The 538,823-nt window shown below is 52.1% G+C and overlaps 5 protein-coding genes and 1 long non-coding RNA gene across 20 annotated transcripts in view; 2 read left to right on the top strand and 4 right to left on the bottom strand.

The window, feature by feature from the left end:
- Positions 1 to 628: 628 nt before the first annotated feature.
- On the top strand, positions 629 to 61,693 carry CEP164 (centrosomal protein 164). 9 transcript variants are annotated; one of them, XM_059416489.1, is made up of 33 exons: positions 629 to 748; positions 5,989 to 6,091; positions 10,815 to 10,926; positions 18,616 to 18,820; positions 25,682 to 25,837; positions 26,251 to 26,385; positions 27,023 to 27,100; positions 34,363 to 34,749; positions 35,712 to 35,792; positions 37,653 to 37,736; positions 40,187 to 40,272; positions 41,128 to 41,325; positions 42,202 to 42,348; positions 43,785 to 43,922; positions 46,445 to 46,645; positions 50,376 to 50,507; positions 50,591 to 50,807; positions 51,742 to 51,819; positions 52,045 to 52,164; positions 52,443 to 52,565; positions 53,575 to 53,718; positions 54,151 to 54,234; positions 54,349 to 54,417; positions 54,753 to 54,949; positions 55,189 to 55,315; positions 55,584 to 55,651; positions 56,101 to 56,308; positions 57,122 to 57,229; positions 57,742 to 57,886; positions 58,354 to 58,701; positions 59,335 to 59,401; positions 60,042 to 60,170; positions 60,352 to 61,619. In XM_059416489.1, exons 2-33 carry the CDS (start codon positions 6,010 to 6,012, stop codon positions 60,446 to 60,448), a joined length of 4,551 nt encoding a protein of 1,516 aa, XP_059272472.1. In that variant the 5' UTR covers positions 629 to 748; positions 5,989 to 6,009; the 3' UTR covers positions 60,449 to 61,619. The 9 variants fall into 9 exon arrangements, with proteins under 9 accessions (XP_059272472.1, XP_059272479.1, XP_059272477.1 ...); XM_059416494.1 differs by lacking the exon at positions 629 to 748 and adding an exon at positions 895 to 996; XM_059416496.1 differs by lacking the exon at positions 43,785 to 43,922.
- A 34,163-nt stretch (positions 61,694 to 95,856) lies between these two features.
- DSCAML1 (DS cell adhesion molecule like 1) lies at positions 95,857 to 433,798 on the bottom strand. The gene is made up of 33 exons (XM_059416450.1): positions 433,599 to 433,798; positions 417,775 to 418,092; positions 414,297 to 414,443; positions 197,997 to 198,143; positions 192,857 to 193,135; positions 189,329 to 189,604; positions 186,644 to 186,940; positions 184,770 to 185,042; positions 175,570 to 175,848; positions 175,095 to 175,214; positions 174,037 to 174,213; positions 154,055 to 154,254; positions 153,338 to 153,434; positions 152,568 to 152,696; positions 136,374 to 136,541; positions 134,992 to 135,062; positions 129,263 to 129,503; positions 125,574 to 125,720; positions 123,273 to 123,428; positions 116,000 to 116,139; positions 109,936 to 110,089; positions 106,795 to 106,912; positions 106,274 to 106,437; positions 105,924 to 106,022; positions 105,059 to 105,247; positions 104,348 to 104,635; positions 102,684 to 102,839; positions 100,631 to 100,661; positions 100,384 to 100,502; positions 99,944 to 100,096; positions 99,146 to 99,340; positions 98,369 to 98,680; positions 95,857 to 96,895 (listed from the first exon to the last, which is right to left on the bottom strand). Exons 1-33 carry the CDS (start codon positions 433,642 to 433,644, stop codon positions 96,420 to 96,422), a joined length of 6,162 nt encoding a protein of 2,053 aa, XP_059272433.1. The 5' UTR covers positions 433,645 to 433,798; the 3' UTR covers positions 95,857 to 96,419.
- Positions 433,799 to 453,058: 19,260 nt separating this feature from the next.
- FXYD2 (FXYD domain containing ion transport regulator 2) lies at positions 453,059 to 464,211 on the bottom strand. Of its 4 annotated transcripts, XM_059416416.1 has the most exons (8): positions 463,869 to 464,211; positions 463,393 to 463,493; positions 461,491 to 461,753; positions 455,421 to 455,459; positions 455,162 to 455,236; positions 453,726 to 453,762; positions 453,523 to 453,553; positions 453,059 to 453,245 (listed from the first exon to the last, which is right to left on the bottom strand). In XM_059416416.1, exons 1-7 carry the CDS (start codon positions 463,953 to 463,955, stop codon positions 453,529 to 453,531), a joined length of 627 nt encoding a protein of 208 aa, XP_059272399.1. In that variant the 5' UTR covers positions 463,956 to 464,211; the 3' UTR covers positions 453,059 to 453,245; positions 453,523 to 453,528. The 4 variants fall into 4 exon arrangements, with proteins under 4 accessions (XP_059272399.1, XP_059272408.1, XP_059272401.1 ...); XM_059416425.1 differs by lacking the exons at positions 461,491 to 461,753; positions 463,869 to 464,211; XM_059416418.1 differs by lacking the exons at positions 461,491 to 461,753; positions 463,393 to 463,493; positions 463,869 to 464,211 and adding an exon at positions 460,760 to 460,867.
- A 578-nt stretch (positions 464,212 to 464,789) lies between these two features.
- Positions 464,790 to 469,443, top strand: LOC132027690 (uncharacterized). The gene is made up of 2 exons (XR_009407168.1): positions 464,790 to 465,272; positions 467,252 to 469,443. It is a non-coding gene; the product is annotated as an uncharacterized LOC132027690 (long non-coding RNA).
- On the bottom strand, positions 468,402 to 499,134 carry FXYD6 (FXYD domain containing ion transport regulator 6). 2 transcript variants are annotated; one of them, XM_059416442.1, is made up of 8 exons: positions 498,977 to 499,134; positions 474,036 to 474,098; positions 473,426 to 473,464; positions 473,231 to 473,305; positions 472,632 to 472,668; positions 471,838 to 471,887; positions 471,261 to 471,311; positions 468,402 to 469,714 (listed from the first exon to the last, which is right to left on the bottom strand). In XM_059416442.1, exons 2-7 carry the CDS (start codon positions 474,091 to 474,093, stop codon positions 471,283 to 471,285), a joined length of 288 nt encoding a protein of 95 aa, XP_059272425.1. In that variant the 5' UTR covers positions 474,094 to 474,098; positions 498,977 to 499,134; the 3' UTR covers positions 468,402 to 469,714; positions 471,261 to 471,282. The 2 variants fall into 2 exon arrangements, with proteins under 2 accessions (XP_059272425.1, XP_059272417.1); XM_059416434.1 differs by having other exon boundaries at positions 473,426 to 473,461; positions 498,977 to 499,061.
- A 20,457-nt stretch (positions 499,135 to 519,591) lies between these two features.
- TMPRSS13 (transmembrane serine protease 13) overlaps positions 519,592 to 538,823 on the bottom strand; it is a 28,764-nt gene continuing 9,532 nt past the window's right edge. For 2 of the 3 annotated variants that reach the window (XM_059416394.1, XM_059416401.1), the window contains 13 exons: positions 536,846 to 537,110; positions 535,795 to 535,899; positions 533,578 to 533,616; positions 533,360 to 533,482; positions 532,298 to 532,427; positions 530,477 to 530,569; positions 529,421 to 529,464; positions 528,071 to 528,233; positions 527,069 to 527,241; positions 524,403 to 524,501; positions 521,990 to 522,132; positions 521,698 to 521,850; positions 519,592 to 521,021 (listed from right to left, as the gene is read on the bottom strand). In XM_059416394.1, coding sequence (XP_059272377.1) covers positions 520,995 to 521,021; positions 521,698 to 521,850; positions 521,990 to 522,132; positions 524,403 to 524,501; positions 527,069 to 527,241; positions 528,071 to 528,233; positions 529,421 to 529,464; positions 530,477 to 530,569; positions 532,298 to 532,427; positions 533,360 to 533,482; positions 533,578 to 533,616; positions 535,795 to 535,899; positions 536,846 to 537,110 — 1,557 coding nt within the window. In that variant the 3' untranslated portion in view covers positions 519,592 to 520,994. The remainder of the gene's footprint in view (positions 521,022 to 521,697; positions 521,851 to 521,989; positions 522,133 to 524,402; positions 524,502 to 527,068; positions 527,242 to 528,070; positions 528,234 to 529,420; positions 529,465 to 530,476; positions 530,570 to 532,297; positions 532,428 to 533,359; positions 533,483 to 533,577; positions 533,617 to 535,794; positions 535,900 to 536,845; positions 537,111 to 538,823) is intronic. The other variant, XM_059416396.1, reaches the window with a different exon arrangement.

Genomic DNA, 538,823 nt, shown 5'->3' with positions numbered 1-538,823 from the left:
ACTGAACCAGCCAGGCACGCTTGTCACCTTTTTCTTCTGAAACAGACTCTTTGAAATAGTTATGAGTGATGTTATCATCCCCATTGTTGCAGACATTCAACAGCCCTGGGCTCTGGGTCAAAGGTAAACACCGGGAAAACACAGCTCTCAAGTCCTGATCAGGTGCTCACTGATTTCTTCTGAGCCCAGGGAAGCATCTTCTGTGGGGGTGGGGGAGGTGGTCTCCCCTTACCTTACATTCATATTTCTTTTGTTTATTAAAGACTCAACGGGTTACTGATGATCAGTGTCTTCTTCACCTGATATTAATCACACTACTTAAAAAATGAGGACGAATAGATTTCTTTAGTTAATTCACGTTACCATAAATACTATGAATGACCCTTTCCTGCCCCGGGAAGAAATTCCCCTCCTAATCGAATTCGGAGCTCTCCTAGGACCCCTTGCGGCTCCCTCATTAACGATCTTGGACTACATCTCCCATCGTGCAATGGGAAAACGTGCCCAAGTCCTCCGTGACCCGACGGGACCTCTAACCAATGCAGTGCCACCGCTCTCGTTCAGCGACCTATTGGCTCCGTGGAGAGGCGGGACTCTCAGTTGCTAAGTCGGTACCCTTTCCGGAAGTGGTTGTTGGCCGCTGCAGGGCAACACCCCGGCGTCCCTGGAAGCGGGGAGCCGGGGTGGTGCTGGGGAAGCTGCGCAGAGCCGGGAGCGTTGGTCCAGTGCTTCCCGGGGCGGGGGGCAGGTGAGGACCTCCTCGAGGAAGGGGTCGGGTGGCGGGGGAAGGAGGGAAGCGGGAGAGTTGGGGCACACCCGTGTGCCCGCCAGCGGGAGGAGCACGAGTGTGGGCGGGAACTGGGGAGAGGGTTTGGGAAGGAGCGGCCGCACTAGGGTGCATCCATCCAGGATCTCTCCGAGTGTTGGAAGGGGCGCTGGGCTGGGCTGGGGTCCCGGCGGGGAGCGAGCGGCGAGCCGGAGCGCGAGTGACAGCGTGTGAGTTTGCTGGGGCGCCCGTTTACTTGTCCCGTGCATGGAGAGTGAGGCCCGGCCTCCGAACCGCCCTCGAATACTTTCGTGGGGAGGTTTTCCCCGCGCCCGAATCCAGGGCTAGCCCGAGCTTCTGCCGTCTTTGGGCCAGCTGGGGAAGTCGGGAAGTTTTGGAGATTTGTTTTCCCCTTCCGTTCCTTGCACTGATTAAAAAAATCTATCTCCTCCACCTGGAATCGCAGCCCTCATTTGGCTTCCACGACTCCTCGCTCCCGGGCCTCCTAACTCAGCCGTCTTTGCAGGCCTGTCCTTTCTGCTCACCACAGGCCGCGTCTGGGTCTGGGTGATTTCTCCCGCAGTTCAGTGACCGTCTGTTTAACTACCGTGAGCCCCAGCCACACCTGTTTCCTGAGCTCAGACCTGCTTACCGATCATCTCCAGCTGCGTCCCTCCCCCGCCATCCTGGCCCCCCAGGGCTGCGCCTCCTCCTGTAGTTCCTGTGTCGGTGAAGGACTGCACCGTTCACTCAGCCAGGTCTGCACCTGGAATTCAGTCTTAGGATATACACAGCAAACATTTGCTGGGCATTTCCTAAATTCTAGGGAGTAGGCTAGGTGGGGCTATTGGGCAAGGCATAGAAGTGAACAGATAATCCCACGCTAGTCTAAGTGCCCTGATTTCCCTCCTCCCCATCCCTCACTTGCTGCAGACTTCAGGTCCTGTGATTCTGCAGTCTAATACTGTAGGCATCTGGTCCTTCCTTTCAATTCTTACAGCCACTGGCTTAGTTCATAATTTCTTTCCTGTGCTTTCAGGAAAGCTTCCTAAGTGGTCGCTCTGCTTCTGTTCTTGCCCTCCTGAAATTAGTTCTTAGACAGCTGTCAGAATATCATGCTAAACTGCAGATCTCATCATGCCTGTCTCCTTTGTGAAATCCTGTACTGGCTCCTCCTCACATACAGGATTCAATCTAAATCCTTCCAAGCCCTTTATAGTGTGCTCTGGGCCTTCCACTGTAGATCTCTCTCCTGCCACTCCACCCTTTCATTGTCCCTTGCGTGCTGGCGGAGTGGTGAAGAGCTCAGGCTTTGGGGTCAGAGAGACATGGGGGTGGCATGTCTGTTAGGCTGTGCCCTTTGCTATCTGTGAAGCCTTGGGAAGTTGCTCTTTTTTTCTTTAACCTTGCCGAGCCTCACTTTCCTTATTTGAAAAATGGGAAAAATATTTTCTACCCCTTGGAGAGAACGGGGTATGATGATGTATATATAGTATTAGTACCGTTCTTGGAACATAGGAATTATTCAGTGAATATAAACTTTTGTTGTCAAAATGAATTCTCTGCGCCCACTGTGTTCTTTCTGCCTCTGTGCCTTTGTGCATGCTGTTTCTTCTGCCTTCTCTTCCCATATCCTGGTGAGCTCCTGCTGATTCTTGAAGAGTCCTTTCATTGGTCCTCTACTCTGATGCTTTCCCTGATCTTCCAGAATAAGGTTAGTTGTCCTTACCTTGGTTTCTCGTACCTCCTGCTATTTAACATGCCTCGCACATTCTACAACCACGTCTTTATGTGTTTGGCTTCTCAGCTAGGCTCAGCTGGAGTTCAGGACCTCATGTAATCAGGCTTGTAGCCCTAACAGTTAGCACAGTGCCAGCCCATGGTCGGTGTTCAGTAAGTGGTCATTGAATGTCAGAAGGGCCTTCACTTACATTCCCTGGTACTCTATCTATCCTCTGGAACAAGGTAGAATAGGCCTTTCAGATATGTAATAGTAATAACAACAACTCATTTATTGAGATCTTACTATGTTTTAAGTATTTTATGTGTATTGAATAATTTATTTTTATTTAATTTTTTAAAAAGATTTATATTTTTTAGAGAGGGCATTCATGCAAGAGTGAGCATGAGCAGGAGGAGGGGCAGAGGGAGACAGAGAATCTCAAGCAGACTTCATGCTGAGTGTGGAGCCAGACGTGGGGCTCAATCTCATGACCTGAGTAGAAATCAAGAGTCAGAGGCCTAACTGATTGAGCCACCCAGGCGTTACCCCTCTCTCCCCGCCCCCGCCCATGTATTGAATAATTCTATTCTCACCGCCCTTTGGGATAGACCTTGTTATCTCCATTTTACAGATGAGAAAATTGAGGCAGTTTGCTCTGCTGGTAAATGGCAGAGCTGGGGTTCAGAGCCAAGAACGTTCCCAGACCTGCCCTCAGTTACCACTACATAATCACTTTTCACATCTCCCGCCTTCTCCCCAATGCCTTCTTCAGTAAGCCTGCTTTTCTCGGCTGCACTTTCTCTGTAATTGTTCCAGCAGAGTGGAAGAAATCCATACCCAGGGAACTCTGATTATGCATATGTGTGTGTAAGTATGCTCTGTTAGCTTGCGGGTGTTTTTACTCCTCATCACGTCTCTAGTGCCAGCAAGAAGTAAACTTAGTAGATGTTCAATAAATATTTCTCGAATGAATAAATGATGTCTAGTAGTCATTAAAGGCTTAGGATTTCTCTTTCCACCACCTTCCTCATTCCTACAGTTCTTGTTCTTTTGGTCTTGCCCTTACCCACATCCTTTCTTAAGCCGGGCAAAGCAAAGAAAGGAGGGAGAATATAGCCCACCCACATCTTGATTTTTTTTCTGATGGAAAAATTTGTTTGATTTTGGAGTGATCCGTGAATTTAGATTTTCTGGGTTCTTCCTGACCTTTTCCATATAGCTAATCAGGTATTCTGCGGCAACAAGATTTTACCTGCCGTCTGCTTTCCCGAGATGGGATGTGTCTAGGAATATGTGACATCTCTCACACATGAGATGTCTCTGTTGCTCTGAGGTGGTTGATAAAATGCCTTGTGAGAGATCACTGCCCTGGGGCTCCTGGGTGGCTCAGTGGGTTAAGCCGCTGCCTTCGGCTTGGGTCATGATCTGGGGGTCCTGAGATCCCCCAGGATCCCTGCGTCGGGCTTTCTGCTCAGCGGGGAGCCTGCTTCCCTCTTTCTCTCTCTGCCTGCCTCTCTGCTTACTTGTGACATCTCTTTCTGTCAAATAAATAAATAAAATCTTAAAAAAAAAAAATCACTGCCCTGTTGGATCGAATGATGGCTAGCCTGATGTCCCCGGGGATCCTTTCCCTCTTCTTCCTAACTCAAAGATTCCCGTGGCTCCTTTAGCTACATCTGGTTCCTGGTACCTTTCTGCTCTGCTTTTCCAGAGTCAGTGACCCTACTTACCTTTGCTGTGTGTGGAGGGAACATTACTTCGGCAGGGTGTTATGGGATCTTCGGGTAGGAAGCAGATCCCCACTTGGGTTGATGCACCACAGAGGAGAACGCTTCTTCCATTAGCCTGTCGTCCTGAGGCATGAAGTTACTGCTTGGAGATGTCACGGTGGAAGTGAGAGGGGGCAGAGCCTGACTTTCTTGGCTCCGGTGTGCTGAAAGAGGGAGCCATCACTCGTGAGTCCTGAGGCAAGATACGTTCCTTGGCTGGTTGTCAACTCTCAGGATATGGAGGGGACCACAGCAACAGTCCCTCCTCTGTCCTGTGCTGTTCGTCATGGGTCCCTCTCTGGGGGACCTGGGACAGATTCTGAGCTACCAGAAAAGGCCATGAGCACTCCTGACCTTCTTTTGGATGACAGGGTCTTTCTGCTCACTTCCCCTGCTAGAAGACGGCTGTGTTGTGCTTGCTGCTCCGGGTGGAGCAGTGACAGCTTCTGAAGAGGCTGCTCTAGGCTCGTGTCAGTCATACCAAGGTGGTGACAGCCCTCCCAGCAGCGCCGTACGCGGCAGCCCCTGTCCAGGGTGACTTGTCTCTGCATCCTGGGGAGTTTCGGTGTGGGAGCTGCCTGAGGGGAGAGTTGTGACCCGGGGTTCTCAGTAGTTACAGGAGGAGGGATTGGAAGGGAGGAGCAATTCTAGAACGGGGACAGCTCGTCAGTTGAACAGTTTGACACTGGTCCATCCTTGGAGCTGCAAACCGTGGTTTCAAGTCAGACCCCTTTCCCCCAACTGTCCTCCTTCCTGGTCCTATGAAGCCTGCCATCACAGCCTCTGCCCCTTCTGCCTTCTCTCTGCTTCTGCCCTCGTTTAAGGCCTCCTCAGTGGTTTTCCACCAGTCTCATTCCTCCGGTCCTGCGTGCCACTCCTGCCAACGTTCTCAACCTAGAAAAAGGCCACTCTGTGCCACTTTCTTTCACCAAAGCCCTCAGCAGCTCCCTTTGCCACAGGGGAGAGGTGAGGCTCTTCCGCATGGTCTACACGGCTCTCCTCCGTGACCGCTTTCCGCCCCAGCCCCTGCCATGCCTGTTGGGGTCCAGCATTCCAGAACAGCTTGTCTGCACCCGATGTCCCCTGGCCTAGAACACCTCTCTCCACTCACGCCACTCTTGACTGCCCTTCGTCCCCAGCCCCTTGACAAAGCCTGCGATCCTCCCTTCAGCGGGAATGTTCCTTCTCTCCTAGTATTTCCAGAGCTGTATGGTTTTACTCCCCTTCCGCCTTCTAGCATTAAAGTTGGATTTGCTACTGCCACTAGATCGTCAGCTCCCTGAGGACATGGTTGAAGGCAAATAGGGTTGTGTGCTGAGACTGGGACTGCCCTGGGATACGTTGGTATATGGGGGTGAGGGGTGCTGCTAGTTCCTCTGGTGTTTCACTAGGGTTTTCTAGCTGGGGGGCCTATACTGTGAATTATTTCTCCTGTGTTGGGGGCGGGCGGCCTATGAAGTCAAACTCTCGAGAAGGCTGGGTTTCCAGATCCTTTGTGACTCACCATGTGTTCAGCAAGCCTTTGGGAGGTGTGTCTCAGGGAACCTTCTCAGGTGCAAAGCCTAGAAGGCCTGGGTTTTGAGCTGTTTGTCCCACCCTTCACTGTCCCTGGAGTTGGAAGATTCCCGGCTAAGCTGGTGTGCATGGTCTGGTCTGACCCAGCTCCAGTTTTTCCCCTTATAAGCCGGGTCACTGATTTTCTCTTTGGGCGCGGGTGTTTGGGACCGCAGGTGTTTGAGCCCAGACCAATCATGGCGGGAAGACCCATCCGCATAGGAGACCAGCTGGTTCTAGAAGAAGATTATGATGAGACCTACATCCCCAGTGAGCAAGGTAAGAGGCTGGGGGTGCAGTTCGAGGGCAGGGATGATCTCGGATTGAGCTCTGTCCTTCCAATACGAAGCGTGCTGTGTGTGTAGGGCCACTCCGTGTATTCGGTTAGATCAGGGAAAACTATAGTCCATGGACCTGACCTGGCCTGTTGTCTTCTTGTAAATAAAGTTTTATTAGAAAATAGCCATGCTAGGGGCGCCTGGGTGGCTCAGTGGGTTAAGCCGCTGCCTTCGGCTCAGGTCATGATCTCAGGGTCCTGGGATCGAGTCCCGCATCGGGCTCTCTGCTTGGCAGGGAGCCTGCTTCCTCCTCTCTCTCTCTGCCTGCCTCTCTGTCTACCTGTGATCTCTGTCTGTCAAATAAATAAATAAAGTCTTAAAAAAAAAATTAAAAAAAAAAAAAAAAAAAAGAAAATAGCCATGCTTTTGCTTATGTATTGTCTGTGGCTGCTTTTCATGGCACAGGGCAGTGCTGAGGGGTGTGGCAGGAGCCCTGTCATTCACAAAGCCTAAAATACTTAGTCTAGCTCTTCACACAAAAGGTTTGCTGACTGGGTTGGATCAGTGATTAATTTAATTTATTTTTGTTTATTTATTAGAGAGAGAATGAGCAAGGGAGAGAGGGAGAAGCAGACTCCCCACTGAACAAGGAGCCCGATGTGGGGCTCAATCCCAGGACCCTGGGATCATGACCTGAGCCTGAGGCAGACGCTTGACTGACTGAGCCATCCAGGTGCCCCTGACCAATGATTAATTTTAAAATGAAAATAATAGGGGCGCCTGGCTGACACAGTCTGTAGAGCATGTGACCCAATCTCAGGGTTGTGAATTTGAGCCCTATGTTGGGTGTAGAGGTTACTTAAAAATAAAATTTTCAAATGAATGAATGAATGAATGAATATTTAAAAAAAAAAAAAGGAGTCCATCTTAAAAATAAAAAATGGTAGGGGATACAGTGTGTCCTAAAGCCAGGAGGTAACCCAATTTCTTAATATGAAAACTAAAGCCTTTTTTTTTTTTTTAAAGATTTTATTTATTTGACAGACAGAAATCAAAGCAGGCAGAAGCAGGCAGAGAGAGGAGGAAGCAGGCTCCCTGCCAAGCAGAGAGCCTGATGTGGGGCTCAATCCCAGGACACTGGGATCATGACCTGAGCCGAAGGCAGAGGCCTTAACCCACTGAGCCACCCAGATGCCCCCTAAAGCCTTTAAAAAAAAAAAAAAAGATTTTATGTATTTATTTGACAGAGATGGACACAGTGAGAGAGGGAACACAAGCATGGGGAGTGGGAGAGGGAGAAGCAGGCTTCCCACCGAGCAGGGAGCCCCGTGCAGGGCTCGATGCCAGGACTCTGGGATCATGACCTGAGTGGAAGGCAGATGCTTAACGACTGAGCCACCCAGGCGCCCGTTGTTTTTAAACAGCAGAAATAACAGAATTTACTGAGTACTCCTCTGTACTGGTTTCTGTGCTAAGAACTTTACATGTATCTCCTTTACTCTTTTTAAAAAAAAAATTTTTTTTTTTTTAACTTAAATTTAAGTGATCTCTGTACCCTGCATGGGGCTTGAACTCACAGCCCTGAGATCAGGAGTTGCATGCTCTTCCAGTGGAGTCAGCCAGGTGCCCCACATGTACTTCTTTTCAACCCTTGCAACAGCTCCATGAGTTAGATACTGTTACCATTCCCATTTTACAGATGAGGAAATGGGGCATAGGAAGGTAAACCAACTTCCCTCAAGGCACAGGTCTGCTGAGCGGTGCAGCTGGGACCCGCCGCCAGGTGTCCTCACGAAAGCCACCGCCTTCCTGTTTGTGCTCCCGCTTGCACCAGAGTGTTCTTACAGTGTAAAGCAGATCATAGCAGGGCTCTGCTTGTAGTCATAATCTATTCTATTTAGCAGAGCACCCTTAGTGGGGTGTGCGGGACTCTGCATGACCCAGCCTGCCACCTGGCTGGGGTCACCCAGTGCCGTTCTCTCTTTCCTTCTCTGCCAGTCTTTCTGACAGTCCCCAGAGGGGCCAAACCACCACTTGCTACAGGCCTTTTGCACCTGAGTGCTCTTTCCTCAGTGCTCTGCACAGCCAGCTCCTTGTCTCCTCTAGGTTTCATTTGTGTTCCATTCTGAGAGGTTTCTTGACCCTTTGCAAAGGAGTGCTCCCCTCCACCTTGACGTTCTCTCTCGTACCTCATTTACTTCCTTCATTTCCTTTATCAGAAGCTGCAATTCTTTGTGCAGTTGTCTGTTCACTTCTTTACTAGTGGTTTCTTCTCCATAAGGACAGGGACTGATTCTCTTATTCACAGCACACAGGAAGCACTCAAAAACTATTTGTGAGCTCTGTGAATAAGTTGGTCCCTGGCTAGCCAAATTGCAGCTGGTCCTTTGAAAAAGTGCTTTTTCTTCCCTGGTCCCCAGGTGTGTCATCCTTCCCATTCCCCCTGAGATGACCCAAACTGGTGATGCTTTTCTGGCCTGGGCTCTTAGCAGCTGAAGCATCGTTGTGTTTATTTCATTATTCCTGGGAGCTCTGGTGACATTCCAGTGGTTATCATCTGTCTTTTTCCCTGTTGGTGTGAACTAGCTCTTAGTATGTATATGTATATATATATATCTCCCTAGTTCCCCCAGGTCTGTGGTGAAAGAGCTTTCTAAATGCTTCCCACAAGAGTATAACGCAAGTCTCAGAGTCTATAATATATAATATATAGTCTAAAAGAAACAACTGCCGTCATGGGTGAGAGGGTTGAGTGGAGAACAAGGCTGCTCAAGTATCGTCCCCCTTTCTCAGCTCAGACGTCCCAGGACCCTGAGCAGAAGTCACTGCTCTGTCTCTGCTCCCGGGCACACGGTGCAGATCTCCATTCAGACACCTGCCCCGTGGTTTAGACTCTGTTCGTGGGTCGGTAAGGTTCTCCGGGGGCTTAGTCTTCTCTAGTTGAGTTCATGCTCGTTGATTGAGTGACAAGCACTTTTGCAGCAAGCTTTTGGAAATCTTGGGAGAGCTTGTGTCTCGGTAAGGCTGCCCTCATTCAGGATGGCTCTGGCTGTGGCTGGTGCGCTTCTTCCCCAGGTCCCTGCCACACTGATGGTCTTGGTCTTACCGTTTTGCTTTTGTCATCCTTGGCTTCAGATGACATTCCTGGAGTATGGCAGTAGCATGCCTTGGTTCAGGTGTACCATTTATCATTTAAGAACATGAAATTAGGGGCGCCTGGATGGCTCAGTGGGTTAAAACCTCTGCCTTTGGCTCAGGTCATGATCCCAGGGTCCTGGGATCGAGCCCCACATTGGGGTCTCTGCTCAGCAGGGAGCCTGCTTCCTGCTCTCTCTCTGCCTGCCTCTCTGCCTACTTGTGATCTCTCTCTGTTAAATAAGTAAATAAAATCTTTAAAAAAAAGATGAAATTATGTAAGTTTATTGTTTATAGTTAGAGACATAACACTTGCTCACTTAGGAAAATTTAGAGAGTAAAGGTGAAGTAGAAAAAAAGTTGTCTAGGAAGAAACTCTGCTTTTCCTTTACTCTCACAGTCAAAATGCTAGCACTAGATGTCTGGGGATTTCCTAACACCAGCTGTATGTCCTACAATTCAGTTCAGCCCTGACACTGTGTCCCCAGAGAGAGCATCTGATTCCACAGGCTGAGGGCTCAGTCCCACAAGACTGCCCTTACTTCAGACTTGCTGTAGCAAGTCCCAGGCTGTGCCTGGTACTTCTGACCAACAAGCGAGACACCAGAGTCCCATGTCCCCCTCTTTGGGTTTGATAGTTTGCTAGAACAGGCCACAGAACTCAGGGAAACACTTAAAACATATACTTTCCAGTTTATTATATAATAAAGGCTCTCATAAAGGATACAGATGAATAGCCAGATACGGTGATCCATAGCTTGAGGTCCAAGAGGGTCCCAGTGCAGGAGCTTCTGTCTCTGTAGACCTGGGATGCAGGTCCCCCCAGCACATGATAGTGCTTACCAACCACCGCAGCTCTCTGAGCCCTGTAGTTTAGGGATCTTTATGGAAGCTTCTTCACCAAGTCATGATTGATCATTAACTTCTTTTTGAGCCCCTCTCCGGGAAATGGGGGTGAGGCTAAAAGTTCCAAGTTTCTTTTTTTTTTTTTTTTTTAAGATGTTATTTATTTGTTTTAGAGAGAGAGGGCATGTGTGCATGGGAGCCTGGGAGAGGCGCGTAGGGAGAAGTCGGCTCCCTGCTTATCAGGGCTGACATGGGGCTCGAGCCCAGGACCCTGTGGATCATGACCTGAGTCCAAGGCAGATGCTTAACCGAATGAGCCTCCCAGGTAGCCCCCCCTTTTTTTCCAGATTTTTTATTTAAGTAATCTCTACACTAGCATGGGGCTCAAACTCACCACCCTGAGATCAAGAGTTGCATGGTTTACCAGCTGAGCCAGCCAGGTGCCCCAAGGCCCAAGCTTCTAAACATGGCTTGGTCTCTCTAGTGATCGTCCCCCATCCAGGAGTCTGCCCAGAATCACCTCATTGGTAGAAAAGATTCTTTGGAAGTTCCCGGGGCTTTTGGAGCTCCGGTCAGGAACTTGGGTCCAAAGTCAAATAGTAACAGGAACCGGGAGCCAATAGGTATATTTGTTATTATTTCTTACTATTGCACAAGGTATACTGTTGCACACCTTTGATTTTTTTTCTCCTTTCCACATCCCCAACTTTTTTCCTTTCTCATTCTCTTGCCTCTTCTTGCAGAAATTCTCGAGTTCGCCAGAGAGATTGGTATTGATCCCGTCAAAGAGCCGGAACTGATGTGGTTGGCGAGGGAGGGCATTGTGGCCCCGCTGCCTGTGGAGTGGAAGCCCTGGTAAGTCAGCACGCATGCGGCCCACTGGCTTGGCCTCTCCCAGGCAGAGGGAGCTGGCCCTGGAGGTGAGCTTGCATTTGCCACCTTTTGAAGCCTGTCCTGCACAGAGCTGGGAATGGCAGTGGGCTGTCCCCCTGCTGCGCCACCTGACGCCTTGGGTCTGAGCTTACGCCAACCTGCTTGGTCCAGGGTCCCAGGAGCGGCTGCTTTGGGTCAGGTCTTGCAAGGGCAGTGTCTGTTTCCCACACGCTGGGGAGGTATCATTGCTATTCTTTGCAGACTGCCATGGAGAGTGACAATACTGAGACCCGGTCAGCATGTCCACGGTGGATCTGGTGCTAAGGAGGGCTGTGGTGGGGTCCCACAGCCTGGAGGGGATTCTGTCTCCCTTGGCAACCTGTCTCTGACTTTGAGTTGTGGATTCGTTCCTATTTTTAGTTTGGCTCTGAGCTCCCTGAATGGTGGCAAGTAGACCCACTCAGCTTGCGTCAGGGAACCAGGTTGATGGTGAGGAGGCTAACAGGGTCTTGGCAGCTGTTTCCAGGCTGTCGTCGCCTGAGAACTGCATCCTGCCCCACTCTTGGGGGACAGTGACACCTGTTCTCTCTTCTGGCCTCCTGCTCTGTTCTTCCTGTCACGGGTGCAGTGCGCACCACCTTGCCTCTGCAAGTGTGTGCTAAGTTTACTTCCTTCTGGAGTGTGCCACTTGCCTATGCTTTTCCCCAGCTAGTGCCCCAGGTGTCTTCTGGGGGCCTCTGTTCTGCCGGTCTGGCATGGTTTTGTGGGCACGGTGTAATTATTCTGCTCTTACCCATCCCATTCAGTGTGTTGGCCAAGCTTCAAAATGACTGCATCTGTGGCCTTACCCATCCCTGCTGAAGAATCATACGTAATCCTTTTAGCTTCTCCTTAGGTGGCAGGTTCCGCGTTCTCTTGATCTTTTTAGCTGCGTCTTTTTGGATCTCCTCCAGTTTCATCTTTCTCATAAGAAGTCTGTCCGTGCTGTACACAGTATTCCAGGTGCCGAGGACACATGGTTGGGTTTGTAGGATAAGTTCGTAGGAAGTGGTTTCTGTTTTGTTGCCAGTATCCACCCTGATACCCACATTTGCCTTACCTATTTTTTTCCACAGATTTGTTCGTTTATTTTAGAGAGTACACATGAGGGGAGGGGTAGAGGGAGAGAATCTTCAAGCAGATTCCATGCCCAGGGCAGAGTCTGATGCTGGAGCTTGATCCCAGGAGATCATGACCTTGATCGTGACCAAGAGTTGGGTGCTTACCTGACTTATCTGCCCTGGGGGCCCGGACATTTGCCTCATCCATTAATCTCTGTCTTCTCCGTTTTTGTTTTTATGCTTGTTGGTACACGTGCTGTTTTGCTTTTGGATCCATTTTTGAATGAAAAACCACACGAGAAGTATAATCAGTATAGTAATACCTTAATGCACACATACCTAATAAATAAATGGCAGCCGTGTTTGTAAAAAGGAAAGCGGAGGGTGGAAGGGAAGACACCGTCGTCGGTTGTGGGTCAGCCGGGTGCCCGTGTGCCCGCTGCCTTCACTCTCCTGCTCGTGGTGGCCAGTGTTCCCGCCGGTGTTCCCTCAGCTTGGAAGGGAGCATGAACTCTCCTGCAATTTTTAAAACACTGTGTCATTAAAATTTATCTGCACGTGCCATCTTCTACCCTGTCAGTTCCAAGAGTAACTACTGTTAATTGGTGACTTCCTTCCTGGCCTTGAGAACACACCCCACAGGACGCACATGGTTTTGTTTGTTACACTAAGTGTGTGCAATATACATTGTTGCTGTTCTTTTGTCAATGTGTGGCCCACCTTAGCCTTTTATCAGCTACACACTTTTGCAAGTAGAGATGTGCCCTAATTTTTAAAAATCCTGATTTATTTAACCACTCTTGTACTGAAGGGTGTTTCGATTTTTTTTTTTGCAAATTAATCCTATGTGTGGGTCTACTTCTGGCTTCTCTGCTCTCTTCCATTGATCTGTTTGTCTACCTTAACACCGATACTGTATGTACTATCTTGATTACTGTAGCTTTATTATAAGTCTTGAGGTCATTTAGGGTAAATCCTCCCGCTTTGTTCACTGTTTTCCAAGTTGTAATTATTGTAGGTCCTCTGCATTTCCGTATGAATTTTAGAATCCGCTTGTCATTTTCTACAAGAAAAAGAAAATCCTATTAAGATTTTGATTGGCATTTAGTTCTCCCTAAATCAATTTAGGGAGAACTGACCTCTAAAATTACATGGAGGCTTTCAACCCCTGAGCAGGGCCCTTCTCTGTTTATTTAGGTGGTTCTTTAAGAAATGTTTCATGGTTTTTAGTGTACGTGTCTTGCCCATATTTTGTTAAATTTATTCCTGAGTAGTGTGTATTTTTGATGTTTCTGTGAATGGTATATATTAAAATTTCAATTTCCTATTATTTTTATATAGAAATAAAATTCATTTTTGTATATTGATCTTGTAGCTGGCAACCTTGTAAACTCATGTGTCAGTTCTTTTTTTAAATAGATTTATTTATTTATTTGAGAGAGAAGTGTGTGTGCTCTTGGGCACACAGTGAGCTGGGGGAGTAGGAGGGAGGGAGAGGGAGAGAGCAGACTGCCCTCTGAGCATGAAGCCCAAAGCAGAGGATGGGGTGGGGAGCTCAGTCTCATGACCCCAAGATCATGACCTGAGCTGAAATCAAGAGTCTGATACTCAATTGACTGAGCCACCCAGGTGCCCCACATATGTCATTTCTAATAGTTTTGTAGATTACATAGGATTTCCTATATATGTGATCATCGTCTTCGTGCAAAAGACATTTTTACTTCTTCCTTTCCAATCTGGATGCCTTTTATTTTTATTTCTTTCCATACTGTACTGACTAGAGCTGCCAATAATAGAAGTGGTGACAATGGATATTTTTGCTTTGTTCCTGATCTTAAGGGATTGAGTATGGTGTTAGCTGTAGTTTTTGTAAATGCCCTTTGTCAAGGTGAAGAAATTCCCTATATTCCTGGCTTGCTTGGAGTCTAAGTCAAAAAGCATATAGGTTTTTACCAAATATTTTTTCTGTATCTATTGATAGGATCGTGGTTTTTTTTTTTTTTTTTCTGTTTTAAACTTAATATGGTCAATGATATTGATTGATTTTCAAATATTAAACTGACCTTACATTCCTGGGATAAAGTCCACCTGGTCATGATCATATCTTATTGGATTTGATTTTCTAAAATGTTGTTAAGTATCTATATTCTAAAATAACATTTTGAAGGGGATGAGGTAGATAGAGTTTGGGTATTTTTTTTTATTATTGATTTCCAATTTTATTTATTCATTTTTTTATTACAAGTCAAGACCTCTTTTCTGGTTCAGTAAGTGGTTCTATTTGTGTAAATGTTCTAGGTGTTTTCAATAAGAATGTAGTCTCTCATTTTTCAATATAGGGTTCTATAAATATTCTTTCTATCAAGCATCTAGATGTGTTTGTCTTCCTGTGTCCCTAGGCACTTTTGTCTGGTCTCACTCTGAATAACAGTTTAATTGAGTACAGAATTGTCTCTTGAATTTGAACAGTCTTGGCCAATATTATGTACCATTATCTTCTGACTTATGGTTTTCCTTAATAAGACATATTTTCTTGGTCTCATTTGTTGTTCCTTAGTGGGTAGTAAATCTTTCCCCCTTCTGATTATTTTTATAATTTTATTTTTATCTTTGGTGTTCTATATTTTCACTGCATTGTATCAGGTGTGTATTTATTTCTATTTCCCAAGTTCAGGATTTGGGTGCTTTCTTTCTTTGAGGAGTCCTGTCTCTTCATCCCCCTTTCCTCCCCTAATTTAATGATTTTACCAATTCTTACAAGTTCCGTTATGTTTTTTCAATATGTCTTATTTTTTTTTTTTTGAGTTCTGTTCTTTCATTATGGCTTCTACTCTTTTTAACTCTACAGTAATTTTAGTTGTAGTTAATTTTAGTTTTCTTTTGATGATTCTACCATGCCAAGTGTCCTTGTGTGCTAATGCTTGTCTTCGCTGGCTTTGATTCCCCTTCACCATGAACTATCTCCCCCATGGGGTTTGTTAATTAAGTATTGGGACTTTTGGACTCCATCTTCTTTTTTTTTTTTTAAGAGTTTATTTATTTAACAGACAGAGATCACAAGTAGGCAGAGAGGCAGGCAGAGAGAGAGAGGAAAGCAGGCTCTCCACCGAGCAGAGAGCCCGACGCAGGGCTCGATCCCAGGACCCTGAGCTCATGACCCGAGCCGAAGGCAGAGGCTTTAACCCACTGAGCCACCCAGGCACCCCTGGACTCCATCTTCTATAGAGTATTTTCTGTCTTTTATTCCTAGGTTGTTGAGTGGCTTTACAGTAGCTTATGCCGAGGATTTTTCAGTGGGTTTAGGACTAAATTTTTACATTAATTTTCTGATTTGGGATTTCCTTACCACAATTTGGACTCTGTCTACATGTGTCTTGGGGTTTTAATTTTTAATGAAATTTGATTTTGCCTGCCTAGGCCTGCATTGGGTCCTTGCTCCACTATGTTTTTCTACTCAGGGAGCAAGAAGCCTTAAGGGCCCAGCCATATGCAAGGGTCTCATTCTTGGTTTCCAGATTCCTGAAAGCCTAAGGTCATCTTTTGTGACTATCAGTTGGCATTAAAACCCAGGTTTGAAAGGTCTCTGTCTAGGTCAGACACCAGACTATTGACCTGTTACTTCTCATACTAATTAGGCTTCATGTGTTCTTTCTTTTTCTGGCCTCTGAGAATTTGGCCCCAGGTGAGGAGAGGTCAGATGTTTCCTTCAGTTTGGTTTCAAGCACATTGCCTGAGATGGTATGTGTGTCTTGAGAAGAAATTTCTAGAATTTGATTTTAGATGTGATTTGATTTTAGATTTCTAGATTTTGAATCAACGTGTTTAAAGATATGCCGAATTTAAATATCATTAGTTAATGCCAAATTACTTTCCATTACAGTTTAACAATCCCTCCAATAATAGCACATGTGGTTCATTTAAAAATATTATCAATTATAACATTGTCAAGCCCCCAGAAATGATCAGTAAAAAAAAATTGTCACTCAAATTATACTCAGGAAATTATACCTGATCTTTTGAATTTGCATTTCTCAAATTGTTCATTGAGTGGAACTGGCCCTCTGTTGGCCGTTTGCTTCTTTATATCCTTTGCCAGTTTTGTCTGCTGGGTGGCTTATCTTTTTATTTTGGAGAAGGTGAAACTGATTTTTCTGTGTATGAATCTTCTACTACTGTTTCTATTATTTTCTTCCATTCTCCTGTTTTTTAATGTCTTTACTCTTTCTTTTATCACACTGAGATTATACATTTTTTGTAATTTTTTTTTCTGGTAAAACATACATAACATAAAATGTCCTGTTTTAACCATTTTTAGGTAGACAGTTGAGTGGCACGAAGCACATTCACAGTGTTGTGTAAGCATTACCACCACCCAGTTCCAGAGCTTTTTCAGCTTCTAAACTGAAAGTCTGTGCCCACTCTCCCCACCTGCCAGCTCTGGGCAACCTCTGATCTACTTTCCGTCTCTGCTTATTAACCTGTTTTAGACTGCATCAGTGGACCCACAGTATTGGTCCTTTTGTGTCTGGCTTATTTTACTTAGCATCACATCTGCGGGCTTCATCTGTGTGGTAGCCTGTGTCGGTATCTCCTTCCTCTTCAAGGTGGAATAAAATTCTAGGGTATGTCTGTGCTACATTTTGTTCATTTGTTTGTCTGTTGGTGGGCATTTGGGCTGCTTACACCCTTCTGCTATTGTGAATAATGCTGCTGTGAACATGGTGTACAAAAGTCTGCTTGAATCCCCACTTTCAGTGTTTTTGGGTGGAATTACTGGGTCATATGGGAGTTCTGGTTTTAATTTTTAGGGAACCACCACACTGTTTCTCATGGTGGCTGCACCCCTTTCCATCCCCACCAACAGTGTGCAAGGGTCCGGTGTCCCCACATCCTCGCCCATACCTGTTCGTCCCTGCTTGTTTGGCAGCAGCTGTGCTGCTGGGCCTGAAGTGGCAGCTCACGTTCCCTAATGGTCACGGGTGTCGTGCACCTTCTTGTGTGCTTCTCTGTCATTTGTTAGCTTTTTATCTTTCATTCCTGATATTTTCCCTGCTTATTTCTGCATGTTTTCTCTTTTATTAGAATCACGATTGAGGGAGTGCTGTGAAGTGTGTAAACCTGGCGATTCATAGACCTGTACCCCTGGGGATAAAAATATATTATATGTTCATAAAAAATAAAAAATAAAAATAGGGGTGCCTGGGTGGCTAAGTGGGTTAAGCCGCTGCCTTCAGCTCAGGTCATGATCTCAGGGTCCTGGGATTGAGTCCCGCATCAGGCTCTCTGCTCAGTGGGGAGCCTGCTTCCTCCTCTCTCTGTCTGCCTCTCTGCCTACTTGTGATCTCTCTCTGTCAAATAAATAAATAAAATCTTTTAAAAAAATAAATAAAAATAAAAAGAATCGCGATTGAGCTTGTCAAGTTTTATAAGGAGCCTGTTTGGGATTCTACTGGGATTGTATTGAATTTATACATTAATTTGAGGATTATCAGCATGTTTATAGGCGTGAGTCTTTTTTTTTTTTTTTTTTTAAATGTAGTCACTACACCCAGTGTGGGGCTTGAACTCATAACCCCAAGATCAAGAATCATGTGCCCTGCCAACTGAGCCAGCCAGGCTCGAGTCTTTCTATTCAGTAGCAGGGACTGTCTCTCCAAGTGCTTTTTCTTTTTTTCCTTTTTCCTGATTTTTTGGTAAAGCTTTATAAAGATTTTGCACACTTTGAATTTAGTCCTGGGTATTGTGTCTTTTTATATTGCTGTTGTGAATGTGTGGTTTGTTTCTTGTTTTTCTAATAGCTGTCCCAATGGATTGTTGACAACAGTGAACGTAATGAATGGCTCGTTTTGGGCTTGTCTATGTCAAAACACAGATTCTTGAAATGCACCTTTTATGTTGTTTTTCTTCTTTTTATTTTTTTTTAGAGGGAGAGAGAGAGAAAAAGAGAGAACCTGGGGGGCGGGCAGAGGGAGAGAGAGAATCTCAAGCAGGCTCCATGACCCTGTGATCGAGTCTTGAGCCCATCTCAAGAGTCGGACGTTCAACCGACTGTGCCACCCAGGTGTCCCTACGTTATCTTCTTCTATCGTTGATCCCCACTGACTTGGATTGTCACCTCTTGTGAGTTCAGAGTCTTCTGCAAAACCAGAGCTTTCGGAATGGCTCTTTCTTCCTTATGCCATTTATAAAAATAGTAAACAAGGTTGACCCTTGAATTTATCTCCAGGATCCCATGGCGTCTGTACTTACCATCTAAAACCAAGTTTATACCTACTCCAATCCAGCATGAATTCCCAGGAACCCCGATGATTATATATCTTCTTCTAGAGAAGTCCTTAGGCATCCCAGTCCTTTGTTCCTAGCTAAGTTAAGTCCTGTCTTAGCCACATGGTACCCTTCTGTTCTGTGTTAATCCTCCCTGTGTCCTCTTGTCCTCCTCTTTCTCCGTCTGCTCCTCTCACGCCATTCTTCCTTCTTCTCCATCTCCTGGCCACTTTTCTTCTCTTTCTTTTTTCCCCTAAGTAGCTTTGGGCCTGAGCAGAGACTAATTTCTGATCTCTGTTGTCCACAGCCAGGACATCACAGGTGATATTTACTATTTCAACTTTGCCAATGGGCAGTCCACGTGGGACCATCCGTGTGACGAGCACTATCGGAACTTGGTAATCCAAGAGCGGGGGAAGCTGTCAGCTCCTGGAGCCATTAAGAAGAAAGACAAGAAAAAGAAAAAGGAAAAGAAAGATAAGAAGGACAAAGAGAATCCCAAAAGTCTGCTGGTGAGTCCGTGGCTGCCAGTTCCCAGAGAGTCCAGGGCTGAGACCTAAGGGAATGTTGGGAGCCTCTAGGCCTTTCCAGCTGGGAAGTTAAGAACAGCACCAATAATACAGCAGTTTCTTCATAGTATATCACCTCTGATCTGCCTGTCTCTTGGAAAATTTTCCTTTTAGCTTTTGGAAGTTCTTACTGCCTCTGAACAATTCCTTTTATCCCCCTGGGGAAGCACATGCTGTGTGGCGGGATTAGGGAGCAAGAGCACTCTGCCGAGCTCTGTGGTGGTCAGGGAAGTGGTGTCGTTTGTCCCTGTTCAGAGTCAGGGACGGGGGACAGTTGATGGAGAACCCAGACGAGTGGAGTGTCCTCCCTGCCCCGTCAGAGCCAGGTCTTCCCAGGGTGGTGCAAATTCCTAGATGTCAGATGTAGCCCTAATTCAATTGTCAGGACGCCAGTGCCTTCCAAATCCAGCGAGGAAAGCTCTGGCCTTTATCCGGTCTTTGTTGCCGGCGTTGGCTGTTAGCGATGCATAATTGACATTTGATGGCAGCGTGATCATCTTGGTCTCGGGTAGCTTTGTTTTTTTTAACTTGGAGTTGAAAGCGCTCTTTGCCCTTATTTTGTTTCATTTGTTCCTCCAGTGTGTCTGAACTCTAGAGACAGAGTTATGGCCCTGAATTTATAGGTAAAGAAGCTAAGACTTGGAGCCATCCCGATGTAAGGCCCAGGCTTGCCCAGAGTGCTCTGGTGGTCCAGGAAGTCCTTCACCCAGGTGTGGTTCAGGTGTGGCGCAGGTGGGGCACAGTGAGGAGAGGGAGGCCCCATAGGAACCCAGGCCAGCCGGAGTGGAGGCGGGGGAACACTGACACTATCTTTTCAACCCTCTCATTTGTCCAGCTTTCTGTTTGTAGTCTGTTTCCCACAGTGCTTAGTGCTTGCTTCTCAGTGAAGGTTTCCTCCAGCTAACTAACTTCCTTCCTTCCCCAAGGCAACAGTTCTGCCACTGGATGGTGGCTGGTGAATTTGTCTCTTTCAACATTTCCAACCTCTAAACATCCTTTTCCCCATGTACTGCTACTCATGATCCCAAGAAATAAGATAGCAAGCCCATCCCTCCAGATGGAGAAAAGAGGCTGGGTAACGTCCACATCAGTTGAATTTTCTGATGTTACGTGTTTGAAAGGCCTAAGATGGATGATGGGCTTTTCATTAGCCCAGGACTACTTCAGTGTCTGGGCAGGCTCTGGCATGGCTAAAGGTGAGAGAGGGAATGAGGCGAGCGTTCTGGGGCAGAGGGTTGGGTGACAGAGTTCTGGGTATGTGAGTAAGTGCTTGGAGCTCCCTGTTAAAAAGGATTCCTTTGTGGTTTCAGGAGCTGAGGACGATTGGATAGCCCTGGGCTGCCAGTCTGGATCTCAGGGCTCAGGACAGTGCCTCAGACCTGGGTTTGTGCAGAGGGCAGGCCTGAGCCAGGTGGGTGACCTGGGCTTAGGTGGCTTGGGCTCTCTGGCGGTGTGCGTGCATAGGCCAGCTGGAGCTTAGTGTGAATGTTTGCAGGATGAGGTCTGTCTTTTAGGGTCTCTTTGAGACCGAAGAGTCTCTGGTGTGGACCTCTCTTGAGTAGTACCAGTTTGCATCTCTGCTGGAAGACCTAGATGGAATTCCCAGGGCTCAGCTCGCTGGCCACGTTTCCCTTCTCTCCCTTCTTAGACAATTTCTGGTGGTCTTTGGTAAGGCAGGTGGATTTCATGAAATTCACCAGTCCCGGAACTGAGAGCCTGATGACACCTTAGGGATAATCTGGTTGGTGACTCAGACCTTTGTGAATAGTGAAACGCTGTCTTCCAGTCAATTCCTCCATGGAGGTCCAGCATATCAAGAAAAAGTGAACCTTGGGGTGTAGGTCTTGGTGACGCCCCCTCCCCATTACATGTACACTAGAGTGATCTACCAGCAGGTTCTGTGAAGCAGGGGGGTAAGCCCTTGATCTAGTCCAGCTTCCTCTATAGATGAGGAAACTAGGGCCCAGAAAACAATGGAGCTGAAAGGAGTTTTTAGCTTTTTCTTATGTTTTCTTTTTTTTCCCTCTTAGTTTGTGTTTTCCTTTAAATGGCGGGTGGGTTTCTGCTAAGGGCTTGCCCAGGACTGAGGTAGCAAGTAGAAAACAGAAGTGCTTTGTCTTCATTCTCTCTGCATGTTTATATACCCATCTAGGAAACACAGCCTGAGCAGGGACTTCTGCCTTCTTCCTTCCTTCTCCGTGGCCCATCCCCTCTCTCGGCACCTGGGCTTGCTGATCTGGACCCAGACCAGGAGATGCAGGCTAGAAGTGAGGGCTGCTTTAAGAAAGGGAAGAGCCCCAGCGCGCTGGGTGACACGCCCTGGCCTCTGCTGGGCACCCTGCCTGGCAAGCTACAGCCACTCTCCAAAGGCCAAGCTTCTCGCACCCACCAGATCTTTGCCGATGTGGAGGAAATCTTAGGCAGGGCCCCAGCCCAGTGCAGGACAGAATTAGGTGACCAGCAGGGCCTGGGGAAACCCCAGAAGCTGACAGACAAAATCTACCTGGGGTTTTCCGACCCTGAAATAGAAGAGCTGGAACTGAGGACCAGACAGCAGAAGCCCAGCGCCCTGGGCGCTGAGAATACCAGGCCCCTCCAGAATGGGCAGGATGTGCTGGAAGGCAGGAGCCAGGCCTCTGTGTACTCAGGGCTTTCTGAAACCATCACCGGCCTACAGCTGAGAGGGGAGCAGCATGGCCACCTCATGGCCAAATGGGGCTCCACTGGCCCCGGGGGAGACAAGAGCCAGAGTCCCATTCCCTCACCGTCCCTGGAGGATGACCGCTCCCAGTCCCTGTGCTCCTCTGACCACATGCCGCCTACCAGGAAGAGCCAAGCGCTCTTGCTAGATAGCGCCTCGGCCGATGGCCTGAGCTGGCAGGGCATTTCTGGGGAAGGTGGTAGTGTGGGCAGGGGGAGGAGGAGGAAAGAGCCCCCAGAACTGTGGATGGGGCAGGTCTCCAAGCTTGTCAACCAGGACACCTCGGGGAGCTGCGAGGAGACAGGACCCGATGCCCCTGAGGCTCTAGGGGCATCAGCCAAAGATCCACCGCAGGAGCTCTTCCTGCTGCCGCCCGCCCCGCTGGCTTTAGAGCTGGCCCAGAATGCCCCTGCCGGGAGTGTCCCTGGACGCTCCCCTGACCGTGAGGAGAGACAACCCCCGGGGTCCCTAGAGCCCCCCGAAGAAGACAGGAAGCCTAGTGAGTCTGAGCCTGACGTGGAGAGCAGCAGCCTGGCTTCTCACCTGGGCTCGCAGATCCTGGGTGAGGTGAGCAACTTCCCTTGGGACCTGCAGAGCTTGCAGGGCTCTGAGCAGGGCGGGGGCCAGCTTGCTCCCAGGGCCGGAGGGCAGCGCTGCAGCCCCTTCCTGGGACTGCAGTTGGCCCACTTGCAGAGCTCTGCTGACGAGCAGTCAGAGAGCGAAGACTACTCTGAGGACCAGAGATTCTACCGGCACATCCTGCAGATGGTCAAGATCTCCAGGCGGCTGGAGGGCCTGGAGCTGCCCGAGAGCACGCCGGAGACGCCATGTAAGGCTCTTGCCAGCATGGTCTGTGGCCTGGCGGCCGAGTCTCCCAGAATGTCTAGTGAGGGTGAGCACGAGGCCAGCAAAGCTGTGGAGAGGGACCCGAGGCTCCTGGCTTGGGGGCCGGAGATGCTGGAGCACCCTCAGGAGGCGGCTCTTGCCCCTGCTGGGCAGGCGGTCCCTCAGCAAGCCTGTGTCCAGCCCAGCAGCAGCCCCCTCAGCCAGGGGCCGGACGAGCTGAGGTGCAGCAGAGCGCTCGCTGCAGAGCGGGGCAAGGTGAGGCTTCTCAGCCAGGTAGGCCTCTTAGTGAGTGGGGCCTATGGGCCTCCGTGAACCTGGGCGGGAGGGGCCAGGTTCAGCTGATGTTCTCACTCAGCTGTCAGGCCTGCTTTCCTGTTGTGTGCTCTCCCCTGGTAACTGCTGATCTCTTAGCTACCCGGCCCAGCCCTCTTGTGGGCTGACAGGTCTTCTGTTTCTTATACCCGTGACCTCCGAAACAGCGGCAGAGGGCAGCTAGCCTTCCCTTCCTTGGAGCTTAGGTCCCGGGTGGGTCACGGGCTTGGCAGATGGTCAGTTCTGAAGGTGAGCGAGGTGGTGCCGATCCTGGCATGCAGGCGGGATCTAGGTGCCTTCCCAGGGCTTGGGAGGCCTTTTCCATCAGCCGATTGTGGACAGAGGCTTCCCCAAGTGACACCCTCCTCCCAAGCTCTGAATTTAGTCCCTTCTTGGAGTTCCCTGGAACTGGAAAGTTAATACAGTCGTGGGGTGCGGGGTGGGGGGAGCTGAAGCCCAGAATCTCTCTGCTGTCCGGTGAGCTGCTTCTGCTCCTGCATCCCAGGGGTCCCAGGAACCTGGGACTAACTGGCGTCAGGCATTGCAGACCTTGTTTGTACCTTTACTTACCCCCTGTGGGGATTTGACGTAGGATTCTGCCTTCTCTGTCATTCTGACCCTTTGTCCCTTTAAAGAGTCTCACTGTATTCTTCATTCAGAAGAAGTCAGGTCAGATCAGAGACTGGGGGGGTCAGGCGGAATTTCCCAGGCTGTTCTTTTGTTGTCGCCTGGCTGCGGCCGTGTTCCCTCTGGTTTCTAATTGCTCGAGTGTCCTGGTTCCCTGATGGCTTTAATAACTACTGTAGCATGATAAATCTTGGATAAGCTGCAGATGATCCTGAAAGTTTTAATTAGTCCGATGGCAGCAGGTTTATCTCTTCTGAAGGGTAAGGCCATGCACAGCCCATAGTCAGAGTTAATGGCCAGCTCTAGAAGATGATCAGCTAGGAGCCAAGGGTGTGTCATTTTCCTGCCGACTGCTGATTTGGTAAAGGCCTGGGAGAACAGAGCCCTCAGCATGCCTGTCTCCCTCCCTCAGTCCCCCGGCACGTCTGCAAATTAGCCGCCAGAGGAGTCTATACGTTTCCGTAAATGTAGTGTGGGAGAAATTCTGGTTGTTTATCGGCTGGGGCTGGTTGGGAGGGCTGAAGTCAGGAGGAGCAGACAAGTATGCTCCCAGTTTACCTTAGAGAAGCTTTCCTGGGCTCCTTTTTGGCCACAACCAAGACATGGTGTGAAGTACTGGCTGGGAGATAGCCCTGGGTCCAGTCCCGTGCCTGTGCCCCTCCGGCTGGCCCGTGACTGCGAGCTGGGGGTCTTCATCTCCACCATATCCCTTTGTAGGAACTCAGGCCTTGGGTTGTCATGAGAGCAGGAGAGATGGCACGTGAGGGCTGAGCCCAGCCCCTGGGTTTTGGGGGCGTCTGATCGTACCTGCTCCTTTCTTCCTGCTGGAAGTACTCTGCAGCAGGCCAGATGGTTGGGCAGTGACTTGGGCGTTTTAACCACTCTTGGGAGTGGTTCTCATTTCACTTTCAGATGAGCGTCTGCTGCTCTTCCCACACAGGAAGGGGCCCTGGTCAGAACCCGCCCGATAGTCTGGGCCCTTCAGCCTGGGCTGGCGGGCTGCCTGTGTGTCTTCAGCCTGACCTTCTCCGGGTTCCCCTTTCTTCAGTCCCCTTGGGATAGACAGAAGGGGTTTTGTGTTGTTTTATACACTTTAAGTTTGAGCAATGAATTTTAAAGAGCTTTTTGTGAATTATCCCCACAATGCTCTCCTTGCCCCTGCTGCTCTGCCTGATCTATGGGAATGTGTCCTTCTCACGGCCATTCCACGGTGGCGTAGCCCTGGACCACTCCCATGTGCTCCCCACCTTCATGGTCTCTCTTCAGCTTCCCGAAAAACCTTCTTAAGTCGCAAGACACCTATCATCTCTGTCTTGTCGATGAGTAAACTGAGAATCCGGGAGTCTGTGAATGAGCTGAGGTCTTGCAAATTCTGACTCCCAGCCTGGTTTCTTTTCCCATCCTCCCTAGCCAGAAGCCTCCTTCTGGCCAACGTGAGAACAGGGAAACCAGTCAGTCCTTGGAGCAAAGCTTCATTCAGCCACCTTCCTTGTCTGTGGAAGAGGGGAAAGAGAGTTCTTCTTTTGTCATTCATGTATTTTTTAAAAAAAATTTTACTTATTTATTTGAGAGAGCAAAGAGGGAGAGAGAGAGCATGAGCAGGGGAGAGAGGCTGATGGAGAGGGAGAAACAGATTCCCCACTGAGCTGGAACCCCAATGTGGGGTTCGATCCCAGGACCCCAGGATCATGACCTGACCCGAAGGCAGACGCTTAACCTACTGAGCCACCCAGGCGCCCCCATGTGTTCGTTTCATAGTTGATATGTATTTTAATGAAAGGAATATACGCCCATATCGAACAAAGTAGAATAGTATCAGAAAGCGTGTAACGAAATACAGTTCTCTGGTGTGCTTACCCCTCCCCAGAGGCAACCACTTTCTGCTGCTGTGTACTTCCACATTTGTAAATAATATGCTTAGACTGCTTTTTCTTGGTTCATCAGTTTTAAACTTCCATCTATTGAGACTTCTCATTCTGGTAGATGAGGCTTTTGTCTCTGCCCTCCCCCCACCCCCCCACTTCCTATGTGGCTTCTGAAAGGGGAGCAGAACCCGCTGCAGCATCTGCCAGATGTGAGGGAACCATGCGCTGTGTGCCGGCAGCGGAGTTAGGAGAATCAGCAAGCCAGCCTGTGATTTCTCACACAGTTGGCACAATGGCAATTTCTGGATGTTGTGTTTCATTAGCAGCCTCCGAGCGGAGGTGGTTTAAATTTGAGCGGGGAGGATTTAGATGTTTTATTTTTATATCTGTCTCTGGCACTCTGAGAGCCATGTGGTTTCTTGGGTTTGTAACAAGATGTTTTGTGTTGCCCAGGCCCTGGGCTCCTCATTAGCCCCAGTCCACGTCCCTCCCAGGGGCCTGGCTCCCTTGAGAGGTCTTGTGGATGCCCCCACCTCTGCTCTTCGTGGATCGCAAAACGTGAGCTTGGGGAGCTCGGCGGAGTCTGGTCAGCTCGGAGAACTCACACTGGTAAATGGTTTCTCTCACGTTCAATCTATCTAGTGGCCCTGGGGTCTCTGTGTGCCTCGCTAGGAACGGTGGCCCCTAGATAAGAAAGAAGGCGTAGGCCGAGTCTTTAGAGTTCATGGGCAAACTGGGAAGCTGGGAAAGTAAATCACGCTTGTGTGATGCTAGATGTGTAGTCTGAGCTCCAGAGGGTAGACGGGGGGGGGGGGGGGGGGGGGGGGGGGGGGGGGGGGGGGGCTGCAGTGCTGAATTCCCAGTCTTTACAGCAGGGGCATTGGGAGTCAGGAAGGGATCCATGTGACCTGGGGTCATTTCCTGGGCATGGCAGACTTGTGGTATGAGACCTCTAAAGAGAGTGGGGAGAACATTCTGCAGGTCCTTAACGTGCCCCTTGACTTTCCTTCTCTACTTTGGAGCCTTCACAGGGTCTCAAGACTTCTGCTTATACGAAGGGTCTCTTGGGCTCCATCCATGAGGACAAGAATGCTCTCAGCCTCTTGGCTTTAGGGGAGGAGACCAACGCAGAGGATGAGGTGGAGAGTGACAACCAGGTAACGATGAACCCTCCTCCTGCCTTGGAAACCCTGCGTGCTATCGAACAAGGAGTTTATTTTATTGTGGGCAGCTACGTACTACGCGCAAGTTACTATTATAACCACTTGGAAGTGTGCAGTTCAGTGGCATTAATTACCTTTACAGTGTTAGACGGTCATTACCACTGTCTGTCTCCAAAACTTGATTGCAATCCCAAACAGAAACTCTGTGCCCGTTAAGTAAATAGTAACTTCCCCAACCCCTTCTCCCCTTTTGTCTCTTCTGTTCTGTTTTCTATCTTTGAATTTGCCTGTTCTGGATATTTCATATAAGTGGACTCCTACAATGTTGGCCATTTTATGTTTGCCTTCTTTTACGTAGCCTGTTTTCAGGGGTCGTCGTGAGTAGCATGTGTGGCTGACTAGACCTCATTTTGTCCAGCCATCCATCTGTTGACGGACACTTTTGGCCAACTCTATACTCCTTTAAAAATAAGTAAGATGATTTTCCAGCCCACAGCTTCATTTCTTGCCCAATCTATATACTTTGTGGGCCTGACCCAGATAGCGTAACCAACAAGGTGCTTCTTGGCCCCCTCACCCCCGGCTGACCCGTTTCCTTGACTTAACCACCTGTAATCGTGTTTGTTTTCAGAGTGTTCGCAGTTCAAGTGAGCTTTTGAAGAACCTGCACCTGGACATTGGGGCGCTGGGGGGTGACTTTGAGTATGAGGTAAGAGTCTGAGGCCTGGCAGGCAAATGATTCAGCCTGGTCTGTCCCTCCTTCCTTCCTAAGCTTTTCTGCTTGGAGATTGCAGATTTGGAAAGAGAAATGTTTTGTCCCAGTGCTGTCTAGATGGGCTTTCTGGGGTTTGGGGAAGCACAAAGAAGAATAGGACTCCATCCTTCCTCTCGTTTGCCGGGTAACCACCAGTGGTTGAATATTGTCAGGTAGGGCCACTTTGCTGGGGGCTCTCAGTTGTGCAAGCCTAAGTTAGGTGGGATTACTGCCCCCCTGAGGTTTTGCAGCCTCACAGAAAGAGGGGCTTCTATTCCCAGAAGACAGGGTAGAAGGCAGTGAGACGGGGCATCATGGGAAGGAGAATCTGGGGTCTCCAAGCTGCATGGATCCACCAGGCAGGGCTCTGTTGAGAAATTGCCATGTAAGGTGAACCAGGAAGGATGGTGGGCAGGACTGGGCGGGCAGGGGTGAGTGGGGAGAGAGAAGCCCACATGCAGGGCCTTGCACAGACAGGGGCAGAGGGTGCAGGGTGAGACTGGGGAGGGTGAGGCTGTCCCCTTTGGCTGGAGCACAGACAGAGTGCCTGTGGGAGACGAGTGGGAGATGGTTTGTGGAGGTATCTTGGGCTGCATCACGGAGGCCCTGAGTGCCAGCAAAGGAGTTTGTTTTGGGGTATGCAGGCACCGGGGTCAGGGGTGGCTTTGAACAGAGGTGTGACAGCCAGAGTCTTAGCAGTTGTCGAACGTTGGCCGCTGCGCTAGGCCCCGTGGAGATACAGAGGTTGGAAAATGGGTTGGGCTGGCCTCATGGAGTTTGCAGCTGGAGAGAGAGAAAGGACAGCAGGTCTTTGGTGTTTAGTGAGTGCTCGCTGTGGAGTAAATGCCTGTCTAGGCAGCCGTAAAGCAGGGCGGCTTGGGCGAAGAGCTCCGGCTGGCACAGGTGCCCGGCCTAGAGGAGCTCTGAGTGGGGAGGATATGACTTGCCTGGAAATTAGGAAAAGCTTGGAAGAGATGACATTTGACCTTGCTCTTAAAGAGTAGGTAAATTCCAGACGTGGGGGTGTAAGCATTATTTTAGGCACACAAACAGCTTGAGCAAAGGCGAGGGGCCTGGGAAGTGTGGACTGCGGTGGGGAATAGCTTCCAGAGTCTTCCCACGGTACTCCTGTCACTTCTAATCTCCGTCCCCCCGCCTGTCCACCCATTGCCACTGGAATGTTCTTGAAAACAAACCAAACCCGACTCATCATGGTGTTGTAATAATCTACAAACCCCCAGTGTGGTTTTCTGCTTGAAAAGGAACATTCCCTATCGTAAGCCCTTTCTCTAATGTCCGATTTACTAGTTCTTAGCAGTTAGGATTTCTCTCAGTATTCCTGTGGTGTTCATACACCCAGTAGTAAATCATGATGTCAGGAACTCAGATTTCCCCATACTTTTAAATATTGATTGCAAGCTGAATTAAATTTTTTGTAAGTCTAATATATAAAATTCTTATACACACTTGCAGTACTTTCAAATGAAACTAGGCACTCGCCTTTAATTAGAATGATCCCAAAACTGGCCAGGAAAACAATAGTGCCTCTAATGTGGTTTTAAGTTTGTTTCCTTATTATCTCTTAACTGTGTTCTTATTATCTCTTACTGTGCTCTTACTCTTTCTGACTTCTTGGTTTTCAGCTCACGTCAACAGCCAGGGTTCCCATCTCAGCAGGCGGGGGTCACGGGTGCTGGCGCACAGGACTGGGGTTGTAGCTGGGCCTTCTTGGATGGTCTAGCTCTAGCCCCTGGGCAGTCTCCATGTTATTGTTCTGCTTCTTCCCGGAAGCATGTCCCCATCTTGACCCCAGAAATTGTCCACGTTTTGGGCGGTACCCAATCAGATACCTTTTGCTTGTGACTTTAACACTGTGTGAAATGTGACGCCGTGTTCCCCAGTGTCCCATCTTTATCATCAACCTGGTTTGTGTCCACTTTGAAACTTCCTTGTGTGTGGGGCCTGGTCTCTTTGCTATATTATATGGAAAGCCTTCTGTGTGTTTGGTTCCCTGAAACGACAACTTTGTTTCTTCCCATCAACCATTAAGACCTTATCCTGCCAGTGTAATCAGCAGCTCAGGTTTGTAGCTGAGAAGGATGACCATGAGCGGGAATGGGGCATCAAGAGGGCTTAAGTGGCTCTTGGAGAGAGGAGAAAGTCTCCCCAGGAGACTGAGCAGATTGGGAGTCGAGATTATGTGTATATGGCCGACACTGGCCTGTGCCTGGAGCAGAGGAAGGAGGTGGGTATGTTTTGCTGGGAGAATGAAGGAGAGTGAGCCCCTCTGGGACAAGGAGGGAATCCCTGCAGGTTGTGTTGTGCTGTTTCTTTCCCTCTGCTGTTCCAGGCCCTGGGTTGAATGGATGCTTGGTTCTTGCTGTCAGCCGACCAGTTGAAGGTCCCACTGTGGATCCAACAGGATGCACTTTGACTTTGAACTTGTTAATTTTTACTTCATAATGGATTATAAATGTCAGCAAAAAAGGGATCTTCTTTGACATGTCCTGGATTTCCAAAAGCTTCCCTTCTGATGACTCTGTGTTACTTTGGGGGAGTGGGAGCTTTTAAACATATTTTTTTTTATGACCTTTTTAGTATAAATAGACAACCCAGTGTGATGGGGGAAACGTCTGAAGTCGGAGGTGTTAAACACACCTCTGACCCCTGTCTCTAGGATCCCAGCAGATCTCATTCTTTTTGCCACGGGGAGTGTTGGGTTCCTGTGTTTGAACCCCAGGTAGGAACCCGGAGGGCTTTTCCTGGTATAGGAGTGAATGGGGCTTTCAGTATAGACAAAGCTGCCTCTGCTTGGACCGCACCCTTTGCAGATGGCTTTTGTCCATGTTTATAGAGCTTGGGTCCTCTGAGTGGCCCGTTTCTTCCTGCTCCTGGGCATCCTGGGCAGTTCTAGATGAGGGCTCCTGCCGTAGTGGGTTCTGCGCTGTCCCTGCGCTATCCACAGTCACTTTGCTCATGATTCCATGAGAGGGCAGTAGGATGGCAGGAATGCCTCTCTCTCTCTTTTCCTCCTCCCTTCCCGCTCCCCTCCTCTCTCCTGCCTTCAGTGTAAACCCATTTCTTGATGATTACAGAACCAAAGGGGCTAGGTTCACGGACCAGACACTGAGAGTGGGTGTGAGAGGAGGGGAGGGAGTGGGTGGGTGAGCAGGCAGCGTGTGGCCTGGTGGCCTGTCCTGTCTGTCCCATTGAGAACCCATCCTGGGATCAAAGGAGAAGGAGGGAGCTGGGCTTAGAAATCACGGATGATGTCAGTGTGATTGGGAAGCGCTAACAACATGGGGTGGGGGGGCAGCGCAAAGAATTGAGACCAACTGGGTGGGAAGGAGACTTGGCAAATAACCTGACTGATGGTTAGCTTGGGGGTTCTGCTCTCCCGTCCTCCACTCTCTTCCCCCACCAAGCCAGCCTTTGTGCTCTGGGAAGGAGGGCACTGCACTGTTGGAGCTCTTATAGCTTTTGGGGGTATGTTAAATATTCATGCAGTGCTCCTACGGGGACTCACAGGCCCCGCCTTCCTCATGCAGATGACAAGGTTGTTTTTAAAAAGGCAGCTGATACTTGCCTTGAGATGCTCAGGGGCCTGCGGCTGTGACAGGAGGAGATAGAAGGAGTCTGAGTACAGATGAGCTGGGGAGCTAAGGGTGCTGAGGGGGCAGCCTTGCCCTGCGTCCCCCTCCCCCTCTGTTACCCCCAACACTAAAGCCAGAGCTGGCACACCGGGACCTGGAGTGTGCATCCTTGGCAGGCCTGGCTTGCGCTGAGCTGCATCGGGGGAGAGGGGTTTGGAGTCGGATGTATTTCCCCCGGTACCCTCAGTTGTGCGTTGGCATCGCGGCTCATCTTCAACGACCTCTTCTGGTCTCCCTCTGCCATCCAGACCCACTGGACCTACCTCCAGCTGCTGACTTGTTGCACTTAGTTGACACGGGCTCAGAGAACACAAACTCCTTTACGTAGTAGCCATGGTTTAATATTTTAACGTTTATGTAGACAGAACAGAATAAAGTCCATCATGGGAAAATCTTCTTTTGAAGACTTTAAGCTTGAGAATGGCACAGATTGGCTTACCGTTCTTGTCACCTGACCGTGTTCTCTTATGCCTAAGAGTGGGAGTCTCTTCCTGTGCCTGATGTCCTCTGGTTTTTGAAAGGTTACATGCTTTTCCCTCATCTTGAATATTCACAGTTAACATTTGCTTAGCATTTTCCATTTCATGAGCACTGTGACGGGTAGAGGCTGACCCCTTTGTAACCTTGTGCAATGAACAGTTCATCCCCATTTCATAGAGTGGGAGCTCCTTTATCTGCATGAGACATTCATTTTAAAAAGCTCAGCCAACAGATATTTGCTGAGCACTTATTATGTGCCAGAAACTAGGCACTGAGGGTGAGCAGGAGCTGATCTGGTGAGGGACACAGAGAGGAAGTCAGCAGGGATGTTAGAGTAGCTAACATCCTTGAAGGCTCATCTCAGGACCGCTGTCCCGGGGATCAAGGAGGCCTTCCTGGAAGATGTGGTACTGTGAGGGCCAGTGGGAGTTTGTCTGGGTAGATCATATGTGTGTGTGTGTGTGTGTGTGTGTGTGTGTGTGTGTGTGTGTGTGTGTGTTAAGAATGTGCATGGCATCTGAGGAGCAAGGGGGAGTCTGTGCCTGGAGCTGGGCCCTGGCAGGTGGCTCTTGGGCACTGGGGGCCCCTCCACACCCCTGGGGAGGGTGCCTGAGAATGTAGGTGGTGATTTTGTGCTGTGCTGTGGGGTGTGTGTTGGTGGAAGAGGAGGCTGACTGGGGAACCTGGGCCCTCCTGGTCGCCCTCTGAGCTGCTTCTGGAGGCAGACCCTCGAGTGAGGCTGGAGGACTAATTTGGTGGGGCTCAGACTGTGACCGTTGGCTAAATAAAGTGAAATAACCAACCTTAAGGAAAATAAAAAAATAAAAGAACATGCATGGCCAGGTAGCACAATGGCACAAGGTTCATCTATTGGCCGGGACAGGGGAATGCGTGCGGGGTGTGGCTGCCCGTGACCCTTGAGAAGCCGGCAGGGCTGGGCGAGAAAGGCTCTGGGCCATGTGAGGTGCTGTGGACTTTAGCTTGAAGGCCGTGGGTGCTACGGGGGGGTCTGACCCTCCTCTGTGCTCATGTCATCATGAGATGAGCGTGGTCAAGGTGGTTTGGCTCTGCCGGACACCCCGCAGTCACCCTGACAGACTCCCACCCGTGGGAGGTCTGTGGAGCCCCTCGGGCTGGGGGCTGCCGTCCAGCCGCGCGGTGGCCACTGTCTCGGGGCTTGCAATGAGCAGGCCTGGCCTCCCCTTGCTCCTGAGGAGGAGGGGCTCACCTCCCCCCTTTCTGTGATCACAGCAGATTGCTCGCGAAGCCCCAGGCTACGGATGTGGCGAGGATGGGCAGCACTGGAGGGTACCCTGTCTTTGAGGTGCCAGGTCATGAGGGAAGCCTCCCCTTCTCTCTTTCACCTTCTGCTTTTCTCCCTGGGACAGGCCTGGGCCCGAGGACAGTATCAGCACTGTGTCCAGTGCCCCTTGCTTTGGGCAGCAAAGGCTCATGACCTGGGGCATGTCACGCTCCTCCATGCTGGGGGCAAGATCTATGTCTTGTTCATGTAGGTGTCCCCAGAGCAGTGCTTGACGCACAGAAGGCACCCAGGGAGTGACCATGTGTGTCTCCCAGGAAAGCATTAGTGGAACATGTGTGGGACGCTCAGGGTCTTTTGGGCACGGGCTTGGTTCTTTAGCTCACTTGGTGAGTGTTAACTCACTGAATCTTCCCCCCAGATCCAGTGAGGTATGTCCTCCTGTGTCCCCATATTTTAGAGAAAGACACTGAGGCACAGAGAAGTTAAATAATGGGCCTCAGGTCCCTGTAAGGGTCGGGTGAGGATTTGAACCTAAGTCGTGTGTCTCAGTGTCTCTGAAGCTCACCTCTGAACTGCTGTGCTCCCCTCCCTCTCCTGACCATTCTTGGAAGGTTCTGGGAGTCTGGTCAGTAGGCGGGTGGGCGTGTCAGTAGATCTTTTAACAGGCAGCATGGAGGAGTGCGGGGACCTCTTGACTCCAGTCACCAGGCTCCTTCTGTGAGTCCCTAGGCTGAGGAATCTGGAAGCGTCACATGTCCCTGCTCAGAAGTTGTTCACACCCGCATCCCAAGCGATGTTTTCTCGGAGGAAGGCTTCTCTGAGCCTGGGAGAGAACACTTGCCGTATTTCGAGGAAGGGCTTTCTTTTGTTACTTTGGCCGGCTTTCAGGGTTCTTCCTGAACTCTCACTCATTTCAGAGTGAGGTTTGTGGTGAGAGGCAGGGTGTGGCAGCCGGACAGGGGCTCTAAGTGAGAGACCATGCTGAGGGGGACCTCTGCGATGTCTGGCCGGGCTCGTGCCAAGGCCGTGCTTGTCCGCAGAGAACACCAGGCCCTAGAGCAGGACTGTCCCTGGCAGACGTGGGACTCTGCGGTGCAGGCCAAGACTTTCTCAGAACCAGGCGGAGGCCCGAGGTGCTGTGGGTTTCAGCCGCCCCCTCCCTGCTTCCGCACCCCAGGTCAGACCTGCATTCTGAAGGCCTCCCAACCCCTTTATCCTTCAGAGCCATTTCCCCCAGGAAATCTTGTCTTGGTTTCTGCTTCTCAGAAGCAGATAGGGTGGCGTGTGCGGAGGAGGCTTTTGGGGGAGAGCCACCCTCGTCACACCGATGAAGGACATTCTCCTTCTGTTTTCCCTGTTGCCTTTTAAAAGGGAAAAAAACAAATTTTAGGCATTGGTACTTTTATGTGATTTTTCTGTCATCATCATCGTAAGTACATACTGACTTTCTAAAAAGTAAATACTGACTTCTGAGTCTGCAGCCCTATGGTTTGGCTACTGGGACTGGAGTGAGACATTTCTTCCTTGAGAACCGGGTAGGTGGTGATGGAGTTCAGTGCACTGGTTTTCACGCCTGTCACTGGACGAGGCTGGTTGGGTGTCTGTAAATCACCACGGATGTTTAGATTCGGCGGATCTGGAGTGGAACAAGGAATCTGGGTTTTAAATAGCTGTTGGGGTGTTGGATAACCACCAGGGTCAGAACTGGAGCGCTGGCCCGTTTGAGTCGAGGAATAACAGTTCCATCTTGTTGCAAGTCTCTGAAATCATTTTATTAATTCTTGACGCCTCCTTGTCTGACATGGTCTGCTGCTGCCTAGGAGTCTCCGAGAACAAGCCAGCCAGAGGAGAGGAAGGACGCTTCTCTGTATTCCGATGCTGCCGGGCCCCCAACTCCCGGCAAGCTCCTCAGCCAGGGAGCAGACGGCAGTCTGAGCGGCGCTGATGGCAGAGAGCAGCAGGGAAGAGGGGCGAGTGCTCGGCTCCCGGCAAAAGAAACGGATGAGAAGAGTGATCCTGGGAAGTCCAGGATTGAGGTGGACCCTGGGGGCGGTCAGCCTGCTCAAGCCACTGAAAAGGAGGCACCAGAAGACTCATTGGATGCAGGAGAAGAGGGTTCCAGGAGGGGAGAGACCCAGGTGGTGGAGGAGAAGGAGCCCAAGGAGGAGACTTCGGTCCCCAAAGAGAGCAGATCAGACCAGAGCCAGGTGAGTCCCCCTGTGCCCTGGGGAGTTGCCGCTCCCTCCCTCTGCTGCTCTCTTAAGCCCTGTGCAGATCGGGGTCCCCAACATCGTCATTACCTACTCTTAGCTTCGTTTGCAGGCCCTGCAGTGGGCTGTCACCAGCAGCTGGCCAGAACCCTTCATGGTGACAGGTCTGCCCAGACCCAGCAGGCAGCCAGAGCCTGAATGAAACTCCAAACCTGCTGGCCTTAGAAATTCAGGATAGAAATTTGCCTTTCCATTGGCACCCTCCTGGGACATTCGTGTTCTTCTGTAGTACCTTTCTCTTCCTGCCTGCCCCCTCTTACTTGTTGACAGCAGCCCGTTGCTATAGTCTGTTTCTGTAGAGTTTCTGTAGAGAGGGGAGGACTTGGAGGGGGTGGGACCATGGGGAGTACTTGACCCCAGCAGTGGTCAGTTAGGGTACCAGAAGGCTCCTCTCACTGATGGCGTGGGAGTCTTGCTTTGGCAAGACCGGGCCAATGACCCAGATGCCCACAAGTACTTCCCAGTGCCTTTGGCATTTTCAAGTTTTCCATCCTCGTTTCCCAGGTAGATGGTGAGGGAGTTCGTTTAAGGAGCTTTAAGCTGCTTCCTGGGAAAGATACTCTCATTCTGTTTTTTAGGACAGCATGAACCTTCCCTACTGCCAACTTCTAACTGTCTCCACGCCACTTCTCCAGGCTCTCCTTACATGCGTATATCCTTGTTGACCTGAGTCAGAGTGTGGGCTCAACTGGGCTGTTCAGCCCCAGTGAGGTGGGGGCTGGTGCCCATGTCCAGAAGGAAGGGGAGGGTCCACGGTCCTCTTTCAGGTTTTCTGGAAGAGGTGGATTTTGGTGAGAGCTTCGCCCTGTGTTGGCACCATGGCCTGAGCGGAATTCCCTGGACGGTCATCCCTCTCCGTGCTATGCCCTGGGCAACTTCTCGGGGGGTCTTTTCCCCAGGATTCGGACATCAGTGAACACGTGAAAGAGCTGCAGCTCTCGGACTCTGCCGCGTCTGACCCCAAGTCCTTCCTGGGCCTGGTGAGTCTGAGGTGGGGTGAAGGATGGGGGGTCTGTGCGTCCCTGTGGCTCATTTGCTTGGCACCACACAGCTTGGGTGGGGGGGATGCTAGAATTCAGACTTGGGTCTTGTCTCAACTTTGGTTTCTCTGCCCATCTGCTAAGAGTAACACTACTAATTCCATAGGTTTGTTGGGAGAAGAAGGTGAGGTAAAGAATGTAAAACGTTAGCAAATAAATGTCAGGTAACTGTGAGCACTTGTTACCCTTTCTTGTTTCTGCAGTGTGACTGGTCTGGGAGATAAGTGATCTAGAGCCTCTGGCCTGTAGCAGAAATACTACACGAATCTAGGGGGTTAGAGGTGTGTGTGTGTGTGTGTGTGTGTGTTTATGGGATCACCAAGCAATGGCGAGAACCAGTCCTCAGGCTGTAGCTGGGAGGGATGCTGGGTTACGTTTCCAGAGAGGAGGCATTGTCCTGGAATGTCAGCAGTGGATGGTTGCTTGCTCTGTCGCAGGCCTTCCAGCCAGCCTGCTGTCTCCTGGCTTCATTTGCCAGGTCTGTATCTATGGGGAGTAGTTGAGGGTGCTTTTTGGCAGAACATCACCTCTGGAAACCATGCTCCATCTGTTTGGAGGAGGCAGATCAAAGGGAAGGGATTAGTGGGAGAGGGTCAGGGATGAGCGGTGATGACGGGAGGGGGTGTGGGAGGGGGTGCGGAGGAGTCAGGCGGCTGTGTGCTCTAGCCCCTCTCTGAGCCACGGGCTTAGGAGGCAGATGGTGGCTGCGTTAAGTGGAGTAGAACTCAAATAGAAAGGAAAATGTCACCAAAAAAGAAAACACACAATCTAGGAGGGGCAGGTTTTTGTTGACAAAAACCATCATGAAGAAGAGCCAGGTTCTAGGACTCTTGGAGGCAAGGGCTCCATCCCTCCTGCGGGAGTTCCCGTGTGCAGAAGTATGCCTGTCAGTGTTTTTCTTCTCTGAGGGAGTGGGTGGAGGAAGCCACAGGACAGCAGGACCAGACCTAGGCCTGGGCCTCCTGCCATTCATCAGGGCTGATGACAGAACTGTCCCTATTAGCACGCTGTCAGGTAGCATATCCTTCACTTAGCCCAGCAGGCGTCTTGGGCTCGGAGGGGGCAGGATCAGGGTCCTGTGGCAGCCAGAGGACAGCAGGCACTGGTGTGGGCACTTGCTGTCTGTCCCAAAGAGAAGCCTGCCTAGGGAGCACCACTAATCAATCCCCATTGTCCAGAGGGGCCCTGGAGAAGGGGGAAAGAGCTAGCGGTGAACAGCCCACCATGCCTCATTTCTAAGCTGCCTGCAGGTCTGCTGGACCCTTTGGCCTCCCTGCTGGCACCCAGTTTGGGCACCAGGAGGCCAAGACAGCTGGAAAGTGACATGCTTGCAGCACAAGTCCTGCAGAGAGCTTGGGCTTGGGAGTCAGCCCAGGGCACATCTGACCCACCAGCCCCATTGCTAATGAGCTGTGTGACCTCGGGCGAATTACATGTGCTCGCAGACTTGCTTCCCTGTCTGTGAGAGGCCTTAAGAGTATCCGTCTCACGGGCTTATTTTTCCCCCATGGTTTTATTATGAAAAATTTCAGACATACAGAAAAACTAAAGGATTTTCGAGTGAATGCATACATCCTTACCCCCAGAGTCTGTAGTGAACATTACATCTGCCATATCACGTATCTTTCTAGACTCCTCGCTGTGTTATTTTGAAGATGAGAATAAGCAGTAGATGTGGCAATGTTTCACATGATGCCTGCCCTGCAATAGGCCTCTTTCTGGAAGGTGGGGAGGTGGAGGAGAGGCCCAGGGGGATGCTGTGACAGGGGCAGCGTTGAATTCCCCCTTCACTGTCCCTAGGACTTCGGTTTTCGCCGCCGGATCTCCGAGCACCTGCTGGATGTCAACGTGCTTTCCCCAGTCCTGGATGGAGCCCACTGGGAGGTGAGTCTCTCTGGGTGACAGATAAGCCCCAGCCAAGCTCTGCCCATCTGAGGGTGCATTTCCGGGAGCTCCCTCCCTTCTGATTCAATAAGGAATGGCCCTGACTGTGCCTGCGATGGGCTGTCCATCATTCCTGCTCTTTGCTGCTATGAATGAAGTCATCCTCTCTCCCTGCCCTGCAGCGTACATCTATGTGTTTATCCATTTTTCTAGCAACTGAGGGATGGCCACTTGCTCATGTGCAAAGCATTGTAGACTGTGGATTCCAAGCTACTTCCTGACTTGGCCCTTTTAGCCCCTGTAGGCTCCCCCTCGGCCCACCTGCCACGCGCCAGCCATGCCCACCACTCACTGTTCCCGGGGTGCACCATGCGCCTCCTTCATTGCACCACCTGCTGTGCTGCTTCCCCATTTGTCCCTTTCCAGAGGTGGTTGTGGAGGTCCACTTCTGATGTCACCTCCTCCAGGCAGGATGAATCGTTCTGTCCTTTTGCTCCCCATAGTTCTACTTCTTCTCTTTTATGGTTCTTGGGTCTGTCTCCCTCCCAGATGGAAGCTCTGTGTGGGGACGTCTGGCTCCCAGCAGGATACAAAGATGACTTAGACACAGATCCTGTCCTTGAGGAGCTTTGAAGCCAAGGAGGCCATCCTTTCAGACTCAGGGCTGAGGGTTTCCCCACATTGTTATCTGTTTTACATTTTAGTTTGTTACATAGATTGGCCTGTGTGGGTTTTCATTTTCCCCCTGAAAGTGAGAGAGGGAGCTCTCTGCTGAGCTCAATGTGATTTGTAGGGGAGACAGTGGTGAGTTGAACACTGGAAGGGGTGAGGGGGTGGGGGCCACCAGTTGCGGGCTCTGCCCAGGCTGACATGATAAGCAGTAGGAGCCCGCAGGGAGCCCTCTGCTGCGGGCACCGGGAGGTACTCAGGCAGCATTTCTCTTTTTAATGGAATTTGGGGGAGCTGACTTTTAGTTCGGGCCCTACCCTTCCTCACCCATCCAGATGGTAGTGTCGGCTCCAGCTGCCGGGGCTCCAGCTGCCAGCGGAGAGGCATGGGTGGCTGTGGGCACAGGGCTGGGGACATGGCCATGGGCCAGCCCGGCCGGAACCCCGCGGGCAATGATGGAGTGAGTTGTCACCTGCCCTTACCTCTCCTGTTAACCCTGCTGTCCCAGAACAGATGGGGCTCCCTTCGGCGTGACAGAGGAATGTGGGGTCTTGGATGGGGACTGGCCCTGCCAGCGCTGGGGTTTTGTGCCTGAGGGTGGGGAGAGGGGAGGAGTGGGAACAGGGGAGCCGGCATGTGGGGCCTGCCTTCTCTGGGCCAGGAGTCGGGCTTCATGCTCGTGGGCTGCTGTAGTCCTCGCCGCCAGCCCTGTGAGCTGTGGAGTTACTGTCCCCTCTCTTAGTGGAGGAGACTGAGTTCCCGGCTAGGAAGTGGTGGAGTAAGAGCTCAAGTCCAGGCGGAGGGCGTGGCCATCCCCGAGGCCCCACCCCCGCAGGAAATATTTGAACTTAGCAGCAGTAGCCCTTTCACCAGCTTGCTAGATCAGCCTAGACACCCAAGCTTTAAAATGAGATGGGGACAGGGGGCTCCTGGGTGGCTCAGTTGGTTAAGTGTTCGACTCTTGATCTCGGCTCATGATCTCAGGGTCGTGAGATCGAGCTGTGTCAGGCTCCGTGCTCCACGTGGCGTCTGCTTGACATTCTCCCCCTCTGCGCCCCCACCACCTCACTCCATGAGGTTTTTTTGTTTTGTTTTGTTTTGCTTTTTTATAGATGGTATAATCAGTCCCTGACTGGGAAGGGGGGGCATCATTGGCTACTGATGGGACCCGGGTATCTGGGGTCCCGGAGTGAAGCAGTGGACTACCTTGTCTTCCTCCCTGGGGCTGCCCAGATGGTATCCTTTCCGTCTGGAATGTAGTAGTGCCCTCTCCTTTCACCACGTCCCCATCTCTCTAGGGTCCTTCCTCTTCCACGTGCTTGGCTGCTCCCTCAGTGACCAATGCCCATCACGCAGCCTCCCTGTATGTCACTGGCGCTGCATGTCTGGGCCTGTGTGGGTTTGAGGTGTTCATGGATGTCTCCGCTTTTTCTTTTTCTCAGTGAAGGCTTCCAATGACAGTAGGCAGGATTTTCTTTTTTATATGTTTTCTCCTTTAGCCTCTGGCTTCTGGCTCTGCAGGCAATGGCTATGGCCTCTGGCTCTTCCTCCCTAGGCCAGCCAAACCAGTCCTGGAAGTAGCTGTGAGCCTGGTGGCTTAGCTACAGCCCCCGGAGGGGCCATGATACAGCAGCTAGGCCTCCTCTTCGGGTCCTGAGTGGTCATCCTTCTCAAGAGCCACCTCTTGGTACTTCCTCCTAGGCGCAGGAGTTGGCTGGAGAATTAAGGCACCCGAATGCGGACCTCTCCAATATATACTTGCCCCTTCTCCTTCCCTATAGGCCCAGAGGTTGGGAAGAGAAGACAAGGATGGCAGCCAGTCCAGCCAAGATGAGCAGCGGAGCAAGCCATCCAGAGGCTCAGAGAGGTACAGTACATGGGAGGCTGCCCTCTGGAACCTTCGGGATGGGGTGGACTCGGGCAGGACTCCTGGCTTTGGTGCTCCTGGCTCAGTGTGGTCCTGCCTGAAGGCAGATGGTGAGCTGACCTGATGGCCTCTCAGAGTCTGTATGTGCGTGTGCACGTGTGTAGACGAGCATACCCTTGGATTCTGCCCCAAGACAGGAATGTGGGTACATTTGGTGGGACTTTGTGCGGTGCTGTGGGCCGAGGCTGGAGGAACTGGCTTGGAGCTGTTGCCTTGCACATCGGCAGTGGTTGTAGCCCACTGTGGGTGCTCACACACGAGGCAGACAAACGGGGACGAAGAGCAAAGACTGGGAGAGGGGGACAGAGCCTTCCAGCTTCTGAGGCCCGGGCTACTGTGAAAGGAGAGCCACCACTCTGGAATAGGAAGTGGGCCAGTCATTCTGCTTTTTGAACCTTGAGGCTGTGTCAGCCTTCCCACAAGCTAAAAGCTCCAGCTTCCTGCATTTTCTGTCGTCTGACCTTTCTGTAGTCTGGCTTTTCTCCTTCTCCCTGTTTCCCGCTCAGTTCTTCCATCCCTGCCCGGCTTCAGTGATGGTGAGCACTGGGAGTGGACACAGCCGTGAGAAGGCCCAGCTGTCACCCCGGGACAAGCAGATGCAGTGCAGGGACCTGAGCGGGCTGAGTCTGGTCCAGGCAAAGGGAGAGCTCAGCAGGGGGGTTCCCTTTCCTGCTTCCTGCTTTTCTGGCTGCTTTGCCCTCCGTGTCTCCCTGTGGATGTAGGGCTGGGGCTGGAGCCCCATCAGAGAAGAGGAATGGACCTAGGTCCACGTATCTCTCCCTGCTCTCCCTGCAGGACTTACTCAGCTGCCCTGGCTGGTCTGACCAGGTTGTCTCCTCCACTGGTGCCTGGGAGGTGGCACCAGAGTCCCCTTCACAGCCAGGCCACCGAAGAAGGGCCTCTGCAGGCCTCTGAAGGGCAGCTTAAGCAGGAGCAGGCAGAGGAGTCTGGGGACTCTGCAGGCAGCCCCGTCCCGCCCGGTTCCCTGAAGAGGTAAGGGGAGCGGGAGGCCTTCCAGGCATGTAGTTGTGTGCACAGGGGCTGACAGCAACTGCTGGGGGAGCCTGGAGTGGTGGGGAGCTGCGGTGGGTTCGCAGGTTTCCACAAGTGCACAATGCGAGCTGGGGAATGAGGAAACCTGCTTCTTCCTAGTCCTTAGTCTACAGCTAAAACTGGGGTGCACCATCCAATTGGGGAGCCTGGAAACTCTTGAACAAGGGAGCATCTCTTGTGATCCAGCTGTCTTCCTGCCGGGGGCTGGGGCAGAGACTGTCTCCCACCTGGGCTGTGCCCCCCATTAGGGGGGCATTTGTTCCCATCCCCACCTGTCCGTGCTCCCCTCACCCCTAGCAGTCATCCCACTTCTAGTCCTACAGCAAACCCAAGGAGAGCCCTGTCATGTGCCAGGCCCTTCAGGGAGGGAAGTGCAGAGTCCTGGGCCTCCCTGAGGCCAGCTGAGGGGATCTTTGTGCCCCAGCCCTGCCCAGAGCCTGGCTTGCCTTTGCTAGTCCTTCTGTTCCCCCGGTGAAAGCAAGAGGCCGGCGTCAGAGCTGGTTTGGAGCATGTTCAGTTGGGATGAGTCCCCGGGAAAGCTGAGCTGCAGCAACGCTGGGTCCACAGACTACCTGCTTTGTGCAGAACTTCTCCTCGGGCACCATAACCCTCCCGCAGCCCTCGTGGATGCGTCTGCAGCCCTCTGTAAACAGCCAGAGGAGAGGCAGACTGGGGAGAGTGAGGCCCGAGACAGGGACACACAGCTGGGGCTGATTCCCTTGTCCTCATCAGGGCTCTCTGACCCTGAATGGGTGCACCTGGAGCCCCTTGTCTTCCCACCGGCTATAACACGGTTGCTTCCTTATTGTCATCAAGGGAGGAGACCCCAAGCCCACCTGCTGCCCATGAGAGGGGCAAGGAGCAGCGCTCCTGGGCCACGGAGCTGGGCCTTGGGCAGGAAGAGGCCAAGGAGCCCGAGGAGAAGGTGGCGGCCAGCCCTGCCCCTCCAGTCTTCTCAGAGGCGTAAGGGCCAGTGTTAACGTCTGTCCCTGTCCTCCCTTATGTGTGCATTGCTTGAGTGCCCACCACCCCTGGGGGCCCTGCCGGTGGGGTGGGGTAGGGCAGACTGAGTGTGCCCTTTGTTGCTTGTGCCACTTTGAGACCCCAGCCAGCCGTGAATGAACGTGGACACAAGGGCTAGCGGAAACCTGGTAATCTCCTTTTCCGCTCTCCAAAGCACTGTTTTTCGCTTTCTTTTCTTTTCTTTTTTTTTAAAGGTTTTATTAATTTATTTGACAGAGATCACCAGTAGGCAGAGAGGCAGGCAGAGAGAGAGGAGGAAGCAGGCTCCCTGCTGAGCAGAGAGCCCGATGCGGGGCTTGATCCCAGGACCCTGGGATCATGACCTGAGCCCAAGGCAGAGGCTTTAACCCACTGAGCCACCCAGGCGCCCCTGTTTTTCGCTTTCTTATCAACATTTTATTGAGGTATTTACCAAAAGTACATAAACCTGGACTGTACGAATTAACCCATGCTTACACACGGATCAGAGGTAGAACATTTTTGTCCCTCCAGAAGGTTTCCTCATGTCCCCTTCCTCCCCGTGCACCACCCCAGGTCCCCACACTTCTGGCTTCAGTCCCCTAGGTGCGTCTCTCCAGTTCTCTGACTGGACATAAATGGAATCCTACCATATCCAGTATATGCATTTTGGGCCTGGTCCAAAGCTCGCCTCTGTTGTTCTACTTGCAATTCTCAAACTTGGAGATCATTGAGCTTTCCTCCTCCTGTTGTCTCCTTCCCCTCTACCCCTTCTACAGATGAGGAGACTGAGGCTTGCGGTGAAGGGATTTGCCCCCAAATCACCTCGTTGGTGGGTTGTATCACTAGGACGAGGCTCTGGTCGCTGGAGCCCTAGACCTCCTACTCAGTGTGCAGCCATTGGTCCTTTTCTCTGTGTGGAGAGATAGGAGCCAGGGTTGTGCCGTTTGTCACGTCTGTGAACCGAGTGCCATGAAAGGATTAGGAGTCCTTGGGATGGGGGCCGATGTTGAGTAGAGACAGGTTGGCACCCTACTCACAGCTGGCAGGGCATGTGAGCTCCTGACTCTTGTCCTCACCACCGCACTGCAGAGTGACGCAGGGAAGGGGCAGCCCCGTGGCTCAGGTGGTGACAGCTCTGACCTCGAGGAATGACATAGCCTTCCCAAGTCTCCTTTGCAGCTGTGGACAGTGGGTCAGGGTGCTTTCTATCAGGACAGGAGGCAGTTGTGTTTCGGAGACTGGCTTAGGCCCCGTAACCTCCTCATTACTCATCTTCACAGCTCCGTTTCTGTGTCGTGAGGAGTAGCTCTGTGTCTGGGTCTCATTTGTCCCCATGGGATTTTAATTTATGGAGGTGACTGAGTGACCACACAGGCCAATGCCATTAAGGAAGAATTTATTACTTACATTTCCAGAGAGAGGAGGGCGTGCCATGCCGTGCTAGGCCACATGGGGAAGGAGCAGGGTATGCCAGGAGGCAGAAGAGGCGAGAAGGGAGACCATGGCCCAGAGCCTTTATTGGGGTTTCCGTGGGAAGGAATGGGCGAGTCAGGGTAAGTATCTTGAGTGAGTGTGGGATTGGATAATTTGACTACTTAGGGTGGGCTTTGGGCTATAGGGGAGGCCCTCCAGTTGCCTGGTACCCGGCCGGCCCCTGCACGTTTTGGTGTGAGTTCTGGAAGGAGGTGCTTGTGGTGTGGGCTCCTTGGGGGATTGGTTGGTTTGAAAGACCTGTTCCCGCTGTCCGAACGAGCTGGCTAGTCCCGGGACCCGCAGTCTCTCCTCTATCAGCAAACTTCCACAGATGTCAGTACATCGTAAATAACAAAAAAAGAAAAACCATGATTCCTTGAGTCCGTTGCCTTTCACAGATGTTGTTAAGCTGGATCAGAAGCAGTTAGGGGCGGGGGGGCCAGCAAGCCGCCGCCCGTGTGTGCGCTCTGTGGCCTGAAGACCTGGGTCCCGGAGTCAGGGATTTGGTGATCGCAGCACCTTTCATGACGTGTTTGTAGAAAGCGGGTAAATGAGGTCAGGCCACTGGGCCGAACGTGAAACGGGATGGGATCTCTTTGGTTGCGATTTTAGTGGCCGTGCGGCCAGTTGAGAATGTCCCGGGCGCCACCACGTCCTCCCTCCGCAGCGCCTGCCCTCCCCGCTGCTCGCCTTCCTTGGTGGCCAGCCTGAAATGATCGCGCTCCTGCGGGGTGTCCTCTCAGCTGCCGACTGTTGGAAACTGGGTCTCTGAGGCTGACACCTGAGGAGTGGCCTCGAAATCAGACCCGCCTCTTCCTCTGAGGCTTCGTCTTCTCTCTTGTCTCCTCGATCATCTGGGCCGTTGCTGACGGCCTTGGACCTAAGTGGGACACTAGAGTTCTCAAACGGGGACACAGGGAAGAGCCTGCTGGAAGCCAGCCCTTCTCGCCCGCGTGCCAGCTTGCAGGCACGCTCGCCCGTGCGCGTAGCCGGGCCGCAGTTTGCCGCGCCGTCTGAGGCCCCATCTTTCCGTAGCATCTGTCCCTCGGGCCCCACGTAGCTCCGCAGCCCACGGGGGAGAGAGACATTCAGAGGTACCATCTCAGGGAAAAAAGATGTTTTCAGCCAAGGCTGGAAATGAGTTGGAGGGTTGATGAGGCGGGGAGCTGCGGGGAGATGTTCTCTCTCGGAGAGCAGGACTCTCAGAGGAGGTGGCGGCCACGTCTCTTAGATCCGCATCCGCTGGGCTGTGTCAGGGGACCTGGAGGAGAGCCAGCAACGGGAAGCGGGGGGTGGGGTTGGGAGCAGAGGAGAACTGAAGGCCTAGCTCAAGGCTGGTCCCAGTCCAAGTGAATGATTTTAGGAAAGTGGGAAGGACGGATTTTAAAGGTATTCAGAGACGTCAGGAGCCTCTCATGTCTTCCTTCTCTCTCTGGTCTCAAGGGGCTGAGATGGAATTCCAAAGCCCTGGTTTTCTTCTGCTCTTCTGATCTGATTGCAGCCACTGCCTTCCATCTGCTGCAGTGAGGGGAAGGGGGCCCTGCGTCCCTTCTTCGCTCTTGTCGCAGTGCTCCTTGGTGTGGGCCGTGCCCACGTGTTGCTGACGCTGACGGGCCCAGCCTGCCGCACTGCACGCCGTCGGGGAAGGGTGCCGGTTGTGTGGCGAGACCCAATTTCTAATGGAAGATCAGGGATCTGGAATGCACGCAGGCGCTGGCCTTTAGGGAAGCTGCTCTGGGAGGCGAAGTACTTTATGCTGCTTACGCTTTCGTGCCTCCAGATGTTCTTGGGTTTCCCTCTGGGCATTTCCTTGGAGAACCCTCATGACTTATAGGCATTTTTTTTCCCACCAGGACCATTATTCCGTATCTTAGCACCCACCTTAGGCATCCAGGTTAGCGCTGAATTTCTTTTACCTGTTTCTAAACATGGAGTTAACTCTGAGCAGATGAAAACATGGCATCGTCAAGGAGAGATGGAGCAGGACGTTCTTGGTTCACTCCTGCTGCTGTCTCTGGGGGAGGGAACAGTCTCCTGCCTGGCTCCCTTGGCCTTTCTGTGCCGGACCTCCATGGACTCTTCTGGGTGGCAGGGCTAGGAGACTTGCTGCTGCTCCTGCCGGCTCATAAGCATCAGCCTGTGTTCAATTTGGGCGGCAGAGAACAGCCTCTGGGGGCTCCCCGAATTGCTGGTGGAAGTCTTGAGTAGCAGGCAGAGCCCTGCTGGGGAGACGGAAACAGGGCCAGGACCATCCCGGGGAGCAATCCGTTACGGACAGAGCTTCAGTCTTTGGCTGCCAGATCTGGAGCCACATCTTTAGGTTTTCACCTTGGGATAAGCCTACCAGGTCCCCTGAGAACCTAGTGTGGCCTACCCTTCTCCTTCGGCTCTTGGGGCCTTAGCCGCAGTGGGGCTTGTTCTGTGAACAAATCCTGCCTGTATCTTTGAGGGGCTAGGCTTCCCTCCGACCTGGGGCATGGCTTGATTGGTGTGTGTGCGATTCTGGACCCCTGGGCCCTCCATGAGGATTCTGCGTGTGTTGTTCTGTATCGAACGGGTGGGATATCAAATCTGTTGAGGTGCTGTCTCCCCCACTTGGCAGGCGATCTGTGGAGCCTGCAGGTCCCCCAAAGCAGGCTTCACTGAAGGCCATGGAAGAGGCTGTGACCCAGGAACTGGAGCGAGACCGGAGGCAGCTCCTGGAATCGAAGCAGGAGAAGATGCAGCAGCTGCGGGAGAAGCTGTGGCAGGAGGAGGAGGAGGAGATGCTCCAGCTGCAGCAGCAGAAAGAGAAGTCTCTCAGGTCCTGCCCCTCCCCTTAGGCGAGCTGTGACGTGGGGGGCGAGCGATCCCCTCCGCCTGCCCCGGAGACCCGGTGGCCCCACTGAGACTCCCTCTCCTCTGTGGCCCTATGTGGAGGAAGGGGCTCCCTGGTTCATCTTTTTGGGATGGAGTTGGGAGGCATGATAATAGTGGGAGTAGCCAACACTTTTTGAGAGATGACACTGGTCCCCATGCTTTGTGTCATTAACTGGTGTAGTTCTGAGAGTGGCTCTGAGGAGGTGTTGCTGTCCCCCCATCTTATAGGACTGTGTTACGGATAAAGAGACTGAGGCATAGAAAGGCTAAGTGACTTGCCCAAGGTGTCGAAGTTAATAAGCAACAGGGCCTAGGCAGTCAGTGCCTGGAGCCTGTTTTCCTAACCACAATATTGTCCTCTCTCGGGAGTCAGGGCTCTGTTGGGACCCAGTGAGGTTGGTGGGGACCATATGATACAGTGTGAGGTGCTGTTCACCAGGATCCAGAAGTTTCTAACTGGGTTCCTGCTCTTTGTGTAGCTGGCTGGGAGGCCCTTGACAAGTAAAACACTGTAAGGCTGGGCTGGATCTGTGTGGATGAATTTGTGTGTACACATGTAAACAAGCCAGAGGTTATTTTTATAAGGAAGGCATCCGGGGCTGGCATGGCGGCTCCAGAGTCACCAGGTCCTTTATTCTCTTTGCTGCCTATAGTGCTAGCTGCTCGCAGGGTCTCTTCAGAGTGCAGCGTAGCTGCTGGATCCCCAGCCATCGTGTCTGGGCTGCAGGCAGGAAGAACAGGCATAGAGTACGAAAGGGGTAGCTTCCAGCTCATTCTGTCCCTTTTAAGGTGCTGTCTTGGAAACTTCACCCAATAACTTATGTTTATTCTTTAAAGAAGTTTTCTTGGAAAGTTTACTTAATAATTTCCATGCATATCTCCTGAGTTACCCCTGGCTGCAGAGGAAACGGGGAAATATAGTCCTTGAGCTGGGCCTCTCTACCTGGCAGCATATAATCGGTGCTCCTTAGGAGGAGAGCGTGGGAGAGTGGCTACCGAGAATGTAGTCAGCCTTCTGTCACAGGCCCAGGGAGGGACAGGTGCTACAAAAAGGTGTTAATATGTTTTTCACTTATTTAGCAATGTAACTGAAGGCTAAATCTTTTTCTCTTGCATAGAACATGGAAACATGGTGTACTTACTTTTACATCATACAGAGCAAAGAGTGTATAAAATGTTTATTTAGAGAGAATAATAGAAAACCCATTTCCAGCTACCTAGAGGACATTAGCCCAACACAGAATCTGGTGACCTGGGGCCCACCCTTCTGTCACCCCTCTGGGATCCCCTGCCAGGCAGCAGCATCCTCTTCCAGTCAAATGAAAATTGGGGCTGGTGTTCCCCAAACGTGGTATGACTTAGCTGATCTTAACAGGCAGAGCCTAAGAGGAAATCCTGGTAGTGTCTCCCTGAGAGCCTGCTAGGCTTGTTCCTTCTTCCTGGCTACCCCAGGCCTGGCTGACTGTGCTTTCTATCCCTTGCTAAACTGCCAGCTCCAGAAGGCCTCCAGGAACCCTCTGAGGTTGTGCTGAAGACTAGCCTGCCAAAAGTAGCTGACTCAGGACCTAAAACATGATAGTTGCTCAATAAATTGTAGTTCTTGATTTTATTTCCAGTTGAAATCAATGGTTTCAGTGGCCTTCATGAAGTGGTTTTTCTGTCGGTAGTGCCCTGTCAGACTTGCTATGAAATAGTTCATTGTGAGAACCCTGTTGCTGCTTACACATGAGACTATCTGAGGGCTGGGGCTGTCCCTGCTGGGCAACTTCCACCTAGTAGAAATTTCTGGAAGCCACAGATGGCTCTGTAGCAGATACTTCTTGACTGAGAAGGCAGGCAGGAAGACAGGCTGACCCTTAGTTTCTTTAGTTGTAAAACAAAGAGTTTGAATTTAATTGTGAGATGAAGAGAGACTGTTATAAAATGGAAGGACTTGATCTCTCAAGGCCCTCCCAGCTTTGACATCCTGTGGAGCTGTGTAGAAAATGGAGCCACAGGACAAGGAGAAAGGGTTTCTGGGGAATCCAGGAGGGAGGATTTTCATTTAACTCACATTTTTTGTCACGATGGAAGAGAGCAGTGGTGCAAGTCACTTGAAATAGAAAATGACCCTAAAGGGGCGCCTGGGGGGCTCTGTCGTTAAACATCTGCTTTCAGCCCGGGTCATAATTCCCCAGGGCCCTGGGATCGAGTTGCACCGGGCTCCCTGCTCATCGGGAAGCCTGCTTTTCCCTCTCCCACTCCCCTTGCTTGTGTTCCCTCTCTTGCTGTGTCTGTCAAATAAATAAATAAAATCTTAAAAAAAATTTAAGAAAGAAAAGAAAATGACCCGAAATCTGCTTTGGCTTTGGAATTCACCAGGAAGCTTTTCAAAGACATTGTCTTCTGAATCTTTTTTTCTTTTCTCTCTTTTGTTTTAAAGATTTTATTTATTTATTTATTTGACAGAGATCACAAGTAGGCAGAGAGGCAGGCAGAGAGAGAGGGGGAAGCAGGCTCCCTGCTGAGCAGAGAGCCCAAGGTGGGGCTTGATCCCAGGACCCTGAGATCATGACCTGAGCTGAAGGCAGAGGCTTTAACCCACTGAGCCACCCAGGTGCCCCTCTTTTTTCTTTTTTTAAAGATTTTATTTATTTATTTATTTGTCAGAGAGAAAGAGCCAGCAAGCAGAAGCAGGCTCCCTGCTGAGCTGGGAGCCCAATGCAGGACTCCATCCCAGGACCCTTGGGATCATGACCTGAGCCAAAGGCAGTGGCTTAACCAGCTGAGCCACCCAGGTGTTCTGAATCACGTTTTTGTTAGGCTTGAGTTCCCCGAGTGCACAGCACACAGCCCCTGTTCTTGTGGGGGCCGTGTGGGCGGGGCTATCTGCCTGGGATGAAATGCTTACTGTCGTTTGACCATAAATAAGACGTCCTTCATGGATCATCCGCGCTTGCTCATAGGTTGGGGCTGGGTGGTGCTGTTCTAATCCCACAGATGTTTATGGAGCACCTACTTCATGTCAGCAACTGTGTTCGGCACCTCAGATATAACAGACTCTAAGACATGATTCTTACTCTGGAGAAGCTCCCAAACTTGTAAGGAAAAGGCACACACAAAAGATGAAATTACGATAGGCGGTACAGAGCAGCATGGGACAAGTGAGGGCTCACAGAAAGGCTTATTGGTGAACCCAGACGGACTTGGAGAGACTTCTCTGAGAGGAGGAAGCCGGGTGTGAGTGGTGAATGTGACTCGGTCAAGTGGAAAAGGGATTTCTCGGGGGAGGCAGCAGCACGAACAGGGGCCCAGAGGCCAGGGGGAGGGTGGTGGCATTGAGAGGCAGTGGTTCCCCTGATGTGGCTGGAACTGTTGATCAGGCTGTGAGTGAGAGGATGTGGCGCCAGAGCCGGGCTGGGACCAGACTCCATCTGTCCTTGAGTGACTGCCGTGCCGAGGTGTACCTGTTCGCAGAGGGGAGCCCCTGGCAGAAATGCTGTTCTGGGTTCAAGCAGCCTGCCGTCCTCTTGCTGCAGCAAAGAGCAGGAAGCATTCCTGGCCCCCTCTTACCCTGGAAGGTCTTACATGGAGGCAGCAGGACCCGGATTTAGGAAACTTCTCGGGCAAGCTACAGGCGTTTGGAGGCCGAGAGTTGGGGAGGAATACAAACTTGCCCTTCTTTTCCATCTCAGTTCCCTGAAGGAGCAACTGCGGAAGGCCACCGAGGAGGAGGAGACTCAGATGAGAGAGGAGGAGAGCCGGAGGCTGTCCCAGCTCCGGGCCCAGGTGCAGTCCAGCACGGAAGCAGACGAGGGCCGCATCAGGTGAGCGCACCGCAAGCCGGCCGCCCTGGTGGAGCCGCCCCGAATGCACAGGCCCGTCCCATTCTGTCTGTCTGTCCACCCAGGGCCGAGCAGGAGGCTTCTCTGCAGAGGCTGAGAGAAGAGCTGGAGTCTCTCCAGAAGGCCGAGAGGGCCAGCTTGGAACGGCAGAGCAGACAGATGCTGGAGCAGCTCAAGGAAGAGCTGGAGGCCTCGGAGAAGAGAGAGCAAGCTGCTCTGAATGCCGAAAAGGAGGCAGCTTTGCAGCAGCTCAGGGAGCGGCTGGAGCAGGAGAGGAAAGATGTGAGCCTGCAGCGTGGAGGCTCCCGTCTGACATGCCCCTGGGCTGCCTGGGGAGGGGCTGGGTGCCAGGCAGGGCATGCGGGGTGGGGGACCGGGCATGGAGATGGGGGACCGTTGGTAGGCCGATCTGTTTGGGCCCACCAGTCCTCTCGGGCCCGGCCCACCTAGCACCGCGCAGGTAGGTGCTGGGCCAGGTCTGCATGGCACAGCGAGGGAGTGGCAGGTGTCTGGGGGCGCTCTTTAGGGCCAGGGGTAGCTGGTGCTGTATGTGACAGTGAAGAGGTTGGAGGGGAAATGGCTTGTGGATTTGGGAAGATTTCACGACTGTAAGAACTTAGACCAGGCCAGGTTCTGAGTACAAGGTGCCCTGTGCCCATCCCTGTCCCGGAGGGGCATCTGCGATGACCTTTCACCTCCTGCTGTAGAGAGATTGCACACTTTGGGGAGGGGATGTTTCTCCTTAGTCTTTACTCCCTGTGCCTTCAGTCCTGTCTCCAGATAAGAGCAGGAAGTAAGAACGGTCCGGCCACTTGGAACTTTTTTGCTAGATAAGGAGAGACTGCAGGAGGTGGGGGAGGGCGTCCCTGTCGCACAGGTGCTTGGGCAGATTGTGCTGGACCTCCAGCCCTCACAGCCTCAGGTCTTCGGAGGCCCAAGTATGACCTGTGTATCTGGGGCCTAGCCCAGGGGCAGGGGTTTGGGAGTGGTGACCTGAGGCTTACTGAAATGGCCCTCCATTCTGGCATTCATTTCCTGTTCATTTGCTAGTTGTAACCTTTAGGGACGGAGTTATTCTGGGGGAACAAAGATGTGTCTGTGTTTGCCCTTGGCCCTTTAGCTGGAAGGGAGTCAAGCGGTCTTCCTCCCTCCGGGGTCAGTGCCCGGCCAGGCTTCCCTGCCCTGCGCCCCTCACAGGCCCCCTGTTGCTCCCCAGGCAGCGGCAGCGCTGGAGAGGGAGCACAGGGCCGAGCTGGAGCGGCTCTCTTCCTCGCTGGAGGCCAAGCACAGGGAGGTGAGATGCAGCCGGCCCTAGGCTGCCTGGCAGAGCCTGCGTCCTGCTCCCTCAGTGACCGCCTCAAGGCCCCTTCGCTGCTGGCAGGCAGAACTCGACCCCAGGCCTGCCACTGGGGCGGGAGCCTCCTTGCCCCTGAAGCCCTCCGTGGTTGGATGCTGGGCCCCCAGCAGGGGAGGCTCTGTGGCGCTGAATGTCCCGTCCCCTGTGCTGGGGCCTCCTCAGGTTGTCTCCAGCCTGCAGAGGAAGATGGAGGAAGCCCAGCAGAAAGAGGCGGCCCAGGTGCAGGAGAGCCTCGGTTGGGCAGAGCAGAGGGCTCACCACGTGCTTGAATACGAGCAAGAGGTAAGTGCTGCTGGGCTCCCTCGACCTTACATGTGCCTGTCCTGGGTGCTCTGTCCTGGCCCTGCAGACCCGGCTCTGCTCTGGAAGGTGTGGCAGGGACTGGGTCTTCTGGTTGCGTTTCTGTGCCTCTGCTCCATCGAGCTGGGTGCTTCTCCAGCCCCGTGTCCCCGGGTGTGAGTGCGGAGGGGTGCATGTGCTCCCCCTTCCAGTGCCTCGGTCGCCATGTGCCAGGCCCCCCTCAACACCTGCATGTCGCATCCCCACTGCCTACCCTGCAGCTCAGTGGCCTTCTGCGAGAGAAGCGCCAGGAGGTGGAGAGGGAACATGAGAGGAAGATGGACAAGATGAAGGAGGAGCACCAGCAGGTGGTGGCTGAAGCCAGAGAGCAGTACGAGGCCGAGGTGACTTGCCCCTGCCCCCGTGCACAGACCCGGCACACACGTGCACACGCACAGACACGGCCCATGCGCATACTCCCTGCGGTCCCAGGCAGCTGGCTGGCCTACACTGGTGCAGTCCTGACGGCCAGTCTACTCCAGCAGCTGCAGCAGACCGGCGCTCTTCCTTCCCTGAGCAGCTAGGCCCGTAGGTACTGAGTTCCTACCCCGTGTTAGCACTGTTCTCAGCCCCTGACGGGTATGGACTTATTTAGTCCTTCCAGCACACGGAGGAGGTACGGACTATCGCGACCTCCAGTCTGAAAGTGGAACGGAGACTTGGAACATAGGCACCTTTCTAAGGGCTCCAGGCTAGTAAGTGGCGGAGCTGAGATTCATGTCTGGATTGTCTGACCCCAAAGCCTTCGGCTTTAACCAGCCCGACACCGAGCCATCAGGGTTAACCAGACTTTCCAGCACACACAGATTGGCAAGAGCCTGACCCTCCTTGGGTCTGATCTGCCCCTCTTCAGCCTCCCCCATAGGTGGGCTGGCTCACGGGGTGAACAGGGACGGCAGTGGGGCCTCAGCCCAGGGTTTCTAGGCTCCTGTTCCAGTACCTGGAACCCATGTCCCAGCCTGTCCGAATGGTCCTTTCCCACACAGAAGTAGCTGGTCTGTGATGAAATGTCGCAGCTCCCTTTCCAAACCGATGCTCAAGAGTAGTGATAACTTATTAATGAGCTCTCTTCCCTCGAGGAACTGCACACAGGGACAGCAGGACAGGCAGATTTCCACAGGGGGAGGGGGTAGGTCTTAGACCAGCGCCTACTTCAGTGGCAGAGAGGGGTGCAGGCTTTCTTGAGGGAGGCCCGGGAGCTCCTCTGTGCTCTCCTCTTCTCGAAGAGCTGGCCCTGGAGAGCCACTGAGGTCCTCGACCTCCCTGACCCAAGTCTACCAGCGTGAGGGGCTGTGGCTTTTGGTGGGTGAGGGCCACTGCCATTGCCCACCAGCAGCCTTCTGTCCCGGGCAGGAGAGGAAGCAGCGGGCGGAGCTGCTGGGCCACCTGACCGGGGAGCTGGAGCGTCTGCGTAGGTCCCACGAGCGAGAACTGGAGGCTGTGAGGCAGGTGCAGGACAGGCAGCTTGAGGACTTGCGGCGTCAGCACCGGGAGCAGGTGGGGGCTCTGCGTGGTCACCGGGGACCAGGGTGGGTGAGCCCGCCTCGGACACCTCCATGCAGGAGAGGTGGGGGTGGGGGCAGACGGCCAGCAGAGCCTGGACAACTTCAGGCATGGGGGTCTCTCACAGGCCATTTCCAGCCAGGGCACACGTGCTCCTTTGTTTTCTGGGCCAGCAAACATCCTTGGGATTAGAGGAGGTCAGCAACCCCCAGGACCCTGGGGTGGGTGCTTTGTCTCTCCTTGCCCTCACTGGGAAGACACAAGGTGGTGCTTTCACGGGGGCCTCAAGGGCAAGCGGGACGAGGCTGAGCCTAGCTTGGAGGGTGTGCTGTGGAAAGGGGGTTCTGGAGCTCCCTCCTGTCCCCTCAGCTAATGCCTTGCACTCTCTCTACACCTACATCTTTTGCTCCACCTGTTTCTGTGCAGGAAAGGAAACTCCAAGATTTAGAGGTGGAACTTGAAACCAGAACCAAAGATGTCAAGGCCAAATTGGCTCACCTGGGCCTCCAGGTGAGAGAGCAGGAGCCCCAGACCTTGGAGTTGTAGCTCCCCTAGGAGAGCTCAGAGCCTCCTGCCCCTTAGAGCTGGGGTGCCTGGACACCCACTTCTTTCCCTCCCCCGCAGGAGGAGACAGCCCGAAAGGAGCAGCAGCAGCTCCTCCATGCGCAGAGGCAGGCTGCGCTGGAGAGCGAGGTTCGGCTGGCTCCCTTGTCCCCCTTCACCCCGTCACCTCGGCCCTGTGCCCTTTACCTTACCTCCCTCTCTCCCCGCAACATCCTGCCTTTGGCTCACCCGCTCTGTCCCCAGCTTTAGGGTTCCAAATGCTGTTGGTAGGAGGACAGCACGGCACCCTGGAAGGAGCCCAGCTGGGGACCCCCGTGGGCGGGGGCCATGGAGGGTGGTAGAGCCTCCTACACGACTCCTGCCCTCAGCACAGCGACTTCACGGGGCTTGAGGTCCATGCTCGCTCCCGTGCTGCCGCCGCCTGCCTTTGTCCCATGTGTCTCCAGGTGCTTCTGTCTTTTCAGGAGGTCACAGCCAGCTACCAGCACTTGGAGGAGGCAAAGAAGGAGCACACGCACCTGTTGGAGTCCAACCGACAGCTCCGAAGACTCCTGGATGAGCTTCGGGCCCGCAGGGCGGAGCTGGAGTCCCAGGTGGAGGCACTGGAGTCCCAGGTGGAGGCGCTGCAGACCCAGAGTCGGAGGCTGCAGAAGCACATCAGGTGGCCTGGGGCCCTGCACTTGGCCTCCCTGCTGCCCCCCACCCCTGCTCTGGTGGGGGTGGAGCTGGGTGGAGGGGCTCTGCTGTGATCCGCAGGGCTAGGGCGTGAGAGGTGTGAGGTGTGAACGAGAGGTGTGAACGGCTCCAGTTGTGCCCCGTCCTGCTGTCTTCCTGAGATCAAGGCTGGAAGCCCACCCAGCAGTCACCATGACCTGCTGCCTCCCCGCCTCCCCATCACAGCGACCTGGAGGCTGAAGCTCAGAGGAAGCAGGACATGTTGAAAGAGCTGGAAGCTAAAGAGAGCAGCGCTGCCCCATGTTTTGAGCCAGACCTCCACATTGAGGACCTGAGGAAGTCCCTTGGGACCGTGAGTTTCTCTGTGCCGTGGAAGGGACAGGGGTGGTGGGACAGGGGTGGGGCTCCCGGAGGGGTCCTGGCTTTGCTTTACCACCTTAGCCTGTCCTTAATAGTTCCCCTTCCTCATTGCCATCAGTCAAATGATGACTATAAGCAAATGGTGCCCAGCAGCCCCCAGAGCCATTTCTGTGTTTAGGCCCCTGGGAGAGGCTTTGGGGGTCCCTTGAGCCGGTGGTGTACCGGAAGTTGGCTGGGCCTTTTTTACTGTGTGTCCTTAGAACCAGACCAAAGAGGTACCCTCTTTTCTCTCCCAGAGCAAGGAGGAGACCGACTTGTCCTTGGACAGGTGAGTTCTGATAGCCTTATGTTAGTTTGGGTCCAGGAGTCCATGTTAGTTTGGGTACAGGAGCCTGTACCACAGACCTGGGGTGAATGGAAATGGGTTGACCATGACCACCACTGGGGCTTGGTTCAGGGCCAAGGACCTGGGGGATTTCTTTAGCAAGGGAAGAAGCTGCCCCTGGTGACGGCTGGCACAGCATGCTGGGATCTGCTGCCTCTGGCTGAGGACCAGCCTGCTGGGAGTGTCTGGGCATCTCTCTGGAGGTCCAGGCCCAGTCCCTTTAGAGGCAGGATGGAGGGACCCTGCAGCAGCTGCACACTATAGTGTGAAGGCCTCGCAGTCTGTGCTCAGGGTGGGCCCCTTGGGGAAGCGCTCAGGTGACCCGGAATGGTTCTCAGTGCGCATGTGCTTTCCCTTTCCAACCCCTCTGCCCTGGCCCGGCCTCCCCCCAGCGTCCGGCACTACCTCTCTGCCGAGGGAATGGCTCTCCGCAGTGCCAAGGAGTTCCTGGTATGGCAGACGCGCTCCATGCGGCGGCGGCAGTCGGCTCTGAAGGCCGCGCAGCAGCACTGGCGCCAGGAGCTGGCCCGTGCTCCGGAGGCCACCAAGGACCCCCCAGGCACCAAGGCCCTGGAGGACGTGCGCCAGGACCTGGAGGAGGTTGGGAGCCTGGAGAGGAGCCCGCTGGTCCTGTGGGGCCCTGGGTCGGGGGACAGGACCAGTCGCCTCCAGTGATTGTGGGTTCCCCACAGTGTGGTCACATTAGCCCTGGGGCCACGGGACAGGGGCTGCAGATTATCCTTGTCCGGGAGGATGAGAGCCCCTGATGTTGACGTGGCAGTGCACTGCGCACGATGCTTTCTCGGTCCTCAGGGTAACCAGAGGTGATTGTCCTCTTCACTTCCTAGGTGAAAAGGACAAGTAAGGTTTTTAAAATTGCACATCCATGTTTTGCTGGCACATTCCGTCCCACTAAAGACGTGGTTCATCAGGGAGTCTTCTGAGTGCACGGGGTGGAACCGTCTGTCTGATGGCCTTTTCACTGGGAATTGGGCTAGGACTTTAGGGAGCCAGCTGAGGTTCTCGGCAGCAGCCGGGGCTGGCTCCCTAGACTTCGTTGGTGCTCGGGGCTGCTACAGGGCCGACTTCCCAGGGCCATCTGTAGGCTGCCCTCGGGCCCTCGCGGCTCTGCTGAGTGCTGAGAGGCCAGGCGGCGGGAGCAGGGGCACTAGTGACCCTGGGGTGACAGTAACCCTTTGAGACCGGGTTAGGTGCGGGCCCAGGGCTCAGCCTGGAACAGTCTACCTCACTGAATCCTTATGAGCCTGGAACAGTAGTGTTTTCCTCTCGAGAGGACGGTCCACACTGAGAGCTACCTTGTCCAGCAACACCCAGACAACAGCACACAGAGCCGGGACTCCAGCACCTTTCCTGAGCCCCCGGGTCTATTGTCCCCTCTCTCTCTGGCGCCAGGAGACCAGGCACCTGGATGAAATGAAGTCAGCTATGCGGAAGGGCCACGACCTGCTGAAGAAGAAGGAGGAGAAGCTGAATCAGCTGGAGTCCTCTCTCCGGGAGGAGGTGCGATGCAGCCTCCCTCCTCTGTTCCTGGGCTGCGGGTGGTTCTTCGGTCCCATGCTGGGAGCTGGGGCTTGTGGGCTGGCGAGAGGGCAGTGGCTTGGAGGTTGCTGAGGCCGGCTGTGCGCAGAGGTCCTAAGCAGACCCAGGGCCTTGTGCTGCAGCTTCTCGAGAGGCCCTGGCCCCTGCTGTGGTTCCTGAGGAGAGCTGGGCCCTGGGGTCAGCAGTGGGTCGGGAATGGACACATCTAGGCTTTCCTTCCTTCTCTGTGGCCTCATCCATGTTGCTCTGGATGCTGGAGGCATGGAGGTGGCAGGAGAGTTTGCTGCAGGACAGGGGCTCTGGTCCTGTGTCCTCTAAGCCCCCACCTCCCTCCCCTCTCCCATGCTACAAGGAAGCCTGCATGTGTCCTTCTCCCAGAACTTCAGGTCCCAGAGAGGCCCCAGCCATCATATGGACAGGGGACAGAAGACACAGGGCAAGCGCCAGTACTCACTGCTGCTTGTACCCCTCAGGCTTTAGATGAGGACACTCGGCGACAGACCCCCAAGAAGGGGGTGACATTTGATCTCAGCGACACGGACGACGTGAGCAGTGCAGGCTCCGAATCCTGCCCCCTGCCTCACTATGAGTGGCAGTGCCGGCAGGGCGAGGACCATGGTATCCGTGGAGAGGGAGGGGCTTACGGGGGGCCAAGGGGCAGCCTCTCTCCTTCAGCCATGCATGGGTGGGTCTGTGGGAGCCTGTGTCTGGAACAGACCCTCAGGAGCACCCGGGAGGAGGGAGCCCGTGGGGGTTTGCCAGCACATAGGGCAGAAAGGGTCCGGAGCTACCTGAATGCATGCGGACCTTCCTGTGCCTTCTGAGAGGTGTCCTCCCTCTGCCGCTCTGGTCCGCAGCAGGGCAGAGGGCGATCTCCTCCTCCTTCCTTGCCCGCTCCCTGGAGAGGCTTTCTCCCCTCTGCCAGCTTCCTGTCTGCACCATCTGGAACGGAGAAGCTCTGCTGCCCACCTTGTCCCCATGGACTGAGGGGCTGTGGTCTGGCAGACCAGGAGGGCAGCCAGGAGGGTGCTGCCGTGCCTGGGGCCGTCCTGGGCCCTGAAGCCAAGTCCTTCCCTCCCTTTTAGTCAACCTGACTGCAAGTGCCACATTGCCCTACAAGTACCACTACCTGAGCAGCAGCCTTCAGCGGATCAGCAGCCAGCTGAACGGCGTCCTCAGCATGCTGGGTAGTCTCAACTCCCAGCCGCCGCCACCACTCTTCACTTCCACGCCAGTGCCTGCCCCGCCCCGGAACCCCAGGAGTAACCCCATACCCGCCTGCTCCTCCCTGGCCCGGGTCTTGGCCTGGCCGCCGCTAGAGCCCACAACCACCCAGTGGGCCTGGGACCCCGGGCTGGGCCCCACGCTCTCCTCCTCCGTGGCTCAATCCGTGGATGACTTCCTGCTGGAGAAGTGGCACAAGTATTTCCCAAGTAAGCCTCCCATCCCTTCTTCCTCCTTTGCTGGCCCCTTGCCACTGCCTGCTTTGGCGTGGCCCATCCCATTATGGGAGGAAGGCTTGCTTGCAACCCTGTAGCCACAGGCTCTGTGGGCCATGACGGTTGACCTAGAGCCTTTCTGATGGGAACTGGAGCGCAGCAGAACCTAAAAGGTCATCCCTGTCCTCATTGTAAAAACTGCCATCTTGTGCCTTGTGTGAGGGGCCAGGCCTGAGTCCTTCTAATAACCCTCTGAGAGAGGAATATTTATCCCCACCTTACAGATGAGAAAACTGAGACTCAGGTTAAGGGCTATGCTCCAGGGTACCGAGGAGTAAATAACACACAGGAGTTTGGTTCTCTGGCTCTGTGACTTTAGGGTTCTGCCCAGAACCCCCTGGCCATACAGCTTTGCCCAAAAGTTACTTATCTGTTCCCTGCCTTAACCCAAATAGAAAAGTAGGTTCAATTTTACAAATAAATAGGACAATTCCTGTCTCTTACCTGCAACCACTGAAGCCTGTGCTGTTGTGTTGTCCGTGGGAGGCAGGAGGCGTGCTGGTGAGCTGGGAGGCGGCCTGCTGGGGCTGGCTTCTGCAACTGGATGATTTCTTCCCACTTTTCCAGCTGGAGTACCGTTCCTCAGCAGTAGCCCCGCGCCCATGGAGAACAGGCTGGGTTACGTGTCTGCCAGGTAAGCTTCCTGTGGGCTCAGGGTGGAACCACACCGGCCTCCTGCTTGTGGTGTCTCCCAGCAGAGCAGAAGTTTGGTCGCATTGCCCAGAGAGCCTGGACAGGTACCCACAAAGCTGCCTGGGTCTCAGGTGCCTCTACCACCATCAGAGAAAAGTCTACCCTGCCGAGGTCCCAGGGGCAGCTGGTCTCACCTGGCCCAGCTCTATGAGGAAGCTGCCTGGTAGCACCTGCAGGGAGAAATCAGGCTTGGCAGGTGCCCAATCTTAAGCACCCACTTACCCCCTGGCCCACTCGGAAGCAGATGCTGGGCAGGTACTGGAGTCATCAGGGGGAAGCTTTTACTGATCAGATGTGCTGGGACCAGGCAGAAGTGGGAGCCCTGACATCAGGAGTGCTCACCTAGGGGAGGGAGGGAAGGGTGCTGTTCACCACCTTGTCTTGGGGGAACTGATGCTTGTCATTCCAGAAGGGCATTCTTGCCAATAAAGGAAACTTGGAGTTGCTAAAGCCACCCCGTGGAGGCCATGGCTGGTGTATGGGGTGTGCAGAGAGGAGGAAGGAGAGGCTTGGGGCTGGTCTGCTGTGCCACACATGCATCTGCTCCTCTCTCCTCCTCATGCTGGCCTCTGCCTTCCCAGCGAGCAGCTGCGTCTCCTGCAGCGGGCCCATTCCCATGGCTCCGGGCTCGAGGTGGGCAGCACAGACTTCCAGAGCATGATCGAGGCTAACCGAAAGTGGCTAGAACATTACAGGAATGACCCCAAGTTGTATCCTTTGTCTGATCCCTGAGCCTTGGTCCCTCCCTGCTGTCGTTGCTGGGATGGCAGAGGTGTGGTTGTGCCCTCGGCGGTGGGAGTGTCCAAAGGGGGGTGCCCGTCTGGGCCTTGGCCCTTCCCTGGACCCACTTATCTAACCCAACCGCAGAGTCTTCCTTCACCTTGTGGCCAGACATCTCTTCTCTTCGGTGCCCAAGCCCGCAGCTACCTCAGGCCTTCTGCATCTGGGCCTGGATGAGAACAACAGACTGAGGGTGTGTCATTACTAAGGCCCCGAGCCCCTCCCGCACCCCGACCAAGTGCCTGTGGAGCTGCCCGCACTCCGGACCCAACACAGCATTCTCCTGCCTTGTTTGCTGCCTGCCTTGCTCGGAGGAACCCGGGGCTGCGCTGGAAACCATGCGATGCCCCCCAGCCCCTGAGACCATGTACCTCAGGCTGAAGAGTCTGGCCTCCTGCGAGCTCCTGTCTGGACAAGGTGACACTGATGGGGGATGTCCGAGCCTGGGCACCTGCAGGAGGACAAGAACAAGGTATTAGGAGTTGCCTTCTGAGGCCAAGGGCCTCCGGGCTCTCTGTGCATAGTATTCTGGCAGTTGTGGATGTGTGGCCCTTACTTCACCAGGACAAAGCCCCCAGCATGTCTGGAGGCTCTAATAACTCAGCCTCAGAGATATCAGACCCTTTATTTCTCTTTTTTGTAAGTCTCCTTTCTTGAGCACTCTATCTCAGGATTGGGCCCAGAGCCCTACCAGAGGTTGGGCTGTAAGTTGGCCCCCAGATGCTCTGCTATCCCCCCTTCCTCCACTGGCTCCGTGCATTTCTCAGGGGTGCTCCTTCCCTTCCTCGGGCTCCTCCCCAGAGTCCTCCCCCCACTCCAAGTCTCAGGTCACAAGCGCACGACTTGCAAGAAGCCAACAAGCCATAGGAGAAGTCTGGGGTGTCTCTGGGTCCATATCTTGGTTTTTCTCTTTCTGGACCACCATGGGGAGAGTTGTGCGTTCTTGTTTCTGTTCCCTGGCAGCCCTCCTCTGGGCTGAGCCACACAGGGTCGAGCTCCCTGTAGTCCTGCTTCCCGTCAGAGGGCTCTCTTGGTTGCAGTGGATGTTCTCCGACATCTGTCCCATCGTTTAAATAAAATGCCCCCGGGTTTGTCTTGAAGGCTCCGGGGCTGCCCTTGCCTCTCTGCTGCACAGCCACCAAGTCTCTGCCAGCCTACCTCTCATTTCTTTGTCTAAGAAACTTTTGACCCCACCCCACACCCACTTTTTAGGCATCATCTACCATAGAGAAAAAATTCCGTTTCATGATTTGGTTCCTCCTGGGTGCTTTGGGGCTGGCGCCTGTGTTACAGCCAGCTCTATGACAAGCCTGTGTTTTCTATATCAATTAAATCCCTGCACGTCCATTTGCCACAAGGCAGTCATGTGAATGTGTCTCCTCTTTGAAGGCCTTTGCCTCCCTCCTCTTAAGACTAAAGGAAGCGAAAACTAACATGCACAGACCACCTCCTAGGTTCTCATCTGCTTCTGACAGCAAACCTGTAATCTCAGTGTACGGATGGAAACCCGGAGGCTTGGAGACCCGGAAGGGGCTGAGGTCCTGAAGGAAGTAGCCCAGTGTCCACCCAGCACAGAGCCCCCAGCCCCCTCTGTGCACCCCAGAGCTCCCTGTCCCTGAAGTGCTGATTGGCTTCACCTCTCTCCCCCAACCGCTACTCTGCCACCTACCAGCTGGAGACTCTCATCCTGCATCCTGCTGTTTCCCAAAGGCCACTGGCATTGTTTTCTGACATACGCAAATGACAGCAAAGACCCCTGAAGGCCCAAGCTGGCAAGGTTAGGTGGGTTTTGTTTTCTGCTCCAGTGGTGTGAGCGGCTGGCATAGTTGGAGTTTGTAGCAACAAAATTGCTGGGAGAACCAACTGAGAAGGCCAGGTTTCATGGATTTGCAGGAGAAAACCAACTTAAAACATACAAATGAACCTAGCTTCCATCAGTGGCCTAGCTGCTCTGCTGCAGGGAGGGAGGAAAGATGTAACATTTGTCCAATATCTTCCTCGTGCGGGTTCTCTTCAGATATGATCTCATTTAACCCTCTTAACCTGCGGAGTTGGTATTATCTTACAGATGGGGAACTTCAGGCTCAGGTTAAATGAGTACAGCTCAGGTTCGCCCAGGGTTTGAACCGAGATCTCTGCGTCTCTAAAAGCAGAGCTGTGTTGAGCCTGCTCCCCAGGTCGGCGTCTGCACCTTCTGTCCTTCTACTCACACAACGGTCCTGGCCAGCTTGATCTGAAGACCCGTGTCCCAGGGAGGGAGTGGCTTCTAGCTGGGTGAGCAAACCCCCCCACCCTCAGACCCGGGCAAGCTTTACTGGGGGACTTTTTCCAAAGACTCCAAAACTGTCTCCTCTCTCCCCTCAGAGAATATAAAATCTAGCTGGGGAGTCTAGAATCCTGGAGCTTTGTAGCTGAATGGAACCTTGCAGATGACTGTTCAGCCCACTCCCGTTTATGGCAGCAGAAACAGCCTAAAGAGATTAGGGTTACCCAAAGTTACACCCATGGTGTGGCAGAAGCAGGACCTAGACCTAGTCCCGCCCACCAGCCTGGGGCTTCAGGAAAGAGTATTTTAAAAAAGATACTAATTTTGAACAGGCTACACGTTCTCGTGGCTCAGTATTCAAATGACACAAGAGTTACTCCATCCACTGGCCAGTCTTAACCTTGAAGGTTCCTTCTGGAGATTTTATGCAAATACAAGAAAAGAAGGGGCAGTGTTTTGACCTTGTTCCCTTACTGGTGGGGTAAGGGTCATTCCTAACCTAGGATCAGACAACCTCCCAAAGCTGTCTTGTGAGATGTTCACTGTTTTCTTAAGGGAGCAGCGTTGGCCATGGCAGCCCCCCTGCCGTGCAGACTTCCACACAAAGTGGCAGCTTGGGGAGGGGAAATAACCCTGACCTGAGGACAGCCGGGTGTGCCTTGGGCTGGAGCACCTACAGGCTCTGACCTGAACAAGTCCTCTTCAGGCCTGTGTCCCCCCTGGTTAAAAGCTCAAAGCCTGAGCCCACATTCTAGGGGTGAAGCAGGCTGCCGCCTTGGGTGGGGAGCTGCTTTTATCCACAGGGAGGCTGGAAAGCCTCCAATAGCCCAAGATAGGCTCTGGTGGGGAGGGTGACTGGTGGGGGTTTCCGGGCCCATGACCACCATTTGCGGGGTGGGGGGGGTGGAGAAGTGAGGATTAAAAAATTGAGCCCCTAGCCTCACCAATGTCCTGAAGAACGGGGAAATCCCTTTGTTCCTCCCTTCCTTTTGCATCTCCTGCCTCCCCCATGGACTCTGCCATCTTTAGCAGGTATGTCCCATGGAGGGCCTGGCGAGGCAAGGGGCCACGGTGGAGGAGAGGGATGCCTGCTCTTGGGAGGCGGGAGCAGAGGGACAGTGCATGGAGTTCCACTCTCACAATTAAAAGCAGAGGGGTCATGAGTCAAACAAGAGTTCTCACTTTATCCTCTCTGTGCCTCAATTATCCTGTCTGTAAAATGGGGTGACCTAGCCCATAAAGTTGTTGGGAGGATAATAGTTTTTTTTTTTTTTTAAGATTTTATTTATTTATTTGACAGACGGAGATCACAAGCAGGCAGAGAGGCAGGCAGAGAGAGAGAGAGGGGGAAGCAGGCTCTCCGCTGAGCAGAGAGCCCAATGCGGGGCTTGATCCCAGGACTCTGGGATCATGACCTGAGAGCTGAAGGCAGAGGCTTTAAGCCACTGAGCCAACCAGGCGCCCCCTGGGGAGGATTAAAGAGTTAATACATAGGATGTCCTCAAAACAGTGTTCAATGCATAGTAAGGGCAGTGACCTCACCAAGACAGCCACAAAGATTCCTGACCTCACGGCCCTTCATAACAACTAGCGACTATTCACGGACAAGACACCACAGAGAACCCTAGAACAGTGCTGAGGCTGCAGCAGCACCTGCAGCACAGAGACCGAGACGGACTGCCCCAGAAGGGTAAGGGAAGTGGTACCTGCCGGCCTTAACCGCCCCCACCCCAGGCCAGGGCAGCACCACGCTGAGAGGACCCCCACCTACGGTGCCTCCAAGGGAGGAGAGTTCAGGTTAGACACCCAGTTCCCCCAGCATTGTGGGTCACTGGGTGGGAGCCCCTTCTGTGGTTCTGCCCCATGGGGATTGCAGGGGGCTCTGTGACATAAGTGGGGAAGGATTTCCAACAACCGGCACTTAGATCTTGGCCAACCAAGTCCATACTTGCAGGGCCCAAGTACTTAGTAATTAATCCCAATCAGGGGCTTTATCTAAACCAAGTCAGTGGTACGGCCAGGCCCGGAAACTAGGCAGGGTGCAGGTTGGCCTGATTCCGGTCTTCTTCCTCAAAGAGGAGTCTGTAGGCTCTGTAGTCTGCGCTGCCCGTGCCCAGGCAGCAGGACTGCTGATAGCCCCACCAGCTGTGGAGTGTGACTCCCAGCCCCTCCTGACCAGAAAGCCTGGTTTGGGAAAATTGGAGAGTTGCCTAAAGGGGGCTCTTTGTGTTCCACTGAGGCTGGAGAAGCTGAATCATGGCCACACTTGCTACGGAGCACGGTCCTTGGCCCCATCTGATAGGAAGGGCTGGTAAGAACACCTGGAATCTTCTGCATAACCCAGCCACACTTGGGCCAAGAGGCAAGTGTGCAGAGCCAACCACCCCTAGAGCAAAGCTAGTGGCCCTGTTTGGTCAGCGAAGTGGGGACATGGGCCAGCTTGAGTCAGGACCGCGAAGAGCCGTCACGGCCTTGGAGCTGCTTCTACCACTGCGCCTCGGCAGGGAAACTAAATCTGTAGAACACCCTGCTGCCCATGTGACTAAGGAGCTTTACCAGAGCTTTTCCTTTTACAGAGGAAGCTGCACAGCCCGCCCAGCAGCCCTGTTTACAGTGGCACTTGAACAGAGAGTGTAGCCTGTGGCTTTTTCTGTCTGCAGAGCAAAACTGGTGGCCTCATGTGAGCAGGATATTCAAAGCACACTCTTGTCTGATTTGGGTCCCAAGACTGTGAACCATGCAGGCCTTGGGTACTGTCCTGCTGCCCGGCCAGGGCAGGGAAGCAAATTCATAGCCTTAAAATTTAGGCAAACATGGAGCTCATCCTATGGCCTCACTTGGGCAGGGACCAAGCCAGCAGTTCTGTCCAGCTGCTTTCAGCCAGTGGTATACCCAGCACCCTTGATCTTAGAGCTTAAACAGTTGCCTTGTCCAAAAATAGACCCTAATAGCAGGCTTCATCTACCCAAGCCGTTACCAGTAGATTTGTCCAGAATCCCAAACTGAGCTGACCTTTGAAATACTGTTTCTGCCAAAGCAAACCTGCAAAGTCTGGAAACAAAGACCATTTACTCAAATGCAGATAACCAATATAAGGAATCAAGGACCACAAAAATCAGACAGATGGGATACAACCAAAGGAAACAAAGAAAGCTTAATAACTTACTCTAAAGAAATGTAGATCTAGGAACTGTCAAGGAATTCTGCATAATCCTTTTAAAGTAGTTTGATGATCTACAAGAACATGTACACAACTAAATAAAATTAGGAAAACAGTTCATGAACAGAAGTTCCACAAAGAAGCAAAAGCCATCAAAAAACCCCAACAAATCCTAGGGCTGAAAAAATACAATAACTGCACTGAAGAATTCAGTCAGAGCTTCGAAAGCAGACCCAAACAGGCAGAAGAATCAGCAACTTGGAAGATGGGACATTTGAAATTATCCAGTCAAAGGAACAAAAAGAAAAAAGAATGAAAAAGACTGAAGAAAGCCAGTGGGGCTTATAGGATACAATGAAAGGAAACAATATTCACATTATGGGAATTCTAGAAGAAGAGGAAGGGACAGAAACTATATTTAAAGCAATAATAGGGGCTCCCTCTCCCACTCGCCCTGCTTGTGTTTCCGCTCTTGCTGTGTCTCTATCAGATAAATAAAATCTTTTTTAAAAAAAATTTAAAAATTTAAAATTTAAAAATCTTTTTTAAAAAAAGATTTTATTTATTTGACAGAGAGAGAGAGAGAGATCACAAGTAGAGCAGCAGGCAGAGAGAGAAGGGGAAGCAGGCTTCCTGCTGAGCAGAGAGCCCAATGCGGGGCTCGATCCCAGGACCCTGGGATCATGACCTGAGCCGAAGGCAGAGGCTTAACCCCCAGGCGCCCCTAAATAAAATCTTTTTAAAAAATAAAGCAACAATGGCTGAAAAGTTCCTAAACTTGGGGAAAGAAAAAGATATCCAGATCCAAGAGGCCCAAAGGACCCCAAGTAGGAACCCAAATAGGGCTACACTGAGACACCTTAAATTACTAAAAGCTAAGCACAGAATTGTATTTATTTTTAATTTTTAAAAATGATTTATTTGAGAGAGGGAGGACGTGCACACGTGCTCCTATGGGGGGAGGGGCAGACGAGGAGAGAGAATCCCAAGCAAACTCCCTGCCAAACCTAGAATTTTAAGAGTAGCAAGAGAAAAGTTTACACAAGTGACCCTCCATAAAGCTTTTTGGCAGACTGCGCAGCAGAAAATTTTCAGGCCAGAAGAGAACAGGATGGAATATTCAAAACTTTGAAAGGAAAAAACTATCAAACAAAAAAACTGTACATAGTGAAGCTCTTCTTCTCAAATGAAGGAGGGAGGAAGAGACTTTCCCCGACAGGAGTTGAGGGGTTCACCAACAGATATGCCTTCCAAGAAATGAGAGAGGGAATTCTTTGAGTGGAAATAAAAGGACACTAATTAACATCATAAAAACATAAGACGTTGTAAAATCCAGTGATAATCGTAAGTATATAGTCAAAGTTAGATTCTGTAATATAGTAAAGGTGGTGAATAATTCACTTACAATGAGGGTTTTAAAGTTACCAACAGAGTTCCGGTCTAGGACGGCAATGCTGGAAGACCTTGAACTCACCTGCTCCACGGACACACCAAATCCACACTATTTATAGAGCGATTCCTTCTGAACAACTGGGGGCTGACTGAACAGCTTCTGCACAAGCAAGGGTAAACCATATAGAGAATGGCAAGAGAGAAGAGACACAATTACAAAGGGAGTCTCCACCCCCGACTTCAGAACTGCAGTGGGGAGGGATAGGACGGAGGGACTTGGAGCAGATGCGTCTGCGCTGGGGCACAGAAAAAACAAACAAACAAACTGCAGTTTAAAAGGGCAACTAGAATAAAGGAATCACCCCTAGGACCTTGCCAAATGGCTGGGGAGCTGTTGGATCTCTCTCTGGGTGCACAGGGGCTTATGACATCACTGTCTGTTTCCCCTTGGTCTTGATAGCATGGACAGGAGCGAATCTGGGCACTCGAGCTGGCCAACCCCCTTAGCAAGCACCAGGGCCCTAACCCACACCAGTCCCAGACATCCCACCAAGGTGGCTTCAGTGCAGCACACGTAGGATACTTCTGGCCAGGGCTCATTATAGCTCTAGTCGGTGCAGCAAGGTTATAGAGGCACGGAGCACCCCAGAAGACCCCAGGCCTGCACCATTTCAGCTCCAATTACCCTTTCAGTTACCCTTGTGCTGAGCACCTTGGGACATCCTGCCTTGTGCCCATTTTAGTTGCAGCTGTCCTCCCAGGGTCCCCTATTCGCAGGGAGCCCCAGGACCTCCCTGGCCTGTACCTACTTCAACTACAGTTGTCCTGTCAGGGCTCCTGCATGGAGAGTCCTGGGACTGCTGCACACTATGCCCACTTCAGCTCTGACCATCTCACCAGCACAAGCGCCCAGGATGCCCAACCTATGCCAGACACGGTTCCAGCCAGCTGGCCAAAGTCACCATGCGCACAGTCTACACAGGGATGACCATCAACAAGACTATCCCTTCAAGTTTAGGAGAAGTGGCTATTCCACCTAATTCAGAAAGAACAGAAAAGCAAAATGAGACAGGAATATACTCTACATGAAAGAATAAGACAAAACCTTAGGGCAAAAACGCTAAGTGAAGGAGAAATAAGCAATATGCTTGATAAAAAATTTAAGTAGTATGATCACAAAGATGTGTATTAGACTCGGGAGCAGAATAACGCAGCAGGAGCTCCAACATGGCAATAGATAATTTAGAAAAGAACCAATCAGAGTTGAAGGATACAGTCCCAGAAATCAGAAGCACAGTGTTAGATTAGCAGAGGCACAGGAATGGACCAGTGATCTGGAAGACAGGCTAATGGAAAGCTGAACAGCACGAAGAAAAAATTAACGAGGATAGATTAAGGGAGGTCTTGGACAACATCAAGCAAACATTTGAATTATCAGGGTCCCAGAAAAAGAGAGAGAGGAAGGTGCAGAAAACTTACTGAAGAACTTATAGCTGATCATTTCCCTAACCTGTAGAAAACAGTTTCAGGAAGAATGTGGTTCCAGATCAGATCAATCCAGGGAGGCCCACACCGTGACATACAATAATCAATATGTAAAAGGTTAAATAAAGATGAGGAATTTTAAAAGCAAGAGGGAAGCAAAAATTTACATAAAGGGAACCCCCATAAGGCTATCAGCTGATTTTACAGTAGAAAGTTTGCAGGCCAGAAGGGAGTAGTATGTTATTTTCAAAAGTTCTGAACAGAAAAAAGCTACAGCCAAGACTACACTACTTAGCAAGGTTATCATTTAGAATCGAAGGAGAGTGAGTTTTCCAGACAAAAGTCAAAGGCGCTTATCACTAAATTGGCTTAGAAGAAATATTAAAGGGACTTCATTAAGTGTAAAAGAAAAGACTGTAATTAGAAAAAAACTATGAATAAAAAGATGTAAAATATGATGGTAAATGCATAAAATGTGGAGGGGCGAATGAAGTTTTTTTTAGAAGGTGTTCAAACTTAAGTGACCATCTACTTAAAACAGACTGCTAAATACTTAGGATGTTATACATGCATATGATAACCACAAACCAAAAACTATAATAGTTAAGCAAAAAAGAAAGAAAGGAATCCAAGCATAACACCAAGGAAAATAATCACAAGGGAAGAGAGCAAGAGAAAAAGAGAAAAAGAAAGGAACAAAGGAAAACCACAAAATCAACAAGAAGTAATTAGCAAGATGGCGATGTTCCAGTCAAAAGACATAGGGTGGCAGAATGAATTAAAGAAACAAGTCCCATGTATAGGCTGCCTACAAGCATTTCAGACATAAAGACACAAAAAGACTGAAAGCAAAAGTATGGAAGAAGATACTCCATGCAAATGAAAATGAGAAGAGAGAAGCTGGATTGCATTCTCGTATCAGACAAATAGTCCCTAAAACACAAAGTCCTTTAAAGCAAAAGTGCCCTCCTATGTAACAGATATAGCAGGGCACGGCATAAAGGGTCCCTCCCGCAAGATAGAAAAATTGTAAACATCAATGTACCGAAAATTGGAGTATCCAAATACATAAGGCAAATATTCACAGACAAAAAGGGAGAACTTGACACCAATACAATAATAGAAAACTTTAACATCCACTTAGATCAACATCTAGATCACCAATGCAGAAAACCAGTACAGAGTGTGTCCCGGTGATACAGCAGACTGGAGGGACTTAACAGGTACATGCAGAACATTCCATCTAGAAACAACCGAAGGTACATTCACATGCACAAAGAACATTCTCCCTGGTAGATCACATGTTAGGCCACAAAACAAGTCTCCATAAATTTAAGAAGACTGAAATCGTATCATGCATCTTTTCTGACTGCGGAAGTATGAAACTAGAAATCAATCATAAGAAAAAAATGGACAAAAACCCACAAACACATGGAGGCTGAATGTGCTCGTAAACAACCAATGGGTTGACAAATCAAAGAGGAAATTAAAAAAAAAATACACAGAGACAAAGGAAAACGGAAACATAATGGTCCAAAATCTGTAGAATACAGAGAAATTAGTAGTTCTAAGAAGGAAATTTTTAGTAATACAGACCCACCTCAAGAAAAAAAATCTCAAATAATCTAACCTTACAGCCAAAGGATCTAGAAAAAGAACAATCAAAGCCCAATATTAGAAGAAAGAAGGAAATAAAAATCAGAACAGAAAAAATAAATACAACTATATAAGACAACAAAGAAAAGAGAAATGAAACCAAGGGTGGGTTCTTTGACAAGATAACCAAATTTGATGAATCTTTCTTTAGATGGACTCATCAAGAAAAAAAGTAAGGACACTGATAAAATAAAAAATGTAAGAGAAGGGGCACCTGGGTGGCTCAGTGGGTTAAGCTGCTGCCTTCGGCTCAGGTCGTGATCTCAGGGTCTTGGGATCGAGCCCCACGTTGGGCTCTTTCCTCGGCGGGGAGCCTGCTTCCCCCCCCCCCTGCCTACTGTGATCTCTGTCTGTCAAATCTTAAAAAAAAAATGTAAGAGAAGTAATGACTGACCCCACAGAAACACAATGGATTCTAAGAAACAACTACAGGAAATTATATGTCAACAAACTGGACAACCTAGAAGAAATGGATAAATTCCTACAAACATATAACTTCTTGAAACTGAATCAGGAATGAAGAGAAAAACAGAATGGGCCAATTACTAGTAAGAAAATTGAATTGGTAATCAAAAAAATTCCCAAAAAAATACAAGTTCGGGAATAGGTGAATTCCATCAAACATTTAAAGAAGAGTTAATATCTATTCTTCTCAAACTATTCCAAAAAATAAAAGGGGAGGGAAAGCTTCCAAATACATCCCATAAGGCTAGTAATACCCTGATACCAAAACCACACAAAGAGATTGAAACAAAGAAAAGAAAGGAAGGAAGAAGAAAAACTACAGTCCAGTGTTCCTGATAAACACAGATGCAAAAATCCTCAACAAAATGTTAGCAAACCACATCCTCAGTACTTTTAAAAAGATCATTCACCATCATCAAGTAAGATTTATTGTGGGGAATGCAAGGGATATTTCCATATTTGCAAATCTGTCAACATGATACACTACATTAACAAAATGAAAGAGGAAAAAAATCATATGATCACCTCAATAGATGCATGAACATTTGGCAAAATTCAACATCCTTCATGAACCAAAACTCTCAACAATGTGGGTTTAGAGGGAACATACCTCAACACAGTAAAGGTCATATATGAAAACCCACTGCTAACATCATACTCAAAGGGGAAAAACTGAGCACTTTGTTTTTGCCTTTAAGATCAGAAACAAGACAAGGATGTCCACTCTAGCCACTTTTATTCAATATAGTACGAGAAGTCCTAGCCACAGCAATCAGAAAAGTAATAGAAGGCATCCAAATTGATAAGGAAGAACTTAAACTTTCAATATTTGCACATGATATAATGCTATATATAGAAAACCCCAGGGGCACCTGGGTGGCTCAGTGGGTTAAAGCCTCTGCCTTTTGCACAGGTCATGGTCTCAGGGTCCTGGGATTGAGCCCTGCATCTGGCTCTCTGCTCAGCAGCGAGCCTGCTTCCCCTCCTCTCTGCCTGCCTCTCTGCCTACTTGTGATCTGTCAAATAAATAAATAAAATCTTAAAAAAAAAAAACCCTAAAACACTGTCAAAAAGCTATTAGAAGTATAATACATGGTAATACACAGAAATGGATGAATTTCTTTACAATAATAATGAAGTAGCAGAAAGAGATTAAGAAAAACAATTCCACTTACAATTGCACCAATAAGAATAAAATACTTAGGAATAAACTTAATCAAGGAGGGGAAAGACCTATATTCTGAAAACTATAAAACATTCATAGAAGAAGGTGCCAAAGATGGAAAGATATTTCACACTTTTGAGTTGGAAGAATATTGTTAAAATGTCTATATTACCAAAGCCATCTATGGATTCAATGCAATCCCTGTCAAAATACCCAGAGCATTTTTCACAGCACTAGAATAAATAATACTAAAATGTGTAGGGATCAAATAGCCAAAGCAATCTTGAGAAAGAAGGAAAAACTGGAGGTATCACCATCCTAGATTTCAAATTATATCACAAAGCTGTAGAAATCAAAACAGCATGGTGCTGGGACAAAAACAGACACAGAGGGGGCACTTGGGTGACTCAGTGGGTTAAGCAGCTGCTTTCAGTTTGGGTCAGGATCTCACAGTCCTGGGATTAAGCTCTGTGTCAAGCTTGTTGCTCAGCAGGGATTCTGCTTCACCTTCTCCCTCTGATCCTCCTCCCTGCTTGTGTTCTGTCTCAAATAAATAAAAATCTTAAAAAAAAATATACACAGATCAGGGGCACCTGGGTGGCTCAGTGGGTTAAAGCCTCTGCCTTCAGCTCAGATCATGATCCTAGGGTCCTGGGATCGAGCCCCCCCTCGGGCTCTCTGCTCAGCAGGTAGCCTGCTTCCCCCCTTCTCTCTGCCTGCTTCTCTCTGCCTACTTGTGATCTCTGTCTAATAGATAAAATCTTAAAAAAAAAATAGATACAGATCAATGGTACAGAATAGAGCCCAGAAATAAACCCACAATTATATGGTCAATTAATCTACAACAAAGAAGGTAAGAATATACAATGGAAAAAAGACAGTCTTTTCAATAAGTGGTGCTGGGGAGACTGGACAACTACATGCAAAAAATCCTACTGGACCACTTGCTTGCACCCTACAAAAAAAATCAAACTCAAATGGGTTAAAGACCTAACTTTGAGACAAGAAATGATAAAACTCCTAGAAGAAAACATAGGCGGTAATTCCTTTGACATTGGTCTTGGCAACATTTCTGTAGATATGTCTCCTCAGGCAGGGGAAACAAAAGCAAAAAGAAACAACTGAACTACACACAAACACACACACAAAAACACCCCCAAACAACAACAACAACAAAAACAACTTTGCACAGCTTAGGAAACCATCAACAAAATGAAAAGACAGTCTACTCAATGGGGGAAATTATTTTTCAAATGATATATCCATTAAGGGGTTAATACCAAAAATATATAAAAAACTTACACAACTAGACACCCCCCCACCAATAATCTGATTCAAAAGTGGGCAGTGGACCTGAATAGGTATTTTCCGAAAGAAGACATACAAACGGCCAACAGACACATGAAAACAAGTTCAGTATCACTAATCATCAGGAAAATGCAAATCAAAATCACAATGAAATATTACTTTACACCTGTCAGAAGGCTTGAATCAAAAAGGTAAGAAATAACAGGTGTTGGTAAGGATGCGGAACAAGGAAATGGTGTGTACTGTTGGTAGAAAGATAAATTGGGGCAGTCCTCAAAAATTTAAAAATAGAAATGCTGCATGGTCTAGTACTTTTGCTACTGGGTATTTACTCAAAGAAAACACAAACACTAATTCAAAAAGATACGTGCACATGCACCCCCCCATTTATTATAGCATTATTTAAAATAGCCAAGATATGGCAGCAATCCAAGTGTCCATCAATAGAGGTATGGATCAAGAACATGTGGTGTATATAATACAATGAAACTTTGTATTGTATATTGTATTGTGTTATATACTGTAAGTACTATATTATATAATATTTCATATACAATGAAATATTACTTGTCATAAAAAAGAATGAAATCTTGCCATTTGTGACATGAGGAGACCTAGAGGGTATTATGTTAAGTGGAATAAGTCAGAGAAAGACAAATACCATATGGACTGTGGGATCTAAGCAACAAAACAAATAAAAAGCAGAAAAAGACCCAGAAATACAGAGAACACACTGATGACTGCCAGAAGCGGGGGTAGGATGGGGGGGGGGATAAGCAAAATGGGTGGAATGAGAGTTACAGACTTCCATTTATAGAATAAGCTGCAAGGATAAAATGTATATCCTGGGGAATATAAGTTAGTGGTGTTAGAACAGGGTTGTATGGAGACCAACAGTAGCCATACTTGTGGGGAGCACAGCATAACAGAGACTTGTGGCATCATTGTGTTGTACACCTGAAACTAATGTAACACTGTGTCAACTCTACTTCAACAAAAAAGAAAAGAAGCCGATGTAGTAAAAATAACCATAACTATAATAATCTGTTATTAGTTACACAATGTAGGGAATATATACATTGTAAATGTGAGGAGAAGAAGAGGTTAAAATGTAAAGCTTAGAAATTCTATTGAAATTGTCATTAGTTTAGAGTGTTATCATTTTAAGATATTTTATGTTAGCCTTACAGTATCCACAGGGAAAACTTATAATTACACAAAAGAACTTGACAAAGAAGTCAAAACATATTGATACATGACATAAAAACATCAAGACAAACTAAAAAGCAGGGTAAAAAAAAAAAAAAAGAAACAATAAACAAAATGGCAATAGTAAGACCTTACTGTATAGGAATACTTTAAATGAAAACAGATAAAATTCTGCAGAATGGCTGACTGGATAAGCAGACAAAAAACAAGGTCCAATGATACTGTCTACTAGAAACTCACGTTAGCTTTAAAGACACAGAGACTGAGAGTGAAGGGATGGGAAAAGATTTCAAGCAAATTGTAACTGCCCAAAAGGCAAGGGTAGCTCTATGTACATCAGATGAAACAGACTTTAAAAATGGCCCAAACTGGGGTGCCTGGGTGTCTCAGTGGGTTAAAGCCTCTGCCTTCAGCTCAGGTCATGATCTCAGTGTCCTGGGATCAAGCCCCACATCGGGCTCTCTGCTCAGCGGGGGGCCTGCTTCCTCCTCTCTCTGTCTGCCTGCCTCTCTGCCTATTTTTGATCTCTGTCAAATAAGTAAATAAAAATCTTTAAAAAAAATGGCCCAAACTGACAAGATCATTATATAATAACAAAGGAGTTGTATCAAGAAAATATAATAAGTATGCCCAACACCGGAGTATCTCAATACATAAAGCAAAAACTAAGAGCTACAAGGAGAAAAAGAGTAACACAATAATAAATGGGGACCCTAACACCCCACTCTCAATGATGGATTAATCATTGAGATTAATCAGCAGATGAACAACACCATATACCGAACAGATCCAGCAGACACACACATACCCTTCCACCCAGCAGCAGAATACGCATTCTCCAGTGCCCAGGGAACGTTTTCCAGGACAGATGATAGGTTAGGCTGCAAAACAGGTCTTAGGAGACTTAGTCAAGGAAACTAAAAATCATACCAATCTCTTCTCTTAACACAGTGGTATGAAACTAGAAATCAAAAAACAAGAGGAAAAGTGGCAAATTCATGAATGCATAGGAATTAAACCATACTCTCCTGAACAACCAATGGGTCGAAAGAGAAATTAAAAGGGAAGTAAAGAAGTATCTTAAGACAAAAGTGTAAATAACATACCCATATTTACAGGATGCAACAAAAGCAGTTGTATGAGAGAAGTTCATAGCAGTGAGTGCCTACATTAAGAAGAAAGCACAGAAAAAAAAAGGCAAGAAAACTCGTACACAAACAACCTAGATCCATACCCCTTAGTTAAGGAACTAAGCAAAGAACAAACTGAGCCCAAAGTTAGTAAAGAAGATAAAATATAAAGATAAGAGTAGAAATAAAACAGAAAAAGAATAAAAAAGATTAACCAAACTAAGAGTTAGTTCTTTGAGAAGATAAACAAAATTGACAATCTTTTAGCTAGACTACCCAAGGAGAGAAACCTAATTAACGAAATTATAAATAAAACAGGACACATTGGCGACACACACCAGGGACCTGTAAGGATCATTCGAGGCAACTATGAAATATTTATACACCAACAATCTGGACAACAAAGAAATGGATAAATTCTAGAAATGTACAAACTGCCAAGACTGAATCAGGAAGAAATAAAAGTCCACACTAGTAAGGAGATTGAATCCATAATAAAAAATTTTTTTCCAATGATGAAAAGCCAAGCTGTATGATTTCACTGGTGAATTTTATCAAACAGTTACAGAATTAATGCCAGGGGGTACCTGGGTGGATCAGCTGGTTAAGTGGCTACCTTTGCCTCAGGTTAGGATCTCAGGGTCCTGGGAATGAGCCCTGCGTCAGGCTCCTTGCTCAGGGGGGAGTCTGCTTCTCCCTCTCCCTCTGCCCCTCCCCCCTACTCATGCATGTGCATGCTCTCTCAAATAAATAAATAAGATCTTAAAAAATAGTTAATGTCAATCCTTCTCAAACTCTTTCAAAAAACTGAAAAATTGAGTACACTTCCAAAGTCAGTTTCTTTTTTTTTTTTTTAAAGATTTTATTTATTTATTTGTAAGAGAGAGAGAGTGAGAGCGAGCACAGGCAGACAGAGTGGAAGGCAGAGTCAGAGGGAGAAGCAGGCTCCCTGCAGAGCAAGGAGCCCGATGTGGGACTTGATCCCAGGACGCTGGGATCATGACCTGAGCCGAAGGCAGCTGCTTAACCAACTGAGCCACCCAGGCGTCCCACCAAAGTCAGTTTCTGAAGTCAGCATTAACTTGATACTAAAGCCAGAAAAAGATACTATCAGAAAAGAAAACTATAGGTCAATATCCCTGCTGAATATAGATGTAAAAATTCTCAATAAAATACTGGCAAACAGAATTCACAGCACACTAAAAGGACCACTCAACCCAAGTGCGATTTATGCCTGGGATGCGAGGATGGTTCAACATATGTAAATCAATGTGATACATCACATTAGTAAAGAAAAAAAAAAGTAATGCAATAATCTTATTAGATGCCAAAAAAGCATCTGACGAAATTTAATATCCATTCATGATAAATTAGGTAGGGAAGGACTGTACCTAAGATTACTAAAGGCTATATATGCTAAGTCCATAGCTAACATCATACTCAATGGTGAAAGGTTCAAAGCTTCTCCTCTAAGATCAGGACTAAGAAAAGGGTGCCCACTCCCACCACTTCTATTCAATACAGTCCTGAAAGTCCTTGTCAGAGCCATCAGGCATGAAAAAGAAAAGGCAACATTGTTAAGAAAGAGGTACTATTTGCAGATGACATGATTTTGTATGGACAAAAATTTTAAATACTCCACCCACCAAAAAAAACCTTTTAGATCGAAAAAATAAATTCAGTAAAGTTGCAGGATACAAAACTACCATACAAAAATCAATAGCATGTCTATACACTACCAATAAATTCTGTGAAAAATAAAGAAAATGACCCACTTACAATAGCATTGAAACAATAAAGTACTTGGCAAATAAACTTAACCAAGGAGGTAAAAAAATCTCTACTCTGAATACTAGAAGACACTGATGAAAGGAATTGAAGACACAAATAGATGGAAAGATATTCTATGTTTATGGATTGGAAGAATTAATTAAAATGTCAATAGTATCCAAAGCCATCTATAGATTCATTGTAATCCCTATCAAGATTTCAAAAGCATTTTTTATAGAAGTAGTAAAATCAATCTTAAAATTTGTATGGAACCAGGTCATGATCTCAGGGTCCTGGGATTGAGCCCCGCATTGGGCTCTCTGTTGAGTGGGGAGTCTGCTTGCCCCCAACGCCGCCTACCTCCCTGCCTACGAATGATCTCTGTCAAATAAATAAATAAAATATTTTAAAAAATTTATATGGAACTACAAAAAACTCTGAATAGCCAAAGCAATCCTGATAAAGAACCAACCAGGAGGTATCATACTTCATGATTTCAAGCTACACTATACAGCCACAGAAATCGAATCATCAAATGAGATTTATTGTGGGGAATGTGAGGACAGTTCAGTACTTGAAGTCTGCCAACGTGATGCATCACATTAACAAAATGAAGGGTAAAAATCACATGGTCATCTCAATAGATGCATAAAAAAATCATTGGCAAAATTCACATCCTTTCATGATCAAGTCTCTCAACAAAGTGGGTTTAGAGGGAACATACCTCATAATAAAGGCCATATATGAAAACCCATAGCTAACATCATACTCAATGAGGAAAAACTGTGAGCTTTCCCTTTAAGATCAGGAACAACACAAGGATGTCCCCTTTAGCCACTTTTATTAAACCTAGTACTGGAAGTCCTAGCCACAGCAATCAGACAAGAAATCAAAGGTATCCAAATTGGTATCAAAGAAGAAGAACTTTCATTGTTTGCAGATGACATGACACTGTACACAGAAAACCCTAAAGCTCCACCAAAAAACTATTAGAACTGATAAATGACTTCAGCGAGGTTGAAAAATACAAAATCAATATACAGAAATCCATTGTATTTCTTTTTTTAAAATTTTTTTTATTTTTTATTATTTTTTTATACAGTTTGTTTTTATTTTTTATAAACATATATTTTTATCCCCAGGGGTACAGGTCTGTGAATCACCAGGTTTACACACTTCACAGCACTCACCAAAGCACATACCCTCCCCAATGTCCATAATCCCACCCCCTTCTCCCAAACCCCCCCCCCCCAGAAACCCTCAGTTTGTTTTGTGAGATTAAGAGTCACTTATGGTTTGTCTCCCTCCCAATCCCATCTTGTTTCATTTATTCTTCTCCTACCCACTTCCATTGTATTTCTATACACTATTAATGAAGTAGCAGAAGGAGACATTAGGAAAATAATCCTATTTATAACTGCACCAGTAATAATAAAATACACAGAAATAAACTTAACCAAGGAGGGGACACCGCTGTACTCTGAAACTTCTAAAACATTGATGAAGGAAAACTGAAGAAAGCACCAACAAATGGAAAGATTTGATTGGAAGAATATTATTAAAATGTCCACACTACCCAGAGAAATCTACAGATTTAATGCAATCTCTATCAAAATACCAACAGCATTTCCAATAGAACTAGAACAAATAATCTTAAAAAATTTTATGGAACCACAAAAGAACCCAAATAGCCAAAGCACTCTTGAAAAAGAACAAAGCTGGAGATGTCATGATTCCAGATGTCAAGACATACTACAGAGCAGCAGTGATCAAAACTGTATGGTACTGGCAAAGCAAGAGACACATAGATTAATGGAAAGAGAGCCCAGAAATAAACCCAGATTATATGGTCCATTAATCTCTGACAAGGAGGCAAGAATATCCAAAGGGAAAAAGAAAGTCTCTTCAACAAATGGTGTTGGGAAAACTGGACAGCTACATGCAAACAATGAAACGGGACCACTTTCTCACACCACACACAAAATGAACTCAAGATGGATGAAAGACCTAAATGTGAGACCTGAAGCCATAAAAATCCTAGAAGAAAATCCTGACAGTAATTTCTCTGACATCAGCTATAATATCAGTGGATATTATAGATATAATAGATACTATAGATATAGTAGATATTATGGATATAATATCAGTAGATAGGTCTTCTGGGCAAGGAAACAAAAGCAAAAATAAACCATTGGGGCTACATCAAAATAGGAACAGAACAGAAACAATCGACAAGGCTAAAAGATAACCTACTAAATGGGAGAAGATATTTGCAAATGACAGATCTGATAAAGAGTTGGTATCGAAAATATATAAAGAACTTACATAAGTCAATGCCCAAAAAACCAAATAGTCCAATTAAAAATGGGCAGAAGACATGAACAGGTATTTCTCTGGAGAGAAATACAGATGGCCCTCGGACACATGGAAAGATGCTTGGCATCCCTCCTCCCTCCTCACCAGAGAAATGCAAATCAAAACCACCATGAAATGTCACATCACACCTGTCAGAATGGCCAAAATAAACATGGGAAATCACAAGTGTTGGTAGGATGCAAAGAAAAGGAACCCCATGCATGGAATTGTTGATGGGAATGCAAACCAGTGTAGCCACTGTGAAAAACAATATGGAGTTCCTCAAAACATTTAAATTGGATTATCATATGGTCCAGTCATTCCACTAGTGGATATTTAACCAAAGAATACGAAAACACTAATTCAGAAGAGATATGCATTCTTATCCTGCAGCATTACTTACAACAGCCAAACTATGGAAGCAGCCCAAGTGTCCATCGACCAATGAACGGATAAACAAGATTGGTGTGTATACAATGGAATATTACTCAGGCATCAAAAAGAACAAAATCTTGCCATTTGCAACAACACGGGTGGATCTAGAGGGTACAATGTTAAATGAAATAAATCAGAGAGAGACCTAGGATTTCACTCATATGTGGAATTTAAGAAACAAAACAAAGAAAAAAGAGACAAACCAAAAAGAATTTTTTAAGTAAAAAAACCTTAACATTTTATTTTATTTGTTTACTTTAGATTCTATCTAAATTCAAGTTAGCTAACATATAGTGTATTATTAATTTCAGGGGTAGAGTTTAATGACTCATCAGTTGCATAGAATCCTCCGTGTTCATTACATCAAGTGCCCTCCTTAGTGCCCACCATCCATTACTCCATTCTCCCATCCACCTCCCCTCTAGCAACCCTCAGTTTGTTCCCTATAGTTAAGAGTCTCTTATGGTTTGCCTCCCTCTGTTTTTTTTTTTTAATTTTTAATTAACATATAATGTGTTATTAGCCCCAGGGGTACAGGTCTGTGAATCACCAGGTTTACACACTTCACAGCACTCACCATAGCACATACCCTCCCCAATGTCCAGAACCCCACCACCTTCTCCCCACCCCACTCCCCCCAGCAACCCTCAGTTTGTTTTGTGAGATTAAGGGTCTCTTACGGCAAAAAACAGACTCTTAACTCTAGAGTACAAACTGGCAGCTACCAGAGGGGAGGTAGGTGGGGGACAGGTGAGATTGTTGAAGCGGACTAAAAGTACACTTCTCACTATGGGCACTGAGTAATGTATGGAGGTGTTGAATCACTATATTGTACAACTGAAACTAATAGAACCTGTGTGTTAACCATACTGAAATTAAGAAGAATTAACCTTATCTTAGTAAAAAAAAAATAAATAATTGAGATATATAAATGTAAGACTTGAAACCATGAAAATCCTAGAAGAAAACATATGGAAAATGCACCTCGAACAGGAGTCTTGGCAATAATTTTTTTTTCTTTTTTTTTAGCACAAGTAACAAAAAATCAAGAATAAATCAAGCTGACAATCTCCTGCACAGCAAAGGACACAATCAACAAAGTGAAAAGACAATTTATGGATTAGGAAGAAAATATTACTAAGTGATAGATCTGATAAGGGGTTAATATCAAAAGTACATAAAAAACTCATACAATGCAACAGCAAAAAAACCCACAAAAAACGAATAATCCAATGGAATGCAGGCCGAAGACCCAAACAGACATTTTCCCAAAGAATATGTAAGGAATAGCCAGGAGGTGCCTGAAAAGATAGTTAACATCTGCCATGATCAGGGAAATGCAAATCAAACCACAATGCAATACCACCTTCCACCTGTCAGAATGGCCTCCCTCATACAACAAAGGCTGGCGTGGGCGCAGAGAAAAGGCACCCTTGTGTGCTGATGGGACCGTAAGCTGGCGCGGCCACTGTGCACAATAGCATGAAGGATTCTCAAAAAACTACAGGTATGGGGCGCCTGGGTGGCTCAGTGGGTTAAAGCTTCTGCCTTCAGCTCAGGTCATGATCCCAGGGTCCTAGGATTGAGCCCCGCATCGGGCTCTCTGCTCAGCCAGGGAGCCTGCTTCCTCCTCTCTCCTCTCTCTTTGCCTGCCTCTCTGCCTACTTGTGATCTGTCTGTCTGTCAAATAAATAAATAAAATCTTAAAAAAACAAACAAACCTACAGGTATAACTACCATATCAGCAATTGCACTTCTGGGAATATACCCAAAGGAAATAAACACACCGACTGGAGGAGAACCCGGTGGCTCAGTGGGTTGTCTGACGCTTGATTTTGGGCTCAGGTCATGATCTCAGGGTTGTGACATTGAGCCTTGCGTCGGGCTCTGTGCTCAGCGTGGAGTCTGCTCGAGATTCTCTCCCTTTGCCCCTGGTCATACTCGCACTCTCAATCTCTCGCTTACTCTCACTCGCTCTCAAATAAAGAAATCTTTAAAAAGCCCAAAAGCACTCACTTGGAAAGGTATCTGCATCCCCGTGTTTATAACAATATTATCTTCAATAGCAGCATATGGAAACACCCTAACTGTCCACCGATGGGTAAATGAAGACATGGTGATCTACACGCACACAATGGAGTATAACGCATCCGCCAAAAAAATGAGGACAGCTGTCATTTGCAACAATGTAGAGGGGGCTTGATGGCATTATGCTAAATGACTTAAGTCAGATAGAGAAAGACAAAATACACCCAGTTTGAAGACGTATTCTTTTTTTTCTTTTTTTTTTAAAGGATTTTATTTATTTATTTGACAGAAATCACAAGTAGGCAGAGAGGCAGGCAGAGAGAGGAGGAAGCAGGCTTCCCGGTGAACAGAGAGCCCAATGTGGGGCTTGATCCCAGGACCCAGAGATCGTGACCTGAGCTGAAGACAGAGTGCCCCAAAGATGTATTCTTTTAACCTGAGCTTAGGACCAATATCTGGCTCCAAGGCTCTACATTAGGCCTCCAAAAGACCTGGGTTCAAATCCTGGTCGCTATTTACTAGTGGGGCATCTTTGAGAAAAGATTCTTCTCTTTCTGCCTCAGTTTCCCCATTTGTATAATGGGGCTGAAAATAACCTCACACTAAGAAAAGTCATGAGATCACCAGGGTCAAGCACCCTGGGAGGAGCAGTCTGGAAACCACAGACAGCTATGGGCACAGCAAGCCTCTGCTGAACGCGTCCAAGGGGCAAGGCAGCCCAATCTCTGCCAACCTCCTGGACAACAGTCTCCTTCCTGTGCCCCATGTCCTTGTGGAGAAAGTCAGGAGTTTCTGGGGGCACAACTGCATTCTCTCAGCTGTAACCAGAAGGAGAGGTTGGGGGGTGCAGTGCAGAAACAGAAACCTGTTTCTGGGGATTTGGGGCTCCCAGAGGAAGGCTGCTGCAGGTCGGGACAGGGTCAGACAGTCTGGCCCTCCAGCTGCCACTGGCCACCTCTCCGCTTGGGCCAAGTGACTCTTCAGAAGCTGGGCCTCAGTTTCTTCCCTTGAGGACGGGATGATTACACTCACCCCAGGGAAGCCCGCAGACTCCCTGTCCTCACCCCATGCTGCTTCCTGAGCTGTCCCCCAGAGACGCTTTTATCTATTCCTTCTCTCCCTCCTGGCATCATGAACCTCTCCCTGAGGTCTGGCTGCCCAAAGACCCGCGGCTGACGGATCGAATTCTGGTTTCCCTGAGACCTGGCTCCTTGCTAATCCTCACTTCGAAGTTAAAAGCATCTTTACCTGCATTATGGCCTCCCAGTCTCTCCAACCTGGCAGCCCATGGACTAATTTCCCATTTCACAGAAAAGAAAATAGAGGCCCATGAGGGTGAAGCCACTTTTCCAGAGTTACAGAGTTGGAAAGGAGCAGGGGTTTGATCCCTGTTCCTTGCTTTTGCCCTCACAGGGCTCAGCACAATTCCTGTCGTTTAGTTAGCATTCAACAATTGCTGTCTTCCAGGTGTTCCCCGGGTGTGTATAAAGAGTCCCAAGAGGTCTGGTGAATGCTGGCTCTGGAATTCAAACTCTGGCCGTGCCTCTTGCTCATGGAGTGACCTTGCACAACAAACCCAACCTCTTTGACTTTTTTCTTAGCCAACAAAATGGAGAAAACTTTTTAGGACAAACATTAGGAACACATTTGTTCTGAGCCCCTTCTCACTAAACAGCAAAGAGGATTCCTGCCTTGCTTTCAGCTTCTCCCACCTTCCCTGCTGCTCCTGGACCCAGCTTTTGCGGTCTTACATCGCAAAGTTGGGAGAAAGGAGAGTGCAGGGAAAGACCACTGGGAGAAATGGAGCCAGAGGACCTGGCAGTGAGTGCTGGGAGTGCAGTGGGGGTGAGGACCCAGACCCAAGAGCAGGGTCACCATCTCTTTCCACTCACACTTCTGACACCAGCCATGTGGGGTTTTCTCATGCCAACAACCAGTTTTCTAAATCTGGACACCAGCTGGGTGTCCCAATGGTTCCATTCAATTCTGACACTGTCTGGAGTTAGCAGACCTCTCGGGTTGAAAGCTCAGCCCCACAGGATTGCCCCTTCCACTTCTGATGCAAGCCCCAGGCCTCCTGACCTTCTTCTGATTGATCAACTATCGATCAAGGGTTTCCTCTTTGGATTAGAAAATTCGCTAGAACAGTTCATGGAACTCAGAGAAAACACTCCATAACACTGTAATAGCAGTGTTCCTAATAGACTGTAAAAGCAAAGGATAAAAATGAACATCGGTTGAAGAGTGACACAGGACGAGGTCTGGAAGGGTCCCGAGCACAGGAGCTTCTGTCCCTCTGGAGTTGAGGTGTGCCACCCTCCCTGCACGCAAATGGGTTTACCAACCCGGAAGCTCTCAGACTCTGTTGTTAGGGGGTACTTATGGGGGCTCTACCACACGGGCATAACTGGTTAGATCATTGTTCATTAGTGACTTACTCAATCTCCAGCTCCTCTCTCCTCCCTGGATGCAGGGGGTTAAGGTGAAAATCCCAACCCTCTGATCACATGGTTGGTTCCTCTGGCAACCAGCCCTCATTCTGATGCTGTCTAGGGACCCACCAAGAGTCACCACCTCAGCACAAACTCAGGAGTGGTTGAAAGGGGCTTATTACGACGAATAACAAGAGATGCCCCTCTCACATCTATCACTCAGGAAACCTCAAGGGTTTTAGGAGCTCTGTGACTATGACCGAAGACAGAGACCAAATAAATACTTCTTATCCTATCACAATATCACAGAGGGGTTAATGGGTATTACTCTCAACCATTCATCTTGATCTTTCCAGGGTCATAAAACAAAAGCAGATAATGAGTTACTTAAAACTTTTGGTCCCTGGGCTGATTCTTTGACCAGCACCCCTGCTCAGAGACTGAACCACATGGGGTTTTGTGTTCATAGATGTTACATTTCCTTACACAGTCATTGTAAAGGTATGAGAGTATCCGTGTTAAGTGGTTAACAGAGTGCCTAACACAGAAAGTCTCCGCGAAGCAGCAGTTATGACTGTATACCCTCGTACTGTGTTTGCTTATTTAGAGAGCAAGAGCGCAAGCCAAGTAGGGCGAGGAGCAGAGGGAGAGAATTGCAAGCAGACTTCCCATGGAGCATGAAGCCTGATGCAGGGCTTGATCTCAGGACCCAGAGATCATGAACCAAGCCAAAACCAAGAGTCAGATGCTTAACTGGCTGAGCCCCCCAGGTGCCCCTGGACTGTTTTCTTCTAGCCTGGGACAGCGTGCTGAGAGAATCAACATTTCATAAAACTCTGTGTCCACTGATCCCCCACTCCCTGCCCATTTCTCCCCCTCTTTACCCTTCATGCTTCTCTCTAACACATGTTCTGCTCCTTTAAGTATGACACAGTCCTGGGTGTGACTGGGAAGGAATGGAACCATCTTCTGCTCTTGGGGAGCTTATCAGCTAGAACAATGTTTGAGTATCACATGTGGACAGCTGCCATGTTGAGGAGGAGTATGACCTGCTCTGTGGGGGTCCCCCCGAGGTTGTTGGGTGAAAGTCAGAGGGGGCAGACCGAGCTTCGTGTGAGCAAGGCTTTGCTAGCAGAGATTTCCGAAGGGGAAGTATGCTGGCTTGGGAAGTAAGGAGTCCTCTATCAGGAGGTACACATGTGAGGGACAGAGGACCCTTGCTGACTGCAGAAAGGATTCAAAATTAGGATGGAGCCTGGACTTGGTGACCTTGAAGGCCTTGACTCCTAAGATTCTCTGATCCTTAGAGATGCTACCACCCAACATGGATCACTTCTAGGATAATGCAGAGCTGGCAGCTGTTCCCCCTTCTGCCTGGGAGCATTGCTGCTCCTGCCCAGGAGATGTGGATTCAGAGAGGAAGGACAGGGTCCTGACTGTTCCTCCAGCCTCTCTCCTATGCACACAGCTGCCCTCCCCTTCTCTGAGCTCATCAACTGCTGTTCCCCAACCCTTTGCCTGCACAGATATAGGGGAAAGGGAAGGAGACACAGGATGGGAGATTTGCCTTGCATCTAGGTTATGGAGGGAGGGTTTCCATGGGGAGCCAGTTTCTCTCTCCTCTCCTGCATAAGGTAAGATGATGCTAGCCGTTGTGAAGATAACCCCCCAAATCTCAATGGCTTAATTCATTGCAAGTTTATTTCTTGTTCACCTAAAGTATGGTTGACCTTAGTGGGGTAGAGGACCTCTGATCCGTACAGACCTACAGGAACCCAGGCTGACAGAAGCTCTGGCATCTTCGATCAGTGGCTTCCAAACTCACTTCGGGTATGGACATCCATTGGAGAGAGAAGGTGGTGAGGGGGATTTGTATAAGCCAGGCCTGCAAGTAGCATGCCTCACTGCTACCACACTACAAGTCAGAACTTGGTCTTAGGGCCATATCTAGAAGTCAAGGGGCTAGGGACTATAGCCACTGGCAGGGCAGCCACTTACCAGCAACAACTGCCTTGTGAAAGAGGGGAGCATGAAGCATTGGCAGACAGCTAGAGCTGTCCCTTACCTATCCTTTTACCATAGGCCTCCCTCCTCAGGTCTCTGCCAGTTTGCACACACATCCGACAATGAGCTCCTTGAACTCAAGGACAGCCTCTGTGTCCCCTGTGCTTAGTTCAATGGCAGGTCATAAGCAGAACTTTGGATATCTGGTGGGTGACCGAAGCCTTGGGTGTCCTCTTGCTTATTAAAAATACAATTGGTAGTATTGGTAGTATTGGTAGACAATACTTTGACAGTCCCTCAAAAAGTTAAACGTAAGTTGTATCCTCTTGTTGGACGGATCCAATTATCATTATGGTGCCCTTGTCTCATTACAGCTTTGTGTTAACGTCTATTTTGCCTGATACAAGCATAGCCATCCCAGCTTTCTTTCAGTTTCCATTTCATGGGCCATCATTTTTCATCCCTTCACTTACAGTTGCTGTGGGTCCTTACATCACAAGTGAGTCACTAGTAGGCAGTCTGTAGATGGGTCTTTTGTTTTTATTGTTTTATCTATTCAACTATTGTCTTTTGATTGGAGACTTTAGCCCACCTACATTAAAAGTAAGTATTGATAGATAAGGACTTAATGTCCTTTTGTTCATTGTTTTCTGGCTTTGTTATAGTTCTTCTCAGTTCTTCTTTCGCACTCTTCCTTTGTGGTTTGAGGACTCTCTTTAGTTGTATGCTTAGGCTTCATTCCAATTATCTTCTTTGTATCTGTTCTAAGTTTCTGCCTTGTGGCCATGAGATTTACATATAATAACCTAGTCTTATAACTAGTTTAAACTGATAACAACTTCAGTTTGAATGCATTCTAAAACTCTACATTTTTACTCTTCCCCCACCCACATTTTAAGTTTTTGATGTCACATTTTACATTTTTATCTTGTGTGTCTTTTAATTCTTGTAGTTATTTTTGCTACATTTGTCTTTTAACCTTCATACTAGTATATTTATGCACTGAACATAGCTGCACCTAAATATAGAAAGCAAATTCTATTCTCAATGTCCTTCTCTGCCCCAGAAAACAAAAACAAAAACAAAAACAAAAACAAAAACAAAAACAAAAAAATAGAAAGCAAATTCTAATAGACCTGAAAGAAAGACAGAAATACAATAGTAGTGGAGGACTTTAATACCTCACTTACATCAATGGACAGATCATCCAGATACAAAATCAATAAGGAAACACTCACATTCAGCAACATACTAGACCAGAAGAACTTAACAGATATATACAGAACATTCCATCCCAAGGCAGCAGAATAAACACTCTTCGCCAGTACATCTGGAATATTCTCCAGGATAGATCACATGTTAGGCCACAAAAGAAGTCTTAATAAATTTAAGAACACTGAAGCCATATTAAGCATTTTTTCCAACCATAATAATATGAAACTAGAAATCAGTTATGTGAAGAAAATTAATAATTTTGTGGAAATTAACCATTGGTCATTAAACAGCCAGTTGGGCAATAAATTAAATAAATTGAGACAAGTGGAAATGGAAATACAACATACTAAAATTTATGGAATGCAGCAAAAGCAGTTCTTAGAGGAAAGTTCATAGTGACAATGTCTACCTCAAGAAGCAAGAAAAGCCTCAAACAGCCTAACTTTATTCCTCAAAGAACTAGAGAAAGAAGAACAAATGAAGCCCAGTTAGTAGAGGGAAGGAAATAAATATCAGAGTGAAAATAAATGTGATAAAGACAATAGAATATATCAGTGAAACTAAGAACTGGTTCTTTGAGAAGATAAAACTGACATACTTTACAAAAAATAATTTTGTAAAAAATTATTTATGTATTTATTTGAGAGAGAGAGAGAGAATGCAAGTGGGGAGAGGGTGGGAGAGAGAGTCCCAAGCAGACTCTGCACTGAGCACAGAGCTGCAGCATGGGGCTTGACCCTATGACCCCGAGATCATGACCTGATCCAAAACCAAGAGTCAGATGCTCAACCAACTAAGCCACCCAGGCATCCCTAAGATCGACATGCTTTAGGCTCACCAAGAAAAAAAAAAAAAAAAGGCTCAAAAAATAAAATCAGAAATGAAGGCAGTATTAAACTGATACTATAGAAGTACAAAGGATTGTAAGAGACTGCTATGAACAATTATACCAACAAATTGGGACAACCAGTAAGAAATGGATAAAATCCTAGAAACATAAACATTCCCAGATGAAATCATGAAACAGAAAATCTTAACAGACCAGTTTCTAGTAAGGAGGTTGAATCAGTAATCAAAAACCTCACCAGACACAATGGTTCAGGGTCAGATGGTTTCACTGGTGAATTCTACCAAACATTTGAAGAATTAACACCAACCTTTCTCAAAGTTTTCAAAAAAAATAGAAGAGTAGGGAACATTTCCAAGCTCATTTTGTAAGGCTAGCGTTATCCAGATTCCAAAACCAAACAAGGACACTGCAAAAGAGAACTACAGGCCAATATCACTAATGAACATAGATGCTAAAATCCTCAACAAAATTTTAACAAGCCAAATTTAATGATACATTAAAAGGAGCATACACCATGATCAATCAGTAGTTTGATCAAATCAACATTGATTTATTTGATCAATCAATCAATCAATGGGATTTATTTCCAGGGATGCAAGGTGGTTCAACCTTCACCATGTCACTGCAATATATAGCACATTAACCAATAGTTAGAAATCATATGATCATTTCAACAGGTGCAGAAAAACCATTTGAAAAAATTCAACACTGATTTATGAAAAAAGTATTCAACAAAGTAGGTATAGAGGGAACATACCTCAACATAATAAAGGTCATATATGCCAAGCCCATAGTTAACATCATCCTCAATGATGAAAACCTGGAAGATTTTTCTGTAAGATCAGGAACAAGACAGGATGCCCGTGCACTCTTGTGACTTTTACTCTACATGGTATTGGAAGTCCTAATTAGGCAAGAATTAAAAGGCATTGTATGGAACCACAAAACACCTTAAATAGCCAAGCAATCTTGAAAAAACAAAACTGGAGGGTTCACAATCCCAGATTTCAAGGTACACTACAAAGCTGTTGTAATCAAAGCAGTATGGTCTCAGCACAAAAATATACACAGAGATCAATGGATCAGAATAGAGCCCAGAAATAAACCTGCAATTAAATGGACAATTCATCTTCGAGAAAAGAGACAAGAATATTCAGTAGGGAAAAGAAAGTCTCTTCAACAAATGGCATTGGGAAAACTGGACAGCTACATGCAGAAGAATGAAACGGGACCACTTTCTCACACCATACACAAAATGAACTCAAGATGGATTAAAGACCTAAATGTGAGACCTGAAACCATAAAAATCCTAGAAAACACTGGCAGTAATTTCTTTGACATTGGCTACAGCAACATTTTTGTAGATAGGTCTTCTGGGCAAGGGAGACCAAAGCAAAAATAAATTGTTGGGGCTACATCAAAACAGAACACTTCTGCACAGCAAAGGAAACAATCAATGAAACTAAAAGATAACTTACTGAATGGGAGGAGATATTTGCAAAGGACAGATCTGATAAAGGGTTAGTATCTAAAATATATAAAGAACTTATACAAGACAACACCCCAAAAAACCAAATTGTCCAATTAAAAATGGGCAGAAGACATGAACAGATATTTTTCTGGAGAGAAATACAGAGGGTCCTCAATCACATAAAAAGATGCTCCACTTCCCTCCTCACCAGAGAAATGCAAATCAAAACCACCATGAAGTATCACGTCCCACCTGTCAGAATGGCCGAAATAAACATTGGGAAATCACTAGTGTTGGTGAGGATGTGGAGAAAAGGAACTCCATGCACTGTTGGTGGGAATGAAAATTGGCATAATTCCTGTGGAAAACAACATGAAGGTCCCTTGGAAAATTAAAAATAGAACGGCCTCATGATCTAGTAATAACACCGGTAGGTATTTACCCAAAGAATATGAAAACGCTATTTCAAGAAGAGATATGTGCCCTTATGTGTGTGGCAGCATTACTGACAACAGCCATATTATGGGAGCAGCCCACCTGTTTGATAGACAAATTGATAAAGACAATGTGATATGTATGTAGAATGGAATATTACTCAGCCATGAAAGAGAATGAAATGTTGCCATTTGCAAGGATGTGGATGGAGCTAGAGGGTCTAGTCCTAAGTGAAATAAGTCATTTGAGGAAGACAAATGCCATAGGATTTCACTCATCTGTAGAATGTAAGAAACCAAATAAAGAAAAAAAAGAGAGATGAATCAAAACCAGACTCAATTCTAGAGAACAAACGGGTGGCTGCCAGAAGGGACGTGGGTGGGGGCGTGGGTGAACTAGGTGAAGGGGATTCAGAGCACTTTACGGTGGTGAGCACCGAGTCATGTACAGAATTGCTGAATGACTGCATCACACACTTGAAGCTAATGTGATGCCGTACATTATATAGGAACAAAACCTAAAACAATCATAAAAGACACTAAATAAAGAAAAACCCGTCACTTTGGCAGATGTATTATTTACAGTAAACCTTAACGACTCCACTGAAAAACTGTTAGAACTCACCAAAGAATTTGATGAAATTAATATACAGAAACCTTTGTGTTTCTATACACTAATATTAGAGAAATTAAGAAAGCAATCCCATTTACAACCACATCAGAGAGAATAAAATACCCAGGAATAAATTTAGTCCAGGCGGTCAAAGAATTGTACACTGAAAACTGTAACGTTGATGAAAGCAATAGAAAAGGCACAGATGAATGGAAAGATGTACTATTGCTCCTGGACTGGAAGAATTAATATTGTTAAAACATCCCTATTACCCAAAGCAGTCTAAAGACTCAACACAGCCCTACTCACCATCCCAATGACATTTTCACAGAAATAGAACAAACCTAACCTCGCAATGGAGCTAGAAATGATCTGAAACAGTCAAAGCAGCTTTGAGAAAGAAGAACAAAGCTGGAAGGATCCTGTTCCCAGATTCTAAACTACATCACAGAGCTGTAGTCATCCAAATGGTATGGTATAGGCCTAAAAACAGATACACAGCTCAATGGGACAGAAAAGAGAACCCAGAAAAACACCCACACATACAGTCAATTAATTTACAGTAAAGGAGGTGCACATATAAATTGAAGACAAGACCGTCTCTTCAATAAACGGTGATGGGAAAACTGGACAGCCACATGCAAAAAAAGGAAACTAGACCACGATCTTACACTCCGTACTTGCAATTCCACTTCTGGGTATTAAGTCAAAGAAAACGAATACATTAATTTGGAAAGATTCAGGCCCCTCTATGTTCACGGCAGCATTTATAATAGCCAAGATAATGGAAGCCAGTGTCCACTGATGGATGAATGGATAAGGAAGGTGTGGTACAATGCACAATGGCATTCTACTGGTGTACAATGCAATACTATTCAGCCATATGATAGAGCGCAATCTTCCCATTTGCAACAACCGGGTAAGACCTTGACGGCACTGGGTGCTGAGCGAAATAAGCCAAAGACAGATACTATATGAATTTATCTCAATGTGGAATCTAAACATAAACAAAAAACCAAGCCCATAGATACAGAGGACAGATTGGTGGTTGCTGGAGGTGGGGTTTGGGGTAGGTGACACGCGTGAGGGGGTCAAAAGGAAAACACTTCCAGTTATAAAACAGTTAAATTATGGGGACAGCATGGGTGTCTTGACTAGCATTCACACTATTGTGTTGCATGCTTGAAAGCTGTTAAGAGAGTAAATCTTAGAAGTTCTCATTACAGGAAAAAATTTCGTTAACTATGTACGGTGACAGATGTTAACTAGACTTACTGTGACCATTTTGCAGTGTATACAAATATTGGATCCTTATGTTGTACACCTGAAGCTGGTATAATGTTATAAGTCAATAAAAATATATTTTCTTCATAAAAACATTAAATACAAAAATTTTAAAATTTTATTTATTTACTCAGAGAGGGAGAAGCAGGCTCCCCACTGAGCAGGGAGCTCAAAGCGGGGCTTGATCCCAGGACCCTGAGATCATGACCTGAACTGAAGGCAGATGCTTAACTCACTAAGCCACCCAGGCACCCCATAAAATTATCATTTGATCCAGAAATTCCACTGCTAGTTACATGCCCAAAGAATGCAAAGCAGGGATTCGAACAGGAACTTCCATACGGATGTTTATGCAGTAGTACTCATAATGGCCAAAAGAAACAACCTAAGTGTCCAATAATGGGATTAAAAATGTGATCTTTATATATAATGGAGTATTATGCAGCCTTAAAAAGGACTGAACCTCTCAGACATGCTACAACGTGGATTATTGCAAACATACTAAGTGAAATGAGCCCATAGGAAGGACAAGCACTGTAGGATTCCTCTGATAGGGAAGACCCAGGGTAGTTGGTTCACAGGGACAGAAAGTAGCATGGGGGTTGCCAGGGGCTGGGGGCTAGGGGACAGGGGCAGTGACTGTTTAAGGAATATAGTTTTTGTTCCAGGAGGTGACCATGTTCTAGAACCGGGTCATGGTGGTGGTTGCCCAAACAAGGTGAAGGTACTCAATGTCACAGAACTGTCAGCTTAAAAATGGTTATGATGGGAAATTCTACTGTTATCTTTTACCGCAATTAAAAAAAAAATACAAATGCTCAGAGTGAAGTTTGAGGCCCACTAGTCTAGCTCCGCTCATTGGCAGAAGGAGAGAGCAGGGGAGCGGTCTTTCTGAAGGCCTTCTAGAACTCTCAGGTACGTGTGCACCCTCTGGGGCTTCTGCTGAACGGCAGATTCTGATCCTGTGGGTCTGTGGGCGAGGCCTATGAATCTGCATTTCTAATGAATTCCTGGGGGTTCCTGATGCTTTGGACCGTGCTTTGGGGATCAGTGCTCTAGAGACAATGGTGGCCTCATCTCGGGTGGACAAGGGAGAGGTCGGGAAGGAGCAAGTGTGTAGGCTGCTTGCTCCAGATGCAGAGTTTAACAGTGACTCCATGGGGTGTAAGTGTGGGGGTCTGGCGGACCTGGGAACTAGCTTTCAGAAAGGTTCAGAGAGGCAGGCTTGTATGCCAAAGGACATATGGAAGTCAGATCAGTGCACAGAAATGCGTGGGTTCTCCACAAGTCTGTTGGCATTTCTGGACGGTGTGTTTTAGAGTTAATGGGTGCAGCTCAGCAGATGGCAAGTTAAACTGGCCCGTTCACCTTTCCTTCTCTGCTGCTTCTCCGAGTCCCTCTCATCCTGCCTTGTCCACCGCAGCCCCCAAGAGCAGAGTCCCGCCTGCTGCCTCTCAGCAGAATGAAATTCTCAGGCTCCCCATCCACCCGGCCCCACATACCAGCTCCCCGCCCTGAGCCAGTCACTCACGGTTCCACACGGACTGCCTTTCGGACAGTAAGTCCAGCTGATTCCTCCGGTCCCAGCAGCTGCCCCATCTGTCCTAGGGACAGAACTGAGACTCAGCCTCTGAGCAGCAGAACACGGGGCAGTGTGGCTCTGTGGTTAAGGCATTGGGCTTGGATCCTAGCTCACCTCTTCCGCTCCCTAACCTTGGGTGAGTTACTCAACTCCCCCAAGCTGCAGCTCCCCCAGCCCCCACCACTGGCGCAGACAGAGCCCATGACGCCGGCCTCCCAAAGCCGCAGTGAGGTTACCTGGGCCAATGTGAGGCAAGTGTTCCGCTAGACACCTGACACATCGTGTAGGGTCGGGCTCTGCAAGGTATTGTCACCATAGGGGGCCCCTCTGCAGCCCCAGGCAGCTGGCTCGCTTCTACTCTAGCCTCTGGAGATTTGTTCATCCCCTCATGCTTGTCCAGACTGGGTCGGATTCGTGTTTCACCAGCATCCAGTGCAGGTATGTGTGGGGAGGAGGCGGGCGGCAGGCACGGAACAGAGGCTCCCCATCGAGTTTTAGGAAGAACTCCCCGGCTGGACCATTGCGCTTGCAGTTTGGGAGATGACCTGCAGATGGCGCACGCAGCCCTGGGAGGAGTCCTGTCCTCCCACAGAGGTAGCGCCTGGCCCTCCGCAGGTGTCTGGAATGCAGGCCCTTCTCACTATCCTCGTTACCGCTGTTTGCCGGTTCTCCCGGCTGGGTCCTTGTGTGCGTGTTGACGGGGTGTGCCGAGAGGTCTCCCCTTGGGCCTAGGAGTCCCCAAGGAGCACAAGGGTTCTGTGCCTTACCTTGTCCGGGAGACACCTGCCCGGCTCCTCTGTATCCGGCCCTGCCTGGGGGCTTAAGGAATGTGTGAGGATTGAGTTGCTTTTTGGGAAGTGCTCGTATTAGAGGTCATGCACCCCAGGCAGGGTCTCACTGTGTCCCAGATGGAGAGGGACAGCCCCCCTGCATCCTGCACAAACCTTTCCCTCCGTCTCCAGCACTCTGGCCCCCTTCCCAGTACCTCCTTCCAGCTTCCGGAGGACGGCAGGTCCCAGACTCACCTTCCTTCCATGCCGATCCACAACTCAGCACTGAACCCCCTTTGTACTGTTGAGGCGTACGTTCTTTTCACCCAGGGGTTCTGGCGGTGGTGGAGAGAGGAGGGAGACGGGCGACCTGGGGTCTTTCCCTCTCCTCTGCCTGTTTTAACCTTCCTGTCCTTGGAGGCCCCGCCCACACTCCCCCCCACGCCTTTCATCAGGGAGGGCCCTTCCACACACCTGCTGTGTGCATGTTTCCTTCCAGCTGGCAGCCTGATTCCTTCCATTGCTAGCTCCTCCGAAACCAGGCAAGGTACCTGGCGTGTCTGCTGGCCTGATTCTCTTTAGGGGAGCTCCATTTCCCTCCTGCATAAGCCTCTTTCACCTTTCCAACCTCTGATGACCTCATTCCTTCTCTTTGGCCTTGGCTAGCCCTAGCAGTCAGCCTAGAACTTCAGGGCCGGCCCAAACCCCAGGGTACTACAATCGCTTCTTCCTCCCCCTCCCATAACTTAAGTGCGTACTGTGGTTTGCCTTCCTTTAGCTTCCCTGGCTGGAGGAGAGGAGTTAGCAGACACCTGCCCTCCCCAATGCCCAGACCGGGCTCCCCAGGGCTCTCTGCAAGGTTGCTTCGTGTTACAGATAAAGAAACTGGCCCAGAGGGGTTCAGCAGCTTGCTGGAATTCACACAGCTGCCCCCTTTAGAAACCAGCACAGATCTGAGACAGGTGCTCAAGGAGGCACGCAGGCTAATTGAAAACCTTCAAAAAAGTTTAACCTGTTGAGCTAAAGCCTGAACTTTCCAAAGTCTCTCCACACGAGAAACGGACGGGCCGGTACAGGCCTTTTCCTTCCTCCCTCCCTCCCCACTGGCCCTCGCCAGATGGGAAAAAAGCTACCACGTAGAAACATAACCTTTATTGCACACGGCACTGGGTTTTTTTTCATAGAAAAAGGTATTAACACATAAGCATCTGCAAATTGAAGCAACTCCTGGTTTTCTTGGAACAGTGAAATCGCATGCAGTGTCTCTGAGTCGGGATTTTGGTCTCTGTCAAAACCACCTAGATTGAGGGGAGGGTGAGAATTGGAGGGAAAAATTGCTGAGTCTTTGTGCCTCTGTCTCAAAAATAGGTGAGAGAAATATATAGATACATAGCTTGTCCATGTGCTCCTATCTCCTATATATGTATATATCTCTCTCCACGCGAATTTTGTGGGGTGGGGGGGGTGTGTTGATTTGTACTGTCAAATTCTTTGTGCCCTGGCTTCATGGAGAAGAAAATAGTTTCATTTGTACAAAAGAGTTCTATGTACAAGCGTTCATGACTTGGGGGCTTTTCTTTTCGTTGTTGGTTGGTTTTTGTCAGTTTAATATAAATAATGCAGGAAAACAGCCAAGTTGGTGTGTGAGGGCCCGAGGTGCAGACAGGTCCGAGCGTAGGGCCGCTTTTCTTGCTGTGCCCCTACACCAGGGTATAGGATTTGGAGTAGGCCCCTGCCCCCTGCTTCTGAGACCTCCCCACCCCCGATGTGCTCATCTCGAGAAGTGAGTCCCTGGAGCCCCCCATTTTGGTGTGTGGGCCCCCGGCCCGCGGAGGCTCGGTGCTGGGGGCTGGAGGGGCAGCACTGGGGGCAGCCGGGGGCTCGGCAGGGGTGGGGCCGGGAGCTGGTGGGGCCGTGCCGGCTGCGGGTGCTGGCATGGCCAGAGTCCTCTGAGGTAAAGTGGCTGTGGAGGCCGCAGCAGGGGCCCCTGGGTGCGGGAGGCCCAAGGGCTTGCTGGCAGGGTCCAAGGTCAGGTGGCGAGCCTGGGTGTGGTAGGTTCGAGCCATGTTCCGGATGGAAGCCTCTCGGGGTGGGACCACAGGGCAGGGCTCACGGCCATCTGCCTTTCGGAAGAAGGCCTCGGACTTGGCATACAGGGGTAGGTTACAGTAGTCACCTGGAATCACAGAAGCAGAAGACGTTGACGGCAGAGGCCCCTGGGCACCTGCTTGTTCACCCCACCCGCCACTCCCCAGTCTTTTCCCTGATCTGACCTGGAGTCCCTCCACAAGTAAGACAATGAAGCATCCAGAAGGGATCAGTTACTTGAGGCTCTGAGCAGGTTTCCTTATCTGGGAAATGCGACCCCTCCCATTTCCCCAAGGGGATTTCTGGGAGCAGTGAAGTGATCAAGAGAGGAAAGGGCAGCGGGTGCGTACAGTAGCTGCTCACTAAATGGGGAGGGGGGGTACTTAACGCTGAAAGACCCAGACAGACTGCCGGAGAGCTCTGCTCTGGAAACTGGCTTCCCAAGAGTTCTGGCTGGTGAAACAGTTTTCCTACCCTGAGGAGGGAATGTTGGTCACAACCCCCATGGAGCCCGATTCTGCCCTCTGAGGACCTGCACAGCAGGCTGCCCCCTCCCCGCCCCCCATCACCCCACCACCTTTCCCAGGGCAGCCTGTCAGATGTCTGAAGTCAGCTATGTTTCCCTGTCCCTCTTCCCAGGCGGAATGTTCCAGATTTCTTAAACCTCCTCCATGTGCGGATCCCTCTGCTCCGTGGGCAACTTCACCTATATATGGGCCTCTAACCTGCTGACCGTGCCAGGAACTTTCTTTACATGATCTCATTCAGTCCCCAGAGCCTCCTGGACAGGCTAATACCGGCCCACAGTTGGCATGAGAAAACTGAGCTTCAGAGAGATTAAGTAATTTGCCCTAATTCACCCAGCCAGAAGGGGCGGGGTGTGATTCAGGCTGATCTCTGAAGTCCTTGTACTTTGTTACCCTGGCCTCTTCTCTAGAGGACCCCGAGTGCCCAGATGAGCGCGGGCACTAGGCGAGGCCAGGACCAAGCAGGTCAGACCCTGTGTGGTCTGACATGGTATGGTGTGGTCCCAGTGTCTGCTGGTGGACCCCCATTCCCACACCCTCTGGTGATCCTACAGCTGTCCCACCAACCCCGAAGGGCATATGCTCTGGCCAGGCCCCTGGCATCAGACAGCTGCCAGTCGGGCAAGGTCAGTGCCCACCATGAGGTTTGGCCCCATGGATCAATATTGAATGGCATTGAGACCAGTGGCCACTGGGCAGCTGAGCCCCAAAAGGCTGTCCCTTCCTCACTGGCATAGCTTCGTACTGAGGCAATGATCGCTACGTACCGAGAACTGGCCACACGCCAGGCACCTATTGTGCCTGCTAGGACAAGGCAGAGTCCATGCTGTCATTTGCATTTTACTGAGAAAGTGAATTATCAGAGAGGCAAACTGACTTCCCAGGGCCACCGAGGTATTATGAGGCTGAGCCAGGATACGGACCCTGATCCAGATTCTCCCAAGTTCTTGCTCTATACTGCCCACACTGCCAAGGGGCCCTGCCCCGCTGGGAATGCCAGGGGATGCAGCGGGGGAGGCAGGCCGAGCACTCACTCTTGTTGGCCCGGTGCGGGATGGGCACAGCCACGTTCTTGCCTCGGTCGGCATCCTGGGGCTTGGGCGGGGAGGCCGTGAAGCGACAGATGCCGGGCTCGGAGGGCGTGCTCATGGACGTCATGCTGTCGGCGTTCTCGTTGGTGCCCGTGGTCATCTGGTCGGAGGAGCTGTCGGAGATGAAGCACTCGGTGATCTCAAACTTGGCGTGCTGTAGCTGCTCCTCCAGCTTGGCGTGCTCGTAGGCCCGGGCCAGCTCCTCGTAGGTGGACGAGGCGCTCTCCGTGGACACCATGCTGTTCCGTCCTTTGTCTGCAGAGACGGAAGGCTCGGTGTTAAGAAGAAACGAGGGGGCCTTGGAGAGAGCCGTTCCCCTACCTCTGAGCCTGGAAGTCCTCTCAGAAGACCCCGCTCTCCCCCTGGGAAGGAGGCTTTGGTGGCAGAGCGGGGACTTTCGCAAATCAAGGGCAGAACATCTTCCATTCCTGAAAACCACCACCCACCTTTGGAGCCCTCAGCTCTTTCTCCAACGAACATCACGTGTGCCATTTCCCTGACACCTTTTGGGAAAGCAGAATGAAATCCTTGACTAGGCAGAGCTCAGAGAGGTCAAGTGTGTTTGTGCCGGCTGCACAGCAAGCCGGTGGGCCACCTGGAAGCGACACTGACCTGTGCCTTGGACCCCAAGAGCTGGTGGGTGGAGGTTGGGACAGGGGAGCCGAATGGTGGAGAAACGGGGAGAGAGAGAACAGGATGCAGGCTGGGCGCCAGGCTCACCTGTGTCCTGGGAGAGGCTGGCGCTGTAGCTGTCACTCTCCGTGACAGTGACCCCATGCTGGGACCCCACGGTGCGCCAGTCAGAGGTGAGGGTGCGGGCAGGCGTGGAGGCCTGGCACTTGGTCAGAGTCCACTGGCTTGAGTACCGATTGCGGGTGCTGTGGGCTGACTTCACATTCTTCCTGGACACTGGATCTGCACAGAGGAAGCAACAGCTAACCCTCCACTGAGGGCACTCAGCCTCGGGCAGTGGGCACGGACCCGAGGGGCAGTGGGGAGCAAAGGAGGAGGCATAAGCAGCCACAGAAGCTTCCTGGGGGTGCTGAGCACACTGCCTTTCCAGCTACGTGGTCCCATAGGAGAAGAGGAACAGCGGTGAGGTGTGGGGGTGGCGGGGGCACATCCAGGTTCTCCCTCCTCCCCACCTGTTCCTTCAGCTTGGGGAAGAAAGTCCCTCCTCTCCTGCTGTCCCCTGTGCATTTACTCCCTACAGCCCTTGGTGTCCCCATCCTTACCTCCAGAGCCACAGTGCTAGAGGCAGGAGGCCCCTGGACAGCAAGCACTCCCAACCCTCTCAAAATATCTAGGTAAGGACACGGAGGCCCAGAGAGATAAAGGTAGCAATTTCCCCAAGGTCACAGCTAGGACGTCTTTAGTCAAGGTCTGGAGACTCTACCTCCAGTGCTCTTTCCGCTCTTTGTGCTGCTTCCCCACCCCATCTTCTTCCACCTGTGCCCCATGCTGTGCCTGGGTGACCCTGTCTGGGAGGAGCTCTGTCTCCCTCGGGATAAGGCCTACTTGTGCCTGGCCGGATGTCGGACATGTCGATCAGGGGTCCCGTGCTCTGGATGAGGGCTGGGTGGTGCAAGGAGACACCCGTGCAGAAACTCTGTGGGTTGACAGCTTGGCTGAACTCCGCGTCCGTTACGGGGATGGTGGCTTTGTCATCTCCTAGGGGTAGAAGGGCAGTGAGTACGAGTCCTTCTCTTTAGACTTCCCAGATTTCTTTTTGTCTTTATCTGATGTTGAGATACAGAAAGGGTGGAATAATCCTTTTCATGAGACAGAGGAGGAAATTCAGTCCTGGAGAGAGGTTTCAGGGAGTTTTGAGGTTGCTGAGTGGGGGATGGGCCCGCTGGGAGAACCCTGGGCACTGATGTGATGGCTGCGGGGCTCCCCTTGGTGGGCTGTGGCCTGGGGAAGATGAGGACAGAGAGCTTGTGGCCCCTATCACTCACCCAGCTGCTTGATGCCCTCCTTGTCCTCAATGAGTAGCTGGACTCTGGGGATGTCAATGTGTAGCCTCGGGCCCTGGGGTGGCCCCTTCACAGGGGTGTCAAAACTTCGGTTGTTCTTGCTGTGGGGAGAAGGGCCATAGGCAGGTAACTCAGCAGCCATAAGGGGCTGGAGGAGAGGGTTTTTCAGGGCAGTGGGGTCTTAGAAGCCTGTCCTCTGCAGGGGAGGAAACAGTGACATGAAACCTACCTTATCAACATTTCTGCCAGACTCTTTGCATCTGTAAAACAGTAGAGAGAGGGTCTGGGTGAAAATGGGGTCTGAGCAGGATGAAAACTGGAAGACGTGTGGTGAATAAGGTGGGAGAATTTCCTAGACTGGGACCAGGGCTGGTCCACTGGGGAGGAGAAATGAAAGGACCTCTAAAATAGTCTAACATAGGATAAGGTCTGATAGCTCCTGGTGCGAGATTTGGCTCAGGTCTGTTTTCCCTTCCTCAGATTTTTATCTAATAGGGAGGTCCTTCCCAGAGGAGAGGGTATATAAAGTGCTCCATCTGTTTCCTGAATTGACTCTTATTAGACAAGACATCATAGCAGGCTGGGAATGGGTTCCAGTGGAGGGTCTATCCTCTGTTTTCTGCTGGGAAGAGAAGAGAGTGGAGGATGATGGAGAGGTGGTCGATGGGCATCCCCAGATAACTATCAACCAAGAGGATTTCTTTCTTTCTCTTGGGCACCCGTCCCCAAAAAGCTCATGGATGAATTTAGAGGTCCCTGCTTAGTCTTCAGAGGAGCCTTGAATAAGATCAGGATCTCAGGTTAGGAACTGACAAAAAGATAGAGATAGAGAAAAAGAGGAGCAAAGGACTCTCTCAAAGATCCATTAGACCTCTGATGAGAATGAGAATCATGAAAATGATCTGTCAGAATGAATCTAGCAGCATGTATGTATCCAACTATCGACTCACTCACTCATCCATTCATCCATCATTGACCCAGTTACCTGTCAATCTATTCATTTCTGCATCCACCTATCCAGTCAGTTATTCATCCATCATCCACCCATTCAACAATGCATTCGTCCATCCATCCAACCGATTAATCTATTCAACCATTCATCCGGCCATCTGTCCATATGTCCATAAAACCATAAAGCCACCTGTCCATCCATCCATCCATCCATCCATCCATCCAATTATTGATTCATCTATTCAACCATTCATCCAAACACCTGTCCATGTGTCCATAAAACCAAATATCCATCCATCTATCAATTCATAAAATCATCTATTATCTATCCATTCAAATATGCATTCATCCATCCACCTACCCATTGATCCAACCAATAATCCGCTCAACCATCAATCCATCCATCCACCATTCCTCTATCGATCCAACCAACCACCTATCCATTCAACCTTTCATTTAACCATCCACCCAACCATGCTTCCCTCTATACATCTTTCCATCTAACTATCCAATTAATCATCCAACCCCCATCCAATCATCCACCCATCCACCTACCCAACTCCTAAACACGCTAGGCAGTGTTAGTAATTTCCAATTCTGGGCTACTACTGTGCTCTGGCTTCTCACATTAAACTGTAAATTCTATGAGGACTAGACTATGTTCCATAAGAATATGGACTGTTCCTTCTTCATTCATTATATATCTCCAATGTCTGGCAGTATCTACATACAGCAGATAGTCAGTAAATGTTTTCCAAATGAGTGAATGAACATCTGTTAAGCAACTACTAGATGCTAGACATTGTATCAGTCTCTGGGAAAATCAAGGTAAAGGAGACCCATTCATGCCAGTCTATGGTATCGTAGATTGGGATAGGAAAGATATTCAAAATGTCTAACATCTGCCATGTCATGGAAGTCATACGGTCAAAACTGAGCAAGGTCCTAGTGACCACCAGCAGATCTATGCTTTAGTGGCCAGCTTCTAGAAGAATCTCAGGGATCCTGCGAAAGAGAAGGAGCCTCCAGGGTGGGAGGGAGCAACATCTACTTACCAACTAATGTGGAAATGTTTAACTATTTTAAGCAGTATGGCTTTAGCAGCGTGTACCTCTAAAAATCAGCCCTGGTTAGGTCAGGCACAAAGTCTTGGGGACACAGAAGAGGAAGCGGTGAGAGCCAAAGTTTCAGAAGGTTTTAGAGCAGCTCTCCCTTCAGTGGGACACAGGCACTTTCTCTTGTCCAGATGGTGCTCATGAGCCAATGAAAGGTGGCCCACGTGGCAGAGGGTCAACACTCCCTCCCCGGAAGCCTGTAGGACACTCGCCTACCTCGGAGACGCTTCAGCCGCTTCTCCTTCCTCTTCTTGCGAACGATGAAGAGCAGAGCTACCCCCAGAGTGGCCAGTATGACTGGGCAGCCGATGGTGAACAGCTTCTTCACATCATCCCCCTCCCCTTGAGCAGACTTGATGGGAGGGATGGTACCTGTTGGAGTGAAGAGGGGTGTCAGAGGTCCCTTATGAGCAGGGTCTGGGCAGAGTCCCTTGGGTGAGGTTGCCTTTGAACCTTTCTTGCTGCCCTTGCTCTCACTCTGACCTCCACTTCCTGGCACAGAGTCCCAACCCTCTCCCTCTATTCTCCCCAATTCTGGTCACATCAGGACAGCCATGAACAGTCACATAGTTTTTACACTGCATTAGAATACTGATGACTTCGTGGGCCTATTTTAGAATTACCCAGAAGTCTTTCAGAGATAGTCTCCTGCCTCTTGGAGTTCAGTGTTCATTTCTAGAAGGTAGGATGATGAGCTTAGATTCTGCCTTCCAGGTTGTAAAGTGGAGAGAAGTCAGAGAAGTGGGATCCTGGGGTCTCACCCCAAGATGGGGACAAAACCACTCTATGCCCTGCATTTCCTTCCTGTTCCCCCACCCATGGGTGAGATCTGCTAATCTTGGGAGCCTGTATGGAGGCAGTAAGCTCTGTTGACAGAGACCCCTGCAAAGCCCGATCTATCCTGGTTTCAAAGCCTCGCAGAAGACCATCTCCTTCATGAAACCTTCCTTGTTTGGGCCCATTATTTTCTTTCTTTCTTTCTTTTTTTTTTTGAAGATTTTATTTATTTATTTGACAGACAGAGGACACCAGTAGGCAGAGAGGCAGGCAGAGAGAGAGCAGGAAGGAGGCTCCCTGCTGAGCAGAGAGCCCGGTGAGGGGCTTGATCCCAGGACCCTGAGATCATGACCTGAGCAGAAGGCAGAGGCTTAACCCACTGAGCCACCCAGGTGTCCCTCTGATACCACTTTTATTGTTTCCTTAACACATAGGTAGACGGACTGGACCTTCGGGCAACTAGTCTCTCTGAATTTGGCCTTCAGCATGTCTTTGTGCGGGACAACAAAGCAGGACAGAAGCAATGCGCACCACCTCCTGGCCCAGGCAGTAAAGACTGGGGTGGCTTTTCCATCCCTCTCTCCTTGGCGACCTTAGAGGCTACACATTTAAGATGGCATAGCTAAAAGATGGTGGCCAGCCAACCCTCACAAGATGTTATGAGTACAAGAAGCAATTCTTTACTTGATTAAGGCCTGCAGCTTTCCATGTTTATCTGTTCTTTTTTTCCCAGGTTATCCAATCCTGGTTAATGCAACCTATTAGGAGAGGGGTCCCTGGGGGCGGGCCTCAGCTATCCTTTACACTATACTCTCCATCTCTCTGAAGCAGTGGAGAGCAAGGACTGCACCTTCAAAAGACCCTCGTAGTGCGATGGGTTTGCCTGGCTATCAGTCTGTATCCGTCACTGGTGCACCTGCCCGCCTCCCGCTCTGCTGCCCCCTTTGCTTGCTCCTTCCGTGCCTCCAGCCTTTTCCTCCATGGTAGTCCTGTCTATTTTTTGATTTGTCTGTCCTCTCTTTATGTGTCCACCTCTCTGCCAGCCTCCCTGGGGACACCTCGCAGCACCCCCTGTGCAGCCCCTCCCGCCCTCCCGGACTCACTGCCGTCATAGTCCAGGGTGGCGAACTGGGCAGTCTCGTTGCCGCAGCCAGCGCTGTTGCAAGCCCGCATGCGCAGCTCGTACCACGTGGCCTCACGCAGCTCGGTCAGAAACACCTCCCCGGAGCTGTTGGCCCGCAGCCCCTGCCAGGCCCAGGTTCCCTTGGGCCGGTACTCCAGCACGATGGCTGTGATCGGGCAGCCCCCGTTGTTCCAGCCCTGCAGGTTAAGCCGAGCATGTGTGGAGTTGATGTGGGTGAACAGGTGCTGGTCTTTGCTGAAGGAGGGCTCTGGGGGCGGGGGGCACAGGGAGAGAGCGAGGTTAGAGACTCAGAGGAGGAGGGCTCATTCATCTGCGCGGGGAGGGAGTCTCCTGGGCCAGTGCTTCTGGGGAGCAGTGGTTGGCAGAGAAGAGAGGAGGGATGCCCCAGGGGACAGAGGAGGAGGGAGAAGAGGGACGGATGTGGAGAGGCCTCAGCAGGGCAAGAGGTAGGGGAGGAAGGAAGAGGCTGCCACCATGGGCTGTGGGGCCAGGGAGGTGGAGCCTGTTTCTCCGGCTGTGATTGGTTAGTGTGCCATCTACAGTGATGGGAACCAGGTCCAGTCTTTCCCTGCAGCCTCTGCTCCCGGCGCCCTCCTTCCCCAGCCCCTCCACCTTACATCCGCATATCCTGGGCCCATCTCTCCCCAGCTGGGTCATCGCTGGGCCTCACCCCGCCCGTGGGTCTTGGCCTCGATGATCTCGCTGATGCGCCCGGAGCCCACGCTGTTCTTGGCCGCCAGCTTCACTTTGTACCACGTGCCACACTTGAGGCTGTCCAGCTTGAAGGACCGCTCACCTGAGCTGATGAACACGTCCTTCCACTCCTCACTGTTGTCTACTGAGTACTGCAGCACGAAGCCTGCCGGGGAGGTTTGCCTGGCTCAGGGCGGGCAGGGCAGGGCTGGGGACACCCCAATAGTTGGCAGGGGGCTGGGCTCCCCGCGGGGGCAGAGTGGGGCCTTTGGTGACAGGGTGGGGGGCAGAGGCAGATTGGACACAAAGCTGCAAGGAGCTTTCTTGCTTTCTCTTTAGCAGCCAAGGTGGAGAGGGGAGCAGAAAACTGTGCCTTCAGGCGTAAAAGGGATAGTATTTAGAGCCTACTTTTCCCGGAGTGGTCCCCAGACAGCAGGATTAGATCCCGTGGGAGCTTGTCAGATCCCACCCCAGACCCCTGGAATCAGAATCTACCTTCTTTAAGATCCCCTAACGATTCATGCGCATGTTCAAGGTTGAGAAGCATGATCTAGTACATTTGTCCACTGCTATAGATTTGGACACTGAGGTCAAGAGAAGAAAACCGATTTCTTCGGTTCGCACAGCTCATCAGCTGCGATTGGGCTGGGCTTTCTAAAACCCAGGTATCCAGGCTGGTAGCTGTGGCACTTGGGTAACTTCCTTGTGGTCCAAACTGCCCCTCACTCATCACTTCTGGGGCTTTATGGGGACATGGGGTGGGAGTGGATAAAGCCCTTGCCTGGCTCCTGGGCCCCGAATTTCTTCCCCTCTTTCCCCCTCCTCACCCAGACCCTTCTCACCTCGGATGGAGCTGCCCCCATTGTCACCTGGAATCCAGGTCAGGGTGATGGACGAAGCAGAGGTTCTAGAGACAGTGAGGCGGGGCTGGTCCGGGGGAACTGTGAGGGGAAAGCCACCAGCCCTCACCACAAAGGGTTAACACCTGATGATGGGAACGCAGGCTATCCCAGCTGCAACTGAGGGCCCAGGCCTGGCCTTCCTGCCCTCGAGGTGCTCCCCCAGCTCCTGCTTGTTCTCCCTATCCCTCTGGCCTCCTCTTCCACGTGGCACCTCTGTTCCACTACGGTCTGTCCCCCAGGGTGAGGGGGCTGGGGAGGTGGGGATGGGGACCTGCCTTCCGGGGCCTTACCTTGCACCAGAAGGTTGACGATGATGGTGTCAAAGCCCCCAGTGTTGGTGGCCGTGCAGGTGTAGTAGCCTGAGTCCTCGGCCTTCACAGCACGCAGTAGCAGTGTGCCGTTGGTATGGATGAGCCGGTGCCCGTCCATGGACACGGGGATGGCCGAGTCCTCACTGCGGGGGGTGGGGTGCAGACATGGATTATGGTAAGCACCCCCCCTCCTGGGGGCTCCCTCAGGACTGCAGGCAAACAGGGCTGGGAGTAGGAGGCTGGCTGGGGGGGGGGGCCCGGGACTCTTGGGGTTTTACCCAGTGCTTCCTGGGGCTATCCGGTCCCCCTGGCCTCTTCAAGCATTCAAGGAGGGGAGATCCTTGGCAGCCAGCAGAGGGGAGCCAGGGAGGTTGGGTCTGTATGGGAGAGCAGGAGCTGTGTGCCCCGCAGGGCCTCTGGGGCACCCGATTCCTTTCTTCATGGCTCTTCTACTACACCCATCTCTGGGACCCCACATTTCTCTGGGGCCACGCGCACACCTGTCCTTGGTCCACTTCACAGCGGGGGCTGGATCTCCCACCGAATTGCAAGGTAGTCGGACATCCTTCATCCAGGGGGTTGTCACAGTGCCTCCAAATGAGATGATCTTTGCTGGGGCTGCAGGGGAGAGAGCATGAGCGCCTCATCAACCCGCCTCTGCTCTCAACACTGCACTGGCCTGCCTTTCCTGGGGCTCTCCAAATTCACAGTACAAGACCCCCATCTCCTACCTGACCTCCACCTTGGGCTTGGGGCAGGAGTGGGTACAGACACTTTCAGATGGCAGTCACCAGTCCAACAGACATTGTTCAGGTGCCTGCTATGGGCCAGGTATCAGAGGAGGCTCTGAGCGTTCATGCCATGAACAAGACGTGTTACCTGTCCTGAAGCTGCTCATCATCCCGGTGGAGGGGAGGGGACAGATACTTAAAAAGTATCATGACAGGGTGGAAATACTACATAGGAGTTGGTGCAAATCGCCATGGGAGCACCAAGAAGGAGGAATGACTCTGCCACTCCGGTGGTGGTGGAGGAGAAGGCCAGGGAGGCTTCTGGAATGAGAAGCTTTGACTGGAATCTTTTGAAGTCAGCTCCACACCCAGCACCGAGTGCAGGGTGGGGCCTGAGCTCACTAAGACCTGAGCTGAAATCAAGAGTCGGATGCTTAACCGACTGAGCCCCTCCCCCCAGCCCAGGCGCCCCTGAATCTTGAAGGCTAAAGAGGAATTCACTACGCAGAAGGAAAGGTGTAGCCGGAAGAGGCGACAGCACTGAGTAGAGGCCTGGAGGGCTGAAACCCGTGGACATGTCAGGGTCGGCAAGTACTCTGGGGCAATCAAAGCCCAGGGTGAGTGAAGGGGGATGGGTGGTGAGCGGGAGCAGAAGCCCCTGGAGGGCTCCAAGCGGCAGAAGGTGGAGGGTGGGCTTCCGTTTGAGGTCACGAGGAGCCACTGGAGGGTTACAAGTAAGTAATGAAACATTCTGAGTAGAAGCCCTGGTTGCCCGCAGAGGGTGGTTTGCTGGAGGAGGCAGACCAGCGGCAAGATGGTGGCCAGAGAGCAGGCCCCCTGGGGGGGGGCATATGGCCGTGGGGAGGAGGTTAGGGGCTCAGGGAGGAACCGACAGGACTTGGGGTTTGTCTGGCTTTGAGGAAGAAACAGAGGGGGAGGTGAGGATGCCAGCATGATGCCGGCTGGGGGACGGTGCCCTCACAGAGACAAGGCACATGGCAGGGGGTGGCAGGGGAGGGGGAGGAAGGATGTGGGGGAAGGGATAGGAGCAGGGTAGGTAGGAGACACCGGGATGCTTAGCCTCACACTGACCCTGAGGTCACCCACACGGGGTAGCTAGAAAGCAGTCAGATACACATGTTCTGCAGCGTGAGAGAAGTGGCCGGGCCACAGACACCGACGTGGGAGTCAGCCACCCAGTGACCGAGGTCGCCATGGGTGGGATGGTAGATTGACAGAGAGGTGGCAGCAACATACACACAGGCCTGGCGGAGAAAGGAACGTCCCCAAGAGTGACAGGAGTGCACTCAGAGGACCAGGCCGCACAGGTCACAATGCAGAAGGCAAGGCAGGCAAAGATGTCCAGGGAACTGTGGGAAGGTGATCATGGCGGGTGCCTCACAGATCTTTGGGCTGAGTTACAGGTATTAAATTAACCAAGCACTTCAGAGTTCCAGACCTGGAACTCATGTGACTGGGGCTAGTTCCCTGAATGTCTTGGTGTTTCAGGGTGTGAGAACCTGTGTGTGTGTGTGTGTGTGTGTGTGTGTGTGTGTGTGTGTGTGTAGGATGGGTGGGGGAGGGAACAGCAGTGCTCGCCCCCTTCCTCACTAGGCTGCTTGAGGACAGAAGAAGATGTAGAAATGTTCTGGGAAGGACAAAGCCTGCTGGGGATGTGTCCTGTGGACTGCCCCCAGGGGAAGGGGCCGACCTTCTGCAGGACACCCAGGCCCTCCCATGCTGCTCTGGGCCAGTGCCAGCTACCCTGGGGGCACTGCAGGTTCTAGGCCCCTTCTCTCCAGAAGGGATGAGCCCAGGAGAAGGGGTTGGTGGCACCTGTGGGAGGAGGGATTGCGGACATTAGAAATGCCGAGGTGCGGGGGGAAGAGCCCGACCTAGAACCAGAAGAGCCCGCAGGCCACTCTGCACGCTGTCTGCCAGCTGTGGAGACCCTGCCTCGACGCTTAACTGGAAAATGGAGAAACAAGGGCACGGTAGGGAGCCCCGTTGCAGGCCCTCCAGCGAGCGCTAGTGGCCTCCGAGCCTGTGGCAGGGGAGGGCTGATGTTTCTTGTGTCTCCAGCCAAGGAAGCCTGTCATCCCAGGAGCCTGGTCCTTGGGCTCCAGGGTTCATGGTCAGGTGGCTGGGGGAGGAGGCAGGCCCGGGAAGAAGGGGGCCTTCCCGTCTAGGCTGGCAGTCAAGGTAGAGGACCTGGAGTCCTGGGCTGGTGGTGGTGAAATGCAAGACCCTGTGGCGGCCCCAAGGTTGGCGCAGAGGGCAGACGAGCCGCTGTGCCCCGCTGCCTCTTCTGTGTAGGGTTGGGGCCTGAGAACTGTCATTCCCTGTAGTATGGGGGTGCATAGGCCCCATGGCTCCCCTCTGCCCAGGCCAGGGATTCGGTGAGGGCGTTCTCTAAAGACACACCTGGTCTTAGTCACTCAGTGCCCAGCATCTAGCTCAGACCCCCCTCCTAGCTGTGCCCCCTGTGAAATCAGCCATCAGCAAACCCACCTCTGCCCCAGGCGTCCAGGCTTTGAAATGAGGGGGATGCCTGTGTGGCTTTCTGCTCTGTGGAAGCGGTGTCCCCTGCTGCCTCCCATCAAGAGATGCTGACCCTTGGGACAGAGGCTCTGCTGCGAGCTGGGAGTGGGCCTAATGCCCCCTCTTGCAACCTTGGAGTGGAGCTAGGAATGGGGGACCAGGGTGCTCCGTGCCATCCGCCCCTGGGTAGCTGTGCCACCTGGAGCCTGTTGTGAGGCTTCTGGGAGTCAGGGGGCAGCAGAGGCCCAGTCTTGGTGGATGCAGGAGGGAGGCAGGTGAGGCGGGAGGGAGACAGCCCCTATTTGGGGAGAACCAGAATTCTAGAAGGTGGCTTCTGGTGGCTTCTCCCCGTCGGGCCGGGCTGCTTACCCTTGCCTGCAGGCTCAATGGTGACCTTCTCGCTGCTGTTGCCCCGGCCAGCAGAGGTGACGGCAGCCACCCACAGCAGGTACTGCTGCCCGCGGTTCAGGTGGGCTATCCGGTAGAAGAGCTGCTCTGGGCTCGTCTCGTACTCGCTGGGAGCCTGCGGGATGGAGGCAAAGAAGGGCTAAGAACCCAGCTTCCGGGCCTCCAGACTCCAACCCCAGCCTTCCTCGGGGACCTGGGCTCAGAGGAGGGGGTGGCCCAGTTGGAGGATTGAAGGGGGGGCAGTGGGAAGAGAAGGTAGGATCCTGAATCGTTTGCCCTTTCTGGTTCAGGAGCAACAGTGAGCAGAGTTTGTAGGGCGCTTGGCCCCAGGGGCTCATGGACCTGCTCTGGGTGTTGCTGGGCCAGCCTCAGTTTACCTCTTTGAGAGATCCAGACGCTGACAATGGCAGCTCCAGGCCACGGAGTGTGAGAGTGGCGGGTGAGTGATGGAGGGAGTTAGGAGAAGGGAGAACAGAGGGAAGAGGGTGCCAGGAAGACCCCGAGGAAGGGGAGTCTATGAGAAGAAGCCAAATTACCACGTTTGCCTTATTAGGGTTGTAGACAGGCTCCCCAGCCTGTGCCGGCTCTGCTAATTACCACCCCTTCATTCTGCGGGGGCAAACCGTCCGGGGGCGGGAGCGGTGGGAGACGGGGCTCAGAAAGCTTCACGGGGTAACACTTCATTAATGATTATTAGTGGTACAGATCACCCTATATATTTGTAGGTTATATAAATCTATAAATTTTTTTTTTAACCAAATGACAGTTTTGACAAGTTGCCAACAAAACAATATCGGATCCCAGTGGTTTTACCAGTTGCTTTGATGAAAAGATTATGTTGCCTTGGAAACCAGAGGCTCAGATATTGAAATGAATTTGAGAAGGAGCTTTTGATAAGCGCTAGTTTGCAGACCTCCTGTCAGCCCCTTTCCTGGTCCAGGCGGGATGGGGCGGACTTTCATTTTATTTTATTTTTTGGTCAGCCGTGGGGAAGGGAATGGAGGACAGCGCTAGGGCCTCTTTGAAATCAGGGCAGAAGTCTAGGGAGGGGGAGCAGCCCCCGGAACAGATGGGGGGCCCTGAGGCCAGAGGGAGCTAATAATTAGTTATCTCTGCAGTCACGGGCTCTTGCACACACATGCTCACGTGCACACGTTCACACGCACACGGACATAGAGATGCATTCGTGCACGTGCATGTGCCAAGGGACAGACCTGCAGACAGATACGGGGTCACAGAGGGACATTCTCTGTGCCCCATGGGAGGGCTGAGGGGTCCAATGACTTCTAACAGGAGAAAACCTCCTTTCTGGCCCCAGGCCATGTGCGGGCAAATGTTAGGGAGGAGACACAGCAACCCTTCAATACACACAGAGCTCCCTGGCCAACTCCTCCTCTTGCCCCCCTCATGGACACTTGGCCTTGACCCCAGTAGGTCACTGCTGTGGACAGGTGCAGAACCACCCTGAGCCCTGGTTGCTGGGAAGTCTTTTCAGGCTGCAGCACCCAGGAGACTGTGTGTGTTTCCATCTGTGCATGAGGTAGGTGGGTGTAGTGGCTTCAACACATACCTGCCCCTTCTTCCTAAGGGTCTGTCCCATAGGTCTTATACCTTTCTCAAGGGTCCCAGGACCTCAGTTTTCTATCCTGTGAACTAAGAAAGCACAACAGCTCTGCCTACCCTGTGTGGTTACAGAGAGGCACAAATGGGGCAAGGGGTGCGTGAGTCTTTTATAAACTGGGGCATGTTCATCTCCTGGCTTGTTTGCCTTTGATGATTGAGGTGTGTATGGGCACACATGGAGAAAAGTTGGGTGTACCTGCTTGTGTGTCAGTGTGTACCCGAGTGTACATTTGTGTCTGCACAGGGCAGGAAAGGCTTGGCTTCCCTTTGAAGGTGTTAGCATCACATCTGGATCCTGAGGTCTTTCTTTTAACCTGGACTCCCCAAAACCCCTGAAATCATTTTTAAAAACACATAACCATATTCCCAAATAAAGTCTATGTGGATCAAATTTAAAAAGAAAAACACAGAACTATGACAATATTTGTCTTTCTAATCATACAAGTGAAGGTAAAAATCATAAATGGAAATGTTTCAAAAATTTGACTTCTATAAAAACAAAATCCCATGGCACACCAAAAAGAGTACCAGAAGGCAAGCAAATAACTGCAACCAATATAATTAATAAATGGTTATTTTCCTCATATGTAAAGAGTACTCTCAGATCAATAAGAAAAAAGCCACGAACTAGCCAAATGAAAAATGGATAAAAGACATGAATTGATAATTATCCAAACATGAAAAAAAAACCCAGCCAATAAACAAATAACAATAATCAACCTAACTGGAGATCAAAGGAATATAACTAAAATAGGACATCTTTTAAAAAAATCGAACTAGCAAAAATGACACGTGTAATACCTTGGATTAGCATGGGCACATTGTTTCTTGTACTTATAATGCTGGTGGGAGCATAGCTTGGTTCCAACTTTCTGAGGAGTAATTTACAAACATGTATGCATATCTTAAGAATATCCTTACTCTTGGGGCACCTGGGTGGCTCAGTGGGTTAAAGACTCTGCCTTTGGCTCGGGTTATGATCACAGGGTCCTGGGATCGGGCCCTGCGTTGGACTCTCTGCTCAGTGGGGAGCCTGCTTTCCCCTCTCTCTCTGCCTGCCTCTCTGCCTACTTGTGATCTCTGTCTGTCGAATAAATAAATAAAATCTTAAAAAAAAAAAAAAAAGAATATCCTTACTTTTTGTGCCTCAGGAACTCCTATGGAAATTTACCCTAAGAAACATGGGTATAAAGACTTTTATGAAAAATGTTCAATGAGGTATTAATTATAATGTTGAACACTTGAAAATAGATTAAATATAGAACAAGGTACTGGTTAAATGGATTATATACTAATAGGCACTTGTGATCATATTTGAAAAGAGTATTTGATGGTGTGGGAAAATGCCTACATATATTACAAGAAAAACATGGATTATATGGTATTACATAAAATTTCATCTTCATTTTATTAAAAAAAATCCCCATAATCTATACACAGATCAAAGACTAGAAGGCTACCTACCAAACATTGCCAGTGTTTATCTTTAAGGAATGAATACAAGTAATTTTTGCTTTCTTCTCTATTCTTTAATATATTTATAGAATTTTTGACAATAAAGTGGCAATATTTTGATAATCCGAGGAAAACAACAAATGTATGAAAATGTTTTGTGAAATTTCTGATGGGATGCACTGCAGCTCTGGCTGCCCCCAGGGCGTTCCTTCTGGGAGCCTAAGCCAGATGCACTTCCCATCTCTTCTGAGGGTTCCACACCCGCGTGTTCATACATTCAAGTACATATGCACACATGAAGACTCGTGCATTGCCTCTGACCTCAAGCTCAAATCCATGGTTTTGCACCATCACATACATGCATGTGTCCTTAGCCCCAGCACTCACTCCTAGAGCTCTTCCCTAAGTGAATCTGTAATACAGTTGTTTGGAATTTGGAAAGTGTGCAAAACGACAGTATCATGCTGTCCATATCACAGTCGCACGTGGGGGTCAGTTTCTACCCCCTGAGGTGGCTGAACAGAGGTTCTCATCACACTGAGCACAGTGGCCCCTGGTGGGACAATGTCCCATGGGGACTCTCCCTGGGAGAGAGGACATGGAGAGAGACGGGGAGGCCCTTGGGGTCTCCAGCAGGAGACTCTATTCTGGGGCCTGGGACAGAGGTCCCCAGCCAGCTGACTAGGGGGTCCTAAAGCCCGAGTTAATGAGGAGGCAGTGCTCCTTTGAAAGGCTTCATTGTTGGAGGAGGAGATGACTGCACAAAGCCAAGCTCGGGAATGAGTACCCTCTCCCATCAATTTATCATGGGAAACTTGCCCAGTGTCTAAGGCTTTACAATGGCCAGGCTGCTAGTAGTTCATTCATCAAACATGTATTTAGTGATGATGATGTTTCATGGACCGTTTTTGGCAGCTGGGGATCTAGAGATGAAAAGATGTTGCCCTGGTCCTCACTGGGCCCCAAGGACCAGCGCAGGAGACAGAGAAGTCACTAGCTAGTTGCCTTCTGACACCCTCAGTGGATGGCAGGATGGAGTGCACGCCACAGCACAGGTCAGCCTGGGCAGAAGTGTGGAAAAGCATAGCAGGCATCCAGAATAGTGACGAGCTCAGAATGTGTGTGCACATGTATGTACGTGTGTGCACGCGTGTGGAGTTGGGGGGCAGGGGAAAGGGGCAGACGGCATAGCTAAGACACTGATTGGAAAATCAGCACAACCACCCAGGGATGGCGGCACATTCTCTACTGGACACGTGCAGACCCCGCGGCTCAGCGGTTCTTCTCGTGGGTGCTCGCCCGACAGGCACGCATGCGCACGGGCTCCAGGAGACCCCAGCGAAGACGCGCACAGCGGCACCATATGTAGCGGCTCCGAGCTGAAATCTACCCAAATGCCTATCTATGGGTAACAGACTGGAGGAAACAATTCTATGTACACACACAGTCGAAACCCGTGCAGAAGTGGCAGTGAACGATCTATAACCACGCACAACAATATGGATGAAATCCAGAAATGCAAAATAACGTTGAGTAAAAGAAGCCGGATAAATGGTATGAACTTCGCTTATATAATCTATGAAATGCGGCAACACTACTCTGAAGTCAGGATGGCTCTCACCCTGCCCCAGGGGTAGGGAGGTGACTAGAAGGGGCACAAGGAGGTCCTCTGGAGGGTTGCAATGTCGTGTTCCCTGCTCTGGGTCTGCTGGCCCCGTGTGCTGTGAAAATTCACGGAGCTGTACACTCGCGTCTCTGCGTCGTGGCTGTGAGGATGGAGGGGAGGACACAGGGTCCCTGAAAAGATATTTCTGGGCTTCCCCTCTGGTAATAGAACTCTGGCCTCCCTGGCGCGGTGCCGGGCCACCTATGGCTCAGAGGGTAATTCAGAAAGACCACAGGAAAGCCAAGCGAAGGACGAGATGGCACAATTATCGAGCAATTTCAGGGCAGCTTTCCCGGCTGCCGGGAGCTCATCTGCAGATGCTTGGGCTGCCGTCCCATCACACGCTGCTGGTGGAGGGAGAAGCCGGCCCCCTCCTGCTCCCTGCTCTCCTCCTGAGATGTCCTGGGTATCTCCTGGATAGTACTCCTGCCCCCTCCCCCAGGGTGTGCCTCTCCACATCCCCACTAGACTGGACACCCCACTGAGGACAGGTGCACCTGCTGATGTAGCTAGACCAGGTGTGCTCCAGAGTAGTCACCCAGCAGAACACAGTGGTCGAGTGGCTGGAGATCAGGAAAGGAAGAGGGAAGGATACATATTGTGGGATATGGGTGTGTAGACTGCATTTGTCCCCTCTTCCTTCTTTGTCAGGCCCCTCTGAGCACCCAACGGAAGGGCAGGGAACAGCTGCCTGCATTACACTCCCAGGTTTGGGCAGATCTTGCCATCTGAGTCCTCTCTCTAATGCTGAGGCCCAGCTCTGGCCCAGACAGGGACGCTCCTGCCTCCTCTCAGCTGTCTGCCATCTTCTCTCCTAACTTTAACGGGCTCTATGCTGAGCACGCCACTCAGGGCAGAACTCCAGCAGCCCTCCAAGCCCAGATCGTTCGTGCTGGAGAGTGGATCATGTCCAGAGGCCATGGACCAGCCAGGCCCCAGTCAACAGCCCTGGGGCCTGCTGCAAGCTTCCCTGGTCAGCCAGACCAAAAGAGCTGAGGCCCTGGTCTCGCTTTCACATCTGCTTGGTTTTGAGCCCTGACTCAAAGAAGCCTCCAAGGGCTTGTGACAACCTTGCGGCTCTTGGAACAGAGGACTGACCCAAGATGGACACCGAGTAAGGCCTCAACTACTCTTGGGTGACCAGAACCCATTCTTATCCATGAATTCATGTAGAAACACAGATATAAGTAGCTCCCGGGTTTGCCCTGGACACCTGCTAATCTTCCGAGAAATTTTCCCTTTCTCCTGTCACCCTCATCATTCAACCCTGGGCCTACTTACCGGCTGGCCAGACCCAGGGCTGGAGCAGAAGATGGTGTACTTGCGGATCACCCCATTGGGCTTGGTTGGGGGGAGCCAAGACACAACCACACTGCTGGCAGATGAAGGGACAGCTTTGATGCCAGCGGGGGGACCTGGAACTGAATCGGGAGAAGGCCAGGTCAGTTTAGAGAAAGGAGCTCTGCCTTTGGGAAAGAATGACAGGGTGGGGAGAGTAAGGCGGATCAATCTGGGAGAGCTTCCTGGAGGAGGCATCCTTGAGCTATGATTTAAAGGGGGAGGTTCCAGCAGGTAAGGAGAAAGGTGATCACTTGGGGCTTGTAACAAAGTATCCGAGACGGAGGCACTGGGAATAGTCATCTTCAAAAGTGGCCAGAACCAAGGACTTAGGATACTTCAGAGACAAACAGAACCCATGGGGAATTCACCTTGATTCCCACAATCTTAACCTACTTCCTGCTTCAATGCTTGACTAATAGGTTGTATGTAGGCCAAACAAATACACTGGTCACTTTGCTCTTTGGCCTATGAGCTCCTTGACGCTGGGGGCTCCAGAGACTCACAGAGCAGGCCTCCTCCTGGGGGGTCAGAGGCTGGTGGTCAGCCAGTGGGTGACTGGGCTTCCTGTCATGTGCCCAGGGCACTGCCCCTGGGCTGCTGGCTAGACCCTTTCTGTTTCAGGAGGGGAAGTCTACCAGGGAATTGGCTGGGACATTCATCCTAAGGGGATCCCAATTCATATGGATTCTGCCCTCCCACTGCCCCCATCTCTCTGGGTCAGCCTAACCCAGCCGGGACCCCGGGGCTCTACTTGGGAGACTGGACGCTTCCTGGTTTCAGGTTCCCTCATCTCTCCTTTGTATTGTCGTGTACTCGTCTTTCCTCCTGGGAGCTTTACGTTCCTTTGAGGACAGTGATGACATCCCGCTCAACTTACTTTGCCTCCCGAGCCTCTGTTTGCCCCTCTATATGATGGACGTAATCACAACCACATTATGGGTTTGCAGTGACAGTCAGCACTGATCAACATAAAAGCACTTGGCACCTCCTGACATATAGAAGACAATAAATGGTGATGATGATCATTTTTTGCATTCCCTCTCTCAACTCTTAGCTTCTAGTACTACTGCATTTTTTAAAAAAAATCTAGTAAGTCAACAATTCTAGGCTACATAAAATAATGATTCATCATAACCACACACCCAGGGGCCCGAGCCCTCCCTGCTATAGCACCACCATCCCGCCCCTGCTAGTGTCTTTGCAGCTCTGGAATGCAGGGGGCCATTCGGGGGGCACTGGGGCAAGTGTGCTGTCGTGTTCAGATCTTTTCTGTCCTTGCATACTTTTTTTCTCAGCAGTAACTGAGAGGGGTACTTAATTTTTTTTTTTTTAAGACTTTATGTATTTATTTGACAGAGAAAGAGGATGAAAGCAGAGGGAGCAGCAGGTTCTCTGTGGAGCAGGAGCCCAATGCAGGGCTCGATCCCAGGACTCTGGGCTCATGACCTGAGCTGAAGGCAGCTGCTTAACGACTGAGCCACCTAGGCACCCCCGTTTGTGCAGTCTCGAGGTGATGTTACTAGGTTCACAACAAATTTGGAACTGCTTCATTTGATTAGTAAATTGGGTTCTATTGTAACAGAGGGTCCTTCTGTATCTCTAATGATGCTTCCTGCCTTAGAGCATACTGTGCCTGACATTCCAGCTCTCTCTCCTTTCTGCCTGGTGTATCTTTTATGTACTCCTTTCCCATTTCCATACCTTTATGTTTTAGGTGTTTACTATAAACAGCATGTATTTGGGTTTTGTTTCATTGCTGGTCTGACAGTCTTTCTCTTTTCATTGAATAATTTAGTCAATTGATCATTTATCAATTTATCATCAGTTAATGCAATTACTTATATATTTATGTTTAAAAAGCTTCTCTTACTAAGTACTGTCTGTCCCACTTATTCTGTTTTTCTTTTTACTCCTTTTTGTGATTTTTTTGGATTGAAAATTTAAAAGAAATACTTTATTTCTCCCTCTCTATTAGCTGGCTATTAGATAGCCTGTTACCACTTTTAGGGGTAACCCAATATGAATCTTTAACTTACCAAATCATGAATTGGTACTTTTTTCCTCCAACAATGCAAGGACCCCCATTTACCCTCACCCAATTTATATGCCATTTTGTATATTTTAATGATGTATATATTTTAGGTCCTCCCCAAGAAAATGTCACTGTCATCATCGTTTATGCAGTCAGTATTAATGGAGATTTACCCGTATGTCCCCCATTTAATTGTTCTTTTTTTCTTGCATCACTGAGCTCCTACTTGGATCATCTTCCTTCTAGCTAAAGAAGACCCTTTAATATTTCTCTAGAGCAGGCATATTGGTGGTAAAATCTCTCAGTTCTCGTTTGTCTTTATTTCTTCGTATCTTTATTTCACTTTAATCCTGGAGAATATTTTGGCTTGGTATAAAATTATAGGTTGATAACTATTTTCCTTACATAATTTATATCACTGCATTGGCTTCTGTTGTTGGTTTGTTGGTTTTCATTGTTTCTGACAGTTTAGCTGCTGATCTCATTGTTGGTCCCATAAGAGTAACTGGTCTTTCCCCCTCCGGTTGCTTTTAAGAATTTTCTCTTTGTGTTTCCTGTTTAGCCGCTTTATTAGGATAAGCCTAGGTGTGGACTTCCTTAAGTCATTGCCTGCAGAGTTCCTAGAACTTCTTGTTTTAGGGATTGAGGTCTCTCATCAGTTTTGAACAGTTTTCAGGCATGTTATCTTCTGCGCCATTCTCTTCCTCCTCTTCTTTGAGACTTCCTCTCACATCCTCTATGTCCTTGATATTCAGAATGTGGTCCGTTGGTCAGCAGCAGCGTCACCTGGGAGCATGTTAGAAATGCAAAATCTCAGGTTCCACCCTAGACCTACCAAATCAGAATCTGAATTTTAACACGACCCCCAAGTGACTTGTATGCACAGTCAAGTTTGAAAGTCGCTGTTCTATGTCTGCTACTTGCTCTTTTATTTTCCATTCATTTTTCTTTCTGAGCTTCTTTTGGGTCTTCTCATCTAACTTCCAGTTCACTAATTCTCTCTTCAGCTGCCTCTGATTGGTTATTAAATCTATCCACTGAGTTCTTAATTTCATGTATTAATAGTTCTTGTTTCTAGATTTTCTATTTGATAGTCTCCAATTCTCTTAAAATTTCAATTTCATTCAGAGTAACTATTTGAAAGCTCATGTGATAAAACTTGTGTTTGGAATTCTTGTGGGTCTATTTCTTTCTTTCTTTTTTTTTTTTTCCTGCTGGCTTTTGTTCACGTTGTTCCTCATTATTTTTATTGCATGCCAGACACATCATTTGCAAACTTGTTTGTAGAAGTAGTTTGAGGTCTCAGATGATGTAATCTTTCTAAAGGGAGAATTTACATTTGCTTCTGGCAAGTATCTGCAATCTGGGGACTAGCAACCTGGGCCTACCTCAATCTAATTTCCAGGACTGAGATGATTTGAAGCTTAGCTGGTCTACTTTGGGTGCACTTTTAATCCAACGTGCTGTGCCCATGGTCTCAACTCCAGGTAAGGGGGATTCACCAGATAGACCTGTCCACCCCAGCAGGCCCTGAACTCCCAATTTCCTTTCCACTGCTGCTCAGATTATCAGCCCCTGCCTCCAGATTTGGCAAGTGTCCCCTCATGGGAGAGCTGTTCCAAAGGCCGGCCTCACCTCCTGGGCCTCCACTCTCCCTGGGATCCTGGCCCAATAATTCTGCACTCTCCTGCGAGCTCAGGGATGCCTTCAAGCAGGTGTTTTAAAAATGTTTTATCCAGATTTCCTAGTGTCCTCAGCAAGAAGGACAGTGGGTTTGAATTACATAGATAGTCCACCATTACTGGAAGTGCAGATCCTCTGATATGTTTCTCTAAGCTTGTGCTCACGCCTGCCTTCATTGTTAAAAAGGCCACCCTAGCACACACCTTCCGCTTCTCTGCCTAGATACCCACAGGTTCTAACGGGCCTCTCTGACACTGGTCCTTAACCCCTAGAGCCCCTTCCTGCCATCTGTCCTCCTACTTCAGGAGTTACCTTCCTAAAACACAAGTCCAGTCAAGCCTCGTCCTCAGCTAAATATCTTTAAGATGGTTTAAAATCCAACTCAATTTTCACTCTGATTGAGCATTCCCAGGGGAGGGGAGACGTCAGCAAAGGCTTTGTTGCTCAGGAACCAAGTCCAGCCAAGCCAGCCTGAGAACAAGTTAAGACTGGGGGATTTGGACTTCAGAAATGAGCTTGAATTTATTTGAGTTTGTTTTCATTTTATCTTTTAATTTATTTTGGTTTTCTCTAAATTTCCCAATCGTTTTTTTTTCCTTTGGAAGAAGGCACAATCCTGAGCCGGGGCAGGGGGTTGAGCGTGGGGGCAGGGAGTCACCATGTCTTCAGCTCTTCATTCCAAGCTCCCACAGCAGAGCTCATATTGCAGTGTGGACCTGTCTGCTTCCTGAGGGAGCTGAGAAAGAACTGGAATGGGATAACCTGGAGGAGGCGGGACCAGGACTGGTGCTGCGCCTGCTGGTCTGTGTGCCCATCTGCCCCTGTTCTTTCCTATTCCTTGCAAACCGAGCCTCCCTCTTGCTCGGGTCCCCATGCCCCTCCATTCCTCAGAGAGAGCTGTCCCCATCACTGACACTAGCGGATTTATTACCCTCCAGGGAAGTTAGCTGTGATCATCCCACTCCCCTTTCAGTGACTGGCTTAGCAAGAGACATGTTGCCCCAGTGTTGTCAACAGGAAATGAGGATGAATCAGTTGAAGGGTTTCTGGGGAAGGTGTTTTTCACTCCCGAGAGATGCCCACAGGAAGAGACCCCCTCTCTCACTGGGAACTCTGTCCTGTCTGGTGGGATGCCTAAAGCTGCAGTCATTTGGAGATCATGGGAGGCACAGCTGACAGGCGGAGGATGGCAGAGCAGAAGGATGGGGCCCAATGAGTTAAGCAACCTTGGAGCTATGCTCCTCAAGACTTATTGTTATGTGTGATAATAATACACTTAGTAGTTAAATCTTTCTTTAGTTGTACTATTCGCAGCCCAAAGCTACCTGTCTGCCACAGGCATGTGATGGAAAGTATAGAAGATATGGAGGCAAGAAGGCCTTGGTTCGCTTCCTACAAGATGCATGACCTCCAGCAGGTTGCTTTAGCTCGCCAGACCTCACTTTCCTCACCTTGAAAATGGACATGATAGTTACCTCATTGGGCTGCCGGGAAGGCTCGGTCACACTTACGACTACACATGCTACCCATGTCAACTGTGGCTGCGGTTCTGGGTGTGACAGCAGTTCTCACCTCACAGTGGCTTCCTTCTGGCTCAGGCCTCCCTTTTGGGGGGCACCGAGTCCCTCAGGGATGCCTGGGTCCACCTGAAGCGGCCAGCACCTTGGTAACTAGCAGGCCCCTGCCATTTCCTAGTGCTGCACATTTTAGGAAGCGTTTTACAGTTAACTTGCTTCTTACAACAACTTGATGTGATCAGTGTCCCCATTTTATCACGAAGAAACAGGTTCAGGAAGGCTAAGTGACTGGCCAGTAACGGACAGGGCTGGGCCATGCTCTTCTGTTGTGCCTGCCAGCACCCCTTTACTCTGCGGACCTGCCCACAGGACCCATTTCCTGACTGCATGGTCCCCTGCGCGTGTCCCTGGCCGTGGCTCTGGAGGCAGCTCTGAAGCGGAAAAGTGGGAAGCTCCTTGCAGGGAGGGATGATGCTATCGGACCTTCAGATTCCCTCGGGCGGGGGCGGGGGGGGGCGACCTTTGTCAAACATGCAGAAGAGCTTATAGCTCAGACCTTGCATCAGCACAGGATGCAAAAGGGCGGGGACGGGGGGCGGGGAGCAGTGGTTCCCATCTAGGGGCTGGATAGGTGTATTGTTCAGAAGGTCTGGAAGGGGCCAGGCTCCGAGCATGGTCCCCGCTTGGCCTGCACACACATGAGCAGGTGGCTCTGCCCGGAGCTGTCCCAGGAAACCTTGATGGGGGGATTAATGGCAGGAAAAGTAGGGCAGGCAGGTTGGTAAATATTTAATTGCTCAGAGCTTAAGGCAGGGAGGGGGGCCCGATCTGGTGGAGGACCAGGGCTTAGGGAGAGTGGGGAGCTGGATTAAACCGGTCTGTTCCCTGGGCACCGGCTGCTCTGGGAAACTCTGGAGCATCCCTTCCACCTTGGGACCCCTGACTCTAATCCTCCAACACCTTCTTCGGAAACACACAGGAGGGGACCCAGGCCATAGGAACTTTGAGAAAACTGAGGCAGGGAGGGGAGGAAGCCAGGATGTTAGCAGTGGCTGTTGCTTTAGTCCCCAAGCTGCCAGCCACTCTTCACAGGAACCAACTTAAAAATAGAGCACCTGCCTCCGAAGGCTGAAGCGTCAGCTAAGGGATGGTGTTGGGATGGGTGAGGAAGAAAGTGGAGGATGGAAGCAGGAGCCCCAGCTTCTGGATGCGGGGGTGAGAGGTGGGGGGAGGGGAGGCGCTCCAGACGAATGAGGCCCCCTGGTGGTGTGCATTTCTGGGCCCCAGCTGGGAGTCTGGCCCTTTTCCCAACCTCTTCTCTGCTGGGTTGGTTCAGCTCTCCACCTCCCCCACCATCTTCCTTTGTCACCCCAGCCTGGAGGGTTGGCTTGTGATCTCTGCTTTTCCTCCAGTTCCGTTCCATGAGGAAGGGCTTTGAGATCAGAGCTCCGAATGGAGGCACAGCCCATTCTGTCCCTGAGAGCCTCCCCAGAGCACCAGAGTCCAGGGCCTGGCCCATTCTGGGGCTTCTGCAGGATGGCTGCCAAGTCCCTAAGCCAAGATGTGAGGCGAGATGGCCCTCTCCCCCTCCCCGCCAATCCAACCATCTGTATCCAGAGGAAACCAGGCAGAAACTTGCATCAGAGCAGATGCCACAAAAAGGATGCTCTTGAAGGGGACAGGGGAAGAGAGACTTTATCAGCCTCTGACCTGGTGCTGCAGGGGGAGCCAAGGGAGCAGGTTCCCGTCGCTTATATGTTTATGCAGGAGTCCCAGAGCATCTGCTACCACCAATGGCAGTCTGTGGTCTCCCCAGGTGGGGTCCCAGAGTGCCCAAAGCCACCCTACAATGACTCAAAGGGACAGGAGACAGGATGGTGCCCCGCCGTCACCTTTCTCCTTGGGCAGCGCTCGGCAGCAGGCCCTGGGGGAGTGTGGCGGGGGTGCCGAGGCTGGGCTGGGCATGGCAGAGCGGACTTACCGTCCTCCTTGGTCTGGATGCAGAGCACGCCGCTGCGCACGCCGTCCCCGGCCTGGGTGTAGGCCAGCACCTGCACGCTGTAGTTGGTGAACTTCTCCATACCACGCAGCTCTACCCGCTCCCGCGTGGTGGTGATGTTCTGCATCTCGCCCCACTCTGCCAGAGACAAGCAGCCCCTGAGTGCGGCCCGGGTGGTGTGGGGCGTGCCTGGTCCCCCTGCCGCTGGCCCTCTGCCAGCCTGGGCTCCACTGGGCTCAGACTTCACCTCCATGGTAGTGGCAGCTAGGGGGACTTGGCCTCCAGGAACACGGGGGCAAATTTGGGGCACCGATCCCAGGCCTCATCTCTCCCCAAGGGGGTCCAACCAGGGCGAGCCGGCCTATGCCTGGCTTTGGCCCCAGTGACCTTGCACCAAATTCAACCTAATACTCTCCCTGGAGTATTGGAGAATATTTCCATCTCTCCGAGCACCCTCCCCCTCCTCCATCCAATCCCCTCTCCCTGCGAGGGATCCCAAGCGTGCCGTACTCTCAGTAGCATAAGAGCTAAGTCCCCTTCCCTTCTCCCTACCCCTGAGGACACCCTCCCCAGGAAGAACCTACAAAAAGAATCTGGGACAGGCTATGAGAGGAGACAGCCTCCGCCAAGAAGGGTCGGGCCTTCCTCCTGCTCAGTGAGGACCCGTCATCTGACTCTGTCAAGGGACTTACTGTAGGCTGAAGGAAAGCTTGGGGAGGGCCTCCCCTGGGAAGACCATGAACTTAGAAGGAGAAAAAAAGACAGGCTGCTGAGTTGACAGCTGTCCACTGAGACCCCTGGGCTTTCAGAAAGACAGGCGCGGACACTGGCTGAGGACAGGCTTTGTAGAAGCCCGTAGACCCAGTCCAGGGCCTCCCTGGGGACCTGCTGTGGTCAGAGGGCCCGGCCCAGGGAGGACAGTAGTCTGCCGGGGCCCAGGAATGAGAACACCATGCCCAGCCAGGGCAACTCCAGGTCAGTGCAGGAAAGCCTCAGAAACTCCAGCAATGGGAATTTTTTTTTTTTTTTCTTCAGGAAATTAGAAACCAGGGTAGTCAGGGTACTCAAGGACTGGAGCCAGAGAAAAGACCCAAAAGGAGGTCAGTATGGCCAGTGAGCCAGGTGCCTTTGGAGATTACAAAGGCCAATGACTTCCTTACCTTAAGGGGCTGAGCTAGGAACACTGTGGGTTTAGAAAAGAGGAAGCAAGTTCTGGAAACCCCTTATCTGGACAGTACAAACGGGGGGGCTGTGTCAGAGCACATGAACTAGGGACACCTCCCAAGACCCAAGCCCTGAGCTCCAGGCAACTGTGCTTTTGGAGGAGGCCGTGGCGGTGGTGGCAGGGAAAGGCTCATGCTGTCCGCAGTGCATCTCGGCATACATACGGAGAAGGGGTGAGGTGATGAGGAGGCAGCTGCCCTGCAGAAATGACCACAAGCTGGAGCTTCCAGTCCTCCAGGGGAGAAGGGAGAGCCAAGGGAGCTGGGGGCAGAAGGCTCAGGAGCCGGGGAGCCAAGCTCGCCGTGGCCCCCAGTAGAGCAGCTTCATGGTTTGGGATGCTGGGCCTCTGGCTTGTACAAGCGCAGGCTTTCCTGGTCACTGCAAGGCTCCCATGTACCCAGCGGGCAGGGGCTCGGTATGTTTGTGGGACTACAGAAGACTGCCTAGACCAGTGCATCCCAGGGCAAGGAAGGCACCCCTAGCGTTGGGCCACGATCTTGGGTTTTGTGCACCTGCCATTCCAGCTCCATTTCCTGCTCTTCTCTGGATCCTGGGCAGACTGCCCACCTCACTGCCTGGCCAAGGGATGCTGCACTGTCCCCCCACCAGCTTCTGGTAACCCCGTTTCCTCACCTTCTGGCCTCGGTGGTGAGGATGAGCCCCAGGTGCCCCCCCTTGCTCCACACCCCTCTGAAAGCAGTGCCTTCCTGACACTTTTTAACCGCCCCGTCTGAGTGCCAGGGACCCTGCTCAAGATCAACACGTTACATCAGAAAATCACAGACACCCCATCACACCTGCAGTCATTCCCAAACACATGGCCGTCCAGGAGCAGCTGATGTCCCTCCCCCCAGCACAGAGGTGACCATGTATCCCACCACCCATCCTGGCCGTGGCTCTGGCTGGGACAGTGTATGCAGAAGAGAGGGGCTGGGCCTCCACTTGATATCCTTTGGGAAGATGCTCAGCTCTGATCATCTGTGTCTGGTCTGGACACAGACCCCCAAGGAGCCTACATCTCTCACCCCGAGACACAGCTGTCACTCCCGGGACACTCACCCCCATCCACGTAGAGTGACCAGAAGATGACCCGGTAGCCTTTGAGGACGCCATTGAGAGTGCTGCGTGGGGGCTCCGACCAGGAGATGACGGCCACATCGGAGGTGATGGACAGGGCCCGGACGTTCTCGGGGGGCTGGCTGGGCACTGCAGGGGGCGGGGGAGAAGGGTAGAGTCCAGTCAGGGCATACAGCCTGACATCTGTGTCCCAACCAGGAGAACATGGGAGGAGCTCCCGATAGAGTGAGGAGAGTCTGGGCTGCGTGGTTGGGAAGTGAAGCATTTCCTCTCCTGGATTTGGATGAAAAGAGGTCTTCATAGCTTCGGTTCCTTGCTCTCCAGGTGGCACGTTCCCGGTTCTGGGTATGTGCTGAGGGCACAAGGTGATGAACACAAGGCATGACCCCATGGGGATCCTCCAGTGGTCACCACAACCCAGGAAGTTCATCTTTATCAGGTTGCAGAACCTAGAAGATCGCCAGGCCAGCCCTGGGTCTTATCTGATGGCTGCTGGCCCGATGTGGCATCTGACCAGGTGGTCTGAGCCCAGCCTCTTGGGCCCCGTGAGTCCTTATGCCAGGCTGAAGGGAAGGAGAACAAGGTAGTCCCTTCATCTTGTTGAAGGGGAGAAGGTTCCATAGACACCTTTAAGTTTTCTGGGACCATTACACATTTGTCCCTTGTCCCTACACATCAAAATGCCTCAGATGATGAGAAAACATTTTATGATAGCAACTTAGGTGGCCCACTTTGCCTCTAACCCTCTCCCCTGGAGCACTACCTTGGAGCCTAACCTAAGTTCTACACTCCAGAGTTGGCCCTAGTGCAGGTCACTCTTTCTGAGATGGCAGACGGTGGGGACGCCAGATTCCGGGAGCCACTTTGTTTGGAAAGAACTTTGGTGGCACTTCCTGCTGGCTTCCCAGGAGCTGGGGCCAAAGGGAAAGGCCAGGTCTGCTTTGCTCAGAGAGGGAGAAAGGAGGCACAGGCTGGATGGAAGGTAATTAGATCCCACTGCCCCACAAGAGGCAACTCTAATTTTTATGAGCATTTAAATGATAATACATCATCCTAACGATCCTCTTTGAGAATGATTATTGTTTCATATTACTTAGGTGTAAAAATATAAGCACCATGTAATTAGGGACCCAGTGTAATAAACTAATACAGATCGCCCGTTCGAACAAAATGAAGGTAATATAATTATGGAAAAGACACTATTGCTAAAGCAGGGCCCTTGACTACCCCAGGAGGAGTGCTAATATTGCCAGGAAACGATCAGGATCTGACAGGCTAACGAGGGCCTTAATTAAGTATGAAAAACTGCTGAGCAAATGCTGCTGGAAACTTCTTCCCTCTCTCCTCTTTTGTTTTGAAAATGACTCTACAGCCCATGCTGATCTCTCCCTGTTGGAAATTCTAGGTCCCCCACCCAGAAGCGGGAGCCTGGGAGGTACTGCCCTGCTGGAGGCCTGGCCTGGCTGTTTCCTGGCCCGGCCCCGGTAGACAGCAGTCAGGGCTGTGCGTGCTGTGGCTGTGTGGGCCTGGGGCAGCTGTCCCCCTGGACACGCCTTCCCCGGGCATCCCGGGTTCGCATCTCTTGGTCCTATATCCAGCCTTGCTCCAAAGCGAGAGAGAGACAATGGGGCACAGGAGAGAGTATAGGATTCAGGATCTGACCTGGATTTTGACCCCGGGCTCTGTTCTTTAGGTGATAGGTGATTCCGGACAGGCTTTTTAGCTTCCTTGAAACCTGGCTCCTTTGATGGGGAGCGCCCTAGCTATTGGCGCTGCGTCTCATAGGCAGGTGCCCCCCTGTGCCAGCATTTCTTTGAAATGCAAAATTTATTCAACCTGCTAGCAGGAGCTGGGTTGGGGGGAGAGCCTAGCAATCTGTTTATGGCCTTCCAGAAGGTTCTGATACACATTCAGGTTTGAGAACTACTGGGTCAGAGCACCCTTGGGATAAGTACTGTTGGTTTGAAGAGGTAACAGGTTGACTCCCCTCCACCCAGCCGGGCCTGTGGTCCAGGGAGGTGCTGGTTGGGGACGGAGTCGGTGTGGAATGGCGGAGGCCGAGGGGGCACTGGTTGTCTTGTGGTTTCCCACGTCCCCTACTAGCGTTCTCTGTGTCCCTCGGCTTGCTACGTGTTTTTCCCTTTTTCTGAGTTCTCCCGTTCCCCAGGGGCTCAGTGCTTCATCCCAAAGCCCAGCTTGGGCCGCAGAACCACTGAATGAGAATCTTGGGAGATGAAGCCGGGGCATCGATATTTTTTAAAGCTTCCAGATAATTCCAATTTGTAGCCAAAGTTAAGGACTGCCAGCATGAGCTAATCTACTTTCAGGTTTCTGACCTGATATATCCTTCCTCCCAGGGGTGTCTACACTTTTAGAGAAAATGAACTAGGGAGAAGGCATTGCTTAACCTTAAGGAGTGACTGCCCCGCACCCCCCACCAAACATGGGACTTTAACTCACGACGCTGAGATCAAGACCTGAGCTGAGATCAAGAGCTGGATGCTTATGCCTGGGTGGCTCAGTCAATGAAGTGTTTGCCTTGTGCTCAGGTTATGAGCCCCGGGGGGATCAAGCCTTGCAGTCCCACATCTGGCTCCCCGGTGGAGCCTGCTTCTCCTTCTGCCTGCCCCTTCCCCTGCTTGTGCTCTCTCTCTCTCTCCCTGACAATTAAATAAGTAAAATCTAAAAAAAAAAAAAAGAAAGAAAAAGAAAAAACCAAAAAACAAAAGACAAGAAAGGAAAAGAAAAGAAAAAAGTTGGACACTTAACCTACTGAGCCAGCCATGCCCTCTAAGGAATGGCTTTCTAATAGTAGAATGCATGAGTCCCCTCCCTCTGCAGGGGCAGGGTCGGACGCAGGGGCAGGGTCGGACGCAGCAGCGGTTTTAATCTCAGACTCTGGAATTGGGTTAGGACATCAGGAAAGAAGCTTAGGGGAAACTTCTGCCCTTTGGGGGGCCACAGGCATCAAGGGCCATGTCTTCTCTTTCAACCTCACACAGGCTCAGGTACTAGCTGGCCCTTCTCTGTGCTTGGAGTGCAGGCACATTCCTGCTTCCTCCTAACGTTGTCCCCCTGAAAGCTGGGCCCTGTCATTTACTCATCAGAGTGTGGAGTCCTCTCTGGTCCTCAAAGGATCACATTTAAAGCAGTGGCTCTACACCTCCCACCGCTTGGATCTTGGCATATTTTAAGCCCTGTCTCTTGTTCGGCCTCTCAGATAGGCAGTGGATGGTTTCCAGCCCAGAAATGCAAAGGTAACTTGGTTTCTGCCCTGTTTCCAACCTGCAGGTTGTTGAGGGAGAAGAAACAGGACCAGGGTGTAGAGGAAAAGGGCCTGGGGAGAGACAGGAGTGAGGACCAGAATGAGGGAGAGTCGGGTGGATGAGAGGCAGGGGCTCAGATAGGTGGAGCATCAGCAGGCAATGGACGACTCAGATGGGCGGAGCATCAGCACGCAATGGACAGAGCGCTGGCCAATGGACTGAGAGCTTAGGGGTGCTCAAGGTCCCAGCACCTCTTGAGGAGCTAATGGGTCAGAGGAGCTGGAGGGATCCAGGGTGCCTGTGTGCCTCATGGGGTGGTGACGGGGCCCGGAGCAGTGGGAGGGCCCCGAGTTGTCGCTGGCAGCCCTGGCTCTCCCGCCCACCACCGCGTGCTCGTGTCCTCACCGTCCTCCAGCGTGGTGGCATTGATCTCGCTGGATGAGGGCCCCGTGCCAGCCCGATTGAAGGCCTGGACCACCACCCCATATTGGGCAAACTTCTTGAGGTTGTCCAGGGTGTAGACCTCGCTGTCCCCAGTGGCCTTCATCTCCACGATGCTGTACTGCCCACTGCTGCCAGGGCTGTTCTCCCTGTAGCCGATTTGGTAGCCCCGTATGACGCCATTCTGCAGCTCCTTCTTGGGCGCCTGTGAGCGGGGTGGGGGAGGGGAGACAAAGACACAAGGGGGCTCAGAGACGATGCTCTGAAAGCCAAAGGAAGATCCTGTCCCTCTTCAGTTCCCAACCCTTCAAAGGCTCCCATCTTATTTGGGGTGAAAAGCAAAGTTCTTACAAGGGCGACGGAACCCTGTACGACCTGCCCCGTTACCTCTTGGGTCCATTTCCTCTTCCCCTGGCTGCCCCTGCTCCAGCACATTGGCCTCTCGCGGTTCACACGGGGCTCACCTCCACTCCAGGGAGACCCTCTTTCCTTGCACTGCTGCACAGCTTCCCTCTTCACTTCTGTGGTATCCTCGCGACCACGCCCTGTCTTCATGAGGCTTTCCTCATGCTCTTTATCTGAGATCGCTCCCTCCCCTCTGTACCATATTTTTCACGTTTCTTCCTGGCCCCCATCACTTCTTGGACCCACTTTTTCTTCCCCAGGCTCTCTTTTTCTCCATTGCACTTAGCATCACCGGACATCCTATATATTTTACTTATGCGTCCCTGTGTTCGCATTAGCATATAAACACCATAAGGATGAAAAACATTGTTTCGTTTGCTCTTTGCTGTGCTCTGTCTAGAATGATGGCTGATACGTAGCAAGCCTTCAATACACAGTTACTGAACGAATGGAGAGAGGAGCTGATACGGCTGTTATCTGACATGGACTCGGGAGCCTGGGAGAAATGGAACCGCAGACAAAAAGTAACCAAATGGACAGGAAGATGAGCAATTAGCTTGAGTAAAAAGAGAATCCCAAGATGACGCATCACACCCTCCCACCCCCTAGGACAGCCATTGTCACCAAATGGGAAACAACACGTCTGGGCGATGACGTGGGCCAACTGGGCTCCTGCACAGCTGGTGGGGATGCAAACCGGTGCGGCAGCCGTGGTCAGCAGCCTCCCAAAGTGAAACACGGAATTTCCATAGGATCCAGCAGTTCCGCTCCTTGGTACGTACCCCAAGAAGTGAAAGTGGAGACTCAGACACAGACTTGCACACCCAAGTTCATGGCAGCATTATTATTCATCATAGTCAAAAGGTAGAAACAACCCAAGTGTCCATTGATGAATGAACGAATAAATAAAATGTGGTCTATGAAGTCAATTGAATATTATTTAGCTGGATATGCCTATTGTTCAGCCAGAATGGAATTCTGACGCAGGTTACCATGTGGCTGAACTTTGAAAACATCACACTCAGTGAAATAAGCCAGACACAAAAGTTCAAATGATGTGTGATCCAGTTTCTATGGAGTCCCTAGATCAGTCCGCAGAACAGCCACATTCACAGAGTCAGAAAAGAGACTAGGAGTTTCTAGGGGCTGGGGCGAGGAGAGGAGTACTTATCAGTGAACGGGTGCAGAGTTTCTGTTTGGGATTGTGAGAAAGTTCTGGAGGTAGATAGCAGTGATGGTTGCATACACAGTGAACATATTTCATGACAATGACCTGTGCACGTAGGCATGGATAAAATGATAAAAATGGGCCATATATTTTACCATAATTCCAAAAAGAAAAAAAAAAGAGTCCTTGACTTGGTGTGTGGCCAGTCCTTTGGAGCACGTGGCTAGGTCTCCCCGGACATCACGGCTAGGGGTTGGGGTCTGTAGGGTGGGGAGGCCTGAAGCCAGCCCCTAGACAGACAGACAGAGATGGATAAGACACGTGGTAAGAAGGGAGCATTTTGGAGCTCTGGCTGGGCTGGTGGTAATGAAGGACTGGTCCCAGTCAGCTGGGAAGACAGAGTAAACACCAATGGCATGAAGCTCGGACTAGAAAACCTACTCTTACTCCAAGCTTCACCTTGACACACACACACACACACACACACACTCCTGATATATCTCACATTCCGACCCATCAAAGCAAACGTCCTAATCCACCTACCTACCAAAAGTCAGACAGATCCAGACTCACAGATAGAAACCAGCTTCTTGAACAAACAGACTCGCCCATCTATAAATTGAGAGAGCACCCACCCCAGTGCACAGAAAAACAACTCAAATCAGGGTTTTAAAGACAATGAAGTTAATTGAAAAGCCCACCTTTTATTATACTAAAAAATAGTGAGATCAAAAACAATTAAGTTAGTAAAACAGTCCCACTATTTTTTTTTAAATTCAATGAATGTTTTAAATGAACTGCATTTTTAAGCTCACTGTTAACTCAATGAAATGAAGTTTTTAATTTAACGTAATGGTTTTGAACTCACTAAAGAGGTGTGTGTGTATGTGTATTTAATTGACTTGACTTTTTGTTAATGCCTGAATTAATGTTTTTCAGCACTTGGGCAGTCCTGTTTGCTAGTTTGTAAGTGAGAAAATTCCTGCATTCTCATCTCTGCCCGTGTATATCTACACACACACACACACACACACACACACACATCTATTATAGACACAAACATATCTTCAAGAGTGATACCCTGTCTTCACAGTGATGCACATTCTAGAATTACACACACATATCCATAATGCCATGTGCTGATATATACAACACACGTGACCACAGCCATCCATACCGTGATAATGACAGACACCTGTGCAGAGCACCATGTAACATTCTCACATCAATGTATACTGACCGAGGTCCGGGATGGACATTGAGGGACACGCTGCTGTATCCATATGTATGTATTCACATATTAATACAAATCTTGTCTGATCTTCCTTCCCTCTCTCCCTCTTTTCTCTTTCTCTACTCCTGTCTCTCCCTCTCCTCTCCCTTCCACTGCTCCCCTTACCCCCAACAGGCACACTCAGGACTTAAATCAATCTTAACAATATTTCTCTTGAAGCATTAAGAAATCAATAGGGCTGATTGCAAATTTATGTCATAAAGCAGTGGCGATCCATCTCACGGAAAGGGTCTTAAAATGAAGTGACTTATCTTTCAAGTGAATCTTTATTTTTCATTAATCTGTTTCTTGGTGTTAAAAAAAAAAATCCCCTGAGAAGTCAGGCCAAAATTTATTGATGGGTTGGTTCATTCTGAAGTTCTAACTTTCTAATCAATTTTATTTTTCATTATGAGACTTTGGAGAAATAAATCTGATTCTAAATTTTCATCGACCTCCCGGTTTGAGGTCTGTAGCCAAATGGCTCAGTGTTTTACATATATACTTTCCCCGCCCCCACCTCCTGGCTTCCGGAGAGTATTGCTGGGACTTGGGTCCAGAACCAGGATGCAGACAGACTTGGGGTTAGATTCTAGGCTTCACCCCCACTTTCTGAGGGAAGCCTTGGAACCCAGAGCTGAACCTGAAGGGAAACCATGGCTCTGGGCAACTGCTAGGTAGGCTGGTTCCCAGGAACGACCAACTGCCCAACCTGTGCCCCATTTCCATCCTGGTCATTTCTCTAGGGAAGGAAGGAACCAGGCATTGCTGTGCGTGTGTGTGTGCATGCATGCACACATATGTAGAGTGTGTGTGTTTTTTTAAGGTTTTGTTTATTTATTTGAGAGAGAGGGAGAGAAACAGGCTCCCTGCTGAGCAGGAAGCCCAAGGTGGGGCTTCATCCCAGGGCCCTGGGATCATGACCTGAGCTGAAGGCAGACACTTAACCGACTGAGCCACCCAGGTGCCCCAAGAGGGTAGTCCCTTTAAGGGAAATATCACTAAGCCCTTTTGTGGAAGGTCCAGAGGAGGACTGAGCGCCTGATCTTTTCCCATCAGAAGTTAGAGCCAGAAAAAGAGTTTGAAGGTCTGGTCCCAGACGTGGGCAAGGCATCCCCCATGCCCCAAGCCTCATCGTTGAGATGGGAAAACTCCAAGAAGAAAAACATGTATGAGCCCTAAGAAAGCTCTCTGTTCCTGAACTCCATGCAGTGGACTGGGGCTCCAGACCACCTAGCAGGGGCCCCAATCCACTGCATGGAGTTCAGGAGAGGGAGAAGCAGGATCCTTGCTGAGTTGGGAGCCCGATGTGGGATTCGGTCCCAGGACCCTGAGATCATGACCTGAGCTGATGGCAGATGCTTAACTGACTGAGCCACCCAGCGGTCCCTGGACCACGTACATATAAGTTCTGCCGCTTTCACTACTTGAATGGTTGCGGGTAAGTCACCTTACATCTGTGCCGGGATCTCCTCTGGCAGATGGGGATACAAATATCTCTTCTGGGTGCCTTCCAGGAAGAGAGGGTTAGTGTAGGAAAATACTGGAAGCCTGCAAGCTGAGTGCAACAGGCCACTGTCAGGACTGGAGGCCCTCGTATGCCCAGGGCCAGAGTTTCCCAGGACAGGGTTTATTGTCCTGCTCAATGTTATTCTGATCGGTTTCTCTGCCCTGCTGTGGGACAACCTCTAAGAGTTTTTCTTCCTTCCTCCCTTCCTCCCTCTCTCTTTCTTTCCTTCTTCCTTCCTTCCTTTCTTTCTTTCTAGATTTTTATTTACTTGACAGAAAGAGACACAGCGAGAGACGGAACACAAGCAGGGGGAGTGAGAGGGAAAAGCAGGCTTCCTGCTGAACAGGGAGCCAGATGCAGGGCTCAATCCCAGGACCCAAGATCCCACGACCTGAGCCAAACACTTAATGGCTGAGCCACCCAGGTGCCCCTAAAAGTTTTCTTTCTTTCTTTTTTTCTTTCTCTCTCTCTCTCTTTCTTTCTTTTTTAAAGATTTTATTTATTTGACACAGAGAGAGAGATTACAAGTAGGCAGAGAGGCAGGCAGAGAGAGAGGAGGAAGCAAGCTCCCTGCTGAGCAGAGAGCCCGATGTGGGGCTCGATCCCAGGACCCTGGGATCATGACCTGAGCCGAAGGCAGAGGCTTAACCCACTGAGCCACCCAGGTGCCCCCCTAAGAGTTTTCTTATGTGATAAGGTCCTCAGACACCCTGTAGAATTCATAGGTCTCTACCCCTTCACAATGACTGCAGAAAAGACTGGTCTGTTTTTTGCAGCTCAACCATCCCCGGAGGAGGGGAGGGCAGTTATTTTCACTCTAGTTTTATCAAAGAGGAAACCAAGGCCTGAAGACACCAAGACTCCTGTGTGAGGTCTCACTGGGAGAAGATGGGGGGTCATATCACCATACCTCCCAGCTCCAGGCACAGGGCCAAGACAAGGGAAAGCCCCTGTCCTGTCTTCTCCCATTATTCACAAGGGCCCCTTGAGCTTTGTATAAAATCAAATCCAACTCCTGACCTATTACAACATGTGGAGTTGGGAAGAGAGGCCAGTGTGGTGGAAAAATCATTTCCCTCTCCTTGGCACTGCCAAGTTCTTCATCTCAACCCAGCTACTGGCCTGCCCAGGGACAGAGGGAGTAGGGATTGGTGGGGGGACCCAACCCTTTATTCTCCTGTCTTTCCTCCCCTCTGATTTCACCTGTTTAGCAAAAAAAAAGGCATGAGAATTCTAAGAGACTAGAGACCAGCAAGCTTGCCTGGGCTTCATTCCTGGGTTGAGGAGGGAGCAGTCATGGAGACAGTTAGCAGGGAAATGCTTTTGATTTCGCTTACCTTCCAGGTCACTTGGATGCTCTGTGAGGTTACTGGCTGCAAGGTGACATCCATGGGGGGCCCATCAGGAGCTGGTGGAGGGAGAAACAACATTACAAGTCAAATCTTGGAAGAAAAGAATCCTAGGTCCTTACTCTCATTCTCCTGAGCTGGAGGACTGCTAGGGAACCGAGGAAAAGCTCATACACAAAATCAGAGAATCTTTGATTGAGCCCCCTGAAACAACCACAGGGCTTACAGTGCCTCTCCTTTCTCCACGATTAGCTGAAAACAGCAAACAACGACAATGAGATATTACTATATATCCAGCAGATTGGCAACAAATTTTTAAAAGTCTGATAGTCTCAAGTGTAGGCAAGGGGGTGTCATGGCAGGAATTCTTACATTTACATTTACTGGCCATGAGAAAGCAAATTGGCTCAATACTTGGGAAGATATTTTGGCATTCTTGGTTGAAGTTAGAAGCGTGCTCATCTGATGACTAATTCTGCAACTACTTAGTTTCAGTAGAGAACTTGCAAACCTCTGTAGGTGTACCAGCACAAAAATCTTCACAGCCCCAAAATGTCAACCACCCAAATGTCCATTTCCATTAAAATGAACCAAGAGGTGATGGTATAACCATGGCAAGGAATACTACACAGCACTGAAAATGCACAAATGGTGAAACTCACAAAAATACTATTGATCAAAACAAGGAAGGCACAGAAGAATATGTTGAGAATAACTTCATGAAGATATGCCACTGGAAAATAGGCAAAACTAAACTATATGCTTTATGTGTATATACACTGTAGTGGCACTATAAAAAAGAAAAGCAAGAAGGGCTACTGGTTCCTTCGTGGGGAGGAACAGGTGGCTCTGGTTGGGAAGGGGTGTAGGGAGGACCCCTGGCATGCTGGCAATTGATAGTGAGTGGGGGTTATACTAGTTTTTACTTTATTATTATTTGTAAAGCTGCACATAGTATATGTACTTTTGGTATTATTTTATATTTTGCAATAGCAGGAGAAACTATAGGGAGAGAAAGTTTGTTTAAACTTTCAGACAAAATCCAAGACAAAGGTCATGAAAATTAATACAGGGCACTAGTACTCTGCCCTTCACAGATCTAGCTTATTTGTCCTTTCTAGACAGGTTGGGGCCAGGGGAGTAAGAAAGAACCATGGACAGCTCCCCAAAGCCCAGCGTCTACTGCTGCACCTGGAAGAGATCAAACAGAAGAGCCTCCAATGATCCAGAGGCAAACACAGATAAATACCTTGGGATCTCTCCTTCCCTGTTGTATTGCAAGCCCACCATCAGTGGACAGGGTGGGTGCAGGCCTCCAATGCCCCGGATCCCCAGGGCCATGGGAAAGAGCCACAAGGCTAGGTACTCACCAGCCTCCTCGGTGCTGATGGTGAGCTCTTTGCTTGGCTCACTACGGCCAATCTTGTTGAAGGAGTACATGCGGATGCTGTACACAGATGCTGGGTGCAAGTCCACGATGTTGGCCTGGTTGATGGTGGGGGAGATGTTGCGTGTGGATTGCTTGAAGTCCCAGGAATCTGGAGAGAGAGCACCCATTTCAAACCATAGCCAGAAAACCCCACAACCCCTTCCCAGCCTCAACTCTCAACTTTCACTGTGGGACACAGAAGAGGTCCAGCTCTACATAGATAGCAGCAAGAAGGCACAGGCCTTAACAACTTCACAAAGAGTACAAGGATTTTGTTCCATAAAGATCAGAGACCAAGGGAGGCCTGAGAATGTGAGCAGCAAATGCACTGGCTCTCCTCTGCCCTGGGCCAGCTTGTGAGCTCAAGCCTCAGATGGGGGTCAGACAAGATGCTTCTCAAGACCCCTTCCAAGACCCCCATTTGCTTACTCTCCCTAAGGGTGTGATTAGCCAGTGCCCTTCCTCCTGGCCTCCCATACCACCTCAGTGACCTGCTGTAACCATGAGATCCCTATCTCCCCAGTGCCAAGAGTGAAGCCAAGGCTTTGCCCCCTTTCCCCTTCTGTATATGCCTCCATATCTTCTTTCCTTGTGCACTTGTGGGGTGGTGGTCCTGAGTGTTACTTGGTCTTTGAGGGACAGACCGAGGGCCAGAGTCCCCAGCCCAATCCTTACCCTCTTTCTCTCACTGGCAGGAGAATAATGAGTATGCAGGGTCAGGAGCCAACAGAGAGATGAGTGTGCTCCTGATTTATCCAAGGGGACTGGCAGCCCATTCCAGGGCTGTTTAACAACATTGTGGAAAGGGGGAAAAGCCAGGTAAATGCCACTCAGGAATACTGTGGCAGGAAACATTCTTCATCTCCAGAGGAATCCAGTCATTCATTCACTCTATTTTTTGCTGTGGAACTACTGGGGGGATTCCCACGAAAAATGGAAAGGGCTTGCAGTTATAGCAATGTCTCGGCTAGGATCTTCCAAACCCAGAATTCATAACTAGATTACTTTATTGGTACTTCATGTTGAAAAGAAAAAAAAAAGGCAGAGCACAAGGAAACAAGCTGATAGTAGGGCTTAAAAATTTTCTTGGGGGGGGGGCATGTCCTGATGTCACTATTCAGCCTAATTTTCCATGCCTTTTAAATCCACAGTAGAGGATCCTGAATATTCTCAGTAGAAAAGATTAAACTGCATTCACTGCTGTTTCGTCCCTAGAACAGGAGGGGAGGCAAGCATATTCTAGAAAAATTGTTAAGAAGACTACTCCCCCCCCCCTTTTTAAAAAGGCTTAGACCTAATAAATTAGTTCACCAGAAGCGACTATACACTGCCTTCAGATTCTGGTTAATTGAGGTCTTGATGGTTTTCAAAACACCACTTTTAGCTGCATAGTCTCGGCATCTGTGAAGGGCACTGGCCCAGCTCCCCATCTGCAGTTTTGCATTTAATTCTTTGGTTTTATGAGCCAAAATCACAAATGGCAAGCTGCAGAGGCTCGGAAACACATTATTTTCTCCTTGTCTTTTAAAACACCCCAACCACCGGGACAGTCACTCTGTGACTGGCAGGTTAAGCCAGAGCTGCGAATATGTGGGCTCCTACCTGCCATGGGCACCTCTTTGGTTTAGGAGGAAATGGACCAGCAATGTGGTGGCTGGCATCCACTTCTGCCTGTGGCATCCCGGGAGCCCATGCCAGCTCACACACTCATCATACTTGATTTGCCCGTGTTTATAGGAGATGGGGAGTAATCACAAGTCAGTGAGTTCATTTTTGATGAGGGCAGGCAGAGGCAGGAGGTCCACACCACGTATCAGAACACCGAGGGGCTAAGGAAAAGGGGCGCCAGTGTATACACACTTGATTAAAAGAGACTTGTGCTCTGTGTTGGTAAGAAAGAGTTGTGAGTTACGGACCATGGGAGGTGTTGTGGATTGAAATTGACATAAAACGGACATTTTCTTCACGACAGGTTCAGATTATTTTTTCCTCATTTCTTTTTACCAGTATTACAGCAGCGATAACGTGTCCCTTCATGTACTCTAGTCTCTGGGTACCACTATGTCCCATTACAGGGGATGTTGACCTTGATCCCTTAGCCTAGGTGTTCTTGTTCATTTCCTCCACTCACTACAAAGTTACCATTTCCCCCTCGGTCATTAAGAGGGTCTGGGAGGGCTTCACTGAGAGATGTGAATAAACCGTCACATTTTCTTCTTAGTTTTCTTTGCTTGTGGTTTGTTTTGCAAAATGAAGTCTGTCACTTCTGTTTACGTGGAAACGTTAGTTTTTGCAAGCTGGGGTTTTAATCCATCAGGCCTCGTGTCCCAGACATACTCTTCTTTATTACTTCTTTGTATTTTCAAGAAAAGCCTACAAGAATTGTATTATTAATGTATGTCAAGGGTGTTAAGTTTCTAAACGACCACTCAGCACACATGATACACATTTTCAAAGAAAAGGAAGACTCAGGAAAATTGCTCTAACATATTTTATCTCAAGGTGTTCATCTCCCCAGTGTGTTTGCAAAATGCAGAGAACATCATCTAAAAATAGATTTATAAGATTTACACAATTGAAAACAATCTTGATCTCGCGGACAGGAAAATTTTCTTCTCTATCACTTTTAGTGTGTACCTTGTTCCTATTTTTATATATGTCTATGAACATAAAATGTTAACATTATTTGATTCATTCTTTCTTGTTACCATCTTAACGTGTTTCTATTATTCTTCTCGGTTAATGGAAACTGCTACAGACATTCATTAAGGCTGTCTCTGTGCATTGGTCTGTATGTTCTTTTCAGATAAATTCTACTTAAGACACATTGGAGTAAAACCCAGGCTTTACCATTTACTGGATATTTGAAAAAATAGTCTCAGAAAACAGAAAGAATAATATTATTATTCTCAGATTATTTATGTGGTTCATGCATTAATATATAAAAAACTGGTAGAGAGATATGTGGTAGATAGTAGACTTTCAAAAAGGTTTGTTGTTGCTATGTTCACGATCTATTAGGCCTGTGAATTCCATATAACTTCCACTGGACCAGAGACATTGGTCTCACTGGTTAAAAATGAGGAAACTCAGATCCCACCCCAGAACTCCTGAGCTAGATAGAATCTGGATGTTTTTGAGGCACCTGGGTGGCTCAGTCATTAAGCATCTGCCTTTGGCTTGAGTCATGATCCCAGGTCCTGGGATCGAGCCCTGCATCCGGCTCCCTGCTTGGCAGGAAGCCTGCTTCTCCCTCTCCCACTCCTCCTGCTTGTGTTCCCTCTCTCACTGTCGCTCTCTCTGTCAAATAAATAAATAAAATCTTAAAAAAAGATAAGAATCTGGATGTTTTCAAGGTCTCTAGTGTGTTCCCTATGCATTAAAATTTGAGTACACTTCTAACTCACCGTAACTTTCCCATCTCAGAAATACACACCATTTATCCTATAGGCTATAAATATAACCCTCAGAAACATGTATGCCTGTGTTGAGGACTTAATTTTATAATTTATCTTCCAGAACAGTGAAGTCCCTACAGTGATTTTTGTGGACTGTGTGTCATCTTCTTTCCTCAGGGTTAGAGGATATTAATGTGTTAAAAAATGAGCTTATTGGATAATTCAGGACACTTTCTGAAGTCCCAACAAGTTCTTGTAAGTCTCTTGTCTCATCTTGGGTCAAAGGACGGTCTCTGTCCATGGCCACGTGGTAACCTGTTTTGAACCCCAAGGACTGCTGCCATTCAGGGATGTGGTCATAGAGGTGTCCTATGAGGAGTGGGATGACAGGGATGTCACATGGGAGAGCTTACAGGAACCTGGCCTCCGTGGCTAAGTCCACTGTCCGGGTTTTGGCTCCATTATTTGTGAAGTCTCCTGGGAGCTTCAGCTTCCTACGACAGAGTTTCAGATCCCTGATTTCAGGGACGTACTGGGAGTTTGTTGGCATAGAAAAGGAAGACTTCATGATGTTTCATCATAACTTTAAGCTTCATCTTTCCTGAGGTAACCTGCGTCCCTTACTCAAGATTAGTGGTAATTCTAGAAATTCAGTGGTATCACATAGTGTTGCTTCTGTCCTAACATCCAGTTTCCCCACCTTATTTCTGACCCAGTCATACTTAGGAGTGGAACGCAGGATCTGAAATGTTTACTGTCCTAGCAACCGTAAAAGTGCCGTCAGGGAACAGTGTTTCGGGAAATCACATCCTAGAATATTCTCTTATCCCACAATGTCCTGTCTTGTTACCTTCTTACAGTGCACAACACTCCACTGGAGATTGGAGAATCCTCAACCAGACTCTGTTTCCTCTAATAAATAGGACTTTTTGCCTCTAAGCCAAACCTGGTTACCTTTTCGGAGCAAAAGAAGGAGCCCAGGAACGTGAGGAGCAACGAAACAGGAACCAAACACCCAGGTGGCTGGGAGTGGGCCAAGGGTCACAGAGGAAGCCAGACCTTAAAATACGGTTTGGGAAGGTCTGTTTAATGGAAATGATTTTTGAGACACCTAAGTTTTCTGTTGCTGCCAAAGAAGGACATCTGCCCAACTTTTACCATCTCTTAAACCCTTTGGGCATCTCCTTCTGCTCAGTCAGTGGTCTCCCATCACATTCACACTCAGGCCCCCAAACCCCTTGGACTGTGCAGGCCAGCCCGATGCGGCTGCCAATCCATCACTCATGGGGGTCTGGGAAATCTGTGCATGCTTCCAAGGAATTCTACGGTAAGTCATTTTTAGAGTTCTGTGTTGCCTCCTGTAAGAACTGGAGAGGTGTACGGTTGAGATAGTGGTATTTGGTTTAGGAATCCCAGGAACACTGGAGACAGATACTGTGCATGTTCTCCTGAATCACTTCCAATTCTATGGAGGCTTCAGACAGGACCCTCCAAAGTTCAGACTTAAGAGATTTCATTGCGACACAATACACCTCCTTAAAATGAGAAAATCAAATCCTCTGTTCCTCTTTGGAATTTCCTTTTTCTTCGTAGGAATTAAGTTGGAAATTTCAAGTCTCAGGGTCCTAGGATCGAGCCCTGTGTTGGGCTCCATGCTCTGTGGGGAGTCTGTTTCTCCCTCTCTCTCTGCCTCTGCCCCTACCCCACTCATGCTCTCTCTCTCTCTCAAATAACTAAATCTTTAAAAAAAAGAAGTTTCAAGTCTATAGGCCCCAGTTCCTCAACAGTAAAAGAGTTTCATATATCTATTTACCTCATAGAATTTTCTTTTCTTGAGGTGTGATTGACATATAACGTTATATTAGTCTCAGGTATACGGCATAATGCTTTGATATCTACATATGTTGTGCAGTGATCACTATTTTAAGTCTAGCTACTATCTGCCACTACACAGAGTTACAAAATCATTTTCTTCCTTTCTTTTTTTTTTCTTTCCTATTCTTTCTTTCTTTCTTTCTTTTTTTTTTTTTAAATGTAGGCTTCATACCCTGCATGGAGCCCAACTTGGGGCTTGAACTCACAGCTGCGAGATCAAGACCTGAGCGGAGGTCAAGAGTCAGATGCTCAACTGACTGAGCCACCCGGCACCCCCAAACTTTTATTCTTATGATGAGAACCCTCAACACTCAGTCTCTTAGCAACTTTCAAACACGCAATATGATATTGTGGTCTACAGTCACGGTACTGTACATTACATCCCCATGACTTGTTTACTTTATGACTGGAAATGTGTACCCCCTGATGTCCTTCACCTGTGTCATCTGCCCTCAGAACCCAATAACCACCAGTCAGTTCCCTGCATCCATGAGGTTTATTATGTGTTTTCTTATGTGTTTTGTTTTCAAATTATATTTCATATAAATGAAATCATGTTTTTTTGTCTTTTTCTGTCTGACCTTTTCCACTTAGCATAATACCTTCCAGGTTTATCCATGGTGGTGCAGACGGCAAGATCTCACTATCTTTTATGGCTGAGTTTTGTTCCATTGTGTGTGTGATGTATACATGTGTGTCCCCCCCCCCCAATTTCTCCATCCACTCATTTACTGATAGACTTCCACCTCAGCTATCGTAAATAACGCAGCAATAAACATGGGGTGCCTGTGTATTTTCAAATTAGTATTTTTGTTTTCTTTGGATAAATGCCTAAGAAGTGGAAATGCTGATTGATATAATAATGCCACTTTCAATTTTTCGAGAAACCTCTGTACTGTTTTCCACAGTGGCTTACTTACTTACTTACTTACTTACAGTCTCACGAACAGTATAAGAAAGTTCCCTTTTTTCCCCTTCACATCCTTGCCAATGCTTGTTATTTCTTGTTTATTCAATTCTTTGAAGGCTGAGGGAGGTGGGGAAGCTGCAGAAGAAAAATCTCAAGCTTGTAGAGTTTGGTTCATGAGGTTTAAGGAAAGAAGCCATCTCTGTAACCTAGACGTGCAAGGTGAGGCAGGAAGGGCTGATGTGGAAGCTGCAGCGAGTTTTCCAGAAGACCTAGCTCAGATAGTCGACCTACTGGAAGATGCCATCTAGGACTTTCATAGCTAGAGAGGGGAAGTCAGTGCCCTGCTTCAAAGCTTCAAAGGACAGGCGGACTCTCTGGTTAGGGGCTAATGTAGCTGGTGACTTTAAGTTGAAGCCACTGCTCATTTAACACTCCCCAATCCTGGGACCCCTAAGAATTATGCTAGGGGTGCCCAGGTGGCTGAGTTGGTTAAGTGTCCAGCTCTTGATCTCAGCTCAAGTCTTGATTTCAGAGTTGTGAGTTCAAGCCCCTTGTTGGGCTCCACATTGGGTGTGCAGCCTATTTTTTTTTCCATAAAATAATTAAGAATTATGCTAAATTGACTCTGCGTTTGCTCTAGAAATGGAACAACAAAGTGTGGATGCTGGCATATCTGTTTATAACAGGGTTTGCTGAATATTTTAAGCCCACTGTTGAGACATACTGCTCAGACAAAAGATTTATTTCAAAATATTACTGTTCATTGACAATGCACCTGACAAGAGGTCTGATGGAGATGGACAATGAATGTCATTTTCATGCCTGCTAATACAACATCCATACTGCAGCCCGTGGATTGAGGAATCATTTCAACTTTCGAGTCTTGTTATTTTAAGAAATACATCTCATAAGGCTATAGATGCCATAGATAGTGATTCCTTTGATGGATCTGAGCACAGTAAATAGAAAATCTTCCAGAAAGGGTTTACCATTCTAGAAGCCATTAAGAACATTCATGATTCATGGAAAGAGGTGAAAATACCAACATTAAGAGGAGTTGGGAAGGATTTGATTGCAACCCTCATGTAGACTTTGAGGGGCCCAAGACTTCAGCAGAGGAAGTAGCTGCAGATGTGGCGGAAACAGCAAGGGAACTAGAGTCAGAAGTGGAGCCTGAAGATGGACCTGAGGTGCTACAGTCTCGTTATAAACCTGAATGGGGGAGGGGCTGCTTCTCACGGACCAGCACAGAAAGTGGTGTCTACACTCTGCTCCTGGGGGAGATCCTGGGAAGACTGTTGCAGTGACAGCAAAGGATTTAGAATATTACACTAACTTAGCTGATCAAGCAGTGGCAGGTTTGAGAGGACTGACTCCAATTCTGAAAGAAGTTCTACTACGGGTAAAATACTATCAAATACCATTGCATACTACAGAGAAACTGTGGAAGAAAGAGTTGATGTGGAAAACCTCATTGTTGTCTTATTTTAAGAGCCTGCCACAGCCACCCTAGCCTTCAGCAACCTGTACCCTACTGAGTCAGCAGCCATCAACACCGAGGCAGGACCCTCCACCAGCAAAAAGATTATGACTTGCTGAAAGCTCAGATGATGGTTAGCACTTTTTTTTTTTAATAATACATTGTTTTGCTTTTTAAGATTTATTTATTTGACAGACAGAGATCACAAGTAGGCAGAGAGGCAGGCAGAGAGAGAAGGGGAAGCAGGCTCCCCATTGAGCAGAGAACCTGATGCAGGGCTCAATCCCAGGACCCTGAGATCACGACCTCAACTGAAGACAGAGGCTTTAACTCACTGAGCCACCCACGTGCCCCTACAATACATTGTTTTTAAAAAACATAATGTTCTTGCACACTCAAAAGACTACAGCATGCAACATGCATAACTTTTGTATGCCCTGCTTTACCTTGGTTATCTGAACCACCAACGTCTCCCAGGTATGCCCATAATTATTGATAAATATGATCTTATTGTGACTCAGTAATTGCTTTCCACCTGTTCTGTACTTTCTCTCCATTTCTTCTTTTGCTCTTCACTTGTCATTCGATGACTGTCTTTAGTGGTGTGCTTAAATTCTTTTCTCATGATCTCTTGCATTGTGTGTCTGGGTATCCCTTAACTCGTTATCGTAGTTAGAGATATTTTTACTACTTTTGTCTTCATACTAGCTTTATAAGTGATTAACCACGACATTTACTGTATATTTACCTTTACCTATGAGATTTTTTACTTTCATATGTTTTCTTGTTACTAATTAGTGCCCCCACTCTTTAGCTTGAAGAAGTCCTTTAACATTTGTTGTCAGACTAGTTTAGTGGTGAGCAACTCATTTAGCTTTTGCTTGTCTGGGTAACTCTTCATCTCTCTTTCAATTCTGAATGATGACCTTGCCTGGCAGAGTATTCTTGGTTGGATTTTTTTTGACACTTTGACTTGGTCATGCTGCTTTCTTTAGATCCACAAAGTTTCTGAGAAATCTGCTGATAGTCTTATGGGGTTTCCCTTGTACATAATAAGTTGTTTTTCTCTTGCTGTCTTAAAGATTTTCCCTTTATCTTTAATTTTTGACATTTTAATTATAATGTGTCTTGGTGTGGGTCTCTTTGGGTTTATCTTCTCTAGACTTCTCTGGGCTGTACAGATCTGGATGTCTGTTTCCCTACCCAGGTTAGGGAAGTTTTTAGCCATTATGACTTCAATTAAGTCGTCTGCCCATTTATTTCCTTTTTTTAAAAAAAAAAAAAGATTATTTATTTATTTATTTGACAGAGAGATCACAAGTAGGCAGAGAGGCAGGCAGAGAGAAGAGAGAGGAGGGAGCAGGCTCCCTGTTGAGCAGAGAGCCCAATGCAGGAATCAATCCCAGGACCCTGAGATCATGACCTGAGCCAAAGACAGATGCTTAACCCACTGAGCCACCCAGGCACCCCCATTTATTTCCTCTTGAGGAGCCCTATAATGTGAGTGTTACTCTGCTTGCTAGTGTTCCACAGGTACCTTAAGCTGTCTTCACTTTTATAAATACTTCTATCTTTTTGCTTCTCTGTTTGGGAGAGTTACACTGCCCTGTCTTCCAGGTCACTGATCTTTTCTTCTGCTTTGTCTAGTCTTCTGTTGAACACCTCTAGTGTGTTCTTCAGCTCTGTGGCTTCTGTTTGGTACTTTAAAAATATTTTTTGTGTCTTTGTTGAGGTCTTCACTGTGCTCATCCATTCTTCTCCTAAGTTCTATGAGCATCTTGATGACCATTATTCTGACCTTCTTTATTGGGTAAGTTATTTACCTCCAATAAGTTTCTTTTTTTTTTCTGGGGTTTTATCTTGTTCTTCCATTTGGAATATATATCTCTGTTTCTTCATCTTGCTTAACTCTTCATGTTTGTTTGTATGTATTAGGTAAAATACATACAAACAAATACAAGGCCACCTCTTCCTGTCTTGAAGGGGTCTTGTGTTGGAGATGTACCAGATTGTTTCTCCTTGCCCTAGCCCTTGGTTGTTGTCTCTTGAACCTTTGTGATTGTCTAAGCAAAGTTTATTCTTGATAGGTCCCAGATATTGATGGCGTGCCAAGATCCATCAGTGTTTTAGAGGGAGGGATTGTAGCACCTGCTGACTTTGTAGCTGATTGGAAGCCAGACTCTAAGACAGCAGCTTTTAAAGTATACAGATACATACTGTCTTATAGGACCATAATCACAAACCCTGCTGACCTCTAGAGCAGGCCATGTGGAGGTGTCCTCTTGGCAAAAGCTGCAAAAAATCAAGGCTCCAGGCAAATGTCTGAGCTCCTTTCTGTGATGTACTGGTGAGCTATAGTGAGGCCAAGGGAAAGCACAAAGGTGGCCTTCTCCCAGCCCACATTCCTTTAGGACATTTTGGTAATCTCTGGATGTGACCTGAAGCCTGTCCCTCAGGCTGAAGCTCCAGGAGAAGAAAATAGGTATTTTGCACAGGAAGACTGGGTTGTGTTTCAGTCTGCTGTCTGTGCAGTATCCTGGGGGTGACAGCCTGTCAACAATTTTCTCTCTGATTGTTTCAGATCCATGGGGCCCAGAAACACAAGCCTGCCTAGGTACTAGACCTAGGTGCTCTAGGGCTGTCCCCAGCGAGGACTACATGCACCTGCTGGTTTCAGCAGGGCCACAGGGGAGTGTGGGGGTGGGGCACACCAGCTGACTTTAGTGGAGAAGTGCTAATATTTACCAAACATCTTTGATGCACCAGGTGTGGTCTGGACAATGTAAACACTCGCCATTTACTCCTCATACCCCTAATGATATCAGCATTATGTCTCCATGGTATAGGTGACCCCATGTCACCAAGACTGATTTCTCACTTGGCCTCTCAAGTGTTCAATACTTGAACCTCTCCCTTCCTCTTGAAACACTCTTTCCCTGATCAAAGACTCTCTGGCTTTTCTCTTATGCTTTAGACTATTTTTTCTCTCTTCTTTCCAGATGCATCTCCCTTACCCTTCCATTAATGGTTAGATGGAGTTCTTCCAGGCTCCATCTTAGGTTCTTTTTCTCTCATTTCGTAGACTTTCCCCACACTTGGCTTCTCTTTCCATCTATACAAAGATAACTCAAAGGTTTGTGCCCAGCTGGATGTCTCCTATGAACTCAAGATTTTTATAGCCAACTGTTTCTTTGACATCTCTTCTTGAATGTTTCAAAGGCGTCCATAGTCAACATGTCCAAGATGGAAGACTTGATCATACATCCTATAAACCCATCACCTTCCTTGGGTCCCTATCTCAGGAAATGGGATGGTAGGGGTTATTCTGGACTTTTCTCACTATAAAGTCTTATAGCTTTCATGTTCCATGTAGCTTTCGTGTTCCATGTATCTTTTGCATCTCCTCATTTCTCTCCATCTCTACCCCTGCCCCAGGCCAAGCCACCGTCATCTCTCACTTGGACCAGGAAAATAACATCCTAACTAGCTAGCCTCCCAGAACCCACTCTGTGCCCCCTTCCATCTGTTCTCCACACTGCAGCTGTCATTCATCCCACAAATATGATCAAGCATTTCTTACAGGCCAAACACTATTTTGGCATTGACAGTGGTCTCCTCTAAAACAAATCTGGTAATGCCACCCCCTTGCATAAAACTCTACAACAGTTTTTCCTTGCTTTCGGGGTAACAACAAATTTTCTTTACATGACTCCAGGCCCTGCAACATCTGGCTTGTGTATACCTTTCTGGCTTTATCTTTCACCACTCTTTTCCTCTGAACTCCTACAGCATTTACAGCCTTCTCTATTGTCTGGGGCTCATGGTTTCAGCAGCAAATGCCCAAGGAGATGCTAAGCTCCCTGAAGGCAGGAGCCATGTCTAAATCTTTGCCCATCTCCCTCACTTGGCATGTCCCAGGCACTTATAACCCACTGCTGGTTGGATCGGAGCCCCTTTCTGTCCTTTACTTTGGACTTGGAGTTCCTCGGCTTTTTATAGTCACAATAAATACCCTTGCTTTGCCTTCCCCTTTCTTGCCACACTCAGCTGCCAATCACAGGAGGAGGCCCCCCTTTTCTCTTATAAAAACCCATCATTTGCAGGTGGATTTGACCTGGTGTTCCCAAATCATCTTTGATGTTGGCACAAAAACTCTCTCCCCACAGCCTTCCCAGGCTAATGCATCAGAGTCAAATCTGAAGGCCTCTAGCTGATTTTCCAAACTTGATCACTGCCATCTCTCTGACCCCAAATAGCTGAAATTAGGGGCCCTATTTTCTTCTCTTTCCTTTTCAGCTCTCTCAGAGTACTGAGCTAGCTTTGGTGAATATTGTCTCTTTTAATATTCCCTTTCATATGAGCCTGGCTTACCCAGATTAACATATTTCATTAAGGGCTCTCTCTCCCTTTCTTCATCAAAGGGTTTCTGATGCAAAATATTCTTCTTAAAAAAATAAGGAAGTGGCTGGGGAGATGTCAGTGCCTTCTACTCTGTGGGCTGCATGCCGGCAGGGGACCTGGAGCCTCTGTTTTTTTTTTTTAGGAGACTCATTTGCTGTAGAGGGGGAACAGCTCAGACAAAAGCCACCTCTGGAGGGTTTAGCTGCCCGCGCTTGGGAAACAAATCCATCTTGCATCTCTGACTTCCTCCTTGTATCACGGCCCCAAGTGCCCCTCTGCTCCCAATCGCAATCTCTTTGCAGGACCAAGAGGAGGTTCCCTGGGTCACAGTGACAGCTCACAACATCCCGATACCATTGGGATGGTATTCCCAACAGCCACACTCCGGCTCACACGGAACGACACAGCACACCAGGCAGGCTCACCCCATGGTGGCCAGCAGCTCACACCATGAGGCTGCCTTCCGGGCTTGGAGGGCCATCTTCGACGAACCCATCCCCGCTCCTTACTGGGGGAACAGAAGCGAAATGTAGTGTCTGCATTTTTAAAACTGCACCGCACCATCTGATAGATTTGTGTGGACGGTGCTATTTATCATTCAGCATTCATGTATTATTACTCTGCTGCCTGGGGCCAGGAGAAGTCAGCGTGAGCGGGATGGTTTAGAAAGGGCAGACTTGGTAATTTCCCTTGGAAAATTAGCACGACGAGCAACACAGCAGAAAATCTGGCAAAGACAAAACTGTGGCAAGGAAGGGGGTCGGGAGCAGCTGGTCTGGACCCAGCATGGGTGTGGTTCGGGGCAGGAGGAAGAGGGGAGGGAGAAGAGAGGCACGGGATGGGCACCCGTGGAGAGTTAGGAATGTGCCAGGCTCTGTGCTAAGCACTTGTACGTAAGTCCTCACTCTCCCTTAACCCTGACAACCACCCTGAGAATGACATGATATTGGCCCCATTTGATAGATAAAGGGATGCCCAAAGTAGCTTGCTGACGATCACACAGCTCCGACACTGGGTCAACCCAAGTCTTCTGCTTTGAGAATTGTTATTGTTCTACTACTCCACGTGTAGAAGAAGATCTCTTTACACATACACACACACAGAGACACACACACAGAGACACGCACACGTGTGTGCACACATGCCCAACCCCCTCCTTCCTTTGAGTCACCCATCTGTTCCCTGAGTTGTGTTTTTCATTGATCACGTAATATAGTCTGTGGTGGGTTGCAACTGATCAGACGGTGCTTTGTAATGGTTCTGAAGGCATGTGTGTGTGCGTACGCGTGTGCCCGTGCGCGTGTACACAGTGGACGTTCTCATTCCAAATGCTCTAGAAGCTCCAAAGGCAACACTCTGCCTCCTACTTCTTTTTCTCCCCCGACCACATGGTGGCTGCATGATTCTGCAAGAAAACTGGTGGCGCTTAGTCCATGTTGCTGACTGACAGACATCTGTCTCAGCCTGCAAGCCCCACAGGACTAGAAATTGCCATATGAGGTGTGGGAGTTCGACGGGAGTGAGGACCTCACATTTATGAAAGGTCTGCTATAGCCCTGGGCTGGATGTTTTCTCTTTAATCCTCAAAACAGTCCCGTAGGATCGGCACCACCGCTCCCGCCCTGCAGACGAGGAAGTTGCGCTATGCTCATGGCTTCTGCCTGGCGCCAGGCATGGCTCCCTGCAGCTCCCCCAGAACTCCGTTTCCTCAGTGCCCACCAGGATAGGGAACAGATGCCCACTGGGGTGGGATGGTCTGGAGTACTTCAACCCAAAGACTGGGGAAAGGACCTGCCAGTGGCTCTGTGCTCTTGATCCCGTGATTTATTATTTGTTTTTACAGATGCAAAGCCCTTAATAAAGGAAGGGTCTTCATTACCCCTCCCTCCACTCTGCCTACCCATCCTGGTACCCCCAAGCTCTCGGAGCAAGTATGGTAGTTGTTCATTGCAGGAGAGCCAGAGGAGGCTGGGGAAGACACGGATGGGCTGTGAAAATAGCGTCTGTCCTGCCTGCCTCTCCAGCCCTGCTCTCCAGATGTGTGAGGTTCTCAGCTTTGCCTGGCTCTGTGGTGCCCCAGGAAAGGTGTGCACACATTCGAGTGTGGTCCATGGGGGCGAGTGGGCTTGGAGCAGCACAGGGGAGGAGGGCAGGGAGGCAGTTACAGGGAGCAGAGGAGCAGAGGTGCGAGTGACAACCCAGGCATCGCTTTCGCCTCCGACAATAACGGAGCAGAGCCCCGCCAGCCACAGCAAGCTGCAGGGAGATAGAGTGCCCACTGACACATGGGGACGTGGGCCTGCAGACCCACCCCTTCCTGTGTAGCTCCCGGGCCAGCCTCAGGAAGCTGTGAGATGTGAGATGGACACAGTCAGCCTCCTCTCCCTTCTGGGCCCTGTGTCTCTGCCCCATCTCACTTTCCAAATACCCATTCTTCCACGGATGCTGGTTTGATCTTTCCAGGGCACCACGGTACCCAGTTCTCTCTCTGGGAACTCTCAGTGACCTTCCCCAATAAGGTAAAAGCTCAGCCCAGAGGCCACCTCCCAACCTAGCCCTCTGAATTGTATCCAGGAGCCTCTGCTAGACAGGACAGCTCCCTGCAGAGCCCCACTCGGGCTTGGCCCTTCCCCTTTCCGTGAATCCAGACCCATCACCTCTCAGTCCCCAAGTCCTAGCTCTCAATGTGGCATCTACAGGGACAAGATATGCTTCCCTGATGTCCCTGTGAATGGCAGCCCCTCCTTTCGCCACTCCACTGCACTCAGGGTGGACTCCTGGCTGGCTGGCTGCCACCCAACTTTCCTCCCCAGCCAGACCCTACACTTCTGAGGGTAGCTGTAGAAACCTGTATCAGAGATGTAGAACCTTGTAGAACCCTGTAGAACCACGTATCAGAGGTGACTGACCCAGGGACCTGGACAGAGCTGCTTCTCAAGGGGTCTGCTTTGCCAGGTCTCACTGGGACTCGCTCAGCTGCCCTCTCCTGAATGCCTATCATGGGGTGGGCCGTGCACCAGGTGCTGGGAAGATAGCAGGGACCGGGACTTGGTACCTCCAGAGGAGAGGACACCCAGCCAGCCACTGGCCACGTGCTGTGCTAAGGACCAGAGGAAGGGTCTGGAAAGCCTCGGGAGAGACAGAATCTTGGATCTACCCTAAGACCTGGAAAATGAGCTGGAGTTGGTGGCAGAAGGGGGCCTGGGGGTGCTGAGTGCTCCAGACTCCTTTTTGGAATTTGATTTCTAAGTTGTTTTGAAAAGCTTATATAGGCTTATGTGAATTCAAAGATATAAAAGCATCCAGAGCGAGGAGTGGGTTTTCCCCTCACTCACACATCAGGGTCCCCAGATGCTCTCTCAGGGGGAACCCCTGTGACCCATTCTCATAGAGCTTCCAGAGACAGTCACACAGACGCAAACATGAACCTCTATAGCTCTTCTGTGGCTTGGTCCCCTCCAGGGCTCTTGTCCCCTCTGAGGCCCCCTCCTTTCCATTCCTGCCACCTGACCATGGAGCCCCCATTTCCCTGGAGACCTGCTCCACAGGGCGTCACAATTGCAGGCAACCTCATGGGGGCTAGTGAGGGTCCCGGGGAAGACTCTGAAGGGCTACCAAGATGGCAAAACTTAGATCCAGGCTTTTCCGTCCCCTAGGGACCAGCAAGAACCAGCTCTCTGACCCCCACACGTCCCCATCATCCCAAACCAGGAGTTCCCAGATGACCTGGCCAGACCCATGAAGTCTCTGACCCCACAGACACAGCCCATAGCCCCTTAGCTCTGGGACTTTTCATGCTTTAAGTCAGACCACCTTGTGGATCTTGGTCCAGGGATAGTTCTGGAAAGAAGGGGCTGACCCTCCCTTCCCATCAGCTGCAGGTCCTTCTGCCCCTCTCACAGAATTCTTAGCCCAACCAGATCCCCTCTCTTACAAGCCACAGGAGTTCATACACTGGTGGTGCTGGCATCTTTGCCTTAGCTAGCCAGCTTGGCTCAGGGACTGTCCCACCAGAGGGGAAAAGTCAGGGCCAGGGCACAAGGGCCGTGGAAGGCAGAGGCTTCACCCTACCTGATTTGTTCTTGTATTCGATGTCAAAGCCCGTGATGATGCTGTTTCCATCAAACCGCTGGGTCCAGCGCAGGTTCATACTCCGAGCCTTTACCTCTCGGATCTCCAGCTCGGGGGGGTCAGGGGGCTCTGGGGAGTGGCAGATGAAAGGAGCAGAAGTGAGGATGGCAGCAGAGAGCTTGGCCCCTGCCTATCTGTAGAGATGACCAGGGTTCAGCTGTATTCCTGGGGACTGGTGACAACTGTGCTCTAGCCAGGAGTCCTGAACCCTGGGCTCTGGACAAGGGGGGACTGGGAGGCCCAGCAGTGGGGTTCAGAGCCCGAGAAGGGGCCACGCTTGGTTTCCTTCTTTGTTACCCTCTCTTCCTTGGCCTGGGGGGCGGGGGGACAGGCCCTCCTGTAGGGACTTCCTCTGACCTGATGGCCTGTTTGTCCTCCATGAAGGGCTCCCAACTTTCCCCAGCTTGGCTTTCCCTTCTCTCACTTTCTCCAGGGCCTTTGCCCACAAACCCAGATGCCTCCAGTTCTGGAAGCAGCAATGTGATCTATAGTGATGGGTGCCAGAGTAAACCTTGCTGTCTAAACCTGGAAGGGCCCGTATTGCCCCAACTCTGGCCAGAAGGAAGAGTGGAGGAAGGCCCTTCCCAGGGGCCATTTCCCGTCATCCTCCTCCATGGTGTGGGTGATGCCCCTGATCTTGAGGTGGAGTTAGCAGTGGGCACCTGGCTCCCCGGGGAAGGGGTTAGGAATGGTAGGGCAGGTGAGGGTACCTTGCACAGTGAGTTGGATCAAGCCCCGGTCCTCCCCATATGAGTTGATGGCATGGCAGCTGAAGAACACAGAGTCCCCACGGTCAGCTGGCTTGAGCTGGGAGGTGGCCAGCAGGGGCAGGAGGATGGGGAGAGAGGGAGGAAATGGGGAGAGTGTTTTAGAACTTGTCTGCTGGAGCGGGCCCACTCTCGAGGGGATCAGCAAGGCCCCTTCTTCTGGGAGGGGGACCCATAAGGGGCTTTGTCAAGGGCTCCTCTTCCCAGAAAGTTCCAAGGATGGAGGCCGGAAGAGTCCAGGCATGAGGGGGCTGAGGGGGTCCAGGAGGAAGAAAGAAAAGAGCTGAGGGGTCCCAGGAGGGAGGCGAAAGGGCGCTGAAGGGTTTCAAGAAGGAGGGAATGGCCAAGGGTCCCAGGACAAGGGGAGGCACTGAGGAGTCCCAGAGGGAGGGAGGAGCGGAGGACGGAGACCAGGGGTTCCAGAAAAGGGAGAAGGGTTTAGGGCTCCACATATTTAATGGGTGTGGGGTTGTCAGGAAGGAGACATAGGGCGGTTCTAAGGCAGAGGTTCCTGAACAGACAGGAAAGGGGAAGGTGTCTTTTGGGGTTGGGGGACGGGTCCCAGATCCCCATTTACTTCCATTAGATACAGATGTAAAACTGTGGGAGCCCCACGTTCTGAGATTTGGGGTCCCCCAAGACCAGGGGACGGTCGCTCACCTTCAGCGTGGAGACAACCTCGTCGCCATTGTCCTTGGTGGCGATGGCGTACCGCATGACTCGGTCGGGGTCGATGACCGTGTCCCCCTTCTCCCAGCGGATGATGATGGGCCGCTCACCCCGCGCCGTGCAGTTGAGCTCCTTCGGGTGACCCTTGATGGCGATGGTGGTGTTGGGGTGGGAGGTGATCATGGCTGGGACTGGGAAGGGGAGGAGGTGCAGGAGGCCCCAGTAAGGGGAAGGCCGGGCTGGAGGAGGGGCATGTGCCCGGTGCAGAGGCCCCGCCCCCGCGGCCCCTCCCCACGGAGCGCCTCAGCCCCAGGGACAAGGTCTCAAAATTGTGGGGCCATGCTATAGGAAGCCCCACTCCCCTGTCTCCCTTTCCCCCTTCCACTTGTGACTAGAGTGGCTTCTCTCTTCACCAGGGATTCTCCTATTCTGTGGACCCCTCTCCAGAATGCTTTAAAATGCACAACATACATAGAATTACAAAGGAACCAAATATATTCAAGTATGGTGATACAAATATTAAAAACCTTCAAAAGCAAACTTTTTATATAGTATATCCCATATTTATATCTGTATTTTAATTTTTTAATTAACGTATAATGTATTATTTGCCCCAGGGGCATAGGTCTGTGATCAATATATATATATATAGTTTACGACTCTTTATCAAGGCGATCTAGTGCTGGTTACAGTAGCACAAGGCTGGAACAGCCATGAGCAGGGAGGGTTGTCTGGAGACCCACAAGCTAGAACTGCGGTGTGGAAACATCTGTGGTACTGCCCTGGGTACTGCTCCTGATGGGCTTTGTTGTTTATATTCAAAACGGAAGGAAATACTACATCTCAGTTATAAGGTGGTGGAAGAAAAGGTGTGCTCTCTTTTCTGACCTGAAATCATGGACTCCTAGAATCAGGTTCATGGACTTTCTTTGGGGGCGGTCCCTGGGCCCCGGGTTAGGAGCCCTGCTCTACAACGCGGTGGCCTCTGCTTTGAGTTCACGGCTCAGGCTCTCTCCATGGCTCTGGCTCAGCTGGTTGGCTCTTTTTGAACCGCTGAGAAACTCCCCTGTTCTTCCAAACAAAACGCAACCGAAAAGCCTGGCGAGCATCTCTGTGATCAAGGTCCCTCCAGCAGTGCTAACCAGTCTGTGACCCTCCCCACCACCACCCCTCACTGCTGACCTGCGAAAATCATCATGAAGGAACCAAGGCCCCAGCTGGCCATCAGGAGACCCCCCCTTCTGCCCTGAAAAGAAGCATCTAGATCTTGACCCTCTTCGGGGCCTGAGCACCTTGGCCAGCAGCAGAGGGGCAGAGGGAAAGATGACGATCTTGGCTGCCTGTGAAACCCCACCCCCATTCTCCTCCATTCGGTTCAACAAATATGCATCGGTCGCCTAAGCCATTCCATGGCACTGTGCCGGGCTTGTGGGGGGACACACATGATGTGAGACAGGGTCCCTGCCTGGGAGGAGAGGCAGGAGGAGGAGAAGGGAAGGGGAGCGAGACACTTGTGTGAGCAACATGAAAAGGAGGAAGATCTGAAGAGTGCCGCACAGAGGTATTAGGAGAGATGACTGTGACTGAGGACTATCTGGGAAGGCACCATCCAGCCGTTTTACAAGTATTTGGGGGGGACTTATTACGGGCCAGGCCTTGTGTTGTGTTCTGAGTGAATAGGACACATCAAATCTCAAGAAGTTTCACAGTAGCGGTGAGAACAGACAAGTCTAGCAATTCCCGCACAGAAGGGTAAGTATGAGGCTGGGGAAACGCATGCCAGACACAGCGGGGCATCTGTGGGGAAGGAAGGTTAGGGAACCAGTGAGACCTGCTTCAGCAGAGGCAGACCTCAGAGAGGCGAGGGGTCTGATGCACCTGGAAGACTGTCCTTGCCCTTGCCTTTTCCGCACTACCTTTCTGGGAAAACCTGCCTCTCAGAGTATCCAGTGGCTCTGACCTCGCAGGAGGGCCTGTTAGCCAACCTGGAGCCCACACGCTGGGCTGTGCTGTGCTTGACTGTTGGACTGTAAGAATCAGACACCATTCCACCTTCCTGCCCCCATCCACGGTGGGTAGAGGACCTCTCCTTACATTGAATTCTGCAGAGCAGAGACCCAGCGCCCAGACCCCATCACCATCGGCCTGCTTGGGCAACTGTGCAAGAAAGTTTCCCGTCTCCTCTGTGCAGACAGCCCCTGGCTCCCCTCGGGGGCACCGTGTCTTGCTCTGCTTCAGTGGCTAACCCTTTCTTTCCCTCCCAGTGCTCTCAGGATTTCTCTCCCCTCCAGCTTTAAGGACCTACTCAGACAAAGTTCTTCCCGGTAAACTCTCCTGGGTCACCTGACTCCTGCGGACGAAGATGCCATGAGGCCATAACGATGTGTCCTGAGACGCCCGATGCCGGGCAAGGACACATCTGGAGCAGGTGTGGAGGATGCAGGGCGGTGTCTGGTGTGCCTGAAGTCACACTGTGCAGCCAGCCATCTTGTCGGCCTGCTGTCATACGGAACTCGACGCCAAGGGCAGCCCTGGCCCTCCGGCCCCTGCACCAGCCTCTCAGCCAATCCTTGGCCCCGGCTCATCAAATAATGAAGCAGATAAATTTTATAATGCACAGCATTACACCAGGATATACAATAAAACGCGAAAGACAAATAACGAGGTGCAAGTTATAATGAAGAAAAAGCCTGCAGTCAGAGACATCCAAGTATGAATTATTGACTAAGGTTTTACACTTTCAAGGATGTGTGGAGGAATATTTTCCATCAAAGATTTGCATAATTCACTCGTATAAACCTGGGTAGAATATAGAGTAAGATTTTACATCAACACGTCAGGACTTGCATTGCAGATGCCTCCATTTATGTTCTGGAGGACTGAAATGCAGGGGAGTGGGGGCAGGGGCATGGGGGCTGTGAATGGTCAGAGATGGAGGCCGGGGACTCCTGGGTGGGCCAAGCCCTGAGACCTTCCTGGGGAAGAGGAGTTTGGCTTCTGAGATGTTGCTGAGACCATGGAGGAGTTGGGGGATGTCCATGCAGAGGAGTGTGTGTGTGTGTGTGTGTGCACGTGTGGGCGTGGGGTGGGAGCAGGGTCACGTGTCAGAGGTCAGAGGCCTGAGGAAGAAGAGAGAAAGGAAGAGTCTTTCTTTGGAAGAAGGACTTCAAGTCTCCATACCAGAGCAAGAAACTTGTGACACATTCCTCTTCTGCTCTCTAGGAAGGGTTGTGCTAGCCTGTGCAGGGCACATGTGTGAATGATAAAGACACCCCTCTGGCTGGGTGCAATCTAGAGTCAAGAGCCATAGTTTGGCCAATGCAGTAGGAACTGGGTTTCAGACTCCACTTGCCCCTTAGGTAGGCACCTTTGAGCAGTGCACAACCTGTGCATCTGTACATGTCAGTCCCACCTCCGGAAGTCTTCCCAATCATGTTTGTTCAAAGAGACAGACATGGGGGCAACCAGAGATAAGGGGGACTCCAGAGATCCCACTTGGTCTTTCAGCTCTGAGTAACAACCACACCTGGGGCCTGGGGTGGGTTTCCCTTCCCCACTGTTACTGCAGTGAGCACCATGCAACACAATCCAATGCTGTCCTCACATTCTCAAAGCTCAGAACATGTTCAGGGGAGCCCATCTAAGAGGAAACTGCTTCTGTGGCTCCCAACCAACATGAAGGGATTGGGGGCCAGGTAGGCATGGGTTCTACTTGTGTCTTCACCAGCTGTGCAGCCTTCAGCAGAGTAGAATCAAGTTCTGTGAACCTCAGGTTCATAGGACATCTCCCCTGTAGAGCTGTTATGGGGGCAAATAGGGTCCATATATGTAGCGTGGCTGCCGTACAGCAGCTGCTCGAGAAACCCCAGGGCTCTCCTGCCCTCCTGGTCCAAGAAAGGCACCAAATAAACACATGCCTTCCTTCAGATGCAACTTGCCGGGCTAGTCCACGGACTCATGGAGCCCAGAATTGCGGAGCCCAGATAATGTTCAATGTTGCAGTTATGAGTTGCATAGGCTACCGGGCGCTTGAAATATAGCCTCTAGAACTGAGAAGTGCTGTAGCCACACACAGGCCTTAAACACACAGGAAGGAAATAACATAAAATGTATCACTGATAATTTTATGTTGGTTACATGTTAATATTTTAGATACATTGAGTTAAATAAAATACTGTTGATCCTTCAATACCATGGATTTGAACTGCATGGGTCCACTTAATGCGGATTTTAAAAATTAGGTACAGTATATAGCACTGCAAATGTATTTTCTCTTCCTTATGATTTTCCTAGTAACATTTTATTTTCTCTAGCTGACTTTAGTGTAAGGATACAGTTGAGAACACACACAACATACAAAATACTTGTTAATCAACTGCTAATGTTATCGGTCAGCCTTCTGGTCCACACTAGGCTATTAGTTGTTAGGGAGCCAAAAGTTATATTTGGATTTTTTTACGGCTTTGGGGGTTGGCACCCCTCCCCCACCCCCGTGTTGTTCAAGGTCAACTGTGCGCTATTACAATGAATCTCAGCCGTTTCTTTTTACTTTTCAAACATGCGACAATGAAAAGTGTTCAGATTACCTACATGGCTCATGTTTTGTTTCTGTCGCATAGCATAGGTATGGGGCATCTATTCTTTATTTTACAAATGAAGAAACTGAGGGCACACAGGGAAGCAATCCACTCAGGGGTCCCACTGCTAGTAAGCAGCAGGGCATGTGAGAGGCGGTCTGATGGGAGAAGATGGTGCTTACCACACAGAGCTGTAACCTGGGTGGGGGAGGAAGGTAAGGCAAGGCAAGGCTGGGAGAACCAGTTCCCAGTTCTTTAGTGTCATAAGCACAAGCCCCAGGGGACTTGTGAGGGCTGGATCTGGGCACTCCACTTGGCAGAGGACATTAATGAGCTGAAGCGTGACCAGGAAGATGGGCACGTTTCACGCTGTGCCGTTTGAAGCGTGGCTGAAAACCGGACATGTGGGTGCCCAGGCAGGGAGTGGGATGGGGGACAAGACACCAGAGTTCTTTGATAAAGGGGGAAGGACCAACCTTCTCTTTGGTGGAGAAGGACTCTGCGGGTAGTTTTTGCTGTTTAGGGAGAGGGCTGTGGTGGGAGGCAGTGAGCTCCTGCACCAGAGGTAGGCAGTCTCAGGCACTGTAGAGGAGGTCGCTACAGGATTGGAGGACTTTGGCCCTGGGGGTGTCTGGGTCTCTGGAGAGATGGGAAAGATGGTCTGGGAATCTGGCTATTTTGGGAGGCAATTCTGTGAATCAGCATACTCGTCTCTTCGCATATAGGATCTTGAACCCTGTCCTAGGCAAGAAGCAGAGAACCTGCCTCCTCTTTTCTCTCTGCCCTACCCGGTCTCCCTGCCAACACCGGAACAGAGAACTCTACCCCTGTGCCCCTTCCCCTGCCCTGTCCCTGGCCTCTAAGAGCCACAGTGCCCTCCTGTGCCCACAACCTGGGGGCCCCAGCCCTCTCGGCTACTGTAGAGATGGGCTTATCAAGACAGAGACGGGGGTCCAGGGCGGCCACTGCCCCACCCCACCTGCTCTCCTCTTCCCTCTGCCTCCTCTTTGCTTCTTGCTCTGGTTCACAAGGTCTCTGTGCTCCACTGAATCACAGTCATAAACACAACTGAACCTGAACCTGAATCGTCATAGCACCAAGGCTTCATAGCACCAGAGGACTTCCTGGATTAAAACCACCGCCCCCCACCCCAAGAATTCCCTAGAGAGATATTCATATCTGGTCACCTACCTACAGGAGCAAAGACACACACACACACACACAGCAGTGATAAAAACACACCCTAAAGTCACAAACACGGTTGCTGTAACTGCCTGTACTCTGACCTCTACCATGGACTCACACATGGTGTCACAGACACGGAACATGATGCAACTGTCAGTTGCATGTCAATATCCTGACACGGTTGCTCAGGCACATCTCCCCATAGCCAGGCATTAGTAAGGGCGCCCTTCCTCTACACACACACACACACACACACACACTTTTTTATGTTTACCTTTGACTGCGAACTTACCATGTACCATGTGCTGACAATATTCTAGGACATTAACTGAATCAATTCATGTGAAGTAGCTCCTGCTCATGTTCCTGGCTCCAAAGCCTGTGTCCTGACTAAGCTCCATGGCCTCCCTTGGCCTGTGATGCCCATGATGGAGCTGGCAATAAGTGGGATGCTTTGCTTCTTGGCTTATTGCTCAATGATCCCCCCTCAGCAACAACCATGAGAAGTCTTATTATCCCCATTTTTCAAGTGAAGAGACGGAGGCTTCCAGAAGACAGTTCTCCCCTCTCTAAGCCCCTGCTACTGTGGTCATGGGGGATGGACACCTCTTGCAGTCTATCTGCTGTGCATGCACGGAATCTCTGGCTTTGGAAAATGGAATTTGGCTGTCACCAAAGAGCTGGGGCTTCTCTGTGGTGGGCAGCCCCAGCAGGGCGCTCCCAGGGCGGGCATCAGGGATGGCTGCTTTAGGGGCTCAGCAGGGGAGGAGGGGAGGGATTGTAGGCACAGGGCTGAGTCCTCTGTGACAAATGCTAATAGCAGCCACATAGGCAACATGGTGCTCCAATAGGACACAGGAGGCTTTAATGAGATACAATTTCTCTGCTTTCCTGCAGTGTAATTCAATTAACAGCCAGGAAAACCTAATTTCTTTTTACAAAGAGGGGTGCGGGTAGGGGGAGAGTCTCTGGGGACCCGGGAACAGAGAGGGGCTGGACCTAGAGGCATCAGGGAGACCCATGTCAACCAGCCGCCTCTAATACAGAGCTCCTTCCAATATGGCCCCTTTAGGTGGAGAGGGTGGGCCATTTCCATGGGGTTCTGGAGGAAGTCCTGTGTGGACCGGACCAGTCTCATTCAAAGCCTTACAGCCCCAGCACCTGGTATAGGGCCTGGCACTATGCATGACCAAATTGGGGCAAGCCTGGTAGAGGTCACAGATGACTCCCTGATACCCCCATGTCAGTGCAGTTGTCCCTCCTCTGGGCACTGAACAGGCTCCCTGGTATGGTGCATGTCATCTACTGCAGGGTCCTTGTACCCTCGTCCCTGGCTGGGAGACTCCGCAGGACAGAAGCCTCTCTACGGAAGACTCAGCATATTTGTGGGAAAGCTCCCAAGTGCAGGACACCAATCTCTCCTGTTCCCCACCCATGCCCTGGGTCCCCCTGCTTGGGTCCACGCTTAGACTCACTCCAGGGCAGGGAGGACACTTGCTGGGCCTTTGGGCACCAAGGCCCCTGCCTTACAGCCACGCAGAAATTTCAGATTTTTTCCTCCTGGTTCTGCCGGGGCCTTCTTGGCAGGTGCAACGAAGAGGAGGAAGGCGCCAGGCTGAGCGGAATCACCCCCTCCCCTCACTCCAGGACCCTCCTGGGGCAGCAAGCCGAGGGGAGAGGAAATCAATTTCAGAAACAAGACAGTTGTCAGAATCTGATGTAACCGGTTCCCGTCTGTGAAATTACTCACAGGCCGGCTCCTGTCACCCCTAAGGTCCTGCCCAGACCAGCTGCTATTTACATTTTAATTTGATGTGAGAGGCTGATAGATTTTTAAAACACCGTGAGACAGCTCTGCTTCCTTGCTCACCCCTGGCATCCCCAGACTTTCCGACCGACCCCAGGCTTGGTCCTAGGGCTCCTAGATGCTGCCATGGGGATTGCCAACTGGGTCTATTCGGCCCCTGCCTTGCTCCCCCAGTTGCTTTTCTCAGGGTCCCACTTCCCAGGCTGGGCGGGGGCAGGGGATCTGTTCTGTGCAGTTCACATAATCCTGGAACATCCTTTGTGAGGAGCTTTACTCTTGTTAAGGAGGTGTCCTGGGGTTATTAGCCTCAACATCACCAGTGAGAAGTGGAGGCTCAGAGAGGCTAGGTGGTTTGTCTAAGGTCACACAGCTGGTAAGTGGCAGGAAGGAGACCAAGCCCCAGGTCCCCTGACAAGTCATGAGCTCCCTTCCCTCTGGTTTCGGTCCAGACGTCTCCTTCTGCCTGGTTGATTTTGCTCCCACTCTGGGCTTTATCCCAGGAGCGGGGAGCTGGGTGGGGATAATGTAGTGCAGATGAATCCTGGGGGAATGCAGAAGGAGCCTGGAAACTGGAGTGGGGCTGGGGTGGTGGGGCCAGGAGGCCAGGCAAGGTGGAGCTAGGGTGCTGGGGACAGCAGTTAGCAGGCAGTGAGTCAGGCTGCTTCTGTCTCCGTCTCCCTCCCTCTCTTCCGCCTGGTGATTGGAGCTCAGCTGGTGTTTCTGACAAGTCCCCAAGTCACCAGGGAGGGAAGATTCAGTGATGAATGCCCAAAGGAGAGAAGCAGTATGTGCAGGAAGGAGAACATGGAAGAAATAGGACGGGACGCCACTGGCGGTTGGGAGAGGCCGGATCAAATGTGGAAAAGGCAAGGAACGTTGCATTCCGAAAGGAAGCACGGGGTGCCTCTCCACTCCCTTTGTGGGCAGGAGTCTGTGGTCCTCACGGGCCTTTCCGTGACTGAGGGCTGCCTGCGGGCCAGCTCTGTCCTGCATTCTTCTACGTGCATCAATTTGCTTAATCCCCCAACAACCTTGTTTTGGTTTCCACTTTGCTGATGGGGAAACTGAGGCTTAGAGACGTTAACTGCGCGAGATCACACAGCTAGCCAGTGGCAGAGGCAGGACTTAGCCCAGGTGCCTATGGTTTTACCCACAACGGGACACCGGCCAGAACAGCGCCGTGGACAGGGGTGCAGGTAGCCAGGAAGAGGAGCGCGAAGAGCCCAGCGTCCCTGAAGAGAAACTCAGTGAACACGGCGGGGAGGAGATTGATCTGGAAACCAGGAGACCAAGGGGTTAGGCTATTCTGCTCTCTTAGGTGGGAGGTCTGGGGGAGAGGGTTGAGGAAGTCCTCAGGCCTGGCTACACGTACAAATTACCTGGAAAGTTAAAAAAGAAAAAATCTTAGGGCACGGTCCCCATGCCCAGAGGCTCTGATTTAGTTGGTCCAGGGCGGGGCTGGGGCTGGTGGCGGATTTCCCTAAAAGCCTCCCCGACCTGGATGATCCTCACACGTGGTCTGGGGGAAGAACCACAGTCAGGGCAGAGGAACCCCCCCTTCACCGTTCTACCTCCCATTCTAAGCACATGCCCTCGGGTGCTGCCTCCGCCGCAGGGAGGACCATCTTAGAGCCAACAGGATCGAAACAAGGGCAGCAAAGTCCTGTGGTTCTTCACATCTCCAAGGCAGAAGTTCCCCTTTTCGGGAAGTCCTTCTGAGAGTCTAACTGAAACCTCATGAGGATCTGCGCTGAGCTTTTCACTAATTAGGATGCTCTGGGCAGGCTAAAATGGTTTTCCAGATGTCCCCCTCTTTGCCCCCTTGGGAGAGGATTTTCCAGGGGACAACTGAGACCCCAAAGGCTCTGGCGAGCTCTACAAACCCACTTGTCAGAGGAGCAGGGAGCCTCCTGGCTCAGAAGCTCTCATCTTTTGTTTGGGAAAGGATTACATGTACCCATTTGAGGTGAGGGGCCCCTCCTTCCCCCAGAGCAGCCGACTCCCCTCCTTCCCCCCAAAGGCTTGTGTCTCCTCCTTGTTAACAAGATCGTGAGGAGAACGGCAGCCCTGTTTGGCGGAGTGAGATAAGCCTCCACAAAGGGGCATTGTTGGCACACGGGGTGCTGGGCCTGGGGCAGGGTGGGTGGCAGTCCTCTGAGCTCAGCCAGGCAGCAGCTCTGGCTTCCCCAGGGAAGAGCTGGTTGGAGGGGCGGAGGTGCCTTCTGGTTTCTGCTTTGTTTTCTCCCTTCTTAAAGAGCCAGGGCCGCGGCGTTGTTAATTTGATTGGACCCACTTCGGCTTCACGTCTCCCCTGATTAGCCAAGCTCCACCTGAAGCATGAGATGAATTCAAATTGCATGCAAGCAATCAGCTTCGCTCTGAGGGGTGGTGGGGAGATGCCTGGGGAGGCGGGGCCCCATGGGACCCTTGCTGTCCACTGCCTGTGTGTGTGTGTTGGGGGGGCCACCCGGCAAGAACAGTGTGTGTGTGTGTGTTTGCACGTGTGTGTGGGGGTGGGGTGGGGTGGGTGGGTACATGTGTGCGAAGGGGGTTGGGGTGAGGGTCTCCAAGGGCGGGATCTTTGAGACTCAGACTACAGACCTGCTTTCTGCTCCAGGGTGGTCCCTGTTGAGACCCTCCGGCTCACCAGGCCTCGCTTTCTCCAGCTTTAAAATGGGGTCAGTCAGTTTTGGGCTGCTTGCCAAGGAGTCCAAGCCCGGACTCCAGGCGTATTCTTTTTTTTTTTTTTTTTTAAAGATTTTATTTATTTATTTGACAGAGAGAAATCACAAGTAGTCGGAGAGGCAGGCAGAGAGAGAGAGAGGGAAGCAGGCTCCCCGCTGAGCAGAGAGCCCGATGCGGGACTCAATCCCAGGACCCTGAGATCATGACCTGAGCCGAAGGCAACGGCTTAACCCACTAAGCCACCCAGGCGCCCTCCAGGCATATTCTTAAGTCAGGGCGGGGACCCGCTTCTCCCCTGCCTCTGGCCCTCTTCTCTCCCCAGAATGTTGGGAAAATGACACTGATCTTAAAAATAACCACCATGTACAGAATGCTTGCTCTCTGCCATGCACCTAGATTCATGCTTTACATGAATTATCTCATTAAATTCTCCCCACTCCTCTTCCCCACCACCCAAGAAGGTGGGTGGTATTTTTATTCCCATGTTAGAGATGAGAGAATGCTCTGAAGTTACCGGACACCAGCATGCGGATGGTGACGCCATCTCTAGTTACTGGGAAGAGGCCCTTCTGGGTCATCGCTGGGATCCCCCTAGAGCAAGGATCAGCAGGGTCTTTCTGTAAAGGGCCAGACAGTAGACATTTCAGACGTTGCAGGCCATAGGTCTCTGTTAAGATGACTCAGCCTGGCCACTGTAGCCTGAAAGCAGCCCTGGGCAGTAAGACAGGAAGAATGGGCAAGGCTGCTTTCCAGCAAAAGTGGCAGCTGGTCACGTTTGACCTCAGGCCCGGTTTGCTGACCCCCGGCTCTAGAGTTCCATGCACAGGAGTTTCTGCTTGTTGCGTTTAAACAAGGACAGTTGTAGGATGTTGGAGGGGATGACATTTCAGCTGTCAGAGTTCTGGAAAGCATGACGTTACCGTATAATCACCCAGGTATTGTTACGGGTTGGGTTGTGGCTCCCCAAAGACATAGTCAAGTCCTAACCCCTGGTACCTGTGAATGGGACCTTATTTGGAAATAGGGTTTTTGTAGTTGCTGTGTTAGCTTATATCTTGATTACATTTTCCTGGAGCAGGGTGAGCCCCTAGTCAATGGGACTGGTGTCCTCAGAAGGGACGGGTTCAGAGGAAAACTGGTGTGAGGATGCACAGGGAGAAGTGTGAGGTGAGGCAGAGGCCGGAGCAGGAAGGGAAGCTGGTGCCCCTGGGGTCTGCACACAGAGCACGGCCCTGCCGACCTCTGCATTTTTGCGTGTCTAGCCTCCCAGCAGGGCAGGAGAACACATTTCTGGGTTTTTAAGCCATCTGGTCTGTGGGACTTTGTTACGCATGTCCCCGGAAAGTTATACAGGGATCCAAGGTGTGAGAGAGGTCTGTCTTTGTGCCGAGTGCCAGGGAGGACTGCTCCCCGCTTCCCTGCACGGAGCTGGAGGGGGCTTACTGAGGTGGGAGGCGGTGTGCGTTTTGCTTTGCCTGCACCATGGGGACCCCCTCCCCGTTTCCTCCCACCCCGGGCCCAGGCTGGCCGTGGGCACGCAGGTGCGCCAGCGTGCTGGGGCCCCACGTACTCGACCCCTATCCCCGACACCAGGGAGAGGTAGTCGGGGGGACTCTGTGACTACTGAATGAAGAGTGGACAGCGGCAGGCCAGCACACGAGCAAACATGAGCAGGAGAGAATCTTTAGAATCTCAATCCCGCCATATCACGACTGTCCGTAGACCCGAGAGGCCAGACGGAAGCCTGGTGCTCCCAGGCTGGAGGCCCCAAGGGCTGGGCAGGGATGGGGTGGGGGCAGGGCTTGGGGAGATTCTCTGGTCTGTCCATTGGTCTCATTCTTTCTGGCCCAGGACAGGACACCTGCCAGCTAAACACGATGACTCAAGAGTCACCTATGGGCCGTGGGGATTGTGCCAGCGCTACCACGCTGCTCTAGGCAGAAATCCTGGCAGAGTGTCAGCCAGTGTCTAGCTGCCCCAGAGGACCCTGTCATCCTGCCTGGACCTGGCCGAAGTGAACACACCTTTCTCCATCCTCATCGGCTGCGCTTCTGCTGGTGACCCCATGGTGCCGCTCAACTCGGCTTCAAACCTTGGCTCTCCCGGCTCCATGTTCGCGGCATCGTCAACACCTGGTGCTTGTTCCTTCCTAATGACCCTCAGATTCCCCCTTTCCCTCCATTCCCTGCTCCCGATCCTAGTATCAGTGCAGACTTCCCCGCCGTTATTTCCACACGCTCTCTCCCTAATCCTGGGCTGCCACCCTCTCATTAGAGATTCTCCCCGTGGCCTCCCACACGGCTTCCTACCCCAGTGCCTTTGCTCATGCTATTCCTTCTGCCACCTCTTCTTTAAGGCTCAAGTCTCACTCCTCTAGAAAGCTCTGTCTGACCACATCTGTCTGCGCTGGGTTTTCCCATCCCTGATCTAACGTTGCACTTTTAGAGCCAGACCCCTTAGCATGTGATCCTGCCTTGTTTCCTGAAGGTTGGTTCCAGCTTCCTCACTAGTCTCTGAGTTCCTGGGGGGCAGGAGTGGAGATTTAACCAGGAAGCACCTGTTTGCTAGTTGACTGATCTAAAAATCTGTTCTGCCCCTACCATCCAGAGGGTCTCCAAACACAACCAAGGCTCCTAACTTAGGGCAGGGTTTGGAGGCTCTGCTTCTGCTTTCTGCTTGCCTGTGTTTTCTCATCCAGTAAACTGGGCCACTCAGTGAGAACCCCCACTCCCTTGTGTGTCAGAATGTTTACTGCACCTTTTCCTTGATTGCATATAGGATGCACAAAATTCTGTTCATCAGAACTGCTGGAGCTGAACATAAGGAAGGTCTTGAAGGACACCTTAGAGCCCAGAGCCATCTGGATGCTCTCCTGTGCTTGTGGTCATGGGGACTGCCTGCCACAACCGCCTAAAGCCTCTAGCCAGAAGCTAGGGGCCCCAGTGAGCCTGGGGCCAAGATGTCTCCAGGTACAGGCACTTTCACATTGGGACTAGAAGTCACACAGGCAGGGTCATTCCAGCTGTCCCTTCCAGCTTGTCTGGGGACCTGGCTTGTCATGGAGAGGCAAGGAGGGGCCAGGAAAGGGGGCTGTTCCACACAGAGACTTTTATTCTACCTTGAAACCTTGTACAAAGGACCGGTTTGGGGCTGGGTTGTGGCACCGGATAGGACATGCTCTGGTGACACTGCTGGCCTCTAGAGGGAAGATCACCCACGTGCTTTTGTTCGAACATGCCTTTATCTCTAACCCTCAAAACCCCGAGGGCTCTGGCTTCTGAAAGCAAGGTTCCAGAACTGGTAACACGTGCCTGCCTGGTCTCTATCAGAACAGCAGAAGATGGCCCGTTTGTTGAGATCTGTTCCTGTCTTCGGGGCTGAGGGAAGGGGACAGGGGGAGAGGGACTTCTCTCAGCAGAGGTGAAAACTGAGTCTGGGGAGACGAAGTGACTCCCCGTTTACTCAGTGTGTAGAGGGGGACACTGAGACAAGAGATCAGGACTTCTGTCTCCCCGCATGGGGCCTTCCTGTCCCCCAAGCCGTCCCTTCATTCTGGTGTCCCTGGGTCCTGCACAGGGTGGGGAGAGCCTGGGTGGACCCGTGGTTGCAGACCTCTTTGGGAGGATTTGGCACTGGGGAGAGCAGGACGGAGCCTGGCCTGGAGACACGCTATGTCCAGCCTCTCTGCTCATCCCTGTTTGATGAAGCAGGAGGGAAAGCACAGCTCTGTATTCTATGAAGCCTAAAAATCAATAAGGCCAAAGAGCCAGCTGGATAATCATTGCCATGGAAATCATGGCAATGGTTCATTCCCTCCTCCCCTCCCTCTCTCCCTGGGGTACCCGAGACCGGGAGGCCAGGCCCCAGGCTTGCAGAGTCTCCAGGCTTGACACAGACAGGGCTGGGGCTCCCTCCGCTGCCCTGAGGCTGGGCAGGGAAGGCTGATTGAGGACCAGCCCTGGGGTGGACAGGCTAAGTACTGTCACTAAACTCGCCGGCTAGGGCACGGTCAGCCTCAGCCCCAGATCTAGGGCTGGGGTCAGTCGGCCTGTTGTCCCCAGCAAGACAGGCCAGAGTGGTCAGAGACCTCTACCAAGGTGGGTGCCAGAGGCAGGCATTCCCACAAGGGCAGGGAGGACTGGCCCAGCCTTCAAGGAGCTCCAGTCTGGTAAGGAGACAGGCCCTACCACCAGGGACCACAGGAAAACCTTGGGCCAGCGGCTTGGTTTCCTTGTACCTGTTTCTTCTCATGTGCCCAGAGGGCCCTTACGAGTATGTGTGTGCTCATCCCAACCCACATGGGTGTCCTAAAAATAGCCATCTTTTCAGTCTAGGGGTCACGCTGGTGGTAGGGCCCCTCCTTGGGAGGACAGATTGGGGAAAAAAAACTGCAGAAGATCCTAGAGATCGGCTTGGGGCATTTGGGTAGGGAATCCCCTAGGCACCTGGAACGTGGTCTAGAAGGGGTTTGTGAGCTCTGGGTAGCCATTTCCTTTGGCCATAGACCCCTTGCCCTGCGGGAGGGACAGGGGTTGATGAGGGCAGAAGAAGCCCTTTCAAGCAGGAGCTCCAGTTACTGGGTGCAAGGGAAGGGCTGCTCCTGTCTGAAAAGCAAGAATGCCCTTTGGGCAAATTTGAAATTGGAATCATCTTGGGTCATGGCACACATGGTTGTCTTTCCAAGGCTCTGTATCCTGCCCTCTGTACCGGTGACCTCGTCTACCCAGGCCAGGGACTTCCCTCCCTAGTGTGGGCCCCCCCCCACTCCAGTCCCCACTTGGCTCCAGTCTCCTGCTTCCTGCCTCCCAGTGACTCGGCAGCTGGATGTGTGCTAGGAGAGGGCTCTTGGATCTGGCTTTAATTGGTCTGACATTTTGCTAAACAAACAAATCAAAACTCAGACCAAACAAAGAGCCCTTGTGGGTTTAATTGGCCATGAGTTCTGCCTCGGCCCAATCGCCGGAGCATTTACAAAGTGGAGGAGAGTCTGGGGGATATAACAGAACCTGTCTAATCAGGTAACCGGCGGCACAAGAGGGCCTCTGAGTCCAGGGAGCCACCACCATGGTGATGACATCAAAACACAGACAGCCCCTCGCACCGCAGACTAAGCAGCCTGGCTCTTCACCTGCCTCTCCATAAAGCATTCTTTTTGAAGATGGTTTTTTTTTTTTTTCCCTATGTGCCAGTTGGAGGAAGGATTGCTTTCTCCTCCTTTTGGTCATTCTCTCTCTCTCTCTCTCTCTTTCATTTTCAAATGGACATAAAAGGTAGCTGGTTGTGGTGTTTTGTTAATTATATTTACTTTCAACCAAGTCCTGGAAGGAGGTCTGATGTCCTGAAAAGACCACGGACACTGCGAGAACCATAGATAGTTTGATCTGGAAAGAACCTTGGGGTCAGTTAGGGGCCAGATTCTAGAACAGGACTCTTACTGTTCAGAGGCGCACCCCAAGGCCCAGAGAAGGAAGGGGATAGCTCTTGGATATGTGGCCGGTGAGTCACGGACCTGGAGCTGGCACCTTCTGACTCCAGGTCTTTGTACTTCCTACCAAACCTGGAGCCCACAGAGGGAAGTTCCGGTCTCAGCTGGGACTATATCACCCACTGACCTTGAGCCAGTGCCTTACCTTCTTGGGAAACAACTTATTCCCTGCTGAACTTACAGGCCAGGCAGAGGAAGAGCTCTCTAAGTTATTACGTGCTGGCCTGTGACAGTGGCAAGGCAGGGCCATAAGCTCAGGCGATCACGGGCTCAGCTCACACCAGTACTCTGGGGGACCAGGGAGCCGTGGGGGGGCCAGTCAGGCCTGGTCAGTTGCCTACAAGGGTCATTGGAATTCTGACTCCCGTCAGACCCCTGAGTGCTTGGAACTCTAGTTTGCTGCCTGACATCAAAAGTCAATGCTACCGGGTGCCTGGGTGGCTCAGTGGGTTAAGCTGCTGCCTTGGCTCAGGTCATGATCTCAGGGTCCTGGGATCGAGCCCCGCATCGGGCTCTCTGCTCAGCAGCGAGCCTGCTTCCTCCTCTCTCTCTCTGCCTGCCTCTCTGCCTACTTGTAATCTCTCTGTCAAATAAATAAATAAAATCTTTAAAAAAAAAAAAAGTCAATGCTACCGAGAAAGGAAGGGCTTAGCTTCCAGAGCCCATAAGCACCTGACCTTTCGTGCTCCCTGTCCAATTCCCTTCAGTCTCCACCAGACACTGAAGTTCCCAGTTCACCAGATGACCCTCGTGGACTGCCCTGCCTCCACGCCGTTGTTGTGCTGCTTCCTCCAGGATGGAATGACATCTGTCGCTGTTGGTTCCGACCAGATCCTCGTGTCCGTTAATCCGCACTTAGAGACTATTGCTTTGTGGAGCTTTTCTGGACACTTCCTCATTCATCCCAAAGTCAAAATTGACTTTTCCTTCCCTGATTCTCTTTGTATTGCCTTGTTTGTTGCCTTGTGAGGCACTTGTCATTTTGTCCATAATAGTTGTTTGGGGTAGATGTCTATCTCCTCCTCAAGATTCTAAATTCTCTGAAAACAGCAACTCTGTCGGACTCATCACTAGATTTTCAGCCCCCCAAACGAACGATTACTAACGATTATTGCATGTGTATTTGGTGCCACGTTATCACGTTAATTGCTCTAAGCCCGTGTTTCATGTAATCCTTTCTGATGAGTAAAAAGTATTCTAATCCCAAACTTATTGAGAAGGAAATTGGGGCTTGCAGAGATCACGGTCCAAGACGTCAAAGCTATCAAGTCGCAGAGCTGGGATTTGAACCCAGACCCGTCTGGTTCTAAAGTCCACGCTCTTAGTCTTGGTGTTCAGTCGGCCTATTTAGCGAGCGCTCAGTGGAGATCCACTGAATTATTATTGCAAACCATAGGGGCCAATGGTACAGACACTCCTTAAGAGAAACCAACCACAAATGTCCACTTTGACACTTGGATGGTTTTTATGATGTGCGTCCCTTTGATGTTTATACTTCCTCTATCTGGCTACTATCTGGGATGAGGGCCAGTTTGCTTTCTCAGAGTTCACAAAAGGATGAGGTCTGACAGAGTGGCGCCATATTGGGTCAACATTTCCTTGAGTGTGCCACAACACAAGCCTTGACATTGGCTCTGAGACCTTGGAATGGCAGTTCCTGTGGCCAGGTCTGCAGGTGGGTGAGGGGAGCATTGGTGGTGGTGAGTGTTTGAGATGGATTAAGGGATGGCCAGGAATGGCGTGTCCCCAGCCACCTGACGGGTGACGCACGCGCCTGGGTCCTGAAGGTTCTTCCCTCCCTTCCTGTGCCCTTTCCACTGAAGTCAGGGTGGGAAGATGGGAGAAGGCTGAGGGAATGAAGGAGGAAAGGACAGAGCAGCACCGGGGAGGGGAGGAGGACGAGCAAGGGGAGCAGCTGGGGGTCGGTAACCTAGAGCAACATGCCTGTGTAAACACGTCAGGAGGCGGAGTGGATGAAGTTCCCAAAGAAAATCGGGACCCTCTGTGCCCCATCCCAGTGCCCACTCCCACCCCCATCCCACTGTCTCGGGAGCCTCTTCCGGCAGCTGGCTGCTGTGTAGCGTGGTCCAGGCGGCTGCAGAAGGGCCGGCAGACCCTCCAGCCCCAGAGAGAGGCTGTGCTGTGCTCAGCCTTTCCATTTCGGCTGCCCTCAGGCCTCCAATGCCCCGGCCCTGCTCCTCCTGTCCTGCTGTCATTCGGGGTGGTGCAGGGGGCCCCCTAACATGGCCGAGCGATCGGGTCACCGGGGAGCATGGGGCTGGTATGCAAGGGGGCGTTTGTGGCCCAGGGAGTGTGTCAGGGAAAGGCCATCTAAGGAGCGCTTGCGTGTGAGGCGGTCGGAGAGAGCACAGCTGGAAGACGGCCCATTGGCTGAGGGTGGTGGCAGCAGAGGAGAGGCTGTGCGAGGAGGTGTGGAGAGACACCGCATCCCCGGCAGTGCGAGGGAGGTGCGGCGAGCGGGAAAATATGACCCGAGGTGTCTGTGAGACAGAGCAGATGTGAGAAAGGCGTGTGTGCGCGTGTGCCTTGCTGTGGAAGGAAGCAAAGGTGAGTGACAAGGTGGCTGACAACAGGTCGAGGGCGAGGGGAGGAGGGAACGAGCTCCAGATTGTGCCCACAGGTGATGGGCGTGGTAAGAAGCTCCTCGGGAAGAGGGGGCCTGGCGTTGACATCGCCTCGTGTGTGTGTGTGTGTGTGTGTGTGTGTGTGTGTGTGTGTGTGTGTGAGAGAGTCCGTGTGGCACATGCTCACAGGGCTGCCCTGAATTTACAAAATGGGCTTCCTCTGAGCATCTCGGGCTGTCGCTCAGCTGCCTGGGCCACGCAGCACGGACGCTGCCAGAAACATGCAGGGCCTGAGGAGTGAGGTGACTTGCCCCGGGTCCCTCCAGGATGTCAGGGAACGTCACACCGCCCGCCTCCTGGCCGCCGGGTCCCCCGTGTCCCCCCTCATCCCACACACCGGGGGCCGCAAAGCCACAGCCACGCTTGTGTGGCGGAATCCCCTGGCTTCGAGAAGAAAGAGCAAAGGACAAACACGAAGATAAAAAAGACTCAAGGTCTGGGCTCATCCCCGCTGCTGACGGGGGCGGGAAGATAGGCTTCCAGGGACGGTTCCGCGAGGTGCCTGCTAGATCCCTCTCACCTCACGCAGGCGGAATTAGCGAAGTTCTCCCCGGCTGAGGGATGTAGATTGATTGCCTGGTTTTATTAAGGACAAAGTGCTTTTTGATAGTGTGAGGGAAGCGGCTCCCCAGGGCGGGGATTCCGGCGCCCGGAGCTCCCCGCGCATCGATCGCTGGGGCTTCCCTGTCTGGTGCGGAGCTGAACACGGGCTTTGGCAAGCAATAAAGAAGCTCGGATTCTTCCAGGAGGGACCCCACACCAGGCACTGCCCTCGGCAGTCATTCCCACACTGACCACACTGCAGGGACGGCCGGTACCCATAGCCAAACTGGTAAGCCTTTGAAGGCTGGCTGGATGCCGGTATCACACGGGCTGCTCGCCACATACTATCGCACTCACTCCTGACGCAGAACAGAACGGGGATGGGTCTCTACCAGGGAAATGAGGTATGGATGGCAAGGTCAAGCAAACTCATCAAGGTCACAACAATGACAACATGGTGCCTAGATTCCCACTTGGCTTTGGTCGGGTGTTAAAACACGGGCTCTCACCCCTGTTCCGCATGGCCCGTGGCCCGTTTCCTGACACAGGGTCAGATGGACACTGTTCCTCTGACACCATTCCCCGCGGGACCATGATACGGACCCCAAGACTCTAAAGGGATAGTCTTATTTGGTAGGAATATCTGCATGGGATTTAACAGAATTGCGGGATATTCTGGGCTTCTGAGGCTGTGAGGTCAGCTCTGTTCTGGGATTTGGAAGTCACAGATGAGTCTCAGTGCTCTTTTGACTTTCCCCAAATATCTTCCCCTTCCCGTGATCAGTTCCTGTGTTCCTCAAGCAGTTTGGTGGGGAGGATGGGCTGGAAATGAACCTCTAGTACAGGGAAGATGCTGAAACCTAGACAGATGAGGTGACTTGGCCAAGGTCACAGGGAGTCTGAGCCTCCCACCTGAGTGTCCCAAGTGCACCTCTGGTCAGGAACCCTCCCTGCCTCCCGCTCACAGATGGAACAGTGGCCGCTGGGCAAGTGTGGAGACGGGCCCCAGCCTGTGGTTGGGAGCGCCGTGTGCGGGTAGGACTCACTCTTGACGGTGAGGAACATGGACTTGCTGATGTCGGTGCCCACGCCGTTGCTGGCCTGGCAGAGGTAGTAGCCCATGTCCTCTTCCAGGACGTGGCGGATCAGCAGTGAGCTGTTGGCCAGGATCTGGGTGCGGCCGGTGAGGGGGACCGGGTGGTACTGCTGCGGGCTCCCACTCCCTGGAAGGAGGCAGCTGTTAGGGGGCTAGGGCCCAGGCTATCACATAGGTTGGGTCAGGCTGGAGTGCCCCAACGGACATCTTTCTCCTGCTGACCTAGGGCTATCTTGCAGCACTCCCAAAGTGCTCCTCTGGGTGGCTGGAAGGCCTCACAGAGGTCTGACCCTGCTCCAGCTCTCAGGTAAAGGGGTGGAGTTGGGGACCTCAGCTCAAAGCCTGCCCTGGCGCTGAGCCTCAGGGCTGAGCTTGGAGACCAAGAGTTGTCTCAGGCCACTTGGCCACAGGCAAAGGCGAGATGGAGCCCTAAAATGGCAGCTGCCTGGTCTTGGATGGCCAGGTCTGGGAAAGAAGCCAGCCATCTTCCAAGGGGCGGCTTTGTGGTCTCCTCCCCATCTCCCCATTGTCAGTGATGGGCACGGCCTACGACAAGAGGTTGGCATGGGACTTGGTCAGATACCAACTGTGCCCTTGGGATGATGTTAGGCTCCAAGAAGGACGGCAATCCCAGAATAGTTTGGTGAGGAGTAGGGGCCTAGGAGGTTCCGGGACCCCAAGCAGGGTGGGGAGGGCTGGGGAAAGCAGACATACTCGGAGTTCTAGGGCTGGATGGAGGAGAGGAGAGGTCAATCTGTGGGGACTAGAGGAAATCTGGAGTCGGCATGCTAGCTGCTCCCAGTCTGCCGATCCCCGAGGGCGGCGGAGGACAACGTCCAGAGCGAGTACAGCTTGGGATCCCCTGAAAGCTTAGAACCCAGGACTCCCACCTAGAGCTCCCACCCAAGGGTAGGAGTTGTGTGTGGGAAAACGGGCCCAAGCCCCCATCAGCTTCCTTCTCCCCACTCCCTGACCGGGCTCGGAAATGCTGGCTGGCCAGGGGCTCACCCTTGGCATGCTTCCACATGACCTTGGGCGGTGGGTAGCCATCCACTGAGCAGTTGAGCACGCCGGCTTTGCCGTAGATGCCGTCCTGGTTGTTGGGCTGGACCACAAATCGCGGGGGCACTGTGGGAAGAGGGACGGTTAGGGAGAAACCAGTCATCTGTCTCTAATGCTCTTCTGTGGTCTCTAACCTCCTCGTCTGTGCCAGCCCTGCCTGCACCATGGTCAAGTTTAGAAGAGGCAGCTCTGGAACTCAAGATGCTGAGGGGTCTTGCTGAGGACTGGGAGTCCCGCGACCCAGCTCTCACCCTGCCAGTGGCTAACTGAACAGGGCCTCTGGGTCTGGGCCTGGAAAGCAAGAGATTTGAACTTCTTGATCTTAGTTAAGGCCAGCTGTTTTCCAACCCCAAATCTAGAGACACTGCTGGCAGCCAACGGGGCTGGGCCCTCACTCCCCAGCCTCAGCCTCTCGGCTTACCACGCACGATGAGCTGGCGCTCCCGGCTCACAGTGGCCGCCGCGTTGCTGGCGATGCACGTGTAGTTGCCGTTGTGCTTGAGGGAGACGCTGGAGATCTGCAGGGAGCTCATGAATTCCTTGCTCTCGATCGTCACGCCCGAGCCTGAGATGATCACCTGTCCATCCTTCCTCCAGGTGATGCGGATGGGCATGTCCCCCGAGGACACCACGCAGGGGATATAGAGCAACTGGCCGATGGAGGCAGGTGGGAACTCAAAGGGCTGGATTAGAGGGGGCACTGGGAAGGCAAAGGGGGGTGGATGCTGTCAGACGCCCCCGTGTGCCCCAGCCTGGCCAGCAGCGACTGCCTCACGGCTTCACCTCCCGGCCCCTCCTGCCCCTGGGGGTAGAATTCCCCAGGGCAGCAGTGCGTTGTCCTATACCTGCAGACAGGGCTGCCCCTGGAGGTTTGCTCTCATCCCCTTGCCTGCCCAGGCCTGGGCGCACTGTCTCTGTGTAGGGCATTCATGGGCCTGCATTAATCCTGACCCTCAGACTTGTCCCTGCCATGATGCTGTGTTCCTGGATTCCCATCTGCCTGCAGACGCTGCTCGGTTTTTGCCCTCACTCTCCTGCTGCTCCTCAATGGCCCGGGGCCACCTTCTCATCCCAAAGATATGTCAGCTCTCTGAGACCTGTGAACGACAGGGGTGCTGTGCCCCAATGTCAGGCGTGGGGGACTGTGTGAGTGTGAAGGGGGTCACTGAGACTGTCCCCAGCTCCTGCCCCACAGCTGTGCCTCCGAAAGCCAGGATGCTGTCTGCTGGCCTCCTCCAGCAGAGCTCCCATCTCCCGCCCCAGCCCTGCCCATGGTTTTCATGTGCTAGCACCCTGAATCCTTCCCCAATAACATGATGTAGCTTAACCATTCCCACTTCACAGATGAGAACATTGAGGCTCAGAATGGAGAAGTCACTTGCCCTTGGCCATCTAGCTCCTAAGAGGTGACAGAGGGAATTGAGACCTGGTGTCCCTGTTCTCAGAGTCCACGCTGTCTCCCTGTGCTGCCTGGTGCCTCTCCAAGAAACCCCAGACACGCCCTGCCCAAAGACTCTTTCGTCTCATCGGTGAGCCCCCGTCGCGTGGCAGGGAGGAGCAGAGAGGGAGCCCTGTCCTTTGTGAGACAACCAGTATGCCACTCATCCGGCTGAGCGGGATCTGCACAGCCTCCCTCCCCGCCCAGAGATCCAGCCCACCCCACAGCCCACATCTTCGCCCCTGAGGGGCCTGTCTGGAGCCTGAGCCTCTGTGAGAGGGATCCTCCTTTTTCAGCTCTGGCTAGGGCATCAGCCATTATCTTCATGATAACTCAATTAGGCCACAGCGACTTCCCCAGCAAGTGGGGGGAGAAGAGAGAGAAGGAGACAGACAATTAGCTTAACAAGGCTGAGCACCCCGTAGATGAGATCTCCTTTCTGCAATCAAATAATTAAATTACAAGGCTGTCCACAGTCCTCTGGCCTTCTCCCAGGCTCCAGCTCCCTGCCCTCTGGGAAGCCTGCTGCTTTCCACCCCAGGCCTACCCACAGGGACCACCAGCAGGGCTGAGCCCTGGGGGGAGAGGATGGTGGCATCCTAGGCATGCCCAAGGCCCTCCCTACACCCCAAAGCCCTTCCTGCACCCCAAGGATTTCAGGGCTCAGCAGGGAGCTTCCCCCCCAGAGTGGTGGGGGTTAGGCATAGAATCACCCTTGGCAGCCCTTTGGCTCCCTTGGTAAGTTCTTGATCAAGAGCCTAGGTCCGGAGGAAGTGACATTTTTGGAGGGATGGGATGAGAGCCATAACCTTCAGCAGGGTGTTTAACTGACCTTCCCAGTGTCCTCTGCCACTTTACCCTTCATCCTGCTACAGGGGCTCCATCAGTGTGCCGTGACCACCCGCCGCTCCAAGTCTTAGCCCGTGCCTCGGCAAACACAGTTGGACCCTTATCCCTCTTATTCCCATCATGCGTGCTCCCCCCAGGGCCCAGATCAAGGTCCACGGGGGCTCTGGTTTGTCTGGATCTCCCCATCCCAATCTCTGGCTGCCTACTGCCTGGGTTAGGGTTTGCCCGAGTATTCTGGGTGGTTTGCTGGGTCTTGGGGATCTCCAAATGAGATTTCTCCAGAAATCTGGAAAGCTCCTGACTCTAGTAACGGTCCCATGCCGACTGCTGGGATTTCCCAGAGGTCCCTCTGTTGGGCTCTGCCATTTCTCTCCCTGGGACTGTTTGGGCGCCTGGATCAGACTAAGGCTTCTGACCTCCTGGGATGTTTTGAGGGAACTGTTGCAAAGACCCAGATCTGCCTCTGGTTTGTCTCTCTAGGCCAAACAGAACCAGGCCTGGCCCAGTTCTCCTTCCCACAGAGGCCGGAAGCTAGAGCCCACAGGCCTCCAGGGAAATGCCTCCTCGTCCACTCAGAAGCTCTGCAGTACTACGTCTTCTGTGAGGCCTGCCCTCGTCCCACAGCACCTGTGCCCACCTTCATCATGGCACCTGTCATAGGGCAGGAGGGTGGCGGTTTGCACTCCTGCCTTCCGTGGGGGGTCTGGGAGCTCCTCTAGGGCAGTAACTAAGACTGACTTCCCTGGCCAGTTGCAAGAGTCCAATAAATGCCTGATGGATGAGTGAATGAATGTGAACACATGCTCAGATATGACTTCCTGGGTTGATCTTAGACGTTGAACTGTCAGGCGGGCCAGGGTCGAGAGAGCACAGGATGGGGGTCCGTCCAGAAGAGGGGGGTTCCTATGCCATTCCTGAAGATGCTATATTGATGCTATCAAGGGAGCTTATCCCTTGGTCCTTCCTGGGGGTCAGGCCCTTGCTCCCATGGCCCCAGAAGCAGCTCCTAGGCACACTTGAACGTGACCAAGGGGAGACTCAAGGGTTGCAGAGGAGGATGTGTGGGCAAAGCTAGTTCTGGGGGGTTCTACCAAGGAGGAAAGGGCCGAGGGGCTGTCAAGGCTAAAGGAGCAGCCCCGGGGATGGGGGGGGGGCGCTGGTCTCGCGCTGTATTTCCTCTGTGAACAGAGCAAGTGGCAAGCAAAAGACTGAAATCAGGCAGGGAGACTTAGCTCATGCAAGGAAAGACTGTCTCTCTTAGTAAGAAGGGATTTGGATAATGGAACAAGTTACTAAGGCAGGTTAATTCATTAATTAACTAATTCATCTAATATTTATGAAATGCCTAGTCTGTGAAGGCATTATTATGCTCCGTGTGGGCTGGAGAAAGTAGAAACATGCTTAAAATACAGATAGAACCCCCAAGAGCTCATCATCTGCTAGGGAAGGCAAGATATTTCCCTCAATGATTATTGGACAGGCACCACCTGAGTAGAGAGATGCTGAACTCAGAGCCGTGAGACTTCTCACTCGTCTGGCTGGGTGACCGCGGCCTCACAGAGGAGGTAGCATTTGGGCAGAGAGCTAAAGGACACAATGTACATGGGGTGGGAGAGGGGGAAAGGCTGAGCCATGATGCAGAGGCCAACCAGGGGGGATCACTCCCTTCTGGCCTTCAGGAATAACGTGGATGGCTACTGCGATGCCCCTGGAGACAGGAGCCGACCAGTACCCATCCGGGGGGCTTGACATTCACCTGGGCTGGCCAGAGCTCTCAGAAGCACAATTGTCCTGTGGAAGGCAGACAACCAGACAACACACCAGAGATCCAGGGCAGTCTCCCGGCCCCCTCTACCTTTTGCCCCTGCTGCAGGCCGATGAGGCAAGGAGGTGTCCCCTTAGGAACCCTTTTTTGTAGGTGTTAGGGGCCAGAGCTGCTCATGGAATTTCCTGGCTCCAGGCTCTGCTCAGATACTTCCATAACCGCAGGTACAGCAGGAGGGAGAAGAAAGTCCAGGGGTCCTGGTTCCTTCACAGGCTCCCTGCCTAGTGGAGGAGCCCCGTGAGCCAGAGGCTCTGAGAAACAGGGTGTGGGGGCTCTGGGATGGGTGTGAGGGCAGCGGCCCCAAGGTGGGGCTGCTTTCCGACCCGTGAGTCAGGGATGTCTTCCCCAACGCTCAGAGGTAGACGTGAGCTAACTGAACGTGTGTGTGTCCATTTCTGCCTCTGGGAAAGCGATCCTCAGTAGTGGGGTGGGGGAGGGGGTCCAGTTCTGATGACCTCTATCGCAGTGATGAGCAGGGACCTCCGAGGGTCGACTGCACAAAGGACCCCCCTGCCCCCGCCGTCCCTGAGTCCCAGCATTTCTCCAACCCCCAGCCCAAATGTGAGGGGGCATGCTCTGGCCACAGTCATCTGTGGGGAGAGGACAACTCCGTGCTGAGGGAGGTGGGGTTGGAGCAAGATGCTACCATGGTGAAGAGGCCAGAGGACAGAGTGGCTGGGGACGTACAGTTGTCGCGGCCATCTAGGAGGTGCCCGGCTACCATAAAGCCTTTACGGCCCCCTGCTTGGGAGCGTTGCACAGATGAGGGCGTGCCAACGGCCAGCCCAGACCATAAACACTTTATGGTGTCGCTCATTGTCTGTCTTTGAGACTGAACCTTCTTATTTACTGTGCCTGCTTAGTGGAGAGAGGGCACTGGGGGGAGTCGGCGTGTCTGCCCGTGTAGCACAGAGGTGGGGAGACAGCCGTGCCCAGGAGCTGGGTTCCGGCCTCTGTCTTCCGTGCGAGTGAGCAGATACAGGCCACCTCCCGTCAACCACCCTGCCTCCGCCCTGAGCCTCCATTTCCTCATCTGAAAAACCAAGGAGTTGGACCAAGTAATCTGTAAAGCCTCTACTATTTTAGGAATAATAATAACTTCCTTTTTTTTTTTTTTTTTTTTTTTTTAACACAACCCTCTCTTTCTCAGGAGGGCCTCCCTTGGCCACCCTATTTAAAATCACAGATCATTCCCAACTCTTCTTGGCACTTTCATTCCAGCTCCTTCTCTGAATAAGGGAATAAGGCCGCTGGCGGGAGCTTTCCTGGTGCCCCCCTCTCCCAGGGACAACCAGACTCTGCTCCTACGGAACCCATTGTATCCCCTCCCTGTGGGTTCCAAACCTCCACCTCTGCGGATGGCAGGCATTGGTCCCAGGGACTGGCTTTTTCCTAAGCCCCAACCTAGGATCACAGAAACCCCCAACCCACTCACTGGAGTGGAAGGGACCCTCCTCCAAAGGCTCCGGGCGCAGGGCAGGCACTGGTTTGGGCTGCCAGGGAAGACAGAGTGTGGGTGTGCAGTATGGGCACTGGGGAAGGAGCGGATGTGTGTGTCCTCTTCCGTTCACGCTCCACAGGGGCCTGGCAGCACCACCCACCCCCGGCCTTGCAGAGCATGGGCTGCAAGCCCCTCTTGGCCTCGTTTTGGCTCCAGAGGCCCAGAGAGACTCAGATGTGGGGATGGAGATGTTCTCTCGCTGAGCTGAAGCCAAGGAGCCCCAGTCGCAGCCTGCCTTCTTAGTTAATTAAACATTCAGTCCGTGTGCCCAGAGATGCTTTTCTGCTACATTATTTTTCAGCTACGGGGGGCCCTAAAGACATCGAATCTAGGTTGGATCTATGTGCCCGCCTCTTAGCATCCTGCCAGGGAAGTCTCTAGATGCCCGAAGAGGAGCACTTGCCTTCCCGACAGCCCTGCTCTCCCTTGCCAGTAGGCGTCACATGCCCCAAGGCCCAAGGGGCCCACATAGCATGCCCACCCTCTCCCGGCAGCCCTCCCACCTTGCTGGGCCACAGCAGCTCACCTTGGCAATATTTCATCTGGTGTCACTCAGTCACCTTTTGTGTCTCAGGAATGGTGTCTTACAGGAGGGTAGGGACAGAGCCAATATTCGTGCACACATGACTGCCGACATGCGTGCACATGCATGCGCGTGCATGTGTGTGCAACAGTGGACAGGTTAGTATGTGTATATTTGTTGCATGGACATGCATATCATATAGAACCAATGAGTATATGTGTGTATCCACACACACAAAGGGCTCTGCACATGTGTGTGCATGTGTGTTGGGTGTGTTCTGCTCTTAGCTCAGTGTCTGAAAAATTCATCAGAAGACCAGCAGTCCCAGAAGGAATGGGGTCAGCAGTGGTTTTTCCAGCTCCTTGGAGCAGCATGGGTTTCTGCTGCTTCCTGCCCGCAAGCCCACGGCCCCCCAGAGAGATGCAGGGTGGGAGGGGCTTCTAACCCATCCTCCGTGTCCAGTGCTCTGTTCCACATCCACCTGGCCTTTTGCTGTACCCTGGCTCTCTGCTCCGGTCCCCTGAGTGGGACGTATGTCCCAGCCAGGTGATGGGAGTGGGCTCAGCCGCGCTGCCCCTGGACCTGGCGGGCCTCACCCAGAGTCAGGGCCCCACTGCACGCCCAGGGGCACCTCCTCCACCCTCCTCCTTGAGTAGCTCTTGGAACAGCACATCAGCTAATCAAGCAGCATGCTCATAATCAGCTCTGATGGGTTCTTCTGCAAAAGTGCATTCTAATGAGGTGGGGAGAGGGAGTCAGGGAGTGGGAGGATGGAGGACCTGAGCTTTCCGAGTGGAAGGGGCAGGGGGTCCCAGAGCCCCGCACACAAATGCCACTTCTTGGTCTGGAGAGAAAACAGGGGACCCCCGTCCTTCCAGGGCTGGATCTTCAGACCCTGAGGGCAGGGAAGAGGGAACGTGTGCACACGTGCCCCATACCTTCTACACATGCATGGTGTTTGATGAACGCGGGGCTTTGTGCTGGGTGCGGGAGGCACGCGTGCCTGGTGCATGGGCTCTGCCCTCTAGATCTCTCCCTCTCTCTCTCTTACACACACACACACACACACACACACACACGCATGTACTCCCCCTTTCCTCTTGTCGCTCAGCACAATCACAACAGGCCCAGAGAGTCGCTGAGACGGAATGCATCAGATTCAATTCATTAGGACTGATCGCTCCCTGAATGGGGTTGAATAATTGATGAGCAGGAGCGGCTTTCTGGATGTTCTGCCTACTCCGAGGCTCGCCGGAGCCCTGTTATTTATTTATTTTTTTTAAGCCAACAAACCCGGCCAAATGCTCACTGGTGCGGGCGGGCAGAAGGGAGTGGAGCAAAGGTTAGATGTTTTAATATGTGATGTTTACAATGTAAACTCTCGGTCCACTGCTTGTAAGGGAAATGGATACGGGCAGACCTTGATGCTGGGAGAGGGTAGGCAGGCTCTGCTATCTTCCACCACCAGCAAGTGGGGGAGGTGGCCTGTGAGGCTTGTGAGCCTCCTGCCCAGGACTCCAGGCAGGACAGAGGTGGGACAGGCCTCAGCTAAGGAGGGGGCCGGGGTGCCCCTGAGCCTAACTAAGGGGTAGCAGTGGGAGGCAGGGAGCTGACGCCCTAAGGTCTCATGGCACCTGCTCTGGCTTGAAATGGCCACGGCCCCACAGTTTTGGGGCCAAAGTGAGTCCTCCCAGCAAGCCAGTACCACCCAGACTGCTGTCTCAGCTTCAGCTCGGGAAATACTCATCGGCTGGCACAGTGACAGGTGATGGGTGCCCAAGGGCGCTGGTGACATGCGGGGCAAGCGAGGGAAGTGCCGGCGCCGCCTTTTGCTGCTACTGTTCAGTCTCCTGACCGCCCACCAGACACTTCACCTGCTCCTGCCACTATCACCCCACGCTCAAAGGGGCCACAGCCCAATGCGGTGTCTGTCTCCCCCGATTCTTCCTTCTCCCAGACTTCCCTCTTTCTGTCCACAAATCTGCCCTTGGATCTGGATTCAGGGGCCTGGGACCCACTGGGGCCTTCCCCTCTGCCAGGGCCCCTGCTCGGGCCTGGACCCCTCCCCCTCCCCCACCCCAGGTCCCAGGCCAGCTTTCCTCTCCTGGTGCATGTTGGCCCCAGGGTCCCTTCCTTCCTGCCCTGGGGTGACCTCACACAGGTGCCCAGGCGACAGGGGCTCTCAGCCTTCTCAGGGTCTCTGTTTCCCTTCCTGACTCTCAGGGGGTCTCCGAGGCCTCTTTCTTTCCTGAGGTGGAGTGTGGAGAGTGGTTCCTCCTCTTAGCCCTCCCCTCCCCCAGCTCTGGGTTAGAGCCCAGGGCCTGGAGGTAGACAGGCCTGGGACACATTCTGCTTCCAGGTGACAGTTACCTGACTTTTTTGTGCCTCTGCCTTTTCTGCCTTGGAAACTGGGGAGAAAATGGCACCTGCTTGAGATAAGGGGGCTGTGCTGGGGTTCAATGAAACTGAGCATGTGGAGTGCCAAGTCACAGTGACTGGTGCGTGGTGGGCCCGCCACAGTGATATTGGTCTCATTATGACAGCGGCTAGAGTCTGGTGCTGGAGACTAGCACGGTGGCTGGAGACCACAGCCCTTCTTCCTCCCTCACGGGGCCCCAGGCTGGCGTCTCCATGCTCCCAGAGCCTCAGGCTTTCCCAGTGCTTGACACCCTCAGATCCTTACCCACTGGGGCCATGAGTGACCTCCCATTCCAGCTGTCACTCCTCAGCCAGGCCTGGCAGGCATCTCCTTGCCTATCCTGTCCCAGAGAAGCCAGGCCACACTCCACTCACTCACTGCCCGGCAGTTCCAAGAACATATTTGGGATGGAGCGTGGCACACCTGTGCAGCCCCAGAACCAAGGGGACAGCTGTCATTGCTCACATAGGCACAGAGTCCCTTAGTTCTACTCATTCGTTCATTTAAGCCGCAGGCGTGTAGTGAATAGCTCCTACGCACCAGGCATCGTGCTAAGTACCCCTGCCCAAAACACGTGCCTGTCCCAGGCGAGCGAGAAGGGCCTGGGCAGAGGTTTTGTCAGGCTGTCCTCTGTAGGCCTCAAAAAGCATGAGCAGGTAGAGGGAAGTCAGAGCCCCAGAACAGGCTCCCTCCACCCAGCCTCCTGCTGCACCTGCCTCTTGCCCCATCTTGGTGGCTCTGGTGGGCCCCCGCTGACGTGCTGCGGCTCCCTCCTGACTGATACAGCCCACCATCGCGGACTCGGGCCTCTGGCCCAGAAAGTGACCTTTGTGCCTCACATGCCTCTCATGCCTCCCGGGTCAGTGCCTTGTTGTTCTGCAACCCACAGAGGGAACCTTCTTTGTCCCGCTGCAATCGCCCCCCGCCCCGCCCCTTTGCTCCCGAGCACCCGCTCAGGACCCTCCCTTCCTCGGCCTGCCACTCCTTCAGGCCAGGCTGCTGCTGTCCGAGCCATCAGCAGGTGGCGGAGAGCCCCGGGTGGGCTCGGGGTCCGGGCGAGGCCTACCTTTGACAGCCACATGGACACTCTGGCTGATGGACAGCTGGGGTTGGATGAGGACGCTGCACAAGTACTCGCCCTCGTCCATGCCCTTCTGCACGTCGGTCAGCTTCAGCGTCCCGTTCTCGAACACCACCTGGCGGTGGTTGTCGGGCAGCAGCAGGGCGTCCTTGTACCATTTGATGGAGTAGTAGGGGTAGCCGATGACCCTGCAGTTGACGAGGGTGTCCCGCCCGGCAACGGCCGTGATGTTCCTCATCGCCCGGATGCTGGGGGGGCCTGGGTGGGAGTCAGCGGGGAGGAGGAGCAGAGCAGGGACAAGCGGTTCGGTTAGCCAGGGACAGCCGGGGGCTGCCCTGTGACTCTCTTCTCCGTTACTTGGCTCTGAAACTCTCAGGGGATGGGAATTCAGTGGGGTGGGGGCGGGGTGGGGGAGAAGGAAGACTTTATTGCAAGGGTAAAGGCAGAGGCTGAAGCTGGGGGCACCCATGGTCTCTCCAGGACTCTGTTACTAGCTTCAAACAGCTGCCAACAGACATGTTCCCTGCATGCCTGGGGCAGGGATCCGTCCCCCTAATGGGACAGGGTATGTGAGCCAACTGAAGCCTCACGAGAAGGGACTGGGATTTGGGAGGGCGAGTTCTCATTTACAATGGGATTAAGATTTGGGGGTTACAATGGTGATGTGGAGATTTTTTTTTTCATTTAACTTGTGCATAATGGTTTTGTACCAAAAAGGATCTCGTATACATTAAATATTTAAAAGGCAGTAGGAAGGTTGTTACTGGATGAGCTGATGGTTTTCTTCTAAACAGGTAAGTGGGTTTTGTGGGTCCCTGAGAAGGGGCCCTAAGAGGGGGACACTGGGCACCCTGGCTGCAGGGAGGGGGTGTCCTCAGCTGGGTGGCTGGGCAGGTGGCGATGTGGGAGTGGTCAAGGAACCAGGTAGGGAGCAGGAGTGGGCATAGGAAACCCCAGGCTTCAGGTTCCCCACCCAGCAGATGAGGGGCCGCACGAAGGGATCCCAGGACCCTGGAACTCTGACCTTTCTAATTCAAAAGCATGGAGGGAGGTAAATGGGAGGCCACTTTTCTCATGTGGGGCTGGAGCCCTGGCTCCATGGTAGCCACCAGGGCCCTTCCCCCTCCTCCTCTGCCCCTGGGTCGGGGTCACTGGAGGGGCCGGGTGAGGACCAGTGGTACCCGACAGGGCTGCAAAGAGCTTCAGAGAAGGCTCTTCTCACCGTGCTTACTTGGAGAACTGAGATCTGGGGATGATCACCTGAGGACTGCTTCCCCCACTGCTGCAGGGGTGTGTCTGCTTTGGGATGCCCCCACCCAGCCCGAGCCTCCCACTCTTGATGGCTTGGGCCTCAGGAGGGAGGAAATCGGGGGGAAGACTCTGTGTTGGCTCCTGCCTGCTTACATCTCCTGGAGCATTTGGGGGATGGCTCACTGGGAGCACAGCTTTGATGGACACCCCCATCCAAGGTCAAGTCTGGTCCCAATGCCCCTTCCTGTCCTTGTCCTCACAAGGCCCTGGTGGGGCTGGTGGTTGCTAGTGGGGTGCTGAGTGTACCTGGGGCCAAAGAGATCTGATGGGGAGGAATGGGGGTGGAGACAGGTCAGACCGGGAGAGGAGAAGGGGTGGGGGAGGGGATGGGGATGCAGAGGAGGGCCAACTGTAGCAGACCGCACACACGAGAAAGGATGACGGGTGTGTGGCGGGCAGGGAAAAGGGGAGAAAGAGAGGAAAGAGACCGCTACTAAAAGCAAAATGACAGTTAATAATAAGTACTAATCACCACAAGAATAATGGGAACCACAGAGATGGCAAAGGAACTCAAAAGCCTATTCTGATATTTAAATGTAGACAGGCACCTCTTACGTTTATTCGCGCCTGGTATTCAGCACTGCCCACCGAGTTCCGCGCCGCGCACCGGTACACGCCGCCGTCACGGATCTGGGGGCCCGTGACGTTCATATGGCTGACGGTGGTGCCGTCCGACATGGTGTACTGGTTGGTGCGGTGGCTCCCGTCCCGCACGATGGGCTCGTCGTCCAGGGCCCAGGTGACGGTGGGGGGCGGGGCGCCCTTGGCTGCGCACATCAGCGAGAACTGCTCCCCAGGGTTGACCACCTTCTCGCTGAAGGACGAGACGATGCGGGGCGTGCCATCTGCTGGGAGCGAGGAGTCCCCATCAGGGTCACCGAGCCACGGAGTGACAGCCGCCCGGACAGGCCACCCCACCCCGTGAGGTACCCATTTTTCCCGCACGGATTTCCAACCCCTGGATTTGAATCCTCCCGCAGCCCCTTGTGAGCTCTGTGTCTTTGGGCAAGTTCCCCAACTTCTCTGAGTCTCCCCATTTCTCAACTCTGGAGGGTAGAGATATCGGGGGGAGTGAATATACCCTCTTCATACTGATGCTGTGAGGACGAAAGGGATTAGTGCATTAAAGATGCTTCATATAAGGGCGCCTGGGTGGCTCAGTGGGTTAGGCCTCTGCCTTCGGCTCAGGTCATGACCCCAGGGTCCTGGGATAGAGCCCCGCATCGGGCTCTCTGCTCACCAGGGAGCCTGCTTCCCCCACTCCCCCGCCTGCCTCTCTGCCTACTTGTGTTCTCTCTCTCTGTCAAATAAATAAATAAAATCTTTAAAAAAAAAAAAAGATGCTTTGTATAATGCTTTGAAAGTGCTTGCTAAATGTCAGCTCTGGCCCACTCTGCCCTTCTGCCTTTCTCCTCCCTGCGTTAGGAAAGCCATAGGACTCAAGAGTCCCGCGTGGAGCCAGGACCTGGCTGGGCTGGACCTGCGGAATTGGATTCCAGCGCTTGTTACTGCACGTGGGCTGGGGGTGCTAGAGCCCTGTCCGCCAAGCCTCAAGTTTAAGGCTCAGTGGCTGCCCAGAGGCATGGGTGTGTGTGTGTGGCCGGAGCTTAAGTATCGGCTGACCCAATAACCCCAGACGGGACAATTAATCCCACTGCTCCAGCTTCCTCCATGGCGAGGGAGCATGAAATTACTGAGCCTGGCCAGCCTGCCACACAGGATTGTTGTAAAGTTAAAGTATGTGTTGCGCACTTGAAAACTAAGGCAAACACTTGAAAAATAAAAAGGCTAAAGTTACATGGCTTTCCACATCTCCCACCAAGTTTCACACCCAAATGCTGATGTTAATCCAGTCTGCTGGCTAAAACCACGGGGAGAACCTGGTGCCTGGCAGCGTCCGGGACTGCCCACGAGGGTCACGGCTTTTGGCCCCTCCTCCGCTTCCTTCCTTGAACCCTCCCTTCTGGCTGTTCCTCCCTCCCTCCTTTCTGCCCTTCCTGCCATCCTCATTTCCCATATCCCTGCCCTGAACTGGCCATCAGTGGGCTGTCCTCTCAGAGAGAAACTGTGCTGTCGGTCAGACAGGAAGTCCCCAGAGAGGTCAGGCTCCCATTTTGAACTGGTCTGTTCCTAGCTGGTGGGAAGAAGATCTGGGAAGAAGTTCTGGCTGGACAAGAGGAGGCAGGGGCTGAAGGAGGGGCAGTTCACTGGGCACTGTACTTAGGGTGAGGGATAAGGGGATGCCCACTACCATGTCCCATCTCCCAAGGAATGAGGACCCACAGGCCATGACAGGTAGACCCATGTGGGATCCCGATAACCTGTAGGACTTGTCTGGGTTTGGTGTCTTTGTTATAATGGTAAAAAAAAATCCTTGGAAACAATAGGATTGTGGGGTTTTTGTTTTGTTTTGGTAGCAACAAAGGAGCTGGGGGACCACTAAATTTGTTGGTAGGGACAGGGCCTGTGTCAGTCCTCACTGTATTCTCATGCAAATAAGAAAAAAGGGACTCCTCTGTATGGTCACAACCTGATGCCAGGGCCCATGGCTTGGCAAGGGGAATTCAAGCTGGATTCCAGCCCTTACTCTTGGTCCTGCCTTGTAGGCACTTTGTGCAGTGAACAACCTGAACAACCGTACACAGATGTGCTGGGTGAGGAGCCCCGGGTGGCAGCAGCTTTAAAAGGAGAAAGAAGCATGTGAAAATCCAACTCTGTAGTAAGAAACTAGTAAGAAACAGAGCCTGCTGCAAAAAGACCTTAGGGCAAAGATTTGAAAGTCTATGGGCCTGGTGGGAAGGGTTGAGAATGGGGAGAGAGGGATGGCCAGAAAGAGAGGGCTCAGGGAAGAAAGCAGAGGTGGGGCTCAAGGCAGTGATTCCTGGTGGGCAGTCCTAGGGCCCCTGTGAGATTGAAAGCCTCTGGCATCTGAAAGAAGACCGCTTTTGTAGTGAGGTCCTAGTAATTTCGGAGGGCAGAGGCAATATAGCACGGTGGTTAAGAGACCTGAGTTCCGATCCCAACTCTGACCTTTGGCCAAGCTGTGTGACTTTGGGCAAGTGACTAAGCCTCAGATTCCCCAACTGCATAATAGGGAACATGAAGCAAAAGCATCTCCCCACAGGGCCCATGGAAGGACTAACTAAGACGGGCAGGTGCCTGGACCAGTGCCTGCTCTCAGGGCGGGAGGGAGGGAGCCTGAACCCACCCGGGTGCAGGCCACCCCAGCTCACCCTCCAGCACGATGATGGCGAAGTCCTGCGCGGTCTGGGCCTTGCGGGTGGCAAAGCACTGGTAGGCCCCGGAGTGGCTCTTCTGGGCCGAGGTGATGAGCAGAGTCTCGTTGCTGAGCCCGCGGATGGAGACGGCCTCGTCGGGCAGCACCAGCTCAGTGTTGCGGTACCAGCGGATGGTGAATTCCGGGGAGCCCAGCAGGGCACAGGAGAGGATGACCGTGCTGCCGATCCCGGTCTTCAGCTTCTTTGGTGTCAGGGTCACGTGAAGGGGGTCTGGGCCAGGCCCGCAGGGGAGTAGAGAGGAGAAAGGCAGCGGGGAGAAAAACAAGAGAAAACGGCTTTTACTGCGGAGCAGTGTGGCTCGGGTTGGACTGGAGGGAGGCCCTGGTTCTGTCCACAGACTCCTCGTGAGAGGGGCTGGGACCAGTGAATTCCCTCTCTAGACCTCAGTTTACTCATCTGGCAAATGGTACAGTCAGGGCAGGCCATCCCTTTGCACCTCTTGTTATGACGACCTGCACTTTCTGGACATGTGGCTCTTGCCCTGTGGGGCTGGGAGCTCCTTTCAGCTCCGAAGAGGACAGGAGCTTGGCTGGCTCATCATCTTCCCCCGAAATCAGGGAGGCACCCTTGGCCCTGCCACCTGTCTCTCATATCCGTAGAGATAACCTGCTGCCATCTTCTGTCACTCTGACTGCCTTATTTCCCCCCCGGGGACTCTGCTCTCCATCCCTGGACCCAGGAAGTAACATCCTCCCCCCTCCCAGGCTCCCTCCTTCTGTTCTCCATGCCACAGCTGGCCACTGCCCTGCTCAGGACTTCCATGGTGCCCAAGAACTCGGTGTGGCATTCAAGGCCATCGAGGCTCCTGGGGACCTGCCTCTGCTTCTCAGCCCTACAGTCTCAGGGCAGCAGCATCCTGTCTGTGCTTGCTGCACACCTGGGGCCACTTCTTGCCCCAGAGCCTCCCCCAAGAGTGCTCTTTTTCCTCTTTGCCTAATGCCTAGCCATCCTTCACACTGAGCTCAAGGACACCTCGTCCAGGAAGCCTTCCTGGATACCACTCCCCTCCCAGGCTGGGTCAGGACCTCTCTTCTGGGCCTCTCTCGATATCACTGTCACCACACTACGCACATGGGCTTTTAATCACTCCTCTGTGTCTGTCTCTGCACCTGGCTGTGAGCGCTTGAGAGCAGGGCAGTGTCTCTCACCTGGATGTCTACTGCTGCCCCAGCCTTGTTTATCACTGCTGGGAGGGCTGGCCACCTCTCTGCCCTGATCTCCATGGGCTTGGGGTTTTCTAGAGGAGGCTGAGGCCTGCAGGGGACCAGGACCCCAGTGAGGTCACCTGGAGGAGGGGGCAGGGCAGCCTGGCTGGGCTGGGCACAGTCAAAGCACACAGGAGTCTGCTCCTGCCGGGTTCTCCCGCTCTCTCCCAGAGGCCCTGCCCAGGAAATGTCAGTGCACGATGAGGCAGGTGGCATCCAGTCACCAGTCACCATCCAGGGCTCCCAGGGCTCGGCCAGCTACCTGCTCTCACCTTGCTGCCCCGCACGACTTGGTGACAAGATGGATGGGGGCTCGGTGGCAGAATGGGTGTGTGTGCGTGTGAAAAGCCTGCTTTCCTCTGGACACCTGGCAAAGCGGGGCTGGCAGAGAGCATGGAAGGCCCAGAAAAGCTGTGCCACCTGCCCTTGAACCTGGTTGTCCAGCCAAACCCAGTTTTGGGGGGGATGTGGAGCTGAGGGTGGGCGGGGAATCAGGCGCACCGCAGCGGGGGTGTGCACGCGGCCGTGGGTCTGCGTGCGTGTGTCTGGATGTGAGCACGCGAAGGGGGAGGAAGTGTGTATCTGTGAATGTGTATGGGCACCATACATGTGTGCATGTGTGTATGGAGAAGTGGGCATGTGACCTTTCAACACATCTGCCTGTGGGGGTGCATGTCTGTGTGTCTGTGTCTGTGAGTGTGTGTGTGTGTGTGTGTGTGTGTGTGTGTGTGTGTGCATGCAGGCATGCCTATCTGCTTGCCTGTATGTACTGAGGCAGGGGCTATGAACACCACATCACCCAGAGTCAGGTGTGCTAATGTTCCAAGGGTTCAGGGGTGTGCCGCCCTCCTGAGCTGAGCCCTGAGGCAGCATGCATGTGTGTGTGGATGTGTGTGTGTGAGTGTGAGATGACAGAGTGTGTATGTAATGTGCGTGCACTGGGATGGGGGGAGAGGGGAAGGCCTATCCGACTAAGCGGGTTTGGACAGTACTGGGGCACGGAGGGGGACATCGGTGCTGGTCCTTCCATGCTCCTGCCCTGCCAGCCGGGGCTTGTTAGGCTGCGAGGAGCCCCTGGTCCCCGGCTCTCTCAACACTCTCACCTAAGCATCTGTGTCCTGGGCTGTCACCCCAGTGTGTTTCCCGGGGCTCTTTTTGCTCTTCCAGCCTCACACGTGTTCCCACGGGGAGGACTTCTTCCCAGCACCGCAGATAAATGTACCCTGACTGTTAAGATGCCCTCGACCACAGGGAGGAGACCAGGCTCACATCTGGGCTGGGGTGGTAGAACAAGAACCTAGGCCCAGGAGGCCAGCTGAGCAGGGAGAACACTGAGGTGTCTGCAGACCTGTAGCTCTATGCTCTTGAGACGGGGAGGGGAGAGGGGAGGAGGGCTGCTCTGGTCAGTCAGCGTAGTGGAGGGAACTTCTCTGCCGCAGGGTGGATCACTGCTGGACAGCCTCCTCCCACCATCCAGGTTCAGGGACCCTCACGATACTCTTCGATATCATATTCAGTGAGGCCTCAGGCTATGCAGCTGTTCGGTGGGATGGATTCCCTAGGGGTCTCCAAATCCCAGCCCCACTGTGGTCAGAGCCTGACCTCAGCCCAGGGGCTCAGCAGCAGCATGGTCTGTGAAGCACCCCCCCACCCCTAAGGTCTTGCCGGACCCTTGGAGGTCTAGGGCTCCGGGTTCGGGAGGAAAAGCCAGGACAGGCTGATACCCCGCCTGCAGATCCTGGAAAGCCCTCCTTGTCATTTATTCCTGAGTCTGATCTGATTCATCAGTGTCCCCATCAATTATTGTGAAATATTCTGAGAATCGTGTCTGATGGGCTACAGTACGTCCTCTCTACTGGATGAACATCGGCACTATTTCCTTTAGGGCACACACTCCTCCCTTTCAACAAGCCAGGAAGCCCCGTGAGCTCGTCACTGTCACTGTCACGCTCAGGGTCCCTTCTGACCCTTCTGACCTCAGGAAGGCCTGGGATCATTCTCTCATTTTATAGAAGAGGACACTGAGGTGGTGACCACGGTTATATGATTTGCCCAAAGTCAGTTTTTATCTGATAACGCCAGAACCAAGGAACAGATCCTCTGATTTCAAACCCAGAGCATTTCCTGGGATGTCTTGCTGCCTTCCCCAGCCAGGGGATTCTCCCCTGGGGCTGGCCAGAGGCAGGTGCCGCCCCTCCCTGTCATACTGCAGTGCTCTCAAAGGTTCCTAGGCCTGGCAAAGGGGTTCCCCACTCACCAATGACCGTGAGGGTGCCCGTAGCCTCTGCAGAACCGAAGGTGTTGGTGACCTCACAAATATAGGTGCCGCTGTCCTGCGTCCGCAGGTCACTGATGGTGAGCCCCGTGATGCGCTTGGTCCAGCGGCTGTCAGCCGGGAGGGGCCGGCCGTCCTTGAGCCAGCGGATGGCAGGCACGGGGTAGCCGGAGGCCGTGCAGGGCAGCTCCACGGTGTGGCCCGCCCACACTTCCTGGGAGTGGAAGCCGTCCAGGATGGTGGGGATTGACTCGGCAGGGTCTGGAAGGCAGAGAGCATCAGTGCCCCTGGCCAGCAGGATGAAGCAGGTGCAGGGGTGAGGGGTGGGGGGAGCAGAGAGGCAAGCACCAGAATCGGCACCTGCTGCCCACCAGTACCCAGCATGCACAACGCCCAGTGTGGGACGGCTTGTGGTGTCTCCTGGGCCCCAGACTCTGGCCCAAACTCTCCTACTCAGGCCAGATAGAGGCCTGAGAGCCATGACTGAGAAGCAAGGGCTTGGGGGAGGTGGGAAGAGGATAGTGTGGGCAGAGAGACAGACAGACAGATGCAACAAGGGAGACAGAGAGAGGTACCGAGAGGGAGAGTGTGTGAGAGCTCCCTTCATAGACACGGTGCCTGGAGCCTGGCCCAGACTGGGGAGAAGGGATACCCTGTGACACGAGAGTCATGACTTTTCGAATCTGCGATTCTGGTAAGCCTTGGTCTGGGCCTCGGACTGGCCTGGGGGTGCCCCTCAGGGTTGGGGGAACCAGCTGCCCTGTCCTGTCTCCTCCCATCTGCGATCCTAGCCAACTCAGAGAGGGCCATGCTTTTCCATCTGTGTCCAGAAGGATTCAGAAGTTAAGCCTTCTGCAAACCACACCTACCATCCTGAATAATTCTCCATTTTATACTCCCAAGCAAGAGAGAGCCGTGACTGCAGGCCCCATGGCCCTGACCTGTGGCTGTCCCAGGCCCCTGGCTGGTGGGATTTTGTGAGTGGATCTCCTGTGTCTACACAGACCAGGCCTGTGGCTGCTGAACCCCTGATCTCCGGGGGAGGCTGACTGGGGGCTCCTGGACTCATTGAGCTGGCTCAGGGGTCTTGGTGGCCACAGACAGAGGAGGGTCAGAGACCAGAGGGGTGCAGTGACCTGTCCAGGATCACACTGCAGAGCTGAGATCACAAATCAGGTCTCGCCCACCCTTGTTCAGTAACTGGAGTGATCTAATACTGAGGTCATTTCAACAATGAATGGTGGGAGCGGCAGGCATCCCCTCTGGACCCTCCTTGACTAATGGCAAATGTCTCCCGTCCTCAGCTCATCTCCCTTGGAGAAGGGTTGGGTGGGGAATTCTTGCGTGGTGGCGGGGAGAGACTTTCTAGAAGGCTCTACTCCCTCCCACCTTCCGTGCCTCTTCAGAAGGAGGTTGGGCTGAGAATCAGGAGAGCCAGGTGCGGGTCCGCCCCGGCCATGGGGAAACAGTGTGACCTTGGGCGAGTCTCATCCTGGCTCAGAGCCTGAGGTCCTGGCGCTGCCTCAGTGTCTCGTAAGGCTGTTGTAGGCAACAAGGCAAGACGCGTGTCCGAGAGCTTGGCTGAGCGAAGTCTCCGTGCCGCTCTGCCCCCGCCCTCCCTCCTCAGCCGCTTCCATGGCCTCTTCCCCACGCAACCCTGTGGGGATGGTCGGGATAAACAAACCCAGTGCCAGGGAAGAATTACTCAATGTGACACTTAATTGATGCAAAATACACAAATTCCGTGGCACACCGCAGAATTTACAAGCGGAGGGGCCGACGGGGCGGTGGAAGAAGGGGCGGGGGGAGGGAATTAATCACCGAGTCTCAGGCGTGAAATTAAATTCTGAGGGAAAGAAGCCTCTTTCATTACTCCGGAGCAGAAGTAAAATGCTGCGGCGTGTACCGGCGACAGCCCCGGGGGGATTGGGTGCTGCCAGGGCTGGCGTGGGGCTGGGGGAGCCAGATGGCTGAGCCCCAAGAAATCTCCAGGGGCATTCGGGGCGCCCTGCGGAGGCTGCTGGGACCTCCTCCAATTGGATGAGCCATGCTGCCCCAGAAAGGTGCCCTGAACACGGCTTCTGCACATGGCTTAGCCCCCCCCCCCCCCCCACCCCATGAGCTGGGGAGCCCTGGACTCCTCGGCCAGCCTCTCTGGTCACTGGTCTCATCTTTATAGAGGCAGATGATAATGTGTACTGCCTGGAGTTCATACTCATGGAAGCTCTCGGTAAATTCTACGAAGGACCTACATGCTCGGAATGGCTGTTTGGGGGTTGGATTTTAGGGAGCTCAGACCGTTCTTGCAACTGCCTCCTTCACCGTGGACCGTACAGAAAGAGGAAAGTCACTCTCCTCCCCCTCCCCAACAGACGCTCTTTGGAAAGCAGTAGAAACAATGATGCAGCTACAGCACAGGAACAAGACAGCCACCACAACACGGCAGCTCGTCTCCTGGGTGCTCCCCACGTGGCATACACACGCTAAGCTTTGCCCATCTGGTCCCCGTTTCTCACAACAAGCTGGGGTGGGGGTTGCTCCCATTTTACAGATGAGGAGCCCGAGGTCTGGGACTCTCCTTATTCTCTGCCACCTTGCACAGCTCGTGAGGGGTGAGGCTAAGCCAGCACCTTGGGCTGGATTCAGAGTCCTTTATCCAACACATCTCCTGTGCCTATCTTCCTTCCCGCCCTCTTGCTTTCTGGAACACTCTGTGAGGACTGAGGAACCCACGGGTGTGGTTGCTGCCCTCACTAAATGACCGTGGAGGACACACTGCCACGTGGACCCTTTCACTCCCTCCTTTTGCCTTGGGGGCTGGGGAGATGGGGCCACCCTTCCCCGGGTAGTCCGGCCACTCCTGCTGGCCTGGGGGCTCTCGGGGGTGCCAGTCACTAGACGGTGAACCTCCGCAGCAGAAACCGTGACCAGCCTCTCTAGTTCAGGACTGACTGAGCGCCCTCCTTAAGCTGGAGTGGATGTGTGGCACATGGGGCTGGAGGCTGAGGCCTGAGCTCCCCAACGTGCCCCCCTCGCACCCCCTCTGCACTGCCTTCCTCCGGTATCACTTGCACGTTTGCTGAGACAAGCAGCTTGCAGATGCCTTGTCACCACCGGGACCCTGTCCCCTTGCGTCCCTCTTTTCCCTTCCTTCTGGGTCCCTCCTGCTCCTTTCAGCCCCCGTTCTGCCTTTGTCCCTCTGGGCAGGTTTTCTTCTGTTCTGTTTTCTCCTTGTCCTCGGTCTGTCTGTGCTTGCGCCTCTCCCCTTCTGTCTGCCTGGGGGGCCTCCCTGTCTTTACTTCTGTCTCTCACTTGGGCTTTATCTCTGACAGCATCTCTCATTCTCTTCCTGCCCCAACCCCCCTTCTCCCCACAGCTGGTGGGGAATGGAGACCAGAAGGAGATCAGGGTTGGCACAGCTTCCGGTTTAAAGGGTGTCTTTTTTGAGAGACACCTGTCTACTCCCCCAGTAAAAGTGGAGGTGAGGTTGGCAGGAGGAAGGGACTAAATATTTGTGCAGGAGAAAGAAGCAGGCCGGCAGGAAGGGGGGATTTCTGCACCATTCCCCTGTTTTATGAGAAGCATGCAAATGAGATGCAAAGCAGCATGCAAACAAGTCCCAGTACTTCCGAAGGAACCACTCTAACACATCGGGGAATTGGGCTGCAGATTCCAAAGTCTCGCCACAAAGAGAGAGGCCCTCAGTGCAGCTACTAGCAGTTTCCCTTGGCATTGGTTAGGTCCACAAATCTTTACTTAGCACCTACTATGTGCCAGGCACAGGGTCCGTTGCTGGAGACACAAAGAGGGATCAGAGAGCCCTACCCTCTTGTCTCCTGCTCCTCAAATGGGCTAGGCAAATGAGAGAGGGTCTGGATAGAGATAATCTGAGGATCAGTGTCATCCTCCCTGAACCCCAGACGGTGAGAGTGAGACAGAACCCTCTAGTCGGTCCTCTAGTTAGGCTACTTTTCCAGAGGCCCTGGTTGCACAATTGGGTGAATCTGGTCTCCGAAACGACCATGTTATCGGTTCACCCTCCTTCCACAAGCCACTCCAATCCCACCTCCTCTACAGCAGAGATATTCAAATTGTAGGTCACAAACGGTTAGGAACTTATGAAATCCATTTGGTGAGTTGCGACCAGCATTTAGATAAATCAAAATTGGATACGATAGAATAGGAAATAGCAGAGTTCATTTAAATGCATGTGGTAGGAGCGATCAGTGTGCCTTGCACAGGTTATGATAAAAATGTCTATCTGTGGATTGCTGTCAAGAGTTTGAAAAAGCACTGCTTCCAGAAAGGCACTGCTCCTTGAGGGGGACCCTGTGCCCTCCTTTACTCTGTGACTGGGGCATGTGCGGGTGCTCAAATGACCCCTTCCTTGCAGAGAGGGGTGGTACCCTGGCTGCAGAGGGAATGTCCTGGCTTTGCCTCCCACTGGTTAAACAGTTGGGGCAAGTTGCTTGGCTTCCCTAAGATCTGGTTTTTCTCACCTGTAAAACAGAACAGCGTACCCCTCACGAGAATATTATGATGCCTAATAGATAAGATCTGGCACACACGGGACTCAATAAACTTTAGCTTCTATCCCTTTAAAAAAGAGATAATCATTCCAGAAATAGAATCTTTTCTTTAGTTTATAAATATTGTTGTTTATGGATCATATCCTGCCTACTCTCAATCTATAACAGAAGAAACACATGGGCTCATAAACAGGGCAAATAGAATCTTAAAAAATACTTAGAGTCATGAAGGAACAAAATCCTCCCAAATCTTATCTAATCTAACCTCATTGTTACTATGAACATCGGGTTATACTCATGAGCTTCCTGGCAGCAAAGGCAAAAAGGGGAAAGAGAAGATGGATTGCATTCACCTTCATTATCAATTCTCCAGGAGAGGTAGCTTGCTTAGGTGCAGACTCTGAGGTTCTTATATGAAGGGCACCCCAAACCATACTAGACATGTTCTGCCCTGCTGGACCCTGTATTTTTGTTCTTTAATCTCCTTCTCTGAGTCCCCTGATGACCTCAGTACGCAGCAGTGTCCCAGATCCATGGCATGGACACGGCCATCCCCAGGGTGGGCTAGTGCCCTCCACAGCCCTCTTGCCTACCTGTCACAGAGAGGCGGGCCCCATTGCTCTGCCGGGTCTCCCCACTATATTTGTGCTTGGTGATGCAGCGGTAGGTAGAGAGGGCGTCCTCCTTCTGCACGTCGGAGATGTACAGCCCGCCGTGGTGAGTAATAAAAAACCTGTTTTCTGGAGACACAATCAAGACATACTCCATTACTCCCCTGGCAGGGCACGCCAATAGAAGCCACTCGGGCTGGCAGCTGCCTTCCTCCTAGAACTGTTATCCCTTTAGGTGTTAGAGGTTTCAGACTTTTACAGAAGGATGGTGGGCTTTAGAGTCAGCCAAGATCTGGGTTCCAAACTGACGTGTCCACTTAATAGCTGTGTAACCTTGGGAAAATCACTTAACGTCTCTGAGCCTTACCCACACAAGGGGGTGCAAATAATGCATCACAGGACTGAAATCATAATGAAGTGTCTGGCGTACAGCAAATCCTCATCTTTCCTAATTCTGGGCAAGAGTTTGAAAGTTCCTTCACATTCCACACTCATCTGTTCTTACAGGCATCTGAGGTGTCCTCTCCATCGTCAGTCACACAAGCAGAACATAAATCAGGCCTTCTGGATCCCAGCTTTCCCCACGTATGGAGCCCAGGACAAGCCTAAACCCATTTCTCTGAGTTTCTGTCATCCGTTCACTCAGCGAACAGTTGCTGAGGCTACCTATGCTAGCAGTGGGGACGCGGAGAGCCAGGGTTACAACACTCATTCACCTCTCGGTTCTTAAATGCTCATTCTGTGCGAGGCAAAGGCACAGATGCTGTGCTTTACTCTTCCCGGTCCTTCCACGGTCTTATTGTCAGGACTCGGCAGGGAAGCCGTTAGGACAGGGGACAGGACACGCATTTTGCGGATTATGACATCTGACGCCACTTAGCAGTGGAGTGGATTTCCTTGTCCGAGGTCCCAAGGCAAACCCTGAACTTGAGCCTAGTCAGGGCTCACTTTAAAAGGGGAGAATATGGACTTGCCAGCTGGGGCGGGGATTGCATTCAGCTTCAGATGCCCTCCTACCCAAGGTCCAGCCAGACTGAGAGTGAGATGCTGACTTTGGGTCCCTCTGCCTGCTCTCTGAGGACTAGGCTGCTTCCCCAGACAGGCATAAAAGACCCTACGCTGCCATTTCCACCAGAAGTGGGCACTGGAATCAAGACCGTACAGTGTTTTTAAAAAGGAGCTATAGGGGAGAGGGTCATGCCGACTCCACTGGAGGGACCTGCTAACATTCGAATGCCAGGCTCTCATAAGGAAACACTTTGGGTGGCCCCATGCCCTTCAACTCCTATTATTTAGAGGTCTGCTTCCTCCCACCTGGGGGCTGATGATCCCCTCAACCAATGATGAGAGCTCTGAACATTGGCTCTCAGAAACATCCTGTGGTGTCCCACCACCCCGGAGCACCAGCCTCAGCACCAGGGGACTGGGATCTCGCCTAATGACACTTGGTGACAAGGAATGCTATAGAATTGTAGGGTTGAAAGCTGAAGGTGCCTGACCGCATCATTGACAAAGGTTCTCCAGCCTTCCTTTGAATGTCTCTGGGTTTGGGGAACTCACTACCTTGCTCAGTGGTCCACTCCGAAGTAGATAGTTCTGACTTTTAGAGACATCTTCCTTGGTCACAACTGGTCTCCTGGTGGCTCCCTCCACGGGTCCTGGTTCTATTCCCTGGAGCCCTAGGGAACTAGCCCGAACCTGCGTCACTGACACCTCCCTCACCAACTGGAAAGGAGCTGTCACGCCCTTTGACTTTTCATCAGGTGAAGCTTTATCTTTAATATTTATTTAATATGGTCTCAAGGAACTTCTTCAAAATGGATGATCTCTTGTTTCTTAATGAATGTTGGTTTATCTATTGATCTCTGAATTTCCCCTCCATATCTCCCATCCTCCTTTGTATCGGATTAGACCTACTAGGTGCCGGGGGGGTACCTAACTATCAGCCTTGATAGAGCACAGGATACAGTGCGAATACCAATGCCCGGCCCAAGACAGTTCGCTTTTTTCAGGGGATGCGCTGGAGTGGGAGGCAGCCCCATTACACCGTACCTCCCACTCAGCTCATACTCAGCTAAGGCCTGGTCCGACCACTGCCATCTCTCTACTCTTGGACACCTGACCGTGTGGGACTAGGTCTGGGATGTCACATGGTTCCCCACCGAGCAGCAGATTGTTGGGGCCACCCCCCTGGAAGAACACTGGGCCATCTGGCAGCCTGCCTGTCCTCTGGACCCCCACCACGCCCTCTCCATTACCCAGACCGCACCTTGAAGATCCCCACTCAGTGCTGTGGGTGAGACACGAGAAGGAAGCGGAAGGGAGCCCAGCCTCGCTGCCAGCCGTCGGAGAGGACCCGGGGGAAGCACAGAGAAAGCCTGGCTTCCCCACCAGACTCTGAATGTGCCGTTTTGTCTCCATGTTGTGACATCCCAAAGTCAAATGCGGAAGCTCTCCCGTGATTTATTATGTAACTGGGACTGGAATGCAGAACTACTGGAGGGTGTTACTGCCAATCAGAAGTATCTGGTCGGAGGTGTGTGTTTGTGGGGGGAGAGACCCCCAAATCCACCTCAGCAGCCTACAGGTGCTCCAGCCCCAGCAGCTTGGACCCTGTGATCGCGTGGCCCCCAGCACCCCGGGACGACGGTACACTTGGTCCTACTGGAATTTTAAGCTGGGAAGGGGTGCTGCGGGGATGGTGGTGGGGAGCTGGGGTTTCTATGGCAACAAGCAGCTGCTGCGTCTGATGTTTCACATCCTTCATTGTCCTCATTTCCCCCCTCCCTTCCCCCCTTCTTGTGCATATTTAATTGCAGTAACATTTCCAGACACAGTATATCGCTCCTCGTGAAACAAAGGCGGGCCGCAGCCAGGGGGAGGCACAGCGCTTGCTCGCTTGAGAGAGGGGAAGAGAGAGGGGAAGGAGAAATCAGGGGTATTATGTTAATCCCCTCTGGGGGGGACTTGTGCAACATCAGTTGTGCATGTTTGATGAGAATCAGATGATGGGCCCTGCTGGGGAAGGGAGCAGCAAGAGGCCGGCGGAGTGAGTGGCATACGGTGTGGGATGGGGGCGGCACAGCCAGCTGGTGGGGGGTTCAGAGGGGCCAGGGATCCACAGAACAGCTGGCCTCCAGGGCTGGCTCTGATGGTGTGGCCTGGCAGTCGGGCAGCCCCTGCTCCACACCCCAAATGGGAACGGCCTTCCCCGGAACGGGTAGAGGAGCAGTTATCCCTCATCCTGGTTCCTTCTTCTCAGGGTAGGCTGGGTCCGGCTGGAGGAGGGGGAGTGGCAGCCACGACCTCCATGTCCAGCCCCCATCCTGAGGCCATATGGAAATGCGGGTCTGGGATCATGTTGGGTCGACACTGAGACTGGGAGGTACTAACAGCATGAGGTGGCCAAGGGCCAGGAGACATCTTTGGTCATCAATACCGTTCCACCCCAAATTCCAGCAGAGTCGCCATGGGCATACGCCAGGAGGTCGCTTTCCCTTAGGCTCTAAGGCTGGGATACGGATCTGTGTTTCAGTGCGGACTGCTTTGATGCTGCTGGACTATCACCTGCCAAAAGCTGCAGCATCGCCTGTGAACTTGCCCGTAACCAGGGAGGCACAGTGTGTGGTTCCTTTTTTCTTTTTCTCCACCCCTGCTTTACCGTCCTTCTTCCTGGTGATCTGGAGCGGGCCTCTCCTTTTGTAAGCTCAGTATTTATTGAGCACCTATTACATGTCAGGGCAAGGCTTTCATAAACATTATCTTATGCAATTCCCATAACACTTTTGAAATGGATACTATTGTTTTTAGTAAGCAAAGCACAGAGAGGTTACATAACCTACCCACAGTCACACAGCTAGTAAATGGCAGAGTCCAGACGATCAGTCCACTTCCCATGCTCTTCCAAAGCTCTGTGCTAGACTGACTCTCCTAGAATGGCAGCCCTTCTCATAGGGACATAAGGTCAGCAGCCTCTTCTTGGTTGCTTCTGTCAGTGGGGTCCTCACTACCTTATACCTTATAATGTAAGAGAGCACTCATATATTCAGTTCAGTTTGGTTTATCAAGTGTCTGTGGAGCATCCCTAGGTCCTGGACTGTGCTCCATGGAGAGGTCTTGGACCTCGTCTCTGCCGTTTGAGATTCCATGGTTAGAAGACAATGTTCTTCCATCAGGAAAGGTGCTATCTTGGGGGCTGGCGAGGGGTGGGGAGACCTGATGGAGGCCATTAGTGAGAAGAGGAGGATAAAAAGGGTCCAAGCCCAGGACTGGATTTAGGAGGCTGGATTGGAGTCCTGGCGCTGCCACTAACAATGGACTGTGCACTGAGTTCAAAAGTATCTCCCAAAATGGAGGGCTTGTGAACGGGAACTCATTGGAAACAAGATCTTTGCAAACATAATCAAGCTCAGATGAGGCCATATTGGATTGGCGTGGGTTCTAAATCCAGTGTGACTGGTCCTCTTCTAAGAATGGGGAGATTTGGACACAGGCACATGAACACAGAGAGAAGGCCATGTGAAGACAGACGCAGAAACTGGGGTGATGCATTTATAAGGCAATAAATGTGGGGTTGCCAGCCACCCCAGAAGCTATGCAAGAGGCCAGGAAGATTACCCTCTAGAGCCAGGACGGTGAGCACGCCCTGCGGACACCCTGACCTGGGGCTTCTGGCTTCTAGAACCATGACATGGTAAATCTCTGCTGCATTAAGCCATCGGGTTTGTGGTAACTTGTTAGGACAGCCCTGGGAAACAGACACTGGGTGACCGCAGGGGGTCCAGGAGTCTCCCAGGCCCTCAGTTGTCCCTCCTGCAAAAGAAAGGGGGGAGGTAGGGTACATGTGTGTTTCCCACCCTGCTTGGACATTAGAATCATCTCAGCAACTTTTAAATTTAAACTCAGAATCTCTGGGGGTGTGGTCTCTGAAGAAATTGGTCTTTGCAGAAATCTTTTCAGGTCCCGAAACATGCAGACAGGGCAGAGAGCCGTGGGATAAGAGAAACTCACAAGGCCCCTTCCCTCTGACAACCAACGTCTCTCTGATGGCACTCAGCTTCTGAGTCCCGTTTCCCCTTCAGGAAAACAGAGATAATAAATAGACCTTACATCACGGAGCCATTGGGAGAGCCAGATGAAATGCGGCTTGTGAGAGGCCTTGGCACACTGGTGGGGCTCCATCATCCTCAATCCAAGTGACCCCACCTCAAGGAGATGAGGGGCGCTCGGTCCCTGTGGCCGGGCTTCCTGCAAATTCTCCCCTTCCTTCCTCATCAGTAGCTTGGCCATAAAGAAAGGGGCTGCCTGCCCTCGTTAATGCAGAGGTCCCGCACACAGCGGCTGGGTGAACCAACAGCATCTTCTTGGTCTTTTTCAAAAGGTCAAACAGCTGGGCCTCAGAGACTCCCCAGAGCTGCAGGAGGGAGGAACACTAGAAATCTTGGAGCTCCTGGCAGCTCCAGGGGGCTGCAAGTGGCAGGGGGGCAGGGGGCCTGCCCTCTGCTGAGGCTGGGCTTCTCTCTGCGCTCAGAGGCAGGAGGGAGGATCTGTTTGGTGGGGAGAAGGTGCTGGGCAGAAGAGGAAGAAGGAGCTGAGGGTTTGCAGGAAGGTATGGGCTCCACGGATCCCACTCCCAGCCCCTAAAAAGGGAACAGAAATGACCAAATACAGCAGGGACAGCAGCCTCCTGCCTGGCTCCCTGCTTCGGCCCCTGTCCCTCCTCCATCTGTTCCCAACCTACAGCCCAAGTGAGCCTTTAAAACCGGAGTCAGATTATGTGGCTCCTTTCCTCAAAGCCCTCCAATAGTCTCTCATTTCACTCAGTGTGAAAGCAGTGCTGATTGCAAAGTAGGTGCTCTAGAAATAAATATTTCTAGAACGAATGAATGACACTCCCCGAAACTTGAAGGTAGTTTTATCGGCATGTTGTTCATGATGAAACAGCAACACAGCAAAGTCAGATACCAGCTCTAATTTTACCTCCTCCAAGAAGCCTTCCCAGATTAGCGCACCCCCAGTACTGAGCGTTTCTACGTCTGGCAAACCTCTTGCCACTGCTAATCACTGTGTCTGCTATATCCAATCACTTTTGAAAATAATTATGTTTGAGCTTTCCAAAGTCAAAGTTAAACAGGATGGAGGTTCCTTAAATTAATAAAAATAGAATTACTCTGTGACCTAACAATTCCACTTCTGGGTGTGTACCTGGAAAAATTAAAAGCAGGGTCTTTAAAAGGACTTTGTTCACCTGTTCATGGCATCAATCACACTAGTGAAAGGTGGAAACAACCCAAGTGTCCGCTGATGGACGAGTGGACCAGGAAAGGTGGTTTAGAAACATGATGGAATGTTGCTCAGCGTTCAAAGGGAAGGGCATTCTGACACAGGTGATGGTGTAGGTGAACCCTGAGGACATTCTGCTCAGGGAAATAAGGCGGTCACAAAAAGACTAATACGGTCTGATTCCGCTGATAGGAGGTACCTAGAGCAGTCAGTTTTGTAGAGACAGAAAGTGGAATGGTGGGTGGCAGGGGCTGGGGAAGGGGAAATGGGAAGTAGTCTTCCATGGGTACAGAGCTCCAGGTTTGCGAGATAAAGCTGCACTTAAACATTTCTGAACTCAAGACGGAGCCGAAATGCTACTGAAATAAAAACATAAGCCTTAAAAATAATTAAGATGGCAAATTTTATGTTATATGGATTCTACTGTGATTAAAATAAGAAAAATGTTTAAGTCAAGATTATAAAGAATTAGAATGAGTGTTTTCGCGAAGTAGTGAGTTTCCTGTCACCGGGGGTATTTAAGTAGAGACTGAAGAAACGCTTGGCTGAGATATTGCATAGAGGATTTAAATACTGAGTAAGAGAAAGAAATTGGATCATCTTTAAGGCCCCTTTCTTCCTAGAAATTTATATATATATATACATATATATATATATATTTTTTTTTTTATTTTTTTTTTTGAGAGAGAGAGAGAGAGAGAGGAAGCAAGGGAAGGGGGCAGAGAGAGAGGAAGGAAAGAATCTCCAGAAGGCTCCATGCCCAACTTGAGCTCCATGCAAGGCTCGATCCCATGACCCTGAGATCATGATCTGAGCCCAAATCAAGAGTTGGGTGCTTAACCAATGGAGCCACCCACGTGCCCCTAAATTTGTAAATTCTTAACTGAAAGGACAGCAGAGCTGCAAGACCCCCTTGGAGATCAGCTCCTACAGCGGTTTGCAAATCTGTGTCTGTATGCTCCTTTCCACCCCAGGACTTTTGCTTCTGCCCTCCTTCTGGGCCCGAAATGCTTTTTCCTTGACTCACTCCCAGCCCCGTTCAGATCTCAGCTCAGACACCATCTCGTTGCAAAGGCCTTGCCTGACCCCTCTCTCAAAATTAGACTGTGCTCCGTGTCCCTGCCCAATTCCTTACCCTGCCTGTTTGTCTTCAGAGCACGTGGTGCTTCTCGCTGACAGCAAGGAGTTATTTTAGTAACCCAGCTCCAGAACACGGCTGGCACATAGAAGATGTTCAGTGCACATGCGGCGAACGGAGGAATCCGGGCAGGAGCGGAGGCACCTCCGGCCGAGGGAGACAACAGGTTCTCCAGCCTGGAGTCCTGTCCCGAGGTCCCCCATGCTCTGGGATCTCTCGCCCCAGAACCCGTGCTGATATACCATAAGGGTTTGGCCCACTGCCTCTCCCCCTCCCTTAAGCCAATGTTTAACCCTCGTCTTGGCTCCCCAGCTCAGTGGGGTCCAGGCTGGGTGTGGAGGATGGTGTGGCACGAACAAAAGGGAAGGAGACAATGAGCGACCTGGCCGGAGGTTCTGGAGTATAAGACATGTCTGACTCATCTTCAGAGGGCAGCCCCGCAGGGAGTGACCTCACTCTTCTCAGGAGCTACTCAAGCACATGGAGACCCGGGACAGCCCGCCCAGGGAGAAGGAGAAACAGGGACAGCCCCTCTCTAGCGTGCCTGAGGTTGGCCTTCCCCCATCCTTCCCTAACCAGGGAACTATCTCTCCCGTAGCGGACGGCAGTGCAAACGCAACCCTCGCCCAGAGGAGGGACCCCCTGACAACAGGCGTCCTGGGATGGAACCGCATGTCCTGGGCCCAACTCTGAGACCGGACCATGCCACACCATGGGGGAGGTGGAGTGGCGGTCTGCCCCTCTGGGGACAGAGGAGGGGGACTGAGCCGCTGTGGGCAAACTCCACCTGCCGACGCTAGAGGTTTCCATGGCTGGGGCCTTTGAGGAAGAAGACCCGTGTGTGGGAACCGATAGCCAAGACACTTTCTCTCTTTGTCCCCTTTAGACACCCTTGGTCGGCAGAGTCTGCCTGGGCTGGGAGACTGATCTGGGTCCCGCTGGCGAAGTATCTTCAATGGTTTTATAAACTCAGCAAGCAAGACACCCCAAGGTGCCTGAATTGGGGTGACCTCAGGTGCCCAGCTCTCCCACATGGGTCCCCCATGAAGTGCCATCACTGGCCCAGGCGGCACCTGCGCTTTTGTTGTACAGAGGAGGAGACTGTGGCTCAGGTGGGGACCAGTTCGAGTCACGCATCTAGTGAGAGGAAGAGCCGGGGCTCCCCCGGGCTCTTCGGTACCAACCCCGACCTGCTGTCTCTAAACCCAGCTGCCAGGAGAGCATGAGCTGCATTCTGGAGGGCACCCTGGCCAACCTGTCCCAGGTGAGGTGTACTTGGCTGACCCTTCCAGGCAGCAGTTGGGTACCTGGCTTCTTTTGGACGTGGTGTCCCTCTCCCTAGCCATGGCCAGCGTTGGGGGGTGAGCAGGAAGGGAAGGGAGGCCCTGAAGCCGGCACCAGAAGGCACTGGATGGACAGAGCGGATGAGCCATGTCCCTTGGGAGGCCCCCGTGCGGTGACGCGATCGGTCAGAGGCAGTAGGCAGTCATCTGTTCCGGGAGGCCTCACACAGAGGCAGCAAAGCCTGCCACGACCGAATGGCATGTGTTGTCAGGAAGTCAGGGCCATGGGCAGGTGGCTGCGTGGGTCTGAGAGGGAACAGAGTGCATGTGCAGCCACGCATGCACTGCTGGGGGCACTGGCCCAGGCTGCTGGGGCAGAGCTGGTAGAGAAGGGGCCGGCAGCTTGGGGGAAGCATCTGCTTGCCGTCCAAAATGCGAGGCTTGAGACCCGTGTCCTACCAACTGTGTGGCTTTGGGAAAATCCCTTAACCTCTCTGGGCGTTTGTTGTCTCACCCGCAACTGGGGGTCCTAACAGCCCTAGTTTGCTCGTCTCACAAGAATCTCCTGCAGTGTCCAGGAGACAATGTCTGTGAAAGCGGCCGTGACATGTCCTGTACTATACGTCCTGAGGGGGTAGGGGGGTTGTTTCCACAGTACAAAGTGTGTAAACACACAGGGCAGGCGTGATTAAGACATGTATGGGAACCCAGGTATCTTTGTGCATATTGTGCTGAATGAATGAATCCTGGCCGTAGGAAAACTTCCCAGGAGAGGCTTCTTGGCTCCTGGACTCCGAGGGGTCCCTAAAGCAAGAAAACCGAGGGAGGGGTCTTTTGCTTGGCTCGCACCCCTCACCCCCACAAGGAAGTCACAAAATGCAATAGGGTAAGGAGCTGGGGACAGAGAAGTGGGAAGAAATGGACAGAGATTTGCCCAGAGTCCAGGATTTGGTCGGGATCAGAAAAATCATTCAGTCTCTCTTGGGAAAGAAGAGATACTTGGCCTGTGTCCGTGCGAGTTTGCTTTCGGGGCAGCCTCAGGATGCCAAAGCCTTGAAGTGTCTCTATCGGCCCCCGGGGGCATCCCAATCCCACAAGAGTAATTGCGATCGATACAGGTTACTAGTTACAGCTCCATCCAGCACAGTTTTACAGAAACAATGCAGTCAGCCGGCTGCGCGGAGATGCACGAGACAGCTCACCCGCGGGTAAGGCGGCTCTTCCCTCCCAAGCAGGCTGCCCCACGGAGGAGGGTGGATGGGGGTAGCTGGTGCTTCTGGGGGGTAGAATCAGCCCTGCCTGGGGATCCGGCACCAGGGTAGCCTGCGGAACGCTATTTAGGGCCAACCTTGCTGGGCATCCTTCTTTCACTCCCTTCTGTCCTCCTGCTGATGGTGAGACCCTGGCGGAAACTGCCATCCTGGGTTTCAAAAGCCCCAGGGAAGCCAAGACCCATTTTGGCTCCTCTTTTTCTCTGGACTCTGGACCCCCAGGACTGTAAGGCCTCCACCCAGGACCCCAAGAGAGATTTGCAACACAGTGGATAGTACAGGGTATTTGAGTCAGGAATGTGGGTTCAAGACCCAGCTCTGGGTACTGGCTGGTTCTAAGTTCTAGTGCCTCCCTGTCATAGGCTGAATTGTGTCCCCATAAAGTTTCTATGTGAAGTCTTGATCCCCAATGTGACTCTTTTAGGAGACGGGGCCTTTAAAGAGGTAGTTAAGGCTAAAAGAGATCATAGGGGTGGGGCATGGATCCACCAGGACTGATGTCCTTGTAGGAGGAGGAAGAGATGCCAGGGCTATAGGCACACAGAAGGAAGACTCTGTGAGGACACAGCGACAGGGCAGCCGTTGGTAAGAGGAGAGGACTCAGGAGAAACCGGACCTGCCACTCTGGTCATTTTGTCGTAGATACCCTAGAAAACAAACACACCCCTCATCCAGACATGCTGTTCCCTGCGGGCCCTTCCAACACTAAGATCCTAGAACTGGATCCTGCTGTGTGAAGACACTGCAGGGAGGGCTTCTGGGTAGGAATGCAGAGGAGGACAGAGGCCAGCTGGTCCTGAAGGTCATCTAGTACACCACACAGGCTGGGTGTAGACATTGAGAGCAGGAGAGGTACAGAGAGACCCAGCCAAGACCCCTTAGTGGGCGTCAGATACCAGGAGCAGAGGAGGCATCGTGCAGGGGTGGCGTGGGTGGGAAGCTGGCCCGGGGAATGGGGCTTTGATCCTGGGTAGGGCCTCGTCTGCACTCCCTTTCAAAACACCCAAATCTCACGTACCACCGCACAGTGTGCCCAAGGAGTCTGGGACCTAGAGGGGCACGTGGCTAGTCTTTCCCTTTCCAAATGGAACTCAAGTCTGGCAGCATGCATGCATCTGCGGCGTGAGGAGGCCAGATGGATGGGAGGTAGGACCTCTGCTATGAAACCTGGATAAGGTATGCAGAGCCAGAGACTTCGCCCTGTCTCTGGCCGGCAAGAAGCATGAGCAAATGCTAGAGCAAAGGTTCCAGTGGGGAGCTAAGCCAGAGCACCTCACAATTCCATAACCTCCATGCACTCGGGGGCAGCTCTACCTGCCTGCTTCCTGGCATAAGGGCTCCCAGGTACTGGCGAAGGCACCATGGCCTCCAGTTTGTCTTCAAGGTGTGATGCCAGGCTGGGCTGGGGCTTGGTGGGTGTGTCAGGCTCCCGATGGTGGCATAACAGACCACGTGTTCCCAGGAGGCCTTGCGAGAAGGCCTATTCCCTTCTGTGCCCACTGCTGCCCCTGTAGGTGAGACAGTGAGTGGTCAAAGAGGAGGATATGGAACTACAGAGAGACGCCGAACTTATCCGGTTCTCACGGGGTGTGACCCAGACTCTGTTCCGCCGCAAGGCTGGAGGGACCCAGAGCTGACCACAGCAGTCATATTTTCCTGGCCGGATCCAGCCACGGGCCACGCTTAGCTCTAGGGTTTGGCTGACTTGGAAGCGCCGAGGTGGTCTCCTCATCTCTACATTGCACACCTCTACCCAGCGGTGGTCTTCCAGAAAGGGTGGAGGTTTTGCTTGGAAGAGCACCATGACCTAGAAATGTCGTTTATAAGAGTCTCTCCCGTGGAAAGGCTTGTGCAGAGGCAGGCCTGGTAGGGCTGAGAGCACTGGCCTGGGAGATGAGAAGCCTAGTTGCGAATTTGCTGGGGGACTTTTGACAAGTTGCAGTGCTCCCCCCGGGCCCATCTCCCTAACTGATGAATGAGGAGATGGGACCATTTGAAGGGACTTGTTTTGAAGGGATCTCCCAAGCCTCACTTTCCTCATGATTCTACAGTTTCCCTCCACTTGGCCCGGCAAGGGTGGGGGGAGGGTGTGTCTCTCTTTTTAACCCCATCTCAGCGAGAGCTCTGAGGAGTGCTGAGCACAGGAGCCAACGTGGTCTCAACACCCCGGTCCAGAGTGGTCTACAAGGGTGTAACAGCGCCTGACCCCCATGGTCGTCCTAGCCTGACCATGCTGAGCTGCCACCAGCGCGGAGTCCCCATGTCTTCCCTGGAAGGGAGATGGGCCAGGCTCCCTATCTTTATTTCTGCCTTTGGCCCCTATAAGAGATGGGGGTCACTGGAGGGATGGGAACCTGAGGTCTCTTGAGGGCCAAGGATGTTTGATAGCATCATGGAGCATAAAAGGCCCCATCTGCATTCAAAAGGGCGTGGGCTTGAACCATGTTTCCCTTTCTTGCTGGAAGGTGTTGCGTGAGCCACTGGACCTCTCTGAACCTATTTCTTGGGAGAATTAAATGATATAAAGAACATGCCCAACGCAGTGCCTGTCACATAAGAGGGAGTCAGTTAGTCATTGCTGAGTAACTGAATGAGTTAATGGATAAGGGAATGTATAATTCCCATAGCAGTGGGGTGGGGGGCTCTCACCACCTGCCCTGGGCCTTGGCCTGCACGCACAGGGTGCTGTAGACCATTCCCACCACCTCCCAGCTGCCCACGAGCTGGCGTCTTGAGCAAGGAGGACGGTGTGGATTCCCAGGGAGGGACCAGACTCCGCTCCCAGGAGCCCTGGTGGGTTGACTGCTTTGGGCAGCTGAGACCTAGGAGGGCATCAGCACTGTCTCCGGGGCACTGCCCAGGACCTGGAGCTCCCAGGGGGTGCTGGGATGGACAGGGTTGGGGAGGGGAGCCAGCAGGAGAGTTCTGGCGGAGGGAGACAGGAGCAGTGGCTGGTCTCCTCTCTCCCTGAGTCCCTTTCTCCAAATACAGCTCTATCCTTCCCTACCCCAGGATTAGCACACATCTCTCATTCTCCTATTGCAACAAGATTTTATTTCTAATTATGCTGTAATAAAGCTGGAGCACTCCCAGGCTTCCTTTCAAATGACTTGTACACACACTGCGGATCGGATCCTCCTCAGCCCCATTGTAATAGCATTTCCCTGACATTCATTAGACATGCATGAGAGGGGCGCTTTAAGAATAGAATTGCATTTAAATGGATTTGCTGAGAGAGGAAGATGAAAAAGAGAGAGGCGAGGGGGGAGGAGGGAGAGGGAGAGAGGTCTGTTGAACAAACTATGAAAACAAGATGCTGTAATAACAGGGTACTGAAATAAGCCTCTTTCTTCCCTGTCCTCCTCCGGCTGCACATGGCCTCCCAGCCTCCCCGGAGCCCCCACCCCCACTTTTATGTTACCCACTGGGGGGGCTTCCGAGTGCCTCGCTCCATGTGTCAGATGTTCATGGTGTAATAGAAATAACTATTATTACAATCCGGGAAAGCAGCCTTGCTTCTACAGAACCCCGATAGCCTGGCGGCCGGCAGGGAGGGGGACCCTGTGTCCTTGGGCCTGGGGCAGATGGACGGTGACTGCCCCCCAAGGGCTCACCTCCCATGTGTGGCTCCCAACTCTGTTCTCCATCCTCCCCCCAATGACCATGCTGCAGCTGGAACTGCTGTGGGTCATGGAGTAGCTGAGATTTTCCTTTTATCGTGGGTGGAGTAAGAGATCCATTCTGACCCCCCCAGCCCCACCGAGGCCTCCGCAGCGATCACTAGCCCCATAGCACTTTGCGCATATCGTGATCAGCCAACTCTGCATCAAGGCCCCAACTATACGTCCACACCTGCTGGGGCCTCGTTTGATTCATATCCCTCCCTAAAGCTCCAGCCTCTTAAAATGGACATCTGATCCCGCCATAAACCACCCCGTGGCTTCCTATTTCTCTCAGGATAAAGACCAAAATCCTTTACGGGGCATCAAAGCCCACCATGATTCCGCTGATCCCTGATGGGTGGTTCCAACTCCAGCCACGGGGGCCTTCCTCTGCTCCTCCAGAAACCCCAGCTTCTTCCTCTTCCAACCCTGGCCCCTGGGACCCCTGCCCCCTTCCTTCCCAAAGTGCATGCTGACCACTGCCCCGCTGGAGCTCAGCTCACTCTCCCCTCCTCGAAAAGACCCTCCCCGCGCATCTGTCTCAGGTCCTCTTTCCCTGTGCACCATCCCAGCTGTGACAAAGTGTGCACTGAGTCACCAGGAGCCTGGCACCGTCCCTAGACTGCAGGCCCTTTGAGGGTCCTGACCCCTGCCATAGGCCCAGCCCTCATTCTGCACCAGAGGCTCAGGACAAGGGGACGGCTTCCAGGCACCAAGCTAGGGGCTCTCCCTCACACGATCTTTCATTCACTCCTTGCTACGGCCTTACTGAGGGAGAGGTTTCCCCTCCCCTCTCACAGATGAGGAAACTGACCATCAGAAAGCTCAAAGCAGTTTGCCCCAAATCATAGAGCTGGGGCTGTCCGAATCCAGAGCCTCACTCTGGCTAAGCCACTTCCCGCCGTGCCACTCTCCTCTGGGCATCCTCACCAGCTCCTTCCCACAGGGAGGGCCACTCACCTCCCCTGCACCCCTATAAGACCCTTCTTGAACCCTCTTTCTTCTGGACATCCTCTTGGAAAGCCCAGCTAATGCAGATTCTCTCTCCTTTTCCAAACACTGCATGTCTCCACCTGTGAGGCCACACTGTGGGACTCCGGAGAGCCTCAGCTCTCACGTTTACATTGTTCCCTAGCCAGCCCACAAGAACCATTCCTGTATTCCCAGATAAAATGCAAGTTCCTTACAGATACCTCATGTCCCCCTTCCTCGCCCCTGCGACTTCTGGGAATATGCTACAGGGCACTTATCTGCCATCGGAAGCACTGCCACCACCACTTACCCACCCCCCTTAGCTGCTGTGTGACCTGGACCAGGTCCTGGACAGGAGGGCCTCGCCCCCAGCCTCCTCCTCTGTAATGGGGGAGTAATGCAGGGCTGCAGTGAGGTCTCAGGGAGCTGTCTTCTCTTTCTGTCCCAGTCCTTCCTTTGGACAGTGTGGTGACAACTGGGGAGTCAGAGAAAGAATGAGACAGCCAATCTTACAGTGTTCCAGAAGCGTGTTTGGCTATAAGGAGCGTGGTACTGTGACCTCTCGAAGCCCCCTCCCCCCCCCCCCCCCCGATGTGGCTCCAAGGGCACCGGGATGGCAGTGGAGACTACCCCTCTGTCCTTCCTAGGTTTGCCTCCTGATTTACTGTCTCTCCACCCCAGGAGACTGTCTGGTTCAGAGGCCTCCTGCGTCCACACGCTGCAGAGAGAAGAAGCTCCCATGATGAGTGGCCAGAGCCCCCGAAGGCCAAGGGCAGCTGCCCATCATTGCTGCCTCCCAATCCCTGGTATGGCCCAAGTCTGGCACTTGCTGAAGTTGGTCAAGTGCATACCCATTAATGAGATCATGACCTCCACGACGGCTTGGGTTGCTTACCTCTCCATTACTCTGGGATCAGTTTTGGGTTCAGCACCTGCATGGGGTGGTGCTTAAAGATATTTTTTTAACAGATAGATGGATGGATGGATGGATGGACGGATGGATGGATGGATGGACAGACAGACGAATGAGTGCATGAATCTGAAACTTTTTACCCCTGTGGTTAAGTACTTGGGCTCTGACATCAGACCGACCTTGGCTCCACAGTGCGACTTTGTTCAGGTTACCTAACCTCTGTGACTCAGTTTCCTCATCTATAAACCTATGCTAATAATAGTATGAATCACAGAGTCGAAGTTGTCGCAAACATGCAAGTGCCTGGCCTGGGACCTGTGCGGCGATTGCCCGATAAACATTAGTTCTTGTTATTCTTACTGCACAGCTTCAGGGGAAGGAGAATCCGCCCGATGCTGACGCGAAGCTTCTCAGGACTTGGGAGTGACCGCTGGGGCTGGTGGTTCTGGATTACTCCTGCATCCCGCTTCCCCCTTCTTAGAACCCATGAAAATCCTCTGACACCGCTCAGACAGCGGAGGCAATTGCATTATTTTGAGCACCCAGCTTTTCTATTTACAGGCTAATCGCCCCAGTGGTGTGGTCCATCAGCAAAGCCAGCCAGGGCGCTTGTCAGGAGAGGCAGACATGCTCACAGTCCTTCGGCGTCCGTGTCTCATCAGCTCTCCAAGCCAGGCTGTCTCATTGAAATGATGAGAGGCAGAAGCGCTCTGCCCCCACAGTAACCGGCTCGAGCGCTTCTCCCCACCACTGTGCCATCTCCCCACCTGTAAGCTCGAAATGACAGCCTACCTGTCGGGAACCTCACCTCCCTTCCCCAGGCCTTCTCCTCCTCTTCCTCCCCTAACCTGGGGTACCTGTATCCCTTACCAGGCTTTTATCACTCACTAAGTTTTTGTTCACGATCTTAAAAACGCTTGTCTTCCTTGGTGCCCGTGCACGGGGGAGGGACGAGGGGGGTGGGAGGGACGTCCTTCTCATTTATGGATTTCCATTAAGTGCCAAGCAGAGTGCAAGAGGCTTCACACACAAGATTATCCCTATCTTACAGATAAGGAAATCAGGCTCGTGGAGATTCAGATACTCGCCCAAGGTCATACAGTTAGAAAACAACATAATTGGGATCAGAACCTAGATTGTCTGATTCCACAACTCCTTAAGCACAGAAGTCTCAAATCACCCTAGGGGTTTCCAACAGCCACAGCCTGCAAGCCCGGGGTCTGTTTATTGACCTTAGCTGTGGACAAAGGCCATCTTTCACAATGGACAAACGCAGGCAAAGGCTTTACCCTAGGCTGAGCACACAGTGCGGGCTTCACCAGTGATGTGAGCACCAGTTGTGCTCTTTGTGCACGTATATTTCCAGTGGTGACACTGGCCTGGGTCCTCTGAGTGCAGCTCTGGCCCCACCAGCTCCCCGGGCACAGGCTGCCTCCCCACCCTGTGCAGAGTGGTCCCAGCACTTGGAATGCTGAGCTCATTCACCAGACAGGTACAATTTCCCACCTCTCACTCTCTGATACTTTTCTGAGTAATCAGTCATAAAACTGTTTCCAAATCAACACAGATTTAGCTCTGGCCTCCCCTCTTCTGATTCTAACAATATCCTAGTTATCTCTATGGTGGGTCAACTCCTCCAGGCTCGGGCCTCCCTATATCTCTATCTCTCCCTCTAAATGCCCTGCTAACCCAGAGTTTGGGTTTCACCCAGCATGACCCTCTTGCCCCTGGCCATGGCCTATTCTGGGCGTGGTCTCTTTCTCAGGATGTCTTTCTGCTCTGCCTTCAATCACAGTTGAGGGCCCTAGGTCAGGCAAGCCTCTTCTTTCCTGCTACCTCTTCTTGGGATTCATCCAATATGCTGAGCTTTCTAGTAATTAATGTTTTGGGTTAAGGAGGCCATAAGTCTCCTCTGCATCAAGTCCCTAAAGACGTAGAGAGAAAGAAATTTGGGAGGGCAAAGGTCAGAGCGAATCCACTCAAGGAAAAAGCTTGGGGATATAACTTAGGGTTGAGATGATAATTTCTTGGTAAATTCTCAGAACTATATTCCCCACCCCCACTAAATTCCAGTCTTTGTAAGAGCAGAGAAGGAAAACGGGATTAACTGACCACCTACTACTGTGTGTCAGGCACTGTACTTAGTGCATTACTGCAACCTTGCCAGATGGGTATTGTCATCCCCAATGTACAGAGGAGAAAACTGAGGCTCAGAGAGTTTGGACAAGTTGTTGTCTGCAGCGCAGACCCCGGAAGTGAACCCAATGCTGGACACCCATCCACTGAACCCAACTATCTCTGTGTGTCCCTCTCTAGAATCTTCCGAGGGACATGTGTGTGGGGGTGGGGAGGGGAAGGGGTTGAAAGGGAAGGAAAGGAGCAAGCTCCTTTTGAGCTCCAGTTTGAGCTCTACGTCTTTGGCCTATAATAAGTTAGAGGTAGTCACTGCCCCCCTCCCCTCCCAGGACTGGAAGCTGAGGGGGGACGGTGGAGCAGGAGGGGGTGACAGCAGCAGAAACCCAGGAAGCCGCTGGCGCTGGAAGGAGCCAGCCTGTGAGGGCCTCAGTGTAATTTCCCCTTGGTGTAATTTCCCTGTAAGGCCTTGTGACCCAGCAGCCATGGGGGGGAGGGGTATCCTGGCATATCAGCAGTCACACGATCAAAGAACAAGTAGGAATTAATATCCCTGAGGTGGTCCGGAGCCTCTGATACCAGCAGAAAATTACAGGCCATGAGGCAGGAGCATTACAGAATGAATGGGAGGGGACAAGAGATTTCCGTGGCTAATCCTGTTAACGAGACAATTTCTTATCAAACTCATTATGTTTGTGAAAGGAGGGAGCAGGAGGGGGAAGAGGAGGTGGGGCCGGGGGAGGGCGGTGGGGGGCTAGCCCTGGAGAAGGAGGGAGAGAGTCTGGGGAGGTGTGGCACCAGAGCCCACGGGCCAGGGAGGCAGCCAGGAGACCAGCAGACGTCTTGGAGGAATCACACCTGCGCTGGTCTGTCTCTGCTCCCTGCAAAAAGGGGACACAGAGGTAAAAACTCTCCCCTTGGAGCTAACTCCTGGCTGAGCGGCAGGGAGCATCCTCCCTGTCCTGTCCAGCTGTCAGAACCTTCAGGTGCCTGGAAGAGAAGCAGGATCCCTCTTCCGCCCTCCTCCTTTGACCAAACCCCCATCTGAGACCATCTCGCTTGGATCTACAAGGACCGTCCCCAGTCTACACGGATGGACAGTTGCTGAAGAGGCAGAAAGCACCCCGGTGTCCACAAAGCACTTTCCTGTCCAGGCTCTGACTGAATCCTCCCAGCCCTGCTTTCCTGTTAGCTGGACAGGGAGGCAATTACAGAGTGAGCGGGTCAGAGGGCCTGTCCTGGAACTTACCAGCTGAGCATTTTGGGCAAATCACTTAACCTCTCTGAGCCATAACAGTCTCCTCTTGAAAACAGGTGAAATAAACCCTGCCCTACCTACTTCCCAGGGTCCTTGGGAGATTAGAGAGGAAAGAAATATGCAAGAGGCCCTCCTCATGCATGAAACACTGACAGTTTTCCCAAGAGGACGCAACAGGTGACATGTCTTGTTGGAGGTAACAGGGTGGACAGGGCAAGCTTTAGCTTCAAATCCAGGAGGCGTTTCAACTGCCAGGATGTCACCCCATTGCCTCGGGGTGGACGAGGCTGTCCCAGGGAATCTGATTAGCACACACCTGAGTGTCTGTGTATTAAGGGCCCACAATGCACTCGGGATTCTCCCAGGCCAGTCTGGGAAACTGCTAAGGTCAAGGACAAAGTCCTGATCCTCCAGTCGGGGAGAAGCCACATCCACAGAGCAACAGGAGTTCAAGTCGGGGTGCTGCCCCTACCCTCCTCAAACGCTGCAGTGCGGAGATGAAGGGGAGGGACAAGGGCAAAGACCACTGGGCTGGCACCAGGAGAGAGGGCTCCACCAGGGGTTCGGGACTCTCTGCAGGCCTGAAAGGATGTGTGGGGTCTGGACGCATACAGGAGAAGTCAGATGCGTATTCAGCACCCGTTTGTGGAGCGCTGGGTACATATCGGGGGCTCTGCTAAACGAGGGACATACGCCAAGGTGCTTAAAACGCGCCCGTGGTCCAGTCTGGCTTTTCAGCGTGAGCCGGTGAGTATGCGGACGGATGAAACCGTCGTGCACTGCGGCGGAGAATGTAAAATGGCGCTGCCCTATGGAAACCAGGATGGCGGTTCCTCAAAAATAAAAAACAGCCCCACCCGATGACCCAGAGGTTCCATTTCAGGGTTCAGACCCCAAAGAGCTGAACGCGGGGACTCTCCAGTGTATCTGTACACCCAGGTTCCCAGCAGCACGGTTCACGAGAACCAAAAAGTGCAAGAAAGCCTGGAATCCGCCGGCAGATGAGTGGATTAACACAACGGGGTCTCCTCATACAACGGAATAGTATTCAGCCTAAAAAAGGAAGCAAATTCTGTCACCCGCTCCAGCACGGATCATCCTTGAGAACGTGAGGCTGAATGACAGATGCCAGTCACGGGAGCACAAATATGGTCTGATTCCACCAGAGAGGCCGTACCTAGAGTCATCAGCTTCACAGAGACAGGCAGAGACCGGCTGGGCAGGAAGGGAAAGGGGCTGCTTTCTGAGCCGCCGGGGCAGGCCTGCATCGCCTGCTCCCAGACACCCTCTCCTGTTTGGCCAAGTCCTGGCTGATGACCTTTATTACATGCAGCCGAATGCCACCCTCAGAGAGCTAAGGAGGACACTGGGGGCCATGGGCGGTCCAGGTGGTCCAGAGGCAAGGGCTGGGTGGGGGAGGCTTTGAATGCCGGGGGAGGAGGTGGGTAGCATCTGATAAGCTGTGCCGGGCCACTGAAGGTTTCTGGAGGCTAGCATGCAGGACAGGACAAGTGCTGTAGGACGATGAGCAGGGCAGGGAGGGAAGCAAGGAGGGAGAGAGGGAGGGAGAACCAGACTTCTTCCTTTCCAGGATCAGTGTCATTAAGCCATGGGCCGCCCAGTTTCCCTCATCCTCCCACGTGGCCTTACCAGGGGGTCCAAGAGGGAGTAGGTGGAAGGGACTTGAAGGAAAGTTGGCGACAAAGACATATCCTGTCAACATGCCCTGGTTGGGATCCCCCCTGACTCCAGGGCACCAGGACTGGGGACCCTGACTCCCGCTGCAGCCACATGTCTCTGTGGTCCGCATGAATGCTGGGAGCCAAAGAGACAGGTGCAGCCGAGTCCTCCGCTCCCGAGTGAAGGTCAAGGGCCTTGAGAAGTCAGCTTGTCCAGCACTGGCGAAGGGTTGGCATCCTTTCATAGCTAGAGCTTAATAGCCTGTATGCCTATGCCTACATCTTTTTTTTTTTTTTTAAAGATATTATTTATTTATTTGACAGACAGAGATCACAAGTAGGCAGAGAGGCAGGCAGAGAGAGCGGAGCAGAGAGCCCAATGCGGGGCTCGATCCCAGGACCCTGGGATCATGACCTCAGTGGCTTTAACCCACTGAGCCACCCAGGCGCCCCATGCCTACATCTTCTTAGGCATTGTGCCTAATGATCCATTTTAGTTGGGTTAAGTTGGTCAAGTGGGGATGACGGTGCTGGTTAAAGAGATGGGGTGTTGGCGTCTCCCCAGTGAGAGGGGAGCAATGCCCTTCCCGGAGGCAATGCAGGGAAAGGCCAGTCCAGACGGGGCCCCACGGGCTAGGAGCTGGACTAGATATTGGATGAAGGGTCTTTAAAATGGGCACAGGTTTCTTCTGAGCTCTTTGTGAAGATGCTGAAGAACTGAAAATGTCCCCTAGATCCTCTCATGAGAGTCGGGTGTCATGGATCGGAGGTCAAGCGAGCTGAGACTTGGGGAAGGAGGTGCCAGGCAGAGTTTGGCAGAAGAGGCCATGACAAGATAGAAGGTGACTTCCCCCACTCCCCGCCCCGGGGAAGTGCTTAGTGTCAGCTCCGGGGCTCAGGCACCCCCTAGAACAGACGCAGACCTCCAAATGTCCTTCCAGAAAACCACTGGCCTGCTCCCCCCTGCCTTCTGGATATCTGTGGAGCACAGCGCTGGCTCAGGGTCCCCATCCTGGGGGAACCAGGCCCCTCCAGGTCAGCCGGACCCACTCCTGCCCCCCCACCTGGAGGTACTTGGCATTAGCAAGGGGCCAAGGCCACAGTGGGGACTAGTGGGGTGTGGCTGTGGCTTCCCTGGAGCCCCAGTGGGATCTCTCACAGCCCAGGCCTTCTCCCGCTTTTCCACGGAGCAGAAAACAAGGGAGAGCCCCAGGCACCAGCAAAGCATTTCACTGTGTACAATTTGCATTTTCTTTTTCCATCTTGAGTGGCCCTGGCTTTGAGCAACCAAAAAGAAAAACAGTGGCTAGAGTCAGAGAAAGTGCTTATCAGCTCAGTTTGGGCCGCAAAGTGGTGGTGGTGGTGGTAGCGGTGGCGGTGGCGGTGGCGGTGCAGGGGTGGGGCAGCACTGCTCTGAGATGGGGGGACAGCAGGGAAAGGGAACGAACCCCGCAGAGAAAGTTGGGAAGGGTGTTCTGGGCCAAAACCTTATAGGCATATGGCAGTGGTTCTGAAGTGGGGGTGATTTTGACCCCCAGAAAGACACGTGGAAGTGTCTGAGACACTTGGATGTCACAGCTGGGTCGGGGGGGGGGCCACCGCTGGCATCCACTGGGGAGAGGGCAGAGCTGCCACTAAACAGCACCCCCCCACAGGCACATCAGGTCCCAAATAACAGTAGGGCTGAGGCAGAGAAACCCTGATAGGGGAGAATTCGAGGAAAGAAGAGAAGAGCTGTAACGGCCGGGCTGGGCATCAGATCTAACCAGTGTGTCTGCCAGGAATGGGGCAGAGCTGGGGGCCACGAAGCAGGAAGAGGAGCAGTGGCTGTCTGTACGAGGCCAGGCTGAGGGGCTGCTGCAGACCCCACAGCACCCCGGGGAATGGCGCGGCAATGAGGAGGTGCTGGTCAGAGGGCAGGCACCAGGCTGGAGGAAGGGGGCAGAGAGCTCCACAGTGGACAGAGAGAAGGGGGAACACAGGAAGACCCCAGGCAAGGACAAAAGTCATGAGAGAGGCGCTTTCGGGTGCAGAGCTGTGCAGGCTGGTCGGGGTGTCAGGCCCAGGTGAGAAGAGAGATGGGACCTGGGGGGTGGGGCAGGAGCCCCCCAAAAAAGGCCTTCCAGGGAAGCTCCAGCCTGCAGGCAGAGCTCCTTGGGTGAGTTTTGGGAAGGGTGGGGGGTAGGATGGTGTGTGGTGGGGACCCCAGAGAAGGTAGACTTCTTCTTTGGAAGGGAGGAGGGATCCCTCTGACCAGGGACATGCTGAAGGAATCAAGGGCTGGAAAAGATGACGATGGTCACGGATAATGGCAAACACAGCTGCCAGCGAGGCATTTTTAATGTAGTATCTCATTTAATCAGCATAGTAGCTCCACACAGAACACCACTAAGCCCAGAGGGGTGATGTTGCAAGCTTCTGCAAACAGCCCCGTGGCCACCGCAGTCCCTTTCCCCACTGTCAAATCCTCATCGTGCCGTCAATAGAAGCGCTTTCAAATCCAGCTTCTCATGGACAAGCACACTGTCCCATGAAGTGGGCCAAGCGGACAGCAATCATCCTATTTTACACCCAAAAAAATAGAGCACACCCAGCTCCTTAGTGGGAAAGCCAGAACCAGAACCCCACCTATCGACAACTACCAAGGCTCTTTCTAGAACCTTCTAGAACTTGGAGAAGGCAACCCACTCTGTATAACCTGCCGGGGGCATCTCGCCATTTCCTGTTAGACTGGGGAGAGGTCCCATGGGCTCAGAAAATCCTGCTCAGCATCCCTGTTTCCACGGCAAGGGCTTTCCTCCAGGTCACATGGGCACCCCTTCTCCCCTCCTGCCCATTCCCTCTGAGGCTTTACTTATTGTGGTAAAATTCATCTTCATTTACTAAAAGATTCATGAGGTGGTGGCAGGGAAAGCTTAACAAAGCTTCAACTCCTCAGTCCTGGTTGGCCCAGTCCAGGGGCTGTCCTGATGTTTGGGCTGCAGGGACAAAGATGGTGGTGGGCACTAGGCCCCTTGGCACAGCCACTGTCCAGCAGAGGAACGGGAAAGGTGCCCCTGCAGGGGCAGCCCCTCCCAGACCAGGGCACAGGGCTCACTGGTGAACACAGCTCTTGGCCAGGCTGTGTGGGGACTGCAGGGGTACTCGCCTCCTTCCTCTCATCAGAACTTGTGAGGTGGGCATAAGGCCTCTCCCTGGACACCCTCAGATCCCTCCCTAACAGGCAGTGAGCAGTGAGCCCATGGCCCAGGACAGTGGGCACAGGGCTATGAGTCAGGAGACCTATGTTCTAACCGATTCAGTGCAGTGATCCTGGCTCCCTGGCTTTCCCTCTCCTCTCCTCCACTTTGGTTTTGTTGTGCAACGTAGGAGTTCGTGCCGGATGACTCTGCAGACCTCGCCCAGTTAGAGCACTCTGTGATTCCGCCATTCCTTCTTTTAAAACCCTGTGGTGGACAATGCTGCTGTTGATAGAAACTCCTGTCTGTAATTCTGTGGAGCTTTTCATGATAAGGCTACTGCCCATTTCTCCAGCCATGTCTCCTGCCGGCCCCTGCCCTGCACCTTACTCCACCTGCCCACTAGAAGCTCCTCCTGACTCTCTCTCCCTTTCGACTGGGCCTTTGCACATGCGGTTCTCCTGCCTCTGCTGGTCTGGGTCTCTGTTCCCTACCCCCACCCACCTCCTCCCCTCAAGTCTCCTCTGCAGGTTATAGTTCAGCTTTCACTTTTACCACAAACCCGTCCAGGACCATCGGGTTGGGTTGGACACTGTGGCATGTGCCCTCAGAGCACCTGGCTCACTGCCTATGTCCACCCTGCAATTTCCCGTTACAGGTGCACTGCCCTATAGGGAATGAAGCCATGTCTGTTCTGACCTTGGATGCATCCCTAGTGCCTTGCATGGTGTCACGTGGCAGATATGGAATGAATAAATGATTGCGAGGGGGCAGGAGCGAGCCAGGAGAGAGGGTGAGGAGGCAGTTAGTGTGGCCTCACAGCCTCTGCTAGAGGCCTAGATCTGAGGGAGAACAGGGTGTCACAGACCGCTGAGGCTGAGCTACTTCCCATCAGTAGCTCTGGCTCTGAGAGGCAGGCTGTCTGGGGTCTGACTCAGCACCAAAGACCACTACCAGGGGTATGGAAGTGGCCCTCTAAGATGCTGTCCTGCCATGCAGGGCCTGAGGAACCCAAGCTTCCATCAGTAACACATCATGGCTCCCAAGGCGGCCCCCTGCAGCCCACATATGCTCAGCACCAAGGACAGCTCCCAGAGTGCATCACAGCCTCTTTCCCCTTGTGCCAGGCTGGGGTTTCTCACCAGGGCGTGTGGACCAACCCCCATGAAAATGCCACTTCTTCTGTGTGCCTCCCAGATCCCCTCAGAAGCATTCCTTCTTCTGAGCTCCCACGGCATGTGATCTGTGTTGAACACCATTTTCTGAGTTCCAACAAAATGTTGAGATGAGGGTCTGCTTGACTGGGGGGGGCGAGTCTTCGAGGGCCAAGGTCAAGGAAGGATGAGTGAATGGGAATCTGGCAGACCTGGGCTTGAATGTGTGGGTGGAACATGGCCAACAAGCCAAGGATGGGTCTGCAGGCTTGAGGCTTATCAGGATCCTCCCAACATCAAAAGGAGATGCATAGGAGCTTCCAGGCGCCCTGGTGGGGAGCAGCAAGGGGAGGGGTTACCCCCCCTCAGTAGGCTTCCAAAGTTGGCCAAACAGGTCTGTGTGGGGAAAAGGTGTCTATTAACCATCACGTCTGCAAGATGGAAAAGAGTCTTCTGGTCTTAAAGCTTCAGAGGCCTGACTCACACTCCTTCCTAGAAACGTACCTGAGGATGGTGACTTCTACCTGTCCCCATCATGCTGAACTTACAATGAAATGGTATCAGCCCCTAGCCTTCCCCAAGACAACCCACATGTAAATGAACCTCTGCTAAGAGAACCCACGTGGAAGCCTAGAAACATCTCTACCGTGTTCAAAAATACCTTGTTCTTTGAGTACTCTGAGAAGGCCATTACTTGGTATAATTATTTTGTCGACCCAAGAACATATGTCTCTTGAGGCCAGTAAGATGCTTCTCTGCTCCAGATCCCGTCTCAGTCAAGGGGCCTACCAGGCCCAGCAGTATTTCCATTACAGCAGTGTTGACTTCCAAGCTGGGCACATTCCTGCCTCAGGCCTATGCCACGGCTGTTCCCCTGCCCGGGAAGCTCTTCCCCAAGAGGTATTCACTCCCTTCTCACCTCCTTCAAGTCCTAGCTCAAATCCCACCTTCTGGGTGAGGTTACCCTGTGACTGCTCTGCTGCTTGTCCTCCCTCCTCCCCACGCCTTTGCCTAATCTGCCTTCTCTTAGCTCAGGAGCCCAGGACTATATACACAGCATCTATTTATTTCTTATGTTGATAGTCTCCTCCTACTCGAATGTATGCCCCACGAGGGTAGGGATCTCTATTATAGTCACTGATCTATCCTAAAATCTTGGATCAGAATCTATCATATTGAAGGGGCTCAGTATGTATGAAACGAAATTGCTCCCTCATGCCCACATCCCCCATGGTCAGGCCCACGATTTCACCTTCCTCGTGGTCCTCAGGCCTTCTTCCCTTGCCCTCTGCACTGGCCGGCTGTGGGCTGCTCCTATCTCTGAGCCGAAAGGCCCATCCCCACTGGGGATGACAGATGCACAACCAGGCACAATGACTCAGAGCTGGGCAGCTGGAAGCTTGAGTTGGAGTGTGGCCAAGCTGGGGACAGTGCAGACCCTGTCCCCTGGGTGTCCCAAAACTGTGGGAAAGCAGGTGCATTCTGTGAGAAGAGCAGGCATCTCTTGGAGAATGGCCTCATCCCCCTCACTGTCACTTTTATGACAGAGTCAGGGTCTGAGGACGGAGGACCTGACCTGGCTCTTGGAGCTTACGCTAATGACAACATTTTTGAGTCCTTACTGTAGGTCAGGCTCTTCGAGTACATGGCCTCATTTCATCCTCCCCCCAAATCCTCCTGGGTACTTGTGAGTATCACCATCATCTCTCTGTTTTACAGATGAGGGACTCCAGGCCTCTAGAGTCACTGGTGCAAATGTCGACAGCTGGGGAAGCAAAGGAGTCTGAAGTCAGGTTCCCCTCCATCCCCGCTCACACAGCACAGAGACAGAACAGGAGTCCAGGTCCCTCTGTCCCCATGCTACACCCCTTCTATTACACCAAGCTACCATCCCTAGTTTATCCTGTCCTAATTTTGCTAAGGGGAAGGTTAGGAAGGCTTCACAGAGACGGTGACATTTGAACTGGGTCTTTGTGGTCCAGACAATGCTTTTGGCCAGGTTCTCCTTTCCTGGGGGCTAAAAGTAAAACTCCATTTCCCGGTAGCCAGGGGGCATGTCTGACTGACCAATGGGATGTGGGCAGGAATGATGCACCCAGTCTGGACTGGGCTCCTAAGATCTGCATGTGCCTTCCTACTCCCTTCCTTTTCTCTGCTTGCTGGCCACATACGGAACCCCATGAAGGGCTCCGAAACCCCACGAGAAGGAGAGCTCTGCTGGCATCTGACTCAAGGGATGTGGCTTGTGAAAGAAACTTGTAAGGTGCTAACTCATTGAGATTTGGGAGCTGTTCATTACGGCAGATTTATTACCGTTAATACAGTCTCGGAGGGTGAGGGCATGTTTGCAAGGCATGGAAAGCAGGGAAGGACTTTCTGAGAACACTTTGGCCAAACTTGCAGAATGTGATGGAGGAATCTCAACTTCCAGACCCTATGGAAGTTTGGTGGGAGAAGAGCGTGGCGGGCCAGTTGGTGAAAGCCTTGAGTGCTGTCCTGGAGATGATGGGGGTGCCTCTGGCGTTTTATGCTGAAGACCCACACATTTAACATGAATTTTTATCTAATGCTGTGTTTCCTCAGGATCTTTCCAAGGAATTCTTGCCCGGAAAGCTGTTCATGGCAAATGTGGTTGTGCTTGCCTTTGGAGAGCACACATGAACCCATTGTTCCCTTTCTATGCCTTTGCTGGTTTCCTTTCTTCTTAGCACCCACCACTATTTGAAGCTCTCTTGTTTATTTACAGATGTATTTTCTATTGCCCCTGACACAAGACTATAAACCCATGAGAGCATAAAAGTAGTCTTACTCACAACCTTTTCCCAGTCGCTAGATGAGGACCAGGCACCTCATAGGTGCTCCATACATTTTGGGTGACTGAGCAATTAAAGGCTCTGAGAAGTCCTGCAGTAAAGGAACTGGTTTACTGTGTGTGCAAGACCTATTAATATTCCTCTTGACTATCGCACATTGTAAATGGTGTTCCAGTGGCCAGTGGCAGATGGCGGAGCTCTTTGCTACTGTGCCTACCTACTCCAGGGGCCACTGAGGGCCATGACCCTTCATGGTGGTGGGGTGGGGAGGCTCAGCTAAAACACAAGGAAGTTTCTGGCCATGACAGCTGGAACCTGGTACTGAGGCTGGAGCCTGGCTCCCTGGAGAGCACAAAGCAGGATCAGGTCTCCTGCTCCCCACCAGCCTGGCATCACGCCAGCTGCAAGGCCAGCTTTCCACACATGGCAGCTGAGGGCAGAGGCTAAGCTTTAAGGATTAATACTGGCCTTGTGCAGAACCCAGCTCCTGTGGCAAGTGATCTGCCACTGGGCACCAGGAGCCACGGACAGATGAGGTACTGAAATCCAAGTCTCATTACAGAGGAGCAGCAGGATCTGGAGAACTGAGCCCTGGTGGGGAAGGTATGGGGACAGAACTCTGGAGGACCCACAGCTGGGCAGAGCTCTCTTTGCTCTGGCACAAATCATTGTGGAGGCTGAGAGAGACCTCTGGGTGGGGAACAGAGGACTTGAGAGCAGGAGAGGACCTGGGAGATCACCCTTGTCACTGTAGTCATTGCTACCATTTATTGAATAACCATCAAATGCAGACACGGACAGTGACCCTTCAACAACCCTAGAGGTGGGTATTATTGGCCACACTTCACGGATGAGAACATTGAAGCTCAGAGAGAAAGAGAGAGAGAGAGAGAGAGAGAGGTTAACTGATTGATTGATTTTCTCAAGATCTTGGAGTTATGTGGGTGGTCAGGCTTTGGATTCCCAGCTCAGTGCTCTTTCCTCCACTCTCTGGGGCCTCTCTAGAGCCCTAGCCTCTATCATCCGGTGAGGCCATGACTCCAGGCAGTCCTAGGGGAAGGCTTGGCTCTGGGACTTAAGTTTCTCTGCCTCCTGCTCAGAGCGGCTATTTGAGAGGAAAGTCCCCGCCCCTTGCTCTCCGCACCTACAGATGTGTACTCTGGCCTTCCTCTTCAAATTACAAACAGTTCTCACAAGGCTCTAGTTTTCCCAAGGGCATCCGGCTGTGGCCTCGCTGGATTCCCAGCCTGGTCTTGGGAGGTGAGGGGAGGGCAGCTGAGCAGTGGGTGGGGCTTGTCCCAGGTCCCCCAGCTGGCAGTGGGGAAGGCTTAAGGAGGCGTTAGGACTCCTGACTATGGATCTGGCATTTCAGGGTCATTATCATTAATGTGGATTCGCCCCAGTGGAATGCATTCCTGGGCCAAGCTTTAGCCTCTACTCCAACCTCCTATTCTTCTGCTGAGCAGGTCCTGCCTCACCCTGTTTTGTCCTGGGGGAGTGCTCAGGTCATACTAGCTCTGTTTCTGATCTAACACCAATGACAGGCTCTTAGAAAAATGCTCAGTAAGTAGTAATTAGGAAAGCCAGTATCTGGGGGAATACGCTTTGAGAAGAGTGGGTCCTCAAAACTCTGAGTTAAAGCAAGCAAGTAGTCCTTGTCTAGTTTTAGAGCTGTAAAGATGGCTTTCTGCCACACCCACTTCCTTAGATAAAAGATTGTTGATCAAGGCCCAGTCCCCACCCCACCTGCTAGTTCAAGTGTAGGCCAGTGGGCCTGAGTGTCCCTGCCCTCAGAGTGCGGGGTCTGCCCCAGAGACAGAGGGGAAAAGTAAGTTCCGGAGGTGTGTGGGTTCCCTTCAGCCTTCATGGTCACAACGGTAACCATGGTAATACTGGGTGACCATCTGGGAAGCCTAGCACTTTCCCAGCGTAGTCTTCATTGTTCTTCATAACGGACCCCTATTGTGTTAGCATTCCCTTCCCGAAACGGGGAACATGAGGTTAAGCGATCAGCTCAAGTCCACCTGCTGCTCCTGAGGGCCACAGGTGAGCCCTCAAAGCTCACTCGTGTCCGGCAGCAGTCAGAGCTGATCCGAAAGTTCCAAACCTGATCTGCTCCCAGAGCTAGACTGTCCGTATGCCCTCTCAGCCTGTGACTACAGCCAGGACTCTGGAGGCTCTGGGGGTCCTCATTTATGGGTCTAGATGCCCAGACACAGGGTCTGGAGAAATCTTTCAAGGATGCCCTTCAGGCTGGGCTACCTCCCAGCAGCTGCCCGGAGGCAGAGAAGTCTACCTTCCGTTCCATCCAGAGCCCCCCCCCCCTACCTCCCAGGACCCAGACCTGTCCCCCTGGGCACCGCCTGCCCCAGCGGATTCCCAGGGTGGGAGTCCCTGGGTCATGGCATTGGAGGTGGAGCAGGGTGCGGCCGAGACGCAGTTCCCCATGAGGCCGGCGGCCTCTCTCCTCTCAGCCCCCAGTGGCCCATCCCACCAGCACCACACCATCGAGCATAACCTGCTCAGACCCCCTGAGAGCACGAAGCCCTAAATGCCAGGTTCTCCTTTAAGCCTCCTCAGATGGCAACCGAAGGGCAGCACCCCAAGGAGACTGTGGGAAGGGGAATGCGGCCACCCCTTTCCCGCTGAAGGAGAACCTTCCCTCCCACCCTGCCCAGCACATGCTCTGGGAATGCCTGCAGAGTGGAAGGAGAAGGCCCGGCGCCCGCTAGCTACCAGCTACTACCGCCTTCCTCGGCCACAGTGGGTCTCTCATGCTTGACAGAACATTCAAGAGCCAGAAGGTGCTGGAGACCAGAGGTCAAACAGGAGGCAGGCCCCATCCGTGGCTGCCGTAGTCAGGGACAGTCTCAAAAGCCCTATGGCTCCGTGAGTACTTGCGAGGATGAAGTCCTTGTTGGAGCTGTTATGGCTTTGGCCCTCGTCGCCCCCCCAGCTGGCGGGAAAGCCAGGTGCTTTAGGCTCCCTTACTCACAAAGAAACAGGGGGCCAAAGAGAGGAGAGACCCCTGGTGGGCTCCTTTAGCCCCAAACCTTAACAGACGGCCCAGGCTGAGCATCCCGTCTGGGCGTCAGGGGTGCTGATATTCAGCCGCGTCCCTGATTTCCCCTCTTCCGTGGGCACACGGCTGGAGCTCACTCCCCAGCCTCCTGAGGGCTGTTCTGGGGCCCAGGCTTTTCGGACTCTGTGGATACCCTGGCTCTATTCCCTGCCCTTCATGATCTGGGGGTGGAGCCGTACAATGGGAGGGGCCCAGGTGCCTAAAGAGTTACCTACCGACAAGGCCATTGCCTTGGACATAAACTTCTCTTGTATTTGAGCCATTATGCCTTTTTTTTCCCCTCATGCATGGAGCCCCACATGGGGCTTAAACTCACGACCCTGAGATCAAGACCTGAGCTGAGACCAAGAGTCGGACACCTAACCGACTGAGCCATCCAGGTGCCCCAAGCCATTAAACTTTTGAAGGTCTGTGTTAGCATAGTCCGGACCAGCCCGACTTACACACAAATACACACACACACACACACACACACACACACACACACACGAGATGTGTTCAGCTGTTCAGCTGTGTTCTGTGCAGGCAGGGCAAGGAGGAGAAAATGATGCAAAGAAGCATATTTTACGGCTCCTGCCTTAAGGGAGCACGCAGAGTATTCGGGGAGATGAGGCTGACACAGGTGGTGGCACGGTGTTTTGCCAGACTCCCCCAAATGTGACTGACATGAGTAAGTGACGACCTGGGGTCAGAGGAGGGAGAGCGCAGGTGCACAGGCCGGGAAGGCGTCTCTGGTTCTGGAAAGCAGCGGCACTCAGGCTTTCAGGCGATGGGGGATTTGGTTAGCGGACTGGAGGGACAGCTGGAGCAAAGGCTTGTCTGGGGGCAGCGGCAAACCTTCCAGCAGTCCCTGTCTCCCTCTTCAGGCTGTTCCTACTTTATAAGCCCCCCTGTCTGACCTTTGGGAATGCCCTTTGGGGTGAGGATACTATGGTAGGTGTCAGAGCAGAGGCTAGGAAGCCAGGCAACCTGGGTTTTCACCTTGGCCACAGTTCTTTGAGTCCTGGGTCCCCCTCATCTCTCCAGGACAGCTATGACCCCAGGTCTCCCCATTGTCAAGCTGTATCCCAGGAGCATCTCCAAGCACTGGCTTTATGTGACTCCTGTTCAGGAAGTTTCTTCCTCCCTGCAATGAACGGCTGGGTCTTTCATTGCACCTGCTCTCAGGTGGGTGGCTGTTAGGTCCTTTCTTGCTTCTGGGATCCCTCTGGCTCTAACATTCCATACCCTTCCAGAGCTGGGAACCAGGGAGAGCCAAACTCTATATTCTAGGAAGTGCATGGGAAGGGAGGGAGGTTAGAACCTGGCTGCTGGACCACTCTGGGAGGGCCAGTTTCTGGCCACAGGCCTTGTTTTAGCCTCTGTGGGATCCAGCTATGCAAAAGGACAAAGGGACACTATCCTTGGAGGAAACCCACCCACTAGGAGCAGGGGAAGGAATAGCAAATTCTGATTTACTGGCTGGTCCCACGGAGGCCTGGTGTTGAGGGGTCTGCCCTGGTCTCAGAAGACCCCCAAGTCTCCTCCACTGTGAGAAGAGGTGGGGGGCCTGGAAGGGGGTTGCCTGGTGTTGCTATCTGAAAGCTCATCTACCATGGTCTAGACTGCCTCCAAGGCCCTTGTCTTTCCTGCAAATTACTTGCCCTCTGCTCTTAAACAGGCCTCTGCCAGACAGCCATGGACTGGCCCTTCCTCCAACTCATGGACTCTCTAGCCCTGGCCATGGGACATGAACTATATGAACCTGCATCACTTCCATGGGGTCTCTGATGGCATCTCTCCTATGAGGACAGTTTTGGGCACGGGGGTCCCTAAACCTACTCTCCTCCACCTCCCAAGGGCAGAGGTCCAGGCCCTGGACTAGGTGAGCACTAGGGCACCAGGCCGTCTGGGCTCTGCTCCTCGCCTGCTATGGGGCCTACAGTCCACTGCAGAAACCCCTTGGGCACCAGCAGCAACCAGACTCCACGGAGAGCAGCCCGGATCCACTGTGCAGGCCCAGGAAGGGAAGGCCTGGCCTGGAGACCTGGTCCTGAAACCAGGTCCATGTGAGCCAGTGCAGTTTTGAGAAAAGCTCCATCACGGAGAGCTGCCTGGGAGAGGAAGATCTTGCAGGGGCTCTGATAATCGAGTTTTAGATCAGTGGTTCCCCACTCTTGGTGCATCCTGGACCACTTTCCATAGGGCGGAAGCTTGAAGCTTCCAATTTTGTAGGTGGGGGGTGAGGTGCTGACATGGGATTTTATAGAACTTCTCTTGGTGATCCTGCTGCATGGCTGGAGTTGACAGGCCCAGGGTGAGAAGCTCCCAGACCTGCCCTCCAGCTAAGACACTATGAATCACGGTCTCTGAGACGACGGAGCTGTTCTCCCTACACGGGGCGGTGTAGCACAGCCATCGGAGAGCAAAGGCTCGTGGCTGTACTACTAGGGTGAGGCTCACCTGCACTCCAGACCCCAGAGAGGGCGCAGGTCGCCGGGTTGTCCTGGCCTCAGGTGGGATGCCCAGAGGTCCAAATGCTCCAACTCTACCTTGGTAAAGTCTTCCTCCTGTCCAATGATGTTCCTGTATCCTCCATCAGAACCCAGGCTCTGGGCTGAACTTCACGGGCTCCCTGGGACGGCCCCGGTCTCAAGGCAGCTGTGCCCTCATCCAAACCCTCCTGCTCCCACTTAAAAGCAGGACATGTGAGGAGGCTGACTTAGGAGGGGCCGCTGGCCTGCCTCAGGTTGGGACTTCATTCTTGGCTTTACTGAGGGGGTTCCCATCCGTGGGGAGATGGTTCCTGTCCATGGGGAGGGGGGTTCTCATCCTTGGGGAGGTGGTCAGTGCCATTCCTAAACTTGGGGGGCGGTCATCCCAGAGCGTGAGCAGGGACCTGGCTCACCCGGTATGTGACCCCAGTGGGACCCTTGGCTTCCAGGGTCTCCTTCAGTTGATGCAAATGAATAAGAGAATGAAGATATTGTGCTTACGGACACAGAGAATATACATGAAGCCCCTACCCCAGTGCCCGGCCCCGGAGGCGTGCTCGAGAAATGGAAGCCTCACCATTCCCTCTCCCCAAGCCCTATTCGGCACCAGCGAAGCCTTTATGCTCTCGACAAGCAGACTCTACACTCAGTTCAGAGACCGACACGGGGCTCAATCCCACGACCCTCAGATCACGACCTGAGCTGAAACCAAGAGTCAGATGCTTAACTGACTGCGCCACCCAGGGGCCCCCCTCAACAAGTTCTTTTGACTTGGTACCCTGCTTTTGGTTTTCCGTTTGTGAGCGCATGGGAGCTGCTGGAGAGAAGGATCCAGCTGTGTGTGGACTGTCAGGGAGCAATCAGCCGGCACAGTCAACATTTTCATCAGTGCAAGGGGATAATCCACGGGCAGATAATTGAGAACTGGGCTGGAGTCACCGCAATGGTGTCTTCAGAGGCCAATTACCATTGATTTGAATATTCTAGGCCTCTTACAGAGGCATCACGGTTTCCACGTGGCTTGGGCTTAATTTCAAAGTCGAATCCCAGAATCAGAGTTAAATTTATTCCACAAGTTATTCCACATGGCAGCTCCGATCTCCCCCAAACCAGAGTGGCCGTGCCGCGTAAGAGACAAAGCACTGCGTTAGGTAAATGGGGAGTCTTGTGCTCTTCCTACCATCCTTGGGGACTGGTGTCAGCCCTGGGGACTGGTGTCTCTCTGGTCTCTGGCCCACGAGCTCAACTAGGTTAGCGGTTCTCAGAACCCAGCTCATGGCCTGGTGGAATCACCTGAAACACATTTTATAAAAAAATACTAACGTCCACTTCAACAGCTCTGGGGTAGGGCCCGAACATCTCTATTTTTTAAAAGTCCCACAGTAACTTCAATGCATGGCCAGCTTTGGGAACCATGTGGCCGGGGAGTGTTTCTTACCCTACTTGTCCCCATCAGCGGCACTTACGGGGCTGACCACCTCCTCCTTGGTGAAACCCTGAGCTGCTCCTGGCTTCCAGGACACCATGGGACCCACCCGTTCCCTCACTGCCACACCTGTCTCGATCCCCTGTCCTGATGCTTCTGTTTCGCCTCAAAATGTGTGTGCGCCCTGATGTCTGGAGGCCCCTTATCTCCAGAGACTCCCTGGGCTTTTGTGTCAACCCCCATGGCTTTGACCGCACCCCGACGCCACTGGCTTCCCAGGTCTGAATCTATAGCTCTGATCGCTTCCCGTTCCCCTCCACCTGGATGTCCAATGGTGCCCTCAGTGCCCCGAACAGCACACAGTTTCCACCTGCGCCCTCCACCCTGCACCTCCCGCCTCCCCAGTCTCCATACAGGACTCCAATCCATCTCAACGTTAATCCAAAAATACAGGATTTACCACGAGCTCTCCTCCTCCCTTTCTGCCCTCATTGGATGATCAGAAGGCTTGTGCGCTCCATCCGAACATAACCCGGCCCTGTCTGCTTCTCTCCGCGTACTTTGCCAGGAACTGGTGTGAAGCCCCTCGGCCCCCACCTGCACTCTGCAGCTTCGACCATTCTCTCTGCTTCCACGTTCGCAATCCAGGCTCTGCTCGGGAGCCAAAGTGCTCCTTTTAAAACACAGGTCATCCCCCCCAGTAGCTAGCCAGAACACTTACCATAAAATCCAAACTCCTTACCGGGACCTAAAGCCTACCATAGCCCGGCCCCCATCTCTGTGGCTCTCTTCCTGGGACGCCACTCCGGCCACTCTGCCTCTCCTGAGGACAAGAGCGTTCCTACCTTGGGCCTTTGCCCTGGCTGTCCCTCCACGGGGAAGCTTTATCCCTGGTCTTTATCCTCTTGGCTCCTTCCTCTCAGGTCTCAGCTAAAGGTCACCTCCCCAGACAGGACAGACATCGACCTGGCACCTCCCTTCTACTTTCTTCATGTCTGTTCCCTGCTCAGCTCGGACCGCGGTCTGATATTTAAGAGCTGGTGCTATTTTTGTTTGTTTGTTGACTGTTTCCCGCCGATGGTAAAATGGGCAAGGTCAAAGTCTTCATTTGTCTTGTTTACCACCGTATCCCTGGTGCCCACAACAGCCTAGCACATTGTAGGCGCTCAGTATTTGTTAATAAGTGAATGGGTGGGAGTTCCCATCCAGTTCTGCGGGCACACGATATACTCAGAATATTTAGTGATGAATTATGTTATTCCACGTACAAGTTGTATGGGGCCCCAGAATGTGGTTTTGAATGGAATCAGTAAGTGTTTCAATGGTTTCTTCTAGCTGTGTAGCTGTCTGGGTGCCTCGGGCACCAAAGCTTTGCTTCTTGGAGACACAGTGAATTCTGTGAAGACTGGCACATGCTTTACTCCTCTCCAACTGTCCCCGAGAGCTCAGGGTTGGGCTGAGCTCCTTAAATGTTTTAAGAGAAGGAAAGCACGGTCTCTTCATGGGTAAGCAAGGAAAGTGAGGCAGAGAATAGGGAAGAAACGTGCTCAGGGGTCAAAAGACTCTGGCTCCTTGGTCGGTCCCATGACTCAGCTCTGTTCTGTACCTCCAACACGGCAGCTGCCTCCAAAGCCCCTTTTAGGCTACACTTGCATGCAAGGAGAACAAGGCAAAGTCACCAGCAGCTTTTCCACTTGGGTGCCGGCTGGTGGAGTGTGGTGCAAGCTTTCGTTGTAAGGGGCCATCTGGCAGAGGGTGTAGAGTGACGTCAGTGAGACCAGAGTGGGCTCTGTTGGCTGTGTGACCTTGGGCAACTACCTCCTCTCTCTGTGTCTCCATTTCTTGATGCATAAAAAGGGATGAACTCTAGTTTCAGGTCCTTACAGGCTTGCTGTGCTGAATAATTGAGAAAAGGCGCAGGAAGCTCTCTGTACACAGTAATTGCTCAATAAATGCTGGCTCTTATCACTTTGGTGAATAGCTGCGAGCTGGGATCTGGGGTGCCAGGGGTCTCTGCCTACACTTCTTTCTCTTCCCTACCCTTCGCAGCCATAGGCAAGTCACCTGGAGCCTTCTTCCTCTTTGCCTTTTTTTTTTTTTTTTGCAACCAGGATAATGATAGCTCCCCTTCCTTCCAGCACTGCTGTGTGGATTAATTAGTGTTAATTAATGGGCTTTGAAAATGAAAAGCACCTAGGTAAGTGCTGATCATGATTATTAATGGGAACCACGAGCCTGGAGAAGGTGCTGAACAGGGTCCTAAAATTATACAGATTACAGAACAATGCAATCGAGGAGAAGGTGGCTATTAAGCTCTGGCTGCCGGGGCATTCAACCCAGAACAAAAAAAAAAAGAGAGACCAAAAAAAAAAAACAAACTGTAGTCATTTTTAGGCAGAACTACTTGGTGAGCCAAAAACATAGGCCACCTTCAACAAACGCCGCAGACTAGAAGGGACCAGTGCAGGTTGACAAAGCCAAAGCCGCTTCCTTTGAGAAGGATTGTGGACAACACCCTTTGCTCCAGTGAAAATGTGCCAGGCCTGTCTGCGCTTTGAGGGAGGAAGGGGCTCTCCACCAGAACGATAATGAGAGGAGCTGCCCTGAATCCCCCACTCCCCATACAACGCCCTGCCTTGAAGACTGGACACAAACACACAATCTTCTCCTCTGAGGGGTCTGTTTGCAAGACAGCGGACAGTTCGTACTCAGTGAGGCCGTCCCTTCCAGTGCCCAGTTCTACAGGTTGTGACGCAGATGCCGACTCTTATAACTGCCACCAGCATCAAGGTACGGAGCAGCTGTGTCACCTTCCACGTGTTTCCTGTCCCTTTGTTGTCAGACCCTCTTCCCGCCTCTCTGGCTTGGGGGAACCACTGCTCTGTTTTCTGTCCCTATAGTGCTGCCCTTTCTGGAATGTCACAGAAATGGAATTATATGGCAAAGAGCCTTTCGAGACTGGCTTCTTTCACCTAGCACAAGGCACTGGAGCATAACGTGTGGAGATGAACACGCATGAAATCTGTGTGTTAAGAGTCTTGGCGTGTGTGCACGGGGTCCTTTAGTCCTCAAGACAACTCTGATTTACGTTCCAGTGTTATCCCCATTTTATAGATGAGGAAAGTAAGGCTTAGAAATGTTAACTTGATTAAGGTCACACGGTTAGCAAATCACCCCAGAGCCCATGGATTTAATCACGGTGGCACTCTACAAGCGTATCGGGTACGGCCTTTCTAGAAACCCATATTGGCGTATTTGGTTAATTGTTTGTATTGATTCTACTTCCTTTTCCTATGGCCCTTCTTGTCCCCTGAGCTTATTCCTAGCTCCTCAAAATTAGCTTCCTTTTCTACGTGACTTAGCGACCCCCAGGTTAGAGCTTTCTCTGAGGAACAAACCACAGGGCTCACAGAAGCAGAAACCTCTGTGGCCATGGGGAGCGGGTTTCTGGATGGAGTCAGAGCCAAGTACATTTTGAGAAGATAGGGATAAGTCCAAGGGGTGAGAAGGGCATCTGAGACCTTGCAGAAGAGAAAGGGTGAATTCTATCTGTTCTTAGAATCGCAGCCTGGTTTCTTTTGGACTCCGTGTCTAATTTCCTTTCAGTGCCTGCTTTGTTGATTTTGGGCTCTGTACCCGCTTAAAAGTCCCAGGGGGGGGTGGGTGTTTTGTGGTTTGAAACCACAAAACCATTGGAGAAGTGCTAATGGGGGCTGGGGAAAGCAGGGTCGAAATGGGCTCAGCAATTAGTATACCAACAAAGGCATTTTCCTCGCACCGGGTCCCCGATGACCTCGCTGGAGAGAGAGAGAGGGATGCGTCAGTTCCTACCGCCCACGTGACCCTCTTCTTCCCCCACTATATCAACAATTATTAAGATGTGCATGAAAGTGCACTGACCTAGTTGGGAGGTTCCATAAATATAAATAAATTAAATGGTTGTGCCTAAGGCCGCCTGGGCAAGCATGTGGGGGGTGGGGGCGGAGAGGTGCTGCTGGTGGGAGGGAGCATGAGGAGGGTCCTGAGGCTGCTGAGGGAAAATCAGGGAGTCCCAGACGGTGAGGGTGAGGACAAATCCTACAGGGCCCTGCCTCTAGGCTGGGACCCTCCATCTCTGGAACTGGCAGGCTGGGAAAGCCCAGACCAGCGACTTCTGGTGGCCAGTAGTCTGGTCCGTTCATCCCTGTGCGCTGGAAAGAGATATTTTCCATTTGTGTTGTGCCGTTAATTCTCTGCAGGTGAAGGAGCCTGGAAGGCAGGTGAGAGGGTACAGAAGCCACTTCTCAATATTGATTTCTAAGGAGAAAGATGAACTGAAACGGTGCACGGCCCTCCCCTCCTTTCCACAGTGCTGTCCTACTATAATCTCATGTCATTCTCCCGGCCGCTTTGTGTCGGGGCTGGGGTCGGGAGGCTGTTAGTTGCCTTGTCATTCCCACCCTGCAGACGAGAACACGGACGCCCAGAGAGACAGAGTCACTCAAGGTCATTCAGCGACCAGGTGATCGTCTATCATGAAACCACGGCCTTTCCCCTTTCCGCATGGCTTTTGGGGACTACACAGGCTTGGGATCCTCACCCCTCATTTCTTCTTTTCCATTTCCAGAGCCTCTTCCAAACCCATCCCCAGACCTGAGTCTCCTCACGTCCGCTCTGTCCCCTTCCAGTTCCTCTTGTGTGCCCTGGTGGCAGGCAAATCTTGAACACGGCTCCCAGCTCAGCACCCCTCTGCCCCCCCCATACACCTGGGCTTCCCTTTTACCTAAGGGACACTATGCCCAGTGGGCACTGCTTGGTCGGCTTCTATGGTCTGGCATCATCTCACCCCACGTGAGTCCCCAGCCGTCCTACGAGGCTCAGCTGCTGCCCCATCTCATTGGGGTGATCCCTGATTACCCCAGCCCACCTCGCCTTGCCTTGCTGGTCACTTCCTTCTGTGTAGGAGTCTGCCTCCCGGCACCCACTTTAGCTTGGGAGTCCCTGGGGAGCATCTGACAGCACCGGCCCAGCACACCCTCCGCCCTGACCTGGGGGTATAGTGTGCCTCCGCACATCTCCACCTGCAACGTGGGAGGGGGTTGAATCCAGAAGTCTCAGAGGTCCTTTGCAGCCAACGCTCCCTATTTGCCATCATGGGCCTCGGCAGCCAGGGGTGTAAAAGACCCATAGATCTAACATTGCTCTTCTCCAAGAATTTGCATTTTAACAGGCGCAATGCTGTCAGCCAAAGGAAAACTCTGACATTTTGGGGGTGGGGAGAGCTTCCTGGTACCCTGCTGGGGACCAGGCGGGGGTACATCTCCTCATGGCCAATGGCCAGGACTGCTTTGTGGAGATTTTCCTATACTCTCCGCTCCCTCCTCCCCCATCTCCCCTTGCAACCTTAAGGGATCCTCAGGGAACTAAGAAAATAGAAATACATTTAAATTCTTTTCCGCTTCTGTCCCCTTGCATTCAAAGGACTGACTCATGCTGGCCCCATCTCCCCCATCTCTAACTTCGGGCCCTAACCCGGAGGGGCAGGAAGAACGTCTTTGTTCTAGCTCCACTTCCACATCTGAAACTCAGGAGGGGATTCTCAGTCTGATTCATCACCTGCCACACGCCTCCATGCCCACCCGCCAGGTTAGAGTCCTACCAGCTCTCAGGAGCCAGCTTCCACCCTAGATGGGGATGCTTCGGAGGAAGAACCAACCCCAAAGCCAAGTTAGAAGCAAGGTGTTTATTTGCCTGTGATCGGGGCTGTATCAAGGGATCACCTGGGACCTGTTCTGCCCAGATCCAGAGTGCGTGGACTGTTAGATGCCTGGTGGCATCAACATCACTTGCTCAGAGCAATGCCAGACCCCTTCTCTCCTGACCTTTCAGAGTCCTCAGAGCAAAGCTTTCCCGGGGCCTGGCTGGCTTCTGGCAGTTCCACTGTTTGCTCCAGGTTTGAAGTTGGAAAAAGTCAGACATGTGCGTCCCCTCCGGTGGGGTGTGCGGTTGCTTGGGCTGGTTTTCAGGAGCTTCGCGTGTTGCTTGTTAGATGTGAGCAGGGATGATGTGGCCTATGGGAGTGTAACACAGCGACAGAGAGCACAGGCTTGGGGTAGGTCCTCAGTCTCCACATCTGTAGAATGGTCGCACAGCGGTATGCTGGATGAGCAGGTGCCGGGAGTGGGGCTTGGCACGAGGCAAGGCCTCCAAATGTTAGCTCTTGTTATGACGACACGACGTAGAGCAGAGCAAAGAACACCAGTTCGCAATGGGTGGCCTGGGTATTTGCTGCAGACTCATTTCGACAACTCTGATCCAGATCGTGCTTGCCAATGTTCTCTCTCTAGGTTACTCAGGGCATCCTGCATTCACGGTCCTTCAGCGCTTTCTCGGGACCCGTCTCATTTTGATGTTCCGCCAAATGGAATTAGGAATTTGTATTTTCCGCCGCTCAACGTAGGTTTTGAATCAAGGGCAGATGATTGGGGAGGGGCCCGCTGTTGTCTGAAGCGGTGGTTTCACAGCCTCTGCAAATACGTCCATACATGCCCATTGACGGGAGCAGCCCTGCATTCACGGGGTCTATTCCGTCCTCCGGGAGTCACGCAGTTCACCTCTGCCGGCAGCCACTGCGGATCTGCCCCGAGCTGTTGCTCGGAGGAGGTCGCAGCAGGTGGGAGAACTGGTGCCCCTGTCCGGGGCAGCGACCGGGAATCACCCGGCCAGGGACCCCCTCATTCCTTGGAGGCTCAACGGAAAGGTCACTTCCTCTGTGAAATTGTTCTGGTCAATTTCCTGTCAGAATGAATCACACCTTTCCATGTTGCCAGAGCCTGTGTGTTTATACCACGGGCCTTTCACAGCCAGGCCCCCTCAGCCTTCCGAGGGCGGGACAGTCTCTTGACTCATCAAAGGTCCCGAGCATCCCACACGTGCCTGGGGCAGGGGAGGCTCTCGGGAGCCGTTCGCTGGTAAAGGCAGGCATGCCCTTGGGTGACTGACCACCTCTGGAACTCTAGAACGCCAGTGGGCGGGACCTGAGAACCAACCTCTGGATCTGCTGGGCCAGCGTCTTCCTTTTACAGATCTGAAATCAGGCCTAGCAAGGCCCCTCCCTTCTTCCAACACTCTCTTCCCAGACGTGGCCCAGGCTCCAAACACACATTTTGCTGCTCCCTTCCGGCAGATGCGAGCTGGCCACAAGATGTGAAAGGCTGCGTCCAGGATGTTTTAGGGAGATGGGACAGTCCATATTACTGCTGGATTTAATCTGGCTCTCTCTAGTCTCCATTTTCCCACCGGAAACCCAGGGTGGGGTCTAAGTGGAGTAGGGAAGGGGGCTGAAGGCAGAGGGTGGCCTGGCCTGTCACATCTGCCCCCACGACTTACCCCTCACCCCACGTGTATGTTTACCTTTGTACCATTTATAAAGCAATGCACAATCTGGTGAGATGCCCACTTTGTAGACAGACTAACTGAGGCTCGGTATAGTATCCTGGAAAACGTGTGGACACAGATACTGGACTCCTGTTCTTTCTCGCTGTTCCTTGTCAGCCAAGTTCTTTAACCTCTCTGGGCAGCAGTCATTATACTCTGGAGAGACTGGGATGTCCTCCGTGGCAGGGTTTGGATGATGGCTGAAGACATGCCCAGGCCTCCTCCTGAAAATGGTGATCACAAACCATGTGCCTCGGCCAAGTGACTGAGCAGGGGCCGAACTTTGTCTCCTTGGGTTCTGTTGGTGATGGGTGAGCAGGAACCCCATGCAAACTGCCATGCTGAAACGTTCCCTGGTTCCAGCTCACCACCCCAGCCCGGCCCCCGGCCAGCAGTGAGCAGCAGTGCTGGATACAAGTCTCAGCTCCTGAATGTCACATTGGGACAGCATCGGGGAGTAGGGAAAGATCCCCTTCGACGTCACTATGGTGAGAGTTTGAGAACCCCTCATTGTTAGGGCAGCAGCAGCACCAATAATGACAGGACAAAAGAGATGTTTTCCTGGCAGAACCCAGCTCGGGTAGAAAGAGCAAAATCTCAGAGGTCCAGAGTCTTTTGGAGTTTTGTTCTTTGTGCTTCTGTAGGGACACCAAGGAATCCTGCCTTCTGTGCGGGCAGTTCTTCCCAGGGTTTGCAGACCCTAGGTTGGGGGCCCCACCAAACAACTAAGCTGGACTTTGGTTACTAAAAAGCTGGAGCAGAAAAAGGTCTTAGCAATAAGTTAGTCACCCCTTGCCCTAGCTGAGAACGGTGGGGGAGGGGGGTACGTGGGCACAGGAAAGGGAGCATCCGGACCACGGCTGCCGAGCTGGACTTGGACCCGGCTCTCTCCTCAGCTTGGTTGTTCCATCCCTTGTATTTGATTGCACGGGCAGGGTAGGACCCGGACTGGGGGTAAGATGGAGCAGAAGGTAGGAGGACTACAGCCAGTCCAGAGACGAGGAGCTAGGAGTGGGAGAGGCACATCAGAGAAAGGCATGCTGCTTCCACAATGGGTTTCCAAGGGCAGGGAGGAGGCTTCGGGACCCAGTTTTCCAGGAGCACAGTAATGCACACTGTTCTTCTCCTCCGGGGTACGCTGCCCAAAGAGGAACGATTCCCCTCACCCAGGCTAACACCTCCCAGTGTCTTAACGATTACCGCATCTGGTACCCTAGCTTTAGGGGAGAGAGACTACCTAGTGCTGATGCCCAGCGCTGTTTCAGGGTATGGGGACGATCACAAGGGGAGGCTCTGTGGATGCTGCCTCATGGTCTCCCACAGCCCCCTGGGATCCTAGCCTCTAGGACAGACATACAGCCAAGTTAGCTCTTCTCTGGGCAAATCCTTTGGCTGGGTGGCCACATACCCCCTTGGGTGGCCCCAGGGTGAGGGCTCTCCACCTTTGCCAGGAGTCACCCCTGTTGCTGCTATCGCCAGGGATGCCTTCTTGGGTCAAGATTCGTCACCACTGCCCTCACTCCTCTGGATAAGTGAAAGAGCTGACCCGCCGGGCAATGAGCCAGTTCTCTAAGCATCATCTCATTTAACTCCCCACCAAAGACCCATGATACGGATACCATTATTACCTCTATTTAATAGTTGGAGAAATTGACAGTGAAACAGGGTTAGCAGCTTGCCCGAGGTCAGCTAGTTGGAAGATGGCAGAACCAGGTCTCCAGCCAAGCAGGTTCCTGACATGCTACATCGTGTTCCTGGCAATGACCCCGTCGCACTGCCCCCAGTCACCTTGTCCTCGGCAGCCCCAGGCGGTGTTGCCCTGGGTGGTGCCGCCCCACCCCTGCTGTGTTCCCCAGACGCACTGCAGGTCTGGGGCATGCCGGGGAACACTGTCACCCTGGTCCAGGCTGCATGTGCTGGCATTTCCCTCCCGCCCCCTGCCTCTTGCGGGGGTCCTGGGACCCTAGCTAGAGGAACTGCCTATCAGAGCCTAGTCGGGCCAGTGTTCTCCATATCTCTATGCAGCCTTGGGGCCCCAGCTGCCTTGCAGAGCTATCACAGAGTTGATGAGCTAAAGGAACAGAGGCTAGACCTAGAGTGTTTACTCTTCTGGGAGTGGAAGAAGAAAGGGGAGGAAATGTGACTTAAAAAAAAAAAAAAGTCTCCCTCGGTCTTCAGAATTTGGGGCCTTCTTGCTATTCGCCCCTTTTCTTTGTCCCTCACTCCTCACCCTCAGGGGCTGAGCAAACCCATTCAGACAGGGACCTCTCGGAGGGCTCCTTCCTTGGTGAGAATGGGGAGAGCAGTGCTGTCTTTCTGGGCGGGAAAGAGCCCGTGGTCCTGAAGGAATCACTGCCCTTCTCTGCCTGGGACTAGGATCTCCACATCTGACATCCTAGGACTTGGCAACACTATCGTTCTAAACCTCAGGGTAATCCACCACCCCTGGGAGAAAACTCATTCACGGTGTTTCTTTCTCAGGCTCCGTCACGGCACATCAGTATGGCCGGTGTTGGCGATATGAATCCATTTAATCCCGGGATGGCCCTCTGGGGGGTTTCACTGTCATTCCCATCTCAGGATCTGGGAAGCTGAGGCCCTAAAGTCACAGAAGCTGGTAGACAGCAGCACCAGGAGGAGACTAGGGCAGTTGGGCACAGGGCTGCCTCTCTGCCAGCTTTGCCAGCGATCCCCAGCAGAAGACATCATGCTGGTCCGTCTCTGGGACAAGAGGGGTCCACTCGCTGAGGACTGAGTCCCACCTTGGTAATTAGAGGGCCCCTTCCAGTGACTTCAGATCTCCTGTTTGGCCCTAGGTAGCCCACACAAACTGTAAGGGCTGATGAATCCGGGATAACACAGGCGACAGCTCCCAAACAAAGCCATAGCGACAAAGCCCTCTTCTCCCTGAGGCCCTAAGCAGGTGCATCGAGGGGCATGAAGCATTTTGTAGGTTATTATGCAGACACACACATGCCCTGGATGCCAGCGAGGCAGAGCTGGAGGAGACTTCACACCCCACAGCCTTGGCCAGGCTGCTGCAGAGAGCTCTGGAGTATGATATCATCCAGGGACTGTCAAACGCTAAACATTCGAGATGCTCACAATCACAAACAGCGAGGCGGGGTGGGTCAGGCTGAGCTCCAGACACTGACCTCAACACCCAGGATGGGAAGCAGGCCGGTGAGGTTGGCTTGGGGCTGCTGTCACCTCACCTCACTGGGTCCTCCTTCCCTCCCCTCCCCCTCCTTCTCCTCCCCTCTCCCACTCCCTCTGACAGGCAGGGAGCGTCAGTGCAGGATCAAGGGATCCTGCTGCCATCTGTAGAGAAGAAAATGAGCCTCATCGACCCAAATAAATAGAATAAGCACATGCAGAGGGAGAGTAGCTGCTGTAGAGAAGTACGAGGCGTGGTTTGGGGAGGCTCTCACAGGGAAAATGGGAGACGGGGTCCAAAGCCCACCCTCCCCTTTGGCTTATTCCAGCCTCAGATGAGACTAGCAGCCTCTTTCTCCACCATGATCAAATACGAGCCCTAGAGGGGGCCTATAAATACAGCAAAACAGATGACAGGCATTGCTATGTATTAAAATGCGAGCGACCAGAGCCTGCCTCTTGCCCGTGCCACTGTCGGCCTTGGAGAGGACGACCAGACCAAGTTGAATCAGAGGCACAGGGCAGCCCTTCCTCCTGACAAGCAGATACTCATTTATTCAAAACAAACACGCACTCAAAGTCTTTTTATTCTAGGTGAACAAAGCAAACACATTCTGCAGGCAGAACAGCCCCCCCTCCCCCAACTCAAAGTGTTTTCATTAATATAAATTGTTTGCAGAAGGCAAATTAATTCTAGAAATGGTTTTTAGACACGGCAAATCTTTCTTGTAAAGCAAAGGATGTGCGAGGGCCCTCTGCATTTTTGTATGCACCAGGGATCTTAGGTAAATATAATAATGTTGATAATGATAATCGATGCTTATTACAATGGTCAGGCTTAACAACCAGCAGCACTCACGGCTGATTGGAGCGTTTGGGTCCAGGTTCTGAGTTGCGGGGAACCCCAGGGAGAGGGCAGGTGATGTGAGGTAGAGAAGGCTCAAAATAAGGACTTCTTAGTATAGCTTAAATTTTGCCTTTGGTGAAGGTTTCCTTGTTTAGAATCACTTTGGGTTTGACATTCAGGAGACGACAGGCATAGCCCCATTGTCCATTTGAAAGGGTGAGGCCCTGAGACACCAAGTGGTTGGGTCCAGGTTACTGGCCCGTAATAAGCACAGCTAGGACTGAAATTCAGATGACTCTGGTTCAAATCTCCTACTTCCACCAGACCAGGCTCTTAAACTTCAGGGATTTGGGTCCCCCTAGGAATTTTTTTTTTTTTTTTTGCCTTTTCCAGATGCCTTTGCATTATTATTTATGCACTATCCTTCTCAAAACTGACTTTAAGGGGCGCCTGGTTTAAGCCTCTGCCTTCGGCTCAGGTCATGATCTCGGGGTCCTGGGATCGAGCCCCACATCGGGCTCTCTGCTCAGCGGGGAGCCTGCTTTCCCCTCTCTCTCTGCCTGCCTCTCTGCCTACTTGTGATCTCTCTCTATCAAATAAATAAAAATCTTAAAAAAAACTGACTTTAAATCACTAACATTTTTTGACTGGCACCATCTACAATAATGAAATCCACAAAACCACAGGCTTCCTACGCTGGTTCTAATTTTTTAAAATAAGGATTAAATACATAACTTCTTTGTTTCAGTGCTTGTCTACACACCACCTAGAATCACCTGGTATACCACAAGGGCACGCGTGCCACATTTTGGGTAGTATGGGCTTACACACAAAAGCTGCATGCCTGACACATCTAAGTCGTTCTCTTTATTCCTGACTGCCCCCCTCCATCCCCCAACACCTGCTGGGGCTACTTGTCCCTCCCACACAAGTCCTGCCACAAGTGTGTCCATGCACACAAGTGTGTGCATGGTGTGTCCTCTGCAGACCCAAGGCCCTGGTGTCGCCGAGAGACGACACCTCAGCCTCATGAGGCTGAGGACGGAATACGACTTGAGCTCTGGCCAGGGTCCGGGGAGGAGGGATTGAAGAGCTGCTGCAGAAGACTGCTGGCCTCGTTCCAACAGCTATCCTGTCTGCAGGGTGGGGGTATGTCCCAGGGCAGGAACTAGGAGGAGGAGGAGAACATAAACCACAAAGGCCCCCAAATGCAGACAGGGTACTGGATCACGACCAGGCAGTATTGCTAATTTTATAAGTGGCAATAAATATCGTAAGGTGCTAGGTGCTAACGGGAAAGAGCCCTCCTTCTTTTAAAGATTCATCCTGAGTGATAGAGACGTGAAATTTACAAGAGGCCAGGATTCATTTTAAAACAATTGGGCACAAAGTAGCCAGGAGACAGGAAACCAAGGAGGACAAATCTTCAGGGTTGCTGAAGCTGAGTGATGGGTTCATGCAGTTCATTATTTTACTCAATTTGAAATATTTGTAATAAGCATTTGTTAAATGGAAAAAAAAATTACCCTAGCTCAGGTAGTTTAAGAAGGGGGGAGGGTATCAAGATCTATAGGGCAGTAGCTGAGTAAGGGGGTGGAGGTGGGGTCTTTGGGGGAGAGGAGGGGGCTCCAGCACCCTCTTAACCCAAAAAGCATCCTCCAAGTTTGCCTTCCGCTGCTCGGCCTGGCCAGGTTTCTCACTTAACCACCGCATGCCGTCATGAGCGCCTGCCTCTGTAATGAGGAGTGATGTATAATTGATGAAAGCACAATGTGATACAGTCACAGAAACCTCGTCTGCTGGAAGACATCTGTTCAGCACATAGAATCCACTCAGCTACTGTCACAATGCATTTACTGTATTGTATCAGAGCCGCAGGAACACACGAGCACCGTGCGAGCTGCGAGCTGTAATATTATATGTCTTGGGACATGGAGAGGTAGGAACCCACGCTTCTGTTTTTGATATTTATGTGTCTGGGCTGCACTCCCTCTGCCTCCCTTGCTCTGCCTGTACTGCTTCAGTGTCCTCCTCATAAATTACCTCTGCACTCTGACGGGCTTTTAGCGGACCCCGGGCCGGCATCTAACTTCTCTCCCTCAGAGACTTGTGTCGCAGAAGCCTTAGGGAGCCCCGCTCTCTGCACATTCTGGAAAAGGGAGAAGCACGTCCCAGGGAGGCGGCTCCCAGAGATTCCTTCTTTCCCTATGACTCTGCTTGCTGGGGGACCCAGGCCTCTCACCAGGGCCCACATCCATATTGAAGGCTCCCAGTAGGTCTTTGTTCTTGATTCAAGTGGGTATTCTGCAGGTCTGGACAAAGGGGAAGCAGGATTGGGTGAAAAATGGGCACCCTAAAAAGGCCTTGGCATGGATGCCCTGGGCCATGGGTCCCGGATCTCAACTGGTTATCTCCACAGGGATGCAGGTGTAGGATCCCTGGGCCTATGACACTCAGGAAGGCCAGGGGCCTTAGGACACCAGCCATTGGTGCTTCAACTGGGTTCTGAACAGCCCTGGGCTTGCCATCCCATTCTCTCTGCTAAATCCCAGCCCGCAGTCCCTTCCACTCCCTAATCCAGGATGCGCTCATCCTCCTAGAGGCTGTGGTGTCAGCTACAAAGGTCTCATGGCTTGGCTGGACCTGGAGCTGGGGCAGCCTTGCAGCACGCAGACTCGGAGTTCACACTGTCCTCACTTGGTGTTGTAAGCACTGTGCATGTCCTTCTTTGGGGTCTCCCTTGGGGTTCGGCCCAGGGTTACAAAGACCCTTCCTCCCCAGACATCTAACTTGGAAGGCCTCTCACTACGGAGGACTGGAGACTACTAGGTTCCAGGTTCACCCATGGGTAGCAGGCATTGTATAATAGCTAATAGTCACATAGTATTCATTACATGCCTGGCAACTTTCTAGGTGCTTTACAGTGTTCAGTAATATGGTCCCTTCCATAACCCTATCAGGTGGGAACAATTACTAGTCCCATTTTCCAGATGCAAAAATGGAGGCATAATAAGGTTGATTCTGTCCGTTTGGGGTCACACAACTAGTGAAGGGTGGAAGCAGGCTTTGAGTCCAGGTAGCCTGGTTCCAGAACCCAAGCTCCTGGCCTCCCCACTGAATGGCTCCAAGACAGGGCTTAGAAGGAAAGGCTTGGACATCAGGCAGCTCTGGGTGTGAACTCTGGCACGGCTTCCATGGGTCGTGACTTCCTGCAGACTCAGTGCTCCCTCCCACAAATGGGCTAAGAACAACCACCTTTTAGGGTCACTGTGAAGATTAGACGAAATCTGGGTCTAAAGTGTCTAGCGTAGTGGGGTCCTTCCATGTCACTGAACAGGAGGGTGTTCCTAGCCCTGCCCCTGCAAAGAGGGGATAGTGGGGAACGGCCCGGCTGCTCCATCCACTGATGAATGATCTAAAGGACTGTGTTTGCCTGTCCCGCCCCATCCCACCTGTCCCCCCGCGCCCCCATGCACATCTTCCCAAAAAAGGCAGACTCCCCCTGGCAGCTATGAAGCTGCCTCTTCGTTCGCCTCACTCAGGGGGTACCTTGGGGCTGCTGTGTGGATGCCTTAATCGGAGTCCGGCCAATGAACCGTGAGGATGAAAGCTACCCTGAGACGCCTGCAGAGGGGATCATGAGTCTGGAGCAAAGAGATGGCATCTAACCACCCTGGGCTGGTGGACAGGCTTCTTATAATCCCCCGTCTCAGAGGCTCAGTTGACACTACAGCCTCATTTATTAGAAGACCGGGGGCTGCCCGGGGTTGGGGCTCCGGAAAGAGAGCAGCAGAACCTCCTGTTTCTGCCCTATCACAGGATGTGGGGCTCCCGTTTTCTTCAAACCAGTACACTGAACTGGCTGCATTGCTATGGGGTTTTTTAAAAGGGGAGGTAGGTCTTACCTGGTATGGTTACCCAGGCAAGTGAGACATCAAACCTTTTCAGTTTTGTCAAAGCAAAGGAAAAGGGGCAAAAGGCACTAAATGGAATTCCTCAAGGAATTCCAAGAGACATAGACAATACGGGTCCCTGTTTTTGACTCTGTTTTAGCTCGAGAGTTAGTTTCTTGCTGTTTCTCAGTGGGTAGTATTGGTATTTGGGGCCAGCCCTTCTGTGAATCTCAGGGTCTTCAGGAACTAGATGCCAGGAGTGCTCATTTGTGAGAACCAAAGATGCCCCTCCACCACCCGCCAGGTCCATACGCCCATGAAGATGGTAACACTGTGCCAGAAGGAGATGCCCTCCCAATGTGTCAATGCTCCTAGCAAGGCACGCACACCTGCTTGGGTCTCTTGTCCTAAGACTTGGAGAACAGTCATGACTTCCCTCTGGGCATCAGCTTTTGCAAAATAGAGTGCTGTGCTCTGGCCTTCCCATGTTTGCTCTAGGTTGGCCCCAGTGGGGAACGGCCTCCTGTAGCAGCCCAGGTCCTTCTCAGACTCATCATGTGGTCCTCTCTCCCTGACCAGATTCCCCAGGTCCCTCCCTGTTTGTGGCATCCCCATTCCTCTCCCAAGGGGTCTTTAGTCCTCTGTGGTTGAAGCCCAGGGAAGGAAGGGGGAGAGGGAAGGGTAAAGGGCATGCCCCTTTCCCCCTGGATAGACTCTATTATTCAGTGCTCCCGTCATCACCTGCCCTCTGACAGTTTCTATGGTGGGATTTTAATTCCTCATTGTTACCTCTGTCAGGATGGGTCTCCTCTATAGTTCACCCTTGCCTTTCTCTTCATCTGTTCTGTTTTGCATTTCTATGGTGGGTTTCCTCCTTCCTGATAGAATGATTACTCTGTCTTTCTCTTTCACTCACACAATCAGACACACACACACACACACCCTTTGATATTTCTTTAAGACACTGAAGAAATGAGGGTGAGGGAAGGCTATAGGGGAGCTTTAATGAGGAAGGCTTTCTTCATAGTAGGGATGGGGGAGGGTTGGAAGAGAGTCATTAGAATAGGGATCAAGGAAGTCAGTGGAGCCACTGTCTCTGAAGGGTTTTTTTTTTTTTAAATCTACATTTTTTCCTCATTAAAACATAATACACATGCATTGTACAAAATTTAGAAAATTTTAAAAAGCAGAAGAAAATAAAAATCAGCTGTAATCCCACCAACTAGAGAAAGTTAGTATTTTCATGCATTTGGGGTGTATTTCTTCCCAGTCTTTTTTGTGTGTGGAGGTGTGTGTGTATGTGAGATCAAGCTTCATATGCAATTTCATAGGCTGGTTTTCTCCCCCCACTTTATATTATAATAAAAATTTCTCCTATATCATTAAATCATCTTTGAAAGCATCATTTTAAGACTACATCCAGGTCCCCTCTGTGGATAGGCTATGAGAGACCTCCCAGGATTCCCAGAACCCCAGGATGCTAGGGTTGACCCTGCTTAGCAGTTCCATAAGAATCTCCCAAGACAGAAGATGAAACTTTCTCCCTGATGATGCATTTCCTTACCTGACCTCACAGTCAGGAAGAGCTTGCTGGTGTCAGTCCCCAGGCCCATTCCCCGGGGGGGATGGATTTTTGTCAATGCCACGTATGGTAACAAAAGCAACCCTTCAAGTTCTAATTCCCCTACAACCAAAGCAAGACCACCTTTCTCAACAAACCTCCCAAAGCGAAGGGATGGAAAGGAAGCAGCTGTGGAAATATGCAGACAAAAGTGGCCAAGGAACAAAATGTCATGTCTTAAGCTCCAAGACAAAATCATGTTGGAGCAGGCAACTTATTAATAAAATTATTATTATTTTTTTGGTTGTTCCATACTGTCCATGATCAATGATCACACTCAGCATCAATAACGGCAAACAAACCTGGGAAACAGATACACGCACATGCCTAGGGCTCTGGCTGAAAGCTGTGGATTGAATTAAATTTCAGGTTTGAAGGCAAATTTCATAGTCCCAAGCAAAATTATCTGAGAGAGCGGCTACCACCACATGTGTAATAAAAGTAAGATCACTATGGCTAACACGGGAGAACTTCCCCCCAGAATTACAGAAGATCTCGGGCACCCGACGGTGGAACATTCTACACCTAAGCCCAGAGCTTTTGAATCAACCAGCTCTACTCTTAATGGGATTCTTACAGGAAACACAGCCTCCCTGGAACTTCAGAGCCATTTTCCAATCAGAACTTGCCATGTCTCTCAGGGAAAAAGTCCCAGCAGGGCATGCCAAGGGCATAGAGCAGTAGAAGGTTGGAAAGGAGAGACAACTGGAAGCCCACTTCTAATTGTAATAATATATTTCTATGCTTGAGTGAAATTCAATATGAGAGAAAACAGATGCAAGATGAATGCCACTATGTGTCTCAGTTCCTGCCTACAGAACCTTGCTTCGCAAGGCTCACAAAAAGCAGTGGAACCATGCATTCCAGACAAATCATGATGAGGCAGGGGAGGTGGGAGACAGACGTGGGGAGAAAGATGCAAAAGGGAACACATAAGTATGCTGTTCAAAAAGTGAATCCCTATGAACCAACACTAGCCAAGTCTAACACTCATGTATTCAATGCATAAAAAGGAAACTCCAAAAAGAGCTCATTGTTTTGAATGCAGAGGCAAATTTGGACATCCACTCTGTTACTATAAAAGGTTCATAGGGAAAAAAGAGGGGGAAACCCAGTAGCTAGCTTTGGGATCAACTAGTTTGGCATTTACAAGGTTTCCACGTCCATGAATTTGTCACTGCTGTGGGCTTTCTTTTCCCTTGGTGTAGAATGGTTACAGTCATGAGCGGCCACATAAAGCACAATATAAATTTTTATTATTATTGGACGGTGCTGTGGCTGGAACTGCACTGTTCTGCATGGAGGTTTTCAGACATATTATAATTACATTCTGTAGGTCTGCAAATAATGACATAACCCAGTCACCTTACTGTGCGTATGATTTATTACAAATAACAAAATGTTATTATATGGAAATTAGCTTCCACACAACAGCTGACTGGAGGGGAATGCTCCAGAGCCACTTTAATCAGGAAGACAGGAACCCGTGGCATTTCAGGACCTGGGACAGCGCCAGAAGCCCCCACCCCAGTCACTTGCTTGCCAGAAAGACCTCTGCAAAGATCGGATCTGGAAGGAAAGTGTTTGAGGGCAGGGCAGTGAGCGGTTAAGACCCAACCTGGGTTCAAGGCCAAGGCCTTTTTAGCCTGGGAGAAGGAGCTGCAATGGATTGCTTCTGATTTTTTTACCTGGGTGCTGCCTTCTCTTGACCTCTTTTTGTAACTTAAATGTTTATTCTATAACTTGAAAATTGTCAACCCCAGAATCATCATCTAGAAGCTCATTTTCCTTTTTGCATCTTTGGAAATACTGTCGTTATTTTTAAAAGGGAAAAAAATTCAACCAGAGACACACTGAGTCCAGGCATATCGAGCACATAAAGCATGTTCTGCCTGGCCCTATCCATAAACTGAAGCCAGGTCTGGGTTGCAGGGTGGGAGGAGGGAATGCAAAAAATATATATAATGAAGAAGTAAAACATTCATTGATCATTTATTTATTTAACATTTCTCAATGAGATGGATGTTGTTGCTTATTTTAAAAAGTGCAGAATACAGCACTCTTAGATATTCTGTCTAGCTCTCTTCTCTCCCATCATAAAAGCTTAAGAGATCTGAAATCCCAGCCTAACAGATGCACCCACCCTGCTTATTTTCTGAGATTTTCCAAGGGGATTATCTCTTGGTATAATGCATTTTGACAAAGTAAAAATAAAAAGGATAGTAGTTTCCATAGGACCTTCACATTTTTCCACAGGACCCCATCTAACGCAAGAGTAGGAACTGGTTCCGTAATTTGCCCAAGACTGCAAAGGGAAGGAAAAATCAGAACTCAGGTTTGCTAATACCCTAGCCCCAGATCTATCCTGCTATATTGTCAGTGTCTAGGGTGGTTTAGGGGATGATAGCTGTCCGTAGGGTAGCACAGGACCCTTTGGCTCAAACAGTATGCTTTTCCCCTACCTTGGAAGTTCTTGACCGTATGGGGAAATTCTGTTTTCTTTATCTCTCTATATTCAGACCCATCGAATACAAACTCCAAACCCTTCTTTGCCCTTGTCTATTTAGCTTCAGGGTTTGGGGCAGAAAAGGGGACAACATGAACAGGGATGCACTTTGCGTGGCAATGGGGAGTAGTGCCAACTTTCATTACAGCACCTTGGGGATGCACTTATAAGAAAAGCCAAGTGTATTTGTTGTTATCTTAAAATTTGAACTAGATCGCTTTGGCTTAATCTGAGCAGGAGCTCTGAGAGCTCTTGAGGGGGTCTTCTGACTGTCTCCTTTTAGACCTGGGTCTCTGGTGGTGTCTTTTTTTTTTTTTTTTTTTAATGTTGGTACCCAAAGTTTTGAAAGAATAAATGTATTAAAAACTTAAACACCTGGAAAGCAATCACTCAGTGACATTCAATAACACTAATGCGGCGGAATTACAGTTATTATAGTAATACGGATCTCAGCACCAGTTTCCTTTCAGTAATTAGAGAATTTCTGAGCAATTAACATGAAACATTTTGCTCTGGCTTGGGGTAAACTTCTGGGTGGTTGCTGCAAAACCAGAAACCTTTTCTTAGAATCACACAGATGAAAAGCCTCCCTCTCCTCACCCCATTTCCTAGCATGACTAAGTGATCCTGTGTCCATCTGTATATTTTGGTTGCTACCAGGAACAACCAGCTACCTCCTCCTTTGCTGTCTAGCCCTGGACCACCGGATATCCAAATTTAACTCTGGTCCATACCTTTCCCATCCTAGGGATAACAGAAATAGGAAGGGAATTTCCAAATAGTTTTCCCCAGAAGTCCTCAGTGGCTCCTTATTATTTAGAATCATAGACTATGGAATGGGTCCTTAGAAACCTTCTAGTGTGGGATCATTTCTCTGGAGTATGGAAGCCTTTCTCCAAATGAAATCCCACAAGGAACCCCCAGGTACAAAGTAGGCAAAAGGGGTGCTGCCCTGGATATAGCCCTTGGGAGGGGTTCAGAGCACTCCCTGCTCAGTAGAGCTCCCACTTCTGGTCCACACCATAGGAATATGGTGTTCTTTTTTTCTTTTTTCCAGGATTTTATTTATTTCACAGAGAGAGAGGGGGAGGGAGAGAAGAAGCATGGGGAGTGGGAGAGGGAGAAGCAGGGAGCTTGATGTGGGGCTTGATCTCAGGACTGTGAGACCATGATCTGAGCCGAAGGCAGATACTTAACCAACTGAGCCACCCAGGCGTCCTTCGAACATGGTGTTCTTCTCTCCCAGCACAAGGCATCTGCCAGCACCCTGCACTTTCATCAAAGCAGACTCCAATCCAGTATTTAAACCAGTGAAGGCTGCAGGCTCCTGACCTTGATGGGGTCAAAAGATTTCCAGCTGAGTCAGAAGATGGGCACACAACACACAAAGAGATGTACAAACATCAGACCAACAGCGACGTATGCTCCCAGACAGACGGTAAAGCCCAGCTTAGCATCTAGGACTCACTGCTGCTGCCCTGACTCCAGGAGAGCGTGGGCTGGGTAGTGCATTACCATGTGGAAGGGAATGGCAGGGTGCCAAGTGAAGGGCCAGGTTCTGCATTTGAATCTCAGCTCTGCCGAAGTGTGATCTGGAACAAGTTACTGGACTTCTCTATGCCTTAACTTCCTTATCTGTGGACATGGTGGGTAACAATCGTAGAACCTACGTTATAGAGATGGGGTGAGAAGTGGATGAGTTTATTCTAAGAAGAAGCCCTGATTTACAAAAAGGCCCCAAAATGAAGGAAGCATTCAGGAAGGGCTGGCTGTCCCTACCACGGACTGCCCTCAGATTTTCCTTGCCTGGTCTCTTGCACCTGACTACACTAGCACCTGCATGGGAGTTTCTGGAAATTAGTTGGGTTGGGGTGGGGCTTCAGGCACCACAGAGGGAGGGCATCTATTGCCCTGTTCTTTGTAGCCCCTCCTCTCTCCTCCTGGGCCTGGCTGGCCAAGCGGGAACATTTTGCAGGCACGTGACAGCCTCTCTCAGCTGAGCTGCGATGCGTAAAGGGATTTACGGTTGTAGAGCTGCATCTCACTCTGGATCATGTCGGGGAGTGAATCCCCACTCTCTGCTCACAGCTGTGCGCCTGTGGGCCTGGCCCCGTCGAAGGGAAATGCCAGCTTCCCTCTCCCTTGGGCTCTGGGTCCCACTGGCCATTCTGAGCCCATTCCTCCCCACACCACAGGATCCCCTTCACGCCCTACTCCCTGCTCTCCCAGCAGAGGAGGAAGGAGGGGTGGTCTGAGCCACTGCATCAGGCAGTGACAATTAAGCCTATTCAGAGCCAAGTCATTTGCATGCAGCTCCTCACCAGACAGAAAACACTCAACCTGTCATTATCTCCTGGCATTCTGGTGACCATGCCAGGCGGTGGAGAGATGGCGGCTTCTTTCCCCCTGAGCACGGCCTGGCAGGGAGCAGGTGATTGATGAAGGAGCCTCTTCTTTTGCCCTAGCTGGCTTCTGCAGGGGGCGGGGAGGCTAGAGCCAGAGAGGGAGGTGACACGGGACAAGGTGATGGGACTCCGTGGGCCATGTTGTGCTTGGGCATTGGGGAGGGTCTCTGGAGGCCACAGCAGGAGGACTGGAAGCAAGACAGGAATCATCTGAGGGTAGCTTTTACCTCCTCAGCTGAATGAGAGTAACCCCTCAAAAGCATGAAAAGCCACCATTTTGCTGCACACCCACAGAGCGGGCTCCGAAGCAGCTTCTCCCTCGAAGGCACCTCTGCTGTCCCCTGCCCCCACCCTGTACCCACTCCTTCTTCCTCTGTCCCTCTCCCACTCCTGGCTCCAAATAAACCACAGTAAGATTCAGATGCTATAATGCCAGGGCATACTGGTCCAGCACTTCTGGTCTCAGAAACAGAGACAAAGAAGACCCAAGGCACAGGAGCTCACACTGATTCCCGATCCTGGATCATAAACCTTGCAGTCTATCAGGAAACCACGTTCAAAGGCCTTATTCCGAGGGTGGGGGTTGGGGAAGCAATGAAACTCTTCATCAAGAGATTAACTTTACCTACTGAGGTTGATAGAGTGTCTCCCAATCAGGACTAGCCTACCTTTAGAGGAGTGGTGTCACTATGAAAGATCCAGGAGCTCTATACCATCCAAAACACTATTCAGTATCCAATATGACCTAAAATTCCACCATTCGTGTTTCATTCCTTTCGCTTAAGCCTTTGTTTCTGGTTTAAATGCTAATACTCCCGAGAGAGGACAACACTATAAAATGTGTTCAGTTATTTACTCCTTGGTAAGAATAAATTTCTATAGTCTTTTTCTGAGAATAAACAATTGATTAGAAATAAAAAGAGAGACATGTGAGACTATCACCCCATGAATAGGTGGGAGCAGGTTTTCCCAGCAGGAGGGAAAATGCAGAGCAAAATAACATGGGCTGGGAAGCCTAGCCTTCCTTACCTTCTTCCCCAGGACCATCTCTGACTGGTTCCTGGGATGCAGAGACCTGAGCACGCTGGAGTCCAACCAAGCCAGCCCAGCTGAGGGCCATCCGTCCTGAGTTACAGCTCCTGGAACAGCACGGCCCTGTGCTCCATCCCCAAATGAGCTAAAAGAACCACCTTTTAGTCTCACTGCATTCTCTGCTGCTGTGATGAGGCCACATACCCACCAAGCCCAAGTATGCTTCTCTTTTAAAGGCACAGATGTATCCAAAGGACAACGGCACTGCTCATCTCTGTTTCCACATCAGAATCGACAACTCTAGCTGGGTGGGCCCGAAGGTGCTGCCTTTTGTCGGTCTCTAAAAAGAGGAACTTCAGGGTGTCCGGCGGGCACAAGCATCTACCCCACGCCCCTAGAGCTGGGCGGAGCACTCCACCTGCTCCATATCAGGCCCCGGGCATAGGTGGCCTGGTGTGGCCGGCAGTCCAGGTATGTCTCTGTTCTCCCCGTGCCTGAGACTGCCAGGAGGCGGAGTTCCTCTCTTTAGTCTCCGCAGTGCTCAGCACAAGGCAAGGCATACAGCTGGCGCTCACTAAGTACTAGCTGATGGGGTGCCAGTCCCTGCTCTCGGGTACTTCACAGCCTGGGGGCGATGGTAAGACTCCACGCACACCAGACACCCAGAGACAGCAGAGCACGGCCCTGCATGAGAAAGGGCAGGGTCCTCTGACCTGGTGGTGGAGAATACTCGGAATCCTCTAGCTCCTGGCCTGGGAATTACCAATTCCCAGGAATTACCAATTACCCTGGGAATTACCAATTACCCTCAGCCTAGGCCTGCTGCTAAACTGGGTCCTAATTTTGCCCAGTTATAGTGTCTCTATCTGGAGTCCAGTGCTATCACATGTGGCTTCCAACAGTGGGAAATCCACGTGTAAGTTGCACAGAGGCTAAGGGCTCTGGGGTCAGGTCCATTGGAATATTCGCCTCATCACATGCCAAGTGACTCTAGGCCTCAGTCTCTTCATCTGTAAAATGTTGCTTCAGAAACATCGAAGTCAAAGCTTGCTGTGACAGTCACAGCAGAGAATAGATACAAGGCCTGAGACAGTGAAGGACTCAGTAAATGCTTCCTATTGGATTTTATTGTTTCCTAAAGCATAAGGTTAATGCCACGGGTTAATGCAGCGGTATTCACTCTGAAGGAAAAATATTTAAATTCAAAGAGGGGAGACCAGCTTGTCTCTTTCAGCAAGGGGGCAGGAGTGCAGTCATTTGGAGGTAAGGGGGCTGGTCCAAGAGTAACTCGGAAATGTCAAGCTTTTGGATAGAAACAGAATAACGTAGGCAATTTCCTGAATGATCTTGAAGATGGAGATCCTTGTAGGAGGGTCAAACACTATCACGATAAGCAGCAGCTCTCACTTACGGAGCATCTACCGTGTGCTAGGAACTGTGCCAAATACCTTATTCGTAATCCTTAAGATGGCATTTCAAGGAAAGCATTATTATCCCCATTCAATGAGGAGGAAGCTCAGATGACCAGGTGACATGGTTGGGGCCCCATGGCTGGGCCCTGGCAGAGCCAACCTTGTCCGACTCAAAGCCCAGGTCTCTGTCCTGAGCAGAGTGCCTTCCGTACCCTGGGATCACTACTGCAAGGGCTCCTCCCAGGTGATGGGAGCCTCTCATTCACCTTCAGGAGCCCCTCGTGTTTGCGCGGTGTCTGACCTGGGGCAGGTGTTCAGGACAAGACCATGAATGGAGCATTTGGAGGCCTGAATCCATTTCACGTCGTCCCAGGGGGTGGAGAGGTGCCATTCACGAGAAAGGGCCCGCTGAGGCTATGGAACCCAGACTCTGTAAGGTGGACAAGCTGCCCACCACGTTTCTGAGATGAGTCCTGGGAACTTGACCTCTTACCCAGTTTGGCTGCTGCACAGAGATCTCTCTCCCTCCCGGTAATGCCCCCCAGCCCAGCTGCAAGGCCCACGTCAAACTGCACCGAGCCACAGAGGCCCCACCTTGGAGGGCTCTGTTCATGAATAATGAACCCACACCAGGCTCCATTCTTTTGAAGGAATTCTCTCTTGGCTGGTGGGGCTGTGTGACGAGGCGCTGGCTCATTATTGCAGTGGTTTATTTATTCATGCTCGAATGGGGTGGGCCAAGCCCGCACGCAGACATCTTTTCCCTCATTGAATCCTGCTCTCCACCCCCTTTCCTTCGAGTGCTAGCTCGCTCCCAGGGCTCCAGGGGAAGATGAGGTGAAAAGCCAAGTAGCATCATTATCCCAGGAGCCCGGGACGGAGGAGCCAGAGATGGAAATGGAAGGAGATCTCTCCCCTGCCAGTCATCTGCTCCTTGCGTCCCTGGCAACAAGGCCTGTCTGGGATCCAGGGCTCTGGGCCATGGAGACATGAAGCAGGTGCTCTGGGGACTCCCAGCACCTGGCCTGTGGCACAGGCTATCTGTTGGCGGAGGGTTTGGGGGGGACCTGATCAGAGGGCCTCTTCTAGATGGAGCTCGTGGCAGCTAGAGAGCAGCCCTTCCTTCTACTCTACCTTCCTCCATCCACCAGGCTTTACATCCTCAAGGTCCCTCTCCTTGCCTGGACCCCTACCCCGACTCTCCCAAACACTTCCCAGGGTCCCTAACTGGGTTGGGAAAGATGGGGCTGACCACATCCTGGTCTCACAGAGCTCAGCTGAGACCTCCCCCGTCCGTGGGCCGAGCCTCCATCTCCGGCTCCGGGGAGCGTCCCCGGTAGCCAGCACAGAGCCCTCTCAGCACACAGAGTCCCACGAAATGCAGCACAGCCCAGAATGCAAAGACAAGGCCAAATGGAAGAGCACTGACAGACGCGGGGGCCCTCAGCCGACTTTCATTTACTCCACCACCTGGCTTCCTTTAGTTCTGGGCACACGGAGTCTGTCTTTGTTGGACTAGATTTCTCCAGTAGGTCAGGGAAGTGTCTGAGGAAGGGGTGGCTGGACAGGTGACAGAGAGGTCTGGGGTACCAGGGAGAGACAAGAGGGTCAAGACGGGGTTTCTGGCTTTAGTGCAAGCTATCTGGAGAGCATCTCCCGCTCCAGGGGACGCTCTGATGTGCTGGAGTCAGGCAGACGTGGATCTGAACCCCGATCGGGTCCTTTCTAATTGGGCCATTGCCGGGAGGGGGGGTGGTGGCAGTCACATAATGCCCTTCAGCATCGTTTCCTCACCCATCACCCGGGGCCAACCCCAAGCTCCCTGTGCATGGTTGCAAGGGTTAGAGACTGTGTGAGTACAATGCCTAGGCCAGGGCCACGTATGTGCTCCAAGCATAGCAGCAGTCACTGTCCTGCCCATGCCCTCGTCTCCCTCGTCCCAATTGCCCCCTTGCTTCGCGGACAGGGTGGGGCCGAACAGTGCAGTTGGCTACATGGGAAATTACTCCTCAAGGGCTCCGTGTTGCCGTGAGGACTCCTCCCCGATCTCGCAGGCGTGCAGGAGGCTGGGGCTGGGGCTCCCACTCGCTTAGGGTCCTTTCTTCCCTCCCCTTGGAGGTTTCCCTGTGAGTGGATTCTGAGAAGCCCCAGAGGAAACCAGGGGCTGGGAACACCTTCTTGTCCTTCCATGGCTTCTGTGGCTCCAGAAGGAGCCCGTCTACCCTCACTGCTCCTGGGGAAGGCGGCTCCGTCTTGGTGCCAACCCTGCCCAGAGCGGGAACGTGGCACCACACACCTCGCCCGCTCCCCGCTTGGGGGGGGGCAGTTCCAAGTACTACAACAGCCTTACAAAGAAACTCACTTCCCTGGCCGTCATCCCCACTGCAGCTGTACCTTTAAATGGGTGTGATCTGTGTCCTGCACCGCATCTCTTCAAGTATTTGGGACAGCTGTGAAACTGCAACGTCCTCTCTTTGAGGTAGAATACACTCATTATCGAAGTCACTCTTGATGTGACACCCACGCCACCTATCCTGAGCCTGCTCTGGTTCCAAAGACCATCGGTATGTCAGATTCCCCTTTCTCTGCATGTAGGGAGATTTTAGGGATCTTACCTATCTCTGTGATTCTTTCGTCTTGCTATGCTAGCTCATCACTACAGCCCAAGGAGGGAAACATGGGTCTGACTCGAATGTCCCTTCCCTTCAAATATGCCATCATCCCACCACAGCTTCCTCACCAGGAAAGGCTTCCTGTGGAAGGTACCTCTTGAGTGTACCCACTGAGGGAGAGTGGAAATCCACAAGGGAATCGACTCAGGGCTCATGTCCTCAGGCAACACATATTGAGCACTTTCCAGGTGCCCGGCCGAGTGCTGAGTGGTCAGAACACAGAGATGCCCAAGTCAGGAAGTCCCGCCCTCGGAAAGCTCGCCATGGACTGGGACCAAACAGTATTGAAGTGTAAGGATCCGAGAGCAAACTATTCCAAAGTGAGCCTTCCTTGCATAGGACGGAGTGAGGTGGGGACTGACCCTTCCCAGACGTGGGAGGACTGTTTGACCATCCATGACTCCAGTGGTAAGGGCCCCATCCCCTTGTCTCCCAACCCCCACATGGCCTTGTGTTACTTTGCAGCTGAGTCAGAGTGAAGGGAAGGAGGGGCGGACGGGGTGACAGCCCACTGATTCCCAGGAGGAAGGCAGCCTAACGAACCTCAGCGGAAAGGCAGGTACACGAAAGTGCAGAACCAAGATGAGGCCATTTGCATTGGCTCTGGTCTGGGTGTCTGCTATTCACAGCCCTGACCCACGCTGGCCTCGGGGGAGCCGCCATCCGCGGCAGATGTGGGATCTCTGCTGTATCAGCCAAGATGCCAGTGGGAAATAGGATCTCACTCAAAAGCTTCCCAAGCAGAGGTGTTTGGGAAGGGACTAGCTGCAGAGGTGCGGGCCAGGTGCAGCCAGGGGTGGGGGGACCTAGAGTGCCTTAACGAGAGCTGGAGTAGGGGCCAAGGCATTAGACAGGGAGTTCTGGCTCCCAGCCAACAGTCTCTACACCTCATCTTTGCCGAGAAAACAGACTTTCCTGGAGAATAGACTTCTCTCCTAGAGGTGGGGACCTTAGCGGGACAGACCAAGAAGGCAGGATCTTGCAGCAATAAAGGGCGGCAGAGAAACCAGCAAGATCTGATCTCAATGCCACAGAGGCTGGATGGGTTCCCCGCACCCAGAAGCCATCTTGGGGTGGAAGGACTTCAGGGAACTACTTATGAGTAGGGAGGGAAGAATGCTGATAAAGAGCGGAGACCTCATAAGAGTATTTGTGCCTTAAGTCCCAACAGACCGTTTTAAACTAGAAGAGACAACTTTAAACTTTAAGTGACAACTTGAAGACTTCCTGCCTCCACCTGCATCATGGTGACCTTGAGCAACGAGGCCAGTAATGGAAGCTACGAGAAGATTCATCCTCGTGGTAATATATGCATTTTGACCCAAGACTATGCCTCGGGAGCTCCTGTCTAAGGCCATGGAGCCAAGCGTTGTGGGGGACACTAGGTAGAGGAGATCACAGGGGGACATCTAGACGGGAGGTACCACAAGAATGAATGAAAAGTTGAGCAGCAATACAGCTGCGGAACGTAACTGTTCCCCAACAAAGAGATGACGTTGGTACTTAATGATCTGGTGTGGTTAACACAGCCTTGCAAATAGATATAACTTTTATTGAGTAATTTTTTCTGATCATAAAAATAAAGTATACTTATTATAAAAAAATGGAAAATAAAGTATACTTATTATAAAAAAATGGAAACATATTGAAAAGGATAAAAGGAAGAATTGAAACCCACAATCCAACTTCCTCTATTAACATTTTGGTGTATTTCCTTAATACCGCTTTTTATTTTTATATGTGTTTCTACCCCCCCCACACCCCCCACGACGCACACCCACATGTCTACCCATACGTTTTGGTACAGTTGAGATCATATCGTACACGGTTCTATTTCCTGCTTTTTTCATTTCACATTCAACTGAGAACGTTTTTACATTTTTGAACATTCTTCATGAACCAGCGGGCAAGATGCCTGCGTGATCGTCCCCTGTACGGATGTACCAGAAGGTATTTAAACAATCCCGTTGGTATTGAAACCGTTTTTGATTTTGTCATTCCTACAAATCTTAATCTGTATTTCTGATATTTTCTTGGGGATACATTCCTAGAAGTTATTGGGTGGCCAGGAAACAGTATTTGTGAGGCTCTCTGATACACTTTTCCCCAAGGGTTGACATGTGCCGCTGTAAATATTGTATCAGTTTTCAAGACCGGTAGCAGTCTGCCAAAGTCCCAATCCCACCTTCGCCAACATTAAAGGTGACTGATTTTTAAATACGTGCCAAACCAGGAAGTCAAACATGGCAGCTGGCTTTTCGTCGGCGTCTGTAACCCCTAGTGAGGTCAATTTTCTGCTTTATTCTTTTTCAAAACTATTCTTTCTTTCTTCTACACATTCTCTGTCATGTTCTCTGCCCGTTTTTCTTTCTGGATGTTAGCGTTTTCTTAATAGTCTCGAAGAGCGCTATATTTTAAGGATGTTTATTTTTGCCCACTGCTATATTCATTTCAGATAACTTTTTTTTTTTTTTTTTTGTTCTGTAGCTTGCCTTTTAACTTTATATACTACTTCTTTGATGAAATGAAGCAGCAGGTGTAACGTCGAAAAGTGTGGAAGACAGGCTTTGCACTCTGGCCTTTGCCCATGGCTACAATGGGCCAAACCAGGGAGGTTTTCTGTGCTCCTCAAAACCTACAAGCTGCTTGGCAGGAACTCCTGAGGCTGCCGTGCAGATAGATCACTCTGGACCTGAAAACCAGCCCATCCCCACCTCTTCCTAAAAGAGTAACAAACCACCAAACACACCCAACAGAGTAACCAGCTCCCCTCAAGGAGGCGCCAATACCGTCCACACCGGGTGGCTCCCAGCCAATGGCTTGGGGAGAGAAATCTAGGCCAGTTCCAATGGAGTGTTTGCACACATTCTTCATGCCAACAGGACACTCTTGACTGCTCGGCTCTTTCCCTGTGAGTCAACACGGAATTCCAGAGACCAGTTCCCCTGCCCTCTTTTGTTGTTATAACTAGATTTTCTGGTCACATGTTGTTCCCAAACTCCTCCCTCCCAACTGCACAGTACACCCGTGTGCTCCAGTCCGCCAGACCCTGGGCAGTGGTAGAAATTCTTATCGGCGTCTCTGACCAAGGGGTTGCTATGTCAACAAAGATTTTGTCAACAACTATCTCTAGTTAGTTTCCACGGGCAACCTCTCTGCTCCCCAACCCTGAAAGCAGGGACAACGCATAGGTTAGCAGGTGCTGGGACTTCTGGGGGCAGGCAGTTAAGGACAGACTCAGGGTGAAGGGATAGTGGGGGTATTAGGTCTTTGGACATGAACCTCCCCTAGGAGGCCATGGTACACTTCTGCCTCCTCTTTTCTGCTTTCTTTTTCTACCTAAAAGAGCTTAGAGGCTATTCCTTATGGGGATACACAAAGCCATTGCCTTCTTTGTAATGGTTGTCCCGTATTCAATTATCCACAACTGTACTATTTAACCAGTTCTCTGTTCCTGAGTGTAGAAGTCTCTGCTTCTAGGTTTCTGCTACAGGGAACAGGAAACCGACATGACACCAACATGTCACCATGCAACAGGACACCAACAAAACCCACACATGTGCACAGGTCTCGCTGCTCATGGGCGGAAGGCTACTTCCATCTCCATATGGTAAATTCTTGGAAGTAGGATGGCCAAGATGAAGATACACATGCTCCCAATATTAAGACCTCCTACCAAATTCCCCCCACTTGGGGGGAGCCCCCCTGCTTGCTCTCATCCCCCATCCCAGCAGCATGGGAGGCCAGTCCCATTAGAAATAGCCAAAACTCCCCAAGACAGCCACCCAAGCCCCCAGTGACAGGGCAGCCCCAGACTGCCTCTTCTCAGCCTTGGCCGGGGGACTGTCCTCTCCTCCCACTGTCCTTGCCTGCATGGCCTTTGCACGTGCCATTCTCTTGCCTGGAATGTTCTCCCCTGCCCTCTCCCCTGCTTCTCCTCCAGATCTCAGCCAGGCACTGCTTCTTCATGGAAGCCTTCCCTGAATCCCCAGGCCTGGCGTTCAGCCTCTTGGCCCAGCTCCCGGTGTAGGATGTCCTTCCCCATTCTTGTCACTGGCCTCTTTACAGTGGTTTTGGAATTCCTGGACAGAGATCTGTCTCTGAGCTGCAGTCTAAGCCCACGAGCAGGCGCCATGTCTGTTCCTGATCACCTTGGTGTTTTCTAAGAGCACGTATGTTATCTGGCCTATAGAAGGCAGTGGACGTATTTCTGGAACGACCGAACAAAGTCAAATAAAAGCATCGCTTCCTGCCTCTATACGCCCCATCCTGCGGGAACATCAGTACCCTTCTAGTACATTGACGGGAAACCCTACAGTTTCCCTGAACCCCCTTCTCTCCTCCCTGCATCCAGCAGTGGCAACAATGCCTCTTCCCTCTCTAGGCCCTTGGGTAAGTCATTCCATTCCCTGCAATGCTCTGTCCTCCTTCCCATGCCTGATGAAGTCCTGCTCATTCTTGAGAACATGGTACATCTTGTCTGACGCCTGCCAACCCTCCTAGTTACATTTAGCCTTGCCCCCAGCCCCGTAATGAGAGCTCCAAAGGGCCTTTTACCTGGCTGGGGTTTGGAGTTGTCTATGGACTTTTCTGTCCCTCTGCTGGATATGAGGTTTGGAGGGCAGCGGGTATCCTCGCTCACCCCCCAACATCCCAAGCACAGTGCTCCGTATGCAGTTGGTATCAGTAAGCTCCAGACACACTTGGACCAAATGATGCTAAAAGGGGTCCATCTTGGCTTCTTGCACTTTCGGAAAGGTTTTCCAGATGGAGCTCCCAGGCAAGACCGAGAGACCCTCTCCCCTCCCTTCTCCTCCTCCCCAGCACAGGCAAGCCAAGCCCTATGGCTTGCCAACTTTCAAACTACATTATCCCCATCCCAGAACTCAGGCAATATCATCAGACAAGGCAGATGTTTCCCATCAGTCTGGAAGGTTTCTATTTTCATTTTCCACATCAGCATCATGCTATCAATCTCTTCTCCAGCCTGCTTTCTTCCCCTGCCTCCCCGCCCCCACCCCTCACACACCAGCCCCCAGCCCGACTGTGGATCAATTCCTGGTTGCAGATACAAAGGTAGTTTTGCTTGACAAATGAAGCTGCCCTTCCAGGAAGTAATAAAGAGATCAATACTGGTTATACTGGAAAACTCAGGAGCAAGGGGGCCAGGGACACCCTTGCCACTTCCACTGGGAGGACCACACTGTGCAGTCCTCCCCAGTCCATGTCGCCCTGCCTCCTTCCCGCCACATCTCAGCACCTGCAGAGGCCTGTGTGCCCAGGACCAGGCTGGCCTGCTTCTCCTTGCAGAGGAGTCACTGGTGACCATCAAGGGGTGAGTATCCTTTGGATACAGAACCCCCTGCCCTGAACCCTGCGGTGGGGAATGAGGAGTCTATGAAGAGGCAGTGCTGGCAGTGCTGATGGAAGAAGCCCGGCACGGGAGGGCACACGCCAGGCTTCGAGTCCCAGTTCTGCCTCTCGCTGGCTGTGTGACCTTGGGAAGTAACCTTCCCTCTCTGATTTGGTCACAGCTTCTACTGTTAGGGAGGTTAACTACACAACCTAAGGTCCATAGATGGGCTTCTCAGGGTCCATGTACCCATGAAATTCCCTTCAAATTATGTGTGTATGTGTGGGTTTTTTCCTGGGTAGAGGGTCCATGTCTCTGCTCTCCCACAGGTCCTCTAGTATCAGATTCTTAAAGGGGTCCTTGTCTCTAAATGATCAATTCAGCCCCAGAATTCTTTGATTCCAAATAGGAGACAGGCAGGGACAGTGCTGGTGAAATTTCTGGGGACACAGAGAGGGCACCTCAGAAAAAGACTCAAGGGCACATTCAGAATAACAGTAAAGAGACAGTTGAGGCAGGTGGATAAATCTGGGAAGACTTCCTGGAAGAGGTTAATGCCCCTAAGAAAGCAGGGCTCTCAGGTGACACAGAAGCTTAGAAGAGAAAGGTAAAGGGAGCAAGAAATAATGGGTTCCCTCTCCTCTTTCCCATTCTCGAAAAATGGGATGTTTTTTGGGAGGGGGGGACCCCTAATTAGCTAAGGCAGCTCACAGTCCTTCACCATGAACAAGAAATCAAAAAGTCAAACACCAGCTCATTAAATGCTCAGGGCTGGCTAGCTATTAAAAGAATTTCCATTTCAGAACAGGATGCCTACCAGGGAATGCCAGACCTAAATATAAGCCAGCCCCCTCCCTGCCAGGAGACTTCACGGTGTTAGGCAGGCAGGAGGGAGGACTTCGTGGAGATGTGTCATTACTTTTAACATCCAAATATAACCCGCCCCAGGGGGTCTGGGACTGAGGCTGCTCGTCCCATCTGCCTCCTGCCAGAGCCCAGGGAGGGCACCGGGAGCAGGGAGAACAGGCTCCTCGGAGGCCAGAGCTTTGGGATACAAGCAGACCCCAGGCACCCCCTCCCCATCCCCAAATCCCAGGGAGTCTGGAGGGAGGACCACTGAGGTCTACTGGCCACACCTGATCTGGCTGCGGGGGGCGGGGGACGGGGCTTGGAGGGAAGTTAAGGAGCTCTCCCGGTGAAGGAGGGGTGCTTTGGATATTTGTGAATACTTTTCCTGCATGCTTTTCTGGAACGGGGAGAGGAAAGAAATCAGGGAAGAAAGGACCCTCAAGCCGTCTGCAGACCTGCAGGCGATATACACAGATGCATGTCTGCTTTTATTTATTTATTTATTTATTCATTCATTCATTCATTCATTCATTCCTTCAGAGCACACTTTCTCCGCTTGTAGCTCTGGACTGTCTTCCCTGAGATTGTAAGCTCTCTGAGGACGAGGGCTGTGTGCACACTTTGCAAACCTCCCGGTCTAGCCCAGTGCCCAGCATACAGAGGCCCTCGGTGAGTGAATTAAGAGCTGAAACACCAATGCTTGGGTAGTTTACACCTCTGGTTCTCAACCCTGCTCGTTGTGGAATCACCCGGATGCCTTCACACTGGTAGATCGGTCTCGAGTGCGGGTGCGGCACCCGCATCCGGGGTTTTAAAAGCTCCCTAAGTGATTCTAATGTGAAGCTACATTATCTAATAAAAAAGGTTTGATTCTCTGGTTTGTCTCCTCCTCCTCCTTTAAGACTCTGTTGTTGATTCTTAAAGCATTCTCCTGAGATAGGGAGGGCAGCAATCACTCCCGTGAGACTGAAGAAAAAACTTAGAGACTTAGAGCAGGCGAGTGACATGCCTGAGGTCACACAGCTTGTGGGCACGGGAGCTGGGGCAGAGGCCTGGGTCCACACGGTGCCCCGCCCAGATTCCTCTCCCCAGCTCTGGTGTGAACCATGGGAAGTTGACCTGCAGCAGGGGCAGAACAGCCCAGGCAGACAAGAAGAAGTCATGGTCACTCGGCAAGCCCCAGCATCTTCCTCTTCACAGCGTGGTGGGGACGGGGTCGGTAACCTGCCACTGCAGGGAGCCTGGCTGGGGGTGGGGTCAGGCGGGAGGCGAGCCCGGGGCAGACAAGCCCAGGGCAGACAGAGGGCTCAGCTTGTGGTCAGACCACCACTTCAGGAGAAAGCAGGTAAGGAATCTAGAGCGGAACAGTCTGTCTCATGGTGCTTCTGGTTCATGGGGGACTAAAGATCTGTTGATCCAGGAGGGGTGACTCAGGTCCCCGGCACTACCAAAAAACCTCTTCCCTGCCCCTGGAGTGGGGACAGTGGTACCCTCCTCCCTGGCTGCTGTGATGGTGAAATGAACAAAGGTGCCAATGACATCAATGTGGAAAGAAATTATTGCTCTGTACCCTTCCTCCTGGGGTCTTCTGGGTCCTTCTGGGTCCTTTTCCTGCACACCCGAACCCATCACATCCTGAAATCTGGGACACTGGGCCTGCCTGGGAGCTAGTGAATTCTACCTGCAACCTTCAGGGCAGGAAGCCTGGCCCAGAGTGAGCTTGCTTTCACGATGTCGTGGTAGCAGGCGCGTATAGAGAGGAGCAGGGGGCAGGGGTGGGGGTGGGGCACTCTGATGACCTGGACCTGTTGATCAAGGCCAGTTTCAGGGAGAGGCGGGAGCGGGTGTTTCACCCTTCAGACGTGACTGATCCCCAGATGTCCTCCATTCTCGCCGAGGCAATAGGGCTGGCAAGGTTGTAGGGAAGGAAGGAAAGATGTACTCATCTAAGCCACATTATGCCCCGGACAGGTGCTTTAAGTGGGTAGAAAGGCAGCATCTCCTTCTTGGGAAGGAAATCCTCCCAAATGTAATTTCCCACACCTGCCTGGGCGAGGTGAACAAGCAGCCGCTGGCTAGAGTGTCCTCCTCAGTGACCCTTGGGTCATCAGCGAGTGTTTATTTACTGAATGTTACTCCCATGACCTGGCATGGGAGAAGAGAGGGGAGTCCTTACAGAGCAGGGACATGTGCCTTCTTGCTGGAAAGCTTTGACTTGCTTGGAAAGAACTGCAATCTATAGCCAGATGACAATCATCGTTTCTCTCTCACCCAAGCAGCCCTGAGACTGTCCCACTGTCAGGCCTCTTGGCTGCATAGAATTACAAAGAAGGAAGGGACGTTGGGATCATCATCAGTTCAACTGGCCTTCTGATGCATTCCAAACCTCCTTTGCAAACAGCCTTCTAGTGTCTACTAACATGCCTCTCATGATGGGGTGCTCACTACCTCTCAAAACTTCCACTCAAATGCACTAGACATTGTCTTATTGGACTGGGGTATGGACTGGGCTTCTCAGCGAGTCTGGAAAGTCTCCAAGCCCACTGCCATGGGGAGAGCCAGTGTTGGAGAAATGGATCCTGCTGCTGGAGCTGCCACAGGGGCTCAAGAAGGTAGACACAGTTGGGGCCCAAGAATCTCAGTAATCTCAATCTTCATAAATAGTCCCAAGCTCCCCAGCGGAAGGTTGCACTGCCACTGGTGTGTATCATTTGTGGCTCTGACTGCTGTATAATACTTCTTTCTCTTTTTAAAAAAATATATATTTTAAAATATTTTTATTTATTTGTTTGACGTAGAGAGAGAGATCACAAGTAGGCAGAGAGGCAGGCAGATGGAGAGAGGAGGAAGCAGGCTCCATACTGAGCAGAGAGCCTGATGCGGAGCTTGATCCCAGAACCCTGAGATCATGACCCGAGCCAAAGGCAGTGGCCCAACCCACTGAGCCACCCAGGCGCCCCTGCTGTATATTTCATCGCCAGCCTGCAGCACTGTATTATCTGTTTTATTGCTGATGGACATTTCAGCTTATTTCAGTCTTGAATGAATGAATCTTACATGACTGTATCTCACAAACATAAGGTTGGGCAAAAAAGCCCTAGCCCCCAAAGAGTACACTTTGCATAATTCGATCGTATGCTTTTTCCAGGAAGGGGGGATGTTAATGACTGGAAGGGGAATGGAAGGGCCTCTGGGGTGCTGGTGATGTTCCCATTCTTGAGTTAAGTGATGATTACACAGATGTGTTTACATCATGAAAAATCAAGCTGTATGTCTATAATCTATGTCCTTTGACACATGTAGGCTATTCTCTATCAAAACACTTATTTAACAAATGACAGCGCAACTGTGATTGATCTTAAAATAGCACTGCTATAATGACTAGTGTAATGGGACTTATACTTTCTCACGAAGGTGCAACAGGTAAGAGGAGGCTTTGAGGGAGGGACTGACTTTTTCACAGTTATGGTGAAAAATCTAGCAGTGATAAAGATATCATAATAAACTGAAATTTGTTGGCTATTACCCCACATCAGATACTATTTCAAATGTTTTCTGGGTATTGATTCACTGAATCCTCAGGACAACACTAAGAGGTCAGCATTTCCATTTTTCAGAGACAGCAGTGGAGGCTCAGAGAGGTTGAGTAAGCACTAAAAGGTCACACAGCCGGTAAGTGGTAGAGCTGGGACTCTAGAGTCTGCTGTAAAGATGTAAGGTGTGAAAGATCTCCTCTGAGCTCACAGGGTGCCCCACTAAATGCATCCCCGACCTGGTTCTGGGGAAGCTGGGCCGGGCTGGAAAGCCCTCCAGGCTCAGCCACTGGCCCAAGTGTTTCCGGCCAACAGAGAGGAAACGCACCCCCACAGTGTGGATGTTGTCGTATTTTTAAAAAGAAGTAAATAAGCCTCCTCATTTGCATGATATTTCACGCTGACTCTGCCTCTCAAACTGTTATTCCATCTACACATGGCACTGTGGGATGCCTGAGATATTTTATAAAGTTAATAACTTTCTCTTAATTGGATGAGTTTATAGAATAGTCTGAGCAATTAACAATAATTACGCCAAAGACACTTTGATTCCAAGGATGCTCCACAAACATCGGCGTATTAAGCCATTTAGGAAAAAAAAACAACAACCTACAAGACAGCGACACAAGACGACACACAGGCACCCTTGCTCGCTGCAGTCCCGTGACCCAGAATAAGTCCCCGTCTCCAGGCCACAGGATGACGGGGCTTCTCTGAGATGCTCGAACAGAAATGGCTTGTGTCACACTTCAGCGTGCTCCGGCACCTTTTCCCGTGGCCCCTCCTTGCTACAACGAGCGGGTGGCGGGGCCGGGTCCTGTTGGCATTCGTGGAAGGACGCACGGTCTGTGCTCAGCTGACCATGCAGAACAATGCCTTCCGAGCACCTGGCATGGGCTCCTAACAAATGAGGTCTGCAGGCACCCCTGCCTGCCTCTCTGTGTCTCTCGGACTCTGTGTCTGCCTCTCTGTCTCTGTCTCTCTCTCTCCTAGGCTACCTTCAATCTCAACAATATATTTCTCAGGGTGACTTCATCAAAAAGGACAACAGCCAAGAGACATGGAATCCAACATGACCCTGATCAAATGTTTGAGCTAATCACTATAACATTTCATGGTTTCTCCAACATTCTACAAGGTGCTTGTTCAGGCTTTGCTGGAATACCTCCATTGATGGGGAGCTCGCTACCTTCTAAAGGCATCCGTTCCATTTTAAGGTAGTGTTAATTATGAGAAAAGTCTTCTATATAAAGGAGCTTAACTTTATGTCCTTGGAGCTCCCACCGGCCGGTTCTACTCTTAGGAGGATAAAAGAACTTCCTCTTTCACACGACTCTTTCGGTTTTTCATCTCCTGACTGAGCCACGTTCTCCACGTCCAGCCCGTCTTCCCTTCTGCAGGCTGCTGATCCTGGGTCCTTGTCCCTTTTCTATCATCCCAGCCAGCTTCAGAAACCCATCCATCTGGTGAGCAAATTCCAACCTTACGACAAAAGAGGTCCCTAGACTAACGTGTTCATGGGACCTTGTTCTCCGCATCCTAGCTCAGGTTTGGTTTGCTTAAACAAAACCATACAAAACAAACAAAAAGAATCAGTCTTTGCAGGCAAACAGATGCCTGTGTTTGAGCTGGGGAAGTGAGCAGGGAGGGGGAGAGGCATAACGATGGGGCAAAGGAGAGCACAGAATCGAGAGCTCGGGGTCTCTTGCTCCTAAGGCTTAGGCTGCCCAAGTCCAGTGCCAGCAGGCTTGTCCCTCAGCCCCTTGGGAGAGCTTTAAGTGCCACCACCCCTCACTGGGGAGGGCGTCCCCCAGCCCAGGCTGCAATGATGCGTAAGTGTCCTCCTTTGTCTGCACCATCCCGCCATCCAGGCTGCCTCAAAGTGCCTCGCCGTGGTGGCCGGGCTTGGGGAGCCAGCTCCTGACCCGTCTTCTGTGCCTTTCTCTCCGTCCCCTCCCCAGTGCCACTCTTGCCTTTATGGATCCAGCTTGGGGTGCTCATGCCAGCCCATCTGTTCAGTCCCATATGCTTCCCGCAAGGACTGCCAAGTCGAGACCGGTGCTCGGCGACTCGACTCCAGCCCCAGTGGCTGGACGGAGGCCTTTTCTGCCCAACCTGGTCACTAGGAAACGGCCTGGCTGGAACATCAGGCCCCGGCCTCCACAGGGTGGCGATGCGGCAGGACATGTCTGTGGGTCCCAGGGCACCTGCTGATCACCCAGGCCAGCCCTCCTTGGGGATCGCCCCTGGTGGGGATCCAGGGCCTCGAAGTGTGCGGATGATGGGCAGGACCCTCTCAGGCTGGAGAGTCCCACCCGCTGTGAATCTGGATGTCGCACAGAGTGGAGGTACATTTCAGAAAAATTAATATTTGTAGGACAATAGAAAGGACGTTTAATCTTTGTATTGTGCCCTTTGCAAAGCTGTTTTCCTTTTTAGCTAAAGAACTTAAAAGTGATTGTGGATAACATATTTTGATTCCAAAATGTTCATGTTGGTATACTTAAAGAAGCATAAGTGAAGATTTGAAAAACACGGCTGCATTTCAGAAATGCAAAGTTCCTCTTGTTTTCCTTACTTTTTTGTCAGTAGAAAAGCAGTTTATAGACGCAGCTTTAAACGCTTTCACACAGCCACAGCCAGTCCTGGGTCACGGGATACCTAATTCTGTTGCCCCTTCCTCAGCAAATTCTGTTGACAGGTTACTAAAAGGCATGATGAAGGGGAGCAATGTAAAATTTAAAAATATATACATATTTTAAATTTTATATATAATATAATATAAATATTATATATATATAATATATATATAGTTCAAATTCTGACTCTTGTATGTATTAGCTTTGTGACCTTGGGCAAAAATCTCTGAGCCTCAGTTTCCCAATCTATAAAATGGGGGTAGGAATCCTTACTCCATAAATTTGGTAAGAAAATTCGTTACGACAGATCTGGTGAAGACACTTAGCACAGAGCTTGGCACCCTGTAAACAATAAATCATTGCCGAATAGTAAATCACAACCCTGCGACTTTGAGGTCCCAAATGTGAACGGTCCCCAAATAGTACCCCAGCTTCCCCAGAACAACACAGAAAGCCCCAGCCAAAGCTCTTAAAGTGGATGAAGCAGCAGCTCTGACCAGCGACGTGGGGACAGGGATATGATCCAACTTCTCTGTGCAAACCAGAGCTAGGTCTGAATTTCATCAGCCACGAACAGCAGAGAGCTAACAAATTGCTCTCTTTACCCCACTAGTACGTGTAAACGCTGCCAGCTCCCTCTTCCCCCTCCCTGCTCTCCTCCACCCCCCTCCTCACACACACACACACCTCCCCCCAAGATTAGATTGGATTCCAGTTTTATAAGGCCATTCTGACACATACAGCTAACCAACTGCTCCATTTAATAGGAAAGACACTGTGACTGAAATGAACTCCAGAGGGGCGGATTTCCAAGTCACTGCTCAGACAGGCTTGTCTGCTTGCAACCAGCTTGGACTGGAGCCCCCCCACCTTGCCATACCTCCTCTCTTTCCTTCTCAAGTCACAGAAGAAACACCCTCACCCCTATAAACTCATCTCAGGTCCAGGCAGGCAGGATGGGCCTCTGATCTCATGGGACAAGTGGAGACATAGAAAATTCAGAGCCAGTGTAGAAAGCAGGAAAGAGTGGACATGGAATCAGACAGATGAGTTCCAGTTCTACCTCCACCACTTACTAGCTGTGTGACCTTGGGCAAGTGGCTCAGCCTCTCTGGGTCTTAGTTTCCTCAGCTGCAAAATGGGTACAATAATAACTCCTATGGGGTGGCCATGAGAACTCAGGACAATAATGCGCAAGCGGATGTTTCAGGTCGTACCAGGCATATGCAGTAGGTACATAATGGAAGACAGCCCAGGGAAAGCCTGCCTTTCAGTTTTGAGGCAGGGATAGAAAAGTCACTCAGCCTGCAAGAATTTCTTTATTCCAGCTACATAGATTACTGTCTTTGGACATGGCATCTGGGACAATTAAGCTGAGAATGGAAGATACGTGTGTTCCTTTCAAAGCCGAGCTTGAAATTTCCTTCCATTAGGAAGCCTTCTTTGATCAAAGCACTCAAGTTTTATTGTTCTTTTTATTGGGCGCCTTTCAGTACCTACGAATACATTTGAGACTATAGAGAAAATTCAATTATAAGTAAACATAAGTGGATGCTTAACTTTGTACACAGTTAGGAACCAAAGCATTTTCCGACGTCAGAAAACCCAAGGTTAAGTAATTTTCAGGCAGCTTAGTGGTGACACCTATCTGTGAAGTCTGGTGCTACAGACCAGCTCTATTAGACACACAAAAAAAACATTTTAATCAAAGGTCAAGGCGGGAAGACTGGTGCTTCAAGGGAGAAGCCAGGGGATTTTGAGGCTCAGAGAAAGGATCTATGTATATATGAGAAGCTGCATTCTCTTTGCAAATGTTAGTTTACCTTGTTGCGCAGCTGGACTCTAGGATTTCAAGAGTAGGGCTGTATGTCTTTCTTTGGGGAAGATAATGTATGTGAAATTAGGAGCTGGGCTCTGGCACTTGTTGGCTGTGTGGTTTGGGGTAAGTTAATCAATGTCACTAAGCCTCATCTCCTTATTTACCCACTAGAGATAATATAATACCTCCAAGAATTAACTTAAAGTTTCAACGAGATAACATATGAAAACACCTACCACTTACGAACGGCATATCCATAAGTAATGCACATATTTTCCCTGAGCTTTAGTTTTCCTCTGAAAAGTGGGATCGTCGTGAGGTTACCAGGAGGATCACATGAAATGATGTGTTTGGTAAAAAAGTATTCTACCAATTGAAATGCTATTTCTTTTCTTTTCTTTTTTTTTTTTTTTTTAAGATTTTATTTATTTGACAGACAGAGATCACAGTAGGCAGAGAGGCAGGCAGAGAGAGAGGAGGAAGCAGGCTCCCTACCGAGCAGAGAGCCTGATGTGGGGCTTGATCCCAGGACCCTGGGACAATGACCTGAGCCGAAGGCAAAGGCTTTAACCCACTGAGCCACCCAGGTGCCCCTGAAATGCTATTTCAATATTTTATTGTTAGTATTGCAAGCATACTACGCAGTCTGAAACCTACATGGCCCTCATTCCATGTCTATGGAAGCAATGAATGGGAGATTGAGAGACCATTTGCCTAATCCAAGCTCAGATGTTTGCCCGAATGGAGATCCCCTTAAAAGGAGAAGATGCCTGACCAGATTATGACCAGATCCATTTTTCCTACCAGATCCATATTTAGCTTGGCTCCCACCAAAAGGCCAGCAGCTGGAATCTTGCAGAGAAGGCAATACCCTTGCTTTACCCCAGCGATACTCTTTCAGGAACAGGAGCCAGTTGTACGATGTTGCCCTCCCTTACTCCCTGCTGCTCTGGATGGCTTGTGGGTAGGAGGGAGCTGGGTGACAATGTGCAGGACATTGGAGAATGCAGAGCCAACAGCCCAAAGCAGATCAGACACACACACTTCCCGGATCTCTCCAACCTCAGGAGTGTACGGGTGTACGGGTCCCTCCAACCTCACGGGCAGCATTCGTGTGTCCGTTCTGGAACTCCCACTCCGTGGCAGACCCAGATGAAGGAGATGGTGGCTCCTCGTTCATGTCAGAGTTCTCCTCCTGTATTCAGTTCTGGGGGACCTGAGCCCTGATCCACTGGAGAGGAGGGGAGCCCAGGACCCAGGGCCATTAGCAGGACTGTGAAGTAGGTCCAAGTCCTCTTAAGGACACATACTTTGGTGCTCCTTACTGTCCCAAGGCACTCAGCATGCAAGACATTTCCTATGCTATACATCTATAGGATTAGAGGAAGCAGATTCGGGAAGGAATATATATGCTGCCCATCTACAGAAAAATAATAATATACACCAAGTCCATGCTATGTATAGGACACTGCAAGATACACACACACACACGCACACACACACACGCAAGGTCTTCTGCTGGGCAGAATAGCACAGCCATCATGAGTGCTGTTGACTTTAAAGTAGGCTAGTCTGAGCTCAAATCCTCATTCCATGCTGGTTCTAGCTCTGTGGCCTCGGGTATGTTATTTAATATCTCAAAGCCCTTCTCACTTTCCAGGGGCAGAACCCTGGTTTTCATTGACTAACATCAGTTGAAAACCCCTATGACGGTAAAGGGCAGCTGCTTGTCTAAAATACTCAACCCTTCCCCTGGAAATTGTACTTTCTAGTGCATGGGATCTGGGGTCAAATAGCTTCTGCTCCATCACTCACCGGCTATGGGACTTTGGGGAAGTTAAAGAACCTGAGGGTCCATTTCCTTGCCTTTTTTTTTTTTTTTTAAAGATTTTATTTATTTATTTGACTGAGAGAGATACAGAGATACAGAGATGGGGCGGGGAGGGAACACAACCAGGGGGAGTGGGGGAGGGAGAAGCAGACTTCCCACCAAGCCCCAATGCAGGACTCAATCCCAGAACCCTGGGATCATGACCTGAACCGAAAGCAGAGGCTTAACGACTGAGCCACCCAGGTGCCCCCATTTCCTTGCCTTTAAAATGAGGGCAATATTGATACTGATCTCATAGTATTGTTGTGAAAGTTTGATAGGATTTTGCCTCGAAAATAGTTAGCTCAGTGCCTGGCCCATGGTAAATGTTCAAGAAATCCTGGCTACTATTAATGAAATCTCCCAACATACCAGGCAGCAGAGGTTCAAGAAATTAATTTGCCAAGATCACACAGCTGGGATTTGAACCCTACTCTCCGACACCATGACCAGTGGTGTCAGTCTTGGGGGACAATGGCTTACTGTTCCCTGCATGAAGGGTAGCTACAATTTTCACAGGCTCTGTGAAGGCTCTCCTCCAGAGAGAACAATGGTGGGCGTACAGATACCATAGAGGACAGGTGGAAGGGGCTCTCGGGGCAGGAGGCATAGCGGAAAAATAGAACAGCTTACCTGCGGTAAACCATTCACTTCCCTTTTACCATTCGTTGGTTCCAAATTAAGTCTAGCCAACTAGCTAAGCCACCCACCAGCTTCAACTTGATTGAAATGAGCTGAATTGAAGTGACAGCGTCATAAGGCGCTCGCAGAGAAGGGCGAGAAGGGTCAGGAGCAGAGGCTCCGTGCGGTGACAAGAGCCAGAGGAGGGCCCTTCAGCAAGGCCTAGAGAGAGGAGATGACTCTGATTTAGTCTCCAAAGAATGACAGGAGCCACTTTTGACCTTGTGGCTCTTGACAGGGGAATGAGTGGCAAGGTGATCTTAACCTGCAGATAGAAGGAGCTTTGGAGGTTCCAAAGCCATCTGTAAGTGCACTGGGAGGGAGAGGGGGTGGGAAGGAATCCCATTACAAGTTAAAAAGAATGCATCAGGCATACTTGGGTTTTGCCCTTTTCTATATTTTGGCCTTTCTATTTTATGGCTTGCTCATGTCAAGGTGAGATAACCCTGTATCGTGCATTCCCACGAACACCGGAGGCCCCGGAGAAGAGCCTCACACTCACCCCAGCCCTCGAACTCGTCCACTCCCAAGCTTGGTCAGCTTGGGCAGCTGACCCCCACGCATCCCTCATGGGGGGACTTCATCAGCCTCTCGCTAGAATCTCAGCTCCCAGAGTTAGCCTGCGACGTACAGAAGGCTTCTAGCAAGGATTTCTCTGGCAGGGGCACAGGTCAATTTGGGCCCTGGCGGAGAAGTTAGAAGCAGAGTTTGGGGGGCAGGCTTGGCTTTTGGGTCTAGGTCAGTGGTTGTCAAACTTGTCTGCCCATTGGAATCACCCAAAGAGCTTCTAAATCCACTGGTGCCCAAATGGCATGGCTCTCAGGGTGGCCTCAGTTCCAGGACAGTTTCAAAGTCCCCCAGGGGTGATTCGAATGTGAACCGCTGGTCTGGGACTCCCTCCAGGAGGGGCTCTGCTTCACCTCCAGTTCCCAGCGCTCCCACCCCAAACATACAGGGAGTCTCTGGGGGATCTCCCAGACTGTCGGGCGGGGGGCCCAGCTCAGCGAACCACTCTGACACGAAGTCGTCTGAGCAAAGGGATGCCAGGGCCCGGAGAGTGCCCTCTGGCTTTCAAAACACCTCTGCTGCCCCCTTATCACGACATCTGTGGCTCCTTTCCCTGGGGCAAAGCTCTGTATTCCACAGCGAGAGAGAAGGCTTAAAACACCACCACCACCCCTTGAGGGAAAAGAAAGTGACTCACATTCGTGCTAAGCCCATACAAGCCTGATGAGGAGGGAAATGACTTAGCCACATTGCCTGCCTGTGAAAACAGTCAACCTAGAAGGGTGTCCCTCATTTTAGAAAGGAAGAAACGGGGTCACAAAGGTGGGATGTGACCTGGCCAAGGGCATCTCTTCAGCAAGTCAGCAATAGAACCTCTGGGCAGGGAGGATACTTGGCACCCTTGACCCACCTGGGCATGGGCATGGCCTTGACTCTGAAAATAGAAGGTGCGACCCCTAAGCGTCCAGTACCAGACATCATACTGCTCCAAAATAGCATTTGGAAACACACTGGGCATCTTTTGATTGTTAACGTCCATGGGTGCCGCTGGCCTTAGTGACAATACATATCCTGCAACGCGTGGGCCCATAATGCCCAAGGAAGAAGTGTCCAGCCTCAAATGCCATTCGCATCCCTGTTGAGAAACAGTTAAGCCCTGGGCTGCTGCTGCCTCGGAGGCCCTTCTTCGCCCAAGCTCCTCATCGGAACACTGGGGCCGCGTCGGGTGGCTCTGTGAGTCCATTGGCAGAATAAGCCACGCCCCCAGGCCGGCTCCACAGGTGCTGTGAGGCCAGCATCTGGGCGGTTGGGTTAATCTGGAGCTAAGCCTCGGGTCCAGGAGAGGCTGGAAACCCCCACACCAGTTTCAGGTCAGAAGTTAAAAACGCCCCTTGGGGGGGCGCTCAGCACAGCCTGTTCCTGTTGGGGGCCTCCCCTCCTCTGGCATCAGACCCGGACAGAGGTTCAGACCAGATGACCATCTGCCCCCTGCTCAGCCTGAGCGACCCCATCTCCTGCAGGTGCTACACGACGCATGGGACTTGTCAGGGAGGGCTGCCCCTTCCTGAACAGACAGGACACCCTCCCAGGACGCTAGGCGTGAGTGTGGTTGTCTACACTGCTGCCTGACCGCTTTCAGGAGACACCTCTCTGCTTAGTGCCAGGAGCTCCATACCTTCTCGGCCGAACAGTGGGGCAAGGTGAGGCTGACAGGCTGTTAGCAGGTGGGTAGACTCTGGGGCTATTTTATTCACTGGGGCAGTCGTGTCCCCCCTCCCGCCTGTCTCCTCATCTGCAAAGGTGGGTGGCGATGCTGCTTGCTTTACAGCAGCGAGGACCCAATGAGGCAAAAGTGTAAAAGTGTGTGGCAGACGCGAACGCTCCACACCAGCAAGCCCCCTTTATGCTGGGGGAGGGGAAGAGGGGGAGGGGAGAAGACAATTTTCCCATCACCGTCCCAGGGTCCCAGCACCTCTGTGTCTCCAGGGCCCACAGGTGCACACCTGGGGACTGGCAGGGCCCAGCCCCGCAGCCTGCAGTCCCCGAGAACTCTCCTCCCCCTCTGACCCCCCGAGGGCAGGATCGAGAGGACCTAGCAGCAGGCACACAGTAGGGCAACTCACATGTTTCCCGCCCACGACCAGCACCGTAGTTCTGTAGGAGAAGAGAAGGGGAAGAAAAACCTACAGAAAAAACCAGCCGGGCCTGTCGGCAGTGGTTCCTGCGAGACTCTACCTTTGGGAAGATGAGCTGACATTTATGGCGAGAAGTTTTATTTCTGCGGTAAATAACCTCTAATGGTGTAGGTCATTACACTAATTATAGCAGATAATTAATTTTCTAATTCTTTTTTTAGGTGGCCACATATTACAAGAGAAACATAATTTATGCCTCATCTTCCTGAGCAGATAGGACAGGGCTCATCCCATCTCCCTGCCCCACCAGAGCCTCTTCAGGGCCCTGGCCCGCCAGGAGAGCTCCAGAGGCGACCAAGACCTCTCCAGTCCTTCCTCACACATTGTTCTCAGGCTAAAGCCGCCCTCGCTACCATCTGAGGGGGATTTTCAGGGGCTCTGCCCGGTTTCCCTGAGGCCGGTCCTTGGGCACATGGCTGGTGCTTTTCTTCAAGGCTTTGGCTCATGGTTGTCTCGTGCCTTTCATGGTGGGGCACCTGGTAGGACCAGGGCACGGGGGTGATGGCCCCACGTCGCCACACTCACCCTGCCTCTGAGCCACAGCATTCACGTTCCCTACCATCTGGATGCCTTTCCATGCAAACCCTGTCCATGACCATGGCTTGGTCTTGCTTTCAGCTCAGCAGCCGGGACTTTGCATGGGCTTATCTTTGCAGAGCCCCGCAGGGAATTTCAGGAACTCCCATGCCAGGCACTTTGCATATATTATCTAATTTAATTTTATTTTTTAAGATATTTTTTAAATTTTGGGGGTGCTGGGGGTGAGGCATAGGAGATGGGAGAATCTCAAGCAGACTCCCCACTGAGCGTGGAGTTCAGTGTGATGCTTGACCTCATGACCTGAGATCATGACCTGAGCTGAAACCAAGAGCTGGAGGCTTAACTGACAGAGCCCCCCCGGGTGCCCCCCCCCACATTGAATTACCAAAGGGGGTTCCACCATCCTGGATGGGGAGCTGAGCAAGGTGAGGTTCAGAAAAGCAAAGTGCCTTGCCCAGGGTCACACGTCTGGGAATGTGGCCACGCTGGGCCAGAGTGCCGGTGGCTCCACCTTCCTAGTTCAGCCTCCCAGCACAGGGAGAAGCGCTGGTGTTAGAGCAGGACAAGCCTCCCCACCTCACCACATGCTCTCCCTGCTGGATCTTGCCTTTGCAAAGCTTCAGTCAGCACTGCTGGCCCCTAAGTCTGTGAGCTCTGTCCCAGCCTCTCCCCTGAGCTCTGCTTGCCCCTTGGACACACCAAGTCTGCAGGGGCGCCTGCCATCATACCACTGCCCTGCACACAGCTCTGCCTCCAGGCTCCATTCATTCATTCATTCATTCATTCAAATGTTCTCTATTGGATATTTACTGACCAATATCTGGACACTCATGTTCACAGCAGCATCATTTACCATCGCCAAAAAGTGAGAGCAATCCAAGTGTCACATTGGATTGTCAATGGGCACTTGGATAAACAGAACAGGCTCCAAAAATACAACAGAATATTGTATGGCCCTAAAATGAAAAAAAACTTCCGATACGTGCTCTAGCACGGATGGACTTTGAAGATACTACATTAAGTGAAATAAACCAGTCACAAAAGGACGAATATTATATGATTCTACCTAGATGGGATACTTAGAGTAGTCACAGCCATAGACACTGAAAGCAGAATGGTGGTTGCCAGGGGCTCGGGGAGGAGGAAATAGGGAGCTACTATATAAGGGGTACAGAACTTTAGTTTGAGATGATGAGAAAATTCTAGAGATGGATGGGGGTGAGGTGGCAGTTGTCCAACAAGGTGAATGTACTTAATGCCACTGTACATTTCAACATGCTTAAAATGGGGATGTCCAGCTGGCTCAGTCAGAGAGCAGTGACTCTTGATCTCGGGGTTGTGAGTTCGAGCTCCATGTTGGGTACAGAGATTACCCCCCCAAATTTAAAAGCTTTAAAAATGTTAATTAGTAAACTTAAAAAATCTTAATCTTAAAAATGGTACATCTTATGTATACTTTACCATAATTTTTAAAAAGCTTTACTGGCTGCCTAACATATGCCAGACCTTTTTCTAGGTTGTGGAGACACAGCAGTGAAAAAAATGGAAGAAAAATCCCTGCCCTCGTGAAGCTTACATCCTAGTTGGGGAAGAGAGACAATAACCAAAGAAGGAAATTGATAGTGTAGGGTGAGTGGTGGATAAGGCTATGAAGAGAAATAAAGCAGGGGAAGAGGGTGGACAATGGTACCACAGCTGCTACTTCATAGAGAGGGTCAGGAAAGCCATCTAAGGGGACACTGGACCACACACCTGAATGACAGGATGGTCTGAGCCATGTGGATGTTGTTCCTGTTGGAAACCCAGCAAGTGCAAGGGTCCTGAGGCAGGGAGCCAGGGAGCCAGGATGAGTGAAGGATAGGGCCACATCATGGAGAGCTTGGAGGCCAGACTTTGGATCTCATTAGTATGATCTCTTTATGACGCTTCATGGCACCATCACGTTCCCTGTCAGCTGGCTTCAGACATGGGACTAACGTAGTTGACTGAGAGCTTAGACTCTGAAGCCAAACTGCCTGGGCCCACATGCCAGCCCCTCCTTCCGAGAGGCATGGCCTTGAGTGAGAACCTGACCACCTCAGGCCTTAATCTCCTCATCTATAAAATGGGTATGGGAACAGTAATGCCTCTTCCGTATATTGTGATTGTCGGCTTTTGTTATTTTGGCTTGCTTTGACTTTCTTGCTTTTGCCCCTAACAGCTAATCTGTTGCCAAGCCCTCCTGAGTCTACCTCCATGGGTCCAGAGTGGTTCATCACATTGTCATGTACCTCTAGGACCTGGGACACAGTCTCCGAAGGACAGCTAGGTTCCTGAGCACAAAACCCCCACCCATGTCCTGCACCCCCTCTCCCTTCCCTTGACCAGTTACTCCGCTTTTCCTGGTTCTGGGCTTGCCTCTCCTCCCTGACGATGCCTGCTGCTGCCTCCCAGATGGGGCTGGGGTCTCCAGCTCACCCTGGCCTCCCCAGACTCCCACCGGCCACCTCCCTGGTTGAGACTCCTCTGCTCCATGCCCAGATCCCACCTCTGCCTCCCCTTCAGTCTGATGTTGCCCATGTGGCTGCCGCGTCTGTCCTGCTCCTGCCTCCCTCCGGCTCACGTCCCCACCCTGCGAAGCTCCAGCCGGGCCCCGAGCCTGGGTAATCCGAGTAGAACAGACACTTCCCAAATGCCGATGGAAATTAGAAATGGCAGACTGATCGGGTTAATGAAGCTTAAAAAAAAAAAGAGAGAGAGAAAAACAGAGCTAGGGATTAAAAGAAAAAGATGAAGAGGAATCAGCTCTCCTTCAAATGGAAATGCGCTCCACAGAGATGCCTGGGGATTTTCGGAGACGTGCCCCTGTCCGGAGGGTGGTGTGGGGTGTGAGGGGTCATTCTGCAGGCCCAGTGACAACGCTCACAGCCACGTGCCTTTGGCAAGGCGACACCCCTGATACCCCTGGTACTCCCGGTCACTCTAAGAGGCCTGTGTCACTGCTGTGTGCTAGGACAGGAAGCTCCAGGCTTGCCCCTCCTCCAGCCAGAGGAACACGGAGAGGCTGACTGTCCTTGCGCAGCGCCCCCCCGCAGGGACTGTAGGACGGGGCAATCACACCACTGCCATCACACCAGCACTGGGAGCTGGGATGGCACCCGGGGAGCCCTGGGGAAAGAGGGTAGTGCTCCCCCAGCCTGGAGGCAGCCGCCGGAAGGGCCCGGCCAGCGCAATGACAAACTGAACAAGACAGGCAAGCGGAGAGCAGCAGACACCCCAAGCGACAGACAACGGGAGAGAGTCTGAGTCTCAGGGAAGGCTCGGGAAGGTGGGGTGGGAGGGAGAGGAGTGACAGAGGCTCCCGTCCGACACAGGATGTCGTGTCCCACCCAGGGGCCCCTTCCTCTTTCTTCTCACAGACCCCTAACCTGCTCTAAGGAGAGTGGGGAGAAGGGGAACAGACAGCAAGACAGGACAAGTGGCCACACTGCCTGGAGGGGGTCGCTGAATGCGCTTGACGTGCCTGTTTGCTGTACTTGGCCTAACACACAAAACACACCTCTGCTCAGCTCAGTGGCCTTGGAGGCACGCAGAGCTCTGCTCCGAACCTGCAGAGGCTTCTGCCACTCCGGGCCAGCGCACCGGCTCCCGGGTCGCCCGGGATGCAATGTATGTGGATGTGGAGCGAAGGGCAGAGTGAGGGGAGGAGGAGGGCAGACGGCCCACGCCGCCAAGAAGCCTTCCCTGGGGACGCAAGGACATCCTGGCGGGACCCTGAACCCACCACCACGAGCCCATGCCGACCACACACTGACCGAGCTGCGCTGAGGCGCACGGCGGTCCTAAGGAGTAAGAACTGGTATTGCCTCCACTTTATAGCTGTGGAAACTGAGGCATAGAGAGGCAAACTAAACTACCCCCCTTTCCACAGTGAGTGGGAGGCGGGGCCACGGCCTGAAAGCAGGTCGCTGGACTCCAGATTCCAGCCTCTCGGGGAACAACGAACCCTTCCTGAAGGAAGGTTCAGGTCCCTGCGGGAGCATTTTAGCCTGGTGACTGGGAGCCCAGTCAGACAAAGAACACCCAGTCCCAACCTCAGCTCTGGCACTCCTCCTAGATTTGTGTCCTTGGACAGGTCACAGGAGCACTCATGCGTCAGTTTCCTCATCTATAAAACTGGGGTCATAGCCTCCAGGGACAAGGGTTGTGAAGAATGAATGAGATAGAGCACGTAACATGTTCAGAATGGAACCGGGCACATAGTAGGTGCTCAATAAATGTGAGCTGTTACTGTTTTATGGGTGGGAGAGTCCTGGTGCCAAAGTTGGGGAAGAGGTGGGCAAAGGAGGAAAAGGGGGCCCTAAAAAAGGTAAAAGGACATTTGGAAAGAAGTCACTGCTCGCCATGCCTCAGCCAGCGGTCCTGCCTGGGACACGGCCACACAGAAGGCCTAAATCTGGACTTCCTGGGGTCTCCTGCTCCTGCCCAGTCTTATCCCTGCTCGGCAGTGATGACACACAGTCAGGAAGCCTCTCCTGCAGACACCTGCCTGGCTGAATCAGGGAGACAGAGAGAGGAAAGCTCCCCGGGGCTTCCAGAACCACCTGTTTCTATGGCCAGTGTCCCTGGGAAGCCCAACAGAGGACCCATGCGGGCTCCAACCAGTGTTAACCTGGCACACCCCAAACTATCTTGCCAGCATCTTCTCTCCACTGGGTCCCAGAATGCTTAGTGGCCTGGGTCTCAGAGATCGGAGGAATTAGTCCAGTTCAACCTAAAGGGCAGTGTCTTTAGGAACGTTTATGTTTTGAAAGACACCCAGAGGGAGAGACCAACGCTTACCTGGAGAGAACACATTAGAAAATTAGACCAGGGCGAGGTGGAGTCAGGCACATATTTCAGGGAGTGTGTGTGTGCCTGTGTGTGCGTGCACGTGTGTGTATCGGTGTGCTTTTTGTGTGTGTCCTATGGACATGTGTGCATGTGTCCCTGCGGGTGTCTGTGTGGATACACGTGTGCATGCGCATATGTGCCCTATGGACAAGTGTGCATGTGTGTGCACATGTAGGGGACATGGGTGTATGTGCGCATGTGCCCGTGTGGACATGTATGAGCCTGCCCTGTGTCTGTGTGTGCATGTGTGTGTATGCCCATGTGCACCAGTGTGCATGTGCATGGACACGTATGAGCACGTCCTGTAGACATGCGTGTATGTGTGAGCATGCGCATTTGGACAGATGTGCACATGTGTGGACATGTGTGAGCATGTCCTCTGGACATGTGTGTATTGTGAGTGCCTGTGTGGACATGTGAGCACGGGATGCATGAGAGCCCAGCACTCCATAAACCCATCCCGTACCCATCTAACATGCCATCATCCCCACTTCCCAGCCTTTTCCCTGGGCCGGGCCCTGAGCGAAGCTCTAAGTGACCGAGGACAGCAACCCGGGCCCTGTGCATGGGGAGCAGCTCCCTAAGCAGGAGGGAAGGTCTATAGACACCAGGTCAGAGTGGGCAGGACTCGGAGCAGCCAACCATTCACATGCTGCTGGGGACACAGCAGCCCAGGGAGGAGCAGTGACCAGCCCCAGGACATCACGTCCACACACAGGTCCACACAGCCACACTCCTGCAAATGTGTTTACAAACTGGCTGAAGCCTCTACCCCACAAAGGAATGTCTTCTACAGCCTCATTATCAGAGGTTATCCTCATACTTTCTGAGATGCTCCCCATGATGGGAGGCTCACCACCTCTCCAGAGCAGCCACTGCGTTTTTGGGCACTCTAGCTGTTGGGTTAGAGTGAACAACAATCTGTTGTCTCCAGCCCCTGACCTCACTGCCCTGTTTCTGCCTTCTCCCAGGTCTGTGGGGAGCAAAAGGAGAAAACTCTGTTTTCTCAGCGCTTTCTCTTCTACACTTAGCTCATACAATGAGTTTCTAGCCCCTCACCATCCTGAACCCCCTCATTCTCCCTCAGTGGAGCACGCCGTCGCAAGGATTGGTTCTGGGAGCTTGGGACCCACCGTTAATTTGGTCAAATCAAGTCACTCCAGAGTGTGGCCCGGACTTGCACCAAAGGTTATGGCACGGCCCCGACATTTGGTCAGGTCCAGAATGGGGTTTTGTTAAAAGCATGAAGCCCCAAATGTCCCCTATTCAATCAATTCAGGCTCATGAGGGTCTCTTTTCCTTTGATTTCTTCGTGGGTGGTAGTACTGATTCACTCACAGTGATTGTGGCTGCCATTACTCGGCATGGATTATGGGCCAGGACTTGACATGCAGTATCTCATTTAATTCTCCCAGCAGAGCTAGAAGGTGGACGCTGTTTGGAGGACACCTAGACCTGCCTATGTCTACATGGTGGGAGATGACCTCAAAGCCAGAGTTCCAAACCATTAGGCCCCACGGCCTCTCAAAAGAGGGCTGGTCCAGGTGGGCTCCTGTTGTCTTACCCCCCCCCATAGGGTGAGACCACAAACCACCTTGCCCTTGAGCCTTCTGATCAGGAAAGATGACAGAAAGCAAGGTCTCTCTGTCAGCGGAATTTGAGATGACAGCTACCAAGAAGAGTCGGCAGCTGGGGACAGTGTGTGACCCTCGGAGGCCGGTGGGCCCCCAGGCGCCCATTGGCTGAGAGGTCCTGCCTCCTGTCCCATCACACCTAGACTGGCCTGGGTTCCCGCCACCCTTCCATGAAGGAGATTCTCCTCCCGTTAGAAACACGTCTCCCGGCTGAGAGGGCTGAGGTAGGGAGGAGACAGCCCTCACTCTCTGTCCGCGCAGAAGGAGGGATCTGAGTGCTCTAGAAACTGGGTTAAAAATGGCTTGGCTGTACCTATCTTATCTGCTTTACACTGAAAGCCTTCAGCACGTGGCAGGTTTTCACGCAGAATCTTACTTACTAATCCCCCTTTGTTAACTCTGATACCAGCATTGCAATACCAAGCTCGTCTGGGCGATTTGAGAGGGATTACAGACCCTCAATCCTTCAGCATGTGGGAGAAGAATGTTTTCTTAAATCAAATTTTACACAAACCTGTTTTCTAAAATAATCAAAGTGCAAATCCCTCGTCAGGACTGAAGGGCTGGGGGAAGACACTGGTCTCTTCAAAATTCAACGCTGCATCGGAAGCGTGTCCTCTTGGAGGGCGAGGCAAAGGCGGAGAGCCACCTGGCTGATTAGCGGCCCCAACCCCTTCACGTCCTCCAGCCTTCTGCACTTATAAATTGGGGCTCCGGGAGAGGAGGGAAGGTCAGATGCTCTGGCACCGATTGGCGTCGGCCTGACCCTGTTCTCTGGATGGCACGGCAAGCAAGGTGGGGGAGCCGGGGGCAGATTCAAATTCAATTCCGACAAACGCATGTATATTCATCTACCACGTGGTGTGTACCGTGCTGGGCTTGGTGGGGGGCACAAGGATCAAGAGAGTTTTCCCCTCGCCTTGAGGAAATCACAGGCAGGCAGGGAAGGTAGCTATCCATCTGGAGGACCTGGATACAGGACAGACTGCACCAGGGGTCACAACGGAGCAGCAAGTGACAGAGAGAGAAGAAGATCACCCAGTCCTCGGAGAAGGCTTCCTGGAGCTGGGAGAACCTGGATAGGGGGTTGTGGCTCTGAAGGGTGCCCTGTAGGGAGCAGGAAGAGGGTCAACGGGAATCAGCCATTGTCATTGCTGCCTCCACTTTGTGCTGAACACGAAACCGTGGCCATACACCCCTTCTGCCTGGCTTGGTACAACAGGCTATCTTTCGGGCCTTTTCCAGCTCCTACATGAGACTCTAGAAGGCCAGGGAAAGGAAACAAAATGGTGCAAGATGCTAGGGGCCTGAGGGTTCGATCAAAGTTGCTGGGGGCCCTGGGCGAGAGCCTGGAATCGGGCTGCCTCGAATTGGCATTCATGACTCCAGCCTAAAGCTCAGCTGGTCTGCAGAGCCCTAGAGCCCCATCCACCTGCAAATCCAGTCCCCTCCTGCCAGCCCCGCCCCCCTCTACTCCTACCCACATACTCGTGAATCTGGGCCCCCAGCTGCAAGGTGGGGTATCCCCTGCCCCTCGAGGCTGCCTTCCTGGTGGCAGGTCACAGATGGGAGCTTGGTGGGGCCAGAGCCTCAGCTAGCCACCTGGCCTGGGCCTTTCCTTCCCAGTCCTGGGGAGATGACGGAGGGACAGCAAAGCAGGGAACCTCTCAAGGGTCAAGGCCTCTGACAACAAATGGGCCTTGAAATGGGATTTCGTCTCTGATGCTGGGCTGTGGCTAGGCACGAGGAGGAGTGTGGCCAGACCACAGACCCTGACATCCCTCAGCGGGCACGCCATGCCCACCACCCCTGAGCCCCTGACAGGAGGCTCAACAGCAAGCATATTGCCTCATGGGGGCTGATTAAAGATGGACGCACAGCCCCCGAGGTTACTGGCAGCTCGGGCTGCTCTTGGATGCATAACCCCAATATTTTCTTCTTAAGCAATTCTTCTGCTCTTTGATGTTCCGCAGCGACACACAATCATATTCGGTTTGGTGCACAGAACGAGGAGCGGCGGGGAGGAGGAGGGGCCCGGGGAGGGGAGAGGAGGCCCCGCTCTGTCTGCCTGTTCTTTCCGGGCAAATTCAGTTGCACCATTTCATCCCTGGCTGGTCAGGGATCCAGCAAGCTGTGGGCTGTCTTTCCACAGCGCCGGGATCACGGGCATCCGAGGAAAATGGTGCCAGCGGTTGGGTTTTATGGCTTCCAATGCAGAACTTCCCGATGTGTTTTATTCATTTTAAATTCTGCGACTCACTTGCCATTCTCCCTTTTCTGGGGTACCCCAGGGGCTCGAAGGAAGAAAGAGGGGTGTGTCTTGGACTCCTGCTTGCCTGGGGAAGGATAGAAGGGCAAGGAATGAAGAAAGTGGGTGGGGGGGGGCAGGGGGCCCAGAAAAGGATGTGGAGGAAAGGAGAAGGAGCAAAGGAGACAGACCAGTAGGGAAGCAGAAAGAAGGGTGGGGTTTATCAGACGACAGCAGAAGTGGGGCGGGGCGGGGTGCATTCTCGGGACTTGTAAGAGCGGAGGAGATGGCATAGCAGAGACAGGATGTGGGCTGGGAAAGGAGGCTTTAGCCACAACTGGGTCCAAGTGGTGGAAATCTATGGCCAGGGAGTAGATGGGGCAATGGGGCGTACATCACTTCAGTGAATCTTCCCTGCGCTGAACCCCTGGTGCCTGCTCCCTTTGCTTCTGACCCCTTCCCGAGAGCGGCCAAAGCAAACCGGACTCAGACACAGAGCTTCTGGTAATTTCTCCTCTGTGCGTGCCCGGATCCCAGCCGAGGCCTGAGCACCCTGCCTGGCTCCCTGAAGCGGGGGCCTTGTCCTGGCAAGGGAAGGGAGTCCGAAATAGGAAAGGTCAGTGTGGTAACGGGCAGGGGTGGGGGAGCACGGGGTCTGAATGAGGAAAAAATGGAGTCCTTCGTTGGTGTTACGGCTGCAGCAAATAAATCATACCCATGTTTCTCCTGGCCAGACATTTGGGGAATAGGTGAGTATTTTCAAGCATTCCTTTTTAAGAGCGAAGCGGCAAGTTTCATTATCATATTTTAATTAAAAGGAAAAAATCCTATTAAACAATTCCCAATGTATTCGGATTAGCAAAAACCAGCACCTGAGACCCAGTAGCTCAGCATGTGCGAACACACTAACCAGATTCCTCTTCCTCAGAAACCCTCTCCTCACCTGCCCCTCCTCCCCTCCAGCCAAGCGAATGGCTTCTGACGGGCTCAATCCTGGGCAGGCCGTGGTGGGGGACCCATGCTTCTCCCACTCCCCTGAGGGAGCCATGTTCCCCAAAACTCACTGGAAACCCCCCAAACGTCCTATTCAAAGCACTGCTGGCAAGAAACTTGGCCGTAGTGTCAGGGAGACCTGAGTTTAAAACCCCCAGTTTCCCCACTTCGTGGCTGTGTGGCGTAGGCAATTCTGGATTTCTCAGAGCTTTGATTTCCCAGTTTGCAGGATGTAAAACTGACGTCTGTTTCATAGCATTGTTGGAAAGATTCGAAATTATACCAGAGAAGAACCTGGTACGGTGCCCTAGTGAGGAAATAAAGAGGAAACAACGTTCTTCCATCAGTCTTTGTAGACAAGACAGAGGGTGACTTCCAGAAGCTCCAGACAAAACACACCTTGTTCCGTGATCTCAGGAGTCCACGCTGGTCTGTTCCATTAACCATGTCACAGCAGACGGGGTCACAGTTTCTCTTGCTTCCTGGCCTTTGCATAGGCTGTTCCCTGACTGTGAACCCACTTTCTATCTCCACATTCCCACCCACGTTGTCGGGTTAACTCCTACTCATCCATCAACTCGGGATTTAGAAGTTATTTCTTTAGAGAATCCTACTCCACCTGAGCTCGAGGCCTGTCCCCGGTGTGCCCAGGTCCCCTGTGCCGGTGGCAATTCTGGTGTCTGTCTCCGATACTATCTCAATCGTCCGTGTAAGAGTCTGGAACCACCCCCCCACCTTGAGACTGTGAGCTCCTTAAAAGCAGGGACCAGGCTCAGTACATTTTGGTGTCTCTTGTGTTATTTACATAGTAGGTGCTCAATAAATAAGATAGACAAGGGAAAAATCAAGCAGATACAAAAAAGTGGCAATGGAAGGGATTGTTTCACATGCAAACGACTTAGAGGTCCTACCCAGGAGCGCTCGTTGAGATGTGGCTTCCCTTCTAAAAGCCAATGCAGTTCGGCCACATTAACAGAGAAGTCCTCTCCAGACAGAAAGAGTGGGGACTCTGCTCTCCCTGCATGGGTAACCACAGCTGGCGTGCTGGGTGTTGCTGGAAACACCCATCTATGTGGCAGCCCCTCTTCTCTGGGGACTACCGTGAACAGTGAGGGACCCCTCCCCCCGCCCATCTCAGGTCCTGAGATATGACGGAAGGGCCGAAGACATGAGCTCAGCAGAAGTGGTTTGGGCTTGGGCGTTATGGGGCAAGACAGGGACTAGACGTGTTCCAGGTCACTCCAGGGAGAGACCCCAAACCAGCCAGTGCACGGAGGGGCAGATCTGGTTCCACACGTAGTGACCACCCAACCAACTTGCCCAGGACTACCCCAGGGAAGCCGCTCTGCCCTTCCCCCCACCCCCTCTGCATCAATCTTTTTCTTTCTATAGATTTGCCTCTTCTAGACATTTTATGTAAACGGACTCATACACTGTGCAGCCCTTTCTGACTCTTTCACTTAGCATAACATTTTCAAGGTGCACCTGTGTTGTGGCATAATTTTCTCTTTTTTTTAGTGTTCCTTTCCACAGCCAAATAATATTCCATTTCTTTGTATGGACACACTACATTACGTACCGTTTACTTGCATCATTAACGGGCGCTTGGCTTGCTCCTGCCTTTCGGCAATCACGAGCCCTGCTGCCGTGCACACTCACGTAGGAGTCTTGGGTGGACGTAGGTTTTCATTTCCCTCGGGAGACGCCGAGGCGTGGAATTGCCAGGCCTGTGGCGCTTCTGTGTTTAACAGTTTGGGAAACCACCAGGCCGTTTTCCAAAGTGGCTTCACCCCCTTACGTTGCCACGAGCGGCACATGGGCATTCTCATTTGTCCACGTCCTTGACAACTGTTATCATCTGTCTGAGTATCGTCCTCCTACTGGGTGTGGCCGGCACGTTCACAGTGAGAGCTGGGACCTAACAAGGCTGTCTGCAAGGTGGTGAGACCCCTGACACCGCAGGCATCCCAACAGACCTCGATGAGCCTGGGGAAGGGCTGCCACTGTCGGCTGGGAGGTTGGAGTTAAAAACAGGTCTCAAAGTCTTTGGCTTTGTGGCCCTCTTCTCGGGGCTCTGGGGCCTGGAGGAAGGCTTGGGAAGGGAACAGATGGAGTGCAAAAGGAAGGAGGGTGTAGACCCTCGGGCTCGCTCCAGCCCCGTTCTGCTGCAGGCTTGCTTGCTGGGGAGGCAGGCCCGGCTCAGGTGTTGCTGGCTGGGCCCGTGCTGCTGCCCAGTGTGGGGGAATTGGCAGCGGCTGCAGAAACCCCAGAAACCACGGCCACCACCCTGCCCTTGCTGCCTCCCCCATGCCTCCCGCTCTTTTCGTGGGGCCCTGCTGCCCATCTGTTCTTCTTTCCTTGACACCTGGCCTTTCTGTTTCTGTCTTGTCACCACAGAAGGGACTTTTCAGCTACCCAGGAACGTCCTCGAGGAGGAGAAGTGAACAGGCTGGGTGGGGCACTTGGAGCTGGGTGAGTGGGAGTGTGCAGGGGTACACACCAGGGCTTCGGGCCCCCAGGAAGCCAAAGGGGGCAGTGCCCATGCCTCCTTCTGTAATCAGTCCTCAAATACACAGCTAACCACACTCAGACCTCACGCTGGGGCCGTGGAACTTCCTCATTTCTTCCTTATCCTCTCCCCAGTCACACACATAAAACCCGGATCACAGCCCAGTGATGGACCAAGAGCTCCTTCCCTGTCCAGGCAACTTGTCCAAGGGCTGGTTTACCGGCTGCCATTGTTACCCTAAGGTCACATCAGTAGAGACCCTGACATGCACGATCTCATGTAGTCCTAAGGAAAATCGTGGAAGCAAATAGGGGAAGAACATTTGCTCCTACCTCACAGATGGGCTCAAATTAATCTCAGTGACTTGTTCTAGATCACACAGGTGCAAGTGTCAAGGTCAGGACCCAAAAACCAGACTCTGGATTCTTTCCATTCAGACACTTTCCAGTTGTTCAGGCCAAACGCATGAGCACCATCCTCGACTCCTCTCTCAGCCCTGTGAGCCCCCTGGAAACCCCTGCTGATTCTGTCTTCAAATGTGTCTTTAACCTGGTCACTTGTCATTCCCACACCATGGCCCAGAGCACCATTTCTCTCACTGGTGATTACAAATAGCCCTTCCCTGTGTCTTTCCCTCACTGGCCCCTGCAGACAGGCCAGGCTCGCTCCTCCTTTCTCCTCCCCCTTCTTTTTTTTTTTTTTTTAAGATTTATTTATTTAGAGAGAGTGAACGCATGAGCAGGAGGAGGGGCCGAGGGAGGGGGAGAGAGAATCTTAAGCAGGCTCCCAGCTGAGCACAGAGCCCGATGTGGGGCTCGATCTCACAGCCCTGACATCATGACCTGAGCCAAAATCAGGAGTCAGATGCTTAACTGACTGAGCCCCCAGGTGCCCCCAGCTCCTGCTTTCTCCTTTGTGTCTGTGTCCCAGATTTCATCCCCATCCTCAAGTCCCCTCGCACGGTGTGGGGCCCAGAGGGGCCATGTCCTGGAATGTGTCATGTAACAGAGCTGAGACTCGTTCCCTGCTCTGGTGTGTGTGCACATGAGTGTGTCCATGAGCGTGCACACACACATGTGTCCTGGCTTCCACCAAAATAATACAAGATCCAGGCATAAGAGCCATAAATCTTGCCAAAAGTGTATTTATTCTACCCTTATTTTTTTATTTTTCTGTGAAAGAAAGGGGAAATACACACATTATGTTCTGTGGCAAATCAGACTAGAAGCCCTCCAACCGGCAAGATGAGAGTGCATGCTTTTAGAGGGGGCGGGGGGCAAGGCCACGTCTCAGTTCCTCTGCCATCCTGCCAAGCAGCTCAGGCCTGATCTCATGCCAGGACTGAGAACTAGTTGACCTGAGGGTCCCAGACAGAGATGACCTATGACACAGATGGCTAAGTGCCACCTTCTCCCCCCGCCCCACGATGGAGCCTGATCCCTCAGAAGGCTGCTGGGCTGCTGCTAAAGTCTTAGCTCTTTAGCTTTCTGGTTTGATTTTGGCATCCTCTGTGATTGCATCAGTGCGAGAACGCCTCTTCCGGTTCATTGTCTGTATCTAAGATGAGGAAATAATGACCTCCCTGGTGTCTCATGTGTGCACACACCCCCACCCCGGGCAGACCCCCACTCTGCCTCCACGGAGCTGCCTGTGACTGTGGCCAGCAGGTATGGGCTGTGGAGGCTTGTGATTGCCTCGGAAGGGCATGGAGGCTATGAGGTCAGCAGCAGCCTCAGAGTGAGAGATTAGACCCTCCTGAAACTCACAAACAAGGGGGCTCTGTCTGGACTAGGAGACAGACCTGCAGAGGAGAAGGAAGAGGCTGACATCGGGACCATTGTGGCTGAGGGTGTCGCCTTGCCCTGTACACCCAGTCTTACGCCCCAGTCCAGGCCCACAGGGAACTAAGGGAGGAGGAGATGGGCAATTACTGCACATCACTGACATCATGTGCTACAGACAGGTATTCCCCTTAGTGGAAAGCCCACAACGTAGAGCCCCCCATGACAGGAAACAAACAGGAAGGAGTTGTGCTCTGTCAAACGCAGAAAGCTCACCTTAGCCAGTCAGGGGAGCCTCACTGAGGCCAGGGCACTCCCCCAGGGCTGGACCCTACAGGCTGCTCTGCCTTAAGATGGCCGCTGGCCCGGTGCTGCGCTCACAAGCCCTCCTTGATCCCCACAGCGCCCCTGCGAGGCGAGCGGTAGTATTATCCCCATCTGTCCCCTCTCAGCCTCTCCATGCCTCCCCATTCATTCCCCCCTTCCCCTTGTCTTGCTCAGGCTCTGGTCCTGTCTACAAAAATTAGCAAGCCCTGCCTCCACGAGGCACCTGGGCAAGGTCTGGGGAAGAAGAATGGGAACAATCAGCATCTCCCCCCACCACCGCCACTCCACTGCCAGGATGCTCGGTGGGACCCCAGGTTGGCAGAGGTATGAGGACAGCTGCTGGTGGTGGTTGGGAAAGGAACGACTCAGACATAGGAGGGTCATGTCCCTGTGAGTGGGCTGCCATGGCCCAGAGTGGGTTCTGCAGTGCCTGCTTTCCTCCTGGGTGGTGGATCGCCATGACCCCAGCTCTTACCACTGCTAAGACGAAGATGTCACGGCAGTGGGGTGGCTGCGGAGCTCCCCTTGACGGTGCCCATCCTGCTCCTGGATCCCAACCTCCTCCTCCCACCTCCCACCCTGGCCCACGCTGCCAAAGCCACCCTGTGTTGAGACACCCCCGGAAATGCTTCCTCCTCCAGGAAGCCCTCATGAAGCCACAGGAGGAGAAGACAGGATAGTTTCCACAGCCTTCCTCTCCAGAAGCACAGCACTCCTCCAATTTGTCTGTACTAAGCTCTCCACTAAAACCTTCAACTCTCAGCCTGCAGGGATTTCAGACTTCAGCTTTGGTACACTTGTTACCTATTTCTGAGTCTGAACTTATCCGCCCCATGTTCTCTTTATATCTGCTGGTTTCTACACGGTTCCCTTTGAAGCTTTTATGGGGCTAGTTTAAGATGGAGAGAGAGGTGCACAACTTAGTACAGAAGCTTGTAAACTTAGAGAACATCTAACCCCAAGAGGTGGGACAAGCTGAAAATGGAAAGAGCTTCTGAATGGGTTTAGCTCATTTCGAGACGTCAGACTAAGATGGATGATTGAAGGGAACCGAGGAGACTGGATGCGCGTCTGACTGTGTGTTGGGGGCGGGGCCGGGCAGGGCATTCCGTTCCCCGCTATGAATCTCCCACATCTTCTCCTTCACGACCCTCCTCTGTGGTTAGTGTTAGGGATGAAAATTCAACCCTTCCCTAAGAGGCTGAACCCTTGAAGATTTCTGCAAATTTGCCTTTTAATTTTCCAGAAAGTGCAAGACTCCTCTGTATGCCTTTCATTCACCCAAAGCAGAATTGCTCAGTTAGTTTTTATAAAGACCTACCCTCATCTAGTCCTGTAGAGTTTTAGGGGGGATTGGGTGGGCCACCCCCTGCCCTCGGCACTGACCCAGTCATTCATTTCCTGCAAGGAAGGAAGCTGTCCTTCAGGGCAACCTGGCTGCGGAGAAGCAATGCCTGTGTCACTGTCCACACACCTGATCATGCCAGGCACTGCCCTGTAGGCTCAGCCTGCCCTCACGTACCTCACCTCCTGTAAGCCTCATGGTCACCCCGAGTGGTGGGCGAGTTGGGGGGGTGGTGAGCTGGACAATCCTTACCTGCATTCCACAGGTGAGGAAAGAGGCTTGGAAGATAGTAAGACACAGGCAGAAGGTGGCCGGGGGGAGAGTCAGTACAAGCCCATTGTGGGAGGGGGCACAGAGAGGCTCCCTCGGGCTGTGAAACCACTGCTGAGGGTATGGGCTGGCTGGACACTTGAGTGGCTCCCCCAGTTTCTTCCCTAAGAGCTTTCCTTCTCTGTGGGTCACAGCTCCTCACAGGACACCTAGAAGGACAGGCCCCATGGGGAGCCATGGCTCTGGCCTGTGTTGTATGTCACCCAGGACTGCCTGACCCTGGGCTTGCACGCTTCTTCTCGACTGAAATGCACAGGGCAGCGACACTTCCCAGGTCTCGCAAGGTCCAGGTATAAGATGCAAAGCCGCCTCTCTGGAAAAAAAGACAGGCTCGAGTCCCAAGGTATCAGACGTCAGCCATGCCAGCCCTCATTTTCAAGGCCAGGCAACTAAGGTCACGAGGGGGAGAGATTTGTTGGGGTCTGCCTGGTTTTCCAGATGGCACTCCCTTGACCCGAGAGCCGAGCCCGGGGCTGGGCCTGCACGGGCCGTATGTTCTAATGCTCCCAGAAGTTTCTAGTGCCAGCCAGGGCCACAGACACACGTAGGCCCCCATGCGCATTGGTGTATGTGTGCTAGCACCCAAAAATACTCTCTCCAGACTGCTTTCCTTCCTTAAATTGAACCCGTTTAGAAAGTTTTCTTTCCTCTCCTCACTGAAGACATCCATCACTTTCGCCGGCAGAGATGAGGCAGCTGCAACTCCTTCCCCGGGTTCATTAAATGCGTTCCAGACACTATCTGTAGCTGTCACGGAGAAGCCAACCGGGAGGCTGGGATCCCTCTCAGCTACACAGTGTGCATCTCCATCTCCAGGTCAGGGACCCCTCTACAACCATTTCTCCATCGCAGGCAGAGCTAAGGGATTCCCCAAACTCAGGTGTGGTTGGCCCCACTCTCAAACAGCCACTGGGGGACCACAGTGGGGCGGCCAAGGGCTCTCAGCTGGGGCTGGTTGGACAATGGTTGAGCCCACCCAGGAGGACACCCACCTGTCATGCATCAGACCCCAAATCAAACGGTGCAGTGGAGAGCAAATTCACTCCTACATAGTCCCAGACGCCATGGAACCACTCAGGGTCATAGATGGGGCCTGAGAGCCCCGGGTGTGGGGACCAAGCTCCCCCAACCTGGGCTATCCTAGCTCAGTCAGGCCTTGGGCTCACAGATAGGGATGCACTTCAAGAGAGCCCTCCACATGAGCCAGCATGGAAGGGAAGGGAAGCATGTTCTGCAGAGGACTGCAGGGCTCATCTGGTCCAGGGAAGGAAGGTTGGGGACAGCAGGTTGTAACCCTGAAGGGCCCCAGAGTCCCTGGAAACTCCCTCCCTATTTGATGGATGAGGACAATGAGCCCCAGAGAGAAAGAGGGGTTTGCTGGGTCCCCCACCTTCCTGCCTGGTGTCCCTTCAGTGCTCCTTTATCTGAGGACCCAGGACAACCAAGGCTGATTTCTTTCCCTCCCTAGGATCCTGAGGGGTTGGGAAAGAGAATCCAAAAGGGACTGAGACTGAAATCAGGAGAGCCGAGCTTCTAGACTTCTTGAGTCGTTTCTTTTTCTTTGTTATTACGAAATATTGTCAAACGTACAGAAAGAATTATATAACCAACATCTGTGGACCCACTACCAGTATTAACAAATCCTAATAACTTTAATGATTTCTATTTTCAAATATGGTATTAGCTGCTATATGGTTAGCTGAGTCTTTATAGCTCTTTTCAAATGTAAAATCATTTTATTCTTTTCAATAAAGGCATTTCATTAAATGCATAACCAGGATTTAATTTTTAGACCCTGGAAGACTTCATTTAAATACATTCAGAATCAGGAAGGGAAAAAGCCCTCTCTGTCAGGCGGTGCGTCCTGAGTTTTCTTTTCGGAAACACAATCCTCTGTGGCGGTGGTTGGGGCCTACCTGGACGGGAGGGAAGTTGTACAAATTCTCTAAACTCTGGAGAGGTGACATCCCGGGGAAATGCCTTCTTTCAAGCCTTCGAGATGGATCTTCCCATCCAGAATGCTTGCTGCGTGAAAGGAGCATGAGAGGAAGGGAGAAAGTCTAACCTGGGGCAGGCTCTGCCAGGTCCCCCCACCCCCACCCCTCCTCCTGCCTCGAGTCCCTTGTTCCCCACCCCAACCCCGACCGTTCCTCTGCCCTCTTCCTGCGGGCTCTGCTCCCCGCTACTGCCAGCCTGTCCTCCTCAGTTAGCATTTACTATGTGCCGCTGTCCAGGTGTCACCGGATCCTTGGCTGCATGTGCCGGGCCTGCTCATGCCAGCTCAGAGAGCCAGCGGTGTCTCTTCCCAGCTCCTCGGTCAGGAACTCCGTGCTAGTAGCTTGTAGTTGGCCATAGTAGAATCGACACCATGAACATCAACCCACAGACGCTCTAAGAGGAGAGGTGGTCCCCTCTCCCTGAGAGCTGGTTGTTAACCATTTGCCAGCATGCCGCCGGTATTCACTGTTCTGAGAATATTTGCATTCAAGGGTTTTCCTAGAGAAGAAACATGCTTAGCAGCCAAAGGAATGAGTCCCAAATATTCAAATGTCAGATATGAGTCTGAGAGCGAGAGGGGTTTCACCCCAACGAAGCAGCCACTGCTCAGCATTTCGTGGCAGGACGGGTCCCTAGAAGTTACACAGTCCAAGCCTCTCAGGTTAGAAAGCAAAACAGAGTCCAGAGAGATAGCATAACTTGCCCAAGGTCACAAAGTTCGCTAATGACACAGGCAGGCTTACAGTTCACAGTTTCCTTTCCTGGCACTTTGTACATGGTGTTACAACCCCATGTCTCCTCATGAGGCTGCTCAGCTGGAGAGGGGGTCACCTGAGGGAATGGTGGTGCACTGAGCACTTCCTGTCCCTTTGTCCCCAACCCTGCTTTCCCAGCAAAGGGCTGGGTGTCCAGAAGGTGCTTGGCAGACTCTTCTTATGGGCATAGGCTGATGACCCAAGTGGGCAGAATCACAATGATGGGGGCAGAGGTCCACTCCCCAGGTGGCATGGTGCGCTCCCTCATTTCCCAGGTCCCTTGGCGACTGGAGTTTAAGAAACAGGCTACAGGGACCACAGTTGCTCTCGGGGCTGTCACTTGCTCTGGCCCTCCCAGGAGGGGTTTCTCAGGATCAAAGGGCAGTTAAAGTCTCCAGAAACCTAGGTGTGAGACATGAAGCAGAGGGACAGAGAAAAAATGGGGACAATCTGGTGCCCCTCCAGGCTTTTATGTCACTGGAGCAGGAGTGTGGTGCTAACCTCCGAGAGAGGCAGAAATTGGGCCAGACCAGACCATAAAGAGAAACGGGGGTGGGCTGGGGTGAGGTAAACAGAAGGGAGACTCCGGGGGTGGGCGCAGATGGTAAGGGAGATGGGGAACGAACCACTCCCCTATAAGAAGGCAAACAGGAAGCAGGATCTGCCAGCAATGCACGGAAATCAAGTGCAGGAGGATAGATCAAGGGAAGGAGAAAGAGGAGCCACGCCCCCCTGGGCCACCCCCTTGGAGGACACGCCCCCGCGGAGCCACTCATGACCTGGTCTCCCCTCACCCAGAGCAGCAAGGGACCCTGTGGCCCGGCAGCCGGGCCTCCAGTCCCCTGTACCTGCAGATTCAGTGAGGTGACCCAACCCGGGCACTGCGGCCCAGAAGCAGCCCACAGTGGCCGTGCCATCCAGCCCTGCATGGAGGCTCTGCTGGCCCATGCTCCCAGTGGCCAGCCACCCTCCCCACCCTGGCCCCTTCACCCCTCTCCCTGCCAGTGCCATCTGTGCCTTCTTTGTGCACTTGCCCTCTGTAGAGGGGAGCTGCAGTGATCTGGAAAGCAGGAGGGCTAGCTCTGCTGCCCAGCTGTGTGCCCCTGGGGTGAGTTCCTTCCACCCTGGAAACCCCAGGGGAAGGCACAGGACAGGCCTGAAGGGGGCTCCTGGCTTCCCTGGAGGGGCAGGTTCAAGGCCAGCCAATCTCCCAAGCATCAAAGTTGATTCCAAAGAGGAATAATATAATCAAAGCCAGTCTTGCTTCCGTGCAGGCGTCCTTGGCCTGCCCTGGCCACTCCGGCTGAGTTCAACTCCTGTGTATCAGGAGAAATCCAGTGTGAGCCAAGAAGAGAAGACAGGTGTCTGGAGGGTGGGTGCTGGGGCCCCAGCCCGGAGAGTGACGCAGGCTTTGGGGTCGGTAGACACTGAGTGCGTGGCTGGCCTACAGCCACCCAGGTATGACTGACCTTCTCTGCAAGATGGGGACGGTGGTGACCCCTCCCCCATGGTTGTGTGGAGAGAGAAATGAGGGGTGCGCACCCCCTCCTGCTAGCCACTCAGTACAGGTCCCCTCCCTTCCAGCTCCAGCAACCCCAGGGGACCCCGGCTCCATGGGGGCCTCCTCCAGAGACAGGAGGTAAAATCTGCAAACACGTGCTGGTCCCTGGGGAGGTTAAATATCTGCCACTGAGACCTATACCAAGGTAGGGAATGGGAGATGCCCACAGGCTTAGACTTAAGCTGTCCATAGGGCAACAAACAAATTCTCCAGTATCTGATCCGGCCAGGAATTGTGCCTAGTGCTTTACTTACATTATCGCTGTTGCAGACCCAAAGGAAAGAATCCATCTCCAGGGCCCGGACAAGTCCCCCACGGCCCCCACTATACTCCTGTCCTTCCAGACACAATGGTTCAAACTTCACATCATTGACCTGCCATCTCCCTGGCTTCCTGCAGTCACTGGGCCTGGTCTAGCATCTCTGGCCTCTTCTGGGGCCCCCGCAGCCCTAGACCCACATGGGTCAGGCCCAGGATCCCTCCCGGCTGGCTTCTCACGGATCTTCCTGCTCTGGGCTGGCCCCCTTGAACTATTATGAGTGAGTGGCCCCCTCATTCTATTATGAGAGTAGTCGTCTTAAAATACCAGCAGCTAAAATTTTTGAAATGCCTAGTGGGTAACAACATACAAAACTCTTGGTCCCAAATCTGCTCCCAAACTACCTTTCTGGAGCTCTCTCCCATTCCACACTCCCCAGAAAGGCCCAGGGCGTGCTCACCTCCAGGCTCCACCAGGAGCCTGCAAGGTCCTTCCTCCAACTCTCTGAAACACAGCCCTCCAAGGTGAGGGCTCCTGAGAAGCTTTTCTAGATGGTTCCTCATCAGACACCCTGCTCGGTTCATCCTGTGGTTGGCAGAACATCCTAAAAAGGGTGCTAAACTGGGGGTTGGCACCTGGCCATGCCAGCAGCTGGGTAAGTTAATAAACCCTCTGGTCTCAGTTTCCTCACTGGTGAAATCAGGGAGTGATCGGCACCAGGGGTCCCCACATAGGATTCCTCACTGGCCTCTGGGCCTTCCGAGTCTAGATCTGCAGGGTGGGGCCTGGGAATCAGTTTGGGGGACACTCCTCCTGATGATTTGGGGAGCCTCTGGCCTGGAGAACCTATAGATTGGCCTGGTGTCGAAGGCATTTTACAGAGGACAGATTTCGAGGGGCCTGGTCTTTTTTGCAGGTACACAAGGCCTTAGTTGGGACATTCAGAAGATGCTTAACAAATGAGAATTGAACGAAGGAGTGAATGAATGACGGCCCTGAAGGGAAGTAGTTACAGCTTCTGCACACTGAAGTGAGAACAAACACAGTTGCCCAGGCCAACATTCATGTGTACAGGTAAACACTTAACGGCAGGCACACCTGTGCTCAAATACGATTTGAACATAATCCAAGAATTCTGCACTGGCATCTATGCCTATGCCTTTAATTTTTTTTTTTTTTTTTTTTTTTACAAAGCCTCAGTGTATGGGATTTATTTCCAGTAGGGACACCCCACCCAATTAAAAATAGTGATTAATTTCAGTATTTTGTTACATCAGGATGCTAGGTGATAATGAGGCATAGCCATGCATGTGTAAGTGAGTATCTGTGTGTGTGTGTGTGTGTGTGTGTGTGTGTAGGGCAGGGTAGGGAGGGTGGCTTGCTAGGATTATCAAGATTACTGGAGACAGCTAAAGGCTCTTAGGACCAGGCAGCTAATTGCCCAGCTTCCCACTGTGGCTGTGGTCAGGGGCTCGAGCCCACAGGGAACACGCAGGGCCAGGATCTGAGGGCTTCTCCAGAACAGTCCAGTGGGCCCTGGAGAGTCCAGGCAGTGAGGATTCTCCAGGGACCATGCAGGACTATCGCTGGTGGGTACGCCATGGTGACAGACCCGGGAGGTCGGCCCCATGACCACGAGGTGCGCAGAAACGGCTTGGTTCATGAGGCATTTCCCCCAAGCCTAGGACACGGACTAATGCCACACTTTGACCAAAACCTCAGTCCGAAGTGCTTTGCTCTTATAGCCTGTCACAGCTGCAGCCTCTGTCCACAGCCGCTGGACCAGCGACCCCTTGCCCTGGCCTCAGCCTGGGGATGGGACAAAGAAGAGAAATGGATAAGACCCCAGAGACCACCCCAGTTGACGGCTGCAGTGGGTCCCATCTGTCCCGAGGACCCCATCCTCCCCACTCCTGCACGCCCTGATGCTCTGCTCCACTCTGAGCCCTGTATTGCATTTCTAGCAAAGTAAGAATAATTAGACCCTTAAAAATTTGCCATCCTTCAGAGAGTTTCAAAGTATTTTCTTGACACGATCTGCCTTGGAAGTCCCAGCATAGCCCAGGGAGCTATGGGGGTGCCAGGTGCCCCACCAGTGTGGTTACCGCCATCCGCATCTGTGAGTCAAGGCTCCCGGGGTCGCCCAGGCTCGCCTCTGTCTTCAGAGTGGTTCCCCTAAACCAGCAAGGCTGGTGCTTTTGGCCTTGGGGCTCCGTTGTTGTCAAAACTCTCCGATTACAAGGCTAAAAGCCAAAGCTTGGACCACATTGGATGCATCCAGCAGCCCTGGGAGGCCTCGCAGCAGGGGAGGCCCAGACTTTGAAACCACTACCAGGCTTCTGCAGGGTCCTCTCCGTTGTGCACGGAATGAGTCCCAAGTATGTTGCCTGTTCTCAAATGGTTAAACACAGAGTTACCACTGACGCGGCATGTCCACTCCTAGGCATAGGCCCAAGAAAAATGAAAACGTACGCCCCCGTGAACACTTGTACATGAATGTTTATGGCAACGTTATTCATAAGAGTCAAGAGAAGGAAAGAACCCAAATGTCCATTAACTGATAAGTGGACAAAGAAAATGAGGCATATCCACACCAGGGAATATTATTCAGGAATAAAATGGAAGGAGCTACTAACATCCACTACGAAGTGGGTAAACCTTGAAAACATTATGCTAAGCGAGAAAAGCCAGACACAAAAGGCCACATGTTGAAGGATCCCATTTATAGGAAACGTCCACTAGGCAAACCTATAGGGACAGAAAGTAGACTGCTGGTTGCTTAGGGCTTGGGGGAGACGGTGGGGAGGTGTTTAGGGAGCACCACAGAAAGGCCAGGGGGTTTCTTTCTGAGGTGATGCAAATGTCCTTAAATTATAGGGCTGGGTTCACGTATCTGGAAATATACTAAAAACCATTGTATAGATATATTTTTTAAAAGATTTTATGTATTATAGAGAGAGAGCATGAGCATTAAGGAAGGAAGGGCAGAGGGAGAAGCAGACCCACTGCTGAGCAGCGAGCCTCACACAGGACTCGATCCCAGGATCCCGGGATCGTGACCTGGGCTGAAGGCAGACACTCAACCAACTGAGCCACGTAGGAGCTCCCCAAACCACTGTAGATTTTCAATAGATGAATCATGTGCTATGTGAATTATACCTCAGTAAAGCGTTATATGAAAATTTTAAAAGAGAACAGCAAACTGAGCGAGGCAGGCCAACCTTCAGGGCACGCCACCAGGTTGCTCTGTAACACAGAGGTTGCTTCTTTCTCTGCTGTCCCTGCCAGCCCCTCCGTGAAGGGAGAGACACTCCTGCTGGCCTCTCAGGAGCACTGGGAGGAAGAACGGATGGACGGTGCTGGATAGGAAGCAGGATAGGAACCGAGGCATTATTTAAATGTGCGAGATTTACTGTCGAGATGTCACTGCCCTGGGAAGTTGAGACATCCCTGAGTTACAGGCTCTGAGCCCTGCAGAATGTTTAGACACAGGGGCCTTAGAGAGCAAGCAAGAACGCAGGTAGGACAGTGCTATTCCTGGCCAGGTTCGTGTGCCCCGCCCTAGGCCCAGACTTTTATGGGAAGCATGGAGGGCCCTGAGCGGATGGAGAAGCAACAGGAAGGAATGGCCATGCTTTACTTCAGGGACCCTGGTGGGAATGGCCACTGCAATGGCCTTCTCTCTCATCTCTACCCCAGGATGTAAAACACACAGTCAGAGGTCATCTCTCTGAAATCTGTCTGAAACACACAACCCTCCTTCCATGTTTGCCTCCCAGCCCCAGTGCCAGGTGTCCAGATGTTGTGGCAGCTGCCAGCACATTCGCTCTTTCCAAACCCTGAGTATAAAGCCCAAGGCTGACCACGGCTCCAAACCTCGCAACCTCTCTGAGGCCTGGCTACCATGCACACTCGGGCCACCATCCTGCCTGCCCTCTTGATACCCTGATACCGCGGTCCATCCGCAGGGGAGCCACACCAGCAGGCACAGGGCTGGCTGGGGTCTGTGAGTCGTGGGGGTCTGGGTGTGCCCGAGTTCAGGACAAGGACAAGGTCAATGTGCGGGCAGAAGACTGGCTATTTGAGGGCTTTGAATCCCGGAGCAGCAGGATACAGTACTGATTATGCTGTTTCCACTAATAAAAACATTAACACAAATAAGCAGCTTCTACTTTAAAGTGGGCATAGACTTTACAGGTATCATGAATCAGAAGTCACAACAACTCGAGGAGGTGCATATTATCATCCTTATTTTATAGATCTGGACACTAAGGGTCAGAGAGGTTAAGTATCTTGCCCAAGGTCACACAGCTAATAAACGATTGAGGTAGAGTGTAAAACTAGGTCTGTCTGATGCAGAAATCACTGGAAAGCATAATCCATACATCATCCCTCTCAGAAAGCGGAGAGCCCCCAAGCATCCTGAAAATGATTGCTCTGTAAAAGGGTAATCTCAGGGACTGCCCCAGCCCCTGTGGAAAACAGGTCGAGCCCTGAAGATCACATTCACATCAGGTGCCACAAGGGGTCTTTGTTTAAATCTCGCAACGGAGACGCCAGAGAAAGGAGGCATATTTTGAAGCATTTAGTCTGAAAAGCAAATGTGGGCAAGAAGGTTCCCGGCCACAGGGGCTGAGCCCCCTCCCCGTAGGCACCCCCCACCCCCATGAGAAGCGCCTCCTGGTCGGGGCCGTTGGCCCGGGGCTGGCATGCACCGTGCAGCTGGGATTCAGGGAGGGTCCGTCCACCATGTCAAGGATGGGACAAAGGGGGTGAACATTCACACTCTTCAGAAGTGGGTGCGGGGTCCCAAGTCAGACAGAACCCCAGCTCCAGCCCTTAACAGCCTTGTCGCCTATGGCAAGAAGCTCACATCTTCGGAGCCACCGTTCGTCGGCTGTAAAGTGGGACTACGGTGCCTACCACGCTGAGATGTTCCAAGGAGAAGGATCGTGATGGCAGTAAAGGATTCTGTCCCACTTCCTGTTGTGCCAAGGACGTCTGTTCCAAATATCTACATAGACGTCTCCTTGACTATCCTCTGTCTACCTGATATTTTCGACTACCTACTAAGAAAGATACTGCTAGGATTCCCCTTTTATAGATGAAAAAAATCAAGATTCAGGAGGACGAGAACTAGACCCCAGGACACAAGACCAAGTTAGTGGGGATACTGGGTTCCGAACCCTGGGTGGCCTGACCCGAGAGTCTGTGGTCTTCACCACACACCATGCAGCCTCTGAGGCGCACACACGTGGCTCCGGTGATGGTCAGACGGGGCGCCGCGTCTGCTGGAGGGCAGGGATACACCATGGCCGCTGTGGTCATCATGTGCCCCAGGCCACCCAGGGGTCCCAGAAGCTTATTAGAAGGTGCCCAGTTATGCCACCTGGATCTGACCATTGACTCATTCAGCAGAGAACTAGAAATGCACCCATTGCTCGGAGAGAAGAAAAATAAAGAAGACCACTGTTGAATCCAGGAGGGGGATTTCTGTCCAGCTGCAGGAGGCTCGTAGAACACACCAGCAGCAAGGTGGGTGTGTGTGGGCTGTGGGGCTCACAGGGACAGAAACGCTGCATGCTGTCGAGGCCTCCCAGTCCCTGCCTTCGTGGCAGCCAGTCCCTGCCTCCATCCACCAACATCCACACCCCGAGTCAAGTGGTTTCCTTCCAGATTCCCAAAAGCCTTCGGATTTCCAAAATGGACCTGGATCCCTAGGACCTCAGGCACACGCATAACTTAATAGGCCCCTGAAAGAAGAAACAGAGAGAAAGGAACCAAGCCGAGAAACCCATGAGAAATCATGCAGAAACTTGGAACATAAGGGCATCACAGTAAGGAAAGGAATCTGGAAACAAGACACAACCTCCAGGGTCACATGCCCCGGCCAGTAAATGAATGTGGCTCAGTTTAAAATTTTGCACCCAGGGAAAGAGCACCTCACCTGCCATAGTCCTTTTGTCAGACACCCATAGAACAATCCTACTTCCACTTTTGCTCTTGCTGACAATAAGGCTCAGGGTTGAATTTAATGCACACCGTTAGTAAGCGTCTAATCTCAGGTCCCGGGCAGAAGGACCTCCTCACACCCCCCCCCCCCATCTCTCTGGGATCTACTTCTCTGACTTGACTTGTGACTGTAAAGGGTCCCCATTCTCCTTTTCGGAAGCTGTGGTAGGACACACATTATAGCTGGCTGCTGGATTACAGAGGGAGATTTTAGCATTAACGGGGAGCTGGATTAGTGACCTTTTAAGGTTCCCTTTTAACCCTACATTTCTGGGACAGTGATCAATAAACAGTCTGCCGTGCTCTTCCTCCACCAAAAAAAAAAAAAAATCAAGCCTCTTTCCTATCTCCTGGAAAAGAGTGTTTTGCTTTTGGAATGTCAAGGAGTGATTGACTCCAGCACGCACAGGCTCAGCACAGTAACCACAGACCCACTTTCCGCCGGTGTCCCCTTTCGTTGCTGGAGCTGGGCTCAGTCCCAGGATGCCAGGGGGGCACAGAGGCACAGGGAGCTGACTGCTTGAGAACAATGGCCCTTCCACAATGCAACTGCTAACTGACAACAAAGGCTTAGCAGGGACTGTGAAGTCGTGAGGCTGTCTTTATGACAAGCACAGAACGGAACAAGAGCCTCTTTCCCGGAGCATGTCTGAGCATACCCAGGAGCTACCCACGGTGTCCCTTCTGCAGCCCTAGGGTCCGCGGAGCTCACGCTAGGCTCCATGTCCATCTGAACTGGAAGGTCATGCCAGTCCCAAGCCCTGGTTGTGGGCCTGCTGACTTCTCTCTCATGTTCTGCTGTCAAGGAGACTTTCCTGATCACTTCTTCAGGGCGATGAAGTTCAACTCCCTTGTCTTACAGATTGGCAAACCAAAGCTGGAAAAATTATAACTTGCTAGTTTACCAGCAGAGCCGGCACTATAACACATGTCTCTAGAGTGAGAGCGGGGATGGGTCGGGGTCCGGCATCGGCAGTGTATTGTCTTTCGGAAGAGTTCACTGCAGGGCTCCTGGAAGGCTGGACCGCATCCCAGGGCCCAAGTTAACAGCCACGGCCCGGACCGGTGAAGAGTTAACATCTTATAGGAGAGTGACAGAAGCTGGAATCAGCCCCCAGACAATTCATTCCAGCCTGAGGAAGAGGCAATTAACAGCTCGGGATTAGGAGAAACACGTTTTTTTCAAGCGGCAAAGACTCTCCTTAGGGAACACCAGGCGGAGTAGCCATAAACCAAGCCCATGCACAGAAGAGTCAGTGGCGCGGTCTATACCCACCCCCCGCCCCCGCCCCGGCTCCCCAGTGTCCACATGCTCCTCTCCTTGTGTTGTTTAAGCAAACACTGGTTGACTCGGTGCTCCCAGGTCATTAGGGCAAAGACGGGACCCCTGGATTCTTCAGCCAGTCCGTCTGGCCCTACTGTCAGTCTCTGTGTAGAACTGACCTCTAAGTGCACACTGGTCTATGATCACAGCGGTAAACACAGATGCTCCTCTCCCTCACTGACCCAGAAGGCCCGTGTGGCCCCCCAAGCAGCCAGCTGAGGGGGCAGGCACTGTTCATACGTCCTAACCCGGGCAAGCCTCACTGTTGTCTCAGAGTTTCTGGACAGGAAAGTTGTTGGGATTTAAGGTGAGCTTAGTTCAGCATAGCTCCGCAAGAACATGGAGCTAGTATTTGACTGCTTTTCCTGTGTGTCCAGCTTACATTTCCTGGGATCCGGAGGCAAACGTAAGGAAGGAAGATCCCTGGGGGGGGGGGGGTGTCACACCCCGCCCTGGGGTATTATCATTATGCATTTAAGTTATGAAGTATTTTCAGATAGGTCGAATGTAAGCCTGGCCACAGACTACAGAGCCAATGATAATATTCACATTCAACACCAGGAAACCGAGGCCATGAGAGGTTAAGGGCCTTGATCAAGGCCAGCTAGTTAATGAAGAAGTCAGGACCAGAAATCTGGTTTCCTGCCTCCCTAGTGAAACGAGACTGTCTCTCAGAACAGATCGGCTAATCTAGCTCCCGGCCAAGACAACGTTATTACTTCAGCACAGACCCCTCTGAGGTGCAAAGCACCAGGCTGTGGGACTTGCTGGCCTCCCTAAGCACTTGCTGGGGACTATGGAGGAGGCCACTGGGCTCCGCCCTGTGTGAGGGTTCAGGGCTGCTTTGAGCTAGAGCATCTCAGCTACTGAGTTCCCCAACTCAGCTTACACTCCATCTTCTGGCCCAGGCCCATGTCCTTACTCTGCCAGACTCAGTCCTCTCTGTCCCCGCTTCCTGCTCCTGCTCTAACTCTCCTCCCGACACAGGCTGTTGGAAGTGGTCCAACTGCATAAGCAGAGTCCCCTGCATCAGGGTCCAAGTCCCCACCCAGGGCCAAGATCCTATAGAGGCAGCTTAGAATTAAAAGCTGCAGGAAGGGAAGACTGAACCCACCCAGAGCCTCCGCCTCCCCAGCCCCTCTGCACTGGGAAGGAGCTGGTATCACAGTCTAACGTGAAAGGCACCACCGAGGAGCCAGATATGAACTGAAGGCCCAGGGCGGCCACAGTCCATGCGTCCTCGGGCACGCGGCTTCTCTCATCCAGGCCTCAGTTTCCCCATCTGAAAAAGGACGGGTTGGATTCCGTGACCCCCGAGTTCCTTGCTGCTCTCAGAGATTCTGCAGGGTTTCATTGAACAGGCGGCAAGAGCAAAGCCTTCGCGTAGCTCCCGTCCTCTGAAATGACTTTGCCATAAAAGGGGCGGCGGGTGCAGGCACTAATGGACTTGTGGAAACTCTGGAGAGTCCAAAAAGGATTTTAATTAAAATGGAAATGTTGTAAACATTCAAACTCACTCCACCCCGGGAGCTGGGGCCCAGCTGCCGAGGGGGGGGGGGTCAGGGGACCACTCACCGTCATTAGCTTCAGCAGGTGCCCTGTATATGCTGCCGATGCAAAATTCTCCTAGGGGATCTTATGTATGTGGACACCCAAGCAAGAGGAGAGGCGGCGTCCTCTAGCGGGTGGTATCTCGAGGTGGTCTTGTGGCTCAATTTTGAGAAAGAGCTTTGGCCCCCCAAATCTCACCCTATTATACACACCCATATATTCATAGTTGATGTATACATGGTATATAAAATCCCATTGCTGGGGCTTCCTTTGAGTTAGGGATCCTGCTCTTATAAGGAGACGAACAGCACACAAGAGATAATATATTTTGTTAATAGTCACTACCCAGCTGTGCCATTTTGGGCACCAGTCTTGCTCTTTCTCAGAAACACTGACAAAAATGTTTGGTCACTTTTTCAGGGATGAGGCATGCTGCAATGTCCTGGCCCCTGGACTTTTCTTCTTGGGGACCCAGAATCCTAGCATTATGCCCAATCTTCTTAGGGCTGATGGTCCTGGGACTCGACCCAAAAAGAGCAGTAGGAAATCCAAGGGCTGGGAACCCGGGAGAGGGGCCTCACAAGACCACAGACCCTGGCCAAGCCACCAAAGAGTGGCTGGGGAGGTCGCCATGGCAACGGGAGACCCTCCCCCAGCGCTTCTATTCGGGGGAAGAGGGAAAGGAGCGTACAACAGGTGCGTGCCCACAGCGAATACCATCACGGGCTGGGTTTTGCCTTCGCTCTCCTCACTACAACTTTTGGTGATTGTCTAATTATGGCTCGTTACAAGCATCAAGTTACATTTTGCAAGGTCGTAACTGCCGGGGAAGGATACAATTATTCTAATGAAGCTGCCCTAGCCCCAGACTCTTTCCCCTCCAATCAGTCCAAATGCCACTGCTCATATCATCTTCCTTGCCCGCCACCTGGCCCTCCCGGGTCTCCTCTCCTGCATCCCTTCCCAAGGCCAAGGCAACAGAGCACCATCCGGGGGGGAGTCCCTCTGGGGCTTGTCTGCATCCAGGGTATTTTTCTCCCCTTTCTTTCCCTAATGGGCAGCTTCCTCCTGGGGCTGCCTTGCTGGAGGGGAGGATCTAAGGATGTCCGATGGTTATGGAGACAGGGCCTGTGAAGACGAGTGACAACCTGTGAACCAGAAGCTTAATGCCTTCCAGCACACTCTGTGGTTGGGACCCACTTGCTGGCTGGAGCCGGGCAAACACTTCCTCCAAAGTCAAACAGTGATCCACATACTCTGGGCAAGTAAGGTCTCGGCATCAGGGAGTGGGAAAGGCTTGGAGTGGCCTGTATGCACCTGGGTCTTGCCTTTCTTGGAAGCCCTTCTCTCTCCAAAGGCTGTCCTGGGAGTGTGGGGGGGGGGGGACAACCTCCTTCCTAGTAAAGGCCATCTTCCAGGGAAAGGTTGGTCTGTGTCCAGAAAAAGGAGAGGGGGGTTATCTTAGTCCCTCCTTATGCTGGTCAACCTCCTTCCAGGAATAAGGCACCACTTTTAAAGAGGCCAATTACAAACTTCAGTACCCAAAAACAGGAAACCAGAAGGATGACAGGTCTGGGCAAGCTCTTCCTTTCATGGAACTGGTATTTTTTAGCCTAGAAAAGAGACTTCAAGGGAACATGACAGCCTGCTTCAAAATCTGAAGGGCTGTCATGGAGAAGACGAAGCAGATTTGGCCCATGTGCCTGGAGGCAGAATCAGGATCTGCAATCCAGCCAGCCATGGACTTGGCCATCTCACACAGTAGTGAGTTCACGGATGACAATTGGTCAAGGAAGCCACGGAAGAGGCTTGCTTCTTCTGTGTGGCAGATGGGCTCTGAGGTCCCTTCTACTCTAAGACTCTGTGATTCAAGGCAACAGACCCCGCCATCGCGCCTTGTACCCAGTAGATGCCCAATCGATGTTTTCAGGTTGTTGAATGGATAACATGAAATTACACAGGGGTGGGGAGCCTGGGTGGCTTGTCAATTGAGCATCAACTCCTGATTTCAGCTCAGATCATGGGTTGTGGGATTGAGTCCTGCGTGGGGCTCCAGGCTCAGTGGGGAATCTACAGAGGATTCTCTCTCTCTTCCTCTCTCTCTGCCCTCGCAGACTCATGTGTGTGTGTGTTCTCTCTCTCAAATAAATAAATCCTTTTAAAAAAATTACACAGGGGGTGCCAGGGTGACTCAGTGGGTTAGAGCCTCTGCCTTCAGCTCAGGTCATGATCTCAGGGTCCTAGGATCGAGCCCTGCATCAGGCTCTCTGCTCAGTGGGGAGCCTGCTTCCTCCTCTCTCTCTCTGTCTGCGTCTCTGCCTACTTGTGATCTGTCTGTCAAATTAATAAATAAAATCTTTAAAAAAAAATTACACAGGAGGGGCTCTTGGGTGGCTCAGTGGGTTAAAACCTCTGCCTTTGGCTCAGGTTATGATTTCAGGGTCCTGGGATCAAGCCCTGCATCAGGCTCTTTGCTCAGCAGGGAGGCTGCTTCCCTTCCTTTCTCTTTGCCTGTGTCTCTGCCTACTTGTGATCTGTCAAATAAATAAATAAAATCTTAAAAAAAAATTACACGGGGGATTCAGCATTCAAGTAGCTGGTAGAGACCTTCTCTAGCAAACCTTTTTCCAACCAAAGGCACCAAATGTAGCCCCTACTAGGGGTTACTAAAAGTCATGTAATTGGGAGTCACCCCTGGTTCTTATTTAAAAGGGCAATTTCTTGGGTCCCACCCAGAATTTGGATTCTGCTCCTCTAGAACAGAGACAAGAAATAAGTTCCCTTGGGGTGCCTGGGTGGCTCAGTCAGGTAAGAATCTGACTCTTGATTTTGGCTCAGGTCACGATCTCAAAGGCGTGAGATCAAGCCCCATATCAGGCTCTGTGCTGGGCATGGAACCTGCTTAAGATTCTCTCCCTCTTGTCTCTACCCCCCCTCTCAAAAAACCAAGCCAAACTAAAACAAAACAAATAAAATAAGCTCCAGATGATTCCTACACCTGGGCTTATGAGGACACACTTAAAGAAATGTAGACCCGCGATAAGAAGCTATAGGGTCTTCTGGTTCCTTGATCATTGGCCCCATCAGAGCTGCCACTGCCCTTGGTTTCCCATATCCATTTGGCCCTGGAGACAGAAGGGACAGAAGAGACCTCCATCTCATCTAGCCGAACCCTGGAAAACTCTGAGGCCCAGAAAGCGGGAAGAAAAGAAAGGCCTCTTTTGGCCTGAGCCCATCACCAAGCAATACATTCCAATTCCAGGGCCAAGCTGGTCTCTGAGACCCCTGCCACCACACCTCAGTCCTGGGAGCTGGCCCACGTCCTCCGTGTTTCTGGGCTTGCAACTGCCCTTCCTATAAATGGCTCCACCTGGTCCTCCTACCTGGGTTCATTCAGTCTTTGGTTCCTACCTTGCCCATGATTTGGGCTGCGTTTCTGGTTCTACTGCTTGGGCTACCCAGCCTGGCTCCTGGGACCCTCCCTCCCTCTCAGGGTTGCTCCCTGTCATTTCCTCTGACGCTGCTCCAGGCCTGCAAGCAGCCAGGCACCCCCCCCCATGAGCTCTCTCACTTGCTGAGCTGGGAGAAACAAGAAGGGGCTAGACTTTCATTCCACCCCTCCTTTTCCGAGCATCTCTCCCTATCCTCCGTGTTCCTGCTTCACTCCTGCCACATCAGAATGAATGAAACCTGGCTCTTTCAGAATGTTCCCTCTCTTCCAGTCCCCATATCACTGGCAAGCCCCCCATCTGGCCAGACTCTCCCCTCCTCCCTGCCCTTTTCCTACAAGGATTGATTTGTTTTGTTTCAACAGTTTAATCTTCCCCTTCCCTAGGAGCAGAGTTGTTTCTTCTGATCCCTGGTGGAAGGCGTTCTGGATCGGCCTGAATCAAGGAGGGGCTGGGGGAAGAAGGTAAAAGAAAAAAAAAAAAAAAAAAAAGAAAAGAAAGGAAGAAGGAAAACATACCTCCTGGCAAAACCCAGAGCACCACTTTCGCAACATCTTTCCCCGCTACATTATTTATAGCATGACTGAAACATTTATTCCTCCCCTGCTCTGCCAAAGAGCACCCGCGTTTCCACTGAGCTATAACAAGTAGAGTGAGCCTGCGCTCAGCACGAACACCAGACATTTGATACACAACAGTGCACCCTGGAAAATGCTATGGCTCCCAGTGGCCAGGAGGAGACCAGAACAGAGGGGCTAGTCCTCCGGAGACAGGGGGTGTGGCTCCAGGATGCAAGGGGAGAGGACAGAGGGAAGCGAGCCAGGCGGCGGACAGGAAAGCAGGGTTCTCTAGGCACATAGCTGAGGGGCCTACATGAAGCCAGGCTTGCAGAGAACCAGAGGCCAGGGTCCTCTGGGGGCCAGATCTACAACAGTGATACTCAAGGTTGCACTTGACGGGTGACAGGCTTGATGAGCTGATATGTTCATTTATTCCAGTTTACATAAGTAAGTACACTTGCTAATTGTGTGAAGGGACTTTGGATTCAGAGAAATCTGTTCTGATGTCCCTTGTGACACATCCCTGCTGTGTGACTTGGAGCAAGTCACACGATCAGAGGCTTACCTTCCCTTTCTGCAGAACAGGGGATCCCTACAACCACCTTCCATGGCTATTTTAGAGCAAGAAGGTCATGTGTGACAAGTGTCTAGCACTTTAAGTGAATTTCATCTCAGTGATAAAAATGAAGTGCCCAGCACAATGCCTGGCCCTTAATGGATATTCCATAAAGGTGGCTCAGCCCCTTTTCCTTTGGCAAGCGTCATGAATACTCCCAGGCTTCACAGAACTCTTTCCCAGTGGCCCGCTGTACATGCTAATGAGAAAACATGGTGCAGTAAGGGAGACCTGACATTCTCGAAGGCCTCCAGCTCTCTTGGAAAGAACAGGCCCACGGACGCATGACAGCAGAGCTCTGTATCCCCATTCATCCCGGCTTTGCTTTAGCTGAGCCAGCAGCCTCCGCGTCCGCTCCTGGCCACGGGTCTGCTGGGCACCTCCAGAGCCGCACAGACCGACGCCTGCGCGACTGTCCCTTGAGCTGGGCGCTTCCGCCCCCCACTTGGCGCACTTTTCCGCCTTTGCCGTTGTCCCTCTTGTTTGCGGGAGGAGATGCGGCTTCCCACTGATTTGTTCCCCAGCACTTCTTCCCATCCAGGATCTAAACACATGAAAGTCCTATTTGTTTTTTTTTAATCGCTTTCCAGAGAAGAAGGGCGATGAGATCTAGTGCCGGAAGATCTGTTACTGGTGTGGGTGTCTGACCCCGGAGCAGCGAATAAGGTGGCCACTGTGAGCATAAGCTCATCATCTTCCCGTCCACGCCAAGGGTTTTATACATATTGTCTCGTTTATCCCGACAACAACCCTGGGGGTATACATTATTATCTCGACGTTCTTTCTTTCATTTGTCATTTAGTCGTTCCTTTGAAAATATTTTACTGCTTCTACTATCTGTAAGACAGGGCAGCAGAAAGACAGTACAAATAGGACAGACAGCTGTCCTCATGGGAGTGGAAAATCCAGATGAGGAAACGGAGACCCAAAGAGGTTAGTTAAGGCTGCATGATTCCTGCCCTCATGCTTCATACCTCTCTGCTGACTGCTTTCCGGTCTACAGATCCCCTGGGACCCGCTCATCCTGCCCCTGCCGCCTGCCCTCCAGCTGCTGGAATGCTCACGAGCCTGGGGCAAACTCTCAGGACCAGCTCACACATGTAGATGTGTGACAGCTCCCTTTAAACAGTCGAGTCCAGTGTGTGGCTGGGCATCTTCTGCCTCATGATCTAGAGCCCAGGGGCTACCTAGGAGGTCAGCCAGGTCCCTGCCTGACTGGAGGACCCTAGCAGGTGCACCCAAGAAGATGCCGGGGCCCATCCCTGCACAGACTGGGCTCTAGGCAGAGAGAGTTGGACCCTCCCTGCCCTCCCTCCACTGCTCTGCTCCTGGTTTCCATCGGACCGCAACGAGACCTGGTCTCACGGCAGCCACTCCTGCCGCCAGCTCCGTGCCATCTCCTGCCGGCTGTTCCTGCAGCTTCAAGGCATGGGGCGTGGATAGAACAGCGTGGCTCAAACAATAGCCAACTCGCCTCAAACCCCAATGCTGGAGTTAATAAAAAGAAATGAACCCATTCAGGCTAGCACTGAAATTACAGTTTCCGTTTCACTGTGGTGATAGGAGGCGGGCACTTCGGCACAGAGCTTGGCGTCGGCATGATGGGGGTGGCGGCGGGGGAGGGGAAGGGGCCTCTGCTCCAGACGGGTAAGGCTGGCACTTTGTTTTCTCCCTTCCTCTCAAGCAGCCCCTCCTCTCCAGGTCTCCCTCCTATGAATATATTTGTTTGTTTATTCCTATTGATTTCCAAAGGCCTAGGTGCCCCCAGGGCCCCTAGCTGCAGGTGCACAACATGCAAATCTGACAATTACAGTCAATCCGGCAATAAAAATTCCCCATAAAAGAAGAAAGCCAAAGGGCTCCCCGCTGGGAAGTGCGGGGGGGGGGGGGGGGGGGCCCCCAAAGACAAAACCTTCTCTGAAGGGCAGCTTCAATGGGCTGGCAGCGCTGGCCTGGGCGGGCACCAGCCTGGGCAGATGGCCGGGGCCGGGCCCTCAGGCTGGCTCTGAGGAAGCTCTGTCTCACGTGGCTGACTGTGGCATCCTGCCCTCAGGAGACCTTTCAGGTCCCCATCTGCCCGAGCTGAGTGATGGGGAGAGACCGAGGAGGCCTGGGCTGACGTGGCTCCTCCTGGTCCAGGCCTCCTATGTGGGCTCATTCATTCAACAATTATTTAAAGCACATTCTTCATGCCAAGCACTGTTTTAGGCCCTGGAGAAATCCCAGTGCCTAAGACTGACAGACAGATGGACATGCTGGGCTAAGGGAGCTTGTGGCCTAAACAGAGACATTAGGGAAAAAAAAAAAAAAAAAAAGACAACAAAGGTGAGAGTTTTAGGGCAGAAACCAGGAAGGGAGAGAGACGGATGACAATGGACAGTGGCTACTTTAAACAGGGTTGGGAAACACACATTTATACTGGGACCAGAAGAATGAGATGGAACCAAATGTGCAAGGTGTGGGGGAAGGGCTTTCCAGGCAGAATAGCATAAAGGCCCTGGGGTGAAGGTGGTCTCGAAAGACCCTGGTTTGTCTGAGAAATTGAGGTCCTTTGGCTCTAGCTCAAAGAGCAAGGGGACTGTGGCATGAAATGGGGTCAGAGAGTGTCAAGGGTCAGACCACCAGGTCCTCGGGATCCCAGGGTGGCTTCTGGAGTGAACAACGGAAGCATGAGGCTGTGGCTGGTGACCCAGCCAACACTATGATCCTAGACTCTCTTGAAAGGAGGGAGCCCTTCAGGCTCTAAGTCTTCATGGACCTTTGTCTGCCTTTGATGGAGGATGGGGGAGAAATTAAGACAGCAGTTCTGACACCTTTCACTCCCTCTAATTTTCATACGCTCTGTGTGCTACTCCTTCCTATTACTCAAGACCAAACCCACCATTCACCGACTTATTCATGCCAGGAAGTACCAATTACCTACTAAGTGCACAGCAGGAAGGGAGGGAGGCAGGCAGGAGGCAAGCGGCAAGTTTGGGTGGATCAGGACAGGCTTTGTATGTCTTGGCAAGTAGTTTGGACTTGACCTTGGAGCCCAGAGACCTTTTGAACAAAGGTTTTAAAAGGGGAGTGACAGGCTCAGATTCTTACTGCGCAAGGTGGCTCTGGCCACAGTTTGGAGGGGACCAGAGAGAGGACTCCACGGAGCCTGCAGTCAGAGGTCACCGTGGTCATCCAGTGAGAAGCGGCGACCCCTCCTTAGGGCATCTGCCAACTCTCAGGACAGAACAAACTTCACACCTCTCTGCCTGAGCCCCATCTTGTTCCTATTTCCAGTGTGTTCCAGTTAACTTCCACAACTTAAACTTGGAAACCAAGAGATACTGCAAAGGTCCTTTCTTCTTGACGTTAAAATCCATGAAGGGTTTGGGCAGATGCACAGGGAGGGAAGGAACAGACCCATCCCCTGGTGTGGCTTGGCTGTTGTTGACGGTGAAATGAATTTGCGTTCCTGGGCACGCAATAACTAGACAGAAGGGAAGGATCCCAGAGGGCCTGGGTGGCAGAGGAAGTGGGACCAGAATGCCTTTTTCCATGCTCACATCCACATGGACAGCTGAGAGCAGCCTGCACCTTGAAAGAGGTGTACATTTGGAAACTGTGAGGCCAGTTCCCTGTGGCTGGTCCCCAGCATAAGGAATGCACTTAACGCTAAACTTCAAAGCACCAAGCCAGTCCACATCTTCCCAGGAGAGGGATGCAGCCTGGGCAACCTGTACCTGTAGCTGTGTTTGATATGCAAATCTCCCATGTCTCTAAGCTGGACTGTTTGTGAAACAGAGAGTGAAAATCAGAGTTAAGGAGTTTGAGCCCTTAGAGATCCTGGAGCCCTAAGGCCTCCTTTTATAGAGCAGCCACCAGAGGCACACTGAGGTGAAAGGACTCATCCAGGGACCCTCAGTTAAGGACTTACCCTGGGACCCTCAGTTAAAGGGCTACATCTCTTGCTTTGGATGTCAGGGGGCCAAGCAGAATCTATATTTACATCTCAGGGCTTACCTGCTAACCCCAGCGCATACATAAAATGTCTCCCAACAGCAGTTCTGAGATCTGAGAAATAAATACTTAGATAAAAGGCCATTTACCAAGACCCAAATGCCTTTTAACAGAGGCTGTACACCCAGCAGGATAAGCCAATTACCAAAGGATTGTGTTCCAAATGCAGCCTAACTGTCTCAGAGCCATGTCAGGGGGAATCAATAAGTAGTTAATCAATGGATTGATTGATCATTTACTGCTAGTAATTAAATTTGGGGGAAAGTACAAATTCTATTATACCTACAGTCAGTCAAAAGCAAAGCTCAGATCCTGGAACATGAAAGGAAATAAAAATAGAAACCCTGTGGCCACAGTGTTGGAGTTAGAGAGAGAGGAGGGGGAGAGAGGCAAGAGGGAGAGGAAGAGAGGGAGAGTGGCATCTGACAGCATCACAGTCTTTAGAGTCAAAAGAAGCTCAGGGCCACCCAGTTTGGCTCCCTCATTTAATGAGAGGGAAAGCAGGGCTCCCAGAGGTTTAGGGACTGGCCTGAGGAAACAGCAAGTTCATGTCAAAGCAAGGACTACCTCCAGGCCTCTTGCCTCCTGGTCCAGCGCCCTTAAAGTGAAAGGGCAGGCAGTCTCTGTTGTACAATTTGGGCGCAAAGTAGCAACATCACGGATGCTTTGCCAGCAGCCTTTCCCTTAGGGAACTCACTAGGGTCTTCCTCACTCCCCCCAACCCCCCCACACAGGCCTTGTCCATTAACGCAGAGATTCATGGAAACACCTTCTACATCACAGCCCTCTGGCCACGTCGGCAGGAAGACCGCTCAGAGGAGGAGGCTTGGCCATCATACGGGAAGCCCACCCTGAGCACCCGCACGTGGAACGGCTTCTGGAACGGTAAGTGCAGCAGCTCGGGGACAAGCCCACGGGTGTCCAGGAGTAGACATAAGCATTGTAGAGACACACATGTTCTGCTCTGTTCCTTCTACAGTCTGTATCTTTACCATTCTCAGCTCTGTCCGATGCTTCTCCTGCGGTCCTTAATTTGAGCATCACTATAAGCCTGATGTATCTGCTGAACGGATTTAAAGACCTGAGATGTGATAGTCTAGGGCAATCGTCCATGCGGGGTGGGTTGCCTCTGAGACCAGGTACAGAGACAAATGCTGCTTGTGCTTCCCTATGTGTGGAGGTGGGAACTGGAAAAGGGGGAAAGAAAGCACTTGGGTGGGCTGTAAGTTTTCATACTTGTTCCCCAAATTAGGTGGCAACTCCTCCAGGAAGCCACCCCAGACTGCCTGCCCATGTCTAGTCTCTCTTGACCAGTTGTGTTCTGTGGGGCTTGTCCCTCTCCTGGGACAGTTACATCACCCGTTTCTGAGGCTCCCTGTAGATGAGTGAAAAAGTCCAAGTACCTTCCTCCAGCTGGCCAGTGGGACTCGAATCCCCTTGCCCCTTGCTGCCGGTCTAAATGTGATCAAGGAAGGCAAACACGTTTTTATTACTTGCTTAAGCTGAGCGGAATTAGATAGGTAAATCTTCTGGGATGAAAATCAATACATTCCAAAGCCAAATATCAATGATTTCTGATTATCCTCTGCTTTTGTAAGATCTGTGCTGGTGTTTCTGTTTATGTTAAGCACCTTCCTGAGCCCTCCCTGTACGGACTACAGCCAGCAGCGGTCAGCTCCCCTGGGGCAAGAACCCCGCCTCCTTGTCTCCCTCTCTTCCCAAGATGCCTAAGAGAGCGCTTCCCACCAGGGCGGATCCCAAGCTCTCACTGCTAGGCCGAGGCCAGCGGCCGGATGCTCCACTTCCCTCTGGAGTCTGTCCCCTGTTCTCACTCTACCCCCACCCTGCACCCCGTGCCCAGGAAAGCAAATCAGAGAAATTAAGGATTACTTGACATGCTCTGTGCAGTCATTGGTAACATCCAAGCCTCCCGCACCCCCTAATTGGATCCGCTGCCGAGAAGTCTGATTTAATCAGCCTGTGATCACGACTGGGGGGGTGGGGGTGGGGAGGGGGTAGTTCAGGAAAAGGATGAGCCTCCCGGGCCTGGGCTTGCTCTGTTTGCTGGCCCCAGCTGTGTGTGCACAATCAGCCTTTATTAACTATTACACTTCATTCCGAACAGCTGCCTGGGGAGAACATCGATTCATTCCCCAACCTTTTAGGCTGCCCTGGAACTTGGCGTGTCCATTTATTTATCTCCTTATTTCCGTCCACACGTGCAGGTTAGCCCTGCCCTGGGAAGACGGGGCCAGCAAATGGATTCAATTAGAAGCACATCCTCCACTTTCTTCCTACAAAGTCCCACCTTTCCTTCGGTCTCACCCGTGGGGTGGGTTTCCTGCAAGCCGCCCCACACACCCCACGCACCCCCGCCCCACCAAAACTTGCCAGCCCTAAACAGAAGCGTCTGTGCAGGAGAAGTGAGAGCAGGGCTTGCCTCCAGAGCAATTTCCTTTGTCAATACTTGTCCACGTTTTCTGTGTACCTTATTCTATTCTCATGAGGACATCAGTCAGCCCCATCCCCTTCCTGCCTCACCCCCACCAGCGTGCCTGGCACAGAGCTGGGGCACCTTTCTCCAGGGACTGGGGGCCCGCAGGTGGGCACTGGGGTGCCGCCACTCCTGGAGAATTTGGGGTTCTTGGTGCAGGGGTGAGGCTGAATCAGTAGCCTCATTCTATGGCAAAGTAAGGGGGTTCTAGGTGTAGAGGCATTTCTGATGGACCAGATGGGCCTGTCTCGTTCCTCTCTATGCACTGGGTCCCTCAGATGGCATGACGTTGTGTCCTGGTAGGGAGATCTGTGCTGAGCACTTCATGTGGGTAATGTCCCCGCATGTCATCTCACCCCAGATATCCCACTACAGATTCAGGACCCCCGTTCCTCCACGAGGTCCCTAGCCAGCTCCCCCGCTTCTTCCGTAGGATGACAGACCATCACACTCACAGAGCGCTGGGTGAGTGGTCCGAGAGAAAGAGGACCCTCACGAGGGCCTCAGAGAAACAGTGCTTTCCATCTCCCCTGCATGGTGTTCCAAGTCTTTCCACCACTGCCTCCCATGTGACTCCGGGCAGATTGGATGACCTCCCTGAGCCTGCATTTCTGCATATATAAAAAGGGGTCAATCTGCTCTGGCCTCTTGCCCTTTAGGGATGAGGTGTGTACAGATTTGTGGCAGGACCAGAATCTCCTCAGGCAGCCAGGGGAGCCACTAAGATGACAGATGCCAGAGTCGGCTGCCTGGGCTCAAATCCTGCCTGCGCTGTTGCCTTGCTGTGTGACCTTGGGTAAGTTATTGCCTGTTCTGTGCCTTGGGTTTCCATTTATTAAATAAGGATAATAGCAGCCACTCCCTCACGAGGTTGTCACACCGATTTGAAGAGTCGATATATGTGAAGGACCTAGAACAGCGCAAGTTGCCTTTTATAATAACAGATGCAGATGGACAGTCTATCTCCTTCCTGTGCTGCTCTACACACACACATTCTCTCTCTCTCTCTCTCTCTCTCTTTCTCTCCCCCATGGCTCCAAACACCATGACTAAAACCCCCCTCAGCCAGGCAGGGATCTTCTTGTCCTCTGGGCCTGGGTCCCAGTCTGTGGCTAGAAACGTGTCCACAATATGGTCACTATAAGGTTAGGCCTGGCTGTGAGTCCCAGTCCCCCGGCTCTGGGCAGAGGTCAGACCACGGACAGCGCCTCTGGTCAGGTGTAAAGGTCAGCGATGGCCCTCTGCACGTCTGCTCTCAACCCTCTTCCACCAGCAGCCCAGCCCGAAACTAGCCCGCAGACTCTCAGCTGGCCACTTCACGCTGTACCTTATCAGTATCTCCTCCTGGTAAAATGCAAACTGCATTGAACTGTTCAGTCTTCAGGTTATGCTACGGTCTCCATCCTGAGTGATGTCCACTCTGGGGACCGGCGTTTATGAGCGGAGGGCCAGGTGGGGGCATGCAGGAGGGAGCAGGGAAACAGGGTTTTCAAGTTGGGAGACTGCTGTCAGGTTCCAAAGCCACCAGATTTTCTCATTAAAAAGTTCATTGTGAAGGAAACAATAAAATAGAGCCGACAGACAGTTAAAGGACTGGAAATCATGTCACAAACTGGCAGAAAAAAATCATTGACAGTTTTGATTAACACCCCCCCCCCCCACCACAAAGCAATCATAAAGGAGGCAGGAGGGAGATAGTATAGTTTTCATCAACACAAGCAGGGAGGGAGCAGACCCTCCTCGGGACAAGAGACCGCGGACATGGTTCTGACAAGTTCTAGATCTCTCCTCCTTACAAAAGGGGAGAGCTTGGACTACGGTGAGAGGAAAATCCTTCTGTTAACCTCCTAACCCCGCATTTTGAATGTAAGCCCCTCTAAACAACGGGGAGGCACCTTGGTCTCTCTTTCCAGTCCTGTGTCCCCCACCATGAGAACAGGCCGAAGACCTTCCCCTTGCAGCCTATGACCTTCTTTCCCAGAAAGGTCTGAGGTTTCCGTCGCCACAACTGCACAGACAGGGCATGTCCCCAAGACCTGACCTTCTCCTTTCCTCCCCTATAGAATCAGCCTCCACCATAGACCGCCTGGGAGGGTCTGGGGCTGTTTGGAAGGACAGGGGGCCACTCAGTGGATATCTTCCCAAGCAAGCAGTATGGGTCGGAGCCTCACCTCATGGGGCCAGATGGCAGGGAGGGCCCTAGCTGGGTCCCCATGGGGCAGGTCACTGGGAAACAGGCCTAAGGGAGTCTGTGAGCCCTGCCCAGCCTCCAGTTAATCTCCTGCTCTGGATGCATTCCCGAGGGCATGGTCGGGCCCTGGAGACTCAGCTAAGTAAAGGCAGGGTTGTGTCTAGTGACAGGACTGCAATTTCTCCCCAAGAAGCAGCATACAAAGTACTGGTGGGGACACCCCTGACTAGCGGTGGGCTTGTGGGTCAATCATCTTTCTGGGTCTTGGTTTCAGTGTAGCTACATGAAGGTTTGAACCAGATCATTAAATGCCCTAGGAATTTTGAACACCCTATATTTATTATGACTGGGTACAAAACAAGATTTTCCCCCATGGTCTCGGAATTTCTTGTGAAGCCCAAAGGGTGAGAGTCACAGGGACAAGGAGCTCCCCGCCCTCAGAGGGGGCACCAGACTCTCCGCGTGGGGCTGGCTAAGGGGTGAGGGGCACTGGCCCTGAGGCCCCAAGCCTGCTACCAGCTCCAGCCTGGGCCAAAGCAGCACAGATGTTTGAAGAGGCCACAGTGTGAAGGTCTCACTAAGAGAGTGAACTCTCTGTGGGGTCTCTGGGTGTGTCTGAAATCTGTGTCTCCCCAAGGTCCAGGGGAGGGGCTCAGTGAACCCAGGGACACTGTGGCCACTTGAGAAGGTTCAAGAAAATCCTCAGGTGAGTGAGACATGTGTTCTGGGGCTATGGCAGGGGCTGGGAATGAGTCTGGCCTGTGGGCAGAGGCAGTAGAAAGGGCTCCAGAAGGTTGAATGGAGGGGGAGAGGGGCAGGGCCCTCTGCTTACCAAGGGAAGAGTCGACGTCATGGAGGGCAGAAGGGACACTAACCACGGCTACCTTTTACCGAGCACTTCCTATGGGCCAGGCTCCTTTTTAAGGACCTGACACATGTCAGCTCATTTAAACATCCCTCTAGCAGGATACTACTATTAACCCCATTTTATGGACAAGGTGACTAAGGCCCAGAGAGGTGAGGGGACTTTCCTGAGGTCAGAGCTACAGAGCATCAGAGCCCTGCTCTGACCCACCAGGCTATACTGCCCTCTGCTAGAGCCATCTTAAAGGAAACTGTTCCCAAGGCCGGCCTGCCAAGGCCACAGAACGAGACTGTGTGCTATGTTCTTGAGTGAGGGTGAACGGGGTCTCAGGAGACACCAAGTGAAAAGTCACTGCCTGATTCCAGGGAATGGTACACTGTTCATGGTGCCAGAGACTTCTTCCAAAGACCTCACCAAACCAGGGGCAAGGAGGGGGTTGCTGATCCAGGGCAAGCCACGGCGGCAGCAGCAAAGTAAATGACTTCCCAGCCATTTCCCTTCATCCCTGTGCAAAAATAGATCACCCCTCCATTCTCCTGGCTGGTCACCCAGCCGAGGTGAGGCCCATGCCAGGGGGAAGAGGAGAAGAGAAGGCTTGACAGAGGAGAGATGGAAGCTTTGATGGAGATTCAAGAACAAACGTTAATTGAGCATCTACTATGGGCAGGACCAACTTTAGGCCCTGAGGATATAACAATAAGAAAACGGACAAAATCTCTGTCTTCTTGGGGTTTATGACCCAGGGAAGGGAGGGCAAACAATAAATGAACAAGTAAATACTGTATGTCAGATGGTATGAAGTACTAGGGCGTGTGTAAGTGCCCAGCAAGGCCAGGGTGCATGGGGACGGGTTGTTATTTTATATAGCAATCAGGGAAGGCATTTCTGACAAATCCTGGTCATTCAGACTGTCCTGACAGTGGTGGTGGTGGGGGGGGGGGGGGGGGGTGAGCCACAGGGCTACCTGTTGGAAGGGCATTCTGGAAGGGGAACGGCATGTGGAAAGTCAGCCCATGAGGCACGCCTGAGGCAGGCAAGGGGCCACTGAGCTTGGGGCTGGAGTGCGGGGCGTGGTAGGAGATGAGCAAAGACATAGGGGCCATGAGAAGGTTTTGAGTGGGCAAGTAAGTAGAGTTTTTAATCCTAGAAAGTCAGACAGCAGAAATGCCACAAGTTTGCTTGAGGTATCAGGGAGGAACCAAGAAGGAAACCCCCAGCGAGGAGGTTGGAAGGGACAGAGGCAGGGGGAAACCAAGCTATTTCCGGACTGCACTCTATGAGTCCAGCCTCGTTGATAAAGTAGAGAAATTACCGCTGATTTATGCATTTCTGAGAAGGCCTTTTAGCAAACCTTCACTGAGCACTTCATCATACCAAGCACGGTATTAAGTATTTAAACTTATTGTCTCATTTAATCCTCATAACACTCAGAGGTGGGGGACACTTCTCCCATTTTATGGAGGAGCAGAGTGAGTCTCAGAGAGCAAGGACTCAAGCCAAGTGCTTCTGTGGCCAAAGGAGGGCACACAGCCAGAGGGGCTCCGAGGCTCAGGGGCCACACAACCCCCTGCTGCATGGAAGGACCCCTTTGGGCTGGCCACCGCAGAGGCACACTTTGGGCCTGGCTATCATTGGTAAGCAGGAGCAGAGGGAGAGCAATGGGGGGAGTTAGATCCCCAAGTGTGGCAGGAATCACAAACCAGGTCCTGGCCTCCAACAGCGGCTGTCCCCAGAGAGCAAGGCGGCAGGGGCTCAGAGCGACAGAAGAAGCATCAGCAGGGGGGCAGCGGGAAGGGTGGGGCAGCCACCCCCCCCTCACCTTACCTTGAGGATCAGGGAGAACTTCCAGAAGGAGGGACACTTGAGAAGGCCTTGAGACACAAGGTAACTCTGCCCAATGGCTATTCTGAAATGGGGCTACTGGTGGCTGGGGGGTGGGGGGGTGGGGGGGGAGCTTTCTCTCCTGCTTGGTGAGCAGCCACGTCCCCTTGACTCTGGTTGTGGCCCTCTCCAGCAGCATAACCTGCCCAGATTCCGTCTGCCCTCAGCCTCTCCTCCCTTTCTAGGACAGCTCCTGGCTCTCTGGAGATAGGGGAGGATGGGGGAGCTTTAGGACACCATGGCTAACCCCTGTACCTTCCTTGCTGTCTGAGCCAAAGCCTGTTCTAATGTAATCCACCGAAAGACTGCCCAAGTTCTCCTGGATTCCGGAACAACAGCGGGAGGCCTACAAACTCCCCAGGCAGATTTGGTTCAGCTCATTCTTCAAAGGGGGGAACTAAGTTCAGCAGCCTTTTCCTCTGAGAATGGATCGCATATGCCCACCATGAAGACCAGCCCCTTAGCAATGGTTATATAGGAATCTGAAGCTGGGAACAAGGCCCTCCTCTCCAAGAGAGAGACATGCAGGGAACGGCCAGGCCCACAAGTTATGTCTCATAATCCCCTGGGTGTGGACAGGTCCTCCGCCACAAGCTCGTGGTGTCTGGGCTCCCACGATCTGCACTCTCAGCACCCTGGGGGACTGGTTTGCCCTCTCCCGGTGGCTTATAGGCAGGTGAAGGCGATGCCCTCTTAAAGCCAAAGGCAGGAACCCAACCGGTGGGCGCTGGGGCTCTACCATCCAGCTTTCTTCCTTCATCTTCCTGAACTAAAATGAGGCAAGGATTGTTTTTTCTATTATGCAGATGCGACCTCAAGGCCCGGAAAACCCAAGGGACATGTCCCAGACTGCACAGCAAGAAGCAGAAACAGGCCTTCTGACCCCCAAGCCTGGTGGGCCCAGAGTCCTCCCAGCCCTGAAAGGCCCTGCAGAAGGAGCCCCATCTGTCTTGCAGCCCCTCATGTCCTAGCAGGCCAATAAGCAGAAAGTGCAGGGAGGTGACCAGGGAGCTCTAGGGCCCTTCCCACAGATGCAGAAAGCACAGAAACAGAGGTCCAGGGCTGGCAGGGACTTTCTGGTTAACTGCTAACTGCTCTGAGGTGCTGTCGGCAGAACAGTGGGAGCAGCAGGGCAGTCCTCCATGCATCCTCGCATTTTGCTGGGGAAGATCAACCAAGGCATGGCCAGTGAGTGGGGAGGGTGGTATCTGACACCTCAGGCAGCCCTGTCCCTGCAAGCAGGTCCTCTGGGGCCCCTCCCCGCCAAAATAGCATGGGGCAGGATTGCTTGCAGCACCCCAGCCTCCGTGAACACAGACATGAAACCATCTGACCCTAAGATCTGGTCCCAGGCCGCCCGGGCTCTGGTCTCTCCACCATCCCCACTCAGCACCGCAGCCTCTCAAGGACTGGCCAACTCTGGGAGCACAGGGGTAAGGAGGAGGAAACCCTTAGTGTGGCGAGTTATTCAAAATGTGTGTAGGGTGGGAGAGGGCTACCCCAACCTGAGCTTTGTGGAAGGACCTCGCCTCTCTCCTATCCTCCTCTGACCCCAGATTCTCACCCTACAGGGGTGATCAGGGATCAAAAGCCAGGTAGATTCAGACTCACCCTTCTCTAGCCATCCCATGCCCTCCAGACTTTGCCAGCACCCTGCAAATAAATCCCTCTGCAAATGGATGGCCCTAGGATCAGCCAGGCTTTGGGCCGCTGCCATGCATCCATCATGGTCCCTGGACCAGCAGCCTCAGCGGCTCCTGGAAGCTCAGTAGAAATGCAGCCCCTCAGACCCCTGCAGGGCCCGAGCAATCAGAAGCTGCATTTTCAGCAAGTGCCCTGAAGTCTGGGAAACACTGCTTTGGACACATGGGCTGTCCCCAGCTCGAACACTGCCCCCCTTGGCTGGACCCCAGGACAGCAAAGTCCCGCCATACCCGGAAATGCCAAAGCAACCCTCCCCTTTTGCAGGCCATTCCAAGACAGGCAGGAGTTCAAGTTGGAAAAATCAAAGTCCCTCGACGTGCCCGGCCTTTATTGAATTTCCATGTTTAATTTGCAGAGCTGTGATGGCGGATGGAGGCAGCTGATTTCTCCTCCACTGCCACCCGACTCCGGGCTTGCTCACCTCGCCCAGCACCTGCCCCCTTCTCCACTTACACACACAACAGAAACCCCACATCAGGACATCAGTCGTGGATACAGCTTCTTAAATTAATTTAATAAATTAATCCTTGGACTTCTTCTTCACCACGTCCTTGGGGGGTCCCTCCTAAGGCACTGGGAAGAATCGCTAACACCCACATAAAAATCCTCCAGCTCACAGGAGCTGCTTCTATTAATATCACTCCAAATTAATATGATTATTTAAGCTCCTAACTGGCCGCCCCGTCTCCGGTCTCTGCACCGTCCCCACTCAGCACCACAGGGAGCTTTCGGAGACATTGGGTTCCCCTGCAGTGGCCTCCCGTCCCCAGCAGAGCGGTTCCCAGTGAGGCTAAGACCGTCCCCTCCTCAATCTCCCCAACCTTCCACCAACTGTCTCCTCCCCCCATCCTACAGATGAGGAAACTGAAGGCCAAAGAGAATGTGACTTGTCCCAGCCCCCGTTGTTATTAACTGGCTGAAACAGAAGTCAGACCCAGATCTGCCCCACTTCCCACCAAACCGCAATATCCTCCTGCTGCTCTGGAGAGGGTACGGCCCTTTCCTGGTTGGTCTACTCACTGCTCCCCTTCTTCATCCCCTGTAGGTATCCCTTCATTCCTTCTCTCAAGAAGTACATGTCCAACAGCCACTGTTGATGTGACTAGTTTGTATCTTACCCTGCTTCAGTAGAACACAGATGCAGCTTACAAAGACACCCACAGTGCCATGAAATAACAATGAGTTGGGGGGTGAGGGATGGAACAAGAAAGGGCCCACATTGGAACAATCAGGAAAATTACACGAGGCCAAAGCATGGCTGGTCCCCAGGACATCCAGCCTGGAGCATCCCTAAAGGTTGGCGGTACACCAGACTGCATGCTTCCCAGCAGAAATGGCTAAGAATGAGGACCTACTGTGTGTAAAGCCTCCATCAAGCATGCTGATCCCTTTGGAGTGAAGAGATGAAAAGTCTGAGCTCAGTTCTCCAGGAGTGGATCAACATCATTTCAAAGTTTGCAAAGCATCCTGGTGTGCATTTCCTGCTTTGAGTCTGCTAATAATCCAGTGAGAAAGTGGGAGTTCAGAGACGGAAGCGTCCTGCCTGGGGCCACACAGCCGACAGCTGAAGGAGGCCTCTGCCTCTGGGTCTCTGCCTGTGGAGCACAAGAGTTAAGCGCGCGGATTCCAGAGCCCAACCGCTGGGCTTCGTAGCCTGGACCCACCGCTTCTGAGCTGTGTGGCTCTGGGCAAGTTACTCCACATCTCCAAGTCTCAGGTGGCCTGCGTAGAAAATGGGGGAAATAGTGGGCTGTGTGTATCTCGTGAGCCAAAGTCCTGGCTCATGTGCAGGCATCAAATAAACGTGAGCTAACAGAATTTAATCACACAGCTGGCTGTCTCCCGCCCATTACCCCCAGCTAAGTCCCAATCCTGGATTTAAGGAAGGACAGGGAAAGAGGGATCCAAAGGTACCCAGATTATGTGCTGATGGCTTCTGCCAAAATCATCTTCCCCTCTGTACCCTGCCTTCCCTCCCTGAGAGTGGGCACCAAGAAATAAACCCAGGGGAGGCTTTTCCCTCCTATTAAAGCCATCCCCAGCATCAATCTCTTTCTCCTAACCCTCGGATGTACTGATTCACTCTCAAAGGGGTAGAGCCTCCCCAAGTCCCTCTAACCACGTATCGATCAAAAAGACCACAGTAGGGCTGGCACCGAGGGAGAATAAAAAAGGAGCAGATCACACACGAAGTTCTGCACTGATCTCTCCAGCTTCCCTCTTCCTCCCTGCCTCACCTCCCAACAGCCACCTCCCCACCGCTGGCCCCGGCGGCGTTCTGAACCTACCGCTCCCTCCCACACGGAAAGGTAGGAAACCCATCAGCCCTTGTTTTTAGCTGGGAACAAACTGTTCACACATTCCATGAACCAAAAAGAGAAAGGTGGGGGGAAGAAAGGGGGTGTGTGGGATGAAGACGCTAGCGTATCAAAACCATTTAATTAGATACAGAGACTCGGAGGTAAGGAGAAGGGGGTGGGGGGAGAGGGGATGGAGTTTCACTTGGGAAAAAAAAAAAAAAAGAGTTTGGAAGGAGAGGGTCCGTTCTTTGTGCTAGTTTTTCTGTGCTGATGAGATGCGTCTGGGTCGTTTCAAAGGTATCTCCGGAGAGTTTAGCACTTTCCGTCAACTGTGTAACACTGAAGGGGATCTGCGTGTGCGCCTGAGCAGAGTCTAGCCCCTTCTTCCTAAATTGCTGCGGCTTGTCCCACTTCAGACCTTTAGCCAAAAGGGGGGGGGGGGTTAATTTGCATACCTAATTGCGACTCAGGGAAAAGGCTCTGATGTTCCCTTGTGAAGAAGCCAAGGTAAGCCCCCGTGGAGGTCAGGGCCAGTGCAAGGGGCATTCTGAGCCCGTCATGGGACAACGTGGTAAAAAGGAGGTCGCCCATCAAAAGGGGGATAGCTAGGGATCCCTCGGTGGCTTCCTTCGGACCCGTCACCACATACTGGCATTGGATCCCATCGTGGGCAATAGAATTGTGGGGGGGACTTGCAGGGCTCAGGATTTCCTCAGTCCTCCTCAGGAAGGACTCTCAGAGATCACCTAGTCAGGACTTTTCTTTTGCAGAGGAGGAAAGGGAAGCTCGAGAGATCATGTGACTGATTCAAGGTCACACAGAAAATGAACGGCCGGGGCTCCTGGTTTCCGGGCAGGCACTCTTCCTCTCCCCCGACCTTCCCGTGATCCCCACTCCCTTTCCTTACCTTGTCTGGTCAGGTCAGCATGCCGGAGGACAACAAGGTCACGGGCAGGGCACGCAAAGAGGACCCAGGCAGAGTGATGGGGCACACATGACCCCAAGTGTTTTGAGGCCCCATCGCCTCCAGGGTGCCCACAGGCCTGTGGTAGGATGCAAGGGTTGCTGGTGGAGGGCGTGGAGCTTGCAAATCGCACCTAGGGATGCTCTGGAAAGGCCCAAAGCTTGGCTTTCTCCTCCTGAGCTGCTGGGAGCTCTGAGCTCCTCAAAAAGGGATGAAAAGGACTCTTAAACTTCTAGGTGGCTCTGGGCAGCAGCCCCATGTCTCAGATGGGCACACCGGCCCTACCTGGCTCTTGAGGGCACAAGGAGAATATGGTGTGGCCTGGAAAGTCTGGAAAGTTGTACAGTCTGGGCCCCTTGAGGCTGACGATGACTGCTCGTGGCAGCCCGACCACCACCCCACAGGCAGTGGGCATGAACCCCTTGTAACCACCTCATTTCAAACTTGCTTTTAGAAACCTGGAGGAATCCTGGGCCCTGAACATGTGCTCTGACCCCTCCTTCCTTGAGGGAGGGGGGAAATTTGTCACAGGCCCATCCTCTGTCTGCTTCTGCACCTGTCCTCCCTGTCAGGGCACATTCCTGGATTTAGCCCAGAGGCAACACCCTAATGGGGCACGGCTGGAGAGGGGGGAGCTGAGGTCCCTGGCTCCCTCCCCAGCATGGGGGTAACAGCTCTGGGCCAAAAACAGAGGCAGACAGAACTGAGCCTGACTGTGGACAGCAGTATGGAGGAGGGCAAGGGGAGGGGGTGCTGGGCTCGGCTGGGTACCTCCTGGCTTAGAGTTCAGTAATGAATGTATCCCCAATATTGAGCTGCCCTGCACATTGGCTGGGGTGTTGTAAAGTGCTTGTCCCACCCTCCATGAGTACCCGGTGTGAGTAGCTTGTAGAGCACATGACAGCGAGGGGTTGGGTTTGGCCCGGTGCTAATGAGGCCTGACCCCGCCACTGGCAGAACAGAACCCAGCATCCTCACTGCTGGCCTAGAGCCCTGCTGTCTTTCCACCAGCCTCCCCACCCCGGGTCCTTGTCCTGCTCCGCAGAGCGCCCCCAATGAGTGTCTCTGAGACTCGCGATCAAGTCCTCTTAACCTCCGACAGGGGCCAACACCGTCGTTGTCAGGTGTACATGACCATAAGGACTTCGAGTAGCCCTTCCCGAGGGCACTTGGGTTAAAGGGGATCCAGAGTCTTGGGGAAGGGGCAGGCATATAGCCGGGGTAGGAGATAGGGACCAGTGAGAAGGCAAGGGCCACAGGTGGGGAAGGATGTATGGGGGAGAGAGAAAGAAAGCCAAGGAGATGAGGCCAGAGGGGAAGGAGGAAAGCAGAGGAGCTCACAGTCAAGGGAACTGAAGGAGGAGGGACAAGTCCATGGGCGTTCTGGATTTGGGAGCCCACCTGTCTCCCAGTCCCCAGTTCTGCAGGGCACTCTGTCACCACAGACGGAGCACAGACTGCGCACCCAGCGGCTCACAGTACGCCGTGCTCCCCCGGACCTGGGGAGGCTCACATGACCATGTCCTTTGAAAAAGTGAGGAAATCAAAGCTTATAAGAGTAATCTCTCTAGGCTGTAAGGGAAGAAATCAAGCCTCTGACAAATTAAAACCATTATGGGCAGCTTCACAGACAGCAGGTGTCCTGCATTCCCACACAAGAGCCCCCCGGGAGCTCAGAACAAAGAAGGCTGGGTGGCTGAGACCTTGGATCCAAGCACCAGTGTCCTCCTGGCCAGTCCCAGTCACAGGCAGGGGCAACAGGCACCCTGAGATGCAGTGCGGGCAGCCCTTCCTGCGGGCCCGGAACGAGGCTGGCCTACTCCCCTGCTCTTGACAGCTGTTGGAGGAGGGAGAAGCTCCTTCGGGGCCCCTCTGGGAAAAACACCGGCGCTGGGAGAAGTGAGGGAGGAACAGGACACGCAGCAGCAGCAACAGGGAAACAGACTGGTGTCCGGGAAGGCGACGACTTAGAGGACTCGGAGTCTGTGACTGAGGTCCAGCCCCAAGAGGCACGAGAGGCAGGAACACGGTTGTGCCCATGAACCACCCAGGGTGGCACGGGGGTGGGTTCACGAACCATTCTCCCCTCCAGGCGGAGGGAGTGTGGGAAGTGTGCGCTGTGCGCGGGGCCGGGCCAGGCCAGGCTGCTGCTGCTTCCTGACAAGGGCCCTGAGTCTCAGCAGGACAGCAGCTGGGAAGAGTCGGGAGAGGAGCTGCTTCCTTCCTGCCTCCTCAGGAACATCAGCCAAGAGGGCAAAAAGCCATCCTCTTCTCACACCCCTGCAGCACCCGTATCTCCTCCCCTCGCACCCCTGCAGCCCCCACCTTTCAGGGCAGCAAGAAGAACCCAGGACCAGGAGGCAAGTGAGAGGCTTCTGGGCTGGGGTCCACCAAGGACAGCCTGTGTGACCTTGGGCGAATCCCTGATCCCCTCTGTCCCTTGTATCTGCTGCCCACAATGATGAACGGCCACCTTACCTTTCTTAAAGGGCTGAAAAGAGAAGTTGCAGGATGATACTTCCAAGGGAATAAAAGCCCGAAATGAACGTAGTCTCTAATCACCGGCAACTTTTCTTTGAAACCGTTAAGTGCCGAATAATACCGAGTCATGCAAATAGTTATCCTTTTCCTTTTACCCCAAGGTCAGCCTAACTGGGCTAAGGACTGGCTTCCCTCCTGCTGGCAAACTACCCAGCTGACCGCCAGGTAGCCCTGAGGACACCGGGTACTACAGAAGGATCAGACTCCAGAGTCTCACAGATCGCTTCCCCACCAGGCAGCGCCAGAAGTGATGCGGCCCCGCCCTCCTCCCTTCCCAGGGTGTTCCTTCCAGCTGGTGGGTGCCAGTGCCGCGTCTCCCCTCCTGTCTCCAGAGCGAGCTGCCCTCCTGTTTCACCGATGAGGAAACCAAGACTCCCAGGGGCGAAGGAATTTGCAGACAAAGAGTAGTTTCCGCAAAGACAGAAATGTTGAAGGCACCCCAGAAGCCAGCTCAGAGAGGGAGGGAGGGCTCCTTATTTTTTGTTTTGAGGTCTGATTCACCTTCACCGTGTAATTTTTACCCATCTGTTTTCTAAACCTTCCTTACTTCGGGGGTGGTGTGTGGAACAGCATTGCCCAGGCCCTGGCTAGAAATGCAGAATTTCAGGCCCTGCCCCAGAATCTGGTTTTCAGGGAGATCCTTGGGTAAGTAGGAGGCATGCTGAAAGGTGAAAAGCGTGGATCTAAAACAGAGCGGCACGCAGAGCAGGAACGACTGGGTTTGCTCTGAAGGAAAAACTCCTACCAGCTGCTTCTAAGATATGTTCACGGAGGAGAGGGAGGAGGTGCAGGCAGACATCCTCAGGTCTCTGGGATGCTCAGATGGGATATGGGGGGCGGTGTGGACAAGATGATTGCTCCAGGCTCCCTCTTGCCTGGGAGTCATGTCCTAGGCCCTTCTGGGGTCTCCTGGGGAGGAGCCCAAGGGGGCCCCACAAGCCCCTGGTGTTTCCCTGTGTGCTAGAGACTTGGATTCAAATGCTGCCACCTCTGTCGAGCTGAGACCAGCAGGCTTAATAAACGTTCTCCTGGAGGACAGGTATTTGCATCGGAAATTACCCTGGAACTTAATTCAGCATAATGTTGCTCAGACAAACGACACCCCTGGAACTCTTTGCCAAGGCCAATAATAACGTAACTACAGACAGCAATAATGAATAGGAGCAGAGGGAAAGGGAACATCAAGGCGGCGGGAGTGGGGGTAGGCAGAGAGATGGGCTTCCAACCAGAGGGGTTTTGGTCTTTTCATACAGCTACTAGCGAGGCACCAGCACACAGTAGGAGGATTTGAAAAGCCGGATGATTTAAAAAAAAAAAAACAAAAACAAATAATCAAGTAAAGCTAAAGGGAGAAACTGCTCCAGTTCACCAACTAACTAAGAAACAGTTCATTGACCCAACCATTGCTTTGTTCTACAGATTCTACTGGGCACCTGGTAGGGTTAGGCCCTGGGGCCCTGCCATCATGGCCAGGTCAAGCCCTGGGCTGAGCCTCCTGTGGGCAAACCCAGCAGTCTGGAACAAGCGGGGGGCCCTGCAGAGGGCCCCCGCCTGGGAAGTTAAAGCCCAGGGTCAGAGCCCAGGCAACCGGGGAAGTAAGTAAAGCCAGTGTCCAGGTTCCCCCCTCTCAGACTTTTGCATCTACTGCCCTGGTCCCTGGACAATGGGATTTCCTTGAAGATGGCGCATCCCTTCACTTTCAGAGCTGGAAGGGAGACCAGCGATCATCTTGCTGTGTCTATTCATTTCACAAACAGGAAAGTGAGGTTCAGAGAGGCAATGAGCTTTGCCCAAGGCCCCCAGCCAGTTAGCAGCAGAGACGAAGGAAGAACCCAGCTCCTCTCTCCGACCACGTTGCGCATCTCCCTGGCAGGCAAGGGACCTTGTTCTAGCACTTGGGGCAGGCAAGCCACATCTATCTGGATCTCAGCCTCATTGTCTGGAAACAGAGAGGAGGTGCCTTTCAGTAGTTCTCATGCTGTGCTCTACAGTTGGGTCTTGGGGACCCAAGGGAGAGGCAGGGGCCTGGCCAGTGAGCGGGGTGCTAGGTACACGCCCTGCTTCCAACAGAGCGGCTCTTTTTCAGTGGGCTCCCCTGAAACAGTCCATTTGAACCAAGGTTTCCATGGCTGAAAACCCAAACCAAAACAACTACTCCAAGAAATTTCCCTAGGGTTCCTGCAACGCATGTATGGTGTACTTGGCGATTACGCAGGAATTGACGCCAGGTTCTCTGGCCCGTAGCCGCACCTGCCACAGCAAGGAGGGAGCACACACGGGAACAGACTAGAAAGCTGCAGGAACAGCATTTAGTAATAACGGTCCATTCCCGGAGCACGTGAGGTCTGAAGGGACCCACGGCCCAAGTCTCACGTGTGGGACGTGGAAGCTGACACTGTCCCCCAGCCCACGGGGCTCCCAGAGAGATGGGCCTTCCTGCAGACACACAGACTGGCCACAGGGGCACCCAGGCTTCTGACTTTCTGCCTCTGGGGATCCACCCAGCATCCCGGGTGCCACGGTCCGTCCGCCCATCCCCACCAGCCTCCCCTTCCTCCCACCGACTCAACCCAATTATGCGTGTTTACATTACAGTTACGTATAATTCTGCCATTTACATTCAGTTGCCGGCTTCTCTGTGTGCTCATAAAATATTAACATTGGAGGGCCGCTTGTTGCAGAAATGTTTATAATTTCTCTTCCCCATTATGGGCTTATTAATGATAATAATGCCGTTTCCCTGCTTAGGAGCTGGGACTATGGAAAGGCAATCACTCACCGTAGCTGAAATATGACAGTGGGAAGTCGGATCCCGTTCCCTGCTCGGCATTTAATCTTAATAACATTTTATCTTGGACGACAAGTGTGTGTAATGTTGTTTAAAAGCCATGACTACATCGACACTCTGTGTTCAGGAGAGCGAGTGGGGGCGGGGCGGGCCGGGGAGGGGGGGCGGGGGCGGGGGCGGGGGCTGTCCTCTCCCCTCCTCCACCTCCTCCTCCTGGGGCTGCCCGGCCCGGGCTCCCCAGCCTCCACCCAGCCCCAGTTCGGCATTTCTGCGATGAAAGGATTTTTTTTGTAACCTGTGAGAATGAAAAGTACTTAGGAGTCCGTCAGCCTTTGAAAACACAACTACCTCAAATGGGCTCTATTAAAAATGAATACGTCCATTTTGGGCCTAAGGGAGTGTGAAGCATTTAAGCTGCCTTGCAGAGGGACAGGTGCAGGTTTCCCTTCCCTAAGGCAAGGTTCTCTGTGATCACGTACTGGGGCCAAGCACCTCGGTTCTCCTCCAACCTTGGTTGAGCCAGTTTCCCATTTCCAGCCTGCTTCTCGCCATCTCCTTGGGTCTGACTCTTGCTTACAGTGGCCCAGAGGAGAGGGGACTCTCACCTGGTGCCTGTCACACCCTTTGCCCCCACCGTCCCACCTGGTGGGATCCTGAGATACAGAAGGGTGTGGGCCTTGTTTTTTGTATTTCCCTCCTGCTAAACAGAAGGCTCTTATGGGAGGGCAGGTGCAGAGCCAAGCACCCAGATGCTGGAGACTGTGGTGATGGTTCACGTGTGTCTGCTGCTCTCCAAAGTCATCAAGTTGGATACATTAAACACACACAGCTGTCTCTATGTCATCACACCTCGATAAAATGTTTTTTAAAAAAAGGATCATCATAAGGATAAAATTATAGGTATACATGGTATGGCACGCCCAGAACGTGAATTATATTCTAAGGTTACAATATCCATATTTCCTTTCCTCATTTCTCAGTCATCTAAGAAACTAATTTTATTCAGCTTTAAAAAGACACGTAGGATAGGCTTCTGTCCAGGTGCTCAATGACTAAAGGTTCGTTGGGATTGAGGAATTTTAAACAAAAATGAATGGTATTGGGTTGAGAAAAGGGAGTTTTTTTTTTTTTTTTTTCAAGACAAGTTTTTTTAGAAAGCTATTATTTATTTACTTGAAAGAGAGGGAGAGAGAATCTCAAGTAGACTCCACTCTGAGTGTGAAGCCTGACATGGGGCTCGATCCCAGGACCCTGAGACCATGAGCTGAGCTGAAACCAAGAGTCAGATGCCTCATCAACTGCACCACCCAGACGCCCAGTTTTGTAGGATCACAGGATCATAGTCACTAGTAACTGGAAGGGACACTCATGACCTCCGAAATCAGCCTTTTCACCAAGAATGGCTCCACCTGCTTCCCTGACGGCATCCTCCAGGCCCGACGAGCACATGGTCGCGACCTCGAGCTCATGGTCTGCATGCATGTGTTGCTGGCTGGGGAGACCCCCAGAGAAATGTTTTCCCTGCACAGGACCCAAACCTGCTGATCCGCAGCTCCCCGGTTCTGCCCTCAGGAGCTCACGGAACCTGGTAACAACAATCTGCAGTCTTTTCCCCAGACTCACAGCTCCCATTGTTTCAAGCGTTTCTCATGTGATGAAACTAGACTCCTCGCCGTCCTGAGTGTCTGCCTCTGACAGGTTCAGTTTGTCAAAGACACCTCTCCCACCACCACCACCACCACCACCACCAAAGCGTGGTGCTCAGAATCAGGGCTCTGACGTGGTCTGAGCTACACAGAATATGGGAGAAGCAGCATGTCTTCGGCCTTGGAATCTCCCTTTTAGCAATTCAGAGCCCACCCTTCTATTTGCCAGGAAACTCCTCATGCACACCACACAGTGTTTAGCATCACGGTAGCTCTGTTATTGCTAGGACCGTGACCTTATTTTATCAAGAAGGAACCAAAAGCTCAGAGAGGTTAGTTCTTTTGTCCTTAGTCACATAGCACTGAGATCAGCATCTCGTAGGGGCTATTTTAGCAGCCAAGACACCCTAAGATCCTCCTGCTATCAACTCAGGGACAAAAGCCTTTGCCACCAGAACCTACAACAAGTTTCCCCAGCCTGCACTTACGGAATTGATCTTTTGGAAGGCTCCGTGCAGGACTTCTCATTTATTCTTGTTAGTTTCTTCCCCGTGCCCTTGGCCAGTTGTTGCCAGATGCAAGGTATTCCGGATCCTGATTCTGGGGTCCCTCTGCAGCCATCCCTCTGCGTCTGGGTCCCTCCCATAGTTGAAAAACATGCCTGCTGGGCTTTACTCCAAAGCCTGATACATTCCTGAGTAGGCAGATCAAGGCTCTAGCCCTGTAGCCCATCATGTGACCTCACCTGTCAGGTGGACGGCAGTCAGGTTCAAAACTTTCTTTCCGGGCACCTGGGTGGCTCAGTGAGTTAAAGCCTCTGCCTTCAGCTCAGGTCATGGTCCCAGGGTCCTGGGATCAAGCCCCACATTGGGCTCTCTGCTCTGCAGGGAGCCTGCTTCCTCCTCTCTCTCTCTCTCTGCCTGCCTCTCTGCCTACTTGCGATCTCTGTCTCTCTGTCAAATAAATAAATAAATAAAATCTTTAAAACAAACAAACAAAAAACTTTCTTTCCGGCACGATTGCTCCATGGGCTACACACCATGGGCTCTAGGAAAAGCCTTGTGTCAGCAGAGGCTCCGGAACTGGGGAAGTAGACGGCGGGCCCCATTGTGCGGCTGGTAAGATGTATTTCTACAGAAAACTGAGCTTTGGAGCCTTGGTCCCTTCCCCTGTCTGGGAGGAGGCTAGACCAGATGGCCCAGGTTTTTTCCTCGCTCAGTACCTGGACGGGTCGGCCACCATCCTGCAAACCATGCAGCTCAGCCCTGCCCACAGGGACACAGGGAGACACTTCGTCGAAAGCCTCATTCACGTCAAGAAATCCCACGGCTATGATGTTCTCCTCTCCTACCAGTCTGGTGTCCTCCTGGCAACAGGAGACGAGTTTTGTGCCATGACTTGTTTCAACTGAACAGGTGCTAGTTCCCCATGACCACAGAAATGCAGTGCAACTCCCTCCCCTATCATGTCTGGTCTGTCTTTTCCCACTTTTTTTTGCAAATTCAGATACATTTCTACCTTTAAGCCTCCAGCTCCTGTGCTGTGTGTATGTCAGAACACTTATACAGTGCTCACGTCATGTCCTTTCACAGTGAAGGAAAGCAAGGCACCGGCCCTGTGTGGCCCGGGACACATACCCCTGAACCACTCACTACAGTGCAATGTGGAAAGGGCCACACGAGCAGTTTGGACCAAGTCTAAGGACAAGGGATCTCTCACGATAAAGGAAAGTTCTGGAAGAAGGACGGGAGATGAAAGCAAGAAACCTGGCCCAGGGTATGACGGCCACATTTTCCAGACCGACAGCAGGCGAGTCTAGAGCCCACAGACGGGAGACTGAGCTTGTGTGTGCCTAGTGGGATTTCTCCTCTCAGTGGTGGCATGTTTCTGCTGAGAGAGGCTCAGCCAGCTTGGGCTCTGGAGAGAGGGAAAGGCCAGGACTGAACCACAGGAGCTGTGGTGTCACAGCTCTGGCTGGAGACCAGACAGGCGCTATGTGTTATCAGAGGCTCACTCTCTACGGAGAACTAGAAGGTAGGGAGTTCTGCTCATCCCAGTTCTGGTCACCTGCTGACATGGTACCGTCTTCCCAGCAGAGGCTGCCCCCCAGGGTGGGCTGGGGGCTTCTCCACCTCCCACTCTCCTCACTGCCTAGCCAGGGGCAGCTCGGGGGCCGGCCCCACCTCCTGCTATCCAGGCTCCTGACCCCCCAAGCCGGTACTGCAGCGCACAGCACAGAGCAGAGAGATGCCCACTGACTCAGTGACTTCTTTTCAAAGTTATCTGGCCTCATGTGGGGGCTGGAAATGCTGATCTCTCATTGTTACACAACAAGCTCATACTCGCTATTCAGCTCGCTCTCAGCATGTTAAATTCTTGCTCAACATACGGGAAAAGGACAGCTCACATGCTTGCCCATTAATAGTACAACCTCCCTTGTCATCCGAGGCAACCGCTGGCATTAAACAGCCTGAAAATCGCTACCTCCTCCACATAAACTTCAGGGTCTAATATGGGAGCTCACATTTAACAAGGCCCTGCTATCTGCCAGGAAACTCCTCATGCACACCACACACAGTGTTTAGCTTCACGGCAGATCTGGTGTTGCTAGGATTGTGACCCCATTTTATCAAGAAGGAACCAAAGGCTCAGAGACATTAGCTCATTTGTCCTAAGCCACACAGCACTGAGTTGGCAGCACCGAGATCAAGCCCGGGCTTGGCCGACTCCCGTTCCTGTGCTCAGTCCCCTGCACCCGGCTACCTGCCCTCATCGATCTCCTGGTCTGCAGGGATCCCCTTTGGCCGTCCTTCCTGGTGTCCAACCTGTGTTTGCAACTTTGGTCCTGCCTTGTGGCATCTGCTGGCTGGAAGGCGGGAAGGAGAGATTCGCAGGCAAACCTGAGGTCCACCTACTGTGTCCTTTTTCTCTCATGGTAAAACCACACTTCCCCTACCCTGATTTTTTTTTTTTAATTGTGGTAAAATACACAGAAAATTGACGATCTTGATTGTTTTATGTGCCTAGTTCAGCGTTAATAAGTATATTCACACTGTTAGGTAACCATCACCGCCACCCAGCCCCAGAAACTTTCCATCTTTGCAAACTGAAACTCCACATCCGTTAAACACCGATTCCCCATTTCCCCCTCCCCGTGGCCCCAGACAATCAGCACATGGAACTTTCTGTCTTTACGAAGATGATGACTCCGAGTACTTACTTAAGTGGAATTGTATAGTATTTGTCTTTTTCGTGGCATTTCCCTTAGTATAATATGTCTGAGTTTCCTCCCTATTGTAGCACGTGTCAGAATGTCCTGCCCTTCTAGGGCTGAATAATAGTCCGTCGTTATGTCTAGACACATTCTGTACGTCCGTCCCCCCACTGTGGTAGCTCGCTTGGGTCGCTTTCACCTTTTGACTCTCATGTCGAATGCTGCTATGAATGTGGGTGTACAAATCCCTCTCCGGGCTCCTGCTCTCAACTTTGGAGGGGCAGAAACCCAGAAGCGGAATCGTTACACCAGAAAGAAATGGTATTTTTAACTTTTTGAGGAACCACCGTACTCTTTTCACAGCAGCTGCACCATTTCACATTCCTGCCAACAGTGCACAAGGGCTCCCATTTCTCCACATCCTCACCAGCACACGTTATTTCCTTTTCTTTTCTTCCTTTCCTTTCCCTTTCTTCCTACAGCATTCATCCTAATGGATGTGAGGTGTTTCCGCTGTGGTTTCCATTGGCATTTCCTTAATGATTAATAATACTCAGCATCTTGTCCCGTGCTTGGGGGGTCACTTTCACTTCTCCTTTGATTTAAAACAAAACAAAACAAAAAAACCTGACCCTGTACCCTCTGCACCTCCACAGGACGGTTTGTTGGCAGGGCTCTGAGGGAGCAAAAGGAATCCCTTTGCCCTCCTCATCCCATGAGATTTGGCCAGCATGGAATAGTAAGGCACAACACTATACGCTTTTGGGCTAAGGCACTGAAAACTTCTGTCAACAAGTAAGTGCCACTGGAAGAGGTAATTCACTAGGACTCATTAACACTCTACCTTGGATTCCTTAACCTGTGTTGCTATCTGGTCATCTGTCAAGGAAAGGGCCACTGGACAGGCAGGTCCTGATGGGGCGAAGGCAGACCCTGATGAAGGGAAAAGCCATGAAGGGAAGGAGAGGGGACCAGACGGAGTGTGTGAGCAAACCAGGGACTGGCCAAGGTGGCAGGGGAACGGGCCTGTGTGGAAAGCCCTTGCCTCAGTGGACAGAGCGTGAAGGGGTCATGGTACAGGAAAGAGGCTGGGAACACAGGCTCTTCAATGGGAGGAGGATGGTGAGGAGGGGCTTAGGGAAAGAGATTTTAGGTTCAGATGAATGGAAAGGGATGTGTGACTTTACACATTCTGGGGTGGGAGTTGCAGCAAAAAGAGAATTGTTGGAGGCCAGAGGACAGTGATGGGAGACAGCAGGACGTGTCAGCCTCGGGAATGTGCTGCGTGGTTGGTCACCAGCCTCCAGCCACGGCACCCTGGGCCTCTACCAAGCTCTGAGCCAGGACCAGGCTCTCCGGACAGCTCCCAGCCAGCCACGGAGATGGTGCTGACGCAAGAGCCAGGGCACCTCCAACACGGACTCCTCTCGGAGCTGCACTGCCCTCTGAGACCCTTCTGGCCAGGCCGCCTTTCTTCCTTCTCTCCTCTCCCTGCTGTTTATCACACCGCAGCAGCGTCCTCACCCGCCTCTGCCCTCTCTCCTCTCCTCTCTGTACGCCACAGAACTTTCTCTGAGTAAGTCAGCTGTACATCTAATCCCACCTGACCTCTGACCCAAACTGACACAGAAGACACCCCAACACCCCTGCCCGCCCTCCCCCATGGCCCCATCCAGCCTCCTATTAAAGCCCATTTCCCTCCCTCCCTAGTTGGCCTTCCCGTCACTTCTAGAAGCTGAATGGTAACCAAAGGAGGGGCAGCCTAAGTTCATGGACATTAGAGAGTTCACATCAAAAAGGATGGCACAAAGGCATACACTGACCTGTGTGTTCATATTTTGGGTTGGTAGGGGGACCCTTAGTAATGAGACCTCACACCTGTGTGACATCTTTCTCCTTCTGGGAGCTCACGGATTAGGTGGCAGTCATTCAAAGACCTAGCCATATTCAACTCTGAAACCACAGGGCCTTGAATAGTGCCAGCCATCCGTTCGGAAGATATTTAAAGTATGAATGGTTGTATTCATCATAATAGTCCTCAAAAATTTCCCCCAGTTTTTTAAGCGTAAATACCTACTTCGTTTTCCCCATGACACTATCAAGTGGGCTGGGCAGAGATGGTGTCAAAGATGCTTACAGGGGTTGAGGAAGTCGGCTGCTACCTCAGGGCTCACTCCAATAAAACCCTTTGATCTGGAGCAGTGTGTGGCCCTTGCTCCCTACCCACCTTGGGACCCCTAGGGCATCCCGGCCAGGTCCTGCCCAAGCCCAGAGAAGCAGCAGCTCAGAACCCAAGGCCAGAATTAGGCTGAAAATAAATGTGTGAGACCAGCTAGCTATTGACTGACCTGCTTTGTGCTATTGATAACTAATACCTCAGTCACGACCAACCAGGTTCCTAGGCTGCACCTGAGGAGCTCGAATCAGCGGGAAGACGCGAGGAGCACAGGCTCCCCGGCAGGAACAGCGGCTGGACAGACACGAATCTATACACGCAGCTTATCCCCGTGTGAGCAGTGCCCTGTGGGGTGCTGGGGGGCAGGCCCGAGGCTCCCCTCCACCCAGCCAGAAGCCTTGTAGCCCCTTCTTCGATGTCCTAACCATACCGCACTCCACCCAATCCCAAGTAGGGACAGACCTGCTCGCTGCGAGCCCTTGAACAAGCGGCTTTGGGTCCCCGCCTTGGAAGACAGAACAGAGTTTGCTTCTTTTCTCTTATTTTTGAAATGAAGCAAAACTAAAGCGAGAGAAGCCGCTGGGGGTCCGGGGGGACACACGCTTCGTGAGTGATGACACCACTCTGGGCGCCTCTGTCCCCTGGAGAATAAACCAGCACTGGAGACAAGCGGGCTTGGATAACCGCTTATGGTCAATTAAAAATCCCAATTAACACTCCTGAAAGACAGTTCAATATTTGTCACTGAACTCTGGATGACATACATCTGATCACGGGGGAGGGGAGACAAGGCCGCCTTCAGGGGAGGAAGAGCCGGAAGGTTGTGGAAAAGATCTCCCCTCAGCCCCAGCCGCGGGGGGGCCCGGGGTGCGAGGAGGCCGGCTTCTCTAGCCCCGCTCCCACCTGTCCGGCGGTCGTTTCGGTACCTTCTAACACCGTGCCGCTGCCATTCCAGCACAGCCCCTCTGCCCGTCCTGTGCCTCCTGTTCCCAGCTCAGTGCTCACCCTCCTACCCTCGGGCCCTGTGGCCTGCCTGTCCTGGGACGTCACTCTCAACACTCAGCCTCATAACTCCCAGGCCACTCAGCCCAGGCCAGCCGTACAAAGGCAAACAACAGGTGCGCTGTGGGCCACAGACCGCACCCGACACGCACAACAGCTGTGATCATGGCCTCGCTGTTGTCCCTTTAGAGGGCTCCCCCTCCCTCCCATACCCATCCTCCAGTTACACCTTGTCCGGTTCGGTACTGGAGCCCACTACTCCAGTCCCTCTTCCCACACCTCGGTCAGGCCCCTCCCACTTCTCATCTGGGCTCGCAGCTGACGCTAGAATGATCCTTCTAACATGCAAATAGGATTGTCTCAGTCCCCTCACTTGAAATAGCTCAATGGCCCGTATTGCTTTCAGGAAAATTCAGACCCATGGTGAGGCACAGAAAAACCTCAGTGACCTTGACTTGCCTCCACCCTTTCTTAACCTTATGCCCACAGTGCACGCATGCGTGCGCGCGCGCACATACACACACCCCATGTGCAGCCCTCTGGAGTCCCCTAGAACATACAATCCTCTTCCTGTGGGATGTTCCCTCTGCTGGGATAGGCCTTTCTCCTACTCTTCCAAAGGCAAACATGCATTCTCCATTAGCTTAAGCTTTGCCTCCTCCAAGAAGTCTTCCCTGACTGCTCCTCCCCCAGTTTGATTCGGATACTCCTCTATGGGTCTGCTGTGTCTGCTGCTGACCCTTCTCATGGCAATTTCCCTTCCATACCTTCAAAGTCGATGTCTTTTTCCTTGAAGTTTCCTTGATAACAAGAACTACATCTTTATTCACCTCACATTTCCTGGCACGTAGTGGGTAGTCAATATGCATTTGTTGCATGGATGGACGCATGAAAACCGAAAACAGCTTTATAAAAATTGTGTAATCACCCAGTGTTTGTGAATCAAACAGTATTTTCCAGTGAGCTTTGTTATAATGTCAGAGGTGCCTCACCCTTGTTTCCAACCGTTAAGATACTGATGGTGGTTCTAATCCTCTAACTTTCCATATCTTCCCCCAAAGCCTCTGCCAGGTATCACTCAACCCCAAGATGATCTAGTGGAAGCTGATAGTTAAATGATTCCTGTGGTTAAGACTTGTTAAAAAAAAAAAAAAAAAGGACTTTCTGGAGTGCAAATAACCACCTCCAAATTTATGTACTTTGTAAGTTTGAATTTGGAGATTGCTTAAAATTAGTGGAGCACACTTGCAATTTCTCTGAAAATGTGACCGCAGTAGTGGCTCATCCTATAAGGGTGCACATAAAGGGGCAGCAGCCATTGGAGAATGTGGAAACTATGGGGAGAGGAGACAGAAGCCCATGGAGCATTTCAGGTCTGCTTGGCAACTCCATTATGCAAGCCAATGATTTTGAAGGAATATGGCTTGGAGCTCAGGCCTCCGCCTCTCAATTACCCCACGGCTATTCCATCTTGAGATTATCCAGCTGTCTTTACCACCCACCTAATGCTCTAAGGGGGAACTGGAGAGACAGTCCCTGGTCCCATCTGGAATCCTTTTGTCTGCCACTCAGAGAGCTGCCTGCTCCATGCCCCGGCCCCTTTCCAGACACCGGATCCCAACCTGGGAACGTTTACTTACCACATGTGACAAATATTGACACTAAAACCAACTGTTTCTGCACCTGCTAGTTTTCTGGTCCCAGAAAACCCTGGTTCCCAAGTGTCAAATGAATTCTAGGCCCATGTGCTTGCCTGTCATCGAAACACCAAATTTCAGGGGCGCCTGGGTGGCTCAGTTGGTTAAGTGTCTGCCTTCGGCTCAGGTCATGATCTCAGGTTCCTGGAATCGAGCCCCGGGTTGGGCTCCCTGCTCAGTGGGGAGCCTGCTTCTCCCTTTGCCCCTCCCCCAGCTCATGCTCTCTAATAAATAAATAAAATCTTTAAGGAAAAAAAAAAAAAAGAAACACTAAATCTAGCCTTCTGCTCCACTCCTGACCTTGTCCAACAGCTGGAAATTGGGATTCTCTTTCAAGCATGTAGCCTTATGCCATGCAAAATCTCACACCTAAAGAGAGTTGAGTAGAAGTGGGTATGATCGTGTCATCCCCGAAGACATGGGATGGGTGCCCTGAGCACAGGGACTTCTACTGGACTTCCGTCTCCTCGGTCCAGAGCCTAGCCCAGAACCTCATACCTAGAGGCAGTCCGATAAAAGTTGGAAGTGACATTGACAGTGATGATCTTACTCGTGCTAACTATCACCACCCCACCCTGGTCAGACCCCTACCTTTCTACAGTTCCCACTGTGTGCTGGGCCTGGGCTGACCTGTCACCGGGTCATCACCTAGGTCAGTTCTCCCCAGCAGGACTGTGCCCATTTTACAGATGGGAAGACCGAGGTTTCGGAGATTAAATAACTTGTCCAGGATCATGCGGTCGACAAAGTTCACTGTGAAGAAAGGAGGAAAGACAAGCAGAGGGAGAAAGAAGTGTGAGAAAAGGAAGAATAGAGAGGAAGACAGACAGGCTGACCTGCAGCAAAGCGGGGAAGGTCAAGATAGTGACATTTAGTCCAGAAAGAAAGGAAGAAAGCTCGAACCTTCATGATCACGCCCAGACTTCTTCTTCGAAAAGTTCCAAGTGCTCTCACCTCTGCCCTTTTCCTTCCTACAACCCAACAAGGCGGGCCAGAGTATCCGGGTGCCTCTGTCCCTCTCATCCTTCCCTGCCCCCTCTGTCTCACCTCTGCCCTTACCCACTCCCATACACATTCTTAAAGAATTTGTGTAGACAGATGGCAAAATCGAAGTCTGGCAGAATCTCATGGCTAAAACGCATACACCCAGCTCCCTGGCCCAGACACCACGGGCCACACCAGGCACACTGACGGGGAGGGCCAGGGGCTGAGCCTCCTCCTTACACTTGGTCGTCCCCCGTCCCCCCAACCACCGACCCCACCACCGGCGTCTGGGCTGGGAGCCCCAGCAACCAGAACATACGTTCCCTAGTTTCGCTCCAGCCAAAGGGAAAAGGTAGATGTCATACACACCCACATACCAGGAACAATGTAAGTCTGAGTAACTGTTTTAATTGTATGCGAGTCTCAGCATAGCTCCCTGCACGGCGCCTCCAAAGCCATTTATTTTGGTACCTCGTAGCGGGTACGGTACTATCCACCGGGGGGCCCAGCCGGGCGGGTGGTGACTAACAGAGACCTCTTCATTCAGGGGAACGGTGGAAACGCATTTCCCTTTCTCCTGTGCGCACTGGGTGGGCGGTGAAGGCAGTGAGCTAAGTAGAGACTGTCGAGGTATGCCTGTGCGCCCCGATGGGTGTGTGTGGGGGTTGGCAGCTCCCCCTACCCACGCCAGGGGAGGCAAGTCTGGGGGTTGGGGGGGGAGTGAAGATAACCCCCTACAATGCACAACCTAAAAATAGTATGCGTTTGCCTTTGACTGGCAATAGATGATTTCCCTCCCAGCAAAACCACCTTTCTAATTTTATTTTGCTTCGGCGGTTATTAAAATGAATTTGTATTCTCAGAGAACACCGGGATGGCTGTGGAAGCCAGGTGAGGGTTAGGTGGCATGGAAATCCAACCTGGGAGTTAACCTCTGTCTTGGGCAATCCTAATTCAGAGCCAATTAACTTGTTTTCCCTTTAAGATCATATTACATTTTTTTTTTCTTTTGTTAGAGACAAGACACTTCCACCCGCCAGAGTCGTGAAGGAGAAAGATTGTCTTCCCCTGCTAAAAACTCCACTTCTTCTCACCCCCACCATCTACCACGATTAACATATGTTCGGTATTATAGATACTCTCTGTGATAAACACAGGACTTTGAGGCTCAAAACCACCAGGGGAGTGGTCCAGAATTATCTCCAGCTAGGAGTGGGAAAGGGTGTTCAGAAAGAGAGCCTGAGAGGGTCCAAATCACTCACCCACATACCTTGTCCATCCGTTTGCCTCTAAGCAGAACTGTGACTACGTAAGCCCAAGCAGCGGAACATCTTCTTATTACTTCCACCCACTTCCCAGTGTCTCAGAATGTTTCGTCTCTTTGGTAGTGACGTTCGGAATTCTAAATTCCTGCATGTTCAATGGTGGGGGAGATGGGAAGCAGGTGGAGATGGGAAGTGTGACCTTAAGCCAGGGCTGAACCTCCCTGAGGTTGTCCAGTGGGGATACACAAGGTACGTATCTTGCACCGCGATGTGCCTACTCCCCTGCCTGGCACGAAAGAATTCTAAGGGGGGCTCATTTCTGACCACTGTTCACAGTAAACTTGAGCAGGCAGAGAGCCTACAGCGGGGATGCACAGCTCCTTGGTCTAACACAGTCCTCTCTGATACAGTTGAAAAGGTGAGGGTCCCTCACCCCAGTGAGCTTTATTTGGGGAGACCAGTGGGAATAAAGGGCCCTCAATGAACGCAAGTGCTAGCTTTGGGCACCAAAACCTTGGCCTCTGTGATCAAGTCACATGTGGAAATAGATCATGGCAAGTGGGCCCTGATTCCCATACACAGTGGTAGACACGAGTTTATGGTTGTCCTCTCCCCCAGGCTCCCCTTCTCCAACTTGCAAGAGCTGTCTCTGCTCCTGGGAAGTCTTGCCTAGGTTTGCAAATGGTTGGTCGGTGGGTGGGTGGATGGGTTTTAGTCTCTCCAGGTTATAGTGGGAGAACCCGAAGCCTACAGGCAGGTAGAGATGAGAGTTTGGATAACCTCTAATTTCCGCATGACTCCACGCTGGCCTGCTCCCAGGGAGGACCGCAATCAGAACTCAGTGTTTAGTTTAGATAATCCAGCAGGATTAAGGGCTAGAAGGCAGTGGTGTGAATGGAAGGCCCTCCGTATGGTGAATCCCCTCAGCCCACGTGTCCTGAACCAGGCTGACTGCTGGTAAACTACAAGCCAGGAGGGAGGCAGACGCATCTAGGCAAACACTCGTGGGTCCAAGCAAACCCTCCTCTGTGCACACACATGTAGCCTGAGCGGGAGGCCTATGGTCTGGCCCCGCATCTGCCACTAATATCTTGAGCAAGTCCCTAAATTTGGTTTTCCTAAATTTGCTCAATTATAAATGCCACCTGGACCCCTTATGTTCAAGCACAGATTCTCAGAGTCTTCATGGAACTACTGACCTAGAGGAATCACATCGCACAGCATCTTCGGTTCGCGAGCCACAGGTTGAGAGCATGGCTTTAGACCTCTGTTCTCTCCCCTGCAGAATAAAGGCAATAGATCGACGGCCTGCTAAAGCAGTATCCTGAGGCCTGTGTCCCAGCTCTGAAGTCAGGTGTCTCTGTGACTGAGGGGGTTTTACGTTACCTACAAAGTCTGCCTCCCAAGTCAGTCTTCCAAATGTCTTCCTGAGCCAGCAAGCTGAGCCCACTCGCAGGCTTGCCAAAATGCTGGTGGAGGTAGACATCGGAGCTGCTTGGAGGCGGGTAGATCAGATGATTCTAGAGCGTTATCATGAGGCTACCTTTCCAGTCTTGGGGGACGAGGGTGAGAGTACCCCTCTCCATTCCTGAGGGGCTGAAGCAGAGACTAGACCCCCCAGTGTAGACTCAGCCAAGAGATAAAGACAGACTGGATTGGGACAATGGTGAATTTGAGAACTGTCCGTTGCAAAGGACAAACCATGTCTCCGATGTCTACTCCCAGTCTGTGTCCGACACATTCCATTCCCACCAGCAGGACAGTGTGACTCAGTTTTCCCGGACTAATTATAGGCAGTCAAGGAGACTTGGGCAGGGAGGAACTTCAGACCTGCTTTGTGTAACCCTAGTACCCAAAGCTACGGCTCTGTCACATTCTCCCCATCCCCTTCGGGGGAGTGTCTGCCTTCTGCCGGACCATCTGTAGTGACGAGAGACTCACTATCTGTCCAAACTCTCTGGACAGTCCTACTACGAAGTGGGCTAGATATCAAATCTGCAACTACCTTAGTTACTCAAGGCCCTCCTGCTCTTCCCAAACCAATTAAATTCTGTTTTAACTTTGCGCAAGTTTCTTAACCTCTCAAAGTCTTACTTTCCTTTTCCACAACGTGGGGATGACAGGAAACAACTAACTCCAAGGACCGCTGTGTGAGTCATGTGAACTAGTAGACAGTGCGTGGCACATCGTGAGCCCTCAGGAAGGGTCGGTGGCTAGTATTTTGCTTCTGAGGAACTGATACATATTCCTTTGCACCTCAGGCATTCCAGAAGGGACACACACTGTCCTGAGAGTGAGAGTTCTCAGGTGCTCTGGAGACATGGGCAGGAAATAGAGGTCAGAGCTGTGCATACAAGTGAAACTTATACCGTCCCCTCAAGGCCCAAGACAACCTGACCCCTGCTGAAGGTCGGCGGTGGGTTGAGGTGCAGGCTCCCTCCCATTAAATGCCACCCCATAAACTATCCTGATTTCATTCAAGGCAGAGTCCAGTCTGAGAATCACAGCCTGTCCGAGTTGGAAAAACTTCAATTGTACCCACTTGCTTTTTTGACTAAGGCAAGAACGTAAGCTCTCTGAGGCGCTATTTCCTCATCTGTAAGATGGGGATACTGATTCCACCTTGTGGACTTTTCATTTTGGAATAAGCTGAAATGAGGTACCGGACTTATGTCAAAGTTGCTACACTGCTACAGGACGTCAGATACTGGCTGGTGTCAAGCGGTGGGCCAGTCAGCCATTAGCCTTGTGAAACAAGATGGCAGCCGTCTCAGTCAGCTTGGGCTGAGGTAACAAAACATCACAAGCTCAGTGACTTAAGTCTCAGAAGTTTCTTCTCTCATAGTTCTGGAGACTGGAAATCCAAGATCAAGGCACCAGCAGGCTCAGTCTCTGGTGAAGATGCTCTCCTTGGGTTGGAGATGTTTGCTGCCTCCTTGCTGTGGGCTCACGCCATAGAGAGGGAGAGAGCATACTTCCTGGTGCCTCTTCATAGAAGGACACCAATCCTATGGGGTGTGGTGCTGTCTTCAAATACAATCTCATGGGAGGTTAGGACTTCAACATAGGAATTTGGTGTCAGGGCGGTGGGGAGGGTAAACAAATATTCAGTCCATAAAAGGAGCCACCGGGGGTTTGTAAGTGGCTATTCCAATCAATTGTGTGGGGAGGCAGATGGGTACAAGACCACAGCTTTCCCCTTCCCCTCCCCAGCCTCCTCCTGGGTTCATTGGCCTCAGGGTCAGGTTTCACAAGACAGAAGCCAGTTGGTCAGCATCTTCTGGACACCAGACAAATGTCCTGATCCATCAGCCTTTGCCGCGGTTGTGAGGAAGATGAGATTCCAGGGAGGAGGATCCAATCCCTAAAGGTGACACTGACAATGGGACAGACCCAGTCCATAGGAGCAAGGAGCATAGACCCAGCTCAGCATCCCGGCCCCAGGCTGGGCTCCTCAGTTACACCCGCAAAGAAGGAATCACGGGACTCCTCCCAGCCTCAGTGCAGTCCTGCCCTTGGTGCCGGAATGGCTTTCCCCTCTGCAAGGAACAGGTCCTGGAAGGCCTTGTCCTGTGGACAGATGATTATTCTGATGGCCGGGGATTTGTATTTTACTTTGCTTCCTCTAACACGGCCTTGTTTATTGCATGGATATTTCATGTCCTAGATTCATCTTGGGATCACGGTTAAAGGTTCCTTCTGTGCTCACTGAGTTGTCTCTGCTAATCATAAAAATCTATGTTGCAATTTCAGATTAATTAAAGCTGTAAACTGGGGAAGCGAGTGACTGTAAGTCATATTCCCCACTTCTCTGCACCTCTCAAAACCCAATCATTTTATGATACTCTTCCTAAGACTAATTTCCCCCCCAAAACCTATCTTTAGCCAGCAGGCAGGCTTCCTTGGGCTGGGCTATCCTCCAGTCATGGCTTCCTGCCTGTGGACAGTGGGATCTGACATACATTCTGGGCAAAGAGCCGCCTCCCCAATTTTAGCATCCCACACTATATCCAGCACGCCGCTTCAGGACTAGAATTGGGGAAACAGACTCCTGATTCGACCCCAGCTCTGCATGGCTGTGTGACTTAACCCGTCTGTGACTCAGTTTCCCTGTCTGTGAAATGGAGATGACCACAGTGTCCACCTGGTAGGTTGCTGTTAGTATTAAATGAAAAGTCCTCTGTAAAGCACCTAGAAAAGCACAGAGTCAGGGGTGTCAGTCGTGGGTACTGTCCGCTGACCATAGCTTCTGGATGGCCCTTTGGGTGTCAGGTGAACTACAGTGCCTTCTGCACACTGACCCCCCCAATCAGGGAAATGGGAAGGACACCAGAGGAGGAGCATATGGAGCCCGAAGCCACATGGTACCTGTAATCAATACAGCTGGAGTCGGGTCCCTTCAGGGTCGCACAGCTGCACTCGGCGAGGGCTGTTCTCCATCTACACCCTGCCCCCCCCAACACTGGCCCACTGCTGGAGAAGCCAATCCAGTGGTTCAAGCTTTGCTGCTCCTGCCTTCTCCAGAGAAAACCAAGAAAATTGAGTGCACTCCTGAGTGACCCAGCAGAGCTCTCCAGGACGGTGTGCTTGAACAGCCGTTTCCCTTTGTGCTTCAAAGTCGTGGCTATGATTTCTGCTTCGTGGGACAGGCTAAGCCCAGTAAAGGCCAAGAAAAATGAGGCTGGGAGAAGACAGCTGCTCTGCTTTGCACCACCCTCTTTTCTTTTGAGGAGTTAAGATGCAAACCCTACCGCCCTCAAAAATTCACTGACTGTGAGAAAGCACTGCTGTTCCCATTTTGCAGAAGAGGCAAACTGAGGGGTGGAATAGCTTGGGGAAGTCCCTGAGTGGAACCAGTTGTGGGGCTCAATAAAATAACTCAGGGTCCCATAGGGCAGGTCCCTGGCCTGGATGAGGATCCAAGCATTTCTTTCCCTCACCATCCTTTTCCTCCAGCCCACCCCACCCCACCCGCGCCCAATCCCTGACACGAACAACCCTAGGGACGACACCCCTGGCAGACTCTGACTTCATTACTCAAACATCTGCAATTCCAGCCTCAAGAAAGAAGATCTGATTCTGCAGCTTCTCTTCTTTTCTCTTTCTTTCTTTTTTTTCTCTCTCTTTTTTTCTTTTTTTCCAATTTCATCCCATCACCTTAATAATTGCATCTCTGGATTATTTAATTCCACAATGAAGCCACTTCTGCTTATAACTGGCCTATCATCAGCCAGGATTAAGATTCATTTCAAATAAGAGGGTTTTTCCCCCCCCTCATTTCCCCCTCTTTCATTCCCAAACTGAATTTGCATTACAAAAAAATTAAACAAAAGCAGCTTTTTGAATCTCCACTCATTACTCCCATTACATTTGTTAACATCATTATCCTCAACTGAAGATGGCAACTATTATCAAATGCTGCCGTGCTTTTGTGGACCTCTTGCTATATTAGTTTAGAAAATTGCTTTAATGCATATGCTTTTAGAGGTTTAAAATCTACCATGGCATTATAAGCTATATAATGCTGTACATTTTTTAATCTAATAGTGCATGTATTTTTTTTTTTAAAGCACGTTGCCCCGAAATGAAAAATGCATGTGTGTGGTAAGGAGGAATACAAATGCAGCTGGAGAGATGCAGAACCAGCGTCCTGACCGGCGGACCCTCTTCCACTCCCTTCTTCCCAGAGAAGACATCACTCCCCCTGAAATCCAAACCCTGAAGCCCTAATGGGTCTAATGTGTGGGGCTGGGGGTGGGGGGCAGGCAGGGTGCTCCTCGCTGGCCCTGTGATGGGGAAGGAAACTGTTCTGTTTAGGGCTCTAAGCAAAAGCAAGCTCCTGCTCCTCATTAACACAGAAAAGCACGGTTTCAGGGGCAATTACCGAATTTCTATATTCATAGAAATCCAGTTTCCCTGGAGAGAAAGGCTCAGGTTGGAACATTTATGAAGCGCTGGCTTCTTATGGAAATAAAAATTTTTGGTAATTACACAGGAGCTGCTCTTTATCTGCTTCTGCATTTTAATGATGGGGAATGGTATTTTGTTAGTTTCCTTTTTTTTTTTTATTAGTATTAAAGCACACGCAGGCGACAGCATCCTTGCTGGCATCCCAGGGATCCATTCATCCTAATAGCTGAGAACGAGCGTCTGCGTTCCTGCTCAATCACACTCAATCACTCTGCTCACCAAACCAGAGAAAGCAGAGATGCAAAAGACATGACAGTCCTCAGCCTGGCTCCGTGCTCTGGGCTGGTAGCTTGACACCTCTAATCCCTCCCCTAGGGCCTCCTGTTTTCTCCCCCCACCCAACCACCCCTACCCCTCCTCCATACCAGCCTTCTTTCTTGGGGTTGAGTGGTGTGTTGTTCCTCAAGGAAAGCCAATTTTGGGGCAAAGAGGTATAAGGTACGTGGGATTCTCTTATTTCCTCCCTCCCAACCCCCTTTCTGCAGCAAACCCCCACCCTCAACCACGCAGAGCTCTTGGAAACATAAGCGATTCCATGTCACTGGAATGGGGCTCCCATGACAAGGCTCCCTGCCTCAGTTTCCCCACGGCTCCCTCCATTCCCAAGGCCCTTGTCGATAACTTTCAATCTCGGTTTTGTGGGACCCACTGGGTCTCCTCCCTCCGTTCCCCATTTCTGAGACCTCACTTTATGGAAGGACCCCTCTCTCCCAGGGAGGCCTGCCGTAGGACACCAACCCCACTCCCAGAGCTATTGGAGCTGATTTATAATGGTTACAAAAGAGGTCAGAGCTTGATTAAGCTTAATAGATCCATTAATTACACCAAACAAAACAAACATAATGAACATAAAAATTTACGACCTCCGTCACCGGCTCAGATGTGTCCCCTTGTCAGGTCCTGACAGATTCTGCAGAGCCTATCCATCTCGACTTCCTGTAGGATCAACGGCCTGTGGCCAGGTGGCCCTGTGGACCATGTGGGTGGCAGAAGTGGAATTGCCCCGGACTCCGTTGCCGAGGAAAGAGTCACCCTGGAACCACCATCCCTCCTGCCGCCCACCTTCACGGAGCAACACAGTGCAGGTGAGCCCCATGGTCACACCATCATGGTTAGCTGCTGCGGCCTGTCTGAGCCAAATCCCGGCTTTGCCATTCACTAACTATATGCCACTGGGCAAGTCAGTCCGTCTTTCTGGGTCCTCACCTCTGCACCTGTGAAAGGGAAATGTTCGCAGACCATCTCCCCTGGGGTGTGTGTGTGTGGTTCATGGAGGTAACTCAGACCGTCACAAGGCCCGTGGTCCATGCTCTGTTACCTGTGTTTCTTTGGGCCTTATTGTTAATACAGTTTGAATAAAGACAAGAAACCATCTACAACTCCAGGATTTCTTGGAGAGCTGCCTTTATTCCCCTTTTGTGAAGGATAGGGAACTCAGTCCTGACATAACCCACCCCTAAGTACTAAAATCTACTGAGTGCCTAGCACTTGGGTGAGAGCTGAAAGAGCCCCTTAGCCTCCGCAGGGAGTGTATGTCCAGAAATGACTTAAAGCATCGGCAAGAGCCCAGAAGGGCATCCAACGGCATGCTTCCCCCACCTTGCCATTTCCCACAGGAGGAGCGGGAGAACAAGAAAAGTTCAAAGGGATTCACCCAAGGAAGCTGGAACAAGCCCCCTGGGCTCCTGGCCGGTGCAGGTGTCCTTCTGTCTGCTCTTCCTTGCATGCAATAGTGCCCATCTTCCCACCCATGTAGTGTATCACAAACCAAAAGAAGCCACGCCAGGAGGAAAAGAAAGCAATACGGAAAAATATGAATTAAAATATGAATTAAATATGAATTAAACAATTATGAAATCACAATCCTCTGGCTTGGCATTATGGTTCCTCACGTTCCCAACACACTTTGGTCTCTGAAGCAACCATCCTACCTTCTCCAGGTTTTGCTCGAGCTGCTCCTGCCTCCTGAAATGCCCTCCTCCTCTCCTTGTTCCCTTGACCAACTCCATTCCTACCCCAAGACCCAACTGAGGTTTTCCCTCTTCTTCAGTTCCCCTCAGCCATCCCGAGATGTCCTAGAGACGAGGGCACCCTCGCCTCCTCTCCACTGCCCACATGCCCAGGCACGGTCCATTGTCAGTGCAGCAATTAATGCTTCTTTGTGGCTTGTGTTTTGGGCTTGGCCATTTCCTTATTCACCGGAAAACAGACAGAGCACCTGCTCCAGGCCTGGCAGTGTCCTCAGCATGGGTAACGTGGTGGCGAACGAGAGAGCCATAGTTCTCGGTCTCATGGAACTTACCATCGAGGGACACTAATTTCATCTTGTGCATCTTTGACTCCTCTGTGCCCACCAAGGGCCCAAAAGAACAGTCCCTGCATGAAACGTGACGCGGCAGTGGCCGAGGTACTCAAGGGAGGGGCAGAGGTGGCTAGCGGGGGGCGGGGAGGGGTGCGGCTGGGCAGACCGGCAGGCAGGTGGATTACTGGGATCTCTGTATAGAGCAGGAGTTATGGTTCTGCCTGGATCCCACCCACGGGGCTTGCGACAAGCCCGGAGGAGTCCAAAGATATTCACTCAGTGTGGTTTAACCATATATTACCCTCCCCCATCCATTACTCCATCCCTGGATATCAATTCCTGGTCGGTCACTCGGCCCACAAGACCCTGAAAATAGATTTAAATTATTGCTTTATTTCCCATCCAGCTCAGGGTGTTGATTTATGCTGCCCAAACAATCAAGGCTTTATCTCAGTCACCCAGCAGCATTAGCCACAATTTATCATGGTTTACTTCTCTCTTTACTACCCAGCGCCTGTGCCTATTGGCTGTGTCCTTCTCTTCTCAGGAAGGCGCAGCAGCAAGCGGGCATGACCGATAATGGCAGCGGAGGCCAGGGTCGCTCCCTGACGGTCTGGAGCGGGGAGGCAAGAAGATGCTTAACCTAGAGATGCTTTGATCTCAGGTGGGGCGGGAAGACTCCAGGCCGGGACGCCAGGGGTCCTGGTCCCAGCTGGGCTGTTCACCAGGTGAGCAATGTGAGCCAATCGCCGCCTCTCTGTGGGCTCCATCTCCTCATCTGTGCTCCTCCCTGACCTCTGAGGGCTCAGGAAAGAGCCGATGCAGCGTGGAGAGCTGTCCTGACACAAGAGCTTTGGCTTTTGGCTTTTAAGAGCTTAACCTGACCAACTCTACCCACACCTTGCTATTCTGAGACAAACTGAGGTCCCATTAGAGCCATGAGCTGTGGCTCGAGCCTACCCTACGGGAACAGGTGAGTGCACTGAGCAAGAGTGGAGAGCGGGAAGTCAGAAGTACTAACCAAGGGCACATGGGTGGCTCAGTGGGTTAAGCGTCTGCCTTCGGCTCAGGTCATGATCCTGGGGTCCTGGAATCAAGTTCTGCATTGGGTTCCACACTCCGTGGGGAATCTGCTTCTCCTTCTGCCTGCCCCCCAAACCCCGACTCTCCCCCTGCTTGTACTCAATGCAGTTTCTCTCTCAAAAATAAATAAAATCTTGGGGGGGGGGGAATAATGCCAACCAAGTGTGAGACTTGATCCAACTAGATCAAAAGTTCAAGTCTGACCCGCTGTCTGTTTTGTGCAACCTGAGAGCTAAGAATGGCTTGTACTGGTTAATATACTTGGAGGAAAAAAATCAGAAGAAGATTCCATGACACATAAATATCCCATGAAATTCAGATTCTAGTGTCTATAGATAAAGGTATTTGGGAACACAAACACACCTGCTAGTTCACATATGGTCTGCAGTCTTTTGCCCTACCTGGCAGAGTAGTGTAGTAGCAAGAAACCTTACAGCCCACCAAAAAAAAAAAAAAAAAAAAAAAAAATTTTCCTCTCTGGTCCTTTACAGAAAAAGCCTGCCCAACCTCAGCTAGGTGACTGGCGTGTCTGAGACTACGCGTGTGGCCCTTGTTTTCTGCTTAGTTTGGGATGGAGACTCTTCTAGAAGGAAGAAAGGATCTCGGGAGGTTTTTATCAGCTAAGGAACACCCCCCCTGCCCAGGGAAGCCAGAGATGAGAGGCAGCTTTGAGCCCCCGTCACTGGGACGGTTGATCAGGCTGGTTCCTGCCACCTGGTAGAGTGAGAAGAGCCAAGGACATTGCTCGTGCCTCCGGGCCTTTGCCCATACTATGTCCTCCACCTGCACCATTCATTTTCCCCATCGACATGTTCCATCCCACCCACCCCTCAAAGGTCACCTCCTCCAGGAAGCCTCCTTTACCTGTCCCCAACTGGAAGGGTTCCATCCCCCTCTGAGGCCCCTCTGCATCCATTAGAACTTCTCTGACATCACTCATTTCCTCCACGAAGGACAACAAATGGGTTTCATCTCAGCCTGGTTCCAAGTGACTAGAGGTGGCTTCCTGTGTTGATAAGGAGTGTGAGGCTGCTTGGGAGCTCAGCAAAGACTATCCTGATCCACCAGCAATGGCTGCTGTGGGCGTGGGAGGGGGGTGAGGGCCTATCCTGGGGATTAGCCTTCCCTGTTCTACGCTGGACCACGGAACACAGCATCAACCCCGTTGTGAACTACAGTTGACCCCTGAACAATGCCGGGGCAGGGGGGTTTAGGGGTGCCAAACCATGTGCAATCAAAAAGCCACATAGAATTGTTGACTCCCCCTCCCCCAAACTTACTATTGACCAGGAGCCTTACCAATACCATAAACAGGAGAGGACCACGTATTTGGTATATTTGTCTGCATTCTACACTGTATTCTTATAATAACTTGAGCTGGAGGAAAGAAAATATATTTTTCTTTTTTTTTAAATTAACATAAAATGTATTATTTGCCCCAGGGGTACAGGTCTGTGATTCCTCAGTCTTACAGCATTCACAGCACATGCCCTCCCCAGTGTCCATCACCCAGCCACCCCCATCCCTCCCACCCAGAAAGAAAATATTATTAAGAAAATGATACGAAAGAGAAATTCCATTTACAGCACTAGGCTGTACTTATTTTTTTTTTAATCTGCATACAGTGGACCTCTGCGGTTCAGACTGTGTTGTCTGAGGGTTAGGCGATGGTGGCTCACACCACAGTATCCCCCCTCAACTCCACGCAGTGCCTGGCCTGGGGCTGAACTCAGGGGAGGCTGAGTGGCTCTTACCAATGATGCCTTGAAAACATTTGTCTTGTTCTCAAAGGACCACCCAGCAAGGCACCCCTAGGAGGACGGGGAACACACACCCTCACTCCCGCCCCCACTTCACCTCCCTGTCACAGGAGGAAATAAGGCACAGGGACAGAAGAGCCAGGTCCCCCTCTGGGGAGGAATCCTTGGCATTTACACAGCAAACAATACCCAGGTGAGGCAACATGTCAACAAGGCCCGACTCAACGGCTCCCATGTCTCAGCATATTTTAAATGTTTGCCACATGCCAGACATTAATATTTTAACTGCTGCACGTCCCTCGCAGGCCGAGCGGCGTCCGGAACACAGCATAAAAATGGCATGATAACAGCCCGGCTGCATGCGAGGTCAGTGGGGCACGGCAGGCGCTGGCCCAGGCCTCTCCCCGGCCACCCTCACCCCCACGGGCCCTCCCCTTGCCTGAGCCACAAGGCCTACAGATCGCAGGGCTGTCTGGGGGGGAAGTGGTGGCTGTCAGTGGCCAGGGGTTCTCGGGGGCCCCCCAGGACTCCATAAAGGTTCCCAGGCCCTTCACCAGGGCCCCATCTTGGGAGGACATAAAACGTGTGGAGGGACCCACAGACTCCGTTCCCAGCCGAGCGACACGCCCGCTATGCAATAACCGGACACAGCGGGACAATTCAGCAGGGGCTTCTTGGAGGGGAAGAGAGAAGGATGAAAGCCCCCTCAGTGATCGAATTCATTAATGGGTTTGATCCACTGAATGGCTCCCACATCACTGATACCCCTTAAGGCAGAAAACAGGGGCTCAGCATGAGGGTGGGCAGCCTATTAAATACTGCTCCCAGTTTTCCTTCCTGAAAATACATGCAAACCAGATAAGCATTCAAAACATTCCCCTCCCTCATAGCAGACCTTTAAAACATCCCTCACTGGTTAGAAAGTCTTAGAAGCTACCTGGTCCTGCCAGCTTGGGGTCAAAACTCTTCCAGGAAGCAGCGTGGGGATTATAATTACAATTACTTGTTAATAATGACAGCTAGCATTTAATGAGCATTTTCTATGTTCTAGGCCAGCGGGCAGCAAACTTTTTCTTTTTTTTTCTTTTTAATTTTTTTTATTTGACAGAGAGAGACAGCGAGAGGGAACATAAGCAGGGAGAGCGGCGGGAGAGGGAGAAGCAGGCTTCCCGATGAGCAGGGAGCCCGATGTGGGGCTCCATCCCAGCACCCCTCAGGGATCACAACCTGAGCTGAAGTCAGACGGTTAATGACTGAGCCACCCAGGCGCCCCAGCAAACTTTTTCTGTAAACGGCCAGATAATAAATATTTTCAGTTTTGTAGGCTAGACTCGACTCTGCCGTTGTAATCCCAAAGCAGCACGGACAATTTTAAAAAGGTGCATGTGTTCAAACAAGTTTCTTTACAAAACCAGGTGGTGCGCATGATTTGGCCCCTGGCTACAGTTTGCTGACCCCTCTACGAGGCAGGGTGCTATATGTGTTTTGCACAAATAATCTTATTTGATCTTCACGATAACCCTAGGAGACAGACACTGTTGGGACTCTCATTTTTAGAAATAATTGCCCATGTCCATAATGTCGATATGCCCTGTAGCAGGACTTCATACCACTTAACTGTACTGTCCCAGTTAAGAATCTTGAAATTGGGGCACCTGGGTGGCTCAGCTGGTTGAGCATCTGCCTCTTGATTTTGTCTCAGGAACAAGGATGATAATACTAGTGGACATGTGCGGAGTACTTACTAGAAATCAGGTACCCTTCTGAAGGCTTTCTTTATCCTTACCACTCTGCTATTAGGGCCCACTTTACAGGTGATGAAACCAAGTCCAGAGGCTGAAATGACTTGCCCAAGGCTTTGTGGCTTATTGTCAGAGGAGAGATTCGAACCCAGGCGGTCTAGTTCACCATTCTGGTGTCTTAACTGCTTAATTCTTAAGACAGTCTTTAGAGCCTCCCACAGGCAGAAGGCCCAGGGGTTTAGGCCTCTGCTGTATCACTCCCTTGTCACTGGAAAAATGCCAGATCCAACTTCACCTTCCACCATGCCCTCCTGTCCCTGTAGCAGATTGCCAGAAAAAGAGCCCACGTGCCTGTGGCCTCCTGGCCCTGAGCATACGTGGGGTTTCCAAGGCAGAAAAGACTTGAAATCTGGATAGGAAAGTCCCAGGGGTCTGCCATCCCAGCTCCCACCCCCAGCCTCCACCCGGCCCCTGTCCATGAGTCCCTGCCAACCCCAGGTACTGGAGCCCTTGGTAGGCCCTGGAGGGACCAAGCTCCCACTGGTCCCCACTGGTGCCAAGTCAGCATGGGTAGGCCCAGAATAGGAGCAGCCAGAGAGCAGCCGCCACCCGCACACGCCGCTCATAATGACACCCAGGCAGCCAGGTACAGAGCAGACAGCAATTTTCCTTTTTACTTATTGGTGCAAGGCGAGTCAGAGAGCCTGACAGGGCCCCAAACAAGCTGTCAGGAACTTCTAATTAGGGCTGAACGGCATAAAGAGTGCACACGCCCTCCAGCCTGGGAATTAGCAGGACAAAGTGCCGAGATGGAGTCAGACAGGCTGAAAGAGGGAAGCCTGCTGCTGGGAGGGGGTGGGGGAGGCCAGGGAGCCGCTGCCGCAGCAAGAGGTGAGCCAGGGCTCCACCGCAACTCTGAACGAAGACGAAAATACTGGACCAGATTCCCTGTGCCTTCGAACCCCACTCTGTCTCCTCCTCCTCACTTCCCAAACCGTCCGCTGAGTCCGGGAGAGAGGTCGCAGAGTGATGTTCTAGCAGGGACTGGAATCAGCCACACCTGGCTTCCACCTGGGCTCTCCCACTATCCTAATTCCAGGTCCCTCACTTACCTCCAGGGGCTGCTGAGAGGATTAAAGGCTAAAAATGCCTTCAGGGGCGCCTGGGTGACTCAGTGGGTTAAAACTTCTGCCTTTGGCTCAGGTCATGATCTCAGGGTCCTGGGATCGAGCCCCACATTGGGCTCTCTGCTCAGCAGGGAGCCTGCTTCCCCCTCTCTCTCTGCCTGTCTCTCTGCCTACTTGTGATGTCTGTCAAATAAATGAAATCTTTTTTAAAAAATGCCTTCAAATCTCTGAGTGCCTGCAAATTGACGCACACTCAAGAAATCCAGGACAGAGGTCACGGTCACTATAATCTGCGACTCCTGAGGATGAGCTAAACCCCGCACAGCCCTACCCTCTGAGGAAACATTTACTGGCACCTACAGTGTATATTATGTATTAGATTAACCCCCTCAATTAGGCAAGGCTCAACTGTTGCCCAAGGCAGGCCTTATAATCCCCATTTTACAGATGAGGACATTGAGCCCCAGGTGAAATGACATGTGGTAGCTTCTGGGTTGACCTGCTACAGTGAATCCCCGTAACAGCAACTATAATGCGTCAAGCCCTGTGCTGAGCAAGTGATGCACTATTTCCCCCCACTAATGCTTCAGGCACAGGTCCAATGACAGAGAGCCCAAAGACCTAGAACCTGAGTCTTTGCACCAAGCCAAAATGTGCCTCCCTGTGATGTCTGCCCGTGTGGGTCCTGGGTCCTCCCTTTGGACGCAGAGCGAGCCCAGCCCCTGTGGACATACCAGCCCTGCGGGTGCCGAGGGAAACAAGCACCGCCCCACCCCCACACCCTGTTCTCCAGTTATTTCAACCATCCCTCAATGGTTGACATATTAGGCAGTTAGTTAGTTATTACAGTCAGAGGTTCCTGAGTCCACACTCCTGACCCCGTCCTTCAGCAGGGACCTGCCTCATCTGGTCAGCGTCCTTTTGAAAACGTGGCGCCTGCAGTCCCTGGCTACCAATCTATTGGCCTGTTACTATCCCGGAGCAATCTGAGGAGCCTTGCTCCTTGCCCCCATAACCCTGATTCAGCCCAACATGTAGCCAACCTAGCCCCTAAGAGTTTTTCAGGTACGCTGCTGACAAGTCTTGCACCCCAGCCTGTCTCAATGTCCTTTTGATTCTAGAAACAGTAGTTCCCTTGTATTCTTTTTTTTTTATATATATAAAGATTTTATTTATTTATTTGATAGAAAGAGAGAGAGAGAGAGAATGAGCAGGGGAGCAGCAGACAGAGGGAGAAGCAGGCTTCCCCTCTGAGCAGGGAGCCCCATACGGGACTTGATCCCAGGACCCTGGGATCATGACCTGAGCTGAAGGCAGACGCATAATAGCCTGAGCCACCCACGCGCACCCCGCCCCGTATTCCTATTAGATGTCATCTTATGTTCTGCCCGTAACTCTAATCCACTGAAATCACTATCATTTTAATTTTTTTCACAGCAAAGGAGTTAAGAGCATAGGCTCTGGGGCAAGATGCGCCAGGACTAAATCCTGGTTCTAGAGCTGGTTACCTTAACCTGTTTATTCTCAGTTTCTGTATATGTAAAATGGGCAGAATGATATTACCTACCTCCTCGGGATGCTGAAAAAGTTAAATGTTAACACAGGCAATGTGTTTAGAACATAACCCGCTATACCATGTTAGCTTTTCTTTTTTTATTATTTAAAAGATTTTTTAAATTTACTTGACAGAGAGAAACACAGCAAGAGAAGGAACACAAGCAGGGAGAGTGGGAAAGGGAGAAGCAGGGTCACTGCTGAGCAGGGAGCCCGATGTGGGACTCGATCCCAGGACCCTGGGATCATGACCTGAGCCGAAGACAGATGCTTAACAACTGAGCCACCCAGGCACCCCAGATTTTATTTTCCTTACCACAATCATACAAGGTATTTATTATCCCTTTGTAGCTTTAGGTCACTCACAAATCTTATCAGTATGTCTTCCACATTAGTCATTGAAAGAACAGGGATCCCCATGTCCTCAGAAATTTTCCCTCCAACTGATCCCAATCCATCAGGCATTCATCCCCCCAGCTTTTGACCTGCTGGAAATACTCCTCATTAATACCATCCAGGGTACAAATCTGCAGCTGGGCCCCAAGGATGCCCTGAACGGTGATGACTAACACCACGCTGAAACCCTCATCCTGTGAACACGCTTTGACCTACCAGCGCTTCACAAAAGAACGAGAGGTCTGTCTGTCGGGAAGCCACCCTGTTTTTTGGTGATCACCCCTCACTTCCCTGTATCTACAGTCATCCGTTCCACATCTGTTCTAGAAGCTGGCGTGGGGGCTGGCGCTGAGCGCAGGGTGGGCTGTTGGAACCATTCCAGCGTCCTCACCCTTGCAAGCTGAACCCCTGATGGGCTCTACACTGACAGCCCTGTCTGCAGTTCCTCACGGTTTGGGGAGGCCCACTGGGATCCAGCGCCCGGCACTCACCAGCTCGGCCCTTCAGCAGTCCCTCCCATGTTCCCTTTCCCCAGTCCCACCACCGACCTCTCAGAGGGTGGCCCTGCCGCCTGCCCCCGACTCCCAGGAGGACTACACCAGCTGTGCCTGACAGCAAGCCTGCGCCGCCCTGTTCTTGCCACAAAAACAACTTGAAAAGCCCCTTCCTAAGGCTTCAACGTCATTTTCTTGCCTTCCGTCTGACTTCATCTGGGCTTCAGCTGTCCTGACCCGTGTCTTATGGGGCGCCGTGAGCTGGCCCCGAGAGCTCCTTCTGGAAGGTCTGGTGAGAATGTGAATCGCTTGGGGGCTGGAGACACAGTGCCCAGGCCCCTGGGTCTGCCAGGTGGGGGTCTGGGGAGGGAGTCTGGGCCAGAGCAGGAAGAAAGAGGAGGAAGCCCCCCACCGGTTCTGAGGAAGGGGAAGGGTGGGGGAGGAGGGCAGCCCGCAGCCCGGAGCTGTCACACGGGCCACCTCCAGCCTGCCCACCGGGATGTGCGGCAGCTCCCCACCCTGGGCCCTCCTGCTACTCTTTATTCATTAAAATGCTCAGATGCCGACTAACTTTATTTGCTCAGTATTTATTTCTCTGGCCTTGAAGCGGGAACAACAGGCAGCTTGATTGAAAGGTTGTCTGGTTTCATTGTGGCTCCTGTAAGTAATTCTACAGCCTCGGTGGAAATGGTATTTTATAACTTGCCAGAGCAGATAGCCCTTCGTGAATTGGAATAGATATTCCTGCGTCACCTAAGCTGCCGTCTTCCTGATGCCCGGGCCTCTGAGAACCACTGCCCTTTTCTGCCGTGCACCACGACAGACACTCGGTGTTTTTCCAAGACCTGCACATGAGAGCCCTGCTGGGGAGAGGGGAGGAGCCTGTCACCCCTGAATCTGGCCCCACCCCGCAGAGGGGAAAGGGCTTAGAATGCAGGGGAGTCTCCAGGATAGACCATGCCAAGGGGCGAAACCTGGGGTAGCGGGTAGAGAGACCCTGTGATGTCTGCTCTTTCTGTGGACACCGTCCAAGGCCAGCCAGCAGCGCTGGGCCCAGTCCTGTCTAGAGAAAGGGATGGCTGAGATGTTTTCTGGAGAGCATTAAAAATAGGAGGAATCAGAGCGCACTACGCTTCCCTCCCACCAGCCCCAACTGACTCCCACTCGGAAATTCAACAGGCAGAGTGCCTTCTCCAGTAGAGCTGGGCACACTCTCCCTGGACTGGAGGCAGGCTGGATCCGGGCCTGCTGCCTGCTGCGATCCCTTTGTCTGCCCCTTCGGAGGCCAGAGGCTTCCCAGGCAGAGCAGGCCTCTGTGCCCTTGGGCTCCCGGCAGCTGAGTGCACCCCACCGCACCCCCCCAGCCCTCTCTGACCCGGCCGCACCTCCCTCTGCTGGGCCTTCGGAAAGCTGGTGCAGAGCGCGGGCAGGCCTGTCTCTCTGGCCCCCAGCGCGCTGACGGCGGCTCTGATCGCGGCTCCGCAATCACCCTCTCCTTGCTATTATGACTAAATCAAGTTGGGTGATTTATTTCCCACTTATCTTTCCCGTTTCCGCTCCCTGTCCGATCCGCACTGTTGAACATACCAGAGTGAAAACATATCATCTGTTGCGATCAACGGCTGTGGAGCCAGAAAGCACTGGCCTCCCTCTGCCTCGTGGCGGAGAGGCCCGCCCGCAGAGGCCAGACCCTCCCGGAGCCCAGCGGCCACTCCAGACCAGGAGGGGAGGTCCGGGAGGTTCCGGGAGCCTCTGCAGAGGGAACAGGCCAGGGATAGGCTTTAAGCAGGAGGGAAGGGAGAGGTAGGAGAAGGCCGCAGGCCTCAGCAAGAGGGCACCAGAGCCCCAAGGCTGTCTTGAGTCCAGGCGTCACTCGCTGTCCCTCTCACCTGTCCCACCTGTGCCTTGCAGCTGCCCAGCTGGTCCTGTCCCACCAGCCCCACACCATCCCTGTCCTGCTCCTCTCCACCCCCCTGATGAAGGGAAAGAGAGAACCTACCCCTGCCTGACATCCTCAGGCCAGGCAGGCCACCGTCTCTGGATACGCCATCTGCAGAGGGGCCGGCCGCCGACAGCCGCCCCCACCCCCCGTGACGGGCACAACCGTGTGGGGATCCCGAGCACCGAGGCTGTGGCCAAAAGTCTGGGTGAACGGCTTGGCTCCTTTGGGCCTCAGTTTCCTTTTCCTCAGAAGAGTGATAATAGCCAGTGGTGCAAAGATTATGTGAGGTTCTGTGTGACTAGAATGCTTCAGGATGTGGCATTTAAAGCATTAGGCCAGATTCTTCGGTGTGGGGGAAGGGAGAAGAGGGCCCTCACCTTGGTGCCATTTGTTGTTGTTGTTGTTATGGCTATTGGAAAAAAAAATCACTTGGGTGATTTACTTTTATTTCATGTTATATTTTTATGTTTGTTTACATGAATAGAAGGCCCCGGGAAGCTCACTGCCCAAGCAAAAGGTACATTAGGATGTTTTCTCTGTGTTCTAGAAAGGCTGCCCCTTCCCAAGGCCTACAGACCCTGTGAAGGTAAAGCCACATATCAGGGGAACGCAAGGGCCTTCCAGAAGGGAGGGGGCCGAGAGTTCCTGCCGTGTCTCTGCAAAGTCTGAAGGTATATGCCATCTGTTGAGTGAGCTAGGATGGCACTACAGAAGGTTTGATGACAGGGGCGCCTGGGTGGCTCAGTGGGTTAAAGCCTCTGCCTTCGGCTCAGGTCATGATCTCAGGGTCCTGGGATCGAGCCCCGCATCGGGCTCTCTGCTCAGCAGGGAACCTGCTTCCTCCTCTCTCTCTGCCTGCCTCTCTGTCTACTTGTAATCTCTGCCTGTCAAATAAACAAATAAAATCTTTAAATGGGCAATGGGGCTGGTGACGTGCCCAACCAGCAGCAGGAAGATGGCTTTAGGGAATGACGGTGGTATCGAGACACAAGGTACGGGGCCTTCTGGCCTTGTAAGGAAGCTGGACCAGCACAAGCAACCTATAGGAATGGGAGACCTTGGGATAGCAGCCAAAGCAATAGTGTGGCATATTGTACCCCAGGTGGCATTTAACTGGATATCAGGCACACAGCATTCAAAAAATGTTGGCTCCTAGTAGTGATGATAGTTGACATTCTTTGAGTGTGCCCTATGTGCCAGAGAGTTTCATACCTTTTACATTCGCTGACTCACTTAATTCTAACAAAACACTCTTAAGTAGGTACTAGGCTTACCCGCAATATTATAAATTAAGTAGGAAGGCACAGAAAGGTTAAATAATTTACCCAAGGTCACAGAGCTAGTAAGTAGAAGAGCTAGGATTTAAATTAGATTCACAGTTATTGCGGTGGATGATGAAAATTCTAGATCTTCCCCCACAACCACCAAGACCATGTTAACCGTTTGAAACACCATGGGACTAGGAGGTTCCACAGATTATAGACAAGCCTTGGAAAAACAGGGGGTCACTGCCCAGAGAGGACAATGACCCTAGCTCGCTCTTTCTTTTTCTTCCCTCCTTACCTCCCTAAGCACCTCTACTTCTCCACTTCCCCCAAGCAAAACCATCTCCTCAGAAAGTATGGATTGAGTATAACTGCAGAACTTAACACATTCTTTCTGGTGTATTTGCCTTTCAACCTGAAACAAACTCAAGTCAAAGGAATGAACCTCTAACTGTAGAATATCAGAGCCGGGTGAGGTGAGGGACCACAGCCAGTTGAACACCAGCAGGGATCAAGGTTCCTTTCATACATGTCTGGACATAGTCCATGTCAGAAGCAGCACCTGATCTGACCAGCAGCACCTGGCCTCCTCCCCTCATGTAGGATCTGGCTGGTCCCTTTCACCGCTTGTGTTTTATCTCAGACTCTGTGAAGACGCTAATTTGGAAGGAAGTCATCTCTGGACAACACAAAGGCATTCAACAAAAGTTAGAGTGCTTCCGGCAAAGTGGGGTCAGAATCACAGAGATCTCATCTCTCAGAAGGGAGCCCTCATATTCCCGGCTCAGGTGAGGGCCTGGGGGTCTGGTGCTTCCTGGAGGTCTTAAGACAGATGGGGGCCAGAGATTAGGGTTTGCTCTGGGCTCAGCTGTCTCCAAAAATGGTGGTCCCCTCCTTTGCTGGCCTCCCCACTGCTGGCACCTTTGGTTTGCCCTCAATGTTGCTGACTTCTGGGTCATCCTTGGCCCTCGCTGCACCCCTGTGGCCTGAGCTCTTTCTGCTCGCCCTGGGGTGAAGGCCCTTGTTGGCCAGTCACTGTCTAAAGCCTGTCAGGCCTCCCAGTGCTGGGGCATAATCTTCTCCTGAGTCCAGGTGTGGAGTCTGGGTGAAGTAGGGACAGGCAGCGTAAAAAGAGCAATGGTTAAGAGCCGAGAAGCCAGAAAAGAAATTTCTAGTTCAGTCCTAACCCACTGTGCGACCTTGGCTAAGTCACTCAACTTTCTGAAACAAAAGTGGAGGGGCAAAACCTTGCTCTGCCCACCTTGCATGGCTGTCGGGAAACTCAAAGTCAGAAATAGATTATGTATAGGAGAGGGTTTTGTGGACTATGCTAATGTCAGGATCATTGCTAATATTGTTATTCACCATCTCTTGTTTCTAGGCCTCTCTACAACTCTGAGGGACTCCATGAGAGTATGTCTTGGGCTAGCGACCCTCTGCCTGTCTTCCCACAGCACTGGGACGCCTCTTGCCCCACACCATCAAGGAGTGGCCTGGTCCCCACCCTCATGGTCAGCAGAGAGCAAGGCTGGTCATTGAACACATGATTCAGGATCCTAAGAAGCATTCCAGAGCCAAGATAAATCCTGAAGCCAGCAATAGCTGCTAGCTGAATTGCCTTTTCTGAGTAAGGGACTCTGTCAACATGACATGCGCCCCAGAATGTTGGGTCTGGGACAGGCCTCCTTGAGGATCTGTTCATCCTGGTGTGGTACACATGTTCCTCCATCATGATCTACTGAGGCTCCCTGAGGCTCTGCATGGAAGATTCTGGATTCTGCAAGAAAGTTCCAATATCAGCTGGGGTGTCCTAGAGGCAGGAGTGCTGCCATTCATGCCCCACTGGGCCAGTTCTGATCAGGTGTGACTCTTCTTCTTGAGAGTAGAGATACCAGCCCTAGGGAGGTGAGGCTGCATGCCCAAGGTCACCAACACAGAGTCCAGAGCTCCTCCCACTCCACCCTTATTTGCAAACTCTGTCCTATGAAGTCACAAAGGTTTTGAGGACTTCTCTAAAGATCTGCCAGAGAGCCAGAAAGGGAGGCCAGGACAAGGCCCAGTGGGCGGGGGCTCAGGCCTTCTGCTCCAACTTGAGCAACTAACTGCCTCTTTTACAGGTTTTAAATATTAGGGTTCTAAGATTCCATTTTTTATAAGGATTTTGCTGCCTTAAATGTTTAAAAATCATTTATACTGTACCAAGATACTGAATCATCTCTAAGAGCTTCCAATCGCTTGTCTTCCTAGAAAGTTTCTTGGGCAGATAGACACAAATCATTTAACAGACACTTACTGAGAATCTGTCAGGCCAGTAGGATAATGACCCAGTCCTTGAAGAGCAAGCACTCGAGCAGGGGAGACAGTTAACTAGCGAACCACAGGAAAAAATGGCAAGTGCTGCTGCATGTTACATGGGAAGAATGAAGATAGTGGGAGCTCAGATGGGGAGGGCACTGGCTGGGGGGTGGAGGGGAGCCACGGGGAAGACTTCCTACCCAAGATGACATCCGAACCACACCCTAAAGACAGTGGGTTCAAGGGATTATCATTCCCACTGTCATCAGCAAACGGTCCATGGGCTCATGTTGGAAAGATGGAGCCAAGGGAAATAAGCAGGATCCTTTCAGATGATCTGGTAGCATGGTCTGGGGAGAGGGAGCAGTGATTCGCTGCCCCAGGGAATCCTGACATCAGAGGAGTTACTTCATGCCAGCCAAATAAATCCAGAAACACAGAAGAAAAGATTCTGTTAGAACCATGTGGGATTTATCCCAGGAATGCAAGGGTGGTTTAATATTGGAAAATCGATTAATAAAATATGCCACATCAATAAAACAAGGGACAAAAACCACACACTCATCTCCATAGACACAGAAAAAGCATCTGACAAAATTTAACACCTTCATGCATAAAACACTCAACAAACTAGGAATAGAAGGAAACTTTCACAATCTGATAAAGTTCATCAACAAAAACCTAAAACTGACAGCATTTAAGTTGCCAAAGAGTGGTGGCTTTTCCCTAAGATCAGGAACAAGAGAAGGATGTCGACTCTTACCACTTTAATCAACTTTGTCCTGGAGGTCCTAGCCAGAGAAATTAAATGAGACAATGAAACAAAAGATAAAAGACATCCAGATTAGAAGGGAAGAAGTAAAACCAACTTCTATTTGCAGATGACGTGATCCTCCTAGAAAATCCTAAGGAATCCACTCAAAATTATTAGAATACATAAAACCAGTAAGGTTATGGGATATGAGATCAACACACAAAATCAACTGCATTTCTACACACTAGCAATGAACAATCCGACAATGAAATTCAGAATTCCATACGGTAAAAGTAACATCAGGGAGATTAAAACACTTAGGAAAAACTTAACAAAAAAGTGCTTACATTATTAAAGATTTGAATTATAAAAGACTATTGAAAGAAATTAAAGAGGACTTAAATAAAATTCCATGTTAAATAAATAACATTCCATGCTCATAGACCAAAAAACTTAATATTGTTTAGACAGTAGTACTCCAGGGGCCTGCACAAGCAAGCATGAGCAGGGATGGGGCAGAGGGAGAGAGGGAATTTCAAACAGACTCCATGCTGAAGCAGAGCCCACACGGGACTTGATCTCTTGACCCTGAGATCATGACCTGAGCTGAAATCAAGAGTCAGATGCTTCACTGACTGTGCCAACAAATGGTAGCAGCGCAACCAGATCTCTGCATGCAAAAAAATAAAGTTGGATGCCCTACCTCACACCATATATAAAAATTAACTCAAAATGAATCACAGATCTAAATTTAAGAGCTAAAAACATAAAACTCTTTATGTTTTCACAAAGGATCTTTAGGACCTCAGACTGGGCAATGGGTTCACATCTATGACCCCCAAAGCAAAAGCAACAAAAGAAAAAATAGGTAAATCAGATTTCACCAAAGTTGAAATGTTTTATACCTCAAAGGACCCCATCCAAGTGAAAAGACAACAACAGAATATAAGAAAATATTGGCAAATCACATATGTGCTAAGTGACTTGTATCTGGAATGCAAGAAGAATTCTTGTCACTGGATAATAGAAAGACCAACTAATTGAAATATGGCAAAAGATCTGAATAGATATTTCTCCCAAGAAAATACACAAGTAGGGGTGTCCGGGTGGCTCAGTCGGTTAAGTGTCTGCCTTTGGCAGGTCAGGTCATGATTCCCAGGTTCTGGGATCGAGCCCCAAGTCATGCTTCCTGCTCAGCAGGGAATCTACTTCCCCCTCTCTTTCTCTCTCCCTCTGCTCCCCACCACGACTTGTTCTCTCTCTCCCTCTCAAATAAATAAATAAAATCTTTAAAAAAGAAAATACACAAGTGGTCAATAAGTCCATGAAAACTGGCAGACACGTGTTCATAGCAGCGTTTTCCCGAACACCCAAAAAGTGGAAACAAATCAAATGGGCACCCATGGATGAATGAGTAAATAAAATGTGCATTCACGCAACGACACAGACGAACCTCGAAAACACTACGTTCAGTGGGAAAAGCCAGACCCAAAGAGTCATATATTCTATGATTCCATTTACGTGCGATGTCCCAAATGGGCAAATCCATCTAGGCACAGATCGGCAGCTGCCCAGTTCAGGGTGTGAGCCGGGAGGAGGAGCGGTGGGGAGTCACAGCTCATGGATGTGGGGTTTCTTTTTAGGGTGATGAAAATGTTCTAAACTTGATTATGGTGAGGATTGCATAAATCTGTGAATATACTAAAAATCATTTAACTGTATACTTTATAATCATAAATTGTGAGTCATATACCATATGAATTATATCTCAATAAAGATATTTTTAAAAAATGACTAGAGAGCCTGCCCCATCCTGCCCTAAGGAGGTAGTTAATCATGCAAGGGCCCCTTAGAGCTGCCTTAGCAAACCAAGTCCAGCAGAAAGAGCCACAGCCCTCTGGTTTACCTGAGTTGTGGTTCTAGGTCAGGAGAGGTGTGGTCTTCTTATGGCCCAAGGTCCTCAATGTGGACACGGGAAACTCCACAAAGTTCCCTGCTTCCCTCACCAGCTTTGTCTCCCGCTGCTCCAGGACAATGAGGTCACCCACACACACAGGCTGCCCCTTCTTCCTGTAAACCTCTTTCATGCAACTTCTATGCATCTCCCAACACCCCATTCAGGCGTGGATTCCCCCCAGGGAGCCTCCTTGAGCCCCCGGAAGCGGGGCAGTTGGCCCTCCCCCATGCTTCCTCTGGTTCCCCAAGTCCGTGAAGACAGGTCTGCCTATCATCTCACATCACTGTAAATGTCACTATTCCGTGATTCTTGTACCACGGGCTTTAAGTTCCGTGCAAGCAGAACCACTCTTATTCTCTCGGCAGCTTCAGTATCTAGAGCATCCGGCACACAGCAGGTGCTCAGCAAGGCGGATTCGACAGCCCACCCAGGCCATTTTCCCAGCCTGAACCTGGGCAGCTCCTGCTGGGACTCACACGAGGGAGGAAAGACAAGCATCAAGGACAGGGGGAGAAAGAGGGCATCTCGAGTGGGCTCCCTTCCCCTTCCTCTTAGCAGTTCCCTCCATGTTCAATGGCCTTTTGGTCCTCCAGCTGCCCCTTCCAGGAACAATTGTGTAAGGTCAGCAGACTCTTGAAGATTGAGGAGTGTTGGAAAGAAGAGAGGACAATCATCCACGGAGCACTGACTGTGTGCAGGTACCACGCTTGGAGCTCTCCCTATATTCTTTATTCCTCAAAACAAGCAAGGATCATTCTTGCTAATTTTTCCAGACAAAGAAGCATGCCCAGGATCACATGAACAGCAAAGTGCAGGACAGGAATTCCAGTCTGGGTCTTCCTGGTCATAAGAGTTCTGCCTCCCTAGTTCCCACACACAGCCCTCTTTTGGGGTCTGTTATGAACCAGCCTTGTGCCCTGAGGGGAAAAGATCACTCCTCTGGCCCCAGCTCCCTCCATTATAAAAAAGAAGCACGTAAATGACCCAGCCAGCTCTTTTGCTGTTGAATAAATGATGGAATTTTAGACACAGGCAGGGGTCCTGAGTGTGCACATTGCCTGGCACTTCTCAGAGCACACACACATACACACACACATAACGTCAGCTCTGCATCCACATCAAATCCAGCGCCCAACCCAGGAAGGGCCAGAGTCTTGGTCACTTGTCAGGCTGGAGAGTTCTCACCTCTCTCTTCTGAAAAGTGCACGGTAACTGCCCAGTTTCCCTGGGAGCCAAGCGTGAAATCCAGAAAAATCCAGGAATTATTATTATTATCATTATTAGTGTTATTATTGCATGCAAATTGTGCATGACTAACTCAGGAGGAGGGGCATACTTTCTTTTTCCAGATCCTGCAAACATCGGTATGATAATAATAAAAAAAAAAATTATATGCTTGAAAACATGCACCCGGCACTGCCCTATGTTTTCTTCTAATTGTTCCCAGAGCCTCCAAGAGCCACATTTAAATAAAATGAAGCAATTATTTAGTCTGCAATTAAAGATCGCAGCGATTTATTTTTAAGTAGGAATATCATCCTCGGGGGGTGAACTGGCAAGAGAGGAGGACAGAAAGGGCCTGTGCCACGAGGTGGAGGCGGGAAGGAGGAACGAGAGGTTCAGGGACAGCGTGGCCCTCCACGGGAGCAGCCACGGCTCACCGGTGAGAGGAGGGAGAGGTGGTAAGAGGCAAGAGGCAGCGGGAGCAGTGGATCTGCAAGAGGCTGTCTGAGGCCTGGCCCCTGGGCAGCTCAAAATGGGTGTGCGGGTGGCTCTATGCCCTACAAAGCCCAGAAATGACCCTCATCTGCCTGGATGCTGTGAAACTCCCGTTTCCCGAAAGTGCTTACAAGTGCTCCCCATTTAGGCCTCGAGCAGGGCCCGGCACACAGTAGGCTCTCTGCAAATCGTGAATGACAGGTAGAGAAGCAGACTGGTGGTGCACGCCCTCACTTAGAAAGCCTGGCACGAGGCAGGCTGAGCGATACGGCTCGGACTCTGTGGGTCTTTGCTCCCGGAGAGCACCTGCTTCGTCCCCATGAGCGTCGAGGGGGGCAGACTCTGATGGGCCGTTGAAACAGGCTACTAAAGGGCCACAGATGAAACCTGCCAGAGACGGTTGCCCAAAGGTCATAGTCACAGCACCCTGCAGAGGAAAGCAGTGTGACACGGGGGCCCCGAGAGGCCACACGGGAAGCAGCCCGTAGTTGGGATGGAGAAATGGGGACAGGGTGTTGGAAGTGAAACTGGGATCACCCCCAGCTCGGCTTGGACAACCCCCACTCCTATCTGAAGCCCCTGCTTCACTGGCAGTTCCCTGGGGTGCCACCCCTCCACCCCGTTCTCTCCTGGGGATCCCTTCCTCTTCCCTCGCTTTGGTGTTTGGGGAATGTCTGTCTCATTCTCTGTAAGCTCCGTGGGGGCAGGGACAGGACTGTTTTGCTCCATAATATTTGTTGATCACATGATCTATGGGTGGAGAGGCGAGGAGGGGGTTGGGGAGGGGATAAGGGGCTCAAGAGGCAAGGCCAGGCCCGAGCTTTGGAGACAAGGACTCAGACATGTGACACTCAGCACAAAACATGGCCTGGAAATCTGGAGGCAGAGCTGCTGTCGCTTGCCTCTCTAGGCCTCTCTAGGTCCCCATCCCATGAGAAAGCCTGAGGGCCATTTAGTGGGGATCCAGATCACGTCATGGGGGGCACATGTGGATCACACATGAGGTCCACACAGGGACCTCATTTCCAAACCTCACAGCCCTTCTGGGGAGGCAGAAGCTGGGGGGACTTGGGCTCTGAGGGTCCCACCCTGTCTCCTTTTCCAGGGGCTCACAGCCACCGCGGCACCGAGGTCGGGGAGGAAGGAGAGCAAACAGGGGGATCTCCGCCCAGAGATGCAAAGCACGGGATCCCAGGTTACCCGAACCCCAGCAGCAGAGCCCTGATGGCTGGTTTTCAAAGGACTCCCACCTCCATCCCCTCATTCCACATCTCACAGGCCACGTATTTTTGTCCTCATTTTATAGATGAGTAAACTAAGGCTCAGAGAAGATGCAACATGGACCTCAAGATCACACAGGTCAAAGATAGGCAGATCCAAGACACCTGCCCTAGTGAGAGGAGAGGCTGTGTGTGTGTGTCTCCAAGAGGGGAACAATCATCCTTTTAAAAAGCACATGAAAAATCCAGCAAGAAGGCTGGACCTCCACAGAAAGAGAGGGGAACACAAAATATCTTTTTCTTTTCCCAGAACGGCAGCCTGTGGGAGCCTGCGGGCCCTCACATCTGTCTCCTCATACAAAATGAAAGAGGTTTTGAAAAACAAGAGGGGCTATAATAAAGCGTAGACTGTGCTGGGTGCGGAGCTGTGCCCAGCGTGTCCTGTCGCCGTCACCACCACGGAGACAGCGGCCACGCTGTTCCCTCACCCAGGCTTGCCCCAACCCCAGGGGCTCTAGGAGAGGTGTAGACAGATGGACACAGGGGTCCCAGAGCCCAACTGCTCAGGGAAAAATCCCAGAGCCACAGCTCACCCCAGGAGCCAACAGGGATTCATGCTCCGAGAGGAGTGGTGCGATTGCTTCTCTGAGCCCAGCCCCCATCTGCAAGGCTCCTCAGGGCTCTCCCCGAAATCGGACCAGCAGTGGCTCTTAATGGGTCTATATCAGTTATCTACTGCTGCGTAACAAATCACTCCCGGGTTGAGCAGCTTAAAATGACCATTGTTTATAACCTCACACAGTTTCTGAAAGTCAGGAATCAAGCGGCTGATGGGAGGTGGGGAGGTTCTAGCTCAGGGTCTCACATGACTCTGGCTGGTTGCTGACCTCAGGTGCAGTCAGCCAGAGCTAGAGCAGCCGTCCCCAGTTTATCTGTCATGGGGGTCTATCAGGCCTCGATTCCTGCTGGCTATTGACTCGGGGCTACCGTCCCTCACCAAGTGGGCATCTCGCTAAGGCTGCGTATGATGGGATGACGGGTTTTCCCCAAAGCCAGTAACCCAAGGACAAGAGCCACAGCCTTTTAAAACTTCATCTCAGAAGTGACCTCATCACTTTTGTCATTTGCTAGTGGCCACACAGACCAACCCAGGTATGGTACGGGATGGCGCGACAGGAGGGCTTGGACGGTGAGGGTCATCTAGGAGGTGCTGCTGTGGCCCACTGCAGCTGTCTGGTGGAGACGATTCTTCTAAGTGTGCCATCCCTGGCCCTGCCCTCTCAATGTCAGTAGTTCCCCCTGCTCTTCCCCTCCTTCCTCACTCTCTTCCCCCACACTTCCAGAAGCTTCTCTGGAATATTTCTTCTCATGGAACCATGGGTCCCATGCCCTCAAGAGCACGTGAAGAGAAAGTAGCTTTGGCAGGAACGCAGAAAACATCTGTAAAAGGGCAGAGGAGAATGACCAGGATTCACAGGCTCAGTCAGATCTGAATTCACAGCCCCGCCCTTACGAGCGGTTATAAACAGGGACAAACCCTTTCTCCTCCTGCTTCAGGTTCCCGATCTGGGAAATAGGGGTAATAAGAGCCAGCTCGCAGGGCTGTTGTGGGGGTGAATGAGACAATGTACGCAAGCACCTGGCACAGAGTAGGAGCTCAGCAAACCGCTGGGCTGGTTTCAGCGTGGATATCAAGCTCCAGGCAGAAATCCACCACTGCTTCTCTCGTGTCGCTGTTTACAGGGGATGCCGTTCAGCCGCAACAAGCCTGTCTAATGAATCGGGAAGCTCAAACTCTGTTCTTGGCTTTGGGGCAGTGGCTCTAAATTTTTCAGGCCTCAATTCCGGGGCCTCAATTTGTTACAAGTTAGAAGAAACCAATTTCTACTAGTTTATCCTTTCCAGTAATGCAGTGCTGAAAAAGAAAGAATGAATACAAAAGGCCTTTAGGGATTTAAAGTATGAGTGTAGGGGCACCTGGGTGGCTCAGTGGGTTAAAGTATGAGTGTAGCAGACTGATTCTGCGTCCACTGCATTTCATGTCCCCATAGAGTTGGGCCACTTGGTCAGGAAGTACACACTGAGCGCCCACTACGTGCTAAGCATTATACGCTGACCAGCCATCCCCAAAGCAGATCGCAGGCTATGGCCCTATGAAACTGGCAGAGCACAGCTACGGGCCGACAGAGCAGAGAACCACCCCTCTAAGAGACGGGCTGGTCCTCCAGGGGAAGGTCCTGAATCTGGGATACCAGGTATACCTGAGGTGGGCATTTAAGGTAGCGCTGACTTTTATTACACAGATGGTAGTCCAGCTCAGCATCAAGGACGTCCTCCAACCCAGCAACCGTGCCGGCTCATTTGCTGGGCCCTGGGAAGGCTTCACTGAGAGACACAGGCAGAGAGGGGTTTATGGAGGGTCACGTGGGCTTCCCACATTGAGAAGGGTGAGCCAGGCCATGGGAAGGGCCAGAGGAAAGGGAAAGGGCAGGGAGGCGAGAGACAGTGTGGTAGTCTCCAGGGATGGGGAGAAGTCTGGCCGGTGCCGGTATTTATTACAGAGACAGCGAGGAGGCATGAAAGGTTTCAAGTCAGGCAGTGATACGGTCGGATCTCTATTTTAGATAGAGGTGGCAAGAAACTGGAGGCACCGGGGCGCCTGGGTGGCTCAGTGGGTTAAGCCGCTGCCTTCGGCTCAGGTCACGATCTCAGGGTCCTGGGATCGAGTCCCATATCGGGCTCTCTTCTCAGCAGGGAGCCTGCTTCCCTCTCTCTCTCTCTCTCTGCCTGCCTCTCTCTCCATCTACTTGTGATCTCTCTCTGTCAAATAAATAAATAAAATCTTTAAAAAAAAAAAAAAAAGAAAGAAACTGGAGGCACCAAAATAGTTAGGAAGCAATTGCAGGTGGTAGGGGTGAACAATGATGGCTGCCTGAACTCGCCGCACGTAGGTCACTCACTAGAAGCTTATGGTTGAATGTCTGTGTGTGAGTGCACATCTACACGCAGAGACACTCTATGCCCTGGTCTAGAACGGGACCGTTTCAAGTGGCACCTGACATTTGCTTCCCCACCCACACACTCCGCACCCACTTCCCACCCCCTGCCAGCACCCCAGCCATTCCTACCTTTCTGGGACTCTTCTGGATCACATCCTCCCCATCTCCCAAACAAAATGAGGCCTATTTTGCATTCTGGGTCATTTCCTCCCTACGAAGAATTTTGTGAGCCTAGCAGTAATTAGCTCCCTGTTCCTCCAGTCTTCCCTTGGATGCTGACGTCAGCCAGACCCCTCTGGCTGACGTCAGCATGAGTCACACGATGTCAATGTCAACCACACTTCATTCTCACCTACTATGGGTTTCGGCGCACACTTGGTTGCACGTACACAGCTTACATCTCTATTAAAAAAAAAAAAAAAAGCACCCATGCATGTAGGCATAAAAATACGGACTATCGGCCTTCTGCTCATTCTGCCAGGCTTCCGGGGCCAAAACCTTAGGTTGCCTGAGGATCCTGTCTGGGTTCTGCTAGGATTTTCCTTGTGACCGGGGAAGGAGTTTAGCATAGGCCTCTCCTAGGCTAACTTCCATGACCTGCTGGCAGCCCCAGTATAACGGTTTCTCAGTCCAGGGAATGCTGACCTCGATGGCTACCAGGTACCAGGCAGGGGTCACCTTGCAGCAGTCCCTCATCACTGCATCTTGGTCCTTTTTATGCTAAGAGATGATGGGGTGTATTGTCACATCCTAAAAGGAGAAGACTAGAAGAGTCTCCCAGAACACAGAAACACCTGCAGCCCAGGGCAGAAGAGACCAACTAAAAACACACTGAACACTTTTCAGACAGCTTCTAGCCCTCCAACCCATGTCTCGTCTGACCCTCCAAACAGGGACCCCAGGTCCTAACAGCAGGTGTTTCCACTCCTGATTGATAAGGAGAACAAAGGTTCAGAGAGCTGAGGTGACATGTCTAAGCTGATGGACTAAGAGCCAGAAAAGGGACCCGAACCCTGGCCTCCTATCTCCCACTGCACATGTTACCATGAAAGATTAAGCCAGGGCAGTGGCTCTCAAATGTGGTCCAGAATCAATATCACCTGCGAAATCACTAGAAATGCAAACTCGAGGGCCCCATCCCAGACCGACTGAATCAGAAACTCTGGGGGTGGGATCCAGCCGTCTATGTTTTAACAAGCCTTCCAACTGACTCAGATGTGCACACAAGTTTGAGAACATGACCTAGGACGTGGAGATGACTAATGAGGTATAACAGATAAAAGGACTTTAATCCCACAAAGCTCACGTATCGACAGGGAGTGCCTGGGAGCAGGTGGTGGCTGCCTACTTCAACTGCACACAGCGTGAGCCCGCTCGCTGAAATTAACCTTAGTTACCCACTAAAACCCCCAGTATATATTCTGGATTCTGTGCATGGTTATTCAAGTTGTGCACTGCACAATTCAGAAGAAACGGTGCCCCAGAGATGTGCTGCCAGCCATTAGGGGTGGCCATGCTTATGGGTCTCATTTGGTGGCTGCAAAACTGATTGTCCAGAAAGAGGGTGAGAAGGTGGAGCCAGCATCATCACATACTTAAAACCATTTTGTTCTAATTCTAGAGCCTCTGGCTCCTTACCACAGTCCCAGTACCAACCCCTCTATGATGGCACATGTCCGTCTCTACACTGATCTGTCTGCTCAGACAGCCTGAGCACACACCGTGCCCTTAGGAGTTTAGGGGCTGTGATATGGACCCGTCTAGAGGAACCTGTGAGTAAGGATTCCCAGAAGGGATGTTTTTAACAACCAGAGTGAGACAAAGAGAGAACAGGCTGCCTCAGGAGGGAGGGGAAGAGTCAGGCAGAGGCTGAACAATTACCCATAACAGGGGAGGACCAGACTTCTTGGACATATTTTTAAAATTAATCGTGGAAATAGTTCTGGGCAATGTTCATGGTTAACCCCATTTTATTGATGAGGAAAATGGAGGTGTGGAAAACATAAAGAACTTGCCCTGGGTTCTGCAGGTAAATACCAGAGCCAGATTTTAGACTGGGGCCTGGCTCCAAAGTTGTGCTCTTTCCCCTTTATCGTCCCACATCTAAGGCTTGGTGACCAGCTCTCCCAGCTTGTCTGTGTACGCAGGGCAGCTCCCAGGACATGGAACTTTCCAGTGCTAAAACCAGCAAACACCCTGGCAAAAACGGGAATGAGTGAATAGCCCTAACACCGAAAGTCTTCCTTTTGGGGTCTGGTAGGACCCCATTCCCAGGTCCTCTCTATTCAGCAACCCCAACCCTGATCAATGGACCTCATTACTGATGCTGAACACCCCTGCCCGGTATCCCGGGAACAGCTCGCCCTGACACAGGTGCTCCCTGACCTTGCCACCTCACCTTCCCTTGATCCCAGCCATCTCACAACTGTTGACAAGAAGCGAGCCTGGTCTCATGAAGCAGCAAGACTTTGCCAAGGTTGGCCTGTCCTGGGCCTCCCTGACTCCCGAGAGTGTGTCCTTATCATTCAAGAAACGAGGCCCACCGATCCGCACAGCCGAGTGTGCTGACATGTCCCCGAGAGCGTGCCCACAGGGAGCCCCTGGGGTTCCACTGGGAGGAGCTGCCCGCGGGGCATGGCTCAGCCAGCCTGAGGCCAGGGGTGTCCCTGGGACAAGCACTTGGGCAACTGTGGGCACCCCCAGCAGGCCTCCTGGTTCAGATGCAGATGCCCAGCAAGGGAAAGGGGAAGCCAGTCACCCAGCATCTCCTTCACACTAGGAGCCTTTTCTCTGTTCTCTCATTTACAGATTTTCACAGTAATCCTGGAGGTGCAAGCGTTCGGCAGAGAAGGTGTGCTGTCCTCAGGGACCTGTGCCTCCCCTTCCATGGCATGACCTTGTTCTTGGCAGCAGCAGCCCAGTAGGGAGGAGGGGCTCCCTCCCTCCGCCACACACACACACACATCCCCACCTGGACTCCCTTCCCTCTCAGTGGGAGGTCCTGGCTGTGGATGGGATGCGTGCCGAAGACCCGAATACAGGCCCTAGGCCTGGCCTCCTCAAACCTCCCGCGTCACCCCCCACCTTCCCTCTCTTCTGCTACCCACCTCTGAATGCTGATGTCCCATGCCATGCTGAGATACCAGATCGCTAAACACAGGGAACCCCTGGTTAGTCGAGATCCCTGGATGACCAGGGGGAGCCGACCCCCACCACCTACCGGTCTCCATGAGCAAGAAATAGATTAAGTTGCTGAGATTTGGGTTTTTTTTATTAAGACAGATTGTGTCACCTTAATGAATACAGTGTTATTCCCACTGACAGACAAGGAACAGGCAGCACAAAAATGCTCGAGACTTTCCGAAGAACACATGGCAATTAGGGGAGCTGGGCCCCCGGGTTCCTCCGCACTGGGCATGCTCTCTGTGCCCCAGCCAGGCCGGCTCGCCGCCCTGCCAAGGCCACAGGCCTCCAGACTCGGTCCCGGGGCCTGCCCCTGGACTCTCAGCATCTCCAGGAGGCCTGGAGTGCCGCCTGCACCCTGAGGGATACTGGGGTTCACTCCACATCACCGCAGACAAAGCCCAGGCTGGCTTTGGTGTACCTTCCTTCGCATCAGGGAAGGTGAAGTGGACAATAGAGCCCCCAGGATGTGGCCCTGACTGGGTGGTCGGACTGATAGGGCTTCCAGGCTGCTAATGGGCTACCCTGGAGGAAACAGAAGGAGCCATCGTGTCTCCTCAGCACCAGCTCCTTGACCATGGGTCCTTGGAGGGGGACCCGGCCCGCAGTTGGACAACAGCACCCTCTGTCCTACTGGTCTCACTTCTAAAAGCTTACATCTGGGAAGCCCTCAGGATACATGCTGAGGAATTATAAAACCCAACGAAAGAACTCACCCCAAGGACTTGCACTGCATTCGAAGGAAAGTCTCAGATTCCTAGGCCCTGCCCTCTTGACTCCCAGTCTAGTGATCACGGGACAAACATGGAGCTCATTCACAGACACAGCTAAGTATCCACATGGTGCCAGAGGTCCGTTTTGGGACCACAGGGGGGGTTCTGGGGCTTCCCCACCTCAAGCCCCGCTGTGGGGCACCCCAGGTCCCTAACACAGGATTTCTCTCAAATGCTCTGAGGAAAGAACAGGGTCAAGTCTGTTTGGTGACATGCTGGGCTTGGAGGGAGCAACGCGGCTGGGCGGAGCATGACCGCTGGGAAGACAAAGCGGGGCGGCTGGGCACAGGGAGCCAAGCCAGCCTCCAAGGGCCATGCCCTGTGCACGCAGCCAGCTCCCGCCTGCGCCATTTACCAGCAAACACGTGTGCCACGCAGGCCGGTTTATCTGTTCAGCTCCAATTCCGTCTGCAGAGTCAATGTGTTTGGATCAGAGAAAAATTTCAGCAGGGGAGGGAGGGGCCAATCTTGTCTCTGATCAAGAACAGGCTCTCTCAAATCCAGCCCGGGCACACAGCAAACAGCAGAGATAAACACGAGGGGAGCGGGGTTACCTGCGATGCTGTGGCCTCCGCACCCACTCGTACCCCCATATCCTGAGTGTCCCTTCTGAAAGCGCATCTACCGAAGTGGTCACCCCCTTCTCCCCTCCTTCCGCCCATCCGCCCACCCCACCCACCCGTCCAGCGGGTATAGAGAATCCGCTCTGGGCCAAGCCCTGTGCAGGCTGTGGGAATACAGAGAGAAATAAGACATGGTTTCTTGCCCCAAGGCACACACCGTCTGCAGGGGAGACAGAGAAGTAAATGAGCAATTTGAGCAGAGTCTTACGTAGCACAGCCGAGGAGCAGACCTGGAGGAAAGAGAGGGAGCAGGAGACAGGCCCTGAGGTGCAGGGGGAACAGGATGCCTGGACAGGACACCAGGCTCCTGGGTCGAGGTCAGCCTCCCCCCTACCCCCGCCCGCCACCCCACAGGGCCGTGGAACAGCCTGTCTGCACACACACATGAACGAGCACAGAGCCCAGCTGTGACCAGCGTCTGCCCCAAGCCTACCAGATACGCTCAGTTCTGGACATCTCTCTCCACCCCTGTGTGCCTCTGGGGCCCCTGCCCTCCCAGGCCCCCCAGCAAGCCCACCAGTTAGTTCCCTGAGATGCAGGGTGCTGAGTGGACTCCAACACCTCAGAGCCGCCTCGTCCCCCGCTCTCTGGCATAACCCTCTAGGCGGCCCCAGCCCGAAGCCCAGCATCTTCCGTGGGCTTGCTTTCTGACCCTCCAACAAGGCTCGGCCGCCCCTTTTCTCATTTAATTTAGAGCTTGCTAGGAGAGAAACACCTTGTGCTTATCCTCAGCAATTAATCCTGAGCAATTAACTGGCAGAATTTAATATCCATAAACACACCAGCAGCCTACTTATGTGGCCTGCAGGGATCACATCCCCAGACCTGTGTGGGGAGAAGGTGGCTCCCAGCCTCCCCCCCACTCTACCCAGCAGCACAAGACAGCGCTTCTTCCGAGTGCTGGTTCCTTCTGTCACCTGGAGCAAGATGGCTCATCAGCCTGTTTCTTCGTCTGAAAAATGAATGCCTTGATCTGTAAAATGGGCATAATCCTACTTCCGGTCAGGCTTTGTGGTTAGATGAGCACTTCGCCTAGTCCCTGACACCTAGTAAAAGATAACATTTTTGCTCACCATGTGCTTGGTGCTACTCAAAGTTGTTCACTGGGGTAATCTCAATGAAACCTCACAGATAATGCTCAGAGAGGTTAAGTAACTTGCTTGAGGTCACACAGTGAGTGGCTGAGCTGGGATCCAAACCCAGACAGTCTGGCCCCAGAGCCCAAGCTCTTGACCACCACAGCATGCCTCCCTAAGACAGGTCCTCTCAAACCTTAACGTGCTGAAGCAATAGGATGTGTTAAATGCAGATTCTTTTCTGGGTAGTGCAGGGTGGCGCCTGAGATTCTGCCCTTTGGACAAGTCCCAGGCCATGCCAGGTGAGGCTGTGAAGACAAGAGGCCTCTTTCTCTTTCTTCTCTTGCAGAAAGACAGCCTTTACAAGAGGCCTGGCTTCCTGGGATTTCTGAGTGGGAGGGAACCCTGGCAATCCCTTAGTCCTGCTGGGCATCCCACCAGGCCTGTGGCCACTGGGTGTTCCCTCCTCTATCCCACGAGCCCCAGCCATGGGTCCCCCTAGTAGCCAGAGTTAGGGGGCGAGAAGGCCACATCAACCACACCCTCGGTCCCTCAGGTGCATGCCATTACGGCCTGAGCCAGAGACAAGAAAAGGGGACATTGTCCCCAGGCCAGGGTTTGATTCTCGACAGGGGGACCATTAGGAAACTACTGGAGGTAAGAGAAAGTCCTCAAATATAGGTGAAAGTGGAGGAATTTACGGAATTCCTCCCCAAAAAGGTTAGCTCTGAGATACACAGTCCCCGCACCCAGCCCTGACCCCCACCGAGGGCCGGTGGAACAAGAGGAAGTGGAAAAGGCCCAGGAGCAGGGGCGGCCTGACAGCCGCAGTGACCATCGCCCAGGACAATGGCCACCTCCTCGGCAAACCTCGCCAGCCTCTCGTGGAAGAGGAGAGGTCTGGCATGAGCCAGCAGGCTGCACGCTTCCATGACATGAAGTTCAAGACCAGGCAACACTAATCCACAGTGACAGGCACCGGGAGGGTGGTCACCTTGGGGGGTGGGGGGAACAGCTGGAGGGACACATGGGAAGCTCTGGGGCGCTGGTGAGATTGATTGAGGGGTGGCTACAAGGGTGTGTTCATTTTGTCAAAATGCACTGAACCGTGCACTTGAGGTCTGTGTGCTTTTCCGTACGTATGTTATACCTCATTAAAAAGTCAATTAAACACACACACGCATACACAACCTGGCTGCAAAACACAAACAAAACAAAATAAAATGAAACCAGGGCAGGGTACAAAGGGAGTCGAGGCTGCTCCACCCCAGGGAGATTTCCTCCCCTGAAGGACAAGGCGGGGCAGGGCCCAGTGACAGGGATAAGGTAGCAAAAATCCCGCCACCCTCTATCCTTGGCCTGGAGGCGGGATCAGCACCGGCCCCAGGGGAGCCCTCCCCGACCCCCCACTCCTGCACCCCTTTCTCTCCCATGCCACGGGCTGCAGGACGTCAGTACCCAGACAGACTCACAGCACGCTGCGAATGGGCCCCCAGCACCCCCCAGCTTCAGACGGGCTGGTCTTGGGCCTCAAGTTGCGGTGTTGGCTGAGCCTGTAGAGTCTTAGCTAGGTTTCCTAGACTCAAACCCCAACTGTGTAACTTACTCATGTGCCTCCCAGGGCAAGCCCCTTAATTACTCTGTGCCTCAGTGTCTCCGTCTGTAATATGGGGATAAGAATGGTACCCTTCTCATAGGTCCTCCTGAGGATGAAGGGAATTAACATAGGCTAGTGCTTAGCATAGCGCCTGGCCCACAGTAAGACTGTGGAAGTGAATCCTTCTTACATTCTGCATTTTTTACGTGTTAGGCACCTCAGATATGGGCATTTGGGAACAGGCCGGAGGTCAGGGGACAGGGACCTGGGCTTGAGCCTGGGGCTTTCTGTAGCTGGCTGTGTGGCCAAGGGCTCTGCAGCCCCCTCTCTGTGCTCTTGTCCAGTCCCAGGCCCCAGGAGGCCCAGGGAAGTGCATGGTAGCTATGGTAGGGCTCAGAGCCCTCAGGAGAGGGCTGGGCTCTGCAGAGCTGAGTCAGCCTCCCTACCGCTGTCAGAGGCCGCTTTCTGAGATACTGAGGTACTCATCTGACTACACTCGTCAGGACCCCTCCTTGCTTTGGGCATGCCGGTGGCCACTGGGGACCACAGGGTGCCTTCTCCCTCCTCCAGGCTCTGTCATGTGCTGTCCCCATGGCCAGGACCCACTTTCCCAAGCCACTCCTCACCTGGAAAACTCCTGCTCACGCTTCAGGACACTGGTGACCTGACCTCCCACGTCTTCCATGGAACCTCCCCTAAATCCGCCTGACCCCCCACTCTCAGGGCTCCCTTAGCCCCTGGGGACATTCCTCCAATGTAGCCCATAATGACACGGGGTGGGAACCCGTGTTTCTGGAGGTCTATCCCGCTTCTGGATGGTGGCTCCCTGAGAGCACCCAGTACATGAGACACGAATAACAGAATGAGGGAACCCAATCCAGGGGCCACCCAAGCCACACTTGAGCCAGAGTCCAGGCTCACAGTCACACTGCCTCTACTGCCGCTCCCCACTGGGACCCCACCTTCAAACCTGACCTTCCATAAACCTGGGGCCTTTCCTCCACAACAAGACAGACACCACGAAGGTTTTCTTTTCTTTTTTAAGCAGCAATCCCAACCCCTAAACCCTGGAAGGGAGTTCCTTCAAATTCAAACTACTCCCCTGATGGGATCCCGGCCTGGTCCTGCTCACAGGCAACCCCCACAAGCAGCCTTGGTCGGCCTGTGGCCCGGGGGACCCGCGGTCAGTCCGTCAGCGTGTACGCACTGTCCTCTCCCGGTCCCTCCTCACGCATGTGCCAACAGCACAACACGAAGGGCGGGGCAGGAGTTCCAGAAGACTCCATGAAAACCCCTCCTACTCAGAAAGAAGCACACGCAGGAATAAAAACAGTTCGGCCCTAGGGAGCTGTTCACGGAAAGGAGGGCCTGGCCCACCACCACAGCAGCCAGACAGCAAACTGACGGTAAGAAGTAGGAGTCTATCTACATTAAGGGACACCGCAGCTCTGCAACCCTGGACAGACCAGCCGGGTCTCCAGACCTCAGTTCCCGTAGCTAACGTGGGAGGGGGAGATGCCCAACTCCACAGCTGCAGCGTGTACAGAATGCAGTACTTCGTGGGGAAGAGTTTAGTTAAACTGCCCTCGCTTGCCCTGAGCATCCAGACAAGCCTAGGCGTTGAGGCCAGAACGAAACCAAGGTGATCCGAGGTAGGGGATCAGAGAGAAATGCTGTCACAGGGTCATAAGCCACCAGATGAAGAAGGGTCTTGAGTCTCACCCCCTGAAGTAGGCTTCCCTTCCAGGAGCCCCACAAAATGCCAGAAGGAATACGGGCTTCCTGGGACCCAGACCTGCTGTGCTATCTACAAGCTGCAGGACTTTGGGCCAATGACTTCACCTCTCTGAGCTCAATGCCTCCGGGGCAAAACAGGGTCAATAAAACCCCAACTGTGAGTTGTCATGAAAAAGCGAACACAGATCAAGAATATGCGACACATGGTAGAGACTCAGTAAATGGCTACTAATACTGTCACCAGCATCTGGCCCTGCTTTGGCCATTCTCAGTAATGTGGAGTTCACTACCTGACGAAGGAATCTGAGCCACTGCCTGATGCTTAGAAAAGTCCCACTGATACTAAGCTGCCTCTGACCTCCCCATAATGTCTGCCTACTGCCCCTCGTTCTGCCTCCAGGAGCTTCCTGGAACCGGCCCGCTCCCCCTCCCTTGTGGTAGTGGCCCAGACACTGAAAGTAGGCAGGAATCGTGTCTCCCCAAATCTCCCCTCCAGCCATCCAGCCCAGTTCTACCAGCTTTTTCCTAAGACCCGCCCCTCTCTGTGCACAGCCCACCAGCGCCCTACAGGAAGCAGCCCGGATGGAGCCCCTGTTCCAGCCGCTACTCAGGGCAGGCCCAGGGCCTCTTTCACCGGTCGTCCACTTGGAGATGTGGATTGGAAGACAAGGGGGCTGGAACCCCAGCCTAAAGACTCTGCTCTGGAACCTGGAGCTTGGATGCTCTGCTGACCCCTGTTCGGGGAGACCAACCACTGAGGGCAGCAGACAAGGGGCTGCCACATCTCTCCCACCTCAGTCCCCCCTCGATCAGGACAGGACCACTAGAGTACTGCAGGCAGGGGCTGGCAGACAGGCCCTGGGCCAGGAGGCTCCAGCTGGCCCTGCGGCCCAGAGCTCACCTCTGACACAGGCCTTGTAGGGGCCCTGCTGGGCTCTGAGGCCAGGGTTCTGTGGTCTTGCTCTTCTATGCAGGTGAACAGCCCCATTCCCCAAGAGGAGCCAGTGCCCAGGGAGGCAGCTAAGGGAAGGACAAGGCCCAGAGCTACAGCTTCCTCCTCCAGCACCCTGCACCCCGGTTCCCTGGTCTTGTCTGGGGCAGATGGGGTGTGAGCCAGGATAAGGGCCTGCAAACATGCCAGAGACCAGATGCTGCCTCAAAGCTGTGCCTTCCCAGGTAAATAAATTACACACCAAACGCAAACAATCTGCTGCCTGCCTCGTCCCATTCCGAGGGCGGCCCCGTACACGGGAATGAACACTTCTCTAAGAAGCAGCTTATATCCTTGGAGGGAAGGGGGGCTGGCCTGGGGGAGGGGCTGGCACTTACCCCGGTGCCTTCAGCGCTCTGTGTCTAACAGCCTGGCCATCTCTGGAAAAGGGACTTTATAAGCCTTCTGCTGATAGGGCAGTGGAGAGTGACCAGCAGACCTTAGCCTTCAGAACTGGAGCACCTGCTGGGGAGGAGGTGGCAGGCGACCTGGATCCTTGGCAAGGTGCTGCTGAACCCAGCCTGCCGGGGGTGGGAAGGGGTCTTCTTAATGGGCCAGAGTCAGCGAGGCTCCACGGAAGGGCAGGGAAGTAGAGGTCTGCGGGGAGGCCCCAGCACGCCATCCCAGAGGATGCCGGGAGCCCTCCTTCCAGCAGGGACAGAGCTGAGGCAACACCTCCTGACCCCCAGGAGGTGTTGGAAGAGATGACGGGAGGCTGTGCAAACCTGAGCTCCGGTGGTCCTTCATGACGCAGACCCCCCCAGGCCAGCGGGAACCCCAGAGCAGGGGACATGGACACTTAGGGCAACGAGCCTGTGTCAGTGTCGTGTATCAGGACTGGATCTGGCCGACAAGAGGCACTGAGGAGGGACAGCTCAGAGGCTTGCATTGCTGTTCTCCCTTTGCTCCCAACAAACCATGGGACCCTTCTGGGCCTGGGTTTCTCAATGGGAAATGTGGGTACAGGGGCATCTGCACTAGAGGAGAGAGAACGTGGAAGAGTCATCCTTCTGTAAGAAGCTGGGGGGGCAGCACTGAGGGGATGCCATGCACAGGACTCCCCAAAGCCCTCGGGGGCTTTGTCTCCCTCCCCCTTGCCCCATGGCTCCCCCGCCCATGCTGCAGACCTGGCATTGCCTTTACTCTTCACTGAGGGGAGTGGGGAGGGCTGGTCTGGGCGGGTAGACCCCTGTCTCTTTGCTGAGCTCAGGGTAGAGCCAGTGTAGGGGGACTGGCCCTCTACCACTTTCAATCTCTACCCGGCATAGTCAATTATGAGGGTGATCACCTTGGGGGAGCTTCCAGTGGCTTGAGACCAAGAGCCTTAGTGAAACGGTCAGCTACTCATCGGCGGTACCTGCGACCACAAGAGCTGGGCAGAGAAGGGTACACCGCACCGGTAAACATTGACCAGGGGGCGGCTGGGTGGGTCTACTCTGCCAAGTTCACGGCCTATCACATGCATGCCATCTTCCCTGGGGTAAATGAGGGAGGGATAAAAGAAAACAGAGTGTTGGCCTCTGTACTCATCCTCATCGCGAAGTAAAGCCTCTGGATGAAAGATGCCTGGCTGCGGAGTCGGGAGACCGGTTCCGGTCCGATCCGAGAATAACTCGAGCGAATGAGAAGAATTACGTAATTTATGAAAATATCTGACTCGGTCAGCCAGGCTGGACAGAGACTGTACAACAGGACCACCCAGCCCAGCCCCTGGCCTCTGAGGGCTTATGTTCTACGAAACGGCAGCGGGCTCCCAAGGGCTGGACCTGGACGGGAGTGGGAGGGCAGTCCCGCCGCCTCGCAACAGCCAGGAGATGCTCCCTCTCTGGGCGGGGTCCGTGCGGTCTCCACCTCGGCCTTCAGCCTCCACCTGCCTTCTCGGGCTCCCTGTCTAGGCCTCGTGCTTTTTTTGGGTCTTTCCAAAGTTTCCATCTGGGGGAGGCCAGAGGCTGAGGGCGGGGGCCGGCGCCGCCCATGCATGCGTGTTTATGTGTGTTTGTGTGCGCAGGCGTGTTGTTGGCACGGACGTGACTCTGCATTATCCAGGCCCGTAATGAGTCCTCATTGCAATGGGTTTGATGGAATAATTATATTCTGGAAAAACTGCAGGAAACTGCGTCCCACTTCTTAAAGGGCAGGATCATCAAACATTTGTGCTACATTATTTGCAGTCACACCTTCTGCCGCATCTGCTCCCTTAAAAAAAAAATCTCCAACTCCAATCTGATCTGAATATATAAATCTGAATTATCACAGCAAAGGCGATATGCTCACACCTTTTTTTCCTTTTTTTTTTTTTTATCTGTTGCCATGGTGATTAGATAAAATTCACGCCAAGTCTCCAGGGAAGGATGGAATCATTTCAGACAGTTTCTCACCCCTCTCAAGCTACTTCTCCCTGTAACATGCCTGGGCACCAGCTCCGGGCTTGGGCAGGAAGACGGGCAAGAGGACAAGTCACCACCTCTTTGGGTAGCCATGGATGAGCGGGGGCAAGAGCCCTTCTTCCAGAGGTGCTTTCAGGGCCAAGTAGGGCCCCGAGCCACAGCCAGCCACCTGTCCTCAACTCACAGCTTCCTCGGCAACCCTAGAAGCCACCTGGGGAGGAAGATGGAGGCTCAGGGGGGCAAAAGGCAATGCCCTTGTTCAAGGTCAAGGCAACAGAAATTGCAGAAATTGACCCAGGGCCATAGCCCTGCCCTTCCCAAGTATCGCTAAGCAAGGAAGGAGGTTTTCCTCCAAAAGGAGAGTTTTGACCACCAGCATTGGGTCTACATCTGTGTCCACTTTCCATCAGGGTTTCCTTGGGCTGAGATTCTCACAGGGGTTAATTATCAATGGATGTCATTTATCAAAAGGTTTTGCAGAAAAGGCATTATTGACCTAATTGTTATTTAAGACCACCAGTTCATAAACCTCTGCCGTGTGTGTGTACACGCGCACGCGTGTGTGTGTGACTTCAACGATGCAGAGTATATTACAGGAGGCAGAGACTGCCTCCCTCACACGAGCCTTCTCATTTTTATCAAAAGTCCCAATTCCAGGGTAGGGGAGACAGGCACTCTGAGCTTGGATTCTGGGAGGCCCCTTTTACTGAAGCCTCAGGGAACTGAACTCAATGCTTGTAAAAGCTGAGAGTGGCTCATTATTAAAGCCACAGCTGAGCAAAAAGGGGAACGCTCTGTGAGCCCAAACCTACAGGGTGGGACCATAATTTGTGTGTATTTACTCAGTGGCTTGCATCAGGGTCTCATTAGTATCCCCGCCGAGAAAGAGGAAGGGGGTTGGGCACATATAATTTTAAGTGAACCTCCCAGCAGGGTTTTACCCCAGGGTGAGTTAGGAGAGAGCTCCCCAGAGGACAGGAGAGGAGGCTGGATCTAGCAGAGGGCTCCATCTAGACCCCTCCGAGCCAGCACACATTGAAGAAAAGGACCACGAAGCAGGTCACTGGCACAATAAAGACCTATTTGAGTATTAACCAGAGAATGTGTCTTGTCAGTTACCCACCGCGACTGGGACACGCAGCAGAGTAGCCTGGGGGAGATGATAGGGTCTGGGGACCAGGATACTGTGGTCTGCTCGAGGCTCCGTGGGACCCTGCTGAGGATGGTTTCCTCCTCTGGATCCCAGTTTCCCACTCTGACAAGGAGGAAGCAGCTGCCTATTCCCGTCACTGTGGGGAAACGCTGCAAATGCTGACATCAGGGGTGGGGTGGCCTGAGGTGGTGAGGAGGACCCCAGGAGGACCGAGCAGACCCCTCCCCAGCCAGGCCTGGAGCACTCAGGGTGGTGAGCCAGTAAGAACAGCTGTCCTGGGGGAGCTGGGACCCCAGGACGGTGGCAGGGGGTGGTGGTGTCCTCGCTGGGAATCCTGCCCAGCCACTCCACAGCTCCCCACCTCAGGCAATGCAACCTCTCTAAGCCTGTTTCCTCGCATGTAAAATGGGAATAAATTTAAAACCCACCCCGCAGGGTTGCTGTCAGCTCTAAATGGTACGATGCTTATAAAACATGTAGTGTCGTCCGTCTCAATACGTGGTAGCTGAGAGAATGGTGATGATGGTAAGGGTGATGGAGAAGCCTAAGGGGGACGTCATTTTAGCAAAATGCGATGCAAAACGGCACCAGCTTGGGAGTGAGGAGATCTGTGTTCTAGTTCTCTGCCGTGTTTTGGGAAAAGTAAGTCACTTAATCTCTGAGCCTTATTCTTCATCTATAAAGTGAGAGCCTACTCTGTTACGAGCTTGTGCAGTAAGACTCATTATTCTCCATCCTCAAAGGAGAAAAGGTGGACATTGAGGAATCAAGCACTAGGAGTTGCACAAGGGCATGGGTTAGTTGGTGACTGAGCTAGGATTCAGACCCCAGAGTAAGAGTGTCTCCCTGGGGAACCCTCCTACACTGTTGGTGGGAATGCAAGCTGGTGCAACCACTCTGGAAAACAACATGGAGGTTCCTCAAAATGTTGAAAATAGAACTACCCTATGACCCAGCAATAGCACTACTGGGTATTCACCCTAAAGATACAAACATAGTGATCCGAAGGGGCACGTGCACCCGAATGTTTATAGCAGCAATGTCCACAGTAGCCAAACTGTGGAAAGAACCTACATGTCCATCAACAGATGAATGGATAAAGAAGATGTGGTATATATACACAATGGAATACTATGCAGCCATCAAAAGAAATGAAATCTTGCCATTTGCGACGACATGGATGGAACTAGAGGTATCATGCTTAGCGAAGTAAGTCAATCAGAGAAAGACAACTATCATATGATCTCCCTGATAGGAGGAAGTGGAGAAGCAACATGGGGGGTTAAGGGGGTAGGAGAAGAATAAATGAAACAAGATGGGATTGGGAGGGAGACAAACCATAAGTGACTCTTAATCTCACAAAACAAACTGAGGGTTGCTGGGGGGAGGGGCGTTGAGAGAAGGGAGGTGGGGTCATGGACACTGGGGAGAGTATGTGCTATGGTGAGTGCTGTGAAGTGTGTAAACCTGGTGAATCACAGACCTGTACCCCTGGGGATAAAAATATATGTTTATAAAAACAAAAAATTAAAAAAAAAAAAAAGAGTGTCTCCCTGGGCTTCCACACAACAATAACTGCCAAGATGACGTGTATACACTTTTGTTGACAGTCAAGGGAGATACGAGGCTAAGTTGCTGGCTTTGGGCAACAGTCATGAAAATCACCTTGAATTGGCGGCAGCTGAGACCCATGACTCCGTGGGGCTTAGAAGCCGCCTCAGCTCGCCCTGCCTGCTGCCAGAAGAAAGGCAGAGGCCTGGAAGATTATTCTAGAGAGCCTGGTTCTAGTCCCAGCTCTATCACTAATTATAGGGCTCTGGACCTGATTACCTGCAAGTCCCACCCCAGTAACTAAGACTCTGTGATTCCACGATTGATTCATTCACTGGGGCCTGGGTACAATAGGCACCGTTTGCAAGGGAGAGGCTTAGGTCTGACCCAAAGACCCCTAAGGGAGATGGGGGAAGGCGGGACCACCAGGGACGCACAGAACCAGCCGACAAAGATCCTGGGTTCTTTCCCTTTAAAAGGAGCAAAGATCCCTGACTTCTGGATTAGGCTGTGCAAGCCAGGAAGGGGGAGGGGGCTGAAAAGCCCCCTGAGTCTGGAGATTCAAAGGCGCCCTGCCCCTGTGTGATGCAGAAACTCTTAATTGGAGCTGTGCGTGCAACCAGCACCGATCACTCCATGATGTGCCTTTTTGAAGCACAGAAGGCAGCCCTTCATTAAATCCGACACAGGGGAATTAATTCACCTCACTGCCATCACTGTCTCCGTCATCCTCTCCCCTCCACAGCCATGGCTCCTTGATCTTTCCCACCTTCTTGTCGAAAGTTCTCCTTGAGATGGGAAGCTTCCCCTGACTGTCACCTGCGCTACGGCTATATCATGGGCTGGGACCCTGGGGGGCAGAGGCGGGCATGGGCAGGTGAGTAGGTGGGCGGAGAGACGGCTCAACGCACGTACGCTGTCATACGGAGAGGAAGGAAGGATCCCGGGCCATGATGGATCCTTCTCCACCACCCGCAGAAGAAGGAAAGGTTTGAAAGCTCATGGTGACAGCTAACGGGTTCACCCCTTTTAGCTATTCTTGACACAGTGACTTTATAATTAAAGTCCCCTCGGGAAACTTCATGGGGAGACGGGGGAGGGAGGAAAGGAGAAGGGGCCGCAGGGAAGGTACCTGGGCCACTCTGTGTCGTCAGAGTGCTACATCACCTGCAGGAAATCAGCTTCAAACCAACCCCCTCAAGGACCTACAACTACCTTCCTATCTACCTGTGACATTCCGAAGTTTCTCCGTACTCCAAATTGGGTGAACCCCCCCAACCCCGTGCAAAGATGGGGCAGGAAGACCCCCAGCACCACCGTGGGCACTGGTCACCCCCATCATAGGCAATGTCCTCCTTTTGCCTCGAAACGCCGAACCATTATTATCTTCTTTCTACCTGTGCTGAGAAGTGTGAACAGGAAGCCCCACCCCAGGGCACCAGACTCTGAGATCTGTGGGTCCAAGGAAACAATGCTTCCAAAGCCGTCAATGGCTTCCAGTGTAAGTCACCAGGCAGTGCTGGAGTCTGGTTCTCTCTCTCCATGGAGCCCCCAAAGACTTGTCCAGGGCTTGCAAGGACATAGAAGCCACCCATAAGGCCAGGGACAGAGAACGTGGATGAGGAGAACGCTAATCTGTGATGGAAGACAGAGTTTAAGGAAGAATTTTGCTAAAGGAAGGAGGCAGATCCCCAGTGAAATCCTAGATGCTGGTCCTGACTCCTGTTGAGGTGAGGGACAGACAGGAAATAATCCGAGGGAAATAATAACTTCCACCACTCCCCCCATTTTATAGGTGATGAAGCTCTGAGGGGTTAAATAACTTTGTCCAAGGTAGACCCCAGCCAAGACCCAGACCCTGGCCTCCTGCCTCCTGCCGCTTGCTCTCTCCTACACCAGAGCTTTTCCCTCTGGAAGATTCCCATGGGCTCAGGAATTCCAAGCAGACAACATCTCCTTGAGACTATAATCAGACTACAGACAGAAATGCAAAGGGAGCCATTTTAAGGAGTTCCGGTTTTATACCCTTCTTAGGAAATCCTGACCTTTCCTCTTCACCGAGTCACAAAATCAAGTTATAAGGTTTCCCCACTCATGGGGGACGGGGTGGCTTCTGAGTGCTGGGGACTGACACCACCCAAACAAGGGAGCACCTTGCTGCAGAGTGACGAGAGCAGCCCGGCAGCCTGTCCCCGACCCATCCGGGACACCGCACTGTACCCGCCCCCACCAGTGCCCCTGGGGTCCTCATCACTACTGGGAGGGCAGCCCCTTTACCTGGGAGGAAGGAAGCCCACTCTTTGGTAAAACATCAGAGGAGAGAGGAAACGATGCTTCAGGGCACGCGGGTGGCTCAGTCGGTTGACTGTGGGACTCTTGGTTTGGGCAAAGGTCATGATCTCAGGGTCGTGAGATCAAGCCCCACGACGGGCTCCTTGCTCAGCAGGGAGCCTGCTTGAGATTCTCTCTCCCTTTCTCTCCACCACCCACCCCTGCTCTCATACTCTCTCAAATAAATAAATAAATTTTGGAAAAAAAAAAAAACAAAACAGAGGCAAGGAGGAGAAGAAAGTACACCACCATAGATTTTCTATTAAATATATTAATATTAATCAACGCCAACACTCTTCCTGAAATTGTGTGAAAGATCCGAATGACCCTTTGAATTCCCCCTGTTAGGAAGGTTAATTTGAGACAAAGAAAAAGCGGCATCCCTGAAATGTGGAGCAAAGAATAAGAATTGGGCATCGCCAAGAAACCGCAACCGTGGAAAGCCATGAGACCGGACGCTTCCTGGAGAATGCAGATACCCTGGGGAAGACACAGGGCATTTCCTAGGATATGGAATTGCGCTGAGAGGCAATTTCATAGCTTTTAAGAGGCAGGGGCTATCCTATCGATATCTGGATTATAGGAAAGTATCATTGTTCTTCTTTTAGACATGAGGAAGTTGAGAAATTCGAGACCCAGAGCTACTGAGGGCCAGCAAGCTCGGAAGGAGCCAGGGCCACAGGGTGGCTGGAAAAACCTGATCCCAGCTGTCCCGGGAGAAACAGCACGTTCTGGCCTCGCAAGGGCTGGAGTCTCACAGAGCCCTCTGTTCATACCATCTGTGGTGCGGGGCTTCTCTCCGGCCCGGGTTTGGAGAAAGATGCTGACTAACTGAAGCATGCCTGGAGGGGACACCCAGGATGACATCAGATCGAATCCCAGAAGGGACAACTGCAGAAATAGGGTGCTCAAGCTGCGAGAAAAGGGACCCGGGGTGCGGGGTTACCGACAGGGTGAGGTCTGTCTTCTGCTAACTTTGAGTACCCCAAGGCAAAAAGGAAAACTCATTCTATGTCAGTCCGGGAGTGGGGAGGGGGCCAGAGGAGGGGCAGGAGAGCACCCTTCAGCCCAGCAGAAGAAGGAACTTTGTAAAAGAGGAAGTTGCTAGAAAAACAGGAGTCGCTGCGACTTCGCGAGGTACCTGCACTCAGATATAGCCTTTCCCATTCTCAAACCACTTTGTGTTTAATCTCCTCAACACAGACCTGCAACATTTAGAAAACCGTTAGAAGGAAAGCAGGAATCATTCCTAAGCTCATTGCCCAGAGATAACCACAACAGGCTGTCCCTAACAGCCTGGAAGCATTTCCTTCAAGATATTCATCTACAAGACGGATACATGGATTGTTTTCAACCGGTTGGAATCCTATTACCTAGATAAAACGTATTTTCCACTTAATGTATTATGATCTTTTTCTGGTGTAATTAAAAATGCACTGGAATATTTCATTATATTATCATACCCATAAATTATTTACTCATTCCCTTATTATTGGGTATTTAGGACCTTCTTACATTATTTTTTTCACTGTTGGAAATAACATCGGCGTAAACAGAAATCTTTACCGCCATCTTTGGCTACTTCTTAAGGAGAGGGCCCAAAGTTTACGGGCACTGATGGCTTCACGATGCCAAACTATTTCCCCGAAAGGTTCCATCAGCTCATACTTGCATCAGTGGTGTGAGCACGCCCAGCTCTTCGCAGGCTTGCCAAGATCGCCTCAAGGTTTCCCTGAAAAGAGTACTCCCGCATGTGAGAGGAGATACATACAATACGTCCCTTTTCGGGAACATGCCTATTCATGATAATAAAAAAAAAAAAAAGGTAGAAACTCAGTCTTACACACACACACACACACACACACACACACACACACACACGCTGGTATGCATGCTAGATCTCTGTTCTTTGTTACTCTGGCAATACTTCCAGACCCTGGAGGACCTGGACATAAATCTAGCCATTTGAGAAAGAGACCGTTTCCCTCACGGTGCAGTAGGAGTTTTCTTGAGGCCTGGATCCCAAACCCAGTCAAGGCCCCAAAGGGCAGCTACAGAAACGGGCTTCTTGGTTTTCAAGGCCCTTCCCGCCCTGACTGTCTTCCAATCTATCCTCGTGGGTGTGCCCTGAGCACCTGCGGATACACGAGGGCAGGGGAACAGAGAAAGGGAAGACAAGAGGAATCGCTGGTTCAGGATAAATTGGGGGGAAATGAGGTGTTGGGAGAGGTGTGGGAGGCGGCGGCGGCAGCTGGCAAGCCCCACCCGACCCCTCTGTCCTGCCGGTCCCACGGGGGGGGGGGGCTCCCCAGGGGCACCAGGAGATCAGCTTTCCCTCTCAGCTGTCCTGGGGGCCCATGACCTGGGCTCCTAGCTTTCTCTTGTCATTTGAGCTGAAACTGGGAGTAAATCTCTCCAAACGGGTAATTATCCAGGCCTCTCCCCCATCCCCAAGTCATTTGTCCCTTCCTAGATGGCCTCTGGTACTGACTTACTGCCCCTCAGAACAGAGGGACAGACAGACGGCTGCCAGCATTGTCCTTGGCTCCCAGCTCTGAGGAAAATGGCCAGGCAAGGGACCTCAAAGCCCCATGAATATGTGGTCTTCATTTTCAGTGGCCTCCTGCTGGGTCTCCAGACTCTCATTAAACCGGGAAACAGATTACAAGGGGATCCGGAGCCAGACATGTCTCTCCTCCTCTTTTATTTACACCACTTTTTTTTTAATTAATTAATTAATTTATTTGTCAGAGAGAGATCACAAGTAGGCAGAGAGGCGGGCAGAGAGAGAGGAGGAAGCAGGCTCCCTGCTGAGCAGAGAGCCCGATGTGGGGCTCGATCCCAGGACCCTGAGATCATGACCTGAGCCGAAGGCAGAGGCTTTAACCCACTGAGCCACCCAGGCACCCCTATTTACACCACTTTTAACCACTGTTGCTATCAGTTCTTGAGCACCAACACTACCCCAAGGCAGCCCTGGGCAGAGAGGGCAGGAAACAGGTCGTGGAGGGCATCACTGATGTGGGTACATGTACTTGTCCCTCCCCAGCTCCACCAATAGACCCCCCCTGGGATCGGCTTCCCCCACACTCACCAACAACCTGCTCTCTCTCCGGACTCCTGGCCGCCCAGCCCTGGAATGTCATCCAAACTGCGACCCCGCCCTTCTCCCCACATTTTGCATTTATTGTGTTGAAACAGGTGCTTTTCTATTTTTTTTAAAGGATTTTATTTATTTGACAGAAAGAGATCACAAGTAGGCAGAGAGGCAGGCAGAGAGAGAGGAGGAAGCAGGCTCCCTGCTGAGCAGAAAGCCTGATGTGGGGCTCGATCCCAGGACCCTGAGATCATGACCTGAGCCAAAGGCAGAGGCTTAACCCACTGAGCCACCCAGGCACCCCGAAACAGGTGCTTTTCTAATGAAATTTATCATGCTTATAGAAAAGGATAAAAATAATATAAAATCATCCATGTTTATTTTGGCTCTATTTTCTTCAGATCTTTTTAAGAAGAACATTTTAAGAAACAAGACATTCTGCAAACACTTGTGCTTTCTCCAGTGAGAGCCCATTGCCTCCTTCCTCAGAGGTAAGCGCTACCCTAAATATGGTGTTTACCATCCTCATGCATGTTTTTATACTTTTGCTACATATGTATGTATCCAGAAACAATGCAGGGGACTGCTTTGCATGTTTTCAAACTTTATACACATGGTACCATATCTTACGCATCCTTCCGCAATTTGCTTTTTTTCCCATTCAACATACTTTTCGTGACATGTCCAGGCTGATTTGTAAAGCTCTATTTCATGCATTTCCCCTGCAGTATAGTATTTCATTGTAGAAATCTAAGCGATTTAATTTATCCATATTGGTTTCCAATTTTTTGCTATCACAAACACAGTTGCCATGACAATTCCTGTCTTGCCCATACGCAAGAGGTTCTTTAAGGAACATACATGTTGGAAGCTCTTTTCTTTCTTTTTTTTTTTTAATATTTTATTTATTTATTTGACAGACAGAGATCACAAGTAGGCAGAGAGGCAGGCAGAGAGAGAGGAGGAAGCAGGCTCCCTGATGAGCAGAGAGCCCGATGCGGGGCTCGATCCCAGGACCCTGGGATCATGACCTGAGCCGAAAGCAGAGGCTTTAACCCACTGAGCCACCCAGGCACCCCTGGAAGCTCTTTTCTTGACACGTCCATCTCCCCAGCAGGACACAGACCTGTCACCGTGTCCCCGGTGCCCAGGATGATGGGGAGCACAGGGGGCCCAAAGAGTGCGTTAAACTGAACCAAGGTGGAAGGGTGTTAGGAAATCATCTCTCCCAGGCCCCCCACTTACAGATGAGGAAATGGACATCCAGAGAAGGGACACGAAATCAGATCATGAGAGAGCTGGGGCAGGACACCTGCGCCCCTCCCCACCTGCCTGGCCCAGTCTCCATCACATCCTGGGGGAGCAGGTGACCGTCAGACAAGTGATCCACACAAGAGAGGGCAAGAAAAAAGGCAGAGAGGTGTTAAAGAGGTCATGCCTGGACACCGGGCTCTCAGCCTGGAGGGTGGTCTCACACTGAACTCTCTCCCTCTGGATGAGGCCTCATATCTGGACATCCCCATCGAGACCTCAGAGCTGGACCTCTGGCACCCAGACCGAAGCCTGACTTTTGTGGTCTTGTTTTATGCAGCAGGAGGAGTCCTGCTAGCCCAGTCCGGAGGAAGACCCTGGACCTGGGACCCAGGAGACCAAGACGGATGGGCTAAAGGTGAAGAGCGGGGCCCCAGCACCATGTGTCTTGGGATGGAGTCCCCGGTCCTCTCCTACCAACTCTGGGGGCCTTAGGTGAGCTACATCAAGTCTACATGCTTCGTTTTCTTCATCTTTGAAATGAAGCTAGTAATCCCCACCCCCTCATCATAATACTGGGAGGACTACCCAAGGTCGTCTATACTAGGTAACTCACACCCGGCAAGCAGGCTCTCCGCACAGCGTGGCCTCACCTCCGGCTCAGACCCTCCTTTCTGGCCTTGGGACTCCTCCTGTTATCACCATATTCACTTGTGTAACTGCTGGTGCAGCCAAGTTTCTGCCCATTCATCATGGGCCACAGACCATGGGAGACAGAAAAGATATTCTGTCTTTCAGACGTGACGTCACATCTGCCACCGTGCCTGGGTCTGCGTCTGGCCCACCGTCCAGACGCTGAATACGCTCTGGCCCGCGGTGCATCCCCGAGTACAGGAGGGACTGACGGGGGAGCACTGCAAAGTCACGGAAACTCTTTGAGCCTCTGTTTGTGCCTATGAAATGCGGGTGACCAGTCCATGCTGCACAGAAACCTTACGAGAGGCTGAATATAACACATATAAAGTGTGCTATGAACTGTAAAAGCACAATACAAGTTTAACTCACTAATATTATCAAAAGAGACTGTTTAGCTTGTCTTTATTCCCTATGCCGCTGACACTCTGAGGCCCACCTGCCTGCCTGAAGGATGCCCAGTGATAATTCCTGGGAAAGTCAAAGGCAGACTTAGACTCCAAGAGACAGAGACAAACGATCTTCATGTTTCTGGGCACCCCCTTCATCACTGAAGACCCACTCCCCAAAGTCCAGACCATTTCCCTGCTCAAAATCTTCCCGGGGTCCCCATTACCATTTAATTACATTCAGCTCAGTACGGCCTCAATTACTGCCCAGCCCTGAGTATGTCCTGCGCTCCAGTCAAGCCAGGCTGCTTCCCCGAAGAGCACGCAGCTTTGTTCTCAGCACCCCAGGACTTTACCCCTGCGGCCTCCTGGATGCAGAGCAAGGGGTTTGCAACCCAGCTGCTCCCCAGAATCACCTAGGGGAATGTCACAAATACGGACGACTGGAGCTGACCCTCAAGGGATCTGGACTTAATTGCCTGGGGTGGGCCTGGACAGAGTTTTCTAAAAGCTTCCCAGGTGACTCTGAAGTTGAGCGTCAACGGGTCTAGAACATTCTGCCTTGTAGGAGCGCAGCCTGCCAAAACAATCCATTCTCCAGGACCCATGGGAAATGCCACTTCTTATGTGGCGCCTACTGTCGGCACACCAGACAGGGCTCCCCGCCTCAGAGCCCCCAGGGGCTGTGTCTCTTCTGGGCCCTGATCACACTCTGCCTCATGTCGGGGTCACCTGTTTCCCAAGCTCACCTGTCTGTTAGGCAGCAGGCCTCTCCGAGGCAGGCTCGGGGTTGCTCTCTCTTTCAGGCCTCTGCCCACCCTTTCTATGCCACACCTCACAGTCCTCATCAAACAGCGATTGAGCCCAGGCTTTCCGTAAAACTCAGAACACCTAGTTTACCCTCAGTCCTGTCCAGAACACGAACAGGGGAATAGGCGACTGTCCTCTGTTCTGGAGAAAAGGCCAAGGTCTATGCACTCGCCCACTCCTGAGCTAGATGTTTCTAGGCTGATGCCCTTCCCCAGAAGCAGTGGGTCAAGGGTCTGCCTTGGGTCTCTGCTCTGGGGTGCTTCAGGGTGGGCAGGGGGAGGTCTACACAGGAGAGGGAGTCTCCTCTTTCCAGAGGCAAGAACTGTGAATGTGAACACACAAGAAGGTGCCCAACCACTCATCACCAGGGAAACGTGCATCAAAACCACCATGAGGTACCACCTTATACCTGTCAGAACGGCTAACATCAGAAACACAAGAGACAACAGGTGTTGACGAGGACGCAGAGAAAGGAGAACCTTGTCGAACTGTTGGTGGGAAGGTAAGCTGGGGCAGCCACTCTGGACAACCGTATGGAGGTTCCTCAGAAACTGAAAAATAGAGCTACGCTACTTTTAGTAGCAATCGCACTACTGGGCATTTACCCAATGGGTGAAAAAACACTCATTCAAAGGGAAACGTGGCCCCCGATGTTCAGAGCAGCATTATCCGCAAAAGCCAGCTTATGGAAGCAGCCCAGGTGTCCAGTGAGAGAGGTCAGATAGAGAAGAGGTGATACACACACACACACACACACACACACACACACACACACACACTATGGCATGGTATACTCAGCCATAAGAATGAACAAAATCCTACCATTTGTAACCACATGGCTGGAGCTAGAAAGGATAATGCTAAGTGAAATAAGTCAGGCACAGAAAGACAAATACCATATGATTTCACTCATATGCGGAATTTAACAAACAAAACAAGCAAAGGGACACACACAGAGAGAGAGATGGACAAAGCAACAGGCTCTTAACTATAGAGAGCAAACTGGGGGTCACCAGAGGGGAGGGACTTGGGGGGAAGGGGGGAAACAGGTGACGGGGATTACGGAGGGCCCTTGTTGATGCCAGGTGTAGAATTACCACACTGTGTACCCGACACTAACATCACACTGTATGTTAAACTGGAATTTAAATAAAAACTTAAACTGAGTGTGAGTATATGAGCACACAGAAGCACACATTCAATATGCACAAACTATATCATACACACTCATTGTACACACATACACACATACACATTTTGATTAAAATGAGTTTCTTTCGTGAGTAATAAGAGGAATTTCTCCAAGTCGCTTGAGAGCCTCAAGCAAAGACCCTTGGGAATCCCTGTCTATATAACGGCATCTTGTGCACAGGAAGCGCTCAAAAAACATTTGCTCAATTAAATAATGAACTGAAAATGCAACCACTGATGGTGGCTTCTGCCAATACAGCCATTTAGACAGATTCAGGGGATGAAGCCAACACAAGACATGGCACTGTCCGCTACCGCCCGATGGAGCCTGTGCCTTTTCCCGGATGCAGGCTGTGAACAGGGACCACAGGCTCTCCACACTTGTGTCAGTAAAAACAGGCTCTGGAATGCTCCAGACACAAGCCTTTTCCTTTCTGTGTCCCACTCCGAGGGCTGGTGAAGAGGTCCCCAGCCATATGCTCTCAGAGGGGATCCCTTGACAGAGAGCCCCGCAGACCACCACACAGAGGTCAACTCCAGTGCCCTTCGTAGCTGAACTCAAAACCCAGACTCCCCACCTCGCCCCCTCCACTGCCATTCACCGTCACAGGCTTCTTTCTTCCACTCTCTCATCTGCTTCACAAAGGAGAGTCCAAGTTCCTAAAGATGTGGTTGTTCAGGTATGTTCTGGCTCTGATCTGGGGGTTGAAGTCTCTGGTGTGAGAGGAAAGTGCTTCCAACTTAGAAGCCTTAGTGCTGGCCTCTGAGCCCCACACTACCGTTCTGGAGGCAAAAGGCTGTTCCTGGCTCCACCAGCTCAGCGCTCCACACTGAGAAAGGCAGGCTTCAGCGGGCACAGGAACACAGCAAGATGCCCGCTAGGCCACAGAAGCCAACATCATGTTAGGGTTTGGACTTAGCCTTCTGGGGAAGTAGCCTGCCCCGGCCCGTCTCCTCAATCTCCTGGCCTTATGCATCCAGCCCTGAAGGCCAAGTGACCCCCATTGTCAGGAGACCCCAGCCCGGCTCCTATGGACTCCTACCTTGGTGCTCCCACCTGCTCGCTCTGTCCGCATGCAGACCCTCTGGGGCCTGGAGGAGATGACTAATCCTGGAATGGTTCTCCTGTGTCTGATCCACACAAATCAAAGCGGACAAGTACATATAAAGGTTGTAAAAAAACAAACAAACAAAATCACCCCAAAGCCACATCTATCTAGAAACACTCTAACTATCCCCAGAAAATCTATTTTCTCCACCTAGGAGAAGTGTCTAACTTCTCATCTGCACAGCCACTGAAAGTAAATCTTGGAGATCAAAAAGGGTCCCACAGTGAGTAAGTGGAGCGGGTCTCCCAGGCCCGAGCCGACACCCATTCTGCTTTGCTCCCCCAGGAAGAGAGCAAACGAGGGCTGGACTAGCAGCCGCAGAGCCACACCCTTCCGAGTCCAAGGGTCAGGGTCAGCCCCTACCCCTTTTGGCGTCCCTGGCAGGCTTTCAGCAGACCGCAGCAGAGAACCTACTGTGTGCGGAGGGGAGGGCATGCAGCAAAGCTGGTGGCATCAGGGGACACAGACTCTCCTTCCACAGCTCCCTAGTGCCGGCCCCTGCTCGCTACCGCAGCCCCGTCCCCACGCGGCTCAGGTCCTGGCCATGAGGTCTCACTGATACGCAACAGAGTTCAAAATCACAGGCTTGGCAGGAAGCGCCATCTATACATAGCTCTCCCATTCTGTAAGCACCGTTGGCTTCTTCTGAATAAATGCTACCCTACATTAAATGCCAGAATTCGGCGAGCAATGCTGCATGTTTGCAATGAGATTGAGAACGAAAGGCAAGATTGATTCTGATGTGAACACCAGCAAAGCAAATGGGTTTTTGAAAACCCTATAATTTCCCTGCAACCCTTGACTTCACTAAACACACATTTTTAGACTACAGCACAGTTAGGTAGGCATTAAACAAAAATGAGGTAGTCTAATGATGATTTATGTGTAGGATAACCTTCTATAAAGAATTCCGCTCTGATTTCAGGGTAACTTTCAGAGGTGCCAACTTAACCAAACAATGCCGCTTGCTCCATGTCCACTGCCACGGCGTGATCTCAGGGCAAAGCGTTTGCCTGCAATTGTCTTAAATCTGCGGAAATTCACCCAGTGGGCGCTCTGGAAATGCGGCACCTGCCATGAACTAAATGGAAAAGCAAAACACGACACATGCACACACCGCCAGAGGCACCTGTGAACACAGACGATTTTGCTCGACTGCGGAGCCGTGGCGGATGGTTCTGGAACCAACCAACTGGCGTGCAAACGCAGAGCAGCCTGCCTGCCGGGAGACTGGAAGGGGGACCGCGGAACTGAGGGCATGCGGTCTGGGTGGGGTCTCACAGGCCTCTGAGGGGCAGGCGTCCAACTGGAGTTCTTGTATCTGCCCTCCCTGGCTGGGTGACCTTGGGCAGGCCTCGTGATCCCCCCACAAGCCTTGGTTTCCCTGTCTGTGAGGCGAGGTTAAGAATACGGCCCCCTCAGATGGAACTGAAAGATTCACTGAGATGATGCCTGCCAACGGGCTTTATAAACCAGAGAGCTCCATACAGAGAAAAGGTGACAGAGACCATAGGGTATGGTTTGAGAGGTGGCCCAAGTCATCTCAAGAGCTGACATAAAACGGCTCTGGGCTCAGCTCCTTACTCTGTGGCCTCGAGCAGGTGACTGAGCTCACTGTACATCAGGCTTCTCGCCTGCAAAACGGAGCTCATAATGGCAGCCGCTATTCAGGACACTAGGGGGATTCCAGAAAATGATTCCTGAAAAGCACAGATCAACTAAGAGCTCAGTAAGTGATCACTTCTTTTCCTACTAACCATGATCATCACCATGATTATCATCTCCTTTCCGGGCCCTCGATGAGGGAGAGAATTTCTCTGCTGATTCTGAAGCTCTCCCTGTCATCTCGAACCTGTAAAGGCTGGTTTATGGCTTGAGAAGGTAGGATTTTCTCTCTGCACCCCAAGGAATACATTAAGGCTGTCTGAATCTGATGCCCCTTCCCCATCAAAGCAGACAAGAAACAAACAACAACAAAATTAAGGGCCGGCTGCCTTTTCCTCTCTGCAGCTGGCTTGGTATGGAAAGCAGTAATTGCCTAGCAGCCCTGAGACAGCCCTTAGGCTGGAGGCATGAAAGCCTGTTAGAGGAAAAGGGCTTGGCTCTGGGTTCAAGCAGTAGGCTCTGCCACGGAAATGCTGCGTGACCTGGAGCAAATTGCTTGGCCTCTCTGAATCTCATTTCCTTTATACCTAAGAATGGGGGTAGCAGGCCTGCCTCACAGAGTAAAGAGGAGAATTGAATGAGAGGACATCCAGATACCTGCTGGCAGGACCCCTAGCCTCACTGCACCTGCTTCCTCGCCTGTAAAGCGGGGAAGGTGATGGGGGTTCTCCACGGAGAGCGTGCAACGCACTTCCTAAACTGGATGGCGGATTCTAGGAGATACTAGTTGTTACCAAGCCAGAGTTTGAGCATGCTGAGACTAGACCCGGCAGTTTGTGGAAGGGATCTTCGCTGTGTTGGTACCAAACCACAGGCCTTCGTTCCTTGCTGCAACATAATTTTTATCAGATACAGGGCAAGGCACAAATGAATTCAGAGATGAATACTGCAATGTCCATGTCTCAGTCATCTCTTTCCCTCATTCTGCCCAGATACCATCGCAGACTGTTGGAGTTAAAACTGCCTCAGTGGCCCTCTATCTAGCCCTAGTCCCACACGGCCTTCTCAGCATCTCACGTTCCGCCGGCAGCCCAGTGCCCAACGTGGCCCAAGGCTGGACAACGTCATGAACCGGGGTGGGGGGGTGTCATTTCCCGGATGTGTTTAAGCGACTCCTTCTCCACCTGAGAATCCAAGTCTCTGCAGAGGCCTGATTTCCATCCGAAGGATTCCGAGCACAGGATCCATTATCCCCATTTCACAGAGGAATAAACTGAGGCTTATGAAAATAACTCGCTCAAGAGCACCAATTAGGACTAGCAGACCAGAGTCTGTCTTCTTTTCACTGCGTCCCTCCTCGTCTGTCAACTGTCTGCTCCCATCTGTTACCTGGTTTTCTATCAGGTCGCCCTCTCCTTGTGGATTTGCAGCGGTTTTTAAAAATACATTTTTGCGTGTCAAGTTTCCACAAGGTGATAGAATGTCATGCTTCGGAGCACACACAGTGGAGTCTGAACGCATCAGGGTAAGCTGTGGCTCTACCACTTAACTAACTTTAGGTGCTTCGTTTATTTTCACCGAGGCTCAGTTTGTTCATCTCTGAAATGGGGGAGTAATAACCCCTCATCAGATTGCTGTGAGGCCAAATGAGCTATACACAGAGAACGCTTTGAACAGAGCCTGGCAACGGAGGAAGGGTTTAACGAGTACGAGTCATTATTATCGTATTCCCCCTCCACACATACCTTTTTTTTTTTTTTTTCTTTTTCTAGAACTGGCAGGACCTCCATGGCTTGGCATCTTTTTCAGACTGCTCTCAGCACCTCACCTACCCTCCAAATCACCCCGTCCTCCGCCTCCTTGCCTGCCTTCACCCCTGCTGCCACCTCCACCCGAAGCATGCTTTCTGCCCCCATGGCCCTTGGATTTCAAGACTCGACTGCAGGCCTCCCTCCCCTCACGAGGCCTCACAGGGCCGCCATCAGAAAGCATCATGGTTCATCCTCTTCGCGGGATGGTACCATAGTCCCTACCCTGGAGCTGCTGAAGGGAACAAGCAGGTCACGGGCAAGTGCAACTCTTCTGCAAGGCCTGACCCCATGTCCATCACCCAGCAGGGGCCCAAACCCCATTGGTTAAATTGTCTTGAGGGCACCATTTTCTTCATGTTAGCCCAGATAACCATTCCAACCCCTTTTCTCTATATGGTCCTAAAGAGTCAAGAAAGGAGAGTCCCGATTATTTTAAAAATATATATATATATTTTAAGGTTCTATTTACTTATTTGAGAGAGAGAGAAAGAAATGAAAGAGAGAGAACAAGAGCGAGCATGAGCAGGGAGAGGGGCAGAGGGAGAAGCTCGATCCCAGGACCCTGGGATTGTGACCTGAGCCAAAGGCAGATGCTTAATTGACTGAGTCCCCCAGGTGAACCACAGAGATCCCCCAACTTTGCATCACACAGCAGAGCATCACAGAGGGAACCCACAGAAACCATCTCTCTCTGGGTCACTCTGGAGCAGTTCCATGAAATAAAGACCAAGGGACCGGGCACCTTAAACCCTGAAATACCTTCCTCCCTGCCACATGAGCACTCAATGCGGGGAGAGACTGGCATCACGTCATCATCGTTAATCATCTTCAGCGGGACTGGAGGGGAGAGGGCCCCGCAGAAAATACAGCGCCTGCTCTTGCTGGTTCTATCTTCCCGGCATGGGGATAACACAGATTTCAAATATTACAGGACAAAACACAGTTAGTGCCTTGAGCAAGGAACCGAGAAAGTCCGGAGGGAGTTCACAAAAGGATCCCCCTCGAAGAAGGTTAATCAGGGTGATTTTTCAATCCATTCATAGCAGAAACCGGAAAAAGACATCATGGAAAAAGTGGTATTTGAACCAGACTTTGAAAGATGGGTAGGTTTTCGATAGACAAAGAACGAAGTCTGAGAGTAAAAGCAAAGCATCCCATGAGCAGATAAAATAGCATGCCCTAAGAATGTCAGGAGAGAAGGGGAGAAGGGGAGCCTGAGAGCACCTCGGTCTTGACCTGGGTTTATCAGTAAGTGTGAAGGCTCTAACAGAGCCCTTCCAGCTCTAACAGTCCCTGACTCTATCCGCTTGTGGCCTAGAAGCATCCAAACTGGTTTCCAGGCACCACCCAGCTCGCTCCTGTCTGCTCCATCTCCCGTCCAAGTTGGTGTAGACATATGGGATCTGAGGTAGTCTCCGTATCAGCCTGAGCAAAATGCAATTAATACGTTGAATCTGCATTCCAAAGCAAACCAAGACCGTATGTGATTGTTTACTGTGTTGAGATTATCCGTCTCTGCCCATCAGAGCTGACAACATGAACGGAATCCTAAACTCCCTGATCAGGACGGTCTTTGTGTCTCCCACTGGGCCAAAAACAGAGCCGGTGCCCAATAAAGCCTTCTTGTTAGAATGGCTGTTTTGTTCCCACATCTTTCAGCTGGAGATCTGTGGCCCTTCAGAAAAGCCAGAGCCTCTGGTCACTGAACACACAGCCAAAGGTCAGTGCAAGGATTGGGGACACGTGTCTGTCCCCAGGCAAGTGCAGGAGACAGGAGTTCCTCCCCTGTGGGAACCTGAGGACAGTCCATTCTCAATGAGAAGCCCGCTGTGGGGAGGCAGCAGAAAGCAGAGGCGCCTGGAAGAGCCGGGTTCAAACCCAGGCTACAGCCTTGACAAGCCACGAGACCTTAGGTAAGTTGCTTAATTTCCCCGGGCTTCAATGTCCTCATTTATAAAATGAGAAAAGACCCAACAAAACAAAAATGTTATCTCTCTTAAAGGGTTATTGTGAGGATTAGAGATAATTTAGGTCTCAATACATGATAGATATTATCATTAATCTTATTATTATTATGCTATGACAGGTGCTACGAGGGCCCTGGGGATAAAGAGATGAAAAAGATACAGCTGTGTACCCCCTGCAGCAGGCAGACAGAAACCACCACCTATCACGTAAGAGGAAATGACGGGAGTGCGCTGGGAATGGAACCAGAGAAGCGGTAAGCTCTGCCAGCAGGCTTATGCAAGGTCTCCTGGAAGGCGACACATGTGGATCAAGTTTAAAGGACAAAAGAGGAGTGGGATATCAATAAGGAGAGGAGGGATGGGCACAGAGGGGACAGCAAGATCACGTGAAAACACAGGAGCAACTTGGAACTCTGGGGACAATCAGGGAGGTGAGCTCACAGGCTCTCTCCCCAGGTGAAGGTGGGCTACGGTCCAGGAGCACTGCCCGCTAGCCAGAAAGGACCCCTCTGACCAGATTCACCCTTCTGCCCACCCCCACCCCCAAGGCACAGGGCTTCCAGCCCAGGCAGGGCCTGATGACAACCCAGCGTTCCAGAGCCCCATCCTCATAGACGAGGGAGCTGATCCAGGCTGGTCTTCCAGAGCACCAGCAGACACATCTGGCCCGCATCTGAGCAGTGTCCAAAACTCCCCTCTGGGGCCAAGAGAGCCAGTCAGGATGCTGGTGAAGAGCATGCTGGGAAACTCCCACAAGGAGCCCGCATCGATATAATCAGGTCTGATGGAAATTAAAAGCTATTAGGAACAGGGCCGGATTTATCTTTATATCCAATAACATGCATTGTAATGGTGATCATGCAGATGGGAAATTAAACCACATCTCGGCTTCACCGGAGGCCTTAATTTTTATTTATGTTTGTGCACGGCCCTTGGCCCTCTTCCCCCCCACCCCACCCACTCTGGAGAGCCGGTTCTCCTTGTCAAGACCAAGGCCCCCAGGAGAGAAGTAAAGGGTAGGAGTCTGCCAGATCATAGGTGAGAGGTTCTGGGCTCCTACATCTTTAAATAGCCCGATGGAAGGAAGAGGACCAGCTTTGAGGAGGGGGAAAGGCAGGGGGAGAAAGGGGCTCGTGTAGTAGGTAGCTCTGGGGAAAGTACCATTTTGGGAAACGTTGCATGTTAGTCTCTCCAGCCTCTCCCTGGGGAAAGCACAGTCAAAAAGCTGCTTAGAGTTTCAGCAGGGAGGCTCCCCTGCCCCTCCCCAGTGTGGACAGCTGGGAAGGCTGGCCTGGGAACAAATACCCAACTCACGGAGCTGTTTTAGGCACCAAGCCTTTAATTCCTTCCAAACCCCCTCAGAGAGAGGCGTTGAAGGGCAGGCTCCTCATTCGCCGGGGCCCACGCTCACCTCTCGGGCCCCCGCCTCACAGGGCATCTGCTCTCCCCCTGGTGATGTGTCCTGGGGCCCTGAGTAACCCTCAAGGCCTCCCATTCCTCCCCCTGCTCACCAGCACCTGCCCCTGTTGGCCCCGTGGTCTGTGGAGGATCTGAACCCAGACCTGCACATCCAGAGATCAAAGTCAACACTTTCTCTTTGCTCCAGAAGCTGACCCTAAGGCGTCAGGGGGAAATAAAGGGCTCCTTGATCCTTCCGTAACCATTAAATCTTCCCCCACTGTAAGAAGCTGCTATCCAGCCTCCCAGACAACATGCACACTGGGTACAGGGTGAGATGGATGGCAGAGAATCCTATTTTTATGGGGGAAAAAAAAACAATAAACAATTTGCATTTTCCAAAATTAAAGTAGGCAGCATGGCGGCCCACGTTCTGGCCTCTCATCCAGAGCCCGGAGGAAGCAAAACTCCAGTCTCTGGTTCTCTCACATTCCTCCAGGAACGTGTCAGTTGGATTCATGTGCTTTGGGAAGTCTGTCCCTGGATGAACACCATAGCTGTAGAAGGATCTAGAATGATTATGGATGGAGGTTGGGGTGGGGGAGGAAAATTCTCCAAGGCTAAAGGAGAGAGGGGTGCTAAAGAGCCAAAGTTGACCAGAGCCCTGCAGATTAGCATCAAGCCTGCTTCCCTGATAATTATGCCCTTTGGGGCCACCAGCCGTGTCTTTACATCAAAGACAGCCCTGAAGCACCAACTACAAGGGTCGCCTTGGGGAAGCTCCCTGCCTCCAGCTCCTAGGCACAGGAGCCAGGTAAACCCACCTTCTCTCCCATCTGAGCTAGACTTCGTACCTCCCTGCACCCACTGCGCTCACCCTTACATCAGTGCTGTTCCCACATTCCTTCAGAACTGTTCCAACCATCCATCCATACTCCCCTGGAGCACTGACTGAGCACCTGCCCTGCACGTGCAAAGGGGTGTGCCAGAAGCCAGAGACGTGTGGATGAAAACCAGCCAGCTCCCATCCTGGGAAATTCAGTCTAACGGGGGACACGGAGCCGGTGATGTAGTAAAAAGGGATACACCATCATCATCATCACAGCCACAGCTGTCCTAGGTGTAAGGCAGAGTTCAGAATGTTTCCGAACAGATTAACTTCTCGAACCCTATAAAGTAGGTCATTCATTATCCCCATTTTATTACAGTTGGGGAAACTGAGGCACTGTGGGGCCAGTGACCTGCCCAGCTGGTCAAGCAGTGGGCTGGGTCTCAACCCAGACAGTCTGGTGCCAGGGTTCAGGCGCTTCCTCACTGCACCCACCTCAACCCCACAAAGCCTTCCCTAAAACCCAATGTTGACCTTCTTCCCCTCCCTGAGGTCAAGGCCATCCTTATCTAGAGCACACATTTAAAGCCTTGGAGTCACGCTCTGCTGGACAAATTTGTATGGTGCAGGGAGGCAGTTCTGTGTGGGGGGAGTGCACAGGTTGGAGGAAGAGACCCAAGTTCCAGCCCTGGCCCCCTGCTTAATAGATCCATTACCCAGAAGAAGTGACTTAACTCCTGGGAACCTCAGTTTCCTCTTCTCTAAAGTGGAGGGAAAAAATACACGTCCGGATTTTTATAAGGACAAAATGAGATCAAACATGGAAGTTTCTTAGCCACTGCCTGGCATACAGTAAGCACTCTGATAATAATCATTGTTATTTAATACTACTACCAATAATTAATGATATTTTAATGAGTATAACTCTGAGTCCATAAACTCAAGTGTGTAAGAAATACCACATTTATGTTCTTCAAAGTGCCTTCAGTCTGACTCAGTTGGATAAGTGGGACCTTCAGTCTTCATTACTGGGGCTTCCCCCAGAGATGTGCCAAGGCCTGGGATCTCTCCCCACCCGGTTGTCCCTCCCTGCATGATCACTTTGGGTTTTGGCTGTGCACCTAATGCCTCCTCTGGATGCAGAACACTGGCCCCCATCCCAGACCGCGTGGAGCCTCACACAGCCACCCATTGTGGGGACCAACCGCTTTGCCCAGCTGCACCCACTAAGCAGCCTACAGTCCCATTCCCCATCCCCGGGATTCGTTTGTCTCCCATTTGTTCCTTGTCCTCAGAGGCTCTCTTTCCCAGCCAGGACACCCATCCCAACCTTTCCTATTAGCCTATGGTTTTACAAAAGGCAGGAAGAGCAGCTGTCTTTAAGTAGATCTGGATTCCCGTCCTGCTAGGAGCTCTGAGGCCAGGAGACATAACGGCCTGGCCATCTGCTTGGAACTGAGAAGGAAAAGGTACCAGGGGCAAAACACAAATTAACGTCTCCAGAAGAGTAGCCTGTGGTGTTGGCTATAAATAAGCCGAAGTATGGACTCTTCTAGCTAGGTTGTCGGAACCGTGGAAAGAGCTTTAAAAACACTGATCACAGTTCTCCCCCAGAGATACTGATTTGGGGTCAGTCCCAAGCACCAGTGTTTTTCAAAGAGCTCCCCGGGGACTCAGGGTGTAGCAGGATTAAGAACCTGGGCTTTACAGGTGTGACACATTGATGTCTGCCTCCCCCGGCTAACCCGGAAACCTGGCAGCTGGAATCATTCCGTCTCACCAACGATGGGACATCGGGGCTGCACGGGCTCTCAGCACCTGGCCAAGTTCCCCTGTTTCACAGAAAGGGAAAACCAAGGTCCTCCACAGAGAAATGAAGAAAAAACAGGAGAGTCCACACCTGATGCTGGGATGAAGGCAGTCACGTCGGAGCCATGGGGGGAGAAAACCCTCTATTTTGTAGCGAGAGGCCAAGAGGTATTTTGAGGACTCAAGGTCCTCTCTTAAGGTTTCCAGACCTGACCTCCAGTTGTAGGGAAAGGGAACGAGTAACAGAAGGCTGGCTCTAACAAGGCGAGCCTACGACATGCAACCTCATCCCCCAATACCAGGCAAGGGCGAGGCCCACTAGAATCCTAACGGGATCTTCAACCAACTTCAAGAGAAAAAAAAAAGACTCTTGTACACATGAAACTCAGGTCTGGTCCGGTGCTCAAGCTCTAGTCATTCCACGCGGGAACACGGACAACCGCCAGCTCCGGGCTCCCCTCCCCCACTTTGAAGCCCTTCACTTTAAAGGGGTTTCCAGCCTTACCTCCCACTGCAAAGAGCAAGAGCAAGCAAAGACCCAGGAGCCAGAAAGATGGGGGTCCCACTCTTTAGGGGGAGTAGGATCCATCCTCTATCTGATGGGACATCGGCACGCCCAGCAGAGGCCCCCAGCACCTGGGTTTCACTGACCGGCACAGACGTACCACATACCAAGACGAGACCAGAGACGCTTTGGGGCCAAAGCGTCACAGAACCCTGAGAATGAATCAGTCACCGGAACCAACCTCAAGAGCTCAGCTCAACAACCAGCTCAGCACCTCTGCTCCATCTCTCCCTCCGCCCCGCAGCACCCCTGCCTGCCGCGGCCCCACAGGGCTCCTTACCTGGGATGATGGAGACCGTGTCCTTCTCCCAGGACACAACGCTAACATATTCCTGCACTGAAGAGGGGATGAGGCACTTGAAGACAGCCACGTTGCCACGCATTGACCTTTGATCCTCCACCCGAACGGTGTAGGGTTCCCTGAAAACTGCAGAGAGATGAGGGGGTGAGGAAAGTGGGTGTCACAAGACTGTGACACAGTGGGGGCCCAAGAAGGGAACAGAGAGCCACCTCAGGTCCCTCGGCAGCCCCAGGCCTCGCCCCCCAACACCACCTCCCCCACCTCCCATTTAACTAGCCCAGACGTTCCTGCCGTGATCTTACTCCTGCCTGAGCAACCTCCTCCCTGCTCCCTCAGAAACGTCCAGTCTCCCCTGCAAGGCCGTGAGTCCAACTTCGAACCTTTGTGATTTCAGTATTTAATAAACCATTGGATTGGAGGGGTCTGGGGTAGCACCTAATTCCAACATTGGGATCGCATCCAGCAAGAGGGTATGTAGGTAACGAGGAAATGTGATAGGATTCCTCTAAGGAAACCACACTTGATTTCCTACATTATTCCTGGGCCCGTGGGGCCAACAGCTGGAGCACGGTGACCATCATTTGCCAAAAATAGGAACTGTGACACATGATTCAACCACAGACTTTTGTGCCACATCAATGTGAAAGGTGGCCTGGGGAAAATATCGTTGACACATGGAACTTTCTGGAAGGGCTTGGTGGTTTATAAGGAGAATGGAAGAGAATATTTAAAACTGTGATTGACTAAAAATGGACAGTCTCCAAAATTCTCTGAAACAAAGTATCCTTATTGTTTCCTCCGATCTCCTGACACTGCCTGAAGCCTGACCCCCAGGCTTGCCCCTGCTTCCAAAACGCAGCACATACAGTGGAGGCCCCCTGCCTCAGTCCCAGGGCTGGTTTCAAGGGGCACAGTCACCTGCCTCCCCCGTCTACAAGTTGGGTCCGGTGGGTGGGCTGGCTGGGCCTTGCAGGTGGGGCCCAGGGGCCATCCTCGGCCTCTGCCTCTGCCTTGTCCTCTCTGCTTGGCCTCTTCTGGGGCTCACTCCATCCTCCCGCCCCTCCTCTGCCAAGCAGCGCTGGTGCATCCAGATCCCCACTGCCTCCCGACCTTGTCCCTCAGCAGGCACCTGGGCAGCGTGCCCTCCTGCTCTCCCGGCCACGGTTGCCAGGGTGATGTTCAGGGCCCCGCGGCCCTCTGGCTGTGCACCTGCAGCCCCTCTGGCTTCATAAAGAGACGCTTAATTGGCTGTGTCTCTAGTCTGGCCAGCCCTGCCCAGCCTCCTCAGGCCTTTCTTCTTCCCCTGCTTCTGGGTGACGTGCCGGGGAAGAGATACAGCTGGAGGGGGGGCGGGGGGGACAGAGAAAAGGGAGAGGAGAGAAGAGCCGCTTTGCCTGTTCTTCGGGGCAGTGGTCTGGCCTTCCATGGGTGTGAGCGGGGCACAGCCAGGGATGTGAGGGGAGCAGGCAGGAGGCCAAGGGGGAGTAAACACAGGAGGAAAGCAAAGTGAAAGAGTAAAAAAAACTGGGGTTTGGGGGAGCACCCCCTGGAGAGTCCCAGCGAGCCAGCAGAGACCAGAGGTGAGGAACAGGCCAGCAGCCCCTGCCTCCTCCTCTGAGTGCTGCATGACCCTGCTGGTTGGCCTTCAGAGCCTCAGTTTCCTCATCTGTAAAAGGACACAACAATGGTGATAGCAGCGTGTCGAAGGCCTGGCCCAGGGAAGCACCACAGAAAGGTTGCTCACCGTTCCAGTGACACCTCTGACCCACGGGCCATGGGCCCTTAGCCAAGCCATGTACCCTCTCCTCGTCTCAGTCCCTCACTTTTAAGAAACACTTTATGGGATTATTGTGAAAACTGCGTCCTAACCCAGTGACAGGCACGTAACAGGAAATAGGATGTTACTTCCTCTTAGCCCAATCCTCCAGGCGCTGGAGGCCAGGGCTACACCAAATGCCGGCCTTGGGCCTCCCAGCTCAGCACCTGGTGGTGTGAGGGGAGCAGAGCGAAGGAACTAGTCCTGAAAAGAAGTTCCACGGGAAGCCCCAGGAGATACCCTGGAGTTGGTCCTGGGTTCCAAGAGCTCACATCTCCCCTCAAAGCAAGCCAACAGGAAGAAGACTAGCTCTTTAATTAAGAGCGTCCGCCCCATTTCACCCCTGTATACACCCATTCCTAGCTACTTGGAACCTCAGAGGCACTCCCGAGGCAGAAGGACCCTGGAAGTCAGAGAACTTGCAGGATCCGTCGCTTGGCAGGCGGGTTGGGAGGCCTTCCCCGGAGCCTACTCTTCTCCCCCGACACACTCACCAGGAAAGATGACACCCCAGAGCCCGGCACCATCACAGTGGGCTAGCTAAAATGCTACCCGTCCTCTCCCACCCAAAAAAGCTCTACTAAGGAAACTGTTCTCCAAACTTCAGTGTTTCATTACGATTTAAGGCACACCTTGGAAATGATGACAACACACCAGTGTTTCGTGACATCCTCATTAAGAGAAGCTGATCTAAGCCATTCCCTGAACTCCAGACCTAGCCCAGAAAAATGAGGTTTTCTATTTTCTCTAAAGACAATAGCTGAGATACCCCTACTTCCTGGCCTCTATCGGCCCTTCCGAAGACCAAAATGCTTCACTGCTCAAATTTTCCATCATGAATTTTACCTAAATGCCTGTTCTCAGGAGGCAGAGTCTACTCAAAGATCCATCAACAGCGGAATGGATAAATAAACACGGTAGAGTCGAACAATAGAACACCACACAGCCATGACAATGAACGACCCCATTCAACAAGGCACAGCAGCAGGGGCAAATCCCACAAACACAATAGTGTACAGAGGATTCAAGAAAATACCTGCTGTAGGACTCCATTTATATAAAGTACAAAAATAGGCAAACACCTGTATTGTAAGAAGTCAGGACAATGGTTTCCCCCAGGGGAATGGTGACAGAAAAGACCATGAAGGGGGCTTCTGACGTGCTGATCTTGTGTGTCTTGATCTGGGTATTAAAGCTGGTGAAAATTCACCAAGCGATCTACTTACGATATGCGCCCTTTTCTTTAGATGTTTCAATAAAAGGGTGTTTAAAAGAAAGAAACTCAACTGGGTGTGTTTTCCTAGAATCGAGCCCTGAAATGAACCCGGGACTGAAAGGAGCGCTGTCTCGGTTAACCGTCGCAAGGAGCAATGACTGGGACAGGTACCGGTCTCAGCTTCCCGGAGGAGAAAGTATAGACGCGGAGAAGTGTTTTCTTTGACTAAGGCCATGCAGTAAACCGGGAGCTAAGATTCCAAAAGGCTCAAAAACTCTCCCTGAGAGGCGGACTTCTGCAACGCCACCCCCTCAGCAAGGCACCCATGTCTCCCCAGGAGGGGGGCTCTGCCTGTCCCCCATCACCACCCTCCGGACGGAGCCCCCCACCACCACCCCGCAGGGAGCAGGTGGCCGGCCCCTTACCTGCTTTGACGCGGATGTTGGGGCTCCGGATCTTGCCGGCCGCATTCTCCGCGGTGCAGAAGTAGTCATTGTCGTGGATAAAGCTATTGAAGGCGGAGGGGGAGAAGGGGTAGAGCTGCAGCGTCCCGTTGGCGTGGACATGCCGGATGTGCGGCACGTCGTAGATGTCGTCCCCCGTGGCCAGGTACCATCGAAGGGCCGCACTGGGGGAGCCCGCAGCCGGGCAGGGCACTACCACCCCCACGGAGCTGGAAAAGGTCACCTGCTGCAAGGAGTCATTTACAAAGTAGAGGCTGGTGCCAACATCTTCAGGGCGAGCTGCGGGAAAGGGGAGAGGACGGGCTGATTATCTGCGTTTTGGTAATAACCTCCCAGGCCCCTGAGGCGTGCGCCCACCCCCATTCATGTTTCAAACACCAGTCACCCAGGAAGCATCCCCTAAGTGCCAACTACACCCCAGCCACTGGCATGGTAGATAGGAGACAGTTCCTGTCCCACAGAAGCTTCCAGTCTCGCAGGAGAGTGGCAAAAGGTAAAGACATCCCCCTTTCCATGCCAAGCCAAGCCAAGCCCACGGAGAAGAGATTGGCCATCGCTCTTCTAGGTCAAAGGGTCCGAAGCCATGATCCACTATTGGCCTCCACTGTTGACATGAGGAGAGACGCTGAAATTGCTTGGATCATAAGCCTTTATTGAGCACCTGCTACACGGCAGGCAGGTTCACACCATGACCTCCATCCATCCACACAACCCTGAGAAGAGCTGGCATCACCTCTCTTTTTTTTAATCATCCCCTTCTATAGGCTGAGAGTAGTTAGGTGACATGCCAGAGATCGCACAGCTAATAAGCTACAGAACAGACATTTGAACCCAGGGGCGCCTGGGTGGCTCAGTGGGTTAAGCCTCTGCCTTCGGCTCAGGTCATGATCCCGGGGCCCTGGGATCGAGCCTTGCATCAGGCTCTCTGCTCAGCGGGGAGCCTGCTTCCCTTCCTCTCTTTCTGCCTGCCTCTCTGCCTACTCGTGACCTCTGTCTGTCAAATAAATAAATTTTTAAAATCTTGAAAAAAAAATGTGAACCCATCCCTCTTAGGGAGGGTCTTCGTACACTTCCTATCACACACAGGGAAAAGGCGAAGGGTCTCGGGACGGTGCTGTAAGAGGAAGGGGGATGCTTGCTTGGGGCAGAGAAAAGGACAGGAGATGCTGAGAGGGTCTCCCACCACGGAGGCCGTTCTGGGAAAGGCCGAGCCCCCGAGGGCCGAATGAGGACCAGCGCTCCGGTGGGTGGATAAGATCTGGGCAGGAAGCAAGAGGCCCACCCAGGTTCTCAACCTGGCCCCGAAATGGACCAACTGTGGTGACACTTCCCTCTCTGATCCTCCGCTCCTTCGCTTATAAAATGCTGGGGGTGACGGGCGGGGGGCGGTTGCGGTGGATGGGGCTGCAAAGACCTCATGCATCTGACTGTCTGACGGGTTCCCATTACAGCGCCCCGTCACGCGGGAGAACTTGCTCAGTCCGCAGCCGCCTGACGGGGGCAGGGCCACCTGACCCCGAGGACAGCTGTCTGCAGCCCTCACGCTGGCACGTGGCCTCCATCTCTCCCGCCTGATGGCCCACAGCCCTGAATAGTGGAATCCGATCCTTCCTCCCTGCTAAGGAGCCACCTTAACAAGGGCCACCTTGGAACAACAAGTGGGGACAGCCCCGGAGAAGAGAGGGCCCAGTCCCAGGTCTCCAGCTGCAAGCCCCTCCCCTGAGGTCTCCAGCTGCAAGCCCCTCCCCTGCACCCGGAAGACCAAGGAGCAAACAGACCACTCCGCTGCTTACTTAAAGAACGTTGCAGGGGACCCAACTTGACCTCAATTTCCACAACTTTATGAGGAGGAGGAGGGCCTGCATCCAGACTGTATTAATATTCTTGGCTTAACTCTGAGCCGAGCCTCCAGGGGGAATATACCGGGCAGCTCGTTGAGGGAGGCGATTAAGCCTCATTGGTCAGAGCAATTCACATCATCTCATAAAGAGCTCCGATGAAGCCATTAGCAGCAGTGCTGGAAAACACACTCGTGGGCTCCTTGCTGGGGTGTTGGGGCATCCTCCCGACAGCACCGCACCCTCCAGACACCGCACCCCTAGCGGCTGCAAGGCCCTTGGGGAGGCCGTGGTCTAACCTTTCCCTCCTCCTCCTCACACTGCCTCCCCTGGCGAAAGCCCCACTGTTGGTGGGTGAGGGGACCCACAGAAGCTCAGAAACATGCCTCACCCCCAGTGGCTAGGGTACTGTCCAAGATCATGCAATCACAGCATTGCAAAGGTCCGCAAAGAAGGCTTAGAAAGACTTCCCTTAGCACCCAAATTTGCCAGGCTCCCTTTCCACGGGCCTGCTCACTTTCTGGGAGATCTCCTTAGCGAGATTCCTTCAACAAGCATCTGAGAAGCATCTTCTACAGGCCAGGCACTGTCGTAAGCACTTGACTTATGGGGCTTCTCTCAACATTCCAACAATCCTGTGTGGTAGGTACTGCTGTGTCATCCCAGGCTACGCATGAGGGAGGTATGGCCCTGGGAAATCAAAGCAACTTACCCAAGACCACACAGCCGCTGAGTGAGGGCTCTGGGATGCAGACACGGGAAATCTGAGCCCCAAGTCTGTCTTCTGTACAAGTAGATGATTGCAATAATAAAAAGGTGGATTTCACCTTCCTCAAACACCACCTACAACCAACATCCACATTTGGATGGCCAAGTACAAGATTAATACACCTGCACGCATAGATACACACACACTCCTTGTGGGAGGGGCCATCGTTGAAGTCGACATTTCAGACAATGCTTAGCCTGTGGGAGCAGGGACATCACTCTGGGGTTCTGGATGCTTCCTGAGACAACCTAGTTAATCAGACACTCTCCGTGGCAGCTTTATGGATTAGGGGAGCCAAAATCCATCACGGGACAGAAGGACTCTACATTGTGCCTGAAAAATGGACTTGGGAAGCTGAGAAAGGTTTCTGACAGAGAGGAATTCTAGAATTATCGGATTCAAGTACAGGGTAAGAAAATGTTTATGCTATAGCCCTCAGTAATAATAACGCCGTCAGCAATTAGAACCACCACCACAGCTTTCGCTGTTAACTGTAGGTCAGGCTCAGAGCTAGACCCATTACAGATATTATCTCACTTAATCTTCATGGCTCCCTAGGGGATGGTATTAATGTTATTTTGACCTCACGGATAAGGAAATTAAGACTCAAAGTTAACTATCTTCTCCAAAGAAATACGGTGTCCATGCCAGAGCTGGGACTGGAGCCCAGCGTGCCCTTACTTGAGGGCCCAGGGACAGAGCTGCTCTACTGTGTGAACCACACTGAAGACAAACCACAGAATCTGGTTTCCCAGGCTGGGTACCTCTCCCCATCCTTCCCTTCATCTCAACTCCACCCCTAACACAGTCCTAGTTTCCAGCTCTCCCTGCTGGAAATCCGCACCATGCGCCCCGCCTGCGAGCCTGCCCCTTTCCCAAGACCCCCTCTGCTCCCACCAGGAGCCCCAGCCGCAATGAGAGCAGCCTTCCTGCACTCTGAGCCTTGGATCCTGCCAGAGCCAAGGACACGGGGTTCTCAACAACTACAAATGGGTAGATTTAATTGATGAATGGACCGGGACTGTCCAGCCACCTGTCAGGGCTGATGAAACGGCAGATTGATAGCAAAAGGTGAGTAGCCTCATATTTCTCTCACCTCGGGATGTGAGCTGCTGTCTTCTGAGTCTGGGGGAGCAGGGGAGGATGAGACAAACCATTCATTTCTGCTTAGGGCTCTGACAGTGCATTGCCATTATGAAACATCACCCTCAGGTGTAAAACAATAGCGTCCCGCACTTACCGCAGGCCCATACTTTACCACCACAAGACACCTGTCAGCCCAGAATGCAGACGCCCTCTAATAAACATTAATTTAGCCTCATCCCACCTGCCAGGTGATAGGCATGAACAAATCTATAAAAGGGAAACTGAGGCACTGACCACCCAGTAGCCCAAATCTCTGCCTCGTGCCAAGAGGAAGGTTGTTGGCCCAAGGGGCACCCATGAGTCGCCGCAGCAGCCATGCATCACCCAGCCATGAAAGGGGGAGTAGCGAGGGCCTCACTCCAGCCTTTATGGGGGTAGGGGGTTCCCCTCCTTCTCAGGTCCCTGTTTGAACCTTCAGAGCAGGGACAAAGCTTCAGCAAGCTCTCAGAGCAGCACAGAAGTGGGGTACAATTGACAGAGCCCTGGTAGGCGTCTGGTGAACTGCTTTCTCTCCCGGAGCTCACCCCGGACCTGCTGTGTGACCTCAGGCAAGCCACCAGCCTTTCTAAGCCTCCATGTCCTCAGTCAAAAAGACAGGGACTGCACCATCTTACCTGCCCTCCAGGACTGCAAAGCAGGGAAAAGAAAATGTGGAAGAATTTGGTTCCCCACAGAGAGGATGTGTGACTAAGAGGGACAGGACTGCTATTTGCATGCCCGCGACCTCCAAGCGGTCCAGGGTGCCCACGGTTCCTGCAAAGGTAACCAGGGCACAGCACCACCCTGCAAACCTGCAGAACTCAAGACCCTCTTCCACTCCTACTTCCTCTCAGCTGACTCCTGCACCCTTCCAGACTCCCTTCCCCAGGTCCCTTTGGGCGCCGAGGGACCGGAAAAGTCCTATTCTTTCCTATTCATGCCCAGCAGAACCACAGCCATGGGTGGGAGACACCACCTTCCAGGAGCTGGTAAAGGAGATGGCCTTTAAAGGAGAATAGGGATGGTTAGCCCCGAGCCCTGGGAGATGTGCATGGAAAGTACCAGTTCTGAGATGCCCTCTTGAGGGGATATGCAAGTTAGTCTGCAGCTAGGGGACAGGGCTGGGCATGGGGGAGCTCCAGCTGAGCCTGGAAGGAAGATCTAAACAAGGGCACTCCCAACAGAGAGACCAGCCTGAACAAGGCCTCTGTGGCAGCCAGTAGACCGCATGTTTGGGGGACCCCACAGAAACCTTCCAGGCGGGAGTGCCGGCTGGGCTTGGGGAGAAGAGGCAGAAACAGCTGGATTGGCATGTTGGCCCCTCTGCGGTAGAAGGCAACGGCAGTGCAGTTTGCAGGCTTGGTAACTGGGTTCCTGCAGGTTCTTGTGCCTAACCCTGGGCCTAACTTCATCTTGACCTTATACTTATTTCCCTGAAGGCTTGGTGGCTTAGCTAACGGTACAAGTTCTCCAAAGAGAGGAGACTCACATTGATTGAGCCCCCGCTACGTGCCTGGCACTGGGCTTGCTTGCATGTTTCCAGAACATTCTCTCACGTAACCCTCACACAAAGGTCTAAGGTGGTCCTGTTAGTCTCATTTTATCAGTAAAGAAAAAGAGGCTCATGGGGAGACTGTACAGCTCGAAGGAGGAGGAGCCATCCTTCAGTCAAGGTCGATCGGGTCCCCAGCCTGAGTGTTTTCTGTCTAAATGCTGGAGAGTTCAAAGTTTGGGGCCTCAGGAGGGCCTCCAACTTCTTCTCTGGAAGCCAGTCCCAGTTTGGAAACCACGTCCTCACACAGGAAACTCCTACCTCCCCCTCAAATCTCAGCGGCTCCCCCCACCGCCCCCCTGCCCAGCTCTTTCCTCTCTGCAGACAGAAGCAGGCATATTTACAGAGAGAAAGAGAGGAGGGGGGAACACTTCATAAATAAAGAGAGAGACATTCAGATCAACAGCAAAGCTTCTTCTGGTCAAAGGGGGAAATGGATTTTTAATAGAAAATGGAAGTTATGGGCTTGGATGTGATGTGACAGACGCCCAGACTTAAACCCATTTAATCTTCTCTGCCGTTTAACGTGGAACACCGCCCCGATGCCGTGTTTCAGAAAACAGGCTCCAAATCGCTGGGAGATTAGAAGCGTAGAAATAGCAGCGCAATATTTTTAAACCAGAAATCGCCCCGAGGCATTTGGGCTGCCCCCAGGGTCACCACAGAAACCTAAATATCCATCACATCAACTCCAGCGCTGGCCCTCCCGCCGTCTGGCCATCCAGATTAGCTGGGCAAAGGGAACTTGACACCCTGTGTATTGGACACCCATGGGCCCACACCCTGCTGGCCTGGGCTGGGCTGGGGGTGTCTGGCCCACTGGGGCTTCCTCCCAGGTGGACACTGAAGTACCCCCATGTCATCATGCCTAGTCATCACCAATGACAACCCAAGGGAACTGAAATATTAACACCTCGCCGCCTCCACTGGGAGAAGTGAGTCATTTTGTTCTCTTCCTTTACAATATTTACTCATCTCATTCACTGGACTTTTCAACCAGGAGCATTTGTCAGGGCTGGACCTGCAACCCGCCCCCCAGAGATGGGCAAGAGCCGGCAAGGGGGTGTCCACGCCTGCACATAGCAAGTGGGTCCCAGGGCCACAAGGGCAGGGGAAGCAGGCAGGACTGTGAGCTCCCATCCCCGTCACCACTCTATCCCCTGGGCCTCCCGGCTCCCGGCACTTTGCACAGTGGTTCAAGGCCAAGACTCTGGAGCCAGGCTCCCTGGGTTTGATCCAGGCTCTGTCACTTTTAAGCAAGATAACCTCACCTCTGCGTGCCTTAGTTTCCCCATCCATCAAATGGGGGTGACCTCAAGGATTGTTAGGTTGGATGCATTCATGTAAAGGACATTTTCTGGAATCTGAGTGCCTAGCAACACGTATGTATTTGTTGCTATTATTAGGAATATTATCTTAACAGGCAAGTGGTTATTTGTGGAGCAAATATCCCACCGCAAATACTTACCTCTCACCTACCGCACTAGCGACAGCTACTAAAGACAGTTCTCGGACGTCATGATGTATGATCAGCTGGAGGGCTGGTTAAAAATGCAGATCCTTACCTAACAGGTTCACGGAGGGCCTGGAAACTATTTCTGATGCATGTGGTCCTCTGTCTACAAGTCAGAGTAACGCTCCCTAGAGGGAAGAAGATTGGCCACCCCAGACTTCCATATCACCTTTTCCAACAATAGCCCGTTTTCAAGGGCGTGGAGGACGGGGGCCTTAGCACCATGTTAATTAACTTAATTCGGTGATGGAGTTAATAAAATAATAGTGGTGTGATCAATAGCAACAAAATATTGCTGGCCGCACGCTGCTGCCCCCAGGCCTCACACAGAGGTTTTTTTTTTTTTTTTTTTTTTATGCGGATCTGGCCTGGTGAGTTTCTGGGGTTAATTTGCCAAGTTCATTACCACGCTGCATTTGCATACAAAGGTTTTCACACAAGATAGATTATTTGCCCTCACTCTGTTTGTATCCCACAGTTGGAAAAACTGGGTCCAGAGGGAATCCACCAATGGGACCTCAGCACAACCGGGTCAGGACCCAGGAGACAGGGTCTGGTTCCTTCATCAGAAAACCTGCTTCCTGTGTGTTCACACCTTTGAGACATCCTGAGGCTAGACCCTGGGGAGGAGAGGGGCGAGTCTCCCCAGAGGGTGTCAGAGCATTTACAGGCCCTCTGAGTTGGAACTTGCCCCAGGGCAAGACTGAGCAGCCCAGACCAAGTCCCATGCTTCCCCCAAACCTAGCACATCTGCCCCACCGCTTACCATCACCATTTCTCTGTAACATTATCTTGTGCCAAGCACTGTGAGCAGCCCTTGCCTGGCACTACAGTCAATTTAACCCCTACAACCACCTCTAAGGTAGCTACTGCCCAGACCCCATTTTACAGATAAGGAAACAGGAGGTTAGTTGGTGGAATGAACCTGGGTGTTATACGCATATGAGGAATCAGTCAATTCTACCTCTGAAACTGAAAGAAACAAAAGAAGGAAGGAAGGAGAGAAGAAAAGAAAACGATATTAGGTCAAGTAATCTCGGTGTGTTCACACACTAGCCATAGCTGCATTTCTCAATGAGCACATCACATTCTGGACTCAGACTGTCTCCAGGGTGTGCACACACCATGACGGGGGTTTTTCTGGTGAAGGAGAGAAGTTCGGGGTATGACATTTCTTATGTACTTGGGACTGTCCCAGTCTTCCAACATCTCATCCCTGGGACACCCTCCCACAGTTGAACGCCAGCAACCCCTACCCTAGTCCTGGAGGTGACCAGAAAGTCTCTGTCTGCAAATCCCCCTAGGGAAGCAGTCCTATCCCAATGAGCAGGACGGCTCCAAATGCCCAAGTCCTCTACCTCCCCAAAACCCAGAGGGATTTTTTGGTTTTGTTTTTAACAATTCTCAGCATAAACATAGTTCCTATAACTGGCAACCAGAAACCTGTAAGACCCAGTAAAGATCAGTCATCCTTCCACCTACAAGGCCCCTCACCACCGGCTCCAGGAGTTATGAGCCAACAGCTGACAGCCGAACAGACTCTTTAATCTCCTAGCCCCTGGCCGACAGGCCCTGGGAGGAGAAGGCCCCTCACCGCCAGAAGGTCTTTCTAGGGAGGCGGCTCAGACAGCACAGTTGTCCCTAGAGAGTCCTTGATTTAGATTGTTAACGCTTGAGGGACTTAAGAGATTATTTTGTCCAATCTCCTTCATTTACAGATGGGGAGCCTGAGGCCCAGAGGGGCACAGGAATTCACCCCAGGTACACAGCTTGCCAGTCCCCACTCAGTCTCTACTGCTCTTAGAATTCTGGCCACCCTGCCTGTAGAGCCCAACAAAGCAGGAATGGGGGGGGGGGCGCTCGTGGGGAAAGGCCAAGACATTAATGGGGGAGCAGGAGAGCAAGCTGGGGAGCTGGGTGCCTGCAGAAGTGGCCTCCGTGACAGACATCTGTCTGCAGATGGTCACAGCATTGTCAAGCGGAAGAGGGCTTCACCGGTATCCCTTGGCCTAAAAGGCAGAACCAGGGCCCAGGAGCAGAAGGCCCAAGACCTAGACTGCTTGGTGGATTCGGAGGATGAGCTCTGTGATAGAACTTTGTGGCCAGAACAGGCTGCCTTCAGAGGAAGGTGTTTTCTGTGCCCGGAAGCGCCAGAGCAGAAGAATGAGGGGACAGCTTGTGTCCTCAAAGGTGCCTTCCAACCTGGAGGACTTCTACCCGTGACAGTCATCAGATCTCTCCCTCACACCCCAAAAACAGGTCCTGAGACCTGAGACCCATAGACCCCATGGCTCAGGGGGGCCATCCCAGAAGCAAAGTGATCACAACCCTGACTTGGCCACGTTCTCAGGGTCTCGATTCTGGTGCTGGCTGTTACCTCAGATGAGGTCACACAGGTAGGACTTGCTCTTCCCAAAAGGGACTGGGGATTCCCAGCAATGAGAATCACCTTTGCAGACTATGTCCAGAGGACTATGGGATAACCCCGCATCCTTGGACCTGGGGAGCCAGCAGAGGTAGGCGCTCCCCCCCGCCGCCACCGCCCCCTGGGGCCACAGGGGCAACTACAGGCCAAGTCAGCTCCAAGAGGACAACTGCCAGCCTGTCTGGACCTCATCTGCTGTTGCCCACATTGCTATACATGCGGGGCCCAGGAGCAGGGAGACAGCCACACACAGCTGGGAGACTTTGGTTGTTCCTGTCTGATGAAGTGACAGTAATTATACCTCACATTTCAGCAAAGGATTTATAAGGCTAGAAGGGTTTTACTGTGGCTTTTACATGTGTGTTCACAGGTTGCCCTGTTTGGTTTACAACGCGTTGTCACACGACGCACAATGATAGGCCCCTTATCCTTCTTGCACACACATAATAGCAGGTGCCCCGTGGAACAGTCAGGGTGCCATTATTTCCCCCACTTTACAGATGATGAAATAGAGGTATAGGAACTCTTAGGTAACTTGCTGAAATCAGGCTGAGCTTTGCCATGTGGGCCCACAACCTTCTTTCCAACACATACACATACACGCACACGCATAATGGATATGCAACCCCAGCATTTGAATAACCCTGTTCCTAATGAAGATGGTGGTGACCTTGGAAACTGTCACTGTAGGCATGAGGGAGAGCAAGGGCACGGGGGAAGTGGGTCTGAACGGATGGGGGGAGTAGCAGCTGGATGGCAGGGGTGGTACCCTGAGGCTAATGCAGCACAAACATCTGTTAAGCAGGGCACACAGGCTGTTGTGCCCCCAAGCCACTCTGGCAGTCGTGGACCCAGAGACCACATGCTGACATGGGCAGCACTTGACCTCTGGGTCCTATGTTGCTTCACTCTGGCTGACTGGGTCATAAAGGGAGAAGTGGTTCCAGGGACCCCCAAGGTCATGGGCTACCAGGGGTGTTCTCTATACACAAAACTACCTGCAAAAAGCAAGGCTCATTCTAGCAGAGAGAGACACAGAAATCTATCCAGCTACAAGGGATGGGGCTCACCCTGCATAGCCCATTTATACAGGTGTCATGGCATTAAATCCAAGATAGTGCTTATTCTGTCCAACTATGGTAGAGATTCACAACCAAGCCTGGCCTTCCTTTGGCAGGTGTGCAACTAGCCTCTGCCTCCCCCTCATAGCCAGGTCCAGAGCCAACCTTTGCCCTCATCTCTTTTCCACTGGTGGCTTAGCTATAGCTGGGGAAAGGGAGTGTGTTGGGTTCCCCAGGGACACAGCTATCTCGCTGAGAAGGGGTCCTGCAGGTTCCCGGGTGAGGTGGCAGAAGGAAGCAGCGATGTCCCCTGTCCCGGCCACCCCACAGTCTTACTGCTATAGGTCTAAGTCAGTTGGTTTGGCCAAAACTGCAGCTGATTGATTCAACTACTCAGGACAGGACTTGATGATCTATTCAGAGGTAAGGGCAGAGGGAGGTGGGAGCAGTGCAGGAAAAAAGAAGAGGTCTATCATTTATTGAGTACCAACTACATTCTCGCTACCTTATGTGTGCTATTGCCCTTAACCCCAATTAATAGCTGGAGAAAGGCTCAGAGAGACCCAAAGTCACCTATCTAGTAAGTGCGGAGCTGGGATATGAATGGAGGGTTTGCTTTGACTCTGAATTTCCACACCAGCGAGTTGCCACCTTTTTTCTCTTTACAACCCCAATATATAAAAAGCTCGGATTGAAAGAACTAGGCATGGAGCGACTTGAAGCTCTGCCTGCTGACCCTCCCCTCTCTACCTCCAGCCCTCCCCCAGGCTCTACCCATGCCAGGGCCCTCCTGGATCATTAGATATGCAGAAGAAAAAAAAAAAAAAAAGAAAAAAACCTCTGGGAGGCCTTGGAGCCGCACCTGCCAGGGCAGGATTTGCTCCTGCCCCGGAAATGCAGACAAAACCATTCTGGAAGCCACATTCCCACTGCAGGCGTCCCAGCTGGCTCCCTGGGAAGGAGAAGCATTCCAGCTGCCCTGAATGTTTGCTCCCCAAGCAGTACTCCACAACTTCCCTCTGCGACCACCGTGCCCGCCTTCCCAATGAAGCGGCCTTAGCAATGTTAGAATAAGCAGCCCAGGAGCCCTGCCCTCATCTCTCAGAGACCACAACCCCCCTCCAGAGCTGGAAGTCCCATCATACCTCTCCTATCAGTTGCTGCTTCTCCCACTACTGACCACAGCCCCAAGCACCCAGCTTCCTCCACTCTGAGGGCACATGCCCCAGAAATCTAGGGTTGGCCCTGGATCCCCATTGCCCGAGTGCCCCCACTCTTCAACCCTCTTCATCCTGCAGCACAAGAGGGACAACCCACACCCAGGCTTGTCTGCCTTAGGGTGTCTTGGCCCATCACCACTCATCTTAGCCCAACAGCAAGCTCCAGGCTGCCTTAGCAGGTGAGCTCAGCCCTGAGCCCCCGTAGGCCTCAAGCTCAGAGGCAGGAGAGAAGCACTACCCAAAACACCAGTCCTTCTTCCTGCTCCTGCCCCACCCCCATGCCAAGCCAGGAAAAAGTGCCTGAGGAGAGGCTACTAGCACAGAGAGGGCCAGGTTCTTGGCCTGGCTAGGTCAGCATGCAAATCTGTATGCAAATCATATGCAAATCTAGGGCCTGCCCTTGGGTTCCTGGCACTCTGCCATCTCTGCTGCCTGTGGCTCACCCCATTCAAGCACCTGGGTCCTGGCCAGATCTACCGGGGCAGGGGCTGAGAAAGCACTTTGGGAGCAGGGGGCTCTGCCTCTTGACTGCTTCAAATGTCTCCAAGAAACACCTCTTCAAGATCATGTAGGAGGTAAGAATCTCTCAGCCTGGTATCCCCACCCCTGAAAAAAAGCTCTCTGAACATCACCCTCCCCTTGAATTCAACCACAAATAAAATCCACCTTCCCCAGGCTGATTAGGGGATGGAGCAAGGGACAGAGATGGAGTTCCTGAAGACACCGAGACGACAAGCGGGGCTTGAGGTCTGCACCCCTCTATCGAAGGCCAGCGGTCCTAGAGGTGCTCTAGGGCAGACTACCACCCTGCATCTGAGGGCTCCCAGGCTCTTTGGGGGGCTTGTTTAGCAAAGCTCTGCTGGGCCAAACGGCCCTTTCCTTGCCCACCTCCTCCCGGTTCCTCAATCTAAGAAAAACAAGCCTCTCCAGCTGGTCTCCCAGGATCTGCTCAACTTAACCGCTGCCTTTGGGTCAACTGCTTACTTGCTTTTTGTTTCTAATTGAGCTCCCCATTCTGCTGCCGAGATATATTAAAGGCAGCTGACTTTGATGCCCAGAAACACGAAGCATCTGATAGGTCTGTCGGGCATGATGGCAATTCCATTCTCCGGCATGTTTTTCCAGCAACCGGGGCCTCTCTGCCTAGCCGCCCCCTCCTCGGGCTCACAGGGCCTTCACCTGCTTCCCCGAAGTTGTGTCTGCTGTTTCAAGATTTTCAAAACACCTTCCCCCAGCGTCTCCCCACACAACCCCCCCCCACTTCTAATTAGACACCGAACAGAGTGTTAGAGATTTTCTTAATGGCTTGACGAAGCCTTTTAATTCGGTCTTCTCAAGAGAGAAGAACCATGAGTCCCCGTCCGAGAGGCTGGGGTGGGAAATGGGGGGGAAAAAAAAAAAAAAAAAAATCAATGCAACCCATTATTTTGGCTTTTAGAAAACGGGAATTTTAGTGCCGGGGAAGCTTGTTCTTTTACACAGTAAAAATGCAAATGTAGGCAACACAGATGCTGGCCCGCTGGATGGAACAACGGAGAGCGCCTCACTGGGGTTCATCTGGCTGCCCGAACCCGGATTTGTTTTGACTATAATAAGGCAGCTATTGGAGACTCAATAACCGATTATTAAAACACCTTCCCGGTTCAGTTCTGGGGAATCGGTCTGAGCTCAGGCTTCATCAAAAAAAGGTATTTCGAGAGGAATGGAAATAACAGAAGCTTAAAACACATTCAATAACCGCTTAATTCCATCCAGAGGACGCTCTATCCCATCTTGTTCTCTCTCTCTCTCTCTCTCTCTCTCTCTGCCTCCTCCCGCTCCTCACAGATGGACGTACAAATTATTGCAAGAGGATATTGTTTTCTGTAACAGGCTCGAACACTCACATTTACATTTTCCTTGGTGCCGTGGGGGTGACTGGCAAGGAGAGAGAAAATACACCAAACCCCATCGTCCCTGCGCTGCCCGCACCCCATCTCTCCCAGCCGCCTCTCTATCGGCCCCCACCGCCGTGCCACCCCAAGCAGAACAAGCCCCGGGGACCAGCCTGGCACCTAAGACCCAATTAAGGCACGAAGGAAAAGAAAGGCCTGTCTGGCGAGTAGCCCTGGCGCCCCACACAGATGCTGGAGCCTCCGGATGGCAGGGCCGCAAAGGCCACCACGGATCCAGCTCACCTGACACCTCCAGCCTCCCCTCGGGGCCCAGGGCCGGTGGCAACTTCCTTCTCAAGTTGGGAAGGGTTTTTGCTCCTCAGCCTGTCCTGTGGCCTTCTGGGCCTTTCTCCACCTGTCCCCCCAACCCCCATCTGCTTCCTCCCTATCAAATAGCTGGGACTTCATTTATTAATGCCAGGCTTCTGGAAGGGGGAGGGCTGCGTCCTTCAGGTGCTTGCTAAGGGACAGCCACTCCTAGGGAATGGGCTACTCTGAACGAAGTGGGGGGCTGTGGGGAGTGCAAGGTTGAGGACAAAGCTGGGCAAGAGTGTGCAGGAGCTCCATCCTGTGCTTTCTCGCCTGAAAAAATGGAAAGGGGGTGGGGGGGGGGCGGAGAGAGAACTAGCGAGAGAGAAAGCTGCCGCTCCTCACCTTATGTATTTTTAATATTAATGTAATTAAAGCTGCAAGCAGAGCCAGCCTGCGGGGGCGGAGGGAGGCAGGAAGAGCCTGGGGAGAGGGAGACTGGGGTTTAGTGCGGGGTAGTTTTGAACCGGAGACGGCTTCTTGCTCCGCTAAAGTGGGAGGAGAGGGTGCTGAGCAGGGGACAAGGGGTTAACCAACCTAGACCAGCCTTGGCCTGTCACCCAGTGGGCCCCATCGGGCCTGAGAAACTCAACTACTTTGTCGTCCACGCCACCTCTCGCCCCGCACCCCGATCTCTAGGCAAACCCCAGCAGTATCTTGGCCTTCAGTCTGGCCTTAACCAGGCGGTATTTACAAATAAAATAAAGGTGACCCTCCCCCCGCCCCAGCCCGCCCCCAAGCTGGGAGATACTGCAGTCAGCTCTGGCAGGTTGCAGACTCCAGACCCCTGAGGGCCTCCTCAAGGGAAAAACGAGACCCCTCCCGGACTGCCAACCCTCCACTGGATTGCCCTTCCCCCATCGCCTAGGGGTCGAGAGCTGGAGCTCAGTCAGGGCCACCGGCGGGGCAAGGTGGGGGGGAAGAAGCCGCCCCCAGGGCGCGAAGGAGAAAAGTTAGAGGGCTGAACAGGTAAAGCTGAGCTGGCACGAGAGCGTGAGTGCTCCGCTGCGCAAGGGCGCGGAGTTCGGCCGCCTCATCTCCCGCCATCTGCGCGCCCCGGGGCACGTCCTCTGTGATAGCCTGGAAGCCCGAAAGCCAGCGACAGCCTGGTCCCGACTCAGTGCCCATGTGACACTGGTCGTAAATGTCTGTCCCCTTCCAACCCCCAGTCCCGGCTACCTCGAGGATCAGGTGCGCGGCGCCCCAGCAGCAGGTCTGGACATGCCGGACACCTGGACCCACCCCTAGCAACGCCTTCTCTCCGGGGAAAGCGACACGCCTCCCCCCACAAACTGAAGACTGTCCCCATGTCCAGCTGACCCGGCGCTGAAGCGGAGTCTCGCACCTTGAGGCGCGCTGCCCGAGGTGGCCCCGGGGCGGCACAGCCAAGCCGGGGCTAGTGCCCGGGGCAGGGGGTGAGACAGGGTTGGGGGCAAGGCGACCTCTGGGTCTGGAGAACAAACTTGCCATTCGAGGGACCCCAGCTCTCGGAAGCCCCCGCTCTCCCCGCCCCGCATCCAGCCAAGGCGCGGGTGAGCGCCATGCGGTGCGGCGCAGGGGGTCCGAGGCGGCGGAGGAGCGCAGGGCGGCGGAGGAGGAGTACACCTCGGAGTCCGAGGCCCGAATATACGAGGACTCCGGGGAGACCAGTCACGGCCTGAGGACCCCGCCACTCGGAGGGCACCCCGGGGTCCCAGCGCCACCAAGCCGCAGGAAGCGGGCAAGGGGCTGGGGGAGGGGTCCGGGGCAGAGCTGCGGCCCAGCCGGGGGCTGGGAGACGAGGGGTTCCTCCACCACCACCCCTGCGGGCGCGCCCCAAAACGGCAGGCGCGGGTGACCGGCCGAGTGGTCCAGGGCACACTCTCACCTGACCTCTCTGCGAGTGCCCGCCCCGCCCCCGCTGCGCCCCACCCGGCCCCAGGACCGACCGAGGTCTGTCCCCCCGGCACCTGGAGCCCGCCGGGCACCCCGCCTCGCCTCTCCCCGCGCGCGCCCCGGCTCCGCCGCCCCCGCCGCCCTGCCGCCCGCGCGGGTCTCACCTTTGTGTAAAGAGTCCAGGAGCAGGAGGAAAGTTACCAGCCACATGCCATAAAGAGGCCCTATTCTCCGGGGAGGTGGTCCTGTGGCCGGCCGTGCGGCAGCGCCTCTCCCCCGCTCAGCGCGCTCCCAGCCGCCCGCACTCCGCGCCCCGCTCTTTCTGCTCCTCAGCCCAGCGCTCGGCGGCGGCGGCTCCTCCCTCCTCGGCTCCCTGGCTCCTGTCATCCGCGGGGCTGGGCTAGGCGGCCGCTCTCCCCGCCCCCCCGCGGCACCCCGGGTGCCGAGCGCCAGCGCGAGCCGGGAGCCCAGCCGGCCCCCAGCCCCACGAGCCCAGGGACAGGGCCGGGGGTTGGGACCATCCGGCCGTGGCCTGGGTTCGCCGTCCAAAAAGCGAGGGGTCCCTGCCGCCCGCCGGCTCCGAGCCTGTGGTCGCACACAGACATGTGTCATACATGTGCCAAGAGCCCGCCATGCTCGGGCCAAGGAGACCCTGTGTCTCTCGGCCGGCTCGGTCACCTGGGGCCAATGCTTCCTGCCTCTTTCTGACTCAGTTTACTGACTCCGTTTCTGACTCCCAATGAAATCCAGACTGAGAGTCTTTGGGGACCCCCGGAGCTACTCCCCACCTCAAAGCTCAAAGCTGCGTGCCCTGCCAACCCCCCCCCCCCCCCCAGTTGTGCAAGCCTACCTTCTGGGGAGCCTCAGAGGAGTCGGGCCACCCTCAGGCCCGGGGCCCAATTGTCTTTAGCCCTTGGCACCTGATGCTGATTTAAACAATTATTTACAATAAACAGTTTAATGACTGCTCTACCTTGCGGGTCTTCCTCCTTTACCTTCACCTAACCCCCCCCCCCCCCCCCCCCCCCCCCCCCCCCCCCCCCCCCCCCCCCCCCTTTCCCCTCACCTCCCCCCCCCCCCCCCCGGCCCCCTCTGCTTTCTCGCCAAGCAGAAATTGGTTTATTCCTTATACCAATCTGCATCAAGTTGGCATGGAATTGAACAGGACTCCAGGGAGGGCATCTCAGTTACAAAATGAGGGCTGAGGACCTGGTGTGTGCCAGGCACCGGGTTTGGCCCCGGTGAACAAAAGCACGGGGGTCAGGTCTTCTATGACAAAGGTTGCTATGGTTAGAAAGCTCCCCTTATGTGGGTAATTCCAGAATAACAGCCCTCCCAGGAAGCAGAGAAGGAGTCCACAGGAGCCTGGAGAACGGACTAGGAGTCAGGATGGGACCTTTTCTTGTGAAGACTAATGCAGGCAACCTCAGCTGCTCTGGTCATTTGGCTTGGCATGCTTCGACCCATTTCCTTGGGGTGTGCATGGAGAAGGGGGACGTGGGGGAGCGGGAGAGGTAGAGAGGCTGCTATTGGCTTCACCTGACAGAGGAAAAATTTTACTTCCTCCAAATGTCTTACCTAAGTTCAGACCAAAGAAGTAGGACTCCTCACTCCCAGTTTTGCCAAAATACCTGCAGACATCTTAGCTAAAATTTTCATTGAAGTATACATATCCTTTTTTTAGTGTTAAAATATACATAACAAATTGACCATTGTAATCATTTTTTTAAATATTTTATTTATTTATTTGACAGAGATCACAAGTAGGCAGAGAGGCAGACAGAGAGAGAGGGGGAAGCAGGCTCTTCGCTGAGCAGAGAGCCTTATATGGGACTCGATCCCAGGACCCTGAGATCATGACCTGAGCCGAAGGCAGAGGCTTAACCCACTGAGCCACCCAGGCGCCCCTGTAATCATTTTTGAGTATACGGTTCAGTGGCCTCGGGTACCTTCCCCATCTTGTACCACTCTCTGCTTCCAGAACTCTTCCATCATGCAGACAGAAACTTTGTGTGCACTAAGCTACAAGTTCCCATTCTCCCCTCCCCCAACCCGTGGTAATCACCAATTTTCTGTCTCTGAATTTGCCTATATGGGTACCTCACATAAGTGGAATCATAACATAGTCATCCTTTTGTGTCTGGCTTATTTCACTTACCATGACGTCTTCAAAGTTCATCCATGTTGTAGCCTGTGCATTTCCTTCCTTTTCCTGGCTGAATAATATTCCATTGCATGCATAGACACCCCTCCCCCCTTCTGATTATCCATTTATTTGTCAACGGACATCAGGATTGTTTCCACCTTATGCCTATGGTGAATAATGCTGCAGTGAACACGGGTGTGCAAATACCTCTTTGAGAGCCTGCTTTCAACCCTTCTGCATTTATACCTGGTAGTGGAATGGCTGAATCATACAGTCATTGTTTTTTTAACTTTTGGAGGAACTGCCCTGTACATTCACTTTTTCCATAGCATGCTTTAAGAATTTAAAGGACTCTCACCTGCAATCACTCTTCATAAACTTCACACTCTGCTTTGAAGCTTTATCAGCCCCTTTGAAACAGGTGAGAAAAATCGAAACTTAGCTTGTTCAAGGTCACTCAGTTTGTATCCCAAGCAGGCCTCGAACCTACATCTCCTGACTCAGGAGCAGACTCCTCCCTGGTGCTCAGCTTCATGACGCTGTCACCCCTCTGATAGTGGATGCTTTTTCACTAGGGATTTCACCCTGTAAACATAGCGGCGGGGGGGCGGGGTGGGGGGGTGGGGAGGTGGGTGGTAAGACTGCAACAGGTGTTTGAGATGACCCAGCCCCACAACCGAAGCCAGGCAGTGACAGAGCCCCGATGAAAGGGGCTGCCATCTGCTGGAAGGGGACAGGTACCAAGTGGGCCCAGGGCTGCCCAGAGCGACTTACGCCCCACATGCTGGAAGGAGAGAAGGGGATCCTCCTTCTGTCATTTACCTGAAGAAGGTCCTATAACCTGGATGTCCCTTCTATGCTGGTTATACCTGCCAGCCTTTAACTGTGCGTAGAGGGCCAAGTGTCACCTGCAGGAGGAGGCCATTCACTGTGTCCACTCTAGTCTGGCTGTCCCCTAAAAAGGAGGCGTGGCTGCGGGAATGGGGTGGGCAGGTGGGGAGCACGGATTCGGTGTTGCTCTCTAGCACCCGGAAGCTTTATAATGTCATGGTCGGAGGTGTGGCTTTGGAGTCAGAGCTGAGTTCCCAGCGCGTGCCCAGCCACGGTTCCCCCAGCCACGGTTCCCTCACCTGGAAAGTGGGGACTGGCCCCAGCATCTACCTCAGGGAGCTGTTGCAAGGAGGGAGTAAGACAAACCCGGCGGCCCCCACGTCGTAAGCCCCTATCACTATTGTTCCTGGCTCTGCTCAGCAGTGGGGGAGAGAATCGCTTGACTGGGGAGATGTTGGGATGACAGCCTGTACCCCACACTGTGACATGGCCAGAGGTCATAGAAACATGGAAGGAAAGCACATTCGAGGCTGGAAGGGTGTGGGGAGACCGCCAGCAAGGGAAGAACCAGTCTCTAGCTTTTGTCCCTTTTTAGCATTTAGGAAGATCTCTTTGGGAATGACAGCCTGGCTCAAATGTGTTCAGAAGTCCCATCTTCACTGGAAGTGTACCCAGGAACTAGCTTGGCAGAGTCAGCAAAAATCCTAGCAAGGGGAGTCCAAGAAAAAAGCAAACCCTGGGGACGGAGAGTAGGCAGCTCGTCTCACCCACGCTCACCTTGAACCCTGGGGTTCTCCTCCCATAACTGAGAGTTTGGAAGAGCTATTTTTTTTTTCATTCTGATAAAAGGGACGACGCCTTCACCATCCCCAATTAAATGGAAGCCCTCACACCCACACACAAATGTAGGTACACCGAAGTGAGAACAAACACAGTTGTCCAGGCAAACATTCATGTGTACAGGTAAACGTAAACACTTAACGGCAAGCACACCTGTGCTCAAATGCAATTTGAACATAATCCAAGAATTCTGCATTGGCACCTATGCCGATGCCTTTAATTTTATTTTTTACAAATGCCTGAAATGCGTGGGATTCATTTCCAGTAAGGACACCCCACCCATTTAAAAACGGTGATTAATTTCAATATTTGTTACATCAGGATACTGGGTGATCACGTGGTGTGTGTGTGTGTGTGTGTGTGTGTGTTTTACCAGAGCTAGCTGGAGAAGCGCCCCATATTGGGCTCCCTGCTCAGTGGGAAGCCTGCTTCTTCCTCCCCTCTCCCCCTTCCCCTCTGCTTGTAGTCCCTCTCTCCATATCTCTCTGTCAAATAAATAAATAAAATCTTTTAAAAAAAAGGCATATCATTATTTTAGCAAAACCTTCATATGTGCTCTGAAGTTCTTTAAGAACTTGATTGTAAATAGGGTTTTTTTTAAATAAAAGAAATCAACACCGAACCAGGTCAGTGTTAAAAACTTCACTTTGGGGGGCGCCTGGGTGGCTCATGGGTTAAGCCGCTGCCTTCCGCTCAGGTCATGATCCCAGGGTCCTGGGATCAAGCCCCGCATCGGGCTCTCTGCTCAGCCTCTCTCTCTCTCTGCCTGCCTCTCTGCCTACTTGTGATCTCTCTCTGTCAAATAAACAAATAAAATCTTAAAAATAAAAAATAAAAACTTCACTTTGGGGGTTATATAGCTAATTCAGGATTGACCTTCTTAGTATTAATTCACTGACTGGAGGAGAAAAACAAATAAGGATTCTCCCCCCCCCCTTTTTTTTTTTGCAATTGTTTTAATGTTATAGGAAAAGTCCTGGACTGTGAATCAGAAATCCTGGGTTCTAATCTCCTCTCCGTCCCCTTAGTCAGCTTGTGGGATTAGTTTACCCTTTCGGGCCTCCGATTTCTCCCAAATGGGTTGAGCTAGACTGACGACCAAGGTCCCTTCCTAACACAGAGATGAGGTGAGCACAGATATGCACGTCCCCCACTCCTACCCTGTGCAGGGAAGTGCGTGCCTGTCCACAAACATGTGCAGGCAAAGAAACATACACAATTCATACCCAGATACTCAGAAGCCAACACCAAAAAAGTCCACAAAATAAAGTTTTTCCTTCAAATGCATGCACGTATTTCTAAAATATTTCCATCTTCTTGAGATTCTTGAGATGAATCATTGCAATTCACAAGTAATAAAACCTACATAAGAAGGTAGTGTATGGGGACGCCCGGGTGGCTCAGTTGGTTAAGCAGCTGCCTTCAGCTCAGGTCATGATCCCAGCGTCCTGGGATCGAGTCCCACATCAGGCTCCTTGCTTGGCGGGGAGCCTGCTTCTCCCTCTGCCTCTGCCTGCCATTCTGTCTGCCTGTGCTCGCTCTCTCCCCCCCCCCCCCCCGATTCCAAAAAAAAAAATTTAAAAAAAAAAAAAAAAGAAGAAGGTAGTGTATGTCCTTAAATTACCCAGGCTTTCCTTAAACCCAAATTCTAGGTGCCTATCCAGGGGAATATCTAGGTATGTTACACCACTCACTCTCTCAACATTTTAGATTGTAACATCATAGTTCTAAGCTCACTGGAACAAAGGGCTCAAAGCCCAGAGCCTTCTCCCCCACAGATGGGGTCTCTGGGGTTCCATTGCCCTTGTACAGGTCACTGTCTCTGGTGGATGGATGGCAGGGGGCTGCAGAAACGCCCAGCAAGGCTGGAGTCCCCCCCTAAAAAACCACGGTCTCCCTCCTGCTGCTCCCTCTCAGCTCACAACCCCCAGACTTGCTGAGAAGCCAACCCAGAGGGGCTCCCTGAAGTCCAGATTCTGAGGAGCTGAAGTTCATGGTCACACTTCTCTCTGGGGGTCAGGGTGGGGTGGGAGGAAACCAAACTAAGAGAAAATGAAGGAAGAAAATTCTGTGAGTTGGAACTAACTTTGCTGACTCCCCAAGTTGATCTTACTTCCTTCTGGCCCACAAGACACTCACAAATGGGTTCACCAAACCGTATTTGAGCACCTTCCATCCCGGAAAGCCAGCTGGGCCCTTCACTCCTCCTGTCTTGAGGTTACAATGCCCCTTCTCCACCTGCGTGAGCCTCCTTTTTTTTTTTTTTTTTTTTAAGATTTTATGTATTAAGCAAAGAGAAAGCAAGAGAGGGAACATAAGCAGAGGGAGTGGGAGAGGGAGAAGCAGGCTTCCTGCTTTCCCGCTGAGCAGGGCGCCAGAGGCGGGGCTTGAACCCAGGACTCTGGGATCAGGACCTGAGCCGAAGGCAGACACTTAACCAACAGAGCCACCCAGGCGCCCCTCCCCTTCTTTTTTTTTTTTTTTTTTTTTTTTTTTTAAGATTTTATTTATTTGACAGAAAGAGAAACTGCATGAGCCTTCTTCTGCAGCAGGGCCTGGCTAGGCCTCACAGCTCTCCCAGCCCAGCCTCTGGCTCTGCTTGTCCCAGTCGCCAGCACGGCCTGCAGCTTTCCTCTATTCACTCCATGCTGTGGCTCTTCCTGCGCGTGCCTGACTCGTCTCCTCTTCTAGACACAGGCTCCTGACTCTGGATTTGCCCCTGCAGAGCCCAGCCTGGTGCCTGCTCCTAGGGACCCTCAATAAATGCCGACTGAAGGCCCAGATGAGCCCGTCCTTTTAGAGTTACAGATATCGGAGTACGCCATCATGGGTCATGCCTTCCAGAAGTAGGTCCTTCCCCTGGAATCAAAGCCTTCAACTTCGTGGTTCTTGTCTTGGAGTTTCCAGCCTGGAAGGGGAGCCTGTGGCAGGGCAGCTGAGCCTACAGGACCACGGACATGGACGCTGGTCTCCACGGACATCTGCCCACTCGCCGTCGCCATCAAGCTGGGCTTCTGGGATCCAAAAGCTTCAGTTTGCTCTCATTTCAGATCCTGGCCAAAAAGTAGACAGATTGGCCCAGAACGGTCTTGCTCAATCTACAGAGAGGCCTGGGATCTCCCAGAGGCAGATCTACAGGGAGGCCAACACCACCCCGAGCTCTGGGGTCCCACAGGGCCCGAGGCTCGCGCTCAGGTGGTCAGGCGGTGTTGGTGATCTGGTAGAACACTACAGTTTCAGTGTAATCCGTCGTGATTGCTCCTTTCTCCCACTTGGACTTTTGTGGGTCTCCTGTGCATTTGGGAGCTCTGACTCAGGATCTCCCCACATGAGTGAGCGATGGAGCCATCAGACTTGGGATTGGTGAGGTACATTTCCCAGGTCCCCAGGCACCGCCATGGAGCCATCCTGGGGTGGAAAATGGCTTCCCCGGGTACTCCCACTGCCCCTGGGGCCACTTGGCTCTGTCATCCCCCAGGGGGCAGGGTTCGAGCTGGGTGACAAAACCACCACAGCTAAGATCCCTGCACTAGAGGCACGTGTGTGCCTCCTAAAGGAGCAAAAAGGGCAAAATGATTAGCGGAGCCAGAAGCTAGTCTGTGTAAAATTATGATAAGTAATATTAAAAAAAAAAAAGCGGTATGGAGGTATGTCGGGCAGTTAACACCAACATTATTTGCCCCGGTTTTGTGATGTTTGTGGTATTGGTGAGTTGTTTCAAGACTGGTACTCTGTTGCAATTTTTTTTTATTGTTCTCAAGAAATAATTGCATTTGTGCCTAATTTGGGGTTCCGTAATCTTAAGCTTCGGGTCCCTGACACTGGAACCCATCCCAGGAGCTCCCCACGGACCACACGGAGGCAGCGGAGCTGGGCCTAGAACCAGGCTTTCTGGACTCTGGCCTAGAGCTCTTCCCACCAGAATCCTTTGCCTCAGAGACATAAGACGATAATTCGTGTGTTTCTCCAGTGCCATGCACACAGAAGGTCCTCAAAAACACATGGCTTCCCGAGGAGACGGTCCTGCACGGTGAAGCGGAAGTCAAGGCTGGCCCTGGGGCATGACTTCGACTCGAGGAAAGTCCTCTTCCTGGGAAATCTGGCCGTTTCACCACAGCCCCGACCTGTCAGTCCACAAAGCAGAGCATCCGAGGGATGGAAGACAGGGATGGAAGGTTTGCTGCCAAATCCCCTCTGTGCCCTCCCTGTGGACACTATCCTTCCTGTCACCCTGAGGGGGGGCATCAGCAAGAAGGACTGAGCGATCCCTCGCCGCCCGAGAGCCGTGGGAGACACCATGAGCCCCTGCAGACGATCCGAACAGGATCGGAGGTCAGAGTCACAGAGCCGGTCCGGAATGGCAAAGGTGAACAAGGACATTGTGTGGGGACAGCAGGCTACCTCAGTCCAACAGCCTTAGACACGGCAAAGGGTCAGGAGCGCCTCAGAGCTCACCTCTCCCAGGCCTGTCTCATACCCACGGGCTCTCCTTACACCACCAGACACGTGCGAATGCAGTCCCTGCTTGAATGCTTCCAGGGACAAGGGACTCCCTCCTCCCACACAAGCCCGTGCTCATCTTACCACCCGAGACCACATACACACTCTTTTCTTTATCAAACCTGATCTGAACTAACCTTCCAGGGTTCACAGGGTGTACCCAATCTCTGCCTGATGACAGCTTTCCCAACACTTGAGAACAGCCACCCCAGGCTCCCCGCAAGCGTTCCTCTCGCCAGGCTAAATACTCCAGTCTGTCAACCTCCTCTTTTCCGACATCATTTCCAGACCCTTCACTCTCAGGATTTCCCTTTTTACACACACTCAGCTTCGACCGCAGCTCTCTTAAAATCAGAGTGGACGCGACACTTCAGATGAAGTGTGAGCGGCCCCCAGGACAGGCGCTATCGCCCTCCCGGGGAGGTCTCTGAATTACTCTTTACGGTCACCCGAGGCTTCACCGGCCTCTCTGGCTGCCACGCTGAAAGCTGGGCCTCTGTGCCTTGAACCACAACTGCGCCGCCCTCCCCAGGCCTGCCACCCTGGTGTGCAGGATCTGGGAAGGTGAGCGTGATTAGACACAGTTGTTGAGTGTTGGGGGCTTGAAATACCTCGTGGGTATTTCACACCCACTGGGTAAGGCTATCCCCGCCCCTGCAGCCTCACTCCTCCCCAGAGAGGGGGCGGGCTTCAGCTGAGAACACGGGAACATCGAGCCAAAGGTCCCATCTTCAGGTCATATGGCTTGAGAGCTCCGTATCTTTATTAAACTTGACTTTATTATTTTGGGGGGGGGGGCAGGGGGAGAGGGAAAAAGAGTCTCACGCAGATTCCCCTTTGAGCACAGAACCCCATGCAGGGCTCGATCCCAGGACCGCAAGATCGTGACCTGAGCCCAAATCAAGAGCTGGCACTTAACTGACTGAGCCCCCTGGGTGCCCATTAATTTGACTTTATTTTAAACCAGCTGAAAAGTCAAACAGATCGAACACACTGCGTTCCCCAAGTGTGCCATGAGAAGGAAACAGGTCACATGCGAAAACTAAATCAAGGTCAAATAGATGCGGAAAACAGTGGAACCACCCAAGGTAAAAAGGTGCCCAGAGCCTTGGAAACACTAACGGGCATGGAAAACCTCCACGTGACGGATACAGGAGGAGGTATTTGGAGATCGGTTTCCCACATCTCCTGGTCTAAAAATTCTGTCCTTTCACTGGCCACTGCCCACAGTGTGTCCGTCTATTTATTCTTTCAGCAACGTCGTGCCCAGTCCACATGCAGCAGCTCCCAGCGTTCCCAGAAACCCCAGCATGGAACCACTGCCCTGGGGGAGCTCGGGCTCCAGGGTGCGGTTGAGGGGGCGACCTGCAGAGAGCACAGAGGGAGGTCCATGTGCCGGGTCAAAGGGTCAGAGTGAGAAGGGGCCTGGAGAGCATCTACCACCAGCATTTTGTGTCTCAAAGGAGGAAATGGTGGCCAGGAGGATACAGGACATTCCTGGCCGCATGGCCAGAGGGCTCGGATGGGGCTTAGCTCCTGGGCTCCTGACTCCCAGGTCTGCACTCTGCCTACCATTCTGTTCATGGCCCCCATCATGCGGATTGGGCTGGAGGACTTCTAACTCTCTTCTAGGGCTGAGATTTGATCAGTCTGTAAAAAGAACTTCTTTATTTATTTATTTATTTATTTATTTATTTATTTATTCATTTGACACAGAGAGAGAGATCACAAGTAGGCAGAGAGGCAGGCAGAGAGAGAGAGGGAGAAGCAGGCTCCCTGCTGAGCAGAGAGCCGGATGCGGGGCTCGATCCCAGGACCCTGGGTTCATGACCTGAGCTGAAGTCAGAGACTTTAACCCACTGAGCCACCCAGGCACCCCTAAAAAGAGCTTCTTAAGATCAGAGAAAGGGGTAGCCAGAAAAAACCCAGGCAGGACGTGGGTGGGCTTACAGCCCGCATGATGGGAAGTTGGGAAGACCCTGGACAGGCCCAGCTGGAGGGAGAGGGGTCTCCCTGTGGGGTTTCCACCCATCTGAGACACCCAACACAAGGGGGCCGGGGTGGTGTCTTCCCAGACTCACTGCTTAGAACCTTGGAGCTGAGCTGAATCGGTCAGTTGCTTGTCCGAGCCAGCCGAGGTAGCTCTTCCTTTTGGTAAACTAGAACCAGAGCCATGAACTCCCGATAGTAATGGCTATAACTGAACACTTGCTGTGGGTCCAGCACTATGCTAAGTACTGTACACGCATCATCTCAGTTCACCCTCAGAATAATTCCATAAGACCGGTATAATTTTTATCATCCCCACTTTACAGATAGTGAAACTGAGCCAGAGAGAAATGAAGTGAATTGTCCAATGCACCCAGCTGGTGAACATCAAATGCCCAAGCCTCGAGCTGGACAGTCTGATTTCAGAGGCCTCGTCCTGTTTCATCGTCATTGGTTGGTCGTGTTTCTGCTGCCACATTTTTAAAAAGGTTTTAATATAGAAAATTTCATATCCAAAGGAGAGAGAATAGTATAATGAATTGCCACATACCCATCTTCTCGCTGCTACAATTGTTGACTCGTGGCCAATCTTGTTTCATTTTTATTCCCATACTCCCCCCACCACCCGCCTGCCACCACTTCCCATCACCAAGGATTTTTTTGAAGCAAATTGCATGCATTATATAATTTCATCTGTGGATCCTTTAGCATGCATCTCTAAAAAAATAAGGCCGAATCCTCATTCTCAATCACTCCACCGCGTGTGTTCTGACTGAGAAGTAGCTCCGGCCAGGTACCCCTCAGCCTCTCTACATACACATACACACACACACACACACACACACACACACACACGATTTCAGGCTAGCCACTGCCTAAAACAGCTGAACATGCACCCTCTGGGCACAGAAGCAACCAGCTCACCGGGCAGCCAGTCCCAAAGTCCTCACCCCACAGCTTGGCCAAACGGCCTCTCTGGCCCTCCTCAGGGTGTCTTATGACAGCCGAAGCCCCTGCCAGCAGTCTAGCTCCTTTGGAGATGGAAAACAGCTGGACGTGGCAGTCTCCTGCCTAGTGGGGTTGTTGCCACAAGAACAAGTCTTTCTCAGCCCGCCTGGACCTGGCCCCCAACCCTGGCCCTTTCCTTAAATCCAGTCAATTCTCCACCCTGCCGGGTCTAAGAGCAAGAGATATGGAGAAGATGTAGCTGAAGCACCTGGATTCAGTCCACAGTCAGAGATTCACGGTGCCTCTCATGATCAGGCCTCACTTCCCTCATCTGTAAAATGGGATCAAAACACTTACCTGGCAGAGTGGCTGTGAATGTCCGAAGAGATGGGGGAAGGGGTGCCTGGCTGGCTCCGTCAGAAGAGTGGGCGGCTGTTGATCTCAGGGTCATGGGTTCGAGCCCTACATGGGTGTAGGTGTATTTATTTTATAAATAAATAAATAAAACTTTTTTAAAGATTTAAAAAATTAAAAAAGGGATGGGCAAGTTTTATCTGTGGGTTTGTTTGGCTAGGGAAGGATGCAGTACCTGCTAAGGCCAGCAGGTGTCACCCAAAGACCAGCACCTAAAATACCGTGGGGGTGAAACTGGTGGGGGTCTACTCCACTGAGAGGATTATCTTTCCAGTATTAAAGCCAGTTGGACTTGGGGGAAGTGGGAAAAAGTTTAGCATGTGGGATTTCTCCTTAGAAAAGCCAGTCTGGGGGCGCCTGGGTAGCTCAGTGGGTTAAGTCTCTGCCTTCGGCTGGGGTCATGATCTCAGGGTCCTGGGATCAAGCCCTGCATCCGGCTCTCTGCTCAGCGGGGAGCCTGCTTCCCTTCCTCTCTGCCTGCCTCTCTGCCTACTTGTGATTTCTTTCCCTCTGTCAAATAAGTAACTAAAATCTTTAAATTAAAAAAAAAAAAAAAAAAGCCAGTCTGGTTGTACCCAGAGTTCAAACGTGAAACTGTGCCACCTTTCAAGCAGCTCATAGGAAGGCCCCACAGTGAGACAGGCATCAAGAACCCCATTTTACAAATGAGGAAACTGAGGCTTCAAGGAGCAAGTGACTTGCTAAAGGTGATACAGCCACTGAGTGATGGATGATGTCCTCTTAGCCCGTCTCCTGTACACATGTGTGTGCACACGCACACACAGGTGGCGCAGGGAAGACAGAGAAATCCCAGGCTACAGAACCAGGGATCAATATTCTGCACGTCCCAGGGAACGTGTGTGGGCAGACTGGTATGGGACTAACGACTGGCCCCTGGGAAACACCAACCAGAAGAATCTTTAATGGGTTTAGGTTCTGTGGTTTCAATAACAACTTCCACTTAAGCTTGTCGAAATGCCTAACACAGTGCCTGGCACATCACCTGATGTTCAAATACTTCACTCTTTTGCTGAATGAATGACTGAAAAGGTAGGCCCGTCCCCCGCCTCCGGGAAAGCCCTAGTTGACCTTTGCTTGATCCCTCAAACCCATGCTCTGGGTTCACAGGTCCTTATGGCTGCTTTATACACATGATCTCGTTCACTCTTTAATGAGCGGAGTACCGCAATGCCCACTTTACAGAAGAGGAAGGGGAGGTTCCGACATATGAAGGGGCTCGCCCAGTGCTGCCCAGCTAGGCAGTGGCAGAGGCGAGCTTTGAACCCATCTCTGCTTTTCTACCTCCAGCCCCTCTTGGCTGCACTCCTCCTGCTCAATAACATTTTCACTGGACGGTTTGAGAGGAGGGAAAATTTCAGATTTAGGAGCGAGTGAGTCTTCCTGAACTGCCCGGAATTACCTCACATCTGGGGAGAGGGGACATCAGCAGCTGGTCCAGACACCCCAGGGTCAGGAGAAATCCTGCCTCAGCAGGAGCTCCAGGGAAGGGAGGAGGATCCCAGTCGGGCAGGCCAGAGTCTGGCCCATTCCCACGAGAGGGCACTCGGGGAAGGACAGGAGCCTGCCTCCCCCATCTCAGTCTTGCCTCTGGGGGGTGGGTCTGCTCTCTGGAGGCGCATCGGCTGCCTTCTCTCCCTCACCACCCCTCAGGGCAGTCTCCAGCACCCTGTGGACCCCTCACCGGCAAGCCTCTGCCCAGGGAGTCTGGTTATCTGCCTCCCCCTAGTGCCACAGGAGGGGGTGGGACTCGTCAGGACTCAGGGACCCGGTCCAGGCTGCCCACCCTGCCGGCCCCGCTGTCACACCAGGCAAGGCTTCCCAGGTGGAGCTGTAGTCTGGGCTCACCCTCCGCCCCACCTGTTTCCGTGTTGGCCTCTGAGAGTCACTGGAAGGGGTGAAGGAATGACGGCCTTCCACCCAGGTTCTGGCTCTCCCTTGAGGGGCCTGCAGGGTGGCGGGGAGGAGCCAGCCCGTCCAGGTCTCCCGGATGCCGGGGCCAAACTTTTGCGCCCTCTGCTGGGTCCCTCCCAGCCTCCTGGCCTGCTGGGCGCCCATACAAACCTTCTCCCTCACACACACACCACACACAGAAGGGAAACCTATAATCAAGACACAAACCCTCCGCTGGTCTCAAAGGGCCTGGGGAGCCCACAGGCTGGCGGTGGCCCCGGGGGTGGGAGCTTCTGGAGAATGGGCCACGCCAGGTCTACGTGGTGCTCAGGAGGGTCTGGGACTGGGACCTCTGCTTGCACCAGCCTCCCCTTGGGGCCTGGCCTGTCTGAGGGTGGGACTTGGGGGTCCCTGCCTCTTGGTCCTCCTGAAGTGTCCTGAGAAAACCCCACTGAAGAACAAACATGAAAGCAGTAAAGGACAGGGGCTGAGGTGCCTGGAGGGGTCCGGGAAGAGGCCGCAGCTTCAAATGCTAGAGCCTTGGGACACTCAGCAAATGGCCTCGGCTTGTCACAGCCTGGTCAGGAGCAAGGAACCACCACAGGTTAGAAATTGTCTCTCCACTGGGGAAAGTGAGGCTCAGGAGGGACTGGCCCACAGTCCTGAGTAGGACACCGTCACAGAAGCCAGGGCTCAAAGCCAGGCTGGCTGATTCCAAAGTCTATGATCTTTACCATAATGCCAAGGAAGAAAATGCGGACCGTCCCCAGGACAGGTCCCCAGGACGGCATCCTGAGTGAGCACACATGCACCATCCGTCCAGATGGGGACACCCAGCAGCCCTCCTTGTCCCTTGGGAGGTGGAGGGGGGCAGCTGTGGGCCATCACTCATTCATTCAACAAAGGCTTACTGAGTACCTACTATGTGCCAGGCACAGGCTGGGCTCTGGAGGTTGGTCAGGGACCCCTCAGAGAGGGGCAGTAGGGTAGGCAGACACGAGGGGATGGTCAGGATTTGGGGAGATGGGGGAGGCGTCCCCTAGCAGGTCTCCAAGGGTGCTGGGGAGAGCCAGGCAGGAAGGGTCCCTCAGTAGCCGAGGCCCAGCTGAGCCTATTCCACTGCCACCCTGGGCAGGTGTGTAAGGGCTGAGGCCACTCCCTGATGATGTTATTAGCTGTGTCGGGAGCATATGGTCCGTGGACATGAGACCTGAAATATTATTTACTTCAGGGCAGAGGACACTCACTGACTCCCATGCAAGCTGGGTCTGGCATGACTCTTCCTGACTGATAGGCCTTTCAGGAAACAAAGACCACAAGAGAATTCAACATGCTCCTGGCTCGGGGCCAAGCCAGCCTCTTCTCCTATGCTTTGTCGAGTGTGTCTTTTTGTCTGCCTTCACCACTCGCAGGTGCCTCTGCCTGTGTTTGTGGTGTGTGTGTGTGTGTGTGTGTGTGTGTATGCGCGCGCGCGCGCACTCACACGCATGCACACACACCCTGCTTTCTCCGAGCCTGGCTCTCCCGGGGGCAGGAAGGAACAAGAGATCTGCTACAGCTTCCCCACAGAACTTTTTCCCTCAGTCCCTTGACTTGGAAGCCAATGTCTGGTATTTTTTGCCAAGCTCAGAGACAGACTAGGGCCTTCTCAAGGTCACACAGCAGGCCAAGGGCAAGGCTGCCAGTGAGGCCAGTTCTCCCTCTTTCCCTGCTCTAGCTACACGAGACCGCGGGGGGTGTCCTGGCCCACAAACTGCCGCCCCAGCTCGGAACTTCCACCTTTTCTCCCCTTCCTCGGCCACGCTCACCTGGGGAATTCCTTCTAGTGACACCAAAGAAGCCCTTTGGGGAAGTGACAGAATTTCTTGGAAAGGGAACCAAAGTTTAGAGCTCTAGGGGCAAACAGCAACCAGGAGAACCTGGGAGCTTCTGGGGGTTGGGGGAGCAGGACTGAGGGAGGTCACACAGGGTGGGAACAGGCAGGCCAAACAACTGGAAACATAGGTGCCAAATCAGAGCTGCCCCCCACCCCCCACCCCAGGCAGCTCCTTCCAGGCACCAAGCCCATCCACAGCTGCGGAGACAACCCCTCGTTCAGGTCTCCCCCGCCACTCCCCTAGCCTCTCCAGTGTCGAGGCCGAAGCCCTGGGCACCCAGGTTCCAAGTTCTAAGTAGGCTGGCTTCCCAAGTACTGGGTGGCTCAACGTGAAGGGTCTCCAGGCTGGGAGGGGGGCGCGCAGGCAGAGCAGGGGCTTTCTTCCCATGGCTGGGCCACGCCGGGCTCAGTGCTGCCCTCCCGCGGCCGTGGATGGAGGCTGCCGTGCTCCTGGTTCCCAGGCCCTATCTGATCCATCTTCCCAGCCTGACACTCAGGGCCACCCCAGGACAGGGCCTGGTGGCTGTGGCATTTGCCTCTGATCTCTGCTGGCCCAGCGTGTGTCAGGCGGAGGATGAAGAATGGGCCCGCCGCTGCCGCCCCAGAGGCCTCTGCTGAATTGCAGTTCAGAGCTCAGCTGCCTGGGGCTGCGGATCGACAGGGAGGCCATTAATCTCTCCAGCAGCAGCCCTGCCCTGAGCAAGAAGGGGGGGGGTGGTGCTGGGGGAAGACTCAGCTCTGCTCTCTGCTCCAGGACCTCTTCAGCACTCCCTCTGAGAGAGGCAGGACCAGAGTAGATGCTCAAGGTGGGTTCTTTGGGCCACCCCCTCCTCGCTTAGCCCGGCAGAGTTTGGGATTGCTGGGGATGAGGGGGGAGTCTCCCAAGGTCCCAGAGTTTTGAAAAATCAGAGGCGCAGGGCAGGGGCATCCTCACTCTGGAAAGATCAACACCTGTAGGTTCCAGGGACCAGCCAGTCCAAGCCTCCAGTCCCTTGGACGGGGAAACCAAGGCCAGGGAGGAGAGCTTCCCCACCATGGGCCACCTAGGCCGAGTGTCCAAGAGGGGATCTCCTGCCCCCCCCAACCCCACACATATGTGAGCTCCCCATGCCCAAATGGACAGAGGCTGGGGGAGAGTGAGCGGGGGTGCTCGAGCCTGGGACAGGACGACACTAACTGATGGGGTCACCAGTAATACTGCCCCATCCTGACCTTGTCCCCAGCTCTTCTTGTGCTCGGAGGTTGGTGGGTAAAGGCCAGGGTAGGGCAGGCTCAGGAGAAGACCCCAGGGCCCTCGTGGCCAAGGCCAGTGCGTACCTTTTATGTCTTGAAATCACTCTCGTGTGGGAGCTGGGGTGAGGCCACCGCCAGGGCAGGATGCTGCTGTCTGCCCCGTCCCCAGACTGTGAAGCAGGCCAAGTTTTCTGGGGCCTTGAGTCTCCACTTCCTGTCTGTTCCCCGCCCCTCCTCCCATTCTCCTAGCTGGGCTCACCTAGTGGGCCAATCACCTGCAGCTTCACCTTCAAAACCGATTATCCTGGGGGTGGCTTTAAACACCACCAGCAGCTCATCAGTTAAGGCAGAAGCCCTGGGGCCCAGTCTCTGCTGGGCACAGCCGCCCAGACAACAAGCCAACCTCTCCCACCTGCCGCCCCACAGGCGTCACTGCTCAGCACCTCTGCCTCTCTCAGGTCCTGCTCATGACATTGATTAGCTCCAACTATGAGAGGCTTCGTGGTTACCCCAAGCGCCGGGAACAAAGTTCAGACCACATGATCACTGCCGTCCGGCAGCGAGGGCTCGAGACCCCCAGCCCAGAATCACCCCAGAACAGGACAAGGGATACGCCTGAGGGATGTGTAAACAGATTGAGAAGAGTTCCAAGCTCCTCCCTCCCCACCCCCCGAAACCCAGGGCACGGGGCAGATCTTTCAGAGGGCCCTAACGTCTGTGAAGGGCTCCAGGCGCTGGAAAGAGGAGTTGAAAACGCCAAATTGGAAGGAGCTTTAAGACTAAAACGCATGCTCCCTCTGGTGTTGATAATGGAAATTGCATCCCCTCAGACGAGGGTTTGTTGCGTTGGGTGACGGGGTTATTCATCCAATCATTCCCAGGCTTGGTTGTTCTTTGTGACCCAATTTGTGTCCGAGTTGTGAAAAATCCCAGAGTGAAGTGAAAGCTCAGTAGTTCCCAGTGCATGTGACCTTTGTGGAGAGGGAAGGGAAAGTTTACAGGAAGGCCCTGTACCACAAATAGGTCACAGACCTCAGAATGGCACTTAGCTCTGTGGTTCTCAGCCCTGGCTACTCTCCGGGGCCACCTGGGCGCTTTCGTGGGCTCCACCCCAAGAGTCTTAGTCAATAGGTCCAGAGGGAATGCTGCGTGTCTGGTGGTCCAAACAGCACCCTGGGTTCTCTGGGGTCGATAATCTGGGACCCAAAGTAGCCTCACATCTGACAAGGGTGAAGGGTGTACAGCAGGGGTGGAGAGCGGAGTAGTTCCCCTGGGACCATCCTCCCTGTGGAGCAGCTAGAATGTCCCTCCTAGCTGGCCTCCTCAGAGGTCTGTGTATAGAACATTCTAGAAGTATGACTCCTTTCCACTGCTCTGGACCACAGACCTGCAACACCGCCTCCTCCTGTCTTGCTGTTGTATCCAAGAGGCTTCAGGAGCAAACCCCCAGGAAAGTGCCCCTGGCTGGACGCACCCCATTCCATTTCATCTCTCCCACCATCATGGACAGGTCAAGTACACGCTCCAGCTTGTGTATGGAAATACTGAATTCTATTTAGGGGTGTGGCCTGTCACATTTTGTCTTTGGGGAGCCCACGTTTGGAGCAGGGGGTCGCAAAGACCTTGGCCTCGAGGTGTAAGTAGCCAGGCCCTTTAACTCTTTCCTCTGCTTTCTAAGCCCACAGGTGGTCAGTGGGGATCTGTCTGCCACCCCAGGTGTCAGTGAGAAGAGTGCTGGAATGGGAGCCAGAGACCTGGTTTCTAGCTCTGGCCCTGATACGGGCTGGCTCTGTCACCTGGACAAGTCCCTGCCTTTCCCAGGGTCTCAGTTTCCCTTTCTGAGAAGTGAAGCTTAACTATTTTGCACGTGGTGGCCTACTCTGCCTGTGGCCCCCAAACTACCCTATTCGTTTTAAATTTAAAAATCTTTAAAAAATGTTTATTCTAACTATCTTCCACACCCAATGTGAGGCTTGAACCCATGACCCCCCTGTTCATGGTAAACTCCACTCACCTGAGGCTGCCCGGGGTTCTCCTGCCAAGCTCTCCCCTCCCCTCCCTGGCAGGCTTACAAACCCAGATGAGGAAAATGGACACTAGGTGGTGCCATGATCCAGGCACCCGTCCTTTCCTCAGGGAAGAGTTGCAGAGGAAGATGGGCTCCTTCTGAGTCCAGCGCCACAAGGGGGCCACAGGCTTCAGGAAGTCAGGCTCTGGTCTGAGAGGCAGCCTGACGCCATCGTGGCTCCAGCTGCCTGTGGCTGGGTGCCTGCCAGAGTGGACAGGGCTGGAGGAGAGGGTATGCAGGGTACCCAGGTCCTCACCCTCCCTGTCCACTCCCTGGCCCTGGGCTCAACCAAGGCAGCACCCAGATGGGTGGAGGAGAACAGGTGCAACGGCGGTCCCCAAGCCCCAAGAGTGGAAAGGGAGTGGCCTGAGCTTAGCACCAGGGTCAGGAGGTGGGTAGGGAGAGAGCGTGAGCCGAGGCACCCACCAGCCCCCCACAGATCCACCCATCTTGGCATGCGGGTGCTCGGGGAGGTGGCATCCTGTGGTCACAAACAGCTACAACTTCGGCTGCTCAGGGCGCAAGTGCAGGAACTCCCAGCAGAGAGCTCCAGCAGCAGCACCCTGGGCCTGTGTAGATAGCCCAGCAGCACCCAGTTGTCATTGACCTTCAGGCTTCCTGGCTTTCTCTCTGCCTGGCGTTCGGAAGGCAGGCTGAGTCCTCGGTTCTTGGGGCTCCTCGCAATTCAGAGGGCAGGCAGAGGCCTGCGGATGGTGGTACTGAACTCCCTGTCCAAGGAGGCAAGGGCACCTGAGCAGCTCATTGAAAACCAAGAGACCAGACTGTATCGTACTCCAGCTCGGAGAGGCGAGTCGGTCATGGCAGGTACGGGAGCGGAGGAGGGAGGGAGGCAGGCCAGGGAAGGAGCTGTCTCTGAGGCTCGCTTTATTATTAACAGGAGGCGGCCTGGGGTGGGAGGAGGCCATGCAAACCCAGGGGTCACATGGAGCTTGGCGCTTCCTTCAGCCTGAGGGCCTTGGCAGTGCTGGGGACAAAGGTCTACAGCTCAGGGAAGTCTTCCCAAGGTCCCCCCTGCAGCGGGAACACAGCTGACTCTGCAAAGACAAAGACAGGCTCTAGGTAGCAATGGCAGCAAGGAGTAGGGATTTTTCTTTTATTCCTTATTCATCTCATTTTTCTCTTTGCCCCCCTGCCGTGGCCACACACACCATACCAGGCACTCGGCCATCAATGGAAAAACCAAAGTGGGTAGCAGACCAACTGGCTGGTGGCCAGTAGACCCTGAAATCCTCCCTGGCTCCGTCCCAAGCTCTGCCTGATTTCTCCAGGGCCCTCCCTGGCTCCCGGCTCACCTGTGCCTCCCCCACTTACCCGTCATTACAGATCGTCACCATTGACTTGCCTGGGGTTGGGGAGGGGAAAAGAGGGAAGACATCAGAGGAGGAGGTCACCAGTCTCAGGGTCCCTAAGGTCAGGGACCCCGCCTCACAGGCTTTGGAGATGAAAATCCTTGGCCTGTGCCTCTTCCCCCCCAGTGTCCCCATCGCATTCAGGGACCCTAGGCCGGCACTCACCGGTGCTTCTTTTTGCCCCCACAGCGGAGTCTTTTGCCTTGAAGAGAAAGGAGATGAGTTTCCATCAACTTCTTGCTTCCAGGGAGAGCGTCTCTGCCCTGAAGAGGGCAGCACGGTAGCCTCTACTCCCTCCTTCCCACCAGAGCCACAGGGGACCATTTCTGTCCTTATACAGGGCTGGACCATAAGCATTCTGTTAGCCCGTCTGTTAGTCAGTCAACAAACATTTGCTGCAGCCACTCCATGGTAGACTGTGAGCTCACCGAGAGCAATGGCCAAGCCTGGGCCATGGCAGGGCCCCCGGCACAGAGCTGAGCACACAGTAGCTGCTCCATACGCTCTTGGAGGAGGAGGACTGCAAGTCCAGAGCCAAGATCTCTGCTCAGGCCTGTCTGCCTCCTGCGCTTGTGTGCTCGACCTCGACACAGTGCCGCCCACAAGACACTTCCAGCTGAGCTGGGGAGAGCGGCTGTGTCTGCAGACAGAAGCCCCCCAGTGGAATGGCCCCAACCATGGAGGCGTTAGAATCCCAGGATTGTGTTTCTGTGTACTTTTCTTCTGGTTGTACCTAACCAAGTCAATAAGCATTCACTAAGCCCCTGCTGTGTACCAGCTAGGACTGGGAGATACGCAAGGACGCTTCTCTCCTCCAGAACACTCCAGGCCTATACCTGAGTGCTTCCTTGGCTGCCGTGCTAGCCCAAACTTTATGAGATAAGTTGGATCATCCCTATTTAACAGATGAGCTAACAAGCCCAGGGAGTTAGGGATCCGCACCCAGTAAACTAGCAGGGGGCTCAAATGCCTCTGGCTCCCAGCCACACTTGCTCTCCAGCAGTCTGTGGGGTGGGCTGGGGTAGGCGGGTGGACCCTGGGTTCAGCTGAATAGACTCTGCTTCTGGCTGGCTGTGGAACCCTGGGCAACTGGCTGCACCTGTCAGGATGGGTAGCTTTCCCATGGGACAGTAGTGATCATCCCTCAGAGCTGCCGAGATTAAATGGACTGAGATGTTGCTCACACCAAGAAAGGAAAGTGCCCATATCTGGCCAAGGGAGATATCCTGTGGGGGTTGGTTCCCCTCCCTGGCTTGAACCCCGTGTACACTGGAGGGTCCCTGGCTGGCTGGATGCAGCCAGCTCTCCCCTCCACACCTCCACCCTGGGCCGCCAGAGGGCGCACTGGAGGGAACGGAAACTTCCTTTGTGTGACCCAAGGACCAGGCAGGGAGGCGTCCCATGAAGCCTGTGTCCATCAGAGTGTGGGTCAGTTCCCACATCTCGCATGGGGGAATGGAGGGGACCGGAGAGACTCACTTCCCTTCTGGGATCTGGGAAGAGGGTGAGAGGGCTTTCCCCCACCCCTGGGGAACCCCTGATCAGTGGCTTTGAAAAGACATATGGCCCCGTGCAGCAGCCCCTTCCGGCAGCCCACTTACTGAGGATGATAATGAGCCCCACGACGAAGGCCAGGGCAGCAAAGATGAGGCCCCCTTTGCGGACAGTCTCATAGTCTGAGAAAGGAGAGGGCAAGGAGGTGGGATGGGTCTACCCAGGTACCCCTCCCACAACCCACCCCTGCAGCAGCCCCAGGCTACCAGAGGAAGATGGCCGCCGTAACCAGGGGATGCCAGGAAGCAGGGTCTGTGGGGGATAGCAGGCTCGGGAAGGGTGGGGAAGGGGAGCCACCAGGCTTACCGTAGTAGAATGGGTCCACTTCCCCCTTGGGGCTGCCACCTGAGGACAGAGCCAGAGGCAGGGTGAGCCAGCCACAGAAACAGTGGAACTCCCATCCTTCCCTCCCAGCCTCCCCAAGAGTCTAAGTGGGCAAGAGGAGGCTGGTGGGCCTGCTAAGGCCACCGCCAGTGGGGTGGTGTCCTTAGCAGGCCCACCAGCGGGGGCATCTGTCCTAGGCCACCTTGGAAGCCGTCCACTTGGGACCAAACACCAAGCATCCAAACAGGATGCTGGGCTGCCTGGGGGGCCTCCAGCAACTCTTGGAGGGTTGCATCTTTCCTCCCCTTGCTTCCTGCTACGGTAGGCCAGGCCATGGGAGACATTTCCCATTGAACTCATCATTAGCCTTGCTCCACGTGACTAGTCCACGGCAAGATGTGTCGCAAATGCTTGTGGAATGAATGAACGGAGGGGTCCTTCACTTCCACTGACCAGAAGGAGAAAACTGAACGGGTTTAAAGTCCCCCATGAGAGTTAGGGGCAGAACTGGGTCTTAGACTCAGGTTTCTGGATTCTTCTCTCTTAGGTTTCCATCCTCAAGGGGAAGCAAATTCTTTTAAGAAACATTAATATTGGGGCACCTGGGTGACTGAGTGGGTTAAAGCCTCTGCCTTCAGCTCAGGTCATGATCTCAGGATCCTGGGATCAAGCCCCACATTGGGCTCTCTGCTCACCAGGGAGCCTGCTTCCACCTCTCTGCCTGCCTCTCTGCCTACTTGTGATCTCTGTCAAGTATATAAATAAAATCTTAAAAAAAAAAAAAAAAGAAAGAAAGAAACATTAATATATACTGTTTTCCACGTGCCAGGGGAAGGCTAACAAAACATGAGCTCTTTTTATCGTCATAAGCACCCGTGAAGCACTGATGCGATTCCAGTACAATCCCTAGAAGCTGGAGGCACAGAGAGGTTAAGTAATGCCCTCACAGTAACACAGCATAAAAGGGAGAGCTGGGATTTGAACCCAGGCAATAGGCTGCTAAGAATCTAGGTACCTAGTCCCTTTGCTACATTGCCTCTCAGATGGTCAGAAGGCACAAAACATTTCAAGGCCTCGTATGGCCCAGTCCCTGGCCTCCTGTGCCGTTAGCCCACCCAAGCTGGAGCTGCTCAGCACCAGAGGTCACAGCTCTGCCCTCCAGCCCCGGAAACTGAGCACATTGGCCTTTGGGTAGCCCGAGGGTGCCTGGCCAGGGCTTTGCTGCCATGGTGGAGGGTGGCCCCCCTTGCCTACCCTGCTCAAGCCTCATCTTGGCACCAAGGAGGCAGTGTCTGAGGTAGAAATCAGTACCTCCCAGGTTGTGCTGAACAGTGCCCTGTGGGGTGGGGGACCTGAGGAACCCAGTTGTCCCCAGTGCAGCCTCCCTTGCCAGAAGGGGCCAGTGCTTGGGCCTCTAGGGAGGACTATGGGGACCCAGGACGCGTCCCCATGTGGGAGCCCATCAGTCTTGTCTCCCGGATTCAGTTCAGGTCTTGTTCAAGGTGACACGGAGAGTTAGCCCCAGAGCCATGACTAGACAGGTGGTTCCCGTCACCACATCGAGAAACCGCCTCCTTCCTCATCCCTTGTCTTGAGCCATTCCCCACCCAAACCTTCATCTTTTCCAGGTCCGGCTCAAAGCCCACCACAGTCAACAGAGGCCCCTGTTGGCCTCCAGGCCCAAGTCACCCCTGTCACGGGATCCTTCTGGGGGTGTCCCACACTGTGGGGCTCTGGCCCCAAAGCCAGCCTAACTCCCTTCCCCTCCTGCTCTGAGCTCAGGTAGTTTGGAAAGATACACTGACCTAGGACAGGTGCAAGTCCTATCGTCAAGAGGAGAGCTCATCCCTGGCCCAACCCCCAGCTCTAACCTGGCACCCCAGGTCCTGCCATTCAAGCTATATAGCTATATTCCTTCAGACTTAGCACAGCATCCCCTTTGCAAAGTAATTGTTTCTGAAATTGTCTAAAGAGGCTGGCAAGTTTGGGGGAGGGGTGCTGGGGTCTCTGGAAGGCAAGGGTTCCAGGGGTCCAGCTCATCCCTCCAAAAGTGGTCCAAGGAGAGGCCACCGCCTGCTTCACGCACGTACACGCACACTCACCATCGCCCGTCGCGGACCCTGCCATTCCCCTAGCAGACTGGGCTGGTCCCTCTCCTGCTCTGCTCTGGGGAGAATGCCGGGCAGCGGGGAGACCAGGAGTGAGGTGGGGGGTGTTAAACATTAACAGTGCAGGTAATATTTGCCCGAGTCACAAGAGAAGCCCCGGGGTGAGTGGAGGGGCTCCCTCGGAGGCAGGAAGAGGTGCAGGGACAGGCAGGGGCAGGGAGGAGCGAGCCAAATCCCTCCCGAAGGAAATTTCCAGAAAAGGGTTGGGGACCGGTAGGCCAGTGTTCTTCCTCTAGCCGGAGAAGCCGTGGCTGGGGCTGGGGCATGGGGGGGGGGGGGGAGACGGGGACGTGGGACTTTCAGAATATAGTCAGTGTCCACCAGAGCTTAAGGGGCCACATCGGGAGTCCAGAGACACCCCCATCCCAGCAGCTGCCCACCTCCCCGACCGCTGCGGAGACAAGGGCTTCAGCAGCTACTTCTGACCCGGCACCCAGGGCTTCCCTGAGACCGTCCCCAGGCGCCTGGCCCACCCCCACCTCACCGCCCACCCCAGCCCACCACTGGCTGCTGCTGTCCACGCTTCCAGGGCCGAGCCCCACCCTTCCTGTTGTTTCCTCCACCCCTCGGGGCTGCAGCCTGAGGCTCACAGGCTCACAGGCTGCTGTCACAAAGGCTCCAGTCATCCCTAACTAATCCCTCTCTCCCTGCCGCCTCTGGCATTTTCCTTCCACAGGCTGACTGCTCCCATGCCGGGTTCCCAGGTTTCCCAGCGTTGCGCCATTGGCTCCTTCAGGAAGGGGTTGAGTCGACCACCTGGAGAAGGGCTTGCTTTTCAGACCCACAAGGCAGTATTCCTTTGTGCCTTGTGTTATTTCCCATTTTACAGATGAGGCAGCTGAGGCCCCGAGTGAGTCACACAGCGGGGGAGGGGTGTGTTGGAGGACCCACAGGCAGGCCTTGGGTCTTGGGCATCAGGTGCTTTCCCACACCTCCCACACCTCCCACACCTCCAAGGCGGCCTCCCAGCTCTGCGGTGGCCTCTTTCACCTTGGAGACCCTTGGGCTGGGTACTCCATGGGGGCTTGCATTCCTGGCTGAGTTCTCGTCCATTGAACGGGCCTCCAGAACAGGCCAATGCTCAGTGGTAGCCACAGGCCCAAAGCCAGCCGTCGGCATCCACCGAGGACGGGCTGGTCCTCCCGAAGGGACCTAATCCATCTGTTACTCCCCTTGGGGTGGTTGCAGGGGATCAAGGTTTGAGTTCATTTCCTGGCCCCTCCACCTGCTAAGTAAATGGCCTCTGCCCAGTTACTGAACTTCTCTGTGCCTCAGTCTTCTCATCTGTGAAATGGGAGTACTCCCTGCCTCAGGGAGTTGTCGTGAGTTGTGAAGAGCAGGGCACACAGCCTGGGACACAGCTAGTGTCACTGTTGTCACTGTCGCATCTGTGCTCACCGGAAAATAAAGGGCGCTCAGCTTCTGTTGAACATTAACCATTGGATGCAGGAAAGCCAACCCCCTCCAGCGAAAATCAGCATGGGGTGGGGTGGGGGGGTGAGGTAGAGAGAGAACATCACCGCTGCGACCAGAAGCACTGACACCCATTCTGCTCTCCGCTTTCAGAGCTGAGGGATGAATATTCATAAGAATGATACAGCCCAGCTAATGCTTAGTCGGGGCTGACCCTGTGTCAGGCTCTTATTTATTTAAAAAAAAAAAAAAAGATTTTATTTATTTATTTGACAGAGATCACAAGTAGGCAGCGAGGCAGGCAGAGAGAGAGAGGAGGAAGCAGCCTCCCTGCTGAGCAGAGACCTGATGCAGGGCTCGATCCCAGGACCCTGGGATCATGACCTGAGCCGAAGGCAGAGGCTTAACCCACTGAGCCACCCAGGCACCCCTCTTTACTTATTTTTAAGATTTATTTATTTTGAGAGAGAGAGCGAGAGCAAGGAAGCAAGTATGCCTGAGTCAGAGGGAGAGGGAGAGAGACTTCCAAGCGGACTCCCCGTGAGCACGGAGTCCACGTGGGGCTGGATATCCCAGCCCCGAGATCACAACCCAAGCCGAAACCAAGAGTCAGATGCTTCACCAACGGCACCACCCAGGGGCCCCTTGTCAGGCTCTCCATAGACACTGCCCCCACTGGACCCGTGTTCGCTCCATTCTACAGATGAAGAAGCTGAGGCTGATCATTTGCTCCCTGCAAACACCACTGGGGGCGGCCAGGAGGCCCACTGGGCAGACCAAAAAGATGGAGGGCAAGGAGCTCGAGGGATTGGCCAGCAACATCCTGATAGTGACAAAACCAGGTCTAGAAATCCAGACCCCCAAGGCGGTGCTCCCAAAGCTACTGCTGCTCTCCACACAGGACGCCAGGTGTCCCTTACTACATGTTCTCTCGGTAGCTTAGTGCCTTCTGTCTTTGTAAGCTACTGCGGATTCTAGGCGCAATAGTGGATATAAAAATGGGTGGAAAGGATGGGTAGATAGATAGATGGAGGGAGGGAAGGAGGCAGAGGGGCAGAGATAGAGGCAGAAATAGGAAAACAAGTTGTTATCTGCATTTTAAACTCTACATGCAAGGCCCTGTTCTGAGCACCTGATAAGAATTAAGCCATGTAGGGGCACCTAGGTGGCTCAGCTGGTTAAGTGGTTGCCTTCAGCTCAGGTTATGATCCCAGGGTCTTGGGATCGAACCCCATGTCAGGCTTCCTGCTCAGTGGGGAGCCTGCTTCTCTCTCGCTCTCTCTGCCTCTGTGTGTCAAATAAATAAATAAAATCTTAAAAAAAAAAAAAAAGAATTAAGCCATGTAATCATCACAACAGCCCTGAGGTAAGGAAGCCCTCATCAGCATCCCCATTTCATAGATGAGGCACTGAGGCACAGAGTCAGGTAAACAAGATTTGAACCCAGCAGCCTGGCTTTAGAATTCCTGCAGATGGACAGGTGGCTAGACAGACAGACCGAAAAGGAGGCTGTTGGACAAGCGGTCTTCCTAGTTCCTGCAGCTCCGAGATGCTCAGGGCAGAGATCCCCCCCACACCCAGGACTCTACCTTGAGATGCCCTTGTTTAGAAATCCTGCCTGTCCTGGCTTCCGCTTTCCCTGCCCTTTTGGGGGAGCAGGCGGCTGCACCCGAAAGTGAGGAGGGGGACACCTGTGTCTGAGTCTGAGTAGGCGGGAGGCAGGGGGTTCAGGGAACTCACCCAGGTACCACCTGTCCATGGCAGGAGCCGCAGGCGTGTCCTTGGTGGCAGAGAGCAGCGAGGTGCTGGTTGCTGAGGGCCTGGCTGGAAAGTGTGGCCCTCCCTCCCTCCCTCCACACCTCATCGGGGGCCCCTGGGCAGGAAGAGACAGAGTCGGGGAGGAGGGGCTGGCGAGGGAGCCCACACCTTGTGCCTGCCTGCCTGCCTGCCAGCGGGGACGGGCTGGGGCCAGGGATCCCGGCCAGAGAGTCTCTGACTTCCCCCAGAGGAAGGGGGAAGCTGGGAGCCACAGCCACTGGCCCCTGTGCCCCTATAGGAGAGACGCCGCAGCGGGTGCCCTCCAGGAAGCCCGAGGTGCCTGCCAAGGTCACCCTAGCGGTGACTGAGGGAGACTCCGACTGCCATTTGTGGGCCCCCCAAGACTTCCCTCAGCTGTACCTCCACCCTCCAGCCCACCGGGCCTCCGCCCGGATTGATCCTGCCCCCGAGTCTCATCCTCAGCTGGGCGTCTCCTGAGATGGGTCAGAATGGCCGCAGCCCTGGGCAGCAGCCCCTGGGCCTGGCAGGGGTCTTTTCAAGGCCCCGCCCAGAGCCTGAGCCCCCAGCTGCAGGTAGTAGGGCCGAGATGGGAAGCAGCTGGGGGCCCGGAGGGCGCACTGGTGTGGAGTGGCTCCATGGCAACCAACCCGGTCTCGCCTGGGACCCTCCCAGGGCAGCCCCCAGTGACTTACCACGGGCTGTGATGTCAGACTGCCCGACGCACCCCAGCAGCCCAGCCGGGAGATAGTAGCAGCCTAACGAGGCCCCTGAGGGCGGCTGGTGGTTGCCAGAGGGGGCACGGCCGGAAGAGGCCGAGTCTTTTGTTCCCCTGCACTTGGGCCTCTGGTGGCCTGGAGCAAGGTGGCCGCAAGCAGGCTGAGTACGGCTCACTCTGGGCCCAGGACCTCCCTCGGTGACTTGGGGGCCACCCTGCTCAGCCACCCCGGAAGGCACACTGAAAAAGCAGGGTTTGGGAGGTGCTGGTTCTGGCCCCCATCTCTGGCCCCCCCCACTCCAGCCAAACAGAGGACAACTTGCCTCCTATCCCTCCTTAGAGGAATCTCCTGCCCCTGGGCAGGGGGAGGAGATGACTAATAACCCCACAGGGAGCCACCTCCTGGCTGGAAGACTCTGGAAATGTAGAAGGGCAGGCCTGGGAGGTGCATGATCTGGAGGGGCTGAGGTCTGTCCCAAGGACCCCAAGGGTCCTGCCTGCTGGCCGAGCTGCTCCCACGACCCAGCCTTGTCACACGTTCCCAAGTGGAAACTTGCATGTTCTAGACAGCTCAGGGCTGGCTAGATGACGCTTGAAGAAGTTACCTGGTCCAAACGTGTCAGTGGTTTAGAAACGTGAGGATCTCAGCCACAGCTTTTCATACCCTCCCACAAACACACACATACACACATAGTGTGTCCCCTACCAGCCCCTAATGCTGCAAAAGAAGGCATCTGGATCCCAAATGGAGACCCTGTGTCATGGACTGGCTAACTAGAAAGGGCATCCAAAGCCATCCTACCCATCCCTGTCACTTATAAAGGGCTCACTCTTCCTGCTCCAACCCTTTGAGGGCTCAAAGTGTAAACCATCCTATACTGGCCCCAATGACATCTTTGACCTTGTCTCCAACTTTCCTGTCCCTTCTCTCCACTCCAGCCATACTGATCTCCTTGATGCTCTTCTAACCTTCCAGGCATGCTCCTGCCTCAGGACCTTTGCACTGGCTCTTCCCTCTTCCTGAACATTCTTCCTCCAGAGAGCTTCCTGGCTAACTCCGCTCATGCCTCTCTTCATTGATTGACTCAGAAGACCCTTCCTGGCACCCCAGTCTAAATTGTTCACACCCACTCTGCAATGTCTCAAATCCCTTCTTAGTTTGTTGTGTTTTGGTTTGTTTTCTCCAGGAAAGCAAGGATTTTTGTTGTGTTCATTCTTAGATTCCCAGTGCCTAGAACAGAACCTGGCACATGGTGGACCCCCAGTTCTGTTAAACAAATGAACGCATCCCGGAGGTGAAATCATTTCTCTAGTGGCACAGGAGGCCCAGGACCTGCCTAACGCAGACTCTTCCCCTGAAATCCCGTCCTAGAACAAGTAGCAGGAACTAGTTTGCCCCCACGGAGACAGAGTGGGTGGTCGGCAATGGATCCCCCAGAGTCCATCTTGGGGAGACCCCCCCCACCCTCTACTTCCCCCAGCATTTTACCCAAAGACCTGAAGCGATTTTCATGAAAGCTTCTATTTCTCCTTTCAGGGGAAGCCCGGGGCTAAGAGTCAAGTAGGGCTACTCTCTCTTGCTCACACCCAAGTCCTCCCTCAGAATTTTTCATGTCCACCTCCAGCTGAGGTCATTGGCCTGGCTGACGCTGGGGACAAGGGAACCCTCCTTCAGCCCATGGCCCACAATGCCCGGAGCACCACCCAGCAGAGCCTCTCTTCCTACGGATCCCTCCATGCAGGAACTGCCCCGTGGGACAGACGCGCCCTGAGTAAGCTGCTTTGCATCCCGACTCTTCGCTGTAGACACTGTGACGCTGGGGAAGGTCGCTTCTCCAGGTCGCCTTCTCCCATGTATACAGTGAGTTGAAGCACCTACCTTGAGTGGTTCTTGTAGGAATTGAGATGACGTGGGTAAAAACCTGGCCAGAGAAGGTCCTCATGAATGTGAACTTCATTCTCCTCCCCGGAGGTGACCGTCTAGGAGGCAAGGACCCTCACTGCAGTCCCTTCCCTGGGCCCAGTCCCTTGCCAAGGCGTCTCGGAGGCAGTTTCCAGAGCACCCTCCCCTCCCGACCGTCCACCACCCACCCCGCACCCCCAACCTTCCTCTCCTCCCCACACCTGCACAGCACCGCTGGCTGCTGCTGGGGTCCAGATGTGCTGCTTCTTTCAGTCTTTCTCAGGATATGGGGCCAAATGGGGTGGGAGTACTCCTCTGCTGTCTCAGAAAGGCTCTAGGGCAGGCAACCCAACCCCTGCGCCCTCCCTTTGTCTGATTATTCTAGGCTGGAGCCAAAGAGGACCACCCAGCCATACTCTGCTTTCCTCCCCAGACCCACAGATCAAGGAGACCTTTGGGAGGTATGGAGAGGTAGCCCCAAGTCCTGGTCCCTCTTCCAGCATGGTCACACCCAGTGGGACAGTGTCCTTGGTCACCATGCCTCAGCACCCCCGCATCTTCCCCAAGCAGTTTTCCAACTGTCCTCTGACTCTTCAGTCTCAGGGCAAAGGTCTGGGTGGCCACTTTTGGGTTGCTGGGATGGGAGGGTGGCATCCTGGGACGTCAGCTGAGCACCGTCCACCTGGTGCTCAAAAACTAGCCAAGAGGTAAAGGCCCGCACCACCACCCCTTCCCAGGAGGAATGTTCCAGCTTCGCCACCCCTGCATGTCTGGGGCCGCACATCAGAGCGCACGGCCTCAGAGTCCAGGCCCCTTGCATTCCTCCCAGTATTGGCTTGCAGCTGGGAAGAAGCCAGAAGCCCCTAGAAAGCCCTGCATCCTGGCTGGGGTTGGTCTGCGGCTGCTGGCATGCGTGGTTCTGCAGTCTCAGCAGGGATGGTGGCAGCTTCCAGGCCCCATCTGGGCTGCCCAGAGGCCCTGAACCCCAAGGAGCGCTGGTGCCTGTCTCCTGCTGTCGCTGCCAATGCCAGGGTCACTGGGGTCTTATAAGGTGAGGCCAGGGGAGGTGGGTCCTGGAGGGTCCATTCCTTAAGTGTTGGCTTTAAGATGACCCGAGTTGTAGGGCACACAGGTCCTGGGAGTTGCCAAAGGGCAATGTACTATGAGAGTCAAGGTCACTGAGGCTTTCTGCTCCCTGAGCTGGCAGGGACGCAGACGTCCTCTTCTGTTTCTACAGCTGCTGGCAAGGGCGAACCTGTTTGACCCACCTCTCCCACAGTGAATACCCTGGAGAGAAATGCATTCTTGACTTTTCTGAGCTTGAACTAGAATAGGGGTTATTCTCTCCAGTGGTGGTCCTTGACCTCCTAGAACTCACATCCCCCCATATCTCTGAAAAGCAGCTGCAGGCCCCGCCACCTCCAGGACCAAGCCCACCCTCTCTGCTCCTGCCCTTCCTCCGTGACCTTCTGGATTATCCTGGTGTGGCCCAAATGACCACCTCTGGCTTTGTGCCCATCTTTGTCATTTATTTCACAGATGGCCGAGTCTGGCCTATCGCAAGAACTCAGCTCAGGGTGTCTGTTAAGTGGCTGCGTCTTCTCAAAATCCGGTGCCCAGAAATCCTCACTTGGTAAGAGTCCCATCCACTTCATGGTTCTCGAGGGTTCCAAAAGAGCTTTAGCTTCCATGAGCTGCTTCATTCCTTCCAGTGACTCAACCAAGCCGCTGTTGTGCTCCCCGTCTTCCAGAGGAGGAAATTGCACTGTAATGTGAGTGAGGCAGAACTCGAACCCAGGTCTGACAGACAGAAGGGGCACCCTGCTACCTCAGAAAGGATGCAAAAGGAAATGATGGTAATATAAATATTAATAATATACTATCTGCATGTATAAGTGTCGGTGTTTTATGTACATTGTATCACTTTGACCTTGTGAGGGAACAGGAAAGTTATTGATGGACCCATTGCACGGGGAAGGAAACTGAGGCTTACAAGTGGCATTCCTAGGGTTTCAATGGCACCCAGCACACCCTATGGCTAGGAAGGACAATGTTGTGCAAAGAAAGTGACAGAGATGCTGGAGTATGCCTAAGCTCACTCAGCTAACGAGGAGAGGGGGAGACCAGGGAATGTCCTGAGCCTCCTTCTCCTCTACTGGCCTGCCTCCGAGCCTGGCTCAGAGGCAGGAGCCCCCTCCTCCGGACAGTGCAGGGGGCCCTCCCCCAACCAGCCCCTACCAGCCCAAGCCTCCCATGACATCCGATCTAGCGTTACCGGCCCGGTCATCGCTGCCTTAGCAGGTGCCCTATTATTGTGCAAGCGGGCACAGGGCTGGGGCCGGCTCCATAAAATCAGCAGCCGGTTGGCTTGAGCTGGCTGATTCTGCCCCCCGGAGTGTAGCTGTGACAGCAATGAATCACACTAATGGTGAGAGGTGGCATTCTTCCTCTTTGTGGCCTGGAGACAGGCATTTCCAAGCTCCTCCCCTGGCTCAGGCAAACACACCTGATCTCTCTCTCTCTCTCCCCCTCTGGACCCAGAGTGAGGCAGAGCAGCCAAGGACAAGGTAGGGTGAACCAGATAGAGCTGGACAGTCCTCCCACCCTGGCTTTACCCGGCCACCCCTGCCAGCCCAAGATCACTGGGAGGCCAGAGCCCTCTTCTCCATAGGAAGGAAAGAGAGCCCCGTGACCTTGGCGTGTACTTCAGCCTGGCATCCCCCCCCCCCACCCTCCCTGAAGCTTGCACTCTGCCTCTGACTCTCTTCCAAGAACAATTTGGCAAGTTCCAATCCACAACCTGCAAAAAACCCAGAGCGGTGGGGAGGGCCACAGCCTGGGGGCCCAGAAGGCAGATTGACCTATTTTTATGTGGTGTTAAGTAAACACAAACACCTCCATGCAAATAGACTTGAAAATCTTTGGAGTGGAATTCATGGGGAAGGAGGCAGTAGTTGGGAGATAAAATGGCCCGGACACCTGGGATCACTCTCTGAGGCCAGGGGACTTAGCACTCCCTTCTGGGAAGTGGCATGACATACCGGCTTTCCTACATAACCAAGTTACAGTTCCTATACCCAACCAAATTACAGAGAGCAGGCGCCTGCCAGGACTGAATAGACAGACATGGTCTCGCCCAGCATGAAATGCTGGTCCAGAGGGAAGACACACATTAAACAGCAATCCATGCCTGGATTCTGGATTCTTCTTCCCTGGCTCTACAACCCTAGGGGCTAGAGGGAGAGGGGCTTCCCCATTTTGTATGGAGGAGATGGGGTGGGGGAGAGGGGTTGTTCCTCAGTTTGAGTTTGGACCTGGGTAGATTAGGCCATCCTGGGTAGATTCTTATGGTCCCTCTTAGCCAGGGGGTCCTATCAGCTTGAATACTTCCAGTGACAGGGAGCTCACTCCCATAGCTGTGGGAACCAAGGACTGCGCCACCCCCCCAACATGAGGCCAAATTCTGCCTCCTCCCATGTGCACTTGATGGGTCTATCTCCTTTCCTTTCCTGTGCAGAGAGAAACAGGCTTGGAGCTGGATGGGCCTGGGCTGGACCTTAGCTTTGTCGCCAGCAGTGCAAACTCGGGCCAGTCCCACCGAGCCATGGTTTCCTTATCTGTAAAATTGAGATACCATAAGGTAGTACTGTTGAGTTTGGAAGTTGATCTGGAACGTGGTCAGCCCAAGGTTTGGCACATATTAGCTGCTTTATTTAGTTACTAATACTAATATTATAATATTATTTAGGAAATATATTATTAATTTGTTATATATTAATGCTAATATTATCAATCATCCATTTCTTTGACTCTTTGTTATGTGTCCCATTTCCAGGCCACAAGACCCAGAGCATAGTCTTGCTTGCGTATGCCCTGAAAGGATTTTTGCGACTTTTGAGCCCCTGTAATCACGAAGTTGACAATATTGCGGTAGATCTCAATGAAAAGCCTCCTTTTTTTTCCCCCCACCAAAGACCTAGGGGACAGAGGGCAGGGCAGTTGCAGAAGTAGGGAGGGCTCTCTGCATGTCCTGGGGGGGACAGCCGGGGGTAGCCAGAGCCCCGGGACCCTCGGGACCTGCACCTGCCAATTCAAAGCTCTACACAGAGCTCTAGCTCACAGAACCTAGACAGACCCTTTGAAGATTTGGGGATGGGGCGGGCCAGGAAGTTACATTAGAATAAGACTTAGTCTTCACCCGCTGGGAACAGTGTCTCACAATAGAAACACACAAGACGCACAGAGATGGGGGCGTACCCCGGGGCCCTCCCGGAGGGTCGCTGGCAGCTGGGCTCATTTGACCAACAGTCCTTTCCCGAACACTGAACTGGAATGTCTTTGGGGGGACACTTTCGGTGACCTCTGGCTCCTACAAGCCACCTCCTGTGTCACAACAGCAGGTTCACCAATGGACATTATCTGCCTGGCCTCCAAGGCTTGGAGCCGACGTATGGAGTGCTTCAGTGTGAGGCTAAAGGCCAGAGTCCGTGTGACTGGAGCACAGAAAGGAAGGGACTCATTCTACCTGAAGTCCAGGAAGGCTGCATAGAGGAGGTGGTATTCGGGGTTTGTGGGAGATGAAAAGGTAAGTAAGGGTCTGACCCACCCACACCCTCTTTGCCAAGTCCTTAGGTAGCAGCCCAGAGTCAACCAAGGGAAGAGGTTAGAACCTCCGGTTCTCGGCCAGCACGCCCTCAGGGGAGCTACCTGGACTCTCGGCTTCTGTGCAGGCCACACATCAGGTTCAGGTCCTGCCACAGGGCGGAGCCCGAGCCCACAGACTGGGGAGCAGGGGGAGGCAGGAGGGGGAAGGAGGGGGAGAGGAAGCAGAGGAACTTAGCGTCCAAGCTGCTGGCCCACACATACCCCGACTGCCTCTTCAGCAACCACCGCCTCCCTCTGACCAAGCACAGAGTCCCCGTAGCCCTACAAGCACCCTACAAATACTCCAGCTTCTTGACACAAAGGAAAGCACTTAGAGCCACTAGGAAACAAATGGTGTTTTATTCCTTTCTGTGGCTGAGAGGGTAAGTCACAACACGGAGAACAGCAGTCCCGGTCACGGCGGCGCCGTTTGGTTAGTTTCCACAAGAACACGATGGATGGGATAGGGTCTGGCTGGACTCTCCATTCTCTATGACCTTCAACCTTTCGCTGTCCCCTCTGCTGCAGGGCTGTGAGCGCCTGCTCAGTCTGTCTCTAACCTGCAGCTGGCCCGCTGCACCAGCCTCTCTAACCAGGGAAGGCGGGGCAAAGGGTGCAGGAGCCGTTGCTTCCTCCCCGCCAACAACACGGGGGCAGAGAACCCTGCTCTCCCGGCTGCCCCTCCCCAGAGTACTGGCCCCAACAGAATGGGTCCCCTTGGCCCTCGCCTCCCGGAGACCTCATTCAGGAACAGGAATCTGAGTCCAGAAGAGCTGGGCTATCGCTGGGAGTCTCAGAAGCAGGGAAGACGCAGGAGAGAAGCAGGGTTCCAGAGCCCATGGGGTTATTGCTGAGAAGATATGCAAGGGGCACATTCCCCAAGGAGTAGAGTAGAAGCCCCGGGCCCGGGATCCCGGGCTGCTGTGCCACAGGGCCAGGCAGAGGAGGACTCCGTGCTGGAAGCCCCAAGAGGAAATGACCACAGACGGGGCAGAGCCTGCCTGGAGGCAAAGCTGGGCTCACCGGCACCTTGCTGTCAACTTCCCATGGCCAAGAGACCCCAGAACAGACTCAGGTCGGGGCGGGAATACAGAAGCCAGGCTCTTGTGAAAGAAGTGAGAGAGGCCATGGAGAACGATCACAAAGGTGATGTAAACCTTCCCAAGTCCCGAGACAACGGGAGACCCCCACCCGTGCCCCCTACCCCCACCTACACCCACCCCTCAATCAAGAGAAGGGACTGGTCTCTCAAGGGAAAAAGCAGAGTCCCAGGAGTAGGAGATGATAGGGCCGGGGCACAGGGGAATAGGGAGGGGCCAGTGGCGGCATGGCTCAGCACCTGCCCAGGAAAGCGAGTCCGGAGTCACTAAAATACAACATCACCCACAAACAAGCAGCCACAGAGACCACAGTCATCAAACACACACACAGACACATCACAGGAGGTGGACGAGACCGCAGGCCACGGGCAGGGGAAGGCGGGTGTTTGTTGCATCACTAAGTTGTGGACCATGTTCCGGGGATGGGGAGGGGGCAGGGGACACACACGTTCTTGGCTTCTCCTGGGGAAAGATCTGCTGCTGAAGTGGCCGGTGTTCTTAAGCATCAACATTGGCATCTAAAGGTTGGAGCAGCTCCCTTCGGGTTCCGGAGGCTAAGAGGGGAGAGAATTTAAATTAAAACACCACTTGGGTTCCTTCCAGGAATCTCTACCGGCTGTCTCCCTGCCTTCAGCACAGCCCCTGTGTCCCCTGAAACCCGCAGGATGAGACCTACTCTGAACACCACATTCCCGGCAGCAAGCGGACTACGAGCCTGAAACACAGGGAAAGAAGGTGGAGGCGGGGGAGGGGGTGGCCCTCAGGAGAGGGCTTCTCTCAGCGGGGGCTGGAACCTGGGACACATGGAAAGAAAACTGTTAAACCCAGGGTTTCTATGTCAGGATACTCCCAGGAGCGGCTCACAGTCCCGAGATCTAAGAGAACAAGGTTTCTGAGGTAGTTCAAGTTTAAAAAAAAAAAAAAAAGAAGACAGGATAAGTGCTAGGTCATGCCTCCCGCCCTTGAGCCTCCCCATACCACTCCCAAGATGGGACCTGCCACCCACCACAAAGGGACAGACCACCACGCGGCCAGCCTGGACGCCCACTCCGAGATTGGCATCTATGGCCACCTCATGCGTGGGCAATCACTGACCTTTCTGAGCCCATCTAGAATAGAAGATGGACGTAATGAGCCCTGCTCTGCTCGCCTGCAGGGCTGTCATGAGGACGTAAAAGCACTAAGTAAAAAATTCACATGCAAGTGTGCTGTGTCATTGCACTCATGGTAAAAGCTAGTGTACCAGGCATTTCGGTAAGAGGAATCTCTTCGCTGACAATTCAGGATGAGATCATAGACCTATTACGCTTTCCGTGAGGCAGACGCGAGCAGACAGGAGACTGACCTCCACACTCCCTGGGCCCCAGCATATTCTAGAGAGCTCAGCAAGTGACACGGGCATGGACACAGAGGGGCGTGGTAGAAATGGCTGGAAGCTAAAGGGCCTGACTTCAAGTCCCACCTGTCACTTGCAATCTGTCTGTCCGCGGTGACCTCCATTTCTTTTATTGATAAAAATGGGGCTCAACCCCACCTGTCCTGCTTCTTCTAGCAGGCTTGAGTGTGAGTGTGTGTTTTGTGAGTGTATTTTGAAAACTAAGGCATTTGACGGTTATGACTCTCCCGTGTCCCTACAATGAACAGTGGAAGCAAATGCTAAAGGAATGCCCGTGAAGAGGGCACACGGAGGTAGGAGGGAGGGGATAATACACTGTTCTCCCTAGCTTTGTGTAGATCTTGAAAGTTTTATTATAAAATGTTAATATTTTTAAAAGTGGCCCTAAGGTACTTTCTGAATCATCATTAAAAGCCATTATCTTTATGCTCCTTTGTATCGGGAGTATTTCACGAACTATAATTTGCCCCCAAGTCTTGCCCATGTGGCAACGAAGATGACACCCCATTAACTTGACCGCTGCGTTCTGCAGAGGTCTTAGTCCCCAACTGTTTACTGCGCATGTGCGGGCCGTCTCCCCCATTCCCGTCTGTCTGTCTCACCGGCCTCTGAGCACGGCTCCTAGTAAAAGCGGTCCCACTGCTCTTCTCTGAGGAATGAGCAGTGATGGGGCCAGAGGAAGACACAGGCAGGCAGAATCTTACCTTCCTACCCGAGGGCTACACTTCAGTTCTCTGCTTTCTGGGGCTCCGTTGCTGGGGGGAAAAAAAAAATAGAACCGATTGTAAAGAATGGACCCCTTGCCCTGCCCAGGGGGCAACCGCACCTGTGCCTGATGCGGGGGGGTGGGGGGGGGGGGACTCTGACCCGCACAGTGGAGAGGCGACTTGGCAGGATGTGCGGTCAGACAGATCCACATCTTGCCCCACTCCTTGCTGGTTTTAGGAATTTGGCACATTCCTTAACCCTGCTGGGTCCCTCAGTTATAAACTGTGGATAGTGATGTCTACTCCAGCAGGCTGTGCGCCCATGAAGCGGGGTCTGCCCGACATAGAGCACCTGCCCCATACACAGTGGCTGTCACAAGTCCCAGCCTGTTTGGTGGCAGTGAGGGAGCACGGCGGAGCAGAGGCCCCAGGGACCTCCTTCCTGGCACGGATGTGAGAGCACGTCTGGTGAGCTCTAGGGAGGCCATGGTGTTGGGCAACCAGCCTCCCTGAGCTATATGAGGAGCCGCCCAATTACTTCCACGCCACCCAGGCTGGTGGCCAGGACACGTACCATTCGCAGTAATGAGTGTCTCCACCTGGGCCTCTTCATCCCCTGGAGCCCTACAAGAGGAGAGACACAGCCCTCCCGTTAGAGGTCCGCAGGGCAAAACCGCTCTCCTGGCCGCACATGGCTGTCTGGATCTGGCCCCTCCCGAGTCACTACGGGGCTGGAGCTCTCTCCACCAAAAGGGTGCATGGGGCAGGGGGAGAAGTCGGGATTGCAGGGTACAGGGTCAGGGGAACCCACCAGCACCCTTCAGTGTTGGCCCCCAAGACAGGTAAGTACAGGCAGGACACACACCCCTAGGCCTGGGGGCTTGGATGTGTGTCCTGCCAGACTTCAGATTTCTGAGGTCCAGTGCTACCCCTGGTTTTTCTAGTGGATTCATGGGGTATGCCCCTTTATGGGTGGGGAGGTGAATGATAGGGAACCCAAGCTTCTACTTAGCCAAAGAGCCCCATGAATAGGTGACAAGCAGGGACAGTGTCCCAGGTCCTGTAGAGAGGAGGACCTCACAAGAGGCTCTGAGGCCCTCTGCTCAGCTGTCTCAAGGGCCTCCAGACAAGGGTCCAGCACCTTCTGGCCTCCCTCCCCTTCCCAGTGTATATCAGAAGAGAGGCGGGGCTAACCCTGGTCATGTTTACCTCTCTTTTGCCTCAGGAAATGCCTGGCAATCCTCAAAACATCTACTCCTTACACCCATGGCCTCTTTCTGAGATAAGAACCCAAAAGAACACTCATTTGGGTCCCCCCCGTCCCCTCCTAGTGTTGTCCCCAGATGTCCACAGACACGGCATCCTTACCGGGGCTTCTGATTGAAACTGCACTTGCATCTGCGACCTGGAAGGCAAAGAAACCAGCCAAGGTCACGCTCCCGGCTGGAGGTCAAGGTCCTGCTCCTGGCTTGACCACAATGGGGCTGCCATGGGGGACCACATAAAAAGCACAGCTACGTGTAGCAATCCTCTGTCGGCGTAGGACTTTTCTGAGCCAAGGTTCAACATTCAATGGCTTTACTACCTACCACAGTCGGCTGGATCAGACCGGGCTCCATGCAGCCCAGGCTCATATAGGAAAGACAAACACAGGGCGCGTCCCGGGTGGGCACTCTGAGGACATTCCCCCACGTTCGCCTCCTGGACACAGCACTGGGACAGCTACCCTGCCCCTTCTTATTGTCTGCTGGTTCTCATCAAGCATTTACTTTGTTTGTTCCTCACGGTTTCACTGAGCACTTACTATGTGCCCCACGCTGTATTCGGTCCTAGAGATAACAGGGAGAACGACAGTCTCCTTCCCGCTCCCCGGGGAGAGCATGGCCAGGCTCTGCCCCCCGTTCTCCACCTGCTTAGCAGCTTACAGACGCCCCCTTACAGAGCAGACAGGGAACAGACCAACTTACTCAGGATAAGGAGAATCCCCACCGAGAAGAGCACCACGGCAAACACCAATCCCCCAATCCTCAGCGTCTGGTAGTCTGCCAAAGGAGCAAGGGGGAGACATGGAAGGGAGGGAAGGCGGAAAGGAGCGTGGTTTGCCCTCCCCGGGGCGGGGCTGCACCTCCCCCTTCCTACCCAGGGTTCCCATCACTGCTCACCGTAATGAAAAGGGTCCTTTTCTTCCTCCTGCTCAGCTGCTGAAAAAGTAAACAAGGGTGGGCAAGAGAAAGACAGCAAGATCTCTGATTCCCGAGTCTCCCCCAAGGCGCACAAGACTCACTTCCCACTGAGGGATGCCTGGGGAGGACAACCCATTAACCAGAGATACCTAGGGGAGCACCGAGGGGTGGGCCTTCCTACTAGGGCCAGCCTGAGAGCCGAAGGGGGTGCTGTCAGAGGCCCAGTGAGCTTCTGCTTCTACAGCACATCACATCCTTCGTATTCCCCCTTGTTACACGTAGGGAAGCTGAGAAAGGAGGAAAGACATGTGACTTGCCCCAGGCCAGAATCTAGAGTAGGTCTAGCTCCCAAGGTTCAGGCCTGAAGTCTACAGGGACCCCGAGGGCTGAAGGGCTTAAAGCAGAGCCTGCTGGGCCCCTTGTCGGACAGGTGGGCAGGCTTGTGTAGGGTCTGGGAATACCTGCTGCCTTCCAGCACCTTCTCTGCCGACTAAAGCGGGGACAGGGGAGTCACTTATCAGCCACATAGAATGTGAGATTCCCCCCAGCCCTACAGTCCCAAAGGGCCAGGACCTGGAAGGGTACTTACCACTGGCCAGGATGGTGGGAGCCAGCAGGCTGCATAGAAAGATCAGCACCGCCTCCATGGTGTCTGTGGACGGAGGAGGGAACGTCATTCTCTGCACAGGAGACTCTCCACCCACCCACCCCCAGCCTGATGTGAGGGCTGAGTCAGGCTCTGGGCTCCGAGTACTCTCCACACGGAGAGAGTTCAGGCAATTGAGCCAAAGCTGCCGTGGCAGAGCGTTCACAGAGACAGCTCCACGTGCAGGAGCTCAGCAACTTTGACGGAATCCACGCCATCAGCAGGCACAATGACTGACCCATTCTGCAGGTAAAGAACCTGAGCCTGAAGAGGTTAAATGACACCTGTGGGAGAGTGAGCAGCAGGGGCCCAGTCCTCGCCCAGCTCGGAAGCCCTCCACCACAATGCCTCTCCTGTATGGAAGCCAGAAGACACTAAGGGCTTTGGAAATGACCCCAGCGGCGCCCTCCTCCCCAGGCCATCCCCCCTCCACCCCGTTCACTAAGATGTCTGGGACTTCCTGGCCCAGTTCCCCACAGGCACATGCACCGGCAGAGTCTTTCTTCCGTAAGATGAAATGGGGCAGGTAAGCGGAGGTCTCCCTAGTCCAGCCAGCCACGCGGGGCGGGAGTCTTGCTGCTTACTGGTCTCCATATGGGAAACCCTGAAATGCTGACAGCTGTCCCTTCAGTTATGCCCGACACCCTCACCTCGACAGGGCCCGAGCCAACTCCTCCCACAGCTTTAGTTCACAGTCCTCCAGAAAGGTGGTTTGCTCAAACCAAGGCAGTGTGGACACTGGCTCTCGGAGCCTCAATGCCCTGACCTCTCCCCTTCCCTGGACTTCTGCTCGTGAGCTCATCAAGCCCCTGTCCCTGGAGCCAGGGACCCCAGGATAGGCCATCTGCATGGAGGCAGAAGGTGGCCAGGTGGTCCCTTCCAGGGACAGATTTCAGTGGAGTTACACATCCCTCCCGCCTGGGCTTAAGGAACTGCAGTGAAGAGCCAGCAAGGAAAAGGAAAAAACCAGGGAAAAAACCCAAACCAGGAAAGCACGAGGCTGTCTTCCCTTTATCCAGGGGGTGACACCGGCAGTGGCCTGACCCCTGGACCAGGACAGAGTGGCCAGGACCATGCTTGCTCTGAGGGATCCTCCCTCGGACTTTCCCCACCCCAAGCGAGCAGCCCCGGGTGCCCTGCCCCTCTCAGCCACCAGAGGTCACAACAGCCACATCCAGAGCCCCGAGGAGGCCCAGCCGTGGTCGGGGGAGGCCGCTTGGGTAGTGTGTATCAAAAGGCAGTAATTGACTTCTAATGCCATCTCACCTAATATTGGTAATTCTTTTCAATTTTACATACCTTTTATGTATAAAAACGTAGGTAGGTAGCACACACATATAATGAAGCACAGTAACAAGATCAACACCCATAATGCAAGAATGAGACCTTCACCGACACCTGCAACCACATACCTGTACTTTCTTCCAGCCTAACCCCCGGCCTCACTCCCACAGGGGAACAGCACCCTGGACAGTACCTGTGTCATCATTCCCTTGTTGTTATTCAAAGACATTTCTTTTTAAAGATTTCTTTCTTTCTTTCTTTATTGGAGAAAGAGAGAAAGCATGTGAGCAGGGGGAGAGGCAGAGGGAGAGGGAGGGAGAATCCCCAGCACATTGCCTGCTGAGCCCTATGCAGGGCTTGATCCCGGGACCCTGAGACCATGACCTGAGCCGAAACCAAAAGCTGGACACTGACTGAGCCACCCAGGTGCCCCAAAGACATTTTTTTAACTTAACATGTAATTCACATACCATGAAACTCATTTAAAAGTGTACATCCAGCACTTTTGGGTACCTCCACAAAACTGCGCACCCACCATCGCTAATTCCAGAACACATCCATCACCCTGAAAAGAAACCCTGTCCCTGCCAGCAGTCACTCCCATTCTGCCCTCCCCACCTTCCACCCCAGGCTCGGACAACCCCTGATCTACTTTCTGTCTCTGTGGATTCGCCTATTCTGGACACTTTATGTAAAAGAATTGTCCAATATGTGCCCTTTGGTATCTGGCATCTTTCACGGAGCAGCACATTTTCAAGGTTCATCCATGTCAGGCGTCAGAACGTCACTCCGTTTTACAGCTACTATTTCAGCATATGGCTAACCCTCCTGCTCTTCTTCTTAAAAACCTATTTATTATGCATGAAATAAAATGGTGTTTAATGGAGCTTTTTTTAGCTTTGTAATTACGACATGTTGTTGTTTACAGGGACTGGCTATTTTTGGTTCACGTGATGTTTCTAAGTTTCATCCACTGTGACGTGACCATAGTTCATGCGTTTCTGAAGTCGTGCAGTATCCCATCATGCAGATTAATTATTCTGTCCATGCTCCCACCAGTGGATTTTTTTGTTGTTGTTTTTCCCATTTTGTGTGATTGTAAATAATGCAGCTGTGAACACTTTTCTGCATGCTGCCCAGGGCACACATGCAAGGCACTGTTTTTCGAATTTTTTGCCATCATTTTCATATGAAATACTTTTTTTAAAAGATTTTATTTGACAGAGAGAGACACAGCAAGAGAAGAACACAAGCAGGGGGAGTGAGAGAGAGAGAAGCAGGCTTCCCACGGAGTAGGGAGCCCAATGCGGGGCTCAATTCCAGGACCCTGAGATCATGACCTGACCCGAAGGTAGAGCCTTAACCCACTGAGCCACCCAGGCGGCCCTATAGCTTCCCTTCTTAAAATAAAATGGCTAGGCCCATGAATGGTCACTGTGCAGTAGAAAATGCATGTTCTAGAGACAGGCTGAGGAGTGAGGTCACTGAGCTGTACCGTATACAAACTACCCATCTTACAGAATACTCCCAAACTCCTTTCCAAAATGATCATGCCTGTTTCCACAACCCACCAACTGCATGACTGTCCCTATTTCTCTGCATCCCTAGCAATATTTGGCATTGCCAGACTGCATAATTTCCGCCAACTGAGAGGTGCAAAGTGTGGTCTTCATTTGATCCCTTAGTGATGGAGTAGGGCATCTGTTTATTTGCCATTCCTGTTACTTCATCAGTGATGGCTTTCATGACTTTGGCTCCTTTTTTTCAAGTGGGTTAACATGATTAGGATACTATCCATTTATTATTCTGGATATGAAATCTTTGTCATTAAGTACTGCAAATGTCTCTTCCCAATTAGTGCTTTGACTTTTCATCTTTTGTTGCTGTCATGTCATGACCAGAATGTCTTAATCCTAACGTAATTGAATGCAATGTGTGTGTGTGTGGTTTTTTTATGCATCTTGTGGAAGATAATCTTTGTCGGCCCGAGTCAGAAGGAATTTTCTTCTGGACATTTTACAGCTTTGCCTTTGACACTGAAATCTTCATTCCACCCAGAATTGGTGTTCATGTACGGGAGGAGGTAGGGATCTACTTTCTACTAGCTGTCCTGGCACTATGTGTTGGCAACCCATCCCCTCTCTCCTCTGGAATGGTCCTGCAGCTTCCATCACATACCCGGTTTCTACTCAGGTGTGTGTGTGTGTGTTTCTGCGACTCCTTTTTTGATCCGTTGGTCCATCTGTCTGCTCCCACGTCAGAATCAGTGTCTCAGCTGGTACAGCCTGATAGTAATCTTCCCATGTGGTAGAAGAAATTCCCCTCTTCATTTTCTTCTTTCTTCTCTTTCTCTTCTATCAGGAATATCCTCCCTATTTTTGGTCTTTTACTCTTACATAGAAATTTTAGAATCAGCCTGTCCAATGCATCTAACATGACTGAGGATCTCATTGCAAGAGATCTGTGTGTAGAACCACCCAGGGAGAACTGGCATTCGTGTAATCTTGAGTCTCTTTCCCATAAAAACACCTTTTCATTGGTTTACGTCCTTTTTAATGTCTTATAATGGTTTTATAAAGGCTTTTATATCGGTCTTGCTCATCTTCTATTAGATTTCTGCCTGGGTGCCATATGCTTCTTCCTGGTATTTTAAATGCTATCCTTTGTGTGTGTTTTCTAACTTTTGCTGGCACAGAGAAAGGCAATTGATTTGTACATATTGACCTTAAATCCAATCTCACTAAACTCTCTTATTATTTCTAATAATTTACCTGTAGAGTTTCTCTGTGGACACATCACCAGTAAATGACAGTACTGTCTCCTCTTTGCCGATGCTTACCTTTTGTTGATTTTTATTTCTTGTCTTGTGCCCTGCCAGGCCTTACCGTAAAATGTAGACTAGAAGCAGAAGTGCTGGACACGCACACATGCAGTCATGTTAGTGGCTTTTCTTTTTACTTGTATTTCATTTTTGTGTGTATTTTTAGTTCTTCCCAACCTTACTGTGATGTGACACCTAACAATATGTTAGGTTTAAGGTGCGATAATTCATTTGATGCTTGTTTATGCTGCAAAATATTGCCACAATAAGATTAGTTAACACCTCTACCACCTCACATAATTACCTTTTGTGTGCATGGTGAGGAACAAGAAAATGTGGCCTAAATACAATGAAATATTGTTCAGCCATCAAGAGAAGGGAATTATGGATTTTAAATAGATTTCTTCTAATGTTTTATAAGTTCCACCTCTAATCCTGGTTTTCTAAGACGTTTCTGTTTTACATTATTTAGGAATGAGTGTTCTACATCTACAGATTTGACCTTTAATCTATCAATGAAAGAAATTATGTGCGTGGATCATCTAATGTCACATCATCCTTGCACTGCTGGGATAAAACCAATGTATTGTCTTCTTAGTAACCTGATGGTTTTGGTTCACTGACCTTTTGTTTAGGATTTTTGCATTTCTGTGCTTGAGTAAGATTGGGCTGCAATTTTTATTTTGTACTGGCCTTCCCTGGTTTGGGTATTGTGGTAGTCCTGGCCTCAAAGAACCAGTATTTCCTCTCTTGCTCTTCCCTGGAAGAGTTGGCAGAAGACTAAAATAATCTATTCTTCGAATGTCCAGTCGTACTAAACTGTGAAGTCATCCGACTTTGTCTTTCCTTTGTGGGAGGATTTTCAGTTGTCTTTTCCACTCATTAATGGCCATGAGACGCCTCAGATTTCTCTCCTTGAGCATATTTAATGAGTATGATTTTTAGAGCAATTTGCTCTTTTCTTCTTTCAAACTTAATGCCATACCGTTGTTTATAGTATTTTCTATTTATCCTTAGCAACCAGTAATTTCTGTTGGACCTGTGGTTATGTCTTTTTTTGCATTCTTCATATTGTTTGTGACAACTCTTTTTTTTTCTTTTTTTAATGATTTTATTTATTTATTTGACAGAGAGACGGATCACAAGTAGGCAGAGAGGGAGGTGGGGGGGGGGAGGAGGCTCCCTGCTGAGCAGAGAGCCTGATGCGGGGCTGGATCCCAGGACTCTGGGATCATGACCTGAGCCGAAGGCAGAGGCTTCACGACTTCACAACTCTCTTTTCTTCATCAGCTCCACTAGATATTCACCTATTTCAAGTCTTTTCAAGAACCTGATCTTGGTTTTGCTGATCCTCTTCACTGTGTTTTAAATTGTCCTCCATCCTGCCCTATGTGTTCTCTGACTTTATTTATTCAGCATCTCCCTCTACTGGTTGAGAGATTATACAAGCTATTTCTAGTTGAATGGTTACCTTTGGAATTTCACCACGGGTGTTTGCTATAGACTGAATGTTTGTGTCCCCCAAATTCATGTATTGAAACCTAATCCTCAATGGGATATACTTGGAGTTGGGTCTTTGGGAGGTGATTAGATCCTGAGGGCAACCCTCATGAATGGCATTACTATCCTTATAAAAGGGAGCTCTCTGGCTCCGGGGTGACTCAGTGGGTTAAGTGTCTGCCTTCGATTCAGGTCATGATCCCAGGGCCCTGGAATCGAGGTGCAGGTCGGGCTCCCAGTTCAGCGGGGAGTCTGCTTCTCCCTCTGCCCCTCTCCCCAGGGTGTGGTCTCTTTCAAATAAACAAATAAAATCTTTTTTAAAAAAAATTTTTAAATAATAAAAGAGAGTTCTCTCGCCTCTCCCATCAAGTGAGGCCTCAGTGAGAAGATGGTCATCTGTGAATCAGGAAGCGGGTTCTCATCAGACACCAAATTTGCCAGCACCTTGATCTTGGACTTCCAGCCTCTAGAACTGTGAGAAATAAATTTCTGTTATTTATAAGTCACCTAGTCTATGGTACTTTGTTATAGCAGTTCAAGCAGACTAAGATAGTATTTGATTTAACAAAGGCTTTTAAAGAGTCTAATGTTAAAAGGTATCAGAGTAACTAAGCATAATACCCTTCCTCAAAAATTAAAAAAAGAAAATCACCTCCCTCCTAATATGTATGTTATTGTTGTAAAACTTTCAGTTCTTTTTTTAAATTCTATGACATGGATATTAGTATTTATGTTTCGTGGAAACACGTTTGTTTAGATTAACCTACATGTGTGGTAGCCAGCCTTCAAGATGGTCCCCAGGTTTGAGAGCCTTAAATGGTCCCCTCCCCTACTGCACTATGTGGCCAATAAAACACAGTGGAATTGATATGTCACTTCCAATATTGGATTACAAAAGGCACTATGGCTTTCTTTCCTCTCTCTCTCTCTCTCAGATTACTTGCTCTTAGGGAGAAATCACCTGCCATGTCTTAAGGATGTTCAGTATCCCTGAGGAGAGGCCCACATGGCAAAGAACTGAGAACCTCAGCTCAAAAGCTTCTAGAGAGTAGACCGGCCATGAGCCAAGTAAGTGAACTTGGAGGCAGGTCCTCCAGCTTCCACACAATTGCTCCCCACCGCTGACAGTTTGATGGCAACCGTGTTAGCGACGCAGAGCAAAACCGTGTAGCCCAGCTGCTGCCTCATTCCTGACCTCTGAAACTGAACGAGATCACGAACGCTCTTGTTTGGGGCTCATTTGTTATGCAGCAGAAGATAACTAATACAACATACCTACTAACTGATTTCTTCATGATTCTTTTTGACTCTTAGCCATTTGTCAAGACATTTCCTTTACTCCTCAAGAAAATCTTTCTAGAATTTTCTTTAATGAAAATCTATCAGTTACAAACTCGATTTTTGTGCACCTGAAAATGTTTTCATTTCACCCTTCCAGTGCACAGACTCAAGGGTGATCCTAGTGATTGTGACCTACCTCTAGTGTTCCAGCCTTAGTGTAATGCCCTCATCTTGAATGGGGACAACAGCTGAGACTGGCTGCTGGCCAGGAGAGGGATTTTTTGGCCCCTCACGAGAGTAGAAAAGACACATGTAAAGGGTTCCAGGGCACCCGTTACTGTTGTGCATTTCCCTCAACTCTCCCAAATCCTCTCCATGCATGATCAGGTTCAAGTACACTGAGCACACGCTGAATCCTAGAACGAGGCGTATTCTTCTGGGCTCTGCCAGGGATAAATAGGTAAACAAGACATAACCTCGGCTTCCAAGCATTGGTGGGGTCTGGAAGCAGAGGGCTCTAGTACATCAGCAAGGGTGAAGAGAGCTTCACGGGAGGGAAAGGCAGAGGTAGAGACTACAAAGGAGACTCCTTTGGGGCAGGGAGAGAGGGAGAAGGGAATACAACAGGGGACTTGGAACGATCCCATGGAGGAGCGGGCATTTCAGCTGGACCTGAAGGATGGGATTTTTTTTTTTTTTTAAGATTTTATTTATTTATCAGAGAGAGAGAGGGAGAGCGAGCGAGCACAGGCAGACAAAATGGCAGGCAGAAGCAGAAGGAGAAGCAGGCTCCCTGCTGAGCAAGGAGCCTGATGTGGGACTCGATCCCAGGACGCTGGGATCATGACCTGAGCCAAAGGCAGCTGCTTAACCAACTGAGCCACCCAGGCGTCCCAAGGATGGGATTTTTGTTGGACAGGGGCAAGAAGAGAGAAACTAAGGGCCTTCTGGCAAAGGCAATAGCATGAACCAAGGCAATGAGAAGGGAACACGGGAAGCAGGGAAAACAACTAGTACTCAGTTCAAGTTCTAAGTTCAGTCCAAGTTGCCCCTCCAGGCACTCCACAGTGATGGCCTGAAGGGGCTACCGCAGAAGGACTCTGAATAAGATCCCTCAGGAGAGAGGGCCTCCGCCATCAGTAATGCCTACCCAGCACAGGAGGGGGCTGAGATAGCAATCGGCCAAGTATGTGCCATTTTTAGAGTAAGCTACCTTCCAAACAGTGAACAGTCCTGTTGAGGGAAAACATGAAGGGTGGACGGCGAGAATTCTAAGTCAGAGGGTGGAGGGCCTCGAATGCCAAGCTGAAGAGGAAAGACCAGTCTTTGTGTTCTGAAGAAAGCACTTCTGATCGAGTTACAGTGTGCTCAAAGAAATACTGTTACAGATTTGGAAAGTCACCAACTCCCTGCTCCTCCAAGCTGCAGTCCAGGCCTGGCCTACACCAGCCACACCTCGGCACAGGCCTCCTCACGGTGCCACTTGGCCCCGACGGCCATTTTTAAGTCTTGTTGGTCCCACTGGCATGGCCCCTGAGACAAGAGGCCAAACACACACACAATGTTCTTCTCTCACTGCTGCACGGAAAAACCCATCTGGGCCTCCCCTCCCTCCCACACAGCCAACCCTGGTGTCCCACACCTTCCCCAGCCCTCCCGGGTACCACACATTCCTCTCTCCCAGACAGGAAGCAGGGCTGCCTGAGGCTGGCTAAGGGTGGGTGCCAGAGGAGGGGAGGTTAAGAGGTGGTAGAAGTGACAAGTCTCCTTTCCAGGCCACAGAGTCTAAGGAGTAAATAGAAGAGGGGGTTCAGGAAGGAACATGAAGCCCCATATGCACAGGAGGCCCCGAGCCCCTGTGTGGGGGTCCCTGAGAACTGGGCTCTCCCGGTCAGGGGTCAGGACACGTCGTCACCATGAGGTACCGGACCCCCTCCCTCCACCTCTCCCCAGCCCGGAAATTCTAGATCCTTTAGGCCACTCCTCCCAGCTGGCAGAAGGCATCAGCCACAGTTTGCTTCCTCCGTGGCATCCCATGAGAGAGAATTCGGGTTTCCACTCGTTTCTCTTCCCCTCCTTTCTGTGTTCTGTTCTCTCGACATCTGTCAATGACGGGCATTCAGGTGGCAGTGGCCCTTCCATGTTAATTTTGTTCCCTGATCTCCCTGCCTTTTGCATAGTTGCTTTCCACATGTGTGAGAGAAAGCACTCAGAAGAGTCTCTCCGGCGATTATCTTTCCATTCTGAGTCACATAATTGCTGGGCAAAAGCTGCTCCGAAAAAGAAGCCACTGGTTGATGAGGGAGCCGTGTGCTCTATTAGTTTTGATTCCCTGCAGCCGTGAGGGAGATCAGAATACCAGCTCCATTGTGAAAATAACTCCGAAACAACCGCCCCAATGTGCACCGGCTCCCAATCACAGTGGGACTGGATCGGCTCACGCTCAGCCCTCTGTCCGTCCGCACCCCCACCCCAGCCTCACGGCCCATCCGTCACGTGCTTCTCAGCTCCTTGCCTTCCTGCAGGCTCTGCCCATAGAAAACGTGCCCTGGGGGATCACCAAGGCCTGGGTCCCCCCCGCAGGATTCCCCAAAGAAAGCCGAGCCCCTCCTCCCACCCCTTCCAGACAAGACATGCTGAAAGGGACCCTTGATGGGGTCACAGAACACAGGGACCCCATTATTTAGGTGAATGGGTTACCCTTGACTGTTCCAGTATTCCCCGGACACGTGATATAGCCTGAGATGTACCCAAATCCGCAACAGAGAGGCCTGGTAAGAGAAGACGGCACTGTGTATAAGCAGAATAAAACTAAGCTGTGCGGTTTACCAGATGCAGCTGGAGTCACAGCACCCGGGGTTAGAAGGATGAAGATAAAAGCTCTTATCGGAGGAGAGTGAGGCAGAACAGGGATGGAGCCTATGAGCACAGCTGGTCCGGGCACACAGGGACTGGGAGGTGGGCAGGCCAGGCTTGCAGGACCGAAGGCCATGAAGGCAGCAGGGAAGAAGACAGGGCACCGGCAGGAAAGGGGGCCACCAGGGCAATGAGAGGGGGCAGGAGGAAAGCCCCCTGCCAGGCTCCTCGGCTCGCCAGTGGAAGACTACCTTTGACCAGAGACATTCAGGGGGACCATGGTGGCTTCTGGAAGGCGAGCAGTGGCGTCAAACCAGAGAGGGCCTACAGAAGGTTTGGAGCTCAAGTCTTAGTCTCTCAATGGGAGGGCGAAAAACAGGAGGGGGAAAAAAACTAGAAAAAAAATTTTTTAAATAATGGAAAAGTCCTTTCTCCTTCTGCTGGCCCTGCCGCGTGGCCGAGCTGAGTGCAGGCGGCATAGCTCTGAACAGTCTAAGGCTGGCAAAGGACTACAAAGAGAAAAGGTCCAAGACTAGAAAACATCACCAACAAACTGGTCTGATTTACCACAGAGGGGAGGGGTCCTAAGACCTTGATTGGTAAGTCTTACAGTTTGGCAGGCAAACAGGACAAGGTCATCTGATCTGTTTGTGTCAAGATCTCTTTGGAGACGGGGGACAGGCCCTGGTGGCCTTTCCAGGCCTCCGTAGCCTGGGACTCCGTGAAAGGGCTGTGTCGCACCTGGTAAGTGTGACCATTACTTCTGGGTTACACGTGCTGATGAATGCGGCTGCGGACGTGGCCAGCACAAGCCGCCAGATACTGCCCAAACCTGGCGTTTGGCTTTGGAATGTGCTGGACCTTATGAGAAGTTAGATATGATAATGTCTCAGCTGGAAAGGCTGGAATGTTCTTCATCTTCTCTGGTACCCACTTCCACAGATGATGTCTCCCTGCCTCCCCATCCATGCCAGGGCAACAGGTATCCTCGACCCTCAGAAAACCACCGCTCCCCCCTCACACACAGAGGCCCTTTCCTGTCACTGCTCATCACCTTCCTGCTTCCAGTCTTGGATGCTCTGGCCTAAAGCTCTCTTTGCTTTGGGGGTTTTATGTGCCAGAATAAAGAGAAAGGAAAGAACAAAAGGACAGTCATCATCTACTTGACAGCTGTGTCTGGAAGAGCTCGGAGGGCACTTTTCTACACCCCTTCCTGCTGAGCCCAGCTCACCTCTGGCTCCTTCTCTGCTTTCAGGGTGGGGTGTTTGCCCCTCACCTCAAGTCCCCTAGGACCAGTTACCTGGAAACAGGCCAGGACCACTCGGTGGCCTCAAACCACCGAATGGATGCCCTAAACGCTGGCCTTGAAGCTCCCCAACCACAGTGACCCAGAGCCATGAGCCTCATCACCTGCTTCTGTAAAATACGGGCTGCACTGGTCCTCTTCGGCCCCTTCTGGAAAGCAGATTAGAACCCCTTCCTCTTATGAGACCCAACTGCAGCTTCCCTGCCTGGACGCCTCTGGGTGACGCTGCCCAGCCCCCGCCCCCAGGCCAGCGGACCCCCACCCCAGAGCACGCCCCCGAGCCAGGGGAGCTTCAGGATGCAAACTTCCCAAAGAGGGACCCTCAGGGCCGGGGCTCCTTGCAGCTCACACATAGCCCAGTCACCACTCACGCTGCGCACTTCCTGGAGCCCAGCCTTGACGAGAGTGTGAAACAGAAGGTGGAAGAAAGGCAGGGGAGCCTTCTAGGTGGTAGGGAGCAGTGAACTTGGTGGTAGGAATGAGCAAGCTGCTGCTGGCAGGTGGGGGTTTGGGGCTGGGAACAGAGGCATGCCTGGAACACAGGAGTCCTTCTATCAACTCCGTGGAAGGAAATGCTAGGAGCTAAAAAGTCTGCGAAGGGATGACCATATCTGAAGCCCAGTCTAGGGGCCTGGACTGGTACAAGAGGTCATGGCAAATAGCCTATGAGGCACGTATTCCCATCAAACCCATTTTTTTTTCCTAAGATTTTTATTTATTTATTTGACAGACAGAGATCACAAGTAGGCAGAGAGGTAGGCAGAGAGAGGAAGGGAAGCAGGCTCCCCACCAAGCAGAGAGCCCGATGCGGGACTCGATCCCAGGACTCTGGGATCATGACCTGAGCCGAAGGCAGAGGCTTTAACCCACTGAGCCACCCAGGTGCCCCCCCATCAAACCCATTTTAAAGGCAAAGAAACTAATGTGGACAGAGAGCGGTCCCCTGGAATGTACGATTCTAGACTTCAACCCAGCTTTGTTGGCTTCCTACTGGGAGCCCAGGACTCAGCCCAGGGGAGAGCTCACATCTTCTCGGTGGACTACCAGCACTGCAGCTGCCCAGGCAGAGGGGAGCCCACATCCCCAGGCAGCAGCACCCTGCTCCTTGCTCCTCCCCCAGCCTCGTGGGCTGAGCTCTGCACAGGGGGCCACAACGGAGGGCCTCTGAGTGAACGTTATCAGCCAAGCTCCCCAGCATCTCAAGCTTCATCCATATTCATACAGTGAATATGCGCTGCCTGCCAGCTCGCCCTTGAGGGAGAATTTATAGTTCCTTGTTGGACAGAGAGCTGTTTACTCAGGAGGGTGATTTTTTTCTTTTTTAACAGATTCCAGAATTCTGCAGCTGATTAGGGCGCACTTGTGTCACGCCAAGAACTCTTCTCAGTGGTTTAAATATCCTAACTCATTTCATCCTTACAGCAGTTCCAGAAAGTGACTATGATTAGGATCGTCCCCATGAGACAGATGGAGAAACTGAGGCCAGGAAAGTCAAGTAACTTTTGCCCGAAGTCCTAGGGCTGGAAAGTAGCAGAGCCTGGATTTAAACCCAAGATATCTGGCTCCAGAGTCCTTGCTCTGAGCCACTCTACTGTCCTACCACTCTGCCACGCAGTGGTTTTGTGGCCTTGAACAAGTTACTCTACCTCTCAGAGCCTCTGCTTCTGAAACACAGAACAAGAACAGTAACGTGCACCTCAGGAGCTGTGAGGATCAGAAGAAATCACTCTGGTGCACGGGTCACTACAGCCGCTCTGCTCACACCCTTCCCTTGCGAGAAGAGCATCTTCTTTTGGAGCAGAAGGGATCCTCCCCCACTCCAACCCTGTAAGTCTTCCCACTAGAAGATCTGAGACCTCAGTGTTCCTCCAGGGGCTGTCCCATCATGGGAACCAAGGGGAAAAGGGTCAAAGCTGCCAAGCTGGGAGGTATGGGGGTCAGGGAGGCTGTGGGGGTGTCAGCCAGCAGCCTACAGGGGAAGAGCCAGCAGGGAGGGAGGTGTGGGGAGAAGGGCCCGGGAGCAGGCCCTGGCTGAGTGTGCTCTGGCCCTCCAGCTCCCACGCCAGCGTTGCCCATCCTACAGTTTGTCTCTGAATAGGTTACCTGCCTTGTCTGGCCAAGACGGAGTTGGGTTTCTGCTGTTTGCCATGAAAAGAGCTGTCCTGGGGCACCTGGGTAGCTCAGTCGGTTAAGCATCTGCCTTCAGCTTAGGTCATGACCTCGGGGTCCTGGCATGGAGCCCTGTGTCGGGTTCCCTGCTTGGCGGGGAGTCTGCTTCTCCCTCTCCCTCTGCACCTCCCCTGCTTGTGCTCTCTCTTTCTCTCTCGCTCTCTGTCAAATAAATAAATAAATAAAACCTTTTAAAAACAAATAAAAATAAAAAAGAAGGAAAGAAAAGAGCTCTGTCGTGTCAGTGCTGAGCTCTGTGCTGGGCAAACAAGACCGCGCTTCAAGCAACAGCTGTTGATATTATGACCGTTATCACCCCCAACTCCTTCCCCTCCATGTTCTCCGACCTTCTCGTGGGAAATGGGGAAGAGAAAGAGAGAAGGAGCCGGAGCTGAGGAGTAAAGGGCCCTGGTCCCATCTTCTCACTTCCCTGCCTCTCCCCCCAGGCATCCTCCAGCCTCTGGAAGGCTCCAGTGGACTTCTGACTGAGGGGCCTCGGTCCACAGCAGACACAGGCAGAGTGGGCCTAGACAGGCTCCAAAGAGAGCCACTGTCTTGTCCTGCCCCAAGAAAAACCACCACTGTCACCCAGCACCTTGGCCAGGTGGCATGGGGACAGCAGGTCTCCCCGAAGCAGCCAGAGCTGGTGGTGCCTTGTCCACAACGGGGCAGCCCCCTTCCAGAGACACAGTGGTGAGATACACACCGGGCCCGAGGCAGCAGAAGAGGAAGGAAATCCCAGAGGAAGGAAAAGTGAGCAGGGGATACACCCCAGGGGAAGTACGGGAGAGGCCAGCAGAGGAGAGACAAACAGGCCCCATGATGAACCGAGGTCAGCCAGGGCCTGCGTCCCCGCAGAGACCCAGTGCGAGGCAGGGAAAGGGAGAGACACGTGCAGAGCAGAGAGGCAGGGACCGCGGAGAGACAAGGCAGTCTGCTCTGGAGAAATCCAAACAAACCTCCAAGCCACTGTCCTCCCCATGAGGCCCTCATGGGGCGACACCCTCGTGGGGCGACACCCAATGCCTGCCTCCAACGCCCCCAGCCTGACCCTGCGGGCCAGAGTTGGGCAGATGCTACAGAGACCAGGGAAGGGCAGAGGCATGGCGGGGAGGAGGGGAAGGTCAACAAACAGATCACGGCCGCTCCTGGGAGGACACCTGGAGGCCCCCCTACCCCTCCAGGGCTGTTGCCTGATGGAAGGCCCATGCTCTCTGCTGGATGGGGTGCGGGAGCCTGAGGCCCAGCCCCGATGCCCAATCTTCTTCCAAACCCAAAGTTCCTCTGGGAGAAGCCACTGTCTCTATGAGAAGTCCCTTTGGTGTGTCTCCCTGGGAGGGTCAAGCCCTGAGACTCACAGGCAGGCCAAGCAGACTTCTGTAAAACCAGGGTACCATGCCTAAGGCAGCCTAATCCCCCCTACCTCTTGGGTTTAGGGGCACTGAGACAAGATATACCAGGACAGAGACTCTTCTACCCCGGACCCCCAAGTGTGGCTGCTGCGAGAGAAAGGGGGGGGCAACTGTATTTCGTACATCCTGCCCCCAACGCAGTCCTGCTCCCTGCCCGTGGTGGCTGAAGGGGGCAGAGGTGGCCACTGTGGTGTTGACGACGCTAACCCTTCATAAGATAGCCTACTCCCCAGACAACCTCCCGAGACTAGCCCAGAGGCTTAACACAACCATGTGTGCTGCTGGGTACCTGCCACCTTGGAGATCAGAAGAGGCAAGGCCCCCTGGTCAGCTGACGGGCCCATGGCTCCATGGAGAACAGCAGCATTGCAGGTGTCATCTCCTAACTCTGCAGATGCCCAAAGCTAGCCAGTCCGTGTGGCAATACGTGCGGACTCGGGGAAATGAAAATGCTGATGCTGACCCAAGCCCAAACTGGGCTTGTCTGATGGGAGTGCTCTGACCCAGGCCAGAGCGAAAAACCAGGCTGAGGATACCCCTGATAATGTTAGTGAGGTCTTACTTCAGCAGGCAAAATGTTTGTTTTTGTTTGTTTGACTCTGCCCACGATCACTGATGCCAGGGTAAGGCTGGGACCCCAGAGCCCCTTGGGAGGAAGGGGGAGGCCCAATCTATCAGCCATCCCTCTGCCCCCTCCCACCCAACTAAAAGAAAGCACCCTGGTCTCTGGTCTCAGCCTCTGCCCCTCACAATAGCTGCCTGGCCTGCAGAACGTCAGCCCATGCCTGCTGCAGCCAGGGGGTGTCGCAGGCCAGCTGGAGGTGATCCTGCCCATCGGGGTCTGGGGAAGCCAATAGTACTACAGGCCCAGCCCTTGGCAGCCTTTCGGGGTGGGCTGCCCAGCTGCAAATCGGTATCTCTCTCTCAGCTCAGAATTAGACTGGGGTAGAGAACTCACTCCTGCTCCAAAACAGATCCACACCCACAAACTTCTCCCAAGGGAAGATGTTTTCATTTCACCAAAGGCTTTATTTCAAAAGTAAAGAACTTTTAACCCTAAGGGTCACGTCCAGTGTCACCTGAGTCTTTAAATCAGATTGCTTTCCAAACAGGGGCCATCTGCCTGCACATAGTGGAGCAAAGAAAGGTAACATTGCAACAAGGTGTAGCTCTGAAAGGAATGGTGCTGATTTCCTTCCAGGAATCAAGGTAATAAACCTTTATCAATGACCTACTTTTCACAGGGAACAAACCCTGAGGGTAGCAGAATGACACAGTCCCCCTCCGGGAGCTTACCCCCCGAGCCAGTCCTCAGGGTCTCCTCCCGGCCTCCCCGCCTCCACACTGTATCTGGGGCAGAGGCCAGGCTGTGGGGACTCCAGCAGTTCTCTCTCTGATCTGGCCTTCTCTCCTGTTGTTCAAGCTACTCCAGAACGTTCACTACTTTCCCAGCGGCCACAGGCACTTGCCTCATACAACAATAGCTGTCCCCACCTTCAACCCACTCCAATCCATCTGTCCCAGACAGACTGACTGTTGCCTGATTAATCTGTCTCACGGGTATTCTGATCACTTCCCTCTCAAACTCAAACCCTTTCACAATGCCCCAGTATCCCATTCTTTTTTTTAAAATAGAAGTTTTTTCTTGTGGCATGTAGCTACCTTTAGGCCTATCCCTCTCCTTCCCTTCTAGTATCTTCTCCCAGACTTTCAGCTCAGACAGTCGACTCCTGTCTCCTGCCAAGGGTGCAATGACCTCCAGGCCTCTGTATATTCTGTTCCCACCATTTAGAATGCCCTTCCCTGATGCACAGCCAAGGTTGAGAAAGTTGTCTTTGTCAACGACTACTGGAGCCCGTGGACAGAACTATGCACGTCTTTCCCCAGACACGGCCAGCCCCTGAGGCCCGTCTTTAGCATGGATTTGGCACCTAGCACTTTCTGTTTTATGTTCTCCTTAACAAGGCTCTCCTGGCTGAAAAGTCTCTCTGCTGCCCCATGACTAGCAAGAGGCGAGGCGGCAGAGTTAGCTGAGAGCTAGCTGACAGCCTGATGTGTGAAAGGGCACAGTTCCAATCACCAGGCCCTGGAAATTATGCTGGGGAAGGAGGGGGCCCTGAAAGGGACGAAAACGAGTCCTGTCAACATCAACAGTGATGATTCACGCAGAGAGTCCATACCCTCGATGTTGACGTGGTATGATGAAAATAGCATTTCACCTCTGTGATGTTCCTTCCCCAAACCCATAAGCCCAGTCGAATCATGAGAAAACCAACAGATACATCCAAGGCTGAGGGGTATCCTACAATATGCAAGACCCATCCTCCTCAAAACCATCAAGGTCATCAAAAACCAGGCTGGTCTGAGAAATGGTCATGGTCAAGAAGAGCCAGAGACAGAACAACAAAATGTAATGTGCTACTCCAGATGGGATCCTGGAACAGAAAAGGGGCAGTGGGTAAAAGCTAAAGAAATCTGAACGAAGTATGGATTCTGGTTAATAATGATCTACCAGTGTTGATTCCTCAATGGTGACAGACTGTACCACAAGATTGTAAGATGTTAAAACCTGGGGAAACTAGGGTGCCTGGGTGGCTCAGTTGGTTAAACCACGGCCTTTGGCTCAGGTCATGATCCCGGGTTTCTGGGATCGAGCCTCACACTGGGCTCCCTGCTACACGGGGAAGCCAGCTTTTCCGTCACCCTCTGTCTGCCGTTCTCCGGGCTTGTGCTCTCTCTCTCTCTCTGTCAAATAAATAACATCTTTAGAAAATAAAAACTTGGAGAAACTGTGTGCAGGGGGAATTATTTGGATCTCTCTGCACTTAATCTGCTCAATGTTTCTGCAAATCTCTAATTGTTCTGCAACCCTAACTTCAACCTTGTTCCAAAAAAAAAAAGAATCTGTTTTTTAAAAATGCAAAATTTTAAGCTCAGTTAAAAACAAAACAGCCCCCCAGACCCATTCCCACCGCTCCTACATCTGTTCAGCTTCCCGGCAAGCATCGTAGAGCCTTGAACCCTGCTCACGGCATCTGACGCTCCCGTAATAGGAGCCAGGCTCTTACGGTTCAGAACCACAGAGCCCAAACCCTGCCAAGGCTTTTTTTTTTTTTTTTTTTTTTTTTTTTTATAAACATGTATTTTTATCCCCAGGGGTACAGGTCTGTGAATCGCCAGGTTTACACACTTCACAGCACTCACCAAAGCACACACCCTCCTCAATGTCCATAACCCTACCCCCCCTGCCAAGGCTTTTAAACCTGCACGTAAAACAAGTGCTTTGGGTCCAGCCCGAGGTCACTGACGTATCTGTTGCCTCTGGAGAAAAAGACAACCCGTTCCCTTGATTTGCATGTTAAGTGCCCCTCCAATAAACATTAAACACCAATTATTCTGTTTAATAACCTGGCTTGGGATGATTGGCTCCCTTACAAAGTTCTGAAGACCGGCTGAAGAACAGAGAGGACTCAGAGCCTGGGACTGAGGAGAAAGCAGAGGATAGGAACACTGGAGCAGGCCTGAGGGGCTCACGGCAGCTGTGACACGTTCCTGAATTCTCCGCACTGCCCCCACGCGTGCCAGGGCACCTCGGGCCCAGATTTTTTTATTTTTTTAAGATCATTTATTTATTTATTCGACAGACAGAGATCACAAGCAGGCAGAGAGGCAGGCAGAGAGAGAGGGGGAAGCAGGCTCCCCGCTGAGCAGAGAGCCCGATGTGGGGCTCGATCCCAGGACCCTGGGATCACGACCTGAGCTGAAGGCAGAGGCTCTAACCCACTGAGCCACCCAGGTGCCCCTCGGGCCCAGATTATCATGCTGCTGCCTCCCAGGCTGGCCCCTTCCTACTGGGTCCCTTAGGCCTGGCAGGCCTCCCCAAGTGGCCCCATTTCTGGATCTCCCTGCACCCTCCTTCACTCATGGAGGAGGACAGTGCCCCCACAGCTGGGAGGCTAGAGGATCCCCAGGTCCAGTGCCCCAAAGCTCATTCTCTGGAGCTCAGACCCAATCCAGCCTGGCCTCCCAGGGTGTGTGGGAGGGACAAAGCTCCTCTGTTATGTAGATAGGTCCTATCATGTTAACTCCTAGGCATCTTTTTTTTTTTTTTTTAAGATTTTTAAAATTGGGGCACCTGGGTGGCTCAGTGGGTTAAGGCCTCTGCTTTCGGCTCAGGTCATGATCCTAGGGTCCTGGGATCGAGCCCCACGTCGGGCTCTCTGCTCAGCAGGGAGCCTGCTTCCCCCTCTCTCTCTGCCTGCCTCTCTGCCTACTTGTGATCTCTCTCTGTCAAATAAATAAATAAAATCTTAAAAAAAAAAGATTTTTAAAATTTATTTGACAGAGACACAGCAAGAGAGGGAACACAAACAGGGGGAGTGGGAGAGGGAGAAGCAGGCTTCCCCAGCAAGGAGCCAGATGTGGGGCCAGATCCCAGGACCCTGAGCTGAAGGCAGATGCTTAACTACTGAGCCATCCAAGCGCCCCAAACCCTAGGCACCTTACCTTTAACGTGGAGTTCCTTCTGGGAAGAGAAACGTGGTCCAAGGAAGAAAAGAACCAACCGTGAAAAGAAACAAGGCTCTATCCTTAGAAAGGGAGACACAGAGTTCACAAATCACAAACGCGGGCCTGGTTTCTGGAAGTTTCTCGGCAAGGACCCCAAGCTGATACCCCAGGGGGGCATGATGCCCTGATGTCCCCCCATGAGTCTTCCCAGCCCACACAAGCCCTCACCCTGCAGCCACTCCAAACAGTCCGCAGAGGCAGGCCCACGGAGCAGGACACAGCCACCAGCCTGGCACAGGCCACTGACGCGTGCTGCCCAGAGAGAGTCAGGGAGCAGGGCAAGCATGTGGGCCCGGGCCCTGACCCCCAAACTGGAACTCCATCCAGTTCCAGAGAATCTGTACAGAAGCCCCAGGCTAGAGCCGCCCCAGCAGGCTGGGCAGACAGGAGTGAGTCAGGCCAGCCACAGGATCACCTCCTCCGCAGGCGGCTGACAAAGGCCCCTTCGAGAGAGGCCAGACGAGCAGTCCCAGAGGCAGAAACAGAAACTCCAGGGCCACGTCAGCCCGCCCACAGTCAGACCACAGGGACAGGCAGCTCGGCCAGCCCTCTTGCACGGCTCTACCCGACAACCCAGCTCCTGGAAAGCACAGCTCTGGCCCACTGTCGTGCTTCACACAAATTCACATGGTCCTGCTTCATGGTGGCAGCGGCGTGGGGACAAACCCTGACCCATGGGGGGAGAAGGCATGTGTGAAAGTCACTAAAATGCCCGCCGGGTGGGCCACACACTCTCGGAGAAGAACCATCAGGGTGTTCAGAAGCCCAGGGAGGAGGAAAGCATTTCTGTTTCCTGGGAATTCGGAAAAACTACTTAAAAGAATGAGCTCTTGAGAGGAGCCTCGAAGGCTGATATAATGAAAGATAACAATCCGTTTTCATAATAATAATGTCATCATTACCATCATCATCACTGCGGTGAGCATCTACTGTTCACTTAACGCAGGCACCACGCGCAGTACCTTACACAGCTTGCCCCATTATTCTCGTGCTCATTTGACAGATAAGGAGACGGAGGCTTAGAAAGTTAAGAAAGCCAGGAAGTGTCAGAACACAGATTAGAACCCATGTCCCTGTGTCTCCAAAGGCCGCCAGCCCCTGTTCCGCAGGGTGAGAGCAAGAGCTCCTTCCAGGCAGGGTCTGAGTGTAGGTGGACGGGAGGCAGATACAAGGCCAGGGGTGACCATCTGGGGACAGGGCTGGGAGCATGGCCGCAGCCAGGTCCGGCACCTGTCCTTGTTAATGGACGAGAGAGCACGGAGGGAGGTGTGACGTGGCTGGACCCACCCACACGATCACTGGGAAAGTGGATCGGGGCTGAGAGCCCAAGGGAATGGGCTGTCACCAAGATCTGGGTGTGACACTGCAGCCGGGTGAGGTGAGAGGTTGTGTGGGTGAGGGATGGAGGTTAGGTATGTGTCAGAAAGGGAGAGTGTGTGCATGTGTGAGCCCATGTGTGCGTGAGGGCCCAGCCCACCCTGCTCAGGAAGACTGCAGAGTTGTCCAGGCGGGAGGAAGGGACAGGACAAAGCAACCCAACCGAGCTGAGCTGGAGGGCTTTGGGAATGCAAGACCACCATTTCACAGCTCCACCGGGCTCTGGGAAGCCTGCCTAGCCGAACACATCCGAGGGATTCTGTGGATTTTTTGTTAAGGGAGGCCATGAATGAATTTAAGACCTTGGCCTCTGGTCTCTTTGGAGATCTGGCTTTGTCCTCTGGCTGTGTGGGGGTCGCCGTTGTTCCAACTCCCTCCCTCTCGGCCCTCTCTGGCCCAAGTCAGATATTCTGAGCAGTGGGAACAGCCACATTCCCATGGCCCAGCTTGGTCCCCAGGGCCTTAGCCCCCTTCCTGGACTTCCTGCTCTACCTCCCTCCCCCACCCCGCCCTGCATATCTTTGTAACAAATGTGTTCCTGTGTGGGCTCTAAGCTGACTTCATACTTCCCCAGGTCAAGGTCTTCCCTCCTCCTCCCTCTTCCAGAGTGAACAGGACACTGCCAGACTGGTTCCAGGCTTTTGTCTGGTCCAGAGATATTCTGCTGCTCAGCTCCTCTGGCCACAGTTACCGGCTGGCCAAAGGTTCTCCCTCTCCAGGATTTCACAGACCCATGGCCAGTGGCCCTGGATCTCATCCTTTCTGGAGGCCAGCTCTTTCAACACTCTTCCCAGCCTGTTTTCATCCTGGCAGAACAGAACAGGTAGACCAATGTCTAGAAAGGGCTGGCTCCCGCACCCGGGGGAAGAAAGCCCGGGCTCACTTTCTGGAGCACCTCCTGTCCGACTGGCTGAAAAGGGAGGCTTTCCCCAAAGGAACCGGAGTCCAAGCCCTGTTCCTGCTCAACTCAGCTGCAACCCTGTATTATGAAATAATGAGTACAATTTGGCACCTGGAGGGGAAAGGGCTCTCTTTCAAGATCGTATAATCTACAAAAAATTAGAGGAAGAAATGTTTTGGAAATCATGGAATCTAACCCCTTATTGACAGATGTAGAAACAGGTCTAAAATTATGGAGGCTTTCCCTTGCTCAAAATCAATCTGAACAGTTTCTGACTTCCCCAAAAAGCCCCATTTGCGTCCAAAAGGATATCTGTGGACTGAACGCACTTACCCTTGGGGCAGAGCCAGGACTAGAACCTGGGTCTGTGCCTCCGGGCTCACAGCCTTTCTGCCCCAGGCTCTCTGCCTCTAGGGCCTGCGCCTGTCAAGACTGCTTGGCTTCCTCCGGGGCGCTCAGGTGCTGGGGCAGGGGCAGGTGGGTGATCTGTTAGACAATGAGTCCTAGGGGCTGCCTGGCACTGTGTGTCCTCCAGATGGCAGCCCCCAAAGTCTGCCAGGACTGGGGGGCAGGGGAGCGTGTGCTCTGATTTATGGTGGATCCAGGTCGGCTGGCTCACCTAAGGCTGTGGAAGCTTCCAGAGCCTAAGGAACTGCTCTTTCTCCCCTCCCTCTCCTTGCCACGCCCTCCAAGTCAATATAATGGAGCAGGCTCTTCGCTCACTAGGGTACCCACCTTGGGTACCCTATTTGGAATACCTGTATTTGGAACCTATTTGGAATAGGGTACCACCCATTTGGAAGGGACATTCAGTCCCCAGAGGACTGCTGGCAAGAGAGAAAAGAAGACAAGAAATGGGGGATGGGAATGTGCATCACAAATCCAGGCTGAGCTGCCAGAAGGCCTCAGCCACCCCTGGGTGTGTGTCTGTTTCTGAGCCTGTCTTCTCACCTACACGATGTCCTGAGTGGTGTTCCCTCAAGGCCTCTCTGGCTCTAAGAAATCTAGGATTCTCTTCTTCCTCACCCTAGTGTCCCCATCGATGAATGTCTTGTAGGTACTTAAAACATTCACTGAACCATTGAGTAAAACAGATCCTCCATCAGTCCAAAGAGCACAGAGGCCAGGAAGGCAATGCCCCCTTTTGGTATCGACCACCTGAGGGACAGAAGCCACCGGTCTCTGAAAGCCCAGCAATGCGGGAGACCTTTGCAAACCGGCTTTCTCTCCCAGAGGGACTGATGTGGCTGCAGGAGCCACAGGAAGCAGGAAAATGTGCCTAAAGGAGAGAGGGTGGCCGGACCCCCAAGAGGAGCAGATGTCCAAACTCGTACTGTCCTACTACCCAGCTCCTGGCCTTCCTGTTCTTTCTGGCTTCCCTCTCCTCCGCGCCTCGTCTCCACTCTGCATCCTCTCCCTGCCCTCTCCCAGCACCTTTGCTCTCTTGCCCAGCCACAGCCTGTCTCCTTCCTTTACAGGGCCTCTGAGGCTTCCGCCGGATCCCATCAGCCAGAAAGACTCGGGGGGCTGGGAGGAGACCACCAGCTCGAGCCAGGAGCCTCGGACTTTCTCAGGGTCAGGGCAGGGAGAAAGCAGCAGATGGAATGAATCTCTCGTCTGTGCTCTTGAGATGAGTACTAGGAAAGGGACTCCTCTTTGTGGGAATCTGGAAGTACATTTCTCGATACCTTCTTCCACAGGGTTCCTGGGGAGGTGTCTTCCTTCTGGCCCTCCTCAGCCTTCCCCGACACACACTCCCGGGCACAGACCTAGATGAGACAGAAAACTGCCCTCTCTCTTCCCGCTTGAGACCTATTTAGAAGTGGTATGCGTGTGTGTGTGTTATGGTTGATGTGTGTGAGAGCGTACACAGGGCGCTGTGCATGGCACTGAGGGTGCTGTGTTCCCCTGTGGTCAATGTACGGTGCATTTGGGGTGTACGTGGTCTATCTGTGGTATGATATACTTGTGTGTGCGTGTGTGGATGAAGTGTGTAGCACAACAGAACGCGTGGTGTTTGTGTGCGCAAGGGTGTGTAATGTGGTAGGTACGTAAGTGTGGGGTGTTAGGGGCACATTTGTGACGTGTGACGGGGAGGACTGAAGTGGGTACGTGGCCACCTCAGTCCCACGTGGGAGCTAGCTGTCCAGGGTCACCCAGTCAGAGAAGCCAGGGATAACCAGTATCCAGGCAACCATGTTGGGGGGAGGGGAGGAGATATGGAGGTGAGGAATGGGCAGGAAAAGGAAGGGAGGCTGGGAATTGAAGAGGAGTTTCCATGGCAACTACCAGGGAGGTCACGTGCAAAAGGCTAAGTTGCAGAAACAGATACACACAATCACACATACACAATATGAGGGCGCGGGGCCCCCAAGGTGGGGTTCCTTGCACAGAGGGCATGGGCTGCCCACTGGCCCATCTCCAAACCTGGAAATCCGGGCCCAGCTAGAGAGCACAACACCCAGGAGACAAAGGAAGTGGAGACAGAGGCCACGTTGGTGGGCAGAAAGCTCCACAGCCAGCCCCTCCTCCCCTGCCTGGGGGTTGGCAGTAGGGGTCTGACCAGGCCCACTCTCCAGCGCAGCGGCTCCCACCCTCGGGTGCCTTCTCTGACAGCGGCCACTTGTAAGAGCCAGCAGCAAGCGCCAGGAGCTGGGGCTGCTCTTCCAACTGTCCATGGAAGCCCAGCGATACACAATGGGGGAAGCTCTGCCAGGGCCAGCCCTGCTGGGGAACGGGGCTGGGCATGGGGAAAGGGGAGAACGGGGGATCGGGGAGGCTCCCTGGAAGAAAACAGGACTGGATAAACAAGAAGGAGAAGAAAAACCACCAACAACAACAGCAACCAATGCAGACATTCTCATGAATGCCACGCTCTGGAAGCCCAGCCCTTCTTTCCTTCCCCCCACCCCCCGCTCCACCCGCTTGCCCACCGCCCAGCCCCAGCTCCCATGCCCCCCAAGCACCAAACCAGCCGCCCCATTTTGTATTGCTGGTGTGTCTACACTCGCGCATCCAGCGACCTCTCCGTCTTCACATGCCCACGCTCCACTCCAGTGTCCACAGCCTCCCAGTAACAAAGGGGAAACTCCCGCTGGATACAGGGTGGGAGCTGCCCCTTGCCCTGCCCCAAAACGCCGTAGCCCCGAGCTCGGGCACCGGCTTCGCCCCCACCGCCGCGGACGGCCTCCCCGCCGAGGCCGCAGTCCTCTTCCGACGCCCACCTCCGCGTTCACAGCCCCCCGCGCGTTTCCGCCGCCCGGGCAGCCTCGGGCCCGAGAGGGCCGCTCACACCCACCGAAACAAACAACGTCGGGCCGCTGCCCGCGCGCGGTCGCTCCCCACCCCGGCCTCGCGCCCTCCTCCTCGGAAGACGCGCCCAACTTTGCCTCCCGCGCCGCGGGTTACCTGCAGAGCGCGAGCCCCTCGGAGCCGATCCCCGGAGGACGCACGGAGTCCGAGGAGCCTGGGAGCAGCGGGGCTGGGGGCAGGGCGGTGGGCGAGGCTCTCGCGTGTTTCCCGCCTCCCCTCCTGCGCAGGGCTGGGGCGGGCGGGAGCCGCGCGGCTGGCGGGGGTGGGAGAGGGGGGCGGGGCTCGGCCGCGCCGGGGCTCGGGGACCGGCCGCCGCGGTGTCACCGGCTGGCGTCGCGCGAGCAGCCCCTCTGCGTCCCTCTCCTCGAGGGGTGAGGGCGGGCGCCTCTCCTAGGGCGGGCCCGCTCCCGAAGCAACAGGAGACTGCCGCCGAGGGGGCGGGCCCGCGCCCGGGATCTGCCGGCAGCTGCTGCTTTTTGGTTTTCCTCTGGGAAGGCAGCGAGACGAACACAATGACAGAGCTAGTGTCTCTCTGAAATAGTAAACTGAGGGGAACGGGAAAATAACCGAGCACCAGACACAGCAACCCACGTTAATTGGGAGGCTTGGCAATTAAGGGAAATGTGTACCCACAGCATGAATGGCTGTGTCGTGGGTGCCTGAGCGCGCTCCGGTTGTAGTTGTCATTTCCAGCTAGAGCCAGGTGGGGGGCGCGGGGCGGGGCGCTCACCCGACTCACAGGTGTGCCACCCAGAATCCCCTTTCCAGGGCCCCTCGTTCTGGCCCTGCTGGGTTGCAATCCTTCCACCACCCCAACCTCAGGCTCCAGATTTAAGAGGACAGCTGAATTTCGAGATGTAAATCCTGGCTCTGTGGGGTCTACCTGTGACGTAACCTTGAGCCAATGGCTAAGGAAGATGTCGCACCTCAGTTTCCTTCCCGGTGACAATGGCTGTGGGAACACTCACCTCCTAGGAGGCTGAGGAGCCCGGAGGGAGTACTCTGCAAACCGGAGGCCACGGAGAGCAGAAAGGCCTGTAGGAAGGGGCCAGTCAGGTCCTGGCAGAGACCACAGAAACACAGCAAGGGCTGGCCATTCATTGGTAACCAGAAAGCCATTCTGCCTGCCACAAGGCTGCCCAGCCTGAGCCAGGATGGGGGTGGACAGGCTGAGGGGTGTTTCCCGGGAGACACTGTCCCCACCTAGGCAGGGCCACAGAGACTTCCTTAAAGACCCCCAATCCTGGGATGAGGGGTACAGCTGGGAGGGGACCCAGCCCTACCTCTAACACCCCCAACCCTCAGCCTCAATATTTTTATTTGCAAAAGGAAGGAAACTAGAGAATTCTAAAGCCACTTCAAGCCCTCACCTAGATGATTTTATGACTTCAACAAATGATTAAGTCTCAAAACCCTGAGGCAAGACATATTCATGAATTCAAAAAGGCTCTGCCCTTTTTGGAAGCCCTAAGTGGTCACTGAGAACAAGTGGGTAGCCTCCCTCACCCAAAGGAGACTTATGGATGACAGTTTTGACCCACTGAGCACAGGACCTTGGACAAAGTGGACATGGTTCTGAGACAGTCCCCCAGCTCTGTGGGTACCTCTGAAGGCTAAAGCTCTAAGCCTGACTCTAGTCTCACTGATCCACAGGACTCGACACAGACCGAGTCACCTTTCTGTCCCTGCCTTTTCCTCTACAAGTGAAGACTTGGTGACAGCTGTCCTCCCTCTTCTTTTGCTCTAGCGGGAGAGAGTGATGAAACCATACCACTTGGTAGGCCCACGTCCTTGGGCAAGCAGATTAATCCCTCCCAGATGACCTTGAGTGTTGCCTTTTGACCATTTCTCTGCACTGTTCTTTGGAATTCCTCCTGGTTGGGAACACACCAAACCCAGTCTTTGCAAGCCTGTTTGGGGAAAAAAAGGAACTCCGAAGCCAAGTGACCCAGAGTAGCAGCCCCTTTCCTGCCACAGAATTGCAAGGTGTTTGGCCAAATTACTTCCTGGGAGCAGCTGTTGGCTTTGCTGACCACTATAAGGGCTGGGGAGGGAGAACAGGACCTATGATCACTAGAGGAAGGCCCATGGCTCGCCTCTCAAATTGTGCATCTTCACAGCTCCCCCAGGAGCACTGAAGAAGAAATCTGGTGTGGGACTGCCTTGAAATCCACACAAGTTTGTTTTAGAAAGAGTAGCACCAGCCCCCGGGGAAAAAGAAGCACATCTAGCCCCCGTGAAATGCAGGCATGGGTGTTAAAGGGTCTCCAGCTGCTCCCCATTCTTTCAATCCTTTACTGATGTGGGGAGCCCCTCTGCACCGAGCCCTGGGCCACACTGCAGGATACAACAGTGAAAGGAAAGGCGAACAGGCAAGATGGATATTTATCAGCTAGTCCTACAAAAAAGTTTTAATTAGGGGCACCTGGGTGGCTTAGTGGGTTAAAGCCTCTGCCTCTTGCTCAGGTCATGATCTCAGGTTCCTGGGATCAAGCCCCGAGTTGGGCTCTCTGCTCAGCGGGGAGCCAGCTTCCCTTTCTCTCTCCCTGCCTACTTGTGATCTCTGTCTGTCAAATGAATAAATAAAATCTTTTTTTTTTAAAGTTTTAATTAAAACCTGTTCAGAGCCCTGAGGATTAGCATTTGAAAAGCGAGTCAAATAGTCAAGAGGTGTGAAAGGGATGAGGTGAAGGAGCCAGGAGTTGGAGTGACAGGCAGGACTGGGAAATGAATCCAACATAGGAACAGAAGCCACACGTGCAAAGGCCCTGAGGCCAAAGGAGCATGGCATGAAAGAAGCCACTGTGGACCTTGAGCAGGGGAGACAGGCCGGGGTAGGAAACGATACCAGACCAGGCAGGCCTGGAAGATCCTGGGTGAGTCCAGCTCTTATCCTCAGGACAATAGGAAGTCACTGACGGGCATTAGGAAGATGGTTGCAAGCAAGAACTGGGGAGTGGCTGGCTTAGGAGGACCCAACAGTGAGAGCTCAGGGGCTGTGAGGAGAGCAATGGTAATGTGAAGGTACAAAATGAGCCTGACCCCCAAATGAGGAGAACATGGCTTCTCTAAAGGCCCTGCGAGCAAAGAGAGAGAGAATGAGCGAGCTGGGGCAGGAGTGCACAGCCATGGTGGAAATAGGACAAGAAAGGCTAGCAACCATTTCTAAAATGCTCCCCACTTGTCCAGAATTGGAGCCATGAAAAGACCTAGGGCTTAGAAGGACAGCCTAACTGTCGGGAGCACAAGGGACAGCTCAATGCTTTAAAGCTTGTGCTAAGCTCAGTAACTCACAACTGTGCTACTAAATACTAAAACCCCATGTGGGGAGCCCTTGCCTTGTCGCCAGGCACTCCAGCAAAAATAGCCTGTCCGCGCCTCGCACTCACCAGCAGGGAAAATTAACAGGCAAGACCACGAGTTGTGGAGAAAGACCCCGACCTCTCCTAGCATGTAACCCTCCAAGATGGCTTTTGGGGTACTGTTTCACCCTGCCGTGCGTCCTGAGGAATCAGAGCAGCTCCTCCCCACCAGCTGCTACTTTCAGTCCATTCCCACTCACGTTGTACAAGTTCGAATGCACCTTCGCCCCTCGGCTGAAGGCAGAGCCTCCGAACCCCACGACAGAACCGTTTCCTAACTCCTTGGCTGAAAGTGCCTGGTCACTTCCAAACTGCTCTTTGAACCTGGTCTCTTCCACCCTCCCTGACCTGGGTTTTTGACCCTCCCCCACCCCCACCCCCACCCCACTCCCACCCCACCCCACCCCCACCGGCTTCTCCCTCAAATGGCTTGTCTAGGGCCCTTTGCCACTTTACCCCATTCCTGGACCATCCAGTCCACAGCCATGGTTTTACCATCCACTTAGGGCTGATGGCCCCACCCTCTCCAGCCCTGGTCCTCACCCCCAGAGACCCAGAGGAGTCATGCCCAGGGACCCAGCACTGCCCATGCTGAATCCATCATCCAACTGTCCTCGCATATGAAAGGAGCTTCCCCTCCTGGGTCTTTCTTGAATTCCTAAAGGGCACTGCCCTGCCCCGAACCCCACCACCAGTCACTCACCCGGGAGAGCATGTACCGTCCTCACTCCCCTCCCGCCCAGTGCTTCTGTTCTAGATCAGGCCTCTCTGCTGCCAGACTCCTGCTGGAGACTCTGCCTCAGTGTCCCCACCCCCAGGCTCTCAACTCTCTGATATTTTCTGCAGCTCGGATGTGACTCAAACCTTCAGCCGCTCCGTGTTTTCTACACCCTATCGTCTGACTTCTTAACATGACATTCCGTCTTTACAACCCAACACACACCCACCTCTTGGCTTCATCTCCCGACCCCACTCTTTGCTCGGCCTTCCCCATCCCATCTCCACCCCTGTCAGCCCAATCCCTGCAAATGCTGTCTCCCAGCCCAAAAGGGCTACTCACAATGATCCGAATATGCTGCCTGCTTGCTGCCCCTGATCTTTGCTCATGTAGTTTCTCTGCTTCAAACGTCTCCTAATTCCCTTCTCGTAAGAATCCTCCCTACTCTGCAAAGCTAAATTCAAACATCACTTTATTGAAATTAAGGCTGTCTTCTCCATGCTGTCATGACCGGCGTCAAGCCTCTCCATTGATCACGGTGCACATCATCGTCTGGCTTTTAGTTTGTGTCATTACCTATGTGCGACCCTAATGGAATGGGAAGTCCTTGGGGGCAGCCTGGCCTCTCACTCCATATGTAGACCCCAGTGTCTCGTCTGGTGACCTGTCTGTAGCTAGTGACCTGTAGCTCACAAGACCCAGCATGGTTATGTCCTAGCCAACCCCTCCAGATTCATTGTGAACACATTTTTCCTTGCTCGCTCAGCAATCTGTCAGTTTCACCAAAGCCTCAGAACCGTCTCCCCATGCACTGGTACCCTGGTGCCTGCACACCTGTGTGCAATGCACTTGTCTTTCCCCAGAATAAAGGACAAAGGAGCAGGGCTGTTGAGGTCACAGGTAGAGGTGAGGGGAGTGGTGAGCCTCCCGGGGCTCTGGGGCCAGACCACCTGTAGGGAAAGAGAAGGAGACCCTGATACCGACATGGGAGCTTGAAAAGCAGGACGTCTCTGATGGTGGAGGGAGCCATGGGGACCAGGTGGATAGCAGACACTGCTGGTTCCCTAGATCAGCTTGGTTTTCTTGTTTGTTTGTTTGTTTGTTTTTTTCTGTCCTTTCGCTAACCAAGCTACAATGTGCTCTGTTTAAAAACCACCTGTTCTCCAGATTTACTAGAGGGGATCTATGTGACCCAGCTCTGGCCAAGAAGATGGCAACAGAATTCTATTGAGTAAGAATTCTAAAAAAGACACATGACTTTGCCCTTTGCACTTTTCTTCTCCCTCTTCCTCATCCTCCCCTTCCGTCCCCTCTTCTTCTCCCTCCTACTTTTCCTCCTCTTCCTCCTCATCCTTTCTTTGGTCAGAAATATGAATGTGATGCCTGAAGGTAAAGCGGCCATCTTGCATTCCAGATTTCTTGCCACCTGAGAAAATTCAGCTCACGTCACAGAAATGCCCTGTAACTGGTTTTCTGTCCCATGCAGCCAACACAGTCCTGACTGGTACAAATAGAATGGACCAGCTGGGGAGGATAGCCTTGCATCATGAGAAAGCAGAAACTCAGCACGGGCACATCTTGTTGGCCTAGAAGACCCCTACCTGCCACTTAACGCTAGCATATACCTGACACGTGCCAACCCCAGCACCTCTCTTCCTGGACCTGGTCCCCCTAAGTCCCCCCTCCTCACCGACTTAGCCACCTTTATAGCAGGATCTGGATTTTGAGAAGGGAAGAAAGCAAATGCAGGCTGAGTGGGGAAGGTCTGAAATAAAATTTCACCCTGTCTTCCCACAGGAAAACTATAACATATGTCAGGAAACAAGGCATGCCAGAGCATGCATGAGATTTGCTCCTAAGTGAAAAATCCACCCAGTCCCATCAGTCTAGGGAACTAATTCTGCCTGATTAACTTAAACTTGCCATGTAAGTGTGAAGCATCACCTCGAGGTGCCGATCTCTAATTATGAGCTTGCCCCTTCCAGAGCTGCTGGTCGTCCAAATCGAGCACATGACCACTCCTCCCCCTGCCTTTCCACTCTGCAAATGTGCACCCATTTGTCTTTTCCCGGTGAATGCAAATGGGAGAAAACGAGCCATGTTGCCCTTTGGAGATAATGATGTTGGCAATTCAATACATAATGGCTCTCTAGACAAGACCAGAATAGTTTCGTGTTTCTGCTTTCCCCATGCATGGAGAAGCTGACAGCCTGTTAGCATAAGCAGGCGTCTGAACTCCCCACCCCTCCCTGAGCGCCTGGAGCCAACGTTTGTGGGGAGAGGCACCTGTTTATCATCATGTACTCTTCCAACCCACTGGATCCAGGTTCAGAACAGAGGCTGTTGCTGAGTTTGTGAGCCAGAAGAGCCACAGGGACCCAGCCGTCACCTCTATTGAGTCTCTCGGCCAGCCCTGCACCTAGACAATAACCCACTAGCCCAGCCACACTTCCAGGCAAGAAAGACTTGAATCCACTTTTTTTCTCTTTTGCATCCCCCACTCCCACCTGCACCCCAAAGCCCAAGCTAGAGTTGAGGGGAGCAATAAAAATGATCTGGGCTGTCTGGTGGCTGAACTTTATAGGGGAGTCTTGCGTGAAGCCTGAAACTACTTGCTGTGAGGGGAGAACAACTTCCGTGCGAGGCAAACTCAGCACCTGTGCACAGAGCTGCGTTTCTCCCAAGAAGCGGACAGCAGCAGCCAGACGCCCGGCATCCTGGGGCTGTGCCTGGCCCGCCTTGGGAAGGCAGCTCATTTCTGACCATAATGGGCTTCCAAGAGGGACTCCACGCAGGCCTGAAGACCCCTGCAGTTGTGGGGACGCTGCCTCTCTTGTCTGTTGGTAGTGGACTCTTGGGTTCATTGACTTCTCCATCTCCCTCCATCCTCCTTCCATTCCGTTCTCTCTTTGATGCTGTTGTGTATGTAATTGCCTCTCAGACCAGAAGCCTGTTTGATGTCCACCATTTAAAGCATTATCTCTATTGATTTTCGTTTTTTAGGACTTATATGGAACCTTAGGTGTGGCTGGTGGGAGGTGAAGGGCATAAAACCCTCACCCCTCTCTACTTCACTCTAATATTAATATTCACTCTAATAATAAGCATCTATATAGCCCTTGAACACAACTCCTTCCCAGCACATTGTTAGCTCAGAACCTTCAGCTCCCAAATCAGCAGGCGGGGTGCCATGACTTGACCCAGGCAATCACCTAAGTGGGTTGCTCTTGGATGGTGCAGAACTTGAAGACAGGAAGAATATCCAGTTTATGTTTTACCGTTTGTTTGCTTTGTTCGGGAATGGTTTTAGGTTTGTTTGTTTTTTTTCTTCTTCTTCTTTTATGCTTCTAACACCTGGTCCCTAACACTTCCAATGTAATTGGTGGCTAATCAGTATTTACTAATGCAAGAGATTAGAGTGATATTGACGGAGAAAAACAACGTGCCTCAAGAAAAAGAGCCCCCCCCCCCCCGCCCCGCCCTGCCCCTGACCAGCACTAAGAGGCCGTCTGATGCTGCCTGGGCTGGCAGATAAGTGGGAGGCAGAGATGGAAAGCAGGGTTCCAGGGACATGGGCCACAGCGGATGCATCTGGAGATTGCTCTTAACTTACGGTAAGTTGTGCCTCCAGAGATAGCCTCAGCAGTGTCTCCCATCCCACGGGCTCTTCTGCCACTGTGAGGTGGCACTTGTCTCTCCTCTCCGCAATCCGGGCTGGCCACAGCACTTAGTCTGAGCAACATAAAGGGGCAGAACAATCACCATATAACTTTTTAGATGGGGTCTGCAGCAAAGAGCTGCAGCTTCTGCCTTCAATGTTTTGAACACCACCGCTTGGAAGCCACCTGCCTTAGAGGAAGTCAGACTACTCTGCTGGAGAGACAGAGAGAACGCGGAGAAAGGATAGAAGCCACCTCGGACATTCCCATGCCAGATGAGCTCCTCCTGCTCAAATCTGGAGCAAATAAAGTGGTGGCTGTTTTTTACACCATTAAGTTTGGAAGCATTTGATTTTGTGCCATAGATGACTCAAGCAAGATGATCAGGCCCACCCTGGACCCATAAATCCAATGCTCCAGGAACAGGACCTGGGTGTCGGCTTTTTAACAGAACCTGCCTAGGACAGGGAGAGAGCTGAGCCTCCCAGTGACTTCTCCCATGGATGATTTCATTTGTGGCTTGCAGAGTCAGTGGCTCTGAAGCCCTGGAACGTACAGTGCATCGGAGCTGCAGGAACCTGGGCCAGGGACATACATGACGAGAGAGATAAGGCAACATCTTAGAAGAAACAGGGTACCACAGAGCTCTGTGTGCAGAGCCCCAAACAGAGCCACGGGACATCTGAACTGGATGAAGCCTTAGAGGACGTTTGGCAAGCTGGGAGCCCAGAGGGGGGAACTGACTGACTCAAAGTCACCTAGCTTGCTTGTGACCCAATTGGGACTGGAGCAAGGTCTCCTGCGTACTGGTCCACTCTTTCCCTCACCCATCTGTCTCTCAGGATTTCTGTGTCCTGAAGAGTGAGAAAACACGCTTTCTTAAATGCATGATAAATACCTTAAAATACTAAATACCTTCAAATAAGCCATGTACATGTGAGTACCAATTATTAATATCCCAATGAATGTGAACATACCAAGAGTATCCAAAGTAAGAGAAAGGTCAGAATTAGAGGTGGAACTAATCTGGGCTGCCTTCCTGAAACAGTTGACCTTTGAAGGAAGAGGATGGAGGTTTGTGGCAGGCAGATAGGGAACCCAGGCACAGAGGTTGGAATGAGACCTGTGGGATGTACGGTCTCATCTACTTAGCAGGTTCAGAAAGGCCTGCCGAGAAGGAACAGGGATTTATAAGATTCCATCTAGGGTCTGTTTCTTATCTGGTTCCTCCATCCATGGAAGGGAGACAGGACTGGCAGCTGTCCAAAGGGGAAGGCCTAATCACACAGACTTCCTGAGTCCCCACCCACCCCACTGGGCTGTTAAGAAGGCTGGGGGGTGAGGGGTGGGTGGTTGAGTGGGTTAAGGCCTTTGTCTTCAGCTCAGGTCATGATCCCAGGGTCCTGGGATAGAGCCCCGCATCAGGTTCTCTGCTTGGCAGGGAGCCTGCTTCCTCCTCTCTCTCTGCCTGTCTCTCTGCCTACTTGTGATCTCTGTCTGTCAAATAAATAAATCTTTGGGGAAAAATAAAGAAGGCTGACCAGGGCCTGGGAGACAACAGGCCCCAAAAGCTCTATCTGCAAGACCAAGGCTTCTGAACTTGGTGTCAGGATTCTTCTCTCTTCCCCTCTCTCCCCTCAAAGTCTAGCCCCTCTTTGTTATTAGAAGAAGCCCCTGAGACACCACCCAATGAGTTTATTTTTAGCTTCCCATTCTTTCCTAGGAGCTGCCATGAGAAGAGAATATAAGTTAAGGGTTCCCAGCTGTCCTGCGCTGAGGATTGAACAAGAGAGAAGGGATTTTGCCTGTAGTAGAAGAGGTCAAGTCCAAGCAGACGGAAGAGCTAACTTTGCGGTCAGAGTGGGCAAAATGAGCAAGGTTGGTTAAATTTATTTCTTTGTCAAATAACTCTCACTCAATGGACAAATCAATAACATTTTCTGCAGTTTCCTCACTGAAGAGCAGTTTCTTTTGGAAAAGGGGAAGGAGGCTGGTAGAATGTAGTCGGGAATTAGAATCCAGGACTGCTGGATTTGAAGGAGTCACCTGACTTCTCTGAGTGTCCGTTTCCTCTCTGGGAAGATGGTATTAATGCTACTCTCGATCCCGTAGGGTCCTTGTGGGGACCGATCAAGCTAAGACTCAGAAAGCGCGTGCTGCCACATGCTAGCGATGGCAATCACTCAGTCAATATTCCTTTCTTGACTTCCCTGTCCTAAGTAAACCCACTTTGACCAGCCCCAAGATAGAAGCTCATCTTTAACCAACACCCGGTATGGACGTACCACATGACAGGCTCACAACAGGGCAGGTTGCAACGTGACACGGCCCCTGCTTCTGACCACGATACCTTTGCAGATCATCAGGACCTTGGGTGGTCCAGGAGGAATGCAAGGGCCACCAGCCCCGCTGCGTGTCTGGGGGACCCTGATCAACCCAGCTGAACTCACTGAGCTGGCTCACTGGCAGAACCAGCGAACTGCATGTCAAGGCAGAAACACAAATGCCACCGCCAACCTGAAGTGAGCATTTCCCGTGTGCCTGGCTCCGTGCCAATGAGTTCACATGCATCACCTCACTCAATCCGAACAGCAGCCCCGCAAGGCAGATCCTAGGATCGATCAGCCCCATTTCCGAGATGGGGAGACTGAGCCTGAAAGAACGACAACTCCCCCAGAGTCGCTGCGTTGATAAGCAGCAGAGCCAGGACATGAATCTAGGTGCAAACTGGGTACTCCTTTGGGGTTTTGTTTGGTGAAGATGTAACCTTAGTGTGTGGCTGTCTGGCCCCTTCTTCCCAGGAGGAGATTCTGCTCTCTGGAGCACCCTCTGTGCATGACCCTGTGATATAAGGACACCCTCTTACAGCCATGCCCGGTGTGGAGCCGAGACCCTGGCACCCGCCCTACCCTCCCTATCTCTCTGCACACCAGAGCCATTAGCCAGGGCTAGGCGGGAAACTGTTCCTTTGCCCTGGCCATCTGCTTAGGGGACGTGCAGGGGGATATTTTTCCCCCTGAATAAGCCATTTCTCTTGCTCTCCCATTGTGAATTTCCTGCTTTTTGCACCATTGAGATTAGATTTCTTTCTGTGATAAAAGAAGGAAGCCTTGTGGTAGCTCTGCCTAGGGATGGGTAAGAAATAGAAGCTCAGCTAGAAACATAGCTGCTGATTGTTACCACCATCGTAATTTAATATCTGCTAAGTGCCTCTAGACTTGGAAGTGCTTCGAGAAGACAAAGTCAAGGAGATGGGTAAGTTTTTTGCCCCGAGGAGGTCTCCATGCAAACCTCCATCTGCAAAACAAATTTCCCAAAGCCTCTCTCACGCAGGTGCGTTCAGACACACACTACACTTCCTTGGGGGGGGGGGGGGGGGTGCTTCTCAAACCAACGTGCAAATCACTACCACCAGGGGTTAACTCACAAATGCCGGGCCCCACCCCCAGGAGAGGCTGATGCTTCTGGTCAGGGGAACCACACTTGGAGAACCAGCCCCCTCCTTCACCCACCGGCAGCTCTCAAGAGACTCACCCATGTGCTCAAAGGCACGGACACTTTCAGACACACACAACCTGCCTCCTCTTCAGCATCCTTGGGCCCCAGTCTCCAGCCTCGCTTTCTGGGCTCCAACCGCTCCTGTCTTCTTTATGTTCTTCAAGCTGGGCTCCTCCTGCCTCAGGAAGGAAAACAGGTTGGAGAAGAGTGAATTGAGGTGGAAAGGCCAGAATGTGGGGGATGGCAGGAGACCTTCCTGGCAAGATGGTCCCCAGTCCAGGTGGAAAAAGAAACGGGAAGCTTTCTGTCCGCTGGAGCATGTGTCCTCTTCATCTTTGTCTGGGTTATGCCTCCTTAGCTTTCAGACTGTAGCTCTGTCTGCCCTGTATCAAGGAAGCCTCCTCTGATTTCCTCTGCTACCCTGGCCATCATCATTAGACCAAGGGAGAGCCCAATTTAAGTGGTCATATCTTCATATAAATTTTCTCTACATGGTTACGGTAGGTCTTTTTTTTTTTTTTTTTTTTAATGTACATCTGAGGGGTGCCTGGATGGCTCCGTCAGTTAAGTGTCCAACCCTTGATTTTGGCCCAGGTCATGATCCCAGTATCATGCGCTAGAGCCTTGCATCGGGCTCTGCAATGGCCAAGGAGCCTGCCTAAGATTCTCTCCCTCTGCCCCTCCCCACCCCATATGTGCATGCATGCACTCCCTCCCTCTCTCTTTCTTAAAAAAAAAAAAAAAAAAGTATGTTTAACCCCATGAGAGACAGGATCATACTGAGTTCCACACAGTTTCACCCCTACCTGAGCATCTGCTTCAGGGTAGATGCTCAGAAGCGTTTGTTGAATGACTAAATGAACCCTCACACGTGGGCACAGCTCACATATACACACAGGTATTCACACAAGAAGACATTCACATGTATTCTTTCATGTCTACCCTCAGCATTCTTTGCAGAAAAACAGAGCAGATGCGGTTTGGACACTGAGGTATAGAAGTTAATTCAACTCTTCTGAAAAACAATTCAGCATTTGGAATAGAAATGTAAACAATCCTACTTACTGAAATGTACTCATGGCAACAGTGTTTATAAAGCAAACTCTGGAAACTAACTATCCCTACTTAGATGTCCACTGACAGATTAAGAAAACTGGTATATCTAGCCAATGGAATAGCTTACAATTGTTAAAGATGATAATATCTATCCCTTTGGGGAAGGTGCTTATCTCATATTATCAAGAAAATAAAATCAACATACAAAATAATCTGTAAAATATGATCCCATTTACATAAAACTATAGCCCTCTCTATGATTGCATAGAGTTGTTTAAGATTTATTTGTTTAGACTTATTTAAGATTTTATTTATTTATTTGAGAAAGAGAGTGTGTGTGCACAGTAGAGAGAGCATGAGCACGGACAGAGGCAGAGGGATAAGCAGGCTCTCCACTGAGCAGGGAGCCCTATGTGGAGCTCGATGCCAGGACCCTGAGATTATGACCTGAGCTGAAGGCAGACACTTCACTGACTGAGTCACCCAGGCACCCCACATCGTGGGATTGAAGATGATTTTTACTTTCTTCTTTGCGATAGTACTGACTTCATACTGTTGCTGAGATGAAAAGAGATAAAATGTGGATGATGTGGAGAGTTTAGAGTATGATACTAGCACGAAAAGTTCTCTTTATATCATTTGTATAGTTTCCAGGATTGTTTTGATTTTTAAGAATCCTCCTGTAGTGAGAACAAAGTTACAAAATCACAAGAACAATAAAGCTTTAAAACATAGACCCGGCTGGAAAGGGCCAAGGGCAGGTATGTGTCCTCCAGCTCTAGCTCAAACCCCAGTCCCAGCACTTAATACAGTCCTCAGTACTAGTAAGTGCTTACAACAATTTGTTAAATTCAACTGGATTTGGAGCATCCATTAGTCCAGTGAGAAGCTTTATCAGAAAAGAACCTAATGGAATTCTAGTCTCCAGTCCCACCACGAGGCAGACCCCAACCAGACTTCTTGTTGATACTGAGGGTGTCAGCCATAGGTCAGAGTGATTGGAGTGTTTCTCTCTCTCTGTTTTAAAGCTTTTATTTTTTTACTTGAAATAAAGAGCAAACGGAGATTGAGAATATGATGGGGGGCAGGGGTGAGGGGGAGAGGGAGAAACAGATTCCACACTGAGCAGTGAGCCTGGACCCCAGGCTCACGACCTGAGCCAAAGACAGACACTTAATCAACTGCACCACCCAGGTGCCCCAACTGGAGTGTTTCTAACTAGAACCCTTGCCTGGGACACATCAAGCCCAGGAAATTAAGGAAATGTGAATCCCTGGTCCTCTTTCTTCCACCCACTGAGCTCTTCATTAACCTGCAGTTAAATTAACATCTCCCTTCTTCAACAAGACCCAACATCACCACAGAAAGCTGACTAGCCTTTGGCTTCTTTAGATGAGAGATTGTTCACTTTTTTCTGAAAGTGGACAGTGAGGGTAAGTAAAAGACATGGTTCCAAAGCAATTTCCAGGAAGCAACTATCCAAAGTCATCACCTGCAGATCCCCAGGTTTTGTCTTTTTGTGTGGTCTAATATAGCAGTCTTCAAAGTGTGGGGGTGCCTGAGACATTTTCAGGGCATCAGGAGGTCAAAACTATTTTCATAATAATAATGATATCATTTGCCCTTTTCATTGTGGTGATGTTTGCACCGATGACACATAAAAAGCAGTGGGCAAAACCATTGGCTCCTTCACGTGAATCAAGGCAAGGGCACCAAATTGTGCCTGTAGTCATTTTACCACCACACACTTGGCAGTTTTGCTTAGGAACATCCTTGCTGAAGCAGTATAAATTATGAATTATTACAAGGTATTAACTTATTTAAATCCCAACCCCAAATATATGTCTTTTTAATATTCAGGGTGAAAAAAATGAGAGCACTTGTGCTGCATACCAAAATTTGGGGGTTGTTTCGAGAAAAAGCACTTATGTTTCAGCTGCGAGCTGAACTTGCCACTTTCTTCATGAAACACCATTTTTCTTTGAAAGAAGATTGACGAACTGCGATTACTCCGACTTCAGAGTTGGCAACCATTTCTTCAAAAATGAACAAAATGAGATCGTCACCTCGAAGAAAACATCTGACAGCGTTTGTCCCTAATGATATAATTTAAAATTTCAATTGAAAATTTGGATCTTGGAAGATTTGGATCCTTTACCAGGAGCTTCCCAATCCTTAAAGACTTTTCTGATGACATCAGTGACGATATGAATAGATTTGTTTTCATGTTGTAAAATGGAATGTGTCAACATCTGGAAGATGTTCATAGCTCAGAACCAATATTTTCCAAATGATCAATTCATAATGTTATGAAATTATACATGGGTGAAAAACCCATTGTGAGTGCGACATAGACCAAGAGATTTAAAAACAACCAAATACCAAATGTCAATGTTCATTGACAGATTTCAGACTCCACATTGCAACTGATCTTTACCAACTGCTGCTTGTCAACTTTGCATACAGTATTGAAGTACCATCAAGTACTTGAAAAGGCTATTAAAAAATTCTCTCATGGGTTGCCTGGGTGGCTCAGTGGGTTAAGCATCTGCCTTTGGCTGAGGTCATGACCTCAAGTCCTGCATCAGGCCCTCTGCTTAGCAAGGAGTAGACTTCTCCCTCTCAGTCTCCCTCTGTGTCCTTTATCCCTCTCTCACTCTGTCTCAAATAATCTTCGGAAAAAAAAAATCTTCAAAAAAAAATTACTCTTTCACTTTCCAACTCTACATCTGTGTGAGATCAGATTTTCTTCATATATTTCAACCCAAACAATATATCACAACAGATTGAATACTGAGGAAGTATGAGAATCCAGCTATCTTTTTTGTTCAGCCAGATATTAAAAAGATTTGCAAAAATATAAAAACAATGCCACCATTCTTATTTTTTGTTTTGAAAAATGCAGTTACTTTAATAAAATTATTATTTATGTTAGCATGTGATTAAATACTTAGCTATAAAGGTAATGAAATAGGTACAGGACCTGTATGCTGAAGACTATAAAACTTAAATGAAAGAAAGCAAGGAAAATCTAGGTGAATGGATAATATGGGGTGCCTGGGTGGCTCAGTCAGGTATGCCTCTGCCTTCAGCTCAGGTCATGATCCTAGGGTCCTGGGATCAAGCCCCATGTCAGGCTCCTTGCTCAGCAGAGAGCCTACTTCTCCCTCTCCCTCTACCCCTCCACCTTGCTCATGCTTTCTCACTCTTCCTCACAAACAAACAAACAAACGAAATGCTATGTTCCTGGTTCAGAAGACTCAGTTAACATGCTAATTCTCTCCAAATGGATTATAAATTTACCACAACCCTAATAGAAGACCTAAAATAATTTTGAAAAAAAATTGGACGATTCACCCTACCCAAATTTAAGACCTACTATAAAGCTAAAGTAATTAAGACAGGGTGGCATTATGGAGGACATGGGGAGTTAGAGAGAAGGGGGTTGGGTAAATTGGAAGGGGAGGTGAATCATGAGAGACTACGGACTCTGAAAAACAATCTGAGGGGTTTGAAGTGACGGGGGGCGGTGGGAGATTGGGGTACCAGGTGGTGGGTATTATAGAGGGCACGGATTGCATGGAGCATTGGGTGTGGTGAAAAAATAATGATACTGTTATGCTGAAAATAAATAAATGAAAAAAAAAAGGGTGGCATTGCTGAAAGGATAGACACATAGATCAAAAAAATATACCCACAGAGATATGCTCAATTGACTTTTGAGAAAATGGAAGGGCAAATGGAAATGCAGATTTGCGGGCGGGAAAAGTGCAGTCTTCAAAATATGGTGCTAAAACAACCGGACATCCATTAGCGAACAAATGAACCTCAATCTATATCACAACAGTATCTCAAAATTAACTCTAAATGGATCCTAGTCCAAATAAAAAAACATAAAACAACAAAATTCTTAAGAGAAAACATCAGAAAAAGTCTTCAGTCTTCATGAGCTTAGATTTGGCCAAATGTTCTTAGCACAATCCAAAAAAAAAAAAAATGATAAGTTGGAATTCAGCAAATTCACTTTGTCTCTATAAGGGCACAATTAAGAGGGTGAAAAGACAAGCTACATAGGGAGAAAATATTTATAAATCAAATATCCAGCAAAGATTAGCAACTAGAATATATAAAGTACTCTCAGAATTCAACAATAAGAAGACTAGTATCTAGCATATATAAAGAAAAGAACTCTCAGAATTCAATGATAAGAAACAAACAACCCAACAAAGAAACAAGAAGATCTGAACACTTAGCCAAAGAGGATCTCCAGATGGCCAAAAAAAAAAAAAAAAAAAAACAACCAACATTAAAAAGATGCTCAACATCATTTGTTGTTAGAGAAATCCAAATTAAAACCACAATGAGATACCACTACATACCTATTAAAATGGTTGCCCTAAAAAATTCTGGGCAATACCAATTACTGGGAGATGAGGAGCAAGTAAAACTCTAATTTGTGGGTGGGAACGCAGAATGGTACAAATCCTCTGAAAACAGCCTGGCAGTTTTTTATACAGTCAAACATACAATCACCATATGACCCAACAATCCCACCTGTAGTAATTAATCCTAGAGGAAAGCAAACTTCAGTCACATGAAAATCTGTACAAGAGCATTGAAATCGATACTCATCTTAATTTCCACCATGATCTTATCAAGGAGGAACAGCTTTGACTCATGAGAACTTCTAGGCCTTTGTGCAATGTTTACAACAGAGACAAGCCTGGACTGTCTCCAAGGAGAAGGGCTTTGGGGGCGGAAGAGAAGGGAGCAGCTAGAGCCTGACCCAGCGAGACGGGGGGTTCTTGAGACTAGGGGTACAGAGAGCTGCAGATTTGCAAGCTGTTGCCTGCACCTGTAAAATCATGTGAGGGCGGCCCGTGAAGGCCGCCAGTGGAGCGGCCAGCCTGGGAACAGGGTGCGGCCTCCCTCAGAGCGTAGCATCCTGGGGAAGAACAGGAGGAGGAATGATTTCCAGACAGGCTGAGAAGTTCAGTCAAATTTTCATCTATTTTATAAAGAAAGGTGACATTTCTTGTACCTTCATGGCATGGAGCAAATTCCTGCTGACTGCACGGGGTGTTCGTCAGAACCCCAGAGATCGGACGGAGGTCTCTTGGGGAACACCACTTAAGGAGCTTGTGGGAGACAGAAGGAGCGGCCAGAAGGCCAGAAGGGAGAGCTTGATGTCACAGAAGCAATGGCAATGTTACTGAGCAGGGAGTCCTCAAGAGTTCAGTTCCAGCAGGGAGTTCCAGTAGGATGAGGACTGAAAAGCTACCATTGGATTTGGCAACATGGTAGATCAATGATGTGATGGGGCAGGAGCCAGATGGCTGTGTCTTGAGGAGCCCATGGGGCATGAGGTTGTGTGTCCCCTCACAGCCCTCAACCATCAGTTCCATTGGCCGAGTAGCCAGGTGCTTCCAGGGCAGGGCCAGCTACCCATCCTGGTCCCATCAGTGGCAAGAGAGAGCAGAGAGAGCTCAACCCAGCTGTGAGAGAAACTCCCAGCAGGAGACGTCTAGCTGCCTCGGATGGTGGCGTCACCTTCATAGAAGACCAACCCCATTGCTATAAAATGAAGAGGCAGGTTTATACAGAGAAATGGCAAATCTCCTAAGAAACTTGAACCCTGTGAAGATTTATTCAAATTCCCCAGTCCCGTCTCACTGGTTTGCTGAAGGGGTGGAGAAAGGGGTGAAGGATTTGGCCCTTTTGCGGCAATTTCAATGTTTGTTTCAAGGGCTCGATCTGCCTGTCACTGTCCTGCATGTTGACATACAGCCACCCGTTTCACCCTGCAACAGCACGTGGGAGAGATGCACCTATGCTGCATGAGGGGAGGGAGAGGCTGGCTTGCCCAAGGTCACAGAGCGAAGGAAGTGGAGCTGGAATTTGTGCCTCTGGTTACCTCCAGTCCAACTTCATGGCTCTTTCCACTAAATCAGTATCATTAGGAGGAGTTCAAAGAAGATTCCCAGCTCCCTCCTTGTATGAAAAGTTAAGAACTTATTCTGGGACTCGGGCCTTTGGCAGAAGAATTACCCCGTTACGTCCACGTCCCACATCCTGCGGGCCGGAGCTGAGCCGTGCAGGACCAAAGCCGGGCCATTCCCTCCTCTGCTCTGAGGACTCATCTGAGACGATCTCTGCCTGGATGATGCAGGCTGCGTATCTCCACAGCGTGGTCCTCCATGTTCTGACAAGACTCATCGTGAGACCAGTGTGAGCTCGCTGCCTGGGCTGGGCAGCGCAATTCCATGGAACAGGAAGCCTGGGCCAGCGCGGAGGACGTACGGAATGAGTGGCACGAGCTTCTCAGAGCCACCCACCCACACTGAGGAGACATGGAGGTATCCTGGGGTGACAGCTTATTATGGCAGAGGAGGACCTCCCAGAAAGCATCCACTTGGGACGTGGGTGCGAGAAGAGTCAGGAGGCCTCCTCCCATTCATAATGCTTTTGTCTCAGGTTCTGGGTGAGCTAAGCCTCCGGTCCTGTGACACTCTGAGGGGTGTGCCCAGCCTTCTCTGCGGCATTGTCCCGCCCTGGCCCTCCCACGGCAGAGGCCCGGTGAACGGAAAGATACCCGTTGCCAAGCAGCAGACCCTGTAATGTCTCAGCTAGAAAAGACCTACCTGACTTGGGAGAGCAGATTTTAAAATCGGACAGCCTCGATTCAAAGTCCTGCTCTACCACTGTAGCAGGCGTGTGGCTCGGGGAAGCTTAACTCACTTGCCTTGGCCTTTGTGTCTTCATCCATGAAATAGGGATAAGAGTGCCTACTCTGCTTTCGGGACATAAGACACATCAGGTGGTTAGCACAGCAGCTGGTATACAGCACACATTCAGCAAGTGCTAGCTCTTATCATCATTATCCTCATCATTATCATTACAGAAAGTGCTCCACATGCATCTCCCAATGTCCCCCCAAGTGCATCAGGACACTGGCTAAGCAATTACGGGAAACAATAGCCCTTGGGAACTGAACCAAACTCCAGAGGCAGCAGGATGGGCTGCTGGGCTGTGACTGGCTCTGCCTCCAAAGACTTAGTCTCTGCCCCACACTCACGTACACTCCCCTCCTTCCCCGGGGGGTAAACTCAGCAGTCAGTGGACTTGACAAAGCCAGAGAGTCTGAGTGGTACCTGGAGATGCCTGGGATCCAGGGACCCGAGGATGGTGTCACCAGCAACCCCCACTAGCCTCCACCAATAGAGACACGCACATCTTTCTGGAAATTTTGGACAGATTTGGGAAATCCCATCACCCTACTCCATGCTTCTTATGGCTTCTGTAAATGTCTGGTGTCTAAGGAAAGTGTTTTTCTTTTCCTATTAAGATACTGCTTTTTCTCGAGCTTATCTCTCCCACACACACACCTGCACCCCTATAGGTTACTTATGCCCTAGGAAGCCAGAGAGAAAGAAGGATCTGAAAAATAATGTGGCAGGAAGCCTCCTCGCTGGACGTTGAGATGGATGAGAAATAAGCTTTGGGTTGAGCCACGGAAGTTGTGGGAAACCGTGGGCTCTTATTGGGGTCGTTGTGTTCTCCCTACTTGCTAATATACTAAGCCCACCAATTGCCCCTCCCCCACACCTTTTTGTTGGGATGAAGCCAGAAAAGAACTGAAGGTGGGACGTCTCCCCCTCCCACTGACATGAGAGAGTAAAGAAACCAGATCTGAGGTGTCCGAAGGCCAGGCCCATGGACGCAGGCCTGGAGACATCTGTGATCGTGGCCAGAAGCAGGGGTGTGCCCAGTGACGCTGGTCGTGTACCCATGGGTCGCAGTGATGGAGGTCAATATATTCAAGGTAGGAAAGTAACTGCGGAGCAAGAAGGGATCGATCTTTCAGAAACCGATGGGACCACCGATCCAATTCTGTTGGAAATGCTTGAGGAAGCTTCTTACAATCAGGCCTCTCTCTGAGCTTGCAAAGGCAGAGGAAGAGAAAGAGGAAGAAGGGAAAAGGAGAAAAGACAAGCACTGGATTGTCCTTCACCCATCCTTGTCTGGTTTTGTTGGTTTGGTTGTTTGATCTGGTTTGGCTTGGTTTGGTGAAGTTTTAAGATTCCTTTCAAGCCTCCCGTCCTCTGTGAAGCCCTCCCTGACCTCTCCAGGTGCGACTGGTAGCTTCCACGCATGCTGTCCATACTCGTCATAGCTTCCGTCACACTGAGTCACAATCATGAGTTCCTGAGGACACTGTCATAGTCTTTGTGCCCCTGAGCCTGTCATGATACCTGATACAGAGTAGGCACTGATATGGCAGGTCGGGGGTTGGCTGATGGGCCAAATAAACACTCAGAACCCACAGCTGAGGAACCAAACCTAAGAACCCCCACAAAGGCTGTCTGGACACTGGGGTGGGCAGGGAATCAGTAGAACAACAAATCACAAATTTTTCAGGTCACACAACTTTTATTGCTGAAGACCATTGCCGGGGCTGCCGTAGACATGAACATTGCCCTCCCCCCCCCTCAGCCCTAATAACACGCAACCGGCTCCCTCGGCCCCTGTCCAGCCTTGCTGCCTGCCTGAGCTGGGCTGGGCTGACCCGCGTGGACCCTGCCTCTGAGAGTCATAGCACCGTGAGGCAGGCCCCAGGAAGGTGAGGAGAATGAGGCTGGGCAAGAACAGGTAGCCCAGAGGAGAGGTTGGCGAAGGCCCAGGCCTCTGGCTGGCATGGAAACCAGACACACTGATGGCTCACGGGAGCAGGGAACCTCAGATCCTTCAATACGACTGTTTGGAGGGCCTGGAGACAGTGTCGGCTCTCTCTTCACGGCAGCGTTGGGGTCAATGCCCGGTTTCTGAAACAACTGAGAATTTGAAAGGTGGAGAAGCGGAGAAGAAACTACAAAAGGCCCAGGAGGGCACTGGACAGGGAACCCTGTCCACCCGGACTCTCTTAGGCTCTGACACCCATGGAGAAGCAGCAGCCATTTCTTCACGCCCTGGTGTGGCCTTCAGATGCAGCGACACGGGTGGCTCTCTGTGAGGGATCTGCTCACCAGCCTGCCTGAGGGCTCCCTACCGAGTACCCCAAAGCGGCTCCTTCATCTGGTCTCTTGAGGTCGGGAACATTCTGCAGGACTCTGGAATGGCACAACTCCCAGAAGCCCCTTGGAGTCTGTGGGGTGATGGATGCTAGTGCTTCAGGCGCCTGGAAGTTTTGGAGAATCTTTATAAAATGCATCTACTTCCATTTTTGAATATAAAAATAAAATAAAAATCTGCCCCAGTGCCTCTGAGCCTGGACTGCTGCATGCAGCCAGCCCTCCACATCCGGGCACCAGCACGAGGTCTGATAAAGAGCAGGAAGCTCTTTCAAAGGGGGACACTTCCCGCCAGGGCCAGCCCAGGCCCTCTGCTACCCGGGTTTCCCCGGGGCTGCTGGTGACCACGCAGTCTGGGTTCGTCTCCAAGTCACGGTCAGAGGAGCAAGAATGCCTAATATGGACTTCCAGGCCCTTCTCTGGGGCCCTGTTTGGGCTTTACCACCTCTGTCCATTAAGGCTACCCCTGCAGGAACCTCCACACAGCCCAAACCATTAACTCCAGGTGCTTTCCAACCTGGGCTTTGCGAAGAGCTGACAGCTCTTCTGGTTTCTGAAGACCTTGGGAGAGTAACAACATCTACTCATGTGCACGCATGTACACACACATACACACACGTGTGTGCATATTCACAGAGGCAGCAGATAGTAGAGGTAGGAGTAACGAAGGTGCCTGGTGGCCTTTAGCCTAGATGACACTGCCGATGGCCCAGTCACTTTGGCCAGTGCCGTGAGGTGGGACAGTCCAGCTGCTTAGGATTTCCGGAAGTGCACCTCCCTCTGAGGACAAGAACAGGGAGAACAGGATGAGGCTGGGTCAGGAAGACAGATGTCGAAGGTGGGGTTCAGAGCCTGCCATTCAGTCCAGCTGTCACTGGGCACTGCTCCTCGGAGAGCGGCAACAAGGAGGAAACGTGGAAGGAGAGAGACACCAGGCTGGATTTCTGGACCAGCCACCCAAGCTCTGTGTGCTGCTCTCCCCTCTCTCAGGCAGAGGAGGGAAGGTGAGCATAGCTTTCGTGCTTTAGGGCTAAGATGGCAGGTGCAGGGAAGGTAGGGCTGTTCTGGGTCAGCAGAGGTGGGGGTGAAGCCCTGCACCCCAGATACCCATGAGACTAACTCCCTGCCAAGGAGGGAGGCCTCCTTCATACGCCGCTCCAATCAGCTGTGTGAACTCACTCCGTGGCTGTCTCTGGGGAGAAGACATGCCGCTGGGGCCCAGCCTGGGGCCACCCCTTTCCATCCCTCCAGAGGAAGGAAATAGAAGGTAAGAAACCTAAGCCGCTGGGGTTGGCCCAACATTGGATTCCTATCCTGTCCCAGTCTTCCACACTTCTGAACACCTCCAAACACGACGGGTGAGGGGAACTTTGCTAAGACTCTGGGGAAAGCCTGGGCCCTCTACCAGACACCCCAACTTTGGGGAGCTCCCAGTCTGCCCCAGGCAGACACTCACCTCCATCTTGCTATAAATCCAGGGGAGGACTTCAGTCACTTTGGTGTACACACCGGGCTTGTTTCTCTGGCCACAGCCCGTGCCCCAGCTGGTGACTCCTGCCAGATACCAGCGGTTGTTCTGCTCACAGACCAGGGGCCCCCCGCTGTCTCCCTGTGGGGGGAACACACATCTCAGCAGGGTAGGAGAGGTGGTCCTTGAGCAGGAAATGGCAGGCACCTGATTCTCACTCTGAAACCACCACCCCAGCCTTCCCCCATGGCCCCTGGCTCCCAGGACACGAGCCTCTCACCTGGCAGGAGTCTCTGCCTCCCCGGAGGTCCCCAGCACACATCATCCTTGGGGTAAGGTAACTGTCATAGACCAAGAAGTCATTGCATTTCTTAAAGTCGATGAGGTTGACCTGTACCTCTCGGAGGAAGGGGGATGTCTTCTCTTCAGTGAAGGCGAGTGGAGGAAAGAGAAGATGGGAAAGGAGTGAGACCAGATATGGACACCTTCATGACCTTCTAGCCAGCCACCCCATGACTCAGATTCACAGCTTCCTGGGAGCAGAGGATACCATTCCCATGGCTGGCCTCCCAGAACATAGGGCCACATACACCCTCACACCACACACACCCCCCTACATGTAACATAGAGACAGACATGTACACAAACTCACAAGCCTACTGGGCTGCCTTCATGTTGCAAAATCTTCTCTGTATGCAGAGCACCATCAAACACATCATTTCATTTGTTTTCAGTAACTATGTGCCCTAATGAGGTATAATTAATCCATTTACAGTTGGAGGAACTCACGGCCGAAGGCGTGACTTGCCCACAGTCACACGGCCGGTCAGTTATGGAGCTGAGACCAGAACAAGTCTGCTCCCAGGCTAGTCACCATCCACTGCACTGAGCAAGGGAAAGGAGGCCCTGAGACCTGCAACTGGCCAGAGGCTCTCTGTGAGGTCAGCCACGTGCTCCGGGGCCAAGCATAAACCATCCTACAGAACCAACATCAGCAAAGATCACTCTGCAATAGAGATAAAGTGAGGGGAAAGAAGACCACTCCACTTCATAACCTTGTTTAAGGGTAAATGAAAACAAGGTAGGTTACAAACCACAAATAACGGCGACTATCCCCTCTCCCAGCCAATAGGAATGTCTACTGCCTCCTCGCCGATTATAGCTTTAGACTCTGCTTATTCTTAACTCCTAGATGAGATTATTAGGATGTCCAATCATAGAATTATCCCTGCTTGGGTGCCTCGGTGGCTCAGTGGGTTAAGCTTCTGCCTTCAGCTCAGGTCATGATCTCAGGGTCCTGGGATCGTGCCGCACATTGGGGTCTCTGCTCAGCAGGAAGCCTGCTTCCCCCTCTCTCTCTGCCTGCCTCTCTGCCTACTTGTGATCTTTGTCAAATAAATAAATAAACATTAAAAAAAAAAAAAAAGAATTATCCCTGCTTCCTGAAAGCATCCAATCTAGAGAAATGTTCCACTTCTTTGAACCGCCGCCCTCCCCTACAATAAGTCCTTCCTAGCACTCTGTTATTAAGATGTCCATGGTTCCCTGTGGTATATGTTCCCCCTCAGTGCAGTGAGCAATGGACCAAACGTGTTTGATTATAGGGGGTCTCCAGGTGGTCTTGGCTGGAGACCAACTACTTTGACATCTGCTCAGGTATATACATTCATACACATTTGTCTCAGGTTGGTTTACAGGATTTCACTTGGGAGAGCTCCGTGTGAAGCTGTTTAGGGGGACAGAGACACCTGGTAGGATCTGCATGTAGGGGGACATGGGTACCTGGTGGGTACCTGGTGTTGTCTGCATTGATGGGAGGATCTTAACTGACCAAGCGGAGCCTACGTGGTCTGAATAGAGGATGTACAGTGTTGTCAACAGTCAAATAGTCTATTTGTTGCCAATTAGTCTTTTTTGGTAAAGATATGTGAATGAAGTGTTGGCCTCTTCGCCAGGAGGTGGCACCTAAGAATTCTGAGGAAATAACCATATATGCCCCTAGGTACACGCTGTACATAAACACATTTTGTATATTCTTATAGGGTAAGTTTTCTGTGAAAGTGGCAGATAGTTAAGCATGTGTCTTGGCATTTTTTTCACCTGCACATTTGGGACTTTTTCTTTTGATTGACTAAAGCTGCATATACTAAAAACAAAAACAAAAACTTTTTTTTCTCATTTCATTTTCACTTTTTAAAAAAATTCAAAATAACTGCAATTTAATGGGGGCTTTCTCCATGGAAGAGTTAGTCCAAAGTGTAAGAAACAACCCAGGCTCTGTGAGCAAGTGGTGGAGTATGATGCAGATAGCACCAGCCTGGCATGTTCTAGACCATTCTAGGCTGTTCTAGACTTAGTTCTGTCTATCAGAAACAACTAGGGTGACCCTGGGCAAATGACGGAGCCCCAAAGGTCTTTAGCTTCCTCATTTGTAAAATGGGGAGAAGGGTTAAGGGTGATACTTGGGAGACCAAAACTTTCTAACATGGGTTATAAGATGTAATATAAACTGGTCTGCCATGTGTGGGGGTGATGTGAACACACATACCCTCATGCAGGCCCATGAATCTCTATGCCCAAACCCTCATCTAGATAGGCCCTCCTCCATACACCCCGATACATCACCCCCACACACTCTGTACAGATGCACATGTACACACACACACACGCAGCCCAACAACTCTGCCTCTCACCATCAGTCTCCTTGGTCTTGCCAAAACCTGTGATCCAGCAGGTCTCATTGAGGCTGAAGGTCTGTCCGTGCATAGGGAGGCAGGCAGGGTGGATGTGAGCTGCAACAAGACCTCAAGACATCAGAGCAAGGTCAAGGCTGGAGATCTCAGCTGGGATGGTACTAGGGAGGGACAGGGGTATCCAGGTCCTAGGACCCTCCCTCCTTGCCCCAGTATGGTTCAGAAACTTCTAGGGCCTTGAATAGACCAGGCAAGAAACTCAGGCACTTTATCTTGACCCTCCAGCCTTTGGGTTGCTGCTAGAGTTCCCGTAAACATTCTGATCTCAGTGAGTGCCCTGTGGGCAGAAGCATATGCCTTGGAAGCTCCCCTGTGCCACGCCGATACCAGGGTGGCTCTAAGGATCTCCCTTCTATGAGTGGCTTTCCCGGCTGAACCTCCTCCATGCCCATCTGTCAGAGGAGGGAGCAGCAGCAGACCAAGTCCCAGGCATTAGCACCAAGTCCCAGGCATTAGCACCATGGCCTCTCAGTGATATGCCCAGCCAGGTCTGGGGAGAGCACCCACAGGTGGGTCAGCAACTGAGGGGCTTCCTCCAGCTCAACCTCCCCAAGTGGGAAGAGCACATCCCTAGAGGCATGGACCACAAAACCCCTGCTCACTTGCTCCCAGGCTCAGAAACATTTAGAAGGTGCTGCTGTGCGTCACGTCACAGCCTTTCTGAGGACTGGGATCTTTATGCTAGGGCGTGAGCCACCAAACTCCAACTTGCAAGATGAAAATACCAGCTGATAGAATGTTTGCAATGCTCTCAATGGTTTCTTATGCTCACCTAGAACAGTGCCTGACACATACAAAGTACTCAACAAACAAAGAAAGGAAGAAAGGAAGGAGTGACACAGAAAACGGGAGTGTGGGAGAGGGAATGAACGCTAGATTCTTCTCCTATAAATTGGGCTCTAAGTACCGGGGTCTAACACATTTGTCTGCTAGAGAGTAAACAAAAAAGAAATGAAGGCATGGCATCAATCATTAACCAAAAAATGCAAAACATAATTTCTTAAAATATGCCCATTTTTAAGATATAGGGTCTTTAAAAAAAATGTAACATGATTCTATCCTCCATTCATTTTTATGGGGGGAATTAACTTTATCAGTGAACTTTCACAAGTTTTCTTCGATAGAACTGTGACTTGAAAGTGCTTGGCCCGCCAAAGGAGTTTAAGAAAATCTACCCTGATTTCTAAACCCAAAATCAGGGCACCTGGTCTAAACTGTAATTCTCAGTCTAGATGTGTGCTTCCTGCCCAGGGGCCTATGAGTCTGTAGAGGGACTGCCACAGTCTGAAAACCATACACAATGTTATAATAGCTTTCATTTGGTTTTACAGATTACCTAATTTGATTTGGAATTCCAAATAACATTAAGGGAGGTTGCGGTGGTGGGAGATCAGGATGGTTAGCGAAATGGAGTCTGGGTTTGGCAAGATTGGAAAGGCCTGTTCTGGTCCTGCAGTCTGACTGCCCCTCTTAGGTGGGCATGAAGGGTAAGGCATGCACGGAAGACCGCCCCTCGCCACAAAATGGGCTGATAGGCTACAGTGAAGGAGACTGGCCGGCTGGTGGGCGTGGCTCGGGGAGGGCGTGGCCCTGGGCCAGCCCCGCCCAACCGAGCTTAGGCTGTTTCCTCCTCCTCACCCCACTCTGACGACCTAGTGTCTGACAAAGGACTGACACTGCCTCTGTAATTAATATGCCCAGAAAGACCAGTTCACAGGCTCAGAGCACGAGAAAGTCAGGACTAACCAGAGAGCCCAGAAAGCCCAGTCCACCTTAGAGATCCTTCTCCAGAGAAGCCCCACTTGTGCCATGTCGGCTCCCCCAGCTGTCCCCACCATCGAGTCACTGGCCTCTACTGGCTGCGCATCACCCATTTCATTCTATTTGCAATTTCAACTGGAGAGCGTGCAGCATAGCAGTAGACACACGGTAAGTATTTGATAAGTGCGCACATGAGTGAGTGAATTCATAGATGAAACCTTTGATATCCCGACAACTCCCCTAGCATTTCTGTCCTGTGGCCAACCTCGTGGCAGTTCACTGTCTGCATATGTGCTCGTGCTGTGCTCCCAGCTGCAGTGATCCCAATTTGCCAGCACGAAGAGCTTTACTCCGGAGGCAGACCCGCCTGGATCCCATCCTGGAGCAGGCGACCACTTAGGACTCTGGCCGTGGGTAATTTTCCTTCCCTGAGGCTCCATGTCCTCAAGTATAAAATGAAGCTAATAATAGTACCTGCTCTACAGGATAGGTTGGGAAGAGTAAATGATGCAGCTGTAAATTGCCTGTCGCAGTGCCTGGCCCCTGTTAAGTGCTCAATAAATATGTGTGGAACGATTCAATCTATTCATATTGGTTAAGACCAGTACCCAAGCCTTATCTCTGTCATCAACTTGCAATGTAAGATGTGTCATTTGGCACAACCTTATTTCCAGCCTCTGAGCCTCGGTTTCTCCAATGGTAAAGTAGAGAAGTGCTCCATTAAATGATTCCTAAGAGCCTTTGGCTTCCACCGTGCTGAGGCTCTGGGACCCCAAGAGGGCCTATGGACGTGGCAAGGCTGGGCTCCAAGGGCTGCTGGAAAAGCGGGCGTGGCTTTGACTCACCAGACAGGGTCAGGGGCTTGGAGAGCCGCATGAGGGCGATGTCGTAGTCGTCTTCCTCGTCCGTGTAGTTGCCGTTGATGATGATCTGGGAGATGGAGGCTGCTTCAGGTAGCCGGAGCAGGTTGCTGGTGCCTGCGTAGACCTTCCAGCCCTCCAGAACCTTCTCCCGGGTCCTGCAAGAGCCACAAGGGAGCATGGCCCAGCTCTTTGTCTGGCAGGGCCCCCTGGCAGTGTCTGCCATGCACAGGGAGCTACAGCCGCAGCACCAGCTTACAGGCAGGGGGATGGATGAAATGACCTCAAAAGGGAACCCTCCATCTTCGCCCAGGACTCAAAAACAAGCCCCCCGCCTTTCTCTAAAAGCCGGTCCTTAACTGGCCACCCAGCACCTCATGACCCCCACTGTCTTCTCTGCATTCCACCAAGCTTCCTATAAGGTGGACAGGACAGGTCAGCAGAAATGGAGCTGTAGACAGGACAAAGTGACCTGCCAGATACTCACTCCCTCCTGGGGAAGCTAGTGCCCCTGACGCCTTATCCTCAGAGCCCTTTCCTGCCCCCCAGCTCCAGGGACCTAGACTGGCTGGTGACAGTCAGAAGCTCACAGCACCACCCTCCCCTCCACCCCTATCCCTCCATTCCTGATTCCCTGGGATAGCATTTCTGTTCCTCGGGCTCCCTCCCCGGAAGTTCCTGTTGCAGGAAGCTGGTAACAAACCCAAAGCCTTTTTATTTCACCCCATTCTTTGTTCTTAGGGAAAGACTCCTAAGCCATTTTTTCCTGCCTGCCTCACCCTCCCTCTAGGCCATTCAGGTTATTTTCTCATTCTGGGCTGCACTCAGAACAAGTAGCCCCAACGCCCAGTCCCAGGACCCAGCAGTAACTGCAGATCATGGTCCTGAGACTGGGGGCCTGGGCTCACGACCAAAGCCCTCTCTGCTGAGAGACAAATCCATCTGCCATCAGCCCTCCCTGGTGCTCCCCGCCCCTCGGGCACTCACACAAAGAAGCAGTGGGCAGCGGTGAGCACCCACTGGGCGTCGATCAGCGTGCCCCCGCAAATGTGAGTGGTGCCGTAGTGCAGGCTCACTTGCCAAGGCCACTTGCTCTCTGGGGCCAGCGCCCCTCCCACGATCCTCCCCGTCATGGCCCTTAGTCCACAGTCTGGGGAGAAGCAGAAGCGAGGAACTGTGACCTCTGCTGCTCTCAGAATGGCTCCCGTGCTCCCTGGACCCAGGGCAGGCTCAGGCAGCCCCATCCTGAGGGCACGTGCCCACCCATGGACACAGCTTTGTTCACTTAATCTGATGTGGCCCAGCTGTTTTCTGCCAAAGCAGAGCTTCCATGGGGAGGGTTAGACTGCTGGGATCACTCAGCGGGGAGTTTCATCCCAGGCAAGTTCCTCTTTCCTCCTACTCATTCATTCTTTCCTTAACGATGACAAATGCTCATTAAAGTGTCTGAAGTTGGGGGACTGTGCCAAGCACCATACCATCATGATGGCAAATCCCAGGGCTGCCGTGCTGTGCAGGTGGGTCTGTGCCCATATGATTCCCCAGGGGGTCATTTAATGCTACTGGGGACCCTGTATGTACCCCCACAGGGACATTCCCAACCATATTCTGGAGTCATCTCCCCAAAATTGTGGACAAGGAGGGCAGTCTTTGGAGTCTGTTAGGACATGTTTCCTTTTCTCTTTAAAGCGGGAGAGAATGAAGAACCGGTAGTAGTCTGAAGGGTGGGCCCTCTGTCTGTAGCCCTGTGCCCGCCCACTCAGGGGAGCAAGCCCACCTGGTCATTACTGAGAACACAGCACATGTATACAGGCTGCTCAACAGCTTGGGTTTTGGGGTCAGACCCAAGGTCAGATACCAGCTCCTAACCTACCAGCAGTGAGACAAACATGCCAGTCTCTTATCAGTAAGTGGACAGTAATGGCCCTGCCTCATGAGAATGAAATGCAATTATTTATCAAGAGTCAATAAGAGTAGAATGTACTCAGTAAATATTGGCCCTAGATCTAGTTCCACATCTGTTGATACAGGAGCTTTAAACTGATCCAGACTAGCCCTCCAGTCCTCTCCACCTCCCAGAATCCGTGAGATTTGAAGGGCTTCCCCTGTATGAACAAGGTTGCTGGGCTGAGCAGAGTCAGGAGAAGGAGAAGTGCTACTCTGAGACTGTCCCAGTGCCTTACAGGGACCTCAGCCCTGAAGCAGGCCTGCTGCTGAAGACTGTCTTCCTGTTGGGACCCCCCGGGCTGGCCATCTCCCCTAGAGGGGTCCCATGTCTCTGCTCCCTGACTCCCACCCCACACAGGCCACAGTCCAGGAAGAAGAGCATCTTCTTACGGGAACACTGGAGAGAGACATACCGCTGGGAAGGGCATTCAGACCTGTACAAAGGGACACAGAAGATGGGAAAAGGGCACTTTAGATACCTCCTCCAGAAAGCCTTCCCTGATTGAATCCCTCTAACTTCCTATTCCATTTCCTTTGCATAAGATAGAGGTTCTGATCTCCCTCCCAGAGAGACAGACCCTTCTAGTGCTTTCTCCAGAAATGGGGATGGCTCAGTGCAAATCATCCCCACTCTTGTCCCCATCCCCACCCCTCAGTTTTCTTATGGGAGATTGCACGCATTGGGTAGATCCCTGTCCTTTGAACTCATGACTTCATTGTCCTGCATCTTTCCACAGCACAAGAGGTGGCCTGACTCTCCTCGGCCAGCTCCTCAATGCTCCACGGGCAATGTAGCTTGCAAAACACCTAGCACAAAGCAGGCATCCAGGCTACAGCTCATTCTCTTCTCTCCCCCCCACTCCCTGTCCCTTTTTCTCTGGAAGCCTGGCTTCTTCTTTCCCTCCCCAAGGTAAACACCACTAGCTGGTGGAGCACCCTTCAACCTTCCCCTGAGTGGGATTGGGACAAGGGCGGGTCTGCAATGCAGAGATGACAGATGGCAGGGCCCAGGAGGGGGCCAGGGCCTCCCAGCCAGGCCTCCCTGTCCCCGGTCACATGCACCTGGCCCTCCTCCTGCTCCTGTTTCCCCACCCCCCATGACCCCAGCGATGTTTCTCCCTCCCCACCTCAAGCCCACTCCCTACAGTGGCTCCCAGTCCAAACACCCAGCAGACTGGTGGCCCCAAGGTTTATTTACGGTCTCTAACAAACAGATGAATGCTTGGGGCTCCGCTGACCTTGAGGTTCTCTCTGCACCACACTTCAATAACTTTCAAGTCAGGAGACAGGTGGCAAATGGGGACTGTTTCGGGGATGCTCAGGACATTCAGATGGACTCCTGGAGGCTAGGTCTCAAAAAGGCCAAAGGAGAGGGACTCCCTGACTCAAAGCACTCCCCCATTTTTCCCTGCTCACAGGCAGGCAGCCTGGCCCACACTACCACACCTGTAGAGGCTTTCCTGGAGGGTGGAGTTGTATTTGGAGATCGAGAAGCTGCTGGCAAGATTCCTGTGGGCCACCTCGGTCGTCCGGTAAGCACTGTAAGGAGGGGAGGGAAAGAAGAATAAGCCTGCCCCCACTCCCGGTGCCCCAGCTGACATTAGAGTTTTGCTGGCAGAGGCCAGGGGCGCCGGTAAGTCCCATCACACCCTGCCCCCACCCACACATTCCACCACTGCCCGCCCCCCCAGCCCTGTGCACCAGCCCAGGAGATGTGGCATTAGCACCCCTGCGAACTTGTTAGAAATGCAAATTCTTGGGTCCTCTTAACCCTAGACCTACTGAATCAGGAACTCCATTTCTATGTTTTTGCAGGCTCTCTGGGGGATTCTGATACACATGCAAATTCAAGAAACACTAGCTGGGCCCTTTTCTGGCCAAGCTGTGATCCATGCACCACAGCAGCACCCCAAAGCTGCTGAGCCAGACTTTGCCTTTTTAAGATCCCCATCTTACGGCTTTGCACATGAAAATCTGAGAACCTGGTACTCACTTACTGGACCTCAGGCCACAGTGTATGTAAGAATCACCTCAGGACATTTGCTAAGCAGGTTTTAAATCTTAATCCACAGAGTCTGATTTTAACAACCCCCCCCTGCCCCAGGTGATTCTGATGTGGGAGATCCATGGACAATCTGCGTGGCACTTCTGTGAATTTCTGGAACATGGTGCACCCCTGAATGAGTGCGTGCCTTTTGCACATGCTGTTCTTCTTCCTGGGGTTCCTCTGTTCCCTGCTGTCCACCAGGTGAGGTCAGGCTCCCTCTCCATTGCGTATCCATAGTGCTTACCATTACGCATAGCATTATGCTATGGCTATTGGTTTAAGCCTCTCTCCCCCACACCATACCGCAGGTTCTGGAAGGGCAGGGATCTTGTCAGGGTACCCGTGGTCTCTGGCACGCGTCAAATCTCAATTATGTGTTTGGAATAAGCGACACCATGTACTGAAGCCCAAGGGAGGTTCTGATTTGCATAAGGTCGTACAACTCGATAATTAAAGATATCCGTCTTCCAGCCACATCCCCCTGATTTCCCTCTCACAGATCGGAACTCTGAGGCTGAGGGAAGGGAGAGGACAGGCTTTCTAAGTCCTGGCCTCCCAGCCTTGGGTTTCAAGGTGCTTCTTCAACAGAGAGTCCACAGCTGAAACCCTTCCTCCCACAACCCCACACATATTGGTGAACGCCAATACTCAGACCAAGAAGGAAGATGGAGTTAGCTATGTGGCCTAGAAATGAGGGAAGAAGGCAGGACTCCATCAAGTGCTCCCTGCTCCACCCACAAGCACCTGCTTTGGTGTGAAATCTTTAGAGCCAAGAAGATTCTTAAGACTTCACCTGGCCACACCTGCTCATCTCCTCCCCGCTTCGATGAGTTTCAGCTCAAGCCACAACTGCTTGAGTGCAGAGCCTGAACCTCTGGTTCCCAGTGGGAGTGCTCAAAGCCTTACCCCCCTTGCTGGGCTGCTGTGACCATGAACTGTGACCAGGGACACAAAGCCACTTCGATGCAGAGAATATACGGGAGTGTCAGGTCCTACGACAGATCTCCACATCACGACTTTGGCCTCATGGGACCAACTTACCCCCAGACTTGGGCACCCAGGGGCACTGTGCCTTTGAATGACACAGGAGTGTCCTGAGCTAGTGCCCTCAGCCCTGGTCCTCAAGACTCTTCTCAATGAGTTGCCCACAGTGAGCCTGAGGGGCCCTTGCAGAGAACCCAGGACGACTCTGAACCTGGGACACCTGGGGGGATATTTACCTTACAAAACCCAGCTGCTGGCAGGTCTTCTCTGAGTAGGACTCATTCCAGCTGTCGCTGCAGATGGGAAGCCACTGATGGGAGGACCCGGAGTAGACTTTAAGCAGAGACTTGTCCCAGTCAAACCTCACTGCCGGGCAGGAAAAGGGCAGAGCGGGCTCTCAGCACCCGGTTCTTGAGGAATGTACTGAGTTGGGCTCTTAGATGCTCTTGTCCTGGGGCTCCTCGCTATGGCCTGGGGAACATCTGGGAGCCAGAGCCAGGAGGTAATGACCACCGGCCAGGGCTCAGGAGCCCAGGACACTCAATAAAGGCAGAGCCAAGGTAGGGGCCGGGGCAGGGCAGAGAGCTCTCTCTGCAACAGGACCCAGGGGACCAGTGCTGGGAAAAGGGGTGAGCACTGCCAGTAGCCTTCGCCCCAAGAAGGCAGCGGCATGCCCGAACAAGAGAGTGGCAAGGGGAATAAGGCCTGTGATCTGACTGCGTGTTCAGTCAGAGAGTGGTGTGCTCACGGGCAAGCACACACAGACACACAGGGAAATGCTCCCATGGACCCCGACATTGAGCCTACGTGTCAACAACGCACTGAAAGCCCCCTGAGCATCCAAGGGCAAAGAGATCTTTGCGCTCATCACTGCTGGCTATTTACAAACCGGCCTGTGTGAAACCATAGGACTGCCAAGTCAGAGGTCACCTATGGGGGCCTAGATGGACGGGGCATATGGGCAGATCTCTGGACCCCACATCTGCCTCCAGCTGGAGTAGCTCTATTTTACCTGCTACTTGGGAGTGGGCAGATTCTGAGAACCACTAATCTTGTCCAGTTCCCTCATTTCACAACTTAGGGAAATGAAGCCCAGAGATGGTAAGTGACTTGCCTGAGTCACACAGCACTCAAAGCCAGGTTTCAGACCCGAGTCTACTATCACTAGAACCTAGGTCTTCTGACTCTCTGTGCGTTGCCTCCAATTCGAGCTGATATGCAGTTTGCAGTCACCAGAGTGCACGCGCACACACACACACACACTCAGGCACACATGCACCCGTGCCCAGCAGCCTTACCGCAGCCCAGCTCATCACTCCGCAGCTTACAGTCCACAATCCCATCACAGCGCACAGCATGGATGGGGCAGCTCTCCACTGGTTCCTTGTACTTGATCCCCGTGTGGCCCCGCCAGAAATAGACTGGAAGACAACGGAGCAGACACCTGGGTCACTGCCAACCCCAGGTGGACAAGACACTGAGCAGCCCGAGGCCCTGGGGGTTCTGAGACACCGACCTGCAATCCCTCTTGGACTCTGGGGCTCTCTTCCCCCATCTGTATGGAGAAAAAGGCTGCTCAGAAATGCTCCAGAATGCCCCAGAAAGCTCCTGCAAGCAGGGCAGCACCAGGCAGACTGGAGCAGCCATCCAGAGAGAGAGAGAAAGAGAGGGAAGGACAACGAGGGAGGGAGGGGTGGAGGTGGGTACGGCTTGGGAGCTCCCGTGCCCTACATGGGCCAGATTGGCAGCCAGAGAAAGCCCTCCTCCAGAATCCCAGAGCCCCCTCTCGGAGCCCCTCTGGCATATCCCTTCTTCTCTGTGCTCTGCAGGTCATAGCAGAGAAATTTGTCTCTGCCGTCCAGATGCACAAGCGCTCCCCATGCTGTCTGCTTGAAAGCTGTTCTTTTGGTCTCAAATCTCCTGGATTTTCCTTTTCCTTCCCCTCCCCTACACAAGGGATGTCTCCTTCAATCAGCTCCTGCCCCATTACTTGTCTTTAGAAATGTCTTTCCTCTCAAAGAGCAAATCTAGATGGCTGATTCCCAAATGTACAAGCTTTGCAAACTGTGAAAGTCAGCCTCATGACTCCCTGCATCTGGAGCACTGACCTCTTCTCAAACTAGGGATGCCATCCCTCCTGCCTGGAGACATCTTCCCTTGGGTGCCCAAGAAACCTGAGTTTTAACTCCTCACCCCACCCCTCATCCTCAGCCTGATCCCCCACTGCTCCCCCCTGCCCTACCACACGCTAGGTCACCCAGGGCGAAGGTCACCCTTGTGTGTCTGTTCCTTCCAGATCCAGACTCCAGTGCCCGCTAGGCCACATGTGGAGGGGCCCCCCTGATGGTCAGTGGACCTCAGGACATGCAGTGAAACCACACTGTGACTCCATGGTGGGGGCGCCCTGAGATGCCAACTCAGTCCTCCATGGGTCCTTCCCACCTGCTCTCCCATGACTGCCAGGGGGTCCCTAGAGCAGTGCCCTGTGGGGGAGGGGCAGGAGAAGCTGGGCAGCATGTCCTGGCTTATGGTCCACGTGGATACCATGTGGCAGGCACCGTGCTGAGGACACCCTTATGAGCATGACAATGATGCCATCACCTTGTCAGGCAGGTGGGGACACCGAGGCTGGGGAAGTTAATTAATTTGCTGCAGTCCCCCAGGTGGCAAGTAGCAGAGCCAGGAGGCTCCAGGGGGCCATGCCCTTAACCAGCAAACTATCTCCTCCTGAGCCATCCTCTTCCTGGAGCAGCCTGGCCAGCCCAGGTTTCCACATGGTCACCCACCTGGCTTCTCCCCACACCGTGCCACTTCTTCAGGAGAAACCTTACTCCCCAGCCTGGTGTTTAAAGCTCTGTACCATGTAGCTTGGCCATGCGCAGCCAAACAGCCCCCCTGGGATCCCCCAACACTCTTTTCCTCTCTGGCCAAGAGGTCCCTTCCTTCTCCCCACACCGACCTCACCCACCTCCCCCAACATTTCCTGCAGGAGCTCCTTCCACTCAGACACCCTATCCACATGCTGTCCCCTCCTCCAGCCTGTCTCCTGGACCTTTCTGAGCTGTCCCCTACCACCCTGGCCCACACAGCTGACACCTCTTCCTGAAGGTCCCATCTGGCCTTAATTATTGCCAGCCAGGTCTCTCAGGAGATTGGAATCTCTCCGAGGACAGGGTGGCTGGAGGTGTGCTCCTCTTCTGCCCCATTCTGAGGTTCCCCACTGTGCTGGGCCCGTGTCGAACCCCAGAACACTCTATCCTATTGTCCAAAATGCCCAAGAGACTTTCCCTTAATCTATCTGTTTTTTTAAAAAATAACTAGCATTTAGAGATTTTTGTGCTGGGCCCTGGGCTATTCTGTCATTTATGGCTCCAAACCCAGTGACATCTTTATGAGTGCTGATGGAGCCCGTAGTAAGTCAAGTGCACTGAAGGAACTGAATCCCATTAGAAGATGCAGAAACGGAGCTCAGAGTGGTTAGCTAACTCTCCCAAGCAAGATGCACAGGAAGGAGCAAGGATAAGGCCCAAGCCCAGTTCCCCCTAACCCAGTAGCCTAAAAGGGGCCTGGAGGCACCGTGGCCCACAGCCTTTTGCAGGAGTGTCTGTGGGGCAGGGTAGCCAGCTGCATGTGTGTTCCCCTCTCCCGTCAACTTGTAGCATGCCCCCATCGGCGGACCCCGTGCCTTCTGACCATGACCAGAGCCTGCCCCTGCTCCCTCTGTTAAACTCACGGAGAATGATGAGGGCCACCACGAGGACGATGAGGAGGAGGACACATCCGATGAGCGGTAGCCGCTTCCGGCCCTCCTGCCAGGTGAACTTGGGCAGGCTGATACCTAGGAGCGGGACAGCACCAGGGGAGGGTAAGGCTGCTGGAGAGGGGTCCAGGGCAGGGGAGGAGGGGAAGGGAGCAGGCTGGCCCAGAAGGGCCCCGTGGGGACCTCCCCACTGCAGAATATGGCCCCACTCCACCAGATACAGACAGCTTGCTTTAACGGAGCGTCTCCTATGGGCCAGCCAGGCACTGGCACGTACTCTCGTAGGGAATTCTCACAGCAATCGTGTGAACTGGGCGATATCGTGCTTATTTTATAGATGAGGAAACTGAGGCTCATGAAAGTGAAAGAACTTGCTCAAGGTTACTCGGCGAGTGAACAGCAGAGCAGGCAGTCAAATGAAGTGTGTCCCATTCTAAAGGCCACCACACCAGAGTGCCTCACCAGCCCGAGAGGGCAAGACTGGGAGAGGGGTCCCAAGCATGGGATGGTGGGGACGGTCTGAAGTCTACAACGAGGCAAGGCTGGGATGGACAGACACACTGTCTTGTTAGGGGCAGAGCCAGCCCCAAGGCCCAGCTGGCAGCTCTGATTTCCAGCCCCTGAACCAGATAAGCCAGTTAGGAAAGATGGGGCCCGAGAGGGCCTGGTCAGAATCCATTTCCTCCATTTCCTCCCATAGATGGGTCCATGGTCAATCAGGACCCTGCTCCAAGGCAGACCTGGGCCTCCCAGCAGACCTGTGGGGCAGCCTACGGAAAGAACCCCAGTCTCCAACCAGAGTCCTCATTCTCGAAATCTGAACACTGTGCAGCCTCCAAAGTTACAGCTGCTGGGTTGGTCCTGGTTCCTTCACCCTTACCACCCTGGCTCCAATTTTCCACTGTCTTGGGTTTACATGGAATGGCCCCTTTCTGCCCCCCCCCCCCCCGACCCCCCACTGCCCGCCCCTGACTACTCCCCTGCTTCCCTGCTCCTCTTGCTTTCCCTGAAGTGTCCCCCTTACCTGGGCTCTCCCCGGTGGCCCTCGTGGCTGGTGCTGACCTGGCAGGAGATGCCCGGATGGGCACGGCGCCCACTGGTGTTGCTCTAACAAGATATACTCTTGTCGGAGAGGATGTCGTGGAGGCTGACCTGGCAGACGACGACCTGGAAGGGGACGCCCGGGCCGGGGGCGTGCCAGCTGGAGACACCCGGGCTGGGGACGTGCCGGCTGGAGATGCCCGGGCTGGAGACGCCCGGGCTGGAGATGTCCTTGCCGGGGAAGCATTCTGAAAGCAGAGTGAAGGGCATCCCTCAGGCTGCTCCCCTGAGAAAGCACCCAGCTGTCAGCCCCTCTGAGCCAAGAGATACTAGCCCTGGGGCAAGCAGCTAGGTGGGGAACAAACTCCGCCCCCCAAGCATGTGAGAAGAGAGTGTCCTGGGGTGCAGCACCAGTTTGAAGAGCCTGCACCTCCCCAGCTCCCCATGGTCTCTCCCTATCACGGGGACCTGAGGAGGTGGGCAGAAGGCAATGGGCCATCTGCCTGGGGCTTGAGGGGCCCTTGCTTTGGCTACATGTGTCTAAGGACCCACCCTCTGAGGGTGGCTCAAGGAGATATGATCCCCAGAGGCAGAAGTGATGGCCCTTTCACTCCCACTCCCCTCACACCACAGCCCTTTCCACTTCTGTGCACCAGACTTCTAAAACCCCATTCTTACTATGAGCTGTCGTTCAAGGGTGACTAGCTCTGCTTAAGAAGAGCCCTGACCTGCCTTGCAGCCCACCATTCTCAATAACAACCATATTTGTCTTGCTCACTGGCGCACCTGCGCTCACGCATGTGCATTTGCTCACCAGTGCACCGGGGCAACTGGAGAGGCAAAATCAGAAGAAGGTACGGGTGGGGTACCCGACTCGGCTGCGGGAGGAGTGGTCCGCTCACCTCGATTCAGCACTCCCGTGGGTGCTTAGAGAGGACTTCACATGCTCCAAGAGCTTTATATGTATTCACCCACTTAGTCCTCAGGACAGAATCGCTCCCATTTTGCACACGGGAGACAGAAGCAGAGAGACTAAGCAATGTAATCAAGCCGTCAGAGCTGGAGAGGGGCAAGGCCAGAGCTTGAGTCCAGAAAGCCGGGCTTAGGGACCAGCTCAACCACGAGGCTTTGCTGCCTCTCTGAGGAGGAACACGGTTGATAATGCAGCAGCTGGCCTTACTAGGCAATCTGTGAATGCTGGTAAGTTCCTTCCTGGCAAGTGGAGTTTTTGGGGTGGTTTACATCTAAGAGAGAGCCAGTGGGCAGTCAGGGCAGGCGGGAAGTCTGGTGGGGCTTCCCAGTCCCTGTCACTGCCTTCTGACCCCTTATACCATCTCTACCTCTTCAGGCCCCTCCAGAAGTCCCAGAGGCAGCAAGGGGGATCTGGGAATGTGCTGGCCCCAGGGCCACATCTGACCCTCGTCATCATTTCCACTGAGCGCTGCCTGGCCCCTGAGGAGGACAGTCTGGGAGGGGGAGCAGCAGGGATGGTGAGGGCGGCTCACCTGTGCTGGGGACCCCATGCTGGGGGCATGGTCGGCAGGGCTGTGGGGAGGACACAGGCTCTGGACCCCTAGCATTTGTTTCCATCCCTCCCCTGCCCCTGTGCTAACACTGGACATTATTAGTAAGCAAAGCAGGTAAGAAAAAGTCCTCCTCATTTGAACATCAGCCCAAGTCAACACTATCTTCCCTGCCAGGCAAGGGTTTCTTGTTTGGTTTTGTTTTAATTGTTTTAAACTCTCTTTTCTAGGAGTCAGAGGTAATAGTTTGGTCACTTCCTCGCTGTTCTGGAGGCTGCAAGATAAATTCAAGAAGGAATCTCGAGTCCCTAACCATGCTCGGCTTACCACCAGCTGGGACCAGGAGCCATGATCCCAGGTTGTTGCTGGGTTTCTTGATGGATGTGAGTAAATACACGTGGGTCCAGGTGTCCCAGCCAGCTGAGCAGGGACACACAC

The sequence above is a fragment of the Mustela nigripes genome, chromosome 1, assembly GCF_022355385.1.
Source record: "Mustela nigripes isolate SB6536 chromosome 1, MUSNIG.SB6536, whole genome shotgun sequence".
In the NCBI taxonomy this organism is placed as follows: Eukaryota; Metazoa; Chordata; class Mammalia; order Carnivora; family Mustelidae; genus Mustela; species Mustela nigripes.
Note: the sequence above shows the minus strand (reverse complement) of the source record. Positions and strands in the feature narration are given on the sequence as shown.

Bases quoted from the DNA above. Each gene is read 5' to 3' on its own strand.
- CEP164 (XM_059416456.1), top strand. From the start codon at position 21,582: ATGGCCAAATGGGGCTCCACTGGCCCCGGGGGAGACAAGAGCCAGAGT. The intron at 54,235-54,348 runs GTGAGAGAGCAG...CCTCCCCCGCAG, and splicing joins TGGCTCACCTGGGCCTCCAG to GAGGAGACAGCCCGAAAGGA. The intron at 60,171-60,351 runs GTATCCTTTGTC...CCTTGTGGCCAG, and splicing joins TACAGGAATGACCCCAAGTT to ACATCTCTTCTCTTCGGTGC.
- DSCAML1 (XM_059416450.1), bottom strand. From the start codon at position 433,644: ATGTGGCTGGTAACTTTCCTCCTGCTCCTGGACTCTTTACACAAAG. The intron at 198,144-414,296 runs GTAAGGAGCCCT...TTGTGTCTCCAG, and splicing joins CACGGTCTCCATCATCCCAG to AAAACAGGTTTTTTATTACT. The intron at 175,215-175,569 runs GTAAGCCGAGAG...CTCTTCCCACAG, and splicing joins GCGCCAGCTCATCGTGCGTG to TGCCCCCGCGATTTGTGGTC.
- FXYD2 (XM_059416416.1), bottom strand. From the start codon at position 463,955: ATGGTGACCAAGGACACTGTCCCACTGGGTGTGACCATGCTGGAAGAG. The intron at 461,754-463,392 runs GTAGGTGCTTCA...CTGCTTTTTCAG, and splicing joins TCCTACAAGAACCACTCAAG to TGTGCCTTCCGGGGTGGCTG. The intron at 455,237-455,420 runs GTAAGCCTGGTG...CTCCTTTCTCAG, and splicing joins AGTGGACCCATTCTACTACG to ACTATGAGACTGTCCGCAAA.
- FXYD6 (XM_059416442.1), bottom strand. From the start codon at position 474,093: ATGGAGGCGGTGCTGATCTTTCTATGCAGCCTGCTGGCTCCCACCATC. The intron at 472,669-473,230 runs GTAAGTTGGTCT...TTTGCCTTCCAG, and splicing joins GGGGATTCTCCTTATCCTGA to GTCGCAGATGCAAGTGCAGT. The intron at 471,888-472,631 runs GTAAGGATGCCG...CTCCTCTTGTAG, and splicing joins AGTTTCAATCAGAAGCCCCG to GGCTCCAGGGGATGAAGAGG.